Source organism: Heterocephalus glaber, unplaced genomic scaffold, assembly GCF_053883595.1.
Source record: "Heterocephalus glaber isolate CG9 unplaced genomic scaffold, H.glaber_assembly_v1.0 deba00001608, whole genome shotgun sequence".
Classification (NCBI taxonomy): domain Eukaryota; kingdom Metazoa; phylum Chordata; class Mammalia; order Rodentia; family Bathyergidae; genus Heterocephalus; species Heterocephalus glaber.
Window position 1 is genome coordinate 15702384 of NW_028258379.1, and position 542515 is coordinate 16244898.

Genomic DNA, 542515 nt, shown 5'->3' on the forward strand with positions numbered 1-542515 from the left:
TGTGTCTAGCTTATAAGTTAAATTTTATCATGGGTACAGGGAAAACATGGTATATCTTGGATACTATCTATAGTGCTGCTGGGTACTAAACAGTATGCACTAGGTTTTAGGAACATCTTAGCACACGTCCCCAAGGATGATGATGTGGGGTCTACATGGAAAACCCACCCTTAGGTAGGCAGAGGGAGTGGAATAGAACACTGTGGCTGTCTTTGACCCTTTAATATTTATAAAGACCCTAAGTGTTCCAGAATCTGGATGGAGCCAATGATTAACCCTGGACTCCATCTGTAAGACTAAATGCAAAGCGCAGAAGCATTTGGAGAACACATGGTGTTCCACAGTGGAAGTTGGTGTAAAATGCTCTTACAAAAACTGCTTTTCTCAGGCCCTGGCCTGCCAGACAGTTTTCTTTGGTACACGCTTGCTGCTCTCAACGCTCAGATCCACTTGTACACATAATGCGCATAGGAGCACATTCACATGTACAGCTCAGTGAGGTTCCCATATGCTTTGTCCCCACCAAAACTCACGTGAGGTTTCATCTCCACCATACCCACAGTGTTGAGAGGTAGTGGTGCCTTCTAGAGGTGATCAGGTCCTCAAGAGGGATTAATGCCTTTCTCACGGGACTGAGTGTGTTAGCACGAGGATGGTTATTATAAAGAGAAACTAGGGCTGCCCCTCTCTCTTACAAGCCTCCTTCCCACTCACTCTCTTGCCTTTCCTCTTTTCCATCAAGTATGGAGAAGCATATGGCCTTCACCAGAAGCCACACAGATACTGGTGCCATGTCCTTGAACTTGCAGCACTGCAAAGTAAATAAACCTGTTTTCTATATATTACCCAGCCTCTGGGTATTCTATTGCTATCACAAAGTGATAACATGGACTAAGGCAGATTGAACTATGTGAAATTGCTACTTTTACAGGTCAAAATGGACAACTATCAGCAGTTTCATATGGTTCAGCTTACTCTCTAGGCATACACATGTGCACTCATATATGTACGTATGTGGATGCACCCATGCCTGCATACAAGCACACACACACACACACACACACACACACACAAATTCTCTGACACCCTTCTCCATGGCTGTGCAAAACAAACCTGGCTTCCTGTGTGCCTCTCCCTGCCTGGCCAACTTTGCCACCCTCCCTGACGCTGATGGCTGATAACTGTCATGCCTCTTACAGGAGAGTGAAGACCTAGAGAAACAGAACGCAGCCCTGCGCAAGGAGATCAAGCAGCTCACGGAGGAGCTGAAGTACTTCACGTCGGTGCTGAGCAGCCACGAGCCCCTGTGCTCCGTGCTGGCCACCAGCACCCCATCGCCCCCCGAGGTGGTGTACAGTGCCCATGCCTTCCACCAGCCCCACGTCGGCTCCCCGCGCTTCCAGCCCTGAGCTTCCAGGCAAGGAGAGCACAGAGCCCCCATCCCCGCTGCTCCTGCAGCCTCTGGAGTGCACACAGACTGTGGCTGGACTGCCCTGTCTCCATCTGGAGACCTGGCAGCAGAGACCGAGACAAGGATTGAGTTCAAGGACAGTAGCAGCCAAATGGGCCTAAGGCCCCCGGCATCGTGGAGCCAACCAGGGTGTGCTGGACACCCCCGTGTGGGTGGAGTTGCAAACTGACACATCACACACCACAGCCAGGTGACCCAGCACAAAGGGAGAAGACAAAGGCTGGTTTAGTTTTCTAAATAAATATTTTAAAAGAAGCCAGTGTCTCTTTATTACTTTGTCCCTAGACAGTCTACATTCTGTGGAGGTGGGAACTTCTATTTGTCCTTGGCCTCAGTTACCCACTAGAGAGCTCAACTGACTCTCTCTGCTAATATCCTTCTTTTCTATGTTTTGTTCATGTACTGGGGAAGCTGGGCTTTTTGTCCCCAGAAGCGTCTCTAACCCTCCCTTCGGGCATCTTCTTGATTTTTCTGCCGAGATCTGCTCACTGGGACCCCCCACCTTTCATGCCTCGTGGCCGCATGCTCTCCAGATTGTGAGCAGGTTGTTCTCCGTTGCGGAGAAGGCCCAGAGCAAATGCCATCTGGAGACATGGAAACCAGCGGGCCCTATTATCTCCCACTCACAGGGCACCCAGCCAGCTGGGCCAGCCCAGTGCCCCACACTCAAGGTGGCAGGCAGCTTAAAAGCATAGGGCTCCCCTGCCAATGGATCTCTCATCAGTTTCCTTTAGGGTTTGGACTTTTTGGTGGCTCACTTTGTCCAGTCCTTTCCCACCCCTCTGCTAACAGACAGAGCAGAGAAACCAGTTGCTCCTAATGCTGCGTCTGCTGAGTGGAATTCATGTTTCCTTCACAGTGCTAAGACACAGGACTTCAGGTCCCCCTTTCTTTGCAGCTAGCCCTGCCCGAGCCTGGCCTCTCATGGGCAGCTTCCTTCTAGTCAGAGATTTTTCTCCCCACTCCTGCTGTAGCACTGTGGTTTCCCCCAGAAACCCCCACAGAAGGCACATGACCTCTGCCGGGCATCTTCTGCACGACATTGGGGGCCAGAGCAACAAATGCAGTGCTCACGTGCCCTGGTCCCGTCTCTTGACTAGGACTGCTCTTCCGCTTTCATTCTCCACTTTCTAATGACCCCAGGCAGTTCCACTTCTTCTTCTGATCAGCCTGGCAGAGGTGGCGGGCAGAAGTTGGGGCAAAGTCCAGTGCTGACCTCACCTGCACATAAGGAAATCAGAGAGGCAGTCATGAGTGGGGATTTGAACTTCTAGAGCTTTGACCTTGGACATCTGGTCATCTCAGCATCCTACCCATGACAGGAATGCTCCCCAGGCTGCGGGGTAGGTGGACTCTCACTCAGATCCCTCTAGGCCAGGCAGGCACTGTGAGTGCATGAAATTCCCTGGACGTAGAACAACTGGGAGTGGTGGAGTGGGTAGCAAACTGTGGCACAAGTACACAGCTACCCTTCAGTTCTCTTCCATGGTGCCACCTGAGAATTCAGGCACTGTGATTATAGAATCTTCCAATTTGTCAAGAAAAGCTAAAATCAGAATTTTTGCATGAAACTACTCCCTTTTTTGCTGGGAATTAAACCCAGGGCCTCATGCATTCTAGACAAGTAGTCTATCACTGAGCTACATCCCTATCCCTGAAGTCTCCCTATTTTAAACATACTCTGCAGTCCAACAAAAAATGTCAGTAGGTCAGGTCAGTCCCTAACATTTGCAGGGCCTGAGGCAAGAGTAGAAATAGAGCCACATACAACGTGCCTAAATACTTACAGGTTATAAGCCAGGTTTAAAAATATAGTGAATGAAGCTGCCAAGTGCTATTTAATGGACAAAAAGGTTTGTAAAAACATTATGGTGGGCTGGGATGTAGCTCAGTGGTGCTGAGACTCCCTCCTGAGTTTGATCCCTGGTTCCGGAAAAAAAAAATTATGGTGTGTCCTCATCCACCTTATTTACCACATCTGGCCCTATGTGACTTCTGGCTCTTCCCTAAAGTCAAAATGACGACAAAAGGTAAATATTTTGAATGGATTTGGGACATTGAGGCAGCCGTGACAATGCAAAAAAAGACCCTCATGCAAGTGGACTTCCAGAACTGCTTCAAAAAGTGGCAAAAATGATGAGATAAGTGTATTCAAAGTGAGGGAAGTGCTTTGAGGGGAATTAGTGGCAATGTGTCTGTTACTGTAATTAAAATGTTTTTTTGTTTGTTTCAGGGATCACACTTGGAACCTTGTGCTTGCGAGACAGGCGGAGGCACCACTGAGCTAAATCCCCGGCCCTGTAATAAAAAATTTAAACATTTACTGTACATTTTAATCACACCTCATGTAGATCAGCAGTAGGTCCCCCCTTGGGAAGAAGTTTCTGGGGAAGAGGGCTGCAGGTCCTAGAAATCAGCTCAGGGCTGTTTACTCAGAGGGCTATGGCATCCTGGCTGTATGGAGCATGGTCTAAAGGGCACAGAGGACTCTGGGTGGGTGTACTGTGGTCCTAAGGACTCCTTGCCTCATTTGAGGAAGGCCAGGGCTGGTCCCTATAATGTAGGAGACCAGACAAGAGGCTTTCTTTGCAAGACTCTGAGGGTGGCCCTGCGGGGCTCTAGTCTGCCACTCTAATATAGCTCACCAATGCCCCCTGGGAAACCCAGGCTAGAGGATGGCCCTGTTTTGCAAGAAATGGGCACAAAATAGCACTATCGTCACTCACCTTGACCTGCAGGCTCTGGGGGGATGCTTGCTTCCCCACCTGCTGCCCTCCTTGATGTCTACCTTTTACTAGCAGTGTTATTCCTCGAGTGAGTGTTGAAACAGATTACGAGAAATCCAGACTCTGGGCCTCAGGCTGAGAAGTGTGGGTGGGGAGAGGAAGGGAGACAAAGTCAACTCAAAGGTCACAGGGATGCCGTCTGCTGGGCCACAACTTACCAGCAAGGTTTATTAATACCTCCAGTCGAAGCTGCACTTGTGGCTTTGTGGTGAGGGAGGTGAAACAGCTGGGTGGCCCAGTTATTCTGGGGACAGACAGGCTATCTCGATCCTGTGCCCTGTCGCCTTGTCCCACTCTGGTTTCAGTGCCCCAGAGATGCTCATTTATTCCAAAGAGAGAAAGGGGCTGAGAAGCTGAGACCACATCAAGGTGGCACAGGTTTCCCACTCTTCATCTCTGTCAGAGGGCTGGCATTGTAAGAGGCACCTAGGCCAACGGACAGTATGCTTGACCCAAGGGTGGCACTTTAGTCTTGGTGGCAAGTGAGCAGAGGAGAGATTTAATGGAATTCTCACCATGGGGATGACCACCTACCTCACTGACCTTCAGTGAGTGCCAGGGGAGTGGAGATGGGCATGGGCAGGGAACAGAGATTCATCCCTCCTAAAGATCTTGTTTTTTAACCATGTAATACATGATTGAGTTAATCTCCTTCCAGGAAGGTAAAATTAAAACTGATCCTGGTTTGAACAATCCATTGGTGGACAAAGATAAGGAACACCCTCTCAGCTAATGTAAAAAAATGTAAAAAGAACATCTGTCCCACCTGCTGCGCAAGCACAAGGACCTGAGTTCGATCCTTGATACAAAAAAAAAAAAAAAAAGAACATCTGTCTAGCCAGGTGTACCCCACCACACCTGGCCAAATCTCCATGTTTAATAGGCTTTCTGGCTATTGCTACTCCGTAGGCTTGTCTGCCTTCATCTCAAAGATCCTGTAGACAGACTGCCAAGGTTATCATTGCTTCTGATCATTGCCCTCCTAAAGCCATTCTTCCTTTTTCCCTGGCTACACAATCCTCATCTTGATGGCACTGTGCCCTGATAAAAAGTTTTCTCAGTCTGCCTTGCAGCTAGGGGTAGCCATGTGAAATTTAAACAGAAATTGCTAGGCAGGGCTTATGGGAAGCTCTTTAAAAGGTGAGGCTGTCTCAGTAGGCATTTGCTTTTCTCCTTCTTTCTGCCTGCAAGGCAGATGCAGTGCTGAAGGTGGGGCAATCATCTTGGGACCATGAAAACACCAAGTAGCAGGGTGTGGTGGCATACATGTGTAATCCCAGCACTTGGGAGGCTGAGGCAGTAGGATTGCTGTGAATTCGAGGCCAGTCTGGGTCAGCCTGAACTACATAGTGAGACCCTGTCTCAAAAGAAACCGAACAAACAAAAAACAAAGCAAATGGTTCCTGGGTCCCTCATAATAGTGCAGAAGTGCAGTGACTATACCAGCTCTAGGTAGCCTTCCTTGGGACTTTGTTTTGGCTAGGCTGACCTTGAACTTCGATCCTCTTCCCTCAGCCTCCTGAGTAGCTGGTATTATATTTGATATGGGTCTTGCTATGCAGTTCAGGCTGGTTTTGAACTCACAGTGATCCTCCTGCCTCAGCCTCCTGAGTTCTGGGATTACAGGTGTGTGGCACCACACCTGGCAGTAGCTGGCATTATAGGCATGTACCACCATACCCGGCTCTGAACTCCTTTTAAATTAAAATAGAAAGAAATCGTTTGGTTACACCACTATGAGTTGGGTTTTCTACTGTCTACACCTTAACCTTATCATGCCTAATGCGGCAGTCCAGTGGAAAGGCAGTCAAAGGGACAAACAACCAAGCAGAGTTTCAACCATTCCCTGCCTCTCTGGTCCTTAGCTGGGAAGGGAGTGCAGCCTCAGGGCACATCTGTCAGCCCCAGGGGACATTTTCAGCTGTTACAGCGGGAGAGAGCAAAGGAGCCAAGGACCCAGCCTCATGGGTGTGGTGGCCAGGCTGAGACGCCCCGCAGCTGGCCAGGCTCCTGAGTAGGAGGCATCCCCCATCAGCCTGCCCTGACTCTGTCTGTCCCTTCTCTCTTGGACAGGGCTCCGAGCGCTGGCCAGGCTGAAAAGCCCATGACCTCGACCACAGCTTATGCTTTCCTTTGCTCATTGCTTGTGTTGTTTACTTCCTCTCATCTTTTCAGTGGGACGGGCATAGATGCCAGACTGCCTGCCTGTCTATCTGTCCCCGTCTCCCTCCCTCCCTCTCTCTGCTGGGGATTGGACCCAGGGGAGTCCCAGGCCTTTTCGTTATTTTTTGTTGAGGCAGGGTCTCACTAAGTTGCCCAGGCTGTGCTCCATCTTGTGAGGCTCCTCCCTCAGCCCCCCAAGCACTCTGGGATTACTGGCAGGCGCCACCACACCTGGCTGAGTCTCCATTTTTGATAAGCTTTCCTGGCAATTCTAACATAAGCAGCATGAGGTGAATCTGGTCTAAGTGGATGAGAAGCATGGCTTTATGATACCGCATTTGTTTTCTTGAGATCCTACCCATTTCTCAAAATCCAACTGAAGTCAGGCATGGTGGCGCATACCTATAATCTCAGCATTTGGGAGGCTGAGGCAGGAGGATTGCCATGAGTTTGAGGCCAGCCTGGGCTACATAGTGAGTTCAAGGCCAGCCTGAACTACATAGCATGATTCCATCTCAAAAACAAACAAATGAAAAAAAAAAAAAAAGAAAGAAAGAAAACCAAGTAGAATGCAGCATGATTTTGGGTGATACTTAGATAAAAGTTATTTTACTTCAGTTGGTATATATATTTCTTTTAATAAATTAAACAATTTCAAATTTATTATAATGATACACATATTCCTTCCCAAGTAAATTTAATTTCATGAAAAAGTGAATTGATTTTAAGAATGTGTTAAAACTATGGTAACTGAGGAAGTATCACTTTCATAGGTGCACACAGTATAACTGTGTGTGTGTGTGTGTGTGTGTCTGGTGGTGCTCGTGCACGTGAAGGAAGTACTCTATCACTGAGCTAGATCTCCAGCCCTTTTTTATTTTTACTTGGAGATACAGTCTTACTAAGTTGCCCAGGCTGACCTCAAACTTGCAATCCTCCTGCCTCGATGACATGTGCACACCACCATGCCCGGCTAAGATCAGCTCATTCTATTTGTGCCATCAGAACAGTGAAATGAGGTTAAGAATCAAATCAGTTGTAGATCACCCCCAACGCCAGCCCCACGGCCCTCTGCTCGTCATCCACAAGGCAAGTCAGCACTGCACTGTAAGTCGCTTGTCAGCTGCCCGCTGAGAGGGCATAATGGGTGTAAGAGTTGACCGGAATCGCTAGTAAGATGGACACTAGTTCATCTTAGTGAACCCTAGTGGGACCCCAGAGGCCCTGCAGCCTCTGCCTCCTGTTTACCTCTCTTTTCCTCTGCTCTGATTCTGTCTCTTCCCCAATTCTCTAGGTCCCTGGACCTCAGAGCCTGACCCCTGGTGTTCAGTCTTAGCAGAAATGCCCTTTACCCTGACTCCCCTTCCATCTTGTTAACGGCCACCTTTTCTTTAAAACCCCACGATTCTGTTGCCATAGCACCACACACCCTTCCTTCACAGCCATTGATGAAGACTGAAATTTCACATTGCCTGTGTAGTGTTTGGGTTAACTTTTGTCTCCATGACTGGAAACATAAGTTCTGTAAGGGCAGAATTTGCATCTGTTTTGCTCACCTTTGTATTCTCAGCCCCTTACACTGTAGCATAAAGCCTGCCACAAAGTGAGAATTCAATAGATATTTGTTACATGGATGGTTGAATGGATGGGTGAGTGGAAGGAAGAAGGAAGGAAAGAAGAGGGGAAGGAAAGGATGCAGTACAGTGCCTGCCTTCTAGGGATGTAAAAATCCAAGACAATTCTTAGCTTGACAATCAAATATAATTTTAAGAAATAAACATTTAACCAATATGGACAGTAAGCATCAACCAGGTCTTTGAAGAGCAGGAATCGAAGTAACTCATCCCCACTGGTATGGTAGACTTTGGGACTGGAGGAGGAGGGTAGAGTGGTGAGCTGTGTCCTCGGAGTCACATTGTTGTCTAGCTTTTGGTCTTGTGTCCAGAGATCATCTATCAGACAGAGGTAAGGTCCAGGATCAAAGTAAAAACAAGTTGGATTCCTGCATAGGGCTCTGTAGAGGGTGATCCACTGGTTCCACCTGCCTCAGCCTCCAGCCCATTCCTCAAAGCCCTCCTTCCATGAGAATGTACAGAGGAAGTTGGTTTGCCTGCCTTGCCAGCTGCTTGTGCCCCATCCCCCACAAAGCCACAAACACCGTCCACAAACCAACCCTCTGAACCAGAGAGGAAGAGGACACATTCCTCAGAAGCATCCACAACTACAGCCTCAAACATGATGGCAGCCATACTGGTTTCTCCTGAGACCCTTGAGAGATGATGATAGAGGCAAGATGTCCACACACATCATGGGCAAAACCACCCAGAGGTGGCCAGTGAAGGACAGGCAACCACTAAATATGTCTGTCTAAATATGCTATTTCTAACTCATGAGCAAGGGGGACACTGTCTCAATCTTGCTTACCATTATATCCCCAATGCCCAGCAGAGCAGGTGCTAGTATGATTGGCACATGAATTAATGAATGCTAAATATGAAGTTATTCATTCATTCCTTCTTATATTCTCAAGACCCATCTACCTCAGGCTGAACATCTTAGTTGGGACAGTGACAGAAGTTACCTGTGGTTCCCCTAGAGGTTTCTGTCAGGTGCCTTGTCCCCAGGGGACCGAGCCTTCACAGCCCCTGGCCTGAGGAAGCAGGACTGACTCCTGGTGGCCTGGAGGAGGTACTAGCACTATGAGGATAGGGTCCTAGGTCTCTCTAGTCTAACACCATTGGGCTGAAGACAGGGTACCACTGAAGCATGATCCAGAACTTGAACATAAATGATTAGAGTCACTGGGTTTTTTTGCCACCCAGAATTTATTCCTCTATCTGATTAAGCACTCTAATTTCTTCTGCAAGTATTGCTTCTTTTCCAGGCATGGAGCTATCTATCAAGGTGCCTTGCTTTATCTGACCTACTCCAACCATGTGACCCAGGCTGGGCCAGTTAGACTCCCTCCTAGGACTCTGCCTTGAGCAAAGCAAGAGAATAACCTCAAAGATCATTGGGGCCCCTCTATTCTGGCTGTGAAGCCCTGGCCAGAGAATTCCAGTGGTGGAGAACTGTCCTGGTTTCTGCCCTGATCTGAGCCAGTTCTCCAACCTTCTTTTGCATTCTGTGAGTCCCACACTATTCTTCCAACAAATTCACTTCCTGTTTAAGTCAGCCATAAGCTTGTGTCATGAAACCAAAAACTGGTGAATCATACGTGGGTTTCCTGGGGAGGGGGAGGAGGCGGGGCACTGGATCATAACTCTCAGTGACTCACAGTAGTAGACCGCTTTCTGAGAGAGCTCTGGGGTGCCAGTGTCTGCGCTCCATCAGAAAGCAGGTGTTCAGCCAGCCCTGCTTCAGCCTCTGGGGCATCTGATCTGGATGCAGCTCATTACTGCTTCTGGCTGGAACCTCAGGCTCAGCTGGGGAAACTCAACCCCCAGATTTATTCCCACTCTCATCAGTCCATCCTGCACACAGCTCAGTTTATGTGTCCCCTAAAGGTTTATGTTTGAAGTCTTGGTGCTTGGGGCAGCATTATCAGAATGTGGTAAAGCTTTAGGAGACCAGGCCTCGTGGGAGGTCCTTAGGTCACAGGAGGTTGGACTCTCAAAGGAGATTGTGCAACCCCTGTGTCTCTCTCCCCCTCTTTATCCCTCCCAACTGCTCATTCTTCCATTGTCATCCGCCATCTTTGCCAGAGGTCCAAAGCAATGGGGCCACCTGATCTGGAACTTGACCCTCCAAAGCTATGAATTAAATAACTTCTCTTAACTTCTAGTCTGTCTCAGCCATTTTGTTACAGTATTACAGTGCTGACTAATACACCAGTCCATCCCCTCGGGGCAAAATTCAAAATTCAAGCCAAGGACCAGCTACTCTGAATGGACTGGAACAGGATCAGGCTCACCTCTACCTTGCTCAAGGTGGGGCACTCGAGAAGGGGCTGGTGAACATCCAGAATGGAAATATTTTAATGTTCCACACCCGGTTCAGTTGCACCAGGTAAGCACGCCTAGATATCACCTTCATGCCTGGGGGACTGTGGGCCTCGGAGGGCTGGTTCTCTGCAGGGTGTCTTTATAGCTCTGCTGCCCTCTCTCTTTGTTCCTCGCTTGTCTCTGAGGAAGCCAAAGGCTTGCACAGAACAAGTGATTACCATATGTTTGTAAATAAAAAAGCAAAACCCACGAGTAGAAGAAATAAAATGAAAAGGAAGAGAAAGGACTAGAGGAGAGGAAAGAAGGGGAAAAGTTAGGTCTATTCTAGAAAAATCATACTATGGACCACTTCTTGCATCTCCCTCCCCTACCCTTAAGTGTTTATCTCCATACTTATTTGAAATGAGCACTAGGGGTGCCCTTAAAAGAGAAAAGGTGCACAATAAGGGTGATGTATAGAGGAAGCAGAAGACTATGCTGTTTAAGCTTCTTGCTGGGGGTGGAATGATAGTAATCAGTTACTTTATGTTCTGTTCACTCTATATTCTTTGAGGAACTAGTGTTAGCCCCATGAAGAGAGGGCTGGGCAAGGGTGAAAAATAAGAACCAAGAGAGACTATGTAAAGGTGCAAATTTCCAATGATGAATGTCATTATATTGTATACCTAAAATGTACCAATGATTAGAATGAATAATTGATAATGTAAAATAGGAAGAAAAGGTCCAAAGGGGTAGGGGTAGTGGGAGGGGCAGGGGAAAGGAAAGAAGGGAAAGGAAAAATGATGAGAAATGGAAAAAATGGAAATAAAGTCTTTGTAAATAGGGAAGGGTGGAGGGCGTGAAGGGAGGGCTAGGAATGGGGAAAAAATAAGAACCAAGATGCATTATGTAAAGGTACAATTCCCAATGAGAAATGTAATTGTGTTGTATATCTACAATGTACCAATAAAAGAATTTAATACAAAAAAAAAACTCTAAGAAGTGAAATGACTTTCCTAAGGCTACACAGTTAAGTGTGGTGATGGGACTCAGATGTGCTTTTGCTGCCTCCAAACTGCCTAGCAACCCCTGAGGGTATCTGGGGGCGTTTCCCTAATCCCAGGATTACTGCTGGAGCCAAACGGATGGCGTTCTGGGTTGGTGCTGCCACCTAGTGACAAAATAGAGAACTGTGGTGCCAAACTTTCCTAGTTTGAGAGAACTGGATCTGAGCTCTACCTCTGGCAGACAACCCTTTCTTTTTGGCTGAAGCTTGGACACAGGGCTTTGAGCTCTGGATGTAAGCTAAGATGGTACCTCTCAGAGCACACCTTTAAAGAGATATGTGAATGAATAACAGGGATGCAAACTTCCACAGGTTTGGGAAGCAGAGTCAAGGGAGGAGACAGGAAGGGAAATACACCCTTTCAGGTCACACCCACAGTGACTTGTCTCTTCCATCCAGACCCCACTTCCTAACAGCAAGTAGGTACAATGAACCAAAAACCCAATCACCTCCCAAAGCCCCACCTATGAACACATGAGGCTCTTGGGGGACAACTAGATATAAACCATAACATTCTTCCCTGGCCCCTCAAAGACACGTGTATCTCTTTATGCAAAACACACTTAGTCCACCTCTGAGAGTTGCCTAAGTCCTAACAGTTCCAGCATTCCTCAAAAGTTCAAAGTTCTCTGAGACTTAAGGCCAACTCTTAGCTATAAATCCCTGTAATATCATACACCAATGGCACAGGGTAAACATCCCCATTCCCAACAGGAGGACTAGGGATACAGAAACCAATGGGACTGCTGGGCATGGTGGCACACACCTGTAATCCCAGCACTCAGGATGTTGAGGCAGAAGGATCGTTGTGAGTTTGAGGCCAGCCTGAGCTACACAGTGAGTTCAAGACCAGCCGAACTACATAGCAAGACCCTGTCTCAAAAAACAAAACAAAGCAAAACAAGAAACCAATGGGACCAATGCAAGACTGAAACCAAACAGGACAAACACTGACAAACATTAAATCCTGTAGCTCCATGACCAGCACCTCAGGCAAGCTGTAAACCCCGAAGGGCTTGGGTTGCCCTGCCTCTATGGCATTGCTGGTGGTGGTAGCCCTCAAGGTCTGTCCTCTCTCCCTCCCTCTCTCTCTCTCTCTCTCTCTCTCTCTCTGTCTCTCTCTCTGTCTCTCTCTCTGTCTCTGTCTCTCTCTCTCTCTCTCTCTCTCTGTCTCTCTCTCTCTCTCTCTCTCTCTCTCTCTCTCTCTCTCTCTCTCTCTCTCTCTCTCTCTCTCTCTCTCTCTCTGGGGCTGGCTTTGCTCACTCCTTATGGCATTCCTCAGATGTTCCATTTTCCTGGCTTCTCCAACTTCCTGGGTCTCCACTGCACTTTGAACTTCACTCTCACAGCTTCAGTCTCAAGCCAAGCACACTCCTTGGCTTCCTGGGCCTTCTTCTAAAATCTGGGTGGAAGCCTTCCTCACCCCATAACTTTTGCATTCTGCATAGCCATAAAACCAGGACCATGTGGATGATGCCAAGGTCTGCTGCCAGCTTGAGTAGGAGCTGCAGAAGCCTACAAGTGCCTGAATGACTGAGAACTGTGAATCCCAGGGAACCAACTCTCCAGGCAGCCATTATTGAGCAGGAGGTCCTGGGGCTCCCTTTCAAAGCAAAGTCTTGCATCCTTGAGCCTATGAAGAGAGGAGTCTTGCAGATTCTTAACATACCCTTAAGCCTTTTTTCTTAGTGTCTTTTTTTTAAATTTTTGTTTGGTACTGGGGATGGGGATCAAACTCGGGACCTTGCGCTTGCAAGGCAGGTGGCAGAACCACTGAGCTAAATCCCCGGCTCCTTTTCTTCATGTCCTCATTCAAAGTATTTGACTTCTTTTTAATGCTAATCTTTTCAGCAAACAGGCCCTCTTCTCCATCTTTGTGGGCACTTTCTGGAAAAGCCATAAAAAAAAATTTTTTTGAGACAGGGTCTTGGCACATAGTCCAGGCTGGCCTCAAACTCAAAGCAATCCTCCTGCTTCAGCCTCCCAGGTTCTGGGATTACAGGTATGAACCACCAAGCCTGGCTTAAAAACTGAAAAAATTTTGAATGGACTATTTGCTTCTGTTTCTCACAGTAGATCTTGCTAAAATTAGCAAGCAGTAACCATGCTACAACATGAATGTCGAGGTGTCTTGACATTTTCTCTGCCACATTAATTAGTTTGTCACCTTTAACCTCAGGCTCTCACAAAGTCTCAGGACATGAGCAAACTGCAGACAAATTTTCTGCCAGAGTGTAATACACATGGCCTGGAGTCCAACTGTCAATGGAGTCCGTGTTCATTGGAGGGCTACAGGATCCAGTAAGGTTGAAGGCCTGTAGCTTACTGCAAGGTCTGGTGTGAGTTCATGTCAGAAAGTTGAAGAGTCTATGTTGGAAGGCTGAAAAGTCTACAGTAGAAGCCTGAAGGGACTGAAGATGACTATCCAAAGGCAATTGTAGGAACCAGAGTGCCTCTGAAGAAAAAAGGAAGTCTTCCTTCTTCTTTCCCTTTTCAGTCCAGCCAGGCTGCAAGCTTATTGGCTGGTACCACCTATATCCAGGTTGGATCTTCCTCCTTAGTTTGCAGCCTACATGTCAATCACCCACAAACATCCAGAGTTTTACTAATCTGGGTAGGTCTTACACAAGTTGACTATCACAATTAATAATCACAATAATACAGCTTGCCCAACTCCAATCCTGATCTTCAGACTCCGAAACAGTGTTTCTACTCCACCATGTTTCCTTGCCACCCTGCTTCCCTGCAATTGAACTTTGTTTTTTGTCAGCCTACTCTACTCATTCGGTTTTGATCACTAAAGAGTCAATGTGGTGCAGGCTGGCAGGGGAGAAGGACCTGTGTCAGCAAACTGGCTTTTCTGACCTTTAAGCAGCGAGGGATTACCTCAAGCTGAAACATGTGGCTGCCTAGTGATTTCAGACTTAACTGAAATCCGGAGCTGATAGATGGGCAGATAAGCAGAAGCAGTTTCCACACTCTGTACTTAACACAGTTCTTTCTGGGTCTTCCTCTTTTCTGGAGCCCCAAGTACATGAAATGTGGAAGCCAGAGGCTAAATTTTCCTTGTAATTCAGTTCTTGGACTCTCGTTGCAACAAGAAAGAGAATAAAGTTTTACCTCCTACGAGCAAGGATGGTCTCAACAAACCAGTGCTTCACTCTGCTCAAAATTAATCTAGTAACTTCTCTGTCCTCAAAGCTTGCTTCCAAAGTGCATAATCTGTATTGGGAAATCCACATTTGATTATGCACTACATAAACTGGTTGCTCTGGAGACAAAATAAACATGGCATACATATAGTGAGGACAGAGGGCAGGTGACATGCCCCAAAGTGGATTTTTTGACCTAAAATATATACATTGGCATATAAGGCAGTGATTTTGATACACTTGGGGGCCACTAGACTGCTTTAAAAATCTGATAAAAACTATGGACCGCTCTCTGTTCCCTTTACAAAATACAAGCGTACTCACCAAATTTGGGTTCTGTGATTCCTGGGGTTCATAGACCCCTGAAATCCTTTGTAGACTCCCAGCTAGAATCTCCCAATCAGTCAACACAGCAACCCCCCAAGAACAAGAGACACAGCTGCTGTGAAAACCGGGGTCCAGGACACACAACACTGGATTGGGAAGAGACGGGAAGCTCTCTTCAGTTGTCACATTGAGTGAGCCGGGAGGTTCTTACACTTGGCAGGAGTGAGACCTCTCAACAGGAGGCAGAGTCTCTGACTCGGGAGCCATTGTGATCCATCAAGTCTGACCCACTTCGTGGATGGCGAGCAGGAAGGAGCAGGAGGAAGAATTCAGGGAGGCCAGGGACAGGATGAAGATGCGTGTTAGGTACATCACTTGATGATGACTTTTCAAAGCGTGGAAGCCTAATAAGTTTTAAATAATATGTTAAAATGCCACTTGTGCTGAAGCATCGGTGTCAAGTGTCCTCTGAGTGCAGTAAATGAAGGACTTCTGTGAGATACCTGATGAACATAGAACATGATCCCAAGACCACAAGAACCTCTCATCATATAAACACTTTCCTAAAATCAAATGACCTCTTTCATGCCTGGACTGATACACTATTCTTAGAGCCTTGTTCCTGTGACTTAAGATGTTTATTACAATCAAAATGCAAATGCTCCTAGTAACATTGTCTTAGCAACCATTTACACTGTAGACAGAGTTTTCACTTGCTCCTTCTCTGAAGGTCTTTCTTTGATTCATAGCAGGATAGAGAAGGAATCAGAGAGCTCTTCTGGGAGCTGAGGATGGGGATGATGAAGCACAGTCGGGCCCCTGCTCTCCTGGAGCCTGTGGTCTATGGGGAAGGGAGCACCAAAGAAGGAATCGTTCCATTAAGTGACAGCGATTGCTTTAAGTGGCAAAGTGAAAGAACGTGCAGAGTCAGGGATGTAGCTCAGTGGTGCTGCCGCCTGCCTCACAAGCTCAAGGTCCTGAGTACAATCCCTGGTACCGAAGGGAAAAAAGGTTGAGGAAAGAAAGCCCAGAGCCCAGGAAAGCAACTCCAGAGATTCGAGGAAGAGGGAATCTGGAACGTCTGAAGCAACACCTTGGGTGGTGATACTGAACCTGACCTGAACCATGTGCAGGGTGAAGAGCATGCTAGGGAGAGGGAACAGCAGATGCCCAGAGCACCCTGTGTGAGCTATGGATATTCTACCTTCTGGCCCGAGGAGCCTTGTGAGGCCCCCACACAGCTGGGAGATGGTCCTCTCTCCTCCTGCCTGCACCACTTTGAGAGCACTGGTGCTGAGTTCCATCTGCAGAAAGGAGACCCACACCAGGTACACGATCCAACCAGATCTACCCGTCTGCATGCCCATGACTCTCCTCAGCCTTCTCTGGGAAACTGAAGCAGCCTCCTAACTGCTCACCTGTTGACTCCCAGAAGGCAGCTGGGGAGATCTTACCTCAGTGCAAGCCCCCACATCACTTCTCTGCATAACCACAGGGCTGCAGGTGTCACTCAGAGCCTTAATCCTAGCCAGCCCCACAGACCCCACATCCTCCAGCCCCTGCTCCTGCCAGAGCTCCACTCTCCCTCTCAGTCTCTCTACTCTGGATGCACCAGCCACTCCAGTGAGCTTTAAACCCACCTAGCCTGTTGCTACCCCAGGGCCTTTGCCCTTGTTATTTCTGGGGCCCAGGATGCCCTTCGTCCAGATACCCATGGGGCTTGGTTCCTCACTTCTGCTTAATGTCTCTTCCTCAGCCAGGCCTTCCCTAACTCCCGTCTCACTCTCTGTCTGGCCACCTTACAGGATATTCTATATGGTGTTATGGGCTGTCTTATCCACAGTCATAAATTTGGGGAGGATCAGGACCTGGTCAGCATGTTCATCATTCTATCTCCTGCACTTGGAGCAATGCTGGACACAGTCAGGACTCCATGGTGCTCGCCGAATCAGTAAATGAGAGGATGGGAATCATGGAACCCAGCCCCCTCTCCACCCCACCTCCTCCCCATCCCTAAGTGGAGCAGCCTCCAGACCCCGCAAGCTGTGATGCTCTCACTTGCCCAACCCACTGGCCATGAGCAGTTTTGACCGCCAAGGAGACAGTGCGGGCTGGCGGCTTCCAAAGAGAGTGAATGTCCAGGACTCTGCACGGCACTGGGCCCAGGCACACAGGGGAGACTGAGTCCCAGCCTGTGCTGCTGAGGTTGTAGGGAGATAAGAAGGACTTGTGTCAGTAGCTCCGGGCTGTGGTTACCTGATTCATGGCAGAGCCGGCCCATACCAACAGATCAGTTGGCAGCCATTTTCTATCCGAGTTGATAGCTATTCCTCTAAGTCGTGGTCACGTCTGTATGCCAACGCCACATTCTGCTGTAGCCATGAGCCATCTATACTGTTATTCGCATCATCTTTAAAAAAGACGCCCTTTTTAAATTAAAAATATTTAGCCAGCATAGAGTACTTGTACATATATATATGGGGCACACTGTGACATTTTAAAACATGCCTGCAATGTGTCATGATTTGATTGGCACAATTGGCATCCCTCCCCTCAGACATTTATCATTTCTTTGTGTTGGAAACATTGAAATTCTCTCTGCCAGCTATTCTGAAATAGTCAGTGAACTGCTGTCTCAGTTGCTCAAAAGTGCTGGAGAACATCAGAAGTTACTCCTCCTACCCAACTGCGTCCAGTGCCCATTACCAGTTCCCTCTGCACCCCCTTCAATTCCCTTATTACTTCAATTCTCATACTGTGAAGGAAATGAATAGCTCATTTGGAGCAAAAGGGAAGGTGTGATCAGCAGGGCAAACCAGCCTGGGGAAGGCTATGTGCAGCAGAGCACACTGGCAGTGAGGACAGTGCGGCCAGGGGTGGGGTGGGGGTCCATGCCCCAAGGCCTGCACAGAGGAGAGAAGGAAGTGAGGTCACAGGACCTGAGAATCTCATGGGCAGGAGGCCGTACAGCAGGCTCTGGCCTAAGGAGGAGAGCTGAGCTGGTGAGGGTGAGGGGAAGCTGAGGGGGCCAAGGTGAGAGGGCTTGGGGCGCTGTCTGTGCACGTGGGGTTCAGGTGCAGAGAGGCCATCGCTGAGGATGGAGCCCAGGAACTCAAATAGAAGTGGACATTGGGGAAGGGGGATCTGGGGGAGGAGGCCCACATGGAAACAGAAACAGGTATAGTTCAGGGAAGGGGTGCTGGGCATCAGGAGAGGACTCTAAAGCCCTGAGCTGTAATCAGCTTTCTCTTACTGTAACAAATACCTGAGATAAGCAACTTACAAAGAGAAAGGGTAACTGTGGTTCACAGTTTAGAAGGTTTCAGTCCATGGTCAGTTGGCCCCAGAACTTTTGACCCTCCAGAGGTTTGAGGGGAGCATGTGGCAGAGTAAAAGCCATTCACCTCATGGTGGGAAAGTGAAAGAAAAGAGAGGCTGCCAGGGTGTGGCTCTGTGGCACATGCACAAGGAAAGGAAGAAGGAAGGGAGGAGAGAGAGAGAGAGAGACCAGAGTGCCACTACCCCTTTGAAGAGCATGCCCTCAGTAATCAGAAGTCCCACCAACCCCCCAAACACACACATGCTAGGTTCCTCCAACTCCCGATAGGGCCACACTGGACAGCAAGCGTTAACATGTGGCCCGTGGGGGACATTACACCCACAAACCATAACATATGGCTCCGTGAAAGTCAGCACGTGGAGATGAGAAAGTTGAAATGGAGACAGGGTGGGGTAAGCAGTCATGGGCCAAAGGGAAGGGTAGGGGCAGGGAGAAGTGGAGACTGGGTGTGTGTCCTCCTGGAACTGAACAGTGAATGTGCTGGCCTCAGCTGGGCAGCATCCCTGGGGTCACCCAAACGCCGCCTGAAATCGCAAGAACTCCTGCTCCGAAACAGAGAATGTCCATCAGCCGGGGACTCTGGGGATGAGAAAGCCAGACACATCCTCTCCTGCCGGGCAGATAAAAGTGATCTTGAGAGCACTGGAGACAAAGAAGCAGGTTAAAAAGTGAAATATAATAAGTCAGGGAAGCCCAGAAGAGACAATTATTGTACAGTAATCTGCGAAAGCAAGAAACAACTATAAAGATACAAAATTGTGTTTGGCTTCTAGAGTCATCTGCAGAATCACACAGCTCCTTGTGTAGGAGAAATCAAGGGCACCAGCAGCCCTGGAAGGTGGGGCACCCCTCAGCCACACTGTGGAGAATGGGACTGCTTCAAGAAGGGGGCGGAGCTGCCACGTGCTGCGGGGTAAGGAGCCAGGGCCCTCCTTCCTTAAAGCAGCATGAATCTCGTTGCTCACGATGGAGTGGAAGCCACTGACCCATTGCTTTTCCTGACAAACTGGCCAAGTGTGGTTCTTTTAGGGTCTGGATTTTCTCTCTCCTAAATGGAGAGGCCAAGCTAGATGCTTTTGTCTACCTTTGTCCAACAGGAAGGCTCCAACACTGCAGAACCCCAGCAGCCAGCACCTTGTTTTGGCATCTCCTGTGTCTCTGACTGTTGCCCTGGCAGTCAACAAATCTAGCTGCACACAGTTCCTCTGTTCCATTATGCAAAGTGAGCCTCACACCTCTGGGCTTTCTATAGATTATGCAAAAAAGGCCATTTTTAATATCTCCTTCCTCTTTGACTTGTGTGTTTTACTTGGGTCTTTCTCAGGTCTGGGGGAAGGCGAAGGTTTTGTTTTCTACTTACTGAAAGTATTTAAAATATATAAAAGGTATGAAGAAGAACAGTGAAGAACACCCTCAAGTACACACAGCCAAGGAAATAAAATGGGATCCACATAGATGGGCCTCCTTTTAAGGAAGGACCAACACCATTGGAGGCCTTTGCAGATATGTTTCTGCATTTCCAGGGAACAGAGCCTGGTGTCCAAATGTCCAGGCAGATGGCTTCATCCTGAAATCTCTTCCAAAGAGAGTGGATCCTACCCTTCCCTCAAGCCTGGGCAGGCCCTGGACACATCCCTTTAAAGACAGACTTGGAGTCTGTCATGGTGATGCATGCCTGTAATCCCAGCACTCAGGAAGCTGAGGCAGGAGGATCACCATGAATTCGAGGTCAGCCTGGGATACATAGTGACTTCAAGGCCAGCCTGAACTACATAGTGAGACCCTGTTTCAAAACAACAACAACAAATCAGACTTCGAAACTCTCTGGACTGGAGGTTCCTTCATGGGGAAGGAATCCGGTTCCCCCTGGGCACAAGAATGCCCTCCCAACCATCCCATCCCAGGATGACATGTGGCAGTGGGGCCCGAATTCCATAAGGAGGCACCTTAGAAAAGACAAAGAATAAAAGAAAGCAAGTAAGGAAACATGAGCATCTGAAACTCCAGCAGTGACCGTCTATCTGAAGCCATTTGGGTGGGATGGCTTTACCAAAAGGATCGAGGAGTCCACTCAATCCATCCTTCCTAGTCTTTCTGTGGGCCCAACATGGAGTGCAGGTTGGACCCTGAATGCGAATAGGACATGATTCATAAACTTAAGGAGCTCACAGGAAGCAGGACTTGAAGAATAAACATTGACGCTAGAGTGTGACCAGAACTACCCTCCAGATGCACATGCCCAGTGAGAAAGAAGCCTATGACTCACACTTGTGGCTGGGAAGGCTTCCTGGAGGAGGTGACACTGCCCTGCATTGTGAGGTGTGGCACCTGCATGGTATGATGGGTTCATAAAGCTGCTGGGGGGGCCATAGGTGACTCTAACTGCCTGGAGCAAGAAGGGGGAGGGAGTGGCAGTGGGAGAGTGCCTGGAGCAATGTCATAAAGGCCTTGTGTGCTAAACCGAGGTGTGTGAGTCTTCTGAGAGCCAGAGGCACCTCTGGAGGACCTGAGGCCTGGGGAGCAACCTGGGGAAAGCCAGCAATCCCTATGAAACAGCATGGTGGTGAATCAGAAGGAGTCTGAACCATGAGGTGGTGGCAGTGGGGGGACCAGATGAGGAGCCCGAGAGTCTGAACTAAGCTGGTGGTGATGACAAGGAGAGGAGGGAAGATGGTAAGGACATAGTATAATATCCAGGGGGCGCTGAGAGTGAATGCAGGGAGCATTCCAGGCAGTTCACAGTCTCCAAGTTTCAGTGACTGGGAGCTGGCACAGGATTCATCTATAGATTCCACAGGAGACTGTGGCATGGTTCTTTGGATGACAAGACAGATATTGAGTTATAAGAAGAAAGGATAAGACACTGTGGAATCTACAAGTGTTAAAGATCTTAGGGGCAAAAAAAGGTCACAGAAAGGTTAATAAAAAAAAAACAACAACAACAGCAAAACTAGGGCACAGGTATTAGGACCTCTGATGATTGCACATCCCATTTTTCTGAGGCAGTGTCCCTGTACAACAGTTCAACTGAAGAGGTGTCCTCCTCCTCTGAAGTTCCAGGATTGGAATCGTGAGTGACCATCTATGGTGCATTAACTAGTGGTCAACTTGGAATGCCCAGCTGAACCAAGTCAGCATGGTTCTGGGTGTGGAAGACCTGCCTGAGGATTGTTGCTAATGGCATAAAAAAAGAACTGGAGGGGAAAATCATTTGCTGTTGATTTTCTTAGAGTAGCTTGCCATGGCTGGTTTTCCTGATGTGAACTTGGCTGTCCTCATCCTCACTGGGGCTTGGGTCCTCACTGTTGCTTGGAATTGCCACTATTCTTGTCAAGGGAGCTCTGATCTTTGCCTTGAGCTGGCTTTCTGGCTCCAGTATAGATCCCTCATCCTGGAGGCACAAATCCTTCACCCTGCTGACTCAGCTTTTTAGATTTCACCACTGGCCTTTGGGCCTTCCTGATACATGAGACATTGCCATAGGCTCTAGGCCTTCAGCTGGACTTGTGCGGGACATGGCTGTGGGATCTAGTCCCTCAGCTGGATTCTTCGGGTCTCTAGTGCGAGGACAGGCCTCTTGCATTCCTCTGCATTTGACTTTTGGGTGAATATTATAAAATAATCTTAGAAATTATGTGCCTTGCAAAACCTGACCACAATACCATCTTAGAACCAACACTATCAAATCTTTAGGATGGAGATGACCACATCCCTAGGCATCACCTATCAGCCTTGGTGAAGTAGCTTACTCCATTAAATTTGACTCCATTTTTAATTAATTTTAAACATTTAAAAATTATGATAACTAAGTTATCATATTTGAAAGGATCAAATGTTTATATGTCACAAATAGCAGTTGCCTATTTCCCTTTCCTGTCTCCCCAGAGGCACCTGTTTTCAACTTGTGTCAGATGATTCTTTTGGCATTTACTTCCACATTTTTTTTTCAGTACCGGGGATCAAACTCAGGACTTTGTGCTTGCAAGGCAGGCACAGTGCCACTGAGCTAAATCCCTGGCCCCTGGCATTTACTTCCAATGTCTAAATAACATGAATATTATTGATACTTCTGATTGTTTCCATGTTAGGCATTTACAAGCCATAGCCTTTTCGACATGGCAGACAATGGGTTTACTGTTGACCCCACCCTCATCTCAAACAACCACACGTGCCCACTTCCCATTCCCCCTCCTCCTGGTAAAGTTATGTCAACCAAAATAATGGCTCTATAATGCAAACTTTTGGTGTTTGCATTATTATAATTGTGTCTGTGTCATGCATAATTGAGTCAGTTAAGGTATGCTATGATTATTTCCCTTTTCTCCATAACTCCCCTTCAGTTACTAATGCCTTTCTTCCATTTATTTGGTTCTATTGCTAGCACTTATCACTACTTCAACTTTTCCTTCTCCCCTAGGTGTGTAAACCTTCTCTTCACATTTTCAAACATAATTCGGTCATTTTGAATAAATCTTTCAGGAAGCCTCTGACCAGCTTCAATCTGAACATATTGCTTCTTGTGGCTGACACATTGCTCCCTGGCTTTTAGGGACTTTCCTTTAGCTTGGTGCTTCTCATTAACACATCTTTTGTATTAGAGTCCTTATTTTCCCTATCTTACATCTTATTCTTTCTAGGTGTCTTCTCTTGTTCTGCTGGAGCACATCCTTTAGCAATTTCCTGAAAGGGAGGATAAGGAGGTACCACTTTTTGTTTGTTTGTTTGTTTTGGTACCTGGGATGGAACTCGGGTCTTTGTGCTTGTGAGGCAGACGGTGGAACAACTGAGCTAAATCCCCGCCCCAAGGCGTTACCTTTTTTTTGAAACTCTGCATGTCTGAAAATGGAATCTTCCTTCATACTCATTTCTTGGTAGTTTGAGTATAGAATTCTAGGCAGGAAATGCTCTTCCCTCAGAAGGGATTGTTCCACTGACTTTCAGGTTCCAAGCTTGATAACTCTGATGACATTTGTCTCTTTTTTTTCCCTTCTTTTTTTGAAAACTTTCTATGAAATGAGTTTTTTTATCCCTCCTACAGCCTGTTGGATTTCCTCTTAGTTCTCAGTTTTCTGAAATCCCATGGTGATCTGTAATTCAATTCAAATCTATGGAGATATATTGAGAACATGTGCTATACAGTTTATCTCATTAAATGCTCCAGGGTATACAAAGATATATACAAATCTGTAGGAAATGTGAGAGACAAGGGAAACAGAACATTGATGAACATGTGAGGTTACACATATAAAGCTAGTAAAGGGAACATTACCAATTCCAAATGTGAGTATTTTTTAAGGGGGAATAATACAGGGTCTCAATTTGGATCATTTTATTGGACATTTAACTTTCTTGTTGTGGTCAACAAGCTCAGTACCTTCCACATGTGCAGTCCCTGTGTGACATTTTGAGTTAGGGCTTGGAGTTCCCATTAGCCACCAGGGGGCAGACTTTGGCATCATACGGCAGAGGCCAAGAGCGAACGCTTCAGTTCAATGCCAGAGATTTCTTCCAGCTTCTGGGAGTCAGTGGGGATAAAACTAAGAACCAGAGCCCCTTTTCAGGAAGAAATATTTAAAATGTATATATAAATTACCTGCAAAGTATACCTAGAGAAACTTGGAGATAGAACATATGAATTAGATATAGCTCAATAAATGCTCCCCCCAAACACCATGGATGAATACAGAATATTTCTATGTAATATCTACCTAATAATTATATAGCTGTCTACCCCCTGGTGGGAACCAGCCAAGACCCAGCACTATTCTGGTTACTACTGGAATATCACCAATATCACCATAATTATTATTTTTTCCCCATTAACTTTATTGGTACATTTTAGGTATAAAATACAGTTACATTCATCATTGGGATCTTGTACCATTACATGAATCTCTTGGTTCTTATTTTTTTTCCCCTTCCCTTGCCCTCCCTTCACCCCCTCCACCCTTCCCTATTTGCAAAGACCTTGTTTCCATTTTTTTCCTCTTATATTTTTTCCTTTCCTTTTTTTTCCCTTCCCCTACCCCTCCCAATTCCCCTGCTCTTTTAGACCTTTTCTTCTTGTTATACAGTATCAGTTACACATTTTTTTAATTACAATATCAAGATCTAGGAGACATTACCACAGATTTTACAGAATTTAAAAGGATATAGAAAGCATATTACAAAAATCTGTTTTGAAATAAATTTGAAAACTTCTATGAAGTACCTTGGAAGACAAATTAATGAAACTAACTCTGGAGGAAATATAAAATTTGAATAGCACCTATTAAAGAAAGTATATTCCTAGCTTGAAAACCTACCTATATGACAACAGCAGGCTCATAAACATTTTAACTGATAAATTATATCAAACAATTAAAGCAGAAAAAAGAAGGAACACTTCTCCCCTCATTTTAGGAACTTAACATTGTGCTAATCCTAAAATTGGGTAAAGATAATAGAAGAAAAAAGTATGAACATAGATAGAAATTTGTTTAACAAAACAAACTATTGGAAGTCAGATCTGGCAGAATGTAGAAAGTAGTTTTGTTATAGGGATGGCAGTGTTGGTTCAGCATTGGAAGATCCACCCCCAAAAGTCATCATTTTAACAGAGGAAAGGAAAAAGCCATATGATCCTGTCACTAGTTGGAGAAAAATATTGGACCAAATTCTACAGCTGTTCATGGTAAAAGCTATCAGGAGACTAGAAGTAGAACAGAAACTTCTCAACAGATTACATAATTATTTTTTTTGAAAACAATACATACACATTATCTTGTGTAATTCTCACAGCACCCCTGTGAGTTGGCATGTCCAATCTTCATTTGATGTAGGGAGATTAAGTACCTTGCCCAACATTCCAAAGCTAGTAATGGCAGAACCGAACTTCAAACTTGAGGAGACCCAAGGCAGAGCTCACAATGGATCTGATTTGCATCACTACAAAAGCAGCCCCAGATACTGCTTGAATCCCCGACTAGACCCTTGGGATTTGTTGTCAAACTAAGTGCTGCTCCAGAAGAGTGCATGGGAAAGGCCATGTGGAAGGGAAGCCCTTCACTCTATAGCTCATTCTGATGCTAACTAGCTGAGACTCTGAGGAACACGCCCCTCTTTCTGAGCCTCAGTTTTCAAACCTCCATGGATCATCAACTCTAATTCCAGTGTGTGGCCACCACACGTGCCAAATCACCAGACCAGGGTCTTCAGCACCCACACAGCGATTCTCACTAGTCATGGAGAAGCCCCGTCCAGTGGAACCTCATACTGAGGAAAGGCTGAGATAAGGCTTGGGCCCCTCAAGTTCTGCTTCATTCAGTGTAACCCCACACTCCCTCAGTCAGTGGGAGGCAGCCTTGGCAATGGAAGCTAGCATCATAAAATGGTGCAGTAATAGAAGTAACTGGGCCAGGAAGAGGAGAGATCTGCTCCAATGATGTCATAGCCATTGGTGGCTACAGGGGGGTGGGACTGGTCATGCAGCCTTGTCTCTGGAGTAATGATTGTAGAGGGGCAGGGCATGAAGAGTGCCATTCTGGAAACAATGTTGTCGAGAAGCAATATACTCTGCATAACTGATTGTCACCTTCTCACTTCGGTACCTGTATAAGGAAACAGGCAAGAGTATTAGGAACCCAAACACTTCATATTGTGAAGTCACTCAGCAGAGAAAACCAAAAGCTTATTTCACATTTTGAAAGAATAATATGGAAGACCAAGAGCAATCTTACTTACAGAAAATGAAAGATGGCACAAGAAAACAATGTTGACCAGTCCCAGTGAAGTTAAGTATGTATTCTGAAGACTTTGGGGAGAAGGCCACAGTAATCTAGGGAAAGAAACAGAGTTCTAGGAAGGCCTTCAAGAGAATAGAGGTTCGCATTCCCTGGAGAAGGACAAGAACACTGGAGGAATTATGAAAATGTGAAAGGTTAATGAGTGCAAAAATTCTTAGATGAGCATGAATTCTTCCTTCAAATACTCCATTATAGTCAAAGATCCTATTATTTCTACCAAAAAATGGCTGCCTCCGAGCAGAGTTCTAGGAATCCATTACAACTAGTGATTCCAGTCCCTCCTCCTGGGAACCGGTGGCTCTAACCCCACCAGGGGTGACCAAACTTGGCTGAGGAAGAGGCTGTAATGCGCACTGCTCCTGTCCACCTCAGAGATTCTGTTTTAAGGTATGGCCTGGGCATCTGGAAGGTTAAGACTCCACCAACACCACCACCACTACCATGAGTCTAATGTGCAACCCAAGTTAGAACCATTGCCCCAAAGTTTTAACTTACTCACTTGGGCAGTGGAACCCACTGTAATATGCAAACAAAATTATCACTTGCTATCTTGTTTGAATGCAGCTTCTCATTCAGGAGGTCTGGGGTGGGCCTGGGATTCTTCCCCTCTAACAAGCTCCCAGAGGATGGCTAGGCTGCTGCCCACCAAATGCCTGGACTAGAGCTTGAAGTAGTATAACTGGAACAAGAATTATAGCTCTTCAGGTCAGCTGGAACCTAAGTAAGAAGTCACCTCACTTCTAAAAGCCTCACTTAGGTTATCTGTATAGTGAGGTCATGGGAGTTCAGCTCAGTGGTCCGACCTTGTGCTCAGAATCCACAAGGCCCTGGGTTCAAGCCCCAGTACCCCTCACCCCGGCAAGCAATAGTAACTACATCACAGAATTCCTGTGATGCTTCAATGAGGTGATGCATTCAACACGTGCAGCGCAGTGCCACCAACGCCAGCTTCCAGTTAGGACAGCCAGCACTCCGAATGCCTACTGTCTGCCAGGAATTTTCTGTGCTTTCTGGTTAACCCATCCAAGCTTCATGCCTGTGAAGTGGGCACTACCATTTTATCATCCCTGCTTTATAGCTGGAGGCACTCAGGGGCAGAGGCCGAGTATCTTGATCCACAGTTACACACCCAGAAGTCGCTGAGCTGGAGTTTGGACCCAAGGAAAACCTGGGCTCTACATCACCGTTCCTCCGCAGGACTGAGGGATAATTGCAGACCCCACCCCAGCCCTGCAGGCCTGGCTTTGTGGCTGGAACCAGCTGAAGTTCACCCTCTGGAACCTGCTGAGAGCGGCAGGTGGCGGCCCGGCCCTACGTTGGTGAAGAGACCACTTCCCGGGAAGGCCCAGTGCCAGACCCGCGCGACAGCCTCCGGCCGCTCTCAGGCCTCGCCACCCTCGGGTCCCACCTTGGAAGCCAAATGAACCCATCAAGAAATAACAGCACTACTCAAGTTCACAAATGAGTTCTCCAAGATAAACCCACGTCCACAGGCACAGCCTCCAGAAGCGCGAGTTTTCTACATCTTCCTTTAACTCAGGCTTGCAACCAGACGGGAACCCCACAAACTCCCCTTCACACTGAAAGCTCAGCAAAGTTGGGAGCCCGGCCCAGAGTCGGGAATCCGTTTCGGATTCTCCAGAGCCCTTAGGGTCGCCGGATCTCTGCGCGCTGTCGGGGCAGCGGACCGCGCTGAGGACCCGCAACTTGGAAGGGCGCAAGGGGATCGCTCTTCGGCCGGTAGCAAATGAATTTAAAGGTCAGTGCCGCTGCCCGAGTTTACAGGGCGGTTTCCATGGCGCCCAGGGCGTGGGGGAGGAATGCACCCCGCAAACTGTGGCGAAACAACTGCGCTGCCGGGCCAGCAGCGCTCGAGAAGGCGGGGGACACCGGGTGGGAGGACGCGGGGCGGGGAGGCCGGGCGGGGCGGGGCGGTCACGTGCCCCCGAGGGGCGAGGCCCGAGGCGGCCCCGGAGTGGACGGGGCTACGAAGTGGTGGCGAAAGAGAGCGAAGTCTGTGCAGGACGGAGAGCGCCTACCCAAGGCAGGAACAGCCCAGAGCCGGCTGAGGCATCTGCGGCCGGCCTGGGGACAGCGGCTGCAGCCGGTGAGGACAGAGGTCCTCCGGAAAAGTGAGAGCAGGCGTTTGAGGGTGGGCGCCGGGGCGCCAGTGGCTGCTTTTACTCATCTTTGGGTCTCCGGATCCTCTGGGGCTGGGTTGCGCTGCTTGGTGAGTGCCCCATCCCTCTAGAGGACCAGCCCAAGGCCCTTCAGACTGCCCAGGAGCGGCGGTGGTCATGGTGAATGAAGGTCCCAGCCAGGAGGAGTGCGATGACACCCCGGTGCAGCCCTGCGACTTGGTCCAGGGGGACCCCAGCATCTCCATCCACCCTAGCGTCTCCGTCTACCCTAGCAGCTCGGCCCATCCCAGTACCTTGGCCCACCCCAGTACTTTGGTCCAACCCAGTAGCTCGGGGCCGGAGGACCTCAGCGTGATCAAAGTGAGCAGGTGGCGTTGGGCAGTGCTCCTGGTGTTTAGCTGCTACTCCATGTGCAACGCCTTCCAGTGGATCCAGTATGGCTCCATTAATAACATCTTCATGAGCTTCTACGGGGTCAGTTCCTTCGCCATCGACTGGCTGTCCATGTGCTACATGGTGACCTACATCCCTCTGCTCCTGCCCGTTGCCTGGCTGCTGGAGAAGTACGGTCTGCGAACCATCGCTCTCACCGGCTCCGCTCTCAACTGCCTGGGGGCCTGGGTGAAGCTGGGCAGCCTGAAGCCCCACCTCTTCCCGGTCACCGTGCTGGGCCAGGTCATCTGCTCCATGGCCCAGGTCTTCATCCTGGGCATGCCCTCCCACATTGCTTCGGTCTGGTTCGGGGCAGATGAAGTTTCAACAGCCTGCTCCGTGGCTGTCTTTGGTAATCAGGTGAGTAGAGGAGCTCGTGGATGGATGTTGAAAGGCGAGGGCATCATATTCTGCAGGGTGGAACTGAGTGTGTTAGATTGTACCCAGCTGGACCCGGGTGTGGGAGCCGTGCTGATCTGACCAACAGCCTTTATCACTACACAAGTTTTGTGGGTGCTGGGACTAATAGCATCGTTGGGTGATTGTGACTGTCAGTGACAGTACAAGATAAAATTGGGGACCGGAAGCAGGGGACTTTTTTGTTCATCTAGTTTCTCCTCCTCCCAGAATGCATGCTACTAAAGCATGCTCTGCTTTGATGGTGTCAACTCCTGTATTGTATCAGTCCACCAGCTTGTACCTGTGATTTCTGGAGTGCTGCTCTTTCTCTGGCAGCAGCCCCTGGGCATCAGACTATTCTGCTGTCATTAGAATTTGGCACACGTTTTTAGCTGGATCAACCATCTCTCCTAGAATGCTGTATCCCAGCACTTGATTTGTTTGGTTTTGGTTGGGAGGTGGGGGATTATAGGCATGTGCCACCATGTTTGGCTTAATCCCAGCACTTGGGAGGCTGAGGCAGGAGGATCACAGCAAGTTCAAGACCAGCCTGAGCTACATAGTGAGTTAAAGGCCAACCTGAACTGCATAGCGAGACACTGCGTCAGAAAACTGAAGAAAGGGACAGGGATTTAGCTCAGTGGCGCCATACCTGCCTGGCAAATGCAAGGTCCTGAGTTTGATTACGGGTACCGAAACAAAAACAAAAACTGAAGATAAAAAAACGATGATGTCACTGTGGATTTTAACATCCCCATTACAGGCCTGCTGGTGAGCTTGGCACAAATGCACATTATTTCCACTGGAGGGCAAAAATTGGGAGGTTAGGGTGGAAGCTTTCAACCTTCCTGAGAGTTCAATTATATTACTAGGATAGGACTCATACAAAGTCACTACAGCCTCTGTCTTACTCTTTGGCAAGGGCAGGATAGCTAACTGGGTGGCTAACTGGAAGCCCTCTCAGGTGGCCTGGCACCACCGAGGTGGAAAATTCAACACTTCTTTTTTTTGTTATTCATAAAGCACAAAATAGTAGGTTTTCACATGCCTTCTCCCATATTTGTGAAGGAACTTAATGCTAAATATGTCTTTAAAATTTACCTGGCAAGCACAAGGTCCTGAGTTTGATCCCCAGTTCTGCAGTAAATAAATAAAATAATAGGAATAGTTACTCCCCAACAAGGTCAGGAAATGCTAAGAATTCTGAATTTAAAAATAGCCTTTGCATCATGGAGACTTAGTTTGATCTGTTAGGCTCAATCCTCTATACTAAGCTCAATATTATGAAAAGCCAAATTGCTTGTGGTTCCTTGTGGAGAGGTGAGTATATTTGTTTCTCTATGTTTCATCCTTTTTCTGAGTAAACCCTGCTGAAAGGAGGAGAAATATTAACAGAGCACCTAGAGCTTCCCAGCTTGGGAAAAAGATTTCACCAAGTTATTTGAAGGGACTGGGGATTGAACCCAGGGTCTTCACACTGAGCTACATTTCCAACCTCTTTTAAAAATTTTTTTTACTTGTAAGACAAGTTCTCCCTAAATTGCTAAGTTGCCCAGGCTGGGCTCAAACTTGAAATCTTCCTGCCTCAGCCTCCCAGAGCATTGAGATTACAGGCATGTGCCAGCATGCCTGACTTATATCAGATATTTTTGAAACAATGCTTGGCCACAGTGATTAATAACAAATGGTGTCAGTCCAAGATTGAGCAGTTGCTGGGCAGATGTCTTTGTAGAAATACTTTTTGTATCATGCGGAGTTGGCCTCTGTAATGTTGTGGTCTTGCAGAGTCTTTGTGACAGATACGACCAGGCAATCACGTGTAAGAATCTTCCTTCATAATCTCTTGGGTCTATTTGCTGTTGTTGTTGTTAGGGTCACTATGAGTGACTCTAGTTCTGATTCTGACAACTTTTTTTTTTTTTTTTTTTTTTTGGTACCGGGGATCGAACGGGTCCTTGTGCTTAGGAGGCAGGCGGCAGAACCACTGAGCTAAATCCCCGGCCCTCTGACAACTTTTATATTTCTTTCACAGCAGTAATTCTGACTTAATGCTTCTTATATATTCTTCACGTGTCCCAGCCTTTGCTTGTATTAAATCCAACATTCATCCATGTAACTATCATTTACCTAGCATGTACCTTTTGCCTGGCACCAGGTTAGAGCTATAAAGTTAATCTCTACCTCACAGAATTTCTCTACCAGATTATAAAATTATACCAGGAACCAAAGTTTGGATTAATACAAGAATACAAGAACACAAGATTTATTTTCAATTTTCTGTGATGGTTTTAATATTTTCTTTGCCAGATTGCTAAAGGAAAGGATGAAGGTGAAAGAAAGTAGTATCTATTAAACACCTACAATATGCAAGGTGATTTTATTCCATTATTTAATTTAATCCCGTCAACATCTCTAGGAGGTATGTGGAATTGTCCCCATTATTACAGGTAAGGGAATTTAGATCCAGTTAAATGGAATGATGTTCTTCTGAGTCCTGTAGTTACCGAGTGGTAAAATAGAGATGTGGACCTAGTGCTACCTCCAAAGCCTACATCAGCCAGCCAATGTAAAGCAAATACGTGAAAAAGGAGGATGTGTCCAGGGGTGGAACACAGTGGTAGAGTGCTTGATTAATATGTTCCAGGCTCTGGATTTGATCTCTAGCACCTCAAAAATAAATAATAAATAAATAGGGCTGAGCGTGGTGGCACACACCTGTAATCCCAGCACTCAGAGAGGCTGAGGCAAGAGCTTCACCATGATTTCAAGGCCAGCCTGAGCTACATAGTGAGTTCAAGGCCAGCCTGGACTATGTAATGAGACCCTGTCTCCAAAATAAATAAATAGAGATTCTTAGGTTCTAATCTTTTTTTGTTTTGTTTTATTTTGTTTTGAGACAGGGTCTCACTATGTAGTTCAGGCTTGCCTTCAACTCACCATGTTTCCCAGGCTGGCCTTGAACTCATGGCAATCCTCTTGTCTCAGCCTCCCGAGTGCTGGGACTACAGGTGTGTGCACCCACGCCCTGCTTCTCAGGCTCTAATCTCATCTCTTGTGGCTCAAGCTTGTTGGTGATGACAGTTTCTAGCAGTCTTTCCCTCACTCCACATAGTGAAGAAGATAGGGCTCAAGTCTCTGGGAAGAAGCCAGTTACCAGGATTTACAGGGGCCAGGAAGGGCAGGCTGCCTCAAATGCTACACTTGATCTTAGCCAAAAGGCAGAGCAGCCCCTGAGAACTGTGACTGAGGCTCAACCTTCTCCAGGTGAGTTCTGCCCAGCTGTTCCCAGGTAGTAACAGCTTGACATTTTTCAGCAACACTTGCAGCATTGTTTCAAGGGAAAATGATCTGTGTGGGCTTTGAGTGACATGCACACATTGTTACTGCACAAGGGTTACAAGGAAGCCTTGTGTTGTACCAGGAGAGCTTGGTAGCCCAGGCAGGACAATATAGTTGGAGGAGGTAGGAGAGATCTTTAGGGTTAGCTTCAGTCCACAGCACAGAGCAGGAAAGAACCTCTCCAAGGACCATTCCACAGCTCACAACACAATGCCACCCAGAAATAAAGTAGGAAAGAACCAATTTGCTTTTGGAGGTAAAGAAAATACAGAAAGGGTATAGAACCAGTCCTGGAGAAGTCCCTGCTGGCTGTCTAAAGTAGCACCAGCCAATAGAAATACAGTTCCAGCCACATATGCAAGCCAGTATATAACTCAATTTTCTGGTAACCACGTTAAAAATATAAATGTTTAAAAAAAGAACGAGGGGGGTGGATTTAGTTTAGTGATATGGCACCTACTTAGCAAATAGAAGGTCCTGAGTTCAATCTCCAGGTCCAGAAAGAAAAGAAAAAAAAAAAAAGAAAAAAGAAAAGAAAAGAAAGAAAAAGAACAAGGGAAATTTGTTTTAGTAATATATCTTATTTAACCCAACATGTTCAAAATATTATTCCAACATGTTATTAGTGTGATAAAAATTACTAGTGTGCTAGCTTGCAATCTTTGCATTGCTACATCTTTGGGAATTTGCAGATTGCCACATTTCCTGGTTAGCCTTGAGTGGGCGGCGGCTCCATAGCCAGGTGGACAGGAAGGTGTAGAGCAAGGATGGTGATTCAGCAGAGACAGTCAGTTTCTGGAAGATAAGGGTGGCCTCCAGGAAAGGGACCCTTGAGGAGGCTGAGCCTGCTGGACCGCTGATCATGGGTGTCACCCAGAATACTGAGAGGTTCTGACACACCTCCAGCGGATCTGGTCAGCCTAGTCTTGTAATGACTTGAATATGTTGAAGTTCAGGGTTATCCTCCCTGGCATTTCTAATGCCAAAAGCCTTTCAAGGTCTTAGTGAAGTTTGGGGAGGAAAGGCAGATTCTTTTATTTGCAGTGTCGTTGTGATGAGACCTAAAATCCCAGCTCCCTCGACTGCTTTCTGGCCTCCCATTATGCACTGGAAGGTGAATCAGCAGGGGCTGGGAGACCCAGCCAAGGCTGGTAATGACCCCAAATGGAGTAGGTCCAGAACCATCTTCTCAAATGTTCCTGGGGCCCCAGCCAGGTCATATGAGTGAGTTGGGGTTAGGAAAAATGACATCGGCATGATGTGGTCCCGTGAACACAAGAGCACAAGTGACTAAAGGTAGCAGCACTTTGCCTCCCACCAGGTGATACACAAAGCAGGACCCAGAGTTGTTAGCTTTTGTGAGCAGGTGGAGACAAGCTCAGAGGCTTGCAATTCTGGAAGGAAACTAGCTTAGCACTCTGTGAAAGTGGCAGATGATTCCCCTCACCCATTGAGCTCAGAGAACAAAAACATGGATGCCTGGGCCCTCACATGGGGTTCCTTGACCAACCCTGTAGGGCTTATTTTCACCTGGTTCCCTGGTGAGGCTGCTGACTGGTGCTTGGTTTGACACAAACAGGACAGGGCTTGAGCATGCTCGAGAAGGGACTCTCCTGCTTGGAGCCTTGTTCTGGTCAGGGCTAATGTCCAGGATGAAGCAGGGGGAGCCTGGGCCACTCACTTCCTTCAGATCTAGGGGAGGGACTTGAAGATACGCTGTTTGAGGAATAAGACTCAGCCCCTGGAGAGTGTAGCAGCAAGATGACAGATTAGGAAGCTCTAGGCTCTTGGTCTCCTACAGGAGCACTGAGTAAATACCTACAATCTCGATCCCTGACAGAATACTAAACAAACAGCTAGGAACTGGCTAAAACTCATTGCTCTAGAGTTTTATCCAGCTTAATCTTCAGGACCTCTCCTCTTGCTCCTTGGAGGTAGTGTGTAGGGCAGGAGGAAGTTCCTACGTTCTCATCATTTGATCTTTCCATAGTAAAGGCCATCGCCTCAGTTTGAGACTACCTAGTGTCCTTAACTAAGTCACTTTGTCAGCATAAACTCAGGTATCTTGGAAAGGGGCTTTTAAGGAACAACTCAAGACATTTCTATTACTCTGGAAATTCCAAAGGTTTGGGTCCTGGGACAAAGATTAAATAGTGTGTTTATTATGCTGCAGCTACATGCAGTAGTCAGGGCTTGGGAAATAGGAATTGGGGAAGTATTATTTGGTTACAGAGTTTCAGTTTGAGAAGATGAAAAATGTTCTGGAGTAGGGTGGAGGTGATGATTGCACAATAATGTGAATGTGTTTAATGCTACTGAACTGTGTAGTTAAAAATGGTTAAAATACATTTTTTGTTGTTTTTTTGAGCCTCATGTATAGTTCAGGCTGGCTTTGAACTCACTATGTAGCCCACTCTGGCCTCGAACTTGCAGCAATCCTCTTGACTTGGCCCCTCAAGTGCTGGAATTACAGGCATTTGCCACCACAACTGGCTGCAGTATTAAATTTTTATGCTGTGTACTTTTACCCATAACACAGAACACACACACACACACACACTTCCAATTGGAACTATCACTGGATGGACAGAGCCTGAGGAGGTTCCCCCAGAGAGCGGATGGGGACCTCATCTCATCCTGCCTGGGGTAGGTTTTGTGTCACAGAATTTCAGGCTTCATCAATGAGAGAAGTATAGGGGGCAGAATGGAAGAAGTGCACACTCAGTGTGAACTCCCAAGGGGTGCGTTATGGTCTTGAGTTGGGAGTTTGCCTGTGGTCTTGCTGGGAGTACCTTGCTGGGTGATCTAGGACAAGCATTCCTTCTGTCTGTCAAGCCAAGCCACCTGTTTGGCGGACCATGTTAGAATGCAAGCTATTTGCATGCATTTGGAGTTTAGAGTTGCTGCCACTCACTAGTGCTGGCCCTCTCCTGTACTAGAAGTGGAGCCCAGCATATTCACACTACACCCCACCCTTTATTCTATTTTATTATTTTGTTTTGACACAGTGGCTTGATAAATCACTAAGTTGCCCACACTAGGCTCAAACCTGTTTTCCTCCTGCCTCAGCCTCCCAGAGTGCTAGGATTACAGGTGTGTGCAACCATTCGCAGCTTACTAGTGCTGGTTTTTAGAGGACGGAGGCCTGTGGGAAGAAGAGTGCAGGCTCACCAAAAAAGACATGTCACCTCAAAAATTCTGGGGTTTAACTCGATCTGCTCTGTTACCTACAATCCCAGACACTGAAGATGAAGTAAGCCGAGATAAAGTAATACTTTGCTTATAAATGGAGATGGTTGGTATTCTCAATCTGCTTTGGAAATTACTGCCTCTGATACATGTGTAAGTAAACAGCAGCATTTACATGGATGGTTATAGTTTCCTAGTCCAACTGTATTTGAAGATTTTAAGTGCAAGTACCCTTTCAGAGAAGCTAAAAATCATTCTGAGTTTAAGAAATACTTTAGTAGCTTGGAGCCATGATCCTGTGGAATGTGCTGTCTGGAAACAGGTCGTTTTTAGGACATAAGGACATCTTTGAAAGTGATGTTATTGTCCAGTGCACAATAAATTAGTCATCTGATCCTCTTTATGGGAGAACATATTGGCCCCAGTACTGTCAGTGGTGAAGTTCTAAAAGCTGGGGTGCCAAGCACAAGTATGTTTCTTTTTGAAAGAGCCAAGAAAGTGTACATTATTTTAAAAGGACTTTTGTTATCTTTAGCTTCTCTGACAGTCATTTGTAAATTTTCAAAATATTAAAGAGTGGGCCCGGGATTTAGCTCAGTGGTTTCGCTGTCTGCTGCACAAGCGCAAGGACCCGAGTTCGATCCCCTGCACCAAAAAATAAATAAATAAATAAATGTTAAAGAGTAAAATATGCAGTTTGAGCCCCCCCCCAAAAAAAGAAAAGAGTGCAGGCTCAGTTCATAGGTGAAAATCTTATCTTTAAGACTCTTAGGAGTTTTTTTGGAATGAGTTTCCAAGAAGGGGAAAGGGCATTTTAATATTGGATAACTTCGTGTGCTGAAGCTAGTTTTCCTTAAAAGTACAATTTTATTTTTTTAGATTAATTTTATTGGTACACTTTTAATATACATAATGATCACATTCATCATAGGGAATTTGTACCTGTACATAACATATCTTGATTGTTCTTTTTCCCCATTCCTCTCTCCTCCCTTCAACCCCTCTTCCCCTCCTTATTTACAAAATCTTTGTTTCCATTTTTCCTTCTATTCTCTTTTTTTTCTTTCCCTTCCTTCTCTTCCCTCCCCCTCCCTTGTTCCCCTTCTCTTTGAACATTTTCTTCCCATTTCCCAATATCTATTATCCATCTTGGTCCTTACTTACCCTTTCAGTTTCTCACACAAGACAAACAATGTGGTATTTAAACATGTGTGATTTATTTCACTTCAAAGTATGGTCTCAAGGTGCATCCATTTACCTGGAAATGTTTCAAGCTTATCCTTCTTTATGGCAGAGTACTCCATTGTATAAAAAACCCACATCTTCTTTATTTGTCAGTTGATGGGCATTTGGGCTATTTCTAAGATTTAGCTAATTATAAATTGTGCTGCTATCAACATGGGTATGCATATATTGCTGTGGTCTGATTCTTTTAATTCTTTCAGGAAGATACCAAGAAGGGCACTAGCTGGGTCAAATGGAACCTCTAGTTTTAGTTTTTTGAGGAATCTCCACACCTTTTTATTTTGTTTTCTGATACCAGGGATTGAATTCATGACCTTGGGCTTGTGAGGCAGGTGTGGCTGAATCCCTGGCTTATCCACACTAATTTCCATATTGGTTGTACCAATTAACAGTGGAGAAAGGTTCCTTTCTCCCCATAGCTTCACCAGCATTTGTTATTGGTTGATTTCTTTATAATAGCCATTCTTTCTGGAGTAAGATGGAATCGCAGTGTTATTTTAATTTGCATTTCTCGAAAAAGTACAATTTTAAACACAAAAGTAAAAAGTACAATTTATTTTATTTATTTATTTTAATTTTTTTAGACAGGGCCTCACTATGTAGCCCAGGCTGGCCTCAAACTCATCGTCATCCTCCCGCCTCAGCCTACCAAGTGCTGGGACTATAGGCATGCGCCACCATGCCTGGCAAAAAGTACAATTTTACAATTCCAATTTTCCTTGCCTCTTTTCTACTTATCTCTGTTTCTTCCATCCTGCCTCAGGACCTGCCCATCTCCTCTATCACCCTCGTCAGCCTTCCCGCTCTGAGGAAGGCATGCCCAGGCCTGGTGCTTGCTGACTTTGGTGCCTGGTGGATGTGTATTCCCTGTCTTATCTTTCCCCTCCTCTCACTGCTAGGTGGGAAACAGAGCAAAGAACCAGAACCTGACTGATCGGAGCAGGGTTCTGGGCGTGGTAGGTGCTTGCATTTGGATGCACAAATGAACAGGTTTCATTTCCTGAACGGGATGAAGGTAACAGGTCAGCTGACCAACAGTTCAGGTAGTTGGAGGAAAGAAGGGTCAGGCCTGGATTTTCTTCTCCACCTGACTCGTAGTCCTTTTCTTCTGCTAGCAGGACCTATCAAGTGCTTGCTTACTGAGCACCGTCATTAGCTCTGCTCTGTCCCCAGCAACGAGACCCAGAACTGTCCTAAATCTTGGCTGCTTCTATAAGACAGGGATAATGCTGCAAAAGGTATAAGACACCATCTAAAGCCACTTAGCTAGCGGATAAGAAGTGCTAAATGAGGAGGTCCACTAGGACAGCATCGATAAAGGTGGCGGCTGCCTCTGTCATCCCGAGGCTCCTGATCTGGAAGGAGAGGCAAACACCAAACCTCCCCACGGGGGTGTGAGGCCACCTGTCAGGGAGCTGGCGGGTCACAGGGTATGGGAGGCTGGGAGTGCGGCTCTTCTGAGAAGGTGGCACTTGAGCGGATTCTTAGTGAGCAGTGGCTTTGGGTGCAGAGCTGGGCTGCTCTAGGGGCTTCCCGGTGGTTCACCGAGGAGGCCCGAGTTTCTCCAGAGAGTGATGCAAGCTGAAAGCGGCACAGAGCTGGGAGATGGTGTTGTTTACCCCCAAGTGTGCAGAGGGGAGCTGTGCTGATGAGACCAGGGTCTGCTGACTTGCAGGGAAGATTATAGTCTCATGAATCTGAGACGTTCTAAGGAAAAGGCGCCCAGGCTTACGAAGTGTACACAGCTACTTTCACCACCTGGCTCTTGATCTTTCTCCAGCAGTGCTGTTAACAGGGATGTCTTTCCCTTCCCTTCAGCTCCCCCCAGCCACCAACGTCAGTCAGCCCGAGTGGACTGCAGGGTGAAGGTGGGATTCTCATCGGGGATGGTGAAGAGCTATGGATGGGGTCAAGGTGGAAGCAGATGTTTCCTCTCTTTTCTGTATTCTCTGTCTCCTGACCTAGTACCTGCTCCCAAGCTTAACTCAGAAGAGCATCTGGCTTCCCTTGGTGTGCAGAACTAGGGGCCTTTTCTCTGGTGAGTCATGCAGCAGCAGAGGGCAGCCTGCTGGTTCTGGCCACACTCTCCGCTGTCTGACCTGTCTGCGCGCAGCCTCCCACCTGCACACAGCTACTGATGCTGGTACTGAGCAGAAGAGGAGAGGGAATGATAGCTGCAGCTGTCTTGCAGAGGGGGCATGGCAGGGGCTGGATTTCACTTCCTACCCAGCCTTTCTGGGGCTTAGGTTGTATGTCACAGCCTCATGATGGGGCAGGGTTTGCTTTGGGTTTGTCTGCTTCCTTCTCTAGAGAGGTGAGCACAAGCCCCTGTCAGCTCCAGGAGCTGGACTGGGTCGTACAGTCCTGCAGGTTCCCGAAGCCAAGCAAGGTAGGGACTGCTTTACTGCCTTTTCTCCTTTCTCCTCTCCCCTAGAAATTCCTGATTCGGGCATGGCTTTGCTCAAAATTATAGGTTGGTATGGCTTCCAGGCCCTAGAACAGCCAGCCCCCATGCACAAATCTATTTGCTGTGTTGATCTTTTCTGAAAAAAATGTAGGGAGTGAGGGGCCATGAATTACCCATGTTAAAACAAGCTGATCCCGTGCGCTGTTTGTTCAGCCCCTTGAGCAATCCAGACCGCCTCAGACCTTTGTCCTGGGTGTCCTGCTTGATTCTAGACACGTTTATAGAGCTACACATTTGAGCACAGTTATGGAACTGTTCTCTACTGAGGAGTTTGCCAGGAACACATGCCTCTAGTGAACCCAGCCAGCAACTGAGAATCTCACAGACACACACATACACACAGAGGGCGTTGAACCCAGGGCCTTTGCACTGAGCTAGACCTTTTTATTATTTTTCATTTTGAGACAAAGTCTCGCTAAATTGCTGAGGCTGTGCTCAAACTTGTGATCCTCCTGCCTTAGCCTCCTAGAATATTGGAATTACGGGCATGTACCTCCACACCCGGGTCTAGAATTGTCCCCTGATATGTTTCCCTGAGGCTATGGAGATCATGGAGATACAGATCAGTGCAAGTCTCTAAAACTTGGTTCATGACCCTCCAGCATCACAACCATGTGGGGTGTTCATTAAAATGCAGATTCCTGCTGGGCCTGATGGTACACGCCTGTCATCCCAGTACACTTGGGAGGCTGAGACAGGAGGACTGCCGCAAGTTTGAGGCCATATGAACTACATAATGAGATCCTGGGGGGGGGGGGAAGAAAAAAAGAAAGGAAAGCAGAGACAGGGGGAGAGGGAGGGGGGAAATTCCTAGGCATTAGGGGAGACCCAAGGAATGCGTCTCTTTGGGCTGGAATCCAGAAATTTGTGTTTTCGCTCCCTTCCAGGAGCTCCAGTGCTCATGGAAGTTAGAGGTGTCCTGGTGTGGAAGCCAGGGAACCTGGACCAGTTCTGTGGGCGGCTGTGTTGGGGCCTTCAGCAGGACACGTCTTTTTGGGGTGTAGCGTCACTGTCGGGAATGGGATTGCTGTTGTGAAGGTGAAGTGAGGTGTGGTCTGTCTGGGGGCCCCTGAGGACTGAGGACTGTGGGAGGGAAGGAGGGCAACTGGCACTGCAGCAGTCTCTGCCCCCAGTGCTTTGCTGTCCTTGTTTCGGGCTTTACCTCCTCCTGTGGGAAGAGAACTCCAGGTGTTTTCTGTGATCATCATTCAATAACAAATTGGTCTTTGGTCCTGGCCTCAGGAAGAGGGGGGCTGGGTAGCGGGAAAGAGGCTTCACCCAGGCCTCTTACTCTTCTTCCTCACCTTTTATGTACAGCTGGACTCCCCTGAGAAAATCCCCTGCACTATTTCCTCCGTTGCTAATGCCTTTGAAGTGGGGCCTGGGAAGAACAGCAGGTGGCCAAGCCCCTCTTCCTCTGGCTGCAGAGCTGGGGCAGGGCCTGGAAGACCCCTCAGGTTCTCTGAAGCCGCTTCTCTCCTCTGGCCCCTCACCAGCCCCAAGTGTCCACGGCCCTGCCCCGTTCCCAGGAGAGAGCCACAGCCTGGGCTTTTTTCACTTTTGGAGTAAGGAGGGCTCTCCTTGCTGGTGTTGGATTCTTTCAAGGCCATTGTGTGTGGGGGGGAGGCAGCTGTTGTGTTCTCAGGGCCTGGAAGATTATTTAGGGACATCAGGAGGCCCTACCATCATCCTCTTCTCTCATGGGCTGCCCTCTGACTCACTGCGCAGAAGAACTCGGATGAGAGGCACACGGTGCACCTGGTTCTATGTGTGTGTGAGGACCCGGGCGGTCTGCAGACAGGTCGTAGAGCACATGTTCCTCACTGCAAATGATCCCCTCACACCTGGGTCATCTGGAGCCTCAGACCCTGATTTCCTGGGATCTCAGCAAGGTTCCCTGGGAACCAAGCAGGGCTGGGGCTGAACATCAGAAGTCTCAAGGTTGACCATGACCCTGAGTAACACTGCAACCTCAGTAGGCTGATTAAGCTCTTCTATGAAATGGAAACTCACCACTGCTCCCCAACACAGCAGCTTCCTGCTGTCAGCCGCCCCGCCTCCTCTGAGGTCCAGATAATAATACTCTGGCTGTGCAGTTGCCTTGGAAATGGTGAAATACCATGCAGATGTTGAACGTTGATTTTTAGTGTCCTTTCTCTTTGTTGGTGGTACTGAGGATTTAACCATGGGCCTTTGCTCTGATCTACATCTCCAGCACTTTTTATTTTTTATTTTGAGACAAGGTCTCTCTAAATTGACTAGACTGGGCTTGAATTCGTGATCCTTCTGCCTTAGTTTCCCAGGTAGCTGGGATTACAGAAGTATGCCACCATATCCAGCTTAGTGTCCTTTGTTTGTTGGTTGGTTTCGTTTGGTTTGGGTTGGTTTTTTTGTCACCGAGTCTCTACTATATAGTCCAGGCTGGCCTTGAATTTGAGGTGATCCTCCTGTCTCATCCTCCCAAGTGCTGGGATTATAGGTGTGCACCACCAGGCCCGGCTTAGTGTCCTTTCCTATACTTAAAAAAAAAAAAGTACATGAAAGACTCTGGACTTGCTCTTGGACAGGAAATGGAAGGGCTTCCCTGTACATACGTCTTATCCTGTCTTGAGAAGTGTCTCCTTGGATTAAGGGCCACACCCTCCATTTAGAGGGCTCAGCACTCAGCTGTATAATCAGCTGGTTGTTGAGAATAAACTCTGCTCATTCTGGTTATGGAAGCCTCTCCCTGAGCTTCTGGGTTCTGGAGCAGCCCTTTCATCAGTACATAGAGGAGATAGTGCTTGATCCTTTGCACTGAGCTCTTCTGTGGCTCCAGGAGTCCTGTGGAGCATTCTGGGTCCTTCTGATTCCAAGAAACTCACAGCTGGCTGCAGAAGAGCCTTGGCAAGATGCAGCTATTATGTCTGTGCATGTCAAGGGTGTCGCCTGCCTTCTGTGTAGGACATGGGGAGCTGGCTCTGCACCCTCAGGAGATGGGATGAGAGGGAAGCTTCTTCACCTTTGGGCTGGGAGTGCCCTGGCCTTTGGAGATTTCCTCCTGTCTCCTCACAGTTAGCAAGAGGCAGCGATGAGTGACAACGGATGCGGATTGGTGGGGCCAGGGTCGCCCTAGGGAAGACGTTAGAGCCTCCATGGTGGTTTCTCCTTGGCAAGACCGCTCTGCAGAGTTCTCCTCTCTCCATTGTCTGCCCTGGGTACACCTGGCGCACACACCTGATGCCCCGAGAATCCCTGCCTCATGTGAGGGTGTGCCTGTCCCAGCCAGATCACTCCTCCCTTGCCAGTAGGGTACACAGGCTCTTGACAAAGGGCTTTATTCTTACTGAGCTCAGTGTTGATGCCTGCTTTCAACCACCCTCTACTCTGAGCCTCCTCATACCCACAGCCCTCCTTTGAGGGCTGGATGGCCCCTTGTATTAGTTCTCATGGTAAACTCTGCAAAGCGTCTGCCCAGATCTCCATGGGGAGTGGCAATGACACCTGCTCTCTTCTGTTCTTGAACCTTGCTTGTCCTGGATTATCTCCCTGTGTCTACCCAGTGCATGACAGATGAGTGCCAGTGGATGAAGGCCTTTGTCCCTTCGTCTTGTTATACTTTTTTGTGAGACCATGCACCACGGCTTTCATTTATTGAGTGAATACTGAGCACCTGCTGTGTGCCAAGCAATCTAAGCATCGGAGACAGGACCCTGCTCGTGGAGAGTTCACATTTGGGAGGAGAGGTCAGATTATACACCAGCCACTCAAGGAGTGAGCGGTGGTGAAAATATCAGGGCAGGTAGGAAGGGAGGTGACTTCAGAGCAGAACACTGGGAGATATTTTTGTGTAAGGAGGGTCCTGGGTACTCCTTAAATCACAAGACTAGGGCTGATGGTGCTGTTGCTCTCTTGGGGTAGTGTTAGCTGTGGGTGACTACTAGTTTTCTTGGTGTAAGATTTAGGTTGCTCATTCTTCCTAGTTTTTGCCCTGGAGTCATGAGGCAGGGTTAGTTCATTTGGGAAGTCAGTTTAGAAAAGAGCTACACAGGGCCCATCCTATTTATTTCAGGAGATGCACACCCAAGTCAAGAGGAACTGGGCCATGTTCATGGCAGCCCATGAAGCAACAGTCTGAGGTCCACCTCTGAAAATAGGTGTGAGTGGGAGGGTTTCCCCAGGAAGAGCCATCAGCTTAGAAGAAAGCCTGGGAGGATTACCAATATTGACTGTCACATGAACACCACTTTAGGACTGACCTCGTGCTGCCTTGCAGACAAAGGAGACTGTTCTTTCCCTGTGGGTTATTTTATCTGTCAAAGGACAGAGAGTGAGACACTGGGCATGGTGGTGCATGTCTGGAATCCTATCACTCAGGAGGCTGAAGCAGGAGAATCACTTCGAGTTCAAGGCCAGTCTGGACTACACAGTGGGACTTGTCTCAAAAAACAAAGGAACAAACAAAAAAGGCCCCGGGGCGGGGAAGGGTGTGAGGGGATGCAGGGAGTGATAAAGCTGAAGGAGCCCAAACCACATAGGCCTGGAGGATCTGTCCATTGGCTGCTGAGTGTCCTCATTTAGGACAGAGGTGATGGGAACTGCCCAGCTATTTGAATGGAGTTTTGCATATTGCCTACTGTAAAGGTGGAAAATGTGGAGCGAGGCTTGCATGATGCAGTCCTGGCTGGCTGGGTGGTTCAGAAACACAGTTTTCCTCTTTCCTGGCTGAGTCACAGGGAAGTTCCGTGAGCCTGTGGCTTTGGCTGTCTGGACTCAGCCAGAGGGACCTTTGTGTGTTGAGCCCAACAGAGATTTGTGTTCTTGTGAACTGGAAGGCTTCCTTGCTGCTCCCAGGAGAGACCTGGGCTGACCCTCTGTGGAGCTCACCATGGGAACTATTTCAAGGGGGCACCCGATCCTTAAAAGGAGGGCCATGTGCACAAGAATGCTCCGGAGCTGAGGATGACTGAAAGCAGGCATAAGTATTGGGCTCAGGTGAAAAACAAAATACAATCCTCTGTCAGCCTCTCTCTGTCTCTTTCTGCCTCTCATTTTTTTGAGACAGGATCTCACTATGTAGTTGATGCTGGCCTTGAACTCACTATGTAACCCAGGCTGGCCTCAAACTTGTCAGTGATCCTGCTGCCTCAGCTTCCCCAGTGCTGGGATTATAGGAAGCACCACCACACCTGGCATGAGCATCTCTTTTTCTATCAGGAAAGCTTCCATGTAGAACTCAGATCCTGCCCTAGATTTAGCATTTCTGTTACAGCCTAGGGTATCTCCATTCTTTAGCTATCTTGCATTCAGAGATGAGAAGGAAACTCAACACTAAGGCCAGAGTATCTTAACTAGATGATAAGCTTGGTGAGAGTCAGCCCCTTGCCTCTGTGTCTCCTTCTTTTTCAGTAGGGTTCTTAGTATGCAGTAGGTGCTCATTAAATACTGAGTGTAGGTTCGAGGGTAGGAAGTTGATCAACCTGCCTTTCAGGAACCTCCGTGCCTGATCCTGGGAAGCCCCAAATGTGAAGTCATCTGTGTTGGGGCTTCTTTGTGTCCTCCTTCCTCACCTTTGCATTCTTTTGGTGGCAAACTCTTACAATGCAGCAACCTGCTAACTTGTTCGCTGTGGAGGACACTAGAAAGAGAAGAGTTGCGTTTGAGTCATACAGGTCTAAGAGTCCTTTCTTTTTTCAGAAAATGTTTCCCGAGTGCCGTCTCTGCTCTTGGAGTTGCATCAAACACAATGAGTGGAGAGGTCACAGGAGGAAGCATTCATTGGTGTCCTGTTGTCAAGGTGCCAACAGTCTGGTGGAGGAGAGAATACCCTATGTGAAAAGAAAGAAAACCAAACTAACTTTCCATAGAGTGTGGCTACTTGATAAAGACACCTCTCACTTTGCTTCCTCCAACTGCTAGACATGGGGGCCCCACAAATGGAGCTTATACACATGGAGGGATGGCAGGTTCTCAAGGGCATCACTTTTCTACGCCACTTACCTTGTCAATCAAGGGCTTCGGAGTGAGATAACCATGGTCTTGAGTCTCAGTTCAGCCATTAGAAGCTGGGTGACCTTGGGCAAATTACAGATATTTCCTTGTCTGTGAAAAACCACAGATGCTGTTGCTGACTCAGGAAGTGGTAGTGAGGCCTTCAATGAAATGCCACGTGAAAGGCCCTTTAGCACACTGCCTTGCACACAGTAGATGCGCAGTACATATTGGTTTCTCCCTCCTAGTCTGAATCACAGTTAAGACCAGAGCATTTAGTGCTTGCTTCGGCAGCACATATACTAAAATTGGAAGACCAGAGCATTTAGCCTAATGGGAAGAGCACGGACTCCAGTACAGATGGTCTGAGCTTGAAGTTCAGCCTCATCACTTACTCTGAGGCGACCTTGGCAAGCTACTTCAGCATCAACTTCCTCCACTTTACAATAGGAGTTCAGCCATGCCTGTCACACGGTGAGCACCGTGTGTCAGCAATTATAACTGTTGCGGTTGGCCCTGGGAATCAATGATTATAGGCTCTCCTAGTTTCAGGAGCTGCTGCTGTCTGCATTTCCGTAATCTCTTTCCTCCCTAATGACTGAGGAATCCTGAGAGCACAAAGGCTGTCTAAGCCACCTGCATAATCATGGCTTTGGGGACAGACCTGTGACTGGAGGGGATTCTGAGGAAGTCTGGAGTTGCCCGGCTGTATGCCTGTGCTTCCTGGATTCTTAGAGAGCCAGGCTCAGCTCTGAAATCTGCAAATCCCCTTCATGAGTGATTTCCCTCCACCTCAATGGGATCATTTTTGTTCTTGAACGCCTACCATTTCCCTAATCCCCAATCAGCCTCTTCAAAGGAAGCCAAGGGCCTGGATTTGGGGGTTTCATAAACAGTCACCTGAAGAGGATTCAGATTGCATTGCCGCTTATTGTGTGGTCCCAGAGCTGCCCAGCATTCCTGGGTAGCTGGGCCTTGTCCTTGTGATGCAGCTTAATTCATCAGTGTGTTGGTGCCCCACAGCCACCTTGGTGTGTCCTGCTTCTTTTTGGGACATCCACAGACTTAGACCCCCTGGCAGGCCTCCCTGTTGCAAGCACCTTCATTCTAATCTGGTCCCTTGCCCTTGGGTCCTAGAGCCCCATTTGGGCAGATGTGAGCATCTTAGTGACACTAGCCACTGGGCTCCAGAATTATGCATTGGAGTGTGCAGACTTGCCAAAATTGCACTGTCTTTGCAGCATTTCAGTGCACACACTAGAGTGTGGGGACAGGCAAGGAGTGTGAAAGTCACCCCCCTGTAATTCCCCAGGTGCACTTGGTCCCCGAAGGCAGAGCTTTAGTGGTGGCCATGCTGTCCATCCCTGACACACCAGTGCAAAGGATCCCAGATGCAGGGTGTGTGGCATGGAATGAAATCAGCCATACTATATTTTAGCACATTCCAAAAGCCATAAATGCTGTACCTACTTATGTGACCATTTATACAGTAACATTTCTTACATTTATCTGTGCATCCTAAGCTTCCCTCAACTGTCCACTCTGAGCTTAGCTTCAGTTTAATACGATCATTACTAGCTAGTGTGCCCGGAGGGCTATAGAGCCACACATTTACCTAGGCACCTCAGCACACACAGCATCCTGGGAAGGGGCATCAGACTGTGACCTTGATCATGGCTCACATAGGTTGATGGCCAGTAAGCAAACTGAGGTACGGAAGTCTAGATTGAATATCGGTTTAGCTTTATGTGGCTCTGATATTAAAAAGACCCTGAAGCATGCTTATTTAAATAGCAAACTTTCACTGAGAACCTTGCCAAGTTTTCAGTTTCTAACCACATCTTTCCACCAGGCTGGAATCACACGACCAGTCTGTGCGGAAGTGACATTTTCCTGACATGCCAGACAACGCAGCTCACTCATTCCACAACACCTATTTATTGAGCAAGCACCTGTCCGGTTTATCAGGAACCAGACTAGTGTCAGAAAGATGGCTAAAAGCCAAAGGTCTAGAGGAAGGGAGAGCAAGGGATCACACTCAGGGAGGAGAATGAAGGAAAGCTCTGTGCAGATGCTGCACTGACTGAGACAGTAAAGAGAAGGGGAGAACTTGGGATAGAGATACAGTGGGTCCTTGACTTACGAACTCCATTCATTCATGAGGGCTGGTTGTAACTCACATTGGTCAATTGAAGGCTCAGGATCCTCTACGCAACCTTCAAAGTCTCTCTCCTGTGTACAGGCAGATCTCAGTGTCCTTAGAGGGACATTGGCCCAGGATTTCTCAATTAACTCCACCCAGAAAAGGATGTTGTACTGTTCCTTCCAGAACTCTTTAAGGATTAAGTCTGCATCTGAGACCATCCAAAAGGATAAGTGTCCAGCATTTGGGTTGTAACTCAAGACTTTGTTTGTAAGTTAAAACTAAAATTCTGGTCGTAACCCAAGTTGTTTGTGTGTCAGGCCAGTCATAACTCAAGGGTCCACTGTATAGATGAAAGGATGGAATAGTTAGAATTGTGATTTGTCTGGCTGGAGTGCAGGGGAGCTATAGGAACCTCGGAGGAGGTGGGACTAGAAAGATAGGTCGAAAGTGGTGATGAAAGCTCAGAGCCGCAGGCTGAGGGCTTTGGACTTCCCTCCTGCCTCTGAGGACTGGCTTCTTGAAGGCCTTTGAGCAGGGATGGTATGACCAGAGCAGTGCCGAAGAGAGTGAGCTTGCATACGGCTATTGGAAGAGATTTGCAATCGCCTGGGAGGAAGGCCAGAAGGCCTGAAGGGAGAGAGGCAGATGTGGAGGGGAGAGAAGGATGGCTCAGGAGGATCCGGGACAGGGTGGGTGTGAGATGACAGGGTCTGGGATAATCCCAGGAATTGAGACAGAGCAGGCAGAAGGAGCTGAGGAAGAGGAGGACCAGGGCCAGGTAGCTTGTAGGACAGCTGTAAATAAACCAAGCACGTGTGGGGGTCCCAGCAGCCTGGCCCTCCTGTGGCCACTGCTGTGTGGCAGTGTGCAAGGCAGGACAGCAGGCTTGCACAGAGAGCTGAGCCCTGACCTGATAAGCTGCATATCATCTTCCTTTTGTGGAAGAGCAAATAGCCCCAGAGCGGTGAGTAAACTTTCAAGGGTGAGGCCTGTTGTATCTGATAGTCACCTCCTAACCGGTAGAGCTGGGATTTGCACTCAGATCTTCCCGGCCCCAGAGTGTGAGTCCTTGACCATTGAACTGGTATGATGATGTCTCTGATGAGTGCTGGGGTAGGAAGGAGGAGAGGTGAGGGTTTCGCTGAGACAGGAGCACAGCAGGGTGCGAGCTGTTTACTGAGCAGGGCACAGATTCAGGCATAAGGAGGCCGAATTTGCTAACAGCCTTTAAACCAGAGGGCTCTGCTGCAGGGGGAACGGCTCACTCAGCAGGGAACACTTTTGGCTGTGCAACAGAGAGCTAGCTCCTAAAGGCCTGAGAGCCAGGGGACCAGGTCCAGGGGAAAGGAATGAGCCAACCGGGACCCAGCCCTGGGGCTGAGCGCAGGTGTGCCTTTCTCTGAATAGACCAGGATACCTGGGGCAGAGAAGACAGAGGAGGAATGAGGTTGGAGAGGTGAGAACCTGTTTGTTGAGGTTGTTGTCTTCCAACAAGAAGAGCAAGGTCCACCTTGCCCACGGCCTGGGTCAGGATAAGGGGCCTGGGACCCTAACTGAGGGTGTGGAGGAGGGCCAGGGGTTCATTTCCTGTTCTGTTAGGACTGATGCCCTCACCGCTGTGTCGACGCAGAGCTCCTGCCTGTTGTGAATGCTTTGGGAGCCTCCTTTGATGGCCTGACCATCTCTGACCCCATGACCACCAGCATTTGGGAAAGCAGCTTTGTTTCAGGGTTCTTGTTGAACTATGATTCGCTCGGGGTTTTGTGGATAGGGAGTGTGGTGGTGACAGTGGTTCTGGGGGCCTCTGAGCCGATACAGCATGTGTACTGTGCTGTGTAATCAGCTGGGTGTGGGACTCTAACCCCAGATGCAGCCTCATAATTTTTTTGCTTTTATTCTTGCTCTGCTAAATGCATGAGCCAGTGACAAGTGGCAGGCCACACAGAGTATGCCTTCTTGTCAGCCAGAGCCCTCAGATCCTCAGACATGTTTGTAACTGTGATATTCGCCCTGGACTGACATGATCGCAGCATTTAGACATTGCTCTTCAGTTTGCAGAAAGGCCAGAAAGTAGAAACAAAAGTTTAGTATTGTAGGCTGCCAGTCTAGCCCTTCGTTCATCATATTTTCTGTTAAACGCCTGTTTGGGGGAGTGAAATAAACTACAGCAAGCTCACAAGCTCTGGACTGACAACTGTTGAGTGTTGAAACTTCAACTCTGCTACCTATAGCTGTGTGATCTTGGGCAAGTTACTTAACCTTCCTGTACCTCAGGGCCACTCATCCCTAAAATTGGGCCAATGTTAGACCCCTCTTTCTGGGGTTTTGTGAAGATAGAGACATTTCATGGATGGCTCCACACACCTTACTGTGATGAGTATAGGTATATGCCATGTTCCACATCTAAGTGTGAGCTTATTCTGGTTGGAGAGACAGATGTTAGTTAAATAATCATACAAATATACAATCAGCTCACATGGACCCGGCCTTGTGTAAGGGATCAGAGAAAGCTGAGGAAGTGTGGCTTGAGCTCAGTACTGAAGGATGTTTGCATTTACTAGGTGGAACAGAGCAGCAAGGACATTCTGGTCCTGGCAGGGGACCTGATGTAAGCTTCTTTTTTTTCCCATACCAGGGATCAAACTCGGGTCCTTACACTTGCGCAGCAGGTAGGGAAACCACTGAGCTAAATCCCCTGGCCCTGGTGTAAACTTCTTGTGGTCCTCAGTTACAAGGGGGCTTTGGGACCCAGGCAAGGTGATACACATCTGTAATCCCAGCCCTCAGGAGGCTGAGGCAGGAACATTGCTTCAAGTTTAAGATCAGCCTGGGGTACATGGTGAGTTCAAGGCAGGGCTGGAATTCATGGTAAGACTCTGTCTCAAAAACAAAACAAAACAAAACAAAACAACCACAAACAAAGCCCAGAGAGGGCTTTGGATGAAAAACAGAGTCCCACAGAGCGTTTTGATGACCAGGAGCAGACCAGCAGTGAAACCCCATGTCCAGAGCTGGGTGGGCCGTGTTTAGGATCTTTACCCCTATTCTGAAAGCAGAGGGCAGTTGCTGCAGGGTTTTAAGCAGGGGAGGAGCGTGATCCAGTCATATTTCCCAAAGAACACTGGCTGCCGAGGAATGGCTAGGAGCAGAGCCACATGGATGCCATCAGGAGGCTTGAGCCATGCCTTTTCTGAGGATCTTGTCCACCAGACCTCCTTGGTGGGTGGCAGTGATCCCCTGCATGTGCAAATACAGGCACTCAGGACCACTGCACCTGAAGGATGGCAGTGGGAAATGCTGCAATGAGATTTATAAAGATGAATAAGCCCAGCTCCACTTTAGAAGCAATTTTTATTTCATTTGTTTTACTTGTTTGAGACAGGGTCTTGCTATGTACTTCAGGCTGCCCTTGAACTCACTGTGTAGCACAGGTTGGCTTCAAACTCACAAGGATACTCCTGCCTCAGCCTCCCAAGTGCTGGAATTACAGGTGTGCAGCACCACACCGGGCTTAAAAACAATTTTTAGGAAGTTCTTGAAGACTTAAGACTTCAATTTGGCTTGACTATGAATGTTATGTTTTGCCCATGACCTTTTGTTTTGTTGGAAATGATAAAATGAGAGGGACACAGACCTGCTTAGTGGTGATTGAATCATTTACTTTCCTCAGCCAGGTCTGGGTTTTTCTGTGAGCACAGGAAAGGTGCCAGCTCCACCCTCCAGGGACAGGATTGTCTACCTCTTTGATGGACTCTTTCATGGACTTGAGCCCTGGGCCGTTTTTACCCCAGGGCCGTTTTTACCCCAGAGGTGTCTATCAAATCTTGCCCAGCTCTTTTGTAAAGTTACTGGAATTAAACTAAAAGATAAAGAGTATGCTGCTGTTGCACATATACATCTTTTTCCTTGCCACTGTGGGTAAAATGTGATTTGTAGAAAAAGCCTGGACCCTAATAGTTCCACCTATGTGATGTTCTGAGCTTTGTAGACCAGGTTTTCTACCAGCTTCATCCATCCATCTGTTCATTAACCTGCCCACCCATTCACCCAGACAGGCCTAGGAACTAGCACCTGGAAAAAGAGGTGTGGACTCACTGAACATTGCTCTCCAGATGCAGGGGGAAATATGTTATTAAAAACAAAAAAGCCAGGCATGGTGGTGCATGCCTGTAATCTCAGGACTCAGGAGGCTGAGGCAGGAGGATCACTGCAAATTCTAGGCCAGCCTGGGCTACATAATGAGTTCAATGCCACCCTGCACTACATAGCGAGATCTTGTCTCAAAAAACCAAAACAAATAAACAAACAAAAACAAAAAACAAAAGAAGTAGCTATTTACAGTCCAATACCTATGTTTTGGTTTGCCACATAAGCCATGAAAGAAACTCCAAAGCCAAGTCCCTCCTTGCAAAAGCCCCTCTGAGACAATGCCACCATCTATCCAAGGCTACCATGGGTCCTGGGCCCTCAGCTTCATCCTAGTGGCTGAAATCACTTCTACGACATGAGGAACAGCAGGTGCTCAGCCTTAGGGTGTAGGCAGAGGGAGGGGAGCCCAGCCCTGAGATGTCACATGTGACATGTGGCACCAGAGGATTAACTGATCAAGGTGGCAGGATACTGGGGATCAGGTGAAGGTCTCAGAGTTTTTAATCTTCCCTCTGGAAATGAGAGAGCTGCAGAGTCTTGGATGATGTCAGTAACATCCCTCACTCAAACGGGACCCTCTAAGAGTGTGTCTAACTTCCAGATCTCCAACTCCAACGTGCTTAGAGGCCATTTGAAGCTATGAATAAGATTGTAGTTGCCCCTCTGCCTATGGTTGGTTTTTACCCCAGTCTTGCAAGTGAGCAGTTAAGTATTGGAAGCTGCACAAATTTCCAATCACCTGACCAAAGGTACAGAGGCAGGATAATAAAAGACAAGACAAGACCTTAATGCATAAATGGCAGGGGTGTGTGTGGGGGAGTCCAGGACACTCAAAGCTCTTATCAGGCTACAGCACTGTCTCCTGAAGCTTGCCACTATTTATTGAACACATAGCTTCCTGACAGGGTAAGGTGTGATGCAGGGAACAGTCCTGTGGAGAGAACTGATGTGAGCAGAGTCCTGGCAACAAGCGAATAAGACATTCTAGTAGGAACAGATCACTGATTAATGGGAAATTTGTTTTTTCCCATAGATTAATTTTTGCCTCAATAGAAGTTTTCTGTATGAGTCATGCTGCCCTTAGTTGCACTATTGTCTTGCCATCCAAGGTGTCACAGTGTCATGGATCACTGAGACCTCCACCATGACCAGCCCCATGGGAGTTGTTCCTTTCCCACACACCAACTGCTGGCTCTTCAGTCAAGGCATTGTGGGTTAACAGGCAGACTTGGAATTTTAATATAAAAAGCCAATTTATAAATTTGCAGCTTGCTCAGGGTGATCTCCATCAGTTAAAAAGCTGGCTTTAGCTGGGCATGGTGGTGCACGCCTATAATCCTAGCACTCGGGAGGCTGAGCCAGGAGGATTGCCATGAGTTTGACACTGGCCTAAACCACACAGTAAGTTTAAGGCCAGCCTGAACTACCTACATAGTGAGACTTTACCTGAAAAATAGAAAGTTGGACTTCATTTAGAAATATCTCTGTGACTGAAGAATAGATGGCATTCCAGGGACTTTCAGCTGTCCCCATCTGGGCTTTTCTCAGGATCTTGATGCCAGGAAAGTGGACAAGGCACTGGCCAGAAGATCTAATTTCTCTCCTGGGCCTTGGCCGAGTCCCTTAACTTCTGGCACTTGGTTTAACCTCATGTAGCCGACACTCTCTGATCCTCTAACAGTCAAGTTATAACAGAAGATTGCAAATAGATGTTCCAACTACAGCATTCTCTCATTTCAACCCACGAATACAACCGTTTTTGTTACTTTTTGTATTTTAGTTTTAAATCTCCCCTCCCATACTAGATTAGAAACGCTTTGAAGCTGGATCCCTGCCTTGTACCTGTATATCTTGGTAGCTCCTAGAATGTGTAGCAGAGTACTTTTCACACGGTAGATACTTCGCAGATGTGTTTGCTTTCTTGATTATACACTTCATAGGGAGCCCTACACACAGCCTATTGATAACCAACAACTGCTGGTAGCCACCTAAGTAGCAGTAATTGACAGGTGGGGCGGTCAGCAAGTTGGCACCTGATGAATGGTGTGATATCATGGAATGAAAGCTAATTGCTTCTCTACCTGCAGTTCCTTTCTTAAGCATTGAAGGAAGAGTGTGACTTTAGGACAAAGGACTGACTTGTGTTCCTGCATGGCTGGATGCGGAAGCATGTCTGAGGTCACAGCTGTTTTCTAATTTCTGCCTTCATATTGACCATGGCAGTGGGAGTTGTATCATAACTGGTTACTACTGAACCAAAGTACTTCTGATCTGAATCACCCAGGTCATGTGATCTGCCAGGTCACTGGAGTTTGGGCTCCAACTTTGATATAAGATATTTTAATTTGGTGGTGGTGGTAGTTGTAGTGTGGGGGGGTGTATGTGTGTGTGTAGCCATTTTGTATTTGTGTGTGACTTAACACTACAGATGTTTTGGAAGTTGCTAAATTATTCACACGAAGTACTGAAGTTTTCATTTTTGTCAATGTAGTAACAACTTTAGGCTTCCAACTCTTACTGAATGTAAATTCTTATGGTGGTAGGATGTGGAACTTTTCTCAGCTTGTCTCTCAGCTCCAGGTTAACAGATTGAATGAAACTAAAAATTGAAGTAGCACAAGAAAAAAAATCAATATTATTGCACTGTCTACCCCAGAAATGGGAGCATAAAAACCATTGTGCGTTAGTGTGCAGTTAGAGAAGAGCCAGGTACAACGAGACTGCCAGCTCGAATTTTTTTCCATAGACAGAGTTAGAGTATGTGTGAGTCACATTCTCAACTAGAGGAGATATTTCGCTGCTGTCTTAAAATAGGGAAATAATCCTTCTGTGGGACTTAGAAAGGGCTGGAAGTTGGGAATTACATTTCTTCCTTTTTTTTTTTGGTACCGGGGATTGAACTCAGGACCATGCGCTTGCCAGGCAGGTGCTAAATCCCTGGCCCTGGAATTATGTTTCTTATTAGGAGTCTTCTTTAAGCCGTGCTATCACTTCATGGCCATTAGTAACTGATTGATTTTGTCTGTCTTCCATAGCTTGGAATTGCAATTGGGTTCTTGGTACCTCCTATTTTGGTACCCAATGTCAACGACCAGGACAAGCTTGCCTACCATATCAGCATCATGTTTTTCATCATAGGAGGTGTGGCCACTCTCCTCTTCATTCTGGTCATCATTGGTAAGGTCATTAGTAGACTGAGAGGTGGGAAGGGAGGTTCTGCTGCCTTTGTTGGGATCTTTGGGAACATGGCCCTCCAATACCATGGACTTTTACAGAAATTGGAAGCCGGGCTTCTTAGGGCCTTCCAATGTTTGAACCTCTGAAGTTTCATATAGCGCTAGCTGCCCTTTGTCAGTGGCTCAGTAAAGGTTTAATTGTAATTAAATTCTACTTCACCAGAACTGGGTAGAGTGCTGGTCCCTTTGATGAATCCCCAGTGAGGTCCCCCAGCATCATGGAACTGTGCTAAGAACACCTGATCTTATCTAGTCCTCAACAAGTCCACAAGTGAGCCAACATATTAGTCCCACTCACAAAGAAAAATGAGACCTGAGAGAAGTTATTAAAATTGCTCAAGACTAGTTAGATAGGTTAGACAATCTTGTTCAAGATTAGTTAGCGGCCAACTGGATTCAAATCTAAGCTTGTCTAATCCCATACTCTAAATTTCTAAAAGAAGAACAGAAATTTATCTATAAACACAAATAGTATCAGAGATTAAATGGAATACTCAGAGACTACATTTCTTAGATGCTTTTAAAAAGATTTATAAATGATACCTGCTTCTCTTAGATACTTTTCTCATTGCTGAGACAAAATACCTGATGCCCAAAGTTAAAGGGGGAAAGGTTTATTGTAGCTCACAGTTTGTAGAGGTTTCAATTCATAGTTGACTGGCTCTAAGGCAGGGTGGCATGGAAGAGGGGCATTGCAAGGAGAAACAGTTCATGGTGGGCAGAAGGCGCCAAGGTACCAAGCAGCAAAGTAGCAAAGCAGCCAGCAACAAGTGATGACAGCAACCCTCTTTTTGTCCAGGCTACATCCCCTTAGGGTGGATAGCACTTACATCTAGGGAAGGCCTTCCCATTACCCACACCCAGAACTATTCCAAATCAATCAGTGGACTAATTTAGTAATCATACACCCCCTAATCCCAGCACCACACACTTAATCCCAGCATCACCCACTGTAGATCCAGCCACCTCTGAAAAGCCCCACCTATGATTACATGAGGCATTGGGTGGCACATCTACACATAAGCCATAACACTGCTCATTATGGAAGAATCTAGAAAATTCTGAAAAGCAGAAGGAATGGCCATTAACTTATCCCTATACAAATTGATTGCAACCATCAATCTCAGATAACTGCTGTAATGTTTCATATACATGTACAGCTGATCATGGAGGCATTTGATCAATAGAATTTTATGTCTTCTCTTTTCACCTGAGTGATGTCATGTAGGTGTGGATAAATTCAGAAACAGCAAAATAGAGGTTTTCGTTTTCAGTTAGTCACCTGTCTAAAGGTTAACCAGTTTTTTCCTAATGCCTTAAAGTTCCATCTCTTGTGTTAAAAGTTTCATTCTTGCCTGCTGACCTTACCCTCAGAGTCAGACAGATCCGTAACCATGCACCTCATCTAAGTGTTCTCCCTCTGTGGTTCCCTGCCTGGATCCAGGACAAGAAAAGTCTGCCTGTTGCCTTTCAAAACCTGCAGAAGCCAAATGTGGTGGCACATACCTGTAATCCCAGCACTCAAGAGTCTGAGGCAGGAGGATTGCCTCAAGTTTGAGGCCAGCCTGGGCTACATAGTGAGTTCAAGTTTAGCCTAAACTACACAGTGAGACCCTGTCTCAAAAAAAAAAAAAATGAAAGTAATAAAGAAATAAAATAAATAGTAATGTGGCCAGCTCCAAATTCTTTTTTTAAATAGCAGATGAGGGCCTGGTTCTTTACAATTGAAAACCTGGAAGTTAGGACATTTCTTTTGTTTCGGCATTTTATTATCAAGCACAGGTACTAGCTAATTGAGTAAAGAATGGAAAATCATATCTTCCCTCTGGTTTGTGGCTGCCAAATCTTTAAGACAGCCGCTACTGGCGCAGAGCTGGGACCCTGGCCTTGCTCTCTTTCCTAATGGAAGGGGAGGTGAGCTGGCAGGACAATGGTAGAGGGTTCCCAGTGGGTGGAAGTTCTGCAGCACTCTTTGCAGAGGAGGAGAAGGAGGAAGAGGAGGAGGAGGAAGAGGAGGAGGAGGAGGGGGGTGGGAAACAGCTCTGAATTCAGACCTGGAGTGTTTTCAGGTGGGGGCCCCTTGGATCGGCTGAGAGGGTAAACCTCATTTGCAGAGCTTCCTCTTTCAGAGATGGCCTATTGCCCTTCCAGGAGCCATCTCATGAGGAATGGGAGAGCCATATGCTGCTTTCTTAGCCTCAGTCCTGGGAGCCATTTAGCTGAATAACTACTTAAACTGTCCTGCCGCCAGAATACTGAATGGCCCTCCATGCAGTTGAAAGGATCACACCAGCTACACTGAAATAGCCCTAAAAGGAGTGGTTTCCCCACATCCCCTCTCTAGCTCTTTAGATCAGTGTTGGCTTAGAGGAACCCAGGTTGTTCTTGTCTCCTTTGTGAAGCAGATATCCAACTCAAAGTTGCCAAAATAGGAATGATCTCTGTACTTTTCCTATAGGAGAAGATCCTGTCCGCTTACTCAGGGAATGTTTCAGGGTCTGCCTTGTGCAGGACTCTGCTAAACATGGGCAACACAGCCCCAGCACCCTTGGAAGGAGTCCTGGAGCTAAGCCATTAACTGGGTCCACGATCCCCAAAGCTTCAGCTTCTGCTTCTTTTCCCTCCCTGTGGTGCTATTATATTTTTTCAGTGCTCTGTGGTGTGTTATTTGCTGTTTATTGTGGGACTCCTTGATCTTTGATCAGTGCCAGGGAAGGAAGCCCTGATTCCAGCCTTTTAGGGGCCATTAAGAAAAAGTAATCAAAGGACCACGTGCTAAGCCTCAGAAAATGAGAAGCAGCTTCAGGAAAGGAGGCTGCCAAGTTCTAGCTGAAGAATTGTAAGGGTCAAGGGGAATGGATGTCGCTGGAGACACCTGCAGTAGGTCCCGGCCTCCTGTGAGCCACCATAGCACCAGCTAAAGGTTAAAGAATAGACGGAACGAGACTTATAGTGAAGCTGAGTCTTGGATCCTGGTCAGTGCTGCTGAGGGCACCAAAGACAAAGGCCCCCAAGCACACCTAGTATTTATTGAATACAATTGTGAGAAGGAATCGGGAGGTAGGGAGCTTTGAAGGCATCTAGTAAATTACTGCTGAACACCTGGCATGATGGTGCCAGGCAGGGCTGTTAGGGAGTCGGCACTGCTTATTTGGCTAGGATAGAAAAAACCAGTACTGGGACCAGGCACAATTAGCAAGCAACCCACAAGGTCAGTGAGAAATGATAATTCAGGGGAAAGGATTTTAACTGACCTCAGCTGCACGTAATTCAGAAGGGCCCTGCCACTTCACAGACCAGGACTTAGGCCTCAGTGACAGCCATTAGCAAAGGAGCAATACTAGCTGCTAGTATTGCCCAACTCTGCTAATTGACATGCGCTTTTGAGTCACACAGGGCTTCGGCCTGACTCCGGATATAAAACAGTAGAGCCAAATCAGGAAAGAAGCACATGTCATTCATAGTCCACTAGTACTGGGCAGGGATGTCTGCTACAAAGAATGAGGACCTGCTTTGGCATCTTAGCTCCTTCTGAGGTGATGCAGCTGTAGGTTGGCTGGAGTGGGACCACAGGACTTCTCAGTTACCTTCATTTCTTTCCTTTCAGTGTTCAAGGAGAAGCCTAAACACCCCCCTAGCAGGGCCCAGTCCCTAAGCTATGCCTTGACGTCCACTGATGCTTCATATTTCAGTTCCATTGTCCGGCTCTTCAAAAACCTCAACTTTGTGCTGCTTGTCATCACCTATGGTAAGGAGCAAAGGTGTCCCAGTGTGCCCTGGAACTGGGAACAGGAAATGCCCAGCCTGGTATGTCTCTGCGTCTTCCTCTTTCCAAGTCCCACATGTGTTCATGAAGTTGTTCAGGTTGTCAGAGGCCACCTTTGCCTAGGGGCCTTTGAATGAATGTGCTGTAAAGTCCACACTGGAAAGTCTTCCTTCCCATGTTGGGTTATCTAAGCAGTGCCAGTCGCTCCTCCACCTCCATCCTAGTGTCTCCTCTGTGAAGCATTACTAGGTGACCTTTCCTCTCCTACTTACTGTGCTATTATTTGAATGTCTTAATACTTACCGTTAAGAAACAAAACATTTCCAGTCTCCCCCCACTAGACTAAACTCGGGGAGCGGCGGTTCTGCTTGTGTAATGCCCTGCAGTGGCCAGCCCGAAGCAGATACTCTAGTAGTGATGGACAAATGAAGAAGTGAATAGATGGATGGATGCACATGTGAATGTCACCACATGAATCATCCTCCTCCAGTCCTCCCTCCTCTTGTAGCATTGATGCCCTTTCTTTTGCCTGAATGCAAAACAAATCCTCCTTTCCTTTCCTTTCATTTTCTTAACCTTTGGCAAGAGAAATTTGCATGCTTACGCTGGTGTATTAGCTTGCTTTGCTAGCATGATGTTTTCTGCATCTTCTTTCCAACTTTTTTCTTTTTCTTTTTGCAGTATTGGAGATTTAACCCTGGGCCCTTGCACTGAGATGCATCCCCAGCCCATTTTTTTTTTTATTTTTAAAATTTTGAGACAGGATCTTGCTAAGTTCCCCAGGTTGGAATCATATTTGCAATCTCCTCCTGCCTCGGCCTCCAGAGTGCTAGGATTACAGGTATGCACCACCACACTGGGCTTCCAACCTTTAATAAGATGGTAGCATCAGAGAATGGCAAGATCAGAGCAACATGGCATTCCATTACAGCAAATCTGTCCTTTAGGTAAATACTTGTCTGTTAATTAGTGCTGTTCGTTTAGAAAGTTACAGATCCACCCAATTGGGCTGACCATTTAATCCACTGGTTAAAGTTAAAATTTAGAGTCAAGTAAGTGTGCAACATACTCAGTAACCCATGAAACAAAGGAAAGAGGTCGATTTGGAAAGGACTGTTTTTAGTGATCCATTTGACTATAATTTCATGCTTTCTATAGGCCCACAAACCATTATTTTATAACAATAGTATTTTAATTCCCACCACAGCCTAGTGAGGCAGCCTGAAACCCACTGATACTAGGTAACTAGACCTTGCTCATACATCTTTTAAGTGGCAGAGTTGGAACTTGAATTTGCCTAACTCTAAAGCCTGCATCCTTAAATACCTGTTCCATAATTACCTGTGTATTCTGTCTCATTTTAAGCTTATCAGTGCCCTTTTATCTTAAAGTGTTTATCTGCTGAGGCACTAGATAAGAGATGTTGGCCATCCTGGTGGAAAAGCAGACCTCACTGTTTTTTGAGACAAGCTCTTGCTGTGTAGTTCAGGCTGCTCTTGAACTATGTAATTTAGGCTGGCCTCCAACTCAGAGCAATCCTCCTGCCTCAGCTTTCCAAGTGCTGAAATTACAGATCTGTACCACCACACCCAGCAGTAAGCAGTCCTAACTTTTCCAGACATACACAGCAGCTAGTGACTTCCTCATCTGGAGTAGTTCTAGATTACCAGATTAGTTTTTAAAGTTTAAAAGTTTTTAAAGTTCCTCATTCCCTGCAGTTTCTCAGTTTTCTCTAAGTATATATCTGTATTCATCTATAAAGTTTCTAGCACTTAGAGGCATCTGACTAAGGAAGTTATAAATGGCTCATCACAGGGATGCATTCAAGCATATACAGGACCAACTCTTAGTGTTGGGGTATGGAGGGAAATCTCAGGCTGTACAGACGGGGTTGAAGCCAGATGGCCTTTGAGGTCCTTTCCAGGCTCAGGATTCTATGACTTCAAGAACTTCTACTTTTCTCTAAAGTGAAATTTTCAAGTGCATTGAACTTTGACCACCACAGGCCTTACTGTATCAGACAACAGGGTGTGCAAGCCCTGCCTTGGGATTCTAGGGTGATAAGGGTTCAGCAAATGCTTCCTGTAGCTAAAGATTATAGGCACATTCCAGAGGCTTAGGTCTTCTGTGCTGGAGACTATTGATGGCAGGGCCAGATCCCTGACCATGAAAACCAGACAGCAGAACAAAATGCTCTCGGAGCAGCAGCATTGCTTCCAGTCACTGAGGATCTGATGCTAGGCTGCACCATGGTAGGCAAAGCAACTCCTTCTCTTTCCCTCTTATGTGGCTGGTGGCCTATATGATCCCCACCACACACACACACACACACACACACACACACACACACTAGGGATGGAAACCAGGGGCACTGTACCATTGAGTTGTATCTCTAGTCCTTTTTATTTTTTATTTTAAGACAGCATCTCACTACCTTGCCTAGGCTGATCTCAAACTTGTAATCCTCCTGCCTCAGCCTCTTGAGTAGCTGGAATTACAAGCATGTGTCACTATGCCTGGTGCTTATATGATCTTATAAAATCTGGCAGAGCAGTTTTAATCTTGGACTTCTGGACATTCTTCCTTAACTATTTGGTTAAATTATAACACAGGAAATAAATAAGAAACACTTCTTTAATGATGGAGGAAGGATCTTAGAAAACCTGCTGCCCTATAAAAGCAGCAGGAACAATGGCCAAAATAATTATTAAAATCAATATTTTCTATTTTGTTTGTTTGTTTTATGAGACAGGGTCTTACTATGTAGTTCAGGCTGGCTTTGAACTCACTATGTAGCCCAGGGTGGCCTCTAACTCATGGTGATTCTCCCACCTCAGCCTACTGAGTATTGGAATCACAAGTGTGTGCTACCATCCCCAGCTTAAAATCAGTATTTTCAAAACTCTTAACCAAAGGCTTGCAACAATGCAAGTAATGTTTATTAATGAAAATTTGTTGAGTGTCACTAGGCATGGGGGTGTAAGCTTATAATCCCAGCACTGAAGAAGAGGGTCACGATGAGTTTGAGGCCAGTCTGGGCTATATAACAAGATTCTGTCTCAAAACAAAACAAAACAAAACAAAACTGTAAAAATTAAAAAAAATAAACTGAATAGCTTTAAACTAGAAATACACTTCACTTCTGGACCTCTCAAAGCATTTGACTCTGTTTCGCATAAACGGAATTTATTAGCATTTATCTCAGAAGCCTGGGAATATTCCAGTAGGAGCAAGTTACCTTGATTTGGATATTTATACAAATTTCATTACAGTCAAAGAACCATAAGAGAACTGGGCTAGGATGACAGAGCCCTTTGCTAACAAGGAAATGATTCTTAAGCTTCATCACAGATGTGAAAATGTTTTTGTATTAAGCCATTGCTGTGTGCCAGGCAGTGTGTTAAGTGCTTTACATGCATTATCTCACTTAATATTTCTCATTTATTCATAAGAATTCAAGATTGGGAGATATAGTCCCATGCCAGCTGGCAAGTATGGAGTTCAGGTTCCATTTCTCTGTCTGATACAAAGCTCAGCTCCCAACCACTGCACCACTTTGCCTCCCATATGGAGAAGAGCCTCCTGGCTGCAGAGCCTGGGCTTTTAGCCCCTCTCTCCTGAGTTTCCCACTCCCTGGTGTGTGTCCTTCCTTGGATTCTGTCCTCCTGACCGGTAGCCTGGAGGCTGAGTACTTCTAAGGAGAGGACCTGGAGTGGTAGGGACTTGGAAGCAGAGCCAGCATTCATCTTTGGGATGTGGAGGTGATGAGGGCTCATGTGTCTAAAGGTTATAGATCTCAGAAAGATGGCACTTGGGACCTAATACAAATGAGAATCTTTGCTTGCTTCTCCCATTGTCTTAGCTCCAAACGAAAACAAAACAAACCAAAAAAAAGCCCAATCTAAATTCAAACAGATGGTTAGTAATCCTCCACAATTGCCTCCTCCACCTGGGTTAGCTTTCCATTGCTTTGAGAGAAAATCTTGGAAAATCTTGGAACATCTTGGAAGGAAGAAAGAGATAGGGGGCCTCCGTGGAAGAGTGCCTGCCATCCCAGCGTGTATGTGACCTGGGCTTTATCCCTAGGACTGCAAAAAAGAAAAAAAAAAGGAAAAATCAAAAAGGAGGAAAGATTGATTTTGGTCACAGTTTCAGAGGTTCCAGTCCGTGGCTGCTCGCTCTGTTACTTTTGGGTTTGTGGCAGAGAAGAGCATCATGGTGGGGACTGCGTGGTGGAACAGAGTTACTCACCTCATGGCAGCTGGGATACAGAGAGGGAGAGGGAGGAAGAAGGAGGGAGGGGATGGCTGGGGCCCTATATCTTCTGTAAAGTGCACCCCAGTGGCTTTTCTTCCTCCCGTTATGTTCCACCTCCTAAAGTTTCCACTGCCTCCTGGGAGCACTACAGGCTGGCAACCAAGCCTTCAACACACCACCTTTGGGGGACATTTAAGATCTAAACTTCCAGGTGTGGTGGCACACCCATGCAATCCCAGCACTCAGGAGGCTGAGGCAGAAGGATCATTCCAAGTTCAGGGTCAGTTGGGAGTACATAGTGACTTCAAGGCCAGCCTGAACTGCATAGAGAGACCCTGTCTCATAAAAAGTAAATACTGAAAATCAAATAGAAATAAATAAGACACACATAGATGCATCCAAATTGCTGTTGCATCAGTGAACTTGCTGAGTCCCAGCATCCTTTGGTCTGAGCTAGATCTCCCTGAGTAAGGAGAAGCTCTGGGTCTGGGGACACTCTAGGGGTGCTTCCTATATTGTGCCTATCCTCTCCCCAGCTGTGCTCTGATACCTTTAGTGTGTCTGATGTGACCTCCAGGTTTGCTTCCCAGGGCTCTCAAGTGTGTTGTCATTACCCTACATATGTCGGCCTAGGGAGAAGCTTCTGGGTTCCCTCCAAGATCCTGGCTTAAGAATGGGCACACGTCCAGCTGTGGTGGTGCATGCGTGCAATCTCAGCACTCAGGAGGCTGAGGCAGGAGGATCCCCAGGAGTTTGAGGCCAGCCTGGACTACAATAGTGAGTTCAAGGCCAATCTGAACTACATGGCAAAACAAAAAAACACCCATCTCCCTCTCCCCGAAAAAATCAAAATCAGAAGACCAGAAGTCCTTCTGGAGTTTCCGGGAAGCTTGGCAGGCTGGCCTTTTAAAGCAAATTTTTATGAGTTGGGCATGGTGGCCCACGCCTGTAATCCCAGCACTTTGGGGAGGCTGAGGCAGAGAATGCCAAGTTCAGGCCCAGCCTGGGTGATTCAGTGACTTAGCAAGACCCTGTCTCAAAATAAAAAATAAAAAGGGCCAACAGGCCAGCCCCCATGGGCTGAAACTTCCAGCCAAAGCCAACTTTCCATCAACAATTGTTTATCTCAGGTGTTTTATCACAGCCACCAAAGCTGACTAATGCACCAAGCTTCCCAAGGAGAGATACTTCTGGGTGCCAGAGTCAATGAGTACATAGTTCTCCACACTTCAGGAAGTTCAAATTCTAGAAGTGTGTGTGGGTGGGTGGGTGGGACGGGGGATTGCTTTTGATAAGCATCCTAGGTGACTGCCTTGCAGCAGAGTTGAGAACCTCTGACAACTGCACTGCCAGGGACCCAGGGTCTGCTCTCTGATCTTCTGTATCCCTAAGGCCACTTACTCCCAAACTCCAGTGATTTTAAGAAATGCCTTTTTTTTAGCCAGGTGTGGTGGCACACACTTGTAATCCCACCACTCAGGAAGCTGAGGCAGAAGGACTGTTGTGAGTTTAAGGCCAGATTGGGCTACGTAGCAAGACCCTGTCTCAAAAAGAGAGAAGAAGGGAGGGAGGGAGGGAAGGAGGGAGGGAGGGAGGGAGGGAGAGAGAGAGAGAGGAAGAAGAAGAAGAGGAAGAAGGAGGAGGAGGAGGAGAAGAAGAAGGAGAAGAGGAAGAAGAAGAAGAAATGCCTTTTTCTTGAAACAAGGTCTTGCCATGTAGTTCAGACTGATCTTGAACTCTATGTACCCCAGGCTGGCCTCAAACTTAGGGCAATCCTCCTGCTTTAGCCCCTCGAGTACTGGGATCACAGGTGTGTGCCACCACACCCAGCTTGGTGCATTTTTTGCTCCAGTCCTCCTGTGCATTTACACTCTGTTCCTGTAGGTTGTGCCCTCCTTCTTCATCCCGGCTGGGGCTCTGGGATGAGAGCCTGGCTCTACCTGAAGCTGAGGCTCACTAGGAACATCTCTGGCAGGGTCAGGCCAGGCCAGGAGGCTGTGGGAGCGGCAGGAGGGGCAAGAAGAGGGCAGGAGGTTGTATTCTTTCTTCTCCCCCAAAATTCCTGCCCACCTCTTTCCAGAGAGTGTCTCCTGATGGCCCTCTTCACTCAGGAATGGAATTCTAAGTGGCTGGGTGTGAGACATGAAGGTTAGTTGGGTCTGTTTGTGAATAAGGTGTTGCTGGGAGCCTCAGCCTTACCGTGACCCCAGCCTGGCAGTCGCAGTGACACTGAGTGACATGTCTGGGTTTGTTGGCCCACTGTGGCCCTATGGTGTTCAGGAAGACGCATTGATCCCAACCTTGTGCCGTTCATGGCGTGATCTCTGGGAGATCTGGAACAGCAGGGTATTATTCAGTGACCTGGTTTGAGGGTGTCTTTTCAAGACTCAGCTTTATGAGGATGTAGAATGATTAAGATCAAGGAGCCTCTGGCTCTGGGTTCAGATCCGAATCCACCACTTACTATTGATGTGAGTTCAGGGGTGGAAAAGCAGGTCTTACCCCCTTTGCATGAGGATTTGACCTTCGCTTAACTCAGCCTCTGTCTCCCGAAGGTAAGGAGTGTGTCAGCTACATTTAGGCAACATTGTTTGTGATAAAAATGACCTCTTGTGATTAAAAGGGTTGGAGACCATTCTTTGTGCTTCTCTGTTTACAGTGTCTCTTCACTGGCCTGTCCCTCACGGGGAAATGGGAAACTATGCCCAGCAGTGGAACTTGAGAAGTATTAAGCCTGGGGGTTACTGCACCCGCATTTCCTCAAACCTTAGCCAAGACCTTGGGGGCCCAAGAGAATAGCTCCTGGGTGCCCGTATGGACTGGGGTTCTATAGGCTAGTTCCACCCAAGAGGCCCTTCTGGGGCTGCCATGCCAGCAGCTTTTCCTGTCTTGTTCCCTTCTATGTGAATCAAATCTCAAGTGAAAATGTCAGCTTCTTGTGGTAATTCTGCAACCATCAATGTTTAGCTAAAGCTGAGAAGAAAACAGGTGTGGCAGGGGATGCTTTTAATCCCAGCACATGGGAGGCTGAGGCAGGAGGATTCCTGTGAGTTTGAAGCCAGCCTGAACTGCATAGTGAGACTGTGTCTCAAAAAAAAAAAAAAAAAGCTGAAAAGATCCCTGACAGGCATTATAGAGTGACCAGGTTTGTTTTTTCAATTCTATGTGCATTTTTCTTATCTAAAGAGTAGGGATGCTAATACTACCAAATCTCCAGGATGGTTATAAAGATTGTAATGTGCTTAGAGCACAGTGTCTAGTACAAAAGACAAAAGTATGTGCTGCTACCGTCATCACTGTCGTCATTGTCATCACCATCATCAGAAGAAGGCAGCTGGCTCTTTCTCCTTTGGGTTAGTTCTAGTCTCATTGTAGCTGCCAGCTCACCGTGTGGCTTTGTACAGATGACCTTGATCTCTAAGGGTACAGGTCTTACTGTACGTTCTAGGTACTCCATTTGTTTGTTGAATGAATTAATGGGGCAGGATACCAGCTAAACGCTCTTTAAGGTGTCTTATAGTTTCCCATAGTAGATCTTGGAAAATCTTGAATCAGAGAAGAAATTGGAGGAGGAGTGCAGAAAGAGGAGGAAATGACCTGCAGGAGGAGTGGATTGGGTCTCAGGTCTGGAGCTGTGTAGAGAGGGGACGGGTCATCGGGTGGAGGTGGAAGGTGTCCACTAGTCCAGCTGACTCCTCAGGTCTGACCCAAGCTTAAGAGAGGAAAGTGGGCGATTCTGACTCGAGAGTTGTACTGCATGGAGCCTGAGTCTCCAGGGTGGGCCACAGGGATTGGAAGGCAATGGTGCGTGGCTCAGAAAAGTTTCCATGGCTACTTTTGGTTGTATTGAAGTATCTCTTTGAGGAAAACTGCAGCATGGCCTCATAGCTCCCTGCATTTTTCTTCTCTGAGGACACCACTTGGCGGGCAGTGGGGATGAGGGATTGATTCTTACTGACCCTAATGCTGTGTTTCTCCTTCCCTCGTTCAGGTCTGAATGCTGGAGCTTTTTATGCCCTATCCACTCTACTGAATCGAATGGTGATCTTCCATTACCCGGTAAGGGAGTCCCCTAAGTAGGCCAGGTCCGGAGACAGGGTTTCCAAGTCTGTCTCTGCCCAGGCAGGCCCGAGTTAACTCTCGGTTCCCCTGGTGTGTGCTGTGCTTATGGGATTCGGTTCTCCCATAGGGGTTCTCTGGTTCTCACCCTGGCTTTGGTGGCACCAAACTCGGCAAGGATGTGACTGTGTGACAAGCTAGTTAGCGTCACTGAGCACTCTCTTTTCTGTGGAAGAACCACAATTTCCTCTCATATTACTCCTAGGGTTAGAAAATAAATAATACCTTTTGTGAATATATATATATTTATATCATATTTATTATATATGATATATGTAAAGTATGAGACATGGTATCTGGCAACACAATTGGTAAAACTACACAATATTTAATTTGTAAAGTATAGGCAAGGTTTCATTTTGAACTCTTAGTTGTTCAACTGAAAGCAATTTTTTGTTTGTTTGTTTTTTGAGATAGGTTCTCGCTACGTAGCCCAGGCTGGCCTTGAGCTCACTGTGTAGCCCAGGCTGGCCTCAAACTTGCTGTGATCCTCCTGCCTCAGCCTCCCAAGTGTTGAGATGACAGGTGTTTGTCACCATGCCTGGCTCAACTGCAAGCATTTTTTAAATGTTTGGAGAACCAGTGAGGGCTGGATGTTGGGAAAGGGATACTGAGTGTTCTGGAGTCTTCTTTTGAAAGAGCTGGAATCACACACCTGCAGAGCAGAGAGACCGTTGTGCCTAAGGGCTCTAGCTTTGGAGTTGGTCTAGGTTCACATCCTGGCTGTGCACTCAGTGTGTCTTCTGTGACCTTGGACTACGAGGAGGTGAATCTCATTGTGCCTCAGTTTCATCTCTGTAAAATGGGGCTCACTGACTCTGAACCTTATGGAGGGTAATTATGTGGATCAAATGGTGGGAAAAATCTCATGCATGCTGCTCAGTTAATAGATAGCATTAAAAAATATATGACTTTATTTTCCTTTGGCACTGGTAGCATGTATACATACAGAGTGCTAATCCTAGCACTCTGGGTGGCTGAGGAAGGAGGATCACAAGTTTGACTTTTGCCTGAGTAACTTAGCAACTTAGTGAGGCCGTCTCAAAAAAAAAAAGAAAGAAAAAGACAAATCTAGTACTGAAGGAAATTAAAAATATAAGAATGGAGTGTTTGGATTCTAACTGATTCCCCCATCTGTGAATGGGAATAATGGTAAATAAGATCAAAGCCTTGCTATAAGGATTTATTTATTTATTTATTTTTGATACCAGGAATTAAACTGAGGGCCTCATGCTTCCCAGGCAGGTGCTGTGTCACTGAGCTACATTCCAAGCCCAGGATTCAGTTGTTTTTAAAAATCTGCCTAACATTGGTTCTAAGGACAGAACTTGGTTCATCGTGTCATACCAGCACCAAGTGTCATGCGCGCGCGCGCGCGCACGCGCACACACACACACACACACACACACACACACACCCCGGGGCACGCTGCAGGGCAGAACAGCTGTCCTAGGATTTCCTCCCAGGCTGTCTGCTTGCAGGCATCTTTCTGAACCAGGCTCTGAGTTGTGTGCCTTGACCTTTTCATCCCATGGTTACTCTGTGTTGTCACGTGCTTTGTCCTGTCACCGGATGATCTTTGGCATTTCCCCAGGGGGAAGAAGTGAACGCTGGACGGATCGGCCTAACCATCCTCATTGCAGGAATGTTTGGGGCTATGATTTCAGGCATTTGGCTTGATAAGTCCAAAACCTACAAGTAAGTCGCTGTTCGTTTCCAGCAGAACTGGGGACCCGTCTTTTGGAAATGATGCATTTATTGGATAGCAGTGCAGCTCAACTTTGGGTGTGACAGCAAGGGGTCTGAGGGGCCAAACAGGTAGTTCAGACTTATCTTCTCCAAACTTCAGTTTCCTCAATTACAAAGTGAGACTACACCTAACCTGTGGGGACTTTAGGAAGATTAGAGATGGGGATGCAAAAGCCAGCGTCTGAGTAGCTTTGTGGAAGGGGCAGGTGAGGGGGAAATGGAAATTGTTGTGGAAAAAAAAAAAAAAGAAAGAAAGAAAAGCCAAAAACCTCAAGCTGGGTGTGATAGCGCATGCCTGTAATTGTAGCACTTGGGAGGCTGAGGCAGGAGGATCACTGCAAGTTTGCAGCCAGCCTGGGTTACGCAGTGAATTCAAGGCCATCTTGAACCCCATAAGGACACCTTGTCTCAAAAAACAAAACAAACAAGCAACAATAACAACAAAAAAGCAAAAAAACTTCAGCAGTTGGAAAGTTTATGGAAACCCTGGAGAGTGGCAGTGAGGAGGGGATCCCACTAGCCTGCTCCTGTGGCTTCTCCTGACCCTGTGGGGTTAACTGAGTGCTCAGTGCTTAGTCCAGTTTGCAGTGTATGTGTGTATGTCACCTGGCCGTTCTTTAGACCTTGTGGGTTAAATATCGTGACGTACCTTGGGTGCAAACGCCCAGCACATTACGATCCCAGAGCTGTCTCTTGTTTTTGATTTTTTGTGATGCCGGGGATCGAACCCAGGGCCTCACACATTCGAGGCAACACTCTACCACTGAGCTCACCCCCAGCTCATCCTTCCCTTCATGCCATGATTTTCCAGTGCTCCCCATACACTGGGCCTTCAGTTATGCTCACTGATGGAGCCGCTGCCCCAGTTGTCCTGCTTTGGGGTGGCCCAGCATTCTCTGCTGCTCTGTTAAGGCCTCCACAGTTCCATGACTGGAAGAGACAGACAGTGGCTGACCTGTTTTCTCCCACATAGACCCACTTCTATGAGGCTGTGGTCGGACCAGGTCTCACTCCGCTTCCCTAGGCAGAGGCCAACTGAGGCCGCCCCTAGGAGAGGGCCGCCTGGCTTGCCATGGGCTCTTAATTACTGCTGGTGGGGCTTGGCTGCCATCAAGTCTCTGCCAACTGTTAGTTGCCTGCTCCAGCCAGACCAAGAGTGGAGAGAACTGGCCACTCCCAAAGCAGGGAACAGCAGTGTCCTTCTTCCCGGGCTTGCTCTGCCGCAGGAGAAGGGAGGGACTGCAATGTCGCTGGGTTGGGGTGTGGGCAGCCAGATGAATCAGACAAATTAGAAAATATAACAAAAGGATGGGGGAGGATACTTCCTCAGCCCCCTTCAGAACCAGACATCACTGGCTCCTAGTGTCCCTTGATGTCTAAATCCAGCGGTCTCATGAGACCTTCTTCTCCCTGTTAACTATCCAGGCAGAAAGGACAGTTCTCAGTGGGCTGTGACAGTTCTGTGACCTTGTCATCTATCTCCATGCTGATCTCTTCTCCTGAGGGGTCCCAGATTTGTCTTCTTTGATGTGAAGGCTGGAAATTGGGTGCTGAGGTCCATTTATCTCAGGCTAGAATTAGAAATAGTCTTTCTGGGCCGAGTGTGGTGGTGCATGGCTGTGATCCCAGCACTCCGGAGGCTGAGGCAGGGGGATCCCTATGAGTTCAGGGCCAGCCTGGGCTATATAGTGAGCTCAAGGCATGCTACACAGTGAGGCCCTGTCTTCAAAAAACAGACAACAGCAACAAAAAATGAAACTGATTAAACAAACATGGCCAAAAGAAGTTAGTTTTTGTGAGCTTGTGGAATTACTGAAGAAGACTTCTGTCCTTGAAGTTCCTTCCTTCAGGGTGTGTGGGAATAGATGGAAGGAGCAGGACAAGGGAAGAAGGAGGCTCCTCTAGCCTCAGCAGCTGCTCTGAAGCACCAGAGCGAAGTGGCATCCTCTGGAGACTTCTGCCTTGATCTTTTCCAAAGATGCAGCCACATAGTACAGTGTTATTCCCAGGTCTAGCAGTAGAAAGCACTGATGGTTCAAGCCCAGTTCTGGGTTCAAATCCCATGTGTGCATTTATTAAGCCAGTGACTTTGGAAAAGTAACTCATTTGGCCTTAGTTTCTCATTGGGAAACTTAGGAATGGTCACATATTTCTTGCAGGATTTTTGGTAGGGTTGAGTTGAAATCAGAAATTCGTGTAAAGGGTCTAACAGAATTTGATGCCCCATAAATGTACACATTAGTCTGACACACTGTCAGGTGCTCACTGGTGCCCCAGTGTCCTCTCTTAGTTCCACTATCTGGAGCAGAGTAGTTCTGATTCAACAGGAAAAACTGTGCTGGGTATGCAAGTACAACAGGAAGAGCTACTGATGCCAGAGAGCATCTGGCAGTCAGATCACTGCCCAGCATTGGCCAATATGAGGTCCTGGGGCAAAGCTAACAAGCAGCCATCGATGGCTTTCCGGTAGTCCTGAACATTACTGTCACCTCACCATGGATGGGGTTTGTCTTGTTTTTTTTTCCTGGTGGAAGATACGGGAAGGAAAGGGTTGTGTGCATGGTCCCCATGGATAAGACATGCCAAGCTAAGGGGGCAGCTTATGGAGAGGGCTCTGGAGGAAGAGAACTTGCCTACAGCAGGCTGGCTCATACTTGCCTAGTCTTGCCCTCTGTAGTACTGGTCATGATGAAGAGGAAATCATCACTTGGGTGATCATTGGTTCACTGTTCACCACCCTTGTAGACAGACAGTTCTATGAAAACAGATGTCCTAGAGCATCGCAGGGAGCTTGACTGCCAGCAGGTGCTCGTTAGATACTTGTGGAATGAATAAGTGATCAGTTGTATTAAAGTCAGAAGGATATAACTCAACTTCTGTGCCTCTGCTTACAGGGAGACAACCCTGGTGGTGTATATCATGACTCTGGTGGGCATGGTGGTCTACACATTGACTTTGAACCTGGGACATCTGTGGGTAGTGTTCGTCACTGCTGGCACGTTGGGGTGAGTGTCACCTCTGACCTGTTAAATTGGAAAACTATAGGGAAAAGGAAAGGGAAAGGGGATGTTACCAGAGGCCTCTGCAGTGGTCCTGGTCCTGGTCCTTTTCTCCTGCAAGCTGGTATGACGTCCAAGAAATCAGAAAGTGGGAATTAAAGGAAACAGAGACTTGAGAGAGACTGAGTCTTGGGCTGATCTAAGTTGCTCTGGGCAGCAAAGACAAAGAACTCCCAGGACATCCAGTGTTTATTCATTGCAAGTGTGGGAAGGGGTAATCTGGGCAGGCCTCGGGACACCTGCTGATAACAAGTATCAAGCAGGCAGGACTGTAGATTGAGGACACAAGCATATCTTCTCGGAAGAGAACAAACGGTTCATTCAGAAGGGAAGAATTTAGTTGGAGTCCGTTGACCTTGACTGGGAGTGAACTCAGCCAAGCTCTGCTATTTCCGACATAACACAGCCAAATTATGGAGGGGCAAAAAGCTTGTGCCATTATCGCCTGCTAATACTGGGCAGAGGTGTCTGCTACAGAAAACACCATCCATGTCTTCCAGAACTGCCAGTATCCCAGGATACAATATCGATCTCCCTTTTCTGCCTTCTCACTGACCTCAGGAGATGTGGACAGGGTTCTGGGAGTCTTGGTCACACTTGCCACACTTCAGGCATCCTGAGGTGTCCTGTTGGAATGGAGTGAAGCATGAATATGCCCTCCAGGATCTCTGGGATGCTAGGAAATGCCTGGAGTCCTTTTTAGCTTTGTCTGGAACAAAATGGGGTCATAGAAAGTACACAGGGCTTGGAATAAAAATTGTCCAGGTCTCAGCTTGACCACAGGCATGTCACTTAACTGCCCAAGCTTCCATTTTCTTCATCTGTAAACAAAGATGAGTGACCTCCATCTTAGAGTTGTTAGAAGGATTGAGCGCAATAATAGAGGTGAAAACAATAAGAAGGGTGGAACAGATGAAAGGGATTAGTACTGCAATTTTCTAGGCCTGATGTATGAGAAAATACAGGAAACAGCACTCCTGTCACCAAGGCCTTTGCTCACCTCAACCCAGTTATTTTCCTTTGGGCGGTGTGAATGTGCTGTGAGTGTGTGTGAGAGAGACGCCTCTGGTGGAGGAAAACAGGGAGGACTTCAAGTTCCTCCTTTCAGGTCCCCTGGAGATGCTGCCCCAGATCTGGGGACTCCTCACTCCCAGCATGGGGCCATGTTCCCAGGACATAGTCCCTCAGCTGAAGGTGGAACACACCAGGCTTCCTTGCCCTCCTAAATGCTGCTCTGCCATTGAGGCTGAATAGAGAAGCACTGGGGACCCGCTGAGCACAAGACCTACCCATGAGTTTCATCCTGGTCTGCAGGGCTCTCCTTTTCCTTGGAATGGGCGCCCAGGGGATGGACAGATTGACCAGGAGCTGGCATGCCTTGGTGGGAAAGGAAAAGCAGGAGAGGGAGTCTAAGGGAGGTGGGCTCCCCGTCCTTGCCCTGGAAGTTCTCTATCACCTTGGTTCTCTGTTCTGGACTTCAGCTTCTTTATGACTGGCTATCTCCCGCTGGGGTTCGAGTTTGCCGTGGAGCTCACATACCCAGAATCGGAGGGCATGTCGTCTGGCCTCCTCAACGTGTCTGCACAGGTAAGACTTCTGTTTTCTCTTTGTTCCCTGCCTAGCTGGGCTGGCATTGCATTGTGGCAGCTGGGCTCTGCCTGGGGGCCAGTTGGCTGGACCCTTCTTTCCAATCTTCCTTATGCTTTTCCAGGTATTTGGAATCATCTTCACCATCTCCCAGGGCCAGATTATTGACAACTATGGAACCAGGCCTGGGAACATCTTCCTGTGTGTGTTCCTTACCCTTGGCTCAGCCCTCACTGGTGAGTTGGGGCCTGAGGGCCAGATGAGGTCATGCTGCTCATGAGTAAGGCTGTTGGCAACGTGGGACCCCAGTGTCTTGATCATGCAAATGGGGAGCACACATGCAAGGGGACTTGTTAGGAAATCAGTTTGGGGGGCAGTAATATGTTTCAGTTGAATGAAATTTGGGCTTTGGAGTCAGAAGACCCACACTTGGATCCATTCGGATACTGACTTCCCTGGTTTTTTACTTTGGGGGCCTTAGTTTCCTAACCTGTAAAATGAGGATTGTTTGTGATCCTTAGAGCAATGTACATAAAGTCCCTAGCAAATGTGAGTGACCTTGATGTGTCATCATTGGGCTCTGCCTCGCAGGGACAGCAGTGATTCCCGGGCTTTTCTGAGTTGGCTGATGGCACCAACTTGCTTGAATGTCTGAAGTAGGTTTGAGGTGTCTGTAACCTTTAGGAAGACAACGGTTCCCCCCTCAGGATTGAACTTGACCGTTGGATCTACTTGATGACTCTGTCTTTGTCCTTCTTCTTTTTCAATTTCAGCTTTCATTAAGGCAGATCTCCGGAGGCAAAAGGCAAACAAAGAAATTCCTGAGACTGTGAGTATTCAGGAGCTTGGTGGGCACGGGATCTGGGTCCTGGGCTCGTTATAAGGATGTGACACTGTATATAGGGCCAAGGGGAGCACCCATGGGGACTAGTTTTGTGGTGGCCGTGAAGCCAGCTCTCCTCTCACGATCATGGCAGGCTAAGGGTTTCCTCCGTGATGTTTAGCTTGATCTTCTGTTACTCTTTGCTGGGCTTTTCCCCACTTCCTCCCCTCCTCCTGCCTCCCCTGCTGTGGTCTCTGGAGCATGTCACTGTTGTCAGAGTCTGCTGAATGGCGCCCTTGGATGGTGAGCCTAGTCCTGAATCCCTGGCTCCATTGTTTTCCCCCTGGGGTTTCTGGCTAGAGAGGAAAGGTGGGAGCCTGGCTTGACCACTCTCACTGTGATGGTGGTCCCGAGCCAGTAGCTCTCTTGGCATGTGATAGCCCTTACACAGCGTCACGGGGATGAAGCCAACATGTTGCCAGTAGGGCTCTAAAAGGACAAGCAGGAAGTAGAAGGTGATGGGAATATGGAGAGGAGAGGATCAGGAATATGATCTCAAACTGAAAAATGTTTCCCATCTGCTCTAATCACCCAAGTCCACTTAAACCAAAGTGTCAAGGATCAATTCTGGGGAAGAGGCTGGGGTGTAGTTCTGCCCTTGCCTGGGTTGTGTGAGGCTCTGGGTTTGACCCCTTGCACCAGGGAGCGGGAAGGGAGGGGAAAGGGGCAAGGGGAGTCATAGCTGAGCAAGGATAAAAAGAACTGCAACCTTGAGGAGGAGTAAAAGTAGGATATTTCTTACCAAAACATAAGATAAATAAAACTAACAAACTTATTACAGAAATAATATATATTCTTTGTAGAAAAACTGAAAAAACACAGTAAGTATAAAATTTTAAGCTGGGTACGGTGGCACATGTCTGTAATTCCAGCACTTAGGAGGCTGAGGCAGGAGGATTGCTGCAAGTTTGAGGCCAGCTTGAGCTAGAGAGTTCAAGGCCAGTCTGAACTATGTAATGAGACCCTGTCTCAAATTTAAAATCATTGCAATTTCCATCATCTAGAGATGCTATTATATTTATATTAATTTATGCATGTTTATGTCCACATATTTATATAGATATATATTTTTAACAAGGGCAAAGCACACAAGTTTATTTAATACAAATTTTACATGACAGAGAAGCCCTTATAAAGAAACAAAGTGCTAAAGAAGTTAGAGTGAGTTACTTATGCGGTATATATATATATATATGTGTGTGTGCGTGTGTGTGTGTGTGTGTGTGTGTGTGTGTATAAAAAGCAAAAATAGAATCAATTTTTTTAAACTTACTATAATCATTATCAGGGTATTAGCCTTCTGCAATATATTTTTATATCATTTCAGTTGTTCTAGTATTTCACTATTCTTGCAGCCAGATCCTTGTGCACATGGTCCAGGTTTGTTAATCAAAGTTAGTTGGAGTTGCTGGCTCTGTGTCCTTGACTATGATTTATTTGAAGTACAGTGGACCCTTGAGTACAACCAGCCTGTCATACAAACAACTTGGGTTATGACTGGAATTTTAGTTTTAACTTATGACCCAAGTCTGGAGTTACAGCCCAAATGCTGGCCACTTGTGCTTCCAGATGGTCTCAGATAGATTTAACCCTTAAAGAGTTCTGGAAGGAACAGTACAACATCCTTTCCTGTGTGGGGTTAATTAAGAAATCCCAGGCCAGTGTCTCTCTAAGGACACTGCGATCTGCCTGTATACAGGAGAGAGACTTTGAAGGCTGTGTAGAGGAGCCTGGGCCTTCAATTGACCAACTTGAGTTACAACCAGCCCTTGAGAACAAATTGAATTCGTAAGTCAAGGGTCCACTGTAACACTGAATAGAAACAGAAACCTAAAGTTGCAGTGGTGAAGTGTCCCTGATTGTCTTGTGTCCCTGGATAATTCACTGTGCATGTCTGGACCTCACTACATCTGAAGCTACTTAGTATTAAGAGGAAATTAGTGTCATGCTGGGGCTGACAGCAGGGAAGCCATGGCTGTCACAGAGCCCCCCTCTTCTGGAGCCCTGTCATTCACCACCCTTGGTAGGCAGTGTAACTTGGAGGCCTGTAGACAAATAAATGCACTCTCAGGGCCAAGTGAAGACAGGGCACACAGCAGATCTGGCCAGATCCCTCTTCCTGCACAGCAGTGATAGGTACAGCTTGGCTAAGAAGAGACAGAACTCCGGGGCAGGAGTAGAGACTGACCTTGACTATGAAAATCATCATTTGGGTTTCCATTTTTCTTCCAGCACATAGACAGTGGCTGTGCTTTCGCCCATACTAGCCTATCTCTGATTGTGATTTCCCGGTGATGGCTTTGGGGTGACAGGCACACATGCACGCATGAGTGTGTGTGCGTAGTGAGAGGCTGAACTGCCTACCTGTCATTGCCTGAGAGAAGGTTCCCCAAGGTTGAGGCTGACTGTGGTACAAAGGTCAGCAAGCCCGAGAAAGGGAAGGTTAGAACTCTGCAACTGTCCCCCTTGCCGTGCGCCGGCCGTGAGACACTCCGGGGAAGAAAGCATCATTTGTCAGCTGGCCTCTAGTCTGGCCCTGCACATGCTCCTTGGGGCCTGGGGTGGAGCTGGGGTGCAAAGCTGGGTCTGTGCCCAAGGTCCCTTGCTAATTAGAAGACCCCCTTTTGGGAAGAGGCAAAGCACAGCTTAAAATGGCAGGCAAATGCCCAAGTTGGCAGTGTGTGCCCAGGTCCCCACATGATCATTTCTAGGCCGTATCTAATTCCAAGCCCACCCGACAAGTGTGGCCGGGAGGCCTCTTCCCGGCAGGGGAATCCTGTGCCATCCCTCCCTCAGAAAGCCGAGGTCAACCTGCCTTGAAGTCTTTTTTCCTCTGCATAAAGTATGAATATACTGCATTAAGTTTATATGTGCAGTCATGTATGCTGCTTTAAAAAAGTTCAATTGTGGCATCAACTCCATGGAGATTATAGTAATGCCCCCCATCTTGGGCCCCCTCTAATGGGGGGCCGGTGTAAATGCTGAGGGACTTGCAGAGCTGGCACATGGAGATGAACCCAGTTGAGCTTGGATGATGTCCTCTGAGTGGGATGGTGTGCGGTTGTGGTGGTGTCATAGGAAACTGGCCTTTTTCCCTTTGATAGTGGCGATGGTGGGGAGCAGTGCTTAGGGGGTGCACTTAGCCAGCAGCTGGGGGCTGCTGTTCTTGTTGGGTATGTCTGCTCTTTCAGATACTGAATGGCTTCTGGTTCAGGCCCACTGATTAGAGTTAGGTCCAGGCAGCTGCTCCAGCCAGGGCAGAGTCCTATGCCTTTTATCCACAGGGCTGCCTGCCTGCTTTGCCTTACAGAAAGCCCAGGAGGAGGAAGAGGAGGAGGACAGTAACACCAGCACAGCACCCACTGTCATAACGGAGGTCCATCTCTGACAGCCAGAGGTGGCAGCGACTCAGGGAACACGAACATCCCACCTCTTCACTTACCCCAGCTCTCACTGCCACCGCAGGTCTTCATTGGAGAAGCTTTTGGAGGGAATCAGCTGAAATATTTGTGGCTTGCATGGCAGTGCCTATGCCTCCGGGAACCCCATAAGAGCTTGGTGGGTACCTTCCATCGAATGCAGACTGGATTCCCGCCCCCTCCGCCTTTGAGGAGCTCGAGGGTGGCAGTGTTGGGCAGGGCTGGTGGATGGTACTGGAGTCATCCTGTCTTGGCCGCTGGTCTTCCCTTATCATCTTTACCCTCATGGAGAAAATGTGTAAAATTATCACAGGCAGAAAGCTTATTCAGGATATGAACTTTTTCCTAGTGTCTTAGGGCCTCACCTGAAGCCCATTTCTAAGGAAAGGCAAGTGGCTCCGCCTTCTTTCTGCGTTCCTAAGTCATCAGAGGGACTGTTCAACAGCCTCACAGGGTAACTCCCTTAGGACCCTTGGCCCCAGCTGGAATCTGTCTAATTTTGGGATCTATCTCCGTATTCTCCTAGGAGCTGATCAGACCAAACGTCAATAAACTTGACCAATATTTTGTTGTGGCCATGCCGAAGGAACTGACTGGGGAGGGGTGACTACCTTGAGGTGGTATGGGAAGGTAGTTTTCCTACAAAAGCAGTTCTTGTCCAGGTACGTCAGTGTGTCCTTGGCCACTCCATACGCCCTCATCTGGACACTGCACTGGGACACTCAGCCATCAGCCTAAGTGCGTGTTTTATCCCAAGGGAGCAATCACAGCCAACTTCACCCTCAACTTCACTGAAAATCCGCTCTGACAAGTCCAAGGCTGCTGCTGAGAGATGAAAGAACAGGGCTAGGAGGAAAGGTGCTTCTTGAAATGGGTATTGAGTCTGCTTGAACTGAACATATCCCACCTCCGGCGGGGACAGCATTTGCACACCCACCCCCTCTCCCACCTCCTGCTAGCTATAGTCTGGGTCAGATATTCTAAAGTTAAAAGGATCCCCTTTAACCAACAGAAGCTGGCCTGCTTTCCTGCCTGGCCTGCTGTCTGGGTCTTCTCTCAGGCATCAGTAGCATCTCCTGAAACAAGAAGAGTTTAGGGATTTTTCCTGTGCATCGAGCAGCTGTGACACGACCACTGTGCTGTCTGGCTTTGGCCACGGTCCTGGCCTCAATGTCATCAGAACAGCCTGGCCTGGCTGGGTGCTGCTGGTAGCCCGGGGGGACAAGATCAGTGTATTTGTGTACAGAGCTAAGCAAGGGATGGGATGCTGTGTATGTAATAAAAGAAGTCTACTCTTGTGGCGAAGGGGGGGTTGGGGTAGAAGGGAGCTGTGCCTCACTTTTTGTCAGGAGACAAATATTTATTCTTCAGTCCCTCAAAATATTTTAAGAGCGTGTTTACTGAATCCAGGGCTTTATTTTAAAAACGCAAGTTGTAGTTTCTATTTGTGATACCAATTTTTGAGGCAATAAAGGGTTCCTAAAGTGGTCTGTGAGGTCATTTGACGGGGCAGAGGCAGCTTCTGGCAGTCCCCCACGAGGTTACCATGCACTTCTGAGGGCTGTGGCTGAAGTGTGTGGGGAAGGCTAGAGGGGCTGAAGGAGCAGCAACTGTGGCCTTCCACAGGAGGATCTGTCCTCTGCAGATGTGAGTACCACCCTCCAGGTGAGTCTTTTAAAGATTGTAGCAGGATGTGGTGGTGCATCCCTGTGGTCCCAGCTACTGGGGAGGCTAAGGCAGGAGGACTGTGAGTTTGAGGCCAGTCTGGGCAACACAGCAAGTCCTTGTCTCAAATGATAAGTGAATCAAAAAGAACGATGAGACTGCAAAGGTTTCTGTCTGTTGACGTGGGATACTGCAGCTCGGTGGCCAGTGAGTGACCCTGGCCTCTTCCCCCAGGGTGTATACATGGGAATGTGACTGCTGATAGGACCACCCACTGTTGCTTCTGGCTCTGCCTCAAAGAGTGGCCGAAGTGTTTGTTCTGTGATCATCCCTGCCATGCTCTGGCCAGAGTCCACAGCTTGGGGCCGGCATCCACAGTTCTGCCCTACCGGATTTCCTTCTGACCTGTCCTGCTTCCTGCCACTCCTTCCACCCCAACTGCTCACCTTGCACCCGGGACTCTGAGAGGCTGCTTTGATCTGTTTCCTGTACATGTCTTCCCTAGACCTGCACTATGCCTGTGGCATTCTAGCACTGCATTTACCAGCAATTCTTAGCTGCTGACAGTATGACTCTACTTCATTTAAAGTATTATTAGTACATGCTTGCAATACACGATTACATTCACCATGGAGAGCTGGTGCATATTCATATCTGTTGTTTTTTGGTTTTCAGACAGGTTCTCACTATATGTAGTTCAAGCTGGCCTTGAACTCACTTTGTAGCCTATGCTGGCCTCAAACTCATAGTGATCCTCTTGCCTCAGCCTTGAGTGCTAGGATTATAGGTGTGTGCCACTGTACCTGGTTAATAACACTTCTTAATTCTTTTTACCCCTACCTCCATTATACTTTAAATCACCTGTGGGGGAACTCAAAGGCTAAATGCTCTACCTATATCATCTCTTTAGATCCATGCTTAGAGGATCCACATTTTATATTTTGCTTCTCTCTTTTCAGTGGCTTCCAGCCAGGAAGAGCCATCCTGGAGTGTGTAAAGGGGAGGGGCCTGCTCTGGGGCATCATCCTTGGGGTCTAGTTGGCTCCTTTCCATGGTCATGCAGCTGTTTTTTCTATGCTAATTCTATTTTCTATCTCTGCACTCAAATGTTAACTCTGTCTCAGGTCACTGCTTACACCCCCTTACCTCCTCCTTTCAATAGTGATAAAGAAAAGATGGTTCTTACCACGAAGCTCTTTTTCTAGAAGTAGTACTGTAGGGGTTTGCAGCCTGGACTCGCTGCACCCTCTTTTGGCACCGTAAAGGAGCCTGAGGAGGAAGCAACACAGCAGGGTAAAGCTGAATCACAGAGCCAGAGCTAGAGTCCAAATCAGACCATCCCTGAAGACTGTAATTCTTGTAACTCTTCGGCTGTGTTAGCCATGTTTTCTTTAGTGTTTAAGGTAGATTTTGTTCTTTTCACCTGAAGAACTGCCAGAAGAACTGAGGATGTAGTTGAATGATAGAATGCTTGCCTAAAACGTGCAGGGACCTGTCTACCTCTGCTGGGGCTGGGGGCCTGATGGAGAATTCCCAGTGTGTTCAAGTGTAAATGTTGACCGTCCTTCATACCTTTGCCAGCCTCTGCCCCCCTTTCACTTCCTCTTCATCATACTCTACTTACAATGAACTCATTCCGTGAACAAGACTCCACCTTCTAGTTGCCGCTCCCTCAGCCTTAAGTGCCCAGTTCACGTCTCAAGACGTCTGACTCCTGAGCTTGAGTCTCACTTAAAATCCCACCACCTCAGGGAGAGGTTTGATTCCCCCATGCCCTCCACCTCCTTCCTCTTGTTCAAAACACCTTGTTTCCTGTAGGATTCTTTTATCAGAAGTTGCTGCTACCTTGACTAGTATAATGCCCACAGGAGTGGGGGGTTGCCTATCTTGTCGATTTTTCCCAAGCGTCTTGGCACAGAGACACACTCCATGAACACTTGTTGAAATAACAAGTGGCCTTTTCAGTGTATGCACTGGGTGGGTGGTGTGGCGGGGGGGGGGGCCCTGTTCCAGGACATCATCCTCGGGGTCTAGTTGGCTCCTTTGCACCGTCACGCTGTCACGCAGCTGTTCCTTCTACGCTAATTCTATTTTCTGTTTCTGCATCCTCGAGAACCCATTTCTTTAGGAAGAAAGTAGGAAAGGGTCTTGATGTTGAGTTGTGAACTCAGAACCTTGAAGATGGGAAAGAGGAAGCTCAGTACGGTAGCACACGCCTGTAATCCCAGCACTCTGGGAGGCTGACACCAGAGGGTTGCAGGTTTGAGCCCAGCCTGGGCAATTTAGCAACCTGAGAGAGACCCTGTTTCTAGACAGATAGACAGATAGGGCTGAGGATGTAGCTCAGTACAAGAGCCCTGGTTCAATCCCCAGCATGTGGGGAGTGGGGAGAGAAAGAGGCCATGAAAGTGAGTGACAATGAGGAACAGGTTGTGTGGAGGCAGCTGGGCTGACCTGGCTCTTGAGCTGTCCCTCTCAAGTGGTGGATCTGATCAGGCAGAAAGCTGGGACTTTGTTGTCCTAGGGCTCAGGAAGGGCCAGGCTGCTCTTGTCTTAGAGATCAAAGTACAAGGACTGAGCACAGAAGAGGGTTTTTTCTTTTTTTAATTACAAAATTTGCTACACAAATACAACTGACCAGAAGGTCTAAAAACAGCCCAGACTGTCCAATCCCTCCCCTGCCTATGAGTAAGAGCCGAGGTCCTGCTCGAGCCCTCTTCGGAAGCACTGCCTGTCCCCAGACGGTTCTGAGTCTTGGGTCCAGCTGCAGAAAGGAGCTCAACGTGTGTGGACGATGCCTTGAAGCAGCCCTTGGTCACAGCTGCTCGGGGTGGGCAGCAGCTTTAAGTTCATAGTCCCCTGTTCCCACCACACAAATCAAATCAGGGAATGGAAATCAAAGGAAAACAAGAAGAAGGCTTTTGGAAAAGGGAGCGTGGGGGGTAAGGTGGTTGTGGGTGGGGGAAGGACTCAGTGGCAATTTCTTGACTCAGATGGTGTTAGAGAGAATAGCCACTTTAAAATTATCTTTAAATTATTTGTATGTGGGATGTGCTTTTCTGTGTGCATGACACATCTTAAAAATTTTTACATGGAAAACAAAACCAGAAAATTTAAAGAGGCTAAAAGTGGGAATGGGGCTGAAGACAGAACTGAAAAGAAGAAATTAAAGAGAAGAGAGAATGAAGGAAGAAGACAGCAGAGGTGGAAGATGAGGACGTTTTGGAGGTGGTAAAGTTGGCCTCAATTCCTCTTCTTCTGTCTGGACACTGGTTCTGCTTCCAGGTACCGGAGCCCGACTAGCATGCCCAGGATTGAGAAACCTTAAACACACAGAAAAGATGAGTGGTGGACAAAAACTCAGCCTCTTTTGGAGAATTCCTGGACAGCTCCAGATCTGGGTCAGCTGCTGCAGGTCTGGGGTGGTGGGGTGCTTACTTGCCACCATCAGGGGTGCCAGGATGCCAATTGTGGGAGCTGCAGTTCCGAACACAAGCAACTCGGACAGGAAGTGGCCCAGGGCGAGGAAGAAGGTCCAGAGCGTGATGTGATAGAGCCTACACGGGAGCAGACAGAGATGGGAACAGCAGGAAGTCAGACCTGATACGCACAAGCGATGACTGGCTTAAAAAAAAATGACGCTTGTACAGGAAAGCTCCTGGCTATTTGATCACATCGCTGTTGTCACCTAGGGCAAAACTAAAGTTTTAGAGGCTGATCTGAGACAATGGTCCAGATACTCAAAGTGGGCTCTGAGTCTTAGCCAGGTAGAGAATCCAGCTAGAGCCGAGCAGAGTCTGGGTTATTGCTATCCTAGGCAGTGCAGACAGTTTGGGCTCCATCACACTTACGAGTCTACTTGTGTAAACTGTTGTCTGCCCACATGTTTACAGAATGAATGCCCTGAACAGGGAGTAAGGTGTACAGTGTCTCTGGGGCTTTGAGATGTGCTGGTAGCACAGGCTGGTTGTTTTGGGTCTTAGCCTTAGAAGAGGGGTCAGGCAACAGACACAGCGACAGTGCCATGGGATGAGAACTCAAACTTGTTCATCAGCTGTGACTGTGAGGTGGAGAGGAGAGATGTACTACTGGCTGACTATCACTCGGGTTGCTGATAACATTTTTTTTCTTTTTTGTTTTTTGAGACAGGGTCTCACTATGTAGTTAGGCCAATCTTGAACTTACTATGTAGCCCAGGCTGGCCTCAAACTCATGGAGATCCTTCTGCCTCAGCTTCCTGAGTGCTGGGATTATAGGTGTGTGCCACTATACCCAGTCTGTGATAACACTTTTCTAAATTATGAAATTAAAAAAATGTAGGAAACACTTCAAACATATAAAAAATTATACAATATTATTATTATTTTTTTAAGCATTTTATTATTTTATTTTATTTATTTATTTAGGTACCAGGGATCGAACTCAGGACCTTGTGTTTGTGAGGCAGGCAGTGGAACCACTGAGCTAAATCCCCGGCCCTAATTATACAATATTATAATGACCTCAATGCAATCAGTATCTAGCACCATCAAATCTTAATATTTGGAGATTTTTGTTTAGATTTTTTTTTCTAATAAGTAAAATGTTACAAAAAAATAAAGCATGTCAGGCATGGCGGTACGTGCCTGTGATCAGGAGGCTGAGGCAGGAGTATTGTCATAAGTTTGAAGCCAGCCTGGGCCACAAAGTGAGTTCAAGGCCAGCCTGAACTACATAGTGAGATTGTCTCAGGAAAACAAAAAGTTTTGCAGATAACAGTTAAAGCATCTTGTGTATCATTATCTTATCTTGACCTTCTCCATCCCTCCTCCCCAGAAGTAAATGGCTTCATTATTCTGGTGCATGTTTTTATAGTTAGTAAACAAGGGTGCACTGTGTTGCTTTTGTTTTTCAAGTCAGGGAGGGAAGAAGATCAGAGTACATGCCAGAAGTGCCTAGACCAAAGTCCTGGCTAGAAGGGCTGGAAACAGCAAGTCAGCATTTGTGGCTGCCCTGTGCCGGGCGAAGGGAAAAGTGAACAGTAAGAGAGGTGAGAATGAGTGTGAATCGCCTCTGCTCACAGCAAAGCACAGCAAACACAAGATGTACTCCAGTGATTGTTCCCCATGGTAAAGGTCTTTAAAATGATCATTCAGTCCTCCCTCTTAGCCACCCCGAGAGACAGAACAGCCATCTTCATCATTTTACAGATGGCGAGACCAAGGTGCGGAGAAAGTAAATAATGAACGTGTTGCTATGAAGCTAGTTACCAGCACAACAGATCAGAATGCATTTTCTTGTTTTCCTTCTTGGCCCAGGCTGTTTCCACTAAACCGTACTGCTTCTAAAAATATGTGTCAATCTAGGGCAAGTAAACCAGTCTCAAGTTAAAAAAAAATTAAAAATAAAGTTGGAATGAGCAGAGGGCTTGCTTCAAATCCCGCTTGAGTCAGTCTTCTTCACTTTAAATTAATTGGGTCTCTAAGATTCAGATCTGCAAAATCAGGAATGAAAACCACTGCCTCCTAGGGCTGCTGGGAGGAGGCTTAATCAAGGTCATGGAGGTGAAAGCTCCACCACAATTAGAAAGGCTCAGTGAGTATTACTGCCTTCTCTGTTCCTCAGCGGCTGAGAGCCTGGATAAGACAAAACTCTTGCAGAGTGAGGTTGGCACTTTGACAGTCTCACCCTGCGGACTGAGCAATCTGTTTCCATCTAGCTTGTGATCATTGCTAGGAGAAAAGCTTTAACCCCCTCCAGTGGCCAGAACTGGATATGGCATTATCTAGACCAAGGCTACCACTGCCTACAACTGTTCCTCGCTTAATCCCCACACAGGTCAGCCTTCCCCCTCACCTACTGACTCTGCCTAAGCAGACAGCAGCTTACTCGTGGGGTCTCTTTTCTCATGGGTTGGATTTGTGTTCATTCCTGCTTCTGAGAAATGTGAGAAAGCTATGTGTGGGTGGCCATTCTAAAAAGAGCACATCAAGATGGGGATGTAGCTCAGTGGTACAGTGTTTGCCTACCATGCATAAGGCCCCAGCACCACAAAAAAAAATCGAAAAACTGAAGCTAAAAAGAGCATACCACTCTACTTCTTTAGTAGAAGAAAGACTGACTCTTTTCTTCCTTTTATTTATGTATTTAGTGGTTTTTCTCTTTTTTTTTCTTTTTCCTTTTCTGTTTTGAGACAATGCCTTCCTCTGCAGCCCAGGCTGACTGTGGACTCTTGATCCTCCTGAGTGCTGGGATTACAGGCGTGCATCACCACACCTGGCTGAAAGGCTTACTGTTTAGTAAAGAAGTAGAGGGGCATGATGCAGACTACTGCAGTTTGCTCTGTCAGTTCCAAAGACTTTCAGATTTTAAAGATTTGTTAGGTCTGTTATGGTTTTTAGGCCTGGAAGGAATGGAGTCTGTTGGCCTTTTATTATCCACATTTTAGCTTAATGTAGTAAAATGATTTACAGGTGCCAACAACAAGGATGATGGGGTTTGCCTAGCACCTGATTTCCCACAAAAGGATGCTAAAGCTCTTCCTTCCCTTACATACGTCTTGTTGTGGATGTCAATGGCACAGAGGCAGCGAATCACTGATGAGAGCAAGGTCCAGATCCCAAAGGTCCGAGCTTGGAGGCCATTCACTGTGTACCAGAAAAAGCAAGAGTGTTGAGAAGGGGTGGGCTGGAGTTCCTTCCCAGCTCCTTCTATTTCACAGGAATAAGCTGAGCCTGACCTCCCTGTGGCTGGGCAAAATGGAGGCTCTGGTGCCTCACCTGGTGACTAGGAGGAATGGAAGCAAATTCCAGAATAACTGCTCAGATCCTCTTCAGATGTTTACAGCTGGAAACCCAACAAAGCACTCACTTAGGCAAATAACTCCTGGAAGCAGTTTATACTCCCTGCTCCTGGAAGCTTAGTGAGCCTGAGCAGGACAGGTTTGGGGGGATGCTACAGAGATGGGTCTGTGAACACAAGATGCCTAGGAGATCGGTAGACTTTCAAGAATGAGCCAGGAGAGATCTCAGAGATACTAGAACCAGCTGAGATGCCCTAAAGATATGGTTTACGGTTCCCAAGAGATCTGAGTCTGTGGTCTCTTTCTGAAACCAGATCTACATTGTTTGAACAAGGCCCAAACCAGGCTGGTTTCCTGGGCACATGGCAGTGGAGCAAGGTACTATTTCTTTGGGGTTTTCTGGGGAAACTCTGTTCTTGGTGGCATCATTTTGATACTGCTGTATTAAACATCTTGTCCTGAAAGTATGGGTCATATTCCACCAAATAGTGGTTCTTTTCTTTTTTTAAGCAAAACATTTATAATAATGGTTCTTGACCCTGGGCACTTACTACAATCAACCAATGGAGTTTTATAAAATTATTAAGGCCTGAGTATTGGCCCACTTACACTATGCTCCCGGGAGGTGGCCCTGGCATAAATATTTTCTAGAAACTCTGCTAGGTGATTTAAATGTGCAGCCACTGACCTAAGGTAGCCAGTGGCTTAGAAATGCCAAAACAGTGAAAGCAATGCTACTTCCTCTGCTGGTTTGTTCCTTGCTGAGGAAGAGAAATCTCAAGGGACAAGACTGACAACTGAAAGATCTCCTAATGTTTACCTGGGCTTTAAGGATATTCTAGCCTTTGGAAAAACCAGATAGCTCTACCAAATTCACAACCATGAAGACTTCCAGATGGTAATGAGAAAAAAAAAAATTCCAGATGTCAACCAAATGGTTATATTAGCCCCAAATTAGATTTTTTTTTGTTGATGAAAAGGCCTTACAGCAAGTCCCCTGGCCTCTGAGCTTCTCTGTCTCAATTTTAAACTCAAAGGGCCAGATCAGAGAATTTTTAAAAATCCTATGTACATATACAGGGTTCCAGGACCATCTGAGGGCAGAATTTGAGGGTGAAAAAAATAGAATTTTCCTACTCACTTTTCCAGGTTCTTTACTTCTGTTATATTTGAACTGTGTTCAAAATAAGCCTTAGCCTACTTTCATTTTACACCCAGATGTTGCAGAAAGAGTGAGCTAGGTCAGATCCTGAATCGAGGTTAGCTGTAAGTGTGACAGAGAACTGTCTGCCACTATGAAACAGCACTGCAGCTCAAAGTACCCCCACAATAGCGCAACCAAGTGCATGCTGAGGTGTAAATACACCCAAAAGAGGGGTCAGGAAGGCAGGAAAGGCTGCTGTGAACGTTCAGAGGGTTCACCTTGGGAGACCAACTTAGAGGAATTCAGGGTATCTGCTTAGGGACACCATCATGGTTTGGGAAGTCCTGGGATTAGTAACTGCCCACCTGTAATGTGGAACGTAAACCATGTGTGCCATGACATGATTTCTGAAGAGGGCTCGGAGAGGCTGTTAAAAGCTTCTTTATGGCTTTCTAGTTGCGCACCTCAGCTCACCGAATGAGGGCTCCCTTGCCTTAAAACACTTTTTGTCCACACTAATTGTCCAGTCCAGTGTGGGATGAATGAAGAGCTATGCAGAGAAGCTTGAGGGAAAAGGGTCAAGTGTTCTCCACATAGCCTGTTACCCCTATGGCTATCAAAGGCTAGATTAGGCAGCCTGAGAATCACCCAGAGTTTTAGAAACTGGATTTCTGGTCCCTCCTAGGCTCAGTAATTAGATTCAAAGAGGGAAATAGGTAGCTTGTACCTTGTTCTTTGTTTGTTTTTAAGTTTCCTGGGTGGTTCTGAAGTACAGCCTGGCTTGGGAACCACAGTGAAGCCATTTCTAAATAGGATGCGGTTCTTTGGCTTCTTACCGAGGTTTGGTTTGCCAGTGTAGAGCTTTTCATAGAGGAAGGAATGGTCTCGGAAGCTCTGGAGTGTGTTCCCCATGGCTATGATGGACACCATGACCAGCCAGCTCCGCAGCACATTCAGGAAACGGCTCATGGTGACACTCACGTCTGAGAGGGTGTTTGCCCTGAAAACAAAGAGAGACAACACGTGACAATGCAGATTGGTGTGCTTTCACCAGAAGCTGCCACACTAGCCTGTGGACAACCTATGTCCCACTTATAAGGGCTTTACTAAGCTTAACTGGCCAATCACTTTATGAATTCTTCTCCAAGTCCTTTAGGCTCATTCATCCCCAGTTTTCTTAACACACTGCTCTCTTTTTTTGAGATGAGATCTTGCTAACATGCCCAGGCTGGCCTCAGATTTGCAGTTCTCCTACCTTAGGTTCCCGAATTACCTTGTTTAACAAACACCTCTTACTTCACAGGGCTAGCTTGCTGCCTGGAAATTTTTACCCTAAAACAAAGTGTGGTGACCTTCACTCAGTGTGACAAGTGCTAAATAATACAAAAGGTGGAAATGATAAATCCAGTGAGGGAAAAATGGAAAGAAAGGGAACAGAAGAAAAGGAAGTGTACGAATATTACTATAAAGCAGTGGAATGGAATTCTGTGTAAGGCTTACAGAAACTGGTCTCAATACTTTGTCACACTAATAGCAGTGGATGAATAATATACTCTGCAGTATGTGGCACAGTACTTATCACTGTCCAAGTAATTGCTCCAAAATACAGTATTACCCTAAATGAGAACTCCTTTCTCTTGGGAATCAGTACTCTAGTATCTTTGCCTTTTATGCAAGTGACTGAAAGGGGTCCTTCTTTCCTTTCTTCCATCTTCCTTCCCTCCCTCCCTTTTTCTCTCCATCTAGAATACTGGGGATTGAACCTAGGGCCTTCACACTGAGAAACATCCCTCAATGTTTTTCTTGTTTTGTTTTTGAGACAAAGTCTCACTAAGTTGACCAGACTGGTCTTGAATTTGTAATTTTCCTGCCCCAGCCTCCCATATACTACCGGTGTATGCCACCACATCCAGCTTCAAAGATGACTTTAAATCTACTCACAGATACCTGACTGGTTATTGATGACAGATCATTCCAGTGCTACAGAAGCCCTAGATATTTGAGTAAAACCTATGGTGTGATGCACCACGTATACTTTAGGTTGTCTCTGCTCTTCAGATATATCATGCTTCATGAATTAGAACAATCTAAAAGTTAAAAATAAACTGCTGTGACTTTAGAAGTAGTAAGATTATACGGAGAGAGAAACAACAATGTTGGTGTGGAATGCAACGCCAAGAAAAATAACAATAGCTATCAGTTATTGGGCACTTCAACTATTCACTGTGCCAAGGACCTGGCATATTATTATTATTTCATTTAATCTTTACAAGGTAGGCAGATACTATTGGTATTTATTTTATAAGAGAGAGTTGGGACAGAGAGGTTAAGTGATTTGCTTGAGGTTTTACAGCTAATATATGGCAGAGTTAAGACAAGAACCGTCTGTTGGACGTTATATTGCAATACTATCTTATTGAGAATGTTTTGATAAAGTTCCTATTTCTTTTTTTTTTTTTGTACTGGGGATCGAACTCCGGTCCTTGCGCTTGTGCAGCAGGCAGCAAAACCACTGAGCTAAATCCCCAGCCCTAAAGTTCCTATTTTTGAAGAAGACAAGCATTATCATTTCCACTTTGTCTTCAAATTGTATGAAAAATACAATTAGGTTATATGCTTTTTGGTTTTTTTTTTTTTTTTTACAGCTTAGATCAACCCTTGCTGAACAATGATTTCAATCAGCTTGATTTAAATGCATCTTATTTAGGGGCTGGAGATGTAGCTCATTGGCGCCATGCCTGCTTGGCGAGTGCAAAGTCCTGAGTTCAATCCCCGGCATCAAAAAAAAAAAGATTATATAAATGAATCCTATTTAATAAAGAATCTAATAAAGGAACAAGCTTCCTCCCATCACCACCACCAGCATCACTACCGTTAGGGCCATGGTGTGTTCTCTGTTGTCAGATTAACTTCTTGGGCCCAAAGTGATAAGCAAATATCATGCTTCCTTTGCCACTCTGGCAACAGAAGTTTCGGTATGGTTCCACACTACTCAGCTGAGATAGGTATTAAAGTCAGCAATGGCCCCAAGACAGTGTGAGGCATCAAAATCCAACCAATAGAGGTGAAAGGGTGAACTGATGAGCCCCTCTGGGAAGCATGGGTCATGAAGGTGTCCTGTTCAAGTCAAGGGAGAACACGGGTCTGTTAGACATCGCAGTCACTGCCTGAGCCATGATTCATCTTCCCTTTTATTTTCTCAGCTCCTCTCAATAGGAGAGTCAGGTCTCCTCCTAGGGTTTCAAAAGCTGCACGGACGCCCCATGCACCCACCACCCTATTTTCCAGCAGAACTTACAAATCCCAGCAGGCAACCTGAGCCTTTCAGAATTGCTTCTGCCAGTTACTCAACCCCATTATGCTGGCCCTACTATTCGGTAGCTATGTGACCCTGGGCAACTAATTTACATTTTGCAGCCTAATCTGCAAGTGGGGGCTACATGTAACTTCCTCAAGGATTCTAGGAACTGCATGAGAAAAAGTGAAGGCCTCTTGTATAGTGGTATGCTCAGTGTCTGCTCGTTCGTTCTTTCAGTCCTTCGTTCTCCGAATTTACTAAGCCATCTCCACCTTCCCACAGTAGCTCCCTCTCGTCCTGGCCTCTTGAACTCCTTTTCCCCAAAAGGCAGTCTCCCAGATAAACCCCATTTTTCTAGATTCCCCAGATCCTGTCAATCAGGTAGGACATAGACACCCACAACCGTCTCCAAATCCTCCTACCTGGCGATCCGACCCCCAGCACCGCAGCAGGCAGCAAGCTCCCCGAGGACAGCTCCGGCCCGGGGTCCACCTGAGCCACTTGTCTCCGCCCCCACCCTCAGCCCAGGTCCAGGATTGGGTCGTTCCCGGCAGCCCTGCCTCTGATTGGCTGTGCCGGTTTTGCTCGAGCAGGAGATGGGGAGTGAACCCCTTTGCTGCCAATCAGCGGTTGCCGCCTAAACCTCTCCCTGGTACACCGCCCACACACTACACCCTCTTATTGAGCGTGGCGGAACTCTGGGTTTGGAGTCAACCTTTTAGGGGCGGAGGAAAAAAAAGAGCGGATAAAAAATGTCAAGACTCCCCACTGCTGTGGTCCTGGGCTAAGTGCCCGCGCTGCGCCGTGATGACGACATCCGTCTGCGCCTGCGGCCCAGGGTGGTCTACGCCGGGTGGTGTGCGCCTGCGCAGTGGCTCCGAGCGGGTGGTTGCTTGTTGGTTGTTGTAGTAACGGGGGAAGCAGCGGCGGGGAAGGAGGAGGGAGGTAGGCCCAGAGCGCGGTCCCCGCCTTCCTGCCCTGAGCCATGGGAAGATGAGACAGGTAAATCCTTGCGCCCGCGCTCTCCCTTACCGGAGGGAGGTTAGCTCCAGGTTCCGGGCAGGCGCCCTGCACTTCCCTCCAAAAGTCTTGGAGCAGTTGTTCGCTTCCGGGCGCGCCAGGCTGAATCGCTGCGGTAGAGTCTCTGCGTCCTTCCCGAGGGGAGCATCTGCAGACCTACCTGGGACTGGGGTGAGCTGGGCGTGGCTCTGAGGTCCTGTCCCTGTAGGACAAGAACTCCCATTAGGTGAAAGTCTTTTAATCTTCCCAGAGCCGAATCTGTTCTCTCTCTTTAGGGAGCTTAGGAAAGCTGGCATCCCTTCCTCGCCTGCAGGTTTTGTTGATAAGTCAAAGGACTTACCAATATTTTGGGAAGATCTGGAAATCACTTTGGGAATCCCCCCGAAAAGAGTCATTGAGGTCATTTGATATTGCCTGTTTTTCCGCTGAAGATCTGTAGGGATCTTTATCAGGATCGGTCTTTTTTTTTTTTTTTTTTTTTTTGGTCTTATTTACAATAGTATTGCTAACTATGAGTTTGTGGAACAATAACGTTTCGAAAGATTAACATGACATAGTTATCTCTGAGTAATGGGATTACAGTCATTTAAACATTCTCATTTTCATTACAGTAAGTATAGTTTTATTTCTCATAAAACAACGAACGTGTACTTTTTTCCTATGGAAAATATTTTGTTAAAAATATTGTGTTGGAAAGGTACTGTTAGTGACTAATAGGATGCCTTTGTTTTGTATATGATCCAAATCTTTGTTTTACATTTCTTTTATCCAAAACATTTAGGCATCTGACATTTTCAACCAAAATTTCAATTATGTACTGTGATTTTTATTTGTTGCAATACATTAAAATTTCAGAGGTACTTTGGGGCTCAAAAGTTAGGATTTTGAAGTCAGTACAGTATGTGCATTTCACATAATAAAGCTGTTAATGTTGAGTAAAGTAGTATATACTAACTAGATTTTCCACATCTGTATAGTATATTATATGTATTTTGTGGTATTGAGATTATAGAAAGTTTAGAGTTTCAAATGTGTTTAATGTGTATTTTTAAACAAATTTATGGCAATTAAAATATTTGGAGACAAGGGTATCACATTTCAATTTGTAAAAATCTTTTTAACTCCACTGTGCCACTAAGATGCTTTGTATAATGCCAAACCTTAGCTGGAGAAACTAAGTTTAATAAATACCAAATAGATTTTCGTAAAAAAAAATATATTGTGTTGGAAGTTTTCTAATTTGTTTTTCTATTTCTAATTTTAATGTATATTTAAGGTTCAGATTTTTATGATTTTTACTGAGGGAGAATAATTATTAAAATAATTTGGAAGGGCATTGGTTTTCCCCCGCAGCTATATGACCCTTGATTAGAGGAAATATATTTATTAATATTTTAGTTTAGTTGAATTGGTTTGACTAGAAATGCAATGGCATCTTGCCTGTGTGCTTGTCATAGAGTTTAAATAAGTATTTGCAAGGGTCTTGAAGCTTGAGTTTTAATTTTTATTTTTAACCCTGGTCACATTTGGCCAGCAAGGTATCTATGTTTTAGAGAATCAGCCAACTAACTCAGACTTCCCTAAAAGTAAAATGAGTCTTTCCTTTTGGTTAGTGTTAGATCTAGTGTATTAAGGATACCCAAGAAACAAACTTAATAACAGCTCTTACATAGAGATACTATGTTTGAAAAACATCTTGACTTTTGTGTCATATATGAGGCACTGTGACAGAGGTAAGCTTCTAGAGGTTGGGCACTATTTAGGAATATGGACACTTTCATTATTTGGAAGATCATCAGCAAAATCAAGGAATCGAGAGCTCCATTGTGTTTCAGGTCACTTGACTTTCTTGCAGGAATCTGTGCCACCCAAATTGTGTGATGCAGTGAATCTGCAAGGAGAGGTCAGGCCCCTGTTTGTCGACTGTATGACAGACCCTGAAGGAAATGCCAGTTGTGATGGCCCGGGACCTGGAGGAAACCGAGTCATCCTCAGAGGATGAGGAGGTGGTAAGCCAAGAGTAAGTACCAGCAAGCCTGCTTTTGGTTCTTTGCTGTTAGGATGAAAAGTAGCTTCCTTTTCTCGTATGTGCTTCTACCTTTGATATTATCTGAATCTGGTTTTAGTTTCTATCTACAATCTAATTCAGAATCTTATTGCGCAGTTCCTATCAGCTGTCAGAAGTGAGGTGAGGTTCTGTTTCTGGACTTAAGAGTGAACATCAGCGCTACACGTAAAATGCAGGTAGTAGCTCTTGATGATCTCTTGCTCAGAATTTCCAGTGTAGAAGATTTTGAAATTTTTAGGTATTGGGAAAAAGTAGTTTTCCAAACTCTGTGATGTTGATTATATTACGTTAGTTTTCTCAACAGCCTTTACAATGCCATCAATGATGGTAATGTAAAGAAGTCAGGTTACTATAGCAACTTGGGGCAGAATATTAGAGTTCTATAGCCTGTGCTGTGTACCCAGAACCACAGTTGCTTTCTTGAGTTCTGTTAGATTAAGAGTGTTTTCTTGATTGCTTGACCCTCATAAGTGATACTCATGTATCATTTATCATCATGTATCATGTATTATAAATGATACTCATGAGTGCAGCTATTAAAAATGATAGTAAGGGCTCTCTGTCTCATTTAATCTGAAGAGTAAACTATTGTATCTTGTTTAATCTGAAGATGTTATTGTTTTCACTTTACTAAACTGATTCTTAGAAGTATCAAGAAACTTCCTCAGGGACCTTTAGAGAATGTTAGGTTGAGATTCAAACTTAGCTTTCCTGGGTTTTGAAGGGCTTTGCTATTTTGCATCCTTTAATATTATTACTTGACACAAAATAGAGAATTTGGCTTAAAGTTAATATACGTATTTTATGTATCTGTGATCCTTTTGGATATGTGCATGGTGTGTAACCTGATAAACAGGAATAATGTCTCCCAGGCTATTTTGTAGGGGCGTAATTAGGATCAAATAGAATAATATTTGTGAGATTATTTGGTAAATTATAAAATACCATACAAATGTAAGGCACATTCTTACTGGTTTTAATATTGAATTTATGATAGACTTTTTATATGGTGGAAGATTACTTAGTATCATTTAAATAAAATTATGGAAGCATTAATAAAGATTTGTGGAAAGGCTTCTTGTCATTGTTAGGTCATAGAAAATAATAGTGATTTGACAGTATTATTTGGGTCATTTGCTTTCAGGATAATTAAATGGATAATTCCCTTTGGTTATTTTGCCTAGTCCCATTTTGCTGGCAGTGTGCTGCCTTTTACCATCACATAAAAATTTTTAACTTCTGCTGCAAAGATCAATCTTTCCATTTTCAAGATTGTTCTTTTACTTCATTATAATATTTTATTTATGGGCTTAGCGGTTGTGCACAGATAGTTTGTTGCTTGTATCCATAATTGAGAAATACTAAATTTCTAATAGAACTTAGTGGAAATATAGATGTATTTTAAGATAGCCCTGTCCCCAGTCCAAATTCATGGACTTTTTGCTCTTCTTTCTTTCAAACTCCTACTGTCGATTTTTAGCTATTGTTTCCCAGCTTACATCTTGTCTATCAGACACTTGTTTTATACATTGGGAAGTTTAAATCAATTTTGTTCACATCTGGGGCAGTGGCTTATATTTTAAAAGTTTTGGAAGTTAGAAGATCTTAAGCCATCTAAAGATGTATAGATATGTTTTATTTTAAAAATGTGTTGATTTGGTCCAAAGATGTATATCCATGGTTAGGAATGTGGCTCAGTGGTAGAGTACTTGTCTAGAATGCATATGGCCCTGGGTTCAAGCCCCAGCCCTATTTTTAAAAAGTATATCAGTCCAATGATGTATATCCACGAATATCTGTTAGCTCTTTGTAGAGTCCCAGGCTTTATTAAAGTTTAATGTCTTGCAGTTTTGGACTTCAGGGTTAGAAACTGTCCAAGCAGTCCTTGTTTTGCAAGGCATTATTTCCAATAGTACATGTAAAAAGGCTGTTCTATATTTGGCTCAGGGATCCTAAATATAAATTTTTATGTAGGTATGGAAAGTTTCATATATGAACTTGATGTAAGAGTCTGAAGATGCAGCTTAGGGGTAAGAGTGCTTGCCTAGCACGCACAAAGCTCAGGGTTAACTTGCAGCAACACCTAAAGAAGACAACACAAAAAAAGAACTTGATGTAAAGTTTCTTTAGTCATTGAAAAAATAGTGTAGTAACCCTAATGTGTTATTTTTAAAAACTATTTTTTCAGTACAGGTCTGCAATAAAATGCTATAATACTGAGTACAGCAGCCTAGTAACTTTAATTTCATCATCTTTATGATAGAAATTAGCTTTATATCAGAACACTTATATAGTGAGTGCCACAGGAGTTTAGAGAAGGAGGGCGTCATCATAGGCTGGAGGAGCTGAGGTGTGAGGAGGGTGGCTTAGAAAGACAGGCAGACACAGGGAAGGCGGTGCTGTGAAGAAGGCACAGGAGCGGTGATACCAATGCTGCCCTCCGTCTCCACCTTAGGTAGGCTGCTTCCAGCAGTGAATAGTATGTACTCCTCACGAAACTGCCCCTCCTAAAATCCAAAGACTTCTCAGGCTTTCAATATAGTGAGCTAGAAACTGGCCTACTTTAGTAACTAATCATCTGAGTCCTTTGTTCTTTCATGTCCCAAAAAGCAGATTTTCTTAATATGTAGGAGTCTCTGAAGTGAATGAAAATTTAAAGCCCCAGTGTTCAGTTTTCTCATCATTTTGATTTTTTTTCCTTTAGCACCACCTGGTGGGAGCATACTTTTAATGACAATTTAGCATCTGCCTTAAGTGTTGTTTAGTTGACCATCCTTTTATAATTTATAGGTTGTAAGCAAAGGATTTCTTTGTCAGGGATGTGAATTACCACAGAGAGTATAGAAGGGGCCTTGGCTCTTCACCGCTGTGTATCTCTTCATTGTGTTCCTGCTTCTCGTCAGGCATTTTTGACTATAGCAGCAATTCATTATTTGTAGGTGCTAAGGCACAGTAGTGCCAGCTTGTAGCTAGTGCTAGAATGACAAGGAACTTTGGAGAGTATCCAAAGTTTCTGTCCAAGACTTTGTAGCCTGGGATGCGTGTTCTTTCCTCTAGCCACTGACAGAAAAATAGTGGAAAGCCTGTGTTTGAAAGAGATCATAGGAATCATCTGGCCCCATGGTCACATCTTACAGGTATTGAAGATTAAAAAGCAAGAAACCCACAAAAAAATCCTTGTTGCTAAAACTGTGCCCTGTTAACACCATTTCTCACAAATGGGTACTACTGCCCAAATTCAAGAAAAGAACAATAATCATCTGTGTTCCATTTCTAATAAACAGGAAATGAAGTAGATATGGGGTTCTTTACTTCACTAAAATGCTGCTGAACTCAAGACTAAAGGCTGCCTGACTTCTCAGAGTAGTAGCCTACCAGCCTCTGCATTCAAAAGGTGGATCTTTTAAAGCTTGGATTAGGAGGATATGTCTTGGCTCTGAGATTTGTAATATGGTTTTTGTTAAGGGGTGTGGTCATGTGAGTTTTTAAGAATGGTATGAATCTTGGCTAAGTGGGCCTTATTCCATTTAAGGAATTAGTGAGTTTAAATTCTCAGAGTTAAGTTCAAGTGTTCAGTATACAGAAGTTCACTGAAATGTCTTTATTCTATAGAGTAGAACAAGCACAGACCCTAGGTTCAAATAAGTGGACACACACTTAGCTGGCTGACACAGACTAGGGACTCAGTTTCATTTAATTTTCTTTTCCTTCCTACCTCCCTACCCTAAGGAGGTTGAAGATTTTCCTAATCTATGAGAAAATATCTAAGATTATTTAAAGTGAGCTTTCCTGAGGATAGGGAAAGAATACAGTTGGAAGTCCCTTTCTGCTCTATGTACCAGAGGAAAATATATATTGTTCCATTTAACATAGGTTTTCTTTAAAATATGTGATTTTGATTGGGATACTTATATTAATTTAAGAGTTTCTAGCTCAGAATCTTAGGATGGGTCATCCAATTGGCTTGAAAAGGAACTATAGTATGTAAAAGGAAAACATATAAATTATTGGGTATATATCAGTTAGGATCATCTATGTATCAAGGAATTAAAGTATCGTTCAAATTGTCCTCAATAAAAAAAAGGGAATTTATTAACTCATTCTTAGGCAAGGCTTGATTCTGCAAGGCCAGCTTCATTACCCGTGATGCCATTTACCTCCTTTTCTCAGTTAGGCTCCCACTGACTTCCTCCTTTGCTAACAGCTCCAGGCTCTCCCCTCCATGTCACAAAGTGACTCTTGCAGTTCCAGACTTTTCATTCTCATCCTAAACCAGCAAGGGAAAGAGGGATTGTTACCTATAGTTGCTACTGAAGAGAAAGGAAGCATTCCTTTCAGAGGATCTCAGCACATGTCTCCTTGTTTCTCATGGGCTCTGATTGGTCTATGTGCCCCCTCCCTAAACCAATCACTTATAACTGAGTGATGGAGTGCCCTGATTGGCTGAAACCAATCAAGGGCCATCCTTGGAGCAGAGATGAGTTAATTTTAATACATGGCTAAGAATGGGAGATGATGGGTGATTTCCCACAGGATATTTGGGCTTCTTATTCTAGAAGGAAAGGGAAAGTTGCTAAGAAACCATAATAATTTACTTTAACAGTTAATTCAGATTTTGAGCTGTAAATTAACAAGGACTTTTTTTTTTTATGGTTGTAGGGATCATCCATGTATCATGTGGACTGGAGGCTGCAGGAGAATTCCAGTTTTGGTATTCCACGCTGAGGCCATTCTGACCAAGGACAATAATATCCGAGTAATTGGAGGTAGGTGTTAATCTCTCCAACAGAGGACAGAGCTGGGTGTGACCCTGACAGTTTTGTCTGGAAAAATTAATATGACATAATGAAATGGTTTTGTCCATAGGAAAAGATTTTTTTACTTGAAAGAATGTTTATAATTTCTTAAGCTGTTTTCTGCAGATGTTTTTCTTTTGAATTTTCTCAGAATTACACATACATGTTTTGTTTTTAAATCGTGATAAATTACATGTGACGAAATTTACCATTTTAACCATTTTGGAGTGTATACTTTATTGATACTTGGTGTATTCACAGTGTGCAACCATGACCACTATCTAGTCTTAAGACATTTTCCATATCCCAAAAGTAGATCCTGTACCCATTAAGCAGTCACCCCAATCCCCTTATCCCACCGGTCCCTAGCAGCTACTAATCTGCTGTCTCTGTGGATTTGCCTACTCTGGCAACTTTGCTTCCCTTTTGTGTCCAGGTTCTTTCACATAGCGTGTTTTCAAAGTCCATCCATGTTGGAGCATGTGTTTGTGTCCTTGTCTTTTTAAAGCTGGATAATATTCCCTGAATTCACACACAACCTTCCTGCTTGCCTGTCCATCAGTTGATAGACATGTGTAGTGTTTCCACTTTTTGGCTGTTGTGAATACTGCTGCTGTGAAGGTTGGTGGGCAAATTTTTGCTTTGTTTTCCTTTCTTTTGAATATTACCCAGGAATGGAATTGTGACGTAATTCTGTTTAACTAAGGAACTGTCCAACTGTTTGCCCTAGGAGATGCATCATTTTACATTTCCACCAGCAATGGATATGGATTCCAACTTCTCCATGGCCTCAGTAACATTTGTTATTTTTTGCTTTATAGGTTGTAAAGTGGTACCTCATTGTGGATTTGTTTGGCCTTTCCCTAATAATGAATGACTTGAGTGTTGTCATGTGCTTGTTGGCTATTTGTATATCTTTGGAGAAATGTCTGCTCACAGTCTTTTTAAATTGAGTTGTCTTTTTTTATTGTTGAGTTGTTAGAATTCTTTATATATTCTGGATATTAAATCCTTATCAGATACATGATTTTCTTATTTTGTGAATTGTTTTTTATGCTCTGTATTCTGTGGGTTATTTTTCTGAGAGCAAAAGCTTTTATTTTTGATGATATCCAGTTTATCTATTTTCTTCCTTTGTTTCTTATGTGGTTGATGTCATATTTGAAGCCATTGCCTAAGCCAAAGTAGTGATTCTTTACATATTTTTCTAAGAGTTTAATAGTTTAAGGCCTTATATTTAGAGTTAAATAGTCTTGTTTTGTTTTTGTTTTTTGAGACAGGGTCTTGCTCTGTATTTCAGGCTGGCCTTGAACTCACTGTGTATCCCAGGCTACCCTTGAACTCAGGATAATCCCCCTCCTTCAGCTTCCAAATGCTCGGGTTCCAGGTGTGTGCCACTACACCAGTGAGCTAAATAGTCTTGATTCATTTTGAATTAATTTTCTTATATAATGTTAGGTAAAATTCCACCTTCATTATTTTGCATGTGGAGATGCAGTTATCCCAACACAGTTAGTTGCAGATGCAGTTCTTTCCCTATTGAATGGTCTTGGTATTACCGTCAAATCAGTTGACCATAGATTTGTGTACTCTTTTAATATGCCACTGATCTGTTCATTTATTCTTACAGTAATTCCATACAGTTTTGATTAGTACATCTTTGTATTAAGTTTTGAAATAGGGAAGTAGGGATCCTCTAACACTGCCCCTTTTCAAGATGGTTTTGGCTGTTCAGGATCCTTCACAATTCCGTATAAATTTTAGGGTGAATTTTTCCATCTCTGCAAATTGGCTGTTGGAATGTTGATAGAGAATGCACTGAATCTGTGTGTCACTGAGCAGTGCTCTGAGACCTGACCAGCTGTTTTCAGAGGTTATAATGGTGCAGATCAGAACCATCATGTGGTATGATGGAAAGAGTCCATACTTGGGTTCTCAGTCATTGGTTCATATCTCAGCTTTGGCATTTCCTAACAGTGAGTCCTGGGCAAATCATTTAAACTCTATTACCCAGTTTTATTACTAGTTAGATGGGGATACTATCTGTCTTACAGGCATTGTGAGGATCAAATATGATTCCTTAATGTATGGCACATAGTAGACACTCAAAACTTGTGCTGTTTACTCACTTGTTGAATAGGATCCACTCTACTTTTGAATGACTTTAAGATCTATCATCATCACCCCATAATAAGCCAGGAGCTCAGAGAACTGTCAGCCTTCTTTGATTTTTACATCCTCCCCACTGGTCCTTGTGTTTAATCCCCTCAGCAAGTTGCTAGGTTACTACTTAAAGGAACATGGTTCTTTCATGTGCTTTGAAGCCTAATTGAAGACTGCTGAGAAACTCCCACTAAATGTGACTGGAGCCAGAATGTCAGAGGTGGGAAAGAAGGAAATAAGACCCACAAAACATGCTTGTTTTATTCTGCGTGTCACATAAAATAATCTGTATATCCCATGGCAATAAACAGAACCTTCATTTTTAGATTATCCACCTTTTATTGGAAAATAATATCCGTCAATATTGTCATTCCACTTTTCAAGCAATTACTGTTTTCTAGAACTTTAAAGTCTTTGTTTACTTTTTTCTTCACAGAGTCCCATGGTGTAAAAGCCACTAAACTTTTCTTAAATTCTGTCTTTAACATTTTCTCAATTTTCCCCAGTTCTTTGAGGTTTAGTAATTCTTCATCTTTTATGCAAAGAACAGTTTGAATGATTTTTGCTAATTACTGCCTCAGTTTTCTGAACTATTAAATATTCTTGGTCTGTAACACTTTCTTTTGAACCTTAAATAGCTGACATGGACAGAAATCTGATCCTAAGCCTGTGGTTAAATCCCCTTGAGAAGTTATCTGGGACACTGGTTATCTTCTGTTGATCTCTGTGTTAGAGGCCCATCTTGTTTTTTTCTGTTTATCTATTGAATATTTCTTGAGTCTACTGTTAATAATTTGTTATAATATGGTTTCTCATACTTGATTTGTGATATATTCTGGGAATATGGCTTTTTCTTCAATACAACCTTGTTTTTCCCCCCCAAGTTTTATGTATTTTAAACATGTAAATGGGATTGTATTTTAGAGCCAACAGAGCTGTTTTTTAACTTAAAGTTAACTTTTCATGGAATGAAGCATCTTTTATAATTTGCCTTTAAATTTGTCCATTTAATAAGTTTGTATTTTTATAGGCTAGCAATAGAAATATGATCCCAGCTATGTAGAAAGGTGAAATTAATTTTAATAATATATTTTACTTAACCACTATATCCAGAATTACCATTTCTATATTTTCTCAATATTAAAAAATCATTAGTAGGATATTTTATATCCATATGTATTTTACACTTATAGACATCTCAATCTGATGTGAATTTCCATTGGAAATATTTGATCTGTATTTAGATTTCATAGACATTATTTTTGAAATATCATTTAGTCAAGTTGTTTCAAATATGTTTTCTAATAACTAATTTGTTTTTTTGTTTTTTCAATGCTGGATATCAAACCCGGGGGTGTGTGCATGCTAATCATGTGCTCTACCACTGAATACACCCCCCAACCCCTGTTTTCTAATAACTTAAACAAGTATCAGTTTTTAAATTTAAATTTTAATTAACTGAAGTTAAATAAAGTTTAAAATTCTGGTCCTTTGTCATAGCAGTCACATTTCAAGCATTCATTCATTGTGTGTGGCCACCAACCACTGTACTGGACAACAGAGGTAATTTTCTGATCCTAGGGTACAGCTGCACCGCATTGCCATTGAAAGGGTCATTCCTGTATTTTAAAAGCCAAAGGTGTCAGTTTGGTTTCCTTAGGGACCTTCGCTACTCCCTGGGTAGTTCCCTGCTGACAGTGGCTCGTTTTCATTTACTTCGCTGCAGCCTATCCTGGAACTTGCCAAGGGTCCTGGCACTTCAGGTTGCCTCCTGGAGTACATGAGTGGTGGGGGAAGAGGAAATTCCAGTCTCGTGCTGGAATTGACTCCATAATTTTTTCAGAGGCTCAGAAATAAGATACTTGGCAGTTTGCTAGTAATTAAGAAGGGCCCTGCCCTGATGCTTTATTTGTGTGTGTGTGTGTGTGTGTGTGTGTGTGTGTGTGTGTGTGTGTTCACGTCTGTTCTTTCTTGGGCATTTGGGTAGGTTCAGTTTGCAGTTGCGTTTCTCTAGTTGACTCCTTTTTTTTCTTTTTAGTTGACTCTTGCCATGGGAGAAAAAGCCCCAGTGTATTTGTCAGAGTTCTCCAGAGACACAGAGCTAATAGAATACAGCAGGAGGCAGTAAAGGGGCGGGGGATGGGACATTGGAAGAGATTTAGTGTAGGGTATTGGCACACACAATTATGAAAGCTGAAAAGCCCTGTAATCTGCTGTCTGCAAGCTGGAGACCCAGGAAAACTGGGGTTATTGTTTGAAGGCCCTAGAGCCAGGAGACAATGGAATGGATCCCAGTGAGTCTGAAGGCCTGAGACTCAAGAGTGCCGAGGGCAGAAATCTTCATCTCAGCTCAACAGTCAGGTGGGGACAGAGCAAATTCAGCCACCTTCATGTTCTGTTCAAACCCTCAGTGGATTGGCACTGCCCACCCATGTTGGGGAGGGTAATCTGCTTTACTCAGCCCACAAATTCAAATGCTAATCTCTCTGGAGGTACCCTCACAGACATGCCCAGAATTAATGTTTAATCACATATCTGGACATCCTGTGACCCAGTCAAGTTGACATATAAAATGAACTATCATAGTATGGTCGCCAGGCTTTTCAAAAGAAGCTCAGGAAGCTAGATTTTTGTATGGATTCTTTCAGTTTTTAAAGGCTAGCAATTAGTTACTAATACAGTTTTACTTAAAAACACACAAGTGTCAAACAGGTCCTATCTGCAGGGAAGGTTTGGCTTAGATCACTAATTTATAACCTCTGGCCTAAGATACAATATTGCTAAGCAGCATTGTTGGACCCGGGCTATCGGACACAGAATTTGAATGTGAGTTAAAAATCCTCAGCAGAGATGGTTGCTTTATACCATTCTACTCATTTCACTTTTCTTACATTCTCTTTTTGAAACATGCAGTGTATCAGAATTGGGTCACAGTTAGGTCATGTGGGTCAGAAGTGGTCAGTCACTGCTTAGTACTGAGGAACCATAGGAAACAGGACTGCCGCTGAGCATGGTACACGTCGCAGTTTTCTTGATTATTAGGAGGAGAAAGAATATTAATGGCATTTAATTTTTTCGTTATACAACTATTTTACTATATGTTTACTATTTCACTATGTAAAAACAACTTTAACTATGTAGCCACAACTTTTTCTGAAGCTTCCTATGTATTAACTGACTGAGTGTTCACAATTTTTTTATAAGGTGATTTGAGCATTAGAGAAATTATCTCACTGAAGATTACAGGGAGGAATTGGTAGAACCAGGATTTGAGGCTGGCAGTTTGGCTCCAGGGGCTTTGCTTTCTCTTCTTACTCTCTCTACTCTCCCAGTTCTCAGGTCAGCACTGTCTTCCCACTCGCCTTCCTGGCTGCCTCCCCATGGCCTGGCCTGAGGCCTGCACTGGAGACCAAGCACAGAGTTGGGTGCTTCCCTTGCCTCCAGCAGGAACTCTAGCTGATAGTGCAGCGGCTTTCGCATGTGTGAAAATGGAGACAGTTAAATTCTACAAGCAAGAAACAAGACAATAAAACGACTTAGCTGTAAAAGTATGCTGACTTTTATGAAACTAGAAGGCTGGCTTCAAGGGTGAAGCCTTAAGCCCAAGAGGACAGACCTGTGAATTACAGAGCACTGTTCTGTGGTCTTAAAACCTAGTGGAGTTTGCTTGGCTAGATTTTGAAATCCAAATGTATGACTCCTATTTTTCCTTTATTTCTTTTCCATTTTAAACCCAAGATATCTGTAGCCAGTGTTCTATTTGAACTACCATTATATTTTGGGAACAAATAACTTGTTGGTCTACAGACACAGAGCAGGTTTTTCCCAGGGTAAATCATACTTACGCTAGCTTTAGACGATGAGATTTGGGCGTGGTTTTTTATTGTTGTTTGTTTTGGTACTGGGAGTTGAACTCGAGGCCTTTGCTCTGAGTTACATCCTTACCCTACTTTTTAGTTTTTATTTTGAGATACGGTCTTGCTAAGTTTCGCAGGCTGAGTTTGGACTTGCAGTCTTACTGTATCAACCTCCCAGAGTGCTGGGATCACAGGTGTGTGCCTCTGTACCCAGCAAGATTTGGGAGTTTTGAGCTGGTAGATGTAGATTATTTATTTATTTATTTATTTATTTATTTATGGTACCAGGGATTGAACTCGGGACCTTGTGCTTGTGAGGCAGGTGGTGGAACCACTGAGCTAAATCCCTGACCCTAGATATTTTAGACTTAGACTTTGGGTTGAGTGTATCTTGTGTGTGAGAGGGGAGTGGATCTTTGGGGTCTTGAATGTGGACCATGGTAAGCTCCCTAATATGTTCACATACTAATCTTTGAAGCTTGTGAATACATCACCTTACATGGCAAAGAGGGATTAAAGTTGCTACCCAGATGTCTTTGAGATAAGGAGATTATCCTGGGTTACCCAGGTATGTCCAACATAATCACAAAAGCCCTCCAAATAGAATAAGGAGGTAGAAGAGGCCAGAGTGATACAATGTGAGAAAAACTAGACCTGCTACTATTTCATTTGAAAATAAAAGAAGGGACCATAAGCCACAAACTGTGGCCACTAGAACCTGGAGAAAGGACACAGACCTTATCCAGAGCCTACAGAAAGGAATATAGCCCTGTTAATACTTTGATTTTAGCCTGGTGAGAGATCAGTGTTAGCCTTCTGACCTCCAGAACTATAGTATGACAAATGTCTGTTTAAGCTGTGGAATTTCTGTGAATAGTAGCAGAAGAAGACAAGTATACCTTCTCACCTTCTTATCAGTGTGTCCTCATGGACTCTTTTATTAGTGGATTCTAAGTCTTCCTCTCACTATTTCCTCTAAGAGGCTGATGCAGGCTTGAAAGTCCAAGCTTAGCCTGGGCAGCCTACTGAGACCCTGTCTCAAGCATAAATTATGTTCAGACTGTCTCAAATTTGGCCATTTGTGACATGTTCCCAATCAGTTTTGAGGACTTCCCTCTGTTGGGCATAGCACGATGTTCCAGACCTACCTAGTGCTTTGCCTCTCCCTCTTGGAATCAGAACACATATTCCCAAGCAGTGCCCCGTGCTGACATTCTTTTCTGCACCGAAGTAAACACATAGGAGTCCATGCTGTTTCTCTTATAACCATATTGCAGAGGCGACATATGAGTGATGGATCATTGGGAAAACCCTATAACTGGGCTTTAGAAGCTTGCCACAAGAAGCACATAGTGTACGGAATGTCCAGCTAGTTTGTTCTAGGCTTTCTGTATCTACTTCACACAGAGTCCTTGCCAGGCCTGGGCAAGGAGCAGCAGTGATTTATGAGTATTTTCACATAAATTGATAGAAGGAGATGGCTGTCTTCAAATGATTGTTTTTGATAGTGGAGGCTAAATATTTTCCTAGAATCTGTCTGTAAGGTCTGTACTGTACTTATTCAGAAATTTTTCTATATCCAATCTTTGTAAAAAATTGTTCTGTAGGTCTCACTTTTTAGTCCACGCTGGCTTCAGACACTCAGCGATCCTCCTGTGTCAGCCTCCCGAGTTCTGGGATCACAGGCGTGCGCCACCACACCCAGTGTTCTGTAGAATTCTTAACCAATTTTCTCAGTGTGAAGTGGCACATAGAGATTGAACTTAATGGTCCACAGTAAATAGTCATCTTTGGGGCTAGATCAAGATTTTAGACTGCTCTCCCAGACAGGCTTATAGGCACAAGTGCCTACAGGGGCCTGGCAGGACGTGTGCATGGCAGAGGCAGGCTTGGCACTGGCTGACCTGGACAGTGTGGGCCTGTCCTTCAGGGGACAGTTGCAGGTCTCCAGGTGACTCTTACATTGGAGAGAAGAGAGCCCAAGGTTGCCAGATTTTTCAAGGAAAGCCCCCAAATTCAGATTTTTCTGTAAATTCTTCCAATTTCAAAAGGTTAACAATGAATTTAGTTTTATTTTTTGGAGCACTGCAAAGAGTGAAGAAGCCGGGTCTGCTGGCTGGATTTGGCCTGCAGCCTCCAACATCCTGGTAATGAGTGTGATCAGACACAGGACTGTCTAGAGCAGGGTTCTTGGCCTTTTGGGTTCAGTGGATCTCCTTGGCAGTGTAGGGAAGCCTGCAGGCTCTTCTCAGTAGAATGTCTTTAAGGGAATTAAAAATAAAACCAACCAGAAATGACTACGAAGGAAATCAATTGTATTGAAATACAGTAATTAAAATATTAAAAATTATATACTTTATTGTGCTTTATCACTGCATTAAATTATACAGTATAGCAGAAAGGTTGTTAACTACCGTAACTTACAAATACTGTAAGAATGGTATTTTGAAGGAATTGTTACAATTGTGATGTGGTATTAAAATACCTGATATCTGTTGGTAGCAACATCACAGATACTATTACTACTACCTGCTTTGTTGTCCGCATTCCTCTTTAAAGGCATTGTTAAAATTTTAACTAAAAATTAGTGAAAGCAAAGATGTAATTTTTTTTCTGCTCTCCTATGTTTAGTGAACCTCCTGAGTCTCAGATATTTGGACTCTTGGTCCCAATTAACATAGGTGTTTTTGTATTGCGGTACCTGGAATTGAACCCAGGGCTTTCTGCACGACGGGTAAGCACTGTAACACTGAGCTATACTCCCAGCCCTTGTTAGAGGAGTTTTAAGGTGGCAGTGTAATGTTACTGAGTATAATGAAGCAAGCCAGCATCTTAGATTTTACTTAGTTTTTATAGTTAACTTGCAGGTTAATAAACTTGATTCTATGTTTTTCTTTAGAACGTTATCATTTGTCTTATAAGATTGTGCGAACGGACAGTCGCCTGGTGCGCAACATTCTGACAGCCCATGGATTTCATGAAGTAAGCTCGTTTTTACTACCTCACCTGACCTACTCAAAAGCTGAAAATCCTAGCCACTTTGCTAGCTGCCAGCTCTAGAAAGTACATGGGACCAGTGTTTACTGATGATGCAGAACTTGGATTGAATTTGTTAGTGCCTTTACCAGTGTCTCCCTGCAGTAGAAGGACAGCATTTCCACAGGGCTTTTGTTTTTTCTCTTGCTATGTTCTTGGGCTTGTGCTAGATGCTGAGTTGCTCATAAGGAGTTGTCTGATACCCAATGAAGGTTCTTAGATTGTGAGCAATAGAAGTGGACTTTACATAACTTACACCAAAAGAGATTTGGACGAAAAGTGTGCAGAAGGTGGCTAGCAGAATTAGAGAAAAAGCTAGGCAGTCAGGAGGAGAGAGACCATGGTAGCCTTGGGGTGTAGGATCAATAATCTTCAAGATCATGTCCTCCAGGCACTGCCATGGATGTAACTGGACTCCATTCATTGTCTTGTGCCTTTCTCGGGAAATAGAATGACTGGATTAGCTTGAGTCACTGATTTGCTCCTTGGAGGAGAGGGTGTATGGATGATTGACATATTCTTTAAAACATAGGAGTAAAGGCCAGTGTGGTGGCATATGTCTGTAGTTCTAGCACTCAGGAGGCTGAGGCAGGAGGATAGCTGCGAGTTTGAGGCCAGCCTGCGCTACAGAGTGAGTTCAAGGCCAGCCGGAACTACATAGCAAGAACCTTGTCTGAATTACATACATACATACATGTCAATAAGTCATTCCCTTAATGAAAATTGGGAAAATTAGGATATTGTCATAAAAGGACAGGCAAAAATGCAGAACAGACCTCCGCTACACATACTTTGAGACCACTGATGTAAGTTTGGTTGCTGGCTCCATATTCTAGGTTGAGATCTGTAGGAGACATTTGGGTGACTTTCTGATACCTTTTTATATTCAGTCTTTGCTCTTTTATTATCTCTAGTGCTTCTTATGGTCTTACCACATTGTAAGCATAATTGTTGAATGAATGGACAGATGAATTCTTTTTTTTTTCCTATTAAGTTTATTGGTACATTTTAGGTATAAAATACAGTTATATTCATCATTGGGATCTTGTACCTTTACGTGATGTATGTTGGTTCTTATTTTTTCCCTTTCCTCTGCCCTCCCTTCACCCCCTCCACCCTTCCCTATTTGCAAAGACTTTGTTTCTGTTTTTTTCCTTTTCTCATATTTTTTCCTTTCCCTTCTTTCCTTTCCCCTACCCATCCCACTTCCCCTGCTCCTTTAGCTCTTTCCTTCCTATTATGCAATAACAGTTATACATTGTTTTAATTACAATATCAAACTTTAGAGGACATTACCACAGATTTTACAAAATTTAAAAGGATATAAAAGCATATTACAAAAATCTTTTTTGAAATAAATTTGACAACTTCTAAGAAGTACCTTGGAAGACAAATTAATGAAACTGACTCTGGAAGAAATATAAAATTTGAATAGCACCTATTAAAGAAAGTATATTCCTAGCTTGAAAACCTACCTATATGACAACAACAGGCTCGTATACATTTTAACTGATAAATTATATCAAACATTTAAGGCAGAAAAAAGGAACACTTCTCCCCTCATTTTAGGAAATCAACATTGTGCTAATACTAAAACTGGATAAAGATAGTAGAAGAAAATATATGAACATAGAAATTGGTTTAACAAAACAAACTATTAGAAGTCAGATCTGTCACTATGTATAGAAAGTGGTTTTATTATAGGGATGGCAGTGTTGGTTCAGCATTGGAAGATCCACCCCCAAGAGTCATCATTTTAACAGAGGAAAGGAAAATGCCATATGATCCTGTCAGTAGTTGCAGAAGAAGTATTGGACAAAATTCTACAGCTGTTCATGGTAAAAGCTATCAGGAGACTAGAAGTAGAACAGAACCTTCTCAGCAGATAAGACATGTACTTCATACTTTCAGCAAAAATGCCTTGTGTGAATGGAAAAGATATGATACTTTCTCTGGACAGATGAATTCTAATGAACAAATATAAATCTGAATTGCTTTGTTACTGTAAGGTTTCAGTTCTGATTAATACTTTCTACCTAGTATCTGCAAAGATAGAAGGTCTAAGAAAGTAGTTTTGAGATTGAGGCCTAATCTTGTACTTTGATAAGCAAGAGTATTGAGAAACATCATCAACTTTTAAAGAAGGGTGGTGAATTTGTTTTATTTTTTGCAATTTGGGGTAGGGGGTTAAATCCAAGGCCTTCACACTGAGGTGCATTCCCAGTCCTTTTTAAAAAAATTTTATTTTGAGACATGGTATCAGTTTCCCGGGCTGGGTTTGAACTTGGAATCTTCTGCCTCAGCCTCCCAGGGTGCTTGGATAACAGGTGTACACCACCATGCCTGGCTTATTTTTTATTTTGAGATTGCATCTTCCTAAGTTGCCCAGGCTGTGGGATCCTCTGGCTTCAGCCTCCTGAGTATCTGTGATTAGTGGTGTGTGCCATCATGCTTGGCACCTCTCTTGTTCTTTAAATGTGATTGTCGTGTTCTGTGATAGTTGCTTTTGTCTTACCAGGCTAACATACTAATTGGGCCACCCCTGTGAGTTCTCTGTGGATGAAAAATGGCTGTGACCCTCTGTCTGCCTGCCATTGCTCCTCCTGGAGAGAGCCTGTCTCTGATGGTTTTTCACATTCCTTGTTTCTGTCTGCCCTCAGGTTCACCCAAGCAGCACTGACTATAACCTGATGTGGACAGGATCCCACCTGAAGCCATTTTTACTACGCACCCTCTCTGAAGCACAGAAGGTTAATCACTTTCCCAGGTAATGCCCTGTAGCTGCTTTGCTACAGGTAAAGATAGCTGAGGCTGGACTATATAGCCAGCAGCTAATTAATGTTTTTCGCGAGGATCTGACACAGGTCAGTAGAGCAAAGCAGATGGAGGTGTTCATGTCCCTGGGTGCTTATGGATATTTTTCTAGGCTATAGAGGCATGGATAATTTTAAAGAGTTTCGGTTCTTGTTCCTAAAATTGAGCTTCTTAAGAGCATCTGTTGTGGATGGGTTCTCCCCCTTCCTTTTCAGTTACTGTTTTTCCTCTTTATAAAAGAATAATTCACCTGGTACGTTAACATGATATGTTGTCTTTAGATGAAGAATTTCCAGGGTTCCAAACTAAAGGACAAAGAAAATTTAGAGAAACCCAGTATATAAAGAGCAAGATAAAAGATGGTAGAAAGTAGGGAGATAAATCTTTTTCAAATGGGAAGAGAACCAAGAGACAGAGGGAGAGGAGAAGGGTATGAAAAAAAGATTTTAAATGTGTTATGTACATGCACTAACCCCCATCAAGAGTGTGACCATTATGTACTGCAAACATGCAAACAAAAAACAAAAATTGGGAAAAAAGAAAAAGAGAGAAAGGATGATCTGGAACAGCAAAATAAGACAAAACAGAAACATTCTGAGTTTTTATGATGAAGCTGTCTAGATGTGACTTGAGAAACAGCCTGACAAAAATAATTCTGTGTTAATTACAAGTGAAGATGCAAATTGACTGACAAATTCAGATACTGAAATACTAAAATTTCTGAGAAGTTTCTTAATTTGTTTTTAGGGGGGAAATTTTTTCATATTTGAAGAAAAAACTATCCAAGCAAATAGAACTTATGGTTACCTAGTCCTTATATATTGGCCTAAAACCAGTGCACTAATTGCAAAACTTGCAATTAATCATATGTCCCTCCTGTACAGGGCCCAAGACAGACCTTAACTTTAGATTAAATGATCTTGCTATAGTAACGTCTCGGGTAAAGATCCCCTTTGAAAATTTAATTATACCTTTCCTTGTATTTGGAAAGCTTTCAGATACTATTTCTCTAAATAGGTTTTTTATGTCATTTGTACTGTCTTCTGATTTTCAGTAATTCCAGTTAATCTTAGATTAGTCTTTTTTGTGTCATCTAGCAACTGTTGGATCTATTTTTCATGTTCTCTTACTGTTTTTAAGATATCTCTGAATAATTGGTCTCTGACAAGCAGCCCTGTCTTCTAGTTCTGATGCTTTGTCCTTATACTGGTTGCTTCTTGTGCCCATACTTTGAGTAGACGTTTTAATCTCCTGGATTTTCATTTTTATGGACTCTTAATTAACCTTTTTATGGACTCTTAATTCTTTGTTAAACTGGTCATTCATGTTTTGTATTGTTTTGTTTCGCTCAGCTAGCTATTTAGTAGTGTCTTCTATAAACTTGCTGATCATTTTGTTTATTATGTTCATTATTTATCATATCTTCTTTGAGCTCACTTAACACCTTAGTGATCTGTGTTTTTAATCTCCTTTGTTACCCTTTCAAATAATTTGGGTGTGTGACTTTTGATTACTTCCCCATTGATTAGCTTTGGGGGGATTGGGAGTTTTTGGAGGCATTTTGTTGCCTTATCTTCTCTTGTTTTTATTTACTTACTTATTTTTGGCTTCAGTTTATGGGTGCTTGTAGTGAAAAGACTTTGTTGCTAGTATGGAGATCTCTTTAGTGTCTGCTTTTCAGTGGCTAAATATAGGCCACTGGGTATAGCTAACTATATGCCTTTGCCTGTGTCCCAAGATCCAACCAATTCTGTTAATTTGGGAGGGAAGGATGCATTGTAATTGGGTCAGGATCCGGTTCCCTGGGAAGGGAACCATAGTATTGTTAATAACATAAAGGTAGTCTGGATATTGGCATACAGAGAAAACCTTTTATTAGCAACAAATATGCCCCTGGCAATAGCAAGTAAATGAGTGACAATAATGGTGTGAAAGACAAAACGGATACCGTAAGAACCAATATTGGGCCAGGCGTGTTGGTGCATGCCTATAATCCCAGCATTCAGGAGGCTGAAGCAGGATTGCAACAAGTTCAAGGCTCTAGCCTAAACCACATAGTAAGACCTGTCTCAAAAAACAAAAACACAAGGGCTGGGGATTTAACTCAGTGGTTCTGCCACCTGCCTCACAAGCGCAAGGTCCTGAGTTCAATCCCAGGTACCAAAAAAACCCAAAAGCGCTGAACAAAAAATGAACCAATGCTGTACCACCCTTAACCATAGAAAACACATATATAATTACAGCATAAACACTAAGACAAACCTAATGTTAACATATAGTAAACATCTACTAAATGTGACAACTGTGTCTCCACTAACTATAGAAGTGAATTCAACAGTAATAACATAGAGGCAACTATCTAAAGATTAATAGAGCTTAATGTTTATACCAGTAAAAATAGAGGGGGTGGTGAACAGGAGAATGAAAGAAGAAAAATTTGAAAAATTAAGCAATGGAAGATGAGGAGGAAAGAAAAGTGAGATAAAGGATCCTTTTTGGGTAAAGGTATCAGGAAAGAACAAAGAAGAAAAAAAGAGGAACAAAAAAGGAAAAATTAAAAGGAAAAGAGAAAAATTAGAATTACAGCAGACTTACAGCAGACTTCTCAACACAAACCCTTAAGTCAAGGAGAGCTTGGATTGAAGTATTTCAGCCCCTAAAAGAAAACAACGTCCAACCCAGATTGATGTATCCTGCAAAATTATCTTCCAAAATTGATGAAGAAATAAGATACTTCAGTGATAAAGAACACCTGGGCCGGGGATTTAGCTCAGTGGTTTCACCACCTGCTGGGCAAGTGCAAGGACCCGAGTTCGATCCCTGGTACCAAAAAAAAGAACACACGAAGAAATTCATGACCACCACACCATCACTCCAGAAAGTTCTGAAGGATATTCTATGAAAACACAAGGACAACAATTCTATGAATCCCAGCAGAATGAATCCACCAGACAAGGCAAGCAATTAAACAGAATGGAAAGAAAGGGAACCAACAACAGGAAAATAATATGACAAGGATAAGTCAATACATAACCATCAGTGTGAACAGTCTCAACTGCCCAATCAAAAGAAACAGATTAGGGCAGAATGGATCAAGAAATAAGATCCAACAATATGCTGCACACAAGAAGCACATTTTAATCAAAGAGATTCATAGACTGAAAGTCAAAGGATAGAAAACAATACTCCATGCAACAGGAACCTGGAAAAAACCAGGAGTACCTATTCTGTTTGCATACAAAGTGGATTTCAAGCCAAGACTGATCAGAAGAGACAAAGAAGGTCACTACATACTTGTTAAGGGAACAATCCAAGAGAAAGAGGTAACAACCATAAATATATATGCACCAAACACCAGTGCACCCAACTATAAAATAAGCATTAATGGATATGAAAAATCAGATAAACACTAATACAGTTATGATGGGAGACCTCAGTACCCCACTGTCGCAAATAGATCAACTAGATGAAAAATCAACAAAGAAATATCAGAGCTGAAGCAAGCCTTTGAACAAATGGATTTAGTAGATGTCTACAGTGTTCCATTCCACAACAAAAGAATACACATTCTTTTCAGCGGCACATAAGACCTTCTCCAAAATAAACCTCATATTTGCTCATAGAACATGCTTACATAAAGGCAAAGGAATTTCAGTTATGCACATTATCAGATCATAGTGCAATGAAATTGGAAATCAGTGGCAGAAGAAACTACAAAAACTATATAAACACATGGAAATTAAATTATACCCTCCTGAACAACCAATGGGTCATAGATGAAATTAAAGAGGAAATTACATAGTTTCTACAATTAAAAACTATAATGCCAGTACGACATACTGGAACTTACAGGATGCAATACAAGCAGTCCTCTGAGGGAAATTTATAGTGATGAAGTCCCACTTCAGAAAAACAGAGCAAGCTCAAATAAATAACCTAATGTTGAACCTCAAGGTTCTAGAAAAAAAAGAGCAAGCTAAACCCAAAGCACATATGAGGGAGGAAATTATAATAATCAGAGCAGAAATTAATGCAACTGAGACTAAGAAAGCAATACAAAGAATCAATGAATTGAAGAGTTTGTTCTTCGAAAGATTAAATAAAATTGATAAACCCTAGGCCAATCTTATCCAAAAAAGGAAAGAAAAGACCCAAATCCATTAGGAATAAAAAGGGCAGAATCACAACAGATCCTGCAGAAATCCAGAAGATCATTAATATCTACTTGGAGAACCTGTACTCTTAATAAGATGGGAAACTCAGAAGAAATGGACATATTCCTAGATTCATATGAATTACCAAAGCTGAATCAAGAAGATACAAAAATTCTAAATATCCCAATATCAGTCAATGAAATTGGAGAAGTAATTAAAAAAAAAAACTACCAACAAAGAAATGCCCAGGTCCTGACAGATTTGCTGCTGAATTCTACAAGAACTTTAGGGAAGGTCTAATCCCACTTCTCTTCAAACTCTAATGAAATTGAAAGGGAAGCAATGTTCCCCCAAAGTCATTTCTGGAAGCAAAGATTACTTTGATACCAAAACCAGAGAAGGACCTAACCAAAAAAGAGAACTACAGGCCAATCTCTTTAATGAACGTAAATGTAAAAATCCTCAATAAGATACTGACAAACAGAATGCAGCAAATCATCAAGAAGATTATACACCACAACCAAGTAGGAGTTATCCCAGGGGTGCAGGGATGGTTCAACATACACAAATCAATAAATGTAATATATCATATTAACAGAGCCAAGGACAAAAACCACATGATTATCTCAGACACAGAAAAAGCTTTTGACAAAGCACAACACCATTTATGATTAAAAAAAAACTCTACAGAAAATTGGAATAGAAGGTCTTTATCAAAGTCAGATAAAAGGCATCTGTGACAAACCAACAACCAACATCATACTAAATGGTCAAAAACTGAAACCTTTCACTCTAAAATCAGAAACAAGACAAGGATACCCACTATCACCACTCTTGTTTAATATAGTTCTGGAAACATTAGCCAGAGCAATTAGATAAGAGAAAGAAAAAAAGAAATGGATAGGAAAGGAAGAAGTTAAATTATCATTATTTGCTACTCTACGTAAAAGACCCCCAAAACTACCAGAAGACTCCTAGTTTTAATAACCAAATTTGGCAGTGTCGCAGGATACAAAGTCAGCACTCAAAAATCAGTAGCATTCCTATACACAAATGACAAACTCATTGAGAGAGAAATTAGTGAAATTACACCTTTCACAATAGCATTAAGAAAAATGAAATACTTAGAAATCAATCTAACAAAGGAAGTGCAAGATCTATACATTGAAAGCTACTGTACTCTGAAAAAGGAGATCGAAAAGGATATCCAGAAATGGAAATATATCTCCAGTTCTTCGACAGGCAGAAGCAATATAGTGAAAGTGGCCATACTTGCAAAACTGTTACACAGATTTAATGCAATTTCAATCAAAATACCAATAGCATACCTCACAGAACTAGAGAAAACAATCCTAAAATTCATATGGGACCAGAAGAGACCTAGAATAGCAAAAACAGTTCTGGGCAACAAAGGCAAGGCAGGCCCCATCACAATCCCCAACTTGAAGTTGTACTACAAAGCTACCATGATAAAAACAGCAAGGTACTGGCAAAAAAAACCAGACCTGAGGATCAATGGAACAGAATAGAAGATGCAAAAACAACCCCAAGCACACTAAGCTACCTTATGTTTGACAGAGGAGCTAAACACCTTCACGGGAAGAATAAAAGATAGCCTCTTTAATAAGTGGTCCTGGGAGAATAGGTTTTCCACGTGCTGGAAATTGAACATAGACCCATTATCTCTCACCATGCATTAAACTGAAATTGAAATGGATCAAAGATCTAAATATTAAAGCAAACAATTTACTGGAAGATGGATAGGTAAAACTCTAAAAGACATAGGTGTAAGCAAAGACTTTATGAACAAAACCCTGCCCACACAAGAAATTTTACAAAGAATCAACAACTGGGATCACATCAAATTAAAAAGCTTCTGTACAGGAAAGGAAACCACCAACAGAGTAAAGAGACAACCCAGAGGATGGGGAAAAAAAAATTTACCAGCTACTCCTCAGACAAAGGACTACTATCTAGAATATATAAAGAACTAAAAAAAAAAAAAAAAATCAGACCCCCAAATTTAAAGACCCAGTTCAAAAATGGGCATCTGAAATGAATAGACATTTCTCAGATGAAGTAGTACAAATAGCAAATAAATATATGAAAAAATGCTCAATATCACTGATAATTCAATAAATGCAAATTAAAACAACACTGAGATTTCATCTCACTCCAGAAAGAATGGCTATCATCGAGAAATCTACCAATAACAAATGTTGGTGAGGCTGTGGGGAAAAAGGAAATCTTCATTGTTGATGGGAGTGTAAACTGGTACAACCACTGTGGAGGTCAGTATGGGGATTCTTCAAAAAACTGTAAATAGAGGTTCCATCTGACTCAGCTGTTTCCCTTCTGAGTATCTTCCCAGAAGAGTTAGAAACATCATTCCACAATGATATATGTATAGCCATGTTTATAGCAGCACAATTTATAATAGCTGAATCTTGGAAACAGCCCGTATGCCTATCAACAGATGAATGGATAAAGAAAATGTGATATTTATATACAATGGAGTCCTACTCTGCCATAAAGAAGGATACATTGAAATCATTTGTAGGAAAATGGATGTACCTTGAGACTATAATCTTAAGTGAAATAAATCAGACACACAAATTGAAATATCACATAGTTTCTCTGTCAGAAACCCAAATTGTAAGTGACCATAATGGAAGACAGATATTGGGAAGGAGGAAGAACATGTGGGAAGGGGAACAAGGGAGGGAAGGTGGAAGGAAAGGAAGGAAGGAAGAAGACAAAAAAAGGAGAATGGAAGGGAAAAAAATGGAAACAGCTTGGGTAAATGGAGGGGAAGAACGGTTGAAGGGAGAGGAGGGGAATGGGAAAAAGAGAATTGAGATGTTTTATGTACAGCTACAAATTCCCTATGATGAACGTGATCAATGTGTATGACAAATATATACTAATAAAAAGAATAAAGTTTTTAAAAAAGGAAATGAGAAATTAAGAGAATAAAGGAAAGAAAAAAGAGCCAGGCATGGTGGTATATGCCTGTAATCCCAAAACTTAGGAGGCTGAAGCAGGAGGATCGCTGTGAGTTGAAGGCCAGCCTGAACTACACAGCAAGACCTTGTCTCAAAAAACCAAAAGAGAGTGAAGCTCAGCCGGTCCCAGCACCCAGAAGGAAGCTCCCCCGCTGCCATCCCAGGCTCCTAGGGCCAAGAAGGTGAGCCGGTCCCAGCACCCGGAAGGAAGCTCCCCCGCCTCCATCCCAGGCTCCTATGGCAGTGAAGCTCAGCCGCTCCCAGCACCTGGAAGGAAGCTCCCTGCCTCCATCCAAGGCCCCTAGGGTAGTGAAGCTCAGCCGGTCCCAGCACCCGGAAGGAAGCTCCCCGCCTCCATCCCAGGCTCCTAGGGCAGAGAAGCTCAGCTGGTCCCGGCACCCAGAAGGAAGCTCCCCCACTGCCATCCTAAGCTCCTAGGGCAGAGAAGGTGAGCCGCGTGGGCACCAGAAGCACCCCACCCCCGCCGTGGAAATGAGAAGACACATAAACAAGCCTCAAAAACAGACTTCCAGATCACCTACAGCAACCCCAAAGGGAAACGAGATGGAACACTCTGATACTCAACCACCTGGACTCTCTGAACTGGCAACAAAAGAGGATCTGGGAAAAATGAAATCAGAAATAATTACTCAGATAACAGCAAAGATTTTGCTCATAGTGCAAGACATGATTAATAAATCTAGAGAGGACGCAGATAAAAAAATAGAGGATCTGAGGAACATGATGGAATCCCAACATAGGAAACAAATGGAATCCATAAAACAGATACAAACAGATTTCCAAGAGATTAAAAACTCCATCGAAAGTCTGCACAGCAGAATGAACCAAAGTGAGGATAGAATTTCACATATAGAAGATAAGATTGTAATTAGTGAGGAGGAAAAGAAAAATTGCTTAAAAATTGTAAGGGAACACGAGAAATCAATCCAGCAGTTGCTAGACGATGCAAAGAAAAATAACATAAGACTGATTGGAGTCAATGAAGAAAGAGGAGAGAGTGCAGATGACATAAAAAAACTGTTCACAGAAGTGATGGCAGAAAACTTCCCAAGCAGGGGAAAAGAACTTGACATACAGATAAGTGAGGCATATAGGACTCCAGCTAGCCTTAATCAAAAAAAATCTACACATAGGCATATAATAGTTAGGATTCCAGAAATCCAACAGAAGAATAAAATTCTACAAGCAGTGAGAGAAAAGAAACAAATCACATACAAAGGAAAGCCCATCAGAATCACAACAGACTTCTCAACACAAACCCTCAAGGCAAGAAGAGCTTGGAGTGATGTATTTCAAGCCCTAAAGGAAAACAGCCTCCAACCCAGATTGATGTACCCTGCAAAACTATCTTTCAAAATTGATAGAGAAATAAGATACTTTCATGATAAAGAGCACCTCAGGAACTTCATGAATACCAAACCAGCACTCCAAAAAAATTTTAGACAATACCCTAGGAAAAGACAATGAGGATCACAACCCCAGGAAACCCAGCAGAATGAATCCATTGGGTGTGACAAATTAAACACAAAGGAGGAGAATCCAACAAAAAGAAAAAGCCATGACAAGGCTTTTAAATCTTTTGACTTCATCTCCCTAATGAGTGTATAATTCAATCTTACTATTGTACTGATTAGTATTTTTCTGATTCTAGAATGCACACCTTTCCTTGTGCTATACTGGCTATCATCTTCTTATGTCTACATTTTAATTGGGTTGTCTATTAATGAGCTCTAAGAATTCTTTATATATTATGGTCATAGGTTATATGCATTGTAAATATGGTCTGTTTAAGGACTACTTTTCATTTTAATGATGTCATTTAAAGTTCTAAATTTTGATGGAATCTCATTTATCAATTTTTTTTCTTTTATACATCATGTTTTTTGTATTCTAGGTAGTTCTTGCCTACCCTGAATTCATAAATATTTTCCCTTATAAGTTCTTCTTAAAGTTTTATACTTTTAGGCTTTCTTATTTAGGTTCATAGATCCCTTCAAGTTATTTTCATGTATGGAAAAAAAGGGTTGAGGTTAATTTTTTATATACGGATACCAGGTGTTCTAGTGCCGTTTGCTGAAGACACTATCTCTTCCTTGGCTCTTGAATCGAGTTTATATTCTGTAAAATGCTAATGTTAAATAATCTTTCAAAACTCAGTGGACCATATATGTGTGGTTCTATTTCTAGATTCTCTGTTTTATTCCAATGATCTATATGTCTTTCCTTACACCAACACTGCCTTGATTACTGTAGCTCTAGAAGAAGTCTTAAAATTGGGTGCTAAACATCTTCCAACACTTTTTGTTTTTGTTTTTGGCTTTTCTGGGTCCTTTATACTCCTACATAACTTATAAATTTCAATATCCAGTTCTTCATTTATAGCAAGTATACACAGACCTGAATTTTTATATATACCTTGTGTTTTCTAATCCTCCTAAATTCAAGTACAAGTTCTAGGGGCTCCTAGAGATTTCTTAGTATTTTCTCTGTAGATGATCATTTCATCTACATATAAAGATTTTGCTTCTGCCGTGCCAATCCTATCCTAGTTGTGTCATTTTATTGCCAGACTATTTTGGTTTACACCTATGTTTCAAAGTCTAATGGACAGATGAAGAGTAGGCATATCTGCCCTTGTTCCCCACTTTAGGGAGAAAGCATTGTATCGTCTCCATTCATAGAAGGAGTTTTTGTTGGAAGTATGGAGTACATGTCTTTGATCTGTTGAGAAGGTTCTGTTCTACTTCTAGTCTCCTGATAGCTTTTACCATGAACAGCTATAGAATTTAGTCTAATACTCTTTCTCCAACTAGTGACAGGATCATATGGTTTTCTCCTTTCCTCTGTTTAAATGATTATTTTTGGGGGTGGATCTTCCAACGCTGAAGCAACACTGCCATCCCTATAATAAAACTTTCTACATCCTGCCAGATCTGACTTGTAATAGTTTGTTTTGTTAAACAAATTTCTATCTATGTTCATACTTTTTTCTTCTATTATCTTTATCCAGTTTTAGGATTAGCACAGTGTTGAGTTCCTAAAATGAGGGGAGAAATGTTCCTTCTTTTTTCTGCTTTAAATGTTTGATATAATTTATCAGTTAAAATGTTTATGAGCCTGCTGTTGTCATATAGGTAGGTTTTCAAGCTAGGAATATACTCTTTTTAATAGGTGCTATTCAAATTTTGTATTTCCTGCAGAGCTAGTTTCATTAATTTGTCTTCTAAGTTACTTCTTAGAAGTTGTCAAATTTATTTCAAAACATTTTTTGTAATATACTTTCTATATCCTTTTAAATTCTGTAAAATCTGTGATAATATCTCCTAGATCTTAATATTGTAATTTAAAAAATGTATAACTGATACTGTGTAGCAGGAAGAAAAGGTCTAAAAGAGCAGGAGAATTGGGAGGGGTAGGGGAAGGGAAAGAAGGGAAAGGAAAAAATATGAGAAAAGGAAAAAAATGGAAACAAGGTCTTTGCAAATAGGGAAGGGTGGAGGGGGTGAAGGGAGGGCAAGGGAAAGGGAAAAATAATAAGAACCAAGAGACTCATGTAATGGTACAAGATCCCAATGATGAATGTAACTGTATTTTATACCTAAAATGTATCAATAAAGTTAATGGGAAAAAAAAAACCAAAAGAAAAGAAAAAAAGAAAACGTTCCTTCAACCCCCCCCCCCCATCAGTGAAAACAGTGAGAGAGGAGAGAGAGATGAATCCAAAGGGGAAAAATATTTTTCTCTGTAATTTGAAAGATAGGTTCTTTCTAGGATCTGCAGTTTTGGGATTCATCAAGTTTACGGCTTCCTCTGCCTGGTTTTATAGCCTGTGGGTTTGTGAGGTGGCCCCTGTTCCGGAGACCCCTGTCCCTTTACCTCAGGCTATGTCCTGTCCAAGCCAGGGCGTGTCCCCTTGCTCACGCTGATAAATGGGGAAAGCAGTCCAACCTCTGGTCTGTGCTGGAGAAAAGTAGCAGGGCAGGGGTTTTTAGGCAGCCTGCTTTACTTAATGCCAACACTTTGGACCCAGCCACTCTGATAGCTAAGCAAGCCAGGCCTGACTTCTCACCTTGGGGACTTACCTTATATCTGCAGAAACAGGTTCCCCTCCCCAGGAGCTGGCTTGAGATTCCAAATTGCTTTGTTCTTGTCTTTGCATTGTGATCCATTTCGGCACCTTCGTTGAGCTTCTAATTTTCCTGCCAGTTCCTTCCTGATTCCTGGAGATTGACTTTTTTCTCCTTGCCAAATTGTTATTTTCCAGGTGTCTGGTTTTCCTTCTGTTCAGAATACTTTGGTTTTGGAACTTGTTAATTGGTATATTGATGTTTCTTATTACATGAATAATCCATATTTTTATGCTATTAGAGAATTATGATTCAATTAAAACAAAAGATATAGCATTCCTAAAATATTTCATAATCACTGGTGAATAGGCACAGACTTGGTTGATGAAGCTTTATAAAGCTAGAATTTCTTTCATACATTTAGTTTTTTGAGAAAAGGTCTTGCTGTGTAGTTCAAGCTGGCCGTGAACTCATTCTACAGCCCCAGGCTGGCCTCCAATTTGCAGAGCTGCTCCTGCCTCAGCTTCTCTAGTGCTGGGATTATACATACGTGTACACCACCACACCTGGTTATACTGTATTTAGTTTTTTTTTTTTTTAGACAGGTCTCACCATGTATAGTTCAGGCTCGCCTTGAACTCACTGTGTAGCCTAGGCTGGCCTCGAACTCGCAGTGATCCTCCTGCCTCGGCCTCCCAAGTGCTGAGATTTCAGGTGTATGTCACCTTGCCCAGCTTATTTCATTTTTATAACCTGAAATTTTGAGTATATTTATCAAAAGTCAAAATCAAAATGCAATCTTTTAAATTTATATTCAATATTTGTTTTAGATTAGAATTTTATACTTATAACTCAGTTTTTTTAATAACTTAATTTTTAAAAGGCCATTTGGAAAAAAGATCATAGACCTAAACGTGAAAGAAACTAAAATTTGTAGAGAGAAAAATCTTTATTATGATCCTGGGTTAGATAGAAATTTCTTTCATATAACAATAAAACATAATGCATAAAAGAAAAAAATGATAAATGGGGCTTCATCAAAATTAGGACCATCTATTGTCTGAATGACACTTGAAGAAAATCAAGTGGATGTGGTGGTGTGCACCTGTAATCCCAGCCCTCTGGGTGTCTGGGGCAGGAGGATCACAAGTTGGAGCCCAGCCTGGGCAATTTAGCAACTCAGGGAAACTCTTGTCTGAAAATAACAAATTAAGTAGAGGGTTGAGGGTATACCTCAGCATGAAGGACTTGGGTTCAAATCCCAATACCAAAAAAAATTGTGGAATAGAGAAAATATTTACAAAACACATATCCAATAAGGAATTTGTATCCAGAGCATATAATGAGCTCACAAAACTTAGTAATAAGAAAACAAGCAAACAACCCTACTTTTCAAAGTGGGCAAAAGATTTAGGTACTTAGTATAAGATGTATATATGGCAAATAAAGACGTGAAAAGATGCCCAACATCATTAGTCATTGGTGGGATACACATTAAAACCATGTGAGGTACTAGCATATAGCTATTGGAATGGCCAAAACAAACAAACAAAAAAACCAAAACCAACTGATGGATAGGATGCGTTGCAAGTAGAATAGTAAATGTGACTGGTGGTAATACAAAATGGTAACTGTGATATTGTAAAATCTGTATTTAGCCTTAAGTCTCTGGTTCTTGCTGTACAATTCCTAAAGTCTTTGGAATCTTTAAAGTAGTAAGTGTCCTTTTATATGCTAATGAGTCAAACTGTGACTGTAGCCCCTAGGTAACTTGAGGATGAGGGCTGGTCTAAGGAAAAGACCCCCATGATTAGAGGGGTTGGACTTTTAGCCTGACCCTCAGCCTCCAGAGGGGAGAACAGGGCTGGAGGTTATGTTGGTCACTAGTGACCAGTGATTTAATCCACCACGCCTACCTAAGGGGGCTTCCATTCTGGCCCTAAAGGACTGGGTTTGGAGAGCTTCCAGGAAGCTGAGCATGTGGAGTTTCCTAGAGGGTGGCATGCTGGGAAGGGGCATGGAAGCTCTGCACCCCTTCTTTCATGCCTTGCCTTATGCATCTTCTGTTTATATCCTTGGTAATAAACCCGTAGATGCAACGAGGTCTGTGATCCACTGTAGCAGATCAGTTGAACCCAAGGAGACAGTCTTGGGTACTGTGACTAGTGGCTGGTCAATCAGCCGCACAGATAAAACAACCGGGGGCTTGTAAGTGGCACCTGAAGTGAGTGGCAGTCTTGGGAACAGAGACCTCAGGTATCTCCAGGTAGGCAGTGTTGGAATTGAGTTGAATCAGAGAACAGTCAACTGGCGTGTGCTGTAGGATCCTTTGCTGGTATGTGGCAAAAGGCTCCTACACATCTGGTGTCAAAAGTGTGAGTGACTGTGTTGAAGTTAGAGTGGAGCCTGGGAAAAACACTGGTATTTCCTCTGTGTCCCTGAGAATGGTAAGAGGAACTGCGCTTGTTTTTCCAATATTCTCAGAATAACCATTTGGCAGTTTCTTACAAAGTTAAACATGTAGTTATGTGGTGATTATAAAATGTGTCTATAAATTCTTTGACACTACCTTCAAAAGTCCAAGCTAAATTTTTCTGTTCTTGAGTGTCAGCTGGACTTAGTAACTTGCCTCCAACAAATGGAATGTGGCAGAAGTAGTGGTATATCACTCAGACTAGGTCACAGCAGGGTACAGCTTCTTCTCGCTGTCTTTCTTGGATCTCTGGGTCTGGGAGGAGTAGTTGTTATGTCAGGAAGGCACTCTGTCCTGTGGAATGGCTCACATGGGGAGGAACAAGGCCTCCTATCAGCAGCCAGCCCCTCTCAGGGAGCCATCTGGGAAGTGGGTCCTCTGTCCCCAGCTAGTGCTGTCCACCTTCTCAACTGGAATCTCAGCACAGACCCTGAGACAGAACTACCAGGCTCTGTCATCCCACGTTTCTGGCCCACAGAAGCTGTGTGGGATTACAAATGTGTTTTGTTATTTCAAGCTTCTAGGTTTGGGGGCTATTTAGTGTGCAGCAGTAGACAAATAACATAACTTGCTAAACAACCTAGTAGCCCCTTCTTAGAAAAATTAAAATGTTCGCATAAAACCTTGTAAGAATTCACGTTCTTTGGCCCAGGATTTATCTCAGTGGTACTGCACCTGCCTTGAAAGTGCAAGGTCCTGAGTTTGATCCTTGATAGTGCAAAAAAAAGAATTTATGTTCTCAGTATTCTAGTAGAGTTATAACAGAAGAGAATGCAGGGATGCAAAAAAAATTAATGCGAGCCTGCAAAAAAAAAAATTTGTGTTAATACAAAAACCTGTGTGTGAAGGTTTATAGCAACTTTTTCGTAATCTCTCCAACCTGGAAATGATGCAAATGTCCTTCAGCTGGTGAACAGATATATTGTGGCACATCCATACCATGAGTTCTTACTGACCAAAAAAAGGACAAAATACTGATACATGCAACAACAAGAATAAATCTCAAGTGCATTGTGGTCAGTGAAATAAGCCGGTCTTTTTGTTTTGTTTTGTTTTGTTTTGTTTTGTTTTGTTTTGTTTTGTTTTTGGTACCAGGGATTGAACTCAGGTCCTTGTGCTTGCGAGGTAGGCGGCAGAACCAGTGAGCTAAATCCCCAGCCCATAAGCCAGTCTTAAAAAGACAGAAGACCCTATCTCAAAATAAAAAGGGGGTGGTGAAGATGTAGCTTAGTGTGAAGGCCTTGGGTTCAATCTCCAGTACTAAGAAAAGAAAAGGAAAGAAACAAAGAAGAAAAAGAAAAGATATATGCTGTATGATTCTTTTTTTTTTTTTACTTTCTGGAAAAGGGCAAAAAAATAAGGAAAAGAGATGAATGTTTTCCTGGGGCCTAGCAGTGATTGTAGGGGTTAAGTACAAAGGGACTTGAGGCAGATTTAGGATGTCAGAACACATTGGGGTGCACATGTCGATTGTAGTGGTCAGTACCTAATTGTCCATGTTTTTCCAAACTCAGAATTGTACACCAAAAAGGGGAAATTTCATTGTACTTGTATCTTGTTCTTTTTTGTTTTGTTTTTTTGAGACACCGTCTCACTATCTAGTTCTGGCTGGCCTTAAACTCACTGTGCAGTTCAGGCTGGCCTTGAACTCACTGATCGCCTTGCCTCAGCTTCCCTAGTCCTGGGATGACAGGTGTGTACCACCAGGTCTGGCCTATATTATATCTTAATGAGTAAATCTGGCCAAAAACTTTCATTTGAGAAAATGATTCGTACCTTTTGTGTTAACAAGGTGACAGGTTTGAATGCACAGTACTTCAGCAGGTGCTCCAGAATGGTGAACTATGAACTCTTCAGTGTGATAGCACAGGAAAACCTCAGAGTCAGATTACTGAATTGGAAATTCTTTTTCGGTTTTTAGGTCTTATGAACTAACACGAAAGGACCGGCTGTACAAAAATATCGTTCGAATGCAACATACACATGGATTCAAGGCTTTTCACATCCTCCCTCAGACCTTCCTCCTGCCAGCTGAGTACGCGGAATTCTGTAGTAAGTGCTCGATGCAGAGTGCCCACCCCAGCACCCGAGCTCAGCCACATTTCCTGGGCAGAGTCGCTGCAGAGGCTGCTGAACACTGTCAACCAATTCAGGCTTTTCAAATCCTCGAGAACTTGTGGTTCAGGAGTAAAACAGTTGCAGAGCTAGCTTTCAAACTCTGATTGGGCACCTGTATAATTCATTCTTGGTAAGATGGCAGTATCATTTATTTAAGGACACATCAGTGTCATACAGGTGAGGCTTCTCCAATTGGCTCTTCTTCCATAAGAGTTAATGCCTACATAAGGACACTTCACACTTCTGCATGTGAGCTACATATGCTTCCTTTTCAGCATTCCTTTTCCCTTTGTCATTTAAGAAACATTCTTGCCATCTTGATTTCTGGACTTGGCATGGTTTATGTTCTTTGAGGTAGAAGTATCATATTTCTTTAAATCTTTTTGACATTAGGGTTTGGAGGTACCAGCTAGGGACAATCTCTCTCCTTTGAATTCAGACCAATAAAAAATATACATGGGAGTCAAAGAGGGACCTAAATGTCAGCTGTATTGCTGGTAAAGTGACGTAGGAAAGTGTGGCCTGAATTTAGATCTAAAATGAGCTTTTTATTTCTTTTGCCTCGTCATAAACTCACCTGCCCAGGCTCTTGCTGAGGAGCCAAGCTATTTCAGACTCTCCTCCTTGGTGCCACAGCTGATTCTAAGCTTGGTGGACAGAGAGGCCCAAGTACAGAGAGGGTACACATACTCAGAACATTAGCCAGAGCAATCAGGCAAGAGAAGGAAAGAAAAGGGATATGTATAGGAAAGGAAGAAGTCAGTTATCCTTATTTGTAGATGATGATCGTCTACATAGAAGGCCCAAAACATTCCACTCAAAAGACTCCTAGAATAACCAAATTCAGTAGCATAGCAGGATAAAAATAAACATACAAAAATCAGTAGCGTTCCTGTACACCAATAACAAGCTCATTGAGAAAGAAATTAGGAAAACAATACCACTCATAGTAGTATCTAGAAAAATGAAATACTTAGGAACCTAACCAAGGAAGTGAAAGACCTATACAATGAAAACTAAGTACTCTGAAAAAAGTGATCAAAGAGGACATCAGAAAATGGAAAGATGTGCCCTGATCTTGGATAGACAGAACCAATATTGTCAAAATGTCTACACTTTTGTTAAAGGCTTATATCTAGATTTCCCCCTAAAGCCTCATGTGCTCATAGGTGGGGCTTTTCAGAGCTGGCTAGATCTACAGTGTGTGATACTGGGATTAAAGGTGTGTGGTACTAATTAGTCCACTGATTGGAATTAGAATAATTCTGGGTGTGGCTGAATGGATTTAATAAAGACAGAAGGCCCACCCGCCCTGTGGGTGGCACCACCCAAAGGCTTGTAGCCTAGATGGGATACAAGGGAAAGGCAGGCACTCTTACTTTATTACCTCTTGCCTGCTTTGCCAAGGACTGTTTCTCTTCTGTGAAGCCCCTCTGCCATGCCACCTTGCCTTGGAGACAGCTGGCTGTGGACTGAAACCTCTACAAACTGTGAGCTGAAATAAACCGTTTCTTGCTAAACTTTGGGTGTTGGATATTCTGTGTCAGCAATGAGAAAAGTAACTAAGATACTTCCAAAACTGATACATAGATTTAATGCAGTCCAATCAAAATACCAATAGCATTCCACACAAAACTAGAGAAGACAGTTCTAAAATTCATATGGAATCAGAAGAGACACAGAATAGCAAAAGCAATCCTGGGCAACAACAGCAAAGCAGAAAGCATCACAATCCTAGACTTCAAGTTATATTACAAAGCTGCAGTGTTAAAAAAAAAAGCACACCCAAAAAACAGCATGGTATTGGCACAAAAACAGACATGTGAATCAATGGAATAGAATAGAGGATGCAGAAATAACACCAGCCACATTTAGCTATTTGATCTTTGACAAAGGGGCCAAAAATGTACTCTGAAAGATAGCATCTTTAACAAATGGTTCTGGGAAAACTGGCTATTCACATGCAGAAGATTAAATCTAGACCCATATCTTGCATCATGTAGTAAACTAAAAAATGCATCAAAGATGTAAATGTTAAAGCAGAAACAGTCTGTTGGAAGGTAAAATAGGTAAAACTCTTGAAGACATAGACATAGGCAAGGACTTTCTGAATAGTACCCCAGTGGCATAAAAAATAACCAACAGAATGAAGAGACAGCCTACAAGCTGGGAAGAAATTTTTGCCAGCTATTCCTTGGACAGAGGATTAATATCTAGAATATATAAATAACTCAAAAAAATTAGACCCCTTCAAGAATAAGAAGAAAAATTGGCAGCTGAAATGAACAGAGACTTCTCATAAGAAGCATAAATGGCCAATAAATACATAAAAAAAATATTTAACATCTCTGCCCATTAGAGAAATGCGAATTAAAACACTGAGATTCTATCTTACTCCAGAAAGAATGGCTATCATTAAGAAATGAAATAATAACAAAGGCTGGGAAGGCTGCAAGGAGAAAGGAACCCTTTCTACATTGTTGGTAGAAATGTAAACTACTCCAACCACTATGGAAATCAGTATGAAGATTTCTCAAATAAGTAAAATTAGAAATTCCGTTTAACTCAGCTATTCCCCTTCTTAGTATCTTCCTGAAAGAGTTAAAGACATCCTGTTACAGTGACACATGCATACCCATGTTTATAGCAGCACAGCTCTTAATAGCTAAATCTTAGAAGCAGCCTATATGCCCATCAAAAGATGAATGGATAAAGAAAATATGGTATATATACACAATGGAGTACTACTCTGCCACAAAGAAGAATAAACTTGAGTCATTTGTAGGAAAATGGATGTACCCTGAGACCATAATGTTTGGTGAGATAAATCCGATAGAGAAGCTTGAATATTGTGTGGTTTCTCCTATGTGAGAAACCCAAAGCATAAATAATTAAAGAGCAAAATAAATGATACATAATAGGAAATAGGGAGATCTTTTGCCAAAAAGGAATGAAACAAGAGATGGAGAGAGTGGAAAGGGAGGGGGAAAGGGGGATGAGAAAAAGAATTGAGATGTGTTATATATATGTACCCACCCCCTGAGGAATGCAATCATTATGTACTGCAAACATGAGCCAAGAAAAAAATTTTGGAGAGAGGAAGAGAGAGTTCTCCCTAAATTCCTGGCTTTTGGTTTTTCACCCTGTTGAGCTCACCCTGTCACTCAGTGAGCATTCATTCTTTGGGAGAAGACACCAGCAGCTCATTGGGAACTTCCCTCCCGTTAGTGGCTCCACCTGGGGCCATTGGTTGGCAGTTTATTATTGGCCCACAGAAGGCTCTGAAATGAGTCATATAAAGCACTAATTAAATCAACTTCTCAGCTACAGTGTACTCAAGCCTAACAATTCATAGTTCATAATTGTTTTGTTGTTGGGCATGGTGGTGCCCACCTACAACCCCAGCGACTCACGAGGCTGGAGTGGGAAGGTGGCTTGAGTCCAGGTGTTCAAGAAAGCCTGGGCAACGTAGCAAGACCATGTCTCTTTAAAAAAAAGTTTTTTAACAAAATTATGTAATTAGGCAAAATTACTCAAACTTTTCTTGAAAGCTTATTTGGAGGTTCTAGCAGAGGAGCGCAGCTACCCACATACCCTTGACTGAGGAAACAGTTCTCCTCTATCGGGGTGGTCGTCCTCTTCGACCAAGAGCACAGCTTCAGGAAGGACCCATGTGGAGTGGTGAGGGAGGAAGGGGACATCCGCCTGGCCAACCAGGTCAGCCAAATCAGCCCTGGTGATCAGTGGGGTGACAGATGTTGCAGCCAGATCGCCCTCACATCCTGCTCAAACCTTTCTGTGCCTTACTATCCTCATCTGTAAAATGAGACCACTACTGATCCTTTATAGTGTTGTTCAAATGTGTATTTTAATACATGGAATGCACTTGAAATGGTGCCTGACAAGTGCTTATTAATTACTTAATAATATTTCCTATTTCAAGTTGTGTTTTACTATATTGTTGTATAATAAAGGTTAAAAATTGTGAAATAAGTAAAAATGACAGCATAAAAATGCTCCAGCTAACATGTCAGCAACATAAAATTGTTCCAGATATGAACTCCTGTTGTTGAATTCCTAAGGAGAAATTAAAGTCCAGAATAATGTTCCATTAAAGTCTAAAGGAATCTAAGTTGGAAGTCCTCCTTCCCCTTCCCTGCTATTTTTCATTCCGCTGTGGAGGTGGAGGGTGAGGTGAGGTATGGTGGGAATGGGTTGCTCATTCAGGTGACTGGCTAGAGTTAGAGTTCCGCTATCAGCTCATGCCTGACCTGGGTCTCAATGGAATCGCTTCTTCAACCTGTTAATCAAACTCTTAGGAGTTCTACTTTTCAAAAAAAAATAAATGAACTAAAAAAAAAAAAATAGAACATATAGCATTATTATCCCATAACCCAAAGCCAGCACATTTAGGCCTCACAAGTACAGGCAAGTGAAGTTCCTTGATCCCCAATTCAGACCACTCACTGCTGTTGCCACCCAGAGACCACAGTGGGGACTTCCTGTGTCTGTGGAAAGGGTGGACAGGGAAGATGTGGTCAAGGGGAATCCTCTTGGATTCAGTCTTGCCAGGTTACATTCATTCTGGGCCACTCGTCCAGGGTCTAGGAGAAATCCAACATCATTGGTTGTGTTGATAAGTTTACATATTAGAGCAGAAAGCCACCTTCTCTTTCAAGGGGACATTCCTTTTCCTTTTAAAATCTGAAAAACTCCCCTCTTTTTCTTTGGTGTCCATCTAGGCTTGAAAGACTCTTTAGCTCTGGAGCCTGCAGCACTTAAGTGAGTGTGGGAAATAGATATTTGAGAAGGAAAGGAATATAGATTGTGTCAGGTAAAAGAGCCAAAAACTAAGACCCGACCAGTACCACAACAAGCTTTTATTAAGGAGAAGGGACAATCTGCCGGGCTGCCTCTGAACAAAGAGTGCAGCAATGTGGCAGGAACTGGAGCACCTTTATAGAGGTTCGGTGGGGATTGGGAGGTATGACAGTGAGGGATTTGAGGGTCTACAAGGTATGTCACCAAGGGATTGGAGGAACTTGTGACATCACTAGTTGCCAGGAAGGGAGTGAGTATCAAGTTACTCTTTTGGTGGGAAGAGGGGCATGTTGGGAAGAAGAAGGTTGTCTTTTGGCAGGAGAAGCCATTTTGAGGGCTAGGTTTAGGCGGGAAACACTACATCGTAGGAAGAAGAAAACCAGTTTGGGTGGAAAGAAAACCATCTTGGGATTGGGTTTTAGGCAGGAACGCAGTGGATTGTGGAAAGAAGAAGGGGAGCTTGTGCCGGGAAGTGGAACATTATGGGAAGGAGAAGGTGGCCATTATATGTAATGGCTATTTTAAGGTGAAAGAAATCTGTCATTCCAGGCTTTTGTTTTATGGTTGCTGAGTAAAGGTCTCTTCTTCTGGAGCTGCTTCAAGCTGACAGTGGGGTGAAGGTTGGGGCTAGACCTGGATCTGATGGCAAGTGGAAGTGTTGTCTCATTGTTGCAGTGGTTGGTATCCTGCCATAATGAGCTCCATGACCATCTGGTTGGTAAATGCCCTCGTGCCTTCCTGTAAGAAAGTTTGAAAACAGTGAAACAGACAGGGACCTAAGGCCAATAGGGTGAGCAAAACCATGAGGGGAGTTAAGAGGGTGCTTAACCATGTTTTCCAATTACTCAGGAAGCTCCACCAGTTGTCACTTCCAGAATAGTGGTCCCAGCATTCCCTTAGTCTAGTTTTCATTTGTTGGGTGATCTGTCTGATCACTCCTGACTTGTTGGCATAGAAGCAACATTCTTCCTTTAGGAACATACAGGTCCCTCCTTCATGGGCAGTGAGGAGGTCTAGGGCCCTTCTGTTTTGTAGGGCGACTTCCACCAGAGAATCTATCTGGCTTTGGAGGGCATCAAGAGCCTGCTGAGTTGCGTCAAGCTCTGTGTGTATCTGGCTCCCTAGGTCTGAGATTTGTGTTTGACTGGGACCAAGGGCTGTTGCACCCAGTGCAATGCTGCCAGCTATAGCAATGGTTGGCATGATGGACAAGATGATGGGGTCCCATTTTTGATGGGAGGACAGGTATGTTGTTGGACCATCAGGTCTGGAGTAGTTTCTTAATGTCAGGGATCAGATATATCAGGCCACAGAGTAGACTCCATCTAACACAGGGTAGACTCCGTCAAAACAGATGAAGAATGCTCCATTTGGTGCCTGCAAGAGCCTTTCAGCCTGTTGGGTGTTAGAGCAGTTGGCTGAGGTGTTGGGTTTAGTTCCGTTACCTTTGAGACAGATCTCAGTTCCAGCAACCTCTGTTTTATAGTGAAGTAGAGCAGGGGTGCTGTGAGAGGCAGTTGAAAACACTGTTTGATTAAGGGTTAAGCCCAGCGCCCGAAAGGAAAGTCTGGTTAGGGGCACACACAACCAGCAATCGTTAACCACTGTATAATTTACTGCCCTGAGGACTTTGTAGGTGGCATTAACTAGGTCTATCAGGGGTATGGTGGCCTTTTGTGGGCTAGGTGTTGTGTGTGAAAAAGGAGTAGAATGGTTGACGGGTGTGTGGCAGGTTGTCTGAATTTGTGGCTGTGGTGGAACAGGTAGGAGCCCTGAGGGTTGGGATTTTGGTCGTGGGACCTTGATGATCGGGGAGGGGCCCATACCTTTAAGATCTTAATGATCATTCTGGAGTCTTTTTTCCTGCCATCGACTGTTAGGCTCATTCTGCGACCCCTTGCCCATTCCACATTTTGTGGGTCTGAGATGGAATATCGTATTGGGTTGCAGGTTCCGTTCTCATGATCTGGTTTTGATAGGAGCTGGGTTATGGTTGTATTAGGGTGGCCCCCATAGTCCATCGGACAATCCCAATAGTGACAACATCAGTCAAGGATGTCTCTGCAGTGGCTCATTTGCTCCTGACCTCCTGGTGGTTGACACCACTCAAGGCAAACATATTTGTTATTGGTGCGGGATTCCCATTCCCAGCCCAGGCCTCTGCACCCCATGTAATAGGAGTCAAAGTGGGGACTGTTTGGGTGGGGCAACCATCAACCTGTATCTGAACAGGCTTAATGATGCCATCCCATGTGGTGATATTAAGAATCACAGGTGGCTCAGTCCCAAAGAGCTGAGACTGGAATTCAAGGTGTCCTGAACGGGTGTTCCCCAGAAGAGGTTGTATTAGGCCAAGCAGCAAGACAAAACACAATGGTTTTGTGTAGATTTGGGGACCGATCCGATGTGGCATGTTGGAGTGAACCTTAGTTAAAGACAGATAAGCACAGATAGGAGTGTGATGATGCTACAATAGCCTAACATCAGAGTCCCCTTATGGTGGGAAGCCCAACCTGAAGGAGCCACAGCAGCAAGTCCTATCCCTAGGAGAGAACCAAGAAGGACCAAAAGAGCCAGGCACAAGAGATCTGTGAGAGTGCCTGTATGCAGAGCATTGCAGTATCTCATGAGCAGGGGTGTGAGATGAGGAAAACTAGTCCAAGGAAATATCTCGAAAGTGAGGGGTAAGGGCTGCCCACCAGCACACTAGGAGGAAAATGTAGAGAGAGATCTCCTCTGGATTGAATTCAGTCAAGGAGCCTTGGTAATAGCTGTCAGTTACTCACAAATGGTTTCGCCCACCACCTCTCAAGCCTCAGCGTCCTCCTGTGTGACGAGCCAGATGTGGTCAGCTTGAAGGGTTTGTATGAAGCCGTTGAAGTGTGAGGTGAGACCATTTAGGGGCATCATTCAGGAGGTGACTCTTCGGGAATCTGGGACAGTTTGAGTCTAAGAGAGCCTGTCAAAAGAGAGAAGTATCTGGGAGTTTTGGGTTGCTGTTCAGACTGGTCTACCTGGAGAGCCGGATGGGCTCTTTTTATTCTGGAGGGATAAAACCAGGGAACCTTTTCTTGAAGTTTTACCACTGTGGGAGTGGTTAAGGAGACAGTGAAAGGTCCTTCCCAGCATAGCTGGAGGGGTTTGGGGGAAAGAGTCCTGAGATATACCCGGTTGCCTAGGGAAAGAGGAGGATGTAGATTGCCTGATGAGTCTGGAGAAAGAAGTTTGATCCACTAGAGTCTGAAGAAGATGATAAGCATAGTTGACCATTGGAATGTAATTAACAAGAGGTGGTGAAGGATCAGATAAGTTGAAGAATAGGAGGGGTTGCCCATACATTAACTCAAAGGGGGTTAAATTTAATGGTTTTCGAGGAGTTGAGCAAAGCCACATGAGAGCCAAAGGGAGGAGGGAGTCCCAGCTTTGTTTTAATTCAATGGAAAGTTTGGTTAACTGAGTCTTAATAAGCCCATTGGCCTTGCCTGATGACTGGGCCCAATAGGGGATGTGGAGTTTGCATTGTATGTTGAGTACCTCTGTTACCTGTTGGGTGATCTGGGAGACAAAGGCAGGTCCATTATCAGATTGGATGGAGCATGGGGAGTCCAAATCGAGAAATGATCTCTGTTAGGAGTACATGGACTACAGTGGCTGCTCCCTCTGATGTATGTGGAAATGCCTCTATCCACCCCGTGAAGGTGTCTACTAGGGTCAGAGGATATTTGACCCTTTTGATGGGGGGCATATGGGTAAAATCAACCTCCCAATCTTCCCCTGGTAGCTGTCCCCAGGACTGATGAGTTCCCGTACGTGTCTGGAGACTTCCTTGGGAGCTGGTGGTGGAGCAGATGGAATAGGCCTGAGTTATAGTGTGTGTGTGTGTGTGTGTGTGTGTGTGTGTGTGTTTGTGTGTGTGTGCGTGCGCACATTGTCAGAGATGAATGATATAGAAAAGGCTTAAGAAGGTGAAGGAGGGCTTGGGTTCCTATGTAAAGTGAGGTGTGGAGATTGGTGAGAAGAGGTATTACCTGGTCATCTGGTATGATATGGCATCCTCTATAGAGGAGCCAGTTATCTCTTAGTATAGCACCCTTTTCTATGTAAGGGGCCTTTTCCTGGGCTCCAGAGGTGGAATAATTAACGTTTGGTTTTGAGGAATGGAGGACCATACCATCTCTTAGGCAGTCTGATCAGCCTTGTTATTCCCCTGGGCTATGGGAGAAGATGAGGATTGATGTCCTTTGCAATGAATGACACCTATTTGTGTTGGAAGAGTTGCTGCTTGGAGGAGAGCATGAATCAAGCGCCCTTTGACAATGGGGGTTCCCTTTGTGGTCATAAAGCCTCTCTCCTTCCAGGAAGAGTTGTGAGATTGTAGGATATGGTAGGTATATTTGGAGTCAGTGTAGATGTTGCCTTGTCTGTTCTGAGCCAGAGTGAGAGCTCAGGTGAGAGCAATCAGTTCAGCCTGTTGGGAGGCGGTGTTTAGTGGGAGTGCATTAGCCTCAGTGATCTATGTGAGAGAGACTATGGCATATCCTGCCCCCTTTTGGCTTGGTTCTTGAGTGGGGATTGAGCTGCCATCAATATATCATGTGAACTCTGGATTGGGGATGACCTCTGAGGAGACATTGGGAAGGGAAGGAAGTTGATTTTCAATTGCTTCTGTGCAAGAGTGGGAGAACACCTGAGCACCCTCGGGGAGAAGTGATGCTGGATTAAGAGGGGGCAGAATAAGGCTGGGGATTTAGCTCAGTGGTTTCACCACCTGCTGCCAAAGTGCAAAGACCCGAGTTCAATCCCAGGTACCAAAAAAAAAAAAAGAAGAAGAAGGGGACAGGATTGAAGGGAAAAGGTTGGGTTTTCTATAAAAGTAGCATGGAAAAGTTGTAGCCGGGAGGGTGACAGATGCAGGAGGCAACGGTGAGTAAGTCTAGTAAGCGATAAGGTGACTTCACTATTGTTGGTTGGCCAGAACTTAATTTAGAGCTTTCTTGGGCTAGGAGAGAAGCAGCTGCCAAGGCACGTAAGCATGTGGGCCAGCCTCTGATGGTGTGGTCAAGTTGTTTGGATAAGTAGGCGACAGGGCCAAAATGTGACTCAGTGTTTTGTCCCAAGACCCCCAGTGCCGGCCTGCTCACTCAGTGACATAGAGGGTGAATGGTTTTTGAAGGTCTGGAAGAGCTAATGCTGGGTCAGAGAGGATAGCAGTCTGAAGTTTATGAAATGGTCCTCTGATGGAAATGCTGTCTACAGGTTCAAATGGGTCTCCCTTGGAAGCATCATAAAGGGGTTTGGCAAGCAGACTGAAATTGCCTATCCATAGGCAAAGAAAGCCCATGAGTCCCTGAAAAGACAGAATCTCAACTTTGGAGGAAGGAACCGGGAGGTCTCAAATAAGCTGTTTGCGGTCTAATGTGACCTCTCACTGCTGGTATGAGATCTTCACCCCAAGGTATTGGACTATGGATTGAGAGACTTGGGCCTTGTTTTTTGAGACTCAGTACCTTTGTTGGCACAAGAAGTTGAAGAGTGAAGCTCTGTGTTGTTGGGAGAGCTCAAGGGAGGGACTGCATCAGAGTAAGTCATCCACATAGTGGAGCAGTTTAGAGGGTGATAAATCTAATGTCAAAAGGTCAGCAGCTAAGGCCTGTCTGAAAAGGTGTGGGCTCTCCCAAAACCCCTGTAGGAGGACTGTCCAGGTGAGTTGTCGAGAATGACCAGAATCAGGGTCTGTCCAGGTAAAGGTGAAAAGGTCTTGGGATGTTGGGTGTAAGGGAATTGTAAAGAAGGCATCCTTAAGGTCCAGGACAGTGAAGTAATGAGAGGAAGATGGAATGTGGGACAAGAGAGTGTAGGGGTTAGGAACTACAGGGTGTATGGGGAGAACAGGAGCATTGATGGCCCTCAGGTCTTGGACCAATTGGTAGGAGCCATTGGGCTTTAAGACGGGCAAAATGGGAGTACTGTATGGGTGGGCCATAGGAGTCCTTTGCTTAGGAGGTCTGTGACAAGGGGTTTGAACCCTTATAGATGTTTTAGCACTATGGGATATTGTGAGACGTTGGGGAAGTGAGTGGCATCTTTGCAGGAGATTAGGAGAGTGGTGACTGGCAATGTAGGGGGTAGAGGTATCCCATACCGAGGGATTGACATAAGTAGAAGACGATATATCAGAGGAGCCGGAGGATAGATCTGTCAAGGGGGCAGCCTGGAGCAGCAGAATGTTGTGGGGTTTAAATTTGTGGGATGGAGAATGAGGGAGGATCTAAATTTGGAAAGGATATCCCTGCCCAGGATGGGGGTGGGGCAGCTAGGGATAACTAAAAAACTGTGAGAATCTGCTGGCTAACAGGGAACAGGCTAGAGGTGGGGTAATTAGTGGGATTTGAAGGCATCCCTTGAACCCCCATGATAGTTACTGTGGAGGGAGGAGTAGGGCCTGAGTATTGTGGTAAGGCCAAGTATGTAGCCCCTGTGTCAAGCGAAAACAAAACAAAATAGGCTTACCTGAGATGCTGACAGTTACCCTGGGCTTGCTGGAAGTGATGGCTGTGGGGGCTGCGGGCAACCCTGGGCACCGTCAATCCTCCATCACCAGGCTGATGAGCTCTGACAGGGATGTCTCTGTACCTGCTGCCTGGGTTTGAGGAGGGGATGGCCTCTTACCTTTTCGGCGAAGGGGACAGTCAACCCTCCAGTGGCCCATCTGTTTGCAGTCAGGACAGGGGCCAGGCGGTGGTTTGGGATTGGGGCAGTCTTTGGCCCAGTGCCCAGTTTGATCACACTTAAAGCAAGCCCCAGGGGGCCCTTCATGGGTGAACATCCTCTTGTAGGATAGAGGTTTGCCCTGTAGGGCTGCTGCCAGCATCTGTAATTGCCCATTTTCTGTTGTTTTGCCTGTTCCTCATGGTTATTGAACACCTTAAGGTGACATTGAGGAGTTTGGTTTGTGTGGCCTGGGGGCCCTCCTCAACCTTTTAAAGTTTTTTTCTAATGTCGGGGGCAGACTGTGAAATGAAATGAGTGTTAATAACAATCATGCTCGCCTGAGATGTAAAATCAATCTTGGTATACTTCTGAAGAGCATCAGCCAATCAGGAAAGAAACTGCACTGGGTTTTCTTGGGATCCCTGAGTTATCTCTCTAATCTTGTCAAAACTGACTGTCTTTTGGGAAATCCTCTTTAAGTCTTCTATGAGACAGTCATATAATCTTGAAGTTCCCTGCCTGGGTCATTGTCCTGGTGAGTCCAGTTAGGTTGGGTGTCTGGTACTGCCTGCGTGCCTACTAGCTTAGTTGGGTCTGTGGCATGGAAATCATCTGCTGCTGCCTGGGCTGCCCTCCAGACCCTCTGACACTCCTCTGGGGAGAGAGTGGTGGAGAGATTCGTGTAGATATCTCCCCAGGTCATATCATAGGACTGAGTAAGGTAGTTGAATTCTTTAATATAGACATCGGGATCAGAGAAGAAAGAGCCTAAGCGTTTTTCAATCTGAGAAAGATTAGAGAAAGAGAAGGGCACATGTACTCTAACAATGCCTTCAGTCCTGGCGACCTCTCAGAGAAGCATCTGTGTAGCTGGAGTTGATGTTGGAAGGGTAGGGTAGCGAGAATGGGTGTGGGGTGGGGAGTGTGGGGGTGAAGGTGAGTGCCGAGGAGGGGGTTGTGGTGGACATGAAGGGGAGGCAGAGCGTGATGAGGTACTAGAAGGGGCTGAGGATGATGATGCCAGATTGTAGGGAGGAGGAAGGGTTAAAGGAGAGTGATTGGCGGGATCAAACGTGTCAGAGTCGGGAGGGGTAGATGGCGGGGTTTGGGCTAGAAATATCTGAGAGGGTGAACAGGTTTGACACAGAGAGGGCCGAGTGTGTAGGTAGAAGAAGGCTTGTATGTAGGGGATTTTTGACCATTTGCCATTGCATTGACAAAAATTGTGTAAGTCATGCAGCATATTAAAATCAAAAGTACCATTTTTGGGCCATTGTGACCCATTGTTCAATTTGTATTGTGGCCAGACCTGATTACAATAGAAAATGAATCTTCTGGTTTGAAGTTCAGTCCCAACAATCCGAGGGGCTGGAGTTGTGACAGAAGGCAGCCAAGAGGCATTGAGTCGGGGGTGGGGGTTGGATTGTTGGGCTCCCGTATTAGGGCTGGTGAGAAGGAGGTAGCTCTCCGAGGAGAAGGGCAAAAGGGAGGAGTGTCCTCGTCCCTTTTGACAATCTCTGAAGTCTCCGGAGGGAGAGAGCAAGAGGAGCTGGGCCGATGGGGCATCCCCCTGGGATGCAGTCCTGGGCCAGTGGTCAAGGGGTCTCTCTGACCTAGTGCTAGGATTTCAGAGAGAGAGAGAGAGAGAGAGAGAGAGAGAGACAGACAGACAGACACAGACAGAGGACCTGAGAGAGGGAGGCTGAGCTGCCTACTCACCAAGAGATTGGTGACCCATGTAAATGTATGACATTGGCAATGGCAAAGGCAGAGAGCCCCAAGAAGGTCCTGGCTTGGCAGATGTGGTCCAGAGGAGATGGCTGGAAGACAAATCAACCCCGACCCACAGGGGATTGTCACTTGATCGACCACCTACCTCTCGGGTTTCAGCATGAGATATGTCATTTAAAAGAGCCAAAAACCAAGACCAGACCAGTACCACAACAAGCCTTCTTTAAGGAGAAGGAACAATCTGCCAGGCTGCCTCGGAACAAAGAGTGCATCAACGTGCCAGCGGCTGGAGCAACTATAGAGGTTGGATGGGGATTGGGAGGTATGACAGTGAGGGATTTCAGGATCTACAAGGCATGTCACTAAGGGATTAGAGGAATTTGTGACATCACTAGTTGCCAGGAAGGGAGTGAGTATCACATTACTCTTTTGGTGGGAAGTGGGGCATGTTGGGAAGAAGAAGGTTGTCTTGGCGGGAGAAACCATTTTGAGGGCTAGGTTTCAGCGGGAAGCACTGCATCATGGGAAGAAGAAAACTAGTTTGGGCAGGAAGAAAGCCATCTTGGGATTGGGTTTTAGGCAGGAACGCAGTAGATTGTGGGAAGAAGGGGAGCTTGTGGCAGGAAGTGGGACATTATGGGAAGGAGAAGGTGGCCATTATATGTAGTGGCTATTTTAAGGAGAAAGAAATCTTATCAAATTGGCTTTAGAAAAAGAACTGAAATGAATTGAAAGAAGTAGAGTAAAGAAAAATGGTCATTGCTTTGAAAGCTGCTGCAGTGATATGGATTAGAAATGTGAATGGATGGAGCAGTGCTGTGGGATTCGTCAGGCATGAGGATAAACAGGACTTCTTAGCTAGATGGGAGGACTAGGGCAAGGGTAAAAGAGGCCTCCAGACATTTGAGTCTGAAAAGCTAGGGGGATCAGTAAATATTTTGTTTGTTTTTGTTTTTTGTTTTGAGACAGGTTCTCATTATGTTGCCCAGGCTGACCTCAAATTTCTAAACTCAAATACCTCAGCCTCTCAAGTAGCTGAGACTACAGGCACATGCCACCACACTCTGCCAGCATCATGAAGCCTTTAATTATGAACATAACAAGGAACAAAAGGAGTAGAAGCCTTTATGGGGTGAGAGGAGTGTTAAATTTGGACACGGTACAGAGGTGCCTCCAGGGCAAGCACGTAATGATATTATTGCAGGTAGTTGTAAAGCAGCTTTGAGTTTGGCCAGAGATATGTATTCTGGAGGTTGCTGATGGAAGTGCTTGCTAAGGGAGTGAAAAGAAAGAGCAGAAGCCCCACAGAAAACGGGTGGGAGAGAGATGAGGAACAATGGAAGAGGTCTCGGGAGGCAGGAGCTTGAGAATGAGAGGTGGACATGTCTTCCCAAAAGGAAGGAAGGAAGAATGCTAAGTGCTGACCCAGATAGAATTTTAGATGGAGAGGAACACAGGTTAGGTTTATGTTTTGAGTTCCCAGCCTTCTGGGTGAGGAAGGTAATGAGGACCTGTGCTGAGAGTGAGAAGCCTAGGTATGGATTTCAGTGACTGAAAGGGGCAGAAAGGGATTGGACTTGGAACAGCCCCTGAAGGGCCTTTGAAAGAGAATGGATGAGGATCAGGCATGAGGATGTCTCAAGACACTAGGGACACCTGCCAAAGTGTTCTCATGAGCTGTAAGTATAAACACTGACAATATTTAGTGGAATTGAAGATCTGTGAACCCAAATAAGGATCTGTTGTCCACTCTAGTCACTTCCCCTAAGTGGGCAGCTTTCTAAGCAGAAAGAAGGAAGCAACAAAGAAGAGGTGAGTGGCAGTGATGGCTCCAGGAGCCTAGAAGGTCCTGTGCTGTGTGTTCCAACTCCCATACTCTAGTTACTGGGAATGGTTTGGGAAGCATCCAGGCCTTTGTATGTCTGGAGACAGTGGTTTGTTGCTGGGCTAGATCTTGATGTAGGTGGATTTAAGGTTTTTTCTTAAGACAAAAAGCTTCGGCTCATGAGAGCACTTTGGCTGGTGTCCCTAGTGTCTCTGAGCAATCCTCATGCCCTATCCTCTATACTGGTGGGAGGGGCACCTATATAGAAGGTAAACTTTCCCCAGAATTGTGTCCCATGGCCATCTCTAGTTACAAGAAAGGCTGAGAAATGATTCTAAGATATGAATGAAATTTTGATGTAAGTTGGTTGCAGATGCCTGGAAATTCCTACAATCATAATTTTAGAATTATAAGAGATCTTAGCAAATCCAACGAAGCCCTTCATTTTAATGATTAGACTAGGTTAAGCAAATTGCCCGTGGTGTCATATACTTGAAAAGCAGGAATCAGAATGCAGACCTTTCTACTTCTGGTTTAGTTTTCTTTCTGTTAGACCAAACACATTACGTGTCAGACCAGAAGACAGTGGAAAGAGTTCCAGAACTTTCCTAGAACATCTACATCCAGGCAAACTGCCTAGACCTCTGCCCTGTCTTGACCTCTGCCCTGTCTTCTCCTCTGGTTTTTCTTGTGTCCCAACCACATTTTGTTTTAGCACCTGTGAAAGAAACTGATCTTTGTTCTGTAGTATTGGAAATTAATGTGCAAGCCCAGTATAGAAGACAAATCTTTGATATTTAGAATTTCAAGAACATGGTAACAGTAAAGCAGCAGAAGAATTATGAGCTGCTGCTTTTTTTTTTGAGACAGGCTGGCCTTGAACTCACTATGTATCCCAGGCTGACCTGGAACTCACAGTGATCCTTCTGCCTCAGCTCCTTACAGGTGTATACCAACATGTCCGCTAAGAACCGTGAACTGAACTTCTGATGAGAAGTTCCTCTCATTAGAGGGGATTGATTAATCAATAATGTCAAGTGCAAAAATTGCATGCAGCTAGGTTTTAACCCTTGCTGAAAACGAGAGTATTGTACATATGGCTGTCACTGAGGAGGGTACCGTCTCCAGACAAGCTTGGTCATTTTCTTAAAACATTTTTATAGCACCTGATAGTTCATAATTCTGTGTTTGTGATTACTTGTTTAATATCTGTCTTTTCTGCTAGTTTAATCTTCATGAGGGCAAAGCCTGTCTTTTTCATTACTATGTACCCCACCACCTAGCAAACGAATTAATGCAGATTTGATACTTAGAACTATGGAGCTAATGAAGGAAGTTTAGAAATCTTTAAAATTTTTGTATATCTTAATAGCTTCTGTGCTCAATCCATTGAGGAAAATGGAAAAATAAAAAAATACATATATTCAGTGGCCTTAATTATGGAGATTTAATTTTTTGTCACCTGTAACTATAAAAAACTTTTCTGTAGCAGCGCTTTAAAATTAAATAAATTACGTTTTTTTCCATGGCACAAAAATATAGAAAGCACTAATTGTTGAAACGCATCCTTTCTCTTCATGTTTCTTAGTCACTCATTTCTCCTCTTTTTTTTTTTTGCAGTACTGGGGATCGAACTCAGGACCTTCCGCTTGCTGGTCAGGCATGGTACCACTGAGCTAAATCCCCAGCCCTCATTTCTCTTCTTTAGGGCCAGTTGTCTTCCTAGTTTTATGCCTGTCTTTCTAGAGCTGTTCTTGGCATTTACTAGCAAGTAGCGTATATATGAATGTAAACAGGATTTACCTGATAACCATTGCCTCCTGCTATCCTTTTGTTTATTTAACAGGCTCTCTAGGAGATCATTCTGTACAGTAGTTAATTAATATTCTATTGTAAAGATCAAGTGTCTGCAGACTAACATCCTTTGAGTCAGATCAGTCCTGTGTCTTTTTGGAAACCCCATGAACTAAAAATGATTTTTTACATATTTATTTAGGTGTTTTTGAGACTCACTATGTGGTTCAGGGTGGCCTTGAACTCATGGTGATCCTCCTGCCTCAGCCTCCCAAGTGCTGGGATTATAGGCATGTGCTACCACACCCAACGATTTTTAATTTTTAAATGGTTGAAAAAAAAGAATAAAATTTTGTGGTATGTGGAAATGATATGAGTTTCAGTGTCTTTAAGTAAAATTTTATGGAAACACAGCACACCCTTTGTTTACCCATTGTCTGTTGTCAAGCTGCAGTGGTAGGGCTGAGCACTTGCAACACATCTTGCATCCCCTCAGATCCTAAAATATTTATGGTCTGGCTTTTTACAAAAGCAATTTGCTGACTCCTCTGTAGATGTGCTATAGTATATTTAATTAATGTTTTGCTATCCTAATGCAGCACTGTATAATCTTGTGCATACCACATTTCACACACGTGAGACTAGAACTAGAGGAAACAATTCTCGAAGTAGAACTACTTGTAGAGCTTTAGAGTCTGTGAGGCACGTTACATTTTTTTCTAATTCTGTTAAATTGTATCAAGGAAAAAGGCAAGGGAAGATGAGAGAGAGTGGACAAAAGCCTTTTTTCCCCTCCTCCTGGTGAAATAGTTCATGGCACTGATAAAGTCAGGTTCATTTTGGGAGGCCTCTGAGAAACTGGCTCCTGTCCAAGGGAGAGGGAGGAAAAGGAGGCAGTAGTTGCTGGCGTGTGACCTGGGGAGAGGTGCTGAGCCAAGATGGTTGGTTCTGCTGCCCGGCCTGGGCCCGATTTAGGGTAGGGGCAGTTTGTGAGCTCATTCCGGGAAGGGAGGAGCCAGGTGGCACCCAGGTGGAAGTCCTTGCAGGGAGAAACAGAGCTTCAGGAACTTGAGTGGATTTATGGTGCTGTGTTCTAGATAAAGCAGTGCTAATATCCTGATGCACAGTGAACTAGGTACTGTGCAAAAAGAAAGCCGTGTGAGATCTGTTGAGAAACTCTTATGTTTATTTGATTTCTCTACACATCTTCTTTCCCTCTCTTCTTTCAGAGAAGAAAAATCTCAAGAAAAAATAAGCATCTTGGGCTGGGGATGTAGCTCAGTGGCATCGTGCCTGCCTTGTAAGCACAAGGTCCTGAGTTCGATCCCCAGTACCAAAAAAAAAAGAAAAAGAAAAAATAAGCATCTTAATTTTCATCATTTTTTTTTTTTTTTTAGAGACAGGGTCTCAGTATGTAGTTCATGCTGGCCTTGAACTCATTATGTAGTTCATGCTGGCCTCGAACTCATGGTGATCCTCCTGCCTCAGCCTCCCACATGCTGGGATCACAGGCGTGCACCACCACGCCTGGCCTCATCTTTCACTTTTCCCACCTGCTTTGTAGCCATCAGCCATCTGAGGTGTTTGATCTGAATGGGAAAGGGAAGAGTCCAAGGCTAGGACTAGTTACTCCGCTCTCCAGGCAGGGGCTAAGAACACAGCAGCACCGGAGCCTCCAGCCTTGCTTGTCTCCGCTGTCCTCCAACAGTCCCTAACTGGAAGGGAGAGCCATTGCCTCTTTCCCATCATGTGCAAGCCTTTGGGAATCTTAGTATCGGTTGTCTGCTTTTTCTTCTTGGGACACAAAGTTATTTAAAGTATAAGCTGAACCTGGAGAAGAAATTGAAGCAAATGCTTCTTACTCTCACTTGTAAATTATTGCACTTCCTTGCCTCTTGCACTTTGTTTGATTTAAAGAAGGTCATTTTTCCTTAGAAGCTCCGAGGAATTCTTTAGCAGGGGTCACATGTGGGAGGTGAGCAACACTGTGTCTGTCTTTTCCCCATGGAAAAATTGTCTCCCACAAAACTGGTCCCAAGGCTGGGGATTGCTAATTTAAGGAACGTAACTGTATTAGGAGATCGAACTTTTGAGTTACCTTGTCACTGTTGCCTAAAGCTCCCTTAATCAACAGAGGTGAGAATTTGAAAGATTCCTGAAGGTTGTCAACAGTAATTGACACCCAGATTTTGCCTTGTTTTGTTTTCATCTTCTCATTTAAGAAAGAGGGGAAATGGTTGAAGAAATAATTATGTGAGTAATTTTGCTATCCCCTTTTCTCCTTCCCACCCCTTTCCTTTTTAAGATTAGTACAAAAGTACAGATGAATTTCAGCTGCTGCCCTCCAACTAGAAATTTGGAAGAATTTTGGGGTACCTGAATAGATAATTGATTAATTGTTGAAATTTAAGATAATAAACTCATATTCCTTCTTTGTTTTTCTCTCCCTCTTTTTATTTGTGAATATTTTGAGCAGATTCATACTCTAAGGACCGGGGACCTTGGATAGTAAAACCAGTGGCCTCTTCTAGGGGGCGGGGCGTCTACCTGATCAACAGTGTAAGTATGCAGAAGATTCGGACGTGATACTCAAGTGGTTCCTTCTCTCAAAGAGCAGGTATTCCCTTCTGAAATGTGCAGTCTGAAGTGAGTCAGCTGTTGTTCACCCTACTGACAGTAACGTCTTCCCAGGCCAGACAGAACACTTCATAGTCAAAAAGACGCTTACTTGAAAAATGCCACGAAGGGCTGATGACGTGGGCAGTAAAACAATTTACCAAGACAAGAATAAGTAAGACGAGAGAGTGGGCGTGTTTCCAAGATAGGAATCGCACCATGAGGGTGAGACACAGGACTGTCATAAGGATTTGAGGATGTGGGGGAAATTACAACTGACAAGACCATTTCCTCCAGCCTCACAGAAAGCCTGTTATCTTTAGGTAAGGAAATCTATGCACATTAACTTTTAGAGAAGATGGGTTGAGTTCATAGGGAGGAATGAATGGATCTTACATCAAAAGTTTGTTTTTATCTTGTGTGGTTTTTAGTCAGCATTACTGTACTGTCTTATGACTGTTCAGTATGTGCTGGTCAGGATCACTTTCATGGGAGAGTTTGTTGTTAAAGGTTTTAAACACTGCCCCCCCCCCTTTTTTTTGGTACTGGGGATCCAACTCGGGTCTTTGCGCTTGCAGGGCAGGTGGTGGAACCACTGAGCTAACTCTCTGGCCTCTTAATCCCTTTTTGTCAATGGGTAACCACTACATTTAATCCCAGCACACTGGGAAGCTGAGTCAGGAGAATTTCAATTTCAAGCCCAGCCTGAGCAATTTAGAAACTTAGTGAGACCTTGTCTTAAAAAATAAAAAAGACTGAGGATATAGTGCAGTGCAAAGGCCCTGGGTTTAATCCCCAGTACCTGCACAAAAAAGCGCCACTTGATCAGATTTGGGGGAGGGCAGCCTTTTGAGTCCTGTTGGCTCTCTGCACAGAGCATCAGCTGGTGTCATGTGCCTCTAGCTGAGCACAGCCCCAGATCCCCAATTTCAGAGTTGTCTAGCCAGTTGACCTCCATTTGGCCCGGCATCCTGCTGCTGCTCCTTTTCCCTCCTTTTCCCTTCCTCCCCTCCCTCCTTCCTGTTCCCCTTGCTCACCCTCTTCTTTTCAAAAGCCATCAATATCTTGATTCTTTGCAAAATTTTCATTAACTGTTCTTTTAAAATTTAATACTTATACAGAATAAATAAAATCCCAACTCGAATCTCACTCTCTAGACTTGCCACAGTAAATATTGACTTCATATAGTTGATTTCTTTTTTTGTCAACTTTATATGACGTGGTCAGTGTCCAGTTTGCCATTTATTATAATCACATCACCTCCTGCCTGCCTGTCCACATTCCATCTCTTATGTTTTTATATTATTTTTAAAGTGTTAAAATATTTACAGTTCTTTTCAATAACCACAAATCAGCTTATCTTCTTTATAAGGTGAGTGAAATAAATTAAGCTCAATAGAAATAGATTTTATACCATTGGGGTCTAAAATTGAACCACCAGATCATCCCCTGTGCTGTGTGAATTAATGATTTGATTCTTGTTCCTTAGCCCATTGCCTGGCACTTTGTAGGGATCCTTGGGGCAATCGCTGTCCCCTCTGATGTCTTGGGGTAGGGCTTCCTCTACTCTGTTTTTCCAACCTGATCCTCACTGCTCTCTGTCTTTAGGAATTGCTTAAACTTTTGGTCTGTTCTGGCTCCTTTTCCTTTTTTTTTTTCTAGCCTTGTTATCATTTCTTTCTTTTGAAAATATTCTTTCTGTCCTTCCAAGAAAAGGGTAAGTGGGGATAGATATGTGTGTGTGGCAAGTACTCCATCTTAAATTATCCACTTATCTTTGCACATTGAACTATTTCCTATGTGTGCAGAAACAAACTTTCTGAGGAGTCTTTTACTTTGGAAATTCCTCACATGCAGCCTGGACTCACAGCTATACAGTAAACAATGATGACCAGTCCTTTCGCGCTGAATAAACAGAGGATCTGGTTCTAATAGACCAAATACTACAGTTCCAGGCCCCAGTTACAAGTCCTCTTACCTGGCCTGGATCTCTCTGGAGGCCTTTCACCCTGGATCTCATGTGACATAAAACCTGGTCACATGTCTTGGCTCTATCCTTGTCTCTCTGACCTTGGCATAAAACTCCCGTCCGACAGCCATTCCTTCAGCGCTGTGCCAAGAGCTCCAAAGTTGTTTGACTCTCATAGATGGCTCTAGTTTGGGTTTGGGTTTTAGCTGCCAAATGGAATTGCTATTGAAAGTCAACTATGGCACAAGTTTCCTTTTTATTTTCTTAGACATGAGTCAAAAAGAGTAGGATCGATTCCCAGCTCATCTGGCACTTTTTTTCCTTTTGGAATGCTCTTTTGCCCTAGTGATTTGTTCCCTTAAAGCTAACATCACAAAGAATAGAAAAGTTAAACTTTTCTTGGTGGGACTGAGAACCCCATGCCCTGACTCTTCCCTAGTGCTGAGGCCCATAAAGGGAATGACACGTCTGTGGAGAATGCACATTTGGCAGGCTATGTAAGAGTCAGAGTCTCTTTCTCTCTCCCACCTCTCACTGGGCTGAATCCCTCGAGACCCCCTGCATAGATCAAAGCACTTGGCAGGACCTTTTGCCTTCCCCTCCCCCTCAGTGAAGCTTTGGACTGATTCTGATTCTTTTAGATATTTAGAGGAGGTGCCAGACAGAAGCCTGGGAAGATGCCAGCGGGCACAAGGGGAGCTGGCAACATGTGGACCTAAGGGGAACCTATTCCCACTTCACCCCAAAACTGGAATTTTATCACCTTTCACCCAGACCTGTGTTGTTAATGCTCCTCTTTCTCCTCACACAGAAGGCCTGACCATCCCTCTTTTCCATACCTGGACCCTGTCTCGTGGAATATGTGACCCATTAGCCAGTCAGATGAAGTAACTCTTTCCAGGGCCACTGCCTGCTTTCCTTTCAGACTTGCAGGGGAGGGAGAGAGTGCTCAGGCAGAGAGTCTGTGTGCAGAACCAGTGTGAGGGAGAGAGGGAGGGGCATTGGCAGCCAGGATGGAGTTAGGTGTGTGTGCCAAACGCAAACATCTTTCCCCATCTGCCCACTGGCAGGTGAGGGTCTCTTATTAAAACTGCCCTGTAGTAGTCATAACCTTTTGGAAAATATTCGCAAATAGCAACTTTTACCATAAGGAGAACAGAATAAAGGATAGAAAAAGCATTACTTTTATGTAATACTGAAGAGAGCAGTGCAGACTCCAACGGGTGGAATGGACGCATCTTTGTTGGTTTGCTGACCAGGCCTCTTAACAGTGTGTTCTTTAACTCTAGAAAAGCTCAAAGCTATGTTTGCTCCAGCTCCTTCAGAAACTGGCTAAATGCCCTGTTTTCCCAATTTACTGTATTCAAGTCATGGAAGGGAAGGACCTGGTGTTTTCTGAATAAGGCATGAATTTGATACTGGTAGTCCAGTCCAGCTGTTCTTGCCTCACATGTTACCCAGGGCAAATGTAGTATTAAGTATTCCCTGAGATCTTGGGGTACCAGAGAGTGTGGGGTCATTCTTGTCACTTCTGTGTGTGTGTGCGTGTGTGTGTGTGTGTGTGTGTGTGTGTATGTGTGAATTTATTTCTGTACTCCCTTGTGTCTCTCTTTGTGTTTTTGTCTTACATTCTTCCTTTTTCTCATTGTTCACTAGATACTCAGGAAGTACCTGCTTGTGCCAGGTGCTATCACTCCTCAAAACCTTTTGAGAAATTCTCCTAACCCTTTCATTGCTTCATTGTACTTCAGTGTACTACTCTGAGTAGAATGGCACGTGGGATGCAGTGGTGAATGCTGTTGAGTTGTGGAATTGAGTAGTTAGAACCACACAGATAACTCTTGAGTTTGCAGTAATAATAATGACTGATATCTCTTGACCCTTTAACATGTCCATGCCACTGTGTTTTCCAAGTATAATTTTATTTAATTCTGTTTAATGTTTATAAGAAACCTATGAGGTGGTTAGTATCATTTTTTTAGTAAGTGGTAGAGTCAAGGTGGTAACTCAGGTCTAGCTGACTCCAGAATATACACTCTTAACCACTGTACCATTCTACTGTACAATAACTTACCAGACACTATAAGCTTTAATATTAAGGTCCAGTTAGAAAAAGGAATGTGTTTCCAACTTCTCCAGCTGTTCAGATATCTGCTTTATTGCCTCTATGAAAGGAACTTGAGCTTGAAATTGAAGTAATTTGAAATGAGTTAACTGAGCATTAATGTAAAGGAAATAGGCCTAAGGATGTACAAAAGCTTCCATTAGTCGTTCTTCTGTGTACAACACTAAGCTGTACAGACCCAGTTGCCCTTTTGTTTTGTGAGCTTACAATTTAATTCCTAAAGCAGATAGAAATGAGAGGTAAAGACAGTAGAACAGACATTAAAGTTACTTAAATAATGAAAGGGTTTGTGTTATGCATAACTCAATGGATAAATGAGTACAATGAGGATGGAAAAAGCGAAATGGAACTGGGCATTAGATGTGTCATGGAGCAAAGGCCGGTGTGCCCTGTGGGAAAGAGCAGAGTTGGGTGGTCACATATCTATTGTAGCATTTAGGGTTACTCACTTGGAAGACAGCTGTGATGGATTAATTTTAGGTTTGGAACACAGCCTACAGCTTACTGCTTTGTACAATGATTGCATCGATTCTTATTCACTAAGCTGACTCAAGATGGAGCTAGTACTTGTGAGAAGCTGATCGACAAATGCAAGGGAGTCAGGAAACAGTGTGGTAGCTAAGTCCATTAGGGATGAATCAGTACTGATGGTGTCGTGTTCAGATGTTACAGAGTGATGGGATGTGAAGCTGCCTTTTGACTCTGAGATATCAACAGTGAGAAAGGAGAGGGAGAGTCTCACTGCCATGATTCCAGAGTTGCTCATTGTGGTTGTGCGTAATGTTATGGTTTCTAAAATTATCTTTATTTTATAAGTAACTAGTATTTGGAATGGGAAACACTTTTCTTTTGTAAACTTGTATTACAAAGAAAACCTTTTGAACTTGGAGGACAATGTTGGGGGGAACTACAAATAGTGCTAAAAAGTTAAACCTCTGAGGCAGACTCTCGGGGCACCAACGCTGCTTTATTGCTTGTTAGCTGTATGACTTTGAGGAGTCCCTAACCTGATTCTTTCTTCATCTCTAAAATGGGGAGGGTGATATACCTGCCCCATAGGGTTAGGTCAGGATTAAATCAAATCATGTTTGTGACACTTAGAACAGCCCTCTCGGCTCATAGTAAATAATAGTACACTTACTAAATTTCTTTTCTGCAAATGTTAACAATTATTTCTGAGCTGCTTCTGTAACTATTATCATCATAATTGTTCATTGCCACTTACCTTTTGGAGCTCTTTTGTCCTGCATGCTTGCAGCTGATTTCTCTGTCTTAATTATGAATAGAGGTATTCGATTTCTGATATTTTCTTCTACTGTTTTCTTAATCTAGAATCCGTAACAACTTCCTGCTTCCCACCATTTTGAAGCGAACTTCTTTTGACAAGTATTTAGGACCCTTTGCCAATTGGGTCCCTTTTCCTAGCTGTCTAACCACCCCCTTTGATTATTTCTCAGTTCAATCTTTAGCCATAGGCCCATGAATCAGCCTGTCCTCCTTTGTACAGGATTTTGTGGGCCATCCATCGCCCCCTTTCTTCCCCATCTCGTGCATGGTAGCTTTCAACACTCACTTCTTCCTGGGCAGGTGGTCCCACCTCCTGATCCACTTGGCAACCTGACATCTTACATTTGAAGAATTGCTGCTCTATGGTTTTCTAGATTATAGGCTTTGCTGTTCCTCTACCTAAATATTAAACTGTTGGGAGATAGGACTGCTAAATCTTATGTTCTATGAGGACCAAGATTGTACTTGATTTCTCCATCACTGTATCCCCCAGTGCCTTGTATTGTGTCCAGCAGCACCCACTCTTTATTGTATAAACAACTTTTCTTCATTGATGAAATCTTTAAAATATCTAATTCAGTTTTTGTACACAGTTGCTTATCAAGTACCCTTAAGTGAATCAACCAGACCCCCAACCCATTTCACAGAGGAAATGCTGGGACCCAGGAGAGAGCTGCATGTTCTCTAAACAACTCAATGAAAGCCTGTATTTATGAACAGTTCTAGTGTTTTTTACATTTTCATTGTACTTTACCTTTTGGAAGGAGCAAATTTTTATTTTTTTAAGTAGCTCTTGTTTTCTTGACATATAATTATTTAATATCATGTTTATAAATCTTTAAAGCTGTTTAAGCGGTATTTATTATGTGAGATGCTGTGTAAATTTCTTTTCCCCCATTGTAATTGAATACCCATAGTGTTTATAGAAGTGGGCTGTTACATGGCCAATTGAATATTTGGGTACCCAGAGGAAAACGTTTCCTAGAGTTTTAGTTTTCCACATTATTTCTTAAAAGGTTAAGAACTTTGCTCCTTTATTATAAATTAGAATTCCTTTGCACGTCTACCCTTTTATTCTTTCTGTTTACTCAATAGCCAAACCAGATATCCCTGGAAGAGAACATCCTGGTCTCCCGTTACATTAACAACCCCCTGCTTATTGATGGTGAGTGGTGATTAAGACTCTTGACTATATTGACTATATTGACTAGATCCCTCTAAACTTTTTAACCTCTTCATGGTCTTCTCTAGTAAGTGTTTTTAAAACTAGTATGAAATTCTTGACATCTCTGGCTTCAGAGATGAGGCCAGTTTCTTACCTACCATCAGGGATTATTTTGAAGATGAAATAAGATAATGTAAGAGAAAGTGCTGCCGGGCATGACGGCACACATCTATACTCCTAGCACCCTGGGAAGGTGAGGCAGGAGGATCAGGAATTCAAGCCCAGGGGCCGGGGATTTAGCTCAGCAGCGCTGTACCGCCTTGCAAGTGCAATGTCCTGAGTTTGATCCCTGCTACAAAAAAAACAGAGTTCAAGACCAGCCTGGGAAACTTAACAAATTAGTGAGACTCTGTAACTCAATGCAAAGGCCCTTGGTTCAACCTCCAGCACCACTCTCTCCCCAAATGTGTCATAGGCTACACACCCATTGATACTATATGAAAACAGTGAATATATATACATATAGTAATATAGTACACTTCTTATTTATCTGTAAAAGGGAAGATTGTGGGTGGGTAGTGTGTCCTTCTTATGAAGAGGAGTGTTCTTTCTTTGATAATTCTTATTTACATTGTCCTATTCATTCTCAAAAGAATTCAGTTTTTCCTGTGTATCCAAACTTTTTTTTCCCCAGATTTCAAGTTTGATGTGCGCCTGTATGTGCTTGTGACTTCCTATGATCCTCTTGTCATCTATCTCTACGAAGAAGGATTGGCTAGGTAAGGCACTTTGTGTTTGATTGGAGGGCTCACTAGGGTATATTAGAGCTGACCCATGAAAGAACGTTCAAAAAGATTAGGCTGTTTCTTTCAGGAAAGCAGAATACACCCAGGTGGGCTTCTGATGACAGAAGGTAGTCTCAATGCTGAGCATTCTTGCTTTCACACCGACACAAAGATTGTGTCAATGTTACCATGCCCAGCAGTGATCTAGGTCATAGGCTATTTCCATGCAGTGACAATGGTATGAAGAGTGAGGGTAGTAATTTGCCATAGTTTTTCAGAATAGAGTTAGATAGAAAAATCAAATACCGTATTTATTTACCTGCCACATACCAGGCATTTATTTTCATCCTCACAACAGTCTTATAGTTGATGCATTTTTGCAGTTGAAGAAACTGAGTCTTAGAGAGGTCAGGCGGCTTCATGTTGCTTTCTGAGACCACCCAGCTGGGGTTGGGAGTGGAGCAGAGATTGGATCTCAGCAACTGAACTGTTCATGCTCTCTCATATTTAGGGTGTAAGTTATACACTTTGCAGTGGTCATGTATACATGGTTTTCTTCTTGAGGTGGTTTATAGGTTTTAAGATAATGCAACTTGCAAAATTAAGTTCAAGCTATAATAACCTGAAGTTTTGTTTCTCATGTTCATATAGAATTTTACAGATGATAATGTTTCTATAAAACTTTAAATCATTTAAAATAAGTACATAACTTTGCTATGTTTGGTTTTCCTTTCCACCATAAAACTATCCTCCTTCCTTTTTCACACCTTCCCCTCCTTTCCCTCCTTCCATTCCTTCTTTCCTACCTGTTTGCCCTGAAGTTCTTGTGTGCAGTGGCCTGTGTGTTGTAGAGCATAGCGGCTTAGGGGTAGTTTGCATCTGTGAGCAGTCATGGCAAGCTGAAAAGCATATTTCTTTATTTAGAAAATGCAATTTGAAGGTAGAAAATACCATGAATAAAGAGTTATGTATGTGTGTACAGGCAATGCAGAAAATAGATACAATCTCTGCCCGCGCAGAACCTGATTTAGTATTCCCATTTAGGTGGAAGGGCTTTAGTACATGTTATTATATTCTGATAACTAAATTTTTTAGTAGTTTTTCAGTACTGGAGATTAGAACTACATCCCAGCCCATTTTAATTTTTATTTTCAGACAAAGCCTCGCTAAATTGTTCGGGTTAGTCTCAAACTTGTTGTATTCCTGCACCAGCTCCCCAGAATGTTGAGATTACAGGTGTGTGCCACTGTGCCTGACTTGAGTGATATTTTAATTTGTTTATATACTTACTTCCTTTGATAAATCCAGAGAGCACAGACCAAAGCTTCCAACTGGTTGAGCAATGTCTTCCCTTCACCTCTAGGTGGCGATGACAGCATTTATAAGGCCTGTCATATTCTTAACTAAGATTTTGGAGTTTGGGCCCTGGGAACACTGGAAGCTACTGAGACTCCGTAGTTCTGGACTCTTCCCTTGAAAATGGAGAAAGAGGAAAATGAAAACATTTTCCAGTTGGCATCTAAGCAGAAACTGTCTATTAGCTCTAACCAAGTCTTCACAGGAAAGTTTTCTATAGTGATTGTAGACACATAGGCTCACATTCTTGGGAGCTGAGATAGATAAGACTAAGTATAAAAGCCTAGTTCCTATATTGTCTACGACAAAAAGAAGGTAAGATATACCCCTAATTTCTGCTCAGGGATATAAGGGCTGAAGACAGCAGGTTTTTTGTAATTGGAAACTTCTGAGCTTTTTGTCTTTTTTTTTTTTTTATCATGATCTTCTGCATTTTTCTTCTTCCACTCATTCTCACCTTAGCTTGTCTTCTTTGACATGCTTGGGTATTATGTCCTGCCATAAATTGGACTTCTGATATAGAGAAAAGATGTCAAGGCACTTCATGTGTACTGTGTCTTGAGGATATCATACCAGTATGTTTTGCATAATATTTCAAGCATATTTTGCCCACCCTGTGGATAAAATTTGGCATAAAGACCTGTGTGGTTTCCAGCACAAAGTGAGAGCAATACTAACATTTTATTAGAGTTTACTACAGATATGTAAATGCTTTGACTGCAGCTTGTGTGTTGTTTATCAGAACCCACTAAATGGAGTAACTCTTCTCTTGCTTCCAGTAGGAACTAAAATACAGTATTTAACCAGTGGCTGATTTTATCAGAATAATTAGAAAAGAGCTTTTAAAATACTCAGACCGCACTGACCCAAAAAACAAACAAACAGAAACATGGATTTTTTTCAGGGCTTCGGCAAGGTTTTTCCAAAGGTATAGGTGAATATAAAAACTTTACCGAAGGATGGTACATGGCAGTGTGACAAGCTGTTTCCCAGAGTCCTTCGAGGGTACATTGTTCTGTGCGATCATTCTGAAGTACCCAAGTTCCCCATCTTTACTCACTGTGTGTCTGGCACACGCCTGCTTTTTAATCCTCAGAGTGTGCTCGACTGTATCATTACGTTCAACAATAGTCTATAGCTCCTCCAGCTCTGCAGCTTCTAGTAATCTTAGGTCACATGTGTTTTATGTAGACATAACTGAGGACAATCAGCATGAGATGAGATCACTAGGTCGTTTTACTTTGAGGCTTAACAAGGAAAACCATAATCTTTCCTAAAGAGACAGAACTGAAGGCAAAAATAATTAGTTTCCTTCTTTAGAAAGGAAGGCTCCTACATCACTATCATTTCTGTTGGGGCTTCACGTTAGTGCCAGATGACAGACAGTGCATTTCATGAGACCGTTTTGTGAAATAAGTCATTTTGTGTAAATTTTTTAGCTTCTGAAACTAAAGAGAAAGAATGCAGTTTCTTTATAGATTTCACTTGGCTTTGTTTTAGCCACAACAGGAGTAGAAAGACTTTTCTTCTGTGGGTAAAATGCTGAGGTGGTGTCCAAATGCAGTCACCTTCCTGGTATTTGGCTCCCGTCTTGTGCTCCAGAGTAGCACTGCACAGGTCACCCTGCCTCAGAGCTTCCAAGTGATATAGGGGAAACAAATGTAACTCCAACCTGTTTGGTGTCAGGTATGCCGAGTTTGCATTCTGCAAAACTGAAGAACAAATTCCAGGAAAACAGAAGTTAAAAATAGGAAAAATGTATAGAGAGTGATAGCTCCTGAGAGACAGGAGGGGACCCAAAAGTGGGTTGCCAATGAGCCCACTTTTCAGAGGAAGTTTTATAGAGCAAAATCAGGAAGTGAGTACAACGTGGGTGAAAACTACACTCCGCCAATAAGATTATAAATATAGCTGCTTAGGTAATATTGATCCAGTGGATGGATCAGGAGGTCCTGGTCACCCAGTTGGGTGATTGATGTCTATCAGGTCTTTTTTGGGCCAGGTGATACCAGTTATAGTATACTCTTCAATTTATTGCTTATCTCTTGAGGAGGCATGTAGGGCTGGTCATTGCATCTTTATTTTGAGGCCTGGCCTTTGAGAGGTAAACCTCCAGCTACGGTTGTAATGTGTTCTCAACTTCTGCACTGACTCCCTTGAGGGCCTAGCCCTGTCTGATCGCCTATAACATTTGTACCTAATTTAGTTATCTATCATATAAGTATGTTGCTGTTTAGCACCAGCAGGGGACACTCAGTTTCCAGACAGGGGTTCCTTTCTCACCAAAATGGTGGAAATTCTTTTTCCTGTCAGAAGTGGAATCCAAAAAGACTTTGTCCTGGATTTTACAGCTGTAAGTAGATCCAATCTGGGGTTTAAATGATTTGACAAAGGCTTTTGGTGGAGACAAAGCTAATAGCTAAATTTGCACTGAAATAGTAAAAATAAAATGTTAAAAAAATTAAAACAAAATAGAGTTAAAAACCACATGTGCTGTGGGAGACTCAGAGATAGGTAGCACTAGCACCTTTGGGGACAGGGAAGTGCCCATCTGGGGAAATGAGAGTGTCCCACCCATGCAGCAGAGGTAGGAGACAGAGGGGATCCAGAGAAGGACCAGATGGATCTGACTTTTTTCTGCCCTGGCCACATGATTCAGTGGGAATTCAGGAAAGACCCTAAAGCATTTGTAATGCTGTTCCCTTCTTCCTCACCCCCAGTTCCTTCTTCAGTAGCCTTCCTTGCTAATTAACGCTGGCTCCGCAGGGATATTTACCTTTTCTCTGCTGGATTCCTGTGGTTTTGAAAGAATTCAGGTGCTTGCTGGTTGCCAAGGAATTCAGATTACCTCACAGGCCGCACACTGTCCAGAATCTGCCACAGCAGCAAGTGGGGGGAAGAGACACCAAAAAGGGGGAGAAATCCTCCCCAGCGCTCATTGTCACCCTCCCTGGCAGGCCCTGGCTGTTTGTGAAGTTTGAGTCATTTCTGGCTCTGAAGAGAGAGGATCAGGCTGGTAATCCCCTCCCAGACGCTCCACAGGGCGCTGCCTAGTCACTGCCGCATTTTGGCAGTCTCTCTGGGCTGCAGCTGGTTGACAGCAGATCAGAGAGCACTTGGGCCTCTTGTTCTCCTCCATAAGATTTTTCTGGGTCAGGCCAGGATGAAACCCAGTGGCTCCTGGCAGGGCTGCCCCGAGGTCCAGTCTTCACGGTCCAGGCCTCTGTGGCTCAGCCTGGCTACACCTGCTGAAAGATGACTCACTCATGCGCCACAGCTCGGACTCCTCAGTGTTGACTTCATCTCCTTTGTACATTTGTATGGAATACAGAAAATAAAACTACAAAGAAGAGGCTTAAGTGTCCTAAATCTAGATTCTAAGACTGATTGTAAGAATATATGGTGTCAGAGTCTTAGAAGAACAGAATAGCTTTTGAATAAGAAAAGAGAGTTTCCCAGATCCCACTAACTTCTTATTTTCCTGTTCTGATTCTGTACTGGTAAAGATTTTGGAACATGCAACTCAGGTGTGTTTTCATTTAATGCTTCTAGGTACCTACTCCACGTGCTTCTTGACTTATAATGGGGTTATGTACCAGTAAACCCATAAGTTACAAATGCATTCAGTAGACCTAAGCTACTGAACACCCTAGCTTTACAGCAAGGTCTACTAGCAAGGGTCAGTTGTTACCCTCTGGTCACATGGATGTCTAGAAGCTGTGGACTGCTACATGCCCACTGTCAGGGGAGAGTATCATAGTGCGTATTGCTAGCCTGAGGAAAAGTTAAAACTCAAAATTTGAAGTATGAGGTTCTACTGGATGTATCAATTTCACATCATAGAGTGGAAAAAAATTGTGAGTGTAATGATCAGAAGTTGGAGACCATCTGTATAGGCCAAACCTCGAAATCCTTTCTACACACACACACACACACACACACACACACTTGAGTTTTAGACAGTTACTGTTGTTTTGATTCCAAGTAAGAAAAAACATAGCATTTGATTTAAGAAGTTGGTCAGAATAAAGACAATCTACATTTGTTTTCAGAGTGGAAAAAAGGGCATATAATTCTATATTCATCAGTAGGCTGTGAAATAGTATCCAGGGTTTCAGATTTAGCCAAGAAAGTAAGACACACACACACACACACACACACACACACACACACACACACACACCTTCTTGGTTTAAAGCCCAGGGCTATGAAATTCTATTGTGAGAGCTTTCCTAAATCTTGACCTTGTTCAGAGAGAGATTCAAGACTGGATTCATGATGTGAATTTCAGTCTGTGTTAGGATAAGTATTTGCAAACATGGCCCTGGAGTACCTAGTAAAGAGTTATCTTTTAGGTTGTTGCTAATAGATTGTGTTGAAGCTGGGCATAGTGGCACATTTCTGTAGTCCCAGCTACTTGGGAGGCTGAAGGCAGGAAGATTTCTAAGTTTGAGCCCAGCCTGAGCAACTTAGCCAGAGCCTACCTCAAAATAAAAAATAAAAAGGGCAGGGGATGTAGTTCAGTGGTACAATCCCCAGAAAACAACAACAAATTTGTGTTGCACCAATATGTGAAGGTCTGATTTAAAGGTCACGAACTTAAGTGATCACAAGGACATTCCCTGGGGGAAGTCAGCCAGGTGGAAAACCAAGACTGGGGGACCATCTGTCCCACTTAAAGGCACTTGGTATTATGGTAGTGCCAGCAAGCCGCACATACTAGAATTGCCAGATCTAATGGTTTTAAAAGGGAAGCTGAATATCTAGATTTTTTTTTCTTAAATTCTTTTATTGGTGCATTTTAGGTATACAACACAATTACATTTCTCATTGGGAACTTGTACCTTCACAAGATGCTTCTTGGTTCTTATTTTTTCCCCATTCCTAGCCCTCCCTTTACCCCCTCCACCCTTCCCTATTTACAAAGACTTTATTTCCATTTTTTCCATTTCTCGTCATTTTTCCTTTCCCTTCTTTCCTTTCCCCTGCCCCTCCCACTACCCCTACCCTTTGGACCTTTTTTTCCTATTCTGCATTATTGATTATTCATTGTAATCATTGGTACATTTTAGGTATACAATATAATGATATTCATCATTGGAAATTTGCGCCTTTACATAATCTCTCTTGGTTCTTATTTTTCACCCTTGCCCAGCCCTCCCTTCAACCCCTCCATCCCTCCCTATTTATGAAGATTTTGTTCCTATTTTTCCATTTTCTCATATTAATTCCATTCCTTTATTTCCTTTCCCCTACCCCTCCCACTTCCTTCCCCTTTGCAACTTTTCTTCCTATTTCACATTACCTATTATACATTTAGTCCTTATTTACACTTTCAGTTTCTCACACCAGAGAAACTATTTGGTATTTATACATGTGTGTCCTATTTATTTCACTTAAGAGTATTGCCTCAATGTGCATCCATTTAGCTATAAATGTCTCTAATTTCTCATTTTTTATGGCTGAGTAGTACTCCATTTTATATAAAAACCACATTTTCTTTATCCAGTCTCCAGTTGATGGGCATTTGAGCTGTTTCCAAGTTTTAGCTATGACAAACTGTGCTGCTATGAACATGGGTGTACATACATCACTGTGGTATGATTCTTTTAATTCTTTAGGGAAGATCCCCAGCAGTGGAATAGCAGGGTCAAATGGGACTTCCAGTCCTAGTTCTTTGCGGTATCTCCGTACTGATTTCCACAGTGGTTGTACCAGTCGACACTCCCACCAGCAGTAGAGCAGGGTTCCTCTTTCCCCACAGCCCCACCAGCATTTGTTATTGGTTGATTTCATGATGGGACCATTCTTTCTGGAGTGAGGTGTAATCTCAGTGTTGTTTTCATTTGCATCTCTCGAATGACCAGTGATGTTGAACATTTTTTCATGTATTTATTTGCTATTTCTACTTCTTTGTCTGAGAAATGTCTGTTCATTTCAGATGCCCGTTTTCGGATTGGGTCTTTAAATTTGGGAGGTCTGATCTTTTTTTTGTTTGTTTGTTTGTTTTTTGTTTTTGGTACCGGGGATCAAACATGGGTCCTTGCGCTTGCACAGCAAGTGGCGAAACCATTGAGCTAAATCCCCGGCCCCTGGTCTGATCTTTTTAAGTGCTTTATAGATTCTAGATAGTAGACCTTTGTCTGAGGAACAGCAGGTGAAGATTTTTTCCCACATTGTGGGTTGTCTCTTCACGCTGCTGGTGGTTTTTCTTGCTGTGCAGAAGCTTTTTAATAAGAAGAGATCCCACTTGTTGATTGTTTGTGCTAGTTCACGGGCAACTGAGGTTTTGTTCATAAAATCTTTTCCTACACCAATGTCAGACTTAATTTTGAACTTGTAGGAAAGCTACAAAAATAGTGTAAAGACCTGACTTTTACCCTGCATCTAAAGACCCATTTGAATTCTGCCAGTTGTCTGAACAATGTTCTTTATAACAAAAGGACCCAGTTAAGGATCTCATGTCGTAGTTAGTTGTCAGGTTTCTTTAGTCTCCTTCAGTCTGGAGCAGTTCCTCAGTCTTTGCGTTACTCTTACAACCTCAGCATTTTTGAAGATTACAGGCCAGTCATTTTGTAGGTTTTCCCTCAATTTGGGTTTGTCTTTATTTTCTCACGATTAAATCTAGGTTTATGTATTTGGAGCCAGAATACCACAGAAGTGGTGGTAGTTCTTCTTATTGCTTTGTATCTAATGGCCCGTGGGAACTATTTAGTGGTATAGGACCCTTTCATTAAGGTGATTTCTACAAGATATCTCCCCTGCAAAGTCATTTTGCCTTTCCTTTTGTATTTTATGAGAAGATACCTGAGTTCATGTAAAATAGTATTCTTTATCCTATTTTCACCCAATAACCTTAATATCTGTGGATTTTTTTGCCTGAATTAATTATTGCAAATAATGTTTGCCAAATGATTTTCTAATTCCACCATTTCTTTCATTTATTTATTTAGGTGTTTACTTCCAGGAAGAGCTTTTTGTTCTCATCTTTTCATTTGTTGTACTAATGAAGGCTCAAGGATTTCTATTTTATTTAATGGGTTCTTCTTTTTTTTTGTGTACTGAGGATCTCACTCGGGTCCTTGCTCTTGCAAGGCAGGTGGCAGAACCACTGAGCTAAATCCCTGGCCCTAATGGGTTCTTTTATTCTGGTTTATTTTGGTGCTCCAGTTATCCCAGATTTAGCTAAAGGGAGCCCTGTTAAGCTGACTTTTGTATCCTTTTGACCTGTCCCCATTATTCTTTGAGCACAAGATGTTTCAGGCTCATTTTCTTCTTTTCTCTTACCTGACCCTGCAGTAAGTCATATATCCAAGGAGCTTTGTCATGACAAATAGTATTTAGTAATCAAGATTTGGCTGCTAGGAAGCTCATTGCTCTGGATAACTTCAGAAACATATACATACATGGACATTTATATCTGTATTTATTGCTATCCTTGTCTCTGCATTGAAAAGTAGTTAATATTAATACTTCCAATTCTAGTTCAAAACTACATCCGAGCCTTTTCCCTTTCCATATTTTAAACTCTCTTCTCCAATAGTGAGAAATCTGTCTTCCGTTATCTTCAGCATATTTAATATTTACTCAGTTCCCTTGAGAGTAGCCAATCCCCTGACCTTGCTGGGCCACCACCCCACTCAGAGGCCCACCTGTGGATTTAGACCCCTCCTTAGGCAACCTGTAGCACTGTCTCAGGGCCCCCTTTCCACACCATTCACCATCTTCCTACCCTCCATGGGGCCAGGCTGCTACTGGGCTACAAGAAGCAATGTTAGTCAAGTAATTCAAATTTTAAAAAGCAAAAATATCAAAACAAAACAACAACAAAAACTTCTTTGTAGCTTAATCAGATAATCAGAACTTGACTAGTAGACCAGATCTGAGACTAGTGTGACCCCTGGTCTAGATAGTAATGAGAATGATGATCAGAGAATGAATATCATCTGTGGAAGGACGGATTTTCATGAGAGCTGAACTATCTAACTGGGTTAGGAAGAAAAATGAGCACATACCCCTGCCTTTCCTCTCTCTGTGGTCTTTTGCACCATCCATTGGGCTAAGTAAAATACAGAGTGTAGTGCTTTTGCCTCCTAGGGGAACATTTCCATTAATTTAAGGAGTTTTGGGTTTTTTTTTTTTCCTCCATATTTCTTACTGCTTACTGGTTCTTAGGCTCTGTGGAACCCCACTCTTTGTCCTTAGTAACCTTGTTCTTGCTGAGGGTTCAAAATATAATGACCCAGTGAAAGGAAGATGAGGAAGAAGAGTGATTTTGTACAAGTACATTGCCCTTGAGAAAAAAGGAGTGTAGGAATGGATAAACGTGTCAGGTGTCAGATCTGCCCAACCATGGGATTTTGCCCGGCTCATTATGTTGACCAACTTAGACCAGGTTCTCACAATCAGCGGAGATGAGAAGCCTCTTTCCGTGAAGCAGAACTTTCCCCTCTCTCAAACTCATCATTTTAGGGAGAGGAAGGTGGGAGGTATGTCACTGTGAGGTAACATCGGGTCAAGGCAGGCAGCCTATGGTGGCCAGCCTGGGCCCCCTTTGTGTTTCCCAGGAATTCATAGTGACATCTTCCATCTGCTTGGAGAATCACTGCAGGAAGAAGATTGGGATGTAAAGGCGAGGCTGAGCCAATGAGTGAAATGATGAAGAGTTCAGTGATAATTCCCGGAAGTTTGTTGAAAATCTGAGGTCCTTCTCAAGCACAGACACAATCCTTGTCAAACGCTTGTCCTTTAGGCATAGGCTGGTCAAACTTCTCTCTTTGTCCACATCCTTTTCCTGGCCTCGTATTTGTTTTAGTTTTTTGAGTTTAGCTCTTTTTTTTTTTTCTTCTCACTACTATTTCTTTGGCTCTTGTATGTTTCTGATACAGGGAATTAGGGAGTGAGATAGTGGGTGGGTGAGAAGAAATGGAGAAGAGGAAAATTTTTAAACGCTGACCTTTAATGTGGTAAGAATTCATGTTGGCTTCATAGTCTGGATAAGCATATGTAAATAATTTGTAAATCATATGAAAATAAAGTTGTGGCCTTCCAGGTTTTTTTCACACACTTGGATCTGCCTCCTGGGAAAAACACTTCAGGGGAGGGTGATATGGTTTTTGAGGTATGTAAACAGGGCTTGATATTTACCATATCCATTTGCCTTGAGTGGCCTTTTGTTGATACTGAACATCACTGGAAGGTTTTCTCTTTCCGTGCTTACTTCCTTCAGAGGCACATATATTTTCTGCTTTGGTCTTCTTTTGACAGAAGTCCAGGATATCAGATTGCTGTCCTGTTTTCACTGGGCTCCATGTTTAATCCCTCTGTCGTCTGCCTTCCTTCCAAATTCAGGAATTAGCCTCTTGTCCTATGCCCATATTTATGCTGTTTTGCTTTGTCTGCTCTTAATGTGGCCATTATTGTTCTTTTTAAATTAAATATTATAGATCAGTTCTATTCTTTCTATCGATGTGATTCTATCTATATTGCTGTGCTGTCCTTTTTTTCTTTTACTTAACCTTACCCCCTAGAGTGTTACAGTACCAGGCTCTGTGTGGACACTGTTTCCTGATCAGCTAATACCCAGTTATCCCTAGTGGCCAACACACAGTTTCCCAGGTTGTGAGTAACCATACTTGCAATTTCTCATCCTTCCTATTGATATAAAGTTCTGTATCAGAGAAGCAGCATCTCACAGTAGTTAAGACCAAGAGTTTTAGAGTCTGTGTGATCTTGTGTACATTACTTAATCTTCCTGGGTCACATTGAGTTCTTGTATCTATTTTAAAAAGTAAATATAATGTGATCTACATTCATAGTTTTTTTTTAAGGATTGAATTTATATGTGATATTATATACAAAACACTTAACATGGGCTTTAGCACTTAGTAGGCATTCAGTATTTATTAGGTAATGATGTCACCCTCCATCATCATTATTATTATTATCATTATCATTATTATTTCACTGATCCTTAGTTCTGTTTGTTTTCCTTCTTTCCTTTCTTTCTGTTTGAGACAAGGCCTCACTATCCAGTTCAGGCTGGCCCTGAACTTATGGTGATCCTCCTGCCTCAGCCTCCTGAGTGCTGGGATTATGAGTGTGTGCCACCACACCAGGCTGTTTTCTTGAAACTCTGATCCTGGCGCTTAACCTGTGTCCTTCTATCAGGTTTGCAACCGTGCGATATGATCAAGGAGCCAAGAACATTCGGAACCAGTTCATGCACCTGACAAACTACAGTGTGAATAAGAAGAGTGGAGACTATGTAAGGTACTGGCTATGTCTGAGCTCAGAGTCAGAGAAGTCAGGTGGAAAGTTAACACTTACATTGTGGAAAGTTAACACTTACATTGCATAACATTGAGTTTCTGGCCTTGTAACACTTATGGAAGTGTCATGGTATGCAGCTTTAAGGCATATTTGTTGCTGCTGCACCATTGCTTGTATAGTTATAGGGCTGCCTTTTTCCACCAAAATATGCCTTCGTCATTTTATTTTCCTGATTGTCTTCCCTCACTTGACTTGAGAGTGGGAATTTAATAGACATATGAAACTTGTTTTGTTTGGGGTCGGTCTCACTATGTAGTGTAGGCTGGCCTTGAACTCACAGTGATCCTCCTGCCTCAGCCTCCCGAGTGCTGGGATTACAGGTCTATGACACCATGCCTGGAGCAACTTTTTAGAAATCAAGAAATGAGGTCCCGGGGTCGGGGATTTAGCTCAGTGGTTCAGCCACCTGCCTCGCAAGCACAAGGTCCCGAGTTCAATCCCCGGTACCAAAAAAAAGAAATGAGGTCCCTTCAGCACTTGGAAAACGTATCAAAAGTTGAAAAATATGTGTACTATTTGACACAGAAGTTCCATTTCTAGGAATTTAACCTTAAGAAATAAAGGATATATGCATAGGATGAGGGATAAGAATGTTTTTTACTGTGTATTGTTGGGTGGTAAAAACACATTTCAGACAGTATAAGCAACTGAATTTCCTGGTTGAATAGATAGATATCTAAAGCTTATTTTTGTTAAGAGTAAAAAGAGAGAAAGATATACACTGAAATTTCAACTTAACTATAAGGGGTGGGATTGTGGGTGAGTTTTATTTTCTTCTATATGCTTTTATGCATTTTCTAAATTTTATTTGGTCAGGAAAAAATTAAAGAAAGAGAGAAAACCAGCTCAAAAAGAATGTAGTGGAAGAAAGGAGCACCGACCCAGCTGTGTGGAAATATTCCTCTTGCTCTGTTTCCTTTCATCCTGATAATTTTGCCAGAAAGTGGAAAAATAGAAAAGAAACCAAACAGTCACTTTCTACTCAGACTAAAAATAGGTCCCTAGCATGTCCAAAGAAAGAAAGAAAGGAAAGAGTCTGGAAATGATGGGATAGCTGCTGAAGCTGCATGGGTTTCATCGAGTGGCCTGTGGCCACTGTTTTGCATTGGCTGAAGATACTGTACCCTTCAGTGGGGAAGAGGAGTGGAGGTGTGGCTGGTGTAGAGGGTGGGAAAGGTAGCAGGAATCGAGAGGGCAGCTGCAAAACACAAGTTCCGGGCCGAAGGCCTTGCAGCATTCACGGGCATCTGCCCCCCTTGCCATTACAGCAGTGGGGTGCTTCCCCTCCCTGACGGTACTCTAGTGTGTTCTCCCTCCCATGATGACTCCGTCTACCACCACAGAGGAGGAAGCTTTCTTCTTGTGCCACAGCAATTCTGTGTGCAGTTATCGAGTTAGAGTGCCACACTAGATTAGCTCACTCACTCGTCCCTGTTGGGCTCTGGTCTAAAAATGGCATCCAAGGTTTTCTAGACTCATGACATTTACCTCAAGGCCAAGGTGTATATCCCCATTATTATTCGTTTATTATAAGTGTTTTTAAATTTGTTCACCTTTTTTTCACATTTCCTTCACTCTTTTATAATTGTTTGGTTAAGGAAGAATTTACCTTCTTCTTCCCTACCATCTTCAATAGGGCAAATGAAATGCATTTTGATTTTCATTTAAGAAATTGGTAAATTGGTACAGAGGGATATGTAACAGAAAGAGCATGGAACAGTGTGTGAGTGCAGGTTAGCAAAATGAACGTTTTTCCAAAAGCTTAAAGACTGTTTATAAAGAACCATATATATATGCAGCCCAGCCTAGTGACATATATGACCTTGATTCATTCATTCCTTTTAGTTGTGATGATCCAGAAGTGGAGGATTATGGGAACAAATGGAGCATGAGTGCTATGCTCAGGTACCTGAAACAAGAAGGCAGAGATACAACTGGTGAGTTTCAGCCCCTTTCCTCCTTGATTCCTCTTTGTACAACTTTACCATCATCTCTTGCGAGGAGTCATTCTTGTAACTTTGACAGTGTTGCTGAGATGCCCGGTGGGATGATTTGCTCTTAGAGTTGCTTTTTCCTGGGGTTTATAAAATGGGGAACAGGCTTTTCATGAATCTCCAAGTCCCTTTTCTTGTTTGTAGTTTGGAGGCATAACTTTTGGCTTTAATCCTTAGTGAATTTATTCCTCTCGAATGTTGAACTGCTAACTAAAAGACAACCAGCTTTTTATGTAATAAATTGCATATCTCTGAATGGGCCCTGAGTTCAAATTTTTCTAAGTTAATCTCTTTCATTCCTGTTGCTTAGTTGGAGCAGGGGCAGAGTGGAGTTTGAGTACAGGGTGAAGAACAGAATGGGCACCTAGGGCTGAGCCTGAGTGGAATGGGAGCAGTGTCTCAGTCCTCTAGGGGGGAGGTGATGAGCCAGAGTGAGAAAGGAAGACAGACTCCTTTCCCACTGTCTGTCTTTTGTCATAGGAGACCACCTGAGCAGATCCCTGTGCCTGTGTTCTCAGCTGTATCAACCTATTTATGGCTGTGTCTGCCCCTGTTGCACCCATTCCAAGGATTACAATACAGAAACTTTCTGAATAAGCCCACATGCTTTTATAATTGTATCGTGACCTGCTCCTAATAATGTATGCATTTTAGTATTTCCTTCTTTATTTTGAACTTCTTTTTTGCAGCACTGATGGCCCACGTGGAAGACCTCATCATTAAGACGATAATCTCCGCTGAGCTTGCTATCGCTACTGCTTGTAAAACCTTTGTTCCTTATCGCAGCAGTTGCTTTGGTAAGGAGCTGCAAGAAGCTTGGGATGTTTTGTGAGGAGGATCCTGAGGGGTTGGGATGGGATTCTGGGGGTAGGGAGGCTTAGCAATGTGCAGGAATGAGAGGTACATGGACTTTGGTTTCTTTCTAAGCTCAGATAGCACATGCAGAGCCCACTAAGAAGCCGGGGTGAGCCTTAGTTGAAAGTCCCCTGAGGAGTAACTAGCTTTTGTTGTGGGAGGCAGGATTGGAACTAAGCGTGGGTCTCTCAGAGTGCAGTCAGAAAAAGTCTGCAATGGACTGTACAGGAATCCAGCTCTAACAAATATATTCCAGAGCTCTTTGGCAGCCAGAGTGGGAATTGTTCCAAGCCCTGGCTGGTACCAGTATGTGCTTTCTCCCACTTTCTGATGATTCTTTTTTTGTTTTAGTCTTCTTTCTAGTGGGTTCTTTTTCTTCTTTCTTCTCTTTCTCCTCCTCCTCTTTTTTCCCCTCCTCTTTCTTTTCTTCTCTTCCCCTTCCACTTCACCCCCAACCTTCTGATTGCACCTAGGAGGATTAATAAGCAATTGTCAAATACTGGGTCAGGAAACCTGTTAACCTCCTGCCCCCTACCTGTGGCTGTGGCATTGAGAGTGTGGGTGAACATTTGCTTTCTCCGTTCACAGGAACCTGTTAGTAATCACCAGTATGAATGTCTGTAAAGTCACACAGGCTTTCAGCAGGGGCTACGCTGGTTAATAAAATGTACTCAGGTCACTGATAAGTTGATTAAAGCTTAGTGTGGCACATTACAGGCAGTAAGGATGTAAGAGGCTTGGCTTGCTTAGGAAGTAAGGAACTTGGGCTTTAGAGCCAGGTAGCCTTCATTTGAAACCCATTTGCACCCATTGCTAGCTACTTTGATGATTTTCAGTAAGTTAATCTGTTTTCTCAATTGTAAAGTGGCAGCTGCAGTGGTATCTACTCCTTAAAAGCACCATGAAGATCAAATGAGATGCTGCATGCAAAGTGCTTGGCACAGTGTCTGGCTTAAGCTGCACTCAATAAAAACCATTTTTTAATTATTTTTATAATTAGTCATTATAACTCTTGATCTCTTTAATGGCTTATCATAACAGTCTGTGCTTAAGAGGTACTAAAATAAGGGAACTGTTGAGACCCTAAATCAAAGATGTATTAATCTGGACCTAAAATGGCACAGGAAAACAAGATTATACTACCACGTTAAAATGCACATCTAGATGTTCATGTCTTCTGAGGTCCTTACATGTCTCGTAGGCTTAAATAGTATAATTGAAACACGATGTGACCTTCAAGGCCTCTAAGGATCTGACCCCAGCTGAGTTTTCCAGAACTCCATTTCCCCCTCTTACCCAATAATCTAGCTGTTCTGTACTATAACTCGGAGCATGCCATGCTTTGTGCCTCAGACAGTGCCTAATTTCTGTTGTCCAACTTGAAAACCCTCCTGTCAGCTTCGCACACCTGCTACTTTTCTAAGACTCCTCATTGCCTCCTCTGGGAAGCTTTGCCCCACATAGCACCTTGTTGTTTCCCCTCCCCTGCTGTTCGAGGCTTGTTTCCTTCTTCCCATCATTTCATGATGTTTTCTTCATAACTATGCTTGCTCTGTGGTCTCTGGGTTTATCTTCTTGAATTCTTGACAGTCTCTGTGTCCCCCTTCCCACCCCACTTTTTTTCTTACACCATTTCCCTGGACTCCCCAGGGACCTTTTCTAACCCTTTGCCTTTGCACATGCTTTATTTATTCTGTGTCTGGATCATTTTTCTTGTCTTACTTTACCTCCTAGACAGCTGATATTCTTCAAGACAAACCCAAGTATCCCTTCCTTGGTGACCTTTTACTAACTCCACTGGTCAAGGTTGGACTGTCCCACCCTCAGGCCCTAGACCTCTGCTCATAACTCTCCGCTAGTCCCTGCGTGTCGTCTGGTAGCCATTTATGTGCCCATCTCTTCTACCAGATGGACGCTCCTGGAGGACAGTGACAAGGTCTCCATTGATTTTGCCCCTCTAGTACAGAGCAGCGTCTTTTGCTCTTAGAGGTTGTTTGGAAATGTTTCCCAGGTGAATGATTGGTGCTTGCTCTCATTGCCTTTAATGGCCTGGCAGGAGGCTTCCCAATGGACCTGATTTGGTAAGGGCCTAGAGCTCTTACAGTTATTTCAGTGTGTTTGAAGATAGAACCCAGTGTGTTTAGAAATAGAACTCTAAAACCTCATTAGATTAAAATAATAAATAAAAGTTTCTTTTCTACATCTACTTGGTTCTTATATGAAAGTAAATTTCTGTCATGTGTGGTGGCACACACCTCTAATTCTAGTACTCAGGAAGCTGAGGCAGGAGGATAGCCACAAGTTTGAGGCTAGTCTGAGCTACATAGTGAGTTCAAGGCCAGCCTGAACTACATAGTGAGACCTGTCTCCAAACAAAACAAAACAAAGTAAATTTCTTATAGCCCTTATTGTGAGAATCTTTGTTCTAAGGAGTTAATCATGAAAGCTTCTCTAAATATTTCCTTTTAAATGTTGTTTTATTACCTGATTGCCTTTTGGAAGCTTATAAATTTACCAGATTTAATGGGAGTAGAACATTTTGATGGGAAAGTAGTAGTGATTTCCTCTGACTCAGTGAAATACTCCCTAGTCCATGAGACCAGCATGGGTCTCCTTTCTCCTCTCCTGCTTGTGTTCAGTTTCAGTCAGCTGAGTGCATCTGGAGTTTTTTAAATTGTTGACTGTCTTCTTGGCTTTTGTGGTTCTAATTCCACTTCCTGTCAGCCCTGGGATTTTGTGTGCTTTGTTAGCCTCCCCTGGGCAGATATGATTCTGTATACGTGAGTATATTTGGATGATCCCTTTGTCTCCTAACTCATAGCCTCCCCTGAGGTTTAAGTTACAAGGAGTAAGCATTTTTTTTCATTTGTGTTAGAGTAAACAGGAATTGAGAGTTTCCCAGAAGATTTTGGTTTAAACAGAGCATTGGTGAGGAAGCAAGTAGTTCAGGAATGGGGTTCCCAATATTCTTCTGGTTATTATTGCTGACCTTCCACTTTATGACTCTCTGCCAGGGGCATTCCATTGCCATCTGAGGGTTTCTGTCCTGTGCTTCATTTTCCACCCTAACACCTGTAATGAATGTCCAGCTCTGTTGCCAGGAACCTTCAGTTATTTCATTCATACCTTTATTTACACATTTAACTTTTTTTTCAGTTTCTGCCACATGCCCGGCATAGGTTAGTCTTTGAGCAGTGCATTGCCATCAACAGTTTGTTCCTCTCAAACCAGATTTTACATGAGATAGTAAATATATAGATCTGGATTTGTGTCATCAGTTTTATGTATAGGTTTAGAAGCCTTCACAGATTATCTGAAATGTAGCCATTTAATGCCTTTTCATAGGATTGTACATCTGAGAGGACCTTAGAAAATAAGTAGTCCAAATATAGAAATGGAGACCTTGAGAAATGAATCCCTCTCAGGTTCTATAGCTAGGGAGTGAAAGAGCTTGGATGAAAGAGGCTGGAGAAGTGGAACTTTGCAAGAGCCCTGGCAGTCACTGCGTCTTGATCACAGGACTTCAATTGTGTAATCTTTGATGCCTCCTCCAGTAAAACAGATTTTTGACAGTATAATTATTACTGCCTCCCAAGATTGTGAAAATATGATGTCATGTGTAAGGATATGCTTCACTAGCAGCTCTTTAAATATGCAGAGGAAATTGGCACTGTGAGATCACTATGGGAACAGCTTTTTGACCAGTTGAAGAAAAACAGCCAAAAACAACAGGATATTAGCTGTCCTCTAAAGATGTTGCTGCTAACAGCGGTTTTATCTTTGTGTGTGAGGATGGCTGAGGTGATGAGCTATATCTGGTTCTCTGTAGTGTAGGATCATGTGGACCAACTGTGGGGCCACTTAGGGCACTGACGAGCTCGGCCTTATTTTGCTAAGACCAATGACTTGTTTGCTCAGACCAGCCATGCTTGGTACATCTCTCTCTGTTTCTGTGGCTTCTGTTCTTGCCATTTCACAGGGTAAGCTGACATTGTTGGAGGAAAGGTGTCCATAAATGACTGGAATGAGTGAAAGTGGGAAGCACACCCATAAAAAATAAGGAAAGTCAAAGTATTTACTTCTTAAGATAATATCCTTTCCTGGTTTATCCCTTGCTCCTGTTGAGGCTGGAAAGGACATTTACTGTCACACAGATTTCTGTGGGAAGTACCTGCTGTTTGTCAAACATTGTTTTTTTCCCGTTAGTCCTCAACAGTGTTGATATGTACTATCTATCAATCATGTACCATAAAACCCTTATTTTATAGACAAGGAAAAAAGATTCAGAAGGGTTAAGTAAGTTGTCCTAGGTCATGAGGCTAATAAATAGCAAAGCCAAGTTTGGGATCCAGGTCTCTCTGCCTCTTTCTGTACCCACATAAAGACAAGTTCTGATGAGCTCGGCCACTTTTGGCATGCCTGGTATCCTGTGTTCTCCTCTGGTCTCCTGTAACCAGATCAGGCCTGAAAAAGGGCTCTCTTTCCCTCCTAGTCAGTAGTACCTACTTCTAGATACTCCTTTCAAGTCTACCCTTGTATCTGATGGCCAGATACCATATTGACTTACTGGCCTAGTTAACAGTTGGCTTTGGGCTTTTTCTTTTATTGAGTTCATTTTCCTGTGGGATCTTGGTCTGATTTTTTTCTAAATTCTCTTTCTGGACCCCATTATATAGACTTTTCTCTTAGCTTGTAAACTCAAATCCAAAGCCAAGGTGAAAAGAATTTCCTTTATACAAAAGAATTTCAATGACAGCGAGGACTGGCTAATATCAGCACTTTACATTGCCTTGGGGACCATCATTTCCGTTGGGACTTAATTTCTGGAAGGTTAGTAGATTATTTCCAGAATTAGTGGTGTGACATGCTTAATAATCTCTTAGGTCCTGGATGAACTATTTCTCTAACAGATCTTTTTTTTTTCTCTGTCCTTTCCTTAGCCATCTTTTATAAGTTTTTTGCTTAATATATCTTTATTATGTAAAATTCTTTTTCATGTGTGATACTGGGAATTGAATACAGGACCTTGTGCATCCTAAGATAGCACACTAGCACTGAGGTACATTTCTAGTCCTTGTAAAACTCTTAATAAGAATTTTTCTTAATGTTTTTAAGGATTGTTGGCTTTATCATGAATATGTTAAGTCATGTGGGTCAGGGTTATTTTGGAGGGAACTTACTGCAGTTTATTTTTAAATTGTTTGCAGGTTACTTTGTCTTTGAAAATTGTATGTTGCTTTTTGCTTGCATTTTTCTTTAATATTTCTTCATTGTTTTCTATGTTTTAGTTATGGAGAAGGCCATTGGTATATAATGACAGATGAGACATGGCCCTTTCTCTTAAAAAATGGGGAGGAGCAGGAATAAATGATAAATGACAGCACAAGTAGAGTGATTATAATGCTTTTGGAATACAGGAGTTACCAGATTTGCTGAGGGCAGCCAGAGAAAGCTGTTCCTGACAGAGAGAATATGATATATAAAATAAATATCATGACCAGAGGTGACATTTTTTGAAATGTTAAGAAGTGTGACTAGATGTAGCTGGCATGGAGTGGGGGTATAGGAGATAAAGTTATGTAGGTGGATTAGCGCCAGATTATAAAAGACTGGTAAATTTGGATTTCTCTTGTAGAAACATTCACTGGAGGAAACATTCATTGGAGGAAACATTCACTGAGCAGGATTATTATTTATTTCTTTAACTTTTATCATAGTTTGACCCAAAGCTCCAGATGACCGAGTTGTAACAAAGGAAATATGTACAATGTTACTAGCAGTGACCATTTGAAAATCCTCCAGGAACAAACCTAGCATTAGTGTCTATTGTTAAACCAATTCACTGCCTGTCACTATGTGACTGTTAGACCTTTTTCTTTTAGAAAGGTCATTCTGATGGCCTTGGAAAATGCACTACAGTGGGGAGGGACAGTGCTAGGAAGATGACATAGGAGGTAAGAAGTGGGCAGTGATAATGTATACTTACCATGTGACCAAACAGTCCCACTCCTAGGTATTTACCTGGGAGAAATGAAACCATATGCTCACACAAATACCTGGGCACAAATCCTTATAGCAGCTTTATTCATAATGGCTAAAAATTGGAAGCAACACAAATATTCATCAGCTGCTGATTGGATAAATTATAGTATGCCTATATTGTGGAATATTACTCAGCAATAGAAAGGAATGAGCCACACTATTGATACATGTAAGAACATAGATAAATCTCAAAAGCATGCCACGAAATGAAAGAAGCCGGGCTCAAACGCTACAAACTAAACCAATTCCATTTATTTGACTTTCTGGGAAAGGCAAAAAACAAAACTCAGAATAGTGATTGCCAGGTGATGGGGATGGTGGGAGTTGACTACAGAAGGACAAGGAAATTTGTTTCAGGAGACATTTGTGTGTTCTGTGGACATTAGCTCTGATCAGTAAGTAAGGAAGCTAGTCTTTCTCGGAGAAAAAGTGTAAGTGGTTTATTTAATGACACAGAATGGGATGTTTGGGGCTGAGTGGGACTTCTGAAAGTCTAATGTGTTTGACATATGTATACCAAGGATTGCACACTGTGATTTTCCTTGTAGAGAGGATTTCATTGGTAATAATATGAAGGGCTCCAAAGTTAACGTCTCATCCCTGAATTTGTTAAATAAAACAAGGCTTGCTTTGCCCTTTGCCATTGTTGGGAAGTAGAAGAAAATCATTGAAGATTCCAGAAGCCATGGAAACTTGATCTTTGGCTCCGTCCCTTCTTAATTAATATTAGTGGTGCAGGTGGCTTGTCACAATCCTGCTCTGCTACCGCTGACTTCCTCTCTTCTCCTCTGACTTTCTGTCTGTAGACCAAGTGTTTTGTTTTGAAACCATCAGAGAAGAGAAATAATAAATTCACATTTAGGCATCTTCTTGACATGAGTTGCAGATGCAAGATCTTAGGTGTAAGGAAAGGTGATGGAAGGATCCTAGAGAGATTCTTTCAGTAGATCCCTGTTTTCAGAGTATGGTGGGGGTGGTAGTGCAAGACAATCCTAAGGAAGCCCAAAGCAGGATTGTTATTGGATATGCCTCATTCCTTTTCTCAGCTTTTTTATATATAAACACAGCATGGGCGTTACCTTTTTTTGAGTCATATTGCTGTCTTAACAGAACTCAGGAACGTCAGTACAGTGGATGGTAAAAACATTGGAACTTTGTAGTGTTGTTTTAAAATTATTCCTAGCACATGATTAACTTCTCTTAAATTTGAAAGATTTTCACTTTAACTTTTACTTACTGCTTTATACTCTTCAAGTTTTTAAGCCTCTGATGGGAACTGATTCGATTGAATCTTCCAGATCTTTGTGTGCTTGTGATGTGGAAAGTGATCTTTATGTGTTGTGTTATATTTCTAGAACTATACGGCTTTGATGTGCTCATAGATTCCACTCTGAAGCCATGGCTGTTGGAAGTGAATCTCTCCCCTTCCTTGGCCTGGTAAGTCAGTTCCATCAAACATGAAAAGGATAAACCTGCAAGGGGCACTAAAACACCTTCCTTTAGGAGCAGGAACATTTCTGTTGACACTGGAAGACACCAGCTATTAGTCAGAGATCACTTTAACTTTTTAAATTTAGATGAATTACGGTGTGTTACCAAAGTTCATATGTCAACCAGGGCCCGTCTTCCTAGTCATTTGCAATATATATTTACTGTTGATTGAGATTCTAAGAGATGATTCTTGCATTTGTTTTTTTGTGGGTTTTTTCAGTACTGGGGATCGAACTTGGGACCTTGTGCTTCCAAGGCAGGCAGTGGCACCACTGAGCTAAATACCTGGCAAAAATGATGATTTTAACCGACTACCCCTCACTGTTGTTTTTTTTTTGCATTCATTTTTATTCCCAGGTTTTTTTTTAAAACTTTGTAAGTTTTCTACTAAGGCTAAAGAAATACGTAAGGTATTATGTTCCCTTTATTAGCAAAGGTTTATGCGTACTTCAGTCCTCAGAAAGTGGAAAGGGATGAAGCTGGTTGGAGGACACTCTAGATAATACCTGGTCCATTTGTCCTGTTCTGTGTCCTGGTACCCATCCAAGATTAAAGTCTAAAGACTTCGAGCAATCTTCAGAAAAGCTTTTGAAAACCAGTCTTTTTTTTCATAAGAATGAAACGTTTTTCAGTATGAAAGAAGATTCTGTTTATATGTGCAGTTACAGCCAGAATTTCTATTAGCTATATACTCTCTAAACAGAGAACCCTCGAGATTTATGCCAAAGACCACCCAGCTGCTGAGTTTTTAAGGATAAGAGACATTGGCAAAATGCCAGGTAATCAAATAAAGACAGATTGACTACTTTCTAGAGTGGGAGTTTGGCTTAATTTCAGTAGTAAGGTGTAAAGCTAGATATTACAGATGCTTCAAATGTTATGCTACACTTTTGTGTAGGTCAGCCTTTTGCAGATTGCCCAATAAACCATATTTGACAATGTCAGAGATCCCTAGAGTGAACACAGGGTCCAGCAGCCAGAATAGTCTGGTTCAGGAGGAAGCACTGAAGCCATCCTGGCAGTCACCAGCACCAAGGGGCTCTTCCTTTCAGTTCACATTGTTTCTGTTTCCTTGTGTGATCCTGCTGCATTATCTGCTGAGGTTTTGGTGTGGCTTGTTTGTATCTTTTTGCCCTGTTTGTAAACCTGCAAGCCTAAGAAGATTGACTGAGAACAGAAAATGAAGACTTAAAAAAAGTACAAAGGTGACCAAAGTTTCTCGACTTGCATGTGAATGTTATTCAACGATTGCATCAGTAAAACAATTTGGATGACGGGCACACTCACACAAGCACATACTAAAAGTTGAACCCCTAAAATCCACAGTGATAATGAAGCAATATTCTTGACTTGTGCAAAATTAAAATTGCACAAGACCTCGTGGAATAAAAAGATTCTCTTTCAGGGAATCAATGTGTTAGTGCTGGGCCTTCCTTACAGAGGATGCATTTAAAACCAGGCTTTTATTTCTTGTACTTTTGCCCAGATTTCTTTTTCTTTTTCCATGGATTTGATGTGCTTTGTGTTGCTTTCTCATTGACATTTGGAAAGTTTGCTACGTTGGGGCCCATTAGGAGGCAACTACTTTGTTAACTTATAGAATTACCAATAGTTCTTTTCTTTTTCTGTTTTGTTAGTGATGCACCTCTGGACCTAAAGATTAAAGCCAGTATGATTTCAGATATGTTCACTGTTGTAGGTGAGTAGTAGTGTTTTCTGAACTGAGCTCACATAAAAATAATCCAGCGCATCCATTTTGTCAGACTCCATAGGTGTTGCCAATTGGCAGTTCCGAAGCCACGCCGAATGTTTTGTACTAAAAAATTATATTTTCAGGGAAGTGTTTATATGTTTCTACTCCCCTTGGCTCCATTTTGTCCTGAGGTTGAACCACAACTAAGGCTGAGACCTGGGGCACAGGAATTATGAGCTGAGGCAGAGAATTAAGCAAAGATCTGCAGAAAGTATATTTTTCTCTGAGCTGGGAAAGTGAAACCCAACTGAAGAAGCCTTGTTATAAGGAGACTGGCTATATTTCTGCTAGACAGTCTCTACTGGTCTCAATGTGATCCCTTCTGTAGTAGTTATATCCAGAGCTACCCAAGGAAGAAATCCCATTTTAAGTAAATAACCCAAGACTTTGAAATGGAGATGGGCAGTCAGGTGGGTATGATGTGGATTTATTGTTGGCTTTTAACATTCTCTCAAAAGACATTATAAAACGTATTTGAGATGAACTAGTACTTGATGTACCAGTAAATGCTATAAAACTTAGCTACTTTATTCTTCTTGGATGAGAATCCACCTCTTTTTAGGAAGTAAGTGAAATTAACTGAAGTCATTTCTTAAGCCGTAGATAATTTGCAAAGCTCATTTTCAAAGTTGCCAGTAGACCTCCTTCTGCAATTCTAGAAGTAGATTGTGTAGCAGCACAGGACTGCTCACTTGTTGGATTCTCCCAGGAAAAACTTTATTTTTTAGTTATCATCCAGGAAGCTACTTTAAAATAACTTGTTTTTATTAACAACTTTGTATTTTTAAATGGTTACTGATGCATTTATTTAGAGTTTATCAAAAATCTACCTATCTTTCTCAGTTAGAATCACATTTCCGCTGTTTATCCACCAGCATAATCCTCTTGAGAATGGATCTCTGAAATATTTATAACCATGAAACCAAATGGTACATATAAAGATGCAGCCAAACTTGCTAATTTCTTATAAAGTGGCAGATTGTTGTTGTTTTTTTCGGTACTGGGGATCGAACTCAGGACCTTGCGCTTGCGAGTCAGGCTGTGGAACCACAGAGCTAAATCCCTGGCCCCTAAAATGGCAGATTTTAATGTTGCTTATTTCCCATTCAGGATTCGTGTGCCAAGATCCTGCCCAGCGGGCAGCAACACGACCAATTTATCCCACCTTTGAGTCATCCAGGCGTAAACCTATCCAGAAACCTCAGGTAAGCAAATTTAGCAGCAGGGAGCCCAGAGCAGGCTTGCTAGGAAGGGGTAGCAATGTAAATGGGGGAACTGAAGTGGGACAGATGTGAGGTCACTTAGGGCAGGAGAATCTGGGGATCAATGCAGATGGAAAGTAGTTTATGTTCACCTGAGGCTAATAGCTCATACTTTCAATGCTTCTCCACAAACTTACTCCTGATTTTGGGGGGGGGGTTCCTTATCATTTTTTTCTTTTACTACTTTAGCTTTTTCTTTTCTGTGCCTTTTATTTATGTTCTTTTCTTTGCCTTTTATAAACTCCCATTTTCCCCCTTAGTTGACATACTCAAAGCACAGAGAGGGAGGCATTACTGTCTTCTTTCTGATCTTCAGACTAGTTTCATAAAGGTACTCTGTTGAAATAGTATCTTCTCTACAGGTGATTCTCTTCAAAAGAATTCTTAATGATCTTGAGGTATTGATTGAAGCTACATGAAATAAATGGCTAAGGAAACTTGCACAAATCAGAACTACCATTTGGTCCTGCACCACTCTGGTCTTTCTGTACTCTGCATGTAAACCAGTCAGCTAAGCCTTCTGTCTACTCATTCCGTCATCTCCTTCATCCCTGTTTGTTTTGGGACTGCTAGTTTCCATTTCTATTTCTTTGCCTTTAGTGTATCTTCTTTAAAAGATCTGACTTCCTTCTTTTGGCCTATCTTGTTTGATTACTTTGCCTACTCAGAAGTTTTGGAGATCTTTCCTTAATAAATCCATCCCACTGTGTAATAACCTTTACTTTTCATTTCCTAGTTACTTACTTGTTCCATATTGGCTTATTCTGTATTCATCAGTTGTTGCTTTTAAATTATCTAGTACTCCTTCACTAAATTGCAAACTCTTTGAAAGCAGAAACAGCTTCTTAATCTCCCTTCCCTCTTCTTGTTTCTTTTTTCCGCTTCTCCTTTTGATCCCTCTCCTACCTCTATTTCCGCCTTTTACTCCTCCCCTTTGTCCCCCCTTTTCTTCCATTCTTCTTCCTCCTCTTCCTTTGCTTGCTGGTCTCATTTAGAGCAATACTACTTCTGTTTGCCAAATTCATACGCTATTTTCATTAAAGCAGAGTTTTCAAACTCAGCCTGCAGGCAGGTAATGTAAATGAGTAAGTAGAAGCAGGTCTGAGAAAGCCCAAGTGAAGTCCACAGGAAATGATAGAGGTCAGCTGGAAAGTGCAAGCCTCATGCAAAAGGGGCAGATGTTTAATGAGTGTGTTCAAGCTGATCATTGCAGACGTGTGGGCCAAGGGTGCTGAGAAATCAGAAATCTTATTTTCAAGTATTGACAACTAATTCATTAAAAGAAAAAAAGCAACAACAACTTTGCGGCCAATCATAACAAGTCTTTCAGCTATATTCAGTTTGAGCTGCCTATCTATGAACCCTGCTCTGAAATGACTCCCTAATTTGGGTTGTGAAGTGGAACAGGATGTACAGTATTTTAAGAGGTATTGTCTTGGATTAGAAATAAAACCAGGGATCAGAATGATGCTTGATCAGTTCATCGCCACCAATCAAAGGGTTTCCTTTACTTTTTAAAAAATAGAGAATTAACCTAAGTGTACTTGGAAAGCTTAATTTATGCAGTCATCTTCCTTTGCAGATTATTCCCTGCAGCAATGTGGCAAGAACTGCAAAATTATACATAAGGATTGTGAGTGTTTCTGGGCAGTTCTCATATGGTTTCTGCCAAGTTTCACTCTAGGGATAGCTGTAGACCATTCTTGGATAAATGGATCCCCACCACCACCTTTTTTTTTGGCTTGCTTGTCACCTTACTGGCAATTCTTGCCGATCATAGAGAATCTGTTCGATGTTTATTTTGCCGACTGGCAGATAGTGACATGGGCATCACCCACAAGCAGCTTACAGGATGCTTATGTAAAGACTAAAGGAACTGTAGATTAGTTGTGTGTACTGTGTGAATCAAATTTGTCAGGTGGGCTAGTGAACTTCAGGATCTTCTGTACTTGACCAGAGGGTTGTGCCCTTAGTGGTGAGAGGATTTGAGGTATAAACTGTGTAAGAGGAAGTAGTCTGAAAAATAATAAATGCTCTAACTTTCCAGTCACAGAATGTAGGGCTCTTGCCTTTGGTCTGTACTCAGAGATTATTTTTTCCCTTTTTAAATCAAACATGTAAGAGATGGGAAATATAGACATAATAAGCCTTTATTCCATTTTTATGTATCCTAGACCTGCAGTTTCAATCATCAAACACCAAGCAGATATGTTCTGGATCATTTGGAGATTTTATGCAAATCATTTCATTCCTTAATTTAGCTTTACCCTTTCATGGTGCATATTTTATGTACCTGCTTCTCACAACTTAATAACATAAAATTGAATAAATGAAAAGAATTACATAGAGGTATTTTTGGTTATTAAATGTAAAAATATATGATGCTAGAACTTAGGATCCTATCTTCTTTTCCTGATAGTGATTTATGTTGTGATGGAGGCTGAATTTAAATGATGAAGAGGGCTTAAATGCCTGTTTATTGCTTTGACCAAAATATTCTAGAATGGAAATATTGTAGTTCACAGATGAACTTTAGTTCAGATGTCTTATGAAACATGCTATTGTTGGCAACTTAATATTAAAAATATTTTTATATTGGATTTCGGGCTGTATCTGAATTTTTTTTTGTATTAAATTCTTTTATTGGTACATTGTAGGTATACAACACAATTACTTTTCTCATTGAGAATTGTACCTTTACATAATGCATCTTGGTTCTTATTTTTTTCCCATTCCTAGCCCTCCCTTCACGCCCTCCACCCTTCCCTATTTACAAAGACTTTATTTCCATTTTTTCCATTTCTCATCATTTTTCCTTTCCCTTCTTTCCTTTCCCCTGCCCCTCCCACTACCCCTACCCCTTTGGACCTTTTCTTCCTATTTTACATTATCAATTATTCATTCTAATCATTGGTACATTTTAGGTATACAACATAATGACATTCATCATTGGAAATTTGCACCTTTACATAGTCTCTCTTGGTTCTTATTTTTCACCCTTGCCCAGCCCTCCCTTCAACCCTTCCAGTCCTCCCTATTTACAAAGATTTTGTTCCTATTTTTCCATTTTCTCATATTAATCCCATTCCCTTCTATCCTTTCCCCTAGCCCTCCCACTTCCTTCCCCTTTGCCCCTTTTCTTCCTATTTCACATTACCTATTATACATTGAGTCCTTATTTACACTTTCAGTTTCTCACACCAGAGAAACTATTCGGTATTTACACATGTGTGTCCTATTTATTTCACTTAAGAGTATTGCCTCAATGTGCATCCACTTAGCTATAAATGTCTCTAATTTCTCATTTTTTATGGCTGAGTGGTACTCCATTTTATAAAAAACCCACATTTTCTTTATCCAGTCTCCAGTTGATGGGCATTTGGGCTGTTTCCAAGTTTTAGCTATTACAAACTGTGCTGCTATGAACATGGGTGCACATATATCACTGTGGTATGATTCTTTTAATTCTTTGGGGAAGATCCCCAGCAGTGGAATAGCAGGGTCAAATGGGACTTCCAGTCCTAGTTCTTTGAGGTATCTCCATACTGATTTCCACAGTGGTTGCACCAGTCTACACTCCCACCAGCAGTGGAGCAGGGTTCCTCTTTCCCCACAGCCCCGCCAACATTTGTTATTGGTTGATTTCATGATAGCAACCATTCTTTCTGGAGTGAAGTGGAATCTCAGCGTGGTTTTCATTTGCATCTCTCGAATGACCAGTGACGTTGAGCATTTTTTTCATGTATTTATTTGCTATTCCTACTTCTTTGTCTGAGAAATGTCTGTTCATTTCAGATGCCCATTTTTGGATTGGGTCTTTAAATTTGGGAGGTCTGATCTTTTTAAGTTCTTTATAGATTCGAGATAGTAGACCTTTGTCTGAGGAAGAGCAGGTGAAGATTTTTTCCCACATTGTGGGTTGTCTCTTCACACTGCTGGTGGTTTCTCTTGCTGTGCAGAAGCTTTTTAATAAGAAGAGATCCCATTTGTTGATTGTTTGTGCTAGTTCACGGGCAACTGAGGTTTTGTTCATAAAATCTTTTCCTACACTGATGTCTTCAAGGGTTCTACCTAACCTCTGTTCCAACTGGTTTAGAGTTTCTATTTTAATATTTAGATCTTTAATCCATTTTGATTTTAGTTTAGTGCATGGTGAGAGATGCAGGTCTAGTTTTAATCTTTGGCAAGTTGAAGCCTAATTTTTCCAGCGCCATTTATTAAAGAGGCTATCTTTCCTCCAGTGAGGGTGTTTGGTTCCTTTGTCAAAGATGAGATGGCTGAGTGTGTCTGGCGTTGTTTCTGCATCTTCTAATCTGTTCCACTGGTCCTCAGGTCTGTTTCTTTGCCAATACCATGCTGTTTTTTATCACAGTAGCTTTGTAGTAGAGTTGCAGGTTGGGGATTGTGATACCCCCTGCCATGTCTCTGTTACCTAGAATTGCTTTTGCTATTCTGGGTCTCTTCTTGCTCCAAATGAATTTTTGGATTGTTTTCTCGAGGTCTATGAAGTATGCTGCTGGGATCTCAATTGGAATTGCATTAAATCTATATAGCAGTTTTGGAAGTATGGCCATTTTCACCATATTAATCCTTCCTACCCAGGAGCAGGGGATGTCTGTCCCTTTTCTGATATCATCTTCAATCTCTCTTTTCAGAGTGCCATAGTTTTCAGAGAACAGGTCTTTGATTTCTTTCGTTAGGTAGATTCCTAGGTATTTCAGTGTTTTGGATGCTATTGTGAAAGGAATTATTTGCCCTATTTCTCAGTGAGTCTGTCATTGGTGTAGAGGAAAGCTATTGATTTTTGTGTGTTGTCCTTGTAACCAGCTACTTGACTGAATTTGGTTATTAAGTCTAGAAGACTTTTGGTGGAGTTCTTGAGGTCTTCTACATAGAGTATCATGTCATCTGCAAATAATGACAATTTGACTTCTTCATTACCTATCTTTATTCCTTTTATTTCTTTCTCTTGTCTAATTGCTGTGGCTAATGTTTCCAGAACTATATTGAACAAGAGTGGTGATAGTGGACATCCTTATCTTGTTCCTGATTTTAATGTGAAGGATTTCAGTTTTTGACTCTTTAGTATGATATTGGCTGTTGGTTTTTCATAGATGGCTTCTATCAGTTTGAGGTAGAGACCATCTATTCCAATTTTTTGTAGGGTTTTTATGATAAATGCATGTTGGATTTTGTCAAATGCTTTTTCTGCATTTGTGGAGATAATCATATGGTTTTTGTCCTTGGCTCTATTGATATAGTGTATTACATTAATTGATTTTCGTATATTGAACCATCCCTGCATCCCTGGGACGAATCCCACTTGATCAGGGTGTATGATCTTCTTGATGATCTTCTGCATTCTGTTTGCCAGTATCTTATTAAGGATTTTTGCATCTATGTTCATTAGTGAGATTGGCCTATAGTTCTCTTTTTCGGTTGGGTCTTTCTCTGCTTTGGGGATGAAGGTGATGCTTGCTTGCAGGAATGAATTTGGGAGTATTGCTTCCCTTTCAATTTCATTGAAGAGTTTAAACAGTAGTGGCAGCAGTTCCTCTCTAAATGTCTTGTAGAATTCAGCAGTGAAGCCATCAGGGCCCGGGCTTTTCTTAGTTGATAAGTTTTTAATTACATTTTCGATTTCATTGGTTGATATTGGGTTGTTCAGAATTTTTAGGTCTTCTTCGTTCAACTTTGGTAATTCATATGTATCTAGGAATCTGTCTTATTTCTTCTGTGTTGTCCATCTTATTGGCATATAGGTTCTGGAAGTAGGTATTGATGATCCTCTGGATTTCTGCTGGGTCTGTTGTAATTTCACCCTTTTCATTCCTAATTGCATGGATTTGGGCCTTTTCTTTCCTTTTTCTGACAAGGTTGGCTAAAGGTTTGTCAATTTTGTTGATTCTTTTGAAGAACCAACTCTTGGCTTCATTGATTTTTTGTATCGTTCTCTTAGTCTCCATTGCATTGATTTCTCCTCTGATCTTTATAATTTCCTCCCTTGTATGAGCTTTGGGGTTGTCCTGCTCTTCTTTTTCTAGAAGCTTGAGGTTCAGCATCAGGTTGTTTAATTGGACTTGTTCTGTTTTCCTAATATGCGTATTCACTGCTATGAATTTCCCTCGTAAGACTGCTTTCATTGTGTCCCATAGATTCCGATATGTTGTATTGTCATTGTCATTTAATTGAAGGAACTGTCTGATTTCTTCTTTAATTTCCTCTGTGACCCATTGGTTATTCAGAAGTGTGATGTTCAGTTTCCACGTGTTTATGAAATTTTTTGAGTTTCTTTTGCTATGGATCTCCAATTTCATTGCACTATGGTCTGATAATATACAGGGGATAACTTCAATTCCTTTGCACTTACTTCAACATGTTCTGTGTGTGAGTATGTGGTCTATTTTGGAGAATGACCCATGTGCAGCTGAGAAGAATGTGTATTCTGATTTTGTGGGGTGGAAGACTCTAAACATCTGTTAAGTTCATTTGTTCAAGAGTTCGATTGAGTTCTAGTATTTCATTACTTATTTTTAGTCTAGTTGATCTATCTATTTGTGACAGTGGGGTGTTGAGGTCCCCCACTACAATTGTATTAGTGCATATATGACTTTTCTTGTCCTTTAATATTTGTTTTATATAGTTGGGTGCACTAGTGTTTGGTGCATAGATATTTATGATTGTCATCTCTTCCTCTTGGATTCTTCCCTTTACAAGGATGTAGTGTCCTTCTTCGTCTCTCTTAATCAGTGTTGGTTTGAAATCTACTTGATCTGCAAAGAGGATAGCTACTCCTGCTTTTTTTTGGGTTCCTGTCACATGGAGTATTGTTTTCCACCCTTTAACTTTCAGTCTGTGAGTTTCCTTTTGAATTCAGTGTGTTTCTTATATCCAGCATATTGTTGGATTTTGCTTCTTGACCCATTCTGCTAGTCTATTTCTTTTGATTGGTGAATTGAGACCATTAACTTTGATGGTTATAACTGAAACGTATTGACTTGTCATTGCCATGACTTTTTCTTTTTGTTGAGTTCTCTCCCTTTCCATTTAATTTCTTGTCATGCCAGATGGGTTCATTCTGCTTTGCTTCCTGGGGTTGTAATCCTCAATGTCCATTCCTAGGCTATTGTGTAAAATGTTTTGGAGTGCTGGTTTCATATTCACGAAGTTCCTAAGGTGCTCTTTGTCATGAAAGTATCTTATTTCTCCATCCATTTTGAAAGATAGTTTTGCAGGGTACATCAATCTGAGTTGGAGGCTGTTTTCCTTTAGGGCTTGAAATACATCACTCCAAGCTCTTCTTGCCTTGAGGGTTTTCATTGAGAAGTCTGCTGTGATTCTGATGGGCCTTCCTTTGTATGTGATTTGTTTCTTTTCTCTGAATGCTTGCAGAACTTTGTTCTTCTGTTGTGTTTCTGGAATCTTAACAATTATATGCCTATGTGTAGATTTTTTTTGATCAAGGCTATTTGGAGTCCTGTATGCCTCACTTATCTGTATGTCAAGCTCTTTTCCCCTGCTTGAGAAGTTTTCTGCCATTATTTCTGCGAAGAGGTTTTTTATGTCATCTGCACTCTCTCCTCTTTCTTCATTGAGCCCAGTCAGTCTTATGTTATTCTTTTTTGCATCATCTAGCAGCTGCTGGATTGATTTCTCATGTTCCCTTATAATTTTGAAGCAATTTTTCTTTTCCCGGTCACTAATTGCAATCTTATCTTTTATATATGAAATTCTGTCCTCACACTGGCTCATTCTGCTATGTAGACTTTCAATGGAGTTTTTCATGTCCTGGAAATCTATTTGCATCTGTTTTATGGATTCCATTTGTTTCTTATGTTGGGATTCCATCATGTTCCTGAGGTCCTCTCTAGATTTATTAATCATGTCTTGCACTAAGGGCACAATTTCTCCTGTTATCTGAGAAATTATTTCTGATTTCATTTTTTCCAGATCCCCTTTTGTTGCCAGTTCAGTGGGTCCAGGTGGTTGAGTATCAGAGTGTTCCATCTCATTTCCCTTTGGGGTTGCTGTAGGTGATCTGGAAGTCTGGTTTTGAGACTTATTTACGTGTTTTCTCATTTCGACTGGGGTGGGGGGCTGTTAGTGCCTGCACGGATTACCTCCTCTGAGCTGGGTGAGGTGGGACATGGGCTGGGAGCAGCAGTAGGGATGGTGACCCAAAAGCCCTTTCCTGTGGGCTGGGAGCAACCAGAGGGATGGTGGCTGGGAAACCCCTTCCTCTGGACCAGGAGCAGTGGGATGGTTGCTCAGAAGCCCCTCCCTCTGGGCCGGGAGCGGTGGGAGGGATGGTGGCCCGGAAGCCCCTTCCTCTGGGCCAGGAGCAGCGGGACAGAAGGTGGCCCAAAAGCCCTTTCCTCTGGGCTGGGAGCAGCAGGAGGGATGGTGACCGGGAAACCCCTCCCTCTGGACCAGGAGCAGTGGGACAACGGCTCAGAAGCCCCTACCTCTGGGCCGGGAACAGTGGGACTCAGTACCTTGGTCTGGTGGTCTGGTGTCCTCTGCGCCTTTGTAATGTGGAATCAGGTGGCTGCCTGTCTGCAGTGGGATGATTCGGTGTCTTCCGCATGACTCAGGACCTCGGTAGGGTGTCTGTGTCTGAGTTTCTTACCAGATGACATTGCGTGTATATATATATATATATATATATATATATATATATATATATATATATGTGTGTGTGTGTATATATATATATATATATATACACACTATATATATATATATATATGTGTGTGTGTATATATATATATATATATACACACACACATATATATATATATAGTGATTTGCCATAATTAGTGACTCAGATACTAGCTTTTTTTTTTTTTTTTTGGTACTGGGGATCAAACTCGGGTTCTTGTGCTTGCGCAGCAGGCGGCAAAACCACTGAGCTAAATCCCCCGCCCTCAGATACTAGCTTTAAAAATCTTTCTGTCTGCTGGTTGTGGTGGTGGACACTTGTAATTCCAGCACAAGGGAGGCTGAGGCAGGAGGATTGCCATGAGTTCGAGGCCAGCCTGGGCTACATAGTGAGCTCAAGGCCAGCCTGAAGTACACACTGAGACCTTGTCTCAAAAAGCCAAAAAAGAAAAAAAAATGTTTCTGTCTGAAAAAAAAGTTTCTGTCTGAATGATCAACATTTGCACTCTTACTGTTCTTCAGGAAGTAATTGAGATTAACTGTCACTTCCTTCTTTGTAGATCTGTTTTGTTTTTAAACATCTTTTTGAAGCAATAGGCTAAAAGTGATGTTATTTTTGGTAGATGTTCTTATACTTAAGTGTGTCACTGCAACTATTAGTTATTTAGTGCTAGTATATTTTTTTTGGCATTTGTACTCTGATGCAATTTCTGGTAAGTTTGGAAGCTTGAATTATAACTTTCTTAACTACTATTCCCGATAAAGTCATTTATATAGGTTTGAATGAATCTAGGAAAAACAAAAAACAAAGACTGGATTCCTTACCTTGTATTTGGTAACCGGTTAATATAGTTCTGTGATAGATATTTTGGTGTTGAGATAGTAGAATTCAAAATCATATGTAGTATTATATATTTAGTACCTAAATGTGTCAGCTGCTGTCCATTGTAAAACAAAACATTCTAAATATCTCATGAAGTAATCTGTTTAAGGAGAACATTAAAAATACTATTTGATAGCTTTTTTGGGGTTTGACATCAAAGTGTTCCTGATATATAATTCTATTCTTAATTTCCTATTTATTTATTTATTGTTTTTGTTTTGAGGCAGGGTCTCACTGTGTAGTCCAGGCTGGCCTCAAACTGGTGGTGATTCTCCTGCCTCAGCCTCCTGAGTGCTGGGATTATATCAGTACATTTAAACCTTCTCTTTCGTGACCATTTTTGGTCCATTTCTCCCAAGATTTATTAATATGTGGTCCTTTTTTTCTTTCATTTGGTAGCATTAACTCGTTTTGCTTTTTAAGCTTGATTTTACCTTTTATGTTTTGAATGACAAAGGTACAGGACTTATAAATTTAGCAATTTCTAGTTCCTTTGCTTTTTATGGAGAATTCCTAACTTTATAAAATGTCATTGAAGATTTTTATTTTTTATCTTAGTTCTCTGTCAAATGGGTTTATTTTCTGCTGCTCAGTTACAGGATAGCTCACCTTTATTTATATTCTCCACTGTGTAAAATTCTTCTCATTACTGGTACTTTGCAGCTTTCTTTACACTGAGAATAATGTTTCTGAATCAACATGTTTCTTACTGGTTTGAGAGGGGACACATGGTTCCTTGTCTGAAAAATTTCACATTCTCAGTTCTTCCTTAGAAATCCTGGGTAGACACTTAAGCCATTTCTACTCTGGGTAGATTTCTGAACCCTAAGTTGTACTTATGATAATTTACTATCGTTTGATGCATTTTGCATGGCAACATTCTCACCTACGCAGTGATTTGGCAGCTTAAAATTTACATAGGCACCTTCCAATTTAAATCACTGTGTTCCATAGCCAGTGGCAGTGGTTCTCTTTAAGTTTAGAGGAGCCTTATTTCCTTTGTCTATTGGAATATGTGACTTATTATTATATCTACCACTTGGAGAATGCAGTTGATGTGCCCAAAGTCAAAACCATAGAAGAGCTTGCATTTGGGCTGTTTTGCCCTTGTATTTTATAGTTGTGATGACCATTCAAATTACTCTTTTCTGCTTTCTGTTTTTCCTCTTCTTTGCTCCTAGTCTCCCATCTCCTTGGCATACAAGCATGTCTTTCCTCTCTTTCTTATTCTTTCTTCTCCCATTTGCTCTTTTTTCTGCCTTTTTTTTTTCACCCATGTTTAGGAAGGCCCATGCCCTTCCTTTCTCAAACCTCTCAGATCCTTCAGCTGGAGTGTAGGCCAGACTTCCTGTAGGCCACCTCCCACACCCTCACAGTCCACACCTGTGTGTACAGTTGCTACAGCTAGAATTGTGGGCTGTGAATAACAAAGGAGTAGTTGTGAATGACAGGATGAGCATGGGATACAACTCGTTAAAAGTGATTGGCAGAGAAGTTTAAGAATGTTTGAGCACTGATTCATTGTTATAGCCCAACACAGTGATGCACACCTGTAATCCCAGCACTCTGGGAAGCTGAGGCAGGAGAATCACAAGTTTGAGCCCAGCATGGGCAGTATTGGGATACCCTGGCTCAAAATTAAAGTACTTTAGAGGAGAGAGTCACAGTATTATATGTGCCAGGTGTGGTGGCACAGGCCTGTGAGGCAGGAGAATTGCCAAGAGTTTGAGGTCACTCTGGGGTACATAGTGAGTTCAAGGCCAGTCTGAAGTACATAGTAAGACTTTGTTTCAAAAATCTAAAACCAAAAAAACAACAAAAAAATCATTTGTCAATTTTCAGAAGCCAGGAATATTAAAAATTATTTTTAAAAAATCCAAAACTGAAATGCTCATTAGAGATCATTCAATAGTGACTTGACGAGTTTTTATTAAGACAATCACATATTTCTTTAAAACTATTCTAGTAGGTAATAACTATGTCATGAAATATTTTTACTGCCCTTTTAATACAGATTTTAGTTTATCAACACTTTTGAATGGCATTCTTTCTATTCTGAAATGTGTAATGAAAAATCTTTATTGTATCATTAAATGAATACTTATCCTGTCTTTCTCTTTACATAATCTGACATGATGTTAAAGTATCCTTAAATAGCATCAGGTAAGAAAGCTGCTTGATTATGGATGATTTGTTGCCATTGGCTTTATGTGGCTTTGTGATCAGAGCCATGCTGTCTCGTGTGAACTCGATAAGTATTTTTTTTTGACAAACAATAAGTAATGTGTGATCATGAGAAAAAAACCTCAAACTATCCATTTATTTTGACTTTTTAAAACTAAACTCTAAATAATCATCCTACATTAAAGATTTTAAAAAATGATTGTAAGGCCAGGCATTTAGCTCAGTGGTTCCACTGCCTGGCTCGAAAGCGCAAGGTCCCAAGTTCAATCCCTGGTACCAAAAAAAAAGAGAAAAAAATGATTGTATTACTTATATTGGTTTCCTTCCTAAATCTTCACACTTTCCTCACATTTACCCTTTTGTTCCAACCATTTCTGTTTAATGTATTCCCAGAGATTGAAGGGAATTAAAATGTTTCCAAAAATCTTTCTGCAAGTTATAATTCTAAACATGATTGATCTGTATGTCAGCACATTCGTTCATTTATTTGTTCAACAAATATTTATTGATCTACTTCATGCCAAGTACTGTTCTAGTTGAATATACTACAGTAAAAGGTAAACGATAAAATTTCCTGCTTTCACATGTTGTTTATGTCTGTTATTTCCTAAGGTATTTTTATGCAGTTATCTCATCATGGAGTTGTCTATCAGAACATTTAATTTTCTAACTCCTGTGCTAGCTTTGAAAGCTAGTATGTATTGGTCTTTCTTGTGTCCAAAGATGAAGTCATTTGTGGCTTATGTACATGGGTATATTAGTCTGTTTGGGCTGTCATAATGATATAGCATTGACTAGGTGGCTTAAACATCAGAAACTTATTTCTCACATTCCTGGAGGCTGGAAGAGTCTAAGATTGAGGTGCCGGCAAGATAGACTTCATTGTGAGACCTTATCTCACCTGGCAAATGGCTGCCATCTCACTGTGAGCTCACAGCCAGAGAGCTGAGCATGTGGGATGAGTGTAGTCTCTGGCACTAATCCCATTAGACCAAGGCCCCACCCCCATGTCTGTATTAACCTTTGATGTCCTCACAGAGGTCTTGTTTCCAAATGCCATTACATGGAGAGGGAGGGCTTAAAAATACAAATTTGGGAGAGACACCATGTCCACAGATGGTCCAGCCATAGAGAAAGGCAGTAGTAGCTCCTGACAGTGGAGCAACTGCTTCTCTCTGGTTGAACTTTCTCAGGAAGCTAGAGAAACAGTTTGCAACCATAGTTCTTGAATTATTTCTCTTTTTGTCTTCTAAATTTTAATTTTTATTAGTGCATGTTTGCAATACATAATGATTGCATTCATCGTGGGGGGATGGTGCATGTACCTAACACATCTCAATGCTTTTTACATCCTCTTCTCCTCTTTCTCCCTCCTTCCTTCCTCATTTTTTCTACTTGGTAGGTAGGTCTTGTTTTCAACCATCACTTCATCTGTTTCAATAATAGTACATGTGCTTCTGTGTTAGTTCTCTCTCCTTGCTGAGACAAAATATCTGACACCTACAAGTTAAGGGAGGAAAGGTTTATTTTATTTAGTTCACAGTTTGTAGAGGTTTCAGCCCATAGTTGGCTGGCTGGGTGGCATGGCACAGGAGAAACAGTTTATGGCAGCCAGAAGGTAGCAAAGCAACAAGGGAACCTTAACAGCATCTTTCTGCCCCTTTTATCCAGACTACCAGGATTGGGGTGGTGCCAAACCAATCAGTGTACTGGTTTAGTAATCATACATCCTTCATCCCACCATCACACACTCTAGATTCAGCCACCTCTGAAAAAGCCACCTATGACCGTATGAGGTTTTGGGGGGACATCTAGACACCAACCATAACAGCTTCTTACCATCTGATGCCTTCCTTTGCTGCTTTTCTATTCTCTCCTCATCACATCAAAATCACTTAAAACTTTTGTACTCAGATGGCCCCCCTGATCATTCAGTGGCTGCAGTCATCCAGGTCATCTGTTGGGATCATGATGAACATGGCCCTGTGATCACCCCATTGGAGCACCGAGGGCAGCCAGCCTTATTTTAGGTCTCTTGAAGCCCAACAACCGCAGTGCTTCCTGCAGTGAGGCCCTGGTCACAGCTCTCTTCTGTGTGATAGTAGATGCCTCTAAGTCAGTATTCTTTCCTCAGGTTTTCAAACAGCCCACAGCCCTGCTCTTTTCATCTTTGGCAAAGATTTTTCCTTGGTTTTGTGTCTTAGGTCTCAGTTCTCCATACTCTCCTTCCTCAGTTACAGGAATAAATGCACATTTACTTTTCTGTGAAGCTGTTTTCAGATTTTTTTCCCCATATCCTTGAAATACTGGATGTACTTTTAAATCGAGATTAGGAGTAAATGCTAACTTAGGAAAACATCTGGACATCAATTTTTTATTTTTTGCTTCTCTCTCACTCATAGTGATTTTCTACTGTGTTGTTTTCTCTTCTTGCCTTTGAATTTACTTGCTTTTGTCTGCTTCCCAGGGTTTCAGGCTAAGAGATTAATTTCAGAAATTGGACTGTAGACTTGAGCTTGCACCTGTTAGGACAGATAATAATGTTTTAGGGAATGATCGGAGAGAAATAAGGGAAGACAGTAAATGCTTTTTGTTTTCTTTCTTTTCTTTTCTTTCCTTCTCCTTAGCGTTCCCGCCCACTCTCTGCCAGTGATGCGGAAATGAAGAACCTTGTAGGCCCACCCCGGGAGAAGATGTCAGAGAAGTTAGGTGGCTCTGTGCTTGGACTGTCCATGGAAGAGGTAAAGATGACCCCATTTCAGGCCTTTGTGGGCTGACACAGGGTTCATGAAAGTAGAGACTTATGACTAATATTCATGACAAACTTGTACCTTACACTGGAAAGAAAATGATTCAAGAGGGGAGAAGTTTCCTCTCAGAAAACATGGAAATTAATGGAATTAATTCTTCCCCTTCATGCTTTAATCCTTTGTCCTATAGCCGCATGGATTTCAGTTTTCAAAACAGGTACTCATTTTCTCTTCCTCCATGTAGATCAAAGTTTTACGGAGAGTGAAGGAAGAGAATGATCGAAGAGGTGGATTTATCCGCATATTTCCTACATCCGAGACATGGGAAATTTATGGGTGAGGTGACTACCTTTTTTGTTTAATCTATATTTAAGGTCCATGGAATTAGACTTAATTGTGAAACACTATCAGCATTGTTCCCCAAGAGGTGCCTTTCTGTTTTGTTTATATTACCCAACCCAAGAACTAGGCCATCAGCAGTGTTACCCATGCCCTCCTTTTTTAAAAAAGTTTAATTTGGCTCATCTTCACCACCCCCAGCCCTTTTTGGTACCCTCCCTCCTTCCTACTCATCCTCCAGTCCAGGGTTAGAATTGTCCTATACTATGTACTTATCACTGCCTTGATTTGAAAAGGCTTTTTTATCATTTATATCTATACCTAAGTAATATATTTGTTGTTATTAATCATCACTGTGATCTAGTCACATATAGTGAAACATATCCATTTTACATTACATTTTGTTTTTGTTTTTTGAGATAGGGTCTCTTATGTACTTCAGGTTGGCCTGGTACTCACTACCTAGCCCAGGCTGGCCTGGGACTCCTGCCTCAGCCTTCCAAGTGCTGGGACTCCAGGCGTGTGCCATCACATCCAGCTTAGGTGTATATTTTGATGATGATTTTGACAGGTATAAGCATCAATTTTTTTTTTTTTTTTTGTACCCAGGATCGAACTGGGAACCTTGTGCTTGTAAGGCAGGCAGCAGAACCATTGAGCTAAATCCCCGGCCCAAGCACCAATTTATCTACTCCCTTTACCACAATCAAATTATAGTGGCTTTTGTTTTGTTTTTGTAGTGTATTCTGTCTACATAAATCCCTTTGTGCACCTTTAAGGTCAGTCCCTGCCATGGCCCCAGGCCTTGCTGAGCTATTCCCTGTCACTGTAATTTTTCTAGAATTTCATATTAAATGGACTCACATAGTGTGTACTCTTTCAAGTATAGGATTTTTTGTTTGTTTGTTTGTTTTTAAATCTTGGTGGTTCTGGGATCAAACATAGGGCCTTGAGAATGCTAGGCAATCTCTCTACTACTGAACTATACCCTCAGCCCCGTGTTCTTTTGCCTCTATTGTTTGGCTTGGTTAGCTAGATTATTTGTTTTTTTAAGAAAGGGGCTTTGTTCAAACATGGCTGGCATAGTATTTTTGAGATTTATTTGTGATGTTGCATGAAGCACTTATTCATTCCTTAATTTGTTTATCCATGTACCTATGTGGACCACTTGGGGTTATGTACAGTGTTCAGCTACGGTGAAGAAAGCTGCTGTGAACACATTCATTTATAATTTCCTGTGTGTGTTTTATGACTTCATTTCTCCTGGCTGACTATCTAGAAATGGAGTAGAGGGGCATCTGATAAGTGGTAGTATTATTTTACATTTTTACTAGTGTAGGAAACCTTCAGATAGTCCCCATCCTTGCTGACACTTAGTATTGCCATGCTTTTTAAACCTTAGTCAGTTTAGTGTATCTCTGTGGTTTTAACTTGCTTTTCTCTGAGAACTAATGATACTAAGCATCTATTCCTATGCTCTTGCCATTTTTATCATTTTATTATTGTGGTTAAAGAACTTAGATACTTTTGATATGAGACTTTTCTCAAATAAATATGGAATGTTTCTCCAAGTCTATGGCTAGCTCTTTCATTTTTCTGGCAGTAGCTTTTGTTAAAGTTTAGGGATTTTGTATTTTGTAAGAAATCATTACCATCTTCAACTTTGTAATGCTTTACTCTGTTTCCTTCTGAAAGTTTTGTAACTTTAGCTTTTATAGCAGGCCTATAATTGTTTTGAACTAAATGTTTAGTGTATAAATTTCCTAAGTTCCTCTTCAGTGACATACCAGTTTTGATCATTGTGTTATTCCATGTAAAATACTCCCTAATTTCCTTGTTGACTTTTTTTGTGGCCCATAGGTTATTTAGAAGGTTGTTTAGTTTTCAAATATTTGGGGTTTCCCAAAGATCTTGTTGTTACTGATTTCAAGTTTATTTCTGTTGAAGTGAGAGAACATACTTGGTATAAATTGTATATTTTTAAATGTATTGAGATGTGTTATATGGCTCTTGGTAAGTGTAACATGTCTGTTGAAGAGAATATATATTCTGTTATTGGATGGAGTGTTTCACAGATGTCCATGGTCATGGGGACTGACAGAATGTTGTTCAGATCTTATCTTTACTAATTTTATTATTTGTTAAGAGACTAATCTCTGTCTTTGGTTTTACCAGTTTTGCTTTTTTATGTATTTTGAAACCCTTTATTAGGTGCATGTGCCTTAGACTTGTTATACCTTCACTCTTTCTCTTTTTTTTTTTTGATTTTTTTGTTTTGTTTTGTTTTTTGGTACCAGGGATTGAACTCAGGTCCTTGCGCTTGCGTAGCAGGCGGCGAAGCCACTGAGCTAAATCCCCAGCCCTCTTTTTTTTTTTGAGACAGGGTCTTGCTATTAGATTCAAACTGGCCTTGAACTCACTGTGTAGCCCAGGCTGGAGCAGCGGTCCTCTTGCCTCAGCCTCTCAAGTGCTGGGATTACAGGCATGTGCCTCTGCACCTGGCTTTATTATACTTTCTTGATAAATTAATTTTCTTATTGTTAAGAAATTTTTATTTTTGATAATATTCTTTGTTCTTAGGTTTACTTGATTGCTGTTAATATACACTACTACACTACTTCAAACTTTTTATCACTAATGTTGGCATGGTATAATTTTTCCATTATTTGACCTTTAAAAAATTTTTAATGATGGATAAAATTTTATGTATTTGTCATGTACATCATGATGTTTTGAAATATACATACATTGTGGAGTGGTTAAATCTTAAATCTAGTTAATTAACAAATACATTACCTCACATAGTTATTTTTGTGGTGAAAACACTTAAAAGTTTTTACACTTTTTTCAAGAATACAATATATTGTCACTATCTTCATGATACTATATAATAATAGATTTCTTAAACTTATTCCTCCTACCACCCTGTGATTACCAGTATATATTCTTTGAACAACAGCTCCTCATCCCTTCCCCGCCATTTACCCCAGACTCTTGTAACTGTCAGTTTGTTCTCTACTTCTTTGAGGCCCGAGTTTTTTTCCCACATGTGAGTGAAATCATGTAGTATTTGTCTTTTTGTGCCTGGCTTACCTCACTTAACATACTGATCTCCGTGTTCATGTTGTTGCACCTGACAAGATTTTGGGGTTTTTTGTGTGTGGTGGAATAGTTCTATTATGTATACATATTGTCACTGGACAGGGTCCAAGGTGGTTCCTGAAGCAGAGATGAGAGATCTAAACCACCATACCTGTAAAATAAGTCTGCAGGTTCACCAACTTCTATGACAGGAAAAGAATTTTCAGGACACATTAGTAGGAGGCATAAAGGGATTTATTAAGCAAAAAGTTAAAAGTATACACTCAAAGAAATAGAGTGCAGGCCTTCAGGAGAGAAAGGCACATTATTTCCTGGACTTGGGCACATTTATGCTTCTCTTGAGGGGGTGGAAACCCCAAGAAAAGGTGGCCCACCCCCCAGAAGGGTATTGTCCTGGTTTATAGGTATGAACCCCAGTATTTTTTTCTTTTTCTTTAAGATGTATAATAGATCTTTTAAACTTATTCTTTAGGCATTCTTTGAATTCTCTCAACCTATTCCTTTATCTTAGGATCAGGTTCCTGTTCTTAACTTGCTCAACTAAGTCAATTTATGGACTTAGAGTATTCCCAAGGAATTTTGACTGTGATGGGTCTGGAAGGAATGGAGCCTAAATTTAAGCAAAGGAATTCCGATATGTATAGCCTTGGCTTGCTTCCACCATGTCGCAGAAGTTGCAATCTTCTTAAAAGTACAATTTTTAGTTATGATTTCCCTTGTCTCCTTTCTACTTATCTTTATTTCTTGTATCCTGCCTCAGTACCACGTTATCCATTCATTTGTCTATGGACACCTAGGTTGATTCTGTATGCTGACCACTGTGATAAACATGGGAGCACAGATATTTCTTCTGCACACTGATTTCATTTCCTTTGGATATGTACCCAGTATGGGATTACAGAATCATATGGTAGTTCTGTTTTTAATTTTTTTGAGGAACTTCCATTTTAGTTTTCCATAATTGCTTTACTAATTTACATTCCTTACATTAATTTTTTTTTTTGGTACTGTGGATTGAACTTGGGACCTTGCGTTTGCGAGGCAGGCAGGCAGAGCGGAACCACTGAGTTCATAACTTACATTCCTATCAGCAGTGTATAAAGGTTTCCTTTTCTCCATATCCTTGCCAGCACTTGTTTTCTATTGTCTTCTTTTTTTGGTGCTGAGGATCAAACCCAAGGCCTCATGCATGGGAAACACTTGACTTACCACTGAGCTATATTCCCAGCTCTTTTGTCTTTTTGATAATAGCCATTCTAACAGGAATGAGATGATATCTCATTGTGGCTTTAATTCACATTTCTCTGATAATTAGTGAGTTGAGAATTTTTTCTTTTACCTATTGACCATTTGTATGTCTTCTTTTGAGAAATGTCTAAGGAAGTCTTTTGCTTGTTTTTATTCATTCATTTTTACATTTTTTATGCTTTGTTACCGGGAATCAAACTCACGACCTTGTGCTTGCCAGGCAGGCTCAGTGCCACTGAGCTAAATCCCTGTCTCTTGCTTGTTTTTAAATAGGGTTGTTTTCCTACTATTGAATTATCTGTAATATAAAGTTTTTGAGATCCTTATGTATTTCAGATATTAACTCCTTATCCAATATGTAGTTTGAAAATATTCTCTCCAATTCTGTAAGTAGTCTCTTTGTTGTTTCCTTTGCCGTGCAGAAGCTTTTTAGTTTATTGCAATTCTATTTGTTTATTGTTGCCTGTGATTTTGAAGTCATACCCAGAAGAAATCATTGCCCAGAAAATGCCATGATACTTTTTCCTCTGTTTTTCTCTAATAATGTCATAGTTTGAGGCCCTACATTTAAGTCTTTGATCCATTTTGAGTTGAGGTTTGTTGTTTGTTTTGTTTTTTAGCTTCTTGAGAAAAAGTCTCACTTGTGATCCCCTGCCTCAGTCTTCCAAGAGCTGGCATCACAGGTGTATATGTGCCTGGCCCTTGGATTGATTTTTTTTTTTATAGATGAGAAATAAAGGTCTAATTCCATTCTTCTGCATGTTGATGTCAGTAGTTATTGAAGTGACTGTCCATTCCCCATGTGTGTTTTGAGCACCTTAGTTAAAACTCAGTTGGCTGTAAATGTGTGGATTTATTTCTGGCCTCTCTATTTTGTCCCATTAGTCTCTATGTCTTGTTTTAGTATGCCAGTACCACACTCTTTTGGTTGCTATAATTTTGTGATATATTTTGAAGTCAAATAGTGTAATGCCTCAGCTTATTGCATTTGGTCAAAATGGCTTTGGCAATTCAGTCTTTTATAGATCTATACAGATTTTATACTATATTTTCTATTTCTTAAAAAAGTGTCATTGATATTTTGATATAGATTGTATTGAATTATAGATTGCATTGAGTAGTATGGACATTTTAATAATATTTATTCTTCTAATTCATTATCTTTCCATTTATTTATGTTTTCTATTTTTTCATCAATATTACATAGTTTTCAATGTAGAGATCTTTTATCTCCCTTGTTAAGTATATTCCTAGGGGATTTTAGTAGCTATAATAAATAGGATTATTTTCTTGATTTTTTTCAGATAATTCATTGTAGTGTATCAAAATGCTCCTGATTTTTGTATGTTGATTTGTTATCCTGCAACTTTACTAAGTTTGTTTGTTAAATCTAACAGTTTTTAGTGTAGTCTTCAGGGATTTCTATGTTGAAGATCACATCATCTGCAAACAAGGACAGTTTAACTTGTGCCTTTACAATTTTGATGCCTTTTATTTCTTTATCTTGCCTAATTATTCTGACTAGGTAGGACTTCGTATACTTTGTTCACTAGAAGTGCCAAAATTGGGCATCCTTGCGTTGAAGGAAAAGCTTTCAACATCCAATGTGATGTTAGATGTTTAGATTTTCTATTTCTTCAAAATTCAATCTTGGTAAGTTGTATGTGTCTAGGAATTTACTCTTTTCTTCTAGATTATCTGATTTGTTGCCATATGATTGTTCCTAGCTGTCTCTTATGATCCTTTTCATTTCTGTGTTATTAGTTGTAATGTCTCTTTTTTCATCTCTAATTTTGTATATTAGTCTTTTCTCCTTTTTCTTCATTTCTCTAGCTAAAAGTTTGTTGACTTTCTTTCAAAAAACTAACTCTTCATTTCACTGATCTTTTGTATTGCTGCTCAAATGTCTATTTCATTTATTTCTGCTCTAATCTTTTTTTTTTTTTTTTTTTTTTTTTATACCGGGAATTGAACTCAGGGCCTTGCACTTCCCAGGTAGGCACCACTGAGCTGTATCCCCAGTCTGTCTCTAATCTGTATTATTTTCTTTCTTCCACTAGTTCTGAGTCAAATTTGTTCTTGTTTTTCTAGTTCCTAGAGGTGTAACATAAAGTTTTTTAAGAGCTTCTTTTTTTTATTGTAGGTATTTGCATGGCATGTCTTTTCTCCTTATCTACCTATACCTATCTGTATCATTATAGTTGTGATAGTTTTCTCATAATGTGTGGTCTAAACTTTTAATGGGACTATTTAGAGCATTTACATTTAATGTAATTCTTTCTATGGTAAGGTTTCTATGCCATATTACTATTGGTTTTGTATTTGTTGTATTTTTGTCCCTTTTAAGAATTTTCTTCTACTTTCTTTGGAGTAATTTCTCCTGCCTCCTTTTTACTTTTTTAATGATACTGCTTTAGGGTGACAGTATACATTTTTTACTTATCATAATGTCATTTTCTTAATTTTTTTTCAAGACATGGTCTTGCTATATAGTTCAGGCTGGCCTTGAACTCACTATGTAGCCCAGGCTGGCCTCAAACTCCTGACGATCTTCCTGCCTCAGCCTCCCAAGTGTGGAGGCTACAGGAATGCATCACCATGCCTGGCTCTCCATAATGTCATTTTCAAATAATAATACACTATTTCCTCTATGATTTAGGAACTTTGCAACTTGTATATTTTTATTTTCTCTTTCTGTCCTTTGCATTACTATTATTATACTTTACTGCTGTATAAGTCCCATAGAACACATCAGTTTTTCCTTCGAATAGTTACAATTTAAGCACATTTAAATGTAATCGAAAGTCTCTCGTATTTACATAAGCATTACCATTTTCAATTCTTTATTCTTTTTATTTGTGTGTTTGTTTAAAATGAAAAGTTTATTTGCTCAGTACACCAAATGGGATGTGTGCACTCTCATGACAAATATACAGAAATATGGAGATCAACATAAAGCAGGAATGTAAATGAAGGCCAGTCTCTTTAATGTTATGACAACATACTCCCAGGAAGAATCTTTTCTTCAGTTACTTACACATTTCAATAAAATAAAAGGTAATGGATTAAGTGGAAGTCAGCTTATGAATTTTTCTTAAAAATAAACTCTAACTGTATTAATCCATGCTAGTTAAACACTGTAACTAAAATTTCCAAATAAGCACAAAAGGAGATAAAGCAGTTAGTTACCCCTTTTGCTGGAACAGTCCAGAGGAAAATAGTTACTACAAATACAGCAGACAAACTGTTAGATTTGACCAATCTAGAACATAGTGTACTAAATTTCAGTCTCAAATTGTGTTAAATGCTCATCATTAGTATCACACATCTTGGTCCATGGTATGGTTTAATGCCAAGACAGATTATAGTTTGTTACAGAAACAGATTACCATTGCTTTTTTTAAATTTATATATATTAAAAAGCCAGGTATACTTTCACATACAAAGGCAATTTTTTCCCAGGAAAAATTAACAGAAAGTCGTGTGGGATGCACCAAGTAACATGAGGCTCTCCACAACAAGGTGCTGGGTCAAACTGAAGAAAAGAATATTTTAAAGTGTCATCCAATTCCATGATAGCAGCCTGGTTTCCACAACGATAACAGTAATTGGGTGCGCTGAATATGGTAACCACATTCTGATCATGACACTAATTGTATCCCTCCATTACAAGCTGGTGGGCATGAGAAACCAGTGTGAGACCGTTAGCATGGTTAAATGTTTCAGAAATATCTTGTCCAAATGTGTACCCAGCACCACATGGTAAAATACCCCATCCACCATGATGGTCTGGATCTGACCATAAGAGATCACACATTGGGCCCTCCTTGGAACTTCTTGTAAACAATCCAGGGCTCTTGTATGATCCAGTGTATGTATAGATGGAGAGAGGCCACCATGGAGGCAGAATATCTGTCCATCTACCAAAGCTGTAAGTGGAAGATAAAGAGATCTATAAAATATTTCCAAACATTGGCATTTCCGTATTTTCATAGACATTCACTATAAAAGCCATATAGATATACTTGGGCAGTTTGTCAGCTTTCATGCTTTCTTCTCAATGTGGTAATGCATTCTGAGTAACCCACCTTTAATTCTACAGAAAGAGTCACAGTCTCCACAAAATAATAACCTCTCTTGGCATAGTGGACAATGAATAGATACTTTGTATCTGGTGATTTTTCTACCAGTTCTAGAGTTCCATAAGGTCATGGAATTGGCCAGGTACTTCTCCACAGATGGTAACAGGACAATGAACCTCTTGCACATTTGATTCTTTTGTTAAAATTTCCTTAGCCTTCTGGCACAGAGTCTGCACTTGGTTCTTGTTCACCTGTTTACACTGGTTCAGCTGCTCGACCCACTGGTCCAGGTCCTTGGTGAATGCCTTGCTGTTCATGGCAGCCCGCCACCCCCTGCCTGCCCCAGTGCCACCGCCCCCCCATCAGCTCACAGCCAAAGTTCAATTCTTTATTCTTTCGTGTCAATGCAGGTTTTCTTCTGATAGCATTTTCTTCCGTCTGTAAAACTTTTAGGATTTTGTTTTAGGCAACTCTAATAACAAATTCTCTCAACTTCTCTTTATGTAAAAAAAAAAACTTTTTTTGTTGTTGTTTTTTGAGAGAAGGTCTCACTATACAGTTCAGGCTGGCCTTGAATTCACTGCGTAGCCCAGGCTGGCCTCAAACTCATGACAATCCTCCTGCCTCAGCCTCCAAAGTGCTGGGATTACAGGTTTGTGCCACTATGTCCAGCAAGACTTTTACTTTCATGTTTGAAATTTTTTTGACTACTTATAACTTCTAGGTTGGTACTTTTTTCCAAATTCTTTAAAAATATCTTTGAATCATCTTCTAGCTTGCATCTTTCTTAGAAGAATCTGTAGCAGTTCTTAATCCTTGTTCTCTTGTGCCTAATTTTTTTTCCCTCTGATTATCTCTGTATGACTGCTTTTCAGTAGTTTGATCATGATGTGCCTTGGTCATTTTCATATTTCTTCTGTTTGGAATTCATTGAGCTTCCAGTGGACTATGGATTTATGTACAGTTTTCATCAAATTTGGAAAAGTTTTGGCCATTATTTCTTCAAACTTTTTTCCTAGTTCTTTCCTTTCTTCTTCTGGGACTCTGGTTACACATTAAGTTGGTTTATATTTTACCACAAAGCTAGCTGTTTTCATATTTCCTCAGACTTTTTTCCCCTCTCATTCATTTTGAGTGATTTTCTGCTTTTTTGTCTCTTAAGGCCATTCATCATTTTGTCTGCAGTGCCTAATCTTCTGTTAATTACAGTGAAATTTTCACTTGAGATATTTTATTTCTCATTGGTAGAATTCCCATCTGTTTGTTTTTGTCTTCCTTTGTTCATTTTTGATTGTTGTCATTTCTTTTAGATCTCGTACATATGTTATAATAATTATAGTAACTTTTGTTTATGGGTCACATTTTTCCTACTTCTTCATATGTACAGTAATTTTTTGATTAACTACTAAACATTGTAAATGTCACATCTTGAGAATTTGGATTTTATTGCCTTTTTAAAACTCCACTGATTTTTTTGAAGCATTGCTATGATTTATTTAAAGTTATTTGTAGGTCTAAGATAGTTCTACCACTAAAGATTCTTTTGGAATGTCTATTAAGTGACCTCATGTTCAAGAAGATTTCTCTGTTCTGGCTGGTGAGTCTCAGTTTGCTGCCCTGAATGAACTTCAGAAATTATTTTGCCTGCACTTTGTTCTTAATCGTTGTTTGTTCTAACAGTTGCTCTTTGCTCAGCCTCACAGACTTTTACTGTGTTCCTGAGTAGATTGGTATTTACCCAAAGACTCCAGGGGCCCTTGTGATGGTGTTTTAATTGCCTCTTATGTACAGCTTCCTTCTCTCCCTTGCATTGCTCTGGAAATTCTAGCTGTTTCTTAGAACTTTCATTTCTTTCTTTGTTTTGTTTTGTTTTTTGAGACAGAGTCTCAGTATGTAGTCCAGGCTGGCCTTGAACTCACTATGCAGCCCAGGCTGGCTTTGAACTCACTCACGAGTCCCTCCTGCCTCACCCTCCTGAGTGCTGGGATTAGAGGGATGCATCTAGAAGAATTTTGATTTCTGTCATCTCAGCTCATACACTGTTGGGGTGTACTTGAATTCCTCCTTTCCCACATAGTCTGGAAATTGCACAAAGGCAGAGCAACAGTAGGGCGTACTTCACTTTTTCCCCCCATCAGGGATCACAGTCCATGCTGCCAATTGGTTAATGTCTGAAATCAGTTGTTTCACAAGTCTTGCACACTTTCCTAGCTATTTGTACCAAGAGGGTGGGTCCTATAACAATTATCCTCTCCTATGTAGAAGCAGAATTCTCTGTAGTTTTAATTGCTTTTGAACTTTTTCTGAACAAATGACATGCTCTGTTTCCTTTCCTTTTTTCATTAAGCATTATGTTACTAAGATTCATGTTGTTGCATACACCTACAGCTCATTCCTTCTTAATGATTTACTGTACTTTGCTATGTGTTTGTACTGCTGTTAATTTTCCCATTCCCCTGTTGATGGCTGTCTGACTTCTTTCTGGTCTTTTGCTCGTAAGTACCCCTGTGCTATACATATTTTGCTCAGTGTCTCCTGGATGTACATCTAGGGGTGAATTGCATCACGCAGCTTTCCTAGAAGAGAAAGTCCACTCTGCAAGGCAGTATGTGGCAGCACCCTCAGGCATGCAGTGAAGACGGGTAGTTCAGACAAGGGGCCCTCTCCGAGCATGTGGAGTGCCCTGTTGCAGAAGACTGCGTTCAGTGGATGGGCTCAAGCTGCTGCTTGGCATGGGGAGGAAGTGTCTGTCAGAGACAAAGGATCTGTGGAAGGTGTGGTGTGAGGGGACTCTGAGGAGACTTCCTGGCTGTACTGCAGGACTGGTGTTGGACAACTGTGTGGAAAAGTGTGCATGAATTGTTGGTACAGATGATCCAACTTCTGAAAGTATGTGCTTCCTGCAGTGGACACGAGGGAGCCTCTGAAGCTCTCAAGTTGTGGCATAACATGACTGCAGCAGTCTCCTACCTACATTTTCATGCCCTTTATGGATCTATCCCAAGCTTTTTGTGACCTCTTCTGTATATATAATTTCTTTGGTGGGTTTCTTTTTATCTTTCAGTTTTATCTTCTGAATATACTATATCACCTTCTAGTAACCCAAATGCTGCTCCCCTTTTCTTCTTTTTATGTTCTAAATTAAATCTTTTGTCCTTACTCTTTTCATTTTACTCCATATCTGCTTCTTTTACATTTTAAAATTTTGATTTGAGCAACTCTCTCATTTGCCGCTTTAGAAAGAATATATTTCTAAAAAAACAAAAAAGAAACAGTATATTTCTTTAGGAATGGTATATAAGTAACCTGTTATTTTTGTGCTTGGTCCATAATTTTATTTCTGTATTTTCCTCCTGAACTAAGCTTAGGAGGTAACTGGTTTCCTTCTTTGTCCTTCAGGTCCTACCTTGAGCACAGGACCTCCATGAACTATATGCTGGCAACACGCCTCTTCCAGGACAGGTGGGAATTTGCTGAATTTATAAATTTAGGATTTGATCATAAGATTAGGAGAAAATATATACAAAAGGAGGAAATAAGCTTTATAAAAGTCTTCATGTAAAATCTATGATAGAAAGGGCCTTGCAGAAGACACAATATAATACCTTATTTTCCAGAATTTATCAATAACTCAGTAGTCTCTAATATTTTCTTTTCTTTTTCCCAGTACTGAGGATTAAACTCTTATATCATTTTCAAAAGCCAAAAATTAAACCATAAAGATCTTTGAGTCATCTTAACACATGCCCTGAACTTTTATTCTTCTAAGAAAGTTCATACTCGGTGCCTTTCTTACCTTAGACACAATTTTACCAGACATGATTATCTGTTTTTCTAAATAGAAAAGATTAGAATTATCAAAAAATCAGAAAAAGAGAAGGGAGGTAATTCACAAAATAAATACAAGATTTGTAAGAAATGACAACTGATAATCTTAATACTAGGGAAAAAAGGGAAAAGAAGGAAAACAGACACTGGAATTCAAATGCGCACAGTCAGGGATGACTTGGTCCCACATATTTTTGTCCCCTCTGACACATGACTCCCTGAAGTACAGTTCAGTAATTGGTTATAAAAATCAGGTACTGTAGTTAGTGAAATTCATATACTTTTAAGACTATGTTTTACTTTTTTTGAAAGGTTCCTACAATAGTCAGATTTCAACCATTTCTTAAAATTTCATGATCTAGTATCAGGAAGTACAGGGCATTAATACTTTCTGTATATTTTTGGTAAATACCATTGATTAATTACACGTATAGCTTTTGGTGAAAGAGATTCTTGGATTTACTTGGAAGACATAGACTTTCAGCTCTTTATATTTAACTTTGAATTCTTGGGTCCTGTCCCTCCCTTCCACCCCTCAAAAACTTTGACAACTTTATATTTATCTTTTGAATTCAGATACTTACCAGGATGCATTTTGGTTTGTCATTTTTTAATATTTTGATTTTGGAGGAGTGAGTCCTTTTGGTGTAATGATTTAAGCCTTTCTAATGTGGGAAGCATTCCCTGTATTCTCTCCTTCCTCTTTGGTGGAATTTTTGTTAGCTGTGTTTTGTCTATATCCTCCTTTTTAAAAAAAATTTTTTTTTCGTATTCTATCTCATCTCACCTTTATGTTCTCAGAGACTTCTTTGTTTTTCTCCTTCGGTACCAAGGATTAAACCCAGGGCTTTGCATGTGCTAGACAAGTGCTCTACTATTGAGATATATCCCAAGCCCTTCTTGGAGATTTCTTAAACTTTTGTCTTCTGTACCTCTAAATTGGTCTTACTATGACGAGAGTTCAATTTTTTTATGTTAGCAAGTATTATTTTAATATTCAAGAATTATTTTTACTTCTTGATTAGTTTTCATATTTTATGGTATGTCTTCAAATTTCTTTGTCTTAGATTGTTGAAAGTTCCTTTCAGCCATTTACATTATATTACTCCTTTGTATTTGTTCTTTTTGTTCTTGTTCTTTCTAGTTTTTACTGCCACAAGTCTACAAATATTCGGTGATTTTTCATTGTCTAGTCATATTTACAGATAATAGACTTTTTGCTTACCATAGGTCATTGGCATGGGTTAACTCAGAGTGTGTAGGTCTGTTTCTGAACTGATTGTGCTTGAGGCCGGATCTTTCCATACTTGGGCTGCCTATGAAGGCAAAGGGAGGGCACAGGAAGTAAGCTGGAGACCACCATGCAAGCAGAATTAGGAAGCATTCCCTTAGGAGTAGCACAACAATAAAAATTTTGAGATATAATAATACATTTTTCAATTAATATGTTAAATAGCAAGGCCTAACAGCAGGTCTGATAACTACCACAATTTCAAGAATAAGTACTGATATTTTGAAATACTTGTGACAATTCTAAGTAGTATGAAAAAAAGAGAGAGAGAGATATGTTTCTGTTGATAATGAAGCTGCACTAATCTACTACTATGGATGGTTTCCTACATGTATATTGGAGGAAATGCTAAATTCCAGTGAGAGGATATAATTGTTTTTGCAATCCAAGTTGGTATACTCCCTGCATTTTTTCTTCAGGACCCAGTTAATAACTCGTGATTATAAAGTATTGTGAAAACTTTTGATTAAGAAAACGTAAATTTCCCTGTTTAACAAAGAAATGCCCTCATGACCTACTCCTGCCTACTATTTTAGCCTAATATCTGCTTTTCCATACCAACCCATAGCCTATTAGGCCATATTTTCTTGTTCTTTCATATCTCCTAATTCTTACAAACTCCCTCCCCTTCTCTTAGAATGGCCTACAGACAATCCCTAATTTCTACCTCTGTTTTCCTCCTCTAACCTAGACTAGGAGGGAATATGCCCAATCCTTTTATCTTTCAGTCTGATTTAGATTCCTAGATTGTATTATAATATCTGTTCACTGACTTTATAGGTTTGCCCTTAAGAGTGAATTCTGTTTTGTTCATCTTTATTAGTATTGAGAACCTACCAGATGGTAGGCACACACACAAAAATATGCATTGAAAACAGGAAATTGTTTTTGTTCTAAGACCTTCTGTCTTCCACTAAATCTCTTTTCTTTAATCTGAATTGTTGTTTTCTCTTTCAAATTGAATTGTGTTCGGTTAATTTTTCTGCCATCTCCCCTATCCTCAGCCCCTCCCCCCCCCCCCCCATCCTGCACTGTCAAACAGTATCTGCCCTGGTGTTTTGCTGGATGGCAGTAGTTTCAATCCTAACTGCACATTACTATCCCCTGGGGATCTTGTAAATCACATTTATGCCCTACCCTCATCCCTGGAAGGGAGTGAACTATAGTGATCCTTATGAAAAGCTGCCTGGTGATTGTAATGTGAAGATGCAGTTGCAAATTACTGGAGAAAACTGTTATCTGGATGAAAAAAGTTAAAGTCATCTTGAGACTTTGTGATGATACTGTGACAATATCAAGACATTAGCGGGGATATAGGAAAGGCAAGACAAAACATCTTGGTAAAGACAACCTTTTCACTTATTTTCTATAAATACAATCTATACTGCTTTTGTCTCTTTAAAAATGATCAGAAGGAATGTGCTGTGTATTTACATGACATTTTTCCACTTTTTTTGTTTGTTTGTTGGTACTGGGGATCGAACTCGGGAGCCTTGCACTTGCAAGACAGGCAGCAGCACCACTGAGCTAAATCCCTGGCCCTACATCACATTTTTGAAACAGCATTTTAGAATGTACAGATTATTGGGCGATAGGGATTAGGTAGGAGGTGTGTGGTTCTATAAGTCCTTATGGGGTCCTTAACTGTTCGGTATCTTGGCTGTGCTGATAGACACATGAACCTACAAGGATAGTAAAATTGGGCTGAGCTAAACATACACGTACACTTAAAACTGGGGACCCCCTCCCTAAGTGTTAAATGAAAGGAAATTGACTGAGGAGATGATGTTTGAAAAAAAAAGTCCATTTAAACATGTATGGTGCTCAATTCCTGTGGTTAGAGCCCGACCCTGGTTTAGAAACAATGGAGACCATCCCTTTCTTTACAGAGTTTTTTTTTTTTTCCAGTTGTGGAAAGTCTGTTTCTGGTGAATATCCTTTTGGAACTCATGAGAATCGAGCTTAGTTTCCTTTCCTAAAATAGTTCATTGAAAGGAGAACAGCTCTGCTGTCTGAGGCCTAAGCCCTGGGCTCAAATGTAAACCCTTTAAACCCTGACCATTGGAGGTTGCAGCATCACTTTATCCTTCTCCTTTATATAAATCGGGCGAATTAACAACCTTCTTCACACGATTGTTGTGAGCAGTAAGTATGATTTACTTTGGAAGGAGACAGAAAATGCAAGTCATCATTACCATTTTTTTTTTTTCCTTCCTAGAATTTCTTGCCTTTTCCTTTTTGTTTTTCTTTGATCCTTCAGCTAACTGGTCCACCTTTCTCTGAGGATGTTCTCACTTGCCTTCTCTGACCTTATTTCATGTTGACTTTCTATAATCAAAATTTTAGGAGTGCTTGTGTGTGTGAACTCCGGAGTAAATATCCAAATACCATCCTCTAACCTAGTTGTCCTTTCTATTTCTATAGGGGGAACACAAGAAGAAGCTTATTGACAGGAAGAACACGGTAACTGATTTCTAAAAGTTGAGAGTCTTTCCATGTGCATAGTGTGTTACCATGCACAGACTAAGCATACTACTTTATATAACCATTTTCAGTTTGGCTCTGCATGAATACTAACATAAAAATGTTTTCTATTGAAAAAGTATTCTGTGGCACTTTTTGCAAACTATGAAATTTACCCTTATAACAACATGACTATCTTTTTAATTGACAATAATACTGTTCTTGTTTGTCTATGTGAGGGAGACCAGAGGATTAGTGAAATTTCAAGACTACTGCCACATTAGACTCAAGTAAGTTTATGTTTTGGCTTTGACATACCTGAGGTGTGTAACTGTGCGCCTTATGGGATGAGCAGAACCTGCTTCTGGTCTGCCACACAATTGGAGGTATGTAAAACACCTGTGGCGTTTTGTTTGCGCAGAGTAGAGAAAGGTCTTAGAGGAAAGGCTGAGGTGGCTTTGTCTCACAGATGACTACAGCTACCACAAAAACTCTTAAAACCCAAACACATCTTCTGGTTATAAAGAGTTTGAGACATTACAGATGTCCCCTTGTGCTGTATATTCTTTTAAAAAATAATATGACAACAGTAAGAAACTGCTTATATCTAGTTTTTTGTTTTGCATTTAAAGTCTATTAAAATAAACTTTGTTTCTTATCTAAGCCCTTTGAAGTACAAGTCTTAATTCTTCTAAAGAAGGCATTATGATTGCCTTTTAATTAAGGGAAAACTGAAATAAATCAAGTTTCTAGCTAAGTGAAAGTTATACTTTGTTTATACATTTTCTCTAGTTTTTAGGAATAAAGGAATATAATTAAGAGTATATTGCTATCAACTTGGGAATTAGGGGAAAAGAGAAAAACATAAACAATAAGAATATTTAAAAATCAGTAGGTTCTGTCCTTTCTTCTTCTTTTTTTTTTTTTTTTTTTTTTGGTACTGGGGTCGATCTCAGGACCTTGTGCTTGCAAGGCAAGCACAATGCCACTGAGCTAAATTCCCGGCCCCCTTTCTTCATTTTGTAGAACTCATTTTGTATTGCCACCAGTGGGGGCTTTTTGGTGGTGTTGAGGTATAAACAAATGAAACCTGGCACATGATACCATATACCAGAGTATGAAACAAATTTAACTATACTTAAAAGGATCAAACTACTACAAAGTATGTTCTTTGACCACAGTGGAATTGAACATCAATTACAATAGATACAATAAAATAGAACAATATTTGTAATCCCCAAATATTTAGAAAGAAGCAACTCATTTCTAAATAATTCATGAATCAAGGAAGAAAGGACAAACAAAATGAGAAACTATTTTGAACTCGATAATAAAATGTCAAAATGTGTGGGATGCAGTAAGGTAGTGCTTTGAGAGAAATTTATAGCTTTTGATGCTTATATTTAAAAAATAAGGACTAAAATAATTGATTTAATGACCCTGTTAAGAAACTAGGAAAAAGCAGAGTAAACCAAAGTAAGTAGCAGAGAGGAAATAATAAAGGGCACTGATCAATTCCATAAAAGACAAATCTTAAAGAAAACTAATGAAGTTCAACATTTATTCATCGAAAAGCTATCAGAAGTGATAAATAATCCAAGTAAACTGGTTGAGGAAAATGAGACTACTGAGTACTGTATCGAGTTCAGATAGAGAAGATACAGATGCAACAGATATAAAATGCATAGTAAGTGGGGGAATACTAGTAACAACCCTTTCTGTTACTCTGATGCTTAGGAGAAATGACTCAGTTCCTTGTGTGTATGAGAGAACACCCAAACTGACAAAAGCCTAAATAGAAATTTTGCAGAGTACTCTTATCTATTCAGAAAACTGAATTTGTATTCAAAAACCTTTCTTTTTTTTTTAATTTTTTTTTGTTTTTTTGTTTTTTTCATTTTTTTTCTTTTTCTTTTTTTTTTTTTCTTTTCAAAAACCTTTCTACAAAGAAAACTCCAGACTCATGGGTTTTACAGTGAATTCTATGAAGCATGTGAGCAAAAACAACACCAACCTTACACAATCTCTTTTAAAAATACAGGAATGGACACTTTCCAGCTCTTTCTTGTGATACTAGCATAACTATGTTAAAAAACCTGACAGAGACATTTTACAAAAAGAAGAAAATTACAAGCTAATATCTTTCAGGAGGATTCACACACACTTTTTATTAAGACTATTAATAAACCTAGCCAGGTGCAGTGTAAGAGGCTAAGGAAGGAGGATTGCTTAATCCCAGGAGTTTGAGCCCTTCCTGAGCAATTTAGCAACTTAGCAAGATCTTGTCTCAATGAATTAATCAGTCAATCAATCCACCAGTATATGAAAAATATAATACATATGACTGACATTTTCCCTAGTAATTCAAGGTTGGTTTAACATTATTGGGGGGAGGGGGATGGAGCCCAGAAACTGACCCACATTGTTAATTATGTGTGATCAATAAATACTGTAAATTAAAAAAATTTTTTTTAATTTATTACAGTAAAAAAGACATTGCTGTTAACCCCCCTCAAAATATTCCCCTCACTTTGAACACACCCCATTGATCTTGACATTTTTTGAAGCAGTTCTGGAAGTCCTCTTTCATGAATGTCTTTAGTTGCACTGTTGTGGCTGCCTTGATGTCCTTAATTCATTCAAAATATTTATCTTTCATGGTCATTTTGACTTTGGGGAAGAGCCAGAAGTTGCACCATGCCAAATTTAGTAAATAAGGTAGATGAGGCCACACTGTAGTTTAATGAACTTGCCTTTATGGTGGATGGCACTTAACAGCAGCATTCACTATAGTTTTTATCACACCCCATAAAGACACCAAGAGAACTTCCAGAAAATGGTAAGAAGGATATGGGATAAGTTTGTTTGAAGCAAGGGGAGTATTTGGAAGGGAGACTAATGGCAATGTGTCTTTTACTGTAATACATTTTTTTAAATTTAAATATTCAGTATATTTCGGTCATCCTTTATTTGATCATTTGATTTTCAACAAAAGGCCCAAAGCAATTCAGCGAGGAAAGAAATCTCTTTTTAACAAATGGAGCTAGACCAACTGGATATCATATTTTAAAAAATGAACCTCAACCCTCATCTGCTACAAAAATTAGAGATGATTCATAGACATAAACATAAAAGGTATTATGTAAAACTACTTGAAATATAGAATATTTTTGTCTTGTGCTGGGCAGAAGTTTTTTTATATGTGATACAAAATCCAGTAAACCAACAAAAAATAAGTTAGATTTCCTCAAGATTAAAAACTTAATCATAAGGTACTATTGAGAAAATGATTAGGAGCTGGGTGTAGTGATGCATTCCTGTAATCCCAAGCACTCAGAGAGGCTGAGGCAGGAAGATTACAAATTTGAGCCCAGCCTGGGCAACTTAATGATTTAGAAATACCCTGTCTCAAAAAATACATAAATACATGTTAAAAAGGGCTGGGGATATAACACAGTGTGACGACCCTGGGTTCAATTCCCAGTACCACAAAAAAGAAAAGAAAAATGATCACACAAACCATAGACTGAACAAAGATGTTCATCAGATGTTTGTCAGAGGATTAGTATCTAGAAAATCTAAAGAATCTACAACTCAATTATTAGACAATCCAGTTACAATTGGGTAAAATATATGTATAGATATTCCAAAAGGAAGATACATAGTCAACATGCTCATGAAAATGTGGTTAAAACATTAGACATCTGAGAATTACAAATTAAAGCCGTGATGTGCCACTAACCACATAGCAGAATGTCTAAAATTAGACTGACCAAAACCATGTGTCATACAGAGCTAACAGAAGTTTGATAAATCGGCATTAGTGGTGTAAACTAGGACAAGGACTTGAGACCAAGAGTCTGGCAGTTTGTTAGAAAGCCTAGCAACTTCCATTCTGAAATTGTTACCCAGGAAAAACAAAGAACATAATCACAAAATGATTTGTACAGGCATGTTCATAGTAACTTTATTCATAATATTCCAAAACAAGAAACAACCGAGGTGTCCAAAAACAAGAGAGTAGATACACTCTGAATGTTGTGTTTCATTCAGACCATGGCCTGCTACTCTGCAATTAAAAAGGATGAATATTGATACATGGTGGACAGATTATGCTTACACAAAAGCGTTCACACTAAACTGTTCATTTGGGTAGAGTTTTAAATCATTCAAAACTTACTTGATGAAAAATTCAGAGCAATGATGGCAATTTAAGGCATTAGAGAAGGATTGGCTGGGAAGGGACAGGAAAAATTTCTAAGATGACAGTAGTGTTGGAATTTGACTTGTATCATTATATGCATTTGTTAAAGTTCATTAAATGGACATTTAGTACTTGAATATTTCACTATAAGTTTTAGGTCACAGAAATTCTTATAACAATATGAATTCTAAATAATAATGATATGCATGTTGAACCATTAAAGGAGACAGTGCACTGGTGTTTGTCTGCAACTTGGAAATGCTTTAAAAATTAAAAGGATTGATGCGTAGATAGAGGAGGATTGGATATATATGTGTGTGATGAGACAAATACAGTAAATACAGTTCATTGTAGAAACCAGGTGGTAGGTAGGTATACAAATGCTTGCTTATAATTCTTTAAACTGTTCTCTTAATTTAAATATTTTCATAATAAAATGTTGGAAAAAGAAATGCAGAATAGATATAGCTAAAAATTACAGGTTATTCATAGAGAATTGAAATAGTAATTGAACAGTATTTATGCCATGCTGTCTGTGTGCTGGGCAGGCTCGTAGCATCATGGACACAGTGATCAACAAGAAGAACATGGTCCATGGCCTCACATAACTCAGATCCACAACCCCCAGCTTTCCATGTCCTCCATCCCTGTGTTAGTTTGGATTTATCTGTCTGTCCACCGTCCCTTAGCTCAGAGTCGATATTTTAAATATCCATAGAGAAGGAGCTTCTTAGTAGCCTCTCCAGATCTCTGAGCTTTTCGGATTCATACTTTCAGAAGCCTCTTATCAAGTTTTGAATAATAATTACCCTAAAAAAATCTTTTTCCTAAAGAATTATGTTCTTGGCAACATAGGCAGAGACACTTTTGTATATGTAATGGACGTGGTTCATGAGCATATGAACTGAGCTTTTGTTTATTAGCAGGTCCAGTTAACTTCCACCCCTTCAATTAGAATGTTCCAAAACATTCAACTATTTCAAATCATATAAGTTTTTAAAAGACATGTCTTTGGAAAGAGGAATGTTTGTGAGCATCAGGATAAAAATGTCATGTTTGCCTGTACAATTATTAAGTTTGACCAAGTTGTCTAGATATTATCAAGTAGTTTGAATGATTTTTGAATCAAATATTTTTTCCTATATTATTTAATTGGCTAAATATCTATTTCCATAGCTCCGTGTGTGTGGTTCAGTCTTTAGGACTATGACAAAAAATAGATTCCAATTGTTTTTAAAGTTTATTAATAGCTGGGTATACAATACATGCCTCTAGTCACAGCTACTTGGAAGGCTGAGGCAGGAGGATCACTTGAACTCAGGTGTTTGATGCCAACCTGAGAAATTTAGATCCCAGCTCAAAAAAAAAAAAAAGGTCATTAATTTGCTTCCCCAGTGTCAGTGTCAGTACCCTCCCTAGTCTTGGCTCAAGGTCTTATTCTGAAGGGAAGCCTCCAGAATATTGGCCATTCACCCTGTCCACCCAGAAGTCCCTCTCAGAAAGACCTAAACAAGCTGGGCATGGTGGGTCACACCTGTGATCCCAGAACTAGGGAGGCTAAAGTGGGAGGATTGCCTCGAGTTCGAGGCCAGCCTAAACTACATAGTGAGTTCAAGGCCAGCTTGAAGTACATAGTGAGACCATGTCTCAAAAAACGAACAACAAAAAAAGAGAAAAAAGAAAGACCTAAACAGACTAAATGACATAAACTTTCCATCTTGCTCAGAGACTGAAAACTCCCAGGGGACGTAGGATGATGCCTTGACTTCACAAGGAATATGCTTTGCATTCCAAACCGCGCTCAGAGATCTTGAGTTAGCGCTTGAGTCCTGAGAAGGTAGAGTTAGCCGGTGACACGGATCCTTCTGTCTGACCCAGTTACCCAGAACCTCTTTCTCTTTCATGACCTGGTTATCTCTGTGGGCCTAGTCCTTGTCCTGACTGGGCCTGCTGTCAGTCACCTAGCTAATTTGTAATTTGTCTTACTTTAGTGCCCCTGTAGCTGTTACCAGCTTCTTCTCCCCATCCCACTTCTCACGCAGGACCTGCGTTTGACCTTGTCCTCTGTCCCTGCCTTCCCTTGTCTGGGCCTCTGAGGCTAACTTCTGACCTGTACTCTACACCTGGAGGCTCTCTGCCACATCTCCTGCCTCTTCCTGGAGCTGACTAGGATCTGAATGGGGGCTGGAGCCTTGGCAGGTCCTCACGTTGGGGTGCTTGAGACTCCAGTCTTGCTAACTTTTCACTGACACGGTTCCCCTGTGAGTCTCAGCCCCGTGCTATGCACTACATTCACAGATTACTTGCTGTCTCCCATCGCAGCCTCTGCCAGATCTGAGTTTATTGTATGCATTCAAAGGGATGTTACATATTTCTCAGTAAATTATGATTAATAACAATAAAACAAACACCTTTTGCCATCATGCAGTTGAAGAATTAAAATGTTACTAATATCTCCTAGTTACGTATTCTTTTATAAAGTATTAGTGGCACTTTACGACCGTTTTAGTAAATTAATAATATCAATGCTTAAAGGTACTTAAACATTATCTTCAGATAATTTTTGTTCAGAACACTTCACAAATTCAGATAGGCCATTAGTGAGGATTTACTGTAGATCCCAATATTCCCCTTTCTCAGTCAAACCCTTCAAATTCATAAGCATAGCCATGCCCAATCTGTCATCTGAACAGAGTGCCGTCGAGCTTAGCCCTGGACTGAAGGAGAGAACTTTCACAAGCTGTCATCTTGTTTCTGCCCTAGAATGACCACTGATGGAATGCCAGAATTGAAGGTAGAGAGTGTGAATTCAAAGGCCAAGCTGCATGCTGCTCTTTACGAGAGAAAACTCCTGTCTCTGGAGGTGCGAAAACATAGACGGCGGAGTGGCAGATTGAGGGCACTAAAGCCAAAATACCCAGGTACCTCCCAGTGACCTTTCACCAAACTGCATAATCTGGATTCTGCCAGAGCTTTCTTCTCAGAACTTAATGAGTCAGAACTTTCCTGATTGAGTACACTTAATTTTGTTAGGAATAGTCTTTTACTCTGAAACTCAGTTTTGAAAGGATTATAAAATTTTTAAACCTTCCATTCTATTAACACTTATGTTGAAGAATAGCTGAAGCACACACATGTTGACTCTTGCTCTTATTCTACCACTATACAAATACCTAATAGTTTTGGGAACTCCATGAAAGGTGCTTTCTAAAAACCTGTAACACAATATAGTTTTCTCTTCGTGGTTAATAGGGGGATTGTCTTAAGTTGTGAGAGAGTCATTGGTATAAGAAGTATTGGTTCTAATACAGATCACTGATAGGTTTTTAAATATTAGAGGGTGACATGTAATTGCTGTTAATTTTGTGCCTTTTCTGTGGTTTGATTTAGAATTGGGTTTTTATGTAAAAAGATAAGAGGAAGGTATTGGGAGAGAGGAAATTTTAATTCTTTTTTCAGCAACATTAGTGATTCTTCGCATTTAGTGATTACCCAGCCAGCTGAAATGAATGGTAAAACTGAGGCAGAGAGTGAAGAGGAAGAAGAAGAAGTTGCATTAGACAATGAAGATGAAGAACAGGAAGCTTCCCAGGAGGAGTCTGCAGAGTCTCTTGCAGAAAATCAAGGCAAATTTGCACCCCCGTTGACTATTGGGATAGAAAATTTACCCAAAGAAAATTCCATGGAAGTTCCTGTGTGGAATAATAAAGGTGAACAGGGCTGCAAGATTGAGACTCAGGAGCCAGAGCCTAACTTTAACCTGATGCAGATTCTGCAGGATAATGGGAATCTAAGGTAGGTACCCTTTGTAATTATAGTAGTAAAAATGAGACTAGATAACTTGTCCTGTGTACCAAATACTGTTTTAATGACTCCACAGTCCTTTCCATTCAATACTCACAGAAGTCCCATGAACTAATGACTATAATTAGACACTGCTCTTATTAAGAAACTGAACCTTAGAGAGGCTGAGTAACTCGTCCAAAGTAGACCCACACTCCAAACCCAGGTCTCATTGGCCTAAGAATATGTGGTGAACATTAGTGTCAGTCATCAAGAGCATAAAGTGATGGAGACAAAGAGCTCAAGCAGCTTGTCATTTATTGTGGGAGACCCTTAAAGGACTGGAGCTCTGACCCCCATAGGAGTAAAGTGCTCTTAGGACACAGAAAGAGGAATGGGTGGTCACCAGTGAGAGGGCTAGAAAGGTGTCATGGAGGAGGATATTTGAATGAGGCCTCTACTGATGAGTAGGATTTCAGGAGAGCTGGGGGTGACAGGTATGTGTAGGAGAGCGCTAGGTAAATAGGTGAAATAAAGGCACAAGGATGATAGTATAGGCATTTATTTGTCCCTCAACAAATATTTATCGAGAACCTGATCTTTGCCAAGAATTACAGTAGGCTCTGTATTACTGTGGGGACAGACAGGCTTGTAGAGTCTGTAGTCTGGCAGGGAAGACTCAATTAAAAAAGAAATAAAGTAGTTTCAGGCCATGAGAAATGCAGTTAAGACAAAGCAAAATGGTGTCATGTTTAGGTGTAATTGAGGAGAGGGTTACTGGAGTTGTGGGGTTCAGGCCTGAAAAGGTAGTTTTTGAGGTGAGTTCTGAATGATGAGGGGTCAGTCACATGGATGCCGGGTTGCAGAATACTCCAGGTGGAACAGAACACACATGGGTCCTGAGATTGGAATGAGCTGGCCATGTTACAAAATACAGACTAGATCAGAGAAGTTATGTGGGCAGAAGAGTATGGTAAGAAGACTAAAAACTGGATGTTGGTAGATCATAAAGAGCCTTAAGGGGAACCTGGAAGTTTGTTGTTGTTGTTGTTACTGTTTTTCTGGATGCTTTTTAAGCAGATGCGTGACAAAGTTAAATCTTGTTTTAAAAAGTAAATTTTGGCTCCGTTGTGGAATAGTGCTTAATGCCTGAAGAAACTAAAGACAGGGAGGTGAATTAGGGACAGTTGGAATTGTTCAGAGCCAGGAAGGTGTTTAGGCATTGACGAGAACAGTGACCATAGCGATGAGAAAACTGAGATGGGCTTAGGAAATTTTCGAGGTAAAGTTGACAGATGAGGTGTTCCACTTGTGGCAACTGGGTAATGCTGTCAGCCAATACAAGGAGCATAGGATTGTTTCTTGATAGAAATTATGGGTTCCCTTTGAGACATAATGAGGAAGAAGTGCTCTGGGCTGACCGGTGAAAGTATAGCTTTTCTGTCAGGGTTGAACAGGATTACACAGTTAATAGTTAAAGCCCTCAGTGTGGATGAGACTGTTGATTCTATTTAATTTAGCAAGCATAAACAAGGAGAAAAGGAAGCAATTGAAGTCTTGGGAAATACCACTATTTAATGACTAGGTCAGTAAAAAGACCTATAAATAGCAAATAGCATAAAAGTGGGAGGGAGTAGTATGGTGAAAGCTACAAGATGAGAATTTCAAGTCTATAGAGTGTCTCCGATCCCCAAGTTAGGATAAGGAGTGAAAAGATTCCTGGATTTGTAACCTAGGACCAAATGTGTGGATAAAAGAACAATTGTGAGCTAAAGAAATAAGAAAGCAAGTGTGAAGTAACTTTTTCAGAAGGTTTTGACAGTGCAAGGAAGGTAAGAATACACCAGAGAGAAAGCCAGCTAAGAGGAAGTGGTTTTAAAAAATAGGGATTCTGGAGCTTATTTATAGACTAAGGGAAGGATTTCATGGCCAGAGGATTAGAGATACAGAAATAGATATATTGCCAGAGAATGGGCCCTAAAGGAAGGTGGTAAGAGGCCCAGTGGAGGGGTATCTCTCCCTATGAGAAAGAAAGGGCTATAGGATGAGCGCGGTAAATAGAAGTTGTAGAGCAAGGAAGTTTAGTATTTATGAACGATGGCCTTTATTTTCTATATTAGAGGTGTGACATGGGGCCTTGGGAGGATAGCGTTGGGCTTAGAACAGTGTCATGGAGAATGAGAACAGGTCCCAACTCTGTCAGCATACTTGAGCCCAGGTTCTTTTAGTGCTTCTAGCCTTTGTGACCATAGGCAAGTCAGAGAGCTTCTCTAGGTCTCAGTTTCCTTTTCTGTCAAGCCAAAGTAGAGGGCAAATAGGGGTTTTTCAAACTATTTCATGGAGAGACAAAAAGCTTCCAGTGAATTGAAAATAGAATATTTGGGACCAGGGATGTAGCTCCAGGGCACCATGCCTGCCTAGCAAGAACAAGATCCTAAGTACAATCCCCAGTACCAGGGGGGAAAAAATTAGAGTATTTGAAAAGTTCTGGACTGTATTCTGAGTTCCTTTCCAGCAATAACATTCTCCCTAGCTGTGATAGAAATAAACTATTTTTTAATAAATCTTAGGGATCTCACTTTCAATGAGTAAACTGTTGTCATTGCAGAGTATATTAGTGTAAATCAGTGGCTCTCAGACTGTTTTTGCCGAAGCTGCCCATTGTCCATGGGGAATCCCAGTGGCCACAACAGCCCTGGAGACAGACAAGGCAAGGCTGCAGGCACAGCCTCCTTGTGTGTGTCGTATGCTGAGGACTGTCGTATGCAGCCTGTTGGTTTTTAAAAATAAGTTCATTTTGATGTAATCATGAATGTCCAAACTTTTGGCTTGCCTGGGTCTCATGGAGTGGAAAGGAATTATCTGGGGCCACATAGGAAATATGTAATATAAGTAACATATATGTGACAAAACTTCTTTTTTTTTTATTAAAATTTTTTTTTAAATGGTGCTAAATGTGGTGGCAAATGCCTATAATTCTAGCACTCAGGAGGCCGAAGCAGGATTGTGAGTTCAGTGCCAGACTGGACTGTATACCGAGACCCTATCAAAGGTAGGGGGGAAAGAGGGCAAGCAGCCTATAGGCAGCAGGTTGTATATGCCTGAAGTCATTCTACTTTTCCTTTCATTTTTAGAGGAGAGAGTTGTTTATTGCAGATGACGAGCTCACCCTCTCCTTTGAGACGATCTCAGAATTAACATCCCAGGGATCTCTTCAGTAAGATTTACAGAAATGAAAAGCTCAATACTTTTATATTTGATTTGCAGCAAAACAGTGTTTGGAAATCTCGAATTAGGAACAATAATTCGTATATCCAAAAGACCTTCATGTTTCAGTATAAGGGGACCAATCCATATAGTTGGATATCCTGCCACATTTGGAGCTGTCTAAAGCACACTTATTTCCCGCTCATTATAGTGCATGTGAGTTTGTTGGCCAAAGTGAAGAATTTTTTTTTTTTTGGTACTGGAGATCAAACTCAGGACCTTGCACTTGCAAGGCAGACATAATGCCACTGAGCTAAATCCCTGGCCCAAACTGAAGGATTTTTAAAATTTACCTTAACTTGAAAATCAATTCTTGTGAAAGTAAAGCTTGTGTAAACAGTGGTGGTGAAAGTGGTATACGCTCCCCAGGTGAACAAGAATATTATTGTCTTTGTTAACATTTGGAAATATAAATTCATATTGTGCTCCCCCCTATAAACCATTCCTGTTAGTAACAAAGATCTGGCTTTATCTGGAGTTCATATTCCAAGGCTATTATTATGCATGAAACTCCAGAGCAAGGCCTCCCTAGACTGACTTTACTGCCCTCCACTCCTCTGGCACACACAGAGAATCTGGACCAGGACCCTCTTAGGATTTCCAGTTTTCCCTGGACAAATCCTTTGTCCAAACCTTGAGGGGACAGTAAGTAGAAAGCGGTCAGTGATTGCATGTGTGAGGATTGTAAACAAAGTTTGTGTTGGGCCCTAATCTTCACTGATGTAATTTTGGCTGCAGTGTCAGAAGGCCGATCAGCTGAAGTAACCAAAATCTTGCCTGAAAGAAAACAGATCTGCCACAATTAGCAGCTAAAGTGAAGATCAACATCTCTCTTTCAAACTATCGATTGATCAGATATCCTTGTTTGCAAGCTAGACCACCAGGCAGAAGACAGATGCATTCTTCGGTGATGTTGCTACAGTGCTTTCCACCAGGCCTAAAGATTTCTTCTTCCCACTGAACATCTGGGCTCGTCCCAGCTGGCCTGTTCATCTACGCCAAGCTCTTTTGGACCTCATTCATTTGTTCTGGGCTCCAGCCACTCCCGACTTGCAGTTGAGAAAAGCATGACCTTAAAATTTGGTCTCAAAAGTTCCTTTGTAGGATTTATCTATTTCCTGCTTTGGAGGCTTTTGTACACTAGAAATATTAGTTGCCAGAGCAGAACCAGTACTTTTGTACTATCTGTTAAGTATGTCCTTCAGGGCCTCCAATCCAGGAACCTCTCTCCTCATTCCTACAAGGGTTCTTATGAAGACTCAGTCCTTCTGTCCATTCCCCCAAGAAGGTTGTTAAAAAGTTCAGAGATAACATGATGAGTAGGTAACATGAGTTTCTAGTCTTCTTTTTTTCCTGCGCTAATAATGAGAAAATAAGTGGGACTCTCCATCTTTGATTCTTTCAGTAGGACAAAAAGAACTTTTAACCTCATGTGCTATTTAGAGTGGTTCTCATATTCTTTAGCCATCCTAATAGAAGAATCCTGAAAGGCCACTTTGAGAAAGGGAGGTGCACATTTGGTAGCCTCGCCATTCTGTCTCATAACGGTGTGTTGTTTTGGATTTCTATAGCAAAGTACAGGCCCGAATAGCATTCTCTGCCTATCTCCAGCATGTTCAAACTCGCCTGATGAAAGCCAGTGGAGGTCAGACGTTCAGTGCCAGTTGGGCTGCCAAAGAGGATGAACAGATGGTGAGGCTCTTCTCATTGGAAACCTTTGACTTTCCCTTTGTCTCTCTCCCTCTCTCTCCTCTTTTCTATTAAAAAGCAATATATTCTTCTGGTGAAAGAATTATTGCATAGTAAAGTTTCTAGATTTCTCTTACTTTAATGTGATGCAAAGAAAATCTTTGATCTGGAGCCGTGTTCATTACACCACGAAGGGAGGGCATCAATTTATTTCACCCTGATAGGGAAAGTGATTAGTCACTGGATGCTAAGCCCTCTGCAAAGGCTTCCAGAAGAATAACAATTTGCAGCCCTTTCTTAAGCAACCTCACATTTTATTAACTCTCTAAGGTGGGAATGATCATCCCCCTTTCAGAGATGAGGAAACAGAGACAGAGAGGAGCTAGGTCTGGTTTTCCACAGGTTGGTTGTATGCGGTAAACTGGAACTTGAACCCAGATGTTACAGTTGGACATGACTTGTTCTTCCTTTGTTTCTGCATGGCACAGGTGTTTCTTTTCTCTCCTGAGAAGTCACATTAGCCATTTGAAGGTCAACACCTTGTCACAGGCCCTTTCACAATACAGTCCTCCAATTTAACATTTTTTTCTTTACTAGTGATAACTTTATAAAATTCTTACATTACTGGAATCAAACTTTTATGATCATTTTGACCCTATGTCAGTTATTTGTAGGAAGGCTTTTCTGTTTTGAATCACAATGACAGAGATCTTCAAGCTCTTTGGTAGGGTCAGAGCTAATAGAAGAGAGGTTACGTAGTCTCTTTAACAACAGGGATCTTCCACCACAATGAGAGGGACCTTTAAGCCTGAGAAAGATGCATCCTTTATCCCACTCAGTGGTGACCCTACTTTTTTAGTGCTCAACCTATGAAAGGCGAGTCTGTCTGTGAGGCAGCTTATGAAAACATGTTGGTTATCCCAGAAAACAACTTGTGAATGTAAAGTAGGCGATACAACTCAGAGATAAAACCTCGTGCATTGTGAATAATCCTTCAGCCATCAGTGGAAAATGTTAGCTCTGCTCTTTCCAAGTGGAAAATTGAGACTGCTTGTTTGAGAGTCAGTTTGTCTGCTCCTCTATGAAAAAATTATGTTTTAATATAGCAGCTTAAACCACTCTACAATAAAGACAGCAGAGTAGAACTAGGAAATCCAGCCCTCTAGTTATGAGGCTGTTCCCTTTATGCTGAGTAAATTGGCTCCAAAAGAGAATGAACTAAAACTCAAGAGAGGGAAAAATAGCTTAAAAGAGAATAACCACTGCAAATGCTAGCTTAGAATTTACACAGGATTTTCATAGGGCTCTTTGTAAGAATATGTAGGATCACCACTGCAGAACTTTACTACCAGTTCTATGACTTCCTCCTTGAAAATGTATCTAGAGAGCAAACCCTGACCCAGTGGACTTGCTCATGAGGAAGGTAGATATAGAGTGCCCTTTCTGGCCCAGAGTGGGATTAAAGATTCTTTATCTCATAACATGTAACAGAAGGTCCCCAGATCCATCATTTGAAAGTAATTGTATTGTGTTTATGGAGCAACAATCTTTTTAAGGCCCTTGGTCCTAAAAAATCTTTCTGAAGCATTTGTGTTGCTTATAAATAACCTGATAGTATCTTTTCAGATTTCAAAATTCTTTCCTTCCATCATAAATGAGTTGTATTCTTTCTTTCCCTTAATGACCTCCCATTAAATGGTGCTCTCTTTGCCAACCCCTAACTCTCAAAACTTCTTTATCCTTGGGGAGGGGAAAGGTCTACCTTTCGAAATACTGCAATAGTTCTTTCTTTTCCATTATCACCAGTCTCCTCCTCCCCCTCTTTCTCCTCCTCCTCCTTCTCTTCCTCTTCCTCTTGCTCTTCTTCTTTTTCCTTTATTTGGCTGTACTAGAGATTGAACCCTTTGCACTGAGCTATATTCCTAGACCTTTTAAAAAATTTATTTGAATATTGATACAGGGCCTTACTAAATCATTAAGTTGCCCAGGCTGGTCTCAAACTTTCAATCCTCTTGCTTCAGTTTTCCAGAGTGCTGGGATTACAGGCATGCACCATTATATCTGGCCTTATCAAGCATTTTAAATGAGTAGTTTGTACTATTTACCTGTATTCTTCCTTGCCCATGAATTTCTTCATGTTCTCCTTCTATTCTCTTTACTGAAAGTGTCCTCTTGAAATCATCCTCTGAATGGCCAGATCCAGGGGTCCTTTCTACCTCCAGCTTCTTGGAGGCCTTTGACAGGGATGGAATCTTTTGCTCCCTGGTCTCCGCGGCATTGTTTTCTCCAGAGGATTTGTTTATGCTTCTAATATATCTACCCTTCTTTTTCCTGATTCTTCTCTGTACTATTTGTAAAGCTTGGTCAGCAGACCTGTGGCCTTCTCCTGGGATAGGACTCGCTCTGCCTCAGGGCACGCGACGTGTCCTGGGGCAGCAGTGCAGGTGGTGGGAGCATCAGGTGGCCTAGGTGGGGGCAGGGGCAGGTGATGGTGAGTGTCTGTACATATGGATATTTCTGTACTCTTTTTCTACTTTCTCCTCTCTGAGGATGTCATCGGCTCTCTAGTTTCTACTACCTGCCTTTGCTCCCTTCCCCAAAACACTGTAACTAATTACCCTTTTAGAAGCCATACCTGCTCTTTGAATGGTGGTAATGCCATTTGCATTTGTATCCTGGTACTTTTATAATTACTACCTTATTAAACGGTTACTTGCATACATATTTGATTTTAATTTTTGATTGGCATCTTTTATTTTTTATTTTTTAATTTTTTTTGGTACTGGGGATCAAACTCGGGACCTTGTGATTGCCAGGCAGGCGGGGTGCCACTGAGCCACATCCCCGGCCCTTAATTTTCTAATTGTCAGCTTTTCAGAATAAGATTGTTCTGTTTTGTCATTCTGCACCTTTCTTACATCTAACATGTTTGCTCTGGGTTTTGTTTGTCAAAATCTATGATACACCTCACATCTGTTTAATCCCATCATAGTTTGTCTTCTGATGCTAAGGATAATAATCCCTGTTTTCTTTCCTCTGTGACTATTTAATTTACAGGAGTTGGTAGTTCGTTTCCTCAAGAGAGCATCAAGTAACCTGCAGCATTCACTGAGAATGGTATTACCCAGTCGACGATTAGCTCTTCTAGAACGCAGAAGAATCCTCGCCCACCAACTAGGTGACTTTATCGTTGTGTACAACAAGGTAAGTCGTTCACCTAGTCATCTTGTGCCTTGAGTTGCACCACATGGTTGGAAACAAGTGGGTACCACTGTCCCGCCTCCTTTCTCTTAGCAGCATCATCCCCAATACATTGCTGTTTGAGGGAGTGGGACCCCCATACTGCAACCTACTGGGTTGAAAAGTTACTCATTACTTCTGCAGCAGGCCCAGTTGCCATAGTTAACTTTTTTTTTGGTACCAGGGATCGAACTCGGGTCCTTGCGCCTATGGGGCAGGCGGCAGAACCACTGAGCTAAATCCCCAGCCCAGTTAACTTTTTTTGAGACAAGGTCTTGCTGTGTAGTCCAGGCTGGCCTTGAACTTGCTGTGTATTCAAGGGTAGCCTAGAGCTCATGGTGATCCTCCTGTGTGCTGGGATCACAGGCATGCACCACCATGCCCAGCTCATAGTTAGCTCTTATCAAAAGACATAGTATTCCTTTTGAGCTCTGTTACACCTGGGATGAATCCTGGCCCACGTGCATCTCTATCGTTGCTATGTATCTAGACAATGGTGAGATGAATATTTGAGAGCAAATTTGAACTGTGAATTTGCTATGGTGACATAATCTTTTTTTCAGTAACTTAGACTTTCTTTTCTGAAACATTTTATGCAGAGGCATCATTTTACAATCAAGCCCAGGAAATATAGTATTTAGTTAGAATTTTTGCAAAGTATCTTGTATCCAAGAGGCTCAGAGTACATTGAAAAATATTATTTTGGGAGGTGAAAAGTATGCTTAGTTTACAGTAGAAAAACCTGAGGCCTGGAAAGTTAAATGGCTTGCACAAGTAGCATGGAGTGGTTAGTAGAATACCAACACATTAAACCCATACCTGTGATTTACTCCAGATCTATTGAGAATCCTGTTATGTCTTACATAAGTAAAACATTTATTCAATTTGGAACCTAGTAGGACAGACTCTTTCAAGACCTATTTTTTTCCTCTCTTAATGCAACAAAATACTGTGTCTGTTAAAGTACATGTGTGATAACAGTTGTTACTAAGCTACTTACTATAAAAAGCTCTTTTCTCAATGGGCTATGTAAGTAGAAAGTAAAAACATGATAAAAATTTACATTTCCTCTGCAACTGTTACTTGGGAATTTCAAAACATCTTACAGAATTATGACCAGAAGTAATATATATCAAGTTTATAGGTGGCAAAAGTACATGGAAGAATTAAATGTCATTACAACAACTTAACCCTAGAGTAGTGAAAACAAATTGTGAAGTCTTCATTTGTCAGGAGTCAGTTTCATCTTGTTGTTTTTCTCTGGGATTGGGCTTTGGATAGGAAACAGAACAAATGGCTGAAAAGAAATCCAAGAAGAAATTTGAAGAGGAAGAAGAAGATGGGGTGAATGCAGAAAACTTTCAGAAGTTCATCAGACAAGCAAGGTAGAAGACATTCTTGATTAATAGAAACCATCTGATTCTGTCTTCCACACTGCTCATTGAATACCCAGCTTTCCCCTATTTTTGACACATGGATATAAGTGAAATCACTCTCAAAAGGAGAAAAAGTTTCATAGACTTGGCCTCTCCATATCTCAGCCAGTTATATTACTGTTGTCATGGCTTTAGTTATCAAAACACTGCTGCTGGGCGTCTGGGCTGTAGTTCTAGACAGCCTTCAAAGTACACAACACTCGAAGTACTGAGAGAGCCTTTGGAAATTTAAAGTTAGAAGCTTCTAGTGTTTACTGGATCTGAACTTATTCCTGACCTACTGGTGCTATGGAGATGACCAAATTTTGCCTACATTGAGTGGGTTGAGGAGTTGGCAGTTTCTCAACACTGTGAGGGTTACGCCTCATTTATATAAAACAGAAGTTCTTCATGCTTAGGGTTAATGTTTAGGAATTGGAAATCTCAGCATTCAGGTCCCTATCTTTTTTTTGGTACCGGGGATGGAACTCAGGAACTTGTGCTTACGAGGCAGGCGCAGTGCCACTGAACTAAATCCCCAGCCAAAGGCCCCTATCTTGATACAAGATGGCTCAGTCATTCTGTCCATTGACACTATATTTCCAAAGGAAGAGAGAGCACAGGCACTTAATTAAAAATTTGTAAAACTTTATACTGGAGGACTTTTTAAAATTAGAGTGTCGTATAAAACTTCTGAAATAAAGGATAAAGCAACTGTAAAACCCCGTTAATTAGGCTTCAGTAATCAAATTCACAGTGGGAAAAAAATCAACTCTCTGGTATTTGTGAAGTTCAGTAAGGTGATGACTTAATCAGTGTAGTATGATAATTATTTATTACCTTGTATAGACTTTGCTATAGCCTCAGCATTATGTTCTTAAACGTACAGCAAGCAAACTCATCATTTTGTAGAAGTTCCATAATTGTACAGTACTACTTTATTGACATTCTGAGATCTTGAGTAATATGACTGATAAAGCAGGTATAGAAACAAGACAAGAAACAGTTTCTGTAATCAACATTATAAAATTAGAAAAGGAAAACAAAATGAGATTATGTCCAGAAAATAGCTCTAGTTACTGGTTCCTCACAGAGATTGTCAAAAAAACCATTAAAAAAAAAAAAAAAGCAAACTTTAAAAAAAATGATGGTTATCTACCTAGCAGGCTTAACTGGACACTAAAAATTAACCCTATATACTATGTAAACTGTTAACTAATAAAGATTTGGAGATAAAATTTACTGGATTGTATTTACTATCGATTTAGTATTGATTGCTGAAAATATTTGGTACTAGCAGTTCTTCTTATATTAAGTTAGAGTGAGACTATGGTTACCTTCATCAGGGCTGGCAAATTCAAAACATGTGTAGGAGCCAGGCAGGAAGCCATAAATGACAAAGTGGGCAGAGGATAAGACAGGTGTAGAGCAGCCTACATTTTGACCCACTATATCCTTTGCCTTTCAGTATTCTGAGAAGAGCCAAATAAAACACACTGCCAGGCAGAGCAGCTGCCCCTTTTGTAACCTCAGCTTTAGATCTGTTGTAGTTACTTGAAATTCTTACCTTGTGTCACTTAGCTGCTTTGGAGACCTTGGGGTTCAGTCTGAGACTAACAGAGGTGGTTCTCATTAGTGTGTGTTCTGAGGATGGATATAGGTTCTTTGTAATAATGTAGGCATGCTGCACTTATTTGAAGGTCACCTATTTGGAACATGGCCAAGCTTCAAGAAAAAGGCCATACAGAAGAGGGTACAGATGTAACTGAATCCATGCATGATGTGTATACTGGAGGAGGAATCCCTTAGACACTCATCTCTTTCATATATTTTCCATTTTGTAAATGTTCATAAATAGCTAGTGATCTCAGTAATAAGAAGTGGCCTTAGAGACCATCTACTTTAGTCTCCTAAGTGGGTCAGAAACTCTTCTGTGGTCACACTGGTGGGTCTCTTATTTCTGACATAGGCAATGAAAATGACAAGTGGCTTCTTTAGTAAAGTACTTCAGTTGTCTAGAACTGAGGTAGGTAGGAAAATGGGAAAGGACCAGATAATAAATATTTCAGACTCTGTGGACCATGCATGTTCTTTTTCACATATTCTTTGTAGTATATGTAAAATTCTAAGCTGGGTATCTTACGGAAACAGGTCACTATTCAGTTTTGACCACAGTCAAAAGTTTGGTGACTCGACCAAGAGTGAGCTGTCCAAAAGAACTTTCTGTAGGTGCCAGCTGAGGATTTGAAATGTGTCTACTTTAACTCAGGAAAATAATCTTCCATTTTATTTAATTTTAATATTTAAATTTGAATAGTCTCATATGACAATCATACTGGGCAGTGCAGATCTAAAAAATTCCCCATGAGATGAACAAAACCTTATCATGCTTTAGCTTTTCTAGCCTACTTTCATTTATATTTTCTTTTTAACCATCTTTTGAAGAATTTTCAGGTTGTGCCTCTCAGTTTTCCCTTTTCCCACTTACTCTGTTTCCATAATAAAACCTAGTAGAAAGATTTTCCAGAACAGCTTCCTGTGCTGACCATAGTTTTTCTCATTTCAGTGAAGCTGAACTGGAGGAAGTACTGACTTTTTATACCCAAAAAAACAAGTCTGCAGGTGTCTTCCTGGGTACTCACTCTAAAAGTTCCAAACACAGCCAAACTCTTTCTGATAATGGGGCAAAAGGTGGTAAGTATGCCGATCCGTTTGTGAAAAATAAGAGCAAGTGATAAAATGAGAAGTCCAGGGGAGAGTCAAGAATAACGTGCTGGCTGAGCACTGGTAGTCTCCAAGGTGGTGAAACTTTGCAGTGTGGGCTGGGGAGGGAAATGGGGATAGTTTTCTCCTAAAAGCAGAAAAGGGATGTGATCTTTTTTCCACGACAATGAACAAAGGAGAGCTATTCAGGAAAAGCTATTAATAGCTAATATTTAGTGAATACTTATCTTACTATCTACTGGACATAATTTTATTTTATACTTCCAAAAAATAGTAGGCACTATTTTAAAACTTATTTGCAGATGAGAGAATGAGTGAAAAGAACCACGTAGCTTGCACAAGGTCACTCTTGCCCAAGGACACGACTTTCATCCCTGGACTGCCTGGTTCAAAGGTCTGCCTGCTCTTAATGTCTACTCTTCTGCCTCTCCTAATGATTATTTCTCACTCTTGTCAAGCAAGACCTCTCAAGACCATGGACATTTTGAGTAGGAGAGTTCTCTGTTAGGTAGAATTGTTCTGTACTTGGTGGAATATCTGATATGCTTGGTACCTAGCCCCAAATGCCATTGTTTCCTTCAGGCATTGGGATACCTAGAATGTTCCCACATATTTCTAAAGTTCTCACTGCTATGGAACTCCATGATCAGAGATTTTGGAATTGAATGTGAATCAACCATCAACTTCAGATCATCCTGATCAAAAAATGGCAGTGACATTCTGTTATAAATAAAGCTCTGTACCTTAAATGTAAGATTCTTTTAAAACCTAGAACAAAGTGTAAGGTATGGGTGGTAACAACATACTAATTTTGTCAGTGTTTTAAATATTAAATTCAAAGATGGAAATTTCTTCCCTGCTATTAATGCTATCATAGACTATTGTAGAAATATCCAGGCTCTTGTAATCTAATATGGAAATAGGCAGGGAAACCGGTCATTTGGGATGTGGAGTGAATTTTCCCAAAGAAACAATGTTAATTTTTTGTTTGTTTGTGTTTGCTTTTGTTTTGCACTGCTGGGGATTGACCCATAGGCTTCACACATGCTAGACAAGCACTCTACCTCCGAGCTATACTCCTGCTCAGTGCTTTAAAAACTGATTTGGGGGCCGGGGATTTAGCTCAGTGGTTTTGCCGCCTGCTGCACAAGCACTAGGACCCGAGTTCGATCCCCTGTACCCCCACAAAAAAACCTGATTTGGTTCATAAGCTAATCGGTAAAAGCCTGTTTAACTCACTGTATAATTGAATTACTGTGTTACTACCGGTCTTTCTAAACCCAGCCCTTTTCTTTGTGCTTTCCTCATTATATTATTCATTCATTCCAGCTATACATTTTTACTGAGTACCTATTATGCGTTAGGCACCCTGTAGCTAGTGATACAATGACCAGAACTATCAGAGTCCTTGACTTCATAAAGTTTATTATCCAAGGAATGAAGTTGGGTAAGTGATTACAAGAAGACTGATGGAAGCTATGCAAAGCTCCTATAACAGTCTGGAGGAAGGGAGGCTGAGGAATTCTTACAGTGAGGTTAGGATGGAGAAAAATGTGCTGACTTGGGAAGATAGGGCCCACATGGGCATTCACATAGTGACTTTGGTCCTGGTAGTACTGGGGAAGCCCTAACAGTATGCACTGCAGCACCCATTTGTACAGATGGGTCATTTGAAATTCTAGGTTTTGTGTATTAATGACTGCCTTTATATTACAAAAATCTATACCTCTTTATACTTAGAATACCTCTAAGTATTAGGAAGGCCTCAATCAAGGAAACAGCATTTGATAGTGTTATTTGGACTCATTTCAAACATGTACAAACAAGTGTGGTGATGGTATTACTATGACTGATGGTGATGGACAAGACAGAATTCACATGTTCGTATTCTTTGAAAGATGATATGTAAAATGGCCTATTTTTATATGAGTCTCATCCTTGACAAGGATTTTGGAGTATTTCCCTAAGTATATGATTACTTCTGGCTGCTCTGTTTGAAAAGTCCATAGTAGAGAAAAACTAATTTATTACTGTGGAAATGCATTAGAATGATTTGGTATGATTGACTATACTATCACAAGTGAAAATGAGGTATTTACTTTAAGATACAGAGCCATTGTAGTAGCCAGGTATTATGCCAACAAATCGTCAGTTTGCTTTTTGTATCTCCCATGCTACATACATATTATGACTTCTTGGCTCCAGTGGACACCATCAGCCGATTGGATCTCTTATACCCCTCTGTCTAAATTCCTGGCAAATGTATCTGACTGCCTTCATTCCCTTTTCCAGACATGTCCTAGCTTGGTGGCAGTCCATAAATGGTTACCCTTGGTTTAAGTATCTTTCTCTAGCTCAGTTAGGGGGAACCATGATTGGAAATAGCTGGGAATCAATTTTTTTCTTCTTTTACCTTTTTTTATTAGTTTATTTTTGGGGGTACATAATAAATACATTCATTATGGGGAATTGGTACAAATATACATCACATCTTGATCTTTTCTTGCAGCACTGGGGATTGAACCCAGGGCCTTGACTAGGAGCTACATCCCCAGCCTTTTTTATTTTTTATTTTGGGACAGGGACTTGGTAAGTCAATGAGTTGCCCAGGCTAGGCTTGAACTGGTCCTTCTGCCTCAGCCTCCCAGAATGCTGGGATTACAGGTGTGCACCACCACACCTGGCTACATCTTGCTTTGTTTTTGTTTTTAGCCTCCTTTTCATTTGGTTGCCCAGTTCAGCAGGCTGCGGATGTGATGATCATGGGAAAATTGTGATGAGATGTGCAGTATTTCCCAGTGTTGATTAGTACTTGTGTTGTATTTTGGGGAGCACAATTATAATTTTGATTAGAAAAGAGCCTAAGTTCAGTATTTCTTCTTTCTTCTTTCAGATCACCCTGAGATGATAGAAGAAGTAAAAATAAAGCAGCCCAAACACCAACAGGCAACAGAAATTCTCTCTGATAAATTATCTCGTGAGTGATTTCAAATTTAGATTTATTTAGATTTGCTACTCTCTGATAAATCTTAAAAGAAAACACTAGTCATCAGATAGTAAATATTTATAAAGCCTGGAGCATTTCCCCAAAGAAGTTCCCTTTCTCTGTTCTTCTTTTCCCTTAGAATTTCCTCTTAACTGCTCATTACCTACTTTCCTTCCAAAGAATTTTTCCATTGCCTTGGGAAATTACTTTCTTTTTGCTTAGAAGGATGAAAAAAAAAGGGAGAGGACATAGGTGCTGCTCACAGAAACAAGTCCTGCTGTCCTGTAACATTTGTAAAACTTGTTTCCTTGGCTTTGTGGAGGTCGCCCTAACTCCATCTCTTAGAAATAACTAAAAATAAACTAAGATGTCTATGGCAAGTTGTCTCTGATAGGCAACATTAGTTAAGTTCATGGTGAGTAATTATTAGAGTTTATACTTTTCATGATTTCTGTGTCATGGTAAGATTATTTTGATGTTTTAAAAAATGTTTATGTTTTAGAGATTATATGTCCATTTTTCCTAAAGTGATCTGTTTTTGTTCTGTTTTGTTTTGTTCTTGTTTTAATAGGATTTACCACCTCAACAGAAAAAGAGGCTAAATTAGTCTATACCAATTGTTCCTCTGCTTCTTTCTCTGCTCCTGCTGCTACTCTTCCACAGAAAATTCCCAGCACCCATTTGTCATCTGTTACAACCTTTGCCCTCTCTCCAGGGCCTGGCCACCATCCTTCCTTATCTCATATTCCTCCAACTATTCCCAGCATGTCTCACCAGCCAGCCGTTTTACTGCACCCTGACCCTGATCATGCTGCTCCTTCCATACATTCTGGGACACAGAATGTACCAAGCCCCGCTGGCCTGCCACACTGTCGATCAGGCAGCTACACCATTGGCCCCTTCTCCTCTTTCCAAACCGCTGCACACATCTATAGCCAGAAACTGTCTGGTCCCTCTTCAGCAAAGGCAGGTGAGTGAGAAAATGAGAGGCAGCCTGCAGTGTCGGCTCCTCCTCAGCCTCAGTGAAGAAAAAACTCCCCCCTTCCTTTGCGTTTTCCTTTGGAGGGTAAAGGGACACGCTGCATTGTTCTGCTGTGACTAAAAAAGAGTCTTGCATTTTGTCCAGTAGCATTCATTCACTGAGACATTGATACAGGACTTCTTTCAGGTGTTGCAGAGAAAGAATTAAGGCGAGGCTTCTATTCAGTCAGTGCCTTTAGTCAGGAGACTTCCCACACAGATAATCCTAGAGCTGTGTGCGTTCTTTCTCATTCAAGTAGGCATTCTGATGTTACCCAAATTAGTCTTTTTTATTTTTCAGTGCGTGTAATGTCAAAAATGACCTGAATAAATAAATAATTCTTGAGCTGGGCATTTAGCTCAGTGGCACCACGCCTGCCTTGCAAGCACAAGGTCCTGCGTTTGATCCCCGGTGTTGGGGGGGGATTCTTAAAATAGGATGTTTGATTTTAAACGAAATCAGTCAAGTTTCCCCATTTCTGTTTGGTTTTTTTGTTTGTTTGTTTTGTTTTGTTTTAGTACTGGGGATCCTAGTCAGGGCCTTACACATGCTAGGCAAGAGTTCTACCATTGAGCTGTATCTCCAACATGCCTCCTTTTTAACAACAGTTTTATTGAGATACAATTCATATTAATAAATTTGCCCCTCTAAAGTATACATTATAGTGGTTTTAATATATTTACAGAATTGTACAAACAACACCACAGTTTCATCATCCCTATAAGAAACTCCATGCCTATTAGCAGTCACTGTCTGTTTCTTCCTTCTACCAGGCACTGGCTAGTTTGTTTCAACATATTTTTCTGTTCTGGACATTTCATATAAGTGGAATCATGGAATGAGTAGTCTTTGTGACCTGCTTTTTTCACTTGACATCATGTTTCGAAGATTCACTCATACTGTAGCGTGTTATACATTTCATTCATTTTATAGCTAAATAATGTACTATTTTATCACCAATGTAGGAAGGTTACAATTTCTCCACATTTTTGGTAATGTCTCCTTGATTTCACCCATCCTAGAGGATGTGAGTTAATGTCTGTGTGTGTGTGTGGATTTGTATTTCCCTTATGGCTCTTGATGTCAATTGAGCATCTTTTCATGTGCTTTTTTATTTTCTTTTCTTTTGCTTTTTTTGTTAGTTTGTTGTTTGTTTGCTTGTTTTTTCTTTTAGTTAGAGCCTTGCTGTGTAGTTCAGGCTGGCCTTGAACTCACTGTGTAGCCCAAGCTGGCCTTGAACTCACAGAAATCCTCCTGCTTCAACCTCCCAAATGCTGGGATTATAGGCATATTACCACTACTACTGGCCTACGTGCTTCTGACTATTTGTATATATTCTCTGCAGAAAAGTCTGTTCGAATTCTTTACCCATTTTAAATTGAGATTTTTGTCTTTTTGTTGAGTTGTTAATATTCTTTATATATTCTGTATACAAGACCCTTGTCAGATATATGACTTAAAAATATTTTCTCCCAATTTGTTGTTTATCTTTTCTCTTTCTTGAATCATAGAAGTTTTGAGATTTTTTTTTTTCTTATGGTTTTGGCATCATAGCTGAAAAAGTATTATCTAACTCAAGGTCACAAAGATTTCCTTGTAAGTTTTTTTTATGAGTTTTATAGGTTATTTTGGTCTTTATCCATTTTTAGTTAATTTTTATGTACGATGTGATATAGGGAGTCCAAGTTCATTCTTTTGCATGTGACTATTCCTTTGTCCCAGCATATTTGTTGCAAAGGTATTGTTTTCCCATTGGACTGTCTTGGCACTCTTGTTGAAAATCAATTAACCAATTATTTCTGGAGTCTCTGTTTTATTCTCATTTATCTGTATGTCTGTCCTTATATCAGTATCGTATTATCTTGCCATAACCACATTATATTACAGTACAGTTATTTAAAATATTTTGAAATTTTCATCGATGATTCTTCCAACTTTTTTTTCTTTGTCAAGATTATTTAGTCTGTTTTGGGTTTCTTGCATGTGAGATTTTAAGGATTGCATTGAATCTGTAGATCAGTTTGGGGATTACCTTAACATTGATCAAATTTTTAAACACTTTAGCAATAAACACATTAAGGTGAGTTACAGATAAGCCATGTTTTGTAAATAGCTAACCTGTACTTGTTAATACCTGATTTCAAATGAAATAGATATTCTAATCTGAAGCTTGAATCAGAGATTGTAAGTGGTCTAGTTTAAGATGAATACATGCATGTGCGTTTCTGGGCTGATTCTGGGTGATCATTGGTATTGAGAATCAAACAAATGGGTGGAATTTAACGTGGTAGGAGACAATTTGAAGTTTTGAAAAAAAACAACTGTATGCTGTTTACTAGAGATACACCTAAGGATAAAGGGCACAGAAAGTTGAAAGTAAAAGGATAAAGAAAGAAATAGCAGGTAAATCTCAGCCAGAAGAAAGGCAGTAGAGCTATATTAACGTAAGCTAAAATGGATGTTAAGATGGAAAACTTTCTTACAGATAAAAAGAGTAACTACATAAGCTCCAAAAGCTTCAGTTCAGTAGAAGATAAAACAGTTCTAAAAGTGTTTTTAAATATTTTCCAAACATGTACAGGTTAAGCATCCCCAATCAGAAATGCTCCAATATCTGAAACTCTGAGCAACATAATGCCACAATTTGAAAATTCTGTATCTGACCTCACATAATGGATCACAGTCAAATTTTGTACTTGAGTCCCAGCCCTAAGATATCTCATAACATAAAGTCATGCATCATGTAATGAAGGTCCAACATTCTTAGAAATGCACCATTAGGTAATTTCATTGTTGTTGGAAAATCATTGAGTGCACTTACACAAACCTTGGTAGTACAGTTCAATCACTTGACATAGCCTCTTGATGCTATCAAGAGACCTGGTAAACACGAGATGTGTGTGAGGCAGCTGGTGATATAATATGGCATACTGCTGTACATGAAACATATTTTTAATAAGTAGAAGCAGTATACGCTAAAATAACAATAAAAAGTATGCTGTAGTACACATAAACCAGGAGTCATTTATTATCAGGTATTATGCATTGTACATAATTGTATGAACTTTATATATCTAGCAGCACAGTAGGTTTATTTACACCAGTGTAATTACAAACGAGTAATGTGTTATACTATGACATTATTATAGCTACAGTATCACTAGGACATTGGTCTTTTACAGCTCCATTATACTCTTATGGGACCACTGTCATATTTGTGGTCTGTTTTTACCAGTACTTCATTATACAGTACATGGTTATATGTGCAGATATTTCATAATCTGAAAATGGTCTCAAATCTAAAACCCTTCTGCCTTAAACATTTTGGATAAAGTATATTCAACCTGTAACACAAAGATTGATATAACTACATGAAGAATCAATAAATCTACTGTCTTAGTGAAAGATTTCCATATACTTCTATTAACTATTAATGTAGTAAATAGATGTTTAAAAACAAAAAGTAAAGAGGATTTGAATAAGGTGATGAGCTTATCTGTTGATTGTATATAGGACCAAGCAACAGCACTTAGACAGAATACCTTCTCAAGCATACATGATATATTTATAAAAATCAGTCATGTCATACATCATAAACAAGAGAACAAATTTCAAGGACTTGCTATCACACAGCCTCCCAAGTGCTGGGATTACAGGCATGCATCACCACACCCGGCTTTAAGATCTTATGGTATGAAACAAAAGCTTAACTCCAGTTGAAGTCAGTAGGGAAAAAACAACAGAAAAATAATAAAGGATATCAGAAAAGGGGTAACATGTCAACATCATTAATAAATGAAAACTCGAAAGATATTTTTCAGCTACTTAGGAAGAATTAGGATGTTTGACAATACAGTGTATTAAAGAGTGTGTGGATCAGCAAGAACTCCTTGTTTTGTTTGTGGGAGTGTAAATAATTCCACTCTGGTATTATTGAATAAGATTAAAAATTTGCACACCCCGTGACCAACAATTCTACTCCTAAGCAAAGGCACAAGAGAAGCTCTTCTGCATGTGCACCAGCAGATGTATGTCAGGGTGGATGCTGCATTTTTAATAACACCAATAAGCTGAAAGTAACCAAAATATCCATTGATAGGGGATAGAAAAAATAAGTTATGAAGTATTTGCAAAATGGAGTATCAGACAGCACATAATATGCATGAATCTCAGTCATACTTAGCACACGTGAATCTTGGCAGTGTAGTGTTGAATACAGAAGCAAGTCCCAAGAAACTGCAGTAGAATACCATTTTTATATAGAGCTCAAAAGTAAGCAGTATTGTGTAATATTTTGTTTATAGATACACACAGACACAGATAACTGCATTTGATAAAACTATATTCAAAGCTTTATTTTACAAAAGGAAGAGAATGAATAACAAAGGGAGATTAGGAATGGGGCGGAGCACATGGGCAATGCACATCATTGGTCAGAAAGCTCTAGTTCACGGTGTTCATTACAATACCCTTATACATCTACTGTAAATCTTTTATGTGTATCAAATAATATAATAAATATAAAAAATGTTTTAAAGTGTTGCCAAATTGTGTATACAGAACGATTATGATTATACCAGCATTCATAAAAGGACAAAAGGGGCCTAGGGTGTATCTCTGTGGTTGGTAGAGCATGTGCTTATTAGCAGGCTCAAGACCCTGGGTTCAATTCCTTGTAACACAAAAATGGATGGATAGATGATGGGTGGATGGATGGAATGGACAGACAGAAGAGAAATACATTATGGTGTTTCTACTTTTCCAGGGTTTAAAAACTATTTTTCCATGAGATGTAGGACTTTTAGAATCAAAAAGTACAAACCTTGATTTTATATTAAATAATTTCTCTTTTCCAGTATTGCACTGCTTAGAATAATACAACTATGATAAAATAGTTGAGAGAAGAAAATTTAAATCAGAAAAGACACTCATTTGAAAATTTAAATCGTTGCTATTTTTTCTAAATACTCTGCTTTTCTTTACCCCGTTTCCCTTTTGAGCTTTGTAAGTAGTGTTGTGATGACTCGACTGTGGATACCACAGACTACTGGAAAGTGTAGTTACATAACAAGAAAGCCAAACAAGTAGAGAGAGTTTTAAAGACTTTTTTTGGCAGTGGTGGGGATCAAACCTAGGATCTTGTGCACGCAAGGCAAATACACTGTACCACTGTGCCATATCCCCAGCCCAGTATATTTTTTTTATTCAGTCAGATTAGTAAATTCTAGGATTGTCTATTCTCCACTACCTATGATGAAAATTGTTTAGTATTTTTGTTTTGCACTACTAGGGATTGAGCCCAGGGCCTTCACACGGAGCTACAATTCCCCCCTCTTTTTATTTAAGGTTTGAGAAAGGGTCCTGCTGAGTTGCCCAGGCTAAGCTCAAACTTGTGATCCTCTCAGCCTCGAAGTACTAGGATTACAGGCGTGCACCGCCCTGCCCAGCTGAAAATTCTTTGTGACGCTTTTGTAGTAAGCAAAAGCACATTAATAAATGCGTGTTACAGTTTGGCTCTTGGAAGAATTTTTAGGGGACGGTAAGGTTTTATTTTTATTTTTGTAACTTTGAAGGTACTGCTCCTCCTTGTGTTGTTAAAGATCCCAAGGATTCAGTAAAGTGTCTGTTGGCCTGATATTTTTCTTCTTATTGTCCTGAGTTTTTCAGGGCTTTTATCCTAAGAGAGTGAAAACTTTTCTGTTTTTCAGCAAGTTTGTGCCATCCAAACAAGCATCATTCAGGAGTAGCCAAAGCACAAAAAGAGGGAGAAGATGGTTCTTTATACAGTAAGCGGTACAACCAAAGTATGGTGACGGCTGAACTTCAGCGGCTCGCCGAGAAGCAGGCAGCGAGGCAGTATTCCCCAGCCAGCCACATCACTCTCCTCACCCAGCAGGTACGCGTCTGCACCCCAGCCTCTGTCTTTCCCTGACTTTACCATTTCCTGTAAGCCGATGCCTCTTGAATGAGTATTGGTTGGTATAAATGTGAAGAATCAAGGTATTTCTCCTCAGTTGTAGAGAAAATGACTTTCTGTTGCAACTATTGTGAGGTTAAGTCTGCTCCTAGCTATTGTGGACCTGTTTCCTGGATAAACACACCTGTTCAGCTGTAAATATAATTTTAAAGGATCTTTAAAAACAGCTTCTTTCTTTGATAAAAATTTCCAGTGAGCTCTAGTTTTATAAATCTTTTTATCAGAATGTCGGTAACATTATCTTTGGTTTTTCTTCCTTACTTTACTGCCCTTCATTTTATGATCACAGAATGTTTTATGGCTACTAATGAAGTATAGCCTTCTCCAATACATATCATTCTCCCAATTTTTTTTTTTTTTTTGGTACCGGGGATCGAACATGGGACCTTGCGCTTTCAAGGCAGGCGCCAGAACCGCTGAGCTGACCAATTTTAAAGATAGGGAAACTGAGGCTGAAAGACAGGATGTGGTCAAGATCTTTCAAAAAGCCGAATGGATAGAAATAGGTACCAGGATATTGACTGTATATATGAAGTTTCATGTGTATGTCTTTTGCATATATATAGATTTGTAACACAGCAAAGTTAGGTGATGCTTACAACAACTTTGTGGTTTCTCTTTGTTTTGGGGGGGGTTTTTTCCTAATTAGCCCCATGATATTTAATTGCAAGTAGAAGCCCTATCTCCTCCTCTTCCTTAATGCTAAATGGCATCAGAGTCCTCCAAAGAATGTAAACTCCACAGTTACATTTTGCTATATCTTTGTTGTGTCAAATTCTTTAATTGGTGGTAACTCAATAATATTAATCAAGTCTATAAAAATGAAGTTGAAAATAATAGCTATTATTTTAAGTACATACTAAAAGTAGGCAACACACTGCTCCCTGGTGGTACCCTTGTTTTCTGAAAAGTTAAGGACCAGAACTAAAGGTGAGCCTGTCATGGACTTAGCTTTACTTCAGCCTCACCCTGGTGTGAGGCAGTCCTTTATTTTCTTTTTCAAATCCCTAGCCATCTGAAGCAAGTAGATGAGGAGGCCTAATGTGAAGTAAGAAGCAAGGAAACTTACAAGGGAGTTGGATAGTTAATTTTAGTGACAGAATGATGGAGAGAATAGACTGTCATGACCATGGTAGAAGGAGAAGAAATTTTGCAACACAAAATGTCTATGAGAAAGGGTAAAGGCCAGTGACATGCTACACTTTTATAATTGAGTCGTTTCCATTTTGGAAATGAAGAGGTAAAAGTACCAAGATATTAAGAGATTTGTGTGTGTGATTATAGCAAAAAATGTAGCCAATATTATTGCAATATATATTTTCAATTACTATCATTTGCTGTACTGCAAAGCCTGCAAAATAATAAATTCGTGATCCTGTAGTAATCCAGGCCTTATGTATCCCCACTGGGAAGTTATCTCCCTTCAGTCTCTCTCTTTTATCTGTAAAGAACTTCAGTCCCAGTGAGTTAAGAGTCCACCAGACTCCTGTTGTAGGGATCTAGACCTGTCAGTAGACACCAGTCTGAGCCTTCAAAGTCTTGGTGATAGAGTAGTTAGTGCTTGCTACAGTAGCGAGGGAGGCGCTGTAGTACATAATAAGCAGGGGAGTGGAAGAAAAGGGAGTTGGGTTAGCCATCCAAAGACCTACGTCCTCCTGCCACTGACGAGCTGTGTGGTCTTGGGCCGTTCACCCAACTTCTCTCAACCTCAGCACCTTCATTTGTTGATGGGGAAAACACAACAGTCATGAGGATAGCATGCAAAAGCTTCTTTGCAAAGTCTAGATGCCAGGTACTCAGAAAATACTGTTATTTCAGCCATAAAGACTTTCAGTAATAAATGGTTTCTAATTCAATTTGGAAAAGTAAGTTGTTGGGCAATATGTACTTTGTTATTGAAAACCTCAATTGTGTGTTATACTGCTCCTTCCCTTCAGAAAAAACAGTTCCTTAATTTGGAATTTGGAAACTTTTCGCACTGTTTTTTCTCTGGTAAATAACTAATAACATGTATTAATGGTTTAATATTCACTATTTCCTTTTTTATTTAGCTGTGTCTGAAAAGGTAAGTTGCCTAGTTTCTTCCTCGCTGAAGCAGGTTGCAGGGTCCATGGCCTTCTAGAGAAAGGTGGGCATCACTCAGGATGCACTGGAGCTCAGGGCTTCTCTCTGGACTTCCCCCGCAGAAGCTTATATTTAGCTGTCATCAGAAACAGCTTTGTGTCCAGACATCACTTTCCGTGCTTTTGATTTCCTCTTATCTCATACTTTTTCCTTATTTTCAATTCTTTTATGTCTGCACCTTCTCTTCTATTTTTCTGATAGGCTTCCTGGATATCCCCCCTTCCTTTTCATATGATTAATTCTGGATATATTTATTCACTCTGTCATTTTATTGCTTTCTAATTCTATTTCTTTATTACTTTTTTGAGACAGAGTCTCACTGTGTAGTTTAGGCTGGCCTTGAACTCACTATGTAATAGCCCAGCCTGGCCTTGAACTCGTAGCAGTCCTCCTGCCTCAGCCTCCTAAGTGCTGGCATTACAAGTGTAATCCCAGCTAATTCATTATTTTCTTGTTTTATCTTTACTAACTTTATTCTTTCCTTAACTTTATTAACTCTTATTATATTCTTATTTCTTATTTCTTGTGGGTGCTTAATTTAGATTTATTCTGCATTTTGTTTTTTTTACTGTATTGAATGCTATGAATTTTCCTTTGAACGTTGCTTAATTATAGCCCATAAACTCTGATACAGTGGATCTTTAATTTACAAACTCGATTGGCTCCCAAGGGAGGGTTGGTTTTAAGTCAATACAGCTGAGATCTGGATGTTTACCTGGGTACACACTATAGATAAAAAGAGGCAGATGAATCTTCCATTAACCTAATTAATCCAAGTTGTTTGTATGTCAGGCTGGCCATAACTTGAGGGTCCGCTGTATTGATTTAATTGTGTTTTTAGGCAAAAAATTAAAAGACCTCCTATTAGATAAGGAAAGCTGATTTTTTAAATTATTGGTACTATTTTGGAAGATGAATATAGAAAATTGAAGTTGTTGGATATTTCTGAAAAAGCATTTTATTTTGCCTATGATTTCAACTACTTAGCTTATTGAAGCACTTAGTGGCATTTTCTATAAAACCCTTTATTCCATTGTGTTTATTTATTTTATTAAATAAACATTTTAACTGAGTTCTTAAGAGTGTTCCAAGCTTTGGTCCTAAGCCCTGGGGCTGACATAAGATATAGTCCTCTACGTGGAAGAACTCAGTCTCCCAAGTGTGACAGCCACATAAACAGATGATAGCAATAGCCTGGAACATGCATGACAGAAATAACACATCTGCCAAAAGGGATACCTAACCCAGCTTGTGAGTAGGACTGGGAAGAGGGCCAAGGCAGGATTCTTGGAAGAGATACTACTTTCACTAAATCTTTAAGCTAAGCAGGTGGTGGCAGAAGAGTAGAAGCACCTTCCAGGATAAAAACCAGCAACTGTGGATGTGGGGAAGGAGTGCGCTGTTCATGGTGTGTAGGAGGTGAGGAGTCACAGGGACAAGATAGGCCTGAAGCTGGAGAGAAGGCAAGGGCTACTTCGGGAGAGCTTCCGAGGCCTTGTGCAGGATGGTGGGGCCACAGAGGCACAGTTGCTTTACCCTGTAGCCCGGAGGAGAATGGGCTGGAGGGTAAAGCATTGTCACCCTTTTTCCCTTCCCACTCTCTGGGCGGATGCTGAGGAATCATAAACTAGCCAAAGGCAGGAGTACTCTGATGACCCTAAAGATGGGTAACAAAACTTTGAGGGACCCAGAATTCACATTAGAGTTTCAATTCTTAGTGTTTATATGGCTAAAAACAGCCTCATTTACCTTGAATTTTTTTAACCACTTCTGCTGTGATTTAGCTTTGTTCAAGCCCTAGAACAAGTAAATATCAAACTCAGACTTTCCCTGCCACATGAGCATTGACCACCTAAGAAAGGATTGTGCAAGAACATGTACCTTTGAACTATGGAGGGTGTGTATTCTCGGAGTGTGATTATCCCAGAGATACTGTGGAAATCTGAGCAGAGGATGGATTGGATGTAGTCCTTTCCCTTAGCCTGTGAGAGGCTGGTTATTCTTGGGATGGACCCTTTGGCAGGCACCATGTGCATTCGTGAAAGCAGCATTTTCTAGAGGCGGCCGCTCCTGGTTGGGGGCCACTGGGGCAGCTCTCAGGGTCCCGGAGTGGAGTGTGGCTCCGGTGTGAGGTCTTTCTATCTCCACCTCCCGCAGTGCTGCAAGGGAGTGTGGCCTTTGTGGTTCTGCTGTGAGCTCAGAAGAATGTGGTGAATTAGCCTAGCCTGTGGTGAGGAGTGGGAGGTAGCAACTTGGGGAGCAGGGCCTGCTCCATGCCTGCAAGTGTGAGATTTCAGGGCCCAGCTATCGTTAGGAGCAGCTCCAGCTCTCCCAGCCTGGGAGTTGAATCAAAGGGATACCAGCAGACCACCCAGGCGGGGCGCCGCCATCCGTGTGCTGTGTCAGTCTCTGCTCCCCAGCCAGCCGGGCCATGATGCGGCCAGGCCTTCTGGAAATGTGCTGACAGACAGAAAGAGGGGAGGAGACACCCTGTGCGCTTCACATTTTTCATTCAGTTGCAGAGTAGAACAGAAAACCACTTGGTGTCTTTCATGGCTTTGCTTGATACTTTCCTGCCTGGTCCTGGAGATGGACATATGCGAGGTTCACGGCAGCTACTCACTCCCATGCAAAGGCATCTTCATCATTTCTTCAGCTTCAGCAGCTGCCATCCTAAGACTCCACAGTGGGCTGTGAACGAATCTCAGTTTCAGAAATCCCAGTTTGAAGGTGAAATTGGGAGAGACAGAGCTAAATATTTGAAATGGCTGCAGATGTCCTGTAGGAACGAGGCCGTTGGCACCCAGTGTGTCCCAGGCTTCCGCGCCCAGTACAGGAGACGTTCTCCCTGCCACCTGCCTTCACTTACCTGGAGACTGTAAATAGCTGTACATTTGGGCTCTAGTTTTGAGGTCATTTATTAACTGTAGTTCCTTTGGCTCTCTATTCTTTCTTTTTGGGGGGTACCATATATACACTTATCTACTTGTTCTCATTTCTGGAAAGAGAAAAGGGTGAGTAGGAAAAGCATAAGCTTTTGAGTCACTCAGACCTTGGACAAGTTACTTAGCCTCCCCGGGCCTTGGTTTCCTTATCTGTAAAAAAGAATAATTCAGTATCAAGACCAGTTCTCCCCCTGGGGCCCTTGTGCCTCTGCCCTGGGACCTCACTCCAGTGGATCCTGTCTAGTTCCCTAGCTCTTCTGTCTCTTCAAGTTTTTATCTCTCATTTTCTTTAGTTCCTTGGCCTATTACATGGTCTGTTGTTTCAAAATAGCCTTTCTTTTACTCTTCTTCCCCTTCAAGCTCTTGTCTTTCCTGTCCTGTCAGACTTCTCTAAAAGTAACATACCCTCGCTGTCCCCTGTCCCTCTCCCCCTCTCCCACACTCACCTGCGTAGACGACTTCATCTCTTAACATTTGTCCAGCTATCCCTCAAAGGTCGACAATGGTCGCCTATTTTAATTCTCCTCCTCTATCAGTATGTGGCTCTATTATTGACCACCTCCTACCTGAAATTTTCTCTTATCCTCTCCAACTCTTCTGTAATTCTTCTGAAAACATATTCCTTTCTCCTCTTTTCCTCTCTGAAAATTAGATTCCATTCTTAATACTGTTCTGAAGCCACTGGCATGGAGACCTCAAATATATAAAACTGATAATAGCAGACTGGCTCTGATTGAAGAAGAGAGGTGACCCAGGCTTCTGTGTCCCCCTGTTCTTTCAAACAAACCTCTGGATTCCAGGCTGCAACTTTCAGAACTTTTTTTCCCCTTTATACTTTCCTCTGGATAAGTTTTCTTTTCCCAGAGCTTTATCTGTAATCTCTCTGTGGATTTCTTCCAAATATGCATCTGTAGTTTGAACCTCTTTGCTGAGTGCCAGGTCCAAATTTCCCACTGCCTGCTAGACATTTCCACCTAACTGTATTGCTCAGCATCCAAAATATTTGTTTAATTAATTTTATTGGTACATTTTAGGTATACAATATGATGACATTGATCATTGGAAATTTCTACCTTTACATAATCTATCTTGGTTCTTATTTTTTTCCCCATTGCCCTGCCCTCCCTTCAACCCCTCCCCTCCCTATTTACAAAGACTTTGTTTCCATTCAAAATATTTAACATATATTGAACATACTTCAGAAATTCTAAAAATCAGCATTTGTGAAACCTGTTTGGTCTCCTTTCTTCTCTGCAGTTGTAAAGATCTAAGTATGGAGCTATAATGATCAGTGCCTCTCTGGGTCTTCATTCTCTCTGCATCCAGGTAGTAGCCAAGTCTTGCTCATTGACTTTCGAATGTCCCTGCTGTATTTCTCTATTGCACTTTTCCATTGACCTCTTGCTAAAGGTCTTCATTATCTCTCAGTGGAGAGCTTCAGTTACCTCCTAATGGTCTCCTAGCCACTCTCCTCCTGCTCACCCTCATCTTTACTGTAAAGGACTCTCCCTGAATCACAAGTCTGATCCTGGTAATCCTCTGCTAAGGAATCTCAAGGGCTTCCTGTGGTCTGCAATGTGAAGCCCACGCTTTTAAGTGTTGTTCAAAGCGTTTATTTAGAATCTGGCTCCAGGCTACTTCTGGTCTCCCTCCCATCACACAGGTGTTTGTTTGGCTCAGTTAAAATGTCTTACTCTCCATGCCTTAGTTTGTGCCATCTTCTCATGAGAAACATCGCCCAGTCACCATGCCTCATCTGTGCATCTGCCAGGCTTGGCATAGATGCTGTTTCACTCATGACACTGTACATGTCAATATACTTATCTCTTTAGTAGATAGTAAAGTCTTTGAGGACAGTGGTTCTTTTCTTCCTCACAACTTGACTCACCCCCCTATATCCATGGGTTCTGGAGGGTCATGGAATTAATATTGAAAATACATTTTTATGTAATTGCATCTATCCTGAATATGTACAGACATTTTTCTTGTCATTCCCTAAATGATACAGTACAAAAACTGTTTGCCTAACATTTACATTGTATTAGGTCTTATAAGTAGCGTAGAGGTGAGTTAAATTACATGAGAGAATATACACAGGTTATATGCAAATGCTATATCATTATCTGTAAGGGATTTGAGCATCTGAAGATGTTGATATCTGCAAAAAGCCCAGGAATCAATCCCCTGCAGATACCAGGAGGTGACTTACTCAATAAATGTGCTGATTCTACTGGGCAGGTACTCAGTTGAGAATAGGACAGTGTCCATTTCTTTTACCAGTTTTTTGAGTGTGCTATATGGTGCTCATTTGGGACATAGTTTAATAGATAAATGAATGAAGAACCCCCTGCCATCCAGCCAGAAGTCTTCTTCCTGTGCTGTGTGCTCCTTCAGCCCTTCATCCTTCACTCTCTGTAACAAAGCTGTTACAGTGATTTTGCGTCTCTTCTTGTCTGGCTATAAACCAGTTGATGGAGGTCGCTTCTAGCCCATCACCTCAGACAGGATCTTGCCCTTGGGAAACACTTTTCACATGCTCACAAGAATTTCTCTTCTGTATTTTGTTGTTTTTTATATTCTCTTTTAAAATTATTGCTCTTCCTTTTATTTTCATTGATGATACCACATCTGCGCTGTATTAATCAGATGCCTACCTTGTACGAGGCACTGTGCTGAGGACTTTGTGTGCATTATTTCTTTAACCCTGTGAGGGAGGTGCTTAATTTTTTACTTATAAAGTCGAAGAAACAAAAGCTAGTAAGGTAAGAGATTTTGCTAAGGTCATACAAATGGCAAGTGATTATACCAGAACTCAAACCCAGGTCTACCTAACTCTGTTATTTTTTTTTGTTAACACAGGTTCTTACTAGGTAGTTCACGCTGGCCTTGAACTTGTGACGATCCTTCTGCCTTAGCCTCCCAAGTTCTGGCATCACAGGGGTGTGCCACCACATTCAGCTTGACTCATTCTGTGTTCTATCCCTTAGTGTTTTTCTGCCTCTTTCTTTTTGAGGCAGGACTCAGGTCTCTCATGAGACTGAAATGACTGAACATAACATTGTCCACCTGCTGTTCCCTTGTCACATTGCTGAAGAGTTGCAGCTAACCCTGTGCTTGAATCTTCTCAGAAAGACCAGGAGTTAAACTTCTTCTCTGTTTTCCATGATTAGAAAAGTTTCTTCCCTCCCTGAAGCGGGTTGAGAAAATATGGTTCTGTCAAGATTATCTTTTATTGAGTGAACTCATCAGATCATTTTATGGGAGAGTCAGCTGATTTTTTTAAGCAGGCAAAATCCAGCCTTGTTGATCACCAGACAAGCATTATGTGTGTGGATCTACTTATGGCAGCAGCAGCACCATCAGCTCACAAGAGCAGAGTGTATGAACTGAAATACTACAGAGAGATTTGGCTTCCCAGGAATGTCTGGCAAATCTTGACCTGGAACTTTTACTGGATTTTGGAACACAAAATCTCTCTATGTATCTTTAGGTTATGTAAATGATGAATTTCAACAGAGAGGGAAGCTGTGATATGAGGATTTAGTACTAATGTATTCATACTATAGAGATTCTCTGCTTTTCCTAACCCCTCTTATAATGTGATGAACATTGTAACCCTTATTTCCTGATGATCAAGAGTAAATTTGAGGTCCATTTTTTATTAGCATCTAGGAATTGAATGAGTATATTGGTTAATATAGCTAGTGATTTAATAAGGTGCCCTTGGAAGTGAGTTTAAATATAACTGTTTAAGAATGATTCTTTTTATGTCCTTGTTTAAATACATTCTCCATACGTTTCCAGTGGTGAAAAAAGTACAGACATGGCACTTCAGGTCTTCCTTGTCCTTAATCTTTTGTGGAACAGATCCTGGTGTTTCCTATTCAAGGATTACCTTTTGTACACAGATGTGTCCAGGTGTCTGTGGCCCATCTGCTTAGGGTCACATACTGAAACAAGTAGGAGGAGCTAGCCATCACATTTCCTTGTTCTAGATCACTCACAGCCCCATGGCTTGGGGAATGAAGTCTTCTTTCCAGCTGATCTGGTCATAGTCTGGTGAGCTTTTATATATGAGCACCACAGAGAACATTATTCTCAAATGATACTGATGTATTCCTGAGGAAAGTGTGAATGCAGAGTGAAATTTATCTTCATATCAATCCAAATGATTCTTTTTGGAATTTAATGAAAGCTATATTTTTTTCCTCCTGGAAAAAGAATTCCAATTTAGGAATTTGCACTCATTTCTAAAGGCTCCATAGTCACGCCCCTCCCAGGTTTCCTCTTTCTGCCCTATGGATTATTGGCCTCCAAGTGTAAAACCCCTGAAGACTTTAGGATGGCATATGGCTATTAATATCAATAATTTGGTCCAGGCTCCACATCTGTGATCATCTTGGCTTCAAACATTCTTTGTGTATTTCAGTGATTACCCTCCTCCCCATGTTGGGCTACAGTCTCCATAAAGGCAAGGATTTTTTTTTTCCCATTATTATTCCTCAGTGCTCAAAAGAATGCCAAGCCTAGAGTAGGTGCCTGATAAATATTTGTTTGAATTAATAAAAGAATCTTGTGAAATACCATCTGTAGACCTCCTTAGACAAGAAATTTTATGGACCATGCTATGATGAGGAAATTGGGCTATGATAAGATTAAAAACTTCCCTGGGAATTCTATGCTGCTGATTGCTCACATGTTAAGCTTAACTAAATCTTTAGTGTTAAATTTCTATGTCCATTTTGATAAATAAGTTATATGAAATCTGCAAACAACCTTAGGGAACCTGAGGTAGTTTTGAGTGAATCACAAAGAGTTTGCTAGGTCTTTGCTGTTTCAGTGCCACGCAGAAACAAATATAATATACACAGCATGCAGACAAGGACTAAAATTTGTGTATCAAAGTTACTATTTCACCAATTTGAGAACCTTGCCCAAGGCTTTGAGACCAGGCAGAAATTATCTCTAAAATCATGCAAAGCACTATCAAGAGCAACATTTATCTCTTAATGCTAGTTGCTGATTATTTTATTTCCTTTAATTCCGAAGCAGTCTCTCCCTTTTGGTCTATGCAAAAAGAGGTAATTTAGAACCTCTCATTTCCTTGCCAGCCTTCCAATGGCATTAACCACTTTTCTACTCCCTGGTGAGAATGGCTGCTAACTGAAGAAAGGACCTATGTGTGTGTGTGTGTGTGTGTGTGTGTGTGTGTGTGTGTGTGTGTGTGTGTGTGTGTGTGTGTATAGAAGGATCCTCACCAAGATTGTTTGCTGAGATCTCTTTGAATCAGTCCCATTTCATTTAGTCCTCTGTATCTGCATATCTACATGTTCCGTATCTTTTGGTTCAACCAACCACAGATCAAAAATATTTGGGGCAAAAATAAATCTGTACTGAACACTTACAGACTTTTTTCTTGTTATTATACCTTAAATAGTACAGTATAACAACAAATATTTACATGGCATTTATATTATATTGGGTATTATAAGTAATCCAGAAATAAAGTAAACAAGAGGATGTGTGTTAATTATATGTAGATATTCTCTCTCTCCCCACTCTGTCCTCACACTTGCTAAGCAAGTTCTGTACCACTGAGCTTCACCTCAGCTCTTTGCCATTTTATATAAGGGACTTGATCGTCCTCAGATTGGTTTCTAGGGGTCCTGGAACTAGGTCTCTATGGATACTTAGGAACTTCTGCTGTTGTAACACTGAGTAGAATATCGTCCTTGTTCTAAAGCAGCTTACAATTTGTGGGGCAAGGTAGGAAAGTAAATTTGCAATTATAAATATGAAACATAGCATAAAGCTTCTCGGACCTTGCCACTGTGGTCTTGAAGCAATTTAAAGGCAAAGAACTTTTACGGCTGAGTAGATCCTTTATGAGAACTAAGTTTGACATGAGGAAGTAAAGTGTAATATAGCAGTGATATAACATCGAGAAGCTTCTGATTTTTCTACTTCCACTTTGGGGCCCATCCCTGCCTCTCCTGACACAATTGTATGTATTTATTGGCTGCGTTTTTCTTAAGCAATAATGATAAACCATAGAACTGATTCTATGTTTAAAAAGGTCACAGTTATGTGCAAACCTACAACCTCTGGTCAGAGGAGGGTCTTTGCTACCACATTTATAGACAAGCGATAGGTAATCGAAGTGTAGGATTATGTTGTCTGCTGTGAGTAGAGAATGTCTTATCTCATTGGGTTTACCACAACATGTGTACACATGCTGCTTATTGACCTACCTGCTGGAAGACTTGAAAACTCACATTGGGCACATTATTTTTTTCATTAATCTATGTTGTCTTTTCAAATATCTACTAAAAACCTCACCATCTCTAAATGTCAGGGTATTTGGATTTTTTCTCCTAAGGTGGAGCTGAAGGCTACTGTATACATGGTTGTCAGACACTTATCTAGAAATCACTGTAGCTAGAATCCAGAATTCACTACTTTGTTGTGTTTTTTTTATTAAGTTTATTGGTACATTTTAGGTACACAATAGTATGACATTCATTATTGGAATTTGTACCTTTAAATGATGTATCTTGGTTCTTATTTCTTTTCCCCATTCTCCTGCCCTCCCTTCAACCCCTGCACCCCTCCCTATTTACAAAGGCTTTGTTTCCACTCAGAATTCACTACTTAGAGGTGCAAGAGAAGATGCCCAGGGTGAGGCTGCCCAGAAAAAAAACCATCTGTTAATTACTATAAGATTTTTGGCTCCAAACTTCAGAGTGTAATCACCAACCTGGTGTCCTGGGCAAGACAGTGTATGACTCAACATCTTCTTTGCCTACTAGTTCAAATGCCTAAACTGGAACCAACTAGTTGGCCTCTTAGGTACCTTCCCCCAGCCTCCCCTCAAATCTTGAGTCTTAAACCATTTTACTGTTAAAGAGAAGCATAGAAAGATAAATATAGGGAAAGACCCATTTTCTCATAGGGCCCTAGCACAGTAGTAGTGACTCTTTTAGAGCTTTCAATGATGCAAACAGTCCACTGAGGCACTCTTGAATAGGTTTGCCACCACTTCCCTAGAATATAACTGGCCTCAGATGTCCACTCTCTGACCTTCTCTTCTTAAATGGCAGGCAGCTCCATCTTGCCTTAGCAGGTACATGGACAAAGATAAAATCCAAAAGAAGGTGGGTCCAAACAAAAAAACATTTATAATGAAACATGAACTCAAGAGCTTTTTTGTTAGATTATGAACCAGTTCTCCAGTTCCCAGGCTCAGTTCTTTCCCTTAGCCTAGGAGGGAAGGGAGAAGAGACCAACAGGAGCTGTTCTGCACCCCAGCCTCATCCCTTGTCACCTGATTATTGTGACTCCCAACTGACCTTCGCCCCTTTCAGCCCATCCCAGAAGACAGCACTGGCTTTACCCACCAAAATCACGGCTTTCATAGAGCACTGCTCTCTGTCAGAACCATCGGGCAGCTCATGTCATCCCCAAGATCAGGGATGGAATCATTAGTGTGGCATTCGAGGACCTTCCCAAACTGTTCCTCTGTCTCTTCCTATAGTTTTCACCCTATTTTTTGCCAAATTAAACTTTCTGTTTTTCAGTGGTCCTGCTTATCTGTCTCTGCATTATTTCTTTTTCTTCCTATATATCCTTTTAGGCCAGTGGTGGTGAACCTACGCCATGTGTGCTGCAGTGGGCCGTTGGTTATCATTGAAAGCTCTAAAAGGTTCGCCATCATGTGAATGTAGGCCCAGCTCAGATGTCTTCTTTAAATTTCCTTAGCACTGCCACGCTCAGGAGGTCTTAAATATTGCTCTTTGTCTAGGAGTCTTATCTCACTTACTAGATTAAAAAGTCCTACAAGGCTTGAGGACTGGAAGCCACGTTTTTATCTGTATACACCTTAGGACTTTACCCAAGGCTTTGCCTATGATAGGTAATTCTTTATTGAATTATCTTTGAGGTCTGAACCTCTTTTGAGCATTCAGGACTACTACATTTCTAGAGCATGCAACCACAGCGAGAGTAACCTATTTAGGCTGGTTCCCCGGCCTTCTTTGAATACCAAAAGGTTATGTACCTGGGTGGATGTGGGCATTTTCTGGAAATCCATCAAGGCAATACCATGATATTTTAATTATAGCATTGGCGGCAATACTCCTTTTAGCAAACAGCAGTAACAAGCAGTAACACTTGGGCGGGCCAGGCACCGGAAATTGGCCTCCTCCTCTGTTTCTCCTACCCCCTTTTCAATCCATCACCTGTATTTATTCCTGCTGTAATTTAAACACCTGTCTAGATGGAATGCATGCAATGTGTCTCTACCCCACACATTCAGATATTTGCTCACCTGCCTTATTCGGAAAGTTGCTTCTAAAATAAACAGTGTTTCGGTGCTAAAAGAAAAAATGCACTGAGGTCACTGTGGCAGTGGACATGAGGCAGGGAATAGGAGTGGAACATCTGCATAAGCTGCTCCCAGAGAGTGGGAGCAGAGGAGGAAAGTGAGAGTGAAACATCTGCCAAGCAGACCCCAAGGCTTAGGTGGAGGTAGGACCCAGTGACCAGATTTCCTACAGGCAGTCATTCACTTTCTAACCAGCTAAGGAAGCTGATTGATTTGGGACTTAAATGTCTTTTTTATTTTTTCAACAACCGCCATTTCTTATGGCAGCAGCACAAGTAATCTTGAAATTTTCTGAAGTGTATTCTAAACTGTTTTATCTACCTTTCTTATCATCTTAGGCATATTTAATGGCTACGCATTTTAAAGTTTGAGCATCTGAACAACATTGAGAAATAGTAAAACTTAGAGTTCTGATGGAATTATTCACTTCCCACTCTCCTTTGTTGTATTATATTTTGTTCCTCACCCTATCCAAGGTATTTCTGCTGTTTGTTGGAAGATCCCTTGCATTTCATGGAGGAAAGCAGGAAATGGTTCCTCTTCCTATTTTCTCCTTTCATTTTTCTACCATCCCCTATAACAAGTACTTCTCAAACTTTAGAAGACAAGTGAATTACCTATAGATCTTGTTGAAGGCAGATTTTGGTTCACCAGACCTGGGCTGGCCTGGATTTCTGCAGTTTGAGCAAGCTTCTGGTAAGGCCGATGCTGCTGGTCCTAGACTGACCCTATGAATGGCAAGGCTCAGTGGCACAGGGCAGCCAAGTGATACAGGGGACAGAGCAACACCGGAAAGACCAAGAATGAATCCAAGGGCTGACTCTTCACGGTTTTTTGTTCTTAAGCAAATTATTTTACCTCTCGACCTCAGTTTCTTCATCTATGTATCTAGGACATTAAATAAGTTAATACGCATATAATATGCTTAAAGCAATGCCTGAAACCAACTAAGTGTTCATTAAATCTAGACACTCTAAAAAAAAAAAATCTAAATACTCTTAGTGTTAACGTAATTTTTAATTATTATTAGAGTAGAATTTTTAAAATATAATTTGCATAAAAATTGATTGTGATAGTACATTATAAATGTCCAAATATACATAAAAGTTTCTTGTATGTGTACACTGCATTTTGTGTGTTGATATCCATTAGTAATGGTGTGTGCTCTTTGACTCATAATTCCCGTAAGTTAAATGAGTTTCAAACTGTCCCATCTATCTTATGACCAGTAACATGAATTTGAATTGGCCAGCCTAGATGTAGTAACAAACATTGTAATTATTAGTCCATAGAAACCAACTGGCCTAATGGCTATGAGTTCCACTTTTTTGTTTTGTTTTGTTTTGTTTTGTTTTTTGAGACGGAGTCTCACTATGCAGTTCAGGCTGGCCTTAAACTCACTACATATCCCAGGCTGGCATCAAACTTGTGACAATCCTCCTGCCTCAAGAGGAGGATCTACTATAATCCTCTACATATGAACCCTCTGTGGCTTTTAAAGTTTATTAAGGTCTGACGTAAAACTCAGTCAAATCTGGTGAAGGGTCTAAAGGTATGTTGACCACTAGTTACATCTCACTTTTAAAATTCCAGTTAAACTTAAGTCCAGTTTCTTAGTCACACCAGCCACGTTTCAAGTGTATAGCAGCTACATGTGCCAAGAGTCTGCAGTATTGGACAGTGCAGATTACAGGACATTTTCATCACAGAATCAATCTGCTAGACAGTGCTCTTCTAGAGCAGAAATAAAAAATAGATTCGTTTCCCTTGACTTTCTGATGGATTGGTGGTGGCTGCTTAGAGAACTAGGTGAAGAAGGTCCTGAGTTCTCATTCAAGCCAGGATCAAGTTGTTTGATTAGCAGTGTGTGTCCTAGGGAAGACAGCCATGGACTGAGAGGTAGGAGCAGTAGTTACAGTGTTTAAGCCATAGAATATTTAGAATCAAGGGACTGGTTGCTGTCATTTGGTAAAGACAAGAGTGTTTGCTTGTTTGGGGCAGAAATTCATTGGAAAGAAAAGTGAGAATCTTATAAAGTTGTCACATTCCTTATATAGCCTCTCATTTAAGTGGCCATTACTTCTCCTATTTCTCCAAATAGGTTAACAACTGCATTTTGCTTTTGTATATAAAGAAATCACAGTGGATGGCAACTTTTGGTTTATCCATAAAATAAGGAATGATGTTATGATTAAACAAAACCCACCAAAACACAATCCAAATTTAGTTAAATGTTAAGATACTTTTTACTAAGAATCAAAACTGATTAAGGATTTTTTTCTTTGTCTTCTAATGAAGGATAAGAAGAGAGAAACCAAATTTAAGGGAAAAAAGAAAAAATTGGTGTTGTTTTATTGATCAATGTATAATCACTATTTTTAGTATTTGAGGTCAACGTCTACTGACATATTTTCAAATCTCTAATAATTAAGGGTAAGTAGGATTATTTTCTCTACATCCAAACTAGAAAATGGATTTTAAAATAGGAATACAAGTTCTACTACTGTTATCTGACTTAGTAAATCACTTACCATAACCTCTCTGAACCTTGGTTTCTTCATCTGTAGAATGGAATTTAACAGTATCTACCTCCATCAGTAGTGGGTAAGGAGTAAGAGAAATATCAAACCCAGCGTGCCTGACACCACTGTCATAAGGATTCAAGTGTTAAACGATACTATTTGGAGAAAATATACCACATGCACTCAGGAGACAAACACTCTGTTCTGACCTTGGCCTTGCCACTCTGTGTGTGACTTTTGTCTAGTTGTTTAGCCTCTCTAGACTTCAGTTTCTTCTTTGACAGAGTGAGGGTAACAGTAGAACTGATTTCAAAGGCATTGCTTAGGGTTAATGAGATCATCCTCATGAACAGAAGGCAGAGACATCTAGTACAGGGTATATAGTGAGTGTTCAGTAAGTGTTAACTGTTAGGATATAAATGCTGAGGTTTATATTGGGGGCAGCCCTGCCAAAAGATAGAAGATTACAAGATCCATTTGCTTCTCTCCATTCACTAATTTCCAAACTATGCCATTTATACAATGTGTACATTTATTATTCTACTGCTATTCCACTATAAATTATTATGAAACCTCTTTTATTAAGTTTTTGGCACAACTGTTAGTCATCATAAAGACCTTTCTCACTTTGTAGTTCTCTACAAGCTGCAAGCTCACATCTAATTTAAAAGACTGATGTTCAAGTCAAGAGAGCAGGGCCAGAAGGAGGAGGGGTCCGTGTGAATTCTGAGAGCATTCAGTCCTGCAGGGAGCCTGTGTGACTGTCTCAGGGCCTGGCCTATGTTGCCTCTCTGGACAAAGTCCTTCAAAGAAATGTATCTTCCCTTTCCTTTAATCAGCATGTCTGTGTCTCGTTTCTGGTGCCTGCAGAAAGCAGGACAGAGGGTTAAGCCATGGTTAGCTCATGAGACTTCTGCTAAAGCCTGGTCCACGTTGGAGGGCACAGCTAGAGTGTCCCACATCCCAGCCGTCACAGCCCCAAAGACTGCTCCTGACCTAGGGGAAACAGTTTTCCATGCAGGAAAACTACATTGAGTTCTTTGGTGTGAAGACACAGGCCAGGGCTGTTTTCACTTCTGGGCTTCTGTGACCAGGAAGGAAACACTGTACTGTTGCTAAAAATGACTTTTTTCAGAATTTTCAGATTGCTCTAAAATCTAGAATTCTTTCATTTATAAATGTCAAAATTATTAGTTACTTAAGACATTATATAGGAGAACATTTTCATCGGGAGTTATCTCTCCTGTCTGATGAGTTAAATCACTGCTGATGGCTCAGACTCAAAACCCTGTGTCCAACTTTATATCTTCTGTCTTCTCAGCATCTTTCCTGGGCATCTTGTATTGATGTACTTCTCACAACCATCCTTTCACTACCACTGCACAGGGTTTAAGCTTATCACCTTGTTCAGTAAACAGTGATGACCCAGTAAAGAACACAGCCAGCCTGAATTTGGGGGTTCCGGGAGAGACCTCCTGTCAAAGGAGAGTCTCAGGCAAGTTTGTTGAGCTGGGTCTTTTAGGGTAGGCTTAGGGGAGTTAGTGGGCTAGGCTTAGATGGAGTGAGGTGAAGAGGGCATGAGATTTGGGGAGCGGGAATAATTGAGTATGTAGCCACTTTTGTGGGTATGCTGTGACCTAGCAGGTGGGGTGGGTATGCCATGTCCTAGTAGAGTAGGCATTGTTCCTTGGGTTCAGGTGGCTGGGAACAGCCCTTCCAGGAACTTGGGTGGCTGGAAGAGGGGCAGACAGAGGTCAGACCTATCAGACCTCACACCTGCATTTGTCATAACGACTTAAAAATATTTTGGATTATAAAAGTAATATGTACCTACTGTAATTTGGAGAATATGGTAAGTATAAGAAAACAAGAAATAGATGAGAAATAGATGCTATATATTCTGGATTTTTATTTCCAGTCTTAAGTGCCCCCACTGGGTATGTGTATGTGTGTGTGTGTGTAAGGAAATTTGAATCTACCCTGTATGGTTTCATATTGATTTTTACTAACATGATTTTTTTCCTGAGCTATCAGCATGTTCCTTTATCACTTAAGTACTTTTTTAAAAAGTTAATGGATAAATTCTCTTACATGGAGTAAAGAAAATTTTATTTAACGAAATTATTAGCCATTTAGCTATCCTTTTTCAATATTAAAAGCAATGCTTGCTTTTCAGTATCTCTTCACAGTGGAGGATGGTAAGAGAGTGTGAGCTTTGGAGCTCCAAAGACTGTGGCTTGAGTCCTTTGTGAGCCATGTGTTCCTGATTCTCAATGCAATCCTAATCTTCAGCTTTCTTCTTTGTAAAATAAAGATTATAACAGTACTTTTACCAGATTTGTATTAATTTACATGAGATGTAGGCAGTATGGTGGCACATGCCTATAACCCCAGCACTTGGGAGGCTGAGGCAGGATTGCCAAGAGTTTGAGGCCAGCCAAGGCTACATAGTGAGTTCAAGGCCAGCCTGAACTACATAGTAAGACCCTATCTCAAACAAGAAAAATATAATTTACATGAGATATGCATAATGTACACTCATTTACATAGAATTTGTCACCTTGTAAATTTGAATATTAGCTATTATTTAATAGCCTGTTATTAATCATCTGCATTTTTCTCATATAGCTCCTAGAATCTATATTATAGCACCAAAGTACATGAATGTTATAATATACTTTAATCGTATTTTACCAAGTTGATTGAATGATTCTATCAATTTATAGTCACACAAGTAGTGTAAGAACATATCTAGTCTCACACCTTTCCCTTATTGGATCCTTTTTTCTTACTGTGTACAAATGTGACACAAAAATTGTATCCTGTACCATACACTTCTCTGCAATTTGCATTTTTGTGCGCAATTTAGATTTACCAATGAAAAATTTAAAATCTTCAATCACCCAATCGTATTCTTTATAAGTTATTGAAGTCAATGCTCATTTTTATCAGCTGTATATCTTTTTTCTTTCTAAACCACTGAGTTCTTTGTGTGTCATAAAAATTATTTGTAGCTAAAGTTTATTGAGCTTTAGAACTTTAAGATGAAGAAGCATGCTATTTAGTTTCAGACACTGCCTGGCAGAGTACATGCTCAGTGAATCCTCGGTTTTATGATTCATCTTTGTTTTTTGCCACACCTAGCACTCTGTGCCTTGCACATAGAAGCAGAATAAGTACTTGCTAATATATGCAGATAGTAGCCACCCACCTCTGCTCTTTCTGCACAGAAGGCAATCTTTCCTGTTTGCTTTTGTCACCACCTCCGCTTCAACTCAGATGAGTCATTGTCTCTTGGACTTTACTTAATTTTTCCCATATAATTTTCATGACACTTTCCTAAAACTCTGTAAAGTCAGTTATCTCTCGTTTCATTTCTAGGCAGCAAACCTGAATATGGCAAGTGGTGCCATAAACAGGAGCAGTGCTTCAACTCCCCCCTCCCTGAGACCTGTCATCAGTCCCAGTGGTCCAGCGTGGTCAATACAGTGTGACCCCCATGCCCCCGAAAGCCACTCCAGCCCCCCTGGAAGCAGGTATGTGAAGGGCCCTGGTGCTGCCATTTGGGTTGCACAGGAAGGGCCTGGGTCCCCAGCAAGCCATTCCTGCTTCGAGCTCACTACAAAGGCAGTCTTCTTGCCTGGCACTTGAAATAGGAGGGCCTCATTTTATTTGTAAGGCAGCTTTCAGGAAAGTAAAATGAAAAGGAAATTTCTGATATATTTAAGAATATCATGTCTGGATGAAAGAACAAGAGTTGGTACTATGTTTAATCCTTGTTTTTAATCAACATTTTCATGTACTGAGTTTTGACATTTTGTCCTTGCCTCCTAGTTCTTTTTTATGCTTTTGAAGGCCATATTTGGGAGTTTTGTTTTGTTTTGTTTTATTTCTTTTTTTACACTAGTGAGGTGTGAACCCTAGACCTTCACACTGAGCTACATCCCCAGCCTTTTTTTATTTTTAATTTTCAGATAGAGTGCCTTAGTCACTTTCCCATCACTGGGACCCAACACCCACAACTTAAAGAAGGAAGTCTTTATTTTCTCTAATGGTTTGGGAGGATCTCAGTCTGTACTTGGCTGGCTCCAAGCCTAGAAGGGTCTAGTGGAGGACAACTGCTCATGTCATTGCAGCCAGGAAGCAGAAAATGAAGTGGGGAGCTGGGGAGAGAGGTACATCCTTCTAGGTCATGCCCTCAGTGAACTGCCACTCCCTACAGCATGTTCAGCTATGGATTATCAGTGGATTAACCCACCAAGTGCAGTGCCCCATGATCCAGTCACCTTCCAAAATCCCAGTCTCTGAACACATGAGCCTCTCGGGGGAACCTTCTAGATCTAAACCATAGTATAGGGTCTCCTTAAGTCACTAAATTACCCAATCTGGGCTTACACTTGTGATCTTCCTGGCTCAGCCTCCCAGAGTGTTGAGATTATAGACACACACCACTATGCCTGGCTGCCATATTTGTTTTTAGGTTTTCACCTAGGTTATATAATTAAACTCAAACAGCCTCATTTGGGAAGTGAAAGGAAATTTCCTTTATGTAGCTGAGGAAAGTGATAGAAGACAAAATCCAAGTAAATTTTGGCCATAAAATAAGCAATTTTTGAATTCAAGAAGAAATCACTGTATTAAATTATGGTCTCTATATTTTAAGTTTTTCTGTACTAAAAATATAAGAAATGGGTTCCAATCTGAACACATCTTGCTTCAGTAGCTATTAAGTATGATTAAATTTCATCAGTCCCTGAGTCAAATGAGAGAAATGTGACTGTTACAGTGAATCTCCTGGCCACTGAGATTCAGTCCTTCCAAATAAAGAAGCTCTGCCACTGATGTCCCAGCAAGTCCCTGCCCCTGTGCCAATACTTCCAGCCTCTGCCTGTTATGTCCTGCCATGTTCTGCCATGTTCTTGGGAGGAGTACTGAAGCTCTGGGCCTGGAGAAAATACCTCATTTTTGTCAAAGGATGTGTTGGTGTCAGAATTACTACTTGAGGAGCTCATTGGGGAATCAGAAATCCTGCCCAAGAAACAATATAAACATAAGCACATTATATCATGCTCTGGTATGACGTCTTTTGAACCCGTGATCATTGTGATTGGGGTAAAAAGAATCATCTCAGTTGAGAATTATGAAGAGTTGGAGACCAAGATGCAGGCCTTTTTGAGACAGGACATCTTCCACACAGTTCTCCTCACAAGAGAAGTTCTGTCGTTTGGTGATTTGCAATCTACAAAGTAACCACATTCCTGAAATATAAGTTGTAAAAAAGAAATTCTGTTTATACCATAGAGCTTTATTTTCCATATAAAATATTTCCACATATTCCATGTTCATGTTAAAATCAGAGCCTTGTTCATGTGGAGAACATTTTCACTGCAATCTTGGGCAGTCTGTCTGTTTGACAAGGCTACAGGCATTCTCATACTGTAAACAACATGTCAAAAGTACACATTACAGAGAAGAAGAGAAAAAAAGGTGGCATATTTTATCCTTGTAGATAGAGTGAGGGAAGAAAGTTGTAATAAAAATTATGGCTGGGTTTAGCGCTTTCTCTTATACCACCTGTTAGTAGTGAGATAGAAGCCGCCCGGATGGATCTGTCTAGGTCAGACCTGGCACGTAGAGGTCAGCCTGGTGAGTGGCTCTTTCCTAGCCAGACTATTCCTGGGACTGCGTTTGGTGTAATGACACGTTATACAGTTTACTTCATAGCCACTGCAGCCAAAATGCAACTCCACAAAGTCCTCTCATCTCTTGCTTTTTTACTTAGTTCTGCACACAACAGCCTTCTCTTTGCCTCCTCTTCAAGCATAAGGGCCAATTGGAAGGTTCCATTCTAGTCCAGGGTAGCCCTGGGAAATCTGTCACTGTCCCCAGGTAACCTGTAGTTTCCAGGATAGTTGGAGAGTCAGCTTGGGAGTTTTAGTTGCACATGGAATTCCAAGGTACCTGCCCCAGAGCAGGCCTCAGTGAATTCTCAAGATCCTTCCAGAGCCGGCTGTACACAGTACTGAGTCCTGATTTCCATTTTTACATGGTAGGTTTTGTGGATATTTATTTAGTGTCTTGTTCCTCCTTGGTACTAAGGGTGACGAAGTTTAATGAATATGGTATTCATAGCTTAAGATGTGACTTTTGTTACAGTTTTTGACACTAAGTGACCCTAAGCTATTCAATTTAATTTTTTTTATTGGGTAAGCATATTTACATATAAACTGGCCTATTTTGAGAGCTTTTAGTTTGCTTTTAAAGCACTTTGATCTCCCTAAAGTGGGGGCTAGGTAAATAAAAGGTACTCTTACTAGTTTTTCTACAATAGCAACAGTGGATTCCAGTCCTGATAAATTTTAATTCACCAAACCAGAGGCTGCCCTGTAAACTGGAATGAGATGTAAAGAGCATCCCACTGCTGCTGTACTTTTCATCTCTGCATGTCGGAGAATTCAGTGACTTGGTAGCCACAGGAATGAAAACTGGTGACTCACAAGAACTCTGCAAATAGTGTTATTTTTCATTTCCCCATGGTGTTGCTATTGTTCTCAATTTTATGGATCACACAGGTTTTCACCAGACAACCTTGTTCTTCCCCCGCTGTTGGAAACCATTCCAAATGTAGCCTCAGGGCTGTCGTCTCCCATTGGGTCAGTGTGAGCTCAGCCCAGCTCCTCAAATCCCCTGGTTCCTTTGGTCTGTCTGGAGTCCATGCTCAGGCTTTGTTGTGGGAGATGAAGGCAAAGAGCCCATGACTTGCCCAGACAGTCTGAGGCCTGGCCATACAGCTTGCAGTTCCCTAGACGCTCTGGAGTTGGACTTGGCCAGCCATTCTGCTGTTGTTACTTTTCAGAGGTAATAAGTGAGATTAATTGCAGGCCATTCTCCAGAAGAGAGAGTAGTTAGGGCCAAATGCAGTCACATGTTTAGGAGCCTGAGGTGAGCCTCCAAGCAGGGCCAACTTACAGTTACACAACAGGGACTCCAGGATGCAGGTACCACATGTTTATGACCTCTTTTTTTCTCCAAGCCGTGTTTCCGGTCTCTAGATGCTGATACCTGGGTATTTCAGCTGTTGTCTGGCCAATGAGAAAGGTTGGCTTTTCAAGCTGCCTTTTAATTATCTGCTTTCTGGGCACATGGGGAGTCATTAGGAGCTGAGAGTTGATGTGCAAAGGTATCTCCTTATTACTGCCAGCCTTTTGTGGAGCTGGACCATTGCAAGGAGAAGGATTTTCTAGGTGAACAGCATTCATTGGGTTCATAGTGCATTTTTCCTTGTGAGTGCTGGAAGGGTTACTGTAAAGTCTTGGCTGCTGTTTGGAATGACTTGGGAAGGACAGGGCCTCAGACAGCTTGGCAGGAACCTGAGGCTCTGTTTTCTTCCAGTCCAGCCCTTCCTTGTGGATGGAGCTGTCAGGGAATCCCACGAATGTCTGGCTTTTGCCCCTTTGTATGTTTTTCCAGCATTTGTCATTGAATTATTTTTATCCATCTCTGGCTTTTTCACACACACATATCCTGGGGATTTGTCTGTTCCTCGATATTAAAGGTAGGGGAAGTTGACAAAAGAGCACAGACATGAGTTTGTTCCTACTTGCGATAGGCCAAGATATGGGCATGGGTTGCTTGTCTGGCCAGCACCCACTTGCTAGGGAACATCTGTGTGTCAAAACTCTGAATTCTACTAAGGAATGGGATGGCTTGGAAATTCAGGCCATTTTTGCTGTCACTTTGTCCCTTTGCCCTTTCACTCTTCAGCAATAGGTCAAAAAGATTCTTATATTTAAGACTATGTGTTTCAGGGACTCTGATTCCAGTTTGCCTAGTATTCTCCTCCTATTAGATTATTTCTTATGTATGTTGTTGGAGATTTAGGGCCTCTCACTTCTCATCTTTTCATTTTCAATCAGCCCTTAGGAACCCTGGGTTTGTTCATTTAAAAAAAAAAAATGTATGTCAGGCATTATGATGGATGCTGGGGAGTTGCCACAAATAACAGAATAGTCCCTGATCACTCAGGTTTGCTGTTGAGTCTGAACCTGTGCTCAGCACAGGGTAGAGTCTAAAAGAGATCTAAGATATGACACTTGATCACCAAGAGCTTAGCATCTGGCATGGAGAAGGAGCCCTACACACATGAAACAACTAGAGAACAGTATAGAGCAGCATATAACAAAGATCACATTTTATGGCACAGCCAATTAAAAGAGTAACAAAAAGAATGCATAAGAGTTTAATCTTGTCACGTGGTAGGCTACAATGTGGGTGAACCTTGATGATCACAGAATAAGCAAAATGAAAGACAAATACTATATGAGTTACTCATATGAAATATCTTTAGTAGTCAGGATCGATCGCAGAAACAGAAAGCAGAAAAGTGGTTGCCAAAGGCTGGGGAAAGAGGGCAGGGGGATTCTATGTTTAGTGGGTGTAGAGTTTCAGTTTTGCAAGATGAAAATGTAGAGATTTGTTGTGGAACAATGTGAATGTACTTAACATGCCTGCACTGTACATATAAAAATAGTTAAGGTAAAATTATGTGCTTTTTACTAGAGTAAAAGAGTAGACTCTGTAAAGATTTAAAAGAGAAATCCATAGTTCAACAAAAATTGTTCAATTGCCCCATCTTCTGTCTCTGGGCAAGGGAACTTTTCTGAGCCCAGTCCTTTAAATGTCTCTCTTCCCTTAAAAGCATGTTAACTGCTAGGCATGGTGGTGCACCCCTATAATCCCACCACTTGGGAGGCTGAGGCAGGAGGATCAGTTCGAGTTTGAGGCCAGCCAGAACTACATAGTGAGACTCTTTTTTTAATAATAATAAAAAAAGCATATTAACTTTATAGGAAATAGGGCTGCTGGAAGTTGGCCTGGTATAATGGACAGGATGAGGAATCAGATAGCCCTGGATTTGCTGTTCTAAGTATGTGACCTTGGAAAGTTAGTTTCTCTGAGCCACAATTTCCCCATCTTTGAAATGCACATAATAATACCTGCTTCAGTGGGTTATTAAAGATTAAGTTGCATTGTATATCTCAAAGTAGCCAGCATAGTGCTTTTTTTCTGGTGTAGGTCTCAATAACATTTAGTTCTCTTCCCAGAGAGAGAGAAGGAGGGAGGGAGGAAGGAAGGAAGGAAGGAAGAGAAGGGCAGGGAGGGAGGGAAGAGAAACAAAACGAATTCAGAGTCCAACTTGCCTGAGTTACAGTGTTGCTACACCACTTGGCTTAGTGCCCTGTTGAGATAAAACTGGCCACTGCCCCGGCACAGGGCGCTTCTGGAGCAGCCTTTCCCGCTGAGGATGGGAGGCAGCAGAGTGGGGCCAGCAAGGAACTCTTCCTTTCTCCCTGACCCCTCCGTTGAAGGGCGACTTCTTTCTCCACAGCAGCAGGCCCTTCCTTTGCTATCTTCTGAATGTTGAAATTTCCATTGCAGCTCCATGTCCCAGCCAATAAACACTCATATTTTCCATTCATCCTGGGGGTCAAACGTTGGAAGAGCTTTTCTCTGGAGGAGTTTGGAGCTTATAATTTTATACTTTATCCTGTTATATAAACGCTCTTTAGCCAAAGAGCACATAATGGAGAGGGAGGGGGCTACAAAACCAGCTCTTTCATGTTCAGAGTTCTGTAGCATATTTTAATCTTTATTCACGTTCCTTCTTTCCCATAGACAAAAGTTTACCTGCCCTTCCACTTCCTGAATCCCAACTTTTACTCTGTTCCTTCCCCTGGAGTAAAAGGCTTTGTGATGGGGCGGTGTACCGGGGATTGAATTTGGGAGCTTGCGCTTGCGAGGCAGGCAGTGGAACCACTGAGCTAAATCCCTGGTCCCTTAAAAGGCTTTTTTTTCTCCAGCTCATGGGTGATAAAGGCCAGTAGTTCTGTCTGAATCCCTCTACTCATTTTCTCTTGCTGCCGGCCACATGACCTCCCAAGGGTTAGTCCCCAGTCAGTGCCAGCTGTGTCACAGATTCTGCAGCTCCTCGCTCACCAAGCGAGCCGTGCGACATCAGTGTCTGTGCCGAGGCCACAGTGGTTGGCTTCTGCCTCTTGAGGGAAATATTGGTAACTGTAGGCATTGTGTCAAAGATAGCTGAGCAGACACAGCAGGCCTCGGAAAATAGGACTGGAAACTCAAGGCCTAATATCAGAAACCAAAGAAGTGGATCTTTCTTATCCACAAGTCAAAAGATTGCTTTGTATTTCAGTTATCAGTTTTTCCAGTTTAGTTTGCCTCAGTCACCCCACACCACCTAAAATATCAAAGATAAACTACCTTTCATTTCCTTAGGGTGGATGTGTGTGTCTGTGCCTTTGTTGGAGATAAGATCCTATCTTATTTAACTATTCACTGTATAATTTTGTTACTCCAGATTGATTATTATTTTGGTCTGAATGACAAAGCTCCGTGTATAAAACTGAATGAGACTCCTTTTCCAAAATCAGGAAATTACAGTCATCCCTCAGTATCAATAGGAGACTGGTTCCAGGACCCCTGTAGATACTAAAATCTCAGTCTTATGAGTCTCTTATGTAAAATGAAGTAATATTGGCATATAACCTATGCACTTCTTCCTGTCTACTTTAAATCTGTTTTATAATGCCTAATACACATTCACACTGTGTGAATAGGTAAGTAGTGGATCTGAAGTTGGTTGAATCATGCAGGTGCCGAGGGCCAAATATGTATTTGAGTTTCTTCATTTGTAATTCAGTTTAATTCTATTAGCTTCTCTCCCTTCAAGTTAACTGTTTACCAGCCTTGAAAAGGCTTAGAAAGAACCTCAGTGGGGAGGAAACACTGTCTCCATCTCTCTGCCTCCTGTAGAGAAACAGTGATGATTCACTAAAGCTTACCTAGTGTAGACTCAACAGATTTGGAAGGAAGACAGCCAGCTTTCCTGAGCCTTTAACTAGAGATCTCATCCTGCCCTCCTGCCCTTCTTTCCGCCAAAAGACTCTCAACATATTACTGAACAAATACAGGTAAAAAATCAGTGCTTTAAAAAAAAGGCTTAGGGTTTAAGAGGCTAGGAGGAAAAAAAAACGCCTGATATCTGTATTTTAATAAAACAATAGAGCTATAGCTCTTGAAAATGAATAAAGGGTCTCTTCCTTGTAGCTGCTTGGAGGCCCAAAGTTTTGGTATAAGTTCTTCATAACTCTTGGTTTCTTTCCTTAAAAAAGAGAAACATAAAATTAAACTAAATTGGCATAAGAAATCTGCTCTATAGCCAGGCACAGTGCCGTATCCACGAAATCCCAGCACTCAGGAGGCTGAGGCAGGAGGATTGCTGGCATTCAAGACCAGCCTGGGCTACATAGTGAGTTCAAGGCCAGCCTGAACTACATAGCAAGACCCTGCCTCAAAAAAAAAGGACATCTGTTATATTACATAGTTTATACCTACTTTAGAAATTTTTTTACTTTTATTAATACACATTTGCAGTACATAATGATTACATTCACTGTAGGGAACTGGTACATGTACATAACACATTTCAATTCTTTTTTCTTCCTTCCCTCCACCTGTTTTATTTTTCCAGCATCAGATTCATTCATTTATCTTATATGACCTTATAAAGTTTACTATCATATTTACAGATTGAACACCAGACTAATAGGCCAAAGAACATATAAAACATATTAGACAATTGGACTGGGCCTACTTTAGAATTGATTGGTCTCACTCTTTGTGCTGTGTCAGACAGTACCCTAGCTGGGAAAGCAGGAATACCTACTCGCATTACTGAGGTCTGTACACTACATTTGTGAATACTGTGAAATGAGTGCTAAAGATTAAAATCTTGATTACAAATCATTACAATGTTCCTGAGGAAGGATAACTAAAAAGAGCTAAATTTTAAAGGGTCATTTAAATATGGACCCACCTATTCTTCGGCAGTTGTGAGCAAGGCTAGTGGTGGGAAGAAAGCGGCAGAGCTGGCAGTCTTGGGTGTTCATTATGAGTAACAGTAAAATTCAGCCTAATTGGATGATTCTTCAGCATCAGAGGTGGTACAGGGACATTTCATGGCTTTCATGAATTATCAGGCTGAGACTTTATTAATTTGGCTTCCAAGGCAATAATCAATACCGCATTTAGTCTGGTTCTTAGAAATAAGTTTTACTTCCTTCCTGTGATGACAGTGGAATAGAGGTGTATCTCGAGGATGTGACTGTAAAAAGACTTTTTAAAAAGACTTTAGGTGAGAAAGCAGATTTTCTGGCACAGCAGGTAAGGAAGCCGTAATTTAGAAAAGGTATGAGACTTGGAACAGATAAGACTCTGTAGAGGAAGAGTTTAAGGTAGGGTTTACATTCAGCCCCAGACTGTGTACAGGATGCAAGTAGGTGACAGAGAGGGAGAAAAAAAGAGATGGTGAGCAAGGTGTCCGAGGACCTTCAAAGGACAGTACCTGGGAATCAGTCTGGTAAAGCAGAGTGTTTCTGTTTGAAATAAGATATTAGTCGAAACGCTTGGAGGTGTATGTGATAGAAGCTGAACTCAAACTGGCTGTACTTGAACTAGAGATGTTTTAGTTCATGTAGCTAGAAAGCCCGAGTTTATGTGGGGGGTTTAGGAAATATTATTAGTCACACACTCCTGTCCTACACATTTACAACTGAATGAGAGATTAATAGAAAAATTCAGAGCAATAGAAAAATATTGGCTTTATTACCAATAAGATTAAATTGGAGAATACAGCTTAGTAATATGGCATAATTAGTTTTTTGCCTCTCAAGTCTAAGTTTTTTTTGATTTATTTGTTCTAAATGTTTTCTGCATTTGTATTATATTAAGAGCTGGGGCTTTAGCTCAGTGGTAGAGCACTTGCCTAACAAGCACAAGGCCCTGGGTTCAATCCCCAGCATAAAAAAAGAAGAAGAAAAGTGGGCTTATATTTTGTCAACTTGGATAATGAAAACAAAAACTTTCAGGAAGGGAAAAAAAAAGACCTTCTAACACACTACAGTCTGAAAAACAAAAACAAAACATATTTTGGCTGAATTCCCAAGGTAAGCACCTGCCTGTGGCCCCTGTCTCCCTTCCCAGTTCATTCTTTTGCACCTATTCAGTTTCAAACCACCTGGTGTTATTGTACATCATTGTGACTGCTGTTATTAACGATATATTATATACTTGAAAAGCACTAAGAGAGTAGATTTTAATACATACACACCCAGTAAGGTAAGACATATCAGTTAAGTAGCTCGATTTAGTCCCTCCACAGTGCATGCTTGTTTCAGAACATCATGTTGGACATCATTAAATACATACAATTTTTGTCAATTAAGAAATGAATGAATTGAATATATTTTCCTCTCACTGCATATGTACATATACCATTCTACAGGTCTTATGCTCTTCGTTTACTCTTTGTTTTCGTCACTCCTTCACTGAAGTGTAAGTGTAGGATACAATTCACTGTTGTATTTAGTGCCTTGCTTAACAGCAGGCACTTAAGAAGGAGCACACTAAATAGAGGAATGGATGGATGGGTGGGTAGGTGGTCTGTTCTTCTGCAGGGATCAGCTCCACTCACCCTTCCTGCAACTTTCCCTCATCTACCAGACAGATCATATTCGGATTTCTCATCTTTCTACTTCTCATCCAGTGGACTCAGGTTCCTAAGAGATGTAATTCAAAGGATGCTCTGGCTAAGGGCACAATTATAATTCCTAGAGGATAGATCACTGTAGCCCTCTCTGTCACAGTGACCTGAACCCTGGTGAAAAAAAAATACCTCTAGGCTTCTTTTAGAGTAGAGAGCTCTCATGTCTCAGGTCTGTTCTCGCTCTTTCTCTCTGGCTCTCTATTTCTATGTCTCTAGCTCTAGCTCTAGCTTTTATCAGGTCCTGTTGCTTCTCCTTTGGGTCTTACTCAGTTCTTCCTGGTACCCACCATCACAAATGCTTTACAGACAAGACATCCTCCTCAATCTGAGCAGCAGAGGCAGGCTGTGGAAGAAGAGGAAAAAGTAGAGAACCTTTCTTTTCCCATCCTTCTCCCCACTCTCCCAACCCACAGGAGTCTTAAGAACCACTTCTAGAAGCTACTTGAGAGTAGAAGGGCGTCCCATCTCTGAAAGCACAGGGCAGGGCAACTCTCTTGACTCCCAGCCTTTCGTATTCATTGAGCAGAACATTATAGCACTTGCTGATCATGTTCCTCTGATGTTCAGCCTTCTGTTGTTCTTTTTAGTAGTTTCTCTCTCCTCAATGTCCTTCATTGGATGGACTTCCTGGCGTCTCCTACTTGAGTAGTTATTATGGAGGGGCTACATAATGTCAAGCCCCCGTCTCCTCACTCCAAGTTCTCATATCCTTTGTTTGCCTCTACTCTTACAGTCACTACTCTTTTCTATATTTGGTTGATTGTGCACTTGTTTTACTGCCCATGTTGGATTGTAAGCTTTTGGAGGATAGAGTGTCTTACATATCTTTGTATCCTTACGTTGCCCCACACAAAGTGCCCAGTGAAAGTTCACTGGATTCCTGACTGTACTGGGATTGTCCAATATGGCAGCCATGAGCTACCTGCAGATATTTAGATTGAAGTTAATTAAAATTAAATAAAATGAAAAATACAGTTGCTCAGTCACATCAGCCAGTTGCTCAAAAAGCCACATATGCCTCATTGTTACCATATTGGACAGCACAGGACTAGATTTTTGATCCAAACTTAATCAGTGATTAAAAAATAAAAAGAAATTTGTTTCTAAGAATGGTATATTCTTGGTTATCCTTTTAGGATCTGTAGATCTTGAACCTCTTTTTTTTTTTTTTTCTACTAGACATTTATCACAGATGCAGCTTTGAAATAACTTGTGATGCTGGGAGGGGCATATCCTTAATGCCTTGGAAATCTCCGAAGGCCAGACCTTCTGTATAACTAGTGCTTAACCAATCAGAGATGGGATTTTAAAGCAGATCCCAGCACTAGCAATTTCTTTGCCGAGAGTTCCATGCCTGGATACTGGGGAGATCTTGCTTTCCCCCACCCCATCCCCACCTGCCTAGCTGGCATTCCGGACACAGCTTCTTGAGCTGCGCCAACCCTGGAGAACAGAGCCAAACATGCGGAAGTGGTTACATGTCCTGACTCCCAGGGAAGCTGTGGCTAGCAGGGGGAGTGGGTGGAGTCCTGCCTGATGGCTTTTCAAAGAAGCCAAATCTTTGAAGTTTTGTTTTAGCAGCTGCCAGGTATGCTGCTTCAGCACTTTGCAGACTCTCCCTGTGTTCCCGCATCACATTTTTTTCTTTATGATATGTGTGTAGTATACACAATGGAGCCTGGACGTTGGAGTGTAAATATGAAATTGTGGAGTAAGAAACTAAACACACCCTCTTGGCTTTTTCTTTTTCCTGGGCCTCTGTGGTAAAATAGACCCTTCAGTGACCCTTTTTCCTACTAGCCCTCTTCCTTTCTAACCACCCACCAAACAAGAGGCAGATTCCATCCTCTTCTGTTTCGGGAGTAGCAAGGTCTGAAAAACTAGAGGTTCCACATTTCTGTGATGGGCTGGGATATCACTCTTGAGGTTAGAACTTCTCCCTTAATGGAGAAGATCAGATGGACCCTCCCCACCCCACTCTCTGCTCACAGCAAGTAACCCTCATACTGGTCATGGAGTAAATTTCGAGTTCACATGGGCATCTCAGTGTTTAGCACCATGCCAACAGTAAGTACATGTCAGATGATCGCACTTGTAACCCTGTACTGGAGAGAGGAACTGGCCAGGTGGAGAACCCCTTTAAAGCCACACAGTTTTCCCTGCCTCCTTCTTTTCTGCTTAGTAACCCCTTTCCTGATCTAGTCTACAATAACCTTGAGCCTTTTCCTACAATTTCCTTCTTCTGAACTCCTCTTTCTCAGTTTAGTGTATGTTCCTTTGCACTTTCACTCCTGAGATGTGAGTCTGTTAAAATCAAAAGATATTTCCACACAAAGAGTCCTGGAAGGAAGACCTAAGTGCCAGAGCCAGATCCACCTGGCAGTTCCCGACTTGGGGAAAATCATTTTGCCACATGAAAAGCCATGATGCCTAGATTGTCATGGGAGTTGGATGCGACCATATTCGTGAACATGCTTGATAAAATACTACACACAATTAGGTGTTTTCAGCATTATTAATACTTAGCACGATAAAATGATACTCTTTGTGAGAGCTGCCATGTGTGCAGACTAATCTCCCCCACGGCCAAGTACCCAACTCAGTCTCACATTACTCAGGTAGGTTGGCACAGGTTAAAAGCACTCAGTGGTCCGTTCCGTGCACTCCCTGTCATCGCCGTCTTTCAGTCAGCAGGCCCCTCCTTCCAGACCTGTGGGGTTACTGTTTTCTTAGACTCCCCCTCTTCTGCGGTCGGACCCAGGGTGAGCTCTCTCTTTTAACCCCCTCAGTTCCCAGAGCAGCAAGTCATCCACCCCACTTCCCAGATACAGCTGGAATTGCTGTCCTAGTGGACTCTCATCAGTGTGGCCCCGTAGCCCTCAGCCCTGCTCATCTGTGTACCAGGTTCCTAGTCATCCTCCCTCAGCCAAGCCCAGCACATCTCAGCTCCCCTTCCTGTTTTTCTGTCCCTGTCCTTGCTGTCCTGCCAGGTGGTCCTCTCCCCCTCCCAGTCAATCCCTAGGCAGCCACTTCCATATCATCCCTCCCCACCTTTGCTGCTTTTCTCCAAGGTCTGGCCTTTTTTCTAGAAAGGCTGTCCCCCCATTTCAAAACAGTATTTATTGCATCTTCCACTCCTGTCAACCAGGCCCATCACCTTAAAGCATTCTTTTCTTAGAGAAAAGTGGGATTGACAAGCCTGGTGCCATTTTTAGTACTATCAGTATCTTGAGAAGCTTTAATTCTTTTATGATAAAATATCTGAGACCTCACATTTGAATATTGTGACCTAGTACTTGAAGACATATGCAGTATTTTAGAGGCAGACTAATTTGGTTTCCTCCCTTTTTTAGCCAGCTATTTTAACTAGGGTAAGTAAGTTCTTTGAGCCTAACATCATTGTCTCTAAGATGAGAATAAAATAAAATGCCTACTTCCTAGAAATGTTCTAAGAAGCAAATGAAAATAAAATGGCTATGAAAAGCACTTTTGTACAGCCCTCCCACACTGAAGAATGCACGCTCAGTAAGTGGGAATTATTGTTAATATCTCATCTATACTGTGTTACAGATGTTAAGCATGAGACTCAGAGAAGTTAGGTCAATTGTACAAATTCTCACACCTGCAGAGTGATAAAGTAAGAAGTAGAACCCAGGCTTCTATTTTTCTGTCTGATAACTTTTCCATTTGATCTCTCTACTCCCTCAAAGGGTTTATTCTAGTTCCTTTTATTGAGGTGTAGCCTGAAGGATTATGGAGGAATGTTCATTTATTCATCCATTTGTTCATTCAGAAACCTTGCATGACCAGCTAGGCTCTGGGTACACAAAGACCAGTATGAGGAGCCCACTGCATAGTGTTTAGTCCAGTGGGTAAGAAATAGTCACTGTGGAGAATAGTCATAGTACAACAATCAGGTCAGCAAAAATGGCTTAGCAGAACAAGCTGTATCAGAGGAGACCCAGGCCGACTTTGCCGAGAATGAGTTATTGGGTTTTTTCCTAGGAACAGTAGAGAGTTGGGCAGAGGCCAGGGCGGTGCCAGGAGAGTATATGTGAAGTGTGGTCTTGTGGGAGATCGATGTACAGGGCAGGCAGTGGTTGAGCATGAGGGAGGAAAGTTAAAAAGTTAAAGTTCCTGGTATGCCATGCTAAGGGCATGAGTTTTACCCCACTATTTTTACCCTTTTAACTAGCATCAAATGAAGAAGTTAGGAGGTTTGAGTTTTTTTCCTTTTAACATCTGTGTTTTCACTATCTTTCTCTATTGTACTCAGGAGACAGTTTCTTCATATTTCAATAAACACACAGTGTGCATTTGGCACCAGCTTAATGATACACTTCCTTTCTTAAACACTGGACATATATCCCGCTCCATGCCATGCCACAAGAGCCAACCAGCACTGTATTTCATCTGATAAATCTAGCTGTAATGCAATATTAAATATGTAATTAGGGGCCTGGGGTGTGGCTTTTCAAGTGTATTATCCAAGTAATTGCATTAGTTATCTATTGCTGCAAAACAGATTATCCATTTTGCAGCTTAAGCAATAGGAATGTATTATCTCTGTTTCTGGGGCTTGGCAGTAGAGGAGCAGATTAGCTGTGCTAGCTCAGGTCGTCTGGTGACACTGCGGGAGGGCTGCAGTCAGCTGAAGGCTTACCTGGGGCTGGAGGACCTCCTTCCTCCTTAGTTCACCCTCACATGGGGATGAACTCATGCTGTTGGCAGCAGGCCTCGGCTTCTCATCACGTGGACTAGGCTGCCTGGGAGGCCTATGACAAGGCAGCTGGCTTCTCCCAGAGTGGTGCTTCAACAGCAGGTAAGGGAGAGCCACAATGTCTTCTGGGACCTGGCTTTGGGAATCACACACCATCACAGCACCAGTGTCATCATCTGCTTGATGTTTTCTTGAAGAAGAAAGACACCCCCCTACCAAGGTATCGGGGACTGACCCCAGAGCCTTCACACTGAGCTATACCCCAGCCCTCCCCCACGCTTTTTAAATTTTAAAGTAAGGACTAACTATGCCACTAGGTTATCCAGGCTTGCCTTGAATTTGTGATCCTCCTGCCTTAGCCTTCCAGAGTGCTGGGATTACAGGTATGCACCATTATGCCTAGCTCCATTAAAAAAAATTTTTTTTTCATTTTCAAAATTTTCTGAAGAACCCCTATACACTTTTTCAGAGCTGTTACAGTTTTACATTCCCACCAACTATGCACAGGATTTCTATTTTACAGTGTCCTCAACAATACTTGTTATTTTATGTATTTTTGCTTGTAACAATCCTAATAGGTATAAAGGGGTATCTCACATAGTTTCGATTTGTGTTTCCCTGATAATTAGTTAAATTATGTTGAGCATCTTTTCATGTGTTTGTCATTGGGATATCTTCTCTGAAGAAATGTCTGTTCAGGTCCTTGGTCCATTTTTAATCAGGTTGTTTTGTTGGTCTAGGTATTTGTTGTATATTCTGGATCCAAATCACTTATCAGATATATGATTTGCAAATATTTTTTCCCATTCCAAAGTTTGCCTTCATAGTCTGACAACAGTGTGACCTTTGATACACAAAAGTTTTTAATTTTGATGACATATGGTTAGCCAATTTTTTCATTTGTGGCCTATACCTTTGGCATCATATCCAAGAAAGTACTGCCAACTCCAATGTTGTGAAGCCTTTGCCCTATGTGTTCAGATTGTTTTAGCTGTTGTGTTTGAGTCTTTCAGATGTTGCTTACATGGGCTAGCCCCTTCAGTATGGAGGGGGACTGCCCAAGGCCAAGAACGTCAGCAGGTAGAGTGCCGTTGGGCGCCATCTTGAAGGCAGCTCCCACCATGATTCAGGTGCCTAGTTTTAAAGTTAAGTAATTCTATAAGGGTTAGAGTGAAAACGGGAATCCCTTGTTCCTTCTCTCCCAGTGCTACCCAACCTTCATTTTCACACCCCACAGAGAACCACTTCTTTTTAGTTTCTTGTTATTTACCTTCATATTTGTAATTCACATGTTTATTCTGCCATTTTTTATTTTAGATGCTGTGTACTAACTTTCTGTCGGGGGGATTTGGCACTCATATCCTACCTGCCTCCTTCCCCCAACACACACTTCCTTTCCTCCCATTCTTGCTGTAGACTTGGAGTGGGGATTCACTTAGAAGAGTGTTCACCATTCTCCTTATCATAGCTGAGTCCTTGGAAACTTTGGGGCCGCTCAGCTCACCATTTCTTCTCTCCTGTTTGTCCATTTCTCCGTCATCCTGTCTGACTTTCTGGAGACTCCCTTAATCATTTTCTATACTGTTTATTTCCCTAAGTCTGACTTGGCATTTGGGATAAAGTTAAGAAATGTTCTGAGTTTCAGTTCTAAGTCTTCAGTTAAAGATTTGAACAGGACTTCACACTGAGAAGAGGGGAGGGCTATTTTTTTTCTTATTTTCTGCAGATTGAAATATTTACACCCATTGCTTTAAAAAATAAGTTGCACAAATATATAACATGTAGCCACATCATAGATAATCTAACAGATATACACCAAATAAAAAAGATAACAGATTTTCCTCAGAAGTAGCTACAAGTGAAAGGGTTGATTTATTTTCATTTTGCTTGTGATTTTTTTCCTACCTTGATGTCTCCATGTTTCTCCCTGTCCATATAAAACTTACTTAAATATTTTTAGTCACTATGTAGTTTTCCAAAGTGTAAATGTACCATAATTTATCTTACTATTTCTCTATTAAGAAGTTCTAGTTGTATTCCATTCAGGCATCTACAGTGAACCCCTGCCACACACACACACACACACACACACACACACACACACACACACACACACGTATGTATATATCTTTGTGCGTATGTACAGGTATTTCTATAGGATAAATTTGTAGAAGTGCAAATTGTTGGATCAAGTAATACATTCACTTTGAGTTTTTATAGATACTGTCACATTGGCCTCCAAAACTGCTCTCCAATGAGCCCTCCAGTCTGGACACTGAACCATGCCCTTCCCTGCTCCATGCCTGCAGTGCCTGCCATTATTGCTTTTTCCACTGGGCCTCCGGACTACTGCTTATCACTTTCATACAAGCCCTGCCACCAACCTTTTTACTGCTGATGGAATTAGGAAGAGACCTCTCTGGGTATCTTACTTTAGGGATGCTTTGTTTGGGCAGGAAGACAACTGAGAAAGGCCAAGAAGCCAGGAGGCTAAAGGCTTCTGAGTAGAGCCTTTTTTTAAAATGTCATTAAGCCTAGAAAGCATGTGGCAAGTTCTTCTTTCCCCCACACTGCCTAGGCACTTTAATCTCTTCATTCTAATTTTTGACTGATTTCACCCAAAAGACCCAGATTCCCCCATCCTTTGTAATGAATAACCAGAAAAGTTACAGAACCCAGAAAACCTAGTGAAAGAAACTTAAGGAAAATATTAAAAAGGAAAAAACCTGTTTGATGTACTTTTAATATAAAATGTGGAAAAAGTAGAAAAAGGGTGGGAGAGAGGTAAGGAGGGAAGAGAAAGATTCTTCACGGTAATGGGAACCAAATGTTGGCTGGGAGAGCCGCAGCGTTCTCACACTCTTCCTGTAAACTCCACGGCTTTTCAAAGCGATAATAATGGAGAACTGCAGCCAGGACACGCTTTAACCCTTCCGTACCTGGACAGCTCCTTCAAGTGGGCCACAGAGGTGGTGTCCTCTGTGAAGCAATCCTGTGCCTGAACAGTCTCTGGGCCCCTCTTGCCACCATGGCGAAACCGAGGTAAGTATAGGAAGGTGCTAAAGCAGAAAGCACCTGCCCACTGAAGCGCCTCACAGCCAGCCCCAATCTCTCCCATGGACAGCCAGCAGCTGCCCAGGGCTTACCTGAGCCAGGTTATCTCCTTGCCCTGCTCTCTTGAGGGGAACCTAAAGGGAGACTCGAAGCTCCATGTGACAGGCAAGCCATCTCCTTCCATCCCTAATGATGCCTTACTCATAAACACGCCAGTCGAAGTGCTCTTCCACCCGCTGGGGAGTGTGTGCACTTATTGGGAGGCTTGGGCCTGTCTTCTCTTGGATGTCCTCTTGCTTCTGTGAGACTGAGCTCTAAAGACTGTTTGGAGCTGAAGGGCTTGTCCTGCCCTTACAACTCCTAGGTCGAGGACAAGCATCTGCCTCTTGGCCCCGCCGTGCATTCAAAGAGGGAGGATGAAAGGCAACGACTAAATGAAGCTTCCAGCTCAGCTGGCACTTCACTTACCTCTCCATTCTGACTTTGTCCATGTGTAAGAACAAAGTCTTTGTGTGTCAGGTATTTCTCCTTTCAAAGGGATAGCCACTCACTGTAGGCCATGGAAGCCATAGAGCAGGCATGCGGGGAAGTCAGTGAGTGCTCAGACTCTGCAGTGACCTGGGCAGGCTGCTAACCTCTTGGTGCCTCAGTTGACTTGCTTGTCTTTATCTGAGAGGAATGGTAAAGGCTTAAAAGAAATGAAGCAAGGGAAACATTTACCACAGTGCCTGACACCTGCTCTTCTTTACGTTCATCACTGGCTTCTGTTGCATACAGCCGAACCTGCAACAGCTCTTCTTTATGGTACTAGGGATTGAACCCAGGACCTTCACACTGAACTGTGTCCTCAGCCCCTTTTTAATTTTTTATTTTGAGGCAGAGTCTCAGTAAGTTGCCAAGGCTGGACTCCAATTTGGGATATCCCTGCCTCAGCGTTCCAGAGTGTTGGGATTACAGGAGTGTGCCACCAAGCCTGGCTGACACATTTCTTTTTTGAAATGTTATTAAAAGACACCTTTGAGATGATCTATAGTTTTATGTTTTATATTTAAATCTATATCTATTCTGAGTTAATTTTTCTATGAGGTATGAGATTTAGATTGAGCTTCATTTTTTGCCTTTGAGTGGGCAATTGTGCCAGCACCATTTGTTAACAGACAACTGGTTTTTAAAAGGTTATTTTTTCTCCAGGTAGTGATTTTGGAGCTTTGTCAAAAATCACTTGAGTGTATTTGTGTGGACCTTTGAGTGTTTTAGTATTCCTAAAACAAAGGCCTAGCAATAACACTTTGTTAGGAAATCTTAGGCAGGGACTATTATAAGTTCTGATTTTCTGTTCCTTATTGTAATTTTGGAGTCATACAGACTTGGGCTCAAAAGCAGCTCTTTCACTTACTCTGTATGTGAACTTGCAGAAATCATTTTACCTGAGCCTCAATTTTCTCATCTATAAGGTGGGATAGTAATACCTGCCTTGTAGTCAGACATTTAGAAAACCCTTTTATTAGTGATAGTGGAGGTGGTGAGACTTGGCTCTCTCCACACTTGGCCACCCCGTGCCACACCCACTCTTGCCCTTTGTATTTATTCCCCAAACCTTAACTTTTAAAATCCTTTTCATTGCAGCTTCCTCCCGAGTGCATGAGTGTTGCAATCATAGCTGCTGCACTGTGCTTAAATTGCAGTTTTGACCAGTAACATCTCTATTTCTGAATATGGGAGAGATTCACCAGCTTTCATTACATCATCTGTCCACCCCTAAGTCTCTCTGTTTGGCCATGTTGCCTTGCCGTTGTTCCCTGCTCTGTTCCTTCTGCCTGGAATTTCTTTTCCAGTTGGCATACTGCCGGTTATCTTTTTGACACTCAGGTAAAATGTCACCCTGATGCCTTTTTTTATTTCCCTCCATAGGAAGTTGTTTCCTTCCTCTTGCTCTCTAAATTTAAAGCTAGTGTCTTGTTCCCAGCACACTGCTAGACAGAGTCTGGAGAGTAGAAGGGTTTGTGTTTTTTTTTATTTAAATGCACACATCTTATGAATATATATATGAAACATGTCTGTTATATATTTATTAATGTTAAATGATAAAAACAGAGTAGTATGATTTCAGTGTATTGGGACAGGACTGGAACGCAGCATGCTAAAATACCATGGTTCCAAGTGGCACCATGAGTATCAGTTCTTCCCGGCTTTACACTTTTTAATACTTATACATTCTTAGTTATTTTAAATTTTTAAGTTCATTTTTCTATTGTTTAAAGTGCCCTATGCCTAGATACTAATTCATAAGTATTTCTCCCTGGTTTTGAAATGATAAGATTCTGTTCTGTTATTTGTTAAGGACAGGAATGAAAGGATGGGGAAACTAACATTTATTAGTGCCCAGTTCATGCCAGATCCTGTGCTTTGTATGATTTATCTTATTTATTCCTGAAAACATGGCTGTAACATGTTACCCTCCTGAATAAATAATTAATCTGTGTGTGGTAGTGAATGCTTGCAATTCCAATACTCTGGAGCCTGAAGTAGGAAGATTGCCATGAGTTCGAGGCCAGCCTGGGCTACAGAGTGAGTTCAAGGTCAGCCTGAACTACATGTTGAGACCCTGCCTCAAAAAACCAGATAAATAGATGGATGGATAGATGGATAAGTGGATGGATGGATGGAAGGAAGGAAGGTAGGTAGGTTAAATAGTTTTAGAGATTTTCCCATTTGTCCATGTGAAAGCTTAAATTCTTTTCACTACTTTATCGTCTCTCCTTCTAAAGGGAGGAAAATCAGTATGTACTAGTATTTTCATAATGGCATCCCAGACCAGTTAGGCCTATTTCTTGATGATAATGTACAAAGGAGAGGTGGAAATACAGTATTTCTGAAAATAAAGTATCACTAGTAGGATATGAAAAACAACCTCTGTGAACAAAAGTGAAGAAAAATCTAGCAGCTGGAGCAGTACAATTCAGCATTGCAAGTACCTTTATCGTAGTCTGCAGACCTGTACAGTTTTTCACTTCAGCCAGGTGCCAGTATCAAGAGGCTTTGTGGGTGGGCAGAGAACATCAGTGGCTTGAAGAAGCTAACCATAAATATATGACATGATCTACAGCGTGGATTAAAGCTTTACTTGCTTCATGTGCTGCCTCCCTTGGATATAACTTTCAGAGATTTCAACCAGTGGGTCAGGCAAATTAAAATGGGTGTTTTGGATGGAGAGGCATTATGTAAGGGAACTCTTGTGATACTAGGGGATGGAGATTGTGGGGATTTTTTTGTTTTTTTTGTTTCTCTTAGTTTCTTACAATAGCCTGATCATACATGTATTGGTCAACATGGTTTGTTGTTGTTGTTGTTGTTGTTGTTGTTTTGTACCAGGGATCGAACTTGGGTCCTTGAGCTTGCAAGGCAGGCGGCGGAACCACTGAGCTAAATCCCCGGCTCAAGTCCACATGTTTTTTAACTGTCATTCTCATTTTAGCTATGGCTTAGCAAGCATATGATTTAATAGCTATAGTATTTTAGATAGAAACCATGGTATTGTGAAAAACTTATTTTTTAAAAATGTTAATGAGCAGTGTTCCTGTTAGCCTCTATCTACATCATCTATGGACTCAATGTGTGAGGAATTAGCCATAAGACATACAGATGAATCATAAATTTCTTCAGTGGCAAGTGTAATGTCTGAATTTAGAGCTTTAGAGGCAAAGTATTATGTTGGCTTCAGTCCCTAAAATACAAATTCTATATTCCTATTTTTATCACATTCATACTAAAGCTGATGTGCAGTATGGGCAGTTTACCAAGAGAGCAGTTTACCGTGCAGGAATGTGGACTTTCTGCTGGTTTATTAGAAATTTGTGTTATGTCTCATTGAACCTCAATAAGAGCACAAATAAGAAATAGTAGTAGTGGCAACTAAATGCTTCATGTACTTAACTCATTTAATGGATTGTTTTTGTACCAGCAACTGTTCCAAGAGCTTTACATGTGTTAGGTAATTTAATGCTCACAGCTACTGTGTGAGTAAGTATCACCATCATCTCCATTTTACAGATGGAGAAACTAAGCCTGGAGGAAATGAAATGGCTTGCTCAAGATGACATAGTGAATGGTGGTGAGGATTCAAACCTAGCAATATGGTGGTAGAGTCCATGCTGTTAACCATTTTGCCTGTGATTCTCCTTGTGTACCAGAATCACCCAAAGGACTTGTTAACAAACAGATTACTGGGCCCCAACCAGTGTGGACCTGGGGTGAGGCTCAATTATTGTCATTTTTAACAAGTTTCAAGGCGATGCTGCCTCTCCTAGGGCTGGTGATGAAGTGATGTTCTTTGCAAGCAGCTGAGGAGCAGGTTAATGTGTTTTCAGTAGTCTGATACTATCAGAGACAGGTGCCTGCGTTTCATGGCAGCTGTGACCTTGGCCTGGCCCCTCTAGTTAATCTTGAGCAAATTTCAGTAGACTTGTCTTTCCAAAACAGAAGCATGGGCCATTGTAACAAAGCCACTGACTTCAGAATGACAAAGGGTTGTTTCCATAGATTATGTTGAGAGTAGCTTGGGAATGGGCTCCTAGAAGCTGTTCATTCCATACTGTACTACAGTAGGAAAATGGCTTGAACAGAAGTATGTATTTTACTTCCCTCTCTTTGGCTTTATTACTTCTTTAAATAAAACCTCCTTTCTTGTGATTTCCCTTGTTTTATAAAAACATCTTTAGTTATAAAGAAAGAAAGAGGACAGGTGGAGGAGGTTGAAAAAGAAGGGTGGAGTTTTTGGAATGGTCTCCTATTTTCCTTGGCCAATTGAAGGAAAGGGGCAGAGGCAGATGACTGGAGTCAGAAAACCTGTGGGCTTGACTGTGTCAAATTGCCTGCTGTTTTGCTTCCTGGGAGAAAAGGAAGAAATGGAGGGAGCCTAACTGATGTGATGGGGCAGGAATTCTAAATTTGTGACACTTTGCAAGCTGTTTGTGTGCACTAGGTTTGAACCCAGCTACAATTCAGTGTGGAAGTTCTTGGAAACTGGCAAGTTGGCTGCCCCAGACAATCTGTACATTAGCTTTCACTCTAAAATCTTTTCTTGGCTTGTCTTTGCAGGGTGTGAAAGCTAGGTGATGGCAGTCCAGTTTTACAAGGTCCAGCTGTGCTTGTGTGTACCTCCATTATTGTCACAAAGCATCAGACTTTTCCCTTTATTTGATAAAAATCCTGCTGAGCTGAACTCAGTCTTCACTGTTGAATGAACTGGTGTCAGGGAGTTCTCCTTTGGCTTTCTTAAAGGTCACTCTTTGCTCACTTCTTTTTTAGTTCACAGCCACATTTTTCAGGCTTCATGTGGTATGCTGGTTACGCCAAAATAAAGAGCTGGATCAAAGACATTTCTTGTTCATAAGGCTAAGGATCAGTCTGTCTTTTTAGATCCAGGAAGCTAACAGATAAAGGACCAAGGTCTCTATCTACATTACTGGCTGATTCCCAGATTCGTAAGTTGCCCTCTAGAACAGTGCTGTGAACTTAACCTTTTGAAAGGTTTGGTTTTATGTCCAGCTTTGTGTTCCATAAAGCTCGCTCCCAGAGTCTTTGCCAGATATACTAAGAAATCCAAGTTTGTCCTTATTTCCTCCTCCTGGGGGCCATTCCATCAATCATGGAGTGGTCGGGGTGTGGAGACGGCGGAAGTCTGGTTCACATTCTGTATCCATTGTCAAATCCAGCTGGCTGGGATTTCAATGTACTTTTAAAGGACAGGCATATCAGCTTCTAGCTTTTTGACATGATATCTCAGTGTGTTCTTCCCAAATTTAGGTCATTGTCATACAGTTTTTTAATAAAAAAATCAAAGTAGATTCAGCCAAAATATCCCCCTCAGACATCTTCTCGTCATCACTATGCTTCTTTTGTCTTTCCTATATCTCTATTGAATGAATAATCAGAAACTTTCCTTCTCAGTTGCTTGTAATTCTGTGTTTCAAATTAACTGTCTTATTTGGATCCTGCTTGTGTTTTTAATCTCTTTTGATTATTTCTCTCTGTTCTTTTTTTTTTTTTTTGCCTTTATTGATTTTGAGCCACCTTATTTTAATTTGTTGTCCTACTTTTACTTTTGGTTTTTCTACCAAGATATCTAGTAAACAATAGGGGCAGGTTTGTTTTTCAAGTGTTAATTGATATAGGCTCTACTCCTTATTAGGTTTTTAGTTTTCAGGGCACATCTTTGTCCAAATCCTTAACTCGTCACAGAGCCAAACCATTGAATCAGTCTTATTTTCTCTATTGAATTACTATGTCCAAAGAAGAACATTTCTTATGATTACTAATTCCTGATTTATGTTTCTAGTGCCTGTGATAGTGATTCAGGGTATGATTTAATGAGCAGAGAAGGAGCTCATACACTAGGAAAGGAAGGGATGAGATAGAGATACATTAGATGCTGAATGTATAAACCGGTAATTGAGATGTCAATTTCAGGCCAAAATCTTAACAGATTAGCAAAGCAATGATTTAGCAGCCATTAGAGAAAGAAAAGGGAATTGCTTAAGCCCAGCATTGATTCATGGGAAAAGTAAGTCATGCTAAACTAACCTCATTTCCCTTCATGGTAGGATTACTTTAGTAAGAGAAACATCAGGGGACTTGAAAAGAAGGACTGTAACTGGATTTCAGCAAAGCATAATGAAATCTTGTGAGCGCAAAGAGAAATGTGAAGGAGATAGCACTGTCATTAAGAATATTGTGTAACTAAATGGGTAACTGTACCCAAACAATGAATCAGAGTGAATTTGGGAATTAAGCCTTTGGGACTCAGTCATTGGCTCACTAGTTCACCTTTTATCAATGAATTCATTTATCCATTTATCTTTCTTTAAGTGCCTACTGTTTGCTCAACACTTACATATCTAGAAGACACACAAATCTTGTTTTCAGATGACATGAAGTAGGAATTTCATGAAACAGTATGTGCCTTAGATGACAATCAAGATTTACAATAATTTTAATACTGGAGTGACAAATCTAATTCATGGAATTTAATAAGGAATTTAATTCATGGAATTTAATACAGCCTTTCATATGGATTAAAAAATTCGGTTTAGATCAGTGATGGTGAACCTTTTAGAGCTTTCAATGATAACAGACAGCCTGCTGCAGCTTGTGTGCCACAGATTCGCCACCACTGGTTTAGGTTGACAGTAACTGTAACAGAAGTTGAATAAAAACTCCCCAAACCTAAACTCAGTGGACCATATATGTGTGGTTCTATTTCTAGATTCTCTGTTTTATTCCAATGATCTATATGTCTTTCCTTACACCAACACTGCCTTGATTACCATAGCTTTAGAAGAAGTCTTAAAATTAGATACTAAACGTCTTCCAACACAGTTTTTTTGTTTGTTTGTTTGTTTTTTTAAACTTTTCTAGGTCCTTTGTACTCCTATATAACTTTTAAATTTCAATATCCAATTCTTCATTTACAGCAAGTATACATAGACCTGAATTTTTATATATACCTTGTGTTTTCTAATCCTGCTAAATTCAAATACAAGTTCTAGGTTCCTAGAGATTTCTTAGTATTTTCTCTGTAGATGATCATTTCATCTACATATAAAGATTTTGCTTCTGCCATGGCAATCCTATCCTAATTGTGTCATTTTATTGCCAGACTATTTTGGTTGGGCCTAGGTTTCACAGTTTAATGGACAGATAAAGAGTAAGCATATCTGCCCTTGTTCCCCACCTTAAGGAGAAGGCATTGTATCTTCTCCATTCATATAAGGTGTTCTCACTGGAAGTATGGAGTACATGTCTTTAATCTGTTGAGAAGGTTCAGTTCTACTTCTAGTCTCCTGATAGCTTTTACCACGAACAGCTGTGGAATTTAGTCCAATACTTTTTCTCCAACTAGTGACAGGATCATGTGGCTTTTTCCTTTCCTCTGTTAAAATGGTGACTTTTGGGGGTGGATCTTCCAATACTGAACCAACACTGCCATCCCTATAACAAAACCACTTTCTACATCCTGCCAGATCTGACTTCTAATAGTTTGTTTTGTTAAACAAATTTCTATCTATGTTCATACTTTTTTCTTCTATTATCTTTATCCAGTTTTAGGATTAGCACAATGTTGATTTCCTAAAATGAGGCGAGAAGTATTCCTTTTTTTTTCTGCTTTAAATGTTTGATATAATTTATCAGTTAAAATGTATATGAGCCTGTTGTTGTCATATAGGTAGGTTTTCAAGCCAAGAATATACTTTCTTTAATAGGTGCTATTCAAATTTTATATTTCCTCCAGAGTTAGTTTCATTAATTTGTCTTCCAAGGTACTTCTTAGAAGTTGTCAAATTTATTTCAAAACAGATTTTTGTAATATGCTTTCTATATCCTTTTAAATTCTGTAAAATCTGTGGTAATGTCTCCTAGGTCTTGATATTTTAATTTTAAAAATGTATAATTGATATTGTGTAATAGGAAGTAAAGGTCTAAAGGAGCAGGAGAAGTGGGAGAGGTAGGGGAAAGGAAAGAAGGGGAAAAATATAAGAAAAGGAAAAAAAATGGAAACAAAGTCTTTGCAAATAGGGAAGAGTGGAGGGGGTGAAGGGAGAGCAGGGGAAGGGGAAAAAAAATAAGAACCAAGAGACTCATGTAAAGGTACAAGATCCCAATGATGAATATAACTGTATTTTATACCTAAAATGTACCAATGAACTTAATGGGGAAAAAAAAAAACCTCCCCAAGCCTAATATTATCACATGGGAAAATGATCATAACTTATTACTAGCTGATAAAAGCAGGCTATACGCGTTCACTTAGTAGAAGGGAAATACAGAGGAAGAACGCACATCAAAATGTTGATAGTAGGCATCTTTGGTTGTTGGAGCACGAAGACTTTTGTTTTATATCTTTATTTTTGTGTTGTTTAGGTATAAGGCATTGAGAATATAGTACTTTTGTTTCTTAAAAGAATATTTTTGGGTTTTTTTTTAAAGTGAAAAGGGGTGTGGCCACTGGTGTTAGTTTCAGCTTGAAGCCCAGGAGGTAGGGAGGGAGGGGAGTAACCTCTGTCTGTCATCAGTGCTCACATCCAGGGCCCTAGTGGTTGTCCCTCCCTTTTGTCAGCATTATTAGTGAACCCCACTTTCACTCGGGAGCCAGCATCCTGCCCGTGATGAGAGTATTCTCTCTCTGCTTGGCCAGGACCAGCAGGTCTCCATCACTAGGAAGTCACTCCCGGCAGGGGATGCTGTGCTGCAGTTGTCCCTGGTTGGGGAGGCTGGCAAGTGGACTTTACCCTCCTGCTCACACATCCTGAGTAACTCCAGGGCCCATTATGAATCCACTGGTTTCACTCCGTTCACTCATTACCCAGGTTATCTCACATGGACACAGTACTTGGTTAAGGGAATAATAAATACTACTTCACATTTCTCCCTTTCTCAGAAGTAACAGAATTGCTCACACCTGATCCTTGGTGCCCCGTTGTCACCTCCCGACTCCACTCCACCTGAAAGTTTAGGCTCACTAAACTTTCCACCGAAAGGAATGAATTCTGGAGTGGAACTTTCATTCCACAGAAAGAATTTTAATAATAGTCACTAATGTTTATTGAGCATTTACTTTGTATGCCACACATGGTGCTAAATGCTTGACACATCTCATTTAATTCAGCCAACTTTATGAGAGGTGGGATTGATTTTTACTCCCATTTCACAGCTGAAGGAACTAAGGTGCAGAGATGTCAGAAATGTTTTTTTAGTGGTCAAGCCAGGATCTGAACCCAGCAATCTTGCTCAGGATCCCTAAGATCCCCAGCTGTAGGTCACTAAGCTGCAGACTCCTGTTCTGGGTTGGTCCAGTTTGAAACCTGTGCTGTGGATCCAGGGCCACAAGGCCTCTGCCGCTCCAGAATTCTCACTAACCCAGCTCTTGCTTTGGTTTTGATATTTCTCCAGCGCCCAAAACCTCTTATTTCTTTTTGCCTTGCTTTTTAAATTATTTCTTAAATCCTTTCCTAAGAGCCTTTCGTCATCTCAAACAGAATATTTAAAGATTTTCCGAGCTTTTTTCACCCCATTTTCAAACAGGAAATCAGTTTGCACTTGTAATTTCATATAGGTTGTGTTTTGACCCAACATATAGCTCATCAGGAGTTCACATAGTTTTTCCAAATTATTTCTGAGCTTTTTAGTATTTTATTACTATTCTATTACACTTTTAACTCTTCCTGCAAAAGACCTATCTCAAAATAACTATACATTCAAAGCAGAAAAAGGCGAGAGTATGGTGTTATCTCTGGGAACAAACTCAAAGGTAAAAAAGAAAAAAAGTTTCTTTAGCACACCTGCATTTTTAGAAATCATTTTAAAATCATAGTTCAACGTGGGCCAGGGATTTAGCTCAGTGATTCCACCACCTGCCGCGCAAGCGCAAGGACCCGAGTTCAATCCCTGGTACCCAAAAAAATCATAGTCCAACACATAAATTCTAAGAATCAGAGCAGCTGTCATTATGAGATCAAACTCTCTTGGCAGGCCCATCTAACTTAGTCCACTTAATTAATGTTAGGCATAGATTTCCTCTGTCTAGCTATCAGTGTTCCCATTATTACCAATAGATATTAACAGCTTAGAATATATCTCGTATATTAAGACTTGTTAGTAGATGGTTTCTGTTTCACTGAATTTATATCTAAGTGCAATTTGACTTTTTTTTTTTTCACTAATAGAAGTAGTTCTCATTCATTGAATGAATTTCATAAACATTTATTTTTCCTTCACAGAGCCTACACTGTATACTTTTAGCACTAAACTTAGCTATCATGGCTTTACTCTCTTCTAACTACATAGGACTTTAATTTCATGATATATCTTCAGGCCCAGGTTCTTTTTTTTTTTTTTTTTTGGTACTAGGGATCAAACTTGGGACCTTGAACTTTCAAGGCAGGCGCCAGAACCACTGAGCTAAATCCCCGGCCCCTGGGCCCAGTTTTTCAGAACCAGTGTTCTGTACACCTTCATCCATAATGATCACTTACATATTCTTGTCACTCTGCTTGTATTCCTCTTGCTTCTTTAGACCTTTGTGCCAGATTATTTTGTCCTTTAATTTCATCACTATTGTGATCATATAGGTTAGTTCCCATGGACCCCTACCTAATACTGTTCCTCCTGGACTTTAAACCCCTGTGTAAATACCACATACTCCAAAATCCTGCCATTCGTAACTTCACTCCTCCAGATTGTGAGCTTTTTGAGAGAAAGAACTGTGTTTTTCTTCTTAGTATTCCCTATGCACCTAGGAATAGTACCCAATAAATCCGGGTTGAATTCCACTGAAATGAAACAACTACTTAGGCATATAGCTTAACATATGATCCCACTATTACAAAAGTGCATGATGAGAAAAAGGAATTATATAGTGAAAATCGGGATGGTGATATAACATGTACACAGAACAGGAAATAATAGTAACTAAGGTTTTGATGAAATATAAATAAAAATCTTATGACCTTTTGCTTGCTTATTTGCCTTTTTGAAATTGAAGTATAATTTACATTAACTAGAATGCATATATTTTACATGTTCAGTTTAATGAGTTTCAACAGTCTTACATATCTACATAACCACCAGTAATACAATATATAGAGTATTTCCATCACACTTCAGTATTCTGATGTGTTCTTTCCCAGTCAATATTCCCTCTCCCCACAATAACCTTTTCTGACATCTGTTACCATATATTGGTTTTACCACTTCTTTGGATTTTATTTAAATGGAATCATGGTATATTTACTCTTTTGTGTCTATCATTCAACACAGTGTTTTTGACGTTCATCTATTTTGTTGATTACATTAGTAGTTCAATCCTTTTTATTGAGTAGTATCACATTGTATTGCTATATCACACTGTTTATCCATTGTATTACTCAACTTTCCATTGCTGAGACAAAATACCTGACATCTGCCACTTAAAGTAGGAGAGATTTAATTTGGCTCATGGTTTCAGAGGTTTCGATCATGATTGGCTGATTCCAAAGCAGAAATATCATGGGAGAAGAGCACGGCTGAGGGCAGCTGCTCACCTCATGCATCCAAGAAGCAGAAAGTAGGAAAAGAGCACAAGAGGAAGGATTCAGCTATACTCCACAAGGTCACACTGCCCATACCTATGACCCGCTTCCTCAGCAAGGCCCCCCCTCCTCATAGCCCATGCAGCTATAAATGGAATGGTATCTTTACCAGTCTCCTCTCCAGGAGCTTCTTAATCCAATTAAGTTGACCATCAAGATTAGCTGGCACAAAAATTTTCCTAATGATAGGATTGGTTCCAATTTTTGACAATTATTAACACAAACCCAGTGAAAGCTCTTACATCTCTTTGTTTAACCATATGTTTTCATTTCTTTTAGATAAATCCCTAGGAGTAGAATTGTGAAGTCATGTTAATATATGTTTAACTTACAAAAAGTTGACAGTGTCCTGAAACTATTATTTTATATTCCCATCGACAATGTAGCTGCTCCATATTACCACCACAATTTGGTACTGCTCTTTGATTTTAGTAATTTTAGTAGGTGTAACATGTTATTTGCATTTCTGTGATGATTACTGATGTTGAGAACTTTTCATGTGTTTATTGGACATTCATATTTTTTCTGTTGTAAACCGTCTGCTCAGAACTTTTACACATTTTTAAAATTTGGCTGTCATTTTATTGTTAAGGTCAGTAATTAACACCAAGGACTTTTAAAATATATTATCAGTAGGAATCCTTTCTCACATGTATGTATTACAGATATTTTCCTCCAAGGCTTGTCTTGCCGATCCATTTTATTTTATTTTATTTTATTTTTTATTAAATTCTTTCATTGGTACATTGTAGGTATACAACACAATTACATTTCTCATTGGGAATTGTACCTTTATATAATGCATCTTGGTTCTTATTTTTTCCCCATTCCTAGCCCTCCCTTCACCCCCTCCTTCCTTCCCTATTTACAAAGACTTTATTTCCATTTTTTCCATTTCTCATCATTTTTTCCTTTCCCTTCTTTCCTTTCCCCTGCGCCTCCCACTACCCCTACCCCTTTGGACCTTTTATTCCTATTTTACATTATCGATTATTCATTCTAATAATTGGTACATTTTAGGTATACAATATAATGACATTCATCATTGGAAATTTGCACCTTTACATAGTCTCTCTTGGTTGTTTTTTACCCTTGCCCAGCCCTCCCTTCAACCCCTCCAGCCCTCCCTATTTACAAAAATTTTGTTCCTATTTTTCCATTTTCTCATTAATCCCATTCCCTTCTATCCTTTCCCTTAGCCCTCCGACTTCCTTCCCCTTTGGCCCTTTTCTTCCTATTTCACATGACTTATTATACATTTAGTCCTTATTTACACTTTCAGTTTCTCACACCAGAGAAACTATTCGGTATTTACACATCTGTGTCCTATTTATTTCACTTAAGAGTATTGCCTCAATGTGCATCCACTTAGCTATAAATGTCTCTAATTTCTCATTTTTTATGGCTGAGTAGTACTCCGTTTTATTAAAAAACCACATTTTCTTTATCCAGTCTCCAGTTGATGGGCATTTGGGCTGTTTCCAAGTTTTAGCTATTACAAACTGCACTGCTATGAACATGGGTGCACATATATCACTGTGGTATGATTCTTTTAATTCTTTGGGGAAGATCCCCAGCAGTGGAATAGCAGGGTCAAATTGGATTTCCAGTCCTAGTTCTTTGAGGTATCTCCATACTGATTTCCACAGTGCTTGCACCAGTCTACACTCCCACTCCATTTTATTAATGATGTCCTTTGATGAGTATAAGTGTTCATTTTAAGGAAATTCAGATTATTCTTTTTTTCCATTATCAGAGCTTTTTGTGTCCTAAGAAATCTGCCTACCACAAGTTTACACACATATATTTGCTTCTGGAGACTCTATGATACTACTAGCTTTTAGACTTAAAAAAGTCAATGATCCAACTCAGTTTTTTGTGTATATGGAATAGAATAGTGGTCAAAGTTCATTTTTGTTTTTTTCCAGTATTGGGGATCAAACTCAGGATCTTGCACTTGCCAGGCAGGCGCAGTGCCACTGAGCTACATCCCCAGCCCTATTTTTTTCTTTTTAGTACCTGGAGCCTTTTTGACATCACAAGTGGTACTGCTATACTGATGACTATATTTGCTAACTTTGCAGTACAGAATGCTTTACTGGTAAATGGCTAAGTTTGTGTTTTCTGTATCTGGCCTCAAAGAACTGTAGAGCTCTGGCTTATTGAAATGGAATCATTGGGTTGAGGGAAGAATAGTAATAATAGTACTAGTGGTAATTCTTTTTGGAACCCTTCCTATTTGTCATTACTTCCACTTGTGTTAACTTTTCAGTTCCTACGACAGCCCTGTGAGATAGGTGCTATTATCATATCTCCATTTTTGGGATGGGAAAAGTTTGAGAATCATAAAGCATAGAGAAGTTAGATGTACGGAAGGCCTTGGGGCAGAGGATCCTTTCCAGCTTATTAATTTTGCCTTTATCCATTTGATCTCTGAATAGGACCCAACTCCAGCTGCCCTGGAAAGCATTTGTAATAGAGCATACAATGTTCATTTCATGCAGAACTATTCTAATTTTGTTCTTGGAAATAAACCCCAAAGCCCGGGGAGATCGCCATCACATTATAATGCCTCTCCAATCACATAACTTTCTTATTCTGGCTAGCACCACTTTGTACTGCTCATGCGAGTCCTTCTGTCATCTGTAGGGACTGTAAACACTTACTGCGTGCTAGAGCTTCTCTGTGATTAAGAATTTATAAAAGAAGAAAGTATAGCCTCTGCTGTCTTTAACATGTATGTATTCCAGAAGCTGCCATTGAAGTGGTTGGATGTTCTTGCTTGTAAAGATATCCCCAAGGTATCTCATTATATATATATGCAAATATTTCAATTTTTTTAAAATCCAAAATGATTTTAGTCCCACACATTTTGGACAAGGAATTTAACAAAATTTTAAAGAGAGTAATTGACTCTTAAAATTTTGGTGGAGGTAAAAACTATTACTAGCCCAAAAAATGACTTTCAAAAAACGGGGTGGGATTTTGAAAGGAATGAAAACTATTAGGCATTATAGAAAGGAATATTTAGATAAGTAAACTCAGGCCCCAGAAATCCAGGAAAGCCCAGGTTGCAGTGTTCCTGGCCACTTCTGTGTCGGTCACCACTGCCCTTTAACCCTGCAATCCCTAAAGGCTGGTACTTTCAGTGCTAGTTGCCATGGCCTCATAGCCCCGCTGTAGCTCAAAGCAGGCAAGTTTCTTGTGGCACATATTGCATTGCACAGCTGAACACCCTGTGCCCCTACCCATAGTTGCACTATGAAAATTCCCGTCTCTTTACTAAAAGCCTCTACTTGCTTGAGAAGCTTCCTTTTGTGATTTGGAGACTGAGCTTATGTTGCTGATGAGATTAAAAACATTTCATTATAAAAGTTTGTGATGTTCCAGTCTGTTCAATATGTGTGCAATTGGAAAAACACTTCTTACCCAAAGTCCCTTATTTGATCTTCTTTTGTCTAATACCCTGCCCTCTATACATCTATTGACTCCTGCTTCTGTTCACATACCTAAGAACCTATCCACAATCATCCCTAATTATGCTGAGTTAGTTGCAGATTTGATTTCCAATATGCAACAAGAGGGCATTAAAGTGAATGTTTCCTTGGAATGTTTGTATTAAAACAGTTTTTAGCAAACAAAACCAATCTTGCTACCTAGTATGGTGAATTCTGATATAAGCTGCAGAGTTGCATGACTCCTCTAATATCAAATCAAGCAGACTAGCTAGGTGTCATGGTACATGTATGTAATCCCAGCACTCAGGAAGCTGAAACAGGAGGATCAGGAGTTCAAGACCCTGTCTCAAAAAACAAAAAGAAAAAAGCACGGAGTATAGATTGCTACCTGTGGCTGGAAAGTTCTTTAATCAGCACCCAAGCCAGGAATGGAAGCAGAATCACTATTGATGAGTTTTCTGACTTTGGTCCACTGATAATAAATAATTTCATTCTAAATTCAAAGTAGCATGGACATGTCAAAATATTTCTGCCAAAGCAGTTCCTACTTTTTACCTGCCCTTCTTTGTACTCATTTGTTAATTGGACTGCTCATCCCTTCCTTGAACTTTGTCTTCATTTAAACCTGTATACTGCCAAGCATGGTGATCCAGGCCTGTAATCCTAGCACTCAGGAGGCTGGGGCAGAAGGATTGCACTGGGTTCAAGCACAGCCTGGGCTACATAGTGAGTTTAAGGTCAGCCTAAATTACATAGGGAGACCCTGTCTCAAAAAAACTATTCAGGTTTCTCCATCGCCCCTCCTTCTAGTTGCAACTCAGTGCCTTTGGCTGCCCAGCCTGCTTCTTATATATTACCTTCAGTGAACTTCTGTTCCTTTGCTAATGAGAAAAGAGATAACAGGTTCTTCTGGCTCCTCTTTTCCTAACCATGTAATCCAGTTTTACTCCCACTCAGTACTCTACTTTTTGAATAATGTTACATTTCATTACTATGTTTAGGCACTTACATTTTATCAGTGGATACCTCATCCCTCCATAAGCCCCTTGGGAAAGCTTCGTTTTTTTAACCGTATAATAGCATGCACATCACAGCATTTCCAGAGGGATCATTGAAGATCAGATGTCATACTCAAAAACAAACAAAAAGAACAAGGAGGAAGCTCTTTGCTTGTTGGTACTGTTCTCCAAAAAGATTAGCTGTAATTGAGCGGTTTAACCATGGGTGGGAGTCAAACTGAGCATCCTGTCCCTGTGCAAGGAATGTGACATTGCAGAGGTGAGATTATTTAAATAAAATCCTTCCATTCATGGGTTTCAGAATATATTTCACAGACTTTCCTTAACTTGCTATTTAGGAATCTCTTCATTCAAGAGAAATTGGGAAACCAGAGCAGAGACTTGAAATTACCAAGCAATGAAGGAGGTGACAGGCCAGAGAGAGGCACAGACTCCTGGGCTCTGTGGACAGTTACTTTGTTTCCTCCACAGTGTGCTGTGGGGGGTCATTGGGACCCAGACTATAAATGACCAGGTGTCCTTTCGATCAGGACTCAGGGAGGTCTACATACCTCCATTGTTGATACCCCTCTACTGTTGAATGATCATTAATGCCAAAGGAAAGATTAACACAGTGATTTATTTGTTTTCTAGTCGTGAGGATTAAACCTAGAGCCTAATGCATACTAAGCTTGAACTGTACCACTGAGCTACACTGCCAGCCTCAATAGCATAAATCACCAAGAGCACATCTCCAACTGGGCTCTCTTTCATTTCTCCAAGACCATTCACCTGGGTTTGGTGTAGAGTTGTTCACTATGAGAGCCTTTATGATGTTTCTTTAGTGAATAATAATAGTTTTTCTGGTCAAAAGGAAGAAAAAAATAGAGTAGGTAATGAAAGTCCAAAGAAGAATCACTAGAAGTGTTAAGGAGGTAGAAGAACTGTCAAATAAGATTGTTCTCAGAACAAGTAGGACATTAAACATTGTATTAAAATATAGACTGTATAACATCACATTTATCATTTTAAACATTTAAGTGTACAATTAGTGGCCTTTAGTACATTCACACTGGTGTGTAATTATCACCACTATCAATCTCCAGAACTTTTTCTTCACTCTAGACTGAAACTCTATGCTCATTAAACATTCCCCATCCACAGCAACCACCATCTACTTTCTTTCTCTCTAATTTGATTATTCTAGGTACCTCCTATCAGCAGAATCATATTCTACTTATCTTTTTTTTTTGACAAACTTGTTCCATTTAGCATGTAAGCCATCGCTCTGTGAAGACTTCTACTTGTATGTACACAGACGTGGTCACCAGAATCTAGGATATAAGAATTTAGGTGAGAAAGACAGGCAAAGTATTTAACAAACAGTATAGCGTAGAACAGCAATGGCAAACCTTTTAGAGACAAGCACCCAAATTGTAACCCAAACCCATTTATTTATCACAAAGTACCAACACTGCAATTAAACCTGAATACTGAGGTTTTAGTTTGGAAAAAACAACTCCTACATTAACACCTTCTGACTTAAAAGAAAAATAATAATACATGTGCCATAGGTTCGCTACCACTGTCATAGGTACTGACTAGTCAAAAAGGGTACCAGGTCTTTGCCTTCTCAGTGTACATAAGCTCATGGTCAGCCCAAGTGGGGGCCACATTGAGGTAAATTTGGAAAAATGAAACTAGCTTCTCGTGCCAGTTATATTATCTTGTGATGGAGATACAAGCTCTAGTATAATTAGCTTCTAAAAAAGATTTAGATATTTCACTAATGGATGGTTAAGGGAAACTGAGGGTTCTGTGTAATTTACTCCTTTACTTTTGAAATTGATAGTTAGAGAAGATGATTGTGACTCTCTTCCTACCCTAAATTAGGAATCTGAAGCTCTCTAGACTCTTCTTGAAGGTCCTTATGGCAATCACAGGGAAGTGAAATTGCTATTTCAGTTCTTTAACATTCAGTAAATATTTACTGTCCACTGACCATGTGCCAGGCCTCATGATAAGCACTGGGGGTCAAATGGAGAGCAAAGCAATCTCTGTCCTTGTCCTTATGGAGCTGTGGCTAGATAATTTATCCCACAAATGGATTCCTAATTCCAAACTATATATGGTTCATAAAGGAAAAATGCCTGAGACACATCTCTATTTTCTGCTAGAAAATCATCCAAGAAATCTGCTTTCTTTTCTCTTCAGGAGACTCCAAGCAGGTGGCTTTGCCTGGGAAGGAGAGATCGAGAACAACGCATACAGCAAGGCTACAGGGGTGGTCCCCCAGCACAAGTATCTCCCCACGGCGGGCAGTTACCAACTCCATTTTGCCCTCCAACATCTTGAACAACAAAAACTGCAGTCCCGGCAACTTCTGGACCAGGGTCGAGCTCGGCACCAGGTAATTCAAGATAAGCTTTTCCATATACAAGTATCTTCCTTCTGTTGGTAAATAAAAAAACAGTTAAGGATGCATGAATGGGCAGTGTAGTGTGAATTTCCCAGCACCAGCCTGGCTTGTGTGGTTCATGGGGAGCCGTAACTGCTTCACTGGAAGGTGATGCCAAACAAGTGTTTGACATGGTTCTTTCATTTGAATGTACAAAAATCTGTATTGTAATAATACCCTTTCTGTTGTATGATCTTAGTTCAGTAGCCTCCTGGAGGGTCTAATTCCCAAATACCAAAAAGCTAGCATTTTAAGCATCTTTATTTCAAAATGTACTACTACATAAGTACATATTAATCTCTCATAATCTATCAAGATTTTCTAAAAAATAAATCACTTGCAAATTTTTCCTGTACGAAATGGTCACAAAGTTAAGGTTGCTGGTTTTCTGTAAATGACAGACATTCATTGAGTGTCTTATCATGTGCTAGGCACTGTTTTAAACAATGGGACTGTAACCATGACCATCCACACAAACATCCTTGCTTTTAAGGAACTTCCACACAGAAATGTTGATTCAGAGACGGGGATTTAGCTCAGTGGTTCCGCTGCTTGCATCGCAAGCACAAGGTCCCGAGTTCGATCTCCGGTACCAAAAAAAGAAAAGAAATATTGATTTCCTAGACAATGATGTCTGTGAAATGATGGACATTCCTCAGGAACATGTATGAGGAGCTGTCTAAGTATATTACACCAGTTCTGTTAGTGTGGCCCCATCACAGAGAAAGGATGATCTCCCCAAAAAAGTCTGGCCACAACAGTTAATTTTTCCTTATGATTCAGGATTATCCTAGAATTAGCTACTGTTTTCCACAGTAGCGTTTTTTTTTTTCCACAGTAGGGTTATTGGGCTGAATTGATACTGACCTGTGGGCTTCCCTGATACTTGGTTGTAGAAGAAGTACCTTGTGTCAATGTAAGCTATGGTCGTTTGTTTATTTTATAAAAATATGTAGTACAGTATAGTACGGTATAGTTTGCAACAATTTATGAAGAGTTAATACTTATTCAGAGATGAAAGAGTATTTCCCAAAGTTTCTTTATCCTTTAAGTAAATCACTTATCATTACACCCTCTATCTTTGCTTACCTTTTCAACTACTGTCCACAATAAAATATGTTCATTTTATTTGTTCAACATAGTTCATCACTTAAACCTCTTTACCTATGGTAGTGTACTCTGTAGATTAATGCATCGTAATTAAGAAATGGTAAATGCAGACATTTTTGAAGTAATTTTTAAGCTATTTATACTGGAGAAAAATCCAGACTTTTTAATAGGGAAAGCATAAAAAAATGGCATCTCATTTTGACCACCACACTGCCATTTGTCACATAGAAATTTATTTAGAAAATCTTTGGGACAGTAGAAATATGTAAGTCAGTTTGCATTTTCAAAATTACAGATATAAATGTGTGTTTTAGGGTTTTGTTTTGTTTTTAAAATCTGTGTAAATTTCTTGAAGCTTTTTAAACTTCTAAACTTCCTTTGAGTATTTGAGAGTGCCGGCTGAATCAGATGCTGAGTAGTGGAGACATCACTATGTGGGTTTATTTCCCTTATGTGAGTTTTATCTGTGGCTCTAATGAATGTAGGCAGTTGGTCCCTTTTAAACCACACATGAAATACCTTGACATGGTGTATGATTTTTTTTTTTTAATAAATGGAATTGTTTGCAGAGCATTAAAGTTTTGGGGAAGGGGAGACAGTTTTGCTGATTTTCACTTTTAGAAACTGCTTCATTTTTAAGCCCTCCTCATGCTTTTGATTAGCTTCCAGCAACTCACATTCCTTTGAAAATTCAGAGTGCCGCTGTTCTTGTATGGAATTTTTTTTTTCACTGAGGATTATGCTGGTTTAGTTTCACTGAATTATGAAGTATATGGAAAATATGGTTTTTAGAATCTGTCAGAATATCTGTCTGAGGGAGGAGGCAGAACTCCCAAGAAGGGAGTTATCTCTTGTCTCCTGGAAAGAGAAGAGAAAAATCATTCATCACGATTTTTTATATATATGTATTACATTTTATTTCTTTCCCCTGTTCTTCTAAACCACAACTGATTAGGTAAACATTAGTAATGGTGCAATTGTAGGATTTTAGGGAGAGAGCTAAAGAAAATAAATTCTGTTAGTTTAAATGGCTTAGAACTAATAAGATAACAAGATTTTAACTACTCTAACACAAAGAATAATTAGTATCTTGGAGCACTGTATTTCAGAGGGCATTTAGAAATACTCCATAGCAGAAGCAAAGCCCCACTAGACTTTAAGCCTTCATTTTTAGCTTAGCTGTGTTAAACTTGACCATTATCATTATCCAAATTATTGATTAAAGCCTGGTGTGCATTCTCAGTATATGCTGCATTTCTGTTCTTGGGTTAATCATCAGATAGGGATGATACTTCTGTTAATGAATTTTCACTTTGTTCTCATTTTGTGAAGTATAGGTAACTAGAAACTTGGTTAATAACATGTTTAAGATTAATGGGTAGAATTGAAATCATATTTACCTAGCATTAATTCATAAGAAAAACCTGTTTGGGGAATAGGATGTTAAGGGAGCTTTATATTTATATTATAGTAATTATTTTTTATAAATAGTATCTTCCACATAGTGATTTCCTAATAAATATTTGGGGAAATATCATGTGGCCTTTCTCCCATTACATTCAAAGAAAATTCTCCCATTGTTTTTTGTTTTGTTTTGTTTTGAGACAGGGTCTCACTTTGTCACACAGGCTGGCCTTGAATTCATTATGTACCCCAAGCTGGCCTCAAACTCGGAGGATCCTCCTGCCTCACCCTCCAGAGTGCTGGGAGTACCAGCATGTGCCACCACATCCAGCTATTCTTCCTCTTTTTTTTTTTGCCTCCAGTCAGAGCACCTAGATATCCAATTTGTTATAGGTGTTAATTTTAAGAAGGCAATTTCTGATTCAGGATGTGAGTTTGAAAGTGAGCACCTCTAACCATTCATGCAGAATGAGCTTTGATCTTCTTCTCTGTGTAGCAGTGTACGCACAAACATAGAAATCCTCATGCACTGAATCCATACCTGCAAAAGACCGATCTCCAGTACCATGACAATGTGAGAAAGAAGTCACTCAGAGCCATTGGCAGAGGTTTCCTGGGACAGAGGTACAAGAAAATAGGTATGATAGGGAGTGTGATAAACAAAACTGGACAAAATTGAAACTATGAGCTTTTAAACTCTGATGGGTGAAACCCAAAGTTTGAAAACATTGTTTTAAATCAAAGCAAAGATTGGCAGAATTTTTCTGTAAACAGATAGTAAATACTTTCAGCTTTGGAGGCCATAGTAGGGTCTCTGTTGCAGCCTCTCAACTCTGCATTGGGAGAGAAAACATCCATGTAGAACATGAGGATGAATGAGTGTGGCTGTCTCCCAATAAAACTTTATTTACAAAAGCAAGGGGCACGCTGGATTTGGCTTGCAGGCTCTAGTTTACAGACTCCTGATCTAGAGCAACAGATCCACTCAAGCTGGTTAAAACACCGATTGTTCACCCTAACCCATTACTGATGCAGTAGGTTTGGCATGAGAACTCAGTCATTTCCACATCGCACAAGTGCATAAGCGGTACTGAGCCCACTTTTTTGGCAACCACACTTGGAGAACCATCCATTCAGAGGGAAGGAGATTAAAATTTTCTCCCCTTAGGTTTTTTTTTCCCTCTTGTCTTTGGAAGGGAGATTAAATGTGTTAAAACTTAGTGTCACCTTTATAAAATTTCAGCCACTGATTTTATAGGAACTTTGTTGCCATCTTTTCCACCCCCATCTACCACAGTCTCATAAATAAGTTATCAAAATACTTTCTTGTTCATTCTTTTTCTCAGGATTTATTCTGCTCAGCAATCACAGCTCCCAGGATTCAAGTGTCGGGTGGGCAGAGATGAGTCATGGGATAGATTCCTCCCTTTTTGTTTTATTAATAATAGCCACCACTTCATAAGCGCTTATGTGTTCCAATTCGATCCCAGGTGCTCCACATATAGTAATTCATGTTAAAATGATCCTCAGGATGCTTGTGGGCCATGCCAGAGTATTGGTGGCTGGGGATGGCAGAGTGGATCTGTTGTAGATTAATAAATCCCACTGTGTGTCTCCTCTGTCCTCCCTCCCTGCTTCCTTGTCATACTGGCTTCCTGCCCTAAAGGAGAAAGCAAAAACACTTTTCTTTCAGCTGAGTTGGGGGACTTGCCTTGACTACTGGTGACATCAGCACGAGTAGCTCTGCATGCTGGGCTCCGTAAAGAGGGCTGCACTGCTGCAAGGCCCCACTGACCTGATTCTAATTGCTGACACTGAGCTGCTGTTATTCTTGGCTTGGGGCAGAGCGATTACTCAGTAGTTTCTGTTAAAGTGATCCTTTGTTAAACTTCTACTCCCAACCCACTCCCCAGGCCTTCCCTCCCACTCTCTTCTCTGCCTCGTCCAGACCAAAAAAGAGCCCAAAAGCGGAAAAATAAGGACATTTTGATAGCCATCACATAAATGCTGAACCATCTTTTAACAATAACAGGAGAGAGTACAGATTTTAAACACAGGTAGTTCTGCGCTGGTTCCATTCTGTTTCCAAAGCTCTTGAATTTTTAGTAGACTTTTAACGTTCCACATGAGCAGGGTAATTCAAGGTAGGTGAAAATTGTGCACCGTAAATTCCACTCATCCTTCTTCCCATCTGCTCTTTACTTTTCTTTTTTGCCATGCTCAAGTTTACCAGACTAACTTAGGTTCAAGAAAGCTAACAGGGACTAATGTTTCTCCGGACTGGGCTGGGAGCAGCTCAGTGTTCATTGCAAGCGGGCCTTCTATATGCCGGGAACGTGGCGGGCGCCCTGAGTGACGAGCCTTTTGCCAGTTGGACATGTACATGCACAACTCCATAGGTGTGGAAGGGAGTCCCATCGAAACCCAACCGAGTCTTGTTATTTTGCTCCTAAAAGTTCATTGCATGGGTCTAGAAAAACTTTGCCCCCCTGAAGGAAGGAATACTATTTCTCCAGACCTTCAGCTGCTGTCTGTTAGGGTTGTGGGGGAGGGGAAGCAAAAGAAATTCAGCAGGCGGGGCGCTCTATCGGGGCAGCCCCCAATAACATGTGAGCTGCCGTGTGCCAGCGACCGGAGTCGTCCTCACTGGTCTTTGTAATGGTGGATCGGAGACGAAGGTTACACTGAGGCCAGGAGGGGGAGGAGTTTGTGCACTGACGTCCCAGAGTGTGGACTCCAGTGTCAACATACTGCTTCATTGTTTTTGTTTGTTCGTTTAGTTCTTTTAGTCTGTTTCGTTTTTCTCCTTTTATTAGGAACTCATATATCACATAATTTCTAGCTTTTAGTTATTACTGAGCCATGTAATTTAGTAGATTTTTGCCAAACCAAACTCTTTTCCTCTTACCTAGTAAGAATATATTGAAAATACATTAAATAATACATATTAAAAATCCACCCACTTGTTTTGGAAATAGGTATTCTGGACAGGCTTTGGAGTCAGATAATGTTTGATGTGAATTTTAGCCATGTCCAGTCCATGGCCTGAGACAGGTTATTTGAACTTTTTTGAACCTCGTTTTCCTTCTGGTATGGAGAGGATAATGTATACCAGATGTCACTTACCAAATGTCATTTACCAAACCAAGCATTTTATTTGTATTATTTCACTGAAAAAGCAGAGCATCATTTATGTAGCTTTCTGAGGGTCACATAAATAATAAATGTAAGGACAGGAATTTGAACTCAGGTCTATCAGCCTCTAGCATTGAAGCCCTTGGTTAGTATGCTGTGTGCTGCCTGCCTGGCAAGAAGGCATTCCATAAATAACCACCATTAAGTACTATAACATACATTTCAAGTTGTAATCCATACGTTCAACAAGTACTTATTGGCACCTATGAAATATATTTGGAAAGTTATTTTCAGGTGTCTTAACCAGTCTCTAAAATTCACATGCACTGGAGCAAAAGAGTAGTTCCCTAAACATATATAAACACAGGCTTAGACATTATCCCAGCTACCTCAATGCTAAATTAATGTCTTAAGAAGGGGTGTGGGGGCTCAAAAAATCATAGAAATGCCTACATTTTATCCTCTCTTGTTCTTCATTATTAAATAATAAGATCAGGAAGCGCCATGCTATGAAACTTTGTTTTGTGAACAAAACTATTTAAAATATTCTATATAGGGAAAAGGAAAGAAGGGAAAAGAAAAAATATGAGAAAAGGAAAAAAATGGAAACAAAGCCTTTGTAAATAGGGAAGGGTGGAGAGGGTGAAGGGCGGGCAGGGGGAATGGGGAAAAAATAAGAACCAAGATACATCATGTAAAGATCCCAATGATGAATGTAACTGTACTGTATACCTAAAATGTACCAGTAAATTTAATGGAAAAAAAACTATTTAAAATATTCTATAAAATGACCTGTAGGCTGAGCATATAAGGGTATGTATATAAGACACAAATGAATTTTATGTTTAAGCTTGGGTTCTTTCTTCAAGATATCTCTCCATATATGCAAGTATCCTGAAATCTGAAACATTTCTTTTCCCAAGCATTTTGGATACAGGATACTCAGAACATAACACACATATACACACAGAGGCACATACATATATGCACACTTTAAGTTTTAAAGTAATCAGCAAAGATTTGCTTATGACACTTTCTTTTCAAATTTGCCTTTTCTAGAAAGAATGACGTTGGAGAAAAGAGAATGAAAATGTCTGTTTTTTTATATACATCTGGCAAAAGTTGGGCACAATACTAGGTTTGTTTTAGATTTGCTTTGGAAAGATTTGATTTAAGTAGATTTGCTTTAGATACATTTGTTTTTAAAGGGAGCAAGTGTAACATGAATAGAAATGGCAGCTTAGTATCGCAGAGCTCTTTACACTGGTGTGAATGCCAGCTCACTGCTCAGAAATTATGTAGCCATGGACAAATTACTTAAAATTTTTGTGCTTTGGTTTCTTCTGTAAATGGATATGATGTTGTGAGCTCCCTCAAATGTTTGGGAGGATTCAATGAGTTAGCAAAGTGGTTTTTTTTTATTAGTTCATGTTTACAGTACATAATGTTTACATTCCTTGTGTGGTGTTTTTACATATATATATATACACACATACATACATACATATATATCTCAGTGTTTAGGGCAATGCTGGCCCATGTAAGAGCTCAATATAAGTGTATCACTCTTACTATATTATATTTAACATCAATCCACCCTCTTAACAATTTTTAAATATCTAGTACAATATCCTTAGCCATAGGCATATTGTTGTACAGCAGATCTCTAGAACTTGTCCATATTGCATAACTGAAATTATATTCATTGAACAAGTCTCCATTTCCTCCTCCTCCTTCTCCTCCTGCCTCCTTCTCCCTCCTCCTCCTCCTCCTGGCCTCCAGCAGCTCCCATTTTACTTTCTGTTTCAATGAATTTGATAATTATATACTTCATATAAGTAGAGTAATGTAGGCTTTATCTTTTTTTTAATTGGCTTTTTTCACTTAGCATAATGTCTTTAAGGTTTATCTATATGTAGCATATGACAAGATTTCCTTCTGTTTTAAGACTTTATGATATCCCATTTTATGTATCCCTTTTCTTTATCCATTCATCAATCAGTGGACATTAAGGTTGCTTCCACTTTCTTGGCTATTGTGATTAATACTTAAGTGAATGTGGAGGTACACACATCTCTAACATAATGTATTACTTTTAACCTTAAATGAACACAGTGTTATAGTGTCAACTTGGAAGTTTTAATTAAACCCCTTATTCCAGAAGCAGAAGTTGGTTAAAATGGTATTTTAAAAGGTGTCTTAGGGGACCAAGGATATAGCTCAGTGGTGCCTCGCCTGCCTGGCAAGCACAAGGTTCTGAGTTTGATCCACAGTACTGGGGTGAAAAGAAAAAAGTGGAGACGGTGTCTTAGAAGAATGTCCAGTCTCATGAAATATTAATTAGCTACTTATTTGGACAATAAAAATGGTATCTAAGTTGATTTTTTTCATAATTGCTACAAAAACCAGTACAAAGGAGAGTAAAAATAATGAGTAATTTCAGGATAGAATGAATATTCTTTACAGTAATATCTGTGTAGGTTGATAACATGTTGGTTTAAAGACAAATGTCGCATAAAAATAAAAAAGGAAAGAAATAGCAGTAGCATAATATTGTGATCCAGCTTTACATGGGACACAAGCTGTTTCCTCATAATAGGCAAAAGAGGGCCTGGGATTTAGCTCAGTGGTTTTGCCGCCTGCTGCACAAGCACAAGGACCCAAGTTTGATCCCCAGTACCAAAAAAAAAAAAAAATACTCAAAAGAGTGATAATCCTCTCAAGCATACTGATAGACATAAATAGGTACAATCTTTGAGGGGCAGTTTGGGAATACATATAGAAAAGTTTTTAAACTTCTGATGTAGTTATGCTACTTCAAAGAAATTATTTTAAGATAATCCAGCAAAAAATGTATGCATAACATGATGGGGTTTTTTTGGGACCAGGGATCGAACTTGGGTCTTTGCTCTTGCGCAGCAGGCGGCGAAACCACTGAGCTAAATCCCCGGCCCTTCATGATTTTTATTACATTCTTGAAGAGAAAAACAAATCAGTGACAACCTGAAAGTGTATGAGAGAGGGGGGAGAGAGGGAGAGAGAGAGAGTGTTTCAAAATGAAACTATAAGATTTTGGGGTTCTTGGGTTTTTTTCCACCCAAAAATCTATTATGAACATAATTACTAGCTAACAAGCATAGATCTGCTTTAGCATGTCATTTTATAGCATTCTATATTGGTGTTTCATTAAGTAAATTAAAATAAATCATAATAGAAAAATATCAGCCATTAAGGACAGCAATCTAGATCTACCTTTATAGATATGAAAAAAATACTCGAGACAGATATTTGAACAAAAAAAAACAAGGCTTAAGACTTTGGATGTCATGATCCCATTTTTTGTACACTCACAAAAATACATATGTACGCATAGAAAAGTCATGGATGTAGAAAAATGTCTAAATGTTAACTGGTTTGTCTCAGAGTTAAATAGACATAACTCTGCTTTCCTTTTTCTAATGAATATATATTAAAGAAATTAGTGTTTGAAAAAGCAGAAAAAGCCTCACCCTACCAAGCTTTTATGTGCACATCTAATCCATGTGTACATGTTGCTGGGCACTGAGGCACATGGGCAAGAAATGGAAAGCAGAGCCTACAGTCACATGAGACCAAGTCGCCATCAGAACGTCAGCACAGGCCTGACTGGTTCTGTTGTTAGGTGGAGGGTGGGGCTGCCAGGGAGGGAAGGTCGTCTGTTTGATGTCCTCAGGCTACTTCCGCTGGGTTTCACTGTCATGGACCTGGGGCCTGGCCTGAACCACCACTTCATAGGTATGCTTCTTTGGTCCTGTCCCCCACCCAAACCAAAATCAGTTCAAGAAGCTCAGTCTTACTGAAGAACAGAGACCGCTAATGGAGCCTTCTGTCTGTTTAGAAGATTGATTCTGAGGCTCATGAGTACATTTGAATATCTAGTTTTACTCATCTTCATTATCCCTCAAATGTTAGCACAGAGAGATAACTTAAGGCCTGTCTGAAGCACACTGGGTTCAGTTGGTGGTGAATAATAGTTTCCAAAATGTTCTATTCAGGTAAGCACCTGTGTTTACGTCCTTTAGAGTAGTACTTGTAGTAGAAAGACCTTTTACTTTACTCTCTAAAGGCAAAGGACCTTCTTGGTTGGTTTTTTAAATAGGAGGACATGCCAGAGGACTTCAGTGCCCTTGGTGGCTTAGTGGCCTGTTTTGGTGTTTGTGTAGTTGACCTGTCTAAATGAACAGTAGCAACTTCTGTATTTCTGGTCTATCCCTATCCAAGCCACAGCACTGTCCAGAGCTTTGTAACAGCAAAAGTTCTGTTTCTTTTGCTCAGTCCCTAGTCTTCTCCCAGCTGACAAACATTGTGAATGGAAGATAGCCAAGAACTCCATACAGTATGAGACAAAGGCCTTTTGGAAGCTTGCTTTTGCCAAAATAGACACAGCTACCCTCACCCGCACCCTGGCTCTGGGGTTATGTTGACTCTACATCCTAGGGCTGTACGAAAGTTGCTATGTGTTCTTTGCAGTGATCAGCTCTCAGCCTGGAGGTAGCCAGGTGAGGTATTAGTGGTCTACATGCTCAAGAAAATATACCATCCTTATGCTTTAGCTGCCAGAGAGAAACATACTAAAAGTGGCTTTGTATACTATGTAATGGGAACATTATCCAAATTAGATCAAAATCTAATGGAAGAATGATGCTTAGAAAATTTTGCTCCTCTGAAATCAGAGTAGAAAGGGCACAAAGAGACATTGACCTGCTCAAGTAGAGATTAGCATTTGCTACTTTATCTCCCTTCATTCTAAAAAAAAAAAAAAAAAGAATTTACAGAGTTATCATATTACAAAGAGCCATCTAGTTCTGCTCCATCACCAGCAAGCCTAAGTGAAGGCTAAAAGGAGTGTTTTTCTGGAAGGAATTAAAAAAAAAAACTCCCAGAATTTAATCTCCGAACAGTATTATCTTTCTAGTAAGAGAGCCCAGATCTTGCCTCCTTGGAACCTTCCAAGTTGCAGTCTGTGTTCTGTCTATCAGAAATTCCCCCTTCCCACCCACGAGCACCCCTCTGTTGTGGGAGAAGGAGGGCCTTTACAGTCCTTTGCCTGGGGCCAAGCCAACCCTCAAACTGTGGTTTTCTGAGTCGCCTTGCTATAGTGTGGCTGTTTCCCACACCCAATAAAGCAGCAAGAGTCATGTATATGTTGACCAGGTCTTAAGTAGAGGCCCGAGCTCTCTCATTCCCAGGACACTCACTGATGACAGTACAGCCTGTCCCTGTGTTAATACTGTATATCTATGCCTCAGACTTCTTAGAAATTGTCTACGAGAGTTTCATATAATTCTTCTGTCCTTTTAGGAATGACTGTGAGGACAAAATAGTTCACTTGATTGGTAGTTTTACAGTTCCAAGATTGGGCCAATACAGAGTATGGGGCGGCCTGAAGAGACTGATTTCTGCCACTCATCTAAACACATCCACTGGCATGTCTGCTTTTAACATTGCCTGAGTGTTTTGCTGGACTGGTACTATCAGATTTGATTATTTTAATCCCATCCCAGGTAACCTTGGCTTTGGTAAGGAACCTGGAGGCTTGTCTCCATTACTAACTCTTTAGTTTCAGATGGTATACAATTGTAATCACTTTGTTGTTTATTCAGTATATTCGAGTATGGTTACCGAGCCACAAGTCAAGACTCAGAAGCTTTTTACTGGACTTGGAAAGAAGAGTTCCTTTCTGAGATACAGTACATGTCTGTTCTTGAAATTTTATTTTTATTAGTACGTTTGCAGTATATAATGATTACATGCATTGTGGGGAGCTGGTACATGGACATATCTTAATTCTTTCTATGCCCCCTTCCCGTCGTAGTCCCTTTCCCATTTGCAAACAATCTATAGCAATCTTGAATCTGTGGTAGATTGAGAATTAGTTCTCGTATCAGAATTCAATATGGCTGCGTGTAACGGGACCTCCTTTGTTATGACTTGTGTCTGGATGTCCCCCTACAGCCTCATGCGGTCATAGATGGGGCTTTTCAGAGGTGGCTGGATCTAGAATTTGTGACACAGGGATTGATTCATGGTGCAATGCTAGGATGAAGGGTGCTAGCATTAATGGTATGATAACACAAAAGGGACAGAAAGAGGCTTGTCTTGTCACTTCTTGCTTTTTCTGTCTTGTGCCTGCCATGAACTGTTTCTCCTCTGTGATGCCCCTCTGCCAAACCACCCTGCCTTGGAGCCAACTGACTATAGACTGAACCTCTACAAACTGTGAGCTGAAATAAACCTTTCCTCCTTTAACTTTGGATGTCAGGTAGTTTGTCTCAGCAATGAGAAGAAGTAACTAAGACATCTTCCCACCCCACTGATGGGTTAAACAACTTAAAGACATCCTTCCCCATTTACTTAGAAAGCTAGAGATAGGCTCTCCAATTCCTAGTGCCCTCAGAAATCCATGTTCCTCTGCCCATGTCCTTTGAAATCCTTAGAGAAGAGCTTTCTCCCTATTCCCACCTCTGGCAAATTGTCTGTGTTCAGTGGGAGTAAGAAGAGGAAGGGCAAGAGGACACACCTGTTCTTAAAGAGCTTTCCTAAAAATCAGAGCCAGGAACTTCTCTTTACATCTCATTGGCTAAAATATGTCTTGTGGTTATCCCTAGGCACAAGAAAAAGAGTGAAAAATGTACTTTTTTCTTAGCTAGGCACACATTATTACCCAAACAGAATCAAAACAGTATCAGAAAGAAAGGGAGAAGTGACAGCATGCAGGCAATATGTTCTCCTAACGTAGCTTTGTGGCTTGGAATAAACTTTAGTCTTTTACTGAACATCAGTGTATAAGGTACTACCGCAAAATTTGCATTTAGAAGGGTAAATTTATTTTTGTGAGGGATTGGCAGAGGCTTTACTTGTATCATGGCTGAGTGTTAGACACAAATAACACACTAAGTACTATTCAAAGTCCAGAGAATGGTCCTGCTACAAGATTACATCTATATGTAAATACACATTTGTACATTTTCTTGTATAGGAATTCAGTTGTTACTTAAAGATGAATATTTGGCATATTGTTTTTAGTTTTTCATTCATGGAGTAAATGTTTATTAAGCACCTAGGCATTCTGCAAGGCACTGTGGATGAAACAAAAGTTAAACATATCAAATCCAGCCATTTCCAGTGTATATTGGCAGAAGGGAGGAAAAGTATATACATAAGCATCTGTAAAGCAATGTAGAAGGTACTAACTATGATAAGAGATAGACAAGGGAATCTTCATAAGCATTTAGAAGTGGAAAGGGTTATTGCTGCCAGTTACCTTCATAGCTAGCGAGCACCATCGTAAGACTAGAAAAATATGTTGAAAACATACATAACCAAGTACCACTCGTGAATGATTACTGATAGTAGACTTGTATGTCATCTGGTCCTTTGGTTCATTGATAAACTAAAGTAGAAGTTTAGGAAGGAATGGAGTATTTGTTGAGTGTCTGTTGTGTGCCCAGTATTTTATTTCGAGCAACCCTTACTGAATGCCGGTGCTAGACCTTCATTTAATCTCTAGCAATCCAGCAAAGTAGTTATAATATGTACTTTATGAGACACCTGAAGCTCAGAGAGGTTAAGTAACTTGAAAAAGTTGCCCAGCTGTGAGTTACAAGGCCCACATCGGACCCCAGGCACATTTGACTAAAAAGTCCTATTTTTTCCACTTACCCTGAGTCCCTCAGCCTTTCACCATTGAGTTCCTCTGGTTCCATGGCCAGTTTTGAATGTCAGTTCTTTCCTTCTTCAGCTCCTCTAATAGGGAACGCTGTACCCAGCTGATTGAAATTTGGGCTTCATGTGGATATTTTGAATTGTACTCAGAACTAATTTGTTAGCTGCTTAAGTGTTATTAGAACTTGACAGCCTTTTTTTGGCTTTTTAAATAATTTATGTTTGTAGTAATTATATATGCCCTGTACAAATTTAAAAGATGTGAATGATATATAGTAAATAGTAGTAGAGTCTTCCTCCTCCTTTGGCTCCTAGCTAACCAATTAATTCTCCATGGAAATTATCAGGTTTTTTGTATATCCTTCTAGAGTTATTCTATCAACATGTTTTGTGTGTGTGTTTGTATATGTAAATATATTTTCTTTTTATTAACACAAATAGGAGTTTCTACACTCTCTGTTTTTGTTTTTGGTACTAGGGATCGAACTCAGGACCTTGAGCTTGCAAGACAGGCGGCGGAACCACTGAGCTAAATCCCCAGCCCTACACTTACTGTTTTAAACTTGCTCTTCTCATTTATTTCTTTATCTGTGTTTAGATGTTCTTTTTTATTTAACTGTCCCAGAAAGATTTTTGAAAAAAAGAAAAAGAAAAACTTGATGAATTTGGAAATATGTTATGGTTAAGTCATTTCCATGGTAACATTATTGACTAGATGGTCTTAGCAATGGCAGTTCTTTTGCAGCATTAAAAATGTACCTCGATGAAGAATATTTTTATTTCAAAGTGTTCTTTACTAAGAGTAGTTTTTTCTCCCTCCTGTACTACTTACCCAGTGAAAGTGTTTATGGATAGTCCAACATAGCCCTCATTTTGATATCTTCTGGGCCTTATTTTTGTTTTCTCACTTTGTGTCTACTATTGTGATTCTTGTAGTTCTCAGCAGTGATTCTTCAGCCTGAATGCTGAGTTCTGATCTTCACCCCTCTCAAGTGAGGCATCTCCCAAACACCTCACAGCTAAGCTCACTTGTCAGGACATAGTGGTGAAAATGAGAAGCGCAGCCTGTGGTAGCCCATTCCCGCCTCCCTCCTTCCTTCTAATTAAGTCTCCCTCCCAGATTTTGAGGTCCCAGATATGGAAACAGCAGGTGAAAAGAAGGGCTTTGTTTTTAGAACCCATCCCAGAAGTGTGGCCTCTTACTGGCAGTTCAGAAGGCTGCCGGGAGCAGTCAGGGCTCCTCGGTCCTCAGGGACCATGGGACACCTTCTCACGTGTACACACTTGCCCGTGCTGCTCTCCTGATGTTGTCCCTCTTGCAGGGTCAGAGATATTGAGGAGACTTCCTAGTTCTTACGTATTTCTCTTTCAGGTAGTTTGCAGAGGTGGGGAGCATTTCAGTCAGATTGGTCCGTCTGCAAATGCTTAGATCCTCTCCTTTTGTTCATTCCCTTTGTTCACTGTCAAGAGTATCAGTCATACACATTGTCTCCTCATAAGCACCTTGGATTCCTCCTCTTATCCACCTAGCCAGGACCCATGGACTCGCTTCCCAGAAGTGGGACATCCCAAGGCATGAGTAGAGGAGAGTTGGTTGGCATTTTTCTAAAGCTACTCAGTTCATCTTTTAAGTCTGAAACAATAAAATTCATAAAGGACAAAAGGAATTCCAGTGAAGTCTGTCCAGAAGGTGAATGTTTATTAAGAGCATCTCATCTTCTTCCATCAAGCCTGGCCATGTAGAAATGACATTTCTGCCATCTCTCTTCACATGTTGCATCTACAGATAGAAGTCAATTTCAGGATATTCTTTTAACGAAAAGTACTGTGTATGTTGTCAATTACATTATTTTTCTCTTAACATGACGTCACATTTATGTTTTTATAATACATGCATATTGAAAGTAACAAAGGACCAGTAACAAAATTTGAGACACACAGATGCTCAAAAACTGTTTTTTTACAAACATTATTTTTAATGAAGTAAACAAGTTGTGGGAATTTTTAAGCATCTGTGTGAGGAAGTATACTTTCACATCTTTAACTACAAATATATGTGGCATTTGTGATGTTTAGATGGTCTTTTTTCAGTCTTTCTTTATTTGTAGGCCTACCTTCTAGCAAAAATACCCTTCTGTTGATCTTGTGTTCATATAGTGACTCGTATTCATGTAATAATTTTACTTTGAAAGTGTTTTCAAATGTATAATCTTACATTAATCTCTAGGTCAGCAAGGTGTTACTATGCTAGAATTCCAAACATAGCCCTAGAACCATGCACAGTCTGGCTTCTGGTTTCTGCCCCAGCCCCTCTCTGCCATCTGTCTCACTGCTCCCTGGCCACAGTGGCTTCTTCCCTTTCCTCAATCTTTACACAGACCCACTAGAGGAGCTCAGAGCTCTGCAGTGGGCCGGAGTCTCATCAAACTTCAAGTCAGTTTTGCTCTGTGCTCAATTTCTAGTACTTAGTCCCATTGGGACACACTCATTTAAAAATTGTTGAATGTAATAATGAAGGCTACTAAGACTGAGAGAGACCAAATGCTTTTTTAATTTATGCATATGTACCAACATACTACCTAAGTGCCCAGATTCCTGGTCCACTGCACTTTCAACTCTGCTTCAAGAGATTCTGCTTCTTTGAATCTGTATCTGCACTGGCAAGAGAAGTTTTTCCTAAAAATTACTGTCAGGGTTTCCCTTTTCTCTGGCCCCTTCAGGATTACAAACCAGTTACATATAGCAAATTGTTTCTCTTTTTCTTGTAGGCGATCTTTGGCAGCCAGATCCTACCTAACTCCAATTTATGGACAATGAATAATGCCACAGGCTGCAGAATTTCAGGGGCCACAGCTAGTGGCCAGAAGCCAACCACTCTACCACAAAAAGTGGTGCCTCCTCCAAGTTCTTCCACTTCCCTGGTTCCCAAACCCCCAACCAATCATAAGCAAGTGCTCAAAAAGGCCACATCCCAGAGGGCTTCCAAGTAAGTTTTTAATTATTTTCTGTTCAATTTTTTCAACATTCTATCAATTCTGAGCTAATGACACTCTTTAGTTGTGGAGACTCCAAGACCATTTGTCCTGAAATACTGAAAGCCAGAACACCTGATGGGGAACAAAGGCTAACTTTGGCCTCAAGCAGTGCTACAAATTGGAATAACCTGGGGAGCAGTTGCAGCATGGCTGGGCTCTTCCCAATGGAGGAGCAGGCTCTGTTCTTTTAGATTCCTCCTATGGTTGTGATGAGAGCAGCCTGCAGAGGTCAAGGTCATTGCTAGCCCCCTCAGCTGGCCTCTGGCAGGAGCTAGCTACAGACAGCCCACCAAGTAACAGTCCTGACTTGTGGGCTTAGCAAAAGGAAAGAAAAATGTCTTCCTCTGTGTTTCTTCTCTTGATCATTGTAAAGAATCAGATTATTTCAATTTCATATAAAATTCAGCACACTCCTCCCCTAAATTGTTTGTTTGTTCACATTTAGGCGTTTGAATGAGAACACATAGGATTGAGATTTCATTTTGAGGATTAACTTCCTTGACACAAGTCAACAGACTCTGTGTAGCAACAATATTTCTAGTACTTTTTGTAATCCGCCTATTTTATAGCAAAAAAAGACATTTCCATGCCAGAATCAGATTGTTATAGGCCACAGTCCTTCACTCTACCACCAGCCCTTTCTAAACCCAGTGAGCAAGGAAGAGATGTAAAGTATGTTAGTTCTAAGCCTGTCTTCAGTTTGAAATCAGGAACCGTTCAGAGAGCCTGGAAGAGGCAGGCATCTCTGCTGTGTGGATACCTAAAGGTTATTTGTGGATTTCTCTTGCTCTCATTAAGGCTCCTCACTTACTTGTCCTTCACAAGATCAATTTTAGTTGTAAAAAAGAATCCTAGGACATGGAAAAATGAGTTACTATTTTTTTTTTCTCTTGGAAGGTGAATCAAATTCTGGCTGTGAATTGAAAATAATCCCTTGTGGCTGTTTGAAGCATATTGCTGCCATTATTCATTTATCCAACACATATTTATTCAGTGCCTGCTAAGTACCAAGCACTGTGAAGAATGGCTGGGGTTGTGATGACTGCAGAACTCTCTGGAGCAGTAGCACAGGGTGGTAGGGAGCTTGAAGTTTGTGGTTGGATGCTGGTAGAAAAAGAGAGAGGAAGCTGTGGGCCCTCTTACCCTAGAAACAGAAGAGTCAAATCCCTAAGGGCTTAAGCCGATCTGGAGCCAGACTCACATCCCCACTCCACACTTTACTCATTTGACTTCTTTGACAAGTTACTTAATCTCTTGGCCTAAGTTTCCTCATTTATGAAAATGGGACAATAAGAATATTATTTCCTAGGTCGGTTGATAAATATTAACAGAGCTACTACACGTAAAGGACACAGAGCAAGTCCTGGCACACAGAAGAGCTCAGGGAGCCCTTGTCACCACCACGCCTTCACATGCTAAAGCCACATTGCCCTCGACAGCTTTGGAAAGCTCACAGCTAACAGGAAAATTAATGAGCCGGAAGTGAATGTGCAGTCTGCCAGTGTGCTCCTTTCTTGTGGATTCTCCCATCATCGCCAGTTCCCTGAGCTGGCCCTTGGTGGCCTGTGTGGCGAGCCACTGGGCTGGTGGAGGGGTAGGCTCAGGCAGCAGGGGTGGGCATCCAGAGGTGCTGCTCGCTGCCCTGAGCTCCCTGCTGGCAGGAGAACTCTGCAGCCTTCTGAGATGGAATTGCAGCTCTCTGGACAAACTTTGCTTTGGACATTTTTGTGGTTTCTTCTCTGTGACAAGCAGGAGTGTGGGAAAACCGGAAACAGCTCAGCATCAAAAATGCACAGACGGGGGGAAAAGCAAAGATTTCTTCACAATTTAAGAAATATAATCCAAGTATCAAAAGGCATGCTGTGAGGCGTTGTTCCAGGAAATAGTTTCCAATTTGCCTTTAAAACTCTAGCACAAGTCTGCAGAGCTTAAGTTAGCACTAATGAAGACCTGAACATTCTCTCACTTACATGTAAAACGTTCAGGGTCATGAAGGGCCTACAAATATTTTCAAATATTCTTCTTTCAGAAAAAATAATAGCATCTGAACTGATGGCAAAAAGAAAAAAACCTACTTTTTAAAAAAACTACCCAGTTTTTAAAAACAAATTTTATTTTATATCAATTTTAGATTTACAGAAAACTTGTAGGGATAATGTAGAGATTTCCAGAGACTTCTCTTCCAAGTTTGCCATTGTTAGCATCTTATATTGCCATGGGACATTTGATGACTGTACCATGCTAAGAAACTGTCACTGGTACGTTACTATGAACTAAACTCCATATTTCATTTGGATCAATAAAGTGATTTTTAATCTAAGGCAATTTTTCATGACTCTTGAAATCAAGATCCTGAGTATCTGTTGATATGTTCTTACTATTTAGAGTAATTCTTATTGCTAGCCAGTGTAACAAGATCCTTACTATCTTTGACTCAGTTTCCTATTTTAAAAATAGGAATAATAATGCTACTACCTCCCAGAGTCTCTAAGAGAAATAGATGAATTAATGAATGTCAAGCACAAATACAGTGCCTGGTACATAGTACGTGTTAAATAAGTCTTAGGTATTATTGTGATTATTACCTGAGAGGGCATTTCAAGAAATTTTCATGCAGTGCTTTACTTCCTGACAAATGTGTTGCTTCGTCTGCTTCATCTGCTTTGCTTTTTGTGGCCTTTATTCTGGCTCGGTTTGGATTAATCAGGAGCCCTCGGTTATGACTGGTGGTACTGAGTCACACTCAGGAATGCCACGGTTGCCCCAAGAGACACAGCTAATGAGAAGTTGTAATGAGCTTTTGACCATGCCAAGCCCTGTGTTTTTGGGTTGAACTTCAAACTTCTCTTAGCACAGAAGTTGCCATTAGACAGATTAGAGAAGCAATTTCCAAGAGCATCAAAGTTTCCACATCCTAGAGGGCTGAGTTTGGAGAACAATAGAACATAAAACACGGAATGTCGTTTTGGACTTTGGTGCAAAGAGAATTGAGAGTCAGAACAGTGGGGTCTTATTTCTCTATAATAATGTTCAAGTCACTTTCCCTCTCAAGGGTTCACTTTTCCATCTGTAAAACAAAAAGGGACCACTGTCCCTACTGATTAGACAAAATAATTTGTTTTCTGTCAGCTCTGTTGAAAGCTTTTTTATGAGCACATTTGCATGTTAATCCTAATACTTTGCAGCCATTTTCCTCATCTCTTCTTAGCCCAGCAGTTCTTGTTATAGTTCTCAAGTGCCTAGTCTCAGGTTTCCTTTAGGTGTATCTCACTTGTCAATTCTGTGAAGAAAATGATTCTTTTTTTTCTGTCTCTCTTTTTTTAACCATTTCCATAGTGCCATTAGCCTTTCTTGATTTTTTCTCTCTAGTGTTTGCAACACTTAACAACCTCCTTTCAAAACAATCTGTAGCATTTTTTTCCAAGCAATCAGCTCAGCTAATTAGGGTGATAGCCTAGGAGCAACTACATGCATCCAACTGTCTCTTCCTTTTCTCCCAAAGCTGGAATCATACTCTCTAGGACATATGGAAAAAGAAACACAAGGAGATTGAGATTTGCCAGGTACATAAGCAAAGCTCAGAGACTACAGGTGAATGTGAAAGGGCTGGATCGAAGCTATGTAACCTGGGAGAAGGTTGTAACCTGTTGTAACCTGTCTCCAGAGAAGGAAAACCATTGAAGAAACAGACTGGTGTTGGGGGTGTAATCAGTGGCAGAGTACATAGCTTTGTGTGTACTGGGCCCTAGGTTCAGTCCCCAGCACCAATAGTAGAAAAAAGAAAAGAAACACAGACCGAACTACTTTTCTTTTCTACTTGCACTTTTCTTTACAGAGCTGGAATTGCCCTTCCTTACCCAAGGCTTAGGTTAGCCTACATCAAGGTGACCCAGGTGGAAATTGAAAGTGACTGCTGCTCTGTGTCAGCACCCAGGACGGTAGTGTTTGTGAAAAGCTGCTAGGAATTAGGAGGGAGGGAAGTATTGAGAGCTAAGCAGCCCATAAAGCCAAATGTCAGTTAACATGACCAGAACAGTTGGACATTTGGTGAGTTCAGCAATGTGATGAAAGATGCCCAGAGATGATTGTCAGAAGAACAAAAAAATAAACAGGTAAATATAAATACCTTTTTAACATGTGAGTCATTAAAGTGAGAAGATGGTAGGGGAAAGTAATCAGGAGTCACAGTGATCCAAAAGTTCTTGGTGTGAGCATAGAAGATGTCATGTTAACCATTTTCTGTCAACCTTTTAGTTTTTTATTATGTGTAGTTTGAAGAAACATGATTTAATCTGTGGCAGAGCCATCCTTAAATATAGGGTTCTCCAACTTAACCATTTCTAAAGTATGTAATTATGTATTTTTCGGAGAAAAAGAAATGGAGGCATAGTGCAGGGCTATGAGTGCAGCAAGGTCCACACGTGGTTAGTGACTGAGCCAAAACTGGCCCTTTTACCACCTACTGTGCTAGCCTCAGGCTCTTCCCAGCAGACAACAGATTTTGAAAGTCCCTCCCTATCCATTCACATATATCTGCTTAGCAAAAGGCAGATTAATCATCCTAAAATGTTGCTTTGGGAAAAATACAAAGTAAGCACTTGGGAACTCAACTGTCCTTCTTTTCCAGCAACAAAGTACTCAGAAAAAGGAAGAGTTAGTGCCACTCGAATGCTGGAGGTGCTGGGGAATTTCTGTTAGAGGTTGCACAGGAAGGACTGAGGAATAACTTTGAGGGCTTCTCTGTCCTCATGGCTTCCTGTGAGCATGCAGCCTGGGAAATGAGTGGGAGACCTGAAATATCCCAGACAATATCCACTCACTCCAAGGGCCTGGACAGAAGGTCTGCCACTTACATTCTCTGTCTTTCCTCTACTGCCCTTGTCATTTTGGCCTTAGTGGTGGCTTTGGCATGGACAGGTTTGCTAAGGTTTGCTTCTGGCATGGACAGTGGCACCAGAGATAGGTACAGGCAGCGGTTTCTAAGCAAAACTTTCCATGGTGGTTCTGTATGGATCAGTGGGGCAGAGAAGTATGTGACAAGTCATGGAATGATGGATCTTCCTTCAGGGATTCATATTTGTGTGATTTAAATTAAGATCTTTATTAGCTGGGCATGGAGATACACACCTATAATTCCAGGTTCTCAGGAAACAGGCAGTAGTAAGGTCACAAATTTGAGGCCTGCCTGGGCAACATAACAAGACACAGTCTCAAAATAAAAATTTAAGGGCTGGGGATGTAGCTCAGTGGTAGAGTACTTGCCTAGCACATGCAAGGCCTAAGGTCCAAATTGCCAGCATCGCAGGAAGACAGAAATCTCAGCCCTACTTTCAAAGATGTTAAAATGGTTGTTGGAAATGGTAATATAATTGCTGGATATTTTCCATCCCTCACTCCCCTTGTCTTATCTGAGTGTGAAAAATCCTTTTTTTGTTTGTTTCTTTGTGTTATTAGCCCAGAAACTGGAATTAGATTTGAATCCTTTTATATTACAGGTAATCTTGAGGTTGTTCTTAGGATTAAATGAGATAATGTGTTTCCCTGACATATGTTTTGTCCAATAATGCTGCTGGTTGGTATAGTTATCATTTCTACTGATGCCATTGTTCCCTATTAAAAGAAATCACATTTTTTGTTGTAAGTTGATATTCTAAATATAATTTTGTTCCAGCTACAAAGCCTTGGAAATTAAAACACATTCTGATTTCCTGAACACTAATAACTGAAAAGTTTGGAAGGCAAGGGCTTTGTTTCAAATAAAAGAAAAGATTAGATTTGGACCTAGTGACTTTCAGTCAGGATGGCTGTGAAAGTTCCTACTTTACTATCCCCCTCTGCTTCAAACACATAGCAAGGATAGATTAAAAAAAATAAAATTAAAGAAAGCCAGTAGGACATAGCTGTGCTTTGAAATGAGGTAAATATTTCTTTAGCTCCAAAATGCAAACTGCTTTAGAAGCATTAGTGGCAGTCTAGAGTTCAGCTCCTGTAGCCTTTGGGGCCTGAAAATGCCCTACCAGGAAGAGAACCTAATGCCAGGCTCATCACTTGGAAATCATACTGAGTTTCACCTGGGGACAGTTTTGCCTCCATGGGGAACATTTGGAATGAATATCAGGAGACATTTTTGGTTGCCATAGTGGTGCAGGGGGTCTAGTGGGTAGAGTCCAAGGATGCTTGTGAACATCCTACCAATCACAGGATGTTCCCTGACAAAGAATTATGCAGCCACAGATGTCAGTGGCCTGTCCTAATGGGAGAATGACCCACCACCTGAGACTATGTCCTTATTTACAGACAGTGAGCTTCCAGAGCCAGGAAGACAGTGACATACCCTTGGAACTGTTCATGTCTCAGAACTGACTTATATTTCCAAGAACCACTGAGGCAAGGTGCAGAAGTGCCACTACAAAGCCTGGCTCTGGATGCGGACAGGGGTATGGTTATGGGCAACTATACAATCTTCAGCCAGGGAAGAGGAGTAAGCAAATAGACAAGGGAGGAAATGATTCCTATTCAAAGTGACCCTGTAAACCAGAATTCCAAAACACATGAATAAGTGTCATTCTAAGAAAGACTGCCAACAAAATCAATCACTAGAACATTCTTTATAGATAAATTAACATTTTTGAACAATCAGATGTGTTACTAATATTACATGCTTCATAGGAGTCTCTTGTGGAACATGACATGTGACTATCAGAAGACAGACTTAAGGAATATGTGGACAAGCAATAATAGAATTTGCTTTAAGAAATATAGCTGAGAGGGCCAGGGATTTATCTCAGTGGCACCATGCCTGCCTCAGAAGCCCAAGGTCCTGAGTTCTATCCCTGGTGAAAGACAGACAGACAGACAGAAAGAGGAAAGAGAGGAAGGAAAGAAAGGAAAGAAGGAAGGAAAAGAAAAGAAAAGAAAGAAAAAAATGTAACTGAGAATTTTTCAGAATTGAAGATGAATCCTCAACTGAAAAATTTATTTTGTATACCAGAAGACATGTACCTCCAGATGCATCATAGCAAAACTTCAGAAAAATAAGCATGAAGAAATGTCTCAAAGACCACCTAAGAGACAACTGACTTTACCTACAAAGGACTGTGCACAGAGTGCTAGTAGCCTTTTCTTCAGCAGTAGTAGGTGCCAGAGGACTATAGACATTGGCTTCAAAGTGTTCAATAGTGATTTTCAGACTCTAGAACTTTATATATAGCTGAATTGTCATTCAAGAGTGAAAGGAAAATAAAAATAACTTGAGATGCTCAAAGTCTAAAAACATACCATGCATAGACCTTAGCTAAAACAACTAGAAAAATTCTATGGGATAAAAGTGAACCCAGCAGTATTGAATAAGAAGAAAACACGAAGTACAACAAATTTATTAAAATGTCAATAAATGTTTATGACTATGAAAATAATTGTTGGTCTTTAAATGGACATAGTACACTTAAGACAACAAAGACAGAATGAGGGAAGTAGTAGTATTCAGTGGATAGTTGATGTATAGCCAGGTCTGTGTCAAGTTCAAAGTCAGGACAGAAATACTGAATGAGTTTGCACTTTCTTAGGGAAAAAAAAAATAACTAAATATTTGACATATAAGTTTCAAACCAACAGAGGGAAGAAAGGGAAATGTAGAAACAATATGAATCTGATGGAAGGCTGGAAAACAAAAGAATGGAAAATAGAACACAGAAATTCAGATAGTAGAAATAAGTTCAGATATATGAGTGATCACAAATGTTACCATGTTTTATACTCTTTTATTAAAACAGATATTTCCAAATTGCACCTATTTTTTTGTGTAACAGGCATCAAACTCAGGACCTTGTGCTTGCAAGGCAGGCAGCGAAACCACTGAGCTAAATCCCTGGCCCTTCTTTTTTTTTTGTTACCAGGGATCAAACTTGGGACTTTGCTCTTGTGAGATAGGCACCAGAACCACTGAGCCACATCCCAGGCCCAAAATTGCACCTTTTTAAAAAGTTCAGTTATAAGGTACTTTAAAAGACATACCTGAAGTAAAATCTCACAGAAAAGTAAAAAACAAAGGATTGGAAAAATATAAATACTAATCAGAAATCACCTCAAACAGCCTGGCATGTGGCAGAACATAAAGAGAATTTGCCTATGTCTAGCACATGGTAGGTGTTCATGAAATACTTTTGTAGAAGTGAATGAAGTTGACAACAAGTAATAGAGAGGATCTCCTCGGAAAAACTAATAAAAAGACTAATGAAAAGAAAGAGCCCATATATATAATTCAGGAACAACAAAAAAACCCACAAATGCAGTGGAATGCATTGTACACTGTATATTTATAAAGCAGAATCTTACTCTCTATTACTGAACTAAATATTTCTTTAATTGGTTTTCAAGTCAGTCCCCAGTGAATAGTGTTCTAATTGTTATTTTGTAAGAATTAGCACAGTAACTTCTGTTCATGAACTCCATTGATACTCCGTGGACTGATAGATAAAAGAAAGAGGCACTTATATTTTGGAAGGAAAGTTGGAAGATAATTAATCTATGAGTAAGTATTTGCTAAGGAGAGTCAGCATACATGTTTGTGATTGCTTGTGTTTAGATATCTCCCCAAAGCTTCATCCAGTCATAGATAAGGCTTTTTCAGAGGTGAGTGAATCTAGGAGTGTGATTGATTTATGGTGCATTGCTAGGATTAAGGGTACTAGAATTAAAGGTGAGTGATTACTAAATCAGTCCACTGATTGGTTTGGCACCACCCTAATTCTGGTAGCCTGGATAAGGGACAGAAAAAGGCTTGCCTTGTCCCTTGTTGCTTTGCTACCTACTGTCCACCATGAACTGTTTCTCTTCTGCGATGCCTGCCTGGCATGCCACATTGCCCTGGAGCCAGCTACCTGTGGACTGAAACCTCTACAAACTGTGAGCCAAATAATCCTTTAACTTTGGATGCTGAGTATTTTGTCTTAGAAATGAAAAAAGAAACTAAGACCATGTTTCTTTTTTTCACATTTCTTATTTTAAGACTTATTTCTTTAACATAACACAAAATCTTGTGATTTCTTCTGTCCTTTGAGAGTTGAAAGAGGTTGGGTATCACCAATATTTTATAAAAATGATTAAGCTCAGGGGTGTTGTCTTTAGGACCTTCACAAACACAGCCAGGTTTTTTGGCTGCAGCCCTGTGAGGTCAGCGTTCTTAAAAGCTCTGCTCTTCCTGTACAATCTTGAGCATTTTCCTTTGTGGGTCCTCTCTTCTACAGGAAGGTCATCTCTGATGTAGTGGCATGAATCCAAGATAAACTTTTAACTAAACCATTGAACTAGAAAAGTAGTGCCCCTGGATTAGAGATGTGGAATGCCTTGAAAAGAACCTGAAGAGAAATAATATAGCACTCTACAGTTAACCTGGTGAAGTAATGAACAAAACAGACCTTAAAGAAACACTATAACTTTCAGAAAAGTTTCCACAGATCAAAATAATGAGGAGAAGAAAGAACAGAGGAAACCACAAATAGAGGAAATGAAGATCCACAGAAAAAGCACGTCAGAAGCATTACTGGCAAAATGGATAATGGGGCTATTGCTTGTTAGACCCCGCTTACTGGAGATGATCTGCCACCTCAGCGGGCTGTGTGCTGTGCCCTTGATGCCAGCAAAAGTCTTAGCGAGCCATTTGATTGGCTTCTATTCCCCGAATAGAGACTTGCACTAGAAATCTGTCAAAATGATGACTGCAGGAAATAGTTCATGTTATAGGGATATCATTGAACAACTTCTTTGAAGCCCCAGAAGAGCTGTTCCCTCCAAGTAGGAATAATGGCCATGTCAGTCTCTTTCTTAGACCTTAGAAATATGGAAAAGGCAACAGGTGTGGAACAAGTGAATCAGATTATGGGCTAGGAGGTGTACATTTAATACTTATGCTGTAAGGCTGGGGATTTAGCTTAACAGCACAGTGCCTGCCTGACAAACACAAGGTCTTGAGTTAGATCCCCATTACCAAAAAAGAAAAAAAACTTACTCTATAGATGCTAGTTACAAGCAAGTCCTCAGAAGAGATGTGGCTTTAATTGAAAGGAACATATCACTGTTAATGGAATTCTTTTAATTTTTTGTTGCTACTACACATGGCCACATTTCTTATTATACCTTTTAAGGCTAAGTTCATCAAGCAGCCTATCTTTAAGCACTTTTTCAAAATCATGGATAGAGAAGGACCTGAACGAGGCCCATTACAGCTCAGGTGTAGTAAGCATCTAACTCTCAGCCTTTGACCACATGACACTTCCCATCTCCAGGACACCTACACCATTTCCAACAAGTGCAGGTAAGGACTAGATACATCCACCACACTTCTTGGCATTGCACTCTTAACTTTTGTGAAATTTCACCTTTATTGTCCCAGCTTTTCATTATGTCGCCTGTAAAGGTTTTGATACTTTAACAATTCCTATTTTTCTTAAGTTCATCTTTAGTCCCTTCTTCATATTCCGTGTGTGCTACAATTATAAAAGTCATGCATCAACTACTTATTTAACTTTGTATACTCAACTATTAACAGGGGACAATTGTAATTTCATAAAGTGGCTGATCTGTTTCATATTCCATAAAGATTAAGGTGGGAGGTGCACTGTTTCTTCAGGCAGTCACAGTTCCCATGAGCCTTTTGTACAGGAAGAGCATCCCATATGTTATTCTCATATGCAAAGATGGACATTTCATACAGCACAGCCCCTAAGACAAGACATCTGCTTCATTTGCTACCCAGTTGAACAGTGATTCATTTTGCCACTGCAGAAAGGGTGTACTTATTAAGAAATAGTCTCCAGTAAGACCTTTCTCTTTCTAAAGGATCATAAGTAATTTTGACTGAGCTTTCTGCCTTGTAGGTGGCCAGCTAATTACCTTTGAGTTTTTTAAAATTTAATTTTATTGGTACATTTTAGGTATACAATATAATGACATTCATCATTTTGCACCTCTACATAATCTCTCTTGGTTCTTATTTTCCCCCTTCCCCTACTCTTCCTTCAACCGCTCCATCCCTCCCTATTTATAAAGACTTTGTTTCCATTTTTTCATTTTCTCATATTAATTCCATTCTCTTCTTTCCTTTCCTTTACCCTTCGCACTTCCCCTTCCCCTTTGCCCCTTTTCTTCCTATTTCACATTATCTAATGTACCTTTTAGTTGTTATGTACACTTTCAGTATCTCACACTAGAGAAACTATTCTGTATTTACACTTGTGTCCTATTTCATTAAAGAGTATTGCCTCAATGTGCGTTCATTTAGCTATAAATATCTCTAATTTCTTATTTTTTATGGCTGAGTACTACTCCATTTTATTTAAAAAAACACATTTTCTTTATCCAGTCTCCAGTTGATGGGTGTTTGGACTGTTTCCAAGTTTTAGCTGTTACAAACTGCTGCTATGAACATGGGTGCACATATATCACTGTGGTATGATTCTTTTAGTTCTTTGGGGAATATACCCAGCAGGGGAATAGCTGGGTCAAATGGGACTTCCAGTCCTAGTTCTTTGAGGTATATCCATACTGATTTCCACAGTGGTTGCACCAGTCTGCACTCCCACCAGCAGTGGAGCAGGGTTCCTCTTTCCCCACAGCCCCACCAGCATTTGTTATTGGTTGATTTCATAATAGAAGCCCTTCTTTCTGGGGTGAGGTGGAATCTCAGCGTTGTTTTCGTTTCCATTTCTTGAATGACCAGTGATGTTGAACATTTTTTCATATGTTTATTTGCTATTTCTACTTCTTTGTCTGAGAAATGTCTGTTCATTTCAGGTGCCCATTTTTGAATTGGGTCTTTAAATTTGGAAGGTCTGATTTTTTTAAGTTCTTTATAGATTCTAGATAGTAGACTTTTGTCTGAGGAACAGTAGGTGAAAATTTTTTCCCACATTGTGGGTTGTCTCTTCACACTGCGGGTGGTTTCTCTTGCTGTGCAGAGGCTTTTTAGTAAGAACAGATTCCACTTGTTGATTGTTTGTGCTAGTTCACAGCCAACAGAGGTTTTGTTCATAAAATCTTTTCCTACACCAGTGTCTTCAAGAGTTCTACCTAACCTCTCTTCCAGCCAGTTCAGTGTTTCTATTTTAATATTTAGATCTTTAATCCATTTTGATTTTAGTTTAGTGCATGGTGAGAGATATAAGTCTAGTTTTAATCTTTGGCAAGTTGAAACCCAATTTTTCAAGCACTATTTATTAAAGAGGCTATCTTTCCTAGAGCGAGGGTGTTTGGCTCCTTTGTCAAAGATGAGGTGGCTGAGTGTGTCTGGAGTTGTTTCTGCATCTTCTAATCTGTTCCACTGGTCCTCAGGTCTGTTTCTTTGCCAGTACCATGCTGTTTTTATCACAGTAGCTTTGTAGTATAGTTTCAAGTTGGGGTTGTAATACCCCCTGCCATGTCTCTGTTACCTAGAATTGCTTTTGCTATTCTGGGTCTCTTCTTGTTCCAAACGAATTTTTGGATTGTTTTCTCAAGGTCTGTGAAGTATGCTGCTGGGATTTCAATTGGGATTGCATTGACTCTATATAGCAGTTTTGGAAGTATGGCCATTTTCACTGTGTTGATCCTTCCTACCTAGGAGCAGGAAATGTCTTTCCATTTTCTGATATCATCTTCAATCTCTCTTTTCAGAGTGCCATAGTTTTCAGAGAACAGGTCTTTGATTTCTTTTATTAGGTTGATTCCTAGGTATTTCAAGTTTTTTGGATGCTATTGTGAAAGGAATTGTTTGCCCTATTTCTCTCTCAGTGAGTCTGTCATTCGTGTAGCGGAAAGCTATTGATTTTTGTGTGTTGACCTTGTATCCAGCTACTTGACTGAATTTGGTTATTAAGTCTAGAAGACTTTTGGTGAAGTTCTTGAGGTCTTATTATATAGAGTATCATGTCATCTGCAAATAATGACAGTTTGACTTCTTCATTTCCTATCTTTATTCCTTTTATTTCTTTCTCTTGTCTAATTGCCATGGCTAATGTTTCCAAAACTATATTGAACAGGAGTGGTGAAAGTGGACATCCTTGTCTTGTTCCTGATTTTAGTGTGAAGGATTTCAGTTTTTGACCATGTAGTATGATATTGGCTGTTGGTTTTTCGTAGATGGCTTTTATCAGATTGAGGTAGAGACCTTCTATTCCAATTTTTTGTAGGGTTTTTATCATAAATGCATGTTGGATTTTGTCAACTGCTTTTTCTGCATCTGTTGAGATGATCATATGGGTTTTGTCCTTGGTTCTATTGATACAGTGTATTATATTTATTGATTTGCATATGTTGAACCATCCCTGCATCCCTGGGATGAATCCCACTTGTTCAGGATGTATGATCTTCTTGATGATCTTCTGCATTCTATTTGTTAGTATCTTATTAAGGATTTTTGCATCTATGTTCATTAGTGAGATTGGCCTATAGTTCTCTTTTTCAGTTGGGTCTTTCCCTGTTTTGGGGATCAAAGTGATGCTTGCTTGCAGGAATGAATTTGGGAGTATTGCTTCCCTTTCAATTTCATTGAAGAGTTTAAACAGTAGTGGCAGCAGTTCCTCTCTAAATGTCTTGTAGAATTCAGCAGTGAAGCCATCAGGACCCGGGCTTTTCTTAGTTGGTAAGTTTTAAATTACTTTTTCGATTTCATTGATTGATTTAGGTTGTTTATAATTTTTAGGTCTTTGTCCAACTTTCGTAATTCATACGTGTCTAGGAATCTGTCCATTTCTTCTGTGTTTTCCATCTTATTGGCGTATAGGTCCTCGAAGTAGGCATTGATGATCCTCTGGATTTCTGCTGGGTCCATTGTAATTTCACCCTTTTCATTCCTAATTGCATGGATTTGGGCCTTTTCTTTCCTTTTCCTGATAAGGTTGGCTAAGGGTTTGTCAATTTTGTTGATTCTTTCAAAGAACCAACTCTTGGCTTCATTAATTTTTTTGTATCATTCTCTTAGACTCCATTGAATTGATTTCTGCTCTGATCTTTATAATTTCTTCCCTTGTATAAGATTTGGGTTTGTGCTGCTCTTCTTTTTCTAGAAGCTTGAGGTTCAGCATCAGGTTGTTTAATTGGGCTCACCCTGTTTTCCTAATATGAGTATTCACTGCTATGAATTTCCATCATAAGACTGCTTTCATTGTGTCCCATAGATTCTAATGTTGTATTGTCATTGTCACTTAACTGAAGGAACTGTCTGATTTCTTCCTTAATTTCCTCTGTGACCCATTGGTTATTCAGAAGTGTGTTGTTCAGTTTCCATGTGTTTATGAAATTCTTGCGGTTTCTTTTGCTATTGATCTCCAATTTCATTGCACTATGGTGTGATAATATACAGAGGATAACTTCAGTTCCTTTGCACTTACTTAGACATGTTTTGTGAGTGAGTATGTGGTCTGTTTTGGAGAACGATCCGTGTGCAGCTGAAAAGAATGTGTATTCTGATTTTGGGGGGTGGAACACTCTGTAAACATCTGTTAGGTTTATTTGTTCAAGAGTTTGATTGGATTCTAGTATTTCGTTGCTTATTTTTTGTCTAGTTTATCTATTTGTAACAATGGGGTATTGAGGTCCCCCACTAATATTATTATTATTTTTTATTACCCCACTACTATTGTATTAGTGCTTATTTGATTTTCATGTCCGTTAGTATTTGTTTTATATAGTTGGGCGGAGTAGTGTTTGGTGCATATATGTTTATGATTGTCATCTCTTCCTCTTCGATTGTTCCCTTTACAAGGATGTAGTGTCCTTCTTTGTCTCTCTTAATCAGTGTTGGTTTGAAATCCACTTGATCTGCAAAGAGGATGGCTACTCCTGCTTTTTTTCAGGTTCCTGTCACCTAGAGTATTGTTTTCTACCCTTTAACTTTCAGTGTATGAATTTCTTTTTGAATTAAGTGTGTTTCTTGTATGCAGCATATTGTTGGATCTTGCTTCTTGACCCATTCTGCCAGTCTATTTCTTTTGATTGGTGAACTGAGACCATTAACATTGATGGTTATAACTGATACATTTTGACTTATCATTGTCATGACTTTTTCTTTTTGTTGGATTCTCCCCCTTTGCATTTAATTTCCTGTCGTGCCCGATGGATTCATTCTGCTGGGCTTCCTGGGGTTGTGATCCTTGTTGTCTTTTCCTAGGATATTTTCTAAAATTTTTTGGAGTGCTGGTTTGGTATTCATGAAGTTCCTAAGGTGCTCTTTGTCATGAAAGTATCTTATTTCTCCATCAATTTTGAAAGACAGTTTTCCAGGGCACATCAGTCTGGGTTGGAGGCTGTTTTCCTTTAGGCTTGGAATACATCACTCCAAGCTCTTCTTGCCTTGAGGGTTTGTGTTGAGAAGTCTGCTGTGATTCTGATGGGCTTTCCTTTGTATGTGATTAGTTTCTTTTGTCTAACTGCTTGTAGAATTTTGTTCTTCTGTTGGGTTTCTGAAATCTTAACAATTATATGCTGATATGTAGGTTTTTGTTTTTGTTTTTGTTTGGCACCAGGGATCGAATTCAGGACCTTGTGCTTGTGAGGTAGGCGCCAAAACCACTGGGCTAAATCCCCGGCCCCATGTGTAGATTTATTTTTATCAAGGCTGGTTGGAGTCCTATATGCCTCACTTATCTGTATGTCAAGTTCTTTTCCTCTGCTTGGGAATTTTTCTGCCATCACTTCTGTGAACAGTTTTTTTATGTCGTCTGCACTCTGTCCTGTTTCTTCATTGACTCTGATCAGTCTTATGTTATTCTTTTCATCATCTAGCAGCTGCTGGATTGATTTCTCGTGTTCCCTTACAATTTTAAAGAAGTTTTTCTTTTCCTGGTCACTAATTGCAATCTTATCTTCTATATCTGAAATTCTGTCCTCCCATTGGCTAATTCTGCTGCGTAGACTTTCAATAAAGTTTTTAATCTCCTGGAAATCTGTTTGCATCTGTCTTGTGGATTCCATTTGTTTCCTATGTTGTGATTCCATCATGTTCCTCAGCTCTATTTTTTTATCTGTGTCCTCTCTAGATTTATTAATCATGTCTTGCACTATAGGCACAATCCCTGCTGTTATCTAAGAAATTATTTCTGATTTCATTTTTCCCAGGTCCCCTTTCATTGCCAGTTCAGGGAGTTCAGGTGGTTGAGTATCAGAGTGCTCCATCTCATTTCCCTTTGGGGTTGCTTTAGGTGATCTGGAAGTCTGGTTTTGAGGCTTGTTTACGTCTCTTCTCATTTCGGCTGGGGGAGGGGTGCTGCTGGCACCCACGTGGCTCACCTCCTCTACGCTAGGAGCAGTGGTATGGTGACCCGGAAGCCTCCTCCTCTGCACTGGGAGTGGTAGTACCACCTTTCAATGTTAATAGAAAATTCCTATTAACTTCCAGCTTCTGAACTTTTTAATTAACTTCCAGTTTGCTGAAGTTTCTCTTTTACAGTTTAGCACTAATATTCCATACTGATATTGGAGTCAGTGAGTTATCCACTTACATTTCTTTATGTAAATAGGCTTGTAGTGAATACAGAACATGCTGATCAATTTTCTTGAGTAAACATGATAATATTACCAATAGTTTGTTTAGCTTTCAATATGACACCTGTCACTGTGTTAGAATATGTTTTGGTTTTTTTTTCGTACTAGGGATCGAACTTGGGTCCTTGCGCTTGTGCAGCAGGTGGCTAAACCACTGAGCTAAATACCCGGCCCCTAGGATATGTTTTAAATTCACCATCTCATTTAATCCTCAACAACCTCTGGAAAAGGTCCTGTTATCCTGTTGTTAAAACATAGTACTGAACTGAAAGACAACCCAGAAAATGTCTCCGTATCTTCCTGTGTTTGTGTGTCCTGAAATACCAGTGCTCCCAGGAAAGCAGCGGAGTCATTGCAGGGCCAAGTGCAAATGAGCACACCACCTCTAGACAAGTTCTCCTCTAGGAACAGGGCTATCCAGAAGTTGGAATGTATTTTCCCAAGGAAATGATGCTGTCACAACAAAAGCATAATGACCATTAGGTACTAAAGCAGGTAAAACTGCCATAAACCGTGCTGTTCACCACTATTGCCTAGCAAAGCACACTCAAGGATTTGCCCTCTAATTGCTTTGAACACATTTCTCCATCAGAGAGGGAGTAGGAGCCCGTGGGAATGGGTGGGAGGCAGGAGCCATGAATGGAACTGGCTCAGGGGCTGTAGAGTGAGGAGACTATGGATGCAGAACAGGATACAACCTATGAAAGTGAAGTTCCTGAGAGGAGAAGGAGAAGGCCAGAGAGCTGGGGACCCAGGACTCATTGGGCCTAATCCCCCAGTCTCTTTGCCTGCCTGCCGACTTATACAGGGCTTTCTGTGAAACTGAGACCAGACCTGTAGCTTTCCCCTACTCAGCTGCTTCTAAAGCAAACACAGTGGGCCTAAAGGTTTTAACTTCTATAAAGGAAAGAGCTCCTCGTAGGCCTTCCAGAACTCTCCCTTCTCAGTTGGACTCAAAGAGCAAATATCAGTCAGCAGGCACTTTGGATGGGTTTGTGGCCCCATAAGGGCTAAAATAAAATGTATAAGCATTTCAGATGCTTGCAGCCAGGCAAGGTGAGGCTTGTGAAAAAGTGAGGAATGCTCTGCTCCTTTATCTCTTCCTGTCTCTATGGTCCTCTGTCTTCCACCTCGGGTGGGGAAGAGGCCAGAGGCCAAGGTCCATAGGACAGTAGTTTAGCACCCATCACACTGAGGATGCCAGTGTCCTTGAGGGCCATGTCTCTCAGGGCTGTAGGGCTCACGGGCCTGCCTAAAGCTCAGCTCACCTCTGCAAGCACACCTCCTACCACCTCTTCTTTACCTAGCAGTACTGCCTCCTCATTGTCTCTGATGATGGGAATCATCTCTAGGCTGCTATAAAACCCTGCCTTTTGAGACCCTGTCCCAGACCCCCTGAATCAGTATCTCTACAGGAAGCCCCTGGAAAACTGATTAACAAGCGACCCCTAGATGATCCCATTGAGGAAATTTGGCCAACACTGCCCAATTGTCCCCCCCCCTTCACTGGTCTTCAGCGGTTCCCAGCACATTCTAAGCCCCTTCGTGGCTCAGAACCATTGAATGTGCCATTTCTTCCTGAACATGCTCTTTCTTGCTCCCTTCTCACAACGTGACCAAAACATGATTTCCTCGGAAAGACCATCCCTCACCTCTTCTCACCATCGAAACCAGGCTCCCCTCATTGATCCCCTCCTAACCTCTTGCTTTTGCTCTCAGCATTTATCACAGTTTGTGTCATGTTCATTTGCTTTAATGTCAGTCCCCTGCCCCCAGTACCAAACAGATACAGGGAGTGCATCATATTTTTACATGAGAGAATGAGTGGAAAAATCGTGTTGGAAGAGGGGTACTAAGGGTTGGGTTCAGGCCGGGGTTTCGCTGCCTGCTGCTCAAGCGCAAGGACCGGAGTTCAATCCCCGGTACCCAAAAAAAAAACAAGAAACAAAAAACTAAAGGTTGGGTTGGATAGTGCTCAAAAACAAAGAAATGAACATATGAAAGTTTTAATCTCTCAAGTAAAACTTTTACATGTCAACTAAAATCAAAGTCGATGGGCCCAACAAGGAAATGTATTTATGGGTGCACTAGATCCGATTCCTTCAACAAATACTTAAAATCTGATGTATGCGGTATTGGAGAGCTATGGACACAGCAGTGAGCAAGACTGATATGATCTCTGTCTTGAGGAGCCTAGATTCTAGCAAGGATGACAGATCTAAAGCAACCACACATACAGTTTCATAGTTATAATTTTGATAAATGCAATGAAAGAATTACAGGGACCTGTAAGACCTTCTAGCAGGAAGATTTGACATGGTCTGTAAGGCATCAAACCAGTCACAGAATTTGGGAAACATGTGGCTGGGGAACCTCTGCCCAAAGAATCGGTTACGCTCTGCCCTGCCTCCTGTCAGAGCTGGCATGAGAGGAGGTACAATAAAACAGTTGCTCAGCCTCGGCACAACTGGCACTTTGTGCTAGTTAATTCTTTGTTTTGGGGCACTTTCCAATGCTTAGCAACATCCCTGGCCTCGACCCAGTAGCACCCACAGTTGTCTTGACATTGCCAAATGTCCATGGCAAGGGGAAGGATGTGTGACAGTCTGCCCCTCCTCCCCTCCCCAGTTAGGAACCACTTCTCTAGATGAAACTTGGTTTTTTAAAGATGTGTCTTCTAGCAGACATAGTGATGCATGCCTGGAATCCTAGCATTCTGGGAAGCTGAAGCAGGCGGATCCCAAGTTTGAGTCTAGCAGGGACAGTTTAGTGAAAAAGGAGGGGAGGGGTCTGGGGATGTAGCTCAATACAAAGGCCCTGGGTTCAATCCTCCAGACAGAAGGGGTGGGGAGGGAGGGAGGGAAGGAAGGAAAGAAAGGAGAAGGGAAGGAAGGAGGATCTTCTTACATTTTACCTAAAGCAGTAAAGCTATACTAGCCACTTTATTCACTAAACAACTATTGAGTGCCTGGCACTGGAGAACTGAAACATGTGTTTTCCTAAAGCTACATTCCTGTGGGGGGCAATGGATAGTCAATTCTGAAATGTATAATATTTCAGAAGGAAGGTATTGGTTGGTCATAGGTTGGTCATTTGAACGAAGTCTTGAAAGAAGTAAGGGAATGAGCTACACAAGAGGAAAGACCGAGAGCAGGAAGGAAGCATGAGGGTCTGTACTCAACCTCGCCTTCCAGCTGCAGGTCTGACCATACGCCTGTGTGTTTCAGAGGGTCCTGCGAAGAAGGGCAGCTGAGCGAACTCCAGAGCAGCCTTAACACCACAGCCTTTGTGCCCCTCCCCAGCTCCACAGGTGAGTGGTGGGCTCCTTGCAGGGACAGCAGGGAAGGGAGGGAGCAGCCACACACATTCTCTCTTCTAAGAACCCAGTGTCCAGACTCTTAAAGCATCAGCAGGTAGGGGTTTTGGTTCCATTCTTCTTTAAAGTAATGTGCCAGCCTAGGATAGGCATTTTCTGGAACTAGTTTGGGGTGAATGAAACTTCCCCATCGTGAATGCTCTCAGATGTGCAGCATCCAGTGAAAATGCTCTGCATTTGACTGGTATTTCACATTTCTATAGTATTTCCATCCACTGGCTCTCTCACTTAATCCTCACATCAGCCCCTATGAAGTGGATCTTCTCACCTTCCCCACATGAGGAAACTGAGGCTCTGAAATTGAGGGGCTTCTGGGAAGTTGCATGTGGATGCAGGTAGAGTCTATTCTTTGACCTAAGCCGGATCATGCTAATGCCACAGTCTATGGACAGGGTCTGTTGCATACATGTCAGTGAGGCAGCAGTGGGCCAGGGATAATTTTTTATACATCATAATTCATAAAAATATACTAAGTAATCAGATCAGTGATTTGAAAGAAGATCACTGAGTGATTTAGCAATTTAGACCCTGTCTCAAAATAAATAATAATGATTAGTAGTAGTAGTATTTTGAAAAAAAGACTGGAGATGTAGCTGAGTCAGAAGGCCCTCGCTTAATCCCCAGTATTATTAAACAGAAAGAAAGAAGAGAGGGAGGAAGGGAAGGAGCAGAAGAAAGGAAAGGCAAGCAAGCAGCAGGGAGTGTGCTGCAGGGAGTGTGCGGCAGGTAATATTGGGGATAATTTGGGAACTAGGGGCACATAGAATAAAGGCAGGGGAGATGACTGAGCATTTGCTGGATTAGGCTCAAAAGTTGTAAATACTTTATGTGTAATGACTCATTTGTTCACTAAACAGGCATATAATGTAAGAGCTATATTCCCTCTTCTGTGGCTGAAGATCATGAAATGTGTCCAATGACTTACAGCTAGTAAATGCTCAGGCAGTATTTGGCCCCAAGGAGTGGAGCTCAGATCTTTTGGGATTGGAAGGCTTCCTAGAGGAAGAAACAGTGCAGCAGAGACTGGAACATGGACTAGTCAGTTAGGAGAGGGAAGGAAGGAGCAGAAGGAGTTCCAGGAGAGTCATGGTGCTTGTAGAGGCTGGGAGTCAAAATGTCCTGTATTCCTTGAGCGCCCCTTGCTCAGCATGGCTGGGGATGAAGTAACAGGGCTGTTTATGAGCCCTTTGAGAACCTCGCTCATTGTTCTGCCAGCAATAAAGAGCTGTCAAGGAGTTCTGGCAGGGGTGCCAGAAGTGTAGGTAGGAGTTGGCATAATGCACCTTAAATAGTCACACGATCCTGGAAGCCCGGTGGCTTGGCTGTATCATAAGGATAATTATACATGTTTTATAGACTTGTGAGTATTATGTACAGAAGGGCTCTACACCTACACCCAGGTTAGGCAATACTAATATTCTGATAAAAGTATAAAGTTTTAGAGCCCTGAATCAAAGAAATATTTGGTAGGTAATATACTCATTCCCCCGCCCCACCCCCCAAAAAAAGAACCACTAGAATCTGGCAGTGGTTTTTATGTCGCTCTTTTGTGGTGCTAAGGAGAGAACCCAGGACCTTGCCCATGCTAGGCAAGTACTCTGCCACTGAGCTACATCCCCAGCCTTTAGAGCATGGCAATTCTTTTTAAGAGGTAAAATTTCGGGCCGGGGATTTAGCTCAGTGGTTTCTCCGCCTGCTGCGCAAGTGCAAGGACCCAAGTTCGATCCCCGGTACCAAAAAAAAAAAAAAAAAAAAGAGGTAAAATTTCCTTGGCTCTGTGATGGAAAAGAAGTGAGGGCTGGGAGAATCTTGGGGGAACTTGAAGGAGATACAGCATTTAGAGCCCTTCAATGCTTGAAGTTTGCTTAAGCTGGAGAAGTATACAAGCGTGGAAGCTCCAGAAAGCCCTGACTACTTCATTTGCACATCTAGTTGGTGGATATTGAATTGAACTCTGTGTGCACTCTGGCTGAGGAAGTCAGAAATGTGAAGGGTTGTGGGGGTCATATGTGCAGCATCTTGACCGTAAATGGACGCTTTCTGACTCTTAGTGACATAATTTGAAAGATTTTATCATAATCATACTGAATTCAGCATCAGCATAAAATCATAGAGCAAAGAGAACTTATACTTCTCCCTGGCTTGTAATACTAACTGTTTCCCCCTACTTCCACATTAATGTAACAAGCAAATTATTCTTACCATGTTTATATAGCTTGTTATCACTGCTTTTGTCACCTAAAGACTAGGCCTCTAAATACCTTTAAATTTGTTCTACCTGTGAGTCTAGACATGGTAGCGCATGCCTACAATTCAGCACTCAGAAGGCTGAGGCAGGAGGATTGCCACAAGTTCAAGGCCAGCCTGAACGACAGAATGAGACCCTGTCTCAAAAAGCAAAACAAAAGAAAGACCAGTGGGCATGATATAGCAACCGGCATTCCTGTTCTTCCCAATAAAGGTTGTACCTGCCCACCATGAGCAACTAACTCTGTTACAGTTATTTGTACAACCAGTAACTCCTGGCATGTCAGTGTTTCAACTACAGATCCTGTGTCTTCTGTAGTACAGCTAGATTTGAAACAGTTATTCTAGAAGTTCAGAAGGGTGCCTTAGGAGAGGGAGAGGGCTAGGTTACCAGGAGCAACATTTTTCTTAAAACCCAGAAGGGAGAACAACCCCCATAATAGATCAGGAAGTTTACGTTCTCCTCGGGACTTGGGATCTGTGCCTGTACAGGGATCCATGACCCATCTCCAAAAGATATTTAGTCCCTGTCTTAGCCTGTAAACTCAGTTGGTTAAACATAGTACTAATGAGTCCACGAATGTAGCAAGTGTCTCTTTCCTGGCCCCTTAACCCTTCTATGTGTGGCCACCAAGGCTTTAACATACATGGCTTTATTCCTCAGGCAGTCTGAATAAGGTGGTGGTTTGTCATAATGCATAGTCCTTTCCTAATTACATTCTTTTTTACTGTGAATATTAGACAAAATAGTGAATGTGGAAGCCCCTAGCAGAAAGTGCCCAGAATGCTCCATGAATACTTTCCCTGACTTCTCCACCTTGGGCTGTGTATTCTAAGATTGCTATGGAAGGGAAGGGGTAGAGCCAGTGAATGTGGAAATAGGAGAAGGAAGCTGGAGTGAGGGCCATTGGCTTTCCCTCTTTATAACCATAGTGTTCATTCTTCTTGAGTTCTGAGGTGCTAATAGTGAACTAAAATAGCAGAGAGCAGCAGAGTAGACAACTGACATTTCTCTCATGCTGGTTTGATAATGTCAACTGCCAATATTGTAGGGGTCTGAAGCCACCCAGCTGCCCTACCTCTGCCCCTAGCTTCTGCCTACACCCTTCCCATCCTGGGCGCAGCTTCTTCACGCCTCCTCCTCCCGCCCTGAATCTAGGCTCTCATATTGCTCTGTAGTTGAAGGAGAAAACTGCACAACCTCTTGAAAATCAGTGACGAATTTCATTTACAAGAAGTAAGGAGCAGTGTTCATGGTGAATGTGTGTTTTGGGCCCTGGTGAAACGCGCTGTGGCTTTGTGCTCTGTGGATGAAAGGGCAGCAGCTCATCAGAGTGACTGTCCCTGCCTACATCCCTGTGTCTTTGCAACACCAGGAGTGATACAAAGGAAACCCAGTGGAGCTTAAATCCTGCGGACATCAGAGCCACTTTAATTTTCAAATGAATTACTTGCCTGGCAGCTCTCAATGGAATGCCCTATTTTTATCTTCAGATTCTTATTCTTTTGAGTGCATGGTATATAGCTGGTGAAGCCACTGGGTCTACCAACTCTGCATATGAGAGATTAGAAATAAAAATAAGCAAAGCTCTTGAGGTGCTTGCTGTAGTGTTGTAGGCCCTTTATTGTTCCCAAAAACCTTCTTCTCTTGGCAGGGCCAGGAGAGGAAGAATTTGTGCTGATGACCCAGCCCACTCTTCATGTGCTTTTAGAAAGCAAAAGAGGGACCATGGATTTGATGTTTGGCAGGAAGTGGGGTGGGAGGCTAGCATCTGTGAGAATAATGATCCTCCTTACCTAGTTTTGGATTTTATTTCTTGTCCTTTGGGCCAAGATCAATGTAGTCTGAAGTAGGCATTGTTTTCCACTTTTTCAGGATCTTTGGAAGTTCCCCAAGTTATTTTCACCAGATCCAAACCCTTACCCACACAATCTGGAGCCCTTGCTACAGTTATAGGACAGAGAAAATCAAAGTCGATGAAGTAAGGGCCAATTTAAGGTAATAGTAAGAATAAGAGCACATTTTTATTGTTATCCCTTTCTGACTTTATGCCACAGTAAGAGACTTCGTGTAGCTATCAAGAGAAGTGAGAGTTTGTCAAAATGACAGTGAAGAAGATGAAGATGTAGCTCAGTGGCAGAGCCCATGCTTAGTTTGAGACTCTGTCTTGATCCTCACAACCACCAAATAGACAAAAAAAAAAAAAAAAAGACAACGAAGTTGGGATTTAAAGCTTAGAGAGGGCCGGGGATTTAGCTCAGTGGTTTTGCCGCCTGCTGTGCAAGCGCAAGGACCCGAATTTGATCCCAGGTACCAAAAAAAAAAAAGAAAGTTTAAGAGAGGCTGTCCAAAACCGCAGGTCAAAGTTTAGCTCCAAACAGCTTGCTCCTATTTTAGCCTACCAGTAGGTGGTGCTGTGGCAGTAAGAAATTTCTCTACTAGTATTACAGGCTTTTGTTTTAAAATACCAGGTCTGAGACAAATCAAAGAAAGAAATGAAAGCTATAGTAATTGAGTTATCACAGGTAAAGTAAAAGAGAATATATGGGAAAACAAATTTTAAAGATGAAGTTGCAGTAATCTCTAAAGAATTTTTTATTAAAGAAGGATTTTAGATAAGTCATTTGTGAACTGGACTTTTAGTTAATGGGGAGGTGAAGAAAGAACAAAAAAATTTTCTAAGCTTTTGGTGAGGTTTATTTATGATACTTTTTGCTGAGTTATTTAAAATAAACATACTGTAAATTGGCAGCAAAACAATAAACTCATCTTCCACCTATCCAAAACAAAAGCTTATATATTGAAGTAATTGTCAGTCCTGATCTTGTAAGCTGTATCTATGCTTCACTAATGCTGTCCTAAGTATTTTGTTCCCAGCTGTGGCCTTCAAAATTTTCCAGAAAGACTATGATAAATCCTTCCCTCTTTGCACTCTCCTATACACACACACACAAAAATTAATGGCACACCTGCTTCAATAACTTAATATTCTTCTTACCTCTGGGAAATATTTATAAACTTACTTGAGAAGTATTATTCATTAAAATACCCCAGGAGAGCAAAGGGGGGAAGAAAATTATTTACCCACCACAGGGCTCATTTACATTGGATCAGAAAACTCCAAATATCTTTCCCCAGACCATCTAAGCTCTTTCCAGAAAGGAATGAGACAAGAGACAAGAACACCAAATCCATGGCTTGATCATCTACCAAAAGGTACCAGAGAACTGAAAACAACCAGAGTTCTATAGGGACACTTAGCCAGTGGTCCTTTAGTGCTGGTATTGAGCAGCCTGCCCAATAAGGTACAACTCGTTAAATACAGAAAGCTAAATACAGTGAGAAGGTCAGTGTTTACTTCAGGAGATTAGCAGCCAGAAGAATGAATGTGACATCAAGCTCCAAACCAAACTGATGGCCTGCCAAGCAGTGCTCATGTCCATCCATTTCCAGGACTGTGAGACTTGGACCTGCCACAGTTTTAATATCACTTGCCCTGAACCTCTCTCGTTAGTCTCCCTTACAGTCTACCTTGATCATTACCAAAATAAGCCTTGGGAAAGAGTCTCTCAGCTTGGAAATCTGTCTGTTAAAGTCAGCCCACTGAGCCCACGCTGTGTGTAAGCGGGTTGGCTGAGGCTGGTCTTTGTGATCAACTGAGGCAGGGAGGCAACAGGCCAGGTGTGCATGGACACAGAGTGCATTGTGGGTCAGAGAGGCTTGTAAGCCAGTGTCCATGGTGCAGTGTAACTCAGGGGAAACCCAGAGACATCCTAGCAACCTGGCACAAAGCAGATGGCAGTGGGCCACTGCTCCAGGAGCAGGGAGTTAGGCAGTGTTGCGGCTTGTGTCTAGATGTCCCCCCAAAAGCTTCATGTGGTCATAGATAGGGCTTTTTCAGAGGTGGCTGGATCTAGAATGTGTGATGCTGGGATTAAGGTTATATGATTACTAAATTAGTCCACTGATTGGGTTGGTACCCTAGACAGAATATAAAAGGGGCAGAAAGAAGCTGCTATTGTTGCTTGTGGCTTTGCTTGCTTGCTTTGCTGTCTTCTGCCTGCCATAAACTGTTTCTCCTCTACAATGCCACCCTGCCATGGACCCAGCCAACTGTGAACTGAAACCTCTACAAACTGTGAGCCAAATAAACCTTTCCTTCCTTAACTTGTGGGTATTGGGTATTTTGTCTCAGCAAGGAGAAAAAATAACTGAGACAGGCAGTTTTCACAGTGAGGAAGCAGAGGGTCACGCCCCAGCACCCAGAGACATGCTTTCTTTCTGTTGGGAATGCACAGTCACGTGAGTGTCATCACCAGCCATGCCAGTGCTGAAGCTTTTCATGTAGGGGCTTAGGCACAGTCAGGTTAGATCAGAGGACTCGCAGTGTGTTTATATAGTGTGTCATATGATGCTGGGAAAACATCAGTGGTCCTTATCAAAAAACTCAGCGAGCTGTGCTGAAGGACATTAGGGGACTAATCTCACTAAGACCCTTCCATGCTGCTGCCAGCCAGAGTCAGATTTCACTGCAGACATTGTTCTGTTGGCTTACATTGGATATTGCCCACCTGACTTAAATTCATGAATATCATATTAACTATACAATATAATTACTTATACTAATATAATACATATTATATTGGCTGTATTTCCTTATTTATTTTCTGTAGTCTTGATTCTCTGTCATTTGCGGGTCTTACAGTTTAATAGGGCCAGCTCACTCACTCCTGAAGGTAATAATCACTTGCCCATGAGTGAGGCTTTTATATTCAGACCAGCCAATCCTGAGTCTGTACCCCCAATCTTTCTCTTTCTCTCACTGGCCCACACCAAGCCCCCTGCCCTGATCATTCTAGGGCAGGACAACTAGAGACTACCTCTGGAATTCCAAAATCCCCTAGAATTACTCAAACTCATCAGTCCTGACCTGTTTGCTGGCCTAGAAGCCTTTAAACAGGAAGCCCCAGTGAAGGCTCTGGCCAAAACTTTGCCCTCACCTCCTGCCTTCCGCCTCTTGACTGACACTGATTTCGCTGTGGCCAGTGACTGTGTGGCATGCAGTGTGACTCCCCCTCTCTGGGACCTGTGGATGTAATCAGCTTCTAGATTTCTCCCAAACTCCTCTCTCTTTTGTCTCTGTGGCCACACTGACTTCACCATACTATATCCACCATGTATATTCTTAGAATGAACATCAATAGAAAGAATACCTTTAACTTGCAGTACCAGGGGCAACCAAAAAATATGAATTTGTTTATATCATCCAATTCTAAGCCATTGACAGAGTACTCCATTATGGGCTTTATTGCACAGGGGATGTTTTAACACTATGTATTTTGCTAGCCTCAGTCTGGCTGCAACCAAACAAGAAGGATGTAGATCCCTTTACATGAGAAAATTGCCTGGCTGCCAGCCATCAAAATTTCATGCTTTCCTGTCCCGAGGCCTCTTTCATTTCATTTAGTAGCTGTTTCTACATTCAGAAACAAAAATCAAGCGCAGCTGAACAACCTGGTTGAAAGTCAGGGAGAACCCAGCCTCGCTTTCAATGTAGGTAGAGATGGGAGAGTTCTTCTAAGAACCCATGGAATTAAGGCAAATGGCATTCATTTGCCTTAAAGAAAACCAGGGAAGTCTGTTTCTGAAATGGATTAAGAAATAGGTTACTGGGAAAGATAACATCTGAAAATTGATATTGTCTCTTGCTGAGCTGGCAGAATCCCAAGAGAAGAATGATGATTCTTCAATTGTTAACAATTACTACTTTGTTACAAAGAGACTAGGGAAGTACAGTGGCCTCTTTCTCAAATTACACTTACGTTACAGAAGCACACACACCTCCTGGAAAAAAATACCTGGCACCCTTGGTTGTTAGACTTGTACCCACCACTACACCTTGTAGCAGAGTTGTATGGTCCTATGTCATACCCACTCGCTTTGTGTGGAAGAATATCCAGTCCCTTCTTGTAGCCTTGAATCAGGCAAGCAACCATTAACATTGCCTTAGTCTGTGACTCTTCGGACGTGTTCTCTGAGTTATCAGTCCATCCTCTGGTTATCACCCAGCGAACCCACACGCCCTGCTGCTGGTTTCAGTGGGGGTATTTATCGGAGCCACATAACTCTGCTATACCATCTTTGTATCCTCAGGACATAATTGTTCCTGAAAGCTCTAAAGGAAGAAAATGGTGTGCTGTGCCATGTCTGGTTTTGGAAAAAAGCAAGCTTTGTACATGGAAATATTTACAGCTCTGCTTACATGATCTGTAGAGTTTGAACCAGGCTCCAAGGAGTGTGGGTGTTTAACTGCAGGGCTTGGAGAACGATGACTTGAAGTGTATTGCCCTGTTGACATGATTGGGATTGATATGTAGCCTTTATTCTTTCAATTATATCATAAAGAAAAGACTCAGGTTCCTTTAAGTCCTCAGAGTAAAGAGCCTCACTAGTAAACTAAAACAATAGGCCCTTATACTTCCAGGTCCTCATCTTTCAAACATGTAAGTATTTCCAGTTACACTGCAGACATCGAGGGCTCTCTGCTCTTGAAACCTGAATCAGGTAATCCAGTTATCTGATGCCAGAGAGGACAGCTTGAATGTGTGGAATATCCTTTTAGCTACATCATTAAAACATAATTGGCGTACCCAATGTGAAATTGGGTTATGAGTTGAAAAATCAACCTGATTGTAGGATGACCAAATGAAAACAGTCAGCTAGTTGGAAGTCACCATAGTATTAGTTTTTTTTTAATTAACTAAAAGAATTACTCTTTTTAATCCTTACTGTACTGAAAGGTTTTTTTCCTTCCACTCACTTCTGATTTTCCCCCCATGAAAATTAAGACATGACAAAGCCTGATGAACGCCTATAATAACAACTGTTCAAGAGGCTGAGGCAGGAGGATTGCAAGTTTGAGGCCAGCCTGGGCAACTTAATGAGACCCTGCCCCAAAATAAAGCAAGGGGCTGAAGCTGTAGCTCAGTGGTAGAGGACTTGCCTTGCATGTGTGAGCCCACAGATTCAATCACAAGTACTGCCAAAAAAAGTCTTCATGTCATGAAGATATTTTGAAACTTGATGAGTTTTTTAACTCATTATAGTTGAGCTGCAAATTTTATTAGTGAACTATTTATAGATTCAACCATTTATAGTTTTTAATCAGATATTGAAATTTTCAAAATGTAATTCTAGGCCTTTTGTTTTATATTTACTCACCCTTTTTACTCTTCTATAAACTAAATCACTGTGGTGCGTGTGTACATATACTTACCCTCTTCTTTATATAGAAGGCTTGCGTGGTCCATAATTTAATATCAAAGGGAAAGACACCCTCAATTTACTCTGCTAAGGTAACTTACTGTGTATAAACACAGGGAAAGGAGGTCTCAGAGCCAGACCTCAGGAAGCCTGCCCGCTTACTTGGGGTAATGAGCAGCTCGCTGGCTGGACAGCAGCTCTGGCTCCCTCCCTCTGACCAGGTTAATGGCACTGCCACACTCAGGGCTCTGTGTGACATCGCGTCTCTGTTCTGTGCAGTCAGTCTTCAGAGGAGGACACAGTCAGAGTGCTTCCCATCAGTCATTGGGCCAACAGGTGCCACCGGCGGGCAGAGCTCTGACTTCTAGGCCTCAAGGTGGCCAGTGGCTGCCTTGCAGACAGATGCCAGCCTCATGTGAGTGTCACACGATCACATGATGCAGAGCTGCCAATTTCTGGCAGATTTCTTCAGACGGGTTTGTATCCAAGCAGGTACAATGTAGACTTTTCATCCCTAGCATAAGGTCTTAAAATATAATATGTAATAAAATAGAAAGGAAAACTTGGGGGCAAAAAACAAGATAATTTAAATTTTCCAAATATAAGACCAAATAACTTTACTGTATGTGAGGTGAAATTTCATTCTGAGGCTCCTGACGGCCAGGACAAAGAAAGAAACATGATAAATTGGAGTGTATAGTTCTCATTGTCAAAAAGGAAGACATAGGAGAAAACTAAGATTTTTCCTAGCTCTTATTCTGAAGTTAGTGCTTGACATACAGGATTCAGAGCACACCAAGTGCATTAGTGCCCTCAGCAAGCTAACCCAGCCATGTGCGGCATACGGCTCTTTCTTGGTGAGATACTCATGGCAGTAAAATATCCTAGTGCACATCAAAAAAGACACTTTTGTGAAGGGACAAGACTAATACAGTCTACGTCTCTTTGCAGTCCACATAATGCAAGGGTAAGATAATGGCTGTTTAGAGGGTTGGATGAATTGCAGGTGTCTCAGACAGTCCTAAATATAACTTCTCTCTGTGGATCGCTTGACAAGAATAAGTCATGCTTGTAGGTAAAAGCTCAGATACGTAGTCTTTTATCTTGCTATTGAAGGTACGTCTATGTTTTGGGAACCAGATGGCAGAGGTAATGTCACCTGAAAACTGGAAACTAGGCAGTGTTCTCACCCCATCACGTGGCCTGTTTGTTCTCTGTTCCTTTATTTCCATGTAGTTTCCATACGGTCACAATCTTCCCCCTTTTATCTCTCTCTCCCAAGTATGGCTAATTCCTATCTTTCCTCAGCTCCTCTTCTATCCAGTCTTACCTTGTTCCCACCCTTGATCTGATTTAGATGCTTTTTTGACTCTGCCCCAACAGAACTCTGTGATTGCCTCTGTGATTATCATGGCATTTCTAACACTCTGGGATTTTTATGGGTCACTTGACTTTTCCTTTGACAAGGCTACAATTCCTGGAAGGCAAAGATTGGGTCCAATTTGACTCTGAAACCCTAGCACGGTGCCCACCCCATAGTAGAAGCTTAAGAAGTTCTAACTGAAATGAATGAGTGAATTTTCACATTCCTGCCTTACTTGCTAGCATTTATTATACCTGCCTAGGGCCAGGAATGTAGCTCAGTGGCGCCACGCCTACCTGGCAAGCATAAAGTCCTCAGTTCGATTCCTGGTACCGGAGGTGGGAGTACACACTAGTATAATTCCTACTTACATATGCAAATCCTTCCTATCCCCTAAGGATCCAGTTACATTTTATTTCCTGTGATAATCATTACTAATATAATTAATTATATATACTGTATTTTGCCCTCTGTGTTTTTGTTTTTTGAGACAAGTTCTCACTAGTTCAAGCTGGCCTTGAACTCACAGCAGTCCCTTGCTTCACCCTAACAACGACTTACTATCTTTTAAACCCCTAGATACTTACAATTTATATCACAAAGTTTAACACTTCATTATATTTTGGGATCTTTTTTGGCATCTTTTATCACAACTTCTTAGGTGAATTGCTTCTCCAGTAAGACAATACATTCTTTTTATACTTTTTTTTTTTTTTCTGGTACTGGGAATTGAACCCAGGTCTTGAGATAAATTGGCTGGCTGGCTGGCTGGCTTTCTTTCTTTCTTTCTTTCTTTCCTCTACATACAGTATAAAATTATGATATACCACATCTATTTATGTTACTACTTGCTCTTGATTATCCTGCAACATAACAATGATTGTATATACTCTTAAGTTATGCAAATTAATGTTGTTACAGACTTAACTTTATTACAATATGAAATCCTATCTTAAGATTTTGCTCATGGTACAGCTGTTTTAAAAATTGAGAGAGGTTACTAATTCTCCCTGTTTCATTTAAAGAAAAGCTTCTTTGTGCTCAGATCTTTACTGAGATTTTCAAAAAAGAACAGCACTGGGGCTTGGTGGTAGCATGGAGAATCCAAAACAGAAGTTTAGTCAGCAGTACTGAGTCAGAATTTTAAACAGGAAGTAAAGCTAATAGTGAATACAGAAGCTACAGTAATCAAGATAGTGTGGTGAGGGATGGGTCAGTAGAGTAGAACTGAGTGTCTATAAATAAACTCATACATCTCTGGCCATTGATTATCAACAAGAATGCCAAGACTGTGCAGTGGAAAGAGAATAGATTCTTTGATAAATAGCACCAGGACAATTGGTTATCCACATGCAGAAGATGAAGTTGGACCCCTCTCTTACATTACACACAGAAATTAACCCAAAATTGACAAAAGACCTAAATGGAAGGGTTGAAACTGTAAGATTTTTAGAAGAATACGCAGGAGTAAATCTTAGTGTCTTTGGAGCAGGCAGCAGTTTCTTAGATATGACACCAAAAATCACATGGGGCCACACAATTAAACAGATTGGACCTCATCAAAATTTTGGCATTGTGTGCTTCAATAGCCCCCATCAAAAAATGTAAAAGCCCACGGAATGAGAGAAAATAATTGCAAATTATATATATGGCAAGGGACTTGTATCCAGGATATATTCAGAACTCCTATAGCTCAATAACAAAAAGACAAATAGTCCAATTTTTTTAATTAACAAATAATTTCAGTAGATGTTTCTCCAAAGAAGATGCACAAGTGGCCAATACACACCTGAAAAGATGTGTCATTAGAGAAACGTAAATCAAAATCACAGTGAGATAGCCCTTCATACCCACTAGGATGGTGTAATAAAGATAGGCAGTAACAAGTATTGGTGAAGATACCAGAAATTTGAATCTTTATATACAGCTAATGGAAATGCTTTGGAAAACAACTTGACAGTTCCTCAGATGGTTAAACATAGAATTTACCATGTGACCAAACAGTTCCACTCTTAAGTATATATTAAAGAAAAATGAAAACATTCATTCATGTAAATGTTTATATATGGATGTGCATAACAGCATTTATAATAGCCAAAATGTGGAAACCGCTTAATGTCTACCAGATAGTGAATGGATAAATGAAAGATATTGTTTACATAGAGTGAAATATTACTCAGCTATAAAAAACAGAATGAAGTACTGATGCATTCATTCTGCAACATGGATGAGCCTTGAAAACATTATGTTAAGTGAGTAAAGCCAGTCACAAGAAGCCACATATTTTATGATGCTATTTATGTGAAATGTCCAGAATAAGTACATCCATAAAGATAGGAAGTAGATTTATAATTGCCCAAGGTTGAGGAAAGGAGACTGGGGAGTGCCTCCAGATGGGAATGGGGTTTCTTCCTGGAATAATGAAAATAGTCTAAAATTAGATTGTGGCAACGGTTACACCACTCTGTGAATTCAGTGAAAACCACTAAACTACACACTTGAAATGGGTGATTTTATTAAGATGTGAAATATATCTCAGTCTGTCTTAAAATGTTAATACTTTAAAAGTCAAAACAGAACAAAAGCTCCCAGGCACTTACAGCTAGTATTTGATCTTTGACAAAGAAGCCAAAAACATATACTGGAGAAAAGATAGCCTCTTTAATAAATACTGCTAGGAAAATTGGATATCTGCATGTAGAAGATTGGGTCTAGACCTGTATATCTCACCAGGTACTAAACTAAAATCAAAATGGATCAAACATCTAAATGTTAAAACATAAACACTTAATCTACTCAAAGATAAAATAGATACAACTGATGGAACACACAGGCATAGGCAAGGACTTTCTGAACAGAACTCCAGTGACACACGAAATAACACTGAGAATCAACAAATGGTCATATCAAGTTAAAAAGCTTCTGTAAGCCATCTATGAAAAACCAACAGCCAATATCATACTAAATGGTCAAAAACTGAAATCCTTCACACTAAAATCAGGAACAAGACAAGGATGTCCACTATCACCACTCTTGTTCAATATAGTTCTGGAAACATTAGCCACAGCAATTAGACAAGAGAAAGAAATAAAAGGAATAAAGATAGGTAATGAAGAAGTCAAATTGTCATTATTTGCAGATGACATGATACTGTATATAGAAGACCCCAAGAACTCCACCAAAAGTCTTCTGGACTTAATAACCAAATTCAGTCAAGTAGCTGGTTACAAGGTCAACACACAAAAATCAATAGCTTTCCTCTACACGAATGACAGACTCACTGAGAGAGAAATAGGGCAAATAATTCCTTTCACAATAGCATCCAAAACACTGAAATACCTAGGAATCATCCTAACGAAAGAAATCAAAGACCTGTTCTCTGAAAACTATGGCGCTCTGAAAAGAGAGATTGAAGATGATATCAGAAAATGGACAGACATCCCCTGCTCCTGGGTAGGAAGGATTAATATAGTGAAAATGGCCATACTTCCAAAACTGCTATGTAGATTTAATGCAATTCCAATTGAGATCCCAGCAGCATACTTCATAGACCTCGAGAAAACAATCCAAAAATTCATTTGGAACAAGAAGAGACCCAGAATAGCAAAAGCAATTCTAGGTAACAGAGACATGGCAGGGGGTATCACAATCCCCAACCTGCAACTCTACTACAAAGCTACTGTGATAAAAACAGCATGGTACTGGCAAAGAAACAGACTTGAGGACCAGTGGAACAGATTAGAAGATGCAGAAACAACACCAGACACACTCAGCCATCTCATCTTCGACAAAGGAGCCAAACACCCTCACTGGAGGAAAGATCGCCTCTTTAATAAATGGTGCTGGAAAAATTGGGCTTCAACTTGCCAAAGATTAAAACTAGACCTGCATCTCTCACCATGCACTAAACTAAAATCAAAATGGATTAAAGATCTAAATATTAAAATAGAATCTCTGAACCAGTTGGAACAGAGGTTAGGTAGAACTCTTGAAGACATCAGTGTAGGAAAAGATTTTATGAACAAAACCTCAGTTGCCCGTGAACTAGCACAAACAATCAACAAATGGGATCTCTTCTTATTAAAAAGCTTCTGCACAGCAAGAGAAACCACCAGCAGTGTGAAGAGACAACCCACAATGTGGGAAAAAATCTTCACCTGCTCTTCCTCAGACAAAGGTCTACTATCTCGAATCTATAAAGAACTTAAAAAGATCAGACCTCCCAAATTTAAAGACCCAATCCAAAAATGGGCATCTGAAATGAACAGATATTTCTCAGACAAAGAAGTAGAAATAGCAAATAAATACATGAAAAAATGTTCAACATCACTGGTCATTCGAGAGATGCAAATGAAAACCACGCTGAGATTCCACTTCACTCCAGAAAGAATGGCTGCTATCATGAAATCAACCAATAACAAATGCTGGCGGGGCTGTGGGGAAAGAAGAACCCTGCTCCCCTGCTGGTGGGAGTGTAGACTGGTGCAAGCACTGTGGAAATCAGTATGGATATACCTCAAAGAACTAGGACTGGAAGACCCATTTGACCCTGCTATTCCACTGCTGGGGATCTTCCCCAAAGAATTAAAAGAATCATACCACAGTGATATATGTGCACCCATGTTCATAGCAGCACAGTTTGTAATAGCTAAAATTTGTAAACAGCCCAAATGCCCATCAACTGGAGACTGGATAAAGAAAATGTGGTTTTTTTATAAAATGGAGTACTACTCAGCCATAAAAAATGAGAAATTAGAGACATTTATAGCTAAGTGGATGCACATTGAGGCAATACTCTCAAGTGAAATAAACAGGACACACATGTGTAAATACCAAATAGTTTCTCTGGTGTGAGAAACTGAAAGTGTAAATAAGGACTAAATGTATAATAGGTAATGTGAAATAGGAAGAAAAGGGGCAAAGGGGAAGGAAGTGGGAGGGCTAGGGGAAAGGATAGAAGGGAATGGGATTAATATGAGAAAATGGAAAACTAGGAACAAAATCTTTGTAAATAGGGAGGACTGGAGGGGTTGAAGGGAGGGCTGGGCAAGGGTGAAAAATAAGAACCAAGAGCAATTATGTAAAGGTGCAAATTTCCAATGATGAATGTCATTATATTGTATACCTAAAATGTACCAATGATTAGAATGAATAATCGATAATGCAAAATAGGAAGAAAAGGTCCAAAGGGGTAGGGGTAGTGGGAGGGGCAGGGGAAAGGAACGAAGGGAAAGGAAACAATGATGAGAAATGGAAAAATGGAAATAAAGTCTTTGTAAACAGGGAAGGGTGGAGGGCGTGAAGGGAGGGCTAGGAATGGGGAAAAAATAAGAACCAGATGCATTATGTAAAGTTACAATTCCCAATGAGAAATGTAATTGTGATGTATACCTACAATGTACCAATAAAAGAATTTAATACAAAAAAAAAAGCTTCTGTATACCAAAGGAAACAACCAAAAGAATGAAGAGACAATTTACAGAACAGCAAAAAAAAAAAAAATTTGCCAGTTATTCCTCAGAGAACTAACATCAAGAATATATTAATGGGGCAGGGATTTAGCTCAGTAGTTCTGGCACCTGCTTCACAAGTGCAGAGTCCCGAGTTCGATCCCTGATACCAAAAAAAAATGTTGTAATAATATATTAAGAACTGAAAAAAAAAATAAGATCTCCCCCAATATAAAAGACCCAATCAAACAATGAGCAGCTGAAATGAACAGACACGTCTCAGAAGTACAAATGGTCAATAAATACATGGAAAAATGCTCATCACCACTGGCTATCAGAAAAATGCAAATTAAAATGACCCTGAGATACCATCTTATCCCAGAAAGAATGGCTGTCATCCAAAAACCTAATAATAACAAATGCGGCTACAGATGTGGGGAAAAAAGAACTCGACTACACTGTTAGTGGGAATGTAAACTGGTACAACCACTATGGAAATCAGTGTGGAGATCCTTCAGAAAACTGAGATAAGAAATTCCATTTGACCCAACTATCCCCCTTCTAGATATCTTCCCCAAAGAGTTAAAGTCATCATATTATAGTGCTGTATGCATACCCATGTTTGTAACAGCACGATTTATAATAGCTAGACCTTGGAAACAGTATATATGTCCATCTACAGATGAATGGATAAGGAAAATGTGCTATTTACAGACAATGGAGTGCTTTGCTGCCATAAAGAAAGATAAACTCAAGGCATTCATGGATAAGTGGATACACCTCAAAAATATAATGTTAAGTGAAATAAGTCAGATCCACAAGCTCACATGTCATGTGGTTTCTCTTATATGAGAAACACAAATAAAGAACAAAATAGGAGATAAATAGGAAATTCTATTGTTTCAAAAATATTTCAATATATATGCTAATTGGTTTCATTTATATCTTCGTTCATTGAAAAGAAAGATTTGTGTTACTGATTTTTTTTGTAAGAATCTTTTTGGTTTAGTTCTTGTACTCTGACTAACTACTTTGAAAATAATAATACAGAATATAATAACTTGTTATTATTTGATTATGAAACTTTATGGGAGTTTTTTCATAAAATTTAAAAATTAAAGCCTTCAATATAACCAAGTAGTATTTGCTTCTTAGATAGCCACATTCTTTCATGTGTATCCTCTTCACAATCCAGCAAATATTTGGTCTTCTTCATGCTCCATGTGCCCTACATCTTAGGCAGAAAGGCCCGGGGCCCAGGAGTGCCTGGCACAGCACTCCTCAGTGCAGTGGTGTACTGGGGACCTCAGCTGTCCCTGGGCCTGGCCTCACTTGCTTTCTCCCATTTGGAAAGGTGTCAGGCTCCAGGGTATTTCTGTTGCTGCAGTCAGCGCAGAGCCAGGACTGACGATTGTTTCAGAGCCTTAAGCTACACCTCGTGCTCCAAATCCACGCACAAGCAGCTGAGAATGGGCTGGCCGTGCCAGCAATTGCTTCTCTCCCCTTGTTAATCCCCTTCAATCTGCTGCTCCTCAGTGCCCCTCCCTTGACACCATCCTGTGGCCCAGCTGTGATGCAACTGAACAAGCGGCTTGGACTTTGAAAGGTGACTCTTAGTGACACCTCGACTGACCCAGCCCCTGCCTGGCCCGGGTGCGCTTGGCGTTCCTTTCTGAGGAGCACCAGAGGCTATCTCTGGACTAACCCTTTTCAGCAGCCCTGCTTGCTCTGCGACTGAGGGCGACTGCTACTGACCCCGCTGAGAGCCTGGCCCTGCTGCCAGTGCCATTAGGAGCACAGCGTTTCATTGCTAAGCAAAGACTCCCAAGAAACTTCCAGTCCTTTTGTGGTTCTTACATCACAGTTTATGCTCTGACACAAGTTATTAAATCATGGTACAACTAGCTTTGAGATGAATGGGAAAATACACATTTGAGTGTGTGTGTGTGTGTGTGTGTGTGTTTCTGCTTTACTCTTTCATTACCTGGTCAAGATATAGTTTTATTTAAAAATTCATCCATCTCTTTCACAGACCCAGGCTTTTATGGAAAAAAAGAACACCCAAACCATTTTGAGTCACTTTTCAATCTGTGTGGACTTATTCTTTCTGTGTGTGTGTGTGTGTGTGTGTGTGGACTTTTTCATAGAATACTAGAATTAAAGTAAATCTAATTTCTCCCTCTGTCCAGACAGATGAATTTATCAGTATTCTGATTACATTTTCAAGTGACTGTCTCCTAATGGCACATGGACAGAGAATCCAGCTGTGCCCAGAGGTACAGGCAGTGTTAAGCATGGGGCTGCCAGGACTGGCCTGTGCCCCGAAGGGCAGGGAAGCCTCTCTCCTGTCCCCAGCTTGCCCCTTAGTTGCTATATGAAGAGGAATTGCAGGAAATGGAATCTGCTCTGGTCATGGAAGTTTGAAAGAAACAAAGCATGATCTGATAAAGAGCAGATTAATCTTGCTATTTCGTTTCACTTTCAGAAAGAGCGCAGGCAGGATTGTGATATGAAGTGTTTGGTTTCACATCTGTTCCAGGAATTATCCTCGGCATAAATCCATTTTTCTTTTAAGCATTCTAAATTATCCTGGGACCTCCTCCTCCTGTCCCCCACCCCACCCCACTTCATCATGGCCCAGAACAGCTGACAGACTCCGAGAAAGATCATCTTGTCACTGCCACCAACCCAATGGAGGGAAGTCTAAGTCTTAGGAATCAGAATTTCTATGGACCAGTGGTATCAGTGTTGTGCCCTGCTCTCGATGAAGGGTTTAAAATAAAAAGTAAGTAGCAGATGCACAGTGTGATGAAAAGCCCCAACTTAAAATTGGAAAAATTAGCTCCCATCTCAACCTTGCTACTGTGTACGTAATGCTGGGCAAGTCACCAAACATCTTGGGCCTCGGGGTCCTCAGCTATAAAACTAGAGCAATATTTCCCGAAGCATATTTATTATATAAAGTCTTTACTGTGAAATAAGTTTGAGAAATGCTGTTTACCCTATGCCACTTCCTAAAGACTGTAATATTAAATCCAGGTGAATTGCCATATGCCTGTTATCCCAGCACTCAGAAGGCTGAGGCAGGAGAATCTCGAGAGTTTGAGGCCACCCTGGGCTACATAGTGAATTCAAGGCCAGCCTGAAATACATAGCAAAACCTTGTCTCAAAACAACAACAACAACAAAAAGACTGTCATAAACATATTTTTAACTCAGCATTTCTCAAATTTATCTCACCTGGAACCATTTTTCTTAAAATATTGAATGACATCTTGACATTTTGAGAAATGAGGTTCAACTTCAAAACAAAATGCTACAGATCCATAATCTATCACATGCTGTGCTTACCACTCTTAGTTTAAAGTAACTTTCCAACTTTCAAATCTCATCCTTGGGAAAAAGAAAAATAATTTCATATGTGGTAAGGTGACTTCTAATTTTGAAAACTGAACTTAAGTGCTGAAGCTATTATTCAGACCAATACAGTCACAGCTAGAGCTGGGAAAACGTGTTCTGAGACTTCTGTTTTCTCCCTCAGCCTTTCAGATGACCTTTGAGCATGTGGTTCTATTAATTATTCTGTGAATTAATTATGCTCAATGCTATATTCACTGCACAAAAGGAATAACAAAATTAAGAAATCACAAGGTCCCTAACCTATAGTTTAGAAAAAAAATGTATTCAAGAAAAAAATGAAATTTCATATTTTAGAGTAAAGCAAAGAATGATTTGCAAATTCTTATTTTGACAAATGTTAGTATATAATTAAATTAAATACCTACTGGGAAAATGCAGAGAATAAGGAATTCAAAGAACAACTAGATCAGGGACTAATTGGGAGTTACAGAGGGGGAAAATGTGAAAATAGAATCAAGCAAAGAAAGTACTTTTATAGTACCACACAAAAGTAGAATTTTACCTGGTACAAATATTAAGGCAAAAATTAAGTTCTAAGATCACCCTCAGCCTAGCTTCATTAAATCATTAAAATCTTGGTTTCATTAAAAACTATGGCTAATGATAAGCTTTTGAGAAACAAAAATGACTTAATCATTCGGTTTGGAGAATTTAAGTTATTTAAAGAGTTAGCCTTCAAGAGCTGGGTATGATGGTGTCATGCCTGTAATCCCAGCAGGAAGATCACTGTGAGGTCCAGGCCAGGCTGAACTACAGAGCAAGACACCAGAAAGAGGGAAGGGGGTGAATGGAGGGAGGAAGAAAGAACGGAAAGGAGGAAAGATAAAGAAAGAAAAAAAGGAAGAAAGTGTTGGTCTTCGATAACGTCACGATTTGGGTAATGTTGCTTTCTCCTGTGCACCTCTCTGGCTGCGCCTCCTTAGTCTCATAAAGCTCCTCACCCTCTGCTTCCTTGTGCACTTTAATCCTCTGGGGTGCTGTCTTTGGTCCTCTCCCTTACTTCCAGTGGCCTCCATAAAGAACAATTCCACGCCTGGACCTCCAGCTGTGACCGTCACACAGGGCTTCGAAGTTGGTCATGCACCGCAGAGTTTAGGGCACCACACTCCTATGACCTGTGCAGCGGCCCTTCCAGCCCGCACTTCTCTGTGGATCTGTGAGTCCCAGGTGACTCTCCTGTAGGTCGCACAGGCCTCTCAGGTGTAACACAGCCCAAACTGATCTTGTCATCTTCTCAGAGGTGCACTTCTCCTATGATCCTCTCGAGTCACCTCATCAGTGGCTCCTCCCCTCAGCCCACATACTCAGTTGGTATCAATTATTATATTTTTCCCTTTCAGTATCTGTCAGATGCTAAGTTCAGTCTCATTCATATGCAGTCCCATAACTTGGACGCATCGTTTCTGGTCTCAACCATTATTGTGTAGTCCATGCAATCCCCGCAGCCTTAGTCTGACCCCACCACTCTCCTCCTCACTGCTCTTTGGTGATCTTTTACAGACAATTGTGATGATGATGTTCCCCACTGAACAGTCTTCTAAACCCCCTTTAAAGTACAGACCCCTGCCCTGGATTACTGATGCCCTGCATGGCCTGCTCTCCACCCTCTCCATTTTCCACCACTCCCCCTACACACACCTTTAAATTCCACTCATTCCAGGCTGTGTGTCCTGCTGTCTCAGACGTCTATGCCATTGCACAAGGTGTTTCCTCTGCCTAGAAACCCCATCCCTAGTACCCTTGGCCTTTCTCTGCAATACAATTTGGTAAAATCTCTTTTTGTTTCATTTCACTTGTTGGATTCTACTACTAGATTATAAATTTCCAAAAGAACTTGGACACAAAAGCATTAAAATGTATTATGTTCATGTACCAACTCACCACAGTAAATGTCATTATGTACAGCATAAAAAATAAAATTATTTTAAAATATTCATTTAAAAAATAATAAATTTCTAAAAAGACTAGGAGTTACGCCATTTACCTCTGTATCACCAGTACTTTTCACAGTGCTGAGCATATAGTAGACATTCAGTGAGTGTGGGATGAAAGATGAATTTCTATTGCCATTATAAGACCTAACATTCACTAAATAAGTCTCTTGATAGTATGAAGGTCATGCCATGTTCAGATCCTGTAAATGAGAGGTATTTTAATGACTGCTTCTACACTTCTTTCTGTCTCTTGAACTTCTAAGAGGACGACAGAAACTCCATTACGCTTTTACAGTCAATATTTTCTTGCTACTAAGGGCTATGCTACTCCCACCAGACCTTTGTGGGAGAAAACCACTCAGTATATGTATAAACTAAAGTTATTCATTCAATCCTCTACTCATTGACTGTTAAAATCATAAGATTTAGGTATAAATCTCCTAGAATTGACTCAGTAACTAGCAAGGATCTATGCACCCATATTTTTGTGTTGACCGTTTTGTAGTTGTAGTTGTTTAAATGTTTTTACTTCTAACTTCAAGGAAGAAAACAAATTATGTGAGATGATACAATAGAGAACCCTTGGACTTGTCTTCTATTGTCATAGTAGCTGTGCAAACCTACACAATCCTAACCTTCCTAGACTTAGCCTTCTCCTTGTAAAATGGAAATACTTTCATATAGAAGTATTTTTAATGCCTGCTATTAGGTGCTTTGCTCACACCAGAATTAAAATAGTTGTCCATCAGGCCGGAGATATAAGGAAATATAACTCAGTGGTAGAATGTTCACCAAGTGTGCCTGGGTTCAATCCTCAGCACCACAAGGAGAAAAAAACACAAAAGTTTCCCGGACATAGTGGCATACACCTGTAATCTCAGCTACTTGGCAGCCTGAGGCAGCAGGATTGCAAATTCAAGGCCAGCCCAGACAATTTAGCAACTCCCTATCTCAGAATTAAAAAGAGCCAAGCATGATGGTGCACACCTGTAATCTGAGTACTCTAGGAGGCTGAGGAAGGAGGATCACAAACAATTTGAGTCCAGCCAGGACAGCTTATCAATTTAGCAACACTTGGGGCCGGGGATTTAGCTCAGTGGTTCCAGCGCTTGCCGCGCAAGCGCAAGGTCCTGAGTTCCATCCCCGGTACCAAAAAATAAACAACTAAATAAATAAAATTTGGCAACACTGTGCCTCAAAATTTTTAAAAAGCCCAGGGATGTAGCTCAGTACAGTAGACCTGGGTTCAATCCCCAGTACTGCTAGCTCGCTAAATAGGTAAATTTATTAAATAAGTAAACAGGCAAATAAATAAAAAGCTGGTGGTGCACACCTGTAATCCCAGCACAGGAGGGGCTGAGGCAGGAAGATCATGAGTTCAAGGCCATCCTAGGCTACACAATGAGTTCAAGGCCAGTGTGGACCACATAGCAAAACTTTGTCTCAATAAGAAAAAATTTTAATTAAAATTTAAAAGGCCTGCAGATACCACTCAGTGGTAGAGCGCCCCTGTGTTCAATCTCCAGTATAGCAAAAATAAATAAAGAAAAAAAAAAATAGTTCTGTGTCTTCATGGAGTTGCTAGACGAGATATTGCATGTGAAAATGGAGTTGCTGGCCTTTTTTTTACTAGCAAGTGACACCTAGAATGGTGTAAGTCTTCAGTCATCAAGACTCAATTACTTTTAACAGAAAAGTATAGTGATTCATTTATAGCAAGGTGTAAAACAAAGAAATAGTTGGCCCTGCCCCCAGTTAACAAAAAAGTTCAAGTAGCCACACTGTTCTTTTTGCAACCATTCCAGTTAATGTAGGTTTTTCTTTGTCATTGGGTGAGGTTATTGGTTGTACCGGTTCTCTAGTGCTGCATAACAAATTTCGCCCCCAAACTCATGGCTTTACCAACACATATTAGTGCAGGCTTTCTGTAGGTCAAGATTTCTAGCTCCACTGGCTGTCTCTGTTCAAGGTTTCCCCTCAGGTTACAGGGAGCAGGCAGCTGGGACCCATGATCCCATCTGAAGGGTGAACCCCAGCTCAGCTGCTTCCAGCTCACTGGGTAGTTGTTAGCCTCTTTCCACTTGGGCTTCCTATAGGCTCCTTTTATCAACTCCATTGCACCCTCCTGAAATTCCTATGTTGACACCCCAGCCCCCAGAACTTCAAATCGTGACTGTATGTAGAGATACACCTTTAAGGAGGCAATTAAGTTAAAATGAGGCTGTTAAACTGGGCTCCAGCCTGACCTCTTATAAAAAGAAATTCGGACACAGAGAGACATGGGGGAAGTGTGCACCCAGAGCCATGACCTGGGAGGACACAGTGAGGAAGTCAAGGAGAGCCCAAACCTGCCAGCCCCTTGATCTTGGACTTCTAGCCTCTAGAGCTGTAAGAAAATGAATTTATGGGTTTCTTTTTTGTTTTGTTTTGTTTTGTTTTGTTTTGTTTGAGACAGGGTCTTATGTAGGCCAGACTGGCCTTGAACTCACTGCAATCCTACTGCCTTAGCCTCCCAAATGCTGGGATTATAAGCCGGCGCCATCAAACCCAGCTGAATTTATGTTATTTAAGCAGCTCAGGATGTGGTATTTTGTTATGGCAGCTAGAGCAAACTAATACATCTGTCTTGTGACATGACAAGCAATCCATGAGACAGTGAGAGAGTACTCAAGCCAGCGCCCATGATCTTTTTGTAATTTAACCCTGCGAGCAACACAATCTTTATCTGTATTCTCTTTAAAGTCATTAAGTGCAGGCCACCTTTAATGATAAGGGCGGGGATCACCAAAGCCCATTTCACAGTGTGGCCCTAGTTTTATTTTGATTTTTTTAAAATTTTTCTTGGAAATACTTTAAAAAGCATTAAGAAATGAGCCAGGCATGGTAGTGTGTGCCTGTAATCCCAGCACTTTGGGGGGCCAAGACAGGAGGAACGCAAGTTGGAGCCTACCTGGGCAACTTAGCGAGACCCTGTCTCAAAGCAAAAAATTTAGGAAGAAAAAAAAGTCTGGGGATATAACTAAGAGCAAAGGCCCTGGATTCAATCCCTAGTACAAAAAAACAAGACAGCTTAGGCTAATACCTGGACACCCTGACTGACGATCTCTAGGCCGTATTACCTTTCTGTGAAACTGACTGTTAACCATCTAGAGGAGATGAAATTTTGACATTTAGGATAAGGTTCTCTAAAGGTAAAGAAGAATATTTTATAGATAGAATTGAAGAGAATCGGTCCAAAGACTCCTTGAGTCAGGTCTAAGGCAGTGATCCTCAGCCAGGAGTGCACACTGCAGGGAGTATGGGAGAAGGGGGGGGGGGGCGGCGGCAGCATAGGTTAAGAAAGCACAGTCAGACCACTGTCATTTTATGTGTAGAAAGTGAAAAGAAATTTATAGCTTTCATAAAACAAACAACAGAAAGGAAAACTGAACAGAATCTCCTCGTCTGATGGGGCACAGGTCTGAAAGGTGGAGAAACTGGTTTAATCAATGCTCCTGTTGTTCGAGGACTTAAAAAGGCAGATAAGTGAGAGAGATGTCCATGGGCATGCAGGGCACTGGCGTCCCCAGAGCGAGGAGATGGCTGGGAATCCAGGGAGAGTGATACAGATGATTCAGGGGCTGTATGGATTCATTTGGGTGATAAGTAGAAAACAGCAGACGTATCCAGGAGCCTTGAGAGAACTTATAGGAAGAACTTTACACAAGGAGGATTGTGATTGTTGAGCCCACACTTTAGTTCAAAGGTCCCAGAGGACATCTGCTCTGTGGTGAGAGCGGCTGCCATCTGGTTCCCCTCACTAAGCCTCGGTTCGAAGTAGCTGTAGCTTCTAAAATTAGTGGCGCTGTGGGCTTGATTGTCTCATGCTCCTCTAACCATCAGTCTGTATGGTAGAGCTGTCCTTACTCCCAACCTCAGTCACACTTTTCTTCACCAACAGGCCTCTTTCTGGTTTCTTACGTGATGCTAACATGAGAGGAAATTCCCTCTCCCTTTCAGAGCTCTCTGAGAAATAACACACCCAAATACATTACGTTCCAATAATTCAGCTCCTGCTTCATTGGAGCTCTCTTCTGGGTGGGCCTTTTGTGTAAGAGAGGAAGAAGCTGTTTCCTGTTATCTCCTGGTTGCACGATAACAAGGTGACAGACTGATCCTAGGCTCCGTTTTTTGTTTTCCTTATAAAAAGCTATGGAACCAGAGCTAGACAATGGGAGAGTCTTACCAGATCCACAAGGATTAGCTGGACAGTTCTCTTGAAGAGAACATGTTTTTCTGTAGATAAGGAACAGTTTTGGAGATAATATGGTCCCAGTGCTTTGCTCCTATTTTATCCACAGTAGAGGAAGAATGTCCATCCCTATGTGCACAGACTGTCCTGAGAAAGGCATGCACCCATAGGCTACATATGCATACCAGGGCTGGCAGCTGCCCTCCTGAGCTGGAGACCCTTTGGTACTGTTGATTTCTTTAAAAGTTTATGCATGGGTTACTTTTTGTTGTTGTTGTTTTGTTTTGTTTTTATTTTTTGAGGCAGGATCTCCCTTTGTAGTTCAGCCTAGCCCTGAAGTCACTGTGTAGCCCAGGCTGGCCTCAAACTCACAGGGATCCTCCTGCCTCAGCCTCCCGAGTGCTGGGATTACAGACAAGTGCCACCATACACAGCAGGTTCTCTTTTAAAAAATAGAGAGTTCCAAAATTAATTTTTGACTAATGCCAACTAGCAATTTGCTCCAGCACAGATTAGAGTGACTCTTTTCCTGAGGAGTACATTGGGCCACTTCTGCCTCTGGGTTTTGTTCCTCTTTGAATTTTCTTTCTCTGGGCTTATTTTAACATTTTATTCACTTCCAGAACTTCACCTTTTATCTTCACTCTCCAGGTCTTGATATTTGGGTCTCCATTGATGGGGTCCAGAATATATTTGGTTGCAAGTAATTGACCCCCACTCAAACCCTTAGAAAAAGAGGGGACTTACTGACTCACAATAGAGATGACAGAGATGGATCCAAGAACTAAGTGTGGTCAGACTTTTCCTCTCCATCACCCTCTGCCTCCTGCTCTTTCTCCTCATCCTTCTTCCCTTTTCATGTCTTATCACAGCTTTACTGACCTCCCTATTTCCTGCTTTACATGGTTCCTTCAGTGTGGTAAGACCAGATGGAGGTGTGTTGTTTGAGCAGCTCCAGCCTTATTCCTGCCTCATTCTTTTTTTTTTTTTTTTTTTGAGACAGGGTCTCACTATGCAGTTCACGCTGGCCTCGAACTCACTATGTAGCCTAGGCTGGCCTTGAACTTGCAGCAGTACTCCTGTCTCAACCTCCCGAGTGCTGGGCCTACAGGTATGCACCACCACACCCAGCTTCCAGCCTTATTCCTGCCAGGTTAGCAACCAACAGTAAAGAGAGGTTTTCTTCTTCTGCTTTAGTAGAAAGAGTCTCCCAAGGAAGGACTGTGATTGGTTTGCATGTTGAGACTACCTCTTGAAACAGTTGCTGGGACTGGATAAAGAAAATGTGGGTTTTTTAATAAAATGGAGTACTACTCAGCCATAAAGAATGAAAAACGAGAGTCATTTACAGCTAAATGGATGCGTATCGAGGCCATACTCTTAAGTGAAATAAATAGGACACACATGTGTAAATACCGAATAGTTTCACTAGTGTGAGAAACTGAGAGTGTAAACAAGGGTTAAAATGAATAATTGATAATTTGAAATAGGAAAAAAGGTCCAAAGACGAAGGAGTGAAGGGAGGGGAAGGGGAAAGGAAAAGAGGGAAAGGAAAAACTATGAGAAAAGAAAAAAAAATGGAAATGAAATCTATGTAAATAGGGAAGGGTGGAGGGGGTGAAGGGTGCACAGGAAAGGGGGCAAAAAAAAATAAAAGAACCAAGATACATCATGTACAGGTACAAACACCCAATGATAAATGTAAATGAATTGTATACCTAAAATGTACCAATAAAAAAAAAAAAAAAAAAAAAAAGAAACAGTTGCTGAGGTCAAGGGAATCCAGACTTCAGCCAGATCTAGATCGCCTGCCAACCTTCATGATCACGGGGAGATGGAACTAATATTTGTGGTCTGGCCATTGTTCCCTGGTTGGAATAGAGGAAGGGGAGGGGGTGATTTCCCAAAGGAAATGAAAGGGGTGAAACCATAAGCAGATAGGGTCACTAAGTGGACAAAAAGTAAATTTCCCCTACTAATAAGGGGTTACATACGATAGCGCCTGCAATAAACACTTGGTGTAATGCCTGGAGTAGAATAAATGATAACTCAATATCTAATTATTGAATGTCTGTTTTTTAATTATAGTAAAAAATATATATAGCACAAAATTTGCTGTTTTAGCTATTTTTAAGTGTACAGCTCAGTGGAGTTCAGCACATTCATATTGTTAGCAGCCATCACCACCACCCATCTCCAGAACTTGTGCATCTTACAAAACCACAGCTCTGTACCCATTAAACAATAACTCCCTATTCCCACTTGCCCTGGTCTACCATTCAACTTTCTCTATGAATTTGACTACACTACGTACCTCAAATAAGCAGAGTCATACAGTATTTTTCCTTTTGTGACTGGCTTATTCACTTAGCATAATGTTCTCAAGGTTCTGTGTTGTAATGTATTGGAATTTTCTTCCTTTTAAAGGTTGAATAATATTCCATTGTATATGTATGCTGTCTTCAGGTTCTGGCCCTTTCCAGGTTCTTGTCCTAATCAAAGAATTAGGCAAGAAAATGCACAAAAGGTAGCAAGGTTTTACATTTATCAAAGGTATTAAAGGTAGGAAAAGAAGTGCTCTGCAGAGTGAGTGTGGGCCAATTAAAGTAGGAAAAGAAGTAGACTCTGCAGAGAACCTGCAGTGGCCATGAAATGAATGGTGAGTTGTTTGTATCTTCTCCTCCCCCCACTTTTTTTTGGTACTGGGGATCGAGCTCAGGACATTGTGCTTGTGAGGCAGGCACTGTGCCACTGAGTTAAATCCCCAGCCCTGTATCCCCCATTTTGATGTCAGATCCAGGCCACCCTCTCAAAAACCTGCTTGACCTGTACTAGAAGAATTGAAGATAGCATTTTCCAACTGGTACCAGATACAGGGCTTGGGCACATGTGTCCTGGATCTCTATGATTGACAAGTCATGCCCACTTTCCCAGCCAGCTAGCCACATCCTAATCTCAGTGCCACATGGGTAGCTTCTACTTTTTAACTATTGTTAAATAATGTGTTTAATAATGCTGTTATAAATGTGTTTATACAAATGTTCAGGTCTCTGCTTTCATTCCTTTTGGCTATATGCCCAGAAATAGAATTGCTGGATCATATTATAATTCTACATTTTTATTTTTTGAGGATCTGTTGCACTATCTCCCATAGTAACAGCACCATTTTACATTCCTAGCAACAATGCACATAGGTCCTGTTTCTCTGCATCTTCACCAACACTTGCTACTTCTTGTTTTTTTATAGTAGCAATGCTAACGTGTGACATAGTTTTAACACATTCCCACCAGCTTGAACCACCAGTGGTATATGCATGACTGTCCCATCACAGATCTAATCACTTTTATCAGGTTTTTAAACTAACAATTAATAAAAAGCTGCCCAGTGGGACAGTCATGCGTGTATCACCAGTAGTTTTTCAATTACACCTGGTAGCAGATAACATTAGTGCCCCTGACAGCATTAGCCTTGTAGATGAGTGGAACAGACAATACTGTTAATATTTTCAAAGTTAAATTTGGTTGATAGCTGAATGGTAAACTCAGAAGTCTTCCCAAAAGCCAGGGCGATGTCAGAGCTTAGTGTATAGTTTAGGCACATCCTTAGAAAGATACCTGTTAAAACTGCAAGTAGATAAATTCTCCCAGGAAAGTGTGAGGAAGGACTGAGGAGGAGGAAGAGCCATGGGGGAGCCCAGGAGGTGGCCTCACAGGGACCCACGCAGGGGAAGGACTGCTGAGCTCTGAGGCTGAGACAGATGGGGGTTTTTTTAATTGCCTGAGAATAAAATTTTGTGAAATCATTTTCACCTGAGCAATCCCCTGTGGTGCCCATTAGAACGCTCAGAATGCTTTCATGTGGCTCTCACATCAATCCTTAAAGACCAGACGTCACTTTCCATATTACAGAGAAAGAACCTGAAGCCTAGAGAGGCTGTGGGTTCCCTGAGTTCACTGCTGGCCCTCAGCATTTCAGGATGGTCTGCTCTGGGGGCTGAGGGCCGAGTGGCCTGGAGCTGCCCACAGCATGTTTCTCCCCTCGGACACCGGGGAGCAAGTCACCCCTGCCTGCTCAGGAGCTCCTGGAAACAGTAGATACAGCCCCTCTCACCTTCCTCTGACCTAGTAAGGAATGTGATGGGCTACATCCTACCACTGGTTTTTAAGCCATGGGTCATGACCTAGTAGTGAGTCACTGAGTCAATTTAGCAGGTCACATCCTGGCTCATGGGAGCCAACGGTGCATGTTCGGTAGCTTCTCGTTGGTTATTTGAACTCTGTTGCAGTGGAAATCAGCCAACAACACAAATTTGGGGCTTGTTTGTTTTAGCGCAGAGAGCTGATTAAACAGTTATCAGCACACCACAGGTCAAAACGTCACCGCCTCCACCTCAGTGGAGTAGAATGGAATAGAAAGAAAAATAACCAGGATCCATGGATAGTAAATAAAGTATGATAAGACTTCTATTTAAGTCATAGAGATATTTATGTGTGTGTTCAGGGGCCACATAAGATGTATTTCTTACTGTACATTATAATTCAGAAAAAGTTTATAAGTCCCTGGTCTGAGTCCCTTCACTTCCTTCTGACCTTTACCAATAACTAAAAATCTACTCAGGTCTTCAGGCAAAAACTGGTATCCAACACCCTCTGACTTACTAATGTTCCATTGACTATAGGACAATGAGGCTGAACTTTTTTCAGGCCAAAAGTTATTTTATAATAGGTAAAATCCTGTCTACATTAGTATGTTCTTTTGAACCCACTAAAGCTGTGTAAAAACCCATTCTTAAACCCCACCAAAGATTTTCTATAATGAGCAGAAAATGATAATCATTAGTATAATTACAGCCCAATGGTGAGAGACTAGTGAGTAGCAGATGTCACATTAAACCACACAGTATTGTTTTACCCTACCACTCTTCATTTTCAGAGTACTTGCTAAAGAAATTAAATCTTTTTAAGAAAATAAAGTTAGCCACGCTGGAACATGCTTGTAATCCCAGCACCAAAGGAGGCTGGGGCAGGAGGATCAGGATTGCAGGTTCGAGTCCTGCCCAGGCAACTTAGCAATTTAGCGAGACTCTACGTCAAAATAAATTGTAAAAGAGCTGCGGGCAGCTCCAGCTGCTCCACCCTCAGTGCATACCTCAGTGGTAGAAAGAGCACTCCCGGGTTTGATCGTCAGTACCAAGGGAGGGAGGGAGGGAGGCTTTCAGTAAAATGAGTCCCCTTCCTTATAATGATTGAGTGGTTTCTTAATCTAGATTTTATATGTAGACAGAAATATATCAAATATACTTACTTGGATTATGCTTTAAAACCAGCATGGTAGTCAGATCATAGAATTAGATCCCATGAACTTTGATTTTGATCAGCCTTGCAGTTTTTAATTTTTATAAAAGGGTAGTTATTAATCCTCGTAGCTGGGCATGATGGCACAAGCCTGTAATCCCAGCACTTGGGAGGCAGAGGCAGGAGGATTGCTGCAAGTTCGAGGCCAGCCTGAACTACATAGCAAGACCCTGTCTCAAAAAAAAAAGAAAAAAGAATCCTCATGTAAAAGAGCTGTCAAATATGTTAAATAAATGATCTTCCCTTAAAATATCTATTGTCTAAATGTAGTTACAATAAGAAACACTTTTCACTGAGTGACATTTAAAAGTCATCCAAAGATCTCTCTTTCTCTTTCCCTCTATCTGTGTGTTGCATGATGTAATTGTATCATGCTCATTTATTGGTTTGTTGTAATAAAAAAATGAATCAGAATAAGGGCAACATAGTTTTTTTAACAAGTTTGGAAGAGTTAAATATGTTAATAACGTTTTTCAAAAATGTTACATGCATATTTTTAGAATTAGGTTTATTGTATAAAAATAACAAAACTCCAGAATTTAAAAATTTTTCAACACGCATTTGCAAATAGTCACTCCTCCCCCAACTATGGACCTGTGGGTTCGTGTTGGCATTGACCTTTCTGCCTTGGACCAGGAGCTGGTCACCAGCCACGAGCAAGGGCTTCGGGGAGGACGTGCGAGGAGCACAGGGCTGCTGTGGTCGACAAGTCCTGGCCCCACTGGCTGCATTTCAGAGTGATTCAGGGTGTGCCTTTCCTCTGAACAAACCCCTCGCAGCTGTGCCCGGCGCCTTTGTGTTATCCAGGCAGGGTTTCATGAAATGGATCTGATGCTCTGGTGCCTGTTACTGTCCCTTCCTACAAGTTGGAGCTGTGCCCGGGAGGTGAGGGGGCAGCAGGTTGGCCCTCACTCCCCAGCTGTCTCTTTCTACTACTGTCACTCAGGATATTAATAAATGGACTCATCCACTTCCCTTCTCATCAAATCAGAATATTGCTGTAAGAGACCACCAGGGCCACCCTGACCCAGTGGAAAGGCCTTGGAACAAATCTGAGAGACAGAAGTCTTTGCATTTAGGTAATTTTTTAAATTCCATTTTTAAAATTTTATTTCTTCTATTCACTTCAGACCATAGAGGGATAAAAATAGCTTCAGCTGTGTGTTCATACGGTTTGAGGTTTGGGCCTTCCTATTGGCATGGAAGCCATGGTTAATTCTCTTATCTTTTCTGAGCAGGAAAAGCTGTGAGTCAGATGAGCACACTGAAAATTTGCACCCCTTACTGTCAAGACAACTGGGGGTGGGGGCCGGTGCACCGTTCTAAACAGAGTCATCAGAGAAATGGCCTTTAAGACCTGAAGAGCCAGGTGTGGTGGCACATGCTTGTAATCTCAGTACTCAGGAGGTTGAGGCAGGAGGATCGCCACAAGTTTGAGGCCAGCCTGGGCTACACAGTGAATTCAAGGCCAGCCTGAACTAGAAGAATAGAAGATGTGGCTGCTGAGTTTGGGAAATGGAAGCAGGCTAGCAAAGCTCAGGCAGGAGGAGAGCAAATGAGGCAGAGTGACAAGGACCAGATGAAGCAGGGCCCAGTGGACCAACAAAGGGGGCCAGGCAGAGGACCTCACAGGAGCAGAGCTGCCACGACATCAGGCGGGGCAGGGTGCGGTGGGAGAGGTACTGGAACAACCAGCCAGAAATGGACATATTGTCAACCAAGATTTTTAAAACCTACTTTTAAGCTATTAAAAAAAAGCATATCTAGAATGTAAGATATCAGATGAAAGAAAAGGTTCAGAAAAGATGTACCAGGGAAATATCATCCAAAAGAAAGGAAATCCAGCAAAATGGTTTTCAGGTTTAAAAAAAAAAAAAAAGCTTATCAAGGAATAAGGGTTACTACATTTGGCTAAATGTTCACCAGAAAAGTACTCAGTCTTTTGTTTAGCTAGTATATAAAATGATTTGTTAAAGATTAACAGATTTACAAAGATAAATACCTTTATATTGGAATATTGTCGTGAAAATCAATAGTTAATAAATCAAGCAGTCCGAAAATCAGTAATGTTCTAGAGAATGTGAACCACACAGTTGACAGTCCCGACCTAACAGATCCATACAGAGCATCACACTCAATAACTATATGTGCACCTTCTCTGCAAGCACTGAGGGCTGACATCACATTTCAGAGACCATGTTCCCTGACCACTGTAATAACAGAAGAATAACTGGGAAATCCTCATATGTTTGGAAAATAAGAAAGATGTAACTCATCAAAAGCATCAAAATATAATTAGAAAATGTTGTCTCACATTACAAAGCCTGAGGAATATGGCTAAAAGAATACTTAAAAGGAAAATTTATGCTTACAAGGAGGGGAGGGAAGAGGCCCGGACTTAATGTGCTAAGTATCTGACTTAAGAAGTTAAAAAAAGAACAACCCAATAAATCCAAAGAAAGTAAAAAGTAAAGAAAAATAAACAATAATAAAGATAAAAGAGGAAAATCATAGAATAGAAAAATAAACAGTTGAGGAATAGAGACGTTATTATATATGCCACAGAGATTAAACAGATGGTAGGAAAATATTACGAATAGTTTCATGCTGATACATTTTTAAAACTTTGGTAAGATGGATACAGTTTTAGTGTTTAACTTACAAAACTCACTCAAGAAGAAATATAAAATCCAAATATTTGTTTAATTAAGGAAATTGGATCAAGAACAAAAGTCCTACCACAAATACAGTGCCAGGATTTTATGGTTTTACTGATAAATCCTAGAAAGTATCCAAGGGGCAAATATTCCAGCCTACAAATTATTTCAGAGAATAGGAAAAGAAGGAAGACTTCACATCTCTAGGATTATCTTTATATCAAAACCTGACAAGGACAGTTCAAAAATGTTCCAGAATTGCAAGACATTCTTAATCATGGATGTAAATGCAAAACTTCCAAATAAAATATTAGCAGATTGAATCCAGCAATGTTTAAAAAGATAATACTTGTGACCAAGTTTGGTTTACCCAAAAGACTTAACAATTGTTTAATATTTTAAAATTTTCCTAACACTCAAGAGGCCGAGGCAAGAGGATCACCACAAATTCAGTGCCAGCCTAGGCTACATAGTGAGTTCAAGGCCAGCTTGAACTACATAGCCAGACCCTGTCTCAAAAAATCAAAATAATAATAATTGACTAATGTAATTTATCACAGTGACATATTAAAGGGGAAAAATCTATCCTCTTCCCATTAGAAGCAAAATGAACATTTGATAGAATTCAGTATGTTACTTTAACCAAAATAATCCTAAATAGAAGGGAACTTTCATCACCTAATATCTTTGCAAAACCCAAAAGTAGATATCATATTTTAATTGGGGAACTTGAAAGCGTGCATTCCCTTTCAGGTAAGAGGCAAGATAAGGGAGCCCACCATCAAATGGCTATAACCCCAGCACTCTGGGAGGCTGAGGCAGGAGGATCACAAGTTGGGAGTCCAGCTGGAACAACTTAGTGACTTAGCAAGACCCTGTCTCAAATAAAAACAGAGGGAGGGCTGGGGATGTAACTTAGTGTGAAGACTCTGGGTTCAATCTGCAGTACCACAAAAAATAAAATAAAACAAATTACTTTTATGTTATGGTAGCAAATCTTAGTTGGTAAGGTAGAACAAGAAAAGGAAAAGACATGAGGATCAAAGAAGAAGAAAGAAATTAGCATTATTGTCAGACAGTGTATCATGTATTTAATTGGAAACCCCAAAGTATCTTCAGTGAATGATTAGTTTTATAAGAGAGTTTTCCAAAAGTAATTTCATTTCTATGTATCAGCAAGAAATAAAGCATGTGATTATTGAAGAGTTTCCTGTTAGAGGGCATTAAAATATATGATGTATCTAGGAATAAATTTAGCAAAAGATATACAAGACTTGTTATTAAAAGATATTAAAAATCTTACTAAGGTAACTTAAGTTAATGGCAAGGCCCAGATGTTCATGGAGTAGAAGTCATAGTTTGGTAAAGACATCACTATTTTTTTTTTGGCAAAGTGGTTCTAAAATTTATAACCCAAAGTATAAATGAGAAATATAGAGAATAGATATTAAGATGTGGGAAGAACTTTTCCAAATGGGAAGGATTACAAGAGGTGGAAGAGGGGAAGGGAAGGGAAGGAAAGGGGATTTGACTTTTTTAAATTATGAAATGCTCAGATACTGGAAAGATACTGTGGATTTTTGCCTCTTAAGTCCTCATCCATTAAAGATACATTCTGGGGCCAGGGATTTAGCTCAGTGGTTCCACCGCCTGCCTCGCAAGTGCAAGGTCCCGAGTTCAATCCTTGGTACCCAAAAAAAAAAGATACATTCTGAAGTGTATGAGTGTATGGGTGAAATAATGCAGTATCTTGAGTTTGTTTGCAAAGTGCTCCCGGTAAAAAATGTGAGAGAGAGGCCTAAGATTTAGTTCAGTGATGCCGCCGCCTGCCTCCCAAGTGCAAGGTCCCAAGATTGATCCCAGTACAAAAATAAAATATGTATATATATGTATTATTATATATATATATTATAATATATGTATTATAATATATATATTTCTCTCATATATATATATATATATATATATATATGAGAGAAATGAGGTAGAAATGCTACCTGGTAGCCAGGTGTGGTGTCTCACACCCGGGATCCCAGCTGCTCCAGAGGCTAGGCAGGAAGATTGCAAGGGTAAGCCTCAGCTGGCCAATATAGCAAGCCCTATCTCAGTAACTACCAAAGCTAGACAATGGGAACAAGAAATTTGTTAAACTACTTCATTTGTGTGTCTGAGTGTGTGTGTGTGTGTGTGTGTGTGTTTTGAAATTTCTTATTTACAAAACAGTTTTTTTTTAAGAAATCATCTATTTTTATTGTAATATCCTGGATTTTCTAGAAGTCTTGACATTAAAAAAAAATCATTTTCTGAAAAAGATACCTGTTAAGTATTTATTTAAATGTAGTCTGAGTAGTATTTACCTTTTAAATTAATATATTATAAAGAGATAAGTAACACACTAGGTGAAAATATTTGCAAAACAGAACTAAAACATTAGTTTCCAGAAATTAAGCAAAAAACTATCTAAAATTTAGAAATCAAATTAGATATCAAAATCATGAGCAACAAAAGAAAAAAAACAAACAAACTGTATATCGTCAAAATTTTAAAAGTCTTTGCTTCAAAGGACATTATCAAGAATTGTCATGAGGGCCAGGGATTTAGCTCAGTGGTTCCGCTGCCTGCCTTGAAAAAAGAATTGGCATGGCAGTCCACACCTGTAATCCAAGCATTTGGGAGGCTGAGATAGGAGGATCACTGCAAGTTCAAGGCCAGCCTGGGCTACATAGTGAGTTCAAGGCCAGTCTGAACTACATAGCCAGACCCTGTCTCAAAAAAAGAAACAAAAACAAAGAAAATAAAATAACTCACAAAATGAAAGAAAATATTTACAAATCACATATATGACAAGGGACTTGTACTTGATAGGAGAACTCACATGATGCAATAAGGAAGAACTCAGTTTTTCAGATGGACTGAGGATCATCTGAACAGATAAAAGCAAAGCAGGATAGCATTTCACACCTGCCAGCGTGGCCACAATAACAGGTACTGGTAAGGATGTAGAAAAACTGAAACCTTCACATACTGCTGATGAGGGTGAGAAATGACAAGTCTGGCAGTTCCTCAGAGGGTTAAATAGAGACTTACCATATGACCTATCAATTAATTTCACTCCCAGATCCACACACAAGAGAAGGGAAAAGATGTGAGCAAACAGGAACTAATACATGAGTATTGATAGCAGTATTATTAGTAATAGCCAAGAGGCAGAAACAGCCCCCATGTCCATCAACTGATGACTGGATAAATGTACATACATACATACCTTGGAATATTATTCAGCCATTAAAAGGAATAAAGAATAGAGAACTATTGCATGGTACAATGTGGACAATCCTTACAACATTATGCTACGTGAATGATAACTAGTCACAAAGGACCATATATCATATGATTCCATTTCTATGAACTGTTCAGAATAGGCAAATGCTAGGGTCACAGAGTAGATTAGTGATTGCCTAGGGCTGGGGCATGAAAGATATGGAGGTGATGGCTGAGAGGTAAGGTGTTTCTTTGGAGGGTAATGAAATATAGGGTGAATGGGCACAGTCACCAATAATGGTGGTGTTATTTAGAGAGGCGAGGATGCAGCATCTATGACCCAGCAGGCCCCCTGCCAAATATACACCCAAAGGAGTTGTCCCGAGGTCACATCAAGCACAGTCACAGGGGCACCATAAAACCCCAAGCCCCTACAACTAAACCCTATGTTATTTGGGATTGTAAATATATGTGGTAAGCAAAACTGTTTTTAAAAAGCAAACAAAGGGATGGTAACCCAGAATCCAGGACAGTGGAAGTGGGAGAGAACCAGCAGGGTCTTACAGACTCGGGAGTGAGGTTTCTTTCCTTAAACAGGGTGGTGGGTGCATGGGGCGGATGCGGACAGGGTGGGGTCGAAGGCACAGAGACCATCTGACAACCCTGCATTGGGGGAAGATGTAGAAAACCTCAAACACACATGGAACTGTTTTGTCATGCAGTTCAAAAATGCTAATGCTAACCCAAGTTTCTAGAAAAGATGGACATATTTACCATCATCTACATATATGAGAGCAAGAAGGATAAATTTTTCTTTCCCTTTTTTTAATCAGAGTTCCTCCTGCCACATCCTCCCAGTAGCTGGGACTATAGGTGTGTGCCACCAGGCCCTGCAAAAAGGAATAAAATGCTTTCATTGTGCCAAGCATAGTGGTATACTTCTGTGGTGTCACCTACTTGCAAGGCTGAGGCAGGAGCATCGTTTTAGCCCATGCATTCAAGATCAGCTTGGGCAACATAGTGAGACTCTATTTCTAAAACCAAGAAAGACATTTAAAAAATTGTTTTTATCCATGAAAAAGAAAACTACCCCCAAAAAGCAGAGCCACGGAACAAAAATGTTTTAAGATGATTTCCAGCCAAAGTGGTGAAAATTAAAAGTTTTGTACTTCAAGGTGAAGTTAATTTATTGGGACCACCACGTGTTCATTCTCCAGTGGCAATAAATAAACCAGAATCGCTGTGAAGCAGTGAAACTCCACATTCTCCTCTCAGTCACTTAGTGGGTTCCTTTCTCTTTTCCAGAGCCCAGGCACACTGACAGATGAGCCACTGCGGAAGGAGAGCCCGCTCCCTGCTGCCTGCCGGGTGTGTGACTGAGGGCGGAGCACTCGCCAGCCTGCAGGGAAGCCATAGTATTTTTTTTTTCCTGCCTCAGACTCCCCAAAGCCTTCAAGCAGAAGTGGCAGTGGACGGTTGCCATCAGCCAAGCCAGACTTTTACTGAGACAACAGGAACACAGAGCCTCTGGCTTTGGAAGGAACTTGGCAGCAGGGACATCCAGCTCGTGCCTCTGTCTCTCCCCTGGCCAAGTGCGTATCTTTACTCCGCCGCCGCCCCCCCCCCCCCGCGCCGCCCCAACCTTCGTGGGTCTCTCTGTCCCTTTCTGCTGCCACACAGAGATGATATAAAAGAGGCTCTTTGGCTATATGCATTGTGCTTCCTCTTCTTTTCCAGACTGCAGTATTAAGTTTTCTTTGTACAAGCTTAAAAACCCCACCATCACCGTCCACCAAAGTTGTCCTTCCCTTTCAAGGGGCCTGGGGCAGGGGCTCGGGTCACAAGTTCCCAGAGCAGGAGGCCAGGTGTGCGCTGCTGACAGGGGCCAGGGTAATTACTGATTTCTAAGATGAATAAAGTCATTCTATTTTTTTTTCCATTTTTTACTTATTTCCCAGCAATTAGTATTCACAAACAAGCAAGGCTGAAATGGAACCAACTTTTCATTTGATTTCATCCCTGAACAACTTTTCATACTTCATTTTAGAAACTTGAGTTACCAAGAAGTTATGTTGCAGCAGGCAGTGCAGCCAGGCTGTTCCCCGGGGCGGCTCCCGCACCTGGGAAGTCTCCAGTCCTCCTGCAGCAAGGAGGCTCCAGTGCCATCCTCTAGAGCTCTGTGGGCGTCTGTCCAGGTGCAGGTCACCTCCCTCAACAGGTCCTCCAGACCCCACAGCACAGCCCTGATTGTCCCCACCTGACTCTGCTCCTGCTTCCTCACCTCTCCTAGGTCCAAGCTCTGGCTTCTGCAGGAGAAAAAGTTGAAAGCTGGGCCCCAGAGCCCACTAAAGGATTGACTGAGCTACTCTGGGAAGTCGGTGAGGGAGAATCCAGAATCTGGGGCTGCTGCTGTAAGGCCCTATAGACTCAACATTAAAATCCAAAGAGAAAAATGATACCCAACAAGACAGAGAAGGGGCCTCTATTGCCTTCTCAGTGACTGAAAACAAAGGATCAGGCATGTTGGAGCACCGTTTGCTTCTAACAGATGAGATTGTCTGGGTTGTAGGCAAGAAGGTAGAATAGAGTCCATGTGTTCCTGGGACTTCTAGGTAATCGTCTGAGGACCATCTTAACTGTTTGCCCACTTGGTTATGGGTTGGTTAGGAAACAGTTTAGAAGTCCTCCAAGTCCCCTGCTGACATGTTGTACTGGGAAATAAGGGGCCTGGAAGAACTCAACATATGACTCTTGTGAAAAGGGATGAGATGAACCTAGTAACAACTCAGAGAGCAACTGCAGTGCTTGGAACTGCCCAGGGTAAACAATCAGAACCAAATTCTCAGGCTGATTTCTTATTTCATTCACTGTGTCCCAGCCAGGTACCAGGTACCAGATCTCTCCCTCCAGTGTCCCTCTACCTTTCCACAAAACCAGTGTGTGTATTTTTTGAAGACAGAGAGATGATGATTCAAGTGTCTGTGGGGCCATAGTGATATATACGGACCAGGGAGGCTGGACTCTAAACTGCTGCCCAGATTTTTATCTACTGCTTTTAATGCAGGAGTAGCATGCTCACTTAAAAACATTTGGAACTACCTACCATGTGTTCTGTTTTCTCTGGGGTACCTCAGAGTGATCTTTTAGTGATGTCTTATGAGGTTCAATAAAAAGGAAGATTTAGGGCCAGGGATTTAACTCAGTGGTTTCGCTGCCTGCTGTGCAAGTGCAAGGACCCAAGTTCAATCCCCGGTACCAAAAAATAAAACCCCAAAAATAAAAGAAAAAAGGAAGATTTAGTCTAGAACCAGGAAGATTATTTTCCTCTTCCTTATTGAAGCCTCAAGTAAGGACCAGTAATGTCAGATGTAATATATTGCTTCTCAAAATGAAGTTCTTAGGAAAGCCGGACCCTGCCCTGGTCCAAAAGACAGCTATGGAGCTGTAGTGAATAGACTGTGACACTTGGGATATCAACAGCCATGGCTCACTGTGACCCCCCCCCCAGTGGTTCCTGGGTAAGACAGAGTGTAGCCCCACGGGGTTTTAGGGCAGGGACATGGTCTCCAGAAGGACAGCGGAAATAAATGGGCACCCATGGGATGAAAACAAAGAGAAGCCTTTAGAATTGGCTGGAACATGGACAGAGCAGAGAGCAGGCGAAAATGTCTTGGTGACCAAACTCAGGTTCAATCTTGAAGAACTCCAGAAGGAGCAAGATGCTCATATACTTGATCACACACAGGCATGAGCATCTCCTGCACATCCTCCAAACTGCAAACTGTAGCTTCAGACAGACCTTTTACCAGTGCTAATGTGAGTCACTGAGCCAGGTGGCTTTTGGGAGCTGCTTGATGGTTCCTCACGCCCTGCTCCCTCACTGCAGATGGCCTGCTTCAGGTGGATATGCATACAGAATGCTGCATCATTCTGGGATCTGTGACTTCAGTAGACCATATGGGATTGTGCTTTTCCCAGACCACTAACAAGAGGCCTGGAGTCTTGAAAGGGTTCCTGCTTGGCAAGTTTAGTATTAACCTAGTAACAGAATTAGCCTCATTCTTAGGTCATTTGCCATAGATTCTCTAATGCTCAACTGACTGGAGGCTGAGATGAGATTTCCAAAACTGATGATGTTGGTCATTTAGATCTGGTATGCAAACCACATTTCCAAGGGTTCACATGCCACCGTGATCTGGAGGTCAAATTCGCATGCTCTCTGCAAATCAGCCGCTGCTTCTGTGAGTCTGAGAAAAACACTCTGTGGAAAGGAAAGGCACACAAACAACAGTGCAGTCTCCTTGGGGCAGAAGGCTGCACACTGCCCGTTGGCCTGCACATCACACTAAGCATGTGTTTGATGTTTGGGGGATTCTCTGTCAGAGTCCAGTTGCCTCTCAGTATGTACTGATATGGAATTAAGGGTAATTAAGGATATGTGTACAGTCAGACATACACCTTAGAATAAGGCTTTTACTGTTCTAGAAACAATCTTCCAGAAGATGAAATCATCCATGATTCCCCAAAAATATTTATTTATACAAAGATTTTGAGAGTAATATTCGTACTTGTCTTATACCTCAGTCTACATGCCTGGGGCCAAGTCATCATGGAGCACACGTGCAGTCCCCCCCAGCCCAGTACCTCACGTGTACCACCTGCTTCCAGGAACACCAAAAGAACACAGGTTCTTGAGGGGGAGGTGGGAAGGAACCTCTGATGCCCCGAGGCTGCAGGGACCAAAATCCAGATGTGCACACCTTGACTTGGAAGGTGTCTAGCCGGATGTCCAAGGTGAAATGTGATCAGGGAAGAAGGCAACAGGAGGGACCCAGGGGCAAACAGGAGAGGGTTAATTCCCACCCTTGCCTTCTGATTTCTACTCTCCATGAGGCCCAATATAGTTGCTAGCCCAGGAACTACATTACATTTCCTGTAATGACCCATGATGCTGATTGATGTAGAAGGGACAGGTTGCAAAAATAACAGATTTGTCCTTAATCCCAGGTAGTGCAAAATACAATTCTGGGACTTTGTCTTGGTAACTTATCTGAAGAAAAATGCTTGCCTCGTATGATATCATCCCATTCCCTAGGGCAGATGTGGCACAGCAATGCACAAAGCTGACGTCAGATCTGAAGTGTCTTCCAGCCTGGCCCTGACACAGCCATCCTCTGCCCTTCCTCCTCCCCAGGGTACCCCAAGTCCCATTGCCACATGACATGTCCACTAGCCATCCCTCTTCCTCTATCCCCACCACCTCTGTCTGCACCACAGAAAATCTGTGTTCTGAAGAGTTCACCTTCCCCTACCAACCCACACTTTCTTTACCACAGTGATTCTCAGAGCCAGCAAGAAAGGGAAATGTTCCAGAAGGAAGCCTCCATCTCAGCCATGCCGGGAGCCAAGGGTTGTGGGCCCCAGGCCTCTAGATGAGGTCTGTCGCACTGGCTTCCCAAGGAGCTGGCAGTCGGATGGTGGCGGTTCTTCCTCCTCTGTCTCGGGCGGGCCTCAGCTACACTTACATGACTTCACCACCATGTTGGAGAGCTGCTCCACCTTCGGGGTCCTCCCCACATAGTACAGGATGGTCAGGGGCTCCAAGTCCTGGGGCACACAGCAGGGGGAGGCAGACGCTTCCGGATTCAGGGTGTTGTATAGTCCCAGCACCTGGGGCAGGGGGCACAGGATTAGAGGTGGAAGAGCCAAGCTCAGGCCCACAGCCCAGGAGCACTGCAAGTCTGGAGGGTGTCAGAGACTGAATGGGCAGCGGAATGGTGGCCAACTGTGTGCATGCACTACGGCAGGATCCACAACATGTGTGCTTGTCTGAGGGCCATTGGTTTAAACATCTAAACCAACTGAGGGAGTTTCATTTGATGAGGAAACCCTTGGCTGCTAAGAAAACACTCTTGTATTGGGCTTCCTTGTTGTAACTGACCGCTTTGGTGAAAAAATATGCTCACTACTCATTGCCTTGGGCCATTTAGTAAGTGCAGAGTCCCAGAGAGGAGGCAGTAATAAATGTTTTGCACACCACTGCCCTACTTTCCACTCCTCTGGGGAAAGATACACTGTCTTCCCAGAGTTACATATTAGCTTCTCCTATGTGCTGTACGTTGTCTCTCAGAACAACTTTTGTACATTCAAGACGCTGTGGTTCTCAGACTTCCTTAACTAGTGGTAGAAATCCTTCTACCCCAACAGTCCTTGCCTACTAGGTGCACACATCTCTAACATAGCGTGCCATGTGACAGGTAATGAACTTCCATGGTAAAAAAGCTTTAAACAAACCAAATAAAAAGTCTGCTTGAAGGCCAGGGATGTAGCTCAGTGATGCCATGCCTGCCTGCCAAGGGCAGGGACCTGAGTTCGATCCCTGGTACCAGAAAAAAAAAAAGTCTGCTTGAAACTATGATAGGAAATTTTTCTCAGTGCTGAGGATCACACCTAGGATCTCATACATGCTGAGCATGAGTTCTACCCCTACTCTCTGTGCTAGGAACTTTGAAGGACAGGATGTGACCTGGATCTAACCAGGGTGCCAAGGTCAGCATCTTATTATTACAGGGATTTTTACTGAGCCAAGATTACCACTCACTGAACATTCAATCCTTCATTCATTCTGTTTAACAAGTGATCTGGTCAGCCCAACCCTGGTACCCAGATGGCCTGTGCCCCACTCCATACCGTGCTGTGGGTCGTGTCTGCACTTCGGAGGTACGGGCAAGGGCCTGAGCAGAAGTTGGCATAGTACCCCTTAGGTTCGTGGACCCACTTCCAGCCCAGATCCTGTCTGAAGTCAATGTAGAGGGGGCGCACGCAGCAGTTCTCTTCCAAGTTGCTACAACAAAAAGCATTTATAGGAAATTAACCTAAAAAGAAGCCCCCAATAAATGAGACTTCGTAAGTGCCTTCAGATTTTCCCTTGGAGTCCTTCCATGGCATCACAGAAGGTCGACCTCATCAGCAGAAGTGCAGGTTCAGGTGCAGGGGGTTGAAGAGACTATAAGGCATTTTTCTGGGTTAAACGTGAGTATCCCAAGGATATGAAAGATACAAATGCTGCATGGAAGGGAGTGAAGAGATAAAGGGGCCCTGTATCCTTACATAACAAACCAAAACAGAGACATAAAGTGCTCCTCATACAGCCAAACAGTATACCCAGCCAGAAAAAAAAAAAAAAGTCCAAACTTAGGAGGTTGCATACAGATACTTGCTCAGACTAAATCCTGAGGCGATTTAGCCAAAACAAGCATAGCCTTCTATTAGAACCATGATCCTAGGTCACCCAGATTTGGCTCTCAGGCCTCTTTGCTGCCTGCAGAAATCCATTTGGCAATATCATTTGCCACAAGGGCCTCTGCTTCAGTAGGTCTCTGCTGAGACCTGGGAGTTGCTGCTTCCATGAGCAGCTATCACATGGCCCATATCTGGCTTCTTGTGGGTTCCAAGAGTGAACCAAGGCAGGGTCTCTGTAGGTTTTCTACTCAGTAACCATTCCAAGGGTCAGGGGTTTAGCTCAGTGGTGCCACGCCTGCCTGGCAAGTGCAAGGTCCTGAGTTCAATCCCCGGTTCCGGGGGGAAAAAAAGCACAGATACTCAGTAACCATTCCTAATTCCCTTCCCCTTGCCACCTCCCATTACAGAGTCCAAACACCAGATACTCATCTTCTGGCCTCCCTTGCAGACAAGGATGCTCACATAACCTAACCATGATCATTCAGACATAGACAAAGTATGCAAGGGGAAGAGCAAGTTCTAGCAAAGATCTGATTATTCGTAAAAGCAACAGATAGAAGAGGAAGACTGCTGACTCTTCTCCTTTCCTCCTTCTTGTCTTAACTATGGACAAGATACCTGGAGCTGTAGCAATCACCTTGACCATAAGCACTGACCATAGCAATCGACCATAAGCATGAGGACGAAAAGACAACATACCAAGCATGGCAGACTGGAAAGGGGAAAGCCTGTGTCCTCGACAGCATATGTAAGCAGCCAGACTAATCCTGAGCCTGCTGCCACAGGCCTCTCATAAAGTCGCTATTGCTTCCAGCCAAGAGCATTCATTCCTCACAGATAGAGACCCACAAAGCAGATCTCCATGCCAGCTTTCAAACAGTTGGTAGCAACCACACTGCATCTCCCATACCTTCTCTTCTCCAAGCTCGACATCCCTATTAAGTTGTTCTTCCTAGGATGTAGTTTCCAGGTCTAAATTGTTCCCAGTTCATTCCCTACTCCACTTAGGCATCTTCTCCATCCAAGCTGATCCCCTGTTGCTCTTTTCTTTACCCAGAATGTTTCCTCCTCCCAGATCGCTACCTGCCCAAATCTCACCATCCTCAAAGGCTCTGCTCAGAGTCCACCCCTTTCTGAAGCCTTTCTTGTACCCATGATGAACTCCTTGCTCCCAATTCTTAAAGCACATTATCCTATAGACCCTCTCCTGCATCTGATCAGTGTCTACTTTTGCATATTTGCATACTTGCATATTTGATATGCAAACCTTTTCATCCCTCCCTTGTATATAAGCAGTTCAATTCCTCAAAAAGAAAGAAGTTGTATCTTTCCAATCTCTGTATATTTGTTTATTTCTGCATTTGTTTGTTAATTTCTCTATCTCAGATTTCCCCTATAAATGGAAGCTGCCTGATCCCCCTCCCCATTTAGGAGTATCCTGAAGCCTTCATAGGGAACTGAGCACTTCTTCAATGGGAACTCCCACATTAATCTCTTCCCCACACAATACACCCTGCAAGTACTTAAAACATGAATACCATGGGGAGGCTTCAGTCAAGCATCCCCAACCCAAACTGTGACAACATTCTCCTCCTTCTACTTTCCCTCATTTACTCCATCTAGGCCCTTCCTTACAGAGCTGGGCTGCAGAAAAACAGAAAGAAGTTTGTAACAGATTTCCAATCTGCTTTCCTGGAGAAGTTTTTGAACAGTCTCAGGGACCCGAAATTGAGTGCAGCTTAAGTGTGGGGCCTGTGCACAAGAGGCTCAGGATAGATCTTGGGCCCCGAGGGCCCAGGCTCACCGGAAGCAGTAGTTGGTGTCCAGGGCCCGCTTCTTCCTCTGCCCGCCTTGGCCAGGGTTGTCGAGCCGGTGTGGGGGAATCATCATCAAGATTAGGTGAGGGTTGTGGTGATCCTTCTGTTTCTTAAGGCGCCCCAGGTCTCCACGGCCATGGTCATCCTCATTGTCCATCCCTGCAGAAGGGAGGAAAGGCAATAATCTCCTAAGGAAAGTAGAGCTGTAGGAGACTGCTTCCTCACCCCAGACCATTCCAGGAGCAGGGGAACCGCAGTCTGCCAGGAAGGAATGGGGGTGGTTCTAATGTTCCACTGTAGGATGGAGAAGATTGGGTAGAGAACTCAGTATCAACAGAATGCAGTGATCACCATAACCGCCATGATCTTGCCTTGCAAGTTATCTGTGTTCAGGTTCCTTCACAGCTCCTATATAAGAATCTTCCAAAGGGCAGAACACCTTTCCCAAAATGCTTCCTAGGAGTACTCATGGAACCATGGAACATCCCTTTCACTAGGTAGTCACCTAACACACACCTTTGGGGTCTCAGTTCAAATTCTTAGAAGCTTGGGATGTGAGTTTCCTCTTATAATCAGAATTGGTCACCATAGTGATGACCAACTGGTCATTTAAGGCAACACAGTTACAATGGCCTGAGTGGAAGCCAGAGAAACAGGATTCTGAATAACTGTTAACATTTAAATGTTGCTTAAGTTACAGAAAGTATTTTCACTACAAAATTCAGATGAGATAATAAAAGGTGAACAGCAAACAAGGTCTGGGAACTTCATTTCACTCTCGTTCAACTTCATCTGAACCGATTTCATCTGAAAAGATGGAATGCTAACTTAGAGTCTCAGCTAACTGGAGATCTAGTTTGTGAAGGACAGGGGCCAGCTGCTGGTCATCGTGACTGGGGCAGGAACATGAAAAGGAAAATTCACTTAGCTCCAGGGGGCCTTGGATCTGGAAGATAATGGGAGAGGTGATCTCAAGCTCCCTTTCTGGACATCTTTAAGAATCAGGGAAGTGTTTACAATAGCGGGAAGGTTTCACCTTTACCTGGACCAGAGGTGAAGACTCTGAAGTTCTGTGCTAAGGTTTTTTTTTTAAACTTCATTCTTTGTATTAGTACATATTTGCCATACATACTGATCATATTCATCAAAGGAAATGTGCACCTGTGCATACTATATCTTCATTTGTTTTTTCCCATCCCCTCTCCTCCCTTTATCTCTCTTCCCCTCCCCACTTAAAAAACCTTTGTTTCCATTTTTTCCTTCCATCCTCTTTTTCTCTTCCTTCCCTTCCCCCTGCCCCCTCCTTTGTTCCCCTTCCCATCTGAACATGTTCTTCCTGCTTCCCAATATTTGCCCTCCATTATGCTCCTTATTTACCGTTTACCCTTTGGGTTTCTCACACAGAGAAACTATGCAGGGCCAGGGATTTAGCTCAGTGGTGCTGGCGCCTGCCTTGCCAGGGCAAGGACCAGAGTTCAATCCATTTCACTTAAGATTATGGGCTCGAGGTGCATCCATTTTCCTACAAATGACTCAAATTTATCCTTCTTTATGGGAGAATAGTACTCCACTGTATATAAATACCACATTTTCTTTACACATTCATCTTTTGATGGGCATATGGGCTGTTTCCAAGATTTAGCTATTATAAATTGTGCTGCTCTAAATGTGGGTATGCATACATCACTTTTAACTCTTTGCGGAAGATACCTAAAAGGGGAACAGCTTGGTCAAATTGAACCTCTAATTTTAGTATTTTTGAGGAAGCTCCATACTGATTTCCGTAGTGGTTGAATCAATTTACACTCCCACCAGTAATGGAGAAGGGTTCCTTTTTCTCCACAGCTTTGACAGCATTTGTTATTTGATTTCTTGATGACAGCCATCCTTTCTGGAGTGAAATGGAATCTCAGTGTTGCTTTAATTTGCATTTCTCGAATGTGCGCTCAAAGATTTTGTACTTAGGATGTCTTATCCATAGCTTACAACAATAAAAACTGAGACTGAGCCCATGCCAGTAACGAGGACTGCCTAGGCCCAAGAACGAAGGGGAGACCTACACCTTTTCCCAGATAAGCCTCTGCTACTAGTACCTCTCAGTTGCCCAGAATGAAAAAGGAAAAAAAAGCCTCCATGAACCCCAGAGGTGGTCAAGACTGAGATCATACTGGAACGCCAGAAATGACTCTCACTACTTCACCATCTCTACACAGACACCTGCAGTCAAACATCCTGAGCCCCAAAGCAATCATCCAAACCCAGATGATTGATGCCTGGGTGAGGATCGGGGGCCCCAACATCTGGAAAGCCCCATAGTCAGGACACTCCTGTTCAGGGCCATCAAAGTTAGGCTTTTTTAGGGGCAGGGAGGAAAACTCATATATTGAGCATTTCAGGTGCTGTGATCTCACTGACTTTCACCATCCTGTGAAAGAGATACTCCTATCCTCATTTCACTGGGCTCTAAAGAGTTGACCTACATGGTTTCACACTCTTACTAGTATCATGTGGTCTTCTAGGAAAGCAGAGCCGTAGGAGACTGCTTCCTCACCCCAGACCATTCCAGGAGCAGGGGCCAGGTGCTGGCCATCGTGACTGGGGCAGGAACATGATGCTATTGTATTCCCTACGAGATGAAAGTTATACTCATTGTCTTGAGCCAAAGCAGAATTACTCAAGTACAAAATAGCCATCTCTGTGAAGGAGACTGGTTCCTTTTCTAGGGTCTGGTAGGAGGGGCCTTTTGTTCTGCCCTGTCCTACTAAACCCCTCCCAGTCCTACCAACCACATTCATTATTTTTACCTTTGAATTTGATTTCCATCACCTCTTGAATGTTTTCCAGGATATCTCCGTTGGGCTGAAAGGTGTGACATGGACAATGAATGCTGATTTCCAGACCTAAGTTGGACTCTGCAAAATAGAGCAGAGAGTCAATGAGAGGAGCATTTGGTGCGATGGGATAGTATGCCATCACCCTGATCCCCTAGGCACTCATAGCAACTGAGTTATACTGAGGCTCACAGAGGAGAGAAAGTGCTTCCAAAGCCCAGAGGGAAGCTCTAGGCACAAGTGGCCACATTCCACAGATCTCTTTCACGCTGTGAACAAGCAGACGGGGGTGTAAATAGCAGGCATCATGAAGGAAATGGAAATAGTCATCTATTTTCAAAGGATGGTATTAAGAGAAAATTGTAGCTTATCTACTCAGGGACAAAAGGACAAGAAACAGGAAGGGAAAAAAATACCCCAACTGAGCCAGGGATTTAGCTCAGTGGTTCCGCCGCCTGCCTCGCAAGTGCAAGGTCCTGAGTTTGATCCCTGATACAAATAAATAAATAAATAAATAAATAAATAAATAAATAAACCAACTGTTTGTTGGGAGAGGAGATACTTAAGCCAACCTGCTGAAGAAGGATGAGGGCAAGGGAGAGGGACTGGAGGGATGAGGGAAGGGGAGTAACTGAAGAACTTCAGAACAGAGGAAAAGTGATCCAAGGCCACAGATTTAAAGAGCCATACAATGGAAGGCTGAGCAATAGGATTAAAAGTCAGGAATCAATTCTAGAGGCAAAGTCTCCTGCTAATGAGAAGCAGAATCAACCTAAATGGAATGAGCCAGCCTTTCTTCCACGGCTGTGATTGTGGACATAGAAAGAGTGGTTAAGATGAAAATCATGGTTATGTGTGGTCATATTTTCCCTTAGGATCAAGGACATAATGAGGTAAAAGTATTTGGAGGTTTCTTCTTTGAAAACTCTTTGTTCACCACAATGGGGATGTCAGGACTGTGGATGGCTCACCAAGATGAACACCTTGGGAAGACAGCTGTAAAATTAGAGAAGAGGCCAGAGACAATGACAGAGCATGATGGCCAAAGATCTAGATGACATGACCTCAGAGAGAATGAGCATGAGGAGCCCCAGGGGTACTAGGGCTTGGTGACTGACATCCCAGTGCGAGAAGGCCAACTCTAGCCCTTTTTCTGATTAGCTGTGGGATTATGTGTTTTGATAACCAAAATCAAGGAAGCAGGAAAACTGGTAGACAGGCTTGAGTGAAGTGGAAAGAAAAATAAGAAGTAAATGAAAAATTTTCACTGAATCAAGTAGTTTTGTGCAGGGAAAACCAGGCAGGATCAGGCATCGTGTCAGTTCTGGTGAGTGAGACTCATTAGGGCTGCTCTTTTGATCCTGGGGTAGCAGCCAGCTGTGGCCAGATGTAGAAGAGGTCATGGGGGGTGGACACTTCTGCTTCAGTGTTAGCATCTCAGCAAAGTGAATTACAGCTCCCTGTGGCCACCCTAGTTGTGTGTGATCATCTGGCCTTAGGGCCAAACTAGAGTCTTCCTAAAATCTAGTATCATCAGGGAGACTCCCACAGTCCATCCTGGGTCACTCAGCACTCTTCTCAAGGGCAGAATGATACAGGCTCAGTGATTTCAGGCACCGTTAGATATTCCTGGCCATCCCAGTCCTAGCTGGTTAACAGCTAGTTCCCTTCTTCCATAAACTTTACAGCCTAACAAAGTATGTTCTGCTCCATTTCAGACCAGCCTCTGGGACTCACTGATACCTGCTAAGCTTAAAGATCTCTGTTCCAGAAGGTTAGCCCAGTGGGGGGAAGCAGGTCAATATAACAAGGCAGCAGAGCCCCAGCTAGAGAAGAAGAAGAGAAGGAGGGATAAGAAATGTCTTCTTCCTGCCCTAAGGCAGCTGGAAGGAGCCAGAATAACTGACGTGGGCTACCTAACCACACAGTGCACTTCCTCTTCAAGATGAGCCAAGTTGAGGGCCGGGGATTTAGCTCAGTGTTGCCGCACCTGCCGTGCAAGCACAAGGTCCTGAGTTCCATCCCTGGTACCGCACACCAAAAAAAAAAAAAAAACCAGATGAGCCAAGTTGGCCTGGGAGAAGCCAGGAGGGGCAGGTTCTATGAATCTTTGAGTTAGACAGCCAAGGTGCATACAGATGTGCTGGGGAGAGTAAGGCTTGAGGTGCAGGTGGTCAGCCTGAGATAGTGGCTTGGCTTAGTCAACAGGTTCTACCAAGTAGAAGGCTTGCAGATGACGGCAGCAAGGGGCACTACCTGCTGAGCATCACTGCCTATCGAACTCTCTCTAAGGCTTTACAGCATTGACTTATTTCATCTCTACAATAATCCTACAGAGTGAAAGCCATTTTCATCCCCACTGTATAGATGAGGACACTGAGGGAAATTAAATGATTTGCCCAAGATCTCCAACCAGCAGGGAGTAGTCCCAGTACTCAAACCCAGGTGTGGGTCCTGACCAGATCCCGCACTCTGAGACAAGGAGGGACAAAGAGTGGGTAACAAGGAGCACCAAGGAAGGTGCCCACACATTCACCAGCATGCAAAATGGTTGTGCTTTCTTTGTGTCCCATCTGTCCTAAGCCATGGTGTTCAGCAAGTTTCCTGCCCAGCCTGCCTCTGCATACTGGGAAGCTACAGATGTAGAAGTAATAATAACACAAGGGGCTGAGGACCCAAGTCCTCCATCCTAGAGAACGCTCCTTGCAGAATGCAGCCTGGGTACCTGGTTGCACATAGACTCTCAGATGCTTGCTGAATGAATCCAAAATCACAGCTATAACTAAGTTCCTCATTAATCCATACCACCAATGAGAGTCCATTTGTGACCTGATTAGGGAACTCAGTGCACTCCATGAAGAAAGGCCTGTACTTGCTTTGGGGGGGGGGGGGGGTGCGGAACCTGCCTAAATGGGAACTGAAGGTTCCAATGAAGAACTAACCCCAGAACTGGCAGTAATACAGATGATGGGTGGGGGACCCATAGGTTTTATTACAAAATTATCTTTTTTGATGTCTCAAGAAAGATGGAAATCATTTTCAATGCAAGTTCTCATTGAGTTGCGCAGCTGTGAAAATAAGAACTCCAAGTGCCCAGGGAGTCAAAGAAATCCAGGTGGAGATGATCAAAATCAGACAGGGAAGCAAAGAGATTAATTTCCCCAGCCCCTCCTTCCTGCAGCCATGCAGGCTCTGAGTCAGAGTTCCCAGCGGTGCTGCTGTCGGCAGAGCCACGTGGCTTCACCCAGGCTCTACCTCCCACTTAGTAGGACAGGGGCAGGATCTCTAGCCCACCATCTGCCAACTCAGCTGCCACCTAAAGCCCCTTCGATGGGGCTTGCAAACTCGGATGATGCCTACAGAGCCCATGCAGGGCATGTCAGTGAGCAAATTATGCCACAACAACATTAAATAGGAACAGGCAGCCTTGCCCTTGGGGGATGCCAAGGAACAGCAGGGACTCTGGGCACTGAAGAATGTACACCCCATCTCCAGTGGTGCCCATGACTCATCTCTGATGGATTGTTACAAGGAAGTCTTCCAATGTTTCAAGAAATGTCATAAGTCTATGCTTTATGTGAAATCTTCTAACAACAGCAACAACAAAAAACTGTTGACCACTAGTTAAATTTAAAACACTAGGTAGGCCAAGTGGTTCATGATCTCTGCCTTCAAGCTTTAACCCCTAGTTTCCTTAAACCCCGAGGATACAGAAGGGTCACCTGCCTCAGGGACTCTGGCCACCACTATGTGGATGGATTGTGGTTTTATTTCAGCTGCTGATAGTAGAAAACGCTTCATAAGATGGAGAGAAGGGACAGACGAGACCACCATATGCACCCCCACCCACAGAGCAGTCACACCAAGCAGTACCAGCCAAGCAAAGGTAGAGCATGACATCATGAGACCTCTGATCTCATGTTCCTATCCAGGCCAGATGACCTGGGTCCCTGCATTCACCTAACTGCACCGTGTCAGATATCACCTATGCTTCCTTATCAGCCATGATAAAAACATGTTCACTCTTACAAAACATGTTGCAGGCCATGAAGTTCTCTCAAATATATTTGACCCTTAAAAGAGCTCTGTGAGGTTTTCAAGGGGAGGACAATTCCCTATTTTCCAGATAGGCAGACAAAGTGAATGGGTAAGATACTTGGGCCATATGAATTTTTTTTTTTTTTTTTTTTTTTGCAGTACTGGGGATTGAACCTGGGATGCTATACTACTGAGCTATATCTCCAGCCCTTTTTAATTTTTTTTAAAATTTTGAGATGATCTTGCTAAGTTGTCCAGGCTGGACTAGAATTTATAATCCTCCTGCCTCAGCCTCCCAAGTAGCTGGGATCATAGGCGTGTGCCACCATGCCCGGCCAGGGTGCATGAAGTTTGATACACCTATTGGACAGTTCTAGTTGGATGAGTCCCATACCTTTCCAACTTAATTGGCCAAAATGGAACATGTTATTCTTTTTTTTTTTTTTTTTGTGGTACCAGGGATGGAACAGGATCTTGCAGTTATGAGGCAGGTACAGCACCACTGAGCTAAATCCCCACCATATGTTATTTTTTCCATTCTCCCTATTCTACTCTATGATACCACCTGGATGCACAGTTCAAAAATTTGGAAGTCTGCTCTTGTGCTTTATATGCCTCTCCTAATCAAACTGTTCCATGGGCTGTACCTCCAAAATATAGCACAAACCCCTGTAATCACCATGTCCACTGCTACAGCCCTAAGTCTAAGCCCCTACTGTTTGCATCTGCACTGCTGTACTGGTCCCTACCTTGTTTTCCTGCCTCTTCCCTTGACCTCATGGCAACCAGAGGAGTCTTTTAAAGGTGTACACCAAAAATCATCTCACCCACACCCCAGTTCTGCTTATAGCATTCCCTGACTTCTCATCACACTTGGAATAAGCCCTAAAACCTTGCCATGGCCTGACAGGTCCTAAATCATATGGCCCCAGCTTACTTACTATGCTCCAGTACACCAGTCTGTCTGCAGCTTCTGGGACAAATCAAGCTGGTTTCCCCAAGCACCTGGGCTTCGCCATTTGCTTTGCTTAGGATGTCCTTTATTCTGACCTTCGACAGGCTGGCTCCTTCTTATCACTCAGATCTCAGTGCAGGAATTTCTCCCTCATAGAGACCTTCCCTGAGCACCCAACGTTGGACCCACCCAATCATTATCATATTATGCTCTCTTTATTTTTTCATTGCACTTATCATTATCTAAAATCCAACAATATGTTTACTTGTTCATCACTTGTCTCTTCCACCAGAATGAAAGCCCAGAAGAAGATTTGGGGCTTCACCTGTCTTCTTCGCTGCTGAATCTCCACAGCCCGACTTAGAACAAGCATTGAGTATTAGTTGAGTGAATGAATAGAGAAAATACAGAGACTTAGAGCTGTGACTCCCCTAATTCTACCCTCTGCCTTCTCATGAAGGACAAAGGACCCAACTTTCCTTCCAAAATACTCATCCTAACGGTCCACCTACCTCTTCGCAACAGCCACTCACGCACAGTGTCAGTGACATCAAAAGACAGCCACTCGGCAGTGCCCCGGGTGGGCAAATTCTTGCCACCGATATAGCGCTGTTTGGCGATGTGCTCATCTGGCCGGAGAATCTACAAGGCAGCGAATGAAGTAAATATGGAGGTCAGCACAGGTTACAGGATAGCTTGCAAGGCAGAGGAACAGGTAACCAGAGCAGTAGGGAAGAAAGGCTCTGAATGTCATGGCCTTTGCACGGCTTTGGTAATCCTCAATCTTCTTAATGACAGACAGACATGGAAACTAAGGTTCGGAGAAGGCAGGATTCAAACCCAGGTCTGCCAAGCTCCATGCTCAGTGGAGGCCGGGAATGGCCAAGGAGCTGGCTTCCAGTCTGTGTGGGCTCTGTCCTGAAAGGGGTACCTGGAAGAGCTCAATCCTCTGCTCAGTGCGCTTGGAACTGGGGTTGGGCACCCGCAAGACCCGGAATTCTGCCCGGAACAGGTTGGTTCCATTTTTCTCCACTGAGGACACATTGAAGCGGAAGATCTTGGAGGTAATTCCTTTGGGGCAGACAGCCAGCTCATCTAGGGTACAAAAAGTGGGAGAGGCACATCGTGAGTAAGACCCACAGGAACAGATGCTGCCAAGAGACACGTATCAGGTGGCTGTGGTCCCATCTGTGACCTCCCTAGAGGCTTGAGGCCTCAGAACCAAAGGTGGAGACAGAAGGAAGATTCTTGGTGACCCTGGAGTCACACATTGGCTTGAGCAAGAAGCAGAGGGATCTCACAGACCCAGGATGTGGCACTAAAACTGGCCATGCATAATTGCCCCTCCTTCTAAAGTCTTGATATCCCAAATCCGCTAAGCTCTCCAGCCTGCTTTTTCTACTCTTTTAGAAAAATAGATTCTTAAAAGAAAACAGCAATCCCCCTAGTAGTTTAGTTATCTTATAGCTAGTTGATGAACTCATGTGCTTATTGTTTCAGACATTCATTCATTTATTGAACACACATACAGCAAACACTATGTGTAAAGCACAGATAATGCTAACACTGGGAAGCAAAAAATAGATACAGCTGGGCCAGGGATACACTAGCTCAGTGGTTCTGCCTCCCCAAGTTGGATCCCCAGTACCAAAAAAAAAAAAAAAAACAACAAAAAAAACCGGATACAGCCCCTGATTTCCAGGGGACTAATATCCAAGAGAAGTCATTAATACAGGGATCCCAGTTATAGGGGCAGAGGAAGGGATGCAGAAGATCTGCTGCAGGAAATAAGGGAAGGAGAGCAGGGGGCACTGAGCTGAAGAGGTAACCCATGGATCCAGGCCCAGTAGGAGGACGTGGTGTGAGGATGGGGAGGAAAGAAACTTTATATGCAGACACTGCTGCTGAGGAAATATGAGACAGAAAGAGGGACCCAAGGCTGCACGGGTGCTGCTGAATGAGACAAAGTCAAGGCAGTGGATTGGGACTGCATGTAGGGAGACTCACAGGTCAGAGGGGTTAGATTGGGGGGTGCTAGAGACTGAACCCAGGGGCACTCTAGCACTGAGCTACATCCCCAGACCTTTTTATTTTTTCTTTTGAAACAGGGTCTCACTAAGTTGCTCAGGCTGGCCTTAACATTGCAGTCCTCTTGCCTCAGCCTCCTGAGCAGCTGCGAGTATAGGCGTGTTCCACCATGCCCAACTAGAGAGGGTGGATTTTATCCCATTAGTAATAGAGAGCCATGAGAGGTGTTTGAGCAGCACAGTAACAGAGTCAGCACTGTGGTTTAGACCTGACGAAGTGAGCTTGTATGTCAAATAGCCCATATATTGAGCCCGGCAGAAAAATAGTTGTTTCTTTGAACCTAGTGGGTTGACTGCCCTTGGCTCCTTTCTCTTTAAGGGTCTCTGTCCTTGACAGCATGTGTCCTGCCAGCCTCTGTCACCTGCCAGTGTCTTCCCCCCTGCTCACCAGACAGAAGGCAGCAAATGCTCTGTCCCACCCCTCTGAGCCAGGTAAGGGAGAGGGAAAGACCCCATTTCTCCTCTGTGCACTTTGCAACCTCAAGGTCTCAGCAGCATTAACACCCAGAGAAAACCTTTTCTACACAAATGGTACTGAAGGCCTGAACTTGAAATTCAAGCTCAAGGACCCAGATTCCACACATAATGGACATGGCTGGAATGAGCTCATAATCACCCTGAGGGGTGGTTTAGGAAGTCACGGATGAGGCGGGCGGATCAGAGGCTGGGGACAAGCAAATGTGCTACTGATCTTTAGGAAAGGATGAGTGAGTGTTTTTGGAAACTGCCATCTGGTGGGCCTGACACTGGTTCTTAGAAAATTAATGGAACAGATGTTAGGAAAACAAATGTGTGAATGCCACTAATGAAGCTCTGATTAATAATTGGCCTTCAAAGAAGAAATACTGCCAACTATTCGCTAAGCCATTTTAGACAGAACCAGAGAGAGGAATCATTGATAGCATTTTCTTTTCTTCTTTTGGTGCTGGAGATGGAACACAGGACCTCGGCCATGGGAAGCATGTATTCTACCACTGAGCTATACCCCCAGCCCCAGCGATAGCGGTTTAATGTGCAAGTTGACAAGTTAGTAAATCTGGATCTGGATAAGTTAGTTGGACTTCATAAGGACTGACAGTTGAGTGTGGAAGGAACTATCATCAATCTGGTTTCAATTTTACTAGCTGCCCCAATCACTATCTGTAAGACAGAATGAAGGGTAAGTTAGGGCAAGAGGCACCTTGTTGTAAAAAGAAGAAGAGTGGAAAATGACACCTGCCAATGAGAAGAGTCAGAGGCACTGGGAAGCCAGGAGACAGGGAAAAGGCGGGACGAGTTCTCAGGACCCCCTAATGACCATCCCTCCTTGGTTCCTTACAGCCCATCAATCATATACCTGGATGCACCAAGATGGATTCCTCTTGGTGAGAATTTTAGGGAGATTTTAAGGAGGAGATGGGAAGGGTCTTTTTCTATCTCTTGAATCTACAGATTTCCAATAGAGTTAGAAAGAATATTTAGAGTCATTCTGAGGAAGCCTCTTCAGATGAAGAAACTCATATCCAAAAGGGTCTTGGCCAGTGTCACCCATGAATTACCTGACACAAGCCAATTGGAATAACAAGCAAAGCTTAGATGCAATCATTGCTTATTAAAAAGAACTGTCTGGGGCCGGGGATTTAGCTCAGTGGCACCGCGCCTGGCAAGTGCAAGGTCCTGAGTTCAATCCCTGGTTCCAAAAAAAAAAACAACAACAAGAACTGCCTGGAGAGAAACCAAAAAAATGTAAATACGGTCTCTTTGATAATTAAGCCTGCCAAATAATAATGATATTTTAAATAATTTGTGGAATGAATCAGAGCACAAATGAATAAGCAAAATGTAATAGCACTACCTTACATTTTCTAGAACATTTATTAACTCATCAGACCTTCTAACAATCCTTGAGAATATATAAAATTAATCATTCTACAAATAAAAAGAAAGTGAACATCAGAAATGTTAAATGACTTTTCCAAGGTCAGTCAGCTAGCAGGTGGCAGAAGTGGGATTTGAGCGTAGATCTTCTGGTCAACCCCATTTACTGAAGAAGGGACACTACAAGTTGGAGGAAACCTGGGAGATCATCCAGTAGAGGGATAGTTTCATCAACAAAATGTGGCAGGAATCCTCCAATGGACCTAGAGGTCCAACCTGTGCCTCAGACAAGAGCCAACAGCCAGTCCGTTTAGTGATTCTTAAGCTGTGCTTCTGCAGAGCATGAGCACTGTTAAGAGCTGGACTAAGGGTAATGCCTTTACAAATTAAATTATGACCAGTTCTTTCCATTGCACAGAAACACAGATATTGATAGATGCCATGGTCTCTGTTTTGCTTTAGGGAGCAAGTGAAGAATAAACAAGCAAAATAGATGTATGCAGTATATTTGTGAAAAAACAGGAAATAGCATGTTTGGTTAACTATCTAGACAGCTTTAAAATCAGGTGAAGTCTGGCCCCACTCCCCAGTGATTCTGACTATACTGGGTGGGTCCATGGCATTTTTATAAAAGCTCTCCAGATGATTCTAATGTGCAGCCAGGGTTGAGAACCACAGTTTATAGTTTTCTGCTAAGGATACCATGGTTTTTGGATGTTCTAGAAGTTTGAGAAACCACTGATTTAATGGATTTCAACTTTAAATGGATTCACGTTTAAGTGAGTTAGATGTACTGTTTGGCCCATGCATCATGTTTACAGTTTTTGAACCAGAAGCCCATAAACATTTTAAGCCCATGTTAAGAATTAGGAGATTTTTGGGCTGGGGATGTAGCTCAGTGGTTTCACCGCCTGCTGCGCAAGTGCAAGGACCCAAGTTCAATCCCTAGTACCAAAAAAAAAAAAAAAAAAAGAATTAGGAGATTTTACAGAAAGATCCAGATTTTCTGCTTTCCTGGGAAATAGTGAGACCATACACAAGCTGGTCCTATATTTCTACATACAAGAATCACCAGGAGCTGAGTAGTGGCTGCCTCTTTCAACAGGTTACTGGGTCCCAGGTCCTTGCTCTTTTCCTGATACACACACCTACTTTCTCCATGACCCCAGGGGTAAGTGTACTATTCACTTTATCATGATGCCTGGGCCATGGCTTTTCTTCAAGATCATTTGCATCACTGGCCTGGTCTCTGTAGTAACTTGCATTTGCAACTCTTCTAAGAAAAGGCTTTGCCTTTTCAGTGAGTTCAGTGAGTCTTTAAGCTTGTTGAAAACACAAGATTCCCCAGAACCACCCCCCCCACAGAGATTTTGATTCTGTAAGGGTGAGGTGAGATGCAGAAATCCACACTTGGAGAACTGCTGTCCTCCTGTGTGCAAAAGCATTGCCACTTAGGGTACATGAGTTCTTCAACGTGAAATGTCTTTTAGTTGCAAAATCTACAGTAAGCAGTCAGGAAAGAAAGACTAAAATACCAAGTTTTCTCTTTACTCAAGAATTCTGAGGGCCGGGGATTTAGCTCAGTGGTTTTGCCGCCTGCTGTGCAAGCGCAGGGACCCGAGTTCGATCCCCAGTACCAAAAAAAAAAAAAGAACTCTGAGAGTGCTGGTTGTCTTAGCACTGCCTTGGCTAAAAACAAGAGTCTTCCACCAGACACAGATAATTCTAAGCCAGAAGCTAAAAGGACACCTACACTGATGATATCTTGGTAAGATGGATGACCAAGGAAATGAAAAGGCTGTGTCCTCCCACCACATCGGTCAGGCAAAGTCCTACTCACTTTGCATTGCAAAATCCTAGAGAATTATAAAAGGATCACAGAGTCTTGCCTATACACCCTAGCAGAGACTCGGGTCATCTAGATGGAATTATAGAATCCTTCCAAGTCAAAGGGAGTTTAGAGATTGTCTCCAGCATTACAGATGAGGAAACTGAGGCTCAGAAAAGCAACTTTTGCACGGCTGCTTAACTGGCTTAAAACTCTTCATTAAATAAAGAAAACCCTTTCATTGAATTTGGGAGAATATTTGTGGCAGGACGAACCTCCTGGCCAAAAGAAAAAACAAAAACACAAAGTACTAAGAACAAATCTGGTTATCCCTTATGCAATCTGCCACCTGGGCTTCTAAGGCAATAGCTTCTGTCCTCTCCTGCTGGGGCCAACATAGGATTCATTTGTGCCATAAATCAAAGTTCTGTTGGAACCTACAGGTGAAAGATGGACTAAAAACATGTATTTCACATGTGTCACAGTGCTTAACAGCATGCATTCTGCACCATGTCTAGGTTAGAGCCTCTGCTCTCTTTGGACAAATTCTTTAACTGACCCAAATCTCAATCTCATCTATAAAGTAGGGAGATATGAGGATCTACAACAGCTCGGACCAGAGGATGGGCCTTCCTCTCCGTTCTCTTGGTGTGCCCTTTCTCCTATACTACCAGAAATCATTATTTCTCTCACTTTCCATGCTAGGGACCCCTGTTGCTCTGTCCCATCTCTTAGTGTCACTTCTTTCTGAGTGGTTCATCCACTGGGTAGGGAGGTGGCTGGGAGTGATAAAATGTGAAACATTTCATTACCCTGCCCCCCCCCAAGCAGAAGCTATGGCACTGAGACGCTGCCGGTGCCACCCAACAGTCCCCAAACCACCCTATCTGCCCCCAGGAGTTAAGAATAGGGTTGGCTACCCCACACTGCCCTGATGATGGCTCTCTCTGGCTCAGCAACTGGTGGGCATTTGCATCCAGGGCCAGCCCAGCACTTGACCAGCAGGCCCAGGTTCACATCTGCTCAACCTCTGTGTCACCTCCAACAGCTGCAGAGAGCCTGGGCCTGTTTCCTGCATGCACCTGTGAGTGTCCGTGGCCTTGCTTTGTCCCACTAGGCACTGGCTGTTCCCTGGCATCCTGAACAGGACCCTGCTCACTGTGCTGAGTTGGCCCAGGGCAGAATCCTGCTCTGTAGCCCCATGGCCACCCCATGTGTGGCAGTCATAAGGTCTTGGTGCTGCACCCCAGGAGCTGCACTGGCATCTATGGAGCCCTACTCTGACTTTTCTCAAAGTCGTCTGCCTTTGTGTCCCGAGTCCTTGCACAAAAACCAATGTTCACACATACGTGAATAGCCTGGCACCCACGTGGCTCATTCATTCTCAGCTGAGGATTCCAGACCCGGTGGGCCCTTGTGACTCACAATCCCTTTTCCCTTGGACTCCTCCTCCTGACCCAGGCCACAAAGGTCCAAGTCTTGCCCTCTTGCCTTAGACTCGGCTTAGACTTCTCCTGCTGGCCTCAGATTTACACTCTCCTTTGACATTTGTGGCCACACCTGTCTTGGTTACCTGCCTTGGTGGGTGACCGGGGAACTGAAGGTTCAGCCATCCAGTTGTTGAGTACCTCTGGAAACTGCAGGCTCCTGGAAGATCTTAAGCCAGCCCCGCCCAGAGGACCCCAGGCAGGGAACTCTGTCTAGCTTAGCCTCAACCTCGAGCCTCCAGCCTCCACCCTCCACAGCAGCCACATCCTAAGCAAGGGCGCTCCAAGCAGCCACAAGAAGCACAGTGGGAACCCTTCGCCAGTAACCACAGGCTGCTCCTTCTGGCGGGGCCAGCTCCAAATGAGGCTTTTTGCACCTTTATCCAGAGCTGTCCACTCATTGGTACCCACTCTTGTTCCTTCTTTCGACCCCTGCTATTCACCCCTCATCCCTGGGCTCCATCCCACCCTCCTACCCCTACTGGCACTGCCCACTGCCCACCTCCCAGGTGGGCCTGGTCAAGGTAGCCAGGGCAGCGAGGACACCTGCTGGTAGGAAAAGCAAACAGAGCTGCGCCCAGAGCCTGGCCCACAAGTGGCTCACATTCCTCTTTCCTAGGCTGTCAGTTTCTCAACATCTGCCAAATTTCTCTCTCTTGTAATGAGGTTTTAAAAATCCCCGTTCGGTAAACACACATGACTTCCACACGTGTACAAACATACACAGACGTCTCACCCAGAAGCTTCCCAGCTCCTCCGCACAGACGGGAGCCTCCTGGGAAGTCTCACTCCCCGCCAGACACACATCCCTGCTGCCCCCGCAGCCACCCCCCCACCCACTCCCCATGACACGGAGACGAGAAGGGCCGCCAGCCCTCCCCTGCACACCCAGAGCCATGACCCTGCTCTCCGGCATCCACCAGCCCAGGAGGCCCCATTTTGTGCCCAGGAATCTGCCTACTGTATAGCACAGGAGCCCACATCACGGTAAAGCCCATGTCCACGTGCACATATGTGCGTATGCTGTCCTCCGGCTCACGTGGGTCACGTGTGTGGGTGAGAGCAAAGCACCAAGAAGCTGCCCCTTGCCTTGCCTTCTGAATGCTTCAGAGATATTAATTTGGGGCAGGTACTCTGCGTCCCAAGGGCTGGAAAAACTGAAATAGGGGACGTGTCACAATGAACTGTGAAAAGCAGAGAGAAGACCACAGTGTCCCGACTCATAAAATCCTAATTCCTGCCGAGAGAGACCTGGCTTGCTCCTTGATGGCATCTATATGCCCACAGTCACTCACACAGTGGCATGTGCCAGTACACATGTTTCCCCAGGCAGCACAATGTAATCCAAATTAAAATCAGTCAAGGATGTGCTGTGAGTTCAGCACAGTGCTTGGCTCCAGAAGTGCCCAGGGAGGCTCTGTCTCCTTTCCCACCCACCTACCCAGGCCCAACTTTGCATCCTCCCTTCCAAGCCAGGCGCTGGTGAGCCCCTGGGAACCCTGCTGTGTGGCCACTGCCAGGACCTCTCCCAGAGCTCCCTAGTCCAGCCCACCCCCTCCAAAGTAGACACCCTGTGAGCTTTTGGACTTACTGTGCTCTGCCAGCCCCTGGATCATGTCGAACTTATGGATCTCTTTGGCATAGTATTCTGATTCGGTGTTTTCCTGAGTGCAGCCTTCCTCCTTCTCCCCCTGCATCTCTTCCAGCAGCTCCCGGGTGCTGTTATACAGGGCCAAGACTTGATAGGGGACATGGGTCATCACTGATGGCTCAGGGGGGCTGGTGAGCCTGAGCTTGCTCAAGATCTGTCCTCTAATGGCTTCCACCCTCTTCTTCTTGATGTGGCCAAAGTCCAAGGTGGTGCAAGTGGACAGAGAGAGGCTGACCGTGGCAAAGTTCAGCAGGGCCAGGACCACCAGAGCCCTTTGCAAGTGCATCTTCATGTGCAAGCTGGGGAGAGCGGCCAGGGGGGCACTGAGGCCTGACAAGGAGGAGACCCCAGCAGACGAGCAGAAAGAGGGAGAAAAACCAGGCAGCCTCCCCAGATCCCAAAGACTGAGGCTTGGCAACAGGGTGCATGAACTCACTGCACTGCGAGAGCTTCAGGACTTCCAGGAAGCGCTGGCAGCCCTGAGGACGAAGAAGCAGACTGTGTGCCTTGTAGCGCTGGGATTCTCGTCCATGTGTCTAAACAGGTTTTGCTGGGCTCTGACTCCCAGCAGCCCAGGTGGAGGGCAAGCAGAGGGCTGGGAGGGGTGGCCAGGCAGCTGGGAGTGGGAAGGGAGCTGGAGTTTTTCCTTAGGTAAAAATAAATAGAGCAGATATCTGATATTGCCAAACTCCACTTGGTGATCTGGAGAAAGTGGGTATTTTAAAGAAAGCGCAGAAGGACCATGGCTGGGTCCCAAAATCAAAGTCCTTGCCTTGCCCTGAAGGAGAATGAGAGAAGAGAATGGAAGAGAAAAAGGAAAAAAGTGTTTCCAAAAAATCAGATCACCAATGAGTAGGTGGGAAGAGGCAGGTCTGGGCAGCTGCTGGCCTGGCTAAAGGTCGGGGCAGTACAGGACACACTTGTCTCTCGGGCACTCCATTCATGCTTTCCCTTTTGTTTACACTTCCTTGGGGGTTTCTAAATGACTTTGTTCACGCTGCCTCCCGTCTTCATTGGCTGGGATGTGGGTTATGTGCAACTGGAAAGCAGGCAGGCCAGGCCTCTGGAGAAGGGCTCCAATAATCCACTTGAACGCCCACGGTCACCAGCGCCTCAGCTTGTCTTCTCCCTCGGCCATGGCTTCTGTCCCTTGCTTCTCTTTTAAAAAAACAAAAGGAAAAGAAAATAGAAGCCAGTTCACTGCAGCCTGCTCCGGAAAGCGGAAAGCGGTTATTCCTTCGTTCTCATGCGTCTTCTACTAGCTCTTGCCTCTCTCGCTCCTTCCCTTGAACTTGGCTCTGCTTCCCTCCCTTTCTCTCGCTCTCTCCTTCTCTCTCTCCCTCTTGCGGCTCTCCCTCTCTCTCTCTCACACACACACACATATGCACACACACTGCTCTCTCTATTTCCCTGCTGAAATTTTATACCTCCCTCCCATGACGTCTCGGGCCCGGGGTGGGGGAGGGAGGGAGGGACCAGCGCACGCAGCCTCTTTTGCTGCACGATTTTTAATGTTTTAAACAGGCACAGGAAAAGCCGAGCCCGTTTGAAAAAATACTTTGCGAGCCCTCTCGTTCGACGTGGTAACTGAACTTTTTTTCCTCTCTTGGAGTCACTCCGGCTACACGTTGGCTGTTTTTCTGGAAAGTTACTCGGCGAGCCCCCTCCCGCCCGCTCCCCCGGCCCCTCCGCGCTCCCGCAGCTGTCAGTCCGCGCCGTCCCGGCCGGCCGCGCTCTGTCCTCCCCTGCCCGCTTCCCGGGTCACCCCCGCTCAGGCCGGACACCCGGCAGGGCCCACAGGGACCGCAGTGCCATCCTCAGTCCGGGCAACGCCCGGCCTGCGAGAGGGACTGGAGAGTGGGACTCGGCGCCGCAGCGATCCTGGCCGCGGTTCTTCATTGACAAGCCTGCAGTCGGCGGCTGGTTGAAGCCTGGAGCCCCTCCAGGAACTGGGAAAAATGGTGGCGTTTGCCGGAAGATCAAGGGTGCCCTCTGGCGAGGCCTGGCCGCCAGTGAAGGCGGCTCGGCGCGGCCGGGAGTCGGGAGGCGGGAGGACCAGGCTCAGGGCTGCGGGAGGGGAAAGAGTGAGAAAAACCAGCCCCGGCGTCCTGGGGAGTCGCCCGCGCCTCGGTCCCGGTGCGTCAGAGCGGGCACATCTCTCCCTTGCCCGACCGCCGGTGCGGCGGTGTCCTCCAGATGTTCGCCGCCTCCCTCCGAGCCAGCGAGCGCAAAGTCAGCAATTGGCTGGAGCCCATTTCCCAGATGGGTGAGGGGAAGTTTGCGCTCGCCCTCATTGCCCCTCTCAGCCTGTGCTTCTAGGTCTTTTCCCACGAGCAGCTTGGGGAAGCTTTACGACCCCACCCCGCTACAGGACTTGGACGATCACTTTGTGAGAACTAGGGCAGGTCCCCTATCTATCCCCCACCCCGGCCCTCCGGCCTTCCTGAACCCTTCCTGAGAGTCCTGGTTCCTAGGCCACTGTGAAGGAACGTCAATTTGAGGAAACTGAAGCACAGAGAGTCTTTGGGTTGTTTGTTTTTAAGACCACATTGCTTGTGAGTGGTGGAGGTGACAGGAGCGCAGGCTGTCTGGTTTCGAGGCGCATCGTTTTAATTTGCATCACTGAAGAGGAAAGCTAGGTGTAGAAACCTTAAAAGTAACTTGCCCAAGGTCACAAAGCTATTAGGTGTCAATACTAGGATTTGGCCCAGGAAGTCCATTGCCAGAGTCTGTGTGCTACACTACACAGCCTCTGGAAATTGAGAAATAGTTTTGATGTTTTCTAAGTGTGAAGCACTGTTATAGGCTCTGTGGATATGTCAGTGAACAAAACAAACCCATTGCTCTCATGCCACTTATATTTTAGAGGCAGGGGTAGGGCAGTGGGGGAGGCAATACCTGCAAAAATGTGTAAATGATGTAGTATGGTAATAGATATGTGTCATGGAGAAAAATAAAACGGGAAAGGAGGATAGGGAGTGCCCGGGTTGGGGGATGATTAAATTTAAAATATTGTGATCAGGGCCTTTAAGCTAAGGCTTGGTAGATGGGAGGGAAAATTATTAAAGCTCTACCCTTCTGGGGGTATAGAGTCCACCTTGATCAAATCATAATCTCTGGAGATGGGGCCCTGACATCTGGGTTTTTTTAAACACACCTCTCATATAACACAGGTGCTCAGCAAGTCTCCCCAGGGTGAGTGCCATTCACCTTTTATTTTCACGAAGTTGGAAGATGGGAGCATGAGGTTCTGGAAAGTGACTGTGAAGCAGTGGAGGTGTATAGCTGTGAGCTTCCAAGAAATGGAAAAATCTAGCGCTCAAACTCTCCTTTCTCATCTGATGCCAAGGTAGAAGAGAACAAGGGATTCAATAGAGCCTGTGTCTCACCTATCTTAGATTTTTGGCAATGAATGTTTCTTCAGATTAAAATCTTAATGGAATATTCACACTCAGAAGCAGTTAGTAAAGGATCTTAGAGGCAATCTCTGAGATTGTACTTTTGGTACAAGGGAGGACACTGAGGCAGAAGAAGCACTTTGCCTTAGCTACACGGTTACTAGTAGAGCTAGGATATAAAGTCAACTCTTCTAACATCCAGGCCAGTGCTCTTGCTGTCACAAGGTAGGCTAACACTCAGTCCTACTCAGTCAACATCAGAGGACTGATGATTGAACTATGTAGTTTACTGGGCCAGTGGTGACTTGGGAATCTTATATGGAATGAGTCCATGACAACTGAGTTGGCTGCCTTATTAGGCTGGGAATTTGTGGGACATCTCCCTCTGCCGGCCTAGGAGAATGGCTGACACCAGCAGTGAGTGTCAGAGCAAAACATGCAGTAAAATCTGGTGTCAGAAGGACCCCTGGATCTGCCACTTAGCATTCAGGTGATTTTCTTCAAGTCACTTTTTTGTACCTCAATGTCTTCAGTTTTAAATAGAGCTATTATTGCTACTTGCTCTGTGGGGTTGTTGAGGTTAAATATGATATTGAATAAACTTAAGAAAGTCACTACTACTCAGGTATTTGATGTTTTGGTTTAGTTTTCAATAAATTTCTTAAAGACAGATTATGGATATTGCATTTTCTGTAGTTTACTATAAACCATTCATTGCCTCTGATTTCACCTGTCAAATGGAAACAATACAATTTATCTTAGTTCTCATAAAAGTTATTATGCCCCTCTCTTGAACTAATTAAGCCCTTTGAACATTGCAAAGATCTATAAAAATGGGAGAAATAACTATAATTACTATTATTAACACTAATGCTTTGTATTCACAAATGTATTAAAACAGAGCTACAAATGCAGGCAGTTCCAAAGAACTAACATTTTTCACCGTCCCACTGGACAGCCTCAGCGAGTGTTCATATCTGGAGGCTTCTTCTGGAGTCAAGTAAAGCAGGCTTAGGAACAATTTATTTTAAATTGGAGGGATACTCCAATTATATTCTAGGAATAATGCGGCGGATCCTTTAAATGTTGAGCTAGAAGGGCAGAGTCGTCGTCAAGGACGCGACGGAGATGCTTAGTTTCCAGGAAGTGACGTCAGGCGGCCGCGGAGATGGACGATGTGCTGGACCTGGGCGAGGAGCGGCGCCGGGGCTCGGCCACCTCCGTGAGGAGCGATGCGGGGGGCTTGCGGCCCGGGTTCAGCGGGTGGGGAGGAGCGGCCCCGCCGGTCCAGCTCCCCCGACGGCCTCAGCCTGGCGCGTTCCGGGCAGCGGGGCGGGCGGAGCGGCGCCGGGCTGTGATGGGGAGGAGGAGGCCACTTCCGACCCGCCCGCTGGGCGGGCCGCGAGGCGTTCCGCCGCCTCTTTGCTTTCTTGAAAATCCTCAAAAAGTAGAAAACAGACCCTGTCTCCGCCGGCCCCTTGGATGAGGGGAACTTTCTAGGCCTCTCTCCCTTTTCTGGAGCCCCAAAGGCGAACTCCCGCAGAACGGACAGACAGATCTGAGAGAGACTGGAGGGGCCTCCCGGCCAGAGTCGCACTTGGCACCCATCCTAGAGTTTTCCCTTGGGACTTCTCTTTCCAGAAGTTCTTGCAAAAGCTGCTCCGTTTTATGCACGGAAGGGAGGCAGCCAGGGACGGCCTTTCTTTTTCCTAAGCTCTGCAGAGAGATGAACATAAACTCATGTTCACAAGTTGGAAATCAATACTCTGATTTATTACATGGGGTATGATTAGGTGTTCAGGCACTGAGGTCAGATGGAGTATAAAGCTGTTGGTAGGTTAAAAAAAAAAAAAGTTAACTTCTCCGAGCCTCCATTTTTTTAATCCCAAGAATGGAGATGCTGCGTGGGATAATGCATAGGAAGCATTTAACACAGTGCCTGGCATGTGCCAGGTTGTCAGAAGAGGTCGGCTTATGTTGCCTGGAAGGCTGTGGTTTATCCAAGGATGTATAGTTAGTAGATAACATAGCTTGACCCAATATCTAAATTCAGGGTTTTTCTTATGCCATCGCAACTCCCTTCAGGCCTTTCTAACTTTTAAAATTAGTGGAGTTTGTTTGTTTGGTAGCTGGGATCGAACTTAGGTCCTTGCACTTTCAGGGCAGGCGGCAGAACCACTGAGCTAAATCCCAGGCTAAAATTAGTTTAAATTGCAGTCACTAAACACTTGGGCCACAGGGCAATTCTCTTCAGTGTTTTGAAGAGTCATGAGAGCACTGGATGGCTTCCAGGGTACTAGAAAGGAGCGCCTCTCTGAGGGAGGTAGGAAGGACAGAAGCAAACTGGTCTAGAAGGAAGCAAACTGCTTGACTAAAGAGAATGTTAGGTCACCAGGCCTTTCTGATATGAGAACTTTTCTAGTACCTGGCGATATAGTTCATTTATTCTTTTCACAAATGTTTATTGAGCCTTCCTGTGGTGGAGATACTACAGTGACTAAAACAAGTGGCTCATGTCCCAGAAGGGGAAGATGGACATTAAATAGACTATATTTTAAAAACACCTAAAATCAAGTGATAAAGTGGTTTCCTACCCTGTGGATTTATATTAGATCTTCAGAAAATTGAAATACTTGGCAGTTATTAAAGAAATCACCTGTAAGCAGCATTTGTAAACAAGATCATTGAATTGCAATCATTCTATGTAGTATATGGAATTCAGATCCCTGATACTGTGATAAATGCAGGAGGGCAACCATGGGTTAAAGGATGAAATTGTCTGCCTTGAGAAGAAAATGAGCAGCTTGTTATTAGAAAGATTGTTTCTGTCATCCTTGAAACCTAAACGGTTGGCATTACAATTAGAACTGTGAACCCTGTGTGAGAGTTCTTATGCAGCTCCCTGGAAGCCCCTCTCTTTCATCTTAGGACATTTTTTTTTTTTCCGTCTGGTACTGGGGATCAAACTCGGGTCCTTGTGCTTTCGAGGCAGGTGGTAGAACCATTGAGGTAAATCCCCAGCCCAAGGACATCTTAAAAACAAATTTCAGCAGGGCATAGTGAAAAGAAGCCAGGATTTGAAATCAGAAGAAGATTCCCCTTAGATCTATGTTTGCCACTTAATCAGTTTTGTAGGCCTTGTTTCCTCATTTGTAAAATGGTGTGAATCCCAGGCCTTGTCCATGTCATTTTGAGGATCAAACAAAACCATGTTTAATGAGATGTGTATGTGCTTATATTACTGTTGCTATTTTTAAAAAGTAAACAACCAAAAACATGTATTTCAACATCCACTTGCATGCCTCAAAGTTTTGTTTATGTGTTGGAAAGTGTTTGAGACACAGAACCTCCACCTGAGGATGGCCTTGGAAGATATCTGCAAATGGTTTATTTGATGGCTCAGAATTTTGAGGTGTTCCGATTTCCAAAAGTGATGTCTCAACATTCTTGTAATAAATTTCCCTTAGTCTGTTGATGAAATCCAATTAGTGTATTTATCAAAGCAAATTTATTTTTATTTCTCTGTTAGTTGCCATGGAATTTAAGGAATTCTTTCCAAAAGTCTGATAACTATTTTCAGCTATAAACTTAGGCCTTCCTAAAATCCTGCTTAAGAAATAGGAATCTTTTACCACCCTCATCTCTGAGCATGAGGTCTCTGCCCAGTCTAGAAGCATTTCTAACTGCATTTCTTTGAGTAGAAAAGTGATTTGGCTTTTGTAATCCTGATAGCTGTTAAAACCATGAATTTCTTACTGTTCTATCAAGTAGAACTGACTTTAGGTACTTTGCTCTAAGGGTTCAGAACATTTTGTACAAATATATCCAAGTTACTCAAATCATGTTCTCTACCATGTCATCCCAAATCCAATCCTGCTTACCTCATAGTGGCTTGCATATCCACATAGTGGCTTGAATGACATTTGGTCAGCATTGTCCTCCATCTGTCTTTACAGGGGGCCAAGATGGGTCGCCGAGCTCAATTGGAGTCTACTCAGGCCGACAGTCACTTCAGTGGCAAGAGTTCCTCATTGACTCTGGCTGGAGAGGTAAGTGCTAAAAGGAAAAAAGAAAATGTAAAGAAATGGTCTTTAAGAGTTAGTGATTATTTAATAAGCAAGGATTTGGTATTCCATATTCTGTTCAATTCCAGCTCTTACATTGATTTGGGAATTCCCTTCCTTGACATTTGTCCTATTAGCAACAAATGAAAGAAGAATATTTTTTCTTTGAGGACAGACTGGTTTCTGTGCATTTCTTCATATTCTTAGGATAGAACTTTTTATGTTAGCTGAAACAAGGAACCAGAAAGTTTCAAAATGCAGTAGAAATCTGGGTTTTTATTTCTGCCAAACGAATGCCAGGGAAGTATGCTGGTGACATAAGGTAGCATTACAGCACTGGATGTTTGCTCTCAATGGTGACCTGCATTTTCTGCAGGTTTCAGATAGGAAAGGGATCATTTCCTGGCCTTACTTTCCTGGAAATTTTTTCTAAGTGGCCTGGAAATATTGGAAATTATCTAGCTTCTTTGTAGAGGGTGGTTAATCTTGATGAGCAATACTTTTTAATGGTAGGGCACTATTTTTGGCAGTTTACTCAAAGCCACTTTTTATCTTCCCCTGTCCATTAGAGGAAAAACTGCCTTTCATGAGTCAGGCTGAGCAGGGAACCATTGCATGCCATTCTATTAAACATGTACTTCCCCTCCCACCGCGCTTCTCACTAGCTAATAAAAGCAGTATGACTGAGGAGTTTTATTTGAGTCTGTCCACTAGCTGCAGGTCTCCTCTCGATCCCCCCTTTATATCTTCAAAATTGACTCTGTCTCTTTCTTTTTATTCCTTATTGTTCTCCCCAAAAGGTAGCTGAGGGCATGGAAAAGCAACTGTAGAGAATAAGTGAATAAGGATTAAATTAATGAGGAATCAGATTTTCTCTACACCCAAGTGCCTGTATATTGACAACTATCCTCAGAAAATGCTGTCTTGCCTCCTGAGTGCTGGGTTATCAGCATTCCTCCCGTAGCCAGGGGGCATGTGGCCTTACAAGCTTACTTCCCTGTTCCTGAGGCAAGATAACACCTACCTCAAGATTTGTGAGTTCTGAATTACATAAGCCTAGTCCCCAACAGTTGTGGACCTGTAATCCTAGATGTTCAAGAGACTGAAGGAGGAAGATTGCAAATTTGAACTCAGCTTGGGCAATTAGCAAGACCCTGTCTCAAAATTAAAAATACAAAGGACTAGGGAGGTAGCTCATGGTAGAGTGCTTTCCTACCACGTGTTATACTGTGTCCCCTCTGTTGGCTTTCCTCTTAATTTCTGCTTTGGGCTCCTTCTCAGTCCTATGGTACCTGCTGTAGGATAGACCATTATATGCTAACTGACTTTTTACATATCTATCCTGCTCCATAGTGAGTCCCCAGACAGTGGGAAACCTGGCTTCTTGGTTGTGTAGCTCATTGGTACATAATACACTTAACAATCGATGAGGGGGCCGTACTGAGAAGTTTAATAGGCCAGGCATGTGCATGAGCAAAATGTGCTGGGTACACAGCACAGACACACTGCATTTACATTTCAAATACGTAGGAATATTCTTCACTCTCATAGGAAATAAGTTCACCATTTCCAGAAGCTCTTTGTATGGCCCTGTCAATTATCTTTCATTCTCTCGCTTATTGTAGAAATGTGGGTTTGGAGAATCTTTAAAATGACAACTCTACTAGCAGCCAAAACTGGCACCTGACCATGCCTCATTCCCTGGAAGATGCTAGGGAGTGTGTTAGGTGGAGGTACTGGGAATGCAGGCCACTTGCCTCTTCCAGTACTTAGCCAAAGTTGGGTGATACTATGGGGACTACAGAAGAAGTACTGGCCAGTTGGATATTTCAATAAATGCTAGCAGTCTAAAATGTTAGATGAAACCAACAAAGTTTTAGAAGTTAGCAATTAATTATGAACACTAAGTTGCCACATGGGCAAGTTTGGGCCAGAAAGTTGTCATTGTGTTACTTTGGCCATGGTACTCCTGCCATAGTACTTTTTACATTGTATCCTAATTGTTCACACATCTGCCTCCCTCATAAGATGTGAGCTTCTGGAACGCAAGGTCTGTCACAGTGCCAGACACAGAAACAGATGTGCAATTGTCACTGCCAACAGTGAGATGATGCAGTGCGTGGCATGTGATGTATTACACTGCAAGAGCTGAGGAAGAGTATTACAGGGTGGGTGGGCAGATAGTGCCCATGGTAGGCATAGTTATGGAGGATGGTGGCCTAATGTGGGAAGATGGTGAGAAGATCTAGCAGATCCCACCCTGCATCTCAGGGAACTTGAACTGCAGCAGTATCTGCCTTTAAAGAGAAAATGAGGGAGCAAATGATTAGGTTGGTGGGTGCTTTACACTATTTCACAGAGGTCTAGGAGAACCCATCCCCAAAGTAGAGCCTTCATCCATTTATTCAGCAAATATTCTTCGAAACTCATTGTGTCCCAGGCAACAATTTAGAGTGTTGGTGCATTGCAGTGAACAAAATTCACTTTGCCATAATGGAACTTCCACTTTTGTGGTCCTGGGCAACCAGGAAGACTAATTAAAAGCCTACTTAATTGCAAACAAGGTTGTAAGAACCTGTAATGGTAGTTAGGTGAGACTCTAATGGGCCAAGATGTCCAGGAATGACATGATCAGCCCTTGAAGCCTTAGGTGGCCCTCATGCCAAATCAGCTCTGCTGTCAAGATCAAGGGCACTGTTCACCTACCATCTCCCTCCCTGGCTCCCAGGTGAGGGTCAGGGAAGTGAAAATGTAATTTCCTAGGCACAGAATGGGAAGAACCTTTCAGGTTTCCACCTTGAAGGAAGACCTACCTATTTTTCCAGAGAAAATAAACTTGTTTTTGGTTTTGTTTTTTGTTTTGATTTTTTTTGTTGTTTTTTACTCTGGGCCTCAGCATTTTTCTGGAAGAGCATGATGCAAAGTCATTCTGTTTCTCATGCAGCTGGTGCCTCTGAAAACAAAATCCCCCAGGATTCCAGGATGTCTGCCTTTTTTTCCTGGGTTAATTGGGGTTTAAAGCAGTGAAGACAGCCTCCCACGGGGCCAGATGCTCACTGGGCTGCGTGGGACTTTTTGGCTGTTTCTTTCTAAAATTAGAGCCCAAGACTTGTGTGTATGCCCATTTACATTCCAATTTTGAGTGTATTACTTGATTATATTTATTTTTGTCCTCTCACTGACTTTACACTTGATGAAGATACCCATGAAAACATAAATGTTGGTACCTCAGAGCTGTCAGACAGAATAGAGTTCCTTTAGCATTAAGTAAGAATTAGTTTCAAATAAACAGTTGTTTCAAAGTGGACTGGTGGAGCTTGGACCCCTGATGAAGGAAAGAGAGAGAATGCAGACTTGGCTTCAGGAGACCAGGGCTTGAGACTGGGCTCTGCTAATTGCTTGGGTCTTAAACAACTCCACTAACCTCTTGAATCATTATCTGTCAAATGGTGATAACAATACCACTAGGCTCATGTGGGGATTAAGTGAGGTATGCATTTAAAAGCACTTTAATAAACTGAAGAGCATTAGACAAGCATTCATTCAGTATAGTAGTGAATGAATATTTGGGCAGCGCTTTGCTGTTCTTATTAAAGGGCAGTACAGAAAGAGGTTGTGAGCCAATTAGTTCTCTTTAAGAACTTATTTAGAAGCTTCCTCAATGGTTGCTACTCATTTATCCACAGTTTAGCCAGCAGTGATCCAGAGCTGAGTTTTTATGCTTTCTGGTTGCCGTGGACATAACTTACAAAGAGTGTACTGGAAACCACAGGCCAGGGCTCAAATCCTGGCTGTGCCACAAATTAGCCCTCTGACTCTGAGCAAAAGTTACTTAATCTCTCTAAGCCTTAGTTTCCTCGTTGGCAAAATAGGAGTAATGATATTATAAATTTCATAGGGGGGCTAGAAAGAAAAATGAGATAAGATATGTAAAGCCCGTAACACAGTCTGACAACCCAGTGGTTGCTAACCATTACTATCTCTCTAGAATTTGAGTTTTTTTGTTTGGTTTGTTTTGTTTTATTCTGCATTAATCCTCTCTACTAAGTTGCAAGCTGGTGAGCTTCAGGTTGCAGTTAGCCTACAGTTATCTTGTTTGATTTTTACACTTGATCTTAGCCAAAAGGCTGAGAAGCGATTATCTTGTTTGATTTTTACAAAGTTAAAACTTTTAAAAAATTGACTAATGTTCATAACTTGGTAAATTTCATGCAGAAATCCAGATTTGGGGCTTCTCTTGAAAATCACAAGTTCTGGCATAGTGGGAATGGCAGGCTGCTGATGGTGCTTGGTTACATACCACAGCTCTTCCCAGCTCACCACTGCTTACATTAGTGCACCTGGTCAGATTTACACTGTTGATCTGCCTGACTACTACTCTACTTGAATCTAAGATTCCTACTCTTTTAGGGTGGATCAATTTCAGGTATCTATATCTGTTCCTATTGAATTTGGTTACATGCAACAGAAATTCAATTCCAGTGCTTAAACAGGACTTTTTCTGTTTTCTTTTTCATACGGCAAGGAGTCCAGTGGAGGACAGAGTGGAGTGGATGTAGTTAACGGAGGGTGTCTTGTGTCACCTTAGCCTCCCAGTTTCCTGCTCTGCCATGTGGAGCTTGTAACTTTTGTTCTTATGGTTGAAAGATGGCTGATGATTGTGTGAATCAGATCTGCATTCTAGGAAGGAGAAGGAACAGTTTTAGAGTTTAAGGTACATGCCAGTGAAATGTTCTGCTTTATGTCAGGAAAACAGCTAGAGACATCACTAAGTAGACATCACGTTTTATTTCATTGGTCAGAACTGGGACTACCCTAACTTTTGAGGGAATTTCTAAGTGGGTCAGAATTAGGTCTTATACCCATCACTAAGTTTTAGGGGAATTTTTAACTACCCACATTGCTATTCTATAATGCCCAGGTTTCTCAGTGAGGGAGGAATGCCTGTTGAGTAGCAGTTCAAAACTGATATAACCTTTTTTTTTTTTTTTGGTGCCAGGGATCGAACTTGGGTCCTTAGGCTTTTGAGGCAGGCGGTGGAACCACTGAGTTAAATAAATCCCCAGCCCCTACATAACCTTTTTTAAAAAATAGAACTTACACAAAGGGTTTTTTTAATTTAAAAAATTTTTTAATATAATTGGATAAGAAAGGAAATAATTCTTTTTAGCAGCTTAAAAAATACCAACATTTCTCTGCAGTTTTTAAAAGTAAAGTTGCCTGGAGTTTGGTGAAAATACCTTCTGCCCTGGGTTCCAGGATAGGTGAGTGAATTGCCCATGTGAGCTCTCCTTGCTTTATTTCTTTTTTCCCTTGCACTAATTCAAGTTATTGAGGAGTTTTCTGAAAGATAATTTTGTACATGTCTGTGATATAAAACTTTCTCTGGGGAGAGAAGCTCTGAGAATTAAACGGAATTTCTCTGCCCGAACAAGAGATTCTGTTGATTCAAATGTTGATTCAAGTGCTCTTACTTAGCTCCTTCAAGAAAAGATCCACTTTTCTGCTATAAAGTGACATTACACTGAGTATGGGCAAAAGTAATTTTTTTTTTTTGGTACTGGGGATCGAACTCTGGACCTTGCGCTTTCGAGGCAGGCTCCGGAACCACTGAGCTAAATCCCTGGCCCCAAAAGTAATTTTTGACAAAAACCTCTCCACAGCTGTCTTGTCCTTTGGAGCAGCATTTCTTGCTTGGTTTAGACCTCTTTTTGGCTTAGCTTTTATTTTGTAGATTGTCTTTTTATTGATAATAACCATCCTGCATTGGAACAATTGCTGCCTCTCCATCTCATAAAACATCCTAGTTAAGCTTCATGATAGCTCATGAAGTAGGTACAATTGCCATCTCATTTTACCTGGGAGGATATTGGGAGTTGGAGAGGTTGGGTAACTTGGCTAGAGTCACTCAGCTAATCCGACTCTGGCCAGGTGCCTAATCAGCACCTGACACCTCCTACCTGCTGGACAGGTGGACACACAAACCTCCCCATGGCGAAGAGGTTTTGGAGAAAGTGGAGAGACTTTGGGGGTTATTCTCTTGGAATCTTTTGCAATGGGAGTGAGTTCCCACTTGATCGCCCTTACTCATCCAGTTGTTGAGAGCAGTGCTGGAGTCGCAGCTGTTCCTTCTCTCTCCCGTGCCCTCGGTGTTCCTCCGAGGACGCAGAGCTGAAAGTTAGCCAGATTCTCTCCCAAGAATCTGAGAAATGCTGCTGGACTCATGTTCCCAAATTAGGCCAATTTCCTCATCCCCCAGCAGCCTCACTTAGCTGGAGCTCCCTTGGCACTTTGCATTACGTCTCTCACCCTCCGCCTGTTCCCTGACTGGTCTGGCAGCCGGGCAGTTATTTTCAGCCCTATAGGGTTATCTGCTGACCCTTTTTGGTGACATTTTTCTTCTTTCTCACAAAAGTAACTCTCTTGATTGGTCACATTTTTCAGCCTTTTTTGTAGCCCCTCTCCAATCAGCCCGATTGAATGATGCTTCTGATAATGTGGCCGAAGAGGGATGCAGATAATTTGATATGGAGCTTTTCATAAGGAATGTGTTTTCCACACTTCATATTTATGTCGTGCTTTGCATGCTTCACTTTGGAACTCTCCCTCAGGGTGGGCAGATGTACATCTCTGACCCATCCCTGGGGCAGCCGCTGTGTGGGAGGGAATGTGGTGTCAGATGGAGCCTGCAGTTCTAAGTTAGCATCTCAGGGATCTCCAGTGCTGGCTGTGGCTCTGGCACAGGCTCTGTGATTGCCCGAGGACAGTGCACGTTTGTGCTGGGCTTCTCCCTGTCCCAGGGTGAAAGCTGTGCTCACGGAGCACTTTAAGATTCCCTTCTTCACCTGTGGCAAGTGTTAAATGAGAAATGAGCATTGAGAGCTTAGCTGAGAATGCCAGTAAGGCAGCTATTGTTTCATTATCTGCACACCCTGAAAAGTAGAAAAGGATTATTGTCCTCTCTTTAATCCCCAGCCTGCCAACTAGAAGGTGTATCTCCTGGCAAGTTTCTTAACCACTCTGAGCTTCATTATTGATTGGAATAATAGTAGTACTTATAGAGTTGTTAGAGGATTAAATGAGAGAAGGTATAAACTCTAAGAATAGTGTCCAACACATGCCAGTTATTATTGTCATTATCTGTGTCACAGGAGAATTAGAATCTTATCAATTTATCCTACATTTGCAATTCTGTTCAGGATACATTCATACTTCATAGAACTAACTGGCCTTTGAGACAAAGAAGCATTTGGATGCAGAATCCCTTCACTGAGAATTCTTTGTGCCACGTGAGACCTGTTTTATTTGTCTTCTCTGTCAGTATATCTGCCTATGCCATCAGCCAGTTTTTGCCAGTATATTTCCATCTTCAAAACCCAAACCTCTGAATAGATTGGTAGACTTTCCAGGGAATAATCCTTACTTGCTGACATATCCTTTTGTTGGGCTGGGGACATACGAGTAGAAAATGAGGAGTGACTTTGGTGAGCTCAGTGACCTTAGATAAAAGGTGACATTCATCCATTCACTTATGAATTGATTAAGAGCTTTCTATGTTCCTAGCATTATGTTTGGAAAGGTAACAATTCAGTAATAAATCAGACATGTTCTTTGCCTTCTGGAACCTTGATCTAGGGGTCTACAGAGAAGTAAGTGCTGGGTAGAGAAATAAAGGAATACTCACAGTATGCCTCTTTTACTCCCACACATTCCAGAAAGGTATCCTAGGGAGAAACCATGTTTGCACTTTGAGGCTTAAAGAATAAGTAACCAAGAGAGGAATAGGGAAAGAATATTCGAAGCAAAGGGATAAGTATAAGTCACATTCTAGAGGCGAGGGAGGGAGCATGACAAGTAGAATTTGTTATGGGAGCAGCTGACTCTACTTGTGGTCATCAGTGACTTTGCATTTGAAACCAGCCTCTCTGCCATTACACTTTTCTCTGTGTTTCCTGGTGAAGAAGACCTCTGAGGTATATGCTCATGGATTTCAGTCCTAATGTAGTATTGGAATTTGGTGTGCTTGGCATAGAACCGCACACTGGATGGGTTCTTAGTGAATACTTATTGAAAGAATCCAGTAAATAGTTTATGACGTGTACATTCCTCACAAAATGTGAAAGGCCTTGCTGCCTCTCATTTTCCCTCTTATTGAACTTTAGTTTGGTTTTCTTTCTTCATCCCCTATATCCACCTGCTATCTCAGTACTAGGGATTGAACCCATGGGCTGGGGATATAGCTCAGTGGCATAGTGCCTGCCTGGCAAGCGCAAGGTCCTGAGTTCAATCCCCAGTACCAAAAAAACAAAAGATTGAACCCAGGCAAGGGTCTTTGCACTGAGGTATATCCTCAGCCAACCCCACTCCTTTAAAGTTTTGAGAAATGGTCTAACAAAGTCACTCAGTTTCCAAGATGGGCTTGAATTTGGAATCCTCCTCCCTTAGCCTCCCAGACCCTGTTCTCTTTTTCCTGTATCTCTTTCTTTTTCTCTTAATGATAATGGAGAACTCAGTACTCTTTTTTGTTCATCCACTATATATGTGTGTGTGTGTGTGCGTGTGTGTGTGTGTGTGTGTGTATTTATAAGTAGAATTTTATTCATTCATTCATTCACTTTTCTAACATATTTAACATTTCCCAATATAAAAATGATCAAGGTCACTTCATATTCTAATTGAGGAACCACATATATAGTCAAAGAATTAGAATACTGAAATGTATCAGAAATGGGAATGTAGATGGAACTACTAACCTTGCCTGGGAGTTAGGAAAGACTTTACAAAGGAAATGACTCTTGGGTTGGGTGGAAATGAAGGAGTAGGAATTTGCTAATGAGAAAGAAAGGCAAAAAGGCAACAGTGGCAGTGGGAAAAGGCTGTCCTAAGGTAGGACCCAGCTGTGAAAAGGCAGATCCTCCATTTCCATGAGTGAGCCTTAGTTGGGACAGTCATGCAGTTCTCTCTAATGTGTTAGTTACTTTTCCATTGCTGGGACAAAATATCTGATATATGCAGTTTAAAAGAGAAAAGGTTTATTCTGACTTATGGTTTCAGAAGTTTCAGTTCATGGTCTGCTGGCTCCAAGGCAGGAACATCACAGTGGAGGTAGGCTGCTTACCCCTGGTAGCCACAAAAACAAAGCGGGGGGGTCTAGAAAAGGTGGGTGAAGCTGGTGATATGTATGTCCTTCAGAGGCACACCTTCCTGTGACCTACTTCCTCCTACTAGGCCCCCTTCCTAGTAGCCCATTCTGCTATTATTAAACCATAAGATTAACGCCCTCATGATCTAGAAACCTCTCTAGGCCCACCTCTGAACATTGCTGAATTGGGGATCAAGTTATTGATACATGAGCATTTGGGGGACATTTCCTGTTTAAACTATAACATGATGTGAGCAAGCAGGCTTGTGCCAGACACATGATACCCACCCCCCAACAGGAATCAGCCCCGCACTGGATGTGTGTTGTATTTTTCTCTCTTGTTTTCATCTTTTTAATTTCTTTTCTCTTTTCCACTTGCAGCTTTTTCTCTTCCTTCTTACTTTTATTTCCTGTATTTTGCTCTGTTTATCTTTTTACTCCTTTTTCTTGTTTGTTTATTTCTGCAACTGTTTTCTAACACTTTTAACATCCTTTTTACTCCTCCATAGGACCCCCATCTTATTTTCTTTACTCTTTTTCATAGCCCATTAATTACTTAAAAAAATTTTTTTTTCATTCTCTGGTTCCTCATCCCCTCAACTTTGACTAGCATAACTACTAAGCTTCATCATTCTCTAGATAGTTAGTTAGCTTTATGCTATCACTGTTGAATACTATTCTACTGTTAGTAGAGGTAAAGTTTTATTTACTAGATATTATAGGTCAAAAGTAGGTCGATATTTGTCTTAGTATTCATACTATAATTATAGATCTCTTTTCTGTGGTTAAAGATGGTACATTATTGGTCCTTAGAATTTGTCAATATTCAGTTTGCTTTTGGTGCTATACTTGTTGCTGATTTTATTACTATAGCCAGAGTTGCTAGTTAGTTGCTAATAGTTGTTTGCTATTATTGGTCTTGGGATGCCAATATCTGGATTGCCTTGGGGTCATTAACTACATAGTGGCCCATTCCTGGAGAACTGGGTACTGGGGCAAATGTGTTGCAGCCTCCCATCCCTAGTAAATAAAGGTAGTTGGTTCCTGGGACAGAGGCAAAGGCCAGTAGTTAGCCATCCCCAGGAGACATCACTAAAAAGTAGGCATTAACTAAAGAGGTCTTTATACTAATAACAAAGCTTTCGACTATAATCATTCCACAAGCCTCAACAAACAAACAATAGAAACATGAGAAGAGAAGCCTCCAAAATGCCTCCAAAAACCCCACCTGCCCCAAAGCCAATCCGTGGGGCATTGATGGGAAGGAAACCAAAAGCCACACAGCTGTATTACTCTACATGATATCAGAAGAGAGAACAAAAACAGATCAAGAAGGCACTCAGCAAGCTAACAAAAGATATAAGCAAACACATAATGGGCCACAAAAGCAAAATGATCAGCCACTCTACAGAAGACACTAATAAAAAGCTATAGGAGCTAAACAAAGCAATGCAAAGCATGAACAACCAGTATAGAAAAGAATGAGTCCACAGAAAAGCTCCAAATAGAAATTCAAGAAAACTATCAAAAGAATAGGCAACAAAAGTGACCAATGAGTAGCGGGAGTGGTGGTGCACACCTGTAATCCCAGCACTTGGGAGGCTGAGGCAGGAGGATCACCACAAATTCAAAGCCTGCCTAGGCTACATAGTCCAAGGCCAGCCTGAACTACATAGCAAGATCCAATCTCAAAAAACAAAATAAAACAAAAGAAGTGACCAATGTGGGGAGGAGACAGGGCTATTGTCAGTGACCGATTGATAGCTTAAAAACAAGAGAACTGGTTGGCAAGTGCAAGGTCCTGAATTTGATCCCTGGTACTAAGAAAAAAACAAAAAACAAGTGAAATGGAAAAATGGGTCCAATAGCTCTCAGCTGATTCAAAGAATACTAAGATTAAGTGGAATTAGTGAAATATCAGAAGACAGCTATGACGAAATGGCATTAAATAAACTTGCTTACTGAAATAATAGTAGAAAACTTTCTGAATAATGCAAAAGAATTTAACATACAGATAAGTGAGGCATATAGAACCCCAAATAGCCATGATCAGAAAAGAATCATGACAGATCATAGTCAAAATCCTGGAAATCCAACACGAGGACAGAATCTTAAAAAGTGGCTAGAGAAAAGTGACAAATCACTTATAAAAGTAAACCCAGTAGAATTACAGCAGAATTCTCAACACAAGGGCCAGAAGAGCTTGGAATGAAGTTTCAAGCCCTAAAAGAAAACACAACTTCCAACCCAGGCTGATATATCCTGCAAAACTATCTTTCAAAATTGATAGAGAAATAAGGTATTTCCATGATAAAGACCACCAAAAGAGATTCATGACCACCAAACCAACACTTCAAAAAATTCTCAAGGATATCCTAGAAAGAGACAGTGAAGCCCAAAATGACAAAAGGTCTAATAGAATGAATACACCAGGTAGGATGACCAATTAAGTAGAAGGGAAAGATAGGGAATCAGCAACATCTTTAACCCAAAAAAGAAACTCAGTCCAAAAATGAAAAGATAGAAAACAATATTCTATTCAACGGGAAGTGCCCCTCCCCCCAAAAGCAGGTATAGCTGTTCTATATTCAAAGTTGACTTCAAGCCAAAACTGATCCAAAGTGGCAAAGAAGGTCACTACATATTGGTTATGGGAACAGGAAGAGATAACAGTTATTAACATCTGCACCAGACAACAGCATAGCCAACCGCATAAGTACTAGTGGACATAAAAGACCAGATAAACATAAACAATTATAATACCCCACTAACTGCTCAGTACCCACTAACTCAAACAGATTAACTGGACAAAAACTGAACAAAAATTATCAAGAGTTGAACAAAACATATTCTTCACAGTAGCAGATGGGATTTTTCTCGAAAATAGACCAGATATTAATCAAGCAAGCGTAAGTAAATGTAAAAGAATTGAAATTATACTATGCATATTATCAGATCATAGTGCAATAAAACTAGAAATCAACAACAAACAAAAAATACAAATTATGCAAATATGTGGAAACTAAATAATACTGTCTTAAGTAAACAGTGGATTATAGAAGAAATTAAGGAAGAAATAAGACACTGTCTAGAACTAAACAATAATGCCACATAACAATTTATGGGACACAAAGTAGTCCTAAGAGGGTAGTTTAAACCTGTGAATGCTCACATCACAAAAATACAGCAAGCCCCAGTAAATCCTACCAGTGCACCTCAAGGTCCTAGGAAAACAAGAATAATTGGAACCCAAAGCTAGTATAAGGAAGAAAATTACAAAAATCAGATTAAATTGAGACCAAAAAAATGTGTACAAAGAATCAGTGTATTAAAGAGGTGGTTTTTCAGAAGAATAAAAAAAATAGAAAATGCCTGTAATAGTTAATAGATTGTGTCAACTTGAGTAAGAAACACCCACCTAAATTGGCTTAGCATAGTTCTGGGTGTGGAAGACCTATCCTAGGGAGGTTTGTTACCAGAATGATATAAAAAAGAAGTAAAGAAGCAAGGACTGCTTCTATTTCTTTGGAGAAGTTCCAGTCTTCGCCTTCACCCTGGATGTCATCTCCTGGTTTCTAGCGCAGACTGCTTAGCCTTCTAGAACAGACTCTTCAGCCTCCAGTGCAGACCCTTCAGCCTTCCATCACAGATCCTTCACCCTGCTGTTATGGACTCACACAGGACACTACAGTGAGCTCCAGGCCTTCAGCTGGATCCTTTGGATCCCCAGTGCACAGACCTTTTGCATTCCTCCACACCTAACTCTGTGGGCAGCCATTGTAAGCCAGTCTTGTAAATTCTTATGTATTTGTATATCTTATATTAATTCTGTTTCCCTGGTAAGCACTGACTGATACAGTGCCTTGACCAATCTAACCAAAAAAGGAAAGAAAAAACCCAAGTCAGTGCAGTTTGAAATGATAAAGATGAAATAACAACAGGCACTTGCTGGAAAAAAAAATTATTAACAACTACTCTGTAAACCTGTATGCCAGTAAGTGGAAGAATTCAGAAGATATGGTTAGATTCCTAGATATATATGAATTACCAAAACTGAGCCAGGAAGATTTAAAAGCCCTGAATAACCCAATAACGGGCAGTGTAATTGAAACAGTAATAAAAAACCCTACCAACTAAGAAAAGACCAGGTCTGGATGGACTCACTGCTGAATTCTACAAAAACTTAAGGGAAGTTCTAAGATCAATGCTCCTCAACCTTTTTAATGACATTGAAAAGGAAGGAGTACTCCCAAAGTCATTCCTGGAGCTACCATTACCCTAATTCCAAAGTCAGACAAGGATCTAACCAAAAAAGAGAATTGTAGACTAATCTCTTTAATGAATATAGATGCAAAAATCCTCAACAAGATACTGGCAAGCAATGCAGTGAATAATAAGATCATACATCATGACCAAGTAGGCTTCATCCCAGGGATGCACAGATGGCTCAATATACACAAAATCAATAAGTGCATATATCATAAAGAAAGGATAAAAAATCACATGATCATCTTAATGCAGAAAAAACCTTTGACAAAATTCAACATCCTTTCATGATAAAAGCATTGAAAAAATAGGTATGGGGGACCTTATAAAAACCATTTATGACAAACCTACTCCCAGCATATTAAAGGGGGGAAAACTGAAAGCTTCTCCTGTAAAATGAGGAACAAAACAAAAGTGCCTACTATCTCCACTCCTGTTGAACATAGTACTTGACACATAAGTAAGAGCAATTAGGCAAGAAAAAGAAATAAAAGGGATATGTATAGGAAAGAAGAAGTCAAATTATCATTATTGCAGTTGACGTGATTCTCTATATAGAGGGCCCAAGAAAATCCACTAAAGGACTCTTAGAATTAATAACCAAATTCAGCAGTGTAGCAGGATACAAAATCATACAAAAATCAGGGTACTTGTACAGTAATAATGAGCCCACTGAAAAAGAAATTAGGAAAAAATACCATTCACAATAGCATCAAGAAAAATTATATTCTTAGAAATTAACCTAATAAAGTAAAAAACCTCTACAATGAAAACTATAGTAGTCTGAAAAAGAACATTGAAAAGAATACCAGAAAATGGAAAGATATCCTGTTCATGGATAGGCAGAACAAATATAGTCAAAGTAGCCACACTTCCAAAATTGATATACAGATTTAATGTAATCTCAATTAAAAGAGCAACAGCATTCTTCATAGAACTAGAGAAAATAATCCTAAAATTCATATGGAACTAGAAGAGACCCACCATACCGAAAGCAATCCTGGTTAACAGAGCAAAGTGGAAGGCATGACAGTCTTAAAGTTACATTACAAGGCTACAGTGATAAAAACTATGGTACTGGCGCAAAAGTGGACATGTGGATTGATTGAACAGAATAGAGGAAGTAGAAACAACCTCAAGCACATTCAACTATTTGATCTTTGACAAAGAAGACAAAAACACTTTGGAGGAAAGATAGCCTCTTTAACAAACAAATGGTGTTGGGAAAACTGGCTACTTATATGCAGAAGATAGAATTTAGACTCATGTCCCTATGTGTTAAACTCAAAACAGATCAAAGAACTAAATATTAAAAATAGAACACTCAACCTGATGGAAGATAAAATAGATAAAACTCCTGAAGACATATGCATAAGCAAGGACTTCTTGAACTGAACCCTGGTTGCACAGGAAATAGTACCAAGAATCAACAAATCAAATTTTGGGATCATATCAAATTAAAAAGCTTCTGTACAGCAAAAGAAACAACCAACAAACTGAAAAGACAACCTACAGAATGGGAAAAAAATTTTCCAGCTGTTCTTCAGACAGAGGACTAATATCTAGAATATATAAAGAACTAAAAAAACAATACTGAGATTCCATCTTAAACCAGAAAGAGTGGCCATTGTCAAGAAATCAAATAATAAAAAAAGGAACCCCTCTACATTGTTGGTGGGAAGGTAAACTAGTACAGCTACTAGGAAAATCATTATGGAGAGTCTTCAAAAAACTAAAACTATGAATTGCATTTGACCCATCTATTTGCCTTCTAAGTATCTCCCTGAAAGAGTTAAAGACATCATATTACAGTGATATATGCATATTCATGTTTATAGTAGCACAATTCATAAAAACTAAATCTTGGAAGCAGCCTATCTGACTGACCAACAAATAAATGGGTAATGAAAATGTGGTGTTTACACACAATGGAGTACAACTCTGCTGTAAAGAAAGATTAACGAGTCATTTGTAGGAAAATTGATGTGTGAGACTGTAATGTTAAGTGAAATAAATCAGACACATAAGCTTAAATATCACATAGTTTCTCTTATATGAGAAGTTGAAGTTATAAATAAGAAGCAAAATAAAAGACAGAATATAGGAAGCAGAGAGATAGATCTTTCTCAGTTGGCAAGGGAATCGAGATGCAGAGGGGCAGAAGGGGAAGGAAAGGGGATGAAAAGAGGAATTAAGATATGTTATGTGCATGTACCAACTCCACACCAGGAATGTAAACAACTGCACACATTTAGTAATAAACATTTTTCTTAAAAAAATTAAAAAAATACTTAAACTAGCATCCCTCAGCAGTCCTGAGTACTGACACAGGGAAGGCATATGGTTGGCTTGATCCAGGTTTGGGGAGATTCCAGGGGAAATGTAAAGACAGGAGGATGAGGCATAATGTACTAGACCTTGGGAGTAAGCTAAGGTGATAGGAAAGGAAATGATATCAAGTACTGGTGTCTTAATTACTTTTCTCTTGTTGTTGAGACAAAACACCCAACACCCAAAGTTAAAAGGGAAAGAGTTTATGTAGCTCACAGTTTGTAGAGGTTTCAGTTCATAGTCAGCTAGCTCCAAAGCAAGGTGGCATGGCAGAGGGGCTTCACAGAGGAGAACAGTTCTGGTAGCCACAAGGTAGGAAAAGCAACACGGGAGCCTTAATAGTGCTTTTCTGCCCCTTTTATCCAGACTACCGGTATTAGCGTGGTGCCAAACCAATCAGTGTACTGGTTTAGTAATCACACACCCTTCATCCCAGCATTGCACATTCTGGATTCAGTCAATTCTGAAAAAGCATGAGAGTTTGGGGGAACATCTAAACACAAGCCATAGCAACAAGGGTCTGGTGTTTTTATGTCATGGGGAATAACTTAGAAAATTTGGAGCACAGACCTTCCATTTCAGGTGGAAAAGTTGGGGAATAGTACCAAGAATCAACAAATCAAATTTTGTTTTGTGTGTTGTAGGGAGCCCACAAAAATTTTAAAGCAGTGAATGACATTATTGACTTTGTTTCCTAGGAAGATAATGCTGGCAGCTGTGTTGAATAGTGTAGAATGGGAGAGCTTGATGGCAGGGAGATCCGCAGGAGGCAGTTGGAGCAGTCATCAGAGATAATGTGGCATGAACCAAGGCAGTGTTCCAAACTTCAGGCATTCCCAGACTGTTTTGTGCAGTCTTTGGTATTCAAATACCACTCATATTAGGACTAACTTTAAAAAGATCAACTCTTCTTTTATACTGTAATACATTTATTTTTAAAAAGAAACTTTGTCAGTGATGTTATAGCTTGTGATAGCTATTTCAGAGATGAAGCAGTCCCAAGTTATAACCAGGATTTGAAAAAGTAGCATAGTCATTGGTGTTTAAAGGGTCACTGAAACCACCGGAACCTGTGAGGTTAAACGTGATGAATCATGCTGGGAATTTAGCTCAGTGGTGCCACCCCCTGCCTCTCAAGCACAAGGTTCCAAGTTCGATCCCTGGTACAAAAAAAAAAAGACCATTTCTAAACATGTGATGAATCACTCATGTAAACATTGACTTTGCTTGAAATGATGAGACTAGTTGTGGAGAGAGAACCAAGTGCCCAAAGTCTTGTTCAGTATGTGCTCAGTCAATTGGTAGAGAGAAGGACGTGGAAGAGGATTGGTGTAGCTGAACCTCAGAGAAATGTTCTGTAATAATTTAGAAGAGTGACAGTCTAGAGGAATTGGAGAGAGTAAGGCAGGAGTGTTGTCTTGGGACCCTGATTTCTGGAGTTTTAAAGAATGAGCAGTTTCTACTTGAAAGAGCTGCAAGAGAAATGAAGACCATGGGGGAAAGCCAGGATTTAAGAGGAGAGAGTATGCCGTGAGTGGAGAATATCTAATCTACTTAGGAGCCATAGGATTGTCAATAGAAAGGCTCATTGAACTCATTAGCTAGGCTAGATTTCCTCACATTATGTGCATGCCAGTAATTATTGACAAGAATAGTAAAATATTTTTTGAATATAGGAAAAGGGTGTTAATCAAGGAATGTCATCAGTGATAGACTGAAACATTTCTGGTCCCATATTTTTACCCAATGTAATAGAGAATTATGTCACTGCATTTAGGTGATTGTTTTCATATTCCATTGTAATTCCTCCATTGGTTTTTAGGGTATACCTTTTTATATAATTTTATAGTGATTACTATAGGGATTAGAATATGAATCCTTAACTTATCACTGGTTACTTAGAGTTAATATTGTATTACTTGACATAAAATGCGAGAACCTTGCAGGTATATGAGTCCATTTGTCCCCTCCCATCTTTTGTGCTGTTAATGTCATATATTTTAAAACCACCCACTTTTTATATACCACAATACAACTTGCCATTTCACTTTAAATAGAGAAATTTTGCCATTTCTGTTGTTGTTCCAAGTTTCCATCATGTATCATTTTCTTTAGCCTGAAGAATTTCCCTTAGCATTTTGCATAGTATGTGTTTACCAAGGATAACTTTCTATATAGTTTATCTGAAAATCTTTTCCTTTCATCCTCATTTTTGTACTTGATCTTAGCCAAAAAGCCAAGAAGTTCATCCTCATTTTTGAAGGGTATTTCTTGGATATAGAATTCCAGATTGAAAATTTTTTCTTTCAGAACCTTGAAGAATGCCATTCCTTTATCCTGTGCCCTTTCATTGTATCTGATGATTGTTGTCCTAAATGTAAGTCTTTTTCTTTTCTTCTGGCTGCTTTGAAGATTTCCTATCTTTGGTTTTCAGCAGTTTGACTATGATGTGCCTAGGTATGATTTTCTTTTTATTTATTCTGTTGGGATTTGCTGAGATTTCTTTCTTTCTTTGTTTTTTGTTGTTTTTAAAAAAATTTTTGTTGTTGTTGTTGTTTGAGGTAGGGTCTTGCTATGTAGTTCAGGGTTGTCTTGAACTTTCTATGTAGCCCCAGCTGGCCTAAAACTCACAGCAATCCTTCTGCTTCAGCCTCCCAAGTGCTGGGATTACAGGTGTGCACCACCATGTCTGGCTGGCCATTATTTCTTAAAATAGTTTTTCTGGCCCATATTTTGTCCTTGTTCCTAGGGCTCTAGTCTCATAAATATTAGACTGCTTGATGCTATCCCATAAATTTGTGTCGTGTTTTTTCTCTCTAATCCATTGTTAATTTTGTGTCCTCTTTTATCTTTTTTCCCTTCACATTGGATATTTTCTTTTGATCTGTCTTTAAATACACTGCTTATTTCTTCTGCTATCTTCACACTACTATTAAGCCCTTTAACTGAAAATTTCTTTTTTTTTTAAACTAAAGAACATTTATTTATTTCTAAAACTTTTTCTTGAGGATATAACTTTGCTTCAGGCACCGCTGACTCCAAAGCCACACATGAGCTCAGCCGCAATGCCGCCAACAACAAATCTCCTCCAAAAATTTCATTTCATATAGTATATGCTTAAATTCTAAATTTCCATTTTTTTCCCCTTTTTGATTTGATAGTTTGTTTCTCACCTGGATTTCTCATCTGTTCATTTACTATGCATATCATTTCCTTTAAGTCCTTATTCATATTTCTAATAGCTTCTTTAAAGTCCTTGACTTTTAATTCTAATGTATGGGATACTTTGAAGTCAGCTTTTGTCTGCTTTTTATTTTTACTATGGATCGTACTTATTTTTGCTTCACATGTCTAGTGATTTTTGTTTGTACACAAGACATTGTGGATGATACATTATAGAAACTGGATTATGGATTATTGGATTATGTTACCAAATCTTCCTCCAATAGCTTTTATGTGTATGAGTGGGGATAGTACTGGAGATTGAACCCAGGGCCTTCACACTGAGCTACATCTCTGGCCTTTTTAAAAATTTTGGGACAGGGTCTTGCTGAGGGTCTTGCACTAAGTGGCTGAGGCAGGACTTGAAGTTGCAATCCTCCTTCCTCAGCTTCCCAGGGTGCTGAAATTATAGGCATGTGCCACCATGCTTGGCTAAAAGTGTTGATTTTTGTTTTGACTAGTAAATTATTTGCAGATCATTTGAATTTATGGAGGCTTGATTTTATGCTTTTAGGTCAGGCTTACTTTACTTTTACCTTTAGTCTTAGAGTAAATCTCATATTCCTGGGACATGGTCTTTTCACTCAAAGTCTTTCCCCTGCAGTGAGCAGCAGTTGAGATCTCTTCTCCACTCAGGTTTTGTTATTCATTCAGCAACTTTTCTCTGGATTTCTTGGCGTCTTCTCCGTGCACATGTGGAGGGTTGAATAAGGATTTTAGCGGACTTTTTAATGCTGATTTGTGGCCTCCCTCCTTCCTAGGATTTCTCCCTCTGTGTTTCTAGCCACTATGGCAGCCTCAAACTTTTGTCCTCAAGTCAGTAAAATGGAAGCTTTCTGCTTGAGTTCCAGAAGCCCAGTGGCTGCCCAGACAGAGTGCCCTCGGGGGGACAATCCACTTAAACACAGGTTTTTAGCAGTGTATGTCTTTTCTTTCAAGGATCAAATTCTCTCCAATTTCTGCCTGCTTTTGTTTGTCCTCCAGTGCCTTCATAGATCTTTTATTTATCTTGTCCAGAGTTGTAATTGTTATCCGTGTCAAAGTTGAATACAAACTGGTTTCCCATTTCCTACAAGTTGCTGCTGGATTGTTTCAAAATACACTGGTTTTTTTCAAGTGGTATTAATGAAAAAAGAATGAGTATGTTTGTTGCTGACAGATTGTGTCAGTTATCTCTTGGGATCAATGACAGGGACATTTGGGTGCATCAGTTATTAGATAGAATGTAGTACACTTGGAAGTAATGATCAGAAACACTGTGAAAAAGAGGCCAGAGACCAGGAAAGAATCATTGGAGAATAAGTGCCCATCCCTGTAGGTACTGTGTTAAGCAGTCTGAAAAGTTAATCTAAAAAGTCCTGTAGAGTTAGAAAAATTGGTAATATGCTGTTTTAAGTGCAGGAGGTCTTCTTGTATAGCCACGTGTTAAGAAGGAAAATTTATGACTAAGTGACTATACCTGGGGCATGCCTTTTGTGACAGACCATTGTCCCGTGGAGGTAATAGAGAAGCTGGCCTTCAGCCTTTCTTGTTGGAGAAGGGGTAGAAGGAGAGCCTGAGAAATTAGCCTTGGACTTGGATTGATAGACTGAAAAAGAGATGTAGTTTATTTCAGCACTGGTCTATGAGGAAATTTTTACCAAAATCAGGAAATCAGAAAACATGTAGTCAATTTTTCATAAACTAAATTTATTCAATTTAAAGAACCATTTCTTATCCTGGTTTGTGTACTTTATAATTTGCAAGATTGGAAAGGTACATTCGTTAATGAAATAATGGTGAGATGAAAAAGTGTTTTTTTAGAAAAAGTCCTTAACAAAATTAAAAGTTGTTAATGGCACTCCCCCCCAAATTAAAATTTGTTTTTTGAAATATTGATAGCCCATAAGATCTAGAAGCTTGGGAAACAGTTGAAGAAGTATAAAAAATGTCTTCTTTAAGATCACTATGGCCACTTTTGAAATGGTGTGTAATGGGGACACTGAAATGTATGGAAATTTGCCGGCCATGATCTTGGTCTTTGCTCATGGTGTTTCTTCCCTGGGCTCTCCAACCGAAGCAAAATAAGACTTGCAGTGTGAGACCTGCCATGTCCCGGGTCTCACCACAGTGTGTCACACAATGGAGAATGGAACTGAGCATTCTTCTGTGGTCACATGTGATGGAGGCACTAGCCCATGGGTTAATAGTTCTTTCAAGCAATCCCCACTTCTTTTCCATCATCACCCTGAGGAGTCTTGCAAAAGATCAGGTTTCTTCAAGCATCAAGGTTACAGCATGCTGCTGCTGCTCTCAACTTGCTCCAAGTTATTCCACTGTGGCTTTGGTTGAAGTAGCAAGTCTAGACTGTGCCTATACAAAGGCATGAAGTCACAGGTGCCAGGAGGGATTGCTTCTCAGAGTGTGGGGAATTTACACTCTCAACATTGTGCACATTTCTGGCTACACACATGCTGGATTAATTTTAACAAATGGAAAGGAGTTAAGAGAATGACAAAAATGCATAGGTTTTGATTTATGATGAAAATTGAAAAGAATGTTTATTTTGGCTGAGTGGCAAAAAGTATGGGGGAACAGGGCATGTCTTTGTAAGTGTCTGGAAGGTATGTAGACCTGAGAAAGAGAAGAAGGGAGAGCTGATTTAGGATGACCCAAGGGAGTTGAGATTGACAGGATGCTCTCCAAGATAAGAAAATCCAGGGTGAATTGTAAGGATGATTTCCAGGATGAACTCTCTTCTCTTTAGTTCATCTCTCCAAAAGCAGCTGGCAGCCCTATCCCATGGGTTACTGGGAGTGGGCAGTTTGATGACTGTATTGAGATAGGCGGTCAAGTGTTTTTATTATAGGGCATGTGCAAATATTTGGGGAAGTGATACCACCAAAGTGTTTGCCAGATACTGTGACTGTCTTGTGCCTCTGAGCAGCAGAGCTATGGTTTCCTTCTCTTGATTTTGGCAACTTTAAAGGATTTCTCTCTCTCTAGGGAAGCTAGAATAGATAAGATTTAGATCTCTGGAATGAGACATGTACAAGGCAGTCCCAAATAAAAGGCTCTACAGTGTTAGACTACCAAAATTTTCCCATTTTCTCATCCCAAAGTGTTACAATAATTTTATTGCTATAATTATTTCTGATGAATAATACAATGGCCACTCTAACCATCATCTGTTAAATGCCTACTCTGTGTCAGTAAATGTCTCCAGGGTTTACAGTAGACCTACAAGGAACCCATTATCATCTTGTTTTACACACAAGGAAAAGGAGACTTAATATAGATGTGACCAGCTCAAGGATACACATCCAGAAAGTGACAGTTCCAGAATTTGAACCCAGAACTCTTTCTCATTCTCTCTCCCTCTTCCTTTCCTCCACATCCCAACACCCTTTAAACTATAGCTTTTCTGCCTTACTTCCTTCTGGTAAATTTACTTCTCCCTCTCAATTCAATTTAGTCCCTCATTCTTCAAAGCTTCTCCACTGTTGGTATGAGATGGCCGACTCGTGGCATGCAATAAAGACCAGCTACTTTCCAAGTACAAAGATTTATGTTGCATTCAGCCTGACACAGTTTGGCACAGTGCTCAAACTGTTTATTTTTGGCATCACTTTCTAATCCTGACTCTTCCCTTAACCCTCCCTGCTGTGTAAGCCTTAATTTGCCTCACCAGCAAGGTAGGGATTAGCCCAACCTACCTTCGGTCCTCCTTTCTTATCTGACTTACTTATACCACAGTAGACACATCTGACTTTGTGCCCAGAAAATAAATGAAGGAGATGGTACTTTTAGTTTGGTTGTCCCAGGCTTCTCTGTAATATCAGGCTAGTGGCATTGACCTGGTCTCTTATTCTCAAGTACTTTGTTCCAGTCCAGATTGATTCTTTCTTTGGCTGCTGTGTCCTTCCAAACCCACTCTAACTGGCACATATCTGGCTTCTGGGAAGTCATGTGTCAGCTGCTTCATTGTGAAGCTCTGTCATCACACTGACCTGGGTTTGAATCCTTGCTCCACTGTTCACAGATGACTTGATTTTAACTGTGTTAACCTTTGAGCCTCAGTTTCCTCATCTGTCAACTTGGTATGTAGTAATACCTACTTTATCAGGTCATGAGGTTCAGCAAAGTAAGTCACCTAAAGCTTTGGTATAAGCTTTAGATGTCTACTGGGTATTACCATCAACGTTATTATTAGCTATGAATTAGTTGATGTAGTCTTTCTCATTTCCTGGTTTGGCTTATTCATCTCTTTGTTTTTATTCCTGTCTCCTTCAGAGCCTCTTAAGTGGATGATAAATGTTTCATGTTTCTCTCTCTCTCTCTCTCTCCCTCCCTCTCAAAGATACTGTAATTCATAGATGTATAGAATGGTCAAATTGTACAACTTGGAGGAATTCCTTCTACCTTGAAGAAAAGCCCATTATCATGAAGCTAGTTAATGATAGAGCCAGGATTAGAAGCCAGGTTACTTGGAGTTCTTTCTACCGCATTTTTTTCCTTACCCAAATTTCACATATACACATGTACACAATTATAATACCATCCATAATAAGTTTTTTTTATCTAAAAACACATTCTTCTGCTGGGGATTTAGATCAGTGGTTCTGATGCCTGCCTTGCAAGCGCAAGGACCCAAGTTCGATCTCCGGTACCAAAAAAAAAAAACCAACATTCTCTCATCACTTCTAGTCATGGAAGGGATCTCAAGACCTGATGTTTTGGTGTAGAATTATTTTCTGGTCCTCAGGCTTTTAGGAATTGCTGCCCATTGAGTAGAAAACATCTCTTCCCCTCTTCAACATAGTTCTTCATGGAGCAGATACACCATGAACAATCCTCATGATGATACTCACCTCCCTGCCAAACCCTCCTTTTTTTTCTTTTGTTGACATAAACATCATGCATCTAGTTTCTTCCTTGTTTGGTTTAACTGTTTTGTTATTTTTTTTCACTGCTCGGGATGAAACTCAGCACCTTGCACATGATAACCAAGTGCTCCACCACCAACTGCATCCCTGGCCCATTTGTTCAGTTTTTTCATTAAAATGAGAAATGTCCAGAAAAATAAAAAAATAGTACAATGAACAACATTGTAGATGCAACTATTACTAACATTTCTCCATGTTTTCTCAAATTATTCTTTATAAAATATTTAGAAATATAATAGTTGCATTTTATATATGATTTTTGCTGATGTATTCTTTTGTTGTGTTTTTTTTTTTTTTTTTTTGGTACCGGGGATTGAACTCAGGTCCTTGCCCTTGCGCAGCAGGCAGCGAAACCACGGAGCTAAATCCCCGGCCCTGCTGATGTATTCTTTAAAAATCGTAGACATCAGGGCCAGAGATTTAGCTCAGTGGTTCTGTCGCCTGCCTTGTAAGCGCAAAGACCCGAGTTCGATCCCTGGTACCAAAAAAACCCCATAGACATCATAACATTAAATACATTACCATATATCTCCAAAAAAGGACATTTTCCTGGAAAACCACAGTGCTGCACCTCCCACTAAACAATTCCCTAATATCATCTGATACACAGACCATATTCATTTCCCCATTTATCTCCCAAATTCTTTTATTTTTTTTAATCCAGAATCTAATCAAGAACCATACCATTACGTTTATCTCTCTGAAATCCCTTTTAATTTAATTTAGAATAGTTCCCTTTTTTCTCCTACTTCTACCTTTTTAATAGCATTGACTTTATGAGGAGATCAGGCCAACTGTTCTGTAAAGTTTTCCACATTCTGAATTTGTCTGATTCTTTCTTCCTAGGGTTGTTGACCTTATTCCTCTCTACCTGATTTCCGGTAAACTGGAAAATCAGATTGGAAGGCTTGATTAGAGTCCAGTGGAAAATTGTTTTTGGCAGGATTTTTTCCTGGGTGGTGCCATGCCCTTCAAGTGGTGGCACATCGAGTCCTTCTGTTAATGCCACTAAGTGTGGTCATTGAGCTAGACAATAGATATCTCAGTTGTTAAGAAACATTCTTTCCCTTACAGCCAGTAATGTATGGGGCAATTCTTTGGCACCATGAAAGTGCACCAGGAGCAACCACTGATGATCAATCAATGGCTTCTTTCATTTTCTTTTGGTACTGGGGATTGAACTCGGGTCCTTTGCTTGCGAGGCAGGCAGTGGTACCACTGAGCTAAATCCCAGCCCTTTCATGTCTTCTTATACTTAAGGTTTCTTTCTTATACTGAAGATAGAATTTGTGTTGTGATATGTCCATTTCAGCTTGAGAAAACCATGTTTACTCACAGGGGGGTCAGTTGAAAGCTTTGTTGATCCATTACCTTCCTTGACCTTAAATGCACTATGGCAACACTTGAGTCTGTAATAAATTAGCTGTCAGACCCAGGGTTTTGACAGGAGGAACTGGCAGAGATGGAGCAGGACATGGACTACAGGGCAGAGGGCTCAACATTAGCCTCTGTAGGATGTGTACATATTACCAAGTGTCTGTCCTCTTTCTCACCCAGCATATAAACAACAACTCTTTTTGGATCTTCTTTCAGATTGCTGAAGAAAGGAAGGGATGTTTGTTTTTAGGCAGCAATCTAAGTTTGAATGTGGGAGCTGTAGAAGCTTCAAGGTGGATAGGTGTGAAGTTTGCACTGGATCTTGCTTAACTAAATGTCTTTCTGTTGGGAGTTTACACATGTGCCTGAACTGACTTTTTGAAACAGGTTGCCATTTGGATTCAAAACTCTGCCTGACTCATATTTTGGAGTTGGGGGTAGGGATTCTCCAGGACTTCTGAGAGTGTGTGAGAAGTTTCCAAACTCAAAAGGCTCCTTTTTTGGCACTGTAGCATCTTTCCTGTGTCGGCATCTTAAGAATCTGGGGAAACCATATAAAGATCAGAAACAAGTCTGGCCAGAAAGGCTCCCTCTGACATGGTCATTCCAGCTTTTTGAGACCTAGCCCATTCGGATGAGACCATATAAAGAGGTCATTTCCTGAATTTCCCGCTCTCTGCTGCTCACAGGCTCCTTTTTGTAGAAAGCTGGTATTTCAGGACTGCAGCCCCTGTCAGTCACGTGCTTCCAACCCTTTACTCACAGTCATTCCTGCCTCCTGTTTTATTTTTGGAGAGAGCACATTTTTGCTTCTCTTCAGGAGCTATGCAGGGTCCTGCCCCCTCCGTCCATCTGAGGCAGCCCTGGCAGGCTGTGCTCATTTCCCACACTCCAGATGTGACTCCTGCTTTCAAGAGAGAGCGGAGGGATCCACTGCCTGCGGGCTACCATCACCCGTTCCTATTTCTGTCCCTGTTGGTGTTGCATATTTTAAGACTCTTTTTAAAAAACAAGTTTGAGTAATGTTACCTGGCAGTAAGTCAGCCAAAATTGGAAATCTTTTTTCCAGCTGATGTCTTGGGACTCTGCCTCTGGATTTCAGAAGCAGAGTAATTTAAAGAATAAACCAGGACTTTTGAATTCTAGGATCAGGCTATCTCTTCCTTCTGGCACTTAATGTCATTTGAGCTCTTTCTCATCCAGTTTTCTTTCCTTCTTCCATAACACAGAGATTGCAAATTGATTTATTCCAAAGGACTCACTGAAACAAATTGGTAACATCTTCCAAAGTGCTTGGGCAGGAAGGTTCTAGAGTTGATGAGCTCCAGGGGAACAGTGCTACCACTGATTAAGCCTGCCTAGAGATTATGTGTTTGATTTCAAGGATAGAGCAAGAGTAAGTTCTTTTTCCCTTAAAAGAGTAGGCCATTATATAGAGAATATACAGAGGCATACAAGATTCAAGAGAAAATAAATCATGCTTTTGTGACTCCTCTGGTCCCACGGAGACCTGATGGGTAGGAAAGGGAAGGACCCTTGGCCTGAATGGAAAGATCCATGACTAATGGGCTTCAGCATCTCACTGGTCCAGGCAGGGACCAGAGTTCTGATAGTTGAGCTGGTAAGGGCGTTCAGACCCCCAATGTGTCCCCAGCATCAGATCTGCCATCTCTGGGAAGGGAAAGCCCAACAGTTCAGGCTGCTGGTTCTGGAAGGACCAACGGTGGTGGTGTGGCCTACTTATGTGTCCTGTGTTTCAGATTGCCCTGGGGAGAGGGCCCTGGGACTCTTTGGGGAATGGAGCTAACTAAGTGTCCAGTTATCAGAGTTTCTAGGGGAGCAGCCAGACATTCAGGGGCTGGAATGGCTGTGCAAAAGGAACTGCCAGGCCTTTTATGCTCTGTTACTAAAAGCAGTCATCTGCTTCCATTTCAAACAGGTCGTTTGCACTTAATTTCAGACTCCTGCATTATGACCAGGTTCATTGATTTCCACTTACAGCTTGCATTGTAAAATAATAGGTGCTAAGGGGCTGAGACCCCAAAGACTTTTCCCAGGGACCTTACCATTATGGTGATAGTCTAGCAACATTTGCACTAAGAGTATGTGCTGCCTCTGGTATCATTTTGCCCCTAGATCTTGTTGCTCTGGAATGCTTTTGTCATTACATTTCCAATCCAAAGTGAGCCCCACTTTCTCCTAAAAGCTTCCTTCACCTCTCTTTATCATCAGTACTTCTGGATCAGTACTGTCCTTTAGTCATGTGCCACAAGCTTTATACATGCTTGTCTTTTAATGATGCCCCAGGAGAGAGTGACCCATAAACCACTATGGTGACAAGAAAACTGCAGAATTCATTGGAGCTGCCTGTAATTGAGGGATCCCTACTCAGCTTCACCTTGGGACCTGACATGGGCCTTTCCCTGAAACAACTCCGTAACTCAAAGTCACTCATGCCTGCGTCCACCTCCATGGTGGCTTCTAAGATTAAGCCTGATACCTATTCACTTAGATTTCACACTGACCTGTACACACTAAATTCTCCTCCTTATTGGCCTCATTGAACTGGGTAACACCTGGGAACAGGAATGGCATCTTCTTTTTCTGTCTTAGTACACCTAGGACAGTGCCCAGCTTCTCACACAGGGAACAAAGCTGAATTCCAGGAAAGAGCATTTATAACTTGGCAATAGTGGTTAATTCAGTCTGTCTCACTCAGCCAGGATATTTCTGTCTGGCTGTGACAAGACTCATTGGAGGGGTTGTTTACAGAAGCACTTCCAGTCCTTAGCCATGTACTTAGCCATGAATGTAAGAATTCCTATCAGGGGACCTCTCCCTCCCAGGTCCCACTTTGCAAAGAGCTGAGTTCTGCCTGTCCCTCCTGTCTCCACCTGCCTCACTGTTCTCGAACATCACCAAGGCTCCAGTGGGAAGCAGGGAGACTCCAGTGGCCCTGCCCTGTGTGCACAGAGGATTTCTTTTGCATCATTTCCTCTCCCAGGGTCTCTTAGTCTTTGGGCAAAATAAAAAGCTGCTTATATACTATAGTGTTTGCAATGTTATGTCAGCTCTTGCTGACAACCTTTGAAATTAGAAACTGTTGTTAAACTGTACTGGGTATAGAGGAGTGATTAGTTAGCAACTAGTTTTGAAACTGAAGCTCCCTGGGTATAGTGAGCTTTTTTTTTTTTGGTACCGGGGATCGAACTCGGGACCTTGCACTTTCGAGGCAGGCGCCGGAACCACTGAGCTAAATCCCCGGCCCTATAGTGAGCTTTTTTTATGTTAAAGCTGCTAGCACCAGTTTGTAACCAGGAGAACATAGGAGGAAATGTGGCTTTGTGTTTTCGTGTTACCTTTAGATGGAAAGGAACTTGTCTTCAGCTGGCAAGAGACAGAAGGGAAGACTCTGGCAAACTGCAGTGTAAGTGTTCTGTCTACAGGGGGCAGCAGCTGTTCAGCCCCAGCACTGGTTTTTCAAGAGAAGCTGGAAATTGATTTTTTAATGTGGAAATTTTAAATGGTAGCTTAAATTTAAAACAAAAGTTCAAAAGTTGTATGGCCAAGCAGAAAATATAGCCACCAGTTTATCACCTTATTACCTTATCACAAGATAAGGTAAAGAAATATAGAATGTTATTCATTCTTTGCTTGGGTAAAGAAATATAGAGTGTTATTCATGAAAGCACAGAGAAAATTGTTGCCGACCACATTGGTTTAACACATCTACAAGGGCCTCCAGTTTAGTTCTGTTCACTTTACCATTTCATTTTCCCAGCCAAGTGCCTTATGCATGGTAAGAGCTTAAGATAAGGGCCTTGGATTTTGCCTCTACACAGCTGTGGCTTATGATTGATTATTCTAATGCTAGCTGGTCTAAGATTATAGTTCCAGTGCTCAATGCTATCTGAACTACTCAGTCTCAGTGCTTCTACTCCACATTCCAGGGACCGGGAATCTGACTAGTTCTGGCCAGGTCTTTGCACCCCTGGTTTGGTCAGCTATCTCTAGGGGAACAGGGGCCATGGCGAACAAGGCTTCTGGCCTACGCATAGGTGAGTGTGGGGTGGACTGAGAAACAACTATGCAGTCTCTTACTACATCTTTAGATTTTCCCCTTACACAGACAAACAATAGCTGGGTTTCCACTTCTGTATTTGTATTGTTTCTAACTAAAGTGTAAAGCACCTTCAGACAGCTCTGTTGCTGGCTTCTTGCATAGGAAACTTGAGTTTGTTTTCTCTAAGGTGCTACTTACATTTCCCAGACGAGAAACTGGATACAGGCATTCCAGGACTTTGATCCTTCACAGTGATTTCCAGCAGGCTCTGGCTCACACTGGAGAAAGGCCCCCATATTGTAAATAGAGCCCATCCTTGACAGGCTGGGGTGCCACTAGAGAAGCAGGAAAGAAAACGTACCATAGTGTGAAATAAAAATATCAAAAGTATAAAGGTATTCAGGCATGTTGAAGGGAGTTTTTTTTTTTAAGTTCCAGGTTGGGCGTTAAGCCACCCAAAAAGAAGGTCATAATGATACAGCACATTAGTCCAGGGATCAGCAAACCACATCCTTCCTGCCAAATTTGGCTCACTGCCTGTTTTTGTAGTTTTCTTGAAACTTAGCTACACTTATTTGCCCACTTACTATTATGGCTATTTATTATACTGCTCTACCATAACAGTTGAGTAATTGCATCAATAAAAAAAATTTACAACTTAGCCCTTTATAGAAAAAACTTGCCCACTTCTGTTTTAGTCCTTTTATCAGAGCACTTCTTTAGGCTGAGAGCAGCAGTTACAATTCTATGAAGTTCTTGGAAAAGAACATTGATATTTCACAGAACAGTCCTAGGAGAGTGCTGGGTAATTCAAAATAGGGATGATCTAAGCTGTTTTATCCAACTTCAATGATTCAGTGGATTGGTTGCTGTTCCCTTGGTATTTCTGATTAAGACATGCTAGGTAAGGATTTGTGCGCTTAGGTGTCTGAATGTGTCCATTCAAGGTGAATACTTCCTGCCCGGATAATCTGAGTAGATTTTAACTCACCAGTTTTATGTCTTTCAAGCAAGCCTCTTATATCGTTATTACTTTTGTTTTATGAAAGTTAATATTTAAGTTGGCTGTTTAAAAAATTGAAAAATGCATGACAGTACAGGGGAAAAACTGAAATTGCCTGTATTTGGAGTTCCTTCCCTATCATGTACCTACAGCTAATTAAGAGTAGGTCTTAGGTATTCAAAATTGTTACAAAATCAGAAGTTTATGCTCACAGTTTTTAAACATTTTTGAAAATATGTATTGAACTTCTTCATATCATAAAGTATTTTTATAATGTAGTCTTGCATTATGTGCATAACATTTTCATGTGTATTCTGCCATTTACTTAATTCCTCATTGCTAGCCATTTTTTTGTTTCCAACTATTATTCATTATTCAAAAGTAATATTATACCCTCTCTATTTCCTTGAGAGATAAATTCCCGAGATTAGAATTGCTGGCTCAAAAAGTATGAGCTGACTGGGAAGGTAACTCAGTGGTGGAGTTCATGCTTAGCATGTGCAAGGCTTTGGGTTTAATGCCCAGGGCCCACTCTTCCCCCAAAAAGTGTGCACGTTTTAAATCTTCAAATAGACACTTGTTAACTTGCTCTCCGGAAATACTCTTCCAGTTTATACACCTACCAGGAGTGCCTGCAAGCACCCAGATTTTCATAGCTAATTGGAAAGCTTACCGTATTTTTACCCATACATGTTTTATTTTTCTATTTTTTGGGAGGGAATACCTTGAAAGGCTGTTGGCTTAGGTGACCTGAACCTTGAACCTCAGCCACTATGGTGTGTGAATGCACATGGGAAATGACTATCATTTTGGCTTCTCTTCTGTCACAGGCTCCTCCCCCCAAACCACCTCGCAGGATGGGAGGCTGGACAGATGATTCCACAAGGACGTCGAAGTGAGTACCAGCAGCTCATGTGGGTGAGGTGCCAGTGGGCAGGCTAGAATGAGGACATTGCTTCTGTATCGCTGTTTTTTCTAAGTTTTCTTAAGATACAATTCACATACCGTTCAATTCACCCATTTCAAGAGTACAGCGTAATTGTTCTTAGTGTAGGCACAGGTTGTGCACCCCTCACCATTATCAATTTGGGGACATTTTTATTTCACCCCACCAGAGAAACCGTATATTTGTTAGCAGTCATTCTTCAAACAACCTCCCTCCCCGCACACGCGCGCACACGCACGCGCACACACACACACCTCCTCAGTGCTAAGCAGTCATCTTTCTATCTCTATAATAGATGCTGTTCTGGATATTATATATCAGTGAAATCATACATTATGTGGTCCTCTATAACTTGCCTTTCTCACTCAATATGATATTTTTAAAGTTCACCCATGTTGTAGCATTTTCTTAAAAAAACAATTTTCTAAACAGAATAGAATTGTCTGTTAGTATCTGTGGATAAACTCCATAGTATATCTGCCCAGATATAGGTCATTCATTCATAAAAAAGGACAGTATAGCCCAGGTATGATGGTGCAACCTGTAATCCCAGCACTCTGGGAGGCTGAGTCAGGAGGTATGTCAAAAGTTCAATCCCAGCCTGGGCAACTTGGTGACTTAGCAAGACCCTGTCTCAAAATAAAAATATTTTTAAAAGGGCTGGGGATATAGAAGGCCCTGGGTTCACCTGAAAACAAAAACAGGACGGACCCTTACTCGGCCTGGTAAGTATCTGGTGTTTACTGAGGCTAGGAATGCGAGCTAACATGAATGTTGGTGCCTTGACCATCCACTGTTATCTCATCAGTTTGTTCTCTGACCCCAGAGATCCTGGAAAGAATGATCTAATGTCACAGTGTGGGCACTAGCACCTTCTAAGCCGCAGGGGGCTTGCAGTGTGGGGCTGTGGATGCAGACCTTATTCAGCAAGGTGTTAGGTGTTTACCATCACCAAGCCTTTGCATGGGTGCATCCATGGTCCCTTCAGGGTGGCATGGAAAATGTTGCTGTTGTTTTTTAGCTCTCCTGGCCTTTCCACAGCTTATGCCAGAAACCGAACCCTTGTGGTTCCATTTTGAGAAATAGCAGAGCTACAGGTTCTAGAACCAGACTATTTGGTTTTTAAATCCCAATTATGCTGCCTATTATATCAGAGACCTTGAGCAAGAGACCTTAACCTGTCTGGCCTCATTTTCCTCATTTCTGCAATGGGATTAAGGACTGTTGTGATGATTAAATTAATTCATATGTGTAAAAGGTGCCCAGAAGATGGTGCATGGCTATAATCCTGGCACTCTGGGAGACTGAGGTAGGAGGATCAAGTTTTAGTCCTGTAACTTAGCTACTTAGCAAGACCTTGTCTCAATAGATAGGTAAGTAGGTAGGTAGGTAGACAGACAGAGGTCTGGGGATGTAACTCAATGAGAAGGCCCTGGGTTCAATCTCTAGTACTGTCAGAAAATAAAATAAAATAAATAAAAATGTACTCAGAAGAGAGAAGCATTCAGAAGCACTCGAGAGTTGTTGGCTATTGCTAATTATAAGGTGGCTTTGTTTCTCATCCCACTCAGAGTTAGCTTTGCCCATATTCTTCTCACAGACTTTCTGGCAGGTGGTGACATTTATGAGTTACAGGAATTTGGAGATATTTATGCTTGTGTATGAAAGATCTGTTTGGGAGAAGTAATTTCAGGTCAAGAAAAGTAAGGGTTATTTTGAATATCAGGAATCTTCCTTAACCTGAGCTGCATTACAGCCTTCAGCTTAGGACTGTCAGATTTCCAAGGTTTCGTATCAGCAGTCTTTTCTAAACCCATGGCCTGAAGAATTGGGTATAACTGAATGAGTTTCTTCCAGCATATGGGAACACACATGACTACAGTATAGAGAGAGGACTCTTGGGCCATTCAGTGGGAGCATCCTTGTTTCTGGAGTGGTTTCCGAATTAGTTTGTCTTAAATAAGGAGAGAGCAGTCCTCAGACTTTTATCTCCCACCTTCAAAAGAGCAGATTTGCATGTTGATTATTGTGTGGCAATTAAGTCATCTCTTGTTTTGCTCATAGAAGGCAACATCACAATAAGTTTTAAACCACAGGGATCTGATTCAGATAAATCTGGGTTTGAATTCAAGTTTTAACACCTGACAGGCAGCTTGAATTTGGGGATGTTCACTTAACCCTGTAAAATACCAGTAGTAATACATGTTGCAAAGAGTTGTTCTGAGGCTTGAACATATAATATAGGAAGAGCACGCAGCATCATGCTAATACCTAGCCAGTTGCTGTTATTTTTGTTAAAAATAACAGAATTGATGGTGGTGCATAAGGAAGAAGGTAATAATTCAGGTCTCTCTTAGCTTTGTGATTGTAAGCCATGGAAGTGTTATAGAACATGTTCTACAGAGTGGACTCTGTAATCAGTGCTGGCTGCTGCCTTTAGCCACTTTTCTTAGCCTCTGTGGTTGGCAGCAATTCTGGAGCAAGCAAATTCTGGATGTAACACGTTTTGATTGTGGTTGGTTTTTGTGATTCTTGAAATTTTGTTCATTGCTCGAATCTAGTTCATCTAGGTGAGTCTAACACAAAGAATACTAAATTGAGGTTTAGACAGTTTGCTAGCCTGTACCTTTAGTCCTGATTTGTGGATGAAATAAGGGGAGTCACAGGTGCCTCTAAGTTGAGGGAGCAAGTGCTGAGCATCTTTTAGTTTATAGTCCAGTTCTTTTTGTATTGTTTTGGCAGTGCTGGGAATGGACTCCAGGCCCTATGCACTAGGCTTCTCTAGACATTTTTATTTTTTATTTTGAGACAGGATCTGGCTAAGTCACTAAGTTGCCCAGGCTGGGGTTGAACTTGCAGGTCTCCTGATTCAGCCTCTCTAGAGTGCTGGGATCATAGGCCACAGTCTACTAACAAAGTATAGTTGTAAAGGATGGATTACAAATCATTTTGGTCCTTAATTCTTTGCAGTAAGTCTTCAGTGACAGGCAAATCAAAACAGTACATTTACCACCCTAGTGAGATGGCCATTAGTCGTCAGGTTTACTTAAGATATACACAGGAATAGTTTCTTTTTCCCAAAGAATAGGCATTACTCTTGTGTAGAATTTTCCTGAGTAGTTTTTTATTCTTTATCCCTTCCCAGTTACTTTCTTCTCTATGCTTCTTCCCTCACCCTCCCTACTTATTTTTCTGAACCATTTGAAAGGAATTCATGGATATCATGACATTTTACCCTTTATACTCCAGCACACATCTCTCAATATTAAAGACATTCTCCAGATAATCACAGTATGATGATCACATCTAGGTCAATGCACAGTGGTTTAATATATAGTTTGTATTTAAATTTCCTCCATTCATTCCCCAGGTATCTTCTGGAGTTGCGGGATCCAATCAGAATCCACACATTATGTTTGATATTTCTGATTCTTCAGTCTCTCTTGATCTAAATAGTTCCCTCCTCACCATTCATGAAAAGACATTGACCTTTTTGAGGATCTAGGCTCAGTTGTCCTGTAGAATGTCTTACACTAGATTTCTGTAAATTTTTTTTTTCTTTCAGTACTGGAGATTGAACCCAGGACCTTCACACTACGCCACATCCCCAGCCCTTTTTAATTTTTTGTAAAGTTTGAGACAGGGTCTTAATAAGGCATTAAGTTGTCCAGGCTAGACTTGAATTTTTAATCCTCCTGCCTCAGCCTCCCAGAATACTGGGATTACAAGGGTGCAGTATCATGTCTGGCATTCTTTATAATTGATTCTTCATTATTAAATTAAAGGTTTTTGGCAAGAACAATTGATATTGTGTAAGCACTTCATAGTGTATGGAATGAGAAAGACCCAGGATATCAGATTAGCCTTATATTGGTCTTACTAAGTTGATCACTTGACTTAGTGGTAACATTAAGAATTCTCCATTATGAAGTGTTTTTTTCCCTTTGTAATATGTAGTGATCATTTTGGGGTATACTTTGAATTCTGTTCTCCACAACATTTCACTCAGTGGTTTTGGCATCCATTAATGGTTTTTGGTAGAATCAGTTATATATCAAATGTTGCACAATGTTAGTTTTCTAACTCTATCATTTATTCTACATTAACTACCTGGAGGTTTTTGGTGGGTTTTTTTGTAGAGTTTTCCTTTTTCTTTCTGTTTTTTTTTTTTCCTCTCTCTCTCTCTCTCTCTCTCTCTCTCTCTCTCCATGGACTCCTGGGCTTTTATTGTTGTTCATTGTATTATAATCCATTTCCATCATCATTTTTTTTTTCATAATATTAAGTCCTAATGTTCAGATTGCCCCAAATTTGGCCCGGGGGAACTCCAGGCTGGCTCTTTACACCTTTGATCTTATTAGCATTTAAGCACTTGCTTGCTTTCTGCCACCAATGTGTCCCAGGAGTGCTTTGTGCTTTCCTTGAACAGTCCTGGAGTCAGCCACTTCTCCAAGGAGCACTGGCTCCTTTTGGTGGAGGATATTAGAACCCAGGGTCTGGAGACAGGCTGCTTATTGCTCTTGGGATGTCATTACTTCTAGGCTCTTTCACTGAACAGAGCTAGGAACCTCATTTTTAAATACATGCTGTGTGCTTTAACACACAGAAGGTAGTTCTGTAATTACTACCCTAATGTCACTTCCAATAAAACCTCGTAAGAAAAGTTCAAAATTTCATTGCAGTTCTACTTGTGCTTAGAGTACATCACACACAAAGGTTTACAGTACTGTTTTCAGAAGTTACTTGAATTCTTTTTCATTTGGGTTATCAGTTTAACACAATTAGGTTCATTAATTTTTGTGTTCAATTTTAAGGTTTGTAAAAATCTTTATTTAACTTATTTTTGAATGCGTAAAACATTTACATGGGTCAGAAGTTAAAATTGCAAAGACACTCTCAGAGTTGTCTCACTCCCATCCTTCTTCTCTCTACCTCATTCTCATCCATCCCTTGTATATAATCTCTTTGTTAGGTTTTCTTTTATCTTTACTGTACTTTTTTTTTTGCAGAAATAAACATATATGTTAAATGTCAAACTTCTCATCTGTTTTTGTGTGCCAGGAGTTAGCAAACTTGCCCACAGGCCAGCTGCCTATTTTCATCAGTGAAGTTTCATTGGAAAGCAGCCACAATCTTTCATTTTTAAAACATAGATCTCCCACTCATGTGGCATTTATTCAGGTGTATGGTGTGATGTATGGATCCAGTTTTATCTTTTTCTAAATGTGTCCCAGCACCATGTATTAAAAGTCCATCTTTCCCTAGTGATTGGATAAGGTACATTTCCCATATTCTAAAGCTTTGTATGTACCTACTTTGTATGTAGTCTACTTTGGGTGTATTTTCTGTCCCAGTGGTCTTTCTGTCTCTCCTTGTGCTGTTAAGTACCACACTATTTTCTTTACAAAACATCACACTCGTTTTTAATGTAAGCAAAAACAAGGTGACTTTGAAATGCAGGTCTCATGTACACGTGAGAATCTTACAGAGGAGCCTCATTTAAGAGATCTTAGTGCTTGTAATTATCTTGAATTTACTTTGAAATGTGAAAATAAGACAAATCTTATGTCTGCTTCTTGCAGAACAAAAGACTATTGCAAGAGTTTATTCCTCAATGAAAACACCAAAGATTTTTCCAGATCAAATCAGTTTCATCCTTGCAGAGAGCTGCTTTTGCTTTTCATGTGTTCCTTTCCAAGATGTTCCCTTGTTTGGCCCCTCATTCTGTGGCCTATTTAACCCCTCTAATGTTGGAATGCCCAGGGAAGATCCTTAAACCTCCTCCCTGCAGTATTAACATTTTGCATGATCTCAACCAGTATCAAGTACATGCTAATGCTTCCAAAATTTGTATCTTTGAAAGTCCAGTTGTCTACCTGATATTTCTACTGAATACTCAGTTTAAACCTAACACATCCAAATATGTCCTTTTGATTCCCACCCCTGGTACCACTTCCCCTAACCTATGCCTCTAAAGTCTCCCCCAAAATCTCAGGGGCTATCTTCCTAGTTCACAGACCATAAATATCGGAATCATCTTGATGGGGTAAGAGAGGCAGTTGTTGAGCTTCACTGAGGACCTCCATCATTAAGTTTGAAAACATGAGCTCCTATTTGCAGAATGCTCTAGGGAGTACCGTGCTGGGGACCCCTGAAATGTTACCAGAAACCTCTGCAGTAGTCTCCAGTCTGCTGCCCAGTGTATGACACAGGCCCAAGAAAAAAACCTAAAAGACAGAACTAAGACAGAAAATGGGGCTCCAGAACAACCAATGTTGGTGTAACTGACAAAGGCACTGGCCAGTCCAAGTCTGATTTTTTTTTCATTAAGTTTATTGGTACATTTTAGTAATACAGTATAGTTACATTCATCGTTGGGATCTTGTACCTTTACAGGATGTATCTGGCTTCTTATTTTTTCCCCATTTTCCTGCCCTCCCTTCATGCCCTCCCTTCATGCCCTCCACCCTTCCCTATTTACAGAGACTTTGTTTCCATTTTTTCCTTTTCTCATATTTTTTATTTTCCCTTCTTTCCTTTCTCCTACCCTTCCCACTTCCCCTACTCCTTTAGACCTTTTCTTCCTACTTCACATTATCAATTATACCATTTGAACATTATTTACACTTTTAATTTTGAACATTATTTACACTTTTAGTTTTTCACACCAGAGAAACTATTTGGTATTTACATGTGTGTCCTATTTATTTCACTTAAGAGTATGAAAGCCGCTGATTTTTATTGGTAATCAGTAGGGGTAAAGGCAAGCTATGTGCAAGGGTAGTACTATGTATAAAGATGCACAGTCTATGCAGTTTCTATGGAATTAATGTAAGCAAGGCTCGTAAAAGACAAGACAAAGCATTCTAGAATTAGGAACAGAATAGACAAAATATATGGTTGTAATTAGAACATTGTCCTTCTAGTTAGAACGTTTTAGTTATGGGAATGGAATTTGGGTACTCTGACCTTGGCATGTAGGCTTCAGCCAGACTCACTTCTATAAACAAGGCAGTTGTGGGGCTCTTTACAGCCTGCACTGCTTACAGCCTGCTTTGGGGCAAAACTAATATTGCAGTCTCCTGCAGTACCAGAGCAGGAGATGTGCTTCCTGTCCTGCAAGAGCTTGATTCTAATTGAGGACATCAGGCATTTTCATTCACAAAAATCAGGAATGTCAGTAGGAGCACATCAAAAGTGAGAGCCAAATGGAATGAGTAATATTAGCCATGTGACTTGGAATAAGAGAGTAGGCACTGAGGTCAAGGAGCACCATGCAGAGGAGATAGGATCAGGCAGGATGAATTCAGACAGGCATGGAGGATCATGAGAACATTGGTTTAAGATTTGGTATTGGAGGATATTAACCTTATTGCCATTTCGGTTATTATAGAGAATTCACACTGGAAAATAGTGTACTCACCTTATATTCCTTTTGGATGGTGATAATAGTAGCACTATGATAGGCACCTGTCTTAACCTGGCCATTAGAACAAATTACCATATATTGGGAGTTCAAACAATAAACATTTATTTCTCAGTCCTGGAGACTGGAGGTATGAGATCAGGATGCCGGCATGTTGGGGTTCCTGGTGAGGGCCCTCCTCCTGGTTATGTCCTCACATGCTCTTTCCTTGGTATCGGGGGGGGGGGCAAAGAGAAACAGACAGACAGACACACCTTGTGACTCTACCTCTCTCCTGTCATGAGAGTTCCACCCTCATGACCTCATCAGAACTTAATTACCTTCAGAGACCATCATGTTGGGGATTAGAGTTTCAACACAAGAATTTGAGGGGAGGATAGACACAGACATTCAGTCCATGCTGCATGTTACAGATATGTCATACCATTCTATTAGGTTCCATTCATCAAACTAGGTAACCCTTATAAGGAAAGTCAGAGGAAAGAGAGGCATACAGAGGCCTACAGATAAGTTGTCATCAGTAGGAAGTAAAAGGGCTATTCATGGCTCTGATTGAGGGGCTTATAGCCAAGAAATATGAGTTTCTGGGATACCTTTGCTTTATTTATGTCACATTGCCCAAGATAGAGAACAGAACATTTGTCAGCCATCTCACTGGCTAGAGATACTAGGTACCAGAACTCATGCTCATCCCTGAGGCCCAAGAAAGGGCTGAATTCAGGAACTGCTTGGGACCTGGATCTACTTCCTGTCCCTTCTCCTGACACCAAAGTAATAGCTGTGCTAAACATTCCATCTTGGAGCCAGCTGCCCTTGGCTCTGAAGTTGCCTTGGGACACTTACAGTTGATGGGTCACTGACTTGACCATAGGGAATAGAAGTGAGTAAGAAGGAACCAGACTTGATAAAGAGAGGAAAGAAAGGGAGTCTGATTAAGTTTTGTCTCAAAGTGTCTGTTTTTGGGTTTGTCCCTGCATTGATCTGCAAGGGAATGAGGCAAGTAATGGCCCCTCAGGGACTTTCAGGACTTTGCTCTCAATGTCAGCCGTCATTTTCAATCACCCTCTCCCTCCCAGCCATTAATTTTGGCCCAGGATCATGGGGACTTGTCCATCTATCACTCCTAATTGACACTAAATGATCTGTCAGTTTATTGATGAACGGCAGGAGTGGAATTGTCACAATATATTTTACTTTCTAACAACTCCTCCTGACAATTTTACCTTGTCCATCTCACTCTCCTCACATAAATCTCCATTGGCCGCTCATTCCTTCTCATGGGCTGTTCTGGTGCCAGCCACTTCCACACTATCTGCACGTGTCAAGGACATCAAGATGGCGGGAGAAGTGCCGTGTGCTGGTCCCAAGTACCCCCCCCTTTCCCTGTCTCTTGTTTTCTTTAATGGCATAGATGTTCCAAGAATACTAAAGGGCTTTTGTCCTCTCCCTCCCTGTCATTGCCATATCAGAATCTCTGTACCTTCTTATTAGCAGCCAGTAGTTAATTCTTATTAGGTGGCAAAGGTGTGAAAGGCAAAAACTCACAGAGCCGGGTACCTCCTCAGTCTATAGGCACAGCTACAAACACATGCTTTGTCCTCTTGAACCAGCTCAGTCACAGACTACCCAGCCTTGCAGAGCCAGTTTCTTAGAAGGATGTCACTGAGGGGAGGTCCATGTGCATGTGCTGCCCTGGGGTGCATGTGTGCGAGGATGCGGGCACTCTCTGCCCTTGGGCCTACTGGGCCAGGGCTGGTGCTGCAAAGATCCATGGGCTAGTTATCTATGAGAAGTCTCATCTGTCCACCCCGACTTGCCATTCAGATGTTATTTTTAAGTGCTCTGTGATTTGAAAGATGGGAAACTACTGGGTACATAGTCATAAGAAGATATAGCTGTAGATGTGAAAAAGCCATTATACTCTGTGAGGCCAATGATGAGCAGAGGAGCTTGACAATATGGAAAGAATGTCATTGCTTCCCTCCCCCTTCCTTTCTTGCTGGAGATCATTTTTGTTAATTGATAAGGACTTTTTATTTATTAACCATCATGCATTAACATGCCTATCAAAATTAATAATAATTTCTTAATGTCATCTGATATCTAGATCATATTTAGTTATTTTCATTGTCTCTAAGATGTCTTTGTAGAGGTGGATTATAAAAAGGACAAATCAAGGTCCACACATTGTATTTAATAAGTCTGGATCTCTCTCTCTCTCTCTCTCTCTCTCTCTCTCTCAACTTGTCCCATAGAGGGTATCACATTCCGGCTTTGACCCATTTCTTCCTAGTTGTGATATTTAACTTGTTTCTCTATCCCCCATGTTTTCTAGTAAGCTGATAGTTAGGTCTAGATCCATTGTGGTTTAATTTAGGCTCACTATTTTGGCAGGAATGCTTTAAAGGCGTACCACATACCTTCCATTGCACTGCATCTGAAGGCATAGGTCTCAGTCCACTTGAGCCTGTGATTGGTGAGTGGGGTGTGACTCACCACTTTCCTGTCTCCATCAAACTTTCTCATAGTAGTTGTGTGATCCAGGATGATAGCTGCCTAGATGATTTCTTTAAAGGTTGTCAAATGATAATTTTTCTAATTTTCACCTTCTATTGGAAATTATTCTATAAAGAACTTCCTCTCACAACTGTTTGATTGTTTGAAATACAATTTATACTTATAATATTGCCTACCTCCAAAATCTTTGTTTTTAAAAATATCAAACCTATAAAAAGTTGTGACGATAGTACAGCAAGCAGCCTTGTTCCCTTCACCCTGAACAGCCAATTGTTAATGTTTGCCTCCTTGTGGCTCTTTCCTCACTCTCTCATTTTGTTTTTGTCTTTATTTTTTACTGAGCCCTTTGCAGCTGTACCTGCCTTTGCTTTTGCATTACTATTAATTAGTAAGTGGTTACTGTGCAAGAGAGTTTTACCTGTATTGTTTTCTTCTGAGTCATACAGTGTTTGGCCCAGATAGATACACAGTACATATTTGATCAGTGAGTGAACTTTGGGTATTTCTTACAGAGCTCCAATAATTAAGACAGCATCACACGCTCCTGAGACACAGTGAAGTAAAATAACTTATCTCTCTCCTTCAAATTTTCATCAGTAAACACAATTGTGCTTATTTGGTTTTCAAGAAAAACAAAATTAGAGTTATTGAGAATTTATTTCCCACATAATTTTAACAAAAAGAACCCAGAATTGCTGTGATATAACCAAGGGTCCTAGGCACGTTGGATGAACAATTACTTGGTTCTTATCAGGTAAATCTTCCCTTCCCTCCATGCATATAAATGGCAGTGTATCTATTTTGTACTCTTCTTTATCTGAGAAAAATTTCTTACTGAGCTTTCTGATTCTCAATATAGGGTAGGACTTCCTCATTTTGGGGGGGCGAGGGGGTACCAGGGATCAAACTCGGGACCTTTTGCTTGCAAGGCAGGCAGCAGAACCACTGAGCTAAATCCCTGGCCCGGACTTCCTCATTTTTAAAGGCTGTGTAGTACTCTGGAATTATTTGTCTCCTTGAAAGGGATCCTGAGCAGGGTAGGTATATTTTTCCAGGCCAAGAAAGCAAGTTTCCAGCGTTTACTCATGGAATTGATGTAATCCAACTCTTGGAAGTTATACTTAGGAGGGCCTATCACGCACCTCCAATTGAGTGGATACAGGGATGTTTGGTCCAGAGAAGCAGAGATGTTCTAGGTCAGTGGTGATGAACCTATGGCTCACGTGCCACAGCAAACTGTTTATATCATTGAGAGCACTAAAAGGCTCACTGTCACTGTTCTAGGTTACAGTCATTGCAGTTTAGGGCCCTGGATGGCTTGTCTAATGTCACAAAACCATTTTCTTTTGCAAATAACTAAGCATGAAACAACTGGACTTACATTGAGTGCTTCCCTGTTCACTGTAGCATTTGCATACTTTGCTTCCCACTCTGGAGAGTGGAGCAGTCTTCCTGGCCCGTGGCCCTAGTCACCTCTCTCCCTGGAGTAGGGGTGAGCACCTGATACCCCAGGGAGGTGACCTGAGATGAATGACCACCTGAGATGAGCTTTTTGCCTCTGCATATGGACCAGGGAAGGACAGCTGAGGACCCAGGGTCAGTGCTTTCCTGGGCCTGTCAGTGGGCCCACTTCCCAGTTGCCTGTGAAATACTTCCCGGTACAGCTGCCGCTTTCCCCACAGCCTGCTCTAGCTTTCTCTCTGGTCTTCAGCTTTTCTTAATTAAGCTACCCTTGAATTTTATCATAATTAAAAACCAGATGTGCTTCTGGAATGGTATCTTAGCATGTGCTGTGAAGGCTGTGGCTTTTGGCACTTTATAAACTCCAGTTTTGCAGAAGTAAAAATTCTCTGGTGACTTGAGCTGGTCGTTTCTTGGAGCCAGGGTTAGGAGTGTAGAGTTGGAGGGTCTCTGGGGGTCAGGAAAGGAATGAGCTGCCCACAAAAGTATTCCTTAAATAGCAGCAGGGAAAAAAGCACATCCTATGGAATACCCCTTTGTTCCTCTGGTCTGTCTCAGTGCAGGGTCCTCTAGACTAGAAAGTTAGAGCCAAGTATCTTTGCAGGGTTGCTGTCAGTGCTGGCTGGGGTCCTGTGAGAACACCCCCATTGGTGGGAAACTCATTGGAAGCAAACTGGTTGATTCTACTTTTTAAATAAAGTCCTTTTTAATTCGTGCAGGCAAATTAAGAATACTTTGGTGACATAAAAATTCAAACAAGACAGAAAAAACTAAATTTACCAGCAACTACTGTGCCCTCCAACCCTAGCCATTCTCTCTAGAAGTTTGCTGGTGTCTTTTCCATGCCTTGATAGATAGATGCCCAGATGATCCCAGGCTTACAATGATGATTTGATGTGGTAGTTTAGACTGCGGTGGTGTGGAAGCAGTACAGGTTAGTAAAAGCTACACTTTAGATTTTGAATGTGAGTCTTTTCCCAGGCCAGTGATAATTGGCAGCAGCACAGTGCTAAACACAGTCATTTACTTTGTCCTCAAAACAGCACCACAGGATGTAGGTACTGTTACTAACCCTGCTTGTCAGTGACGAAGCTGGTGTTCAGAAAGGCTAAGTCACACAGCTGATGTGCAGCCAGCCAGAAAGTGAACCAGGGAAGCCTGATCGTAGGCGTCATGCTCTTGTTCTCTGTGCTTCACTGCCTTCTGGGTTCTCCCTTCTGACACTGGGTACAGTATCCTTGCCCATGGTAGAGCCCCGGCGGACATAGTGACATGGCTCCAACGTGTTCCCCCTGTGAGAAAAATGGCAAGGAGAGAGTGTGTGGCCTGAACCCTCCCTGAGCCCCCTGGGCCTACCTGGCTGCAGACCTGCGCCCCCAGCGAGCTGCCTGACCCTGCAGAGAAAGGATGCAGCTTGCACTTAGGGGCACAAGCCAAGGCCATGCCAGCCCTGCCATTAAAAGGCTTAATTCGGCTAGTCATTAAGTTCAATTAGGCATTGGAAACGATTGTCCCTTCTCACCCTGCAGTGCCCTCTAAGAACTGGATCCATTCCCAGGCAACCAGCTCAGGAGCCAGGCACTTGGGAGCCCTGGCAGCCCCCACCTCTGGTTTTAGGGCCTGTGACTTCATTCTTAGGCTGAGGGCAGAGTAGCCGTGAGTGAGGTGCTCAAATTGCACCTTCAGTATGGCCAGGTGTCTGCCTCCGAGGTGGATTCCTGGGCTCTCTGCTGAGCCACCTCCTCTGGTAGGGCTGCCTTTTCCTGTGTCTGTGTCAGAAGTCAGGACACCTGCCTAAGTGCTTGTCTCTGCCTCTCACTTGCTGGTGGGCCTTGGGGTACATGATGGCACTCTTTGCTCCAAGGTTCCCTGAGGGGTTTAGACTAGATGACCTCACGGTTCTCTTTTTCCCTGCAGGATGTTCTGATTCTGGGAAGTAAATGCCATATAGCTGTGTCTTGTGGGTGGAAAATTCAAGAAGATTGATCTTTGAGCCTCTTTTCAGCAAAGGGGGACTTTTTTTTCAGTACAAGGGATTGAACCCAGGGCCTTTGCACTGAGGTACAGCCCATTCTTATTTTTTACTTTAAGGCAGGGTCTCGCCAAGTGGCTAAGTTGCCCAAGCTGGGCTCCAACTTGGCAGTTTTCCTGCCTCAGCCTCCCAGAATGCTAAGATTACAAGGCTATGCCCCACACCCACCAAAGGAAGACATTGTAAAGAAAGTCAGCAGGCAGGTACAGTGCAGCACCCTGGGTGGGGCATTCAGAGTAGCCACTCCCCACTTGGGCTTTGTCTCTTTACTGCTAAAACCAAGTGGTCTCAAAGACCCTGCCCCTCTCAGAAAGTACGTGTGACTATCTGACAGTGCTGTCTAGAAGGCTGCTCAGGTCATTTTAGCCCGTGAGTCACCTTGAAGTAAAAGCAGTTGACAAACAGTGAGGCGAGAACAGGCCTTCCGGGTTATGGGCCAGGTATACCGGGCCCCAGATGTACCACAGTGTTTTTAGAATGAGCACAAGAAGGGGATGGGCAGGCAAGGTAAGGAAGGGCCAGGGCAGGGCCTTGAGCTATGGGTACTACTTTATTTTCAGGAAATAGAAGTAACTGAAATGCTGACTGGTATGTGACCAGTCGTGCAAGGGACATTTTATCACACCTCTTCTGAATACCTTTTCGATGTGGCACCATCTTGGAGTATTTGCAGATGTGAAAGGAAATTCTTTTTCCTCAAGGTGGGATTCCCTTTCCTTCTACTAAGTTCTCTACGTTCTCAGTCCTTCACCCTGATACCAGATGGGTGGGGTTTTCCTCCTTACACCAAGTGATGCGGTGGACACCAGCAGGTGTCCTACAATTTAACTCAGTTCTGACACTATCTGGAATTAGCATCAGATCCTCCCAAGTTCAGATAATTTGCTATAGCGGTTCATGGAACTGAGGGAAACATTTTATTTACTATTGCTGATTTATTGCAGAGCATATTTGCTATAGTTTGGATCTTGAATGGCCCCAAAGCCCCATGCGTTAATGTCTTGGTTCCCAACCCTTGGTGTTATTTGGAGGAGGTGGAACCTTTACAAGGTGAGGCCTAGGGGGCAGAAGTTGGTTGTCAGGGGTGTCCCCTTGTGCGAAGCTTTGCCTGTTGGTCTCTGCTTCCTGGCATCCATGAGGTGAACTGGCATGTGCTTTGCCCTTCTGCCGTGCCATGCTGTGCTGTGCTGTCACAAACCCAAGGCAATAGGCCCAAGGGATCATGGACTCCCAAATCGGAAGCACAATAAGCTTTTCCTCCTTCAGGTTGACCATCTTGTTATTTTGTGGTGGGAACTCAAAGCTGACTAACAGTATTTTAAAGGATTCAGGCAGCTCAATGCAGACACTTAGGGCAAGTTAGGAAGGGGCAGAGCTCAGGAGCTCTGTCCTGGTGGAGTGGGGTGTGCTGCCCTCCCAACACACTGATACAGTGTTGTTCCCTAGCCTGGAAGCTCCCAGAGCCTCTGCCTTTGGGCGTGCGTGGAGGCTTTCTTACACAGCCATGGCTGATTAGATCATTCACTGTTGGTGACCAGCTCAGCCTTCAGCCCATCCCCTCAGAGACCTCTGGGTGTCGGGATAGGGAGGTTGGAAATTGGGACCCAAAATGTCACCTCTTTCGTTGCAAATAGCCTTCTATCCCCAGGCTCCTCTGAAGTCCCTAGCTATCAGTCAGCCTGTTAGCTTATGAAGAGATAATTATCACTTTGGAAATTCCAAGGGTTTTAGGAGCTATGTGCCAGGAAACCAAACATATACATTTCTTATTATAAATCACAGTAACATTCTCTAAGGGACTCTCGTCTCCCTTCTTCGTAGTGGGAATGCTCTCCTGAGGCTGGACAAAGTCGCAAGGGGCTGTTCGTCTTTCTCCTTGAGCTTCACACCCTTTTCTGTTGGTGATGTCTGTCACTCGTTTTCTGAGAATCACACACCCCTGTATCTACTTCACATCATTGCCTTCTCTGAGACCATGCAGTGAGGACGGCTGTCCCAGGTTGGTTTCTGTCAGGCTGCTGATCCTTCTTCTCTAGAAAGGGTCCTCATGTGCCAGTAGATGAGCTCTGTAGGCAGAGTCGCATTCACCTGCAGGAAAAAACAGTTGGGAATGTTAGGAGCAGGTGAACAGGTTAGGAAAGGGTGTCAAGGGAAAATAAGATTTCCCTATGCAATTGAGAAAATTGTAGCAGGCTTTGACAAACAGTAAGAAAGAAGAGGGAAGTTACCAAGGAGGAAAAGACCTTCGGTTCTTAAATAGGAAGAGTTCAGATCGACTTAGTTATCCCTAAAAAAGATTCAGAGGGGAAAGAGGCCTTCCTTCTTTTCCTCCTCACTTGTTTGTTTTGCTTGTTTTTCCCTTGCAGTGTTGACCTGGGGGTTCTGCAGACGAGCACATTATATTTTCTTGATTGAAATTTTAGGGCAGAGATAAGCCAGTTGTGGGGAAGCTGTTGCTCAGGGGTTTCCAGAGTAGAGAATGGTACTGGCAGGGACCAATGGGAGTGGGCCCAGAGCTGGGGGGAGACTTGAGCAGTCATGGAATCTGGCTCCCTCGGACTGGAGATGGAGAAAATAAGGCTTGGGAAGTTTAAATGACTCCGTGCTGCCCAGTCTTAGAAAAGCCCTTAAATGTCACCTTGCCCCACTGCCCAAGGTCACACAGCTAATTAGTATAATGGAATGAGCCCTGCATCTACGCCTGCCCATTCTTAAACCGGAACGCTGAACGTATTCATCTCAAGTTCATGAAAAGGCCACACACTGTACTATTTGTGGCAAGAGCGAGTCTGTTAGAATAAAATCATCTTTCCTGCTGTCCTCCGGGACCCTCACAGAAATGAGATGTTGGTCATATGAAGCGATCTTATTGAACAGAAAAACTTTTAAGGCAAAAAGTTGTATCCCCTGAGGCAACTAGCCTGTGCTGAGAGGGACCAGCTGTCTTGCAGCATGAGCAGCTGGCAGCCAGGAGTGGTTGATGAGAGACACCAGCCATGGGTTAAAATTCTCCCAACAGAAACAGTCTCCTTCTTCTCCCTTTGATGGATTCGCTCTCAAAATTAAAATGGATTTGTGAACATTATACCTACTTCTTTGCTTTTCTTTTTGGTCTTTTATTGAGAGGTAACCGAAAGCAGTTTTAATATAAGCAGTAGCCTGGACATGTGTAGGTATAAATATGCATGTGAAATGGAAACCCTCACATAACCCGGATTTTCCGCTGATCTGTTGGGGCCCCTCTGACTACATGGGGACCTTCTTACTCACTGGCCAGTCTCAGTGTACTTACGGGCTTTGAGGCGAGGAGGACCACAGATGTAGTACAGGAGCAGAGAAAATAATAGGTTAGTGACTAATGGGAAGTCCTTGCAGGTTTGTCCATTACAAAGCAGGAAATTCTCCTAGGGAGAAGTAAATACCCACTCCATGTGGTTTAATTAAAATGGAATTGAAGTGAAGATTTCCAGAAGCTCTGGGAAGTTTGCCCCTGACTTGTGGACACCTGATTTCTACTTGTTGCGGTCACCACATCCTGTCTCATTTTCTTCTCCATCCTTCGTCCTCAGAGCTGGATTTCCCCAGGACTGGCAGTGAGCGCTAGTCACCTGCTTACCCTCCTCCGTGAGCCTTTGGTCCCTCTCGTCAGGGCAGGAGGAAAGTCTCCACTTGCAGCTAGTATGTTTTAACCCTTCTGCAGCCCTGCCCACCTCCACTTCTCACAAAGAACAAGCTCAGACTGTTGGCCAACAGCAATATCTCACTATAATGAAATTTATTTATTTTTTTACCATTGTCCTACCTGTGACTGGTGATGCTAGCTTTCTATTGAAGATACAGTGTTTTCTTTTAAATAAATGCATTAAAATAAAAGTAAGGAATTTATTTAAAGAAAACAGGAGATGGGTGCAAGAAGTACACAGCCAGAGCAAAATTTCTGCAGGCGGCCTTGGGCACGGCAGATGTTTAGAACGTGCTGTCCCGCCACTCTTCTCAGCTGCTGCTTCTCCCCATCCTTTCCCCTGCTGGAGGAATAGCAATGTCTTCTGCTTAGCTCCTGTGCTGCTTGTCCACGCAGAATACAAAGTGAGTTGCATAGTCATTGATATCTGTCATTACACGTTGGTTTAAAGAACGTGAAGGAGGAAAGAACCCAGTGAAGATGAGTCCCTAGCCCCACAGCTCCTTCCTGACCACTGGCCCGTGTCAGAGCACGTGCTTACAGAGCTGGTGCCAGTGGGTAGTCTACCCGCTCTCTTCAGCCAGCTCTGCCACCAGCCTCATCTTCAGCCACCACCCTGTCTGTATTTCAGCCACATCAGTTTCCCCTGCTGCTTTCTGGCCATAGCTGGTCCCTCATGCCTCTGGCCCTTATGCAGGCTGTGTCCTTCCTTCTGAGGCTTTTCTGCCTATCTCTCAATTCGCCTGACTCTCCCAGGAAGCCTCCCCATATTCTCCCAACTAGACTGACTGGTTCCATTTTTTGTGTTCCCGTGACATTTCGCTTACGCCAACCTCGGCGGTCCTATGAATTTGGGGCCATTCCACAACCAGCAGCATAAATCAAGGGCTTGTGTATGAACCTTGGCTTCTAGTCCAGCTCAGCATCCAGCTGGGTTAGGGGGTTCCCTTTCTTTAGGGCCCTTTAACAACTCCTACTTGTAGTTCCACATCTAGTGGCTGCACAGTTTTGATAGTAGTGGGATCTTTCAGGCCCTGCATATGAGTTTAGGGAGGTTATTAGGGTTATTTCTGTAATATTCTTTTCTCCCACAAGATTATAAAATCCTGAACAAAAGATCCTCAATTTCTGACACCTCCCATTTGTGCCTAGTAGCTAATTAGCAATCCAGTAAAGGCTTCTTTAATAAGACAAGGTTCATTTAAGATACCTGAGAGCTCTAAACTCTCAGCCACGTTTTCCAGAAAGCTGGCATATAAACTCATTTTATATATTCCCAAACCTGTTTTAAGTGACTAAAACTGTTTCTGTTTATTTTATCCTTTTTCCTTCTTAATACTGTAAATCTTTTTTTGGAGTTTGAATCAGAACAAAGATGTCATTCTTAATATGCCCAGAAGGGGGCAGACCTCACCCAGGAATTGCCTTGTAATTCACTACAGCTTCAAGGGGACAGACAGGACAGGGACATGTCTTTTCATCTTTCTCCCAGATGCCTTATTAATGAACTATGCTGCCAGGAGGCAGTATGATCTAGTGTGACCTAAAACCCCAAAGTACCAAAATTTGGGTGCTAGAGAATTTCTGCTCGTCTTTAAAAGAAGGGAGAAAATATAATACCTACTAAATATACACGCGTGAATGGTAGAAACTGGGAAGAGAGAAGGAGAGCGGGCACCTCAGCTTGCAGGAGAGATTTCAGTGAGGAAAAATCTGTCCACCAAGGAAAACTTCGGCTCATGTGGCCTTCCACTAGTGTGGGTGAAGGGACATCTTACCGCACGGGACCCCAGGTGTCCCGCTCCCTGCCTGGTGCTGCTCTGCACATTCCGGTTGTGAAGGTGTACCTAACAAGTCACACAGTTTATAAGGTACAGTGGGAATATAGTTTATAAGGCGGTTTGGGAATTTGCTGGTGACCTCATCTGGGACAGACTGCCTTCTGTTTCTCAGAGGGGGTCATATTTACCTCAGTGAGGTTTGGAAGCAATGATGTGATTTTTATTGGACATTTTAGAATTATAAGGGTGGAAAACATTGCAAGAAATGGCACTTGATTTCTTCTCCTCCAGAGGAGTAGTACATTTTAAAAATGTAAAGTAACTTCGGTGCTCATTTAGTTGTTAATCTCATTCCTGCTCTTCTCCGTGCCAATTTTTCTTTATGAATTTGGCCTCCAACTTGGCGGCACATGCCTATAATCTAAGCTACTCAGGAGGCTGGGGCAGGAGGATCGCAAGTTCTAGGCCAGCCTGAGCAATTTAACAACATAGTGAGACCCTAGCTCAAAATTTTTTAAAAAGGGGGTGCTGGGGATATAGTTCAGTTCAGAGGCCCTAGGATCAGTCCCTAGTATCATCAAAAGAAGACAATTTTTCTTTTTTTGCAGTGAGCATCCTACTTGTTTTAGGTTTCTCTTACCTGCAACAAGTTGTAATTGCTACCCATTGTCCAAACCCTTCGAATTCCTCCCTGGGTCGGAACCAGTGGTATCTGTCAAGGGATGGGCCAGGGAGGATCTTCCCCAGGGCCAGTCACAGCTCTAGTGGCCACTCTTGACTCTCTTAGAAGCCTGTTCTGTCTTACACAGCAGGAAGGTGAGTGCAGGGTCCAGTATGTGCCATGGATATTAAGAGGCTTCAAGGACACTTTCCCCCATTTATCCCAGTTATGTCCCCTGCTAAAACAGGTTAACGGTGTCTAATTAACCACTGAACATTGTCATGCTGCATAAAGATAGCATCCCGGCTGTCCTCTGAGCTGAGGTACTTTATCTCCATTTAGATCTCTGCAGTGCTCCATTAGAACATTACAGCTGGGATGGAGTCTGTGGGCAGCAGAATTGGGGCCTCATGCCTGTTGGCAGGCAGTGTAGGTTGCTGCGGGAACTGTCCCCCAGAAGCTAGGAGGGTCACTGCAGTTGTAGTCATAACCACCTGCTAGTCCCATAGACATAGTCCTTCTTGTGTGGCCTCTTGATCATGGTGACCGGGCCAGGCCCCTGATGCACCAGGGGACAGTGAGGACCGACTGTGCAGGCCAGCAGGGTTCTCACCTGCTAGCACATGTTCACCTTTGAGCCCCAGAATGCAGCCCTGAGGATCCAGCCCTGTGTGGCTGCACTCTTGGAGTGCAGCAGTGAGATGAGCTTATCTTCAGTGACCAAATGAATGTCAGTGTGGCCTCTGAATTCAGGGAAAGAGATTGCATTTCAGCAAAAGGAACGCAAAAGGGAAGGAATTGGGTGGGATGACTTAGCTCATCAGGATCTCTTTTTTGGCCCAAATGCAAGCTGTTGTGTTGCAAATAAAATATACATAATAAATCACACAGAATGATTAAGCCAGGACTGACTACTAAATCATGGGGCCTGGCAAGGCCGTAGCCCTTTGTAGGTTGAAAGCCTGTCCCCATTGTGGAAAATGATCCTTGGATTTGAAGCAGTCTGTGAAAGGAGCATTTTTTTCTGTGTAGAGCTGCTGTTGGTCTCTATGGCCTCTACTGAAGAGGGGCTAAGAGCTGGGCCCTGGAGTCAGACAGCTGCCCTGCATTCTAGCCGCCCTCTCTAGGTGGGTCACCTTAGGCAAGTTACTTTTCCTGTATGAGCCCAGGTCTCCCTACCTGTAAAATGAAGTGAAATAAAGTAATGTGGTCATTCTATGGCACCATGTGTAGTACTATATGTAACATATGCTATTATAATAATGGTAACAGAAGAATGTCAGTGTCTTACCCAACAGGCTCAGTAAATGCCGCCTGCTGTTGTTCTCAAGGCCTGGGCCTGGTTGAAGGAAGAGTGGCTGCATCAGCTGTCAGATCAGAGAAGAAAGCAAGCAGAAGTCAGAAAGAAACTGGGATGCAAACCAGGAGGGCACTGGCTGAGTGCCTAGCAGGGGCACTGGACTGAGTGCTGAGCAGGGCCACTGGACTTTAAATGAAGATGGCAATAGAAAGACAACCCCCTACCCTTAAAGACTTGGGCCCAAGGAAGGCACATGTAAAATGCGAGGTGGCTTCATAGGTGAGTGTTTTGGGCAGTTTGCAAAGTGCTACACCAAGATGGCCACAGTTTTCCCCTTGCCAAGCTGCTGACCAGGTCTGGCACATCACTCACGGGGAAGGAGAAAGCCATTGTGTCCTTACTTCTGTCACCGGAGTCCATGATGCAGGAGGTGAAGGAGGATATTTACTCTGATTGTCCAGAGGAAAAGCTCCCTTCTGCAAAATGGTCAAAGCAGTCAGCAAGTGATGGACTAGCTCTTAAAAAGAAACCTGGCATTTAATTAACTTTTCAGAGTGCTGGTTCAGCATGGTCCGACTATACACTTTGCATATTGTACGAGCATCTCTAATCGGTCCACACTGCTCCGGCCTGCCTGGTACGAACACAAGGGACTCTTGTGTGACTCTGAGGATAGCGGACTGAGGCACACAGGCTTCACTGTAGGCCATTCAGGCCCCTGGCCATTTCCTCCTCACCTCAGCCTTTAGGTCAAGTGCAAGTTCATTAACACTTTAAGGGAAAAATGTATACAAGTCAGAAGGCAAAGGCAGATAGGTTTCAACTTTGCTGCTTAGCAACTGCATTGTTCAGCCTGATACCTGAAATATAGTTAAGGCAGTGATTCTGATAGTTGTGACTGGGGCTCATTTGTAGAAATTACTACTTTGGGGGACCTAGCACATGTACGTGGAAAAACTTCCCAGGTGTGATTTCTATTGTGCACCCCTGGTAAAGAACTACCTGTTTAAAGCATTCTCTCCAGCTTTCAATTCTCTGTGCCATCTATTGCCTTCCATAAGAAGAGACTGTGTGCACAGGAAATCCAAACAGATGTCTGGGTACCCTCAGGACATGGGGAAATCAGCTGAGGTCTGCTTTTGAAAAGGCCTGGGGCAATGCGTGTGGGGCCTATGTGTGGGACTTGTGTGTGGGACCGCGGGTGAGAGTCCAGATGCTGTCTAGTTTCAGCGGTATCACTAACGAGCCCTGTGATTTGGGGGAAGCCTACTTTGCAGTGCCCAATATCCTTGAGTGTAAATGGTGCTGCCTCGCTTCTGTTCGAGAGCGCAACCGAGACAGTGCTGATAGGCATGACAGTCTTTGGAGACCACTGCGAAGTGCTCAGTGTGCGGTGGTCTCCCCAGAACGATTATGACCATCACCAGGCTCCCAGGGCTGTGCTGACCACAACTGCACAGACTGCTTGCCGTTGTGCCCGGGGACAGACCACACGGGCCTCAGTTTCCTCAGAAGTTGGCAAAGGAGGTGTCTTCGAAGAAGGGTTGACCCAGGACCCACAGTTTTTTCCCTCCGCCTGTGTCCTTAAAGTCTGTGGGAGGCAGAATCTCAGCACCAGATCCTTCCCAGGTTACCCCTCTGGTGGGCTGCGGTAAACTACTGTGTTTTAGGGTTTTGTTTCTTTGCTCGTTTTTAACCTCTCACTAGTAATTTTAAATAAAATATACATACATATATATATATATATATATATATATATATATATATGATAAAACCAAAGCTTATATAATACTTATCCTATTTGGATTATTTTCTGTGCTATAAAAAAAGAAGAAAAAAAAAACCAAAAACCAAAATACTGGTGGCAAGTCTTCCAAATTCACTTCATGACTCACTAATAGATCATGACTTATAGTTTAAGAAACACTGAGCTAGATTCTGTGTCTCTTGGGTCACTGTACTTCCTGAGGTGCCTTCCAGGGCTAGGCAGATAAAATAAATCCATGAAGTGGGGTTTTATTTCATACTACATTCCTGAAACACATAGATGAATTATTTGCATATTTACATTTCTTTTTTAAAAAATCACACTCCCTACCATTTCTGTAAGACATGCCTTCCACTTCGTCTACCTTTTGTTTTCTTACATTTGATATCCACCTAACTGTAGGAAACACCCCACCAGTCTCCTGACTCCTGTAAGAAAATGAGCAGTGTTGGGCTGGGATCTAGCTCAGTGGTTCCGCCGCCTGCCTCGCAACCCTAAGGACCCAAGTTCGATCCCCGGTACCAAAAAAAAAAAAGAGAGAGAAAATGAGCAGTGTAGACTCGGTGATTCAGAGTACATCCTGGGCCTGGCGGAAGGGAGCCCCGGAGAGGGTGGAGCTCAGGCTCCTCAGCTGCAAGCCCAGTTACCAGGCCTTTTATCAGAGGAATCTAGAAATCTGGACTTTAGTACAGAATCTCCCAACTTGAACAGTGAACTCATGTTAAGTAAAATCAACTGGCTCAGAGTAAACTCATTTACAGGCTGGAGAAGGCCTGGATCAGTGGCAGAGGCTCCATCCCACCATACAGACGGTGCCCCAGAACCTGTTATTTCTGCCAGAGGGAGAGAGAACATGCCACCTGAGGGCATCCCTGCTGCCCATCCTCAAGGGTGCCATTTTGGTCTCCTCCTTCCTCTATGGAGAGAAATGAAAGGAGGAGTCCCTGGGCTCCCCCAGAGGGATGGAGAGCAGGATGTAGGCTCCACAGCAATTAAGCTGAATATTAAACTCACCCCCTTTTTGGATGTTGAATGGATAATGGCAATTAAGCAGTCTCCCCCCGAAGACTAGCACTAGCATTATTGTTTCTTTCAGAGATGAGTACATCTCCTGTACAAATGAAATCGCTGGCCTAGGCTCCCTAGCCTCTGTATCCTGCTTGTCTTCTCTTACCCTCCATCCAGGCACTTCTGTTGGTAACCTACTGGCTGAGTTGTTTGGACAGTGGGGCTATGACATTTGACTTCATGAGGACAGTTAGAAGCAGTGGTCCTGAGGCACAGTGGGAGCTAAGACAAGAGCCTTCCATCCTTGCACAAAGGAGGTGACTTGGCAGCTCTGGAGTATTTATTACTCAACCTTTAACTTCAAATAGACATTAGGATCCCTCATTACCCAGCAACACCATGGTGGTGACACCCAGACTTCCTGTTGTGCTTCACCTTGGCTTATCTTCACTGCTCCTTGTCCCACTGCCCTTTTACCCTGCTGCTCAGTCTCCTCCCTTTAAGAGTTACAAGCCGCAGCCTGCAAGGTCTCCCTGTTCGTCCAAGTTCCCTACCCATTCTGTTTCCATCCTGACTTCTATTTTCTGTTTCTATTTTTCTATTTCTTTTAAATGGTACAGTTGATATAGTCTAAATTTCATGGAAAGTAATGTTTTAAACTCGAGCTTAATTTTATTTTTTGACTTTTTTAATTGACAAAAAACTAGTGTATAATTAGACTCTTGGGAAGCTATTTACATCTTGCAGGCATTGATAGCTGACTCTGACCTAGTTCTTACTGGTGAGGGCTGTGGACCACACTGACAAGGCCCTTCGGTGCATTCTGCCTCGGGGCTGTTATGATATTGCTCATCCTGGTCCCAAGTTTCTGACTCTAAAGAACTCATTTAAAATAAAAACAATGCTGTTATTGTGGGAATTTTCAGACATATAGAAATATCAGGATCATGTACCTTACACCCAACTTTAATCATCGTCAACATTTTGCCAGTCTTACTTAGAAGACTTTATTTATTTATTTTTCTTGGTTTTTTGAGGTGGTCCCACTATGTAGTCCAGGCTGGCCTGAATTCACAGTGGTCTTCCTGCCTCAGCCTCCTGAGTGCTGCGATTACAGGTGTGTGCCACCATGCCTGGCACTTAGAGGTGAATCAGTGTTTCTCAGAGTCAGTAGTAACCTGATTTAGATTAGAAGTAAATGGAAATTTGTTTAAAATGCATAGTCCTGGGCTCTCTTACTGCTGGGCCTAGCAGCCTGCAGGTCAGATGTGTGAGAGTTGCTGCTTCAGGTACAGGTTGGTCGAGCAGATGTTCTGTTCTCATGGAGTGTCTCAGGGCTGGCTCCTCACCCAGCACTGCTCTCAGCATCTCTGGTCTTTCATGTGGATGGCACAGAACAATAGTTGCTGGGCCTGTGCTGGAGCTTTTGCTCCTGGAAAGCTGCACATACTGACAACTGATACTACCAAAGAGACCCAGAGCCTCGTCATAAAAGGGTGCTTTACTGGTGGGTCGGTTAGGTGTCGAAGGAGGGCACCATATCATCTGTATCGGTTTGAGTTTTAAGCTTCTTGTTCATCCTGCCCTTAAACCAACAGTATAAAATTTGGCGTTGTGCTGGAGTAAGGTGCTAAAAAGGCACTTCGGTGTCTGCAGTTTCCTCCTGCCAGGTACAGGGCTTGGGCAAATACAGGTTTGGGATGTACTTAGTTGCCCCTGCTTTTGAAACCCTTTCTTTTCTTTTCTTTTTCATTAAGTTTATTGGTACATTTTAGGTATACAATACAGTTACGTTCATCATTGGGAACTTGTACCTGTACATGATGTATCTGATTCTTATTTTTTCCCCCATTCCCCTGCCCTCCCTTCACCCCCTCCACCCTTCCCTGTTCACAAAGACTTTGTTTCCATTTTTTTCCTTTTCTCTTTTTTTTTTTTTCTTTCCCCTACCCTTCCCACTTCCCCTACTCCTTTAGACCTTTTTTTCCTATTTTACAGTATCAGTTATACATTTTGATCCTTATTTACACTTTTAGTTTTTCACACCAGAGAAACTATTTGGTATTTACACATGAGTCCTATTTCTTTCACTTAAAGAGTATGACCTCAGTGTGCATCCACTTAGCTATAAATGTCTCTAGTTTCTTGTTCTTTATGGCTGAGCAGTACTCCATTTTATAAATAAACCACATCTTCTTTATCCAGTCGCCAGTTGATGGGCAATTGGGCTGTTGAAATCCTTTCTTAAGGCACTACCCCACTATATGAGCTGTGTGGGTTCTCATAAACCTTGTCTTTTTATTTTTCAGGTTGGGAAGGAAGGCTTCTGAAGAGATAGAAGAGTATGTTTCCCATATGTCTCATGGTGACCTTTCTCAGCACCACATGACTGCTAACTGTTACTGGTTCAGCCTGTGTTGAATACAGAATTTTTAAAAAAATTGAATCTGGCTATGGTAGACTGGAATTGTGTATACTGGATCAAGGGTTTGGGTAATACTGCCTCCTCAGCTGAAGGTCTGGGCTGTGGCATCGATGCCCATATTAAATCTCTCACTGTGGTTTTTAACGTTGTATGCCCAAGTTTGGTGGACTGACTTCAAAGCAATGCCAGCTTCCTAAGCCTGGGCTTCTCCTAAGACATCAGAAAGAAAGGAAAGCCAGGTGTAGTGCCACACGCCTATAATCCCAACTACTCTGGAAGCTGAGGCAGAAGTACTGCAAGTTCAAGTCCAGCCTGGGCAACTTAATAAAACCCTGTCTCAAAATAAATAAAAATAAAAAGGACTGAAGCGTAGTGGTAGAGCACCCTGGGTTTGATCCCCAGGACTCTGAAGGGAGAAAGTTTCTAGACAGAGGTGACTGTAAAGGCAGGGCCCCTGGTCTCACACCTCTGTGAGCAGGGAACACATCCATGTCATAGTCTGTGTGCCACTGCCTTCTGTGACAGTGTATCATACCACCTGTGAGCCATCCGGGGCAGACTCAGTTCCCCAATTAAGTGTGACCAAGACAGTGGAGGAAAGCAGGTACAAGGGCATTTTGTCTAGGAAAAAGAATGGATATGATAAAAAAAATAATAAGGCCATTTCTTCTGTGTTGAAACTCATTTGCATCTCTCCTTCTTTTTTTGAGCTAGTCACCGGCTCAGACAGCAGAGCCTAGATGGATCAGATGATGGAGGTAAGATGCCCTTAAAGGATGTCAAAAGAGTTTCTAGAGAGACCCTAGAGCCCCCCAAGAATTTCTTGGGCTGCAGCCCTACTGAAAACCTTTGCGGTGGTCTCATCACGAATGCCAGTTTGCCTTTCCATCCCTTGCTGAGTGCTCTTGCCTCTGCCTTGAGTACCTCATGCCCTTCTTTATCTCCTAGCCTTACTTGACCTCAAAACCCAGCTGAAGTAGTATCTCCTGGCATCCTTCCCTTCCCATCCTACTCCCTCTCTGGCCCAGATATTTTTTCTCTGTGCTCCTACAACCTTCCCAGCAAACCTCCACTATAACAACCAGAACCAATACTAACTGGGTGCTTATTATGTGCTAGGCTTCAGCTCTGGCAGCTCTGCCAGAATCTCTGTGTTAAAACATCGACTCTCACCACAGCCCCATAAGGTAGTACCATTGTCATCCCTATTTTACACTCATGGAAGCTAAGGCACTGAGAGATTAAGTTGCCTGAAGTCACTGAGCTTCTAGGTGACTAGAGCCAGGATTCCAGTCCAGTTAGGAATATCACACTTTATTCTTTGTGGGCTTGATTATTTTCTCCCCAGGCTCTAAGCTCCTTGACAACAGATACCACTTTTTATTTATCTTTGCATCTCAGAGCATGACACATAGTAGTCCACTAGTATTGACTCTGTAGATGAGAGGGAGACAGGACTGAAAAGGTCAGCAGCTGTGGCTTAGCACAAGCCTATGTTCAAGACTGAAAAGATAAATTCTGTGTATATCTTTAAGAAGAAACCTACTGGAGTAGAATTTATGGTTGGGACCAGTTATGGTTTGGATATAAAAGTTCCCCCAGAAGTCTCTTGTGTTCAGAGATAAAGCTTTTGGAAGGAGATTAGATCATGAGAACTCTGATTTCCTCAGTGGGTGAATCCATTGATGAGATCCTCATTTGATGGCATTATTGGGGATAATAGAAATTTAGGAGATGGAGCTAGTTGAAGGGAGTGGATCATGAGAACATGGTTTTGGGGACTAGTTTTGGGCTCTGGCCCTTCTTTTCTAGTTCTTCCCCTTTATCTCTGCTTCTTGGCCATCACCAGGTGATCGATCAGCTTTCCTTTCCATGCTCTTCCTCTGTGGTGTTCTGCCTTGTCACAGGCCTAAAGCAATGGAGCCAGCCAACTATGGACTGAAACCTCTGAAACTATGAGCCAAAATCAGTCTTTTCTCCTTGAAGTTATTTTTCTCAAGTATTTGGTCACAACTATGGAAAGCTAACCTAACTTACTAAAGCTTTTTATTTTTTATTTTTTTAGACCAATATATTTACCATTTCCATACTGCTTATTCCTTTGTGGAGTTGGGTTTTTTGTTGTTGGTTTTTTTGCTTTGTTTTGGTTAGAGACAGAGTCTTGCTGTGTAGTTCAGGCTAGTCTTGAACTCACTGTGTAGCCCAGGCTGGGCTTGAAATCCCATTGAACCTTCTGCCTCAGCCTCCTGAGTGCTGGGATCACAGGCATGCGCCACCACACCCAGCACTCCTTTGTGTAGTTTCTATCTGGTATCAGTCCCTTGCTAAATTACCCAGCCTGATTTCAAACTTGTGATCCTCCTGCCTCAGCCTTCTGAGTAGCTGGGATTATAGACATGTGCCACCATGCCTGGCTTGACACTAAAGATCCCCCTAAGGACAGGAGTCACATCATTCCAAAGGAGTTTCAAGGAAGAAAAGTAGTCCCAGAAGGTCAAAATATCAGTCACAGGCTCATCATTCTTGAGCATTTTCTTTACTTTCCAGCCTCATTTCTTTTTGCCAGATCTTCGTTTTTAGTTCTACCCACTAAACTCCATTTAGCTTCTCGATTTCTCCATCCACTGATTCACAGTGACCCTGTTAACTAAGGAATTTGCCTTTCTGTTTTCCCAGACACTTACCTGGAATGTCTTCTGCCAGGCTGAACTGGCAGCTCAGGGATTGGTAGCTGCTGGCCACACTTGTGATCTGCCTATCCTCATATAGAGTCAGCTGCTCCAGCCATTGGTTGCATAGGACAGGAGGATGTGCCAAGGGACTCAGGGGGGCAGGGTCTCCACTGGGTGTTAATTAGGACAGGCGAGAAGAGGGTGAGGCGCAGCGTGCATGGAAATTGTACTACTGGAGCAACGGTCCCCAGGTCAGGCCTTGGTGAAGGAGGAGTGATGAAGCAGTTTGTAGCCGGTTTGTAGCCAGTCTGGAGTGGTTCGTTCGAGGAGGGAAAACACAGCAAGTCGTTTCCTGCAGTGGATATTTTTTGCATAGCTTCAGTCCCCTGTTGCTTGTGTATTTGATCCAGACACCAAGAGACTTGTGTTTTAAACAGAAAAACATTAAATTCAGGGAAAATGATTGTTAGAGTTCTTTGGCAGAAAGTTCCAGATTGAAGCATAAGAAAACCATTAAAGTCATGGTCCTGTTAAAGGGTTGCTTAACTGGTATTCTTCTCCAGGCTTTTCCCTACTCTGTCTTGAACTTTTTTCCAGCTCCTTTCCAAGAACCTCTGAAATCCTCCTCACTCCACTTTCTTCTTATGGAACTCTGTAGGCCACCATGGACCACACCTGCCATTCCATAGGTTAAGAAACTGAGACTTAGAGATTATTGTTCAGGAAAGCAGGACTCAGCGAAATTCTGGTTTTCTGACTCCCACGAGAACACTTGCTCTTATGCCCATGATCCCCCAGCGTAAGCATCATCATTTATTACCAAGAATTCATCATGTGCCAATTACCAAGCCTGGTGTTTTACATTCTCTCCCATTTAATTCTCAAAACATCCTATGGGAGCTGGGGATTTAGCTCAATGGTTTCGCCGGCTGCTGCTCAAGCACAAGGACCCGAGTTCAATCCCCAGTACCAAAAAAAAGAGAAAACATCCTATGGGAAAGCTTTTTTTTTTTCAAGTTAACTTTATTGAGGTCTGATTTGTGTACAGTAAACCTTGTCTATTTAATATGTGCAATTTAAGCCAGGTATGATGGCTACACTTGTAATCCCAGCACTCTGGGCAGGAAGATTGCAAGTTCAAGTCCAGCCTAGTCAGCTTGGCAACACAGTGAGACCCTATCTCAAAATGAAAAGGACTGAAGATGTAGCTCACTGTGAAGGCTCTGGGTTCAATTCCTGGTATTGCATAAACAAACAAATAAATGTAGAATTTTTACTTGTGAAGCAGCTGTGAAAAAGGAACCCTCCTATATTGCCAGTGGAAATGCACACTAGTGCAACCGCTATGGAAATCAGTATGGGATTCCTAAAAAAACTGAAACTAGAAGTACCATTTAACTGAGATCTTCCCCTTATAGGCATGTTCCTGAAAGATTTAAAGACATCATATTACAGTAATACATGTATACTAGTATTTATTGTAGCCCAATTCATAATAGCTAAGTCTTTGAAGCAACCTGCATGTCCATTAACAGATGAACAGGTAAAGAAAATGTATTATCTACACACAATGGAGTGCTACTCTGCTATAAAGAAGGGTAAGTTTGAGTCATCTGTAGGAAAATGGGTGCAATTTGAAAACATAATATTAAGTGAACTAAATCAGACACACAAGCTTAAATACCATATGGTTTCTCTAATATGAGAAATCCAAAATATAAATGAAGAACAAAATAAAAGAGATAAAAAGAAACAGGGAGATAGATTTTTTTGCAAAAGGGAAGGTGCCCACGAAATGGAGGGGTGGGGAGAAGAAGGGAAAGTGGAAAGAATTAAGATGTGTCATGTACATACACCAGCTACCTTAAATGAATGTAATGTAATCATTATGTGTCACAAACCTGAACTAAACAACAACAGAAGAAAATGAGTGAAAGGGATTTAGAGAGATGGAGGGAGGGCAGTGGGAAGGCAGGGAAAGAGTAAGTAAGAGATGCTAAGTAGATATACCTCCTCCCTAAGATGAATGTAAACATTATGTGCACTACAAAGACATACTAATAAAAAATTTAAAAGGAAAAAAAATGTATAATTTGAGCTTTTAAAGGGGTGAATACCCTGTGAAATCACCAAACTACAATCACTATGTATAGAACATTTCTACTACCCACAAAAGTTTCCTTATGCCCCAGTCCATCCCTGCTGTACTCCTGGCTTCAAACAACTACTCGGGCGTGTTATTGTTTCATTTTCTAGAACTTTATATAAACAGAAGCATAAGTAAGTACACATTTGTGCCTAGCTTTTTTCATGCAGTGTAAAGAATTTGAGATTTATCCAAGTTGTTACCTGTATTATTAGCCTGTTGATTTTATTGCTGAGTCGTATCCCTTATATGGACATACCACAGTGTGTTCCCTTGTTCAGAGACAGCTGAATTGGTCATTATCCCTATTTTAAAGATGAGCAGACTAAGGCAAAGAATGGCAGCCTTGCCCAAGGTCAGATAACTGGTAAATGGCAGCACCAGGATTCAGAGACACAGATCTTGACCCCAACGCTGTTGTCTTCAGCCTTTGTCATGACTCTGGTGGCCTTCCACAGGTAGGCTGTATTAATGTCAGCACCCGGATGTTTAATATACAGTGCCTAGATGGACGGAATGCTTAGTAAAATTTCATTAAAGTAGGAAAAAAGAAAGATACCAATTTTCAGGAAATACCTCTAGTATTTCCATAAAGTCCATAAACTTGAATATGAAATTTGTGACTTGGCCTTATTTTGGCCCTGGAGGTTTGGAGCATGAAATCTTCCTGTCATAGTGCACTTGCTTTTACCACTAGGAGGGATGCCTCTTCCCTGGCATAAATCTGTTGTCCGTGCAGTTATGCTTGTGTCCTTTAATGGAAAATCAGTTCATATGTTACACTTCACACTCAACTTAGCCCATTTCACTGTATGTGAATGTTTAGAATCCATTATGCAGTAAGAGTCATATGTTACATATAACTAGTTTCTAGAATTATCTTTGCCCAGAGAATTACTTGGTTGGCTAGTGAAGGCTGCTCCTTTGAACACAGACTGTCCCGTGGGTGGGGAGACTTCAGGAGTGATTCCCTCAAGTCATCCATGGAGGCTCATTTACCAGTGTCATTCAGCAGCTCTTTGGGTACCTGTAAGGAAACCAACTGGTTCCTTTGAAGAAACTCACACGCAGGCTCTTTAGTGGTCAGTGCACGGAGCTCTTTCACCTGAGAAAGGCCTGGTTATTTTCTTACACACCAGTAAGGATGGATGATAGTTACACAGTCCCAACAAAGAGCAACTAGAAATGCAGATCTAAGGTCAAATAGGCTCTTTCCTCCAGCTGCCTTGCAGGCTAGGTTTTATTGAGGGAAGCTCGCTGCTGGGGCCCACATTGCCCAGATGCTGGAAACAGTGATAAGTGAAGCAGTCTCTGCTCTGCAGGAGCTTCTGATCCAGCAAGACAGTGCCCTTGGTCCTTTCTCTCCCTGTCTTTAGACTTTGGGGAGCCCCGACCTTCTAGGTATATTCCCCAGCATTCCACATCCCTAGCCCCCCCCACTCCGCCCTGGGTCTTGTCACCCATATTCTTCCCTGGGGAAGATACATTCTGTCTTCCAGGCCCCTGACGTTTGGGGAGAATGGAGAAATGCTTCCTCCTCCATCTGTGCCCTGTGCTTCCCAGAGAAGGAACAGAAACATAGAATGGGGAAGAAACTTTGAAGATCACGTGTGATTTCAGAATGAGAAACTGAGTGACAGGAGTGCCTTTGGGATCTGTTGGTAAACTGGTGGGATCTTTTGCAAGACCATGGCCAGGCTATAAATTTGTACAGCCAGGCAGATGATACAAATGTATGAAACAGCAGAAGTGTAAGGCAATAGAGTGGTGAAGCCTGTGGGGAGCTCAGAGAGAAGATGGCACAGCCTATAAGTTTTCAAATTTATATTTTAAAAATGTCAGAGGGGCTGGCAGGTTACATGCTTAGCATGTGCAAGGCCCTGAGTTCGATCTCCAGCACCAGAATAAATAAATAAAATAATTTTTTGAAAACACTTAACAAGGCGAGGTGTGGAGGCACACATTTGTAATCCCAGCTACTGGGGAGGCCAAAGCCGGAGGATTTCAAGTTCAAGGCCAGTGTGGGCAATTTAGCAAGACTGTCTCGAAATTTAAAAAATAATAAAAAGGGCTAGAGGTGTATAGCTCAGTCCTCCCTGGGCTCAATCCTTAGTACCACCTAAGCAAACAAAAACATTTTGTAGAAATGAAAAGAAATGGCACATGGCTGTAATCCCAGCTACCTGGAAGGCTGAGGCAGAGGGATAATGAGTTTGAGACCAGCCTGGGCTATGTGGGACCCCATCTCAAAAAAAGAAAAAAGCACCTTATAAACAACACATCTGCAAGTTGGATTAGGCCTTTGGGAACTGATTTGCAAATCCTTCACAAGACCTTGTGGAGCTCTGCTCTAAAGAAACACAAAACCTTGTTGGAGAAAAAACATAGAAGATGAAAAGCACTACAAGAGTTCAATAGCCAAGACTGCAGGATAGCAGATGGCAAAGGCAGCACATGGTTGTCACCATATTAGTGGACTACAGTACTAACAGCCACAAGATCAGAAGAGCAGGCGATCCAGGCAAGCTGAGAGCACTTCAGGAAGGAGAAAGGACTTGTTTTGTTTTTCTTCACATTTATGACTTTCTTTATTAGATGTTTTTGTGACATAATGAATACATTCATCATGGGGAGTTGGTACCTGAACATACCACATCTTGATTCTTTTTACTTCCTTTCCCAGCCCCTCCCTCCAAGGACTTGTACTAGGTCCTGAGGATGAGTAGGATTAGCAGAGGAGGTGTGAAGGCCTTTTAAGGCAAGATGCCCGGCATAAGGAGAGTGAATAAGGAATTGCCCACAACCAGGAGAGAAGCTGGTTCTGCAGACCTAGCCCGACTCATCCATTTTCAGCTGCAGATATACTGACTCCTCTCAGAAACTGCCTTTGAGGAGGCTCTGAAGAGTGCCAGTCATCTCACTTGCTGATCCTAGGTAGAATCACACCCTCCTCTTGCTAACTCAGTGCTTCAGGGAAGTCGGGATTTGTGATTATGGAAAGTAGCTGAATGATGCACAGCCAAACCTCAGAATGACCAAAGGGTCCCCGAATAATAGGGAGGCAAAATTGATCTCTACTCAGATGACTGTCTTTTGATGGCATATCCTCCATTCTGAGTCAAGTATCTGACTTGCCCTAAGGCCTTCTGACTTCTGTCAGGTTGTATGGCATTAGGAAAGAACATCAGGCCTGAGGTTGAATTGCAGTCAGTCTCTACAAGTGACTGTGGACGGCCACTCACTGAGTCACCCTTCCCATGGCCGTCAACGTTTTGAACACTCCTATGTGTGGTGCATGGGGCTGGACACTGGGGATACAGTGGTGAACAGAACATTTATTGTCCCTGTCCTAATACCACTTACAGTCTGGTAAGGGAAATAGGAATTAAACAAATTGTCACACATCTAAGTAAATGGTGAAAAGTGACCCTGGCAGGAAGAATACGGTGCTATGAGAGAGGCTGTCATGGAGGCCTGATTTGGACTGAGTGATGAGGGAGGGCCTGGCTGAAGAAGGAAGTGCCTTGGGATTTCAACTTGTTAGAAGAGTAGAAGTTGGCAGGAAAGGGGTGGGGTGGCAGTCTAGGGGTAGAAGAGGGAGACAGCACTGTAAGGGTGTGTCACCTCCGTAACCTCTGCAGGACGGCCAGTGCCCTCCAGCTGTTAAGCCCAGCTTGCAAAAGGTAAACTTGGGATGGAATGTGGTACTATAAAGGTTGCCTTTGGAGATGGGACACCATGAATTATCTTTAAAAAAATACAGAACCAGCTGCAGTGGTGCCTGCCTATAATCCCGGCTATTTGGTAACCTAAGAAGGAGGATGGAGAATTTGAGGGCAGCCTGGGAAACTCAGCAACACCCTGTCTATTAAAAAAAAAAAATTATTCAAGTCAGATAATCTCTGAATATGCAGTTAGACATGAATTCAGCTTTCAAATTGTTTATGCCAGAACTAAATTCAAGTTAGAATTTTTGTTTTTGGAACTCGGGATGCTTGCAAGGCAGGCACCAGAACCACTGAGCTAAATCCCCGACCCTCAAGTTAGAAGTTTTGAACCCCAAAACATGTTTGTAAACCAGTGAAAAGTCCCTGAAAGCAGGAGTTTAAAAAAAGTTGATGTTGGGGCTGGGGATTTAGCTCAGTGGTTTCGCCACCTGCTGCACAAGCCCAAGGACCCGAGTTTGATCCCTGGTACCAGAAAAAAAAAAAAAAAGTTGATGTTTCTTGTGTTTAACTTGGGCCTTTAATGCACGTTACGTCACAGGACTGAGTGGACTTGTGACACCCTCTCCTGGCAGCTCCCAGCTCTTGGGCAAACACCAGCCTCCCTGGAGAGGGAGTCTTTGCAACCTGAGGTCCAGTTTTGACAGAATCAAATACCTCAAAACCTTAAGAATAATAAATCCTTTTGGCCAGCCAAAAAATGTTTAATTCCTAAAGGACAAGCTGAGTTGAGCCACTTCTAGCCAGGGGCGATTGAGGATTCAATTCTGCAAGTGTAGCAATCTGGATGATCTGAGAGCTCTGAGTTTAAGGGTAATTGTTCAATTTTCTATCCATGTCAACAGGGAAAATAGGTAAAAGTGGCTAAACACAGTCAAGCAATGAGGCTGGGAGAGATGTGAGATGAGGGCTGTCGGTGGAAATAGAAGTGTGCTATCTCCAGAGGGCTGTCTCCCGCCACTCCTCCATCTCTCCCACTCCCTTTATCTCTGTCTCTGGCCTCTCTAACCCTCTTTTGGGGTCTTTCTCTTTCTTTTATTAGTCCTTCTGCCATATCCTTCATCCCTTCTCCTGCAAACAGGAGAGTCACTGTGAGCCTAAACAGCTTTAATGAGGAGAAAGACAAAGTAGAAAGAGAAGAACAGATCCACTGGAAACCTGTTGTCTCAGCTCCATCCTTAGTCAGAGGGTCATGGTGTCACTTTCCCTCCTCAAGCTGAAGGCAGCATATGGGGCTTCCTAGGTGGATCCTAAGCCTGGTTCCTTTGCACCCCCAATTTTATTTAAACTATTGTAACTACTACTGATATTTTATTAAATATAACTCCTTAGCTTCAGTTTGTTTTTCTAAGTTCAAAGTTACTAGACACTAAAGTCTTTCTAAACCCATGCTGTCCTACCTTTCTCTAGAAATCCACATACAGGGTCTCTGCACCGGGCAGGGATTATAGGAAATTGGAAAGGGAGTGTTGGTGTCACCGGTCCAAAGGCTCAGCTGCCCTTTCTTGCCTGTGCTTTGTTCTGCTTATGGGTTGTTGGATAAGAAATGGGAAAAAAAATCATCTTTGAGGAAATAGTATTGACAATTAACACTTGTCAGTGTTTGCTGTGAGCCAGGCAGTGTGCTAAGTGCTTTACCAGCGATGTGCCAGTTAACCTATGAGCAGTTCTGAGAAGACATTGGTTATCACCATTCTACAGAGAGGAAGTTAAAGCTTAGTGAGGTTAAATAACTCACTGGGGTCACATGGCTAATAAGCAATGATGTGCTCATAAATTAACAACCAGCTCTCAGGCAGGAAAAATGTCATGATCGGTAGCATTGGCCAGTTTCTCTTCTACCATGGCTGGTTTTGGGCTACTAACATGACATTGCTGACCAGAGTTAGGAAGAGATAGGCCACAGCACACCAATATATTGTATTACTACCCTAAAGGTACATTAGATATAAATGATTTTGAGAATTTTGATAAAATGTAAGGCATGATGAGTATTATTACATTTTAAAATATAATTTAATTATAAGGGTGGATAACTTCATCTTTATTGTTGTTTGTTTGACAGCCTCATTTTAGTCAGTTTTCAGTTACTCTAATAAAATACCCAAGGCAATTAACTTATAAAGAAAAAAGGTTAATTTTGGCTCATAGGTTTGAAGGCTGCAGTGCAAGATGAGGCCCATTGCTTTGGGCCTCTGTTGTGTGAGATGGTAGTGATAAGGAGTGCACAGAAGAGCAAACTGCTCACTGCATGAGCCAGGAAGCAAAAGAGAAAGAAAAGACCGGGGCCCACTGTCCCCCTCTAGGACACAACAACCCCAGTGACCTAGGGCCCCCCACTAGCCCCCACTTCCTAAAAGTTCCACCACTTCCCACCCTGGTAGCACTGACCTGGGGAGCAAGCCTTTAACATAGGCCCTTTGGGAGACATTCACCATCCAAACTATAGCAAACCTACATGCAGAATTCTTAGAAATTTAGCAAGTGGCTCCTCTGAGCCAGTGTGAGCTGCTATTGCACACTAGTACTAGGAAGTGGCGGGGCCAGGGTTCAGTCGTGGTCCTTGTCACTCCAAATCCCTCTGCTCTCACTGGCCTCCTTGCACCTGCTGTTAATAGCTGAGATGCCTTTCTCAGTCCACTTACTGAGGGGACAGGTCTCTGCACATTCTTCTAGCACCCTGTTTGAATTTGCTCTCCATTCTTGCTTAGATTCACCAGTTGGCCCATGTTCTTACTCTGCTGCGCCTCTGACTCTGAAATCTTGTTCACAGCAATGCCTGGGCTGGCCAGAGAAAAGCCAGAGAGGCCAGGCTGTTCAAGCTGCTGTGACAGGAAGCCGAATTTTCAGGTTTGAGCATCCGTGTTATGCATTCTTCTCCATCAAATCCATTGAGATGGCTTTTCTATAACAAATTCTTGAGTCTTAGCTGAATCCTTGAGGTGAGAACCTATTTCAGGGAGAAAGGAAGGAGCCTCACTGGATTGGTGCAGGTTGTGGTATGAGTATTGGGGCATTTGGAGGGGTTGGGAAGACCTGAGGCTCCACAGGGCCGTGAAGAGCCATGTCTGTAGCTTCTTGTCACCCACTCCTTTGAGACACGACAGAGAGAACAAACTGACACCACAGAGACAAGGGCCACTTGAAAAGCCACGTGAAGTAAAAAGGGCCCCGGTGGGTGTTAGCAGATCATGCTGTGAATACCAGGCTGAGGCCACAATGGGCCAGAGGTAGAATCTGTACAGGTTGATTGCATTGTAGAAAATAAGTTTTATTGTACTGATGCTATAAAAAGAGATGGCATGCTTTATTTGCAGGCCATGGCTGTCACTATGGGATATTTGGAAAGATTCTACCATAGGCACATGTGTCAGGGTTTCACTTTGGTTTTTGTTTTTTAACCCCATTAGATCTATTCCAATGGACCTCCAAAGTAAGACTCTCTTAGAGACCTCATTTTGTTGGTAAGGAAACTTAGGACCAGAGCTAACAAGTAATTGTGTAAGTTCAGCAAGTTAGGGGCAGATGGAAGACCTAGGTTTCCTGATCCCTCATAGGTGCCTCCTATGCTACAACCTTCCGGACCAGGAATCTGGATTTGGTTCTTTCTTGATAGGCAGTTAGAGCCACGTTCCTGACAGCTAAAGAGTCATGCCAGTAGCTGTGGACCCTTGAGGCCACAGCAGCTGACTTTTCTGCTCTCCAGTGTCTGCGTTTGGCTAGTGCTGGTCTCTAGATTTTGTAAAACATTGGGGAAGTTGCCTTCCCAGGAGTTTCTTCAGTGCAGCAGTCGTTTTTCACTTGGCCCTGTTTTTTCCAGGAGGTGATTTAAGGCAACATACTCCTACCTAGAGAAGAACATAAACTGTCACAAAGTAGCTTTCTGGGAGGTCATGCGATGGAGAGATGTTTGAAATGGCCTGATTTGGCAAACACAGTGGAGACTGCTGTGCCTTTAATCCTTGACTCCCAAGGCAGAATACCAGGAGAGGTTTGAGAACTGCAGTAAACTGGGAACAGTTTTAGCTTTTCTTTGTCAACATAGTCATTCTTTTCCTTATCTTGGTTCAGCTACACAACGAAGCCCAATGTCTAGACCAGATATCTTGCAGCATCGACAGAGTTGGGAGAGTGCTGTGTGCCCCAAGTGGTGCCCTGAAATCTCTAGGTCACACTGAAATTCCCATCACAGCATCACTGCCCACAACACAGTTGACAGTAACTTTCTCTGGTAACTTTTTCTGTGTTCTTTGCTCAGTGAAAAGTTTACTTGTGTGTCCCCATCCGAAGAGATAGAATGGGAAGAATGCAAACAAATGTCTTGTTTTTTGTTTTTGGGGGTGTTTTTTGGTACCGGTGATTGCTGGGCATGTTTTAAGTGAAGCAGGTATTATAACCTTGCTCGAGGAACATGGGGAGAGAGCTCCATCAGCTTTCTGTTGTGCCATAGTCTGGAAGAATGGAATTAATAGCAAATCATCCACCATTAAGCACTGACAAGAGTAAAAGAGAGTTACATCTCCCTAGGATTGGTATAGAGATCAAGGTATTTGTTCTATAGCTCCCTGGCGCTGTCTTCATTGACTACAGAAGACAGGCTTGAGATAGGACAGAATCACTCCCACTTACTTTTGTGAGACCATTCAGGTGTGACTGTAAGCTGTGTCTCAGCCTTCAGGGGGGCACAGGCCCTTTCCACATGATTGTGAGGGGAGCAAATGATTATCTTAAATGCGGACAGGCCCATTCGAGGAGAACCACTGGCCAAGGAGATCTTAGCCACCTTAGATTTTTATATGACCAGAAGGAGATAGAGGCTCAGCATCCTAGATGTCTCTTTCAGGTGATGGGATCTGTATGAACATAAAGTCTAATGTCCTCTGCAATGACAGCAGACAGGCAGGATTGCAAAGTTGCACCACATGGTCTTTTATCCAGAAACACTATAAGATGTATGTAGCCTAGGATGACTGGTGACTATTCACACTCCTAGGCAAAGGATCATGACTTATTTCTCTGTTCAGCCAGTGTTGCTTCGGTGAGATGGGAAGGGACAGGCATGTTTATTTGTGTGACATCAGCTTGGACTTAGGCTGTCACTTAGTCCTCAGTTGGAGAAGTCAGTTCCTACTGACACCAAGGAGATTACTTTCTAAGAAGTGCTCAAGCCAGCAAAACCTAGGGATGGCAGCAATCTGGGGAGGAGGAAACAGAGGTCTGCTTACTCAAGCAAGTGACTGACTGGTGGATCTTCCTTCCTAGCTGTTGGCTACCAACTTTCTAAAACTTTACAGATGTGCACTGTGCATGTGGTGTGGGTGTGTGTGTGTGTGTGTGTGTGCACACCTGTATGCACACATAGGAGGACACACATTGGGAATGTGATTCTTGAGTCCATAAGTGTGCTTGACGGACTAGGTTTACCTAAAAGACCCTTTAAGAGAAAGCACTTGAAAGATGATTACAGAATTGAGACACCATCATTTAAAAGTGCCTGAGGCAAACTCCTTTGAAAATTGCAGCAGCGGAGGGCCAGAGAAAGAACCACTGCAGCCCTTGATTGTTGCGCTGTTCCCCCAGGACCCGTGCTCCCCCTCCCCCGAAGTTTCTCATCTGATAAGAGAGTGAGCAGCAGTAAGACTCCTCATCTATCTTATGAAAATCCGATTCGGAATGGCTGTGATCAAAACCAGCTGGCTGTCACCAGCAGTGGCCTTGTGCGGAGGGAACCGCTCAGAAGCATTCCGTATATGGGGGTGTCATGGGTGGCATCGATCAAAGGAGCATTTTTTTAATAAATATATATAAGGAAAAATACAAAACCTAAGGATTTAGAATAAAAGCAGTGTAGTTTGTCTTGTTTTTTTTCAGTGTAACACGAAGAGGATGAAATAGAATCAGATATGCCTGGTTTCTAACACACTTCATCTGGCGCCTCTGAGAAGGCGCTCGCTCTGTCACATTAGCACCGCATCGTTCAACCCGGGCCTCATTGAAGAGAGCAGAGTTCCTGGTCTCTGTTCCTCCCAGCCACTACATTCCTTCACTACATTTAAAGTCCTTTACCCCTCCTTGTCCTTAGCACAGCTTTGCAGATAAAAGCTGGAGAAAACCACACGAAGCTCAGAGAGAGAGAGAGAGCGCTGGAAGGGGCCTTGTTCTTCATTTCCTTCAACCACCTGCCAGTTACCAGTGGGACGATGTTTCCTAGGAGTGACAAGTGACACTGAGGTCTTCTCAGAATTAGGTCACTTAAGGCTCCTGGGCTGAGTGGGATCTTTCCCCATACGGAACCCTTTGGGCCCTGCTTGTCTTTCATGGGTGCTGCTTTTCCTCATTCATGACTCCCTGGCTTGCCAGTGCTGACTCTTGTACAGCCTTCAGTGGGCTGGGGGCGGGGTGGGGCTGGGGAATGGGGACTATTTCCATCCAGGGACTTGCTCTCATGGCTCCTTCAGAAATGTGCTGATATTTCTCTCATGAAATGGGGGTCATATAATGAGGCCAGACTTTCATGCACTACTCACTACCATGAGCCAAGCTGCCATTCTTAGCACACTCTTTCCTGCTGCTGATCCAGTCCAAGCCTTCCTCTCCAGCCCATCATCAGCAACAAGAGTTGCCACAGTGTAGGGGGCTGCAAAAGACATCTGTTTTGACTTTCCTCCTCTCAAAGTCTGTGGTCTCTTTTCTCCAGCAGCATGAAGAGAGAATTGATGTGGTAGTAGCACAAGGGCTTGCAATATGTGAGACACAAATGAAAAAGTCCACTCCAAACAGGCGCCACAGAGCACGGTGCCTGCTTTCTGTGTCCCTATCTCCAGCTTCCTAAGAGCTGCTCAAGCACAGCCCCTCCTGACCACCGACCACCCTGCTCTGTCCCGGGGTGGCGCTTTCAGCCCGTGGTTCCTCTCCTGCAGCACAGCTCTCTGGCCACTATCACAGCTTTTCCGTTCTCCCTGCCAGTAACGAAGACAGCCTAGCTCCAGCGCTAATCAGTCAAAAATCACAAGGGACGAGTCTTCATAAAGTGGACCTGCCAGGGACCTAGGGACATGTTTGTGCCCCTCATCCCCTGATTCCGAGAATGCAGGGTACCACTTGGGAGCTCCTCCAAGACTGCCTCTTTCCCTTGTTCCTTCGGGTGTTTGAAGCCTGTTGCCTACTGCTTTTCCCCTTTTTTCCCTTTTAAAAAAATTCTCCATTTTTTACTTAGAAAAAAATTATTTATACGATCGAGATCCACTAATTAAAGCCATTTTCTGGTATTTGGTTACTGGAGCGTTTGATGTCTCTCTGACAAGACCATGAAATGCACAGGGTGTCCACAGGGACAGAATTTGCTGAACACGGCTCTTTGTAAATGAGGGGACATAGTGTCGCAGCAGCTCATGAATATGAAACGCCCATGATGCCACCTCAGTGGACTTGGGAACACAGATGAATCCTGTCATGTGCTAAATGAGACCAATTTCTTTCACTTAACTTCATCTTCAATCAGACCTTCTTCCATTTGCCTGTTTAAAATTCCCCATACATGATGCAGAAGGTAACAGCATTCAGTAAAACAAAGTTTTGCAGCTGCAGAGAAAAATCATAATGATCTCTGGTTTAAAGTTGCCATCTCCTAAAAATATGGACGTTTTCTTTTACTCATGACCCCTGCTAATGTCTGTTGAATTGGGGCACAGAATTAGGGGTTTGTCTGACTGCTTTTATTGGGGTCTCCCAAAGCAGTGTGTCCACATTCCTTTTGTGTGGATTGGCTGTTGAACGTGGCTATGAATGGTGGATGGGAGCCTTTTGCAGGGCTTGTGAAAGCCCTGCAATGGCCAGGGCACAGTGGGAAAGAGGTCTGAGAAGAGACCATGGGTAACCAAGCCAGGCATTTGCGGTTGGGAACTCAGTAGAGCAAATGAGAGAAACAGATATCAGGAAACTTCCTGGGGGAACCTGGTATGGTGAAGGTAGGCCTACTACTGTATCACTTATGAAGATGTCAAGTGAGAAAGTGCCAGAATACAGGACAGACTTCATGTATTCCTAAAAACCCCCTTCTGGACACACACAGAAATCCCTGACCAAGACAATTGGTAAGGGGTTGGGGGTATAGCTTAGTAGTAGCATACCCATCTAGCATGCTGACATGTGCAAGGTCCAGGGACCACAAAGAAAAAAAATCAACAAAGACTACAACCTAAAGGGACACAGAAGAGGGGGTTTTGCCTAGGTAGGTCCCAGGGGCCAGTCTGGAAAGCCTCCTTTGCTTCCTCCTCCGTGTGGGACTTCAGTATGTGTGCCAGGTGAAGAGCCTGGGTAATGCTCGTGGTACATTCATGGCAAGCTGGGTCCAGCTAAGAATTTGCTTTTTCCTTTCAGACAGGCAGACAGTTGGATGGGAGGGCAGGCCAGCACACAATGTGTCATGGAGATTTGGGGCTGCCTCGCTGGAAGAGGCAGCTCGGCTTTTTACTGTCTGGTCACAGGAGTGGAACAGGGTCCCTCTGGGACCTTGCTAGGTAGTTAGCATTTTAGTCTGCATACATGATGATATTATCTGTGATGAATGTATTTCAGGGTGAATGGCATCTTCTCTCACCTTTGAGACCAGTTGTAATCTGTTGGTGTTTCTGTACATATTTATTATTTCTGTTATTTATTTTGGCACTTAATTTATCTCTGTGGCTTCATCTGGTAGATCTGTGAGGTGGTGGCAGACTAGTGTTCCCATATCAAAATGAGTTTCTCATTTGGTGATCTCTCTTTTCTGAAATAAATTCTCAGAGCTATTGGTGTACATTAACAAGCCTCTTCTGGGTGCTTCTAGAATGTGGAGAGCAGTGTGACCCAGCCTTGGGATGGATTCAGATGGTCTAGGGTGGGCCAAATTTGAATAACTGTCCCTTTGTCCCCACTCATCCATTGTTTCTTGGACATGCACAGGATTTTTCCAGCTGGCCTTGCAGCTCTCAAGTGAGGCAGACTCTTTGATATGATGTCTTTAAATCCAGAAAGTATTCAAGGATCACTCTTGATTGACCTTGTGGAATGAATCCTCTTTAGGCACCTTGAGGACTCAGTAGCACTTCCACTATGATTGGAACAGTGTGTAGGATATTGACATCGCTCTAGCATGTGTGTGCCTTTCACACTCGAGGGTCACTGACTGACTGAGTTCTGCTCAGTGCTCCTGTATTTTTCCAGCCGTTGGAATCGCAGAAGTCACTGGGATATGTCTTTGACCTCAGCTAGCTCTCTGTGTAGGGAGCAGGCTTGGGGCAGATTCACTTACTCTGCCTCCTGCAGGGTAGTGAGGGCCACGCCATGGCTCTAAGTGAATTATAGGCAGACAAAATGGGAAGCTCTTAATTCTGCCCATTGGGTTCCAAGATGATTCATCAAGGAGGGGATATGCATTTTCCTTGTTTTCTTGATTTACTTTTTGAGAACTTTAATGGCACAGAGTGTTTACAGCTACAAGTTATACACATATTGTAAACTATGTATAATGATACAAAATGCTAATTACATAGATGAAGAATCCATAATCACTTTGGCTAAGTTAATTCCAATAATTTCAACAACTGCTTCATTTAGAAATTCATTTCATTGCCTGAGTCTTAAATCTACCTTTTTTTAAAAATTTTTTTTCTTTTATCCAGTCTTCTCTTTTATAGTAGTTGTACTGCAATTAAGGTGACATGTTGTACTCTTTTTTTTTTTTTTTTTATGTATAGCTCCTCCCTTTTACAGCTTTGCCATGCCCAGGCCATCTTTGTTTGCCCCTCCTGGGCCTCAGAAGGACTCTCGGGCATAGCACGCACCCAGTTTGTGTTTCCTCAGTGTTGTTACTCACCCTTCCTCACCTGGCACCATGCACCTTCTTCTGCTTCAATCTGGGTCTCTCTCTCCTGGGCCCCGTGCTCCAGCCACACCAGCCCACCTACCATCTCTCGTGTGGCAAGTTATGTCTCACTTCCTCACACCTTTGCGCATGCTGTCGCCTGCCCAGCTTCCTCCTGTTCCTCCTTCAGCTCTCTGCTTCTCTGTCCCTCATTCAGAGAGACATTCCCTAACTTCTCGCCCCACACCACTGACTCTAAAATTGATCCTCACAGGACTGGGTTAAATGCATGTGGAGCATTGCTTCACTGGAATCCAAGTCAGTCATTTAAAAGAATAAGATACCTCTGTGTATCAATAAGGAAGAAGTAGCAGAACATTGCTTAGGTAGCCTGATCCCATTTGCTGACACTTTTTAAATGATCTATGTGCTGTGTTATGCGTATATTCTTTTAAATAAATACATAGGAAATTGAGTGATTACCTTTAGGGAAATGACTGGGTCTCATAGAAGGGAAATTTTTCATATTAATCTTTTCTGTAGCATTTGAATTGATTACACCTATAATGTTACTTTTACTTCAGAAAAAAATAAAATAAGTAGGTCTCCCTGTTATTTTCTGTCATAGAATTTGCTAGTTTCTTTCCTACTGTGTGTTTTAATTGGTAAGCAGGACATTTGTGTTTATATCCTCCATCTGACTGGTCCTCCTTGAAGACCAGAACTGTGTCTGTTTCTGTTTATTGCTGTTACTGGTACTACCTTTCACACAGTAGGTGCTCAGTACCCCTCAAATGAATGAATGAACAGCCAAGTGGACAAATGGAGTTTCTCATAGTGTGGCTAACCAGGCACCACTTGGGGCAGAGAAGCAGCTGAATGGTTTGCGCACTGGCTCACAGAGAGGCAGGGAGAAAGCATAAGGCAGGAAGGGCTCTTCATGTAAGATTTGAACTGGGGCCCTGTGACAGACACAGTGTGAGGACAGCACTACCTGCTGCAGCACTGAGCCAGCAGATGAGGGACTGACCCCCGGGCCTGCAGCCCCTCGCCACGCTTTCTCCCCTTGGCCTTCTGTGGGGCTGTCAAGGTGCCCAGCCACATCTTTCTCCTTGAGATGAGTTTACATGGGTGGTGTGGAGTCCCCAGGTTGTCTGATGTGGGTACACATTCATCATCCTGTTCCATTTGGCCTTGAGGCAAGTAGGGAGTCAGGGAATACAGTGAAGGAGGGTCTTTGTTCATTTAGTATTATAGGAGTCAACAGAAATACCCAAGAACAGAAGACAGTAAGTCTGAGGCCAAAAGAAAAGGTACCCTAGCTGTGGGTGGTGTCTCACCCCTGCACTCTAGGAGGCGGTGTCATCAAGGGCGTTTCACAGGCGAGGAGAAAGCCAGGTGGGTGTGCCAGCCATGTCGGAGCAGAAGCCTGGCTCTGCCCGTTACTAACAGCTTCACCTCACACAGATGCATAGTCTTGCTTCACCTGTATTTTCTTCTGAAAGTGATCATAATTGGGCAGGATTAAGTGAGGTAAGGGAGAATCATAGTTTCTCAACATGTTCGATACTATATTTTAAATGGATTAAAAAGATTATTGAATATTTTTTCTATACTGAGCATAACGCTCAGTATTTTATAAAGGTTATTGCATTTGCTGCTTATAATAGCCATCTGAGGTGGCTGTAAGGATGATCTTCATTTTACAGATGAAGAGACTGAGGCACAGAGGAGATAAAGTGGCACAACTAGAATGTGGCACGGATCTAAAAACTGGCCATCCTGTGCTCACAGCTCCTGGACAGGAAACCTGCACACCTATTTTAGTTATCTCATGGATACAGTTAATGTCCTTCAAGTAACAGCACAGAAGAAAATGAGGATAAAGTAAACATAATTATTAGATTTTTGCAGTAGTGGTAGACAGGCTGGGATGTAGCTCAGTGGTAAAGCATTTTACCTAACTTGCATGAGGCCCTGGGTTCCATCCCCAGCACCCTGTACCCCCCCCATAAAAAGCATCATAGCTTTTCAAAGGTTCCAGAATTGAACCCTCTGTTCCTCTTACTGTCTTTGTTAAAAGTGTGGCTTTGCATGGTGAACTTTGCCTTCTGAATGAGACTGGGTAACCAGTTCACATTTACAGCTTGAGTCGATGTCTGACTGGAAGCAGAGCTGGGTTGCTCCTGTGGGTAATTTTGTGAAGAAACACATTTCTGAAATCCATTTTCTTTCTTTCTAGGTTTATAAGTGATATATGTGGGGGGAGGGGCAGGATAAGGAAAAGGAAGGAGAGAGAGAAAAAAATTCACCGGAACATACTGTGTGCACACGATCAAGCACTCATCTGTGATTGTAGATCAGAAACTGCAAAGTTACAAAGTTCTTTGAAGTTTGCCCAAAACCCACTCCACGGCCACCTGTTCCGCTGGGGGCCGGGAATTGGATGGCCTGCCTCTGCTGTGCTGGCTCAAGCTGTCACTGTCCCGGAACGTTCCAGCTTGCTGTGGCCTGGCTGTCATCGCTGGCTCTGTCCCACTCCGGCAGTTCACCACGTTCTACTGGGCGCCAGCCTTCCAATTAGAGAGAAATCCCACTGTGTGGCCAGCCCCACCAGTGCCACTCTGAGCTGCCCCTTTGCCAAGGCCCACGTTGACCTCTGCTCTGTCAACAGATGGGCCAGCCGCACACTCTTCTGTGCACATTTGGAGGAGGGGGATGGGACCACGGGGAAACCCCCGGGATTAAGAGTGGACATTGGGCAGGAGTGCAACTTCTCCACGCTCGGAGGAGCTGGGCAGAGTTGACAGGACCCAAATGCTAAAGTTGTAGAGGGAAAGGGGAGTTTGGGAAAACCCCATCCTGAGCACTAAACTCAGCATGGGCATCTTCTTACCAACTTCTGAATATTCATTTCAGGCTGGACTCCATGCCCGGAGAGAGCCAACAATGAGCAGCTAACTGGCTCACTCTGAAACTGTCACATTGCCGATGGCACATGACAGAGCCAGCTTCTCCCTGTCCCTCCACAGGGCCAGTGCCCTCTCAGCCTGAGAGCCCCAGTCACTCTGGGCTTGTGGAGCGGGGGCCTTGTCAGCAGCCTGCACAATGGACTGTGTTAATCCCTGTGAATGTCTGCTAGCATAAGAAACAGAATCTTGGGAAATTCCATTTCCAGTTCTCTAGCAGGACAGGGAGATGTAATCTAAGCTTTGAACAGTTTCCTTCTAGATATAAGACTTGCAGAAAGTGGTTCATTATTTAGGGGTGGTTTGTGCATCTCTTCTTTATTTCTCCTATCAAGTGTCTTTTTATTTTTTGAAGGGCGGTAACCGGGGATCAAACTCAGGACCTTGTGATTGCAAGGCAGGCGCTGGAACCACTGAGCTAAATCCCCGGCCCTGTCTTTTTATTTTTTATCCGTTTTCACTACTTTCTTTCTCTGTCTCTTTCTCTGTTTTATTCTCTCTCTCCCTCCCTCCAGGTACATCATCTGTGAGTTGGAAGTAATAATAAAGACACCAGGCTTAGAACTGACATTTATATACTCTGGCTTAGCTTGACTAGAGCAATCATGAAGTCTAAATAATGAATAGCCTGAAAGTGGCAAGGGTCTTCCCAGCTGTTCTTAGAATGATTTTGTCCCTCTTTTGGAAATAAAATTGAATTCAGCCCATGGAGCGGAAACAAAGGGCTTCCTCATTAGTCTCTTCTCTGGGATTTTTCCTTCTTTCTGTGTTTGTAGTTGGTTTAAGAATCCCAGGATTGTCTCACCTTGTGTGGCCTTTTGTCCTGTCCTCCTTCCTTTTTTTTCCTTTGCTCCCATTGGTCAGAGCAAAACCCCTCAACCAAATATTCCTGTGTGGGGTTAGTCTGTCCGCATGCGAAGGTGGACAACTTTTGGTGACTTAAGTTGCAGCAATGAAGTGATGTCCTGTCTGTCTCTCATTTTCCTTGTTTGCATGACTTTGTTAGTCTGGTGGAAGAAATGGCCATGTGTCTCTGTGCGTGAGCCTGTAATCATCTCTGGAGAGTTCTGGGAAGGAAAACCTCCATGAGACAGCAAAAGAAGTGTGCCCATGGGCCAGGGATTTAGCTCAGTGGTTTCACCACCTGCTGCACAAGAGCAAGAACCCGAGTTGGATCCCTGGTACCAAAAAAAAAGGAAGTGTGCCCATTAGAATTGGCAGCATCCAATCCCTGAAACAATGATGGGGAGCCAGGTTATATCATCAGGTGTAAACTGCCTGTCAGGTGCCGGCTAAGTGCTGCATCTAGGACTGTGATTATTGCTCTCTATAGAGTTAATGTGTGTATAGATCTAGTCATGAGCAGGTGGCACCTGTAACAAAATCCACTTTGTGACACTGCACATTTGCAGTTCTGTCTCTGACCACACCCGGCTCATTCATCGGTTCCTCTTCCTCTTTGCTCCAGTGCCGTGTGGGAATCTCATCTCCTTACATCTCTCCTTGGTGACTCACTCCATGGCTCCTAACCTGGCACATGCATTGGAGTCAGTGAGGAAATCTTAGCCCCACCAGGAGCTTCTCCTGATTCAGTGAGTTCTGGTTAAGGTCTGTGGTTCAGAAATTGCTGGAGCTCCACCTTTGGTTGTTTTGTGTCCCCACTTTGGCACCACTGCCCTACACTGCAAGTCTCTGGAGGCCAGAGACTGAGTGTCCATTTGAACCCAGCCCACAGCCCGTCAGCTGACGGGTAGAAGGTGAATAAGTAACCCTGGAGAAGAAGCAGGATCCTTGTCTGGGCTGCAATCAAGGATATCACCTCTCTTTACAGATATTCCTATCATTCCTGACCTGGAAGAAGTACAGGAAGAAGACTTTGTTTTGCAGGTGGCATCCCCTCCCAGGTAGGTTAAGTTAGGTAAGAACTTGGCAAAGGAAGCAGAGATGTTGGAATTAGTCCACTCCAAACACCATCTACAGTGTCCCTTGCTGCCCACCACCTCCACCATGTAGACCCAGATCTTTCTGGTGATGGGCTCACCCCAGGTGTCCCATTTTGTTTAGACATTTTGTTCCTTCGCTGGCCCTCTCCAACTGCATACAAGGCTCTGGGGACAGTGGCCCTACAGCGCTTCTGGACCCCATCCTGCCTATGGTTTCTCTTCACACACTCTTTCTTCAGTGTCCAGGTAAACAGGGTTATGACCTACCGTGACCTGGACAATGACCTCATGAAGTACTCGGCCTTTCAGACCTTGGTGAGTGGAGTGACTTCTGGGTAGAGCAGGGGCTCCAAGCAACATCCATAGATTTCTCAGTTCCTCCAGGGCCACACAGCAGCTTCTCCATGGACCTTGTTGGAAGCGTCATCCTGGATATCTCACAACATCCTGCACCCCCATAGTCCAGCCTTTCCCCGTGCATGCCTCTCACATGCTCCAGGTCTGCGTATTTGGCACCTGACGGCACCCCGTTGTCCTCTGCCTCTATGGCTCTTCTCTGCCCTTCATTGTTGCCCTTTGCCCCAATATATGCCCAGTGTGCAGGGCATTGTAGCCTTCTCTCCTGTCAGTGGCCATGTGGTCTGCTGAAGGTTCTACTCTTTGATGAAGGCCTGTCTGAGGGTCTCGGTTTGGGGAGTTCTAACACACATACGAACTCCCCCTTACAAAAGAGCTAGTTAGCATCAGCCCTGGAGGTTCCACCCAGGCCTTTTGTATATTCACAGGATGGTGAGATCGACCTGAAACTCCTCACCAAAGTGCTGGTGCCAGAGCACGAAGTGCGAGAGGTATAGTAGCAGCAGCAGCAGCAGCCGTCCCGGCTCAGTGCATCCTTCCAGGAGCCAGCAGGCTCCACAGGCTTGGCCACATCTCCCTGGGGCCCAGATGGCTTGGGAAGCTGGCTGTAATTGGGGTAAAGGAGGTCTTTCTTCTCTTAACCAGTGATACCCCTCTTGGCAGGAGGATGTCGGCTGGGATTGGGACCATCTGTACACGGAGGTGTCCTCAGAGCTCCTCAGTGAGTGGGACCTGCTGCAGACAGAGAAGGAGGACCCCACTGGGCCTCTGAGGCAGACCTGAGCCATAGCCTCTGCTTTGGACTTGAGCAGATGCAGTAAGCCTAAAACCAGTGAGGCTTGCAAGCACCTTAGGGTTTTTGTGTGGAATCGTTTGTAATAAAAATGTTTATTTTCAATTGACCATATTGGGTCATTTGAACGCAATTAAGGACTTTATTCTGTGGCACCTCTTCCATTTCTTTCCAGCGCTGCCAAGGAGGGCAACTTTGAAACAATCTGGTGAGAGCTGTGTGGGGCCAAAGAGCTCGGGGGAGACTTTGACGTGGGGAGTAGGCACCCTACTCGCACTTGTCACTTCCCACGAGACCAGGGCAGCTCCCTGGGCCCATGGGACCTGGAGGCAGCTGGAGATGGGGGTGGGCGAGGTGCAGGCAGCTTTCAGGGTCAAGGGAGGGCCTGGCATGATGCTGCCTGACTCTGACCCTGGCACTTCGGTGCCATCAGGTGCATTAGTGAAGCTGCACAGTCACTTCCAGGAGCAAGCAGGAGGGAGGAGCAAGCAGTGGGTGTGGTGAGGTGGCACACAGGTCATTTGCCTCAGAGAGTAGGGGCTGTTTGGACAGCATTCTCGTTTTTCTCCTCAGCCTGCACCCTACTCCTCAGGCTCCAAAAGTCAGCCTTTGCCTGGGCCACAGGTTCCCAGAGCCTGCCAGAGGGCCCAGCCCAGCAGTCCTGAGGATCCCACAGGAAGGGCCAGGTTCCTGCTATAGGAGCCTCTGACCTGCACTGCTCTCCACATCAGGACCCCTTCTCTACAGTGCTCAGATGGGAGCACAACCCAGACCTTGGCTGAAGCTGGCATCTCTTGTTTTTGTTTTTCCTTTTTTCCTCCCTGAGGCCTCTCATCTGAGGGCAGGGACCTTTTCCTGCCACCTCTCCTGGCCGCTGCATTGGCTCAGACCCATGCCCACTGGCCGCAGCTAGCAAAGGGTCACTGCTTGGCCATGGGGGAACTTCTCTCCTCCTGCCTGGAAAGCCCTTCATTAAAATTCAGAAAAACAAAGAGGCTCAACACATCAAAAACCCACTGGGGGGCTTATTTTTGTGTGACTACAGCGCCCTTCCCTAGTGAGCCACATGGCTTCAGAACAAGCAGAGCGAGTGCTTGTCTGCTAATTATAAACTCAGGGATTTAGTGGCTTTGGGGTCCCATTTCCTCCTTTTCCAGAGTTGCAGTGTTAGCCCAGACAGGCCTTCTTTGGAATAAATCTCATGGCTACTGAGAAGTTTCCATCTAGGCTGATTTTTGTTGTGCCTACCCCATTCTGAAACCCAAAGGTGAAAGGCTATACTTCTCATCTCTTAATTACTGGCAAATACCACTGCTTTATGACTCCGATAACCTTGAAGATTTTCAGCCAGCTTGAGCAAGTGGCTAGGGGTTGTCTCCTTACTCCCTTTCTTTGATAACAGCAGCAGCAAGAAGATCTACCTTGTATCAAGCTCTCACTCTGTATGCTGAGCACTGGGCTCGGTGCACAGGAATTATGTAGCTCCATCCTCACATCCACATAGTGAAGCAGGTTCTATGGAATCTCATTTGGTAATGAGGAAACTGAGGCTCAGAGATGGGAAGAAATGGCCCAAGATTTTCCAGTACTGATCTACAGAGATGGAATTCAAAACCATGTTGCTTTGGCCCACTGCACTTTCACATCTGTTTTTCTTCACCCTTTGCTATCTTCAGCTTGGAAAAAGTAATGTGGCCTAGAACGGGCAAAATCAGAAGTTCTCCAGGAGAAACTACCACAAGCCCCAGACCAGGAGTCTAGTGTTGTCTCTGGAGTGACCACAGGCCTGTGGGGTCACATGGCTGGGAAGCTCAGCCCCAGGAAGGGGACAGAAGCCAGGGACCTGGAAGGCACAGTTCTGAGTTGAGGGAGCAGAGCCTGGACAAGTCAGGTTCAGGCCATGTATGACCTGTCACCTGTGCTGTGCCCTGGGTGGGCTTCTTCCTTTACCCAGATCTTGAGCATCGTTCTCTGAGTGCCTGACAATGAGATGTTCCAGAATCTACATCTGCCCAGTTCTTCATCTTCTCCTAAGATCTCTTCCTTATGTCACAGCCAACAGTGTCACCCCAGACTCCAGAAGGACTGCTCCAAAAGATCACCTGAGAGGGCAAGACAGAATAGAAAAGCATCCATGGTACCAGCCCTGTGGTTTTTTGAGAGATGTTGGGGAGGCACGAAGTGGGTCATGGTGTTGCTTCCTCCGTGCAGCCCTTGACTGGCTCCTTATCTGTTTCTCCCAGCCCGGCTCCTGTCACCCCTGATCAGGCACGGCTAATTCCCCCTGGTGTCTTTGGCACTGCTGGTAGTTGCAAAGATGCTGTTCATAGCCCGGGCTCAGTGGGGAAATTCGTTCCTTTGTGTAAAATTACTGCCAGCTGCCAGCTGCCAGGTTCTGTTCTAGGCACCGCAGATGCAGAACTAGACTGAGCAGTTTCCCTTCCCTTACAGACCTTACATTCTGGAGGGGAGATGGACAGAGGAAAACTCAGTGCATCAGAGGGTAATGGATATCATGGAGAAAAATATAGCAGAGCAGGAAAGGCTGTGCTGGAGTCCAGGGTGGCAGTTTAAGATGGGGTGGTCAGGAGAGACCTCACCAAGAAGGTGACATTTGCACACAGACCTGAAGAAGGTGATGGAAGGAACAAGACTGGTGTTCTGTGTCCCAAGTAAAGAGACCAGTCCTTGCTGAGGCAGAAGGCAGGTGTGGGTCTGTTCTGTGTGAGGAGCAAGTCGGGCTACCTGCGGGGAGGCAGGGGACACGGGAGAGGAGATGCTCTGCCTCGCTGTGCCCAAGGCTGAGCCTGTGGGTGTGCGTGGAGTCCCTCCCTCCTATGACGCAGGCATTCTCAGGCCTCCTCAGGCTTCCCAAGCTTCCCTAGGAAAACTTTCTGCAAGCAACTGCATGGCTTCCTCATGCCTTAACTGGAGAAGCAGAACAGTTAATGCTGCGTTGTGGGAGAGGGGATAGTAAACTCTGTTATGTACCAGAGGTCAGTAAGTGGCTGCCGGTTCCCTGCCAGCCATATGTGCCCAGAGTGACACTATAGGCCCCTGCATGGGACAGTTTCCCTGGAAACTTGCAGCTCTGGATGAAGAGCCCAGGTGAGGAGCTCATCTGCGCAGAACTGCAGCTGAGCCTGAGGTCACACCTATCCTGGATGGTTGGCTCACTTTTGCTGAACCCTGGGATACTCCAGATGGGCTTTTATAAGTACGTACCCCAGGGAGAAGCTGATGCTGTCACCCATTCCATGTGGCTTGGCCAAAATGTGCTGCTTATATGAATCAAGGACTCTGCCCAGTATTTGAGGGCTTCTGTGCACATTGGCGCTGGAGAACGTGTGAGTCTGTGTTTGCTACAGTGAGATATGGAAGCTTAGTATCCTTGCTCTGCATGCTCAGTGGTACCATGCTTTCCTCCTTGAGACCAAAGATTTGGTGGGGCAGAGGGCAGGTAGAAGGAGTAGGTAGCAAATAACTTGCCAAAGGGTTCTGGAACTGTCCAGGATGGTTGAGTCTCATCTCTCCCACCAGTGGCTGTGGGCCCTTGAGTGAGTTGTTTTCTTTTTCTGATCCTGTTTTTTATTAATCTGGAAAATGGACTAATGCTAGTGCAGTCCTCTTAGAATTCTGGTGCCCAGTAAAAGCTGGCTGCTGCTGTTGGATGTTAGGACTGAATGAGACTGAAAAGTGAATCTAAGTCACTTTAGATGTTTTATGGTGACAATGCCTGTGTTTTGCTAGGGGCCACCACCTTCATTTCCCCTCCTGCATTATGTCAGCCCTGCAGAGAAGAGTGGTTTGTGCCAGGTTTTATTTCGTCATTGGTAACAGGTTTATTGAGATAGAATTTGCATAGTGTAAAACTGCAAAGGTATAATTAGAAGTGTACAATTCAGCATCAATTTAGGTAAATGTAGGGAGTCCTACACATTACCACAATACTGCCGTTGAAACTGTTCACCATCCACAACATTCCCTGTGTCCATTTACAGTTCATCCCTGCTCCTGTCCCCACCCCTAGGCAGCCACCAATCTGTTTTCTGTCCCCCTGAAAGTGCCGCTTCTGGATACTCCCTATAAATGGACTTACACAATGTGTAGTCTTTTGAATCTAGTGGATTTCACATGCAAGCTTTCAAGGTTCATCCATGTTGTAACATTTATCGTTAGCTCTTGGTGTTGCTGAGTGGCATTTCCTTGTATGGATCTTTTGTTTAACCATCAGTCAGCCTGCGGACATTCAGGTGGCCTCCTGTTTGGAACTCTTATGAAGAATGCTGCTATGGACCTTTGTGTGCAATCTGTATGTGGATAGATGCTGTCATTCTCTTAGGTAGATTCCTAGCAGTGAAGTGGCTGGGTCATATGGTGTGTTTAAGTTTAACTTTTAAAAAGAAACTGCTAAACTGTTTCCCAGGACATTGTTTGTTTGTTTCAGTGCTTTGGGATATCGGGATTAATTAAACCTTTTATTTTTTCTTATCTCCTTTCCTTAAGTTTTTCAAAGGTTGCTGTTGGGTTTGTAGGAGGCACATTCTCCTAATTCCTCCCTTCTTTCCTTCTTCTTGCCACTGGGTCTGTCTCTACTTTGAGAACATTTTCCCCACTGGCCTGTGAGTTCTTTAGGTATAAGATTGCGTACTGTTGGCATTCTATTAAGGTCTACATGTGTTCCAGGAGTTCAGAGTTAAATAAGTCCTGGTCCTGACCTCAGGAGACTCACAAGGTAGTACGGTAAAGGAAGGGCAGAAGCTTTCTATGTGAGTGGAGGAGCCCAGAGGATCCACTACAAAATGCAGATGAAAGGAGACATAGAGAGAGCCCTGTATGTGACCAAAACCTTCCAAAGGTGGGGTTGATTTGCTCAGAGCAAGGATCAGTAAACTACAGCCCATGGGCCAAATCCAGCCCACCACTCATTTATGAAGTTTCACTGGCCTACAGCCATGCTTGTCTGTTTACATGTGGTATACGGCTGCTTTTGTGTTGAATAAGCAGAAAAAACTTAGTTGCAGTTGCAACATAGACCATCTGTCCTGCGAAGTCCAAATTATATACTATCTCCTCTTTTCCAGAAAAAGTTTGCCTCTCTCCTTAAAGAAAAGAATGAAAATGAAAAATAACAATATATGTATGTTTCTGAAGTTCAGCTACTTATTTCTATCCAAATAATCTGTTGCAGCAGGAGTGATCTAAGTTAGCTATAAAGAAAGACTGGAAGGTGGGGAAGATTCTGGGCCCTGAAAGAGAAAGATGAACTTCCCTTATGAAAAGGAAGTAAGTACTTATCAGTTCAGGAAAATTGGGACAATCTATCTGGAGACAAGAACCTGGGGGGACTTCCAGGTTCCTTCTCAGTTCTTTGATGCTATTTGGGATGTGGAGGGTGAGGGAGTCTCTAGGAATCAAATATCTTTGGCAGTAGGCTCAGGATCGGGAGGAAGCCCAGTGGAGGGGATTTTAGGAGCAAGGAGGAGGGAAGGATGTGAATTTTCTTTTGGCAAAGTAGAAATCAGAAAGCAAGGATGGTGGGAGCCAACAGAGGATCCGGCTGCTCCTCTGTGGCCATGCCGGAGTGAATTAATTCACCACATATGTTCCCAGCATCTGTCGTGGTGACCTGGACTGGAAGGGTCAGTGAGAGAGGGGACCATGCCAAGGCTGAGCATTAGCCCAGAATTCCCAGGCTGCGGCAACTCTTGGCTCTCACAGAATGAGGGCTGGCCAGCCCGCCCAAGAACATCTGCCACAGCTGCAGCCCACAGCCCTGGGTTGAGGAGGAGGGACGAAGGCCCCTCCCCGTGTTCTCTGCAAGAAAACACCTGGCTGGCAGGGCTAGGAGGAAACCAGAGTGAGTGCTGCTGAACTCTGTCTTTCCAGATCTCTAGCTGCAGTTGGCTCAAGCCAGAAGCCCCACATCCTGTGAGCACACTGCAGGTGGGATGCTAGGGACAGCAGAAGGCTGGGGGACACTCAGACCTGGATGGACAGGCACAGGAATCTTGGGACTTTCTCTTCAGTGCTGTTCCCAAATCTCACTGCCTGGTATTTGGCCTGCTTGGTGCCAGTGTCCCTTTGGAAGTCAAGCTGGCAGGGGGCACGAAAGCTACGAGTGCAAGTGGTGCTCCCCCACGTCACAGCTGGATGACCTTGGGAACATTCCCATACCCCTGGGAGCCTCAGTTTCCTCATCTCTAGAGTGGGATTGAAAATGACTCCTATCTATGGCCTATAGTGGTAATTGAATGGGCTCATACCTGTTCGTCCAAAGTTGGCCCTTGGGGAACGTCAGCTCTGGTTGTGTTGAAGAGGCAAGCAATGAGCCTTACTGCCCCCGACCATAAGTCAAGGTGTGTTAGGCACTGACAGGGCCTAAGTGGGCATTGACCCTAAGGTCACGACCTGGAGATCACAGCTGACTTTGACCCATAGGACATGTTCAATATGACTCACACTCACTCTTTTAAAAAAATTGTTTAGTGTACTAGGATTTAGAAAGGAAAGTTTTTAAATTTCCAGGTTTTCTTAGACCTAGTGTCCCCAGGGCTTCGGTTGCTATGGTAGCAATGACTTGTGCTATGAAGTAGCGGCAAATCAGCAGCTCCTTGTCTCCACATGCATTCCTGCCTGGCCACCACAGCCTTTTGACTCTGAGACCTCTGCCTGGCCTCCTCATTCTGCCACTAAGAGTCATGCTCCTGAGCCAGGAATTTAACTCCTGACTTGTGGGCCTGTGCCCTTTGTCAGTAGCCAGGCCCTGGCTGGGTGTGTAACTAAAATCACATCAGGTCTGGAGAAGGTCCAGCATGCCCACTCCGGGTTACCCTCCTCTCATCGAGAAGTGTAACCCTGTGTCCAGCATAGCTCTGACAAATGTAAGCAAAATCCTGGGACGTTCCCAGAACCAGTAACTGGACGCTCAGCCATCAGCTCCCCACTGCACACTTTAAATAAACTGTGCCCTGGAGCCATTGGTGTCTTCAGGAAGAGTCTCCAGCTCAGCAGTCACTAGAAGGTAGAGGGTTCCAGCGTCTAGGTCCTGGCTAACGAGCCATTGTGAAAATGGGAGTACCCTCAGGGCGGGACAGCATGCCCCACCCATTGGCCAGTGAGGGCTCTGTGCTGGGAAGGTGGTGGGGATGCCATTCAGCTTCTCCTTCAAGCAGGAACATGTGTCATAATTTGGATTTTAAACATCTCCCAAAAGCTCATATGTTGAAGGCTTGGTCCCTGGCTGGTGGTATTATTGGGAAGGGATGGGAGCTAGTTGGAAGAGCTAGATCACTGGGGTGGTGCATCATGTCTCCAGAGCTCCCCCCATTCCTTCCCGGCTTCCAATAGGTGAGCAGCGTTCCTCTGCCATGCCCTCCTACCATGGTATTTTACCACATCACAGGCCTAAAAGCAATGGCCCAAGCCAGCCATGGATGAAACCTCTGAAACCATGAGCCTAAATCAATCTTTCCTTCTTTGAGTTGTTTGTCTAGGGAATTTTGTTACAACGATGCAAAGCAAACACCATGTGCAAGGAGTGTGGTTAGCTGGTGAGAACTTTGGGGTCTGCTTCAGTGTCCAGGCAGCACCCTGCCTGTTACTGGATGTGCCGCCGTAGAAGGGCATACCACTTCTGGCCAGTGCAGGACTCTTTGGTGACAATCTTTGTCCCCCACTGGGCTGGCCAGAACCATCTCAGGGCTGACTACACTGTAATCTGAAGCTTGCTGTCCAAATCTTAGTCCTCCACCTCTGCTAAAGTGTCAGACTTTCATTACCACTTGAAACTTTTTCCTGATACTCTTGCTTCTTCTCCGCTTTGCCTTTCACAGATGTGACCGGAAATAGATCTCTTGTACTTCCAACTTCTCCTTGGGGTCTGCTCCCTGGAGGACCCCAACAGTGGGGCTCAGGAAGTCCTGCCAAGAGGAGGGAGAGACTCCTGGTCAAGCAGCCCCTGGAGGTGTGCAGTAGCCTTGGGTGTGACTCAGGTTGGGCGAGGGGAGAGAATTGACTAGAGGCTCAAACTTTCTCATGCACATAGATGCCAAAATTGGAGTCTGATGTAATGGAAGAGGCTGGAAAAGACAGCACTGAAATCCCCATCACAACCATTTGGCAAAAGAATTTAGGTTCCTCCTAGTAACAAGAGGAAACTGCTTCATTTTCTCTCAATGAGATAAGACATGGGGAGCCTCTGGTGGTGGCTGTGTGGACAGATAACAGGCAATGTCACAGTACAGCAGGTCTGGCAGGAGGAAGGGACACTCGCTCAGCATGACCCATGTTGCTGTCAGGAGCAGGCGATCACCTCTGCAGGTTGGAGAAGTGAGAAGTTTAGACCACACTGTCCCAGACCTTGCTGGGACAGGGGCCAAATAACAAGACCGCCTCTGTAAATAGCAGGACAGGGTGGCATGTTCTCTGCCAGCAGAGGAGGCTACTGAAGGTTTTATAGAAGGCCACGTTTGTTCTGATGGCACTGCTAAGGACTGGTGTCCCCATGCCTAGGACACAAGGCCCCCCAAGATGGTCTCAAAGGCTTAAGGACAACAGCTGACAGAGAAACTGCCTCACTGAGTACAGGTTAAGACTTGCAGGTGGAGAAGATAGTGTTTAGTAGGAAAAGCTAAGCAAAGACAAAAAGAAATAGTCCATCTCTTTAACTAGAGAACAGCTGAAAACCACAAATTTGGTAGGGGTAGGATAGGTTAGGGATTGACTGCAAAGAGACAGGAGGAAACTTTTGAGGGTGGTGGAAATGTTCCCTATCTTTTTAAAAATTAATTTTATTGGTACACTTTTGATATACATAAAAATCACATTCATCATAGGGAATTTGTACCTGTACATAATATATGTTCCCTATCTTTGTTTGTTTGATTGTTTGTTTGAGACAGGGTCTCACTATGTAGTTCAGGCTGACCTTGAACTCACTATGTAGCCCAGGCTGGCCTCAAACTCACAGCAATCCTCCTGCCTCAGCCTCCCAAGTGCTATGATTACAAGCATGCATCACCATGCCCAGCCTATGTTCCCTACCCAGAGTGCAGTGGTGGTTTCATGGCTGCAATCTTGGTAAAACTCATCCAACTGTAGTGAACACCTTCAATAGGGTAAGTTTTATTGTATGTATGTTATACTTCTGTGACTCTGACTTTAAAAAGATTTCTCCCTATCCATCCACACCATGGGAATGATAGGCCAGAGATAGCTGTTTAGTTGTGGATCCAGCTTGGGTGACTGGGGAGATCGTGGGTGTCCCATACCAGAGGTCCTGACCCTGAGCACTAGGCTGAGAGGCAGAGTAGCCCTGCAGTGCCACCTCAGCCCCTGACCCCAGACCAGGGGATTGTCAGACTCTAGAGCTAGCTTTTCAATGTTTTATTCTGTCTAATTTTCCATGATCAGGTTTGGAAAGGAAAATCTAGCCCTTTTGACTATGGTGGAGAGCAGATGGTCTAATTTGCAGCAAAACCCAGGCATTTGGGGGTCATTTTTGACATTTCTTGGAAGCACAAGATTGTTGAGCCCAGAGTAAGAAAGGACATAGGGAACCTGGAAGACCCCAGAATGTTTCAAAAGGATGTTACCTAGAGAAGGTAGACATACTGTGCCATCTTTTGCATTGCAATCACACTTGTGACTTGGGAATGAGTAGGGATCTATAAGAACATTTGATGCCAGAGCTTTAAAAACTGTTTACCACTTTTAGGGATGGGACTATCCTATTTTTAAAATATTATCTTTACTTGCACAATTAATAAATACTAAATTTAAAACTATATATTTAAATATAATGAAACTCCCCTTTCACTCTGCCCTGCCCCTGCCCATTCCAGAGCCTTCAGGGCATTGACATGTAGATGGTGAACCAATAGAGCCCAAGCTTGGCTTTACTGGTATGATGGGAGCCCATTCTACATGCAAGGCCTATTGCTTTTTTCTACATCCCCAGCCCTATTGTTTTTTCTGAGACAGGGTCTCAAAGTAAGTTGCCCAGGCTGGGCTCAAACTTGCCAAGATCCTCCTGCTCAGCCTCCTGCTGGGATTACAAGTAAGCATCATCATACCCAGCCCTTGTACTTCCATAGAAGTACCTCATAGGTTTGCTGTTTCACAGTTCCATCCCTTCATCAACCTTTCCACACAGACGTCATTCAGATTGGGCCCCTGCCTTGACCTGGGGCTCCTGCTCTTACCCAGACCTCTGGGGGATTCTGCTCCACTCAGCTCTGCCTCACCCAAGAATTCTTCCTGCCAGCCCACCAGAAGCCCCTGAAAGGACAGGAAGCTCTTCTACCCATTCTGACTGCCTCCCAGCTAGGAAAGTGCCAGAGAGTGCACAAGCCCGTTGCTCTGTGGCAGTCAGGGAGGGCATTAGGTGCTGTGCACTAAGAGAAGAATTGCTGGTGTGCTTAGCAGCTGCGTGTCCTCCTTTGGGCCGCTCGCTTTCCATCATAGTGATAGCGAATGCTTACAGCACTTTCACCAGGTGCGAGGCACTGAATGCTCACTCTGTTTTCTCACTGTGCTCCCAACTGCCGGGCAGGTGCTGCACTCATGCCTACCTTAGAAAGGAGAGAGGCCGAGGCTCAGACGCAGGCCTTTCTCACTACCTCCTCATCAAGCACCGTAAGAGGGGTGTGGTGTCCTTTCTTGCTTTGTGTATCTGTCCATATTCTGGAGGTTCCTCCTTCTGATGAGGGCCACAGCAAGCCCCTGTCCCACCACCAGGCTCCCTTCAGTGAGTGATAGCCATGCCCCTGGGGGCCCCTGCCCTGGCTCAGCACAAGGCAAGCACTGGCTGCAGCAGCACTGCCTTCCAGCCAGGGATACCAGGGTTCCCTCTGCCCTGCTTTAAGTGAGCTGTCTAGGTGTTCCCTAGAGAGCAGTGGCAGAATGACAACCCATGCAGGACAGGGTTCTCAGAGGTGTTCACCTGGTCTTGAACCACCTATGATTTCAGAAGCTCCTGCAGAGCTGATTAAACATCCAGATTCCTGGGCCCCTGGACCTACTGAATTCAAGTCTAGAGGCAGGGATAACCTGAGCATATACATTAAACAAGCACCTTTCCCAGCTCCTCCCCATCTGGGAACTTTGCTCTAAAGCAGAGGTTGCAAACTGCAGGCTCCGACAAACACAGCAGACCTCTGCCCCTGTGAAAGATCCAGCAAGGCTGAGCCTACTTCTCCTCAGCACTAACTGCAGGACCTGGGACAGGATTGGCTCCCTAAGTCCATCCCTCCAGTCCCTGCCTGACCTCTTCCTGCTGCCTCCTGGGACATTTTGAGTTTGTTGACCACTAGTCAAAGGAGATGGCAATACTACAGTCTGTCAGCAGCAATACCAGGTGCCCAGAGTGTGACGAACAATGACAATTCTGATGCACACTTCCTTCCCGTGTGCAGGTGGCATCTTGCCTGACTTTGTTGAGCTGGTGTGGCAGTTCACCTCTCCCCACCCTTCTGCTGTCTGTCCTTTGTCACATGTTGAATACCCTCCCAAGAAGATCACCTGCCCCAGATCCTCGAGAGGAGGCTCACAAAATGCAGATGCCTGGCCTCTACTCCAGATGTTGAAAATTAGAATCTCTGGGGCCAGGGAATATGCATTTTCAGCGTAGTGTGTTTTGGTGCAAGTTACTACTATGAGACTTGGGGTCTTCTGGAGGGAAGCATGAATGTAGGTTAGTTGAGGCTCTGGTCAAATACGCCTCTTGAAAGCAGAGGGCTTGGGGGAGCCTCCACCACTGTCCACGCCTGCTCCTCTGGCCTCAACCCCAGGGCAGCAGCACCCTGGGCCCAGCCTTCTATCAGATTCTATCTCCTGTCACTTTCAGAACCAGTTCATTATTCCTTTATTATTCCCATTCTCCTGCTTATCATTATTAATAATCACTCCAGTAGACAGGCCAGGGTGCTGACAGCTCTCCCTTGTCCATTCTTTCTGCCTGTCCTAATCCTGCCTGCTTATCTGGCATTGACCTGATCTTTTCCCCATTTAATTAAGCAGTGCTGGTCAGCCTGCTACTGCCCAGCTGGAAATGGGAATGATCGGTTCTCCTGATAGGCAGAGGAGTGATAGCTCTGTGGCCTGGGCCTTCCACCTCCTGCAGGGGCACCAGAGCAGGACATGAGTCCTGGGTGGGCCGCATTGGGTCTGGAAGGCTAGGGAGCTGGTGGTTGACAGCCAGTACCCATGGAGAAGCAGTGCTGCTTAGACCTCAGGGAGCCCTGGAACTTCCCAGAGGGCACATGACAACCCGCAATTCTGACACAGGAAGTCTGTCTGGGGAGAGACCATGAATCTGCATCCCTAATGAGCTCTCAGAGGGTAACCCCACTCCTAGCATAAGGACCATGCTTTTCGTAGCCCTCCATTAGCAGGCCAACCTCAGCCTAGTGGTGGCCATCGGCCAGGCCTGTATGCTGTGGTTGGAGTGGATAGAAGAGAAAGCGGCTTCAGGAGGGGGAGATTATTGCAGTCCTCAGATGTGAGGTAGCGAGATCCTGAGTCAGGCTGTGCTCAGACTGGGAGGGAGGGATGGGTATGGATTCAACCTCTTGCCCAGAGATAGTGTCTCAGTGATGTCAGGGCAGTGAAAAAAGAGTGAAGATGCCTCATGGTCCTGAGCCCCTGCAAGCGTGATGGGGTTGATTCAAATAAGTTAAAAGGGAATACATGGGATGGGCAGGGTATGCTGAGATCTACACAGCTGCCCACTGAAGAGCAGAAATGCAAGTCCCCTTATTCAAAACTGATTAGGAGGGCTGGGGATTTAGCTTAGTGGTTCCACGGCCTGCCTTGCAAGCGTAAGGTCCCGAGTTCGATCCTCAATACCAAAAACAAAAAAACTGATTAGGAATTTCAAGACAGGGACAAGAGAGCATGACATCAGGTGGGCCCTTTGCTATGCAGGGCCCTGTGCACCTCCGCAGGCCTGTGCCATCAAGGTGACCCCAGCTGAGATTCAGGCAAAAGCAAGAGAGCTGAATGGAATGGACCATCACTGTGGCAGCCTTCCTCTAGGTGATTGGCATGTTCATTTCTCACATTATAGGAGAAAAGTGGGAGGTCACGGGGCTCAAGATTCATAATTCAGAGACTTACAGAGGGAGTGCCACAAACAGAAGGCAATCAGTAAGATCTTCAAAGAGGCTGCTGGTACAGCACAGCTAGGATCCCAGGCCCCATATTTACACGAAGTCCTCTCCTTCAGGAGGGTGGAATCAGATGCTGTCTGGTGGACCGTTCTTTCTGCTACCATTTATTGCATTTACTCCATCCTAGGCGTTTTGTGAAGGCCTTTGATAGATGACTTCCGCCTTGCAACACCATTATGAAGGGTGTGTTATTGTCCCCCTTTCACAGATGAGGCAACCGAGTCAAAGAGGGGAACAATAACTTGCCCAGTGAGTGAGAGAAATCAAACCGTCAGGCCTGAGTGTGCGTGTCTGGGGCTGGGAGATGCTGCCTCAGCCAGGCTTGGGTTACAAAGGACCAGAAATCTCAAGAATTGACATGGTGGGGGCACTGCGGACAGAGCTTCACATGTGTGCTCCTGGGTGTTGCAGGAAATGCACAGAAATGCAAGTGCCAGCCAAAGATGGAAGGATTTATAGCAATTAAAATGTTTTGCCTGGGAGCTGTTTGGAGCCTTTTTTTTTTTGAAGCTGGAGTTTTCTGACTTCAAGGTGTTAACAGGCCCTCTAAATGGTTTTGTTTTTTAATTGCAGCAAATGACTGTGGAACCATTAGATTTTTGCCTCTCTGCGGTTGTTTCTGAGGCCTTTCAGTCCTCCTCTTTCTATTTATTCTGTTTAATTCAGTCAAGTAGCTCCGGGGCAATGGAGATCAATACTTCCCTTTGATAGAAAAGAGTCAGGTTTGAAACCTAGAGATAAAACTGACACATTTTGTATAAATTTAATTAAAAATGCACCTTTAGTGCCTTGTTGCAGGCACAAAGCCCAGTGTCTATCTCTCTGACTGCCTCTCTCTCTCCCTTTGTCTCTCTCTCCTCCTCGGCCCCCTCGCTCTCTTTCTTTTCTTGTCCCTAACATGGAAATCTCTACATCTGCCTCACCACAGAGTCTCAGAGCGTGATTGTGGACTTGAAACTTCTGTGCTGAGGGGACACTAGGGGAAGGAGATGAAATTCTAAACAGATCTACCGTGGCCTTCTTCAGAGGGGCCTGGGACAAGATGGGGGGGGGTTCCCGAGGGATGAGTTTAGAACGTTTTCTTTGTCTCAGGGTCGCCTCTAGCCTGGAGCCAGCAGCCACTCCCAGATGTCTTTGGAGCTGCCTGCCAGGGCCACCACCCGGGCCCCTCTAGGGATGTGTGGCAGGGGCCCAGGGACACAGAAGCTGTGCGCCCCTCTCTCGGGTAACCCCAGGGCTGCTGCACACATTTGTCTCGTGTTTTACAATCCATCCCTTCACCTCCTCCCTCCCCCCAATCCCATTTGGCTTTCCTCATTTTTCACATGAGTGGGTTTCCTATCCCTGACTCTGCTCTGGCCTCACTCTGCTCAACACCAATAAAACACACTCAACACAGGTAGAACAAGGTGCCCGGGCTCAGCGTGACAAATGACTTGCCCAGGCCTGGCTAAGCGTGGCTGTAAATCGACCTCCTGCTGGCTGGCCCGGGCCTGGGCCTGTTCTTGACAGCCTCCCAGAGGTCAGGGGTGTGAGGTGGTCAGCAACGGGCCTCACACTGGACTAGGGCCATTCACAGGATCGTGGTCATCCAGGAGGGAGCAGGGAGGGAGGGTCTGCTACGATGTTTACACCTGTGGCTTTGGCTGGAGCGCTTGGATTTCTTAATTTATTGAGCCAGATGCCAACAGCTGGCATTTCTGGCACACTTAGCATGAGGCAGGCACCATGCCCATGTTTTACATTAAATTTTACTGAGTCCTCATGACAACCTCAGAGACGGAGGTACCATGACTGACCCTGTTTCTCAGATGAGGACCCTGATGGAGGCTCAACAAGGTCACACAACTTGCCCAAGTTCCTCTAGCTGAGACTAGGAAAGATTTCTCAGGATCTAGAGGCTGGCTTTTCATCCCACATGCCATGTGGGTAGCACCAGCTGGGTACACTGAGAAGCAAGATGTGAGCTCTGTTCTCTACATTGTTATATTTTTGTGGTGGGGAGAGCAGGGGCCACTGGAGAGAGGCCATAGCAGGTTCACACTTGCTTCTTTCTGTACTTCCTGAAGCTTCTGCAGGGCCCCATATCTTGGATGAGGCACAGGACATTGGTACCTCCTCTCCAGAACAAGTAGTCGGACATGGGGCAGCCCATGCTCTGCTCTGGGTCTGTCCTGGTACAGCAGGACATCAACACCCTAGAGAAGCACAGGCGGTGTGGAGGCTTCTCCAGCTCATTCCATTGCCAGCGGAGTCTCTAGGGCTCACTTAGGGATGTGGAAGCCAGGGTTTGTGAGTCTGAAACCCCACCCTCATCAACCTCTCCCCATAGGCATGTTATGTGGTGATGTGGCGAGTTCCAGCGGGCCTAGTCTTTTGGTTTGGGTACCTTTAATTGCCCCAAGTGCAAGTTCAGACTGAAGAGACATCCGGAGCCGGAGCCTCTGGACTTCCTCTCTTTCTGCCTCCTTCCTCACTGGTAATTACAAACACCGGCCGCTTTGTGTCTAAAATGGCTGAGATAATTGAAACGGAATTTGGAATCAGGGCCCTGCAGGCAACACTTGTTGAAAGAAGAAATAAAGATCGTTTGGGTCACGTCTTTTGTAATTTGCGTTTAATAATCGTACCAGGAGGTACACACAAAAGGAGAGGCTGCCTGTGAGACAGCTCCTAGACTGGCAGCCACCTTCCCGTCTGCTGGGGAGGAAGGGAGGGACACGGGGTGGGAGGGGCAGCTGGGCAGGGTGCGCTGGAGGGAAGCTGGCAAGGTGGAGAAAGGGACAGGAGAGAGGACCCAGCTTGGGGCAGGCCTGAGCTGGGAGCTGGATGACAGTGGCCTGGCAAACCTTCCCACTGGGGCCCTTGCCTCATCCTCGCGCTCGCTTCAGCTACGCCTACCCCATTCACCCTGGGAGGCGAGGGTGAGGGAGGGAGAGGCATGCGTGACTTCAACAGGCTGCAGTGGTACCTCTTGGGCTGCAGAGCTCAGGCCCTGCCACCACTCAGTCGTGTCAGGGTGGAGTGGGGCAAAGAGGGCTGCCTGTCAGTACAGCAGGTACGAGCAGTAGAGGAAGCGCAGATGCAACTCCCGGGCTGGGGGCTGTGGATCTCCAAAGGGGTCCTCTGGAGCCCCACAACCCATCATTGCTGAGAACTGCTGATACTTTGGGTCCTCAAGGAGTGTGCCGCTTGTACACTGATGCACTCCCCCTCCACCAACACCGGCACTACTCGTGCATAGGCGCAGACTGCCCAGAGCACCCTCCCCCATGATGCAGCCCCTTCCCATTTGCCAGATTCTGTGCATTGCAATCTCAAGGGCTCCCAGCGCTGCCACATCATTGTGGGAGCAGAGGTATAAGGAGCTCAGGCTTGGAGGTGGAGCCATATATTGAAGCCCTAACCCCCAGCACCCCAGAGTGTGACTGTATTTGGAGTCAAGGCCTTTAAAGAAGTCATGAAGTTAAATGAGGTCTTAGGTGTGGGTCCTACTCCAACATGACTGATGTCTTTAGAAGAAGAGGCACAGAGGAAAGACCTTGTGAGGACCCAACAAGAAAGTGGCCACCTGTGAGCTGAGAGAGGACTCGGGAGAAACCAAAGCTGTAAACACCTTGATCTTAAACTTCTAACCTGCAGAAGTCTGAGTAAATTCATTGCTGTCGTGTGAAGCGCCCCATTGGTGGTGCTTTGTTCTGGCCACCCTAGCAGGCTAGCACAGCCAGTATGTGGCAGGGAGACATTTGCCTGGTCCTTGCCTGCAGGTCCCTTCCCTCTCCTGCACAGATGTGCAAAAAGCACCACAGAAGAAATCCATCTGCTTCCCCTTCCTGGTGGGCCAGTATCTGGATGGCTTGTGGCTGGGGAAGGGAACAAGCCCATTGGTCTTTGCCCACGGTTCTTTTCTTTCTCCAAGGCTCAGTGTGGCCCACTATCAGGCCCAGGGCCGGGGATGCTCACAGTTCAGCAGTGGCCGGTTTGCATCTCTTCCCCTCATTCTTAAGCTTCTTACTTGCCATTGGTCGGAAAAAAGCATCTTGTGTTGGTGACATAGGGGCCTCTCAGTCATTACAGAAGCCAGAGTCCTGGCACAAAGAGGCCATCTGGCGTCAGTAATAGTTCCGCACAGATAGAAGGGGCATGCATGGAGAGCTTTCCGAGGTCTGGGTGTCTGGGGTAAGTAGTGTGAATTCTCCTCCCACCTGCAGGACCTCAGGACCTGGCGTGGGGCATGTACCCTCTCAGGGCAAGGCTGTGGGGACAGTCTCCCAGGGCAGCTGGTGGAGCACACTGATCCTGCCTCTCCACTGTGGGTGGCTTGGGCCACCTAAAGAGCAGGAGCTGGGAGACAGGGAAGGGACTTTTTTCCACAAAAAATGGAAAAAGGGACAAACATCGTCTTTTACTTTTCACTCAGAAGGGCTTTGGGGCTGGGGGTGGGAGGCAATGGTAGACCTGCTAACACTGTCAAGCTGGTGTGCTCTCCCATCTTCTCATTTTAATCCCTCTAGAGTTGGGGTGGGGTAGGTGGTATCTCAGCGATAGAGAGGAGGTAATATTGTTCAGAGAGGTTAAGCACTTGCACACAATTGCACAGCTAAAAAGTGCCAGAGCTGTAATTTAAACCCCAGACATGCAGACTCCCGATCCAGGTGTTTCTCTCTAGAGCAGGGGTTGGCACACCACAGCCCATGGGCTGAATCAGACCTGTTGCTCATTTTTACTTGGCCTGTGAGCTAAGAAAAGTTGCTATGCTTTTACGTGGCTGAGGAAAACAGCAAAAGAGTAATAACATTTCTTGACAAGTGAATGTTGTGTGAAGTTCGAATTTCAGTGTCCAGAAATAGAGTTTTACTGGCGCATAGCCACCCGTTTGTTTACCTATTGTCCATCTGTTTTCAGGCTGAGTTGTTGTAACAGAAACTGTAGGTCTTCGATGCCTACATTCCAGGAAGCGCTTGCAATGTCAGCTTTCAAACCCTATAACTTGGAGGGCGGCATAGATCTCAGATACCAACTAATCTGGAAATCTCAGCTCTCACTCACTTATTTCATTTTCTAAATAAGCAGCATGAGCCCCTGACTCCTGCTCAGCCTCCTTCCTCCCCTGCGCCAACTCACAGCGGCCTGCGTGGAGCTGGGAAAGCAGGCTCTGCACCCACATCTCGGTTCTGTCCCCATCTGTGCTTGAGGCTTTTGGGGGACTTCTTTGGCACCAACTTAGCAGTGTCCTCAACAAATACAAAGGCCCAGAGATGGGTTCCACCTGGTGAGGATCCATGTTGAAACTTGGGGGACATGTGTCATGGTTAGAGCAGGTTTGAGTCCTGGCTCTGAGTAACTGGTGACTTGGGCGAGTCCCTTCAATATTTTGTGTTGTTTTTGTTCCCCTGAGACAGCGGGGGGAGGGGAATCATAGCTTTTATTCCATAGCCCTGTGTGAGCATTAAATGCGTCACTGAATACAAAGTACTAGGAATGGCACCTGGCCCAGCCTGGGCTACATGGATGACGACGACGATGATGATTTGTGGTGTTGGGAATGGAAGCCAAGGCACTGCACTACTAGTCACTCCACCACTGAGCTACACCCGGGGTCATGATAACTGTCCTTATTAAAAGTCTTGATGTAGCCAGCTCCTAATTCCAGGCCTACTGGCAGAAGCAGAGATTTCTCCCTTCTCCCCCACCAGGGACCACAGCTTAGGGCCTTCCTAGGACTGTCAACTGTCCAGAGAAACAGGACATGGGTCTGAGACTGAGATTGTGTGCTGAATTTCACCGGGAGCCTGTCTGGAATGAGGAGGATGGAGGAACTAGAGGATATGGCCACAGGCTAAGTGCTCTCTGGTGATTGAGATGCTATGAAAAACAAGAGCAAAATAGCAGTGAAAATGAATAAGCAGTGCACACATTTGAATCTCACAAACACAACACAGAAGCAGAAAAGGAAGTTGCAGAAACCATGAACTGTGTGGGAGTCGTTTTCTATAGAAAGGAAAACATGCGCACCAATATTGCATATTATTTAAGGATCTGTTCCTAGATGGCAAAAATCTCAAGACACACAAGACCGATCCATGCTGAATTCAGGGCAGTGGTTCCCCTGAAAGGAGGGGAGACAGGGCAAGGGGTACATGAAGGCCTTAGAAAAGCTGTGATTTCTTTAGCTGGAGGGTGAAGGTACGAGAGTCCTTTATATACATTCATCTTGAAACCTTTGTGTGGGTCTTAAGTATCTTACACTATATTTTTAATGTGGGCAGGGTTAATTTTGCAAACCCAGTAGAATTTTGGAGGTCTCAAAATTTTAACCAAGAGTCCCAAAGATGGGTCAGTAGAGATAAATCATCCAAGTGGACGGTATGCCCTTGTATGCGAACAAATTCCCGACCCTCTGGCCTGTCATCCCGCCCTCCCTATGCCCTCTCTTGCACAGGCCCCCTGTTTCTCTCCTGCCCTCCTCCCTGTGTCTAACAGCCCTTCCCCATCTGCTTGCTGCGTGGTTGCTTGCCCTGCAATCCATCCACCCTGGGCCTCGGAGCCACAGAGGCTCTGGTCCCCCGTCCCTGGTGAGCCAGAGGGGCTGTGGAACATGTGTTTCTGGGAGGCAAATACCAGCTGGTTGGGGAGACATTTGCATATTCAACTGAGCCCCCCAGAGTCAAGCCTGGGTTGTGAGGGGGAGGCTATGGCAAGACAGAGGGAGAGGGAAGGCTCTGGTCAGCTAGGGGTCAGGTGTAACAGATTTCAGATCGGAGAGACAGATGGTTAAAGCAGAAAAAGAGGGAGGAGGGCCAATCCTGACTCCTACATGGAGGAAGTCATACGAGAGTCCGAAATATCTTATGTCTTCACAGGATTCAGTGGTTTTCAAAGCATTTTCATTTCTTTCCAATGATTCCTCACTGTTGCACCAGGAAGGAGGAATTATTCTCATCTCCATTTTACAGATGAGGAAACTGAGGCTCAGACAAGTTAGGCCTTGGTTCAAGGTCACAGGGTGGCTACTGCACGGAGGAGTCTTTGGGCTCCTGGTCTAGTGCTCTTTTCATGATGCTACGGAGCCAACAAAATGTGCTGTCCCCACTTGCATCTCGGTCTTTTCTTAACCCACCTAACGGAGGAGAGGAGTTCTAGTGGAATGGAGGGGTCGGACACCACCCTGGAGAGTCACACTGCCTGGAGTTGCGTCTCAATTTTCCATTTATTGGTTGTGTGACCTTGGACAGCCTTTTCATAGCTCCTTCTTGCTGTCTGTAAGATAGGGATGACAAAGCCCCTACTCCATGGGCTTTTGTGAAAATCAAATGAGATAGAATAAAAACATTGTCTGGTACATGATAAGTATGCAACAAATATATGCAAGATGTCCTTACTTCACATCTGCTCCTCCAACATGGCAAGCATGCTGCACTCTGGGGCCTTGGCATTAGCCCAGCCCTTGATCTGGAATGTTCTTTCCCTGGGTTTCCTAAAGGAGACTCTCATATTCAGATTCTCTCGTTGCTGGGCCAGGAGGCCTAGTATCAGGGTTCTCAGTCTTGGTTTTAGCTGACATTCCTCCTCCTCATGTGTTCCCCACTCGGTCCCTATCAGCTCGCCGCATTTAAATCCTCTGCTGCTATCTTTCTTTCTCTTTGTTATTGTGTCTGACTCTACTTTACTTGTGCGTGTGGGTTTTTTTGTTTGTTTGGTTGTTGTTGTTGTTGTTGTTGTTTTTTGGGTACTGGGGATCGAACTCAGGACCATGCACTTGCCAGGCATGCACGGCGCCCCTGAGCTACATCCACTGAGCTACATCCCCAGCCCTTGTGTTTTACTCTACTTTATTGTGTTGGCTCATTCATTCTAGAATAGAATGCACATTAAAAGAGAGATTTGGGTGTTTTTTAAATTCTGCTTCCCCTGTCCCTGGAAGGTTCATGTAGACAGTGCTAGGCACAAATCTGTAACAGGGACAAAGGGGAATGGCAGCTCCAGCTTCACGCTGGGGACACACTGAGCTGTGCCACGTGCCCAGCCCTTCTTGTGGTTGGTAGCTCAGGAGGAAGGTGAGAAATCGCTAAGAAGACCTTCCTTTGTGTCTTCTAGCCCCAGAAATATCAGAGGTCTTACAAGCTGTCTCCCCATTCCCTCCCCAGCACAGTAACAGCAACTGCCCTCTCTGACCTGCAGTCCTCCCTGTCACTCCACGAGGGGACAGCTGATTCTAGCACGCTTGGCTTTGTGCAAAGCCCTGACACCTAAAAGACCTAGAAGACCTTGTGAATCAGAACCAGAGTCTGGGCACGGCAGAGGTCCAGGGCATCCTCGGGAGATGCAGAGAGAAGTGCAAAACACACCCTCAGGCTGCTGCAGCCCTGGATGGGGACAGGGGCATTGCTGGTAACCACTTCCCCCAGGGTCTGCAGGCCCTTGGTGCTGCCTCTTTGCCTGTCTGGCCTGGTGTCCCGAGTCTCCAGGGCTTACAGCAACAAGCTGCAGGCCCCTGGGAGACGGTGCTGGGCTTGTGCGGGCACCCTCAGAGTTTGGGCTGGTCTCCTTACCCAGGAGCCAGCCCAGCTCCCTTCACAAAGCATTCCCAGACCTTCTGGAAATCAAGTTGCTGATACCTGATCCCACTGTCTCTGTCCTTAGGGCATTAGGCTGCTCAGGTGCAGGCTCTGGCTTTTGATCTGGAAGCTCTGCTGTGGCCATCAAAGAGATAAGGGATTCTTGCCCTGAGTAGGGAAGTGGCCTCAGAGAATGATAACAAAGAAGGGAAGGAATACTAAGCCTGGAAGCCCCAAGTTCCACAGCAAGTGACTGTGAGGGAAGGTGGCTGAGTGGGGGAGAAGGCTACCTCATAACCTCTCACACCAGAATACACAGAGGCAGTGCTGTGAGACCCTCCCCAGGAGGAGCCAGCATGCTCACCGTTAGGTTTGCTGGTGCGCTGCAGCCCTGGCTTCCTTATCTTCCCAAGGTGGCTGCAGCTGCTCTTGCTCTAGATCCTCAAACCCACTGGGGTGAGCCTTGTTTTCAGGATTCCCCAAATAGACACTCTGAGGCTGTTAAAGAACCAATTGTTGGGTCTGGGGTGATGGGTGCTGGGACTGGTCTGAGTCTGGGTTACCTGCCCTGAGCTGGGTTGGGGCCATCCGTGCGTAGAGCCTGAGAGTGGGAGACAGCTGGCTTCCCTGGAGGGGAAACTGGGATACAGATACTGTCTTAGTCTGGTTTCTGCTGCTATAATAGGATATCTCAGACTGAGTAATTTATAAAGAAAAGAAACTTATTTCTCATTGCTTGGGAAGTCAAAGATCCAGGCACTGGGTCTCTCTTCCTCTTCTAATGCGATCATTGGAGCCCAGCGATCATCACCTCACTTAATGCTACTTTCCTCCAGGTCCCCCCACCAAATGCCATCAATGTACAAATTTGGGACTTAAATTTCCAACACGTGAACTTGGGGGGACACACAGAGAAGGTACAATGAGTGAGCCAGAAGCTCTGAGACCTCCAATTTCTCCATATTCCTGGGATTCAGTTTCTCCGTATTCCTGGGATTCAGTGCCAGATTGTTACTCTGTTGGTGGCTGGGGAATGGTGGGGGAAGGCATGTTTCTCATTCTCCCTCACCCTCTCTTTTTATGAAGCAATTCTATATTGACTAGATCAAACAGACTTTTGTTTGGGATAGCGGAATTCACAGAAATAAGCTGTACTAGTTCAGTTTTTTCTAAAATGATTGATTACAGGGTGTTTTTTTTTTCTTATTTTGTAGGTGTAGTTAAATTGTCTGGTGTTTGAGTAGAGGTTTTTTTCCCCGAAGTGTCTTTTTCATAAGTTCTTTCACATACAATTTTCCAAAGTGTTTAGCAAATGATTAAACCAGAGTGAGGATTTGATTATGCTCCTGGGAGGGGGATCAGAACCCGGGAGCATCTAGACAAGGTCATGTGTGACGAATGGTCAAAGGAATTGGGATTATTTAGCCCGCAGAAGAGTTTCAATAGGTGTTCACAAAAGTATAGTAAGACAGGTTGCATGGCTTTATCTTGTGTGAGTGACTTTAGGAAGAATTAACCACAGGCCAATGGAGGTCATGGCAGCTTAGCATAAAGAACTATCTGTGAATAACAGACGCCCCACATGGAACAGGATGTGACGACGGAGGTAGCGAGGCCGCCACCACTGGAAGCATCCCACTTGGAACTGGGTGCCGTACAGAGGGGTTCACCATCTGGAGGGGGCACCCGGGACCTGTAAGTTTCTTTTTCAACTCTTCTAAGGTTCTTCAATTGTGGAGGCTGAGATGCAAATGAGTGTGAAACGCGAGCCTATGAGAGGGGAGGAAGCACCTCCGGGCTCCTCCCTCGTCCCTGGAGTGGGTGGGTCCTGCCAGCTCGGGGCAGAGAGCGAAGCCTGGAGCCCCGGGGATGGGAGCTGGCGGGAGGCCCCTGTTCGGGCGTGGACACATGCACACACCTGCTTCCGTCTTGGGCACGGAGCTGTCCCTGCCCTCTAGACGCGCAGCTGCACCGAGGAGCTCCCTGGCATGAGAAGCGCTGGTCCCCTGAGGAGGTGAGGCAGAGGAGGTGCGAAGCGCAAAGGAGAGGGGACAACCTTTAGCTCTGACCCCTCTTGACCTGAGCCTGGGCTCCAGGCCTTTCCAGCGCAGCCTGTGGCTCTGCGTCTTCATCTCTAACGTGGACTCGACTGGTATGGGGCTCCAAGGAGATCTTGGGAAGCCCAGAACAGAAAACTGAGGCTCAGAGAGGTCCAGCTACCCTTGTCACCCCGCCGATCCGAGGCAGAGCGAGCGCCCTTGCCGGCAATCCCGGGTAGTTTCCCAGCCCCGCTCCGGGACTACGGGTCACCCGGCTGCTCCCCACCCTCCAGTTCCTTCAGGTCCCGCAGGCCTCGCCCACCTCCCTTGGGCTTGGGGGGCCCTGGGTTTCTGAAGCAGGGGCCGCTTGACAGCTCTGTACAGGGAACCCACCACTAGAGGTCGCTCTTCCTCTGTGCGTGTTTGCGGGCGGGGCCTCCAGGCATCTCCTCCGGGAGGTAGCGCGAGCGGCGGCCACCCCTCCTCAGGGTCTCTGGGCCTGAGAGAGACTGAGCCAGGCCGTGTCTGGGCTTGCAACCCTGGAATTCTGCTTCATGCTCCCCGTTTCCCCCTGAGCCAGCTGCAGGGGACAGCTTTGAGGGCTGGAGCTGGGACCCACTAGGTCCTAAGCCTGGCTCAGTATGACCCGTGTTGGAGCAGGGGCTACCAGCTGCCCTCCTGGAGCACCGCACGCAGCACTCTCCTCTCCAGGACACTGACTGCTCCCAGTGCCTGCCAAGCTCTTTCCTGCCACAGGGCCTTTGCAGTTCCCCTAGCTGAACACTCTGCCCCAGATCTTCATCTGCAAGCTCAAATTTCACCTCCTCAAAGAAATATTTTCTATCTCTGGCTGCAACCTGGCCACTTTTTATCTCATCATCCTGATTATCTCCACAGGGCCTCTCTCCAACTATAATCACCCTTTAGTTCATGGGTTATTGTCTACTCCCCACCTCTAGCCTTGACTAAAGCTCCCTGAGCACAGAGCCTCTATCTGTCTTGCTCTCTCTGCACACCCAGCTCCTAGAGTGCTGGCACATAATAGGTGCTCAATAAATATTTGGTAGGGCCGGGGATTTAGTTCAGTGGTTTCGCCGCCTGCTGCCCAAGTGCAAGGACCTGAATTTGATCCCCGGAACCAAAAACAAACAAACAAACAAACAAAATAAATATTGGGTAGAGGAATAAACAGAAAGGTCCTAGAAAGTAGGCTGGTACTATACTACTTGATAGAGGAGGAGGTTAGTGAGAACAAGAGATTTTTATAAAGACCTCATAGGTAAGAAGTAGCCACCCCAGGAACTCTGTCCCAGAGTTTGAACTAGAAATCTGCACCCCTGCTCTGTCCAGTGTCTATGCAGCCTCATGACCCGAGGACCTTGCTGTGGGGTCACTCCTCCCCACCTCACTTGGACTATCTGGAGGGGTTAGGGTGCACAGTGAGACCGAAAGGGGAAGGTAGATTTGGGGTTGAAGGGCAAGGAGCCACTGAGTGACAGAATAGCTGTCTAGATTACATTTTTTCTGGATGAAAATTTTTAAAAATGTATGGGGACGCAAACCTTTTTTAAGACAAAAGGTACAAAAATGACCACCTGTGGATGTCTGAGTTCACTACAGCCACCTTGCTGCGCCAGCTGAGGGCTGAGAACCGGGGTCCATGCCTCAGAGGTGGCTCTGGTTGGGCTCAGGCAGCCAACCCAGCCCAGCCCTTCGGGAGCTTGGCCCTCAGCCTCTGCTGCTTCGTGTAACTAGGAACACCCAGAACGTGGGTTATATAGCCTGGGTTGCATTACCTCAGACGTAAGAGTCAAGCTGAGACCAGTTTTCATTTCCTTAAATTCCCAAATGTTGGATAAACCCCACCCACCTTCCTGCAACCCCTGCCTCTCCATCCTCCCCCCACATCCTACAGCAACCCGCTTATCCCAGACACACCACTCCCCTGTGCTCCCCATTGCTATGGCTTGGAATCCAGGTGCATTCTCTGTCCAATGTGAGGGCCACCAGCTCTGCTGGTCACTGGCCTGATCACTGTAGGAACACGGTGGAGCTGGAGTCCTCTCAGCCCAGGGCTCTCTGAGTATCCTCAGTGAATGGAACCTCCCTGCCAGCTTGCATTGTATGTGTAGCTTGAGCAGGAAATGAACTATCATGAGATTGGAGGGCTGTTTGTTACAACTGCACAACCTAGCCTAACCTAACTGATACAGTACTCTATCAGCAACATTCCTTAACTGCCTGAGAATTCCAAGAACTGACTTGTTTAAAATGTAGGTTCTCAGACCCATCCTAGAAGTACTGAATCGGAATACTCAGGGGTGGAGCCCCAGGATCTACAATTTTCACATCCATAACTGCATTTTTGGAGGTAACCAGCATAGCCCTCAGGCATTGAGGGTGGCTGGGGAAGCCTCTGCTCCATCCTCTTCCTCTCCTTCCTCTGGAATATTGAAGCTCTGTGGTCTAGCCTGGGCTCTGCAGGTGCAGCTGGGCTCAGCTCCTGAGAGGTCCCTGCCCTCAGTTTCTGCCCACGGGCCTCCAGCTTTCTCCTTCCTCCCACTTCAAGATGCAGCTGATCCCCTGGGCCCGGGCTGGGGGAAAGGCTCTGAAAGTGGGCTTGCAGCAAGAGCCACAAAAACGCTGCATGATGGATTGAAGGAGACGAGACCATTCCCAGCTGACAGCTGATGTTCGGCGGCAGTGACAGGCGGCGATGTTTGTGCTCTGAACCTGCAATCTCAGTTAATGGGAAAGATTGAGGGGTTTGGAATGAGACGCATCAGATGCCACAGCCCCACAGGCAGAGATGCTGCCAGCAGACAGCAGCACAGTTTTGTGGCTTCCTGAGGGAGGGACTGAGGACACATTCCTACCTAGGCCCTGGGGAAGAGGAGAATGGATCTGGCTCATGGGGTGGGGCTGACCGGTCACAGCAGGCCCTAAGCCTGACACGTCAGAGGGACAGGCCGAGGAGCCCCAGGAGTGGACAACAAGCTGGACTCTACTCTTTCAGTGACCCCACAGGGGGCTGCCAGGCCCAGACATACAGTGCTGTGGCGCCCAGGGAGCTGGGGTGCAGGAGGGGTCCCTGTACCCCTGTACCCCTTGTGCTCCCAGGGAGCTTCAGGTGTCCTTTCCAGAAGACAGCCTGAGGGAGGAGTCAGTAAAACAGAACCCTGAGCTTAGAATCAGAGACTCTGCTTGCCCCGAAATCACTTCCTTCTTGGTTTGAATTCCAACCCTTCTGTTCCCTACCTGCGTGCTCCTCAACAGCTGGCTCCTCCTCCCTGGGTCTCAGTTTCCTCGTTGGTAAAATCCAAAGGAAAAAAAGCATGTGTTCTGTGGATATACTAAGGATGGTGAAGCGTTGTTTTTCAAGGCTTATCATGCCTGCAGATCTCGCAGGAGGTTACTAACCCCACATTCTGACCCAGCTGACCTGGAGTGGGGCCAAGGTCCTGCATTTCTAACAGGTTCCCAGTGAGGCTGATGCCACTGGTCCGGGGACCATAATTCTAGTAACGAAGATGTAGAAGTTCAGAGCAGGTGCCTGTCTCGTAGGGGGCACTCAGAGGGCGGTCCTTTTGGTTATTGTTATTATTATCATCATTGTCAATGCAACATAGGTGAGACTGTCTTTCCTGTCCAGAGCCCTCAGCCTCCTTCAAAGCTGTCCCCTTCAAGGTTTTCCCTGAAGCCATCTGGACACAAATAGTGAAGGGTCCCAAAATGTGGTTCATCCTACACCTCACCCCTACTGCTATCCCTGGGCTCATAGTGAGTGGCCAACTTGTCCTTAGCCATCTTTAGAGGTAGCCATTGTTCCCAGCAACTCTGTGAGTGAGGTTGGAAACCACTGCTTTATGGGAGGCTCTCTGGCTCACCCTGAACAAGGAAACTCCCTGCATGGGGCTCTGTGGAAGGCAGGGCAAGATCTCTGTCTGAAGAAGCCTCGTATCAGCATGGGCAGACTGGGCTGCTGGGGACCCAATCAGGCCCAGAAGAAAGGAACCCTGGGACCTTCTTTGTTCCTTTGACTCATCTTCCCTGGGCTCCTCACAAAACATCTTTCCCTCACTTTTGAAGAGGAGACCTAACTAAAAAAGCAAGGTCTTTGATGGGGGGTCCTGGGTCATCTGCCTGAGATGAGGATGGTGTGTTTGTTTCCAGCACCATGACTGAGCCAGCCAGAGCAAGAAGGTTGTCAGATCTGAAGGAATGGATTTGCGTGTGCCTGCAAGTGTATATCTGTATGTGTGTACTGCATGTTGGTGTGCCTGTGCATGTCAGTGTGTGAGTGAGTTTTATGTGTGTCTGTGATGACAGCACATGTGTACATGTGCATGTGGTGTGTGTGTGTATGAGTGTGTATGTTTGTGTAGGTACCTATGCATATGTGTGGGACTTCTCAGAAAGACACTTTGTCATGTTCCTCTCCAAGACTTTGTTAATTCACCAAAGCATAGACTCATCCATTTATCCATTCCTTCAATAGACTAACTAATCATAAAAGAATGAATTAGAATTTTCTTTTTTTTTGGTACTGGGGATCGAACTTGGGACCTTGCACTTGTGAGGCAGGCGGCAGAACCATTGAGCCAAATCCTTGGCCCTAGAACTTTCTTTCTTTTCTTTCTTTCGTTCTTTCTTTCTTTCTTTCTTTCTGTACCGGGGATCGAACTCAGGTCTTTGCGCTTGCGCAGCAGGTGGCGAAACTACTGAGCTAAATCCCGGGCCCCGCCCTAGAATTTTCTTAAATACCATGGTGCCATGAGAGTATATCGTGGGGGCTCTTCGTTTCCCATCATCTTGGGAGGTCACAAGCCCATGAGTTCTCTAAGGGCCTGTGTCTCCCTGATCACAAGGACAGCAGCACCTGTTCCTCTTGCCAGGCAGCTCTGTGTGCTCTCAGAGCTCCAGGCCCCTGCCCTCCACACACACCTGCCTCTATTTATGCATACGGATTGTATCTTCTATGCACCATGGGCACTGGGTCACCCCTGCAGGCATAGCACAAAGGGGCTTGTTCCGCTTGCTGCTTTTTTGCCACATCAAGCCTACATGAGTCTCATCCGAGGGTTTCTGTGTCAACTCCAGGACTGTGTGTGTCCCCTAGATGTGTATGTACCTTTGCATACAGGATGCTGTACTCTCAGGCATGAGGTATGGGGGATGCTGGGCCCTTCTGGGAGGGGTCTAAGCATCTCCAGGTGTGTGACATGTCTCTGAGCCTGGCTGGGCTTGGACCCAGTCCCCACCTGCCCCGGAAGCTCTCACTGCATTGTCCTGCCAGTAATTACAGCAGATAAACTGCTCCAGTTGAGGGCTGCTGTCCCCGGCTGGCTGCCAGCCGTGCGGCCCCAGGCTGCGCCGTGGGAGTCCATTCATTTTAATAAGAGGTACACCCTGTGTTATTAAGAAGAGTGTTTATTACTGTCGCCACGCACTGACAGCAACTTCCATCATCGTTAAACGGCAGATGGGGGAAGGGAGGGGGGCTGCACGCTGCAGCTTTCAGAAGCACAGTCCCAGCTGGTGAGGCTGGGGAGGGAAGATCTCTCTCTTTCTCCCCTTCTCTTATCCCAGGACTGCGTGGCAACCCCTGTGCAAGCAAGAATAGAGTTTCCATAGAGCCTGACCCTGCTTGCGGTGAGGAGTGGGGCCGGCGAAGCTACACTGGAGGGGCTCTGCCTAGTGTGCACATGCTGCCCAGAGAGGGAGAGGGGCCCCTGGGTCTGTGCTTGCTTCCCTGGAAATAGGCAGGGGTGACCTTGAGGCCCACTTGCCCAGCATCTGGTTTTGGGAAGCCAAATGCTGCTGCTACCTGGGATGTCCCACTCCTTGGACTCCTGCGGTTTCAGCTGAGTCTAAAGTAGTCCCACACCCACCCCGTCCTGCCTGGGGTCACTCTTATCCCATCACCAGGGGAAGGTCCCACAGCCCTCTGTCTACTCCATCCCAGGACAGAAGCTCCCTGGAGAAAGGCAGCTCCTGTCTCACACACGGCTTGGTTCTCATCACCACTCAGGGGCCAGTGACGGAGAAGGCATTCCGCAAATAATGTACTTAATGGCTGAACAAGTGAAGCCTCTTCCCACTCCTTCCCCTTCCTGCTGTCTGCCAGGACCTGCGGCTGTGAACACATCTCATGTGCAATAATGAGAAACGTGTCTGCATAGATCAAAGAACAGCAGGTTCCCAAGCTTTCTCAGTTCGTAGGGTCTTGGTAATTTTTCCTTAGGCCCCAGATCTACAGAAACACTTAAATGTTGGGTTTTTTTTTTTTTTGAGTAATTAGGTATAAACAATTTAAGTACCCATGTCTGAGCAACTGATTAACCATTTGCAAAAACAATACACATATATTCTTTAAAACTATTTTAGTTGTATTCCTTATCCCCAATTTCATACCAGTGGGATTTTAGAACCTGTTAGGTCCTGCACAGCTTCTTAAAGCTTGGATCACATTGGACATTGTATTAGTCAGAGTTCTGTCACTGTGATAAAATACCTGAGATGATCAACTTCAAAAGAAGAAAGGTTTATTTCAGTTGACATCCGTTTTGGAGGTTTCAGTCCATATTTGGCCCTGTGGATTTGAACCTGTGGTGGGACCATGTGTTCCTGTTCAACTGATGGCACCTGGGTAACAAAGAGAGAGGAAATGCCCAGGGCCCCACTGTCCTCTTTAAGGACACAACCCCAGTGACCTAACTTCTTTCCACTGGGCACTACCTCTTAAAGGTTCTACTGCCTCCCAATAGTCCCAAGCTTGAGATCAAGGCTTTAAAATGGGCTTTTGGGTTATGTTGCAAATTGAAACTGTGGAAGACACTACCACCCTCATTGATTTTTATCACAAAAAAACACTGAAAATGCAGCTTCTCAAACAGACAGCATCCCTGAAAAGAATGCCACACGTTCTTGTATTAAATTCATGAGCCATCTTGAGCCTAGAGTTCAAGGATCCTGGATACTGAGTATCGCTGTTTGCCTGGAAAATTTCAAAGGTCCCATGGTGCCTCTGTGTGTGCTGTGGTGCCCAGGGGCACCTTGGGACATGATTTTGACACCATGGTGTTGGGAGATCAGGGTTCAAGTCTTAGTTTGTTGGTTGGCCTTCACATTTAACTTAACAGACACTTTCCTAAGGTAGACTGTGTCAGGCCCTACTCCGAGAGCGGCACAGGCAGGAACTCATTTGACTACCACAGTCCGATGAGACTGGTACTGTGCTGTGAAGGCGAATTTTGTGTGTGGACTTGGCCAGGCCGTTGTGCCCAGTTGTTTGATTAGGCAGCTGTGGAGATGTTGTGCTGAAAGTACTTTTAGATGGGATTAAAAGTAAACTTGGAGTAAATCGGGTGCTGTCTCCAATATGGATGGGTCTCATCCAACCCATTAAGATCTTAAGACTGAGATTTTTCAAGTAGAAGAAAGTCTCAAGACTGCAACATAGAAACCCTGCCATCTGAGTTCCCAGCCTGCTGCCAGGTAGGATTTGGACTCAAGACAGCAACATTAAGTCACCTGAATTTCCAGTGCTGTCCAGCTCTGCAGCTCCACAATTGTATGTGCCAGCACCTTAGCATCTCTCTCTTGCTCTCTCTGTCACACACACACACACACACACACACACACACACACACACACCCCTACCTCTGTTCTGTGTCTCTGGAGAACCCTAACCCTAGTAGGTGCTGTGATCATCATTTATGGATAATGACATAGTTCAGCTAGGTACTAGCTGTGTGGGTTTGAGCAAGTCTTTTTCTCTCTGGGCCTCCCTTTTATCATGGCCAAATGAAGGGGATGGACAAGATATATTCAAGGTTATTTCTAGCTCTAACATCTGGGCTGTGAGGTAGGATAAATAGGGCAATGATGTTACTGAGGATGCCTTGGTAGGGCTATGTGGTTGGCCATCCAGCAGCCACTACTAACCCACTTCTCCCTCACCACCACTTACTACACAATATGAGTACTCTCGTTCTGGTCCTCAGTTATAGCTAGGGGTAGCCATATGAACTTCTTCTGGCTAATACTGTATTAGCAAGTGATGTAAATTTATTGGGGGAAATATATTTTACTTCTCAATAGGAAAAAATTAGAGAGAAGAATTCATTGGGACTGATATGTTTCCTTTCTTGGTGTCTCAAAGAAGACCACAGGCCATGATGCCTGGAGCTGGAGCAGTAATCTTGTGACTATGAGGCAAGAATCACTAGTTAAGAATGGCAGAATGAACCTAAGTCCTTGATATGTGGTCGAATTGCCAAACCTAAGACTTGCTGCCCTGGACTTCTTGGTATGTATGATATAAATCTCTATTGTTAAGCTGCTATGGCTGAGTGATCTGTTACTTGCAAGTCACGGAATTTTAAGTAATACAAATGCCTTTATCTATTGTCAGAGGCCGAAGCTTAGCTTGGTGAGTGATCTAGGGAGGCATCCGGACTTTGGGGATTGTTACTTTGGGCTTTAAGGAAACTAAATTTACTCTTCTTGATTCAGTCATAACTTTGGCCCCAAAGAGAGAAAATTTTTTCCCAAATTTCCAATAGGTAGTGCCACACACTCTTGATCAGGGAAAACAATGCTCTCCAGACAGTTTTGGAACCGTGCGTTTATCCAATAGAGGGCTTTGAAGCATATAGAAAGGTATGTGGGTTCTAAGGGGCCAAGATTGCTCATACCAGTTGTTTTAGCCAGCTGGGACATAATACCCTGTATCAACAACTTAAAGGAGGGGAGGTTTACTTTGGCTTATGGTTCAGAAGGTTCAGTGCATGGTCAGCTGGCTTCAAGGCTCAAACATCATGGTCAAAAGATGTAGGAGAGCGAAGATGCTTAATTTAAGGTGGCCAGGAAGCAGAGCAGGTGAACAGTTCCAGAGAGGAGGGCCCCAGGGACTATATATAGTACCCAAGGTCACACTTTCATGATCCACCCAAGCATGTGCTTTACTAATCTCCAAAAATTTCTTTTCTTTTTTTTTTGGGTATGGGTATGGAACTCAGGACCTTTTGCTTGCAAAGCAGGAGCAGTGCCACTGAGCTAAATCCCCAGTCCTCCAAAGAATTTCTTAATCCAATCAAGCTGACAAATCAGGATTAACAGTCACACAAGCCAACTTCACTCTCCTGTTTCATAAGACTAATGAGGGGAAGACAGACATCGCACTCTTATATTTCAGGGAATTTGATAAAACTTACATAGTGGGTTTGGGGCCTAATACAGAAATGTAAGTTGAATAATAGCATAGTTTTAGTTCACCTCTCTAGATTTCTCAGGTACTAGTTTGTTTAGCAAATGCCCTATGGCAAGCCCTGTCCAAACAGCTCTACCATTATCAACTCATTGAATCATAACAACACTCTTATGAGAGAGGTGCCATTTTTCTCATTAAAGAGGGCTGATCAGTGGACTGGTGTGAGCCTAGATGGAGTATCTAGTGGCAAGCCACAAGACTCAGCTCTTAACACTGTCTTGGTCCACTTTTTCTAGAATCCAGGACTTGAAAACGTGACGTTTTGAGAACAACCAGCGTTCTTGTATATTAGATGATTCCCATGGGCTAAAACCGTTGAGCTGAAATTGTGATTACTTATTACTCACCTTTTTTTAAAGAAACTATTGCACACACACAGAAGGGGTTATGGTGGCTAATTGCAGTACCTGGGAAGGAAGACAGGGTTCATTAGCTGCTCATAACCCCAGAGACACACAACTGCAGGATGGTTGGATAGCATCAAGTGGGCCCTTGTTTCTGTGAGGAAAGTGGGGTGCACTAGGGTGGAGTGGGAAGACCTGGGACCCATTCTTCACTGTTGACACCACACATATGACAGTGAGTTCTACTCTCCAGACTGTACCCAGCATTATACCAAAGGTAGTCAGAAAGAATTGTCAGGATGAACTAGACCTCAAAATCATGGCAACTACAATGGCAGTAGTTGTTTTCCCCAATCACTATTCTATTCCCCTTTGTTCTGGAAACAGCTCCATGTTTTCCTTATTTTCCTTAGGGGAACCATCCATCCTTCTTTCCATGTCATATCCATGTGGTTAACCCCCAGCGGGTGGGTGCCTGACCCAGGCCTGACCATTCAGCAACTGCATATTCTGGCCAAACGGACTATTTGGAGTGGACATGTGACCTAAGCCAAGCCAAACAGAGTCCTGCCCATTGACTTTTGCTAGAATTCCTGGGAAAGGGTAAGGCAGGATTTTAGGGTGTGGTGAAGCAGCAGGGCAAGTAAGTGTGACCTGTCAATCATAGAGATTCAGATATGCGCAGTAAAACAGTTCCCAAAACCCCGAACCTGGAACCAATCAGAGAATGCTATCTTTAATTCTTCTGAGAACTCAAGCAGATTTTTGATAGGATGGCCTAGATCTGACACCAGCCTGAGGAGTGGAGGACACAAAAGACAGCCGCCATTTACCTCGTAGCCACAGTGCTTTCTCTCTCACAGTGGCTGCTCTCACCCTGTAGGGTGTACTTCTTCTCCTACATTTAATTGCCCCACACTCGCTCTGCAGAACATGTTTCTTTTCCTACCGTCAATAAATGTAAACCCTTATTACCTTTTGCTCTTGGGCTGACCAATTCTTTGTTCAGGACAGAAAGAACCTAGAAAACACCTGTAGAAGGAGACTCCAGAACCCCAGTACCAGTAACTAGGGGGCTCTTTTCTCCCTGGACTTGCTGAGCTGGTTGCCTGCACCGGGTCTCCCATGGATTGCTGCACTGTAAGTCCCCACCTGAAAATGGAGCAGTGCAGGACAAGATGGAGCCAAAGCACAGGGACAGGTTCCTGAGAATGTTATTTGAACTCATGGATGCCACAGTCCTTGCACCTGGATTTCCAGTTCATGAATCAATAAGTTCCTTTGTTTGTTTGTTTGTTTGTTTGTGTTGGCAGTGTTGCTGGGGATTGAACCCTTCACACTGAGCTACATCTTTTTTTAAAATTTTGAGATAGGGGATCACTAAGTTGCTAAGTTACCCAGGATGGGATCAAACTTTGACCCTCCTGCCTCAGCCTCCCAGAGTGCTAGGAGTACAAATATGTGTCACCATATTTGGTCTCTCTGGAGGGACTGAATAGATTTTTGAGTTGGGTTTTTGTCCCTTGCTATTCTAACTGGCACAGCAACAGAGTACTATTTGGCCTGACCCAGGGGGTTTAAATTCTTAAGATGCAGTGACTCCCGCACAAGCCTGCGATTCTCCCATGTGGATTCCAAGAAAACCGAAAGAGCCAGTGGCGGTGGTGAAGGGACACACAGGTGTCAGCTCTGGGGAGAAGAGGAAGCATTTCCTAAAGGCAAAAATGCCAGCAAGGGCTGTGGCTCCTCATCTGTGCTGAGGTTACTGTGAAGGCTGTTTGTGCACAGGGCAGAAAGAAGAGGGCCAAGCAGCTCTTGAACTCTAAGATATGAGGGATCAGTGATAAATTTATTTCAATGTGGTGGGGGCACAGATGCCATTGGAATGGTCCTGTGGGAAGAGACAGGTCTGGAATCGGAATGCCTGGGTCCTCCTCCTCTCTCCCTGTATCCAGCCGTGCTGGCCAGAGCAAGCCAGTCAACCCCTCAGCTCATTCTCTGTCTACACCAGTGGGGTGGTGCTATTTACTGGGGGTTATTGTGAGGCTGAAATACAGTTAAAGCCGTACTCGGTTTGACAAAGTCATTGCATCGTGCAGACAGTTTTAAGAGGCTGGAGTGAAGTGGAAATGGAGCTTCCGCGGTTGGAGGGTCTGGGATGGGTTGCAGAAATCCTATGAATTTGAACTGGATAAAACCAACTTGACCAAATAAAAGACACCAAGCAGCATATGCAGGGCTGTGATTCATGGGCCACCATTTGCGGTCGTGGGTGAAACTCAGGGAGTAGTAAAGAAGGACTGAGGGGCTGGCTGGTGTCACGGGTGAGTTTGTTTCAGAATTATCAAGTGATCCTGACTCAAAGGCCCATGCATGCAAGGGGGACGCACTCACCCAGTCAGGGTTCTAGGCCATCAGCTTTCCATTCCACCTCAGATGCTGTTGTCGGGACAGGCGCCTTCCTGCTACTCAGAGACACCTGGAAAGGTGGACACATCCTGCACACACCCGTGTTGCGTGTTGGCATCCCCACCAGTGCACCCACCCAGGTGGCCCATCACCATGTAGGAGGCACCCCACTAGGCTCTCTCTAGAAACCCTGGACAGTGCCCAGCCTGGTGATGCTCCTGCCCTGGCCCCGCCCAGAAGACAATGTCATCTGAGGAGGGCCAGGCAGGGGCCTGTCTGCCCGAGGCTGGTCCTTCTTCCTCCCTCACCCTGGTGACACAATCAGCCAGCCCAGGAGCCAGAGCTGGTGGACCTACTCTTCCCCTTCCCATCACCCCAGGGACATCAGGGTGGATGTGACACTGGGACTCATGTGGAGGCTGCTGGCTTTGGCAAGGTTGATTGGGACCCACATGTCAGCCAAGGCCATTTCTTCATCACTGTAAGTCTGGGCCAAATAACAAGACCGCGGGAATCTGCTAGCACAGGCCTGAGGAACACACTCCATTACTCTCTTTCATTCACTCGGGAGATTTATGTGGCCTATCTCCCTTCCCTTTGTCCACCTGCGAGGGCCTATAAGTCATGTCCCCGGGCTGACAGGTCACAGGGCCTGTGCTGCTGCTCTGTCAGAGTGAGTGATGCCCAGGGGTGATTAAAAGAGAGGAAGGGTGAGGGGTCAGCAGCAGACGGCATGATGGGAGTTTGGAATGTAATTATCACTCCCATGACATACTGCTGGTTGTTCTCCCCCTTCTCATAATAGATATACACACTTGGGTGCAGCTCTGAAGGAGGAGGCAGTGATAAAGCTGGCAGGAGCCGGAAGACCTGCAGAAAGGGGCTTTGTGTGATGGGCCTCCCAGCTGAGTTTGGAGCACCTGACACCAAGCAGTATCTGTGGCCACTGGGGAAAGTGCCCTCCCTACCCTCAGCTGTCCCCAGAGCCTTGGTCACACCGGGATGGAGGAAGCACCAGTTGCTGTTCACTGTCCTTAGCCCTGAAGGGGTCTATTAAGGAAGGCACCAATAGGGCAAGCCTTGGAGGTAGCTGGGTTAGCTGGGTAGGTTACTTGCTTGCTCCCAGTGGATTAATTGTAGCTCTCTGGAATCACACTCCACTGTGGATCCCTCCCACAATGAACCTGAGTGGCCTATGACCACAGCCAAAGTGAGGCTGTACAAGTTCTAGGCCTGGGTCTGAAGAGGTCCATAGCATCTGCTTTCAGGGATTCTGAGCCACTGTGTAAAGGACTCTGGGTCACTGCTAGAGAAGTCATATGGAGAGAAAGTTCCCGGGAGATGAACAACTGTGGAGATAGAGAGAGAGAAGACCCAGTGTGCCTGTCTTCCTGACAGAGGGGCCATGTTGGATTCTCCACCCAAACTGCAGAAAAGTCCAGTCAAAGCACACAGAGCAGAGATGAGCCATGCTGGGTGAGCTGTGCCCACTGACCCACAGAACCACCTTAAACAACATGGTGGCTGTTTTAAACTGAGTTGTTTTGGAATAATTTGTCATGTAGGAATGGATGACTCTCTGGTATCTCTGGAGCCACTCCTCCTCCCTCTTTGCTTCCCACTAGGGCAAGGCCCAAATATGGTCCTGGTGCTGGAACACACAAGTCTGTACCAAATAGAATTCCTATCCAGCTGTGTCCCAAGGGTGGGATGGGAGACTGGCCCACCCTGAGAGCAGGCCATGATATTACTCAGGGAAGTGTTTCCCGGTCTAGAAGGACCAACACATGCTAAGAGTCAAAAGTAGACTTTTAGCCAGTCTGTCTCATTGTTGCTTCTAATTTTTGTGTGTGTGTGTGGTACTGGAGATTGAACCTAGGGGTGCTTTACCACTGAGCTATGTCCCCAGATCCATTTGTCTGTCTGTCTGTCTCTGTCTGTTTTTGTGATATTGGGGATCAAACTCAGTACTTTGCACTTGCAAGGCAGGTGCAGCACCACTGAGCTAAATCCTATCTATTTATTTTAATAGCTCACTAAGTATTCCTGACAGGCCTCATTAAGACAATGAATATTGTTGTTGGGGCAGACTGCTCTTGTGGCCTGCCATTGAACCCCACAATTCCTAGTTCTTCCTCTTAGCTATATGAGCCTTTGGAAGAGAGAACTGGGAAGCGATAGAGTCAAACAGCCCAAAGGCAGGAAGAATGTGGGGCCTTCCTGTGATAACCAGGGATTTTTGTAGTCATTATTGCTTTTAATCCTTCCAGGACCCTGCCTCCGTTTTGACAAAAGAAGACAGGGAGATCTTCAGAGTAGGAGATTTGCCTGTGTTCACAGAGCAAGGAGGTGGTGGAGACAGTGTGGACACCAAGCTTTTGCATTTCGGTATAGTGAGGCAGAAGGGAAGCAGGGTCCCAAGGCCCAAATTCTGGGATACCCTAGGTAAGGTCAGGGTGGGCTCTGACACAGGTTCTGGTAGCCTCTTCCTAAATGCCTTCCTAAGAGAGGCAGCTGAGAATTTTGTCCCACTTTCTACAGCTCCCCCAGGAAGTAAGAAGTGGATCCTTCTTCCCCCTTTCCAACCCAACATTTAGTAAGTACCACTGGGCTGGCCAACGTAGGTTTGAATCCCAGTTCTGCCCAAAAGGACCCGGTGACCTTGGACACACATCTCAGTCTCTTTTTATCCCAGTTCTTTTTTCCATCCAAAGGGATTAACAACAATATTCACCACATTAAAATTGATGTGAGGCTCAAATTAGTCGATATATTGAAGAATGTAGACCGCAGCCAGGCATGTTGGAGCATACCTATAATCCCAGCTACTCGAGAGGCTGAGTCAGGAGGATAGGAAGTTGGTAGCCAGCCCAGGCTACATAGCAAGAACTTGTCTCAAAATTTAAAAAGGGGAGGGGATGTAGCTCACTACTCACTAGGCTCAATTCACAGTACTCCCCCATACACACACAAGTAAACACTGGCATGTTATTTTTAACTAGCTAACAAATATTAACATGGTGCCTCGGACAGGTACTTTAAAAACTTTACAAATATTAACTTGTTTAATTATTCCAGCAACCCCTATAAGATGGGCACTGTGAAAGGTGGATACTATTATTCCGCATTTAATAGATGGGGACCCAACATTCAGGATGATCAAATAACTCACCCAGAGCCACATAAGTAGAAAATGACAAAGCCAGGATTCAAATTCAAATCTGCCTCTAAAACATGTGCTTAACATTCAAACAGAGCTGTGATCAATAATGTCAGCTGTTAAAATTTCGTTCCGTTTCCCTGAATAAACACCAGAGTTCCTTTATCTTTACCTTTACTCTTCTTCCATAGAAAGTATAATAGGGATCCTTTTGTATAACTCATCACAAGAAAAGAAAAGGCAGAAAATTTAAAGGAGGTATAATTTCCCAACCCACTGAAGTAAAAATGTAAAAGTATAATGAGATTCAGGACTGTGGAGAGTGTGGGGAAATGGGTACTTTTATAAATGCTGGTGAAAGTGTAAATGGTAAGTTCTCTTTGAAGGAACTGTTTGGAAGGACAATTAGAATTAAAACCAGGTATTGCTCGTAATCCAGCAATGCCATTCTTGGTGTGTGTCCCTGAGAGACCCATGCACATGTGCACAGGTGACATGGGCATGACTATCCACTGATGCATTGTAACAGTGATGAACTAGCAAAAACCTATGTGTCACTGACTGGGGATAGCTACAGAGCCGCATCTAACCCCACCTGCCCTGAGGATCTTATGATGCTGAAAGGAAAGGAATGCTGTAACTCCGTAGGTACTCATGTACAAAGACTCAGCTTTAGGGTTCCTGCATTCATCCAATCAACAAGCATTTACTGAGCACCCCTGTAGTATGTGCCAGGCACTGTTCTATGCCCTGGGGACAGCTGTGAATAGTACAGACAAAAATGCCCACATTTGTGGGGCTTCTAATTACTCTTGAAGGAAACAAATGAACAAAGAGTCAAAAAACCAAAAACAAGTTGTGAAACAACACATAGAAAGACCCTGATATAAAAATAAAATCATACCACGAACAATTATATATCATTTTATATATTTTTTCTTTTTTTCAATAAACATTTATTTTTCTCAGTTTGGGAGCCTAAGTCTAAGGTCAAGTTTCTAGCAGATTCCAGGCCTGGTGAGGCTTGCTCTGTGATTCACAACTGGGGCCTTGTTGCTCTGTCCTCATGTGGTGAACGGGCATACATTTTTCTAAGAGTATACACATATAGAGCCAGGTACACAGAAAAAGATGTAGAATGTTACCAAATTTTGCCAGTGAAACCTTCTGGGAGATTCAGTTCCTGATAAGAGCTCTCTTGCAAGCTTTACAAATGACTACCTTCTTGCTGTGTCTTCACATGGACAGAGGGGACCCCACCCTTCTGATCTCATCTAACCTAATTACCTCTCCAAGGCTCCACCTCCAAATTCCTTCACTTTGGGCTTTAGGGTGTTAGCACATAAATTTTGGAGGAACACAAGCATTCAATCCATAACATCTGTGTTAAAATCCCAGGCATTTACTATGTGACTCTGGCAAATTATTATCCTCTGTCAAACTCTGTTTACTCAGCTAAAAAAATGAGGCTCATGTCCCTAATTTCACAGGATTGTGGTGAGTTCTAAAAGACCTATAAATGTGAATCCTATTTTCCTAGCCACTTGAACCCTGCTCCATGATTCCCTGGTGGACCCCATTTCCTTCCCACCCCCAGCTTCCTTGTCCTCAATGCATATGACCTCCTGACTTTGAACCTCTGAATTAATATCTGTGATTGGGAGAAACAGTGTGTTTGTCAGTGTCCGCCAAAGTCATCAGGAATGCACCTACAGTTGAGCAAAGCTGGGGTCATTGAATTGTTGCAACAGGGCAGGATGCATGCTGTGGGGAACAGTGGGAGGCCTTGGTAAGAGGGTACTTGAAATGAATTATCATGAGATTATCTTATAAGGAAGTTAGAGGAGGGTTCCAGGAAGTAGGGCTTTGCTTCAGGTTGCATACTCTTAGAAGTGGTTAATTCTGTGTTTGAGTCTCATAATGAACCTTATCTAGAAAAAGACAGAACTAAATCTAAGCTAAAGGTGTCATTGGTGACAAAGCAGCAGTCATTCTCTTAGCTAAGATAGGGGAAGAATTGGTCATATTGTGTTCGCAATGTTCTTATTTTTGCCTGTGTTCAGAAGAGATGTTGAAGTGGCCTTGTTCTCATTTTGATTCATCATGATCATGGAGTAGTCTGATGTTCGGGTTCTGTGAAATTGTTCATAATCACCAGGAAACACCATGGTCCAGCTGTGAGTGCTGGGCCAGTTCCCTGATGTCCGAAGCCACTTTCTCTTTCTCATGTGGGAGCAACTTTGAGGTCAATCAAGGTGTTCATGGGATCCTTGATCAATGAAAAGAAAGGAACCGTGGCCCTGGCTGCAGGAAGAGGATGACACTTGCCAAGGTTCCCTCCCTTCCCTGTTCGGTCTCGCCCAGGCACTCGCAAACAGCCCCTTCCTCACAGGGGCAGGACCCACCCAAAGGGCAGGAATTTGCGTTTTTGGCATCTGCCAAGGCAAATGGGGCTGAGGTCAGAATGGCAGTGTTTAGAGGATGCGCAGAAATAGAGAATGTTCCCTATTGAGAATGTGAGAATCCTATTCCCAGCACAGTGTGAGGCTCAGGGAAGGTTAGAAGCAGTGAAGAAGGTTCTCCAGGAGAGACAGTGGTCACAGAATCAATGCACGTCAGTGTGGCTGGGCCCATCTCGAGCATCAAGGAGAGCGGGAACAATCTCTCATTGCAGAACTATGTCTTCAAATGAACTCCTGGCAGAAGCCTAGTGTATAACACAGGCAGGAGTGCAGCCATTGAAGATGAATCAGGAGAGGGCTACTGGGAGTCCTGCCATTCCCTCTATTGGAACTCCTTCCCAGTGACCTCTAAAGCATCCCTGGGAAACCTTTAGATCTGAGGTATCATGGCTAAAATCCCTCATCTCTCTCAACATTTCACTTTCCAGAAGCAGAAAAAGGAGGCCGGTTTTTTGTTTTTCTTTTTTAGTCTAAGGTACTCATCCTCCCCCCAGCCAACTAAACTCTTCTGGGTCCTCCGCGGCTTGAGGGGCTTTGCTCATTTCTCATCCAGGTCTTCAGACAAGATTTGTTACTCTCCAAAGCTTCCCCTTGCCAGAGTGGGGGCATGATGGGCACTTGGGTGTGTGCATTGGAACTGTGATGCATCTTGATCTGAGTGAGGACCATGTGCGTGTGTGCTGTAGTGTGCAGTATGGTGAGGGGCTGGGTCTGGCTCGTATCAGCTTATATGGGCTGACTGTGTATGTCTCTTGCCAGCTCTGAATTCAGTGGCTCATACTGGTGGCTCAAAATCAGCCATTGTGGGGCTGTTTGTACCAATAAAGATGTTATATTCAGGGTGTTTTCCCCCTGAAAAGCCAGTTAAATATTAATGAGCACATTGCTGGGAACATACATATATAAATACATCAGTGCCTCAATAAGAAGATCTAGGGTCTTCTGACTCCCAATTTTGTGATTGCTACCTGCAATTATTTCTTGTCAAGGGCTGGGGATGTAGTTCAGTAGCAGAGCACTTAGCATGCATGAAGCCCTGGGTTCCATCCCTAGCACCACACACACACAGACACACACACAGTTACTTTCTCTCTGCTTTCTCCCCCTAAATTCTACAAGGGCTAGAAGCTCATCTGCCTTGTTCTCCACCCAGTCATTAGTGGTTGCATAGAAAAAAGAATTTCCATGATGCTAATGAAGGCTGGGCTGAAGGGCGTGCCCATCTGTCACCTGCCTTGGCTGATGCTGCTAAGGACCCGGGGTGTCCGTGAGGATGTCCACCGTTGGTGCCTCCACATCCCACTACCCTCCCATGTGTGGAAACCACTAGCTGTCCCACCCCCACAGAATCACCTCCTGCTTCCCCTCTGACTCTGTGCTCCTCTGAAGAGCACAGCCCTGTTGAACAGAGATCGGGGGCCAAATTGGTTTCCCCTGTAGGACTACAGGTTGCTTCAGAAGGACCAGGTTCTACTCATCTTGGCAAGGACAAGACTGTGGTGCTTTCGGCCATGAGACCCTGGGTGGACAGAGGCCTGTGGGATGAGCGAAGGGGGCTTCAAGAGTATCTAGAGGGAGGAAGAGCAGACTGCCCCAACGACAAGGTCATACATTGCTCAGACAAGGGTGGCTTCAGAGACAGGAAAGGCTAGTGAGGTAGGAGATGTGGGGGTGATCGACTGGCTTTGCGAGCCCTTCTCCACTTCCAAAGGCCACTATGCTACATTATTCTACAAGAGGAGATGGCTGTGGATCCTGGACACAAGGTCAGGAACCACTCTGTCATGCTGGGTGCCTGCTCCCTGGGACATGCACCGCCCGGGATCCTGACACAGACACACCCTCCTCATACTAACCTTCTAGTTTCTTCCAGCTACTCCAGGATGGAAGGATTTTGTTCACCTCTAGTCTGGGCTTCTTTCAAGGAGAATTTTTATTTTCAAACATCTCCTTAACTGGGAGGGTTACCAGGGTAGCTATTGGGGCCGCCAGGTATGTTCTAAATATTCATGGGGCGAGCCCCCAGGGGTGGTTCTAGATGCAAAGCGTCGCTGAGCTGGGGACCTAAGTGGGCATTGAATTGAAAAAGTAAAAAGAAACAAGCGAAACTAAAACCTGCCCCCTCTCCCCCTGAGCTCCGGCCGGGGCTGCTGAGCCAGGGGCCAGTGGGGACTGAGGCGCCCAGAAGCTGCGCCAGCCAGGAGACAGGGAAGACAGGAGACGCAGAAAGGAAATCCTCTGGGGTTTCCCGGAAGACAGGACGCTTGGGCTTTTCGGGAGGGAGCATCCCTGGCCCGCGGAAGACGCTGGGCGTTGAGAAGGCCCTTGGCGACCCCGAGGCGGTAAAGCAGCCTGGCGGTGGCTCGGTAGACTGACAGGCGGTCGGGGTGGCCGGGTGGGAGGTGGGCGCGGCCGGGAGCCCGAGCGGTGAGCGGTGCCGGTGCGGCAGGAAGGCGGGGCCAGCGGGCTGGAGGGCTGGGGAGGAGGGGAAGGAAGACAGCGTGACTGCGTCTGATCTACAGTGACGAGTACCAATGTTAACTGTCACCTCTCATCTCCAAACTAAATCACACCTGGAATTGGAGGCACCGAGGAGCTGATAGAGTCAGCCTCGCAGAGGCGACAAGTCAATCAGCGCGGAGATGCGCGCGGAGACACCGGCTCCGCGAGGCCGGCCGAGGCCGGCGCCTTCATTCATTCCGGGATTTACACTTGTCAGGCTGCGGCCTAGGGGTGGGCAGAAGGCCGGTCTCACTTCAGCTCCACTTAAAACGGGATGACTGGCGGCTTCTCCCCGCTGTCCCTCAGGCCGGCCCACTTGCTCTGGCTGCCTCTCCAGTCTCCATTCTGGGATCATCTCCAGGCTCGAGGGCCGGGAAGAAAGCCAGCAGTGGGTGCATGGGAAGGCTGGCTGGACTCGGGGAAAGGGGCATTGGCTGTCCCAGCTGCCCTTACCATGCTAGGAGCATGTGAGGCCAGAAAGAATTCCATCCTGGGGAGCTGGGCTTGTGTTTGGGAGGGAGCAGTGGGGTGTTTCGGGGAAGGAGGGGTGGATTTAAAATGACTACACTGCAGTAATTCTATCTGTCGTCAACTGTGGTCCTTTCATTCATTCATTTGCTCATTCAACAAATGGCATCCACCTAGGCTCTAGGTGAAGTGCTGAGGGTGTAGCACCACAGAGCCCCCACATCCTGAAAAAGAAGACAAGTGTTAAAAACTTCTCAGGTTACCACATACTAGGGTCCTAGGATTAGTGAGTGAACCTGTAACCCCCCCCACTGCCATCACTGGCCACACTATAATAATCAGCAGTGTCATTTACAAATACGCTCTTCACTTGCATAAACATAACTAAGTGCTAAGTGTTGTGCCAAGAAAAATGCCTAGAGATTTAACTTCCAGACAGAGAGGGGGAAAAATTGAGTTTCCATTGCTGTTTGAACATCTGTTTTATTTTTGTCACCATGAAAGTAATAAAACTTCATCACAGAAAATTTAGGCCAACAATGAGAGAAAAAGTCACCCACATAATAAGTTAGCATTTTGATCCACTTCCTTCTAGTCCTTCTTCTTATATCTCTTTAACATTTTTTTGTTTTCTCAAAAGTCCTTAGCCTAAGTTACATGCTATGGCAATGAATGTGGAGTTGGGGTGGAAGGTTCATTTTCTCCCCGACCCCCCCATTCAGACTAACCCCTAAGGACGAGGCTTCATTCTGCCTAGTGCCTGGGCACAGAAATGGTGATACATGCATTCAGTGAGCTGATCTCTTAATCCAGATTGGTGTAGTCATTTGAAACTGAAAGCAGCTCCTTTTTTATGTTGCCTGCTTCTCAGTATTAACTTCTCTTTGATGTAATTTTTGCTTCCGATGCTTTCTCCCTTCATGGGTTAGATTAGTGTGAAATTGGCCTGGCTCCTCTAGAGACTGCAGTGTTAAGCTTCAAATATTGGGTCCTTATTGGAAATCCTTAACCCACATCAGGGGAGTAAAGTGGCTGTGTTACTTGGGTGAACGTGTGTGCTTTGTGCCCATATGAACACACGTGTGCAGGACTGGGTGTAGGGGAGGAGGAGAAAAGTGCATGTTTGTGAGGGAGAAATGGGCAAATTGAGACTGTTCTCCATTTACTGACTGCTGAAGATCTACTGTACTTGTCTTAATCTTAGGTGGAAGCGTAAAATGGGTCTTAGGGAAGGAACTTGAAAACTTCGTAAGGGAAGAAAGCCAGGCTGGTTTGTGGGACCTCTGGCTGGAGCTGTCCAGAGGCCTTGGTGCTGAAGGGACAGAAGAAGGGTGACAGTAACAGAACAGTTACACAACCCCACCTACATCTGGGGCTTATGCCTGTTCCAGTGAGTGTCCACCCTGTTCAGATGTGACCTTGGAGCGCACACACACACACACACACACACACACACACCACCACCACCACCACCACCAACACCGCAGCCACTATTTCTATCATTCCAAGAGGACTGGCAGCACTGAGTCCCTTCACCAGGTCTGCCCTACTTTTTTGCTTCCATGTGAAAAATGGCAACTTGCAATTGGGCCAGGCTGCTAGATGGATGTACTCATCTTCAGGCCAGGCGCACCTGAGCACCTTGCCCAGGAAAGGGCCCCCCCACTTTGAAGGCAGGACTAGGGGCCTGCAGTAATTCAGATGAGTTCAGAAGGGAAAGGTGCTCCAGGTGTGATGGTCTATCACACTCCACCTCACTCCCCCAGGAACACAACCTCAGGTGCCTTGCCCCCAAATTCAGATTCATCTGAGGACGCCAAGGGAGGACAGAAGCTGGCAAAGTTGATTCTGATCACCAACTGGCCTGAGCTGTCCTTAGTGGAAGCAGCCACCAAACTGTATGACCATCATGGTGTACTGGGATATCTTCAGACCCTCCATCAAAAGCAGTTGAGCTCCAAACACTTCAAGCTCCAAGCTAGTCAACATACTGCAATCCATAGCCCATGTTCTTTGTCTCACTCTCCTGGACTTTTACTCATCTGTCCAGCTTCCGCCTCAGTGTCTTTTCTTCTCCACAATATTCCTTTCCCTGGACTCAGCCATCTGTTGCTTGTATGTGTCTGTGACCTTCCTTTCCCTGACCCTGTTCTCTGCTCTTCTCCCACACTCCTACTTGATCCTTCCCCTTCCCTTCTGGATCTTTGACTTCACCCTCTTCTTGCCCTGGCTCTTGCCCATCTGCCCCACTCAATGCCCTGTCAGGTCTCTGCCTCCTAGAAGTGCCTTGGCCCACTTTGGTTTAGTCTTGTGCCTCCTTGTGCTCAGGCCCTCCTCTTCCCTTCTTGAGTCCGCAAATCACTCCTTCCAGTGTCAGCCGGCAAATTGGTTTATCCTCCCCCCAACCCGGCTTTCATTACCTTGCCGAAATGAAGCGATATCTCCTCCGCGGAGGCTTCCCGTCCGTGCCGCCGCTGGCATAATAAATGAAGACAAAGTGCCGGCGGCATAGACCATCTCTCCCACCGCACCACCAGCCGCTGCCAGCTTCATTATTCGCTTAAGTTGCCGGAGAGAATTACTTAACCCTGACCCGTGTATTAGGGGCCTGTATTAATGCTGCGACAGGCGCCTCTTACGGCAGAGAACAATTTATTAGTGCCGAAACAGGCTGCTTTTCTCTGTCATTTTTCCAATCTGAGCTTTGAACACACATCATTAAACTTGTCTGACTCTCTCCCCTTCTCCATCATTCCTTTTCCATTTTTTTAAACAGAAAGCACCATAGAGAATGGAGATTGTTCTGAAAATCTCCAAGTGCCTCTCCCTCTCTTTTTTCCCCCTCTCTTTTCTCCTTTACTCTCCTTTTCCTCTTCATTTTTAATTTGGGCTCTTTTTGATCTTGTTGGATATCTTATTTTTGGAGTCAGAATATTTGGGCATGGGACATTTGGTTTCCAAAAGGGAATCGAGTTGTCCTTTGGATGTGGGATTTGGGAGTTAGAACAACCCTCACCCCCTGCCCCTGGAGCCCCACATCAGCCATCTCTCCTCCAGATGCCTCCACTTCTGGCTCTTTGCACCTCCAGCTGTAGTGGCTTACTTTGAAAGCAGGGCTCAGATGGATTCTTGGGGCTGGAGGAGCTGGGTGTGAGAAGAACTGGGTGGGATTGTCATGGGGAACTTACCCTGTGCACAGTTGGGACCAAAGGTCTGGAGGGGTTGGTGTGGAAGACCTGGAGCTGCCCACAGCTTCTGAACATGAGCTGAGCTCAGGTACAAAGGCTGGCCATGGGCTGGGGAATTGCCACATGCACAGGTTTCCCCTGACCAGAACATACAGTGTCAATCCCTAAGTGTTCTCATCTCTGGCTCCCCATGAGGCTTTATCTCAGCACCTGAGCTCAACCTGTAGCTTCTGCATCTTCCCTGGCTCCTCGTCTTGGCCCTTCTTGCCTTGCACATTCCCTTATCACCAGCATCTTCTGTGCCCAGAGCTAAAAAGAGGCACGTTCAGATACAGTGGCTGCCTCTCTCCCTGGTGGCCTTCTCTTGCCTAAGTGGCCCCAGTTTTTGCTTGCATTTCCCTGAAAGCAGAGCTTGAGCAGATTTGGGTATGGATCATTTCAGGGGTGACACCAGGAAGCAATGGTGAAGGGTGGGAAACTGCTGTAGGCAGTGGAGTTTGACTCCACCAGGCCCTCAGAGCTGGATACAGAATGCCCCCCCATTGCCCTTCTGGGGAGCCTGGTGTATTTATCCACAGACTCCTGTCCCCATTGGTGAGGGAGCATCAGCTCCTCCAGATTTCTCCCCTGTGTTTGGTGTGTATGGGGTGGGTGCTGCTGAGCACTTTTGCCATGGGGAAAATCCTGGGGTAGAAGAAAACTGGAGAGAAAGGTGAGGCTCCCGCCTCAGGCAGGGTGGCTTGGGATGGGTTTACAGAGCCCTGACTAGCACAGCTATGGCTGAGATCAGAAGTGGGTCAGGAGAATGTGAGTACACTAATAGCTCCCGCCCCAGCTACGTGCCCCACCTCCTGCCACCATCCTGCTCCTCTCAGTCTCCAGCATACATGGCCTCTTATAGTTCTCAGCTTTGCAGCCAAGCCTGACCGGGGCTGCATAGTGCCAGCCAAGCACATAAACTAAGGAGGCAGGATGGGGGCAATAAACAGGAACTGGTAGGGACTGGCAAATCAAGGGATAAAGACACTCACACAAAGCACTTGCAGTTTGGACAAGTATTGGAGGGCCAGAAAATTTGATCTGCAGTCTACCAATGTAGTGTCAGAGTGAGATCTTTAGAGGAGATGGAACCTTTGTGAAGTTTTTACTCACTTTTCTTACATTCTTCCCAACTCTAGCTGATGGCTTTGGGGACTGTTTGAAGGTAAGTCCTGGGGAGAGGAGGGTAGAAGGGAGAAGGGCAGGAAAGCCCATTTAAAAGGCCAGTGGCTTTTCCTCTATCCCAGTCCTTCCCAAATTCCCTCAGCCTCCAGATCCCTGCAACCCTCCCTCCTGCTTAGCTTAGCTCAATAGCTCTTGAAAAGTTCTCTAATCACCTCTCTGCTTCCTGCATTAATGAGCCTCTCATCTCACTGATGGCAATCAGAATATTTGCTTATGAAAGGGACACGGTTAATAACACGATTGCTTCCCTCCGCCTCCTTCCTTCCTCTGCTCCCCCCTCCCCATCCCTCGCCCTCCACACAATTCTCTCAATTAACGATAGGCAGAAATTAATTTTTCCCCTCGATCGAAACAATTGCAGGGAAGCGGATTGCCAGCGTGGCTTCAGATAGGGACTGCTCCCAGCAGAGCAGAGAGAAAGGAGGGGAGATGGAGGAGATAAGCAGGCTCTATCTGCAGGCACAGGACAGAGTAATACAAATGTTATCCTTAGAAATGTACTTAAAGAGGATATGTTTATAATTCGGAGGGGATTTTCAGGGGCTCGCCTGCCCTCCCTCCCTCTCCAGGGCACTGCACTCCACTCATTTCTGCACAGCAGAACCCAGAAATTGTTGGAAATTTTGCTCCTGCTGCTTCAGTGAACACGGTGAACCTTGGGTGAGAAGAAAGACCAGGTTACTCAGGGGTCCTGACCATGGACTAGAGCCCAGGGCTTAGGCAGCTACTGATAGTGCTGACTTTGTTGTCAAGTGCCAAATGCCAGGTATAATGTCTGACAGGCCTGTGGCTTTCCAGATGAGGGCCTGGATATCTGCACCTGTACAACTCTTCTGTACCTGCCTGGACTTCTAGCTTGGATACCCTCCCAGTTATTCCTCTGACGGGTAGAGAGCTGAAGGGGCCTACACAGAAGTCATAATCAGATCCTTGCACACTGGCTTAAGAACATTGACTGTGGAACCTGGCAGTCTGGGTTTGAATTTCAGCTCTACTACTTAAACAGCTCTGTGATCTTAAGTAAGTTACTTAACTTTTTGGTGTCATTTCCTCACCTGTAAAGTTGGTATGGCACCTACCTTACAGGATTGCTATGAGGATTAAATGAGTGAATATTAGTGTATTAGTAAGCTTAACATAACTACCACAAAATACCTGAGGTTAAAGATTGATTTTGGCTCATGGTTGTGGAGGTTCAAGTCCAAGGTCAGTCAGCCCCATTGGTTTGGGCCCCTGACAAGGGCAGCACATTGTGGTCGGAGCACACGTTAGATAAAGTAGTCATGTCCTGAGCCAGCAAGGGGGAGACAGCCAGTGACACACAATCCTCATCAAGGCACCACCTAATGACCTAAGGAGCTCCCTGAGGCCCAGCCTTGTGAGGGTTCCCTTACTTCCCAGTAGTGCTGCCCAGAGGGCCCAGCCAGACTTTGGGGGATATTCAGAATCCAAATAGTAGCAATTAGTAAGCATTTAGACTAGGAAGTGACATGTAGCCAGTGTCATTTAAATGCTTGATAAAGAAAAAAATATATACTTCTCTGACAGTCAGGAATTTGCCCATCCGTTCATTCAACATTCACTGCACACCAGTCCTACACAGGCATTTTAAAGATCTGAAAGTCTCTGCTCTTTAAGCTGTAAACAACCATAAGCTGTGCAGAATTCCACACGAGGATGGTGCTGTATGAAAAGTGCCATGAGGTTTCCGTGGGAGGACGTGCAGAAATTCAGCCAAGACAATCCGGGGTGGCTTCATAGAGGAGGTGGCGTCTGAGCAAAGAGCTTGGAAGATTATGTTAAATTGTTTTAGGCTAGGAAAGGCTGCTATTGGGCAGAGGGAGGGAAAGAGGAGCATTCTAGATGCGATGGCCGTAGGTCAGGGGGGAAGATGGAGAAGGGGGTGAGGGCAGGGAGGGCGAGAGTTGTCCCTTCTGGCGCCTCCACCTTGTGCATCTACACAGTCCGCTCAGCTCGTCTTCTCTCCCAACATCCCAGAAAGATTAACTTCTCGCAGTGCAAGAGAGAAAGTTATCATTAGCCCAGAATTAAAAGAGTGATTAATGAGGCGCTACCCCTACCCCCCATCCTTATCTGGTGGCGGTGAGCGGGACAATGAAGCGGTGGGAGGGGAAAGGGAAAGAGAGGGAGAAAATGCAAAACAATAAATATTAAGTGCAAGGGGGGAAACGGGAGCACAGTGCTGTTCCCACTTGTTAGATTGAAGGCGCCTCTCCAGAGGGGGGAAGGCTCCAAATTGCTAATTAGCGCCTCTGAAAAGGCCTGGCTCTGATATGCGCGCTGGTGAAAGGCCGCGTTAATGAAGGCGCGGCGCGCCCGCCTCCCTTTCCCCCGGCTGCCTCCCTCCGCCGGCCCCGGGCCGCGAACAATGCGGCGGGCAGCGCCGGCTCCCCCAGGCCTCGCCGGGATGGCCGGCGAAATGTGGAGGGGGAGATAAGGCCGCGCGGAGGGAAGAGGCTCACTCCCAGGGGCCCAGGGAAAATTTGCAGTTATTATGAAGGAGATGAGACAGATTAAAAGCCCTTGTGTTCGCCGCTTTGCCCCTTTATTTAGTGGCTTCATCTCCGAGATGAAAGAAGTTGGAAATGACTTTCTCTGCTTTGCGCTGCAAGAAGCTTCATGGCACATTTCTTGACTTTATTCCTTCTTTTGTTTCTTTCTTCCTCGTTTTTAACCCCTGAAAGGCTTCTCTGTGCGGCCATGGGCACTGGAGGCCTAGAAATAAGGACAGGGAAGGGGCTTTTCTATTGACCGCTGGAGGTCTGTGGCTTCTATCTCAGAGGCCAGTGGCTGAAGTAGGGACGTAACAGCGCACCCTCCCCGGAGGCCTCCCGGAGGAGCTGCGGAGCCCTTATCCTGGTGGGGCTGAGGCTCCCAGACTGCCCCGCCCTGTCCCCAGGGGGCGGTACAGCGCTGCTTAAGGACCGGGTCACCACTGCCAAATGACCCAGACCCAACCCGGAACTCCACCACACGTTAGTGTCTGACCTCAGGCAAGATATGATACTTCTCGGTGCCTTGGGTTCCTGTCTGTAAAATGGGAGTGCTGATAATAGTGCCGTACAATGACCTGCCTTATTCTTCCGGTAAACTAATGGCATTACTGTCCTTGGTGTTTTTGTGCCTGGGTCTACACTCTCTGCTGGATACCTTTCCCTCCTGGCTCTGTGCTTGGCCACAAAACCTGCTTTGACCCATGTTTCACTTACAATCGTTAAGCCCAGGCTTAGAAAAGTCTAAGTGTCTCTGCTCTCTCCTCTCAGCATCCTGTTAAGGTTGTGAGAACATGCCAGAGATGGCCTCTGGTCAGAAGAACTTGATTTTGTCAGCTTGGTGGGTGAGCCAAGTTGTGCCAGGCAAGAATACTCTAGAACACTGACGGCCAACCTTTTGGAGACGAGTGCCCAAACTGCAACTCCAAGCCCAGGTATTGATCGAAAAGTCCCAACACTGCAATTAAACCTAAATACTGAGGTTTTAGTTTCTCTGATGCTGGGCTCTGGGGGCAACTTGGCTCATACGCCAACAGAGAGGGCTCTGTGTGCCCGCTGTGGCACTTGTGGCATAGGCTCACCACCGCCGCCTTAGAACATTAGGCCCCCACTGACTCTGGGTGTATGAACAAGCCCACCCAGGATCAGCCACACCTAGCCCAGGCAGGCAGAGATTGGTTGCCAGCCTGTGTACCCATGAGAAGCAATAAATGAATGTAGTTTTAAGCAACTAAATTTTGGAGAGACATCTTATTATTGTGGCAATAGATAAGTGACATACTAACTATGCCTAGAAATCAGGTGCTGTCTAAATCAAACCAAAACTCAAACCAAGTCCAACATACAAAGCATTGGCTTTGGGGTTGGAAAGCAAATGGAGGCTAGAAAAGATGGTAAAGAAACTGCAGTTTCAAAGAAAAGCTAACCTCTATTATGCCTGGTGCAGTAACTGGTGAAACTGTTGTCTAAGGTAATTTGGAAGATGGAAGTACTTAATGAACTCATAGGTTTGAGTAATGAGATTTTCAGGAAGAAAGTTGAAAGATCAGGTTGTTCTTCCTAACTGAATTGATAGGGGACTGTGAGAAAAGGGTGTATTGAAGAAGGAAACGACCAGTTTGTTAACAGAAGTTAGAGGGGAGTGTTAACAGCTCAGAACTTGACGGATTAGAGAAAAATACTGTTCCTCATCTCCAGCTGTCCCAGCCAATAAAAGATACTTAATGTAATAGAAGGCCTGAGACTTCCACTTCTGGCATTAGTGGAATAACGGGGACTATATTTGACCTCTCATCTTATGCAAAGGGACATAAAAATACTCAGAATCCAACAAGGTAAAATTAGCAATGTCTGAAAAATAATAAAAAACAGATGAGACATAGAGAAGCAGGAAAATACAATTATAATGTAAAAAAATTGATCAATATAAACAGACCCCAATTGAAACAAAGTCTTTGTAAATAGGGAAGGGTGGAAGGGGTAAAGGAAGCACAGGGAATGGGGAAAAAATAAGAACCAAGATACATCATGTACAGGTACAAGCACCCAATGATAAATGTAAACATACTGTATACCTAAAATGTACCAATAAAAGAATTTAAGCAAAAAAAAAGACACAAAAATTACACCAATGACAAAAACTAGTGGACAAAAATGGTAGTCTACAAGACTAGTAGAAAACTGACTTGTTGAAAATTATATAGCTATTATAACTATATTTCATATGTTTAACAAGGTAGGGAAACAAGAATAGTAAAGAGAGAGAGAGGCAGAAGATATAAAAATATCTGTATATACTTCTGTGCAAATACAATGTCTGAGAAAAAAATAGATTAGATATACAGTGGATTAGATGCTGCAGAAGAAAAGAAAAAAAGATTAGTGATTTTGAAGACATAACAATATAAGCTAAAAACACATAAAGAAAAAAAAACAGGAATAAAATGGAAAGAAAATGAGACAGAGAAGTAGGAAGGAAGGAATAAGGAAGGGAAGAAGAGAGGGAGGAAGGAAGAAGTGAGGGAGGAAGGGAAAGAGGGAGAGAGATTTAATAAAAACAACTTAGAGCAAGCTAATCTATGTGCTTATGATGGATTTACATTCTAATAAGTCCATCCCAAGTTGCAAATATGATCATAAGTCTAAAATACATTTAATATACCTAACATGTTAAACATTATAGCTTCACCCATCTTATTTTAAACATGCCCAGAACACTTACATTAGCTTACAGTTGGGGAAAATCATCTCACACAAAGCCTATTTTATAATAAAGTACTGACTATCTCTGGGATTGAATGAATACTCTATTGAAAGTAAAAAAGAAAATGATTGTATGAGTACACTTTCACTGGACAGTGAAGTCAAAAATCGTTAGTTAAACCATCATAGTTGGTCAAGCCTCATTTGTAATCAGAATTCCAGAAGTAGGTGAGGCAGGAAAGGAGAAAAATTTTTTTTTTTTGGTTCCGGGGTTCGAACTCAGGTCCTTGTGCTTGCGCAGCAGGTGGCGAAACCACTAAGCTAAATCCCCGGCCCGAGGAGAAAATATTTTAAGAAATAATAGTCAAAAGTTTTCCAAATTTAATAAAAACTATAAATCCATATGTCTTAGTCACTTTCTTGTCTCTGGGACAAAATACCCAACAGCCACAACTTGAAGGAGGAGAGGTTTATTTCGACTCACCTTCTCAGTCCATGGTTGGCTGGCTCTAAGGCAAGAAGGCCATGGTGGAAGGGCCTGGTAGAGGGAAGCTGCTCACATCATGGTGGTCAATAAATAATGAGAGAAGGAAGGAGCTGGGGAGGGAGATATACCATTTTGGGTCATGCCCGCCTCTGCATGACCTGCCACTTCTCACTAGGTCCCACCTCCCAAAAGCACACTCAGCCACTGAAATTACCAGTGGATGAATCCACGGATGAGTATATCCCATGATCTCATCACCTTCCAAAAGCACTGTCTATGAGCGCATGAAGCTTGGGGCGAGGCATTCTTGATCTAAGCTTTAAAGCCACAGATTCAAGAAGCCTAATTCCCAAGAACAAGGGCAGGGGATTTAGCTCAGAGGTGTCACCACTTGCCTTGCAAGCACAAGGTCCTATTTTTGATCCCCGGTACCAAAAATCAAAAAAAAGTAAAAGCCAAGACAGGACACATGATGAAATATCACCATCAGATTTCTTAGCTATTGATAAAGAGGAAACCTTAACAGCAGTAAGAGTTTAAAGGCATATTATGTAGAGTGGAAGAAAGATAAGAAAGACAGTAGACTTAGTCTTTTAATAACATGTGCCAGAAGACAATGGAGCAACATTTTTAAAGCACTGCAGGAAAAACAATGTCAGCCTAGGATTCTATACTCAGCAAAGACATCTTTCAAAAATGGAGATGATAAATGACTTTTTCAGGGAAACTACAGCTGAAAGAGTCATCACAAACATATCAGAACTACAGGAAATGTTGAAGAAAATATTTCAGACAAAAGCAAAATTATACACGAAAATCTGAATCTACACAAAAGAATCAAAAGTGCTGAAGATGGTTTTATGAAACTATAAAATTTTTTATTTAAGAATATATTAATGCAATAACTATGTAAGGTGAAAGAAACTGTAGGATTTCTGGTATATGTAGACATAAATAAATGTATGACAACTGATGGGCTACCCCAGAATATGACACGTTTGTTATAGAGGAAACAGCAGAAGCAGGCCATAGAAACTAGAAAGAATTCCTCTTGTCCTTTCTCCCCTGAAGATAGGACCCTCATTCCAGAGGTGTCCTCTCTGTACCTAGAGAACAAGAAACCCCTCATCCTCCCAGGCACAGACACCTAGAGGAATCTGAACCCACAGACCTTGTTAAATTCCCTCAGTTTGTTTACTATAGATCATATCCCTTTGTCCTCCAATTACATATTTGCATGACTGTCCATAGACACATACAAGTGTCCTTGTTGCTTTGTGTCTTCATTTCTGAAGTCTCTGGGGTCAGATAAAACTAATTTTTTTGGTACCGGGGATCGAACTCAGGACCTTCCACTTGCGAGGCAGGCAGCGGAACCACTGAGCTAAATCCCCGGCCCAGATAAAACTTATTTTAAGTACAATTGCACACTTTTCTCTTGTTAATATGTCTTTTATTATAGGTACCTCAGCCATGAACCTTGCAATGCCATGAGAAATCTTTTCATCTCTATATGAGAATAGTACAAAGGCCAGAAGAGAAGAAATGGTAATATACTGTTACAAGCTTTTCTCCCAAGGCCTCAGACATGCTTGGCAAGTCCTGTACCACTGAGCTATGTCTCCAACCCTGTTATAAGCTTCTTATGCTAGACATGAAAGGGCATAATATTACTTGAAGGCAGACTAAGATAAGTTAAAAAAATATATATTATAAACCCTAAAACAACCACTGAAAATATAAAACAGAGGTATACCCAGTAAACCAACAAAGGAGATAAAGGAAACCATAAAAATCACCTAAGAAGAGGAAAGAAAAAGAAACAAAAAGCAAAAAAATAATATATGGAACAAATAGAAAATAAATAGAATGATGGTATAAAAAGTTAACTTTCAGGGGCTGAGATCTATGCTCCCCTTCCCCAAATTAGTATGTTGAAGAACTAACTCCCAGTACCTCAGAAGGTGACTATATTTGGAGAGGGGCTTTAAAGAAGCCATTAAGTTCAAACAAGGTCATTAGGATGGCCCCAATCCAATGTCCCAGGAAATCTGGACACAAACATGCACAGAGGGAAGAGCGTGGGAAGACACAGGGAGCATACAGTCATCTACAGGCCAAGAAAAGAGGCCTCAGAAAAAAACAAAATTCCTGACACTCTGACTGGAGACATCTAGCTTCCAGTACTAGGGAGAAATTTCGGTTCTTTAAGCCTTTCAGTCTATAGCATAATATTTAGTTGTGGAAGCCTGAACAAACTAATACACGAACTGCATCATTAGTCATATAAAATGCAAATATTCCAAACAACCCCGACCCTGCCACCTGCTACCAGCCCCACCGGGAGCAGAGCCAACCTACCCCTTTGACTCATAGGCCTCTGGATCAAGAGGACCCACATGCAAGGAGCTGCATTTAGATCTGATGTAGATTCCTAGACTCCCAGCATGCAGTGATTGGATAAGACTTCCAGGTGTTCTGGGATGAGGTGTGGCTATTTTACCTGTCGGAGAGATATGAATAACTGTGGCTTGTGATAAAATAATGTCAATATTGACCTCAATTTTCATGTGCCCTCCCCCAATATATGTTCAAGTTCTAACCTCTGGTACCCTTGAAAGTGACCTTATTTGGAAATAGTCTTTGCAGATACAATCAAGTTAAAATGAGGTCAGATTGAATCGGGATGAGTCCTAATCCAATGTCTTGGTGCCCTAACAAGAGGAGAAGAGACAGGGATGGCCATATAGAAAGGAAACACTGGTGTGAACATTAGGGCAGACATGGGACTTATGCATCTGTAAGCCAAGGAACACCAAGGATTGGCACCTACCAGAAGACAGGAAGAGACAAAGAAGAACCCTTTCCTAGAGCCTTTGGCAGAAGCACCACCCTTGATTTTGGACTTCTATCCTCCAGAGGTACTCATGCCCTCAATTCCGGACTTCTACTCTCCAGAACTGTGAGGGAATATATTTATGTTGCTTAAAGTTACCCAAAGAAGTCCCTCCCTTCTTTGCGGTAGTTGCTCAGATGAGCCCTTACCAGAGACACTGCCACAAATAGAAGCAAGAAACCCCCCCCCCAGCCCTTTCTTTCCTTTATTTTATTATTTTCATGGCATTTCTACCACTTTACATTTTATGTATTGATCCACATATTATTTGTCTCCCTCCTCTGAAAGAGAAGAATCCTGAGGTCAGGGACTTTTGTTTGCCGGTGTACCTTTGGTGTTTAGGACACGGTAAATACCAAATAAATATTCCCTAAGTGTTATGACTTATATCTAGATGTTCCCCTAAAGCTCATAGGTGGGGCTTTTGGAAAGCGAATGGATCGAGGCTGTGATACTGGATCACAGATGTGTGATACTGGATTAGTCCACTGATGGGTTTATAGCTGGGTGTGATACTGGGAAGCCTGGTAGGAAGATGTGGGTCATTGAGGTTGTGGCCTGGAAGTATACATTCTTCCTACTCCCTTAGTCCCCCTCTCTGCTTCCTGTCTGGCATGCCATGAGCAAGCCTGCTCTGCCATGTTCCTCTGCCATGCTGCCCTGCCTTGGAGCCAGCTGACTATGGATTGAAACCTGTACAAACCCTGAGCAAAAATGAACCTTTCCTTCTTTAAATTGTTAGTGTTGGATGTTGTGTTCTAGCAGTGATGAAAGGAACTAAGACACTAATTGTTTGAGTTGATGAACAAATGTTACTGTAAGCAATTCCTGCCAAATACCTTCCCAAAGCAAAGAATGCTTAGTGAAAAGAATACCTTCTGAAGTCATATGCCTAGTTCAATCACAGTTACTTCATACACTTGCTATGTGACCCTGTTTAACCTCTCTTAGCTTCAGGTTCCACATCTCTATCAAGAAGGTAGCTCTTAGGGCTGGGGATTTAGCTCAGTGGTTTCACTACCTGCTGCGCACGCACAAGGACCCGAGTTTGATCCTGGGTACCAAAAAAAAAAAAAAAAAAGAAGGTAGGTCTTAAAGCATTACTTTGA

General features: G+C 42.9%; 6 protein-coding genes, 1 long non-coding RNA gene, 1 other non-coding gene and 1 pseudogene across 35 annotated transcripts in view; 5 read left to right on the forward strand and 4 right to left on the reverse strand.

The window, feature by feature from the left end:
* The window catches only part of Batf (basic leucine zipper ATF-like transcription factor), a 20535-nt gene extending 18812 nt beyond the window's left edge, over window positions 1-1723 (forward strand). The window contains exon 3 of the mRNA XM_004837166.4: window positions 1200-1723. Within this exon, the coding sequence (XP_004837223.1) occupies window positions 1200-1409 (210 nt within the window). The 3' untranslated portion in view covers window positions 1410-1723. The remainder of the gene's footprint in view (window positions 1-1199) is intronic.
* Window positions 1724-25580: 23857 nt separating this feature from the next.
* LOC110346107 (uncharacterized) lies at window positions 25581-27918 on the reverse strand. Of its 2 annotated transcripts, XR_002389947.2 has the most exons (3): window positions 27142-27918; window positions 25951-26044; window positions 25581-25817 (listed from the first exon to the last, which is right to left on the reverse strand). It is a non-coding gene; the product is annotated as an uncharacterized LOC110346107 (long non-coding RNA). The 2 variants fall into 2 exon arrangements; XR_015444945.1 differs by having other exon boundaries at window positions 25951-27918.
* Window positions 27919-28003: 85 nt separating this feature from the next.
* Window positions 28004-78128, forward strand: Flvcr2 (FLVCR choline and putative heme transporter 2). Of its 3 annotated transcripts, none has more exons than XM_013067150.3 (10): window positions 28007-28945; window positions 54525-54666; window positions 58333-58473; window positions 66740-66807; window positions 68462-68565; window positions 71511-71621; window positions 73157-73262; window positions 73387-73498; window positions 74036-74091; window positions 77430-78128. In XM_013067150.3, exons 1-10 carry the CDS (start codon window positions 28310-28312, stop codon window positions 77514-77516), a joined length of 1563 nt encoding a protein of 520 aa, XP_012922604.1. In that variant the 5' UTR covers window positions 28007-28309; the 3' UTR covers window positions 77517-78128. The 3 variants fall into 3 exon arrangements, with proteins under 3 accessions (XP_012922607.1, XP_012922604.1, XP_004837221.1); XM_004837164.4 differs by having other exon boundaries at window positions 28009-28945; window positions 77456-78128; XM_013067153.3 differs by lacking the exon at window positions 58333-58473 and having other exon boundaries at window positions 28004-28945.
* Window positions 78129-81815: 3687 nt separating this feature from the next.
* On the reverse strand, window positions 81816-91262 carry Erg28 (ergosterol biosynthesis 28 homolog). 2 transcript variants are annotated; one of them, XM_004837155.4, is made up of 5 exons: window positions 90875-91262; window positions 87991-88154; window positions 85765-85855; window positions 82668-82786; window positions 81816-82552 (listed from the first exon to the last, which is right to left on the reverse strand). In XM_004837155.4, exons 2-5 carry the CDS (start codon window positions 88121-88123, stop codon window positions 82473-82475), a joined length of 423 nt encoding a protein of 140 aa, XP_004837212.1. In that variant the 5' UTR covers window positions 88124-88154; window positions 90875-91262; the 3' UTR covers window positions 81816-82472. The 2 variants fall into 2 exon arrangements, with proteins under 2 accessions (XP_004837212.1, XP_021101916.1); XM_021246257.2 differs by having other exon boundaries at window positions 85761-85855; window positions 90875-91241.
* A 34-nt stretch (window positions 91263-91296) lies between these two features.
* On the forward strand, window positions 91297-391448 carry Ttll5 (tubulin tyrosine ligase like 5). 24 transcript variants are annotated; one of them, XR_015444939.1, is made up of 34 exons: window positions 91297-91454; window positions 93328-93492; window positions 98200-98306; window positions 107256-107338; window positions 110053-110159; window positions 125848-125978; window positions 145403-145485; window positions 152019-152088; window positions 152783-152867; window positions 164400-164501; window positions 166407-166498; window positions 167245-167352; window positions 174808-174889; window positions 176581-176642; window positions 177807-177901; window positions 192314-192427; window positions 192681-192772; window positions 204607-204669; window positions 208751-208789; window positions 215757-215914; window positions 216479-216788; window positions 221615-221735; window positions 224790-224936; window positions 226254-226357; window positions 228954-229081; window positions 232005-232088; window positions 232669-233067; window positions 238827-239014; window positions 258451-258605; window positions 295263-295458; window positions 311628-311845; window positions 331637-331719; window positions 370406-370559; window positions 386143-391448. XR_015444939.1 is itself a non-coding variant. In XM_021246170.2 (34 exons), exons 2-33 carry the CDS (start codon window positions 93419-93421, stop codon window positions 336016-336018), a joined length of 3990 nt encoding a protein of 1329 aa, XP_021101829.1. In that variant the 5' UTR covers window positions 91311-91454; window positions 93328-93418; the 3' UTR covers window positions 336019-336031; window positions 370273-370899. The 24 variants fall into 24 exon arrangements, 18 of the variants coding, with proteins under 18 accessions (XP_087051226.1, XP_087051227.1, XP_087051229.1 ...); XR_015444938.1 differs by lacking the exon at window positions 386143-391448 and adding an exon at window positions 371258-373397; XR_015444940.1 differs by lacking the exon at window positions 386143-391448 and adding an exon at window positions 358698-358805 and having other exon boundaries at window positions 370273-370899.
* On the reverse strand, window positions 200528-201559 carry LOC110346648 (serine/threonine-protein phosphatase 2A catalytic subunit beta isoform pseudogene; annotated as a pseudogene).
* Trnav-aac (transfer RNA valine (anticodon AAC)) lies at window positions 267889-267955 on the forward strand. Its single transcript has one exon. It is a non-coding gene; the product is annotated as a tRNA-Val (tRNA).
* Window positions 373481-396363, reverse strand: Tgfb3 (transforming growth factor beta 3). Its single transcript, XM_004837154.4, has 7 exons — window positions 394701-396363; window positions 386782-386945; window positions 386363-386492; window positions 380831-380938; window positions 378014-378185; window positions 375658-375811; window positions 373481-374637 (listed from the first exon to the last, which is right to left on the reverse strand). The coding sequence occupies exons 1-7, from the start codon at window positions 395050-395052 to the stop codon at window positions 374479-374481; spliced, it is 1239 nt and encodes a 412-aa protein (XP_004837211.1). The 5' UTR covers window positions 395053-396363; the 3' UTR covers window positions 373481-374478.
* Window positions 396364-399272: 2909 nt separating this feature from the next.
* On the forward strand, window positions 399273-484152 carry Ift43 (intraflagellar transport 43). The gene is made up of 9 exons (XM_004837152.4): window positions 399273-399380; window positions 402115-402207; window positions 433382-433446; window positions 459443-459475; window positions 460273-460316; window positions 482746-482818; window positions 483097-483172; window positions 483643-483705; window positions 483878-484152. The coding sequence occupies exons 1-9, from the start codon at window positions 399327-399329 to the stop codon at window positions 483995-483997; spliced, it is 621 nt and encodes a 206-aa protein (XP_004837209.1). The 5' UTR covers window positions 399273-399326; the 3' UTR covers window positions 483998-484152.
* The last annotated feature ends 58363 nt before the right edge of the window (window positions 484153-542515 follow it).

Coding starts and splice junctions, on each gene's coding strand:
- Flvcr2 (XM_013067150.3), top strand. CDS start 28,310: ATGGTGAATGAAGGTCCCAGCCAGGAGGAGTGCGATGACACCCCGGTG. Junction 58,474..66,739: donor GCTGCTTGTCATCACCTATG/GTAAGGAGCAAA, acceptor TCCCTCGTTCAG/GTCTGAATGCTGGAGCTTTT. Junction 68,566..71,510: donor GATAAGTCCAAAACCTACAA/GTAAGTCGCTGT, acceptor CTCTGCTTACAG/GGAGACAACCCTGGTGGTGT.
- Erg28 (XM_021246257.2), bottom strand. CDS start 88,123: ATGAGCCGTTTCCTGAATGTGCTGCGGAGCTGGCTGGTCATGGTGTCC. Junction 85,856..87,990: donor CACTGGCAAACCAAACCTCG/GTAAGAAGCCAA, acceptor TCTGGTACACAG/TGAATGGCCTCCAAGCTCGG. Junction 82,787..85,760: donor ACATCCACAACAAGACGTAT/GTAAGGGAAGGA, acceptor GCTCCCGTGTAG/GCTCTATCACATCACGCTCT.
- Ttll5 (XM_021246170.2), top strand. CDS start 93,419: ATGCCAGTTGTGATGGCCCGGGACCTGGAGGAAACCGAGTCATCCTCA. Junction 167,353..174,807: donor TTATCGCAGCAGTTGCTTTG/GTAAGGAGCTGC, acceptor TTATATTTCTAG/AACTATACGGCTTTGATGTG. Junction 258,606..295,262: donor TCCAGCCCCCCTGGAAGCAG/GTATGTGAAGGG, acceptor TTTTCTCTTCAG/GAGACTCCAAGCAGGTGGCT.
- Tgfb3 (XM_004837154.4), bottom strand. CDS start 395,052: ATGAAGATGCACTTGCAAAGGGCTCTGGTGGTCCTGGCCCTGCTGAAC. Junction 386,946..394,700: donor CCAGGGGCTGGCAGAGCACA/GTAAGTCCAAAA, acceptor TTTGTACCCTAG/ATGAGCTGGCTGTCTGCCCC. Junction 386,493..386,781: donor AGAGGATTGAGCTCTTCCAG/GTACCCCTTTCA, acceptor GCTGCCTTGTAG/ATTCTCCGGCCAGATGAGCA.
- Ift43 (XM_004837152.4), top strand. CDS start 399,327: ATGGACGATGTGCTGGACCTGGGCGAGGAGCGGCGCCGGGGCTCGGCC. Junction 482,819..483,096: donor CAGGTGGCATCCCCTCCCAG/GTAGGTTAAGTT, acceptor CTCTTTCTTCAG/TGTCCAGGTAAACAGGGTTA. Junction 483,706..483,877: donor CAGAGCACGAAGTGCGAGAG/GTATAGTAGCAG, acceptor CCCTCTTGGCAG/GAGGATGTCGGCTGGGATTG.